The 425,318-nt window shown below is 39.3% G+C and overlaps 4 protein-coding genes, 3 long non-coding RNA genes and 2 pseudogenes across 75 annotated transcripts; 3 read left to right on the top strand and 6 right to left on the bottom strand.

Annotated features, from left to right (window-relative positions):
• Positions 1-17,099: 17,099 nt before the first annotated feature.
• On the bottom strand, positions 17,100-122,980 carry ADCY10 (adenylate cyclase 10). 31 transcript variants are annotated; one of them, XM_081489233.1, is made up of 34 exons: positions 122,811-122,980; positions 121,677-121,873; positions 114,961-115,181; positions 114,166-114,270; positions 112,265-112,303; positions 111,917-112,060; positions 109,353-109,558; positions 107,296-107,392; positions 102,653-102,741; positions 99,574-99,765; positions 97,061-97,179; positions 95,721-95,797; positions 93,278-93,467; positions 90,210-90,265; positions 81,563-81,716; positions 80,225-80,417; positions 79,637-79,723; positions 75,979-76,253; positions 66,698-66,834; positions 59,446-59,574; positions 56,407-56,688; positions 55,994-56,284; positions 49,082-49,151; positions 48,297-48,528; positions 46,142-46,249; positions 45,456-45,637; positions 31,417-31,573; positions 28,071-28,275; positions 27,896-27,992; positions 27,230-27,345; positions 26,227-26,344; positions 23,751-23,946; positions 18,378-18,566; positions 17,100-17,616 (listed from the first exon to the last, which is right to left on the bottom strand). In XM_081489233.1, the coding sequence occupies exons 3-34, from the start codon at positions 115,109-115,111 to the stop codon at positions 17,455-17,457; spliced, it is 4,845 nt and encodes a 1,614-aa protein (XP_081345359.1). In that variant the 5' UTR covers positions 115,112-115,181; positions 121,677-121,873; positions 122,811-122,980; the 3' UTR covers positions 17,100-17,454. The 31 variants fall into 31 exon arrangements, 24 of the variants coding, with proteins under 24 accessions (XP_081345359.1, XP_081345356.1, XP_081345358.1 ...); XR_014053386.1 differs by lacking the exon at positions 121,677-121,873 and having other exon boundaries at positions 26,227-26,374; positions 27,170-27,345; positions 114,961-115,168; XR_014053382.1 differs by lacking the exon at positions 121,677-121,873 and having other exon boundaries at positions 26,240-26,344; positions 114,961-115,168.
• Positions 122,981-132,651: 9,671 nt separating this feature from the next.
• Positions 132,652-161,906, bottom strand: MPC2 (mitochondrial pyruvate carrier 2). Of its 7 annotated transcripts, XM_081489222.1 has the most exons (7): positions 161,123-161,452; positions 160,617-160,783; positions 145,106-145,146; positions 137,160-137,244; positions 136,075-136,186; positions 134,300-134,332; positions 132,652-132,879 (listed from the first exon to the last, which is right to left on the bottom strand). In XM_081489222.1, the coding sequence occupies exons 1-7, from the start codon at positions 161,179-161,181 to the stop codon at positions 132,864-132,866; spliced, it is 513 nt and encodes a 170-aa protein (XP_081345348.1). In that variant the 5' UTR covers positions 161,182-161,452; the 3' UTR covers positions 132,652-132,863. The 7 variants fall into 7 exon arrangements, with proteins under 7 accessions (XP_081345348.1, XP_081345355.1, XP_081345352.1 ...); XM_081489229.1 differs by lacking the exon at positions 161,123-161,452 and having other exon boundaries at positions 160,617-160,866; XM_081489226.1 differs by lacking the exons at positions 132,652-132,879; positions 161,123-161,452 and adding an exon at positions 161,831-161,906 and having other exon boundaries at positions 134,117-134,332.
• On the top strand, positions 161,158-335,666 carry DCAF6 (DDB1 and CUL4 associated factor 6). Of its 22 annotated transcripts, none has more exons than XM_081489202.1 (22): positions 161,158-161,400; positions 199,441-199,502; positions 218,264-218,356; positions 230,395-230,580; positions 245,079-245,192; positions 248,225-248,360; positions 250,420-250,634; positions 257,344-257,437; positions 258,720-258,839; positions 261,437-261,694; positions 272,564-272,734; positions 280,287-280,346; positions 290,102-290,219; positions 294,800-294,915; positions 296,109-296,192; positions 296,416-296,740; positions 301,717-301,758; positions 315,508-315,646; positions 317,284-317,440; positions 318,080-318,168; positions 326,654-326,759; positions 335,200-335,666. In XM_081489202.1, the coding sequence occupies exons 5-22, from the start codon at positions 245,082-245,084 to the stop codon at positions 335,262-335,264; spliced, it is 2,406 nt and encodes an 801-aa protein (XP_081345328.1). In that variant the 5' UTR covers positions 161,158-161,400; positions 199,441-199,502; positions 218,264-218,356; positions 230,395-230,580; positions 245,079-245,081; the 3' UTR covers positions 335,265-335,666. The 22 variants fall into 22 exon arrangements, 21 of the variants coding, with proteins under 21 accessions (XP_081345328.1, XP_081345330.1, XP_081345333.1 ...); XM_081489190.1 differs by lacking the exon at positions 161,158-161,400 and adding an exon at positions 161,528-161,900; XM_081489204.1 differs by lacking the exon at positions 301,717-301,758.
• LOC145505916 (uncharacterized) lies at positions 170,088-175,014 on the top strand. Its single transcript, XR_014053379.1, has 3 exons — positions 170,088-170,387; positions 172,078-172,793; positions 173,720-175,014. It is a non-coding gene; the product is annotated as an uncharacterized LOC145505916 (long non-coding RNA).
• Positions 213,251-216,629, bottom strand: LOC145507495 (myc target protein 1 pseudogene; annotated as a pseudogene).
• Positions 225,580-226,340, bottom strand: LOC145505917 (uncharacterized). Its single transcript, XR_014053380.1, has 2 exons — positions 226,039-226,340; positions 225,580-225,929 (listed from the first exon to the last, which is right to left on the bottom strand). It is a non-coding gene; the product is annotated as an uncharacterized LOC145505917 (long non-coding RNA).
• Positions 232,358-234,677, bottom strand: LOC145507493 (ribulose-phosphate 3-epimerase-like; annotated as a pseudogene). The gene has a single exon (XR_014054901.1). The product of XR_014054901.1 is annotated as a ribulose-phosphate 3-epimerase-like (transcript).
• GPR161 (G protein-coupled receptor 161) lies at positions 333,577-411,398 on the bottom strand. Of its 11 annotated transcripts, none has more exons than XR_014053378.1 (8): positions 410,626-410,691; positions 384,044-384,160; positions 368,374-368,791; positions 357,343-358,067; positions 351,104-351,208; positions 348,449-348,568; positions 345,942-346,279; positions 333,577-333,649 (listed from the first exon to the last, which is right to left on the bottom strand). XR_014053378.1 is itself a non-coding variant. In XM_081489220.1 (8 exons), exons 5-8 carry the CDS (start codon positions 358,043-358,045, stop codon positions 346,014-346,016), a joined length of 1,194 nt encoding a protein of 397 aa, XP_081345346.1. In that variant the 5' UTR covers positions 358,046-358,067; positions 365,929-366,034; positions 368,374-368,791; positions 384,044-384,160; positions 410,626-410,691; the 3' UTR covers positions 345,849-346,013. The 11 variants fall into 11 exon arrangements, 8 of the variants coding, with proteins under 8 accessions (XP_081345346.1, XP_081345347.1, XP_081345343.1 ...); XM_081489220.1 differs by lacking the exon at positions 333,577-333,649 and adding an exon at positions 365,929-366,034 and having other exon boundaries at positions 345,849-346,279; XM_081489221.1 differs by lacking the exon at positions 333,577-333,649 and adding an exon at positions 365,929-366,034 and having other exon boundaries at positions 345,849-346,279; positions 384,044-384,157.
• Positions 350,545-371,613, top strand: LOC145505918 (uncharacterized). The gene is made up of 4 exons (XR_014053381.1): positions 350,545-350,636; positions 357,092-358,145; positions 370,059-370,181; positions 371,192-371,613. It is a non-coding gene; the product is annotated as an uncharacterized LOC145505918 (long non-coding RNA).
• Positions 411,399-425,318: the final 13,920 nt, after the last annotated feature.

Below are 425,318 nucleotides of genomic sequence, written 5' to 3'. Positions count from 1 at the left end.
GAACTGGACATGGAACAACAGACTGGTTCCAAATAGGAAAACGAGTCCGTCGAGGCTGTATATTGTCACCCTACTTATTTAACTTATATGCAGAGTACATCATGAGAAACGCTGGGCTGGAAGAAACACAAGCTGGAATCAAGATTGCCGGGAGAAATATCAATAACCTCAGATATGCTGATGACACCACCCTTATGGCAGAAAGTGAAGAAGAACTGAAGAGCCTCTTGATGAAAGTGAAAGAGGAGAGTGAAAAAGTTGGCTTAAAGCTCAATGTTCAGACAACTAAGATCATGGCATCTGGTCCCATCACTTCATGGCAAATAGATGGGGAAACAGTGGAAACAGTGTCAGACTTTATTTTTGGGGGCTCCAAAATCACTGCAGATGGTGATTGCAGCCATGAAATTAAAAGACGCTTACTCCTTGGAAGGAAGGTTATGACCAACCTAGGTAGCATATTTAAAAGCAGAGACATTACTCTGCCAACAAAGGTCCGTCTAGTCTAGGCTATGGTTTTTCCAGTGGTCATGTATGGATGTGAGAGTTTGACGGTGAAGAAAGCTGAGCGCCGAAGAATTGATGCTTTTGAACTGTGGTGTTGGAGAAGACTCTTGAGAGTCCCTTGGACTGCAAGGAGATCCAACCAGTCCATCCTAAAGGAGATCAGTCCTGGGTGTTCATTGGAATGTCTGATGTTGAAGCTGAAACTCCAATACTTTGGGCACCTCATGCGAAGAGCTGACTCATTGGAAAAGACCCTAATGCTGGGTAAGATTAGGGGCAGGAGGAGAAGGGGACGACAGAGGATGAGATGGTTGGATGGCATCACCGACTCGATGGACATGGGTATGGGTAGACTCCAGGAGTTGGTGATGGACAGAGAGGCCTGGCGTGCTGCAATTCATGGGGTCGCAAAGAGTCGGACATGACTGAGCGACTGAACTGAACTAAGGCAAGCAGTGCTACACAGTAGTTGTAGTTTGTGACAACTTTACTAGTGAATTCTCTTTCTATCCTGAACACTGAGGGCAACAGTATAGTTAGAAGTAAACAGTAACTTTCCGTGTTGATAGAGAGAAAAACATTTGTTAAAAAGTTCAATTAAATTAGTAGGATGGGTCTTAATAGGCCAGGTCTGGATTTTTGGGTCAGTTGCCTATCACTGTTGTCATCTTTTTCTTGTGCTAGTGTGGATGTCATTTGGGAGTAGCAGTCTTTTCTATAGGTCAGTCCAATGTAGAGACCCTTGTCAAATGGGAATACGATTTCAAGAGTTAATTTCCTTCAGTTCTATTGTATACTTAAGAATATCTGATAAGGGTCCTTTTGACAAAATTTCTGTTAATGTTTTATCATTTGCACTCATAGGAAATACTCCCTCACTCTAGTTTGTAAGGTGAGACCTGCTATCACATCCATCCCAAGTATATTCTGGGATTGGGACTATGAACACTTCATATTAGGGGTGGGGGCAACTACTTAGTTTGTGGCATCCATATTCTTTTTGCTCTACCATTGCACCCCCATACCAATCAACAGTAGAGAGGGGCCATGGAGCCAGTGGACATTTCTATATATTAATGTCCATTCAGCCCTGGTGTTTACCATGGCTAAACAATTTTTCTATTCTTTAGGGGCCAATAAATGGTTAATTCTACGTGAGGCGTTTGGTTCCCCGAAACCCGCATTACCAGAACCTTCCCCTGAAGCCTGCATTACTGTGACCTGGGATTTTCTGGGACCTTGACCATACCCCCTCTAATCTAGTAGCCTTGGGGCTGACACATTCCTTCCACCACTGATGGTAGGGCCTCTTCCTCTGGAGGAGTAGAAGGAGTGTCTTGTTGTTGTTCAATAACTCAGTTGTGTCCGACTCTTGGGTTTCTCTTATTCGGTATTTGTTCAGGTTTTAGCTTCTGCCATAGCTCCACTAATGTAGCACTAGGTTGCCTATCTATCTTGGTTATATAGGGGTCCCTACCACCTCTAGGTCCTCCCACATCTGTTTTCTAGTTACTCAGGTGAGTCCCCAGAAAGAGACAGGAGGAGCCTTACTTCCTTCTCCCTTTTAGGGATTAGTGGTTCTGACCCTCTGGTGTTATATCTTTTTCATTTCTCCGAACTCTACTATTGTTTGCACCACCTAGCAGCTGGGTGCTCTACTAAGGGACTAAGGATGAAAACTAGAGCCCTATACCATTGCCCAGCAGCACACTGGAGGACCATGTTTTTCATGCCTGATGTGAATAACTCATTATCTGGGCCCTAACAGTGTTGGCCATATATGGCATATTTCATGCTTGGTTTTCTTAATGAATCCTATAGTTTTTCCATGATTTACCAACAGAGAGGAGTAGGAGGTACCTCCCCTTCATTGGGCCAGGCAGCCTGGCAGCCAGCCATTACCCAAGAAAGCAGGAAAATTACTTTGCCCTCATTGATGGCTCTATAAAAGTGCTGCTAGGAAGCCAGATCAGAGAAGGCAATGGCGCCCCACTCCATTACTCTTGCCTGGAAAATCTCATGGACGGAGGAGCCTGGTAGGCTACAGTCCACAGGGTCACTAAGAGTCGGACACGACTGAGCGACTTCACTTTCACTTTTCCCTTTCATGCACTGGAGAAGGAAATGGCGACCCACTCTAGTGTTCTTGCCTGGAGAATCCCAGGGACGGCGGAGCCTAGTGGGCTGCCATCTATGGGGTCGCACAGAGTCGAACACGACTGAAGCAACTTAGCAGAAGCAGCAGCAGGAAGCCAGATGCTTAGTCACTGAGGCCATCATTAACATACGCTGGTCAGTTAACATAATGCCTTCCCCCCTGACATCCCAGATACACAGCAACCAAGCAATGACTGGCCTAAATTTGTCACCCAGTTCAACTGACTCAGTCCGAGTACAGTCTCTAAGGGTGGCCAGTTTGCCTCACTCTAGGGGTGGGAGCGAATCATTACCTATACACTGTGATCTAAGCTGATCTGGTTTATATTTGGTTGTCACCACAGGGTTACCTACTGGCCTCACGAGACAGAGATTTCTATGACCTCACCCCAGTCTTCTTCCTCACCAGCGCTCTCAGTAGAGCCTCACACTTTGAGGTCCCAATCTGGACGGGCCATGACCATGTGAACTGGGGAAGCTGCCTCCTCTTTCGCTAGGCCATATGGCAGACTAACGTCTCTAACTTCCCATCTTGTTCCCTCAATCTATTAATGTGTCTATAGTTTCAGTTTGGGCCAGTCTAGCATTTCTCCTGTGTTTTAACTCCTCCTCTTGATGCCTAACCTCAGCCTTGGGCTGCTACTTCAGCATCTGTGGGCTTTCTTGCCACAGTGAGGAAGAGCTAGTGCACAGCTGCAGCCACTGTCCTATTATCTAACTTCTTTCCTCCCACTGTAATGGAGGCCAAGAGCTCTGCAATACGCTTAGGAGTGTCTGTGAGTTCTAGTACTCTCTTGGAAGCCCCCATTCATCAAGGACAACCACCACAGGGCTGCACATGCAAGTGCATGACCACCTCCAGGATTTTACTGGCAACTGTCCACTCCCTGTACTTATTTCCTGACATCTCAGCGCTCATGGGAGTTTCCCTGGCCTCCTGGTTGGCTTGACAGTTGTTGGGTGCACCTCGCAGGTCTGCAAGGTTTGTAGTTGCCCAGTCTCGAGACCAAAGAAACAGCCTAGAGCCACCAACAGAGATGTCAGTGGTTTATGGGAGAGGGGAACAAGATAGGAAATTAGACGCATCCAAAGCAAGGTCCTGGAGCCAAGCTGCAGGCAAGATGAGGCAGCAGTCTCCTACCAGGGGGGAGGGGAGGCTACACCCAGTTATAGGGGAATTGACATCAAGTTGGCTCATTGGTTACCAGGGAAAACAGGAGAGGAGCAAGTCCCTCAAAGCCTCCTGGGGCAGATATTTCCCAGCTGGATGGAGCCATTCTGGCTTAAGGATTAAAACAATCACAAGCTGAGGGTGGGGGAGAGGAAGAGTGGGTAGGAGCCAAGTACTCAGGCAATTTCACTTGGGCTCTATGATTAAGAGGTAACGTCATTCAAGTGAGTAGGGTATAGATGAGGCAGGGACTCGGGGCAGGGGATATGCAGAGAGCAAGAGAACAGCAATCTTGCACGGCCTGATCATACAGCAGATTCCACAACACGTTTTTCCTGTATATTCAAGATTTTTTATTAAGAAGAATTTCAAATGTTGCCGGAAAGAGAATGGGGTGCAAGAGGATGGTCACATCCCAGGTCTCAGCAAGTGTCTTGGACAGCAGTCATGTGTGGGTTCTTGACTTTGTGCAGGAAATAATTCAAGAGCAGGTCATAGTAAAATGAAAGGTTTATTCAGGGAGATACACACTCCACAGACAGAGTATGGGCCATCTCAGAAGATGAGAGATTCCAGGGTACGGGGTTGTCAGTTTTGCTGGGTGTTTTTGTAGACTGATGAGTAGAAGGATTATTCTAAATATTTGGGGGAAAGGATGGGGATTTCCGGGAATCGGACCACTGTCCACTTTTTGGTCTTTTGTGATTGTTGTTGTTCAGTTACTGAGTTGTATTAACTCTTTGAGACCCCGTGGACTGCAGCATGCCAGGCTTGCCTGTCCACTATTTTCTGCAGTTTGCTTAAAATCATGTCTGTTAAGTCAATGATGCCATCCAACCGTCTCATCCTCTGTCATCCCCTTCTTCTCCTGCCCTCAATCTTTCCCAGCATCAGGGTCTTTTCCAATGAGTTGGCCCTTTGCATCAGGTGACCAAAGTATTGGAGCTTCAACTTCAGCATCAGTCCTTCCAACGAATATTCAGGGTGATGTCCTTTAGGATTGACTGGTTTGATCTCCTTGCTGTCCAAGGGACTCTCAAGAGTCTTCTCCAGCACTACAGTTCAAAAGCATCAATTCTTTGGTGCTCAGCCTTCTTCACGGTCCAACTCTCACATCCATACATGACTACTGGAAAAACCATAGGTTTGACTATACATACCTTTGTTGGCAAAGTGATGTCTCTGCTTTTTAATATGCTGTCTAGGTTTGTCATAGCTTTTCTTCCAAGGAGCTATGGAAGGTCTTTTAATTTCATGGCTGCAGTCACCATGTGCAGTGATTTTAGAGCCCAAGAATTATGGTTGGCCTAAGAACTGTCTTGGTGCCTGTGAGTGTGTCATTTATTATCATGGTTGTAGTTGTGCTCAGATGTGTGTGAATCTCTGTGGCCTCATGGACTATAGCCCACCAGGCTCCTCTGCCCCTGGAAAAGTTTCCCAGGCAAGAATACTGGAGTGGGTTGCCATTTCCTTCTCCGGGGCAATCTTTGCAGATCAGGGATTGAACCAGCATCTCCCACATAGGGGGTGGATTCTTTACTGTTGAGCCACCAGGGGAGCTCTAGTTCCTCCTCCTACATAACACTGTACCTTTGAGTTCTGCAGGAAGTAAGGTCCCCACTCAGGTGAAGGATGTTGATCTTGATCCTCCTGCCTTCAATCAGCTAAAGCATGGACTCTGTCAACGTCCTTGCCTGAATTCTATGCTGAATTCTCCTCTGCTCAAGCCCCTTCATACATACGTGTGTACTCTTCACTTAAAACTTCCCCAATTTTGCTAGTGGGGAAATGCTGCTTTGGAAAGATTCTTGATGTTCTCCTTACTTGCTGCAAGTAATAGTAACTCTTTCCTCCTCCTGATCTTTCGCTTGTTTGTAACTATTGGTTTGACATCCAACAAGAGGCAAACCCAGTTTTGGGGTAACAGTTGTACCATAAAATTGTAAACTGTTTCTGGATATTTAGGTTGTTTCCAGTTGTCTTGTTTTGAAACTTCCCTTGTGGTCCTGTGATTAAGACTCGGTGCTTCTACTTCAGGAGGCATGGTTTCAATTGCTGGCCTGGGAATTAAGATTCTGCTTGCTGTGCGGCCAAAAAAAAAAAAATAGTTGTATAACCAGTTGTCTTGTTTTGTCTATCACATGTGGTAACATAATTGTTGTTTGTCCATATGGACTCTTTAAAAAAACAAATGCCAAAAGAGGTGATCATCTCCCCTCCCCTCCTCACATCCTGGCAAAAGGCTGCTCTCCAGTCAGACTGAGTCAGGTTATAAGAAAAACAACTGGGGCAGAAGGCAGGAAGGAGCTCTAGAACCTCCAGGAGACATGGCTGTGTTTACAAGAAGGAAGTACAAACCTTTCAAGTCCTGAGAGTCCTAGGGGAGCATCAGCTTCCAGCATCTGTTTCTTTCTGAAAATAAGATGTGAAACTATTGTCCCTTCTTGGCTCAGGGTTTAGATTTAATAATCCATCCATTCCTTCACTGTGGGCTTTATGGATCTGGCCTTTCTTATTCCATAATGTAAGAAAGGGATTTTTTTTTTTTCCTAATCTCCCAACATCTGGGAAGAGGAAGTTGGACAGGTTTCATATTCTCACATTTGTTTTCAATTCCTGCCCTCCAGTGTTATGTGGCTGATACATTTGTGGTTACTTTTCCCTTTGGAGCATTAAGTAATTTCAGGCTTGTGTACCTGAATCACTGCTCTGCTGTGGACACGGGGTGGGGGTGGGGATGGGGTAAGGGAGGAATAGCATAGCTAAGGTTAACTTGTTTAAGACCTGAGGTTTCCCTTCCCCTGATAAGGACTTCATGGAGACTGAGTTTTGAATCTAGATTCAGTCTAGGTTCTTTCTCTTGCTTTGAATAGAATTGGTTGTGGGAAGGAGGGGATTCTGGTTTTTGCATAAGCTTTTTATTTTTTTATTTTTTGGCCACATCACATGGCACGTGGATGACCAGAGGTGAAACCCGAAGCCCCTGCAGTGGAAATGCAGAATCTTAATCACTGGGTTGCCAGGGAAGTCCCTTGGTTTGGTTTTGTTTTTTAATTACAGTTTCTTTCAATTAGATAAATGAAATATAAACTCTAAACTTATTTTGTAGAGAATCTCTTAGAATGTACAATAGGCTCAGAGTAGTATGGATCATTTTGAAAAGTGATGTCCTTGCTCTTGCTGGCCCAGAAGAACCCCAGAGACTTTGTTTATAACATGTCTGGGTGTTCCTATCTGGTTAAAAGCCCTCATCTTTTTTACATGTAAGGCACTGCTGAAGGAAGTGGGTCTGGCAGCAGGGGGAATGGCTCTGAAAAGCGTGTTCGGGGATCGTGGTCCCAAAGAATGTGAAACATCCGTGGAGCATGGGGCTGCTGGCAGACAGCAAGTGCCATGCTGCTTGTTATCCTTCAGCAGTTGAAGCAGCTAAACCAAGGTCCCATGTGAAAGGACATGAGCCAGCACTGCATCATCAGGAAGGCATATACACCACAGAGGGTGCAGCATGACTCCTCAGGCACAGGACACCTCAGGACACGCCAGGCTCAGACAGGAGGCTCAGCTCATGATTGAATGTTGGCTAAATGAGATTGAGCAAGAGAGAAAACAGCCCAAGGGAGAAAAGTGAAGTAAACTTAGGAGGAGAGCTAGCACTTGGCTTGAAATAACTGGCCTCCTTTCATGTTCTCCCTCAAAAATACCATGAGAGAAAGGGAAAGATTTAGGTTCATTATAAATTTTCTATTTCAACTAATTTCAAGCTTATAGACTGTGACTCTCCAAGGGCCACCCTTCAGGCCTCCTCCTCTCTATAGGCCAGCATGCATTAAAGTCATTGCAGAATGCACTCCCTTCCTGTGGAGGCAAAGGCCCAGTAAAGCAACCTCACCACTGTATGACTTGGGCATTAGACTAACATGTGATCTCTTATTAAGCATTAGTTTGGCATCCTGGAATCACATTAAATGGAGAAATATTGGGTTGGTCAAAAACTTTGTTCAAGGTTTTCCATAAGATGTTACAAAAACCTGAACAAAATTCTTTGGCCAACCCAATACATATTGATAAAATGTTTAGCTTAACTGGCATGATACATTTTCTCTTATGTAGTAATAATTACTCTCTGATCCAAGCTGGTATTATTCTTGGTCATAGAAATGTTCCAGCTCAATCTCCAGTGGTTCTGTTTTGGCATTTTAAGGTTAATGCTCTTATAGCACTGTCCTAGATAATAGCTACAGGCCACATGAGACCATTAACTTAAATTAATTAAAATTAAATTTAAAATTCAGATCCTCAGTCTCAAGTACTCACTAGCTACATGTGGCGAAGGACAGTGCAGAGAGAGAACATTTCCTTCATCACAGAAAATTCTGTTGGACAGGGATAGTGCAGACCATGCAGGAGTTATCAAACTTTTGAATAGTTGTGCCAGATTATACACACACACACATGCTCACATCATCTCCCTACACCCCTTTTTTCTCTTGCTATAGAGGAGTGAAAGTGAAAGTCACTCAGTCATGTCCAGCTCTGCAACCCCATGGACTATACAGTCCATGGAATTCTCCAGGCCAGAACACTGAAGTGGGTACCTTTCCCTTCTCCAGGGGATCTTCCCAACCCAGGGGTTAAACCCAGGAGTTATCAAACTTTTGAATAGTTGTGCCAGATTATACACACACACACATGCTCACATCATCTCCCTACACCCCTTTTTTCTCTTGCTATAGAGGAGTGAAAGTGAAAGTCACTCAGTCATGTCCAGCTCTGCAACCCCATGGACTATACAGTCCATGGAATTCTCCAGGCCAGAACACTGAAGTGGGTACCTTTCCCTTCTCCAGGGGATCTTCCCAACCCAGGGGTTAAACCCAGGTCTCCTGCATTGCAGGAGGATTCTTTACCAGGTGTTGTGGGTGGGAACATGAATATACCTCACACTGGGGGTCCTGGTGGTTGCCACTCTGCAGTGGCTAGATGGAGCTCACTATTGCCTACTGTGTCCCACACATTGAGGGCATGTAGGATGCGACTGTGAACACAGAGCCTGCTGACAGCCTTCTAATGTTTGACCCTACACCAAGTGTATCCCCAAGTGGATAGAAGATGAGGGAGACAGAATCCCTGCCCTTGACAAGCTCAGAGGAGACAGCCCCACAATCACAGTGAGCTCTAGGCACTCACGTGCAAGCAGCTCTAAGGAGAAAGGATAAATATCTGGGCAACAGGATGAACTGATAAACCCAACTCAGGGGCAGAAACATTCGAAAGCAAGCTGGGAGAATCCCAAGAGACTTGGGTAAAGACTATTGCAGTTGGAGGGACCAACCCAATGTTTCAGGGTGGGAGTAAGGCCCATGTGATTGCAGCATCAGATTGGGTGAAGAACCAGGTCTTGAATAGAACAGCTTTAGGCTATTGAAATAACAATGTTAAGGAAACTCTTGTGTCAGTCATGCATAAATGTGCAGTGATTCCCCAGTGGCTCAGCAGTAAAGAATCTGCCTGCAATGTAGGAGACTCAGGAGATGCAGGTTCGTGGGTTCAATCCCTGAGTCAGGAAGATTTCCTGAAGGAGGAAGCAGCAACTCACTCCAATATTCTTGCCAGGAAAATCCCATGGACAGAGGAGCCTAGCAGGCTATAGTCCATGGAGTCACAAAGAGTCGAATGACTAAGCACAGGTCTTGAAAGCCTCACATTCTAGGCTAAGAAATTGGAAGGTTGTCCTGAAGGCAAATAGGATTTTAAGTAGAGGACTAACAAATGAGGATTTGCTGTTTGGCAAGCTTATGCTGCCAGTTGGTGGAAGATAGAAATCTGAAATTAAGAGGCCAGTGAATTATGTGGCTATTACAGAGCTTCATCAGAGATGACAGAACCAGATTTTCAGCAGTGGTGGGAATGTAACTGGGAAAAGTTAATTTTGAGTTTATGCTGGATCTACTTCTGTGACTTTAACCCTCATCTTGCCTTTTTTCTTATTGTAGGTATACATAATGTGACGGACTGTAAGGAAGTAAAACTAACACATTCCCTAGCCTGAGGTTTGCCATTCTAGAGGACATTTGCAAGGATTAAATAGTCTTTTTACTTTGTTTCCTCACTTCCACTCATCTCTGATACATAAAAGAAACTGGCAATCAGGCCTTGACAAGATGGTTATTTTGAGGCACTAGCCTGCCATCCTCTTGGTCAGCCAGCTCCCCAATAAAGTCCCTTCTTCATCGCAATACTTCGTCTCAGATTTATTGGCCTATCGTACAGTGAGCAGAGTGAGCTCAAACTTGGTAATAAAGATAGAGATGAGGAGGAGGGATCTGAGAAGTATTCAGTTCAGTTCAGTTCAGTCGCTCAGTCATGTCCGACTCTTTGCGACCCCATGAATCGCAGCACACTAGGCCTCCCTGTCCATCACCAACTCCCGAAGTCTACCCAAACCCATGTCATCGAGTCAGTGATGCCATCCAGCCATCTCATTCTCTGTCGCCCCCTTCTCCTCCCGCCCCTAGTCCTTCCCAGCATCAGGGTCTTTTCCAATGAGTCAACTCTTCACATGAGGTGGCCAGAGTATTGGAGTTTCAGCTTCAACATCAGTCCTTCCAATGAACACCCAGGACTGATCTCCTTTAGGATGGATTGATTGGATCTCCTTGCAGTCCAAGGGACTCTCAAGAGTCTTCTCCAACACCACAGTTCAAAAGCATCAATTCTTCAGCGCTCAGCTTTCTTCACCGTCCAACTCTCACATCCATAGATGACCACTGGAAAAACCATAGCCTTGACTAGATGGACCTTTGTTGGCAAAGTAATGTTTCTGCTTTTAAATATGCTATCTAGGTTGGTCATAACCTTCCTTCCAAGGAGTGTCTTTTAATTTCATGGCTGCAATCACCATCTGCAGTGATTTTGGAGCCCCCAAAAATAAAGTCTGACACTGTTTCCACTGTTTTCCCATCTATTTCCCATGAAAGCAGAACATTAAAGGACATTGGTAGAATATGACAAGCTGGTGAATTAAAGAGAGAAGAGGCATGATGAGCAGTGACTAGGACCATCAACAGAGATGACAAACTGTGTCATAGGTGATCTTAGATGGGACTGAAAAGCTGGAGTTGAAATACTGGGGTTGGGTGGGAGAGGGAACAGGGAGTGAATATAATACTCTTTCAGTAAGTAACGGGAAACATGCAAGTGTTTGAAACTTTTCAGTCCTTAGTTTATGCAACCTCTCTCTATGTATTTGTTCATTTTGAATGTTCTCCTTGAAAAGCCAGTCTCTGATTTCAGTATCTACTATTCTAATATCTTTCAAGTCAGAGCCCTTATCTCTATCTCCACTGTCCTTTCATTACTGCAGGATATCCTATCCCAGGCTTGCAGTAGCAACCATCTCCCAGCCTTCACGCTGGCCTAGCTGGCTTCTGATCCATTCTCCACCAAGAGGGTGGTCTTTCTAAAACAGAAATGTGGTCCATGCACATCTTCAGTAAAGCCATTCAGTGACATATAACTGGCAGGGTAAAGTCTCAACCTCTAAACTGGCCCACAAGGTCTTAAGTGATCCAGATCCTGCCTGCCTCCTGCGGCTCACTCACACAGCTCCCGTTGCTGCAGACCAAGTGGAAGCACCCAGGCTCTCCACAGCCTTCAAGCTTCTCCAGCACCAGTTCCTGGGTGAAACATCTTCACCTGGCTAAGTCCAATTTCCTCTTCCAGGAAGCTTCCTAGAACCTTCTAAAGACATGCTAGCATATGTGCCTCTACTTTTACTCTCCAGCAAACTCTGTGCAGTGTTCTTCATTGCTCTGAATTTAACTGACTGTTTGTTCTCTCAACAGAACTGGGGCTTCCCTGGTGGCTCAGATGATACAGAAGACTTGGGTTCGATCCCTGGGTCAGGAAGATCCCCTGGAGAAGGCAAAGGCAACCCACTCCAGTATTGTTGCCTGGAGAATTCCATGGACGGAGGAGCCTGGTGGGCTACAATCCATGAGGTTGCAGAGTCGGACATGATTGAGTGACTAACACAATAACCACATGTTGGGTGCATATATCTGAATTAACTCATATCAACCCTATAAAGTGCATACTAACATCACCCTCAACTTATAAACTAGGGAACTGAGACACAAAGAGATTAAATAAATTGCCCAGGGACACAAAGCTAGCAACTGGCAGTATGGAGAACTAATCCAGTGAGGCCCCAGGTCCACATTTGTGGAAAAAAAACAATATTGCCTGCCATTCCAGTTCTACAAGAATCAAGCCATTAGACACTGTAGTTGCCTTACAGGAATTCAGGGTGGAGGAAAACAGGAAGTATTCTGTGCTTTGGATATCAGCCCCTAGATAGTTAAGAAACTTATCTATGGAAAACTTTCAGAGACCCCAGATTCTTGCATCTTCCCATACATAAAAAACACTAAAATCATTAATCTGAGATGTCTGTTCTTTATGATTAGCAGTAACATTTTTTATGTCCAACTACATAGTTTTTCCCCAGCAGAAAAATTCGTATATATCTTGGCTCCTCTCCTACCTTTTTGGAACAATTTCTCAGATCTACGTGAGGTACTAAGACACTGAAAAAATACAACTCACAGCTCTTACGCTGTGTGTGTTTTTTAAAAAATTGATATCTGTAACCACTATTCAGACTATTTCTTACCCATTGTTGTAACCTGAGTACAGAACCTAGCCAGTAGAGTTGATGATGAGTAATTTTTGTTGATCTCCCTGATAGTCCATATTGCTTACTCACTCAATAAATATTATGTTCGTCTTTCTAAGAGTGCCTGTAAGAATTAGTTCAAGACGATCAAATGAAAATATTGTTTAACTCACTAATTCACACTTACTGAGCACTGATTATATGTCCAGGCACTGAGCATAGTGCTGGAGACAGGGAATGAGGACAGAGCCTCTGTCCTGTAAGATGTCATAGACTTGGGGAGAAGAGTTCACAAGCTCATGAGAAGGAAGGAAGGAGAAAGAAAGAAAGGAGGAAGGAAGAAAGGAAGAAAGAAAAGGTAGGTCTTCACTTATTCATTACTCTGTTCCTGGAAGCTTCATGAAATTATCTGCCTTCTCCTAAAAAGAATTCTAGCCAGAATCTACTTTCTCAAGTGATGTTCCTGAGAACCATATGTTGGAAACTTCTTATAGATACTGAAGAGAGCTACCATGGAAGCTGACATGGTTCTAAGTGTTCAGGACTGAGGCTGTGGGTTGGAAGACAAAAGCTTGGTGCTTGACCAGAAAACGGTTCCCTGGGCCGCCTCCAGAACAAAGAACTCATGCTGCCATCTGCTGGCTATGGAGAAGATGGACCTACACCCAGTCTATTTATAGGAGCTGGGAATGGCAGACTTGGAGGGATGGGAACCTGTCACAACGTGTTTAGTTTAGAGGTGAGGAAACTAACCAAAATGTCATATAGTCTGTGGTGTAGTCTGGGGCCAGAAACCAAGTTCAAGATTCCTGTAGAGCCTGATGCCTGCTCCTCTGGATTCAGATACATGAAATGTAAAATCCCTCATCTGTACTTTGGTCTTCTCCTAGTTCTTCCTCTTCTCCATTTCTTTGATCAGTCCTTGGGGAAGTCATTACACTTCCAGTAACAGACTACCCTCCCCCTGTCTACCTCCTCCAGTCTTGCTTTGGCTTGGTGGCAAGCCAATAAAATAAAGTAAAAGACGTTTTTGAAGTTTTGGAGGATGAAAGATTGTGGGTGAACCCAGCAGCCAGCTTTTCACTGGAGGACTTCATCTGGGAGGTGCTGGTAAAGTTAATGGAAAGGAGGAGGCATGTGCTGGGGGTTGGGAGGACAACACTTCACTTCTAATCCAGCACAACATCTGCAGAGCAGACCCCCAGCTGCTGGGCTTACCTCTCCAATAAGTACCATGTCAAACATCTCTCTGCTATAGGCCAGCATTGCTCATGCTTGTCTCTGTGTGCACCTGCTCTCTCTAACACACCTATCTTCACCCACATTTGCCCTCCGCCCTCCTCTGGAAGGCACAGGGTAATCAAAATGACTTTGTATCAGAGGCAGTTCAGCTAAGTCTTCAGAGACATCTGGATTTTGTGTGTGCTACTCTCTCTATAACAAACTGTGGAAAATTCTTCAAGAGATGGGAATACCAGACCGTCACATCTGCCTCCTGAGAAATCTATATGCAGGTCAAGAAACAACAGTTAGAACCTGATATGAAACAATGGACTGGTTCCAAATCAGGAAAGGAGTATCTCAAGGCTGTGTATTGTCACCCTGCTTATTTAACTTATATGCAGAGTACATCATGTGAAATGCCTGGCTGGATGAATCACTAGCTGGAATCAAGGTTGCCAGGAGAAATATAAATAACCTCAGATATGTAGATGATACCACCCTTATGGCAGAAAGCAAGGAGGAACTAAAGAGCCTCTTGATGGTGAAAGAGGAAAGTGAAAAAGCTGGCTTAAAATTCAGCATTCAAAAAACGAAGATCATGGAATCCAGTCCCATCACTTCATGGCAAATAAATGGGGAAACAATAGAAACATTGAGAGACTTTATTTTCTTGGGTTCCAAAATCACTGCGGGTGGTGATTGTAGCCACGAAATTGCTTGCTCCTTGGAAGAAAAGCTATGACAGATCTAAAAAGTGAAAGTGAAGTGCAAGTCGCTCAGTCATGTCCAACTCTTTGCAACCCCATGGACTACACAATCCATGGAATTCTCTAGGCCAGAATACTGGAGTGGGTAGCCTATCCCTTCTCCAGTGATGACAGACCTAAGACAGCATATTAAAAAACAGAGACATTACTTTACTGACAAAAGTCGGTGTAGTCAAAGCTATGATTTTTCCAGTAGTCATGTATGGATGTAAGAATTGGATCACAAAGAAGGCTGAGCACCAAAGGATTGATGCTTTTGAACTGTGGTGTTGGAGAAGACTTTTGAGAGTCCCTTGGACTGCAAGGAGATCAAATGAGTCAATCCTAAAGGAAATCTGTCCTGAATATTCATCGGAAAGACTGATGCTGAAGTTGAAGCCCAATACTTTGGCCACCCGATGTGAAGAACTGACTCATTAGAAAAGACCCTGATGCTGGGAAAGATTGAGGGCAGGAGAAGGGGATGACAGAGGACGAGATGGTTGGATGGCATCACCAACTCAATGGATGTGAGTTTGAGCAAATTCCGGGAGATGGTGAAGGACAAGGAAGCCTGGTGTGCTGCAGTCACAAAGAGTCAGATATGACTGAGTGACTGAACAACAACAACTCTCTCCACCATGCTGTTTACTGTGTACACACCTGTAGTATAACTACAGTGAAATACAGACTTCTCTGGTGACTCAGACAGTAAAGAATCTGTCTGCAGTACAGGAGACCTGGATTCAATCCCTGGATTGAGAAGATCCCCTGGAGAAGGGAATGACAACCTATTCTGATATTCTTGCTTGGAGAATTGCATGAACAGATAAGCCTGGTGGGCTACAGTCCATGGGGCTGCAAAGAGTCAGACATGACTGAGCGACTAACATGGGCTAAGTGAGTTTGACTTGTATGTCTGTTTCCTCTACTGGATGTATGAGCTCACCAAGATCAAGAATTGTGTCTTTTACATCTTTGTATTTTAATCTCTGGTATTTAATCCATGCTCAATGCACAGTGATTAGTCACAAAAAAAATGTTAGCTGGATGAGTATATAAGTAAATGATTAAGATGTTTGATACATAAAATAACGGAGGTGCTAAGAGAGCACATGGGACAAGCATGCAACAGTCAACTACAAATTGGCACTTGCCAAGAGCATTTGCCAGCAAGTGAACAACAACAACATGGGCATTTGCCATCAGCCTGTGCTGCTGCATCTGCTGACCTTCAACACCCCCTGAAGGGAATTCAGGGTAGAGAGTGAGGCACTCTGTGCTCCAGAGAAACTGGTGGAACAGGTCTTTAGATAGATATTTGGGGGACCTGATTTCATCCCAATCCTTGTTTCTCCTCGTATCTAGAAAAGCACTAAATCCTTTATGGTGACATCAGCTCCTCGTGACTAGCAGAAAACCTCGTTTAAAGTAAGCACTTCATTGCACTGAATTCCCCTTCACCAAAATCTTATATATTGACTTTCCTCCACTGCTGCTTTGGAACAGTTCCTCAGAGCTACCCAAGGTGCTGTCTTCCAGGCTGCAGTTCTCATTTTGCCCCAAATAAAACTTAACTCTGAGCTCTCATGTTCTGCATCTTTTTAGTTGACACAACTTTCAAGATGATAGCTTTGAAGGGGACAATATTTACATGAAGCTTAATATTTGATGCATTTATTTAAAATCAGTCATGTCTGATACTAATTTTTTTCACTCATATAGCATGTTATGATTTTCAATGCCTTTTCATCTTGACTGTCTTACTTGATACTCATACTCATGTGCTGAAATAGGGAGGTTAGGTGATGAGCCCCAGGAATAAAGTATGCTTAAAGCAGAGCTTATGTTGGAACCTAATTCTCTGACCTCCCAGTCTGTTGTCCTTTTTACCATGCCAGGGCCCAGGCCTCTTTGGCTAAACTCCTCGTACCAACTGGCATTATCCAACGTCCTTAAGTGGTTATAATTCAGTTATATCACCAGGAGGAAAAACATGGCTTTGCCTCTTGCTAAAGGACAATGAAACGTTAGCCTGTTAAAAGAAGGCTCATATGGCACACACTGCCTTTGGAAATCACTATGAGAATTTGAGGTGTCCATTAAAGTCTGACATGAAATACCTCATTCCAGGATCGAAAGGTGAATAGAGTCAACAAATCTCCTTGGGCACCTACTTGAGGAGGCCATCTGGGTTTGTGAAATGAACTGACAGGAGGGAACTGCCGCAGCAGCACAGAGAGAGGCTGAGTCTCCATGTGTCCCAGGGGCACTGTCAGAACACAGAGTGCCCATGACAACTGCCCTCTCTGCCCAAGAGAGACAGGGACCACAGATGGCTTTCCCAACATCTGGGAAATGAAGTCAAATGCTATTACTTTGCTAAATATAGAAATATGTAAACTCTAAGCACGTAAAGACAACCACCTCAAAATTGCTAATATTTCAATTTTGAAAAATTTATTTCCACAGATACTTGATGCATGCAGTCAGAGGGGCTCTGGAGGCTGCAGTCAGTCACAACAAAGACATGTCTTTTCAAATTTTGACCTTACAGGTCATGAGGAGAAGTTGCTTTTAATCCTGGGCAACATACAAAAGACTTAACAACTGGACATTTAAAAATAACCGTTTTCAGTTTAATAGATTACATATAAGCCTATCTGTCACAAAATGTATCATTTTGATACTAAAATTTTTTGATCTGATACAATTCTGCATGGGCTGAAAATAAGATAAGCTAAAACAGCATTAAAGGCAAAGGGAATTTGTGCAAAACTGGAAGACAGGAAAGCATGACACTGCCAACCCTCTCTGACCCTCCAGACAGAGGAGAAACCAGAGGTCTGGTTCTGTGTCTGAAGAGAAGGAAGTATGCAGGAACCTGGAAGATGCTACCTATATAGAAAGGTTAATAATGGATAATCACAAGAGAATGAGTCATTAAAATCTTTGTTCTCTTTCATGAAAGGTTAGAAAGGATTGTCCAGAATATTAACTCTCATCAGGAATTTGTTTTTCTGAATATCCTGCATGTTTACCTTGCCTGATACAACTTTTTCCCATGATGGGAGATTTGAGAGTGTTTGAAGCCATTGGTCTTCTGTTAACTCAGAGCTTGAGTACCACCATTCCTGAGAGGAGAAAAAGAAAACACAGAATTCATCACTGCTCCTCAGCTTGTATGGTCAAGAGTGGTCTAATAACAGAAATGGTCAAATGTACCTGAGCTTTTAAAATGAACAATGAATTTTGCTACCCAAACTAGGATAACTCTAACATATAGAGGAGAAAATTCATTTACTTATTCAACAAATACTCAGTATAAGGCACTGTGTTGGAGACTAAATTATTTTTGTGTTCTAATTGTTCACATTCTCGGGGAGAGGCAAGACATGCACATGAATATAACATGAAGTGGAAAGTGGTGAGAGCGATGAGAAGGTGGTGGTGGTGTTAAGCCTCCCAGTTGTGTCTGACTCTTTGCGACACGCCAGGTTCCTCTGTACATGGGATTTTCTAGGCAAGAATACTGAGGTTGCCATTTCCTCTTGTAAGAGATCTTCCTGACCCAGGGATCAAACCCACATCTCTTGCATTTCCTGAATTGGCAGACAGATTCTTTATCAATGAGCCAACTGGGAAGCCCCATGAAAAGGTAGATATCTTGCTAAAGGGGATTTGAAGGAGGGGAGGATCCCATAAGAACTCAAAGGGGAAGAGGAGGTGCAAATACCAAACCTATGGATATGTCATCCCTTTCAGTAAGAGTACAGAAAGGCCTCTGATGGCCGTCCACACCCAGTGAAATCCAAAGCAAGTAGTGGGCTTCTTGGGCTCCTTAACATCCCCTGTGAGCATCTTCTTCCCCAGCTTGCTAGCTGATGCTACATACTTTGCTCATGTTCAGCCAGCATTTCTCCAGCACATTCCCTTGAGTTTCACAGAGCTGTAAGGCTGTGTTCAGGAAGAGGTCACAATTCTGCCCCTCTCCCATTAGTATGCAGACATAGGCCATCAGATGGTAGAGCCTTGGGTAGAAGACAGGCCCAGTGGTGTTTTGAGCCACCAGATTCTCCAAATTCTGAAGGAAAAAGCAACATAGTAGAATCAAAAATGGATCCTTGACTGAAAGGATTTTTCCATCTCAGATGATTTGGGATCATTTCAAGGGTATAAGCAATCAAGTGAAAAAGCACATTACAGAAACATACATAGAAAGTAGTGGAGATTAGATGATAAAAGTCAAGTAGAGTGGCCCCAGTGGCCTACCCCAACCAAGAATGTGATATGTGTCTGCTCATTAACCCTTTTTGGCAACCATTCTTAAAAAGTGAAACTGAGTCCCTCTGAAACTCAGTTCCCCTGCTGAGTTTATGATTAACTTCTTTACCCAAAACTTTATTCTCTTTCTTGTCTTGCCTATTCCCCTCAAGACTTTGACTTGAGGAGTATCGAAGAAAGCAGGGGACTGAAACTGAGTGAACTCCACAGGGCCCTCCCGTGTACAAAAGCCCTTCTATGGCCCCTGTTTCTTGTTTGTAGAAAAAGGCTTCAGTCTCCTAGCTCTTCCCTGAGTTCCAAAGGGCAGATTCAAGCAGTTACTAATTAGGGAAGTAAGGGAATGTTGGGAAAAAACAGTCAAGAAACTATAGCTCAGTGATAAAAACAAAGTCTGAGCTCTTCCCCAAGGAAAATACATGACACTCTGATACATCTCTTTGAGTTCTTCTGCAGGAACTAAGACCCTCATCCAGCTACAGGATGCTGACTCCATGCTAACTATAAGACATAGACCCCAGAATGGTTAGAACCAGAAGGCTGATGATTAAGATTCGTGAAACACCACCCTGTCACCTCACAACCAGCCAATCAGAACAAAGTCATGTACACTGCAGCCCTCACTCCAAATGTTGCCTTTAAAAACCTTTTCTTGAAAGTCATTGGGGAGTTTGGGTTTTTTGAATATGAGCCACCCATTCTCATCACTGGGCCTGACAATAAATGCTGTACTTTCCTTCACCACTACCTGGTGTCAGTAAATTGACTTTGTTATGTGGCCAGCAAGCAGACCCAAGTTCAGTTCAGTAACAATAGCAACATTTTCTTTTGTTTACCAAAGCAATATAATTTTTAAAATTTAGAGAATTATACCTCAACTGAAAAAAAAAATGTAAACACTGAAAAGGGGGAGAAGAAGGGGAAAAACAAACAGCACAGAATTAAAAAAAAAAAAAAATCACTCATATCCCTAACACCTAAAAAAATTATTTTGACACTTGGATATACACTTTGACATTGGATACACACTTTGACATTGGATACACATTTTTATTTCTTTGCTGTGGACAGGGAATGTTGCCCACCATCTCAGTTCTGCAAGAATCAAGCCATTAGTCAATGCAGCCATCCACCAATGGTGTGCCTGAGAAAAACAGGAAGTGTCCTGTGCTTTGGATACTGGTCATAGATAGTTAAGATGCATGTCTAAGGAATAATTTCAATGAATCCAAATCCTTGCATCTTCTATACATAGAAAAGTGTTAAAATCATTAACTTGTGATCTTCTTTGTGATTAGCAGTAATCTTTCGATGTTTTTCCCAGGAAAAAACTATATATCCTGCCCCCTTCCTTACTTTCTCAGAGCAGTTATTCAAAACCTATCTGCGAGGCTGTCCTTCAAGCTACATCTATAATCCTCAGTAAGAACCCTGAACAAAATCTAACTTGCAATGTCAGTTGGCACTATCTCTCTCACACACACACTCATACTCACCACAACTGGTATCATACTAAACAGCAATTCAAAATATTTTTTTCTCATTTAGCACAACATTATGAACCTTTTCCAATGACATGATTCTTTAACATCAGATCTCACAAATCCAAATGCTGACAGTCAAGTAAGAAGCATAAATAAGAGGTAAGATAGGATAAGATAAGAAGCAAGGAGATTATGTCATACTGGAGAGGGTATGACCTAAATGCCACCCTTCATCAGTTCCAGCCAATAGCTGCCCCTTAGAATTGGGGCTTAGAATTACCAGATACTGCAATTTTTAAAAGAAGAGTCAGAAATTCAGATCTTTTAATGTGAAAATGTCTTAATGTTTAAATATACCATTTCTGACTTAATCGAGATATATATATACTTTAAGTTGTGTCCAACGCTTTTGTGAACCCATGGACTGTAGCCTTCCAGGCTCCTCTTGCCATTGGACTTCCCTGGCAAGAATGATGGAGTGGGTTGCCATTTCCTGCTGCAGAGCTAACCAACATTTTGAAAGGCATATCAGTTTTTTCCCCCCAATTTTTTAATACTATAAATCTGAGATCAACATCTTTGTATATAATTTTTGTTTACCATCTGATTAACTCCTTAGGGCCATTCCTAGGAGGAGAATTAAATGATGTGCGTATTTTAAAGATATTTATGCATTTTGCCAGAATGCTCTCTAGAAAGTTTATGAGAGTCCTTCAAAGTATTAATGTCTTCTCTGTTGTCTGCTAATTTGACCATCAACAAGACAATGTCTTATTCTTTTACTTCATTTACTTCAATATCATTGAAAGCAGAGCAACCAGAGATCAAATTGCCAACATTCATTGGATCATAGAAAAAGCAAGGGAATTCCAGAAAAGCATCTACTTCTGCTTCATTGACTAAAGCCTTTGATCATGTGGATCACAACAAACTGGAAAATTCTTTAAGAGATGAATACCAGACCACTTGACCTGCCTCCTGAGAAACCTGTATGCAGGTCAAGATGCAACAGGTAGAACTGGACATGGAACATCGAACTGGTTCAAAATTTGGAAAGGAGTACATCAAGGCTGTATATTGTCACTCCGCTAATTTAATCTATATGCAGAGTACATCATGTGAAATCCCGGGTTGGATGAGTCACAAGCTGAAATCAAGATTGCTGGGAGAAATATCAATAACCTCAGATATGCAGATGACACGACCCTTATGGCAGAAAGTAAAGAGGAACTAAAGAGCCTCTTGACAAAGGTGAAAGAGGAGAGTGAAAAAGGTGGCTTAAAACTCAACACTCAAAGAACTAAGATCATGGCATCCAGTCTCATCACTTCATGGCAAATAGATGGGAAAAAAATGAAAACAGTGCAGAGCTTATTTTCTTGGGCTCCAAAAGCACTGGGGACAGAGATTACAGGCTTGAAGTTAAAAGACTCTTGCTCCTTGGAAGAAAAGCAATGACAAACCTAGACAGCGTATTAAAAAGCAGAGATATCACTTATCAGTCAAAGGTCTGTATAGTCAAAGCTAGGGTTTTTCCAGTAGTCATGTACAGATGTGAGAATTGGGATGGAAAGAAGAGTACTGTAAAGAGGCTGAGTACCGAAGAATTGCTACTTTCAAACTGTGGTGCTGGAGAAGGCACTTGAGAGTCCCTTGGACTGCAAGGAGATCAAACCAGTCAATCCTAAAGGAAATCAACCCTGAATGTTCATTGGAAAGATCGATGCTGAACCTGAAGTTTTACTTGGGCTACCTAACGGGAAGAGCTGACCCATTGGAAAAGACCCTGATGCTGGGAAAGACTAAAAGCAGGAGGGGAAGGGATGACAGAGGATGAGACAGTTGGATGGCATCACTTATTCAGTGGACATGAGTTTGAGCAAAGTGCAGGAGATAGTAAAGGACAGGGAAGCCTGGCGTGCTGCAGTCCAAGGGGTCACAGAGTCAGACACGACTGAATAACAACAACAACAAACTTCAATATCATAGAAATGGATTGAAACATAGAGTTTTCCTGACTAAACTGTTACATGTTTTCGTCTATCAATTATTTATTCAAGAAATTAAACATCTACTGTGTGTAATCAACCCTATGGGACATTCCCAGAACAAATCATTCACACCACATTCTCTGCCTTCCACTTGTTTGTAGAAAAGCTATATAGTCTATCTCCCAGGCCTCCAGTGAGTCACTGAAGACTGGTTCCTGAACTAATGGTTGAAAGGATATGACTGTGTAGTGACAAGAATAGCAGTTAGACCAGGAGAACTGACAACAGTTTAAACAGTACATCAGCCATATGGCAGCCACAGACTCTTTAGTACCTCCCTGAAGTAACTAGATAACAGTACCTGTTATACGTTTCCTGAGTTATTTTATAGATGCTAAAATTCCCACCAGATGGAAGAAGTAAACTACTTAGTGACCACAAGATGTAGCCCCCAGACCTACTGGAGCCTGAGGATTGATCATGTTAACCTCTGTGACACTGCTCGGTTTCCTCACCATCAACCCATCAGAGAACTGTGCATGAGCTAATCACATACCCTGTGACTTCTCTCCTTCATCTTGCCTTTAAAAGTGCTTCCTTGAAACCTATTGGGGAGTTCAGGTTTTTTTAGTATTAGCTACCCTGGACTCCTCATCTGGCACCTTACAGTAAAGGCCGCACTTTTCCTCACCACCACCCAGTATCACTAGATCGGCTTTACTGTACTTGAGAGAATGAACCCAAGTTTGGTTCAGTAACATACGTAAAAGGTATTGCTCTATGTTCAGCGGGAAATACCAAGTTTGATTTTGTATTCTTTTGGGCTCTTTTATTCTTTCTACTCCCCACCTCTACAACTCCCTCCCATTCCTGGGCTTCCCACCTCCATCACCTTGAAATCACAAACTCCTAAAGTACAAAGACAATGCTTTATTCATCTTTGCTGCAATCCCAATAGCAACTATTGTGTTTTTAGCCTGTTCTGTCTTTGGGATGGGATTCCCAGGTGACTCAGTGATAAAGAATCTGCCTGCCAACGAAGGAGATGCAGGAGATGCGGGTTTGATCCCTGGCTCAGGAAGATATCCTAGAGGAGGGCATGGCAACCCACTCCAGTATTCTTGCCTGGAGAATCCCATGGACAGAAGAACCTGGCTGACAACAGTCCATAGGGTTGCAAAGAGTCAGATATGACTGATGTGACTGAACATGAGCAGGAGGATGATTCATAAATATATCTTATTTAGTAGCAAGTTTAAAAAAATGGAAATGCATGCACATACATAGAAGAAAATTTGGAAAGTGATTTCTCATTAGGCATAAAGTGGTTATCTCTGAGTAGTAAGGTAAGTAAGGCAATTCATATTCCAATTATGGGGATAGAATTACCTTCAAAAACCTACCCTACAAACAGGTATAACTTCTGCAATCAGAGAAAATAATTATCACAGAAGGTAGAGAAAAAGCCACTTAAGGTATGAATTACCCTGGAAACCAGAGAAGAGGCCTTACCTTGAGTAGGTCAACTCCGCTGTCTTGAGCATTCTCTGATTGTTCTTCAATTTGCTTTTGAAGGTAGAGAACTTGTCCTTCCATGTACCTACTGATGCTTATGCAGTAAAGAGCTGTTGGGGTTCTTCTTGACACAAGATTTCTGGCTCTATTGGAAAATACATGAAAGCTGTTCCATTCCTGAAGTCTGGCATACCTATATTACCACAGAAGAGTAAGAAAAATCCGTATCACCCTTAGAATGGGCTGGTTTTCTGAAATGAGTCTCTCTAGAGGTATAGCTACCAGAATGTGGGTCTCTGTAAGCCTGCCACTGGCCTATTCAGGGGAAATTATCTGATATGGAGCAAGGACAGAATAGAACTTTTTTGATGATTTGAAATTAATAGAATTAGGGGGAATACTTGGATAATATTAGGTTCCATTTAACTCTCTTACTCTAAAAAATGAGGGGACTCCCTGGTTGTCCAGTGGTTAGGACTCTGGGCTCCCACTGCTGAGGGCCCCAGTTCAATCCCTGGTTAGGGAAATAAGATCCTGCAGGCTGTGCAATGTGGCCAAGGGAAAAAAATAAAAAATGTGAAACAGAGCAGGCTCTAAGTTCTGGAGCTTAAAGAAACTTCTCTGATTCCAAAGAGAGAGAGCCTAGGCTAATACTGGACAATAGAAAGGAATCATCAGCATTGCCTGAGTGCTCTTTAGACATGCAAGCTCTCTGGTCCAATCTAGATCTACTGAATCAGACACTCTGGGGATGGGACCAGAAATCTGAGTTAATGGACTCTCCAGATGATTCCTACGCCCATAAAGTGGGAGTAATATTGTCTTAAGCTACAGTTGTTGCAAGAACTCCTCAGGGAAGATAGAGTAGAATAAGATATTAAGGTGATTTTTGAATTTTAGATTCCTTGAACTTTAACTCACATGTTCAAATTAATTTGACTTTGGACTTCCATTTCTTTAGACTTTAGCTAGCAAAGCATAAATTAAACTAAATTTTAAATCCAAATTTTTGGATTTTAATTTCTCCCAACGAGTTTTATAATAAGAGGAGATTTCTATTTGAATATGAAACTGCTCTAGTCTGTGGCACTTTATATAGGAATGTCTTTGCATTGTCATTTAACGTCATCATAAAATCTCTAAATATTGGACTACTTGATTGCATATGTAATTTGAGATGGGAAGTGTGTGTGAAAGTCGCTCAGTCATGCCTGACTCTTTACAACCCTATGGACTGTAGCCTGCCAGGATCCTGTCCATGGAATTCTCCAGGCCAGAATACTGGAGTGGGTAGCCATTCCCTTCTCCAGGGGATTTTCCCAATGCAGAGATCGAACCCAGGTCTCCTGCATTGCAGGCGGATTCTTTACCTGCTGAGCCACAAGGGAAACCCAAGAATACTGGAGTGGGTAACCTATCCCTTCTCCAGGGGATCATCCCAATCCAGGAATCAAACTGGGGTCTCCTGTATTGCGGGCAGATTCTTTACCAACTGAGCTATGAGGAAAGCCCACATGACTGCTTATATAATTTGAGATGGGAAGTGGAATAGGGAATAACTTTCAAGTCTTGGGGATAGCTGTGGCAGTAATTTAGTTAATGTTCTGGAGCCTTACTATTAATCTACATCCCTGAAGCTAAGGTCATAGTTGCAGGCTTACTGAGTTTAAAATGTATGGGTTAAAAGATGAAGCTTTAGCAGGTTAATGGGTTAGTGGGTTAATGGCTTAACAGGGTAGGAGGCCTGCTTATTCCACCCTCCTGAAGCTTCCTTCCATGTGAGGGAGCTCCACTGGTGCAAAACTCTCCATTTCTTTCCCTGCCTCACTCACACCTCCAGTGGTAAGGAGTGACTTAGTTGGCTGGTGACTTTGGGACAAGGATTAGGCAGGTGTAGCTCTCTTTCATCTTGAGAGCCAGTGAGAGCCTGGTACTCACACAGGGAGCATGGTACTACCTGCCTTAATGGGGTGGAGAAGGGGCAGAGTTTTCTAGAACTTCTTGCTGCTGATAGGGAAGTCTAGTCCTGAGGTTCAATATCAAGAAGCTCACTTCTCTGAAGATATAAGCCATGTCCTCCAACATGGACTCTATCAACAGTGATTAAATTCCATCTTGGGGGTGGGGAGGGGGCAAGTGTGCTATATATTAGTCTCCCTCAAATCCCAACACTTCTCAGAAGCAAGTACTCTTTTCTTATCCATCTCTGTATTAACACAACATGCTTTGTATAAGATAAATGCTTGTTGCACTGAATACAATGTAAGTAGCATCACTGTTCTGGCCTTGGTTGAGGGGGAAGAACTAGGTAATCTCCAAGGGGTCTTTCTGAGTAAATCTGCTCTGTTACCTTCAATCTGTCTTAAAAATTACTTTCCCTTTCTTTCCTTTCTTTTTAGCAAATCTCATAGAACTCTTCCAGGATTCAACATTTTCAAATTTGGGAATTTAGTGTTATGCAACACAGTGTTACCAGATAGCTATACATGAGTAAAGTCCCAGGAGCATCCCACTTTGGAATTTGAGGATTCTATTGTCTTCATTTTGGTGTATGAATTGCAAACACTCTTCAAAGGGTCTATAAACAAAGCCTTAAAAAAGAGAGAAACAGGAGAGGTTGGCTGGTAGATTGAGAGTGGATGGGTATCATCATCTTTCTGGCCTAGTAACTCCCAGAATAGTTCCCACTGTGAGGAGAGGTCTCAATCTTTGATTACTTTATGAGTCCAAAGGGTCCCATAGATTGCAACAACCAGGTGGCTGCACTACCCTGTGTTTGCTGAGTTTCTGCTTTTGTGGAAGTTTATGCATATAATTTATAAGTACATAGTGTCAACCAGGCAGAAGTGGGGTTTAAACCAACCTCCCTGCTTGCATCTAAGGAATCAGCCTCAGTGTAGCCTGGGACTTCTCAATCTTCCCATCCACACTTCCCTTGCTGGCAGCAATAGCTACATCCCCTTTTGAAAATACAGGTGGGAAAAAGAATGCCCAGGTTGGCAGCTCTGGTTTAATATGCACACTGAGGCCTGCCTGCCTGGTGTAACCTGAAGATTATCAGAAAAGAACTAGTTTTCCAAATCACCAACAGCTACAAGTGAATGGAACCCTTAGCAATAGCAGCCCTGTCCTTCATTTTAAAGCATGAAATCTCTAAATATATCCTTAAATACCCTAGTGGAATGCACACAGTAAGACACCATCAGTCACGATCACTATCACTGTGTGACAAATGATCTGACACATTAACTGGCAGCTTAAATTCTAAACTTTCTTTCTTCTTGGTCCTTTATAATCCTTGCACTTTCTAGATGGCTCCTTAGCTCATAACACCAGGCTCTCCCCTTCCCTTTCCTGTATGTCTTTCTAGCTAGAAACCCAGAGGTCTCAAATACCCCTGCCCTGACCGCTGCCACACCATACCAACACAAGTGCCATGGACCCCTAGTTCTTATAAAGTCCAAGGTCATGCTCACCAGAATAAAGCATGATATCCAGGCAAATAAAATAGAAAAACGCCCTGCTGAAGATGTGCTCTTCTGCTACAGAAAGATCCCATAGCCACCCCAGAACCTGGATCAGTTGCTTGTATCTATGAAAAAAAAAGATGGTAGGATTAAAAAATGATGGGAGGAGAGAAGGAAGTTCAGTCCTAGTCTCAGTCCTGCCCAGTAATGCAGAACCAAATACAATTCTGAAACAAACTTCAAACCCACTCCTAAATCTCAAATTGACTCTTTGTTCAATTGTTCTTTCATAGACCTCTCTATGAGGGTGGCCAGAGTCAGACCAACTTGTCCTGGGCCTCTGGTCTTGGTTGCTCTTCTCTGGGCATTTGCCTCTCCAATGAGAGTGCTCCCTTTCTGCCACTTGGCAGGGATGGAGGCCTGATTCCCATGCACTGGGGGTGACTGTCTGAGCCTCTCCCAGTCACTGGCCAGAGCAATCAGGGTAGACATGGTGCCTGGGAACAAGTTCTGTGAGAGAGCAGTGACATCCAAAGGGTGGTGATCATTGGTTACACCAGCTTTTGGTAAACCCTACACCCTTCCCCACCCTATGGCCAGGGTTAAGTAAATCCAGAACATTTCACAAGTATAGATTTCTTCCTCTCATTTTGGAAAGTTGCTTGAGATAAATACCTGTTTTTCAAGAAGAGGGATTTACAAAGCCAGCAGAGGACCAGATAGTGTTTATTGGGGTTCCGAAGCAATGACCACATCTTGTGGGCTCGAGAGCCTGGGAACAAAACAATTCCAGTATAGTTTTCGTTATTACTTGTATTTGCATGCCCTTTCTTGACCAGCCAGCCCTTACCTAAGTCAATGGCCAAGTCCAAGTGACCCATTAGGAGCTTGATATAACCAAGCCTATCAGCCACATAGGTCATGATTTCAACGCCCTCGCGTTTCAGGGGGAGGTTGAAGATCTGCTTCATGGCCATGACCTCGTATTTGAACCACACGTCCTGGTAGCCAGCTAGATGTTGGTACAGCGAATAGTCCAGGTAGGCCTTAATGATCTGAAATGGCAGCAGTGGAGGAAAGGAGGAGAGATGGGGCAAGACTTAGATGGAACTCAAAGCAGAAAGACCCAGGATATCACCCAATATCTGCCAGTAAACATGGATTCATTGAGCTTTGGAATGGAGCCGGACATTTGACTAAACCATGGGCTTAGATACAGAAATTAAGCTGAGTTCCTGCAGTTTAATGCATGAGTTCATGCATTAAATATGAACCATATAAGACAAGCTCAATGGCCCCTTTTGCCCATAGAGAGTTCTTGACAAAATATGAGAACTTGAATTTTTGTTTAAAAAAAGAAGCAATAGCTTATATATGTGGATATATGACTGCATACCAGAAGGCCTAGAAGGATTTATTCCAAACTGTAAAAACCAGTTTTTACCTATTTGTTGCAGTTGGAGGAAAGATTTGAGGAACTTTTTATTTTATGCATTTCTGTGATGTTTAATTTAGTGTTATAACAAGCATGTATTTTACTTTCGTTATTCAACAATAAGGAAAGGTTGATTTGGTTTTGTTTGCTTTCCAAAAAAAGGTAAGGATTAGTTCTAAACTTAATTGGGAGATTTATGAGGAGTTGGTTACTCTTTAAAAAGCTCTTTAAAAGTGATAAATTTGCTCCAAGATAGAAATGTTTAGAGAAGGCTGAAGAGAAAACAGTCCCTGCTACAGAGAGAGTTTACTACTAAAAAGAAAAACACCAAAACCCCCACAAAGCTCAGAATACATATAAACTATTTTGAAAAATACAAACAGAAGAAAGACAGAACCTCGCATAGCAGAATGGTCTGGCGGCATTTAGGGAATTCCTTTATTCCTTGTTTAGAACGTGTTTCAAGATAATGTGGCCAGTAGGGAGGAAACGGGGTTGAGAGAAAGAGAATTGTTGGGCAAATGAAAAATTAGATCTATAATAAAGCCTAGTTCTTCTCAGATTTGGACCAAGAGAATTGAGGCCAACTGCTTCACTTTATGGGGAAAATATAAAGCTACAGGTTATGTGATTTGCTAGTAGTCACACCACAGATAGATGTAGAGTCCTAGAAACTTCTCTCTCGGTCTTTTTTTAAATAATTATTTTCTTTTATTTTTTATTGCTAGTTTTTGTCTTTATTAATATTTGGTTGCACTGGGTCTTCATTGCTGTGCGTGGACTTTCTCTAGTTGTGGTGAGCAGGGGCTATTGTATGTTGCAGTGTACTGGCTTCTATTGCCAGGGGGCTTCTCTTGTGGAGTACAAGCTCTAGGAACACAGGCCCCAGTAGTTGTGGCCCATGGGCTTTTAGTTGCTCTGCGCCATGTGGACTCTTCCCAGACCAGGGATTGAACCCGTGTCCCCTGCACTGGTAGGCAGATTCTTAACCACTGGACCACTTGGGAAGCCCTGGAAACTACTCTCCTGGTATCCATTCTGTTTCTTACTGTTATCCTACACAGAGCACCTCATCTGCTTTGAACACCCAGGGGAGATTTTCCCTCCTCTTTCGGCCTCAGTCACAGCCATCTTGTTAACAAGCATCTTTTGATTCTCTTTCCAATTTTGACTTTTCCCTTTTATGTCTTCCCTGCCCCTTACTCCACCACACTTTTAGGAGATAGTCTCAAGGATGAAGGAGAAGTAAAGCATTTCATTCAAAAAAATATTTGTTGAGTACTTACTACATGGCAGACACCTTTCTAGGAACTCAGGGTGTGAAGAGATCAAAGCTAATTGCATAACGTCAAGAGATTTGGGTCGGGAAAAATAGTGAAAGAATTTGAAATGTGCCAAAATAAAACAAAACAAAATCAAAATGTGTCCTGTCCAGCTTACTTACCAAGGTAATCTCTACTTTTCACTGTGTTTGGGCTATTTTGCAATTCTGTGTACTATAGAAAACTGGTAATAATGTAAATGATTCTTTTTCATAGAAATATAAATGTTTGGTGGAACATAAGTGATTTTATTCTTGCTCTGTGACTTGACTAGTTTTGCATGCATTTATAAATTAAATTCTCCTGGGAACCAGTTGTAACATATTAGTTCTCTCACTGATTTTAATGAGCTCAATAAAATCTTTGTGCTTTTTTACATTTTTTTGTTTTGGCCATATTGTGCAGCTTATGGGATTTTAGTTCCTTGACCAAGGATTGAGCTGAGGCAGTGAGAGGTGCGAGCACAGAGTCCTAACCTTTGGACGAGCAGGGAATGATTTTATCTTTTTAAAAAGAATTATCCTTTTACATTTTCTTTTTCACCTTCATCCTCTTATGTGTACAATGTGGAGTTTTCCAAGAGAGAATCAGGTGACATTACAAGGAAGTGAAGGTACAAGCAGATTGAGAATTTAGCCTGTCTTCTGTGAAATCAGACATTAAGGTATTTGCAAAAATGTAATACATGCCATTATCACTAAATTTTTTGTTTGGGGAAATGGCATTTTTTCCAATGAAAATGTTTATTATATTCATATGTCATTGGTTAATTTTCTTTAAATATTTTTTTCAAGTAGGATCCGAGTTCCTTGACCAGGGATGGTACCTGTGCCTCCTGCAGTGGAAGCATAGAGTCTTAACCACTGGACTGCCAGGGAAGTCCCCCCAAAATATTTTTAAAGTACCTCAGTTTTTGTTTCATATATGGCAATATCAGTTATACAACCTGTATAAATGTATGAACCCATTTAAAGTATATAAACCCATAGAAATATACAAACCCACATAGAAAGCTATTGCATGCATGCTCAGTCACTTCCGACTCTTTATGACCCTATGGACTGCAGTCCACCCGGCTCCTCTGTCCATGGGATTCTCCAGGCAAGAATACTGGAGTGGGTTACTATGCCCTTCTCCAGGGGATCTTCCCGACCCAGGGATTAAACCTATGTCTCCTGCATCTCCTGCATTGCAGGAGTATTCTTTAACCACTGAGCCACCTGGGAAGCCCATAAAAAGCTATTGGAGGTCCTCAATTATTAAAAGTATAAGGGGATTCTGGGATCAAAATGTTTGACAACTGTGGGCCTCAGCAGAATAATTCAGCCTGGAAGGCTTTTATTATACCTTCGTGATTTTGAATTTTGATTGGATTTCATCAGGCTTTTCTCTCCAAATGAGATTCAGAAATATAAAAAGCAGCTATAAAAATACCCTACCTGGAAATCATCTTGCGTTTCCAGTGCAGTATTCACTTGCATCAGAGCTGCCAGGTGACAATAATACTTGTAGTGGGAAAAAAAATTTAAGCTATAGATTTGCCACAGCAAGGAGAAACAAGTGGTTTGCTGGTAAAGCTGTGCCAGCCTCTTCTTCCTATTAAAGAAAGAAGACACACACAGGACAAAAGAAAAAGTTATCATCACCAACATACTTGAGGGAAGCACAGGTGCAGAGTCCTCAGTACCAGCATGAGGGTCTAAATAGACTTGAGTTTGAGGCCTGTTTCCCTTACATGTAAATTAAGTTTACATGTTGTGTCTGACTCTTTGCAACCCTATGGACTGTACTGTCCATGGAATTCTCCAGGCCAAAACACTGGAGTGAGTAGCCTTTCCCTTCTCCAGGGGATCTTGCCAACCCAGGGATGGAACTCAGGTCTCTTGCATTGCAGGCAAATTCTTTACAAGCTGAGCCACCAGGGAAGCCTAAGAATACTGGAGTGGGTAGCCTATCCCTTCTCCAGCAGATCTTCTCAACCCAGGAATCAAACCGAGGTCTCCTGCATTGCCAACAGATTCTTTACCAACTGAGCTATCAGGGAAGCCCTACATATAAATTAACATGCACACTAATTTTTTTTTCAGTTTCAGCAAGCAATATTTTTTATTGATGTACAATTGATTTACAAGTGTTGTGTTAATATCTGCTGTATAGCAGTGATTCAGTTACCCACACACATGTATATATATTCTTTTCCATTGTGATGTATCACAGAATATTGAATATAGCTCCTTGTGCTATACAGTAGGACCTTATTGCACATGCATATTAGTTTTTATGAAGCCCATTTTCTCCACTGCACAATGGAAACCATAATGCTTTGTGATGATTAATTAAGATTATTTATATGTAAGAGCATAGATGTAAATCATTTTATTTACATCTATAAATTTATTTATAATTTATTTATATATAAGACCTGTCCCCTGTCAGGTCACTGCCATTTAAGTGAAATTATTTAAAAGCACATTTATATAATTTTATCACATTTGAGTCTGACGACAACCCCATAAGAAAGGAAGGAATAATTAACCCCATTTTACATAAGCAGAGAGTGAGACTCAAGTTAAGTAATGCCAAAGCCTTTGACTGTGTGGATCACCACAAACTGTGGAAAATTCTGAAAGAGATGGGAATACCAGACCACCTGACCTGCCTCTTGAGAAACCTGTATGCAGGTCAGGAAGCAACAGGTAGAACTGGACATGGAACAACAGACTGGTTCCAAATAGGAAAAGGAGCATGTCAAGGCTGTATACTGTCACTCTGCTTATTTAACTTATATGCAGAGTACATCGTGAGAAACGCTGGGCTGGAAGAAGCACAAGCTGGAATCAAGATTTCCAGGAGAAATATCAATAACCTCAGATATGCGGATGACACCACCCTTATGGCAGAAAGTGAAGAGGAACTAAAGGGCCTCTTGATGAAAGTGAAAGAGGAGAGTGAAAAAGTTGGCTTAAAGCTTAACATTCAGAAAACTAAGATCATGGCATCTGGTCCCATCACTTCATGGGAAATAGATGGGGAAACAGTGGAAACAGTGTCAGACTTTATTTTGGGGGGTTCCAAAATCACAGAAGATGGTGATTGCAGCCATGAAATTAAAAGACGCTTACTCCTTGGAAGGAAGGTTATGACCAACCTAGATAGCATATTAAAAAGCAGAGACAATACTTTGCCAAAAAAGATCTGTCTAGTCAAGGCTATGGTTTTTCCAGTGGTCATGTATGGATGTGAGAGTTGGACTGTGAAGAAAGCTGAGCGCCGCAGAACTGATGCTTTTGAACTGTAGTGTTGGAGAAGACTCTTGAGAGTCCCTTGGACTGCAAGGAGATCCAACCAGTCCATCCTAAAGGAGATCAGCCCTGGGTGTTCATTGGAAGGACTGATGTTGAAGCTGAAACTCCAATACTTTGGCCATCTCATGCAAAGAGTTGACTCATTGGAAAAGACCCTGATGCTGGGAAGGATTGGGGGCAGGAGGAGAAGGGGACGACAGAGGATGAGATGGTTGGATGGCATTACCAACACAATGGACATGGGTTTGGGTAAACTCTGGGAGTTGGTGATGGACAGGGAGGCCTAGCATGCTGCGATTCATGGGGTCGCAGAGTTGGACACGACTGAGCGACTGAGCTGAACTGAAACTGGCTACAATATTAGTAATTTAACAAAGCCAAGAAAACAAAATATAATTATAAATAACTATCAAAAAAGAGATTTTAAATAAAGTTGAGAAGGAAGAAAGATATCCTAGAGATTTTTTAAAAAGAAAAAAGAATATTTATTTATTTGGCTGTACAGGATCTTAGTTTAGTTACAGCATGTGGGATCTAGTTCCCTGACCAAGGATCAAACCCAGGCCCCCGTGCACTGGGATACAGGATCTTAGACACTGGATCAGCAGGGCAGTCCCTATCCTAGAGATTCGTAATGAAGAACTCCAGGTACTGTCAGTTGAGACACTGACAACATTCATTCTGTTGTGGAAATTATTTTTTAAAGGTTCTAAGGAAACGTGCAGAATGTAAAATTCCTTATAACAGGGAGCTCATGAAGCTATGGAAACTCTGACATTAAAGGCATTTCTTTGTGTCCTTATTTTTGAGACGAGAACCTCTTGACTGGAGAGAATTTAAGCTCTGTAGTTTCTTCCTGATCCTCAATTTTTCACCTGCTCCTCTTGTGCAGGTACTTCTTATTCCTTTTACAAAATGTGGCTGTATATTAGGCTTATCGGATTTAGGGAATGAAAATACAGGATGCTGAGTTAAATCTGAATTTCAAAACAATTCTTTTAAAATGCATATGCCTTTGAGGCGGTCCTAAGATGACGGAGGAATAGGTCGGGGAGACGAATTTCTCTCCCACAAATTCACCAAAAGAACATTTAGACGCCGAGCAAATTCCACAAAACAACTTGTGAATGCTGGCAGAGGACATCAGACACACAGAAAGGCAGATCACAGTCTTCGAAAGAAGGTAGGATAAAGTATAAAATATAAAAAGAGATACAAAAGAGGTAGGGACGGAGATCCGTCCAGGGAAGGGAGTCTTAAAAAAGAGAGAAGTTTCCAAACACCAGGAAACACTCTCTCCGGCGGGTCGGTGGCGAGCCTTGGAATCGCAAAGGGCAAAATAACTGGGAGGAAAAGTAAATAAGTAATTAAACCCCGCGGTTTACGGTTTACGTTCAGTTCAGTTCAGTTGCTCAGTCGTGTCCGACTCTTTGCGACCCCATGAATTGCAGCACGCCAGGCCTCTCTGTCCATCACCAACTCCCGGAGTCTACCCAAAACTATGTCCATTGAGTCGGTGATGCCATCCAACCATCTCATCCTCTGTCATCACCTTCTCATCCTGCCCCCAATCCTACCCAGCATTAGGGTCTTTTCTAATGAGTCAACACTTCTCATGAGGTGGTCAAAGTATTGAAGTTTCAGCTTCAACAACAGTCCTTCCAATGAACACCCAGGGCTGATCTCCTTTAGGATGGACTGGTTGGATCTCCTTGCAGTCCAAGGGACTCTCAAAAGTCTTTTCCAACACCACAGTTCAAAAGCATCAATTCTGCGGTGCTCAGCTTTCTTCACAGTCCAACTCTCACATTCATACATGACTACTGGAAAAACCGTAGCCTTGACTAGACGGACTTTTGTTGGCAAAGTAATGTCTCTGCTTTTAAATATGGTATCTAGGTTGGCCATAACCTTCCTTCCAAGGAGTAAGTGTCTTTTAATTTCATGGCTGCAATCAGCATCAGCAGTGATTTTGGAGACCCCAAAAATAAAGTCTGACACTGTTTCCACTGTTTCCCCATCTATTTCCCATGAAGTGATGGGACCAGATGCCATGGTCTTCGTTTTCTGAACGTTGAGCTTTAAGCCGACTTTTTCACTCTCCTCTTTTGCTTTCATCAAGAGGTTCTTTAGTTCTTCTTCACTTTCTGCCATAAGGGTGGTGTCATCCGCATATCTGAGGTTATTGATATTTCTCCTGGAAATCTTGATTCTAGCTTGTGTTTCTTCCAACCCAGCGTTTCTCATGATGTACTCTGCATATAAGTTAAATAAGCACGGTGACAGTATACAGCCTTGACATGCTCCTTTTCCTATTTGGAACCAGTCTGTTGTTCCCTGTCCAGTTCTAACTGTTGCTTCCTGGCCTGCATACAGGTTTCTCAAGAGACAGGTCAGATGGTCTGGTATTCCCATCTCTTTCAGAATTTTCCACAGTTTGTGGTGATCCACACAGTCAAAGGCTTTGGCATAGCAATAAAGCAGAAAGAGATGTTTTTCTGGAACTCTCTTGCTTTTTTTATGATCCAGCGGATGTTGGCAATTTGATCTCTGGTTCCTCTGCCTTTTCTAAAACCAGCTTGAACACCTGGAAGTTCACGGTTCACGTATTGCTGAAGCCTGGCTTGGAGAATTTTGAGCATTACTTTACTAGCATGTGAGATGAGTGCAATTGTGTGGTAGTTTGAGCACTCTTTGGCATCGCCTTTCTTTGGGATTGGAATGAAAACTGACCTTTTCCAGTCCTGTGGCCACTGCTGAGTTTTCCAGATTTGCTGGCATATCGAGTGCAGCACTTCCACAGCATCATCTTTGAGGATTTGAAATAGCTCAACTGGAATTCCATCACCTCCACTAGCTTTGTTTGTAGTGATGCTTCCTAAGGCCCACTTGACTTCCCATTCCAGGATGTCTGGCTCTAGGTGAGTGATCACATCATCGTGATTATCTGGGTCGTGAAGATCTTTTTTGTACAGTTCTTCTGTGTATTCTTGCCACCTCTTCTGTTAGGTCCATACCATTTCTATCCTTTATCGAGCCTATCTTTGCATGAAATGTTTCTTTGGTATCTCTAATTTTCTTGAAGAGATCTCTAGTCTTTCCCAATCTGTTGTTTTCCTCTATTTCTTTGCACTGATCGCCGAGGAAAGCTTTCTTATCTCTCCTTGCGATTCTTTGGAACTCTGCATTCAGATGGGAATATCTTTCCTTTTCTCCTTTGCTTTTCTCTTGTACCTAACAGCAAATCCCAGTGGGTGCGCAGCCCAAACGCGCGCATCCCTAACTAGCAAACGGGGAATGGGCAGGGAGGGGCAGGTTGCATTGTTTTGGGTAAGGACTGAGCCTGAATGCCCCGTGGGCAATCTGAGGGAACTAGATTGAGACAGCAACCTGGACCTTGGGATAGCTTTCCCTTGAAAAGCCTTAACCTAAGACACTGCCAGGCCCACTCACAGAACAAAGGACTGAGCAGGGTAAACCAGCCCATCCCCAGCAGGAGACAGGCAGGGGAGGGCAGCGAGAGCCGGAAGGGCAGAATCACGGCCCTAGAGAGGCATTCTATACCAAACTGCAAACAGACCTCGCTGCTTGGGACTCTGGAGGGTCGACACCTGCCAAGAGGGTCGCGGCCAGGGGAGAGCGTGGCACATCTGGGACGCTGCGCCCATTGTACACCCAGAAAACCAAGCGGCTGAGACAGGGGAAGGGAAAAAGACACAGCCCCCGACTGGGCTAGCCAAAAACCTGGTCACTGGCACTGTGCGGACATGGGAAGGGCACAAAACCCAGGCTCAACCAAGTCTGCGTCTTTGTGAAGTACCCAGGATCCAGAACCTGAGCGGCTTAGACCTGGGAAATAGAGGCAACCCCAGGGGCTGCTTCAGACAGTTCCCGGAAGTGCAACCTAGAGCCTGAGCAGTGTAGACTGGGAAAGCTACACACGCCATGAGCGGGGCAAAGCCAGTGTGGCCGAAACATTGTGAGCACACGCCAGTGAGATTTGTTTGCAGTATTCCTCCCTCCCCACAGCACGACTGAACAAGTGAGACTAAAAAAAAAAAAAAGTGACCACCACCGCCCCCCTTGTGTCAGGGCGGAAATTAGGCACTGAAGAGACCAGCAAACAGAAGAAGCTAAAAGAAACAGAAGGAATTGCTTTGGAAGTGACAGATGCAACAGATTAAAACCCTGTAATTAGCACCGACTACATAGGAAGGGGCCTAGAGACCTTGAGAAGTACAAGCTGGACCAAGGAACTATCTAAAAATGAACTGACCCAACACAGTCCATAACAGCTCCAGAGAATGTCTGAGATATATTTTTACTAGTATCATTTTTTAAATTTTTAAAACTTTTTATTATTATTTTTTTGTTAATTTTTAAATTTTATTTTATTTTCTTATTTTATTTTTATTTTTAAGTTCCCTATTACTCCTTCAATTTTCATTTTTATAGCCTACTATAACCTTGCACAAAAAAAGACCCTATTTTTATTTCTTTTATTTTTTTTCTCTAAGACATTATTTTTAAAGTAAACTTCATATATATATATTTTATAATTTTTGTGACTTTGGTGGGGTTTTTTTCTGTTATTTTTTTCTTTTTTCTCTCTTTTTTTTCTTCTTTTCTTTCTCCTTTTATAATATGGTATTTTTGAAAATCTAACCTCTACTCTAGATTTTTAATCTTTGCTTTTTCGAGTTGTTATCAACTTCGTATCTTCAAGAACCCAATCTTCAGCACCCGTTTTTACTTGGGAACGAGATCACTGGCTTGATTGCTCTCTCCCCCTTTTAGCTCTCCTTTTTCTCCACCAAGTCGCCTCCATCTCCCCACTCCCCCTTTTCTTCTCTACCCACCTCTGTGAATCTCTTTGTGTGTTCTGGGCTGTGGAGAACACTTAGAGAACTGATTACTGGCTGGATCTATCTCTCCTCTTTTGAGTCCCCCTTTTCTCCTCCAGGCCACCTCTCTCTCCTTCCTCCCTCTTCTCTTCCCTGTGTAACTCCATTAACACCTCTGAGAGATCCAGATGGTGGAGAGCACATAGGGAAGTGATTACTGGCTAGCTTGCTCTCTCCCCTTTTTATTCCCCTCTTCTCCTCCTGGCCACCTCCATCTCCCTCCTCCCTCTTCTCTTCTCCATGTAACTCTGTGAACCTCTCCGGGTGTCCCTCACTGTGGAGAAACCTTTCATCATTAACCTAGATGTTTTATCATTGGTGCTGTATAGATGGAGAAGTCTTGAGGCTACTGTAAGAATAAGACTGAAAACCAGAGACAGGAGACTTAAGTCCAAATCTTGAGAACACCAGAGAACTCCTGAATCCAGGAAGCATTAAACGAGAGGAGCTCATCAAACGCCTCCATACCTACACTGAAACCACGCACCACCCAAGGGCCAACAAGTCCCAGAGTAAGATATACCACGCAAATTCTCCAGCAACACAAGAACATAGCCCTGAACTTCAACATACTGGCTGCTCAAAGTCACACCAAACCAATTGACATCTCAAAACTCATTACTGGACACTTAATTGCACTCCAGAGAGAAGAAATCAAGCTTCACCCACCAGAACACTGACACAAACTTCCCCAACCAGGAAACCTTGACAAGCCACCCGTCTAACCCCACCCACAGCGAGGAACCTCCACAATAAAGAGGAACCACAAACTGCCAGAAAACAGAAAGGCCACTCCAAACACAGCAATATAAACAAGATGAAAAGGCAGAGAAATACCCAGCAGATAAAGGAACAGGATAAATGCCCTCCAAATCAAACAAAAGAGAAAGAGATAGGGAATCTACCTGATAAAGAATTCCAAATAATGATAGTGAAAATGATCCAAAATCTGGAAAACAAATTGGAGTTACAGATACATAACCTGGAGACAAGGATCAAGAAGATGCAAGAAAGGTTTAACAAGGACTTAGAAGAAATAAAAAAGAGTAATTATATAATGAATAATGCAATAAATGAGATCAAAAACACTCTGGAGGGAACCAACAGTAGAATAACGGAGGCAGAAGATAGGATAAGTGAGATAGAAGATAGAATGATAGAAATAAATAAAACAGAGAGGAAAAAAGAAAAAAGAATTAAAAGAAATGAGGACAACCTCAGAGACCTCTGGGACAATGTTAAATGCACCAACATACAAATCATAGGAGTCCCAGAAGAAGACAAAAAGAAAGACTATGAGAAAATACTCGAGGAGATAATAGTTGAAAACTTCTCTAAAGTAGGGAAGGCAATAATCACCCAAGTCCAAGAAACCCAGAGAGTCTCAAACAGGATAAATCCAAGGCGAAACACCCCAAGACACATAATAATCAAATTAGCAAAGATCAAACACTAAGAACAAATATTAAAAGCAGCAAGGGAAAAACAACAAATAACACTCAAGGGGATTCCCATAAGGATTACAGCTGATCTTTCAATAGAAACTCTTCAGGCCAGAAGGGAATGGCAGGACATACTTAAAGTGATGAAAGAAAATAATCTACAGCCCAGATTACTGTATCCTGCAAGAATCTCATTCAAATACGAAGAAGAAATCAAAAGCTTTACAGACAAGCAAAAGCTCAGAGAATTCAGCACCACCAAACCAGCTCTCCAACAAATGCTAAAGGATCTTCTCTAGACAGGAAACACAGAAAGGATGTATAATCTCAAACCCAAAACAATAAAGTAAATGGCAATGGGATCATACTTATCAATAATTACCTTAAATGTAAATGGGTTGAATGCCCCAACCAAAAGACAAAGACTGGCTGAATGGATACAAAAACAAGACCCCTATATATGTTGTCTACAAGAGACCCACCTCGAAACAAGGGACACGTACAGACTGAAAGTGAAGAGCTGGAAAAAGATATTTCATGCAAATAGAGACCAAAAGAAAGCAGGAGTAGCAATACTCATTTCAGATAAAATAGACTTTAAAACAAAGGCGGTGAAAAGAGACAAAGATGGACACTACATAATGATCAAAGGATCAATCCAAGAAGAAGATATAACAATTATAAATATATATGCACCCAACATAGGAGCACCACAATATGTAAGGCAAATGCTAACAAGTATGAAAGGGGAAATTAACAATAACAAAATAATAGTGGGAGACTTTAATACCCCACTCACACCTATGGACAGATCAACTAAACAGAAAATCAACAAGGAAACACAAACTTTAAATGATACAATAGACTAGTCAGACCTAATTGGTATCTATAGGTCATTTCACCCCAAAACAATGAATTTCACCTTTTTCTCAAGTGCACACAGAACCTTCTCCAGAATAGATCACATCCTGGGCCATAAATCTAGTCTTGGTAAATTCAAAAAAATTGAAATCATTCCAGGCATCTTTTCTGACCACAATGCAGTAAGATTAGATGTCAATTACAGGAGAAAAACAATTAAAAACTCCAACATATGGAGGCTGAACAACACACTGCTGAATGACCAACAAATCACAGAAGAAATCAAAATAGAAATCAAAATATGCATAGAAACGAACGAAAATGAAAACACAACAACCCAAAACCTATGGGACACGGTAAAGCCAGTACTAAAGGGAAGGTTCATAGCAATACAGGCGTACCTCAAGAAACAAGAAAAAAGACAAATAAATAACCTAACTCTACACCTAAAGCAACTAGAAAAGGAAGAAATGAAGAACCCCCGGGTTAGAAGAAGGAAAGAAATCTTAAAAATTAGGGCAGAAATAAATGCAAAAGAAACAAAAGAGACCATAGCAAAAAAATCAACAAAGCCAAAAGCTGGTTCTTTGAGAAGATAAATAAAATTGACAAGCCATTAGCCAGACCCATCAAGAAACAAAGGGAGAAGAATCAAATCAACAAAATTAGAAATGAAAATGGAGAGATCACAACAGACAACACAGAAATACAAAGGATCATAAGAGACTATTATTAGCAACTATATGCAAATAAAATGGACAACTTGGAAGAAATGTATAAATTCTTAGGAAAGTACGACTTCACAAAACTGAACCAGGAAGAAATAGAAAATCTCAACAGACCCATCACAAGCACGGAAATTGAAACTGTAATCAGAAATCTTCCAGCAAACAAAAGCCCAGGACCAGAGGGCTTCACAGCTGAATTCTACCAAAAATTTAGAGAAGAGCTAACATCTATCCTACTCAAACTCTTCCAGAAAATTGCAGAGGAAGGTAAACTTCCAAACTCATTCTATGAGGCCACCATCACCCTAATACCAAAACCTGACAAAGATGCTACAAAAAAAGAAAACTACAGGCCAATATCACTGATGAACATAGATGCAAAAATCCTTAACAAAATCCTAGCAAACAGAATACAACAACATATTAAAAAGATCATACATTATGACCAAGTGGGCTTTATCCCAAGGATGCAAGGATTCTTCAATATCCACAAATCAATCAATGTAATACACCACATAAACAAACTGAAAAATAAAAACCATATGATTATTTCAATAGATGCAGAGAAAGCCTTTGACAAAATTCAACATTTATTTACGATAAAAACCCTCCAAAAAGCAGGAATAGAAGGAACATACCTCAACATAATAAAAGCTATATATGACAAACCCACGGCAAACATTATCCTAAATGGTGAAAAACTGAAAACATTTCCCCCCAAATCAGGAACAAGACAAGGGTGCCCACTCTCACCACTACTATTCAACATAGTTTTGGAAATTTTGGCCACAGCAATCAGAGCAGAAAAAGAAATAAAAGGAATCCAGATTGGAAAAGAAGAAGTAAAACTCTCACTGTTTGTGGATGACATGATTCTCTACATAGAAAACCCTAAAGACTCCACCAGAAAATTACTAGAGCTAATCAATGAATATAGTAAAGTTGCAGGATGTAAAATTAACACACAGAAATCCCTTGCATTCCTATACACTAACAATGAGAAAACAGAAAGAGAAATTAAGGAAACAATTCCATTCACCATCGCAACAAAAAGAATGAAATACTTACGAATATATCTACTTAAACAAAAGACCTATATATAGAAAACTATAAAACACTGGTGAAAGAAATTAAAGAGGACACAAATAGATGGAGAAATATACAGTGTTCATGGATCGGAAGAATCAATATAGTGAGTATACTACCCAAAGCAATCTATAGATTCAATGCAATCCCTATCAAGCTCCCAACGGTATTCTTCAGAGAACTAGAACAAATAATTTCACAATTTGTATGGAAATACAAAAAACCTCGAATAGCCAAAGCAATCTTGAGAAAGAAGAATGGAACTGGAGGAATCAACCTGCCTGACTTCAGGCTTTACTACAAAGCTACAGTCATCAAGACAGTAAGGTACTGGCACAAGGACAGAAATATAGATCAATGGAACAAAATAGAAAGCCCAGAGATAAATCCACACACCTATGGACACCTTATCTTTGACAAAGGAGGCAAGACTATACAATGGAGAAAAGACAATCTCTTTAACAAGTGGTGCTGGGAAAACTGGTCAACCACTTGTAAAAGAATGAAACTAGAACACTTTCTAACACCATACACAAAAATAAACTCAAAATGGATTAAAGATCTAAATGTAAGACCAGAAACTAAAAAACTCCTAGAGGAAAATATAGGCAAAACACTCTCCAACATAAACCACAGCAGGATCCTCTATGACCCACCTCCCAGAATATTGGAAATAAAAGCAAAAATAAACAAACGGGACCTAATTAAAATTAAAAGCTTTTGCACAACAAAGGAAACTATAAGCAAGGTGAAAAGATAGCCTTCAGAATGGGAGAAAATAATAGCAAACGAAGCAAGGGACATACGATTAATCTCAAAAATATACAAGCAACTCCTGCAGCTCAATTCCAGGAAAATAAATGACCCAATCAAAAAGTGGGCCAAAGAACTAAACAGACATTTCTCCAAAGAAGACATACAGATGGCTAACAAACACATGAAAAGATGCTCAACATCACTCATTATTGTGCTAAGTCGCTTCACTCATTATTAGAGAAATGCAAATCAAAACCACAATGAGGTACCATTTCACACCCGTCAGAATGGCTGCTATCCAAAAGACTACAAGCAATAAATGCTGGAAAGGGTGTGGAGAAAAGGGAACCCTCTTACACTGTTGGTGGGAATGCAAACTAGTACAGCCACTATGGAGAATAATGTGGAGATTCCTCAAAAAACTGAAAATAGAACTGCCATATGACCTAGCAATCCCACTGCTGGGCATACACACTGAGGAAACCAGACTTGAAAGAGACACGTGTACCCCAATATTCATCGCAGCACTGTTTATAATAGCCAGGACATGGAAGCAGCCTAGATGCCCATCAGCAAATGATTGGATAAGGAAGATTTGGTACATATACACAATGGAATATTACTCAGCCATTAAAAAGAATACATTTGAATAAGTTCTAATGAGGTGGATGAAACTGGAGCCTATTATACAGAGTGAAGTAAGCCAGAAAGAAAAACACCAATACAGTATACTAACATATATATGGTATTTAGTCAATCGGTAAAGATGACCCTGTATGCGAGACATCAAAAGAGACACAGATAAATAGAACAGTATTATGGACTCTATGGGAGAGGGCAAGGGCGGGATGATATGGGAGAATGGCATGGAAGCATGTAAGTTATCATATGTGAAACGAATCGCCAGTCCAGGTTCAATGCATGACACAGGGTGCTCTGGGCTGGTGCACTGAGATGACCCGGAGGGATGGGATGGGGAGGGAGGTGGAAGGAGAGTTCTGGAAGGGGAAAACATGTACACCCATGGTGGATTCATGTCAATGTATGACAAAACAAATACAATATTGTAAAGTTAAAAAACAGAAAATAAACTAATTAAAAAAAATAAAACAGTAAAAAAAAATAAAAGTAAAATAAATAAAATAAAATGCATATGCCTTAAATATCTTGTGTGATGTAATGCATACTAAACAAAAAAATCATTCATTATTGAACTGAACTTCAAATTTAACTAGGCATCCTTTATTTCATCTGACAACTCTCTGTGACCCAAACTTCAATTCTCTCTTATCTCTCAGAGAGATCTCTGCTGAACCTCTCCCTGTCCCTCTCTCTCCTGGTGTCTTCTGAGGCAGCAGGCTTTAGATTCTCAGGAGCCCAACCCCAACCTGCAAAGGAGCTCAGCTCCACCTCATTTCCAACCCTGTCCCGCTCCACCCTACCCCCAGTCAAGAGAACACTTTCAGGAAACTGGGGAAGGCAGTTTTTGGTGAGGTTCCAAAAGGATTGCAGCCATTTGCTCATAGACATAGATATTTGTATCTCAGGCAGAACCTGTAGGAATATTGCTACTGGCCTCTCCCGAGGTGGAACAGATCATCTGTCAGTTCTTCAGATCCCCAACTAGGTAATACCTTTTTTGGTATGAATTCCTATGTAGGTAGAATATATTATAAAAAGTTTGATGTGGAAAATTTTAAACATACACAATAAAACAGAAAAATATGAGGTACATGTACCCAGCATTCAGCTCCAACAACTATCAACATTATTATTGCATCTGTTCTTTTACTCACTGTTTCCCTCCCCTACACCACCTCATTATTCTTTGTAGTTCATTTATAGATAAAATTTACATGTTGAAATGTACATATCTTAATGGTATAATCTCGATCGATAGATACCCTCTGTAACCCACAGATTTTTCTATCTATGGAGATACAAAAATGGGTGGGCCATTTTGTCTTTTAGCAGATGTCTTCAGGACCTGCCATTTTTCTCTGGAGCGGGGACAATACCCAGGGTTTTAGCACTGAATTAAAAGATGACTTTTGACTGAGGCTCTAGGAACAGGTGGTACAGATTCCCCTTGAAACATGGATGGCTAAGGGGTTAGTGGGTGAGATGAGTAGGGGAGGCACTGGAGTTCATTTTGCAAAGGGCTCCTTTAAGTTTTTGTCACCTGAACTCCTTTTGGCAAAAGCTGTCTGGTAAGCTGTTCTGAGGCAACCCAGCCCTGGCCTGGGAGCCCCACCACCTCTCCCTCACTAGTGAGCCACCTGGACTCCTTGCGCTTGTTAGAGGCCCACTCTTTGAGGACTATTGGACTATGTGTAGGTCTCTCTCCTCTTGGGGAGTGAGATGAGACCCCTAGCTCTCTGCAGCTCTTTCCTTACCCTGGAGGTGAGCTCTCTTGGGCCTGCTGATTCTGATTCACATAATGAAAGTGTCTGTTTTTTTCAACCCGAGTCTGGAGAAACAAGGAGATTAAGTTGTAAGGAAAGATTCTATTGAGGAACTTCAGAGCCTTCCTCAGCATTTTTTTGGCAAGCACCATCTGGCCCATGTTGAAACAGACCTAGAAGGAAAAGAAAGGGGAAGAAAGGAAAGAAAAAGGCAATGATTCCAAGCTTGGTTTATATGTTCCAGAAATACATAATTTAGGAATCTTTTTATTTTTTTAAGTAATTTATAGCCCAGGAACAAAATCCCCCTGTGCTTGGCATAATCTGAAATATTTTTTGGCTATATCTGTGGAAGGATGGTTGAATAACTAGGATTTTGCATCCTCATTGTTCATAATCTACCTCTGAGAAAATGTTTACTTATTCCTATCCCTTTTTTGGAGGTTGTTACAAAAAATATTTCATAAAGCTGTCACTGAGAGGCTAAGGAAGATCTTGCTGCAGAATGTGATAGTGAGGTTTGAGTCCCAGGGCTTGGGGTCCTGGAATCTTGGAAAAGATCTGTGGCAAAGGATGGGAGGAGGATGTAGAAAGCATAGGGATGACTTCTATTACTTCTTCTTTGTAAAATCCCAGTGATAAATAACAGACTAATCACGTTTCTAATGATTTCTTACCTGACCTTTGAGGGTAAAAAAGGTAGCCCATTCAAAAGTCTTACTCCAAGATTTGTCCTTCTTGAGAATTTTCAGCAACCTCTCTCCCTCATTCAAATATAGATAAGCCTGCAACCAGCACAAGGAGTAGAAAGTGTTGAGTCAACAGGAATCGGGACCACAAAGGGGCCATTGCCCCAAACTTTACTGAAGGAAGAGAATCGGGACCACTCCAGCTCCTGATTCCATCTCTACCTTTAGCCCCTGATCAGAAAGGAGGGGTGGAGAAAGTTCCTGCTGAAGATACATATCACTTTCATGTCCATCTTGGTCACTGAATATCTCATTCTAGAAGATGAATCTAGAAATCTCCTCCTTTCCTCATGTTGTCATATAAGACATCTTACCTGAAGTTTTCCCCAGGGCAGTTTCCCTCTTTGAGTAATTCCATCCCCAACTTCCCTATTTCCAACTATGTACTCATGGCTCCTAAGACCATCCCCACATCCACGAAGGCCAGGCTCTACTTATGGAATGAATCATGAACTGTTTCCATTTTTTTTTTCTGGTCAGGGCCATCTTTGGGAGGTAGAAGAGAAAGTTAAGGCCCTGAACAACCTTTGTCAGTTCATCTTCAATGTAACATCATTAAGAGAGTCTTGGCACATGTGAACACCAAGGCAAGCTCAGACTTGAAGAGTAAAATAAGGTGAGACAATGTCCCCAAGTCTCATGCAGTCTAAGTGGTATGTGAAGAAGGCTGAAAGAGGGGGACAAGGTTTCTTTGCTGGGAGAGGGGGATGCAAATGACACATTTTGGGACCCTGCTCTGGGCTCTGGGCACTGTTTCCAATCATTGTTTTCCTGAACATTCACCACTCCCTGTAGAGTGAGATGAGGGTGAGCACAGGCTCAGCAAGTTGGCCCCCAAGGCTACCTAAACCTTCTCTTTCTGGGATTCACTGGCCACATCACCCTCTTATTCACATATGTGTATAAAATACATACAGGAGGCTTTCCTTCAAAATACTTAAGAGAACCAGAGCTTACTGACATTTTTAATAGTTTAATTTAAAATTTTTATATAAATCTAAGGTGTAGGGGTTAATTAGGCTACAACTATAAAATCTGGATTGGTCCACCAGTGCAGGCATGAAGGGTGGCAACCATGGGTACTCAGGTGTGGGAAGATCTTCCTGAAGCTGGCTGGAAGTCAGATGAAGCAAGGCCCAGAAAGACATTTCCTCAAATGAGTTCATGGACGCTTAGTCCAGCCAGCTACTCTATGAAAAGTGATTTAAGGTCAAATAAGTTTAAGAGAAATATGTTCCAGTCCTAGCACAACCCTCTGGGAGATTTCTGTGTATCTTAGCATATAAAGGCTCTGAATATCTGCAGCACAGAAACCTGTTTATCTTTATTCAGTTCAGGGCTTCCCAACTTAACAATGAATTCTTTCATTTAATTATATGTATCAAATCCCCACATTTCTAAGGGTGTATTGCCCTGAAACTTATTTACAGTTATCCTGGAGAAACATTCATTACTGCTTTGGTAGCCTAAAGGTATGTATGATAATTTAGCACAAATTACATGAAGACCAAAGTGAGTGAGCCCCTTCAGAGATCACAAGAGTTAAACTAGATTTGTTCTTATTCAAAGACCCACGTGGAGAAGGAAATGGCAACACACTCCAGTATTCTTGCCTTGAGAATCCTGTGGATGGAGGAGCCTGGTGGGCTGCTGTCCATAGGGTCGCACAGAGTCGGACACGACTGAAGCGACTTAGCATGCATGCATGCAAAGACCTACAGGTATTATGATGACAGATATTTGGGGAAGACAGAGGGCAAATGCAACTGGGACTTTACTGAGGAAGTCTCTACCGAAACTGAAGAGTTGAGACCAGAGTCTCATATAGGTACACAATCCACAGCAAGTTTCTAAAGGTGGCAATATAATGTATAATGGTAGTTGCGGTTTGTTCTGACTTTTTTCAATCTCAGGTCATTTGCCTTCTGAGCAATTTGATTTTCAAAGGAAGAGGGTACTGGCAGGAATCAAGAACATGAAGTAATAAAAAAACAACAACAAACAAAAACTAGAGCTTCCCTTCTGGCTCTCTGGTCCATAAGTTGTCTCAAGGATGGAGGTGATCTGGGTAGAAACAGCTTACCATATAATTATCACCCAAGATGAGATAAGCAGACACAAGTTCTAGGAAGTAATATAAGGCTTTGTTGTTTTCTCCCAAAGCAAGAAAATGGTGAGCCAGAGGCATGATGACAATCTCTAGGATCTCCTCACACTGGCAAGATTCCAAAGGGATGACGTCATCTTCAGATGTCCTCATCTTTGTTATGATGATATCAAAGAAACTCAAGATCTTTTCTCTTATTTCTTCAGAACTATCCAAATGCAGAAATAAATAGGAGTAATAATTTGTAGACATAGACAGGATTTGATATGAAAATATCTTTTAAAACAAATAAAAGAGCAAGATAAAAAAACCTAATGTAGGGACTTCCTTGGTGGTATAGTGGTTTAGACTCCAAGCTTCCACTGCAGGGAGCTCAGGTTCCATCCCTGGTCAGGGAAATAAGATCCCACATGCCACACAGTGTGGACAAAAGAAAAAAAAAAGAAAATCTAATGTAGATTTTCTCCATTTGATAGGTTTTAGCATCTGTAAAATAACTCAGGAAGTGCGAATCAGATACTACCATCTCCGTATTTTCAGAGAGGAGTTACATACAGCAGAGACATGGTGGCGGGGGGGTGCGGTCTGTCTTGGGAAGGGCCCACCAGGATCCTGCTCAGTTACATAGTGACTAATTAGACTTAAAACATAACCCTCTGATTTGTGCCTTAGTACTGACCAAACAAATGATTCTAACAATGGTCTGAATTTAATGCCAATTGTTCATGCTTTACTTTCTAAACAATTATAGATGACTGTACCTGAGATTTTCAGAAAATATTTCAGATTTCTTAGAAGTCTCTATTCTGGAAAAAGTGATCTCTTCTTTAGCTGGAAAATAAACAAACAAGTAAGTTGTATCAGTCGTTGAAATGATCATGTGGCAGAGATGTCTGGGGTATACTGAAGCTTCCTGTTCCCCTTCCACAATAAAATTGTTGTTGCCTAGCCAGGATCTACATTTCTCAGTCGCTTTTGCACCTTTTTTTTTTTTTTTTCCTTTTTTGCCCCTGTCGTGCTGTGCAGCTTGCAGGATCTCAGTTCCTGACCAGGGAATGAACCCAAGCCCATGTCAGCAAAAGTACCGAGTGAGTCCTAACCACTGGACCACCACGGAATTCCCTCCTATTACAGTCACTCTTCATTCACTCGTAAATGAAGCCATGTGTTAGGTTTAAAAATGGGATTCCATCAGAAATAATATATGTCACCTCTGAACTGAGATGGTTAGATATCTTCACCACCTTCTCCTTTCACAGGAAAACAAATTAATTGTGGAGATCTAAGGGATAGCAAACCCATAACACAGAAAGAGCCTGGGTCCCTGACTGACTGTGAACAAGGCCATTTGTCAAAATGCTCATTGAATCATTACCTGGGCAGTAAAAAACTATCATTCTATTGGGTTAACCCACTGAAATATTGGGGTTTGTTTTAGATTATAACATAACCATAATTTACTCAAAGTATCCTGGAGGAGGGCATGGCAACCCACTCCAGTATTCTTGCCTGGAGAATTCCCATGGACAGAAGAACCTGGCAGGCTGCAGCCCATGGGGACACAAACAGTTGGACACGACTGAAGCAACTAAACACAACTCAAAGTATAAATTAATGATGCTGAAGAAAGTGATGTCAGCTTCTAATAGAGAAATAAACATTTAATAGAATACCCCCAAAACGGGAATAACTTAAGGGCAGAGAGCCTTGAATTTAAAACCTTCACTCTATCCAGACTGCAATAGGTTAGAAAATTCCATAAAGATCTTAAAACAGAAAACAAATGAGGATTGTTGAATCTAGCCACTTCTCCATTCGAGGACAAGGAAGAATCCTAGAGAGCAGAAGGGACTTGTCTCAGATCATACACCTGTTAGTGATAGAGGTCTCTGGACTCCAAGATAAATACATTACTTCACAGATCTTTTAATTTATAAAATGCAGTCTGAGCATCTACTATCACCTTCTTCTGAAAGCCTTCTGTGCCTCTTGCCCCTAAGAATTAGTGCCCCAACTTGTGTGTCCAATGACCCCATTCAGACCTCTGTCATCATCCTTTATCATACTGTATAAGGATTAATTTGTCCACCTCTCCTAGTCTGCTGTCTGGCTTCCCTGATAGCTCAGTTGGTAAAGAATCTGCCTGCAATGCAGGAAACTCCAGTTCAATTCCTGGGGCGGGAAGATCAGCTGGAGAAGGGATAGGCTACACACTCCAGTACTCTTGGGCTTCCCTGGTGGCTCAGCTAGTAAAGAATCCGCCTGCAATGTGGAAGACCTGGGTTCGACCCCTGAGTTTGGAAGATACCCTGGAGAAGGGAAAGGCTACCCACTCCAGTATTCTGGCCTGGAGAATTCCATGGACTGTATAGTCCATGGGGTCACAAAGAATCAGACATGACTGAGCGACTTTCACTTTCCTAGCCTGCTGTCTAGTTCATCTCTAGTGAATATAAGCTGAATAAACTGAATTATGCCTTGATCCTCCTACTCCTCTAAAACTTTCTTGTTAGAGTTTCCAGTAATACAAGTTGCCAAATCCAAACATTACATCTTTGTCTGCATCACATTATACCTCTTGGCAGCCTTTGCAACAACTGACCTCTCCTTGTTTTTACCGGCTTCTGTAACACCAATTCCCTTGATTTCTTTCCTCACTGGCTGCCCATTTTGCTGGCGCCTACTGCTCTATTGATGTGCCTAGAATGACCTCTGGCACATATAAGAAACTCAATAAATATTTACTAAATGAGTAAATGAAATGTTGAATGAGAAATCGCATATCGAGAAGATCAAAGGAATGAGAGGAGAGGTCCCTGAAGAATTAGATAGAGCAAGTGGAAGGAAAGAACCCAGGAGGGAGCCTGTGGGCTGTGCATCCTTAGAATGGATCAAGACTTAGAAAATAAGTTTTTAGGAAGGAGGTCAGGATTGACAGAGAACTGAAAAGGGAATCAACTTCTTCACTATCTGATGCATACCTAGTGCTGTGCTCTTGAAACTCGTATGATATTAACATGCCTTTTCTCCAGCATTACTTAAAAGCATACCTCACACTTAGGGGAGATTTGGCAATAACAAATGTCTTTGTTTTTGTCTTTCAGCCAGGACTGAAACAGGATATTATAGCAAAGACATTGCAAAAAGAAAATTTCATAAATACTCTAGGAAAAATAAACTTTTGTTAAGAAATCTATTCACAGTATATTACTTAGTTTTATAAGAGCAGTTACATAGTCTTAATAATGTAGATACTTGATTCTTTTATCTAATGACAGTGTTATAACCATATTGGGAGAGAGGTGCCCAAGAGTGGTATACTAAAGTTAGATTTTCACCTACCATAGCAAGACTAAAACAGGTGATGTCAGAATTTGATTTTTTAAAAAGCAGCGTTAACATATCACTTAGCATATGGAGGTAATGACTAGAAAGAAGAGCTAAGTTAAAAATATTTGCCCTTGTGACTTCCCTTACAGTCCAGCAGTTAAGACTTCACCTTCCAAAGCAGGGGGTACAGGTTTCATCCCTGGTTGGGGAGCTAAGATTCCACATGCCTCATGACCAACAAAAACAACACAAGCAATATTGTAACAAATTCAATAAAAGAATTTAAAATTTTTGTTGTTGTTCAGCGGCTAAGTCCTCTCTGATTCTTTGTGACCCCATGGACTGCAGCATGCCAGGCTTCCCTGTCCTTCACTATCTCCCAGAGTTTGCTCAAACTCATGTTCATTGAGTTGGTGATGCCATCCAACCATCTCATCTTCCATCATTCCCTTCTCCTCCTGCCCTCAATCTTTCCCAGCATCAAGGTTTCTTCCAATGAGTTGGCTTTTTGCATCAGGTGGGAAAAGTACTGGAGCTTAGCATCACTGATGTCCTTTTTATGAATATTCAGGGTGATTTCCTTTAGGATTGACTGGTTTGATCTCCTTGCAATCCAAGGACTCTCAAGAGTCTTCTCCAGCACCACAATTTGAAAGCGTCAATTCTTTGGTGCTCAACCTTCTTTATGGTCCACCTTTGACATCCATATATAACCACTGAAAATGGTCCATACACACACACACACAAATCTTTAAAAAAAATGAGAAGAACTACTGAACGTACGAATGCAGGACAGTAGGTCTTGGAACTATTGTTTTTATGGTAAAACTTTCAGGAAATCTAAAAAATGTCTTTATTTAAAGATATCTAATTGATACCCTTCTAAATAGGTGAAAATTTCTGATAAGGGAAATAGTTGAGCCCTAGCCTCACTCAGCTGAAGGTGCTGATGAATGGACATCAGCAGACATTTCTCAGAGACATTCCACCATATATCCTCCAGAGTGAAAGTTATGGTACATTGGAGAAGCTGAAATAACTCAAGTTGTTTTCTCTGGTGGCCCTAGCCAGGCTGCTGAAAACCAGCTCTGCTCCAATTGACTTGTCTGCTAGCTGCTGCTGATTTTACTCCTCACCAAATAAGTAAATTAATTAAAACATACATATTTATATTATATATGTATATATATATATATATGTAAAGTAAGACTCACTGATTCCAGAGAGTCTGGAATATTCTTTTCCTTTCATCTCTGTCAGTCAACTCTCTCCTGTGAATACTGTCACTGGTGCTTTGACTGTAGCCCTTTGATGGGATCCTTCACTGAAGCTACCTTGATCTGGTCATGCATCTTCTTTAGCTCTCCATTGCCTGCTCTCTTAATGTTTGTTTTATTCTAGCACTCCACTACTAGGGGTCTTCTCACACTCTTAGGGGTACTCTTGGGAGCAACTTAAAATGGCAGCAGGCTGACTTTTCCTCCCAGGTGAGTTATATCTTATTTATTGGATAAATAAATCCTTTTCCAAACTCTGGGAGGGCAGGTTGATCCTGTTGCAGCCACAGGGCACTTTGGCTTCATTAGGTATGAGGTTTTCTGTGTCCTCCAACCAATTTCAAAGGAGACACCTTCCTAGGGTTGGGGTGATGAAGGAAGAAACCCACTTGGGGGTACACAGTTACTCCTCAGTTCTTGTCAAATCTCCCCACAAATCCTAGCCCTCTCCACACTCTTCCTAATTTCCTGTCTTGAATGTGGATGAAGGATCCAAGATAATAACTGACTCTTAACTATTGCCTTTGTCTGTACATTTTATTTGTCTGTACATTCATCTATTTGCCTCATTTTGGATTGCAACATTCATTGCATTTTCCCCATGGAAAAGAAATGCAAAAAAGCAAAAGGGCTGTCTGAGGAGGCCTTACAAATAGATGGGAAAAGAAGAGAAGCGAAAAGCAAAGGAGAAAAGGAAAAGATATTTCCATCTGAATACAGAGTTCCAAAGAATAGCAAGGAGAGATAAGAAAGCCTTCCTCAGTGATTAATGCAAAGAAATAGAGGAAACCAACAGATTGAGAAAGACTAGAGATCTCTTCAAGAAAATTAGAGATACCAAGGGAACATTTCATGCAAAGATGGGCTCGATAAAGGACAGAAATGGTATGGACCTAACAGAAGCAGAAGATATTAAGAAGAGGTGGCAAGAATACACAGAAGAACTGTACAAAAAAGATCCTCACGACCCAGATAATCATGATGGTGTGATCACTCACCTAGAGCCAGACATCCTGGAATGGGAAGTCAAGCGGGCCTTAGAAAGCATCACTACGAACAAAGCTAGTGGAGGTGATGGAATTCCAGCTGAGCTATTTGAAATCCTCAAAGGTGATGCTGTGAAAGTGCTGCACTCGATATGCCAGCATATCTGGAAAACTCAGCAGTGGCCACAGGACTGGAAAAGGTCAGTTTTCATTCCAATCCCAAAGAAAGGCAATGCCAAAGAGTGCTCAAACTACCACACAATTGCACTCATCTCACATGCTAGTAAAGTAATGCTCAAAATTCTCCAAGCCAGGCTTCAGCAATATGTGAACCGTGAACTTCCAGATGTTCAAGCTCATTTTAGAAAAGGCAGAGGAACCAGAGATCAAATTGCCAACATCCGCTGGATCATGGAAAAAGCAAGAGAGTTCCAGAAAAACATCTATTTCTGCTTTATTGACTATGCCAAAGCCTTTGATTGTGTGGATCACCACAAACTGTGGAAAATTCTGAAAGAGATGGGAATACCAGACCATCTGACCTGTCTCTTGAGAAACTTGTATGCAGGCCAGGAAGCAACAGTTAGAACTGGACATGGAACAACAGACTGGTTCCAAATAGGAAAAGGAGCATGTCAAGGCTGTATATTGTCACCCTGCTTATTTAACTTATATGCAGAGTACATCATGAGAAACGCTGGGCTGGAAGAAGCACAAGCTGGAATCAAGATTGCTGGGAGAAATATCAATAACCTCAGATATGCAGATGACACCACCCTTATGGCAGAAAGTGAAGAAGAACTAAAGAACCTCTTGATGAAAGTGAAAGAGGAGAGTGAAAAAGTTTGCTTAAAGCTCAATGTTCAGAAAACTAAGATCATGGCATCTGGTCCCATCACTTCATGGCAAATAGATGGGGAAACAGTGGGAACAGTGTCAGACTTTATTTTTTTGGGCTCCAAAATCACTGCAGATGGTGATTGTAGCCATGAAATTAAAAGACACTTACTCCTTGGAAGGAAGGTTATGACCAACCTAGAGAGCATATTGAAAAGCAGAGACATTACTTTGCCAACAAAGGTCCATCTAGTCAAGGCTATGGTTTTTCCAGTGGTCATGTATGGATGTGAGAGTTGGAAGGTGAAGAAAGCTGAGCACCGCAGAATTGATGCTTTTGAACTGTAGTGTTGGAGAAGACTCTTGAGAGTCCCTTGGACTGCATGAAGATCCAACCAGTCCATCCTAAAGGAGATCAGTCCTGGGTGTTCATTGGAAGGACTGATGTTGAAGCTGAAACTCTAATGCTTTGGCCACCTCATGCAAAGAGTTGACTCATTGGAAAAGACCCTAATGCTGGGAAGGATTGGCGGCAGGAGGAGAAGGGGACGACGGAGGATGAGATGGTTGGATGGCATCACCAACTCAATAGACATGGTTTTGGGTAGACTCCGGGAGTTGGTGATGGACAGGGAGGCCTGGAGTGCTGCGATTCATGGGGTCGCAAAGAGTTGGACACGACTGAGCGACTGAACTGAACTGATTCATTATATCTTGGTACTTGGTACAAATTTTAGCATCATGAATCCCTATCCTAAACCCAAGCCCTCTTTTCTGGGACCCTGACCTGTTTAGTCCTGGCTAATTCTCTCCCACTTATACTCCTTTTCCACTGGAACCTTGTTTCAAACCACACAGAGCAACAACATTCTTGTCTGCCAAGAAACATTACTCCCTCTTGGATTGTACTCCCCTCCTTGGGTTCCATCCCTTGATGTGTTTGTCTGTTTTACCCCTTTGGAAATTATAATTCGAGCTCTGGTCATACGTCATTTCTACCAGAGTCCTTATCCCCATACCCACCCTGACAGTCTCACAATGAGATTGGTTCTGCCAACTCAGTTGCATGTACACTCCTCAACTCTCCCTGCCTCGCTGACCTACACTGCTTAAGCCTCATCATTTGTGGTGTCTGAGCCAGAAGAGGACTTGAAACCCTCATGGTCTAGATCTACACCTTCTCGGTCTTGCCTTTGTTTTCCCCAGGAATAATTAGGACTAGTTAGGAATGAAAAAAGTTTACCTTGAAATCCATGGGGCTTAGCCATCTTCCTAATGGTATCTAAGTCCAAAGTGTTGAGCCGGATATCCACTGCGAAGTGATGAAAGGGGACGAAGTCTCCACTTTGGCAGGGGTCACACCTGTGAGCGTTTTCTTCCAGAAAGCGGGCACATTTCAAGTGCATTGCTTTCTTCTGGTCCTTCAACCACAGCTCATAGGCTGTTTTCTGCATCATTGGGCTGCAGAATCGAATGATGTGGCACTGAATCACCTCACTTTCCAGCTCACGGAGCTCTTCCTCCTCACCATGGTCTAGAGAGGACAGAGATACCATGGACAATAAGTCAGCCTCTGCTACAAAACACAGATCAGTTCTTTTATCAAGATGTGCCTTAAACTGAAGGAAGTATGATTCATTTCCAGGCTCTACTCACCCATTCCTTCAATGAGTGGCTTCAGAGAAAGGGATCGATAATTCACCTCAAATGAAGCTGAATTCTTTTTTAGGGCCATTCGGAGCTCCTTGCCATTCTGGAAACAATCAAAGATGTTGGATTCCACAAGAGTTGCCAGGGCATTGATCATCATCTTCATGTCCCAACAAGGGAGAATCTCAAACAACAGCTCTGTAGTGAAAGTTAGGCCAATGATGGCAGCACATCTCACCAACATCTGGTGGGACAGGCTCATGCTATCCAGCTGGACCAGAGAGATTTCTGCAGGTGGAAAGCCACACAAATAGGGAATTAGTCATCTGTCTTTATCAAATGCATTCTAGAGATGGACAACTGTCTGACTCTACAGTTCTTGTTCACAAAACTATACCCAGTTGAGCTAAGCCAAAAGAAGTATTTGCTTAGTACCTACTTAGCAGATAACACTCAGGAGTACAAAAGATGGAGATGCGGTGACCTAAAAATATGCATGTCCCATTGGCTATGGCAATGAGATCAATTTCAAAGTGTTCAGATTTTGTGTTAAAATGTGACAGAGGTGTGTGAGGAGAGGAGAGGTCATGGTAGGCCACAGCAATCAGAAGGAGCAGGACCCAGGGATTCCCTGTCAGTTCAGTGGTTAGGCCTCTGGGCTTTCACTGCCAAAAGCCTGGGTTCAATCCCTGGTTGGGGAATTAAGATCCTACAAACTGCACAGTGCAGCCAAAAAAATAAAAAGGAGCAGGTCCTGACTTCAATGTTCTGTGTTGACTTCTCCAGCAGGTCATTCTCTATCTTCTTCACTAGCTACCCTTTCTCCTGGAACTTCCTGGCAATAAAATTTCTCTATCTGCCCCAGCATTCATTCATTCTTGTGACAATCCATTATTATCTCTATGACCAAGACCAAGTGGCAGAGAGCTTCTAGCTCCAATTCCATCTTCTTATCTAAGCTTGACTATCAAAGTTCACATAACTTCCTGGACTCTTGTCCTTCTATTGCATCACCCACATCAGGACAAAATATGAACTCCTCAACCTGTCCACAGAACACTGTAGAAACCAAGCTAGTCCAGATGTAAGCAGGGATAGCAGATGTAAGCTTTTATATGGAGAATAAATAAACAACAAGGTCCTACTGTATAGCACAGAGAACTATATTTAATATCCTATAATAAACCGTAATAGAAAAAAGAATGTGGAAATTCCCTGGAGGTCTACTTGTTAGGATTCCGGGTGTTCACTGACATGGCCTGGGTTCAATCCCTGCTTGGGGAACTAAGATCCTGCAAGCCACATAGTACAGTTAAGAAAAAAAAGTATATATATAATTTTGTATATGTATATAAACGTATATATATATACACTTTGTATATAAATGTGTGTATATATGTATATATATATAACAAAATCACTTTGTTGTACAGCAGAAATTAACACACATTGTATGTAAATCAACTTCTTCAATAAAAAAATACTGATTAAAAGAAACCAAATTAGTCTACCTTGCTACTTTAGTAGACATAGTGAATAAAACACAAACAATGCTGTTTGGAAGACTGAGAACTTGAGGTCTCATCCCTCTACTAAACATTTGAACATTCCATAGAAGGCATGGACTTGAGCTAAATGCATACTAGAACACTGCTTGAAATTAGTTTCTCTTGAAATGAATAATAGTACATCCCTGATATAAATTCCCTTGTTTGTCATTTCAGAAGTAGATAGCTGAGAAAAAGTATCAGTGTTAGATTTTCTCTCTCATTATTTGATTTCTGTTTAATTACAAATGTACTATGCATCATTCTTTTATGCAGTTGAATAAAACCTTGTTCAAATCAGACTCCAGAATATGCAAAGGGGGAAGGTGGCGTCTATTTAGAAAAGGAAAAGCCAAGCCTACTATGGAGATTTCCCATTGCCTAGGTAACATGAAACAGATAAAGCCAGTCTTCTATCTTCCTTTTGAAAGGTTGTTGCTGAGCTGTGCAAGACGCCGGGATTCTTGGCCTCCAGAGAAGAATTCAATCCGGGGCCAGTGACGAGGTTTGATCGCTCAGAGCTTTTGTGTAATAAAGTTTTATTAAAGTGTAAAAGAGATAGAGAAAGCTTCTGACATAGACATCAGAAGGGGGCAGAAAGAGTGCCCCTCCTGCTAGTCTTTAGTCAGATGTTATATAGCTATTGTGTGTGTCTGTTAGCCGCTCAGTTGTGTCCGACTCTTTGTGACCCCACAAACTGTAGCCCACCAGGCTTCTCTGTCCATGGAATTCTTCAGGCAAGAATACTAGATTGGATTGCTGCTCCCTTCTCCAAAGAATCTTTCTGACCCAGAGGTCAAACCCTGGTCTCCTGCATTGCAGGCAGATTCTTTACCATTTGAGCTACAGGGATAGCTACTAGCTACTTAGAGAAAGGAAATGTCTCAAAACTCAGACTGGCACCAGGCCCCTCACCCACAACATGCATTTTGAGATAACATTGGCACCAGGTGAGTCATCCTGGGCCATAAAATGATTGACATGTATCTTGGAGAAAGGCAGGTTTCCAAGCAAATACAGTCTTATTAACATAGCTTAAGAGAATATTTGCATGAGTAAAACATACTGGTTTGTCAAGTCACTTCTGAGTCTTAGGCAGAACCAACTTGAAGACAGTCTAGGATAAATACATAGTTCATTAACATAGCTTAAGAAAAACATTTCCATAAGAAAAATGCATTGGTTAACTCAAGATGTGAAAAAAGTTAAGTTCAGGTGGAACCAGGTATTGTCATGGCAACACAGAATTTTAAAATAAACCTTTTTTTAAATTTGTACAGAGAAGGGGAAAAATATCTAACACTTGTAGTTTGTTTCCTCCTGCCACTTAAGAGAGAGAGAAAAAATGTCTGACACTTGCAGCCTATTTCTTCCATTTGGAGACCGTTGGCCTTCCTGTCTGTTACCCTCTCACTTTCTCCTTTGTTGAAGCATCCTAAAGAAAGCAAGAGGAAAATCTAGGTCCTGGAAAATAAACACCAGGTCACATTTTCTTTACCTTTTAATGATGCTGGTGGTGACAAGTTTTTCAATCTGACACCACTAGCAAGGTTACAGACTTCTTCATTTTCCTCCTCAAGACCGAAAGGAAACGTTTTTAAGTCCTCTGTTGGCTTAGCAAAGTTCTCTATAGAGAGGTATAAGGGAAGAAAAGTTGAAAGTCATTGTCCTATTATTATCTGGGTTTTCCAATAAACTTCGAGATGGGTCTCACATGAGAAAGAACAGGCAGAGATATGTGTCAGCCCCTAAAGTATTCTGGAACACTGTTTTAAGTAAAGCTGACATATGAAAATCAAAATTTACTCAAAACATGTTTTTCTTTCCCTCCCCTGCCCAAGATAAAAAGGATTGGTAATAACAACTGAATGTCTTCCATAATACATACAGTTTTACAAAAATTTGATTCAAAGATTATCAGGATGTATCTTACAGCTTATACTTACTATATGTGCATGCATGCTAAATCACTTCAGTTACGTCTGACTCTTTGCAACCATATAGACCATAGCCCACTAGGCTCCTCTATCCCTGAAGATTCTCCAGGCAAGTGTTGCTGTGCCCTCCTCCTTCACGACCTAGGGATCGAACTGGTGTCTCATATCTCTTGCATTGGCAGGCAGATTCTTGAGCACTAGCACCACCTGGGAAGCCCATACTTACTATATACGATATACTTCTATGTATGCTTACAGTATATACTTGTATGCACACTGAAACACCCACACTCAGAGGCAAGCACATTCTATAGAAGACTGTACTCTACTTGACTGGTTATTGTCAGAAAGAGATATTAGGGACTCCCTTGGTGGTGCAATGGTTAAGAATCCACCTACCAATGCAGGGAACATGGGTTTGATCTCTGGTCCGGGAACTAAGTTACCACATACCTTGGAGCAACTAAGTCCACTTGCCAGACTACTGAGCTTGTACTCTAGAGTCTGAGTGCTGCAACAAGAAAAGCCACTGCAACGAGAAGCCCACAAACCACAACTGAGTAGCCCCACTTGCCACAACAAGAGAAACCCTGCACAAAGCAACAAAGACTGAGTGCAGCCAAAAATAAATTTAAAAAAATTTTTAAGAACTTATTTTTTAATAAAATAAAGATATTAAAAATGAGGTTTGAATATAAACTTGCATAGTAATTTTTTCTCCTGGCACTCCAAAATGTATTACTTATTTGTCCCTCCAGTCATTCATTAACACTTGAGTTGCAATGTCATGGTCCGGGCACAGGTTAGAAAAGAATTTCCACACATGAGACAGAATAAGAGGGAAATAAACTTTATTAGAGTGGGAGAAGCTCTTAGAACAGCAGGCCAGCTCAAGGGAGAACTGACGTTGAATAGAGGTCCGTAGTCCATTTTTATACCCAGGGTACAAAGAGTGGGATATGGGTCTTGCAGGTCATTTGCTGATTGGATGAGGCACATATACTCGGTGGGAGGTGGGAAGAGTAAGTCAAATATCTTCTCCCTATGGGGTAGGAGCGGAGAAGGCAATGGCACCCCACTCCAGTACTCTTGCCTGGAAAATCCAATGGATGGAGGAGCCTGGTGGGCTGCAGTCCATCGGGTCGCTATGAGTCGGACATGACTGAGCGACTTCACTTCCACTTTTTCTTTCATGCATTGGAGAAGGAAATGGCAACCCACTCCAGTGATCTTGCCTGGAGACTCCCAGGGATGGGGGAGCCTGGTGGGCTGCCGTCTATGGGGTCGCACAGAGTTGGACACAACTGAAGCGACTTAGCAGCAGCAGCAGCATGGGGTAGAAGAGGAGACAGGTTATGCTTAGGAAGACCTGAAATCCGTTAATAGTTACAACATGGGGGAGGGAAGAATGATAAGGGTCTGGTTTTTCCATTCCTGAATTCCAGGACCCTCCTTGGTTTTATCTACTCTTTCGTCCTTGGGTCACCACATGCAAGACACTGAGACAGGCAATGTGGAAATATTAGGGTGACCATAACTAAGTTCCTGAACTCTTGGAAAAAAGAGGTATATACGCAGACAGTCAGATACCAGACGGTAAACAAGTGCCACGTGAGTTGGCACAGATGGTAAGTGTGGGAGAGCTCATAACACAGTACAGACTTTTTATGCATCAGAACCTGTGAAGGCTATAAATGTGGCTAATGCATGCTTCCAGCCTTCAAGGATCTTAAAATTTATGGAAACTGATATTTAGGTAACTAAGCAAAGAAGAACTAAAGAGCCCCTTGATGAAAGTGAAAGAGGAGAGGGGAAAAGTTGGCTTAAAGCTCAACGTACAGAAAACTAAGATCATGGCATCTGGTCCCATCACTTCATGGCAAATAGATGGGGAAACAGTGGGAACAGTGTCAGACTTTATTTTGGGGGGCTCCAAAATCACTGCTGATAGTGATTGCAGCCATGAAATTAAAAGATGCTTACTCCTTGGAAGGAAGGTTATGACCAACCTAGATAGCATATTGAAAAGCAGAAACATTACTCTGCCAACAAAGGTCTATCTAGTCAAGGCTATGGTTTTTCCAGTAGTCATCTATGGATGTGAGAGTTGGAAGGTGAAGAAAGCTGAGCGCCGCAGAGTTGATGCTTTTGAACTGTGGTGTTGGAGAAGACTCTTGAGAGTCCCTTGGACTGCAAGAAGATCCAACCAGTGCATCCTAAAGGAGATCAGTCCTGGGTGTTCATTGGAAGGACTGATGTTGAAGCTGAAACTCCCAATACTTTGACCACCTCATGCGAAGAGTTGACTCATTGGAAAAGACCCTAATGCTGGGAAGGACTGGGGGCAGGAGGAGAAGGGGACAACAGAGGATGAGATAGCTGGATGGCATCACCGACTCAACGGACATGGGTTTGGGTAGACTCCAGGAGTTGGTGATGGACAGGGAGGCCTGGCGTGCTGCGATTCATGGGGTCGCAAAGAGTCGGACACGACTGAGCGACTGAACTGAACTGAATCATAATACAGGAAAAGTGACTTAAGAGCTAAAGAGCAAAGAGGAGTAGAGAATAAAGGACAATTAATTCAGTCAGTAGATTCAGGAAGGCTTCATAGAGGAAGAAATATTTTGGTTGAAGCTTAAAGAATGAAGGGATATTCCAAGTGGAATATAGAAGGGTGATCAACACAAAAGCACAGAAGCCAGGAGCAATTTGCAATTTAGGGAAATGTAAAGAGGCCAGTGTGGTGGGTGAAGTGCTGGAGTGCTACTTACTGTGGGAGATGTACTTAGAGAGAAAGTTTGAGAGCAGAGTATGCAGCGCATTCAACACCACACTATGAAGTTTGGACTTTATTCCATAGACAAAGGGGAAATACCCCAAGTTGGATAGTAGTGATCCAACCAACTATTTTTAGGAAGATAACACTGGAAGCAGAGAGGACAGGCAAAGAGACTAGGAAGGTGTGTAAGAAACTATGACAATGGAATATCAGGAAGTGAAGATGGATAGGATTATCCAAGTGATAATGCAAAGAATACTAATGATATTGAGAAAATGAGACCTAGGCAAGATAGGGATGGAGGTGAGAGAAACATGAGTGCTGACAATAATCAAGCTGGGAAATACAAGAGGAGATGCAGTATGGCAGGGAGGTAATGCGTTACATTTTAAATTTGTTGAGTTCAGTGGGATGTATAGGACAGTCCAATGGGCAATTGGAAATATGGGTCCGGAATTAAGAGTGAAATTAAGGTTGGATGTTACATACACAAACACACACATACTCACTCACATGTGCACTTCACACATAGAAGGTTGGAAAATAAATGAAAAACTGAAAACAAGTGGAGAGAGAGTACTGAGTTAGCAAAGAGAAAGGTTAAGGATGGAACGTGAAGAATGCCCTCCTCAGAACATAGACTGGGTGGGGGGAGAAGCCAATCTGAGGAATAGTCAGCGAGGCAAGTGAGGCAAAGGAAGAGTTCAGGATCAGGGAAGCAAATGAAGGGCAGCATACCAAAAAGGGGCCAGGTGTGCGCATGTGTCGTGGGGGTAGGAGAATAGGGATTAAGAATTTGACTTGACAGAGAGTCCCCTGGTAAGTCTAGTGGTTAGGATTCAGCACTTTCACTACTGTAGCCCGGGTTCAACTCCTGGTCAGGAAATTGAGATCCTACAAGCCGCACAGCCAAAAATATATACAAAACAAGACTTGATCCATGCTCTTTTACGCTTTCTAATTTCCCTTTCCAGGACCTAGCACTGTGATGACCATTCTTTTATCACTCTAGGTACAAGACCTCTAGGTACAGGCTATCCTAGGACTGGAGATTCAGGAGTATATAAGACTTCCTGCCTCAGGGAGCTGACATTCTCACAGTGGAAGACAAATAATAACCAACAGATAAATAAATTAATAGGATAACCTCATAATGTGACTCAGGTTTGTGAAATAAAGAAACACGGTGATAGAGACTAATGAGAAAGCACAGAGTAGGGAAGGTCTTCCTTAAGCAAGGCATGGTCAGAGAAAGTGACTGTGAGGAGATTACACCTGAGATAAGGGCAAGAGGAAGTAGGTATGCAAAACACCTGAGGAGAGGGAGCAACCAGGAACTCAGGGCGTTAGAGGAGCAGAAATGTGGCTGGAGCATATTTCAAAATGTTGGTGAGACCACAGAGTGGGTGGAAGGCAGCTCCCACAGGGATCTCCAGTCCAAGGTAGGGAGTTTGGATTTCATTGTAAACTCAATAGGAAACCACTAAAAGTTGTTTGGTTTTAAAAAAGTTTGTTTATTTGGTAAGTTTCAAATTTATCAAAAGTTGTAAGAATAACACTATTAATCTTTATTCAAATTCATCTATTGTTAACATTTTGCCCCATTTGCTATACCCTTTGTTCTCTATGTACATATTTTTCAGAAGAATTTCATTTGAGTATTAAGTTGCATAAATCATGCCCTTTTACTCTCAAATACTTTACTCTGAATCCCCAAGAATAACAATTCTCTTACATAAGTAGAATATACTTATTTTCTTTTACTGTCCATATTCCAGCTTTGTCAGTTGACTCAATAATGTTCTTTAGCATTCTTTTTTTTGTATACAGCCCAGGCGTCCTCCAACAGGTGAGTAGCTAAACAACCTGTGTTATGTCCATACCATGGAACACTACTCAGCAACTAATAAGACCAAACTACTGATACACACAACAACCCAGATAATCTTCAGAGAATTATGCTGAGTGAAAAACAGTCTCAAAAGATTACATATACTGTATGATTCTGTTTATAAAAATTCCTCAAAGTGACAAAATTATAGATATGAAGAACTGATTAGTTATTACCAGGGAAGGAAGTATGGGGGTGGGGGTGGCTGTAATGGCAACATGAGGAATCCTTGTGGTGATGAAAGTATTATGTATCTTGACTGTATCAATATTAATATCCTGAGTGTGATATTATACTGTAGTTTTCCTGATGTTACTATGGGGGAAAACCAGGTAAAGGGTACATATTAATAGAATCTCTCCATATTATTGTTTTAACCAAAAAGTTCATTTGGGTTTTCCCATAACACCCCATGGAAAAACCTGAATGAACTTTTTGGCCAACACAATACTTGTTACAACTGTATGTAAATTTATGATCACCTCAAAGAAGTTTAATTAAAAAAACTCAATGAGGCAGCAAAGTATTATTGTATTCAATCATTTCATTTATATTCAAAGAGATCCCCAGAATGCCTACTGTGGTGTAAGACACAGGGAAGGTGCTCAGTAGACCTTTGTTGAGTGAATAAATGAGAAAAGATTTGAGTTCCTTTATTCTACATTATTCTACTCCAGTACTCTTGCCTGGAAAATCCCATGGACAGAGGAGCCTGGTAGGCTACAGTACATGGGGTCGCTAAGAGTCGGACATGACTGAGCGACTTCACTTCCACTTTTCCCTTTCATGCACTGGAGAAGGAAATGGCAACCCACTCCACTATTCTTGCCTGGAGAATCCCAGGGATGGTGGAGCTTGGTGGGCTGTCGTCTATGGGGTCGCACAGAGTCGGACACGACTGAAGTGACTTAGCCTTAGGCTATTCTACATTATAGAGCAGGTAGCTGGCAATAGGAGAAGGCAATGGCACCCCACTCTAGTACTCTTGCCTGGAAAATCCCATGAACGGAGGAGCCTGGCGGGCTGCAGTCCATGGGGTCACTGAGTCGGACACGACTGAGCGACTCCACTTTCACTTTTCACTTTCATGCCCTGGAGAAGGAAATGGCAACCCACTCCAGTACTCTTGCCTGGAGAATCCCAGGGACGGGGGAGCCTGGTGGGCTGCCGTCTATGGGGTCGCACGGAGTCGGACACAACTGACGCGACTTAGCAGCAGCAGCAGCAGCAGCAGCAGGCAATAAAGGTTGTGACTAATCCCTAAATATCAGCTATTAAATGTCATATGGAGAACTGAAATCTAGACTCCTAACTTCAAAGCCAAAAATTTCCTTTTGATTGCACTGTTCTAACTCTTTTTTCATAGCATAGGTGCTAACTCTTAAACCTTTGTGTCTAAATATAGTTTCTTCCTTTCTTCTAAATGTAGTTCCTTCCTTTCTTTTTTGCTAGCATATTATTTTTTCTCCTTATCACTGCCACCTCCCTGAACAACTAGCATATCCACCCCAGACATTTTCCTATCATTCACATTAATCCTAATCCTCTACACCCCAGCTTGCATCTGTACCCCTTTTCCCAACCCCCACCCTTCTCCCTTCAACAAAACCATTTTCTTAAAAATTCCACCTGGCTTCTTTGTGCCATTATCTCAAAGTTCATCCTTCTGCATGTCTCAGTATCATGAGAACCTTGTTGACAATTCACTTTGAGATAATCATTTTACCTCTGGAAAAAAAGTTATTCTTTTTTCCCTAATAACATCCACATCCCTCATCAATTCTGATTTTGGGCTTTAAGATTCTCCAGTGTTCTTTTATTTCTATTACAGGTCTACATTCTTTCTCCCAGTGCAGTGAGTCCCAGGCAATGTTAAGTTCTCTCACAATCTGGGATATCAAGTCCAACATTCACTGCCTCCTAATGGCAACCCACCCCAGTGTTCTTGCCTGGAGAATCCCAGGGATGGGGGAGCCTGGTGGGTTGCCGTCTATAGGGTCGCACAGAGTCGGACACGACTGAAGCGACTTAGCAGCAGCAGCAGCAAACCCTTTTAGGAAGAAGTCTATGGAAAAGCCTACTCTTGCCACCCTCTCTTCAGAAGGAGAGTGAGAGAGAGAACCATCATTACAGGACTTACTGAACAGGTTATTCCAGGTTACATTTGTCTTTTCCTCAGACTCCATTGCTTGGAAAACGAGTACCCTGTGATGGTCTAGGTTTTTAAGCAATTCTTCACAGTAAAATGGAATTCCACAGCTTCCCTCTGCTAGATACCTGTAGTGAAAACAAGGCAACCTGTTTATATCAAAGAACTATCTTTTAGGAAGGAAAAATATTTGAGTCTTCTCAATCACTCAAAAATAATTGCATCTCTTTCTCCATTTGTTTTGGTTTGTTTTCCATTTTTAGGGATTGCCTTTACTTTTTTTCTTTCATTTTTGAAAATTACATAAAACATTTAAATCTTTCCAAACTCAAAACTATGTAATAAGGTACACCCTCACTCTTGCTTCCCTACCTCACCTTATAAGCAACTATTTAAATTAATTTCTGGCTTATCTTTTCAAGGTTTCTTTCAAAAACTACAGAAAACGCACATATATATTTCACCCCCTTTCTTAGATTGAAAAACAGCACTTTGTACATACTACACATTAGGCTATGCCTTGTTTTTCTCTCGATAATGTATCTTGGTCATCCCTCCATATCAGTAGAACTTTCTTATTTCTTTTTGTAGCTCTATAGGGCTTCATTTCGTGGGTGCATCCTAGTTTACTCTAACTGTCCCCTTAGAGATGAAATTTGGATTGTTTTCTGTCTTTCACTAGTATAAAAAATGCCTCAATAAAAACTGTCCATAAGCAACTCCCAGCAAAGAACCCCAGACGCTCGCATCATCCGCCACCAGCAAGTGGGGGCTGAACGGAGAGGAGCGGGCGGCACTGCCTAGGGTAAGGACCGGGCCCGAGTGCCCCGAGGGCAATCTGAGGGAGCTAACGTGAGATAGTAACCTAAACTGTAGGACAGCCAGAGAGAGAACTATCCCGCGAAAAGCCCAACTCTAAGGCACTGCCGGCCCACTCAAGAACAAAGGACTGAGCGATACCAGAGGAGAGCTAGCCGGCTGCGGACCGCCCCATCCCCCGCCGGACACAGCGGGCAGGCGGGGCCCGCCAGAGCCGGAAAGGGGCAAACTCGGCTCCAGAGAGGGCACCCCCTACCAAACTGCAAACAGGCTCCCAGTTTCTAAGCAAAGACTGCCTGAGATCCCGGAGGGTCGACAGCCGCCGGGAGGGTCGCAGCCAGAGACCAGCTCCCCAGAACCGACACAAAGCACACCGGAGCCGAGCGCGCCCGTAAACCAAGGCGGGGACCAGGGAGGTGATAAGCCGCACCGCCCCAACAGGGGAGAGCGCGCTCGCCAAACTCCTGGCCGCCTGAGCAGCTCCGACCAGGAACGGCACAAGCCGCGGGCGAAACCGAGTCTGCGCCTTTGTGGAGTAACCGGGAGCCTGAACCTGAGCGGCTTAGACCTGGGAAGTGCACGCAGCTCAGGGCCCGCTCCCCGGCCGAGTAACCTGAAGCCTGAGCAGGGTAGACGGGGAAAGCACACACGATGTGAGCGGGGGCGAACCCAGTGCGGCCGAGACACTGCGAGCTCACCACACACACGCCAGATTTGCAGTGTTCCTTCCTCCCCACAGCACAATTGAACAAGCGGACCTAAAGAGATCACCTCCACCGCTTTGTTGCAGGGCGGAAATTAGATACTGAAGAGATCTCCAAACAGAAGCCAAATAAACAGAGGGAAGCGCTTTGGAAGGGACAGGCCAACAGATTAAAATCCCTGTAGTTAATACCAACTGCATTGAAAAGGACCTATAGATCTTGAAAAGTATAAGCAGGAATAAGGATCTATCTGAAACTGAGCAGATCCCACACTGCTCACAACAGCTCCAGAGAAAGTCCGGGATATATATATTTTTACTATTATTTATTTTTTTTTAATTTTTTTTTTAAATTAAAAAAATTTTTTTTCTCTTCCTTCCTTTTTCTTCAAGTCCTCTATTACACCTTTAACTTTCATTTTCATAACCCACTATTAACTTGCAAAAAAAAAAAACCCTATTTTTGAAGCAAACTACATACATATATCTTATACCTTTTGTGTTTTCTTTTTTTAATGTTTTTTTTCCTGTTTTACTTTTTTTTTACTGTTTTACTGTTTTTTTTTTCTTTTTACACTGTTTCCTTTTTTCTTTTTTTTTTTATATTGTAAGTTTTATAAGAGTCTAACCTCTACTCTAGATTTTTAATCTTTGTTTTACATATTTGATATCAATTTTGTACATTTAAGAACCCAATCTTTAGGACCCATTTTTACTCAGGAGTGTGATCACTGGCCTGATTACTCTCTCCCCCTATTGATGCTCTTTCTTCTCCCCCAGGGAACCTCTATCTCCCACCCTCCTCCTTCTCTTCTCAACCCAATTCTGTGAATCTCTGAGGGTGTTCTGGGTACCGGAGAACACTTCAGGAACAGGATACTGACCAGATCTCTCTCTCCCCTCTTGATTCCTCCCTTTCTACTCATGCTCACCTCTATTACCTTCCTCCCCCCTCTCTATGTATCTCTGTGAACCACTCTGAGGGTTCCAAACTGTGGAAAGCACAGAGGGAAGTGCTTACTTGCTAGATTGCTCTCTCCACATTTGAATTCCCCTCTTCCCCTCCTGGTCACCTCAACCTCCCCCCCCCACCTCATCTCTCCATGTAACTCAGTGAACCTTTCTGGGTATCCCTCACTGTGGAGAATCTTTTCACCATTAACCTAAAAGTTTTATTATTGAGGCTGTATGGAAGGAGAAGTCTTGAGGCTACTGCAAGAATAAGACTGAAAGCCAGGGGAAACATTAATTAATAAGAGACCATCCAATAGCCTCCATATATACACTGAAACCAAGCTCCACCCAAGAGCCAATAAGTTCCAGAGCAAGACATACCACACAAATTCTCCAGCAACGCAGGAACATAGACCTGAGCATCAATATACAGGCTGCCCAGAGGCACACCAAATCCATAGACATCTCAAAAATTAATACTGGTCACTCCATTGCACTCTAGAGAGCAGAAATCCAGCTCCACCCACCAGAACACCGACACAAGCTCCCCCAACCAGGAAGCCTTGACAAGCCACCTGTCCAACCCCAACCGCAGTGAGGAACCTCCACAATAAAGAGGAACTTCATACTACCAGAATACAGAAGGGCCACGCCTAACACAGCAATCTAAACAAGATGAAAAGGCAGAGAAATACTCAGCAAGTAAAGGAAAATGAGAAATGCCCACAAAGCCAAACAAAAGAGGAGGAGATAGGGAATCTATCTGAAAAAGAATTTAGAATAATGATAATAAAAATGATCCAAAACCTTGAAAGCAAAATGGAGTTACAGATAAATAGCCTGGAGACAAAGATTGAGAAGATGCAAGAAATGTTTATCAAGGACTTAGAAGAAATAAAAAGGAGTCAATATAGAATGAATAATGAAATAAAGGAGATAAAAGACACTCTGGAGGGAACCAACAGTAGAATAACGGAGGCAGAAGATAGGATAAGTGAGGTAGAAGATAGAATGATGGAAATAAACGAAGCAGAGAGGAAAAAAGAAAAAAGAATCAAAAGAAATGAGGAAAACCTCCGGGACCTCTGGGACAATATGAAACGCCCCAACATTCGAATCATAGGAGTCCCAGAAGAAGAAGATAAAAGGAAAGGCCATGAAAAAATACTCGAGGAGATAATAGTTGAAAATTTCCCTAAAACGAGGAAAGAAATAGTCACAGAAGTCCAAGAAACCCAAAGAGTTCCAAACAGGATAAACCCAAGGCGAAACACCCCAAGACACATATTAATCAAATTAACAAAGATCAAACACAAAGAACAAATATTAAAAGCAGCAAGGGAAAAACAACAAATAACACACAAGGGGATCCCCATAAGGATAACAGCTGATCTTTCAATAGAAACCCTTCAGGCTAGAAGGGAATGGCAGGACATACTTAAAGTAATGAAAGAGAATAATCTACAACCCAGATTACTGTACCCAGCAAGGATCTCATTCAGATATGAAGGAGAATTCAAAAGCTTTACAGACAAGCAAGAGCTGAGGGAATTCAGCACCACCAAACCAGCTCTCCAACAAATGCTAAAGGATCTTCTCTAAACAGGAAACACAGAAAGGATGTTTCAACACGAACTCAAAACAACAAAGTAAATGGCAACGGGATCATACTTATCAATAATTACCTTAAATGTAAATGGGTTGAATGCCCCAACCAAAAGACAAAGGCTTGCTGAATGGATACAAAAACAAGACCCCTATATATGCTGTCTACAAGAGACCCACCTCAAAACTAGGGACACACACAGGCTGAAAGTGAAGGGATGGAAAAACATATTTCATGCAAACGGAGACCAAAAGAAAGCAGGAGTCGCAATACTCATTTCAGATAAAATAGACTTTAAAATAAAGGATGTGAAAAGGGACAAAGAAGGACACTACATAAAGATCAAAGGATCAATCCAAGAAGAAGACGTAACAATCATAAATATATATGCACCCAACATGGGAGCACCACAATATATAAGGCAAATACTAACAAGTATGAAAGGGGAAATTAACAATAACACAATAATAGTGGGAGACTTTAATACTCCACTCACACATATGGATAGATCAACTAAACAGAAAATTAACAAGGAAACACAAACTTTAAACGATACAATAGACAAATTAGATTTAATTGATATTTACAGGACTTTCCACCCCAACACAATCAATTTTACCTTTTTCTCAAGTGCACATGGAACTTTCTCCAGGATAGATCACATCCTGGGCCATAAATCTAGCCTTGGTAAATTCAAAAAAATTGAAATCATCCCAGCCATCTTCTCTGACCACAATGCAGTAAGATTAGACCTCAATTACAGGAAAAAAACTATTAAAAATTCCAACATATGGAGGCTAAACAACACGCTTCTGAATAACCAACAAATCACAGAAGAAATCAAAAAAGAAATAAAATTATGCATAGAAACGAATGAAAATGAAAACACAACAACCCAAAACCTATGGGACACTGTAAAAGCAATACTAAGGGGGAGGTTCATAGCAATACAGGCGTACCTCAAGAAACAAGAAAAAAATCAAATAAATCAACTAACTCTACACCTAAAGCAACTAGAGAAGGAAGAAATGAAAAACCCCAGGGTCAGTAGAAGGAAAGAAATCTTAAAAATTAGGGCAGAAATAAATGCAAAAGAAACAAAAGAGACCATAGCAAAAATCAACAAAACTAAAAGCTGGTTTTTCGAGAAGATAAACAAAATTGACAAGCCATTAGCCAGACCCATCAAGAAACAAAGGGAGAAGAATCAGATCAACAAAATTAGAAATGAAAATGGAGAGATCACAACAGACTCCACAGAAATACAAAGGATCATAAGAGACTACTACCAACAGCTATATGCCAATAAAATGGACAACTTGGAAGAAATGGACAAATTCTTAGAAAAGTATAACTTTCCAAAACTGAACCAGGAAGAAATAGAAGATCTTAACAGACCCATCACAAGCACGGAAATCGAAACTGTAATCAGAAATCTTCCAGCAAACAAAAGCCCAGGACCAGACGGCTTCACAGTGGAATTCTACCAAAAATTTAGAGAAGAGCTAACACCTATCCTACTCAAACTCTTCCAGAAAATTGCAGAAGATGGTAAACTTCCAAACTCATTCTATGAGGCCACCATCACCCTAATTCCAAAACCAGACAAAGATGTCACAAAAAAGGAAAACTACAGGCCAGTATCACTGATGAACATAGATGCAAAAATCCTTAATAAAATTCTAGCAAACAGAATCCAACATCATATTAAAAAGATCATACATCATGACCAAGTGGGCTTTATCCCAGGAATGCAAGGTTTTTTTTAACATCCGCAAATCAATCAATGTAATATACCACATTAACAAATTGAAAGAAAAAAACCATATGGTTATCTCAATAGATGCAGAAAAAGCCTTTGACAAAATTCAGCATCCATTTATGATAAAAACCCTCCAGAAAGCAGGAATAGAAGGAACATATCTCAACATAATAAAAGCTATATATGACAAACCACAGCAAACATTATCCTCAATGGTGAAAAATTGAAAGCATTTCCCCTAAAGTCAGGAACAAGGCAAGGATGCCCACTTTCACCACTACTATTCAACATAGTTTTGGAAGTTTTGGCCACAGCAATCAGAGCTGCAAAAGAAATAAAAGGAATACAGATAGGAAAAGAAGAAGTAAAACTCTCACTGTTTGCAGATGACATGATCCTCTACATAGAAAACCCTAAAGACTCTACTAGAAAATTACTAGAGTTGATCAATGAATATAGTAAAGTTGCAGGATATAAAATTAACACACAGAAATCCCTTGCATTCCTATACTCCAATAATGAGAAAACAGAAAGAGAAATTAAGGAAACAATACCATTCACCATTGCAACAAAAAGAATAAAATACTTAGGAATATATCTACCTAAAGAAACAAAAGACTTATATATAGAAAACTATAAAACACTGATGAAAGAAATCAAAGAGGACACAAACAGATGGAGAAATATACCGTGTTCATGGATTGGAAGAATTAATATAGTGAAAATGAGTATACTACCCAAAGCAATCTATAGATTCAATGCAATCCCTATCAAGCTACCAATGGTATTTTTCACAGAACTAGAACAAATCATCTCACAATTTGTATGGAAATATAAGAAACCTCGAATAGCCAAAGCAATCTTGAGGAAGAAGAATGGAACTGGAGGAATCAACCTGCCTGACTTCAGGCTCTACTACAAAGCCACAGTCATCAAGACAGTATGGTACTGGCACAAAGATAGAAATATAGATCAATGGAACAAAATAGAAAGCCCAGAGATAAACCCACGCACATATGGACACCTTATCTTCGACAAAGGAGGCAAGAATATACAATGGAGAAAAGACAATCTCTTTAACAAGTGGTGCTGGGAAAACTGGTCAACCACTTGTAAAAGAATGAAACTAGAACACTTCCTAACACCGTACACAAAAATAAACTCAAAATGGATTAAAGATCTAAACGTAAGACCAGAAACTATAAAACTCCTAGAGGAAAACATAGGCAAAACACTCTCCAACATAAATCACAGCAGGATGCTCCATGACCCACCTCCCAGAATATTGGAAATAAAAGCAAAAATAAACAAATGGGACCTAATTAAAATTAAAAGCTTTTGCACAACAAAGGAAACTATAAGCAAGGTGAAAAGACAGCCTTCAGAATGGGAGAAAATAATAGCAAATGAAGCAACAGACAAACAATTAATCTCAAAAATATACAAGCAACTTCTGCAGCTGAATTCCAGAAAAATAAACGACCCAATCAAAAAATGGGCCAAAGAACTAAACAGACATTTCTCCAAAGAAGACATACAGATGGCTAACAAACACATGAAAAGATGCTCAACATCACTCATTATTAGAGAAATGCAAATCAAAACCACAATGAGGTATCATTTCACACCAGTCAGAATGGCTGCTATCCAAAAGTCTACAAGCAATAAATGCTGGAGAGGGTGTGGAGAAAAGGGAACCCTCTTACACTGTTGGTGGGAATGCAAACTAGTACAGCCACTATGGAGAACAGTGTGGAGATTCCTTAAAAAACTGGGAATAGAACTGCCATATGACCCAGCAATCCCACTGCTGGGCATATATACCGAGGAAACCAGAATTGAAAGAGACGCGTGTACCCCAATGTTCATCGCAGCACTGTTTACAATAGCCAGGACATGGAAGCAACCTAGATGTCCATCAGCAGACGAATGGATAAGGAAGCTGTGGTACATATACACAATGGAATATTACTCAGCCATTAAAAAAAATACATTTGAATCGGTTCTACTGAGATGGATGAAACTGGAGCCCATTATACAGAGTGAAGTAAGCCAGAAAGAAAAACAACAATACAGTATACTAATGCATATACATGGAATTTGAAAGATGGTAACGATAACCCTATATGTGAGACAGAATAAGAGACACAGATGCATAGAACAATTTTATGGACTCTGAGGGAGAAGGTGAGGGTGGGACGTTCTGGGAGAATAGCATTGAAACATGTATATTATCATATGTGAAACAGAACACCATTCCATGTTCGATGCATGAGACAAGGGCTCAGGGCCGGGGCAATGGGATGACCCAGAGGGATGGGATGGGGAGGGAGGTGGGTCGGCGGTCCAGGAAGGGGAACACATGTAAACCCATGGCTGATTCGTGTCAATGTATGGCAAAAACTATTACAATATTGCAAAGTAATTAGCCCCCAACTAAAATAAATAAATTTATTAAAAAAAAAAAACTGTCCATATGTCACTTCATATTTTTGTCAATATATATATTAAAAAAATTTTTTTGAAGTAGAGTTGATTTACAATGTTGCATTATTTTCAGGTATACCACAAAGTGATTCAACATATATATATATATACACACACACACACACATAACTGTGTTATATATAACTGTGTTATATATGTTCAGATTCTTTACCCTTATAGGTTATTATAAAATTTTGAGTATAGTTCCCTGTAAATATATTTTTGAGACAGAGTCCTAGAATTAGGAAAGCTAGATCAAAAGATAATGCATAGGTATAATAAATATATACATAGTAAATAAATAAATACAGAGATAAAGAGGGAGAGACAGGGAGCCAAAGGGAAAGAACATAGGTAAACTCATGCCTGGTGTCCGAGACATTGCTCTTCCAGAAGCAAGATAACCCCATTATAAAGAACAGAAAACACGGTGGGTTGTAAACAGCTAGCTAAGGAAGGGGCATTGTCTATGTTGTTAAGGGGACTGCTGACAAGACCCAGTAGAGGAGTCACTGAGAAGACATCAACATCTATCATGACAAAGAACACCAGTACCAGATCATGTTATTACTGGTGACTAAGACCTGGCTCAGTTGTGGGTTGTGGTCTTTAATGTTTACCAATTTGCCTTTCATGTCACTTGCCCATGACTGTGCCCTTAGTCACTTTAGGTTAGAGTTGAGTGTACCTATACCCAGCTTGATGAAAGGGAAACAAAACTCATGCCTCTAAGCAAAGTTGAACATGATATAACAGGGATCATAAAAAGAAAAGGTGAGCAGCATCCATCCTACCGAACATGTTCAATGGCCCCTTTGAAAGGCGGGACCAGCAAGAATACTGAAATGGGTGCTTTCAGACACAACCTAAGGAATCTTATGAAGGCTGGACCTGGTGAATAAGTGCAGCTGTCAAGGCCTTAGAATAAATGGGTTACTCACGTGTCCAGTTCTTTGGGGATGCCCCTGACACTGAGGTCTAGGCAGACTTTGTTGAGGATGTCCTTAGGCTGCACGGGTCCAAGGGTGACATAGGTGGTGTTCCTGTTCTTCATTATGGCACTGGCAGCTGCACAGGGTATGTTGACAAAAGGAGACAGGGACATGATGATGAAGATGGGAACAGACCGGATAAGCTTTTCCATAAAGGTCCAGGAGGCTGAATCGATAAACTGGCCCTCATCAATGATGAAAATAATCCTTTCCTCTTTCACTGTCTAAACAAGGTGAAGAAATAGAAAGAAAAATGCTGTAGGACTTCAGGGATTTTTTGTGTGTTTTGGCTGCACCCCCAGACTTGTGGGATCTCAGTTCCCCAACAAGGGACTGAACTTGGGCCACAGCAGTGAAAGCACTGAATCTTAGTTAGGGATGAAATGAGATGTCACCAGGGAACGCCCATCACTTCAGTTTTTTATATATATATATGGGTATACATGTGTTTCCACTGAGTTTTGCGAAGCCAAGTAAAATCTTTTCTTTCCAGTATCTTTGTGATAATTTAGATTCTGCTAACTTGGAATTTGTGACCATTGGGACTAAACTGGCTGGAAGAGACTCGTACTTGGTTAGATCTTTGTGACAAGATAATGTATAGGATAGATGGGCTGTAGTCAAGTTAAATGCCCATTACATAAAAATAACTGAGATTTACTTCAAGTCATTCTAATTTATTGAAAAATAAAGGTCTCCTGGAAATACCTATTTGACATTTATTCAGCCAACATCTATTCAACACGTCTTTACCAAGCACTCACTGGGCTGGGTGCTGGAGGCAAAGTGCTGAGAGGAATTGATCTGGTCTTTGCCCTGTCAGCAGTTTGTGCTGTTCTAGCTTGAATTATAGCACGTCACACTTAAAAACAGATCAAGTGTCCTTTTTTCATGTAGACTACTTTTCCCTAACTAGTCTGAATTATTTATTTACTCATTAAGCATTTACCGTGCATCCCTTAGTGTCAGGTGCTGTTCTAAGCACTGGGGATACAGTATTAGACAAAACGTAGAGCTTACATTTTAGTGTGAGCCCTTGTATAGTGGGCTCTATATTTCCATAGTGTAAGATATCTAAATGGAGAAAACTTTTCCCATTCTTACTGCTACAGACTGCTCTTGGCTTCTTTTGGTTCCCTCTGAGTGTGATTGTTAAGCCATTCTTTCCCTCTATATGTTTTTATAAACCAAAGCAGTAAAGGGTACTTTCAAATTTCAGAAGACGATCATTCTAAAGTATTATAGCCTGTCTTATCACATACACATAGTAAGTCTCCTCTTACAGCCTCATTCTGTCACCAGATCGTAAGCTCTTCACTGACTCTGAGAACATTTTAATGAATAGAGGTTAGCATCCCATTGTTTTGTTTTGTATTGGACTAATATCTTTAAAACTATGGGCAGATAGGAATGTGAGTTTTAGTCATAGAATGGTCTTATCAGTGAATTATTTGTGAATTGAGGAGAGTAAAGCAAGAACCAAAAACCCCACATGAATTCAATAGTACATCATTGGCCCCAGCTTCCATAAGTTTAAAATAAGAAGATTGAAGACTCCCTGGTGGTCCAGCAGCTAAGACTCTGCTCCCAATGCAAGGGCCCCAGGTTTGATCCTTGGTCAAGGAACTAGATCCCACATGCCACAACTATAAGATCTTGCATGCCACAATGAAGACTGAAGATCCTGTGTGCTGCAACTAAGACACAGAACAGCCAAATAAATTTAAAAAAAAAATTTTTTTTTAAAAAGAGATTGAATTGGGTCATCTCTAATATGAATAAAAGCCAACATTTACACTGCACCTACTATGTTCCCAGCACTGTGTGATGCACTTCCATAAATTAATTCATTTAAAATCTTCATAATGTTTACAGAGATGGCACTATTGAATCTATTTACTGAGAAAATTAAGGCACAGGGAAGTTAAGCCACTTGCCCAAGATCATACTGATAGTAAATAATCCAAAGATTGGATCATTTACAGCTTTAGTCATGGTTTCCAACTAGATTTGGATCAGAACCACTGAGGAATTTTAAAATAAAAACAAACTAAACAGATTCGTAGGCCCAAACCAAGCCTTTTTCAATTTCAGGTAGAACTCATAAATCAATATATTTTATCAAGCTTCCTGGATATTTGTGATGAAAACAGTCCTCAAAACCTGACATTTAGAAATTATTGATATGGCCTTATTTGCCTGCAGTGGAGAAGAAGGAAGTTGTATTATATATTTATTGCCACAAACTTGAATTGTTTATTATGTGCCAAACATTCTTCTGGTCAATAGTGATACAAAAATGAATAACAGGCTCCCTCTCCTTAAGAAGTTCACAATCTCATGAGGGAGAGAGACACAAATTTAAGTAGCAAATTGCAATACACTATGGAAAACATAATAAGAAATATGTTCACAGTGTTACAGAAGCACAGTGAGAGAGGAATTAGTCATGCCTTGTGATTTGGGGGAGTTCTCACTGAAGAGGTAACACTGAATGATGAGTAGCATTTCTCCAGGTTAAAAAAAAAGTCTTTTGGCTTTTATCTCATTAGTATTGAGAATTGTTTGACTAGTATAAAGCAGAGGTTGGAGCAATTTGCATACACTCTGGCAGCTATATGGAGGATGAATTGCAGTGGAGAGGTATGACGCGCAGAGATTAGCTGGAAAGCTATTGTAATAGAAGAGAAAAAGCCTGAACTACAGTGGGGAACACAGAATGGATGGGTTCTAGAGTCGGTCTGAGGTAAGACTTGGCAACCGAGTAGATGCAGAAGATGTGGCAAATAGTGAAGAAGGTAGCAAAGATAACTTGAATGATGTGTGAATGAACTTATTATTAACTAAATCAAAGGTCAGGATCAGGATGAGGAAGATAGGGTACTGAAGTAGGGGAAAAAAATGAATTTAGTATTAGACACTGAACTGAGTGTGATTCCTCATATCCAAGTGGAATACACAGAAGGTTCTTAGTAATATGGTTCTGGTGCTTATAAAGAGAGCTAGGGAATGGGATATAAAGTTGGTGATTAACTGCATATAATGGACCGTCATGATATTACTCAGAGAGAAAAAGTCAACATTGGTTGAGTGGCTTCAATGAAAGAGACTCTATTCTAAGTGTTTTACATATAATCTAGTCATTTAAACCTTATAACCCTGTGAGCTGGGTACTATTATTCCTTCACTTTATAGAAATAAATTAAAAGCATGGACAGGTTAAGTCATTTGATCAAGCTTACCTAGGTAGCAAATGATAGGTCTAAGGGCTCAAGCTCCTGTAGTCTGACTACAGAGCGTGTATATATAACTGGTTTGATAGATCACTTCTTATACAGAGGGAGGAAAAAAAGAGATCTGGTTTTAAGAAGAGGCCAAACTCCCAGCAGTAATGTTAAAGGACTCATTTCAAATACAACTAAATTCTGAATAGACTCTCACCTTGGGGTTTTGAAGGATGGAGGACAATGAAACACTTTAGGTTAAAGCTTTCACATAATTCACAGCTTCTTGTCATTGGAATCTAAACTCTTGAGGCAACCTGGCTTTGTGGTGAGATGCCCAGTTTCTCCCCTCACCCCGTTATTTGACCCATAGATGCTCTTACTTGCTCCAAGATCTTCATAAACAACGCCTCCAACTGCTTTTGCTTTCTTGTGGTGCTCATCTTGGAAACCTCTCGTGAAATAGGGAACTATATAAAAAATTATAAGAATATTGAGTATTGGAAAATAGCAGAGGTAACTACTAGTTGTACGTCTTTGGCAGTTCACTTTACTGTTCTGTGCCTTAAAATCCTCGTATGTTAGATAATTCATAACATCTCTTCCAGCTCTAATAGATATGAGAAAAAATAGGGCACACTCTTATCTTTGCATTGGCAATCACCTTTGGGAGCAGAGGGATTTTGTGCCCTTGACTAGCTAGTATAGTATACCTAGGATGGGAAGGTGAGGGGAAAAACAATGAACCATCAGGTGGTTATTTGGATTTTCTTGAGTCTGGTACCAATATATCTTAGGAAGGTGGGTGCTCATTCAAGGATTGGGAGCCATTTCCTTACCACCTTGGATGCCCTAGATGAGAAAAAAGTATCATAAAGGCCAAAGAGATGTAGTGTCATAAAGCATGATGGAGGGGTGGCCTCACCTGCCCCTTCACAATTTCTCACAGGAGTCTAACACTAGCTCGTTACCTGCACATGGAAAATGTCATTAAGAAGACAATGGAATTTTTCATCCAACAGTGACTTGACTTTATTTTGAAGGTTTGTCTGTCGTTCTTTATAATGTTTGCAAGTATCCAGACCTAGTACATTGGCCATGAGTATCTGGATGGTATAAAAATTTTGATTGAAGCTGATCTTAGTCAATGCAATAGCAATAGTCCTGTTTATAGGAAAGTCAGGAATCAGAGAGTTTTTAAATATATTTTTTGGGAAGGGGGAAATTTGGACACAGACAACACACATGGAGAACATCACATGAAAATAGAGACAGAGATTGGGGTAGTGCTTCCACAAGCCAACGAATACCAGTGATCACCAGCAAGCCACCTGAAGCTAGGAAAGAGGGACAAAACAGATTGTCCCTCACAGCTGATGGAAGGAACCACCTTTACGACACCAGGATCTTAGACTGCTATCCTCCTATACACAGAGACAATATACTTCTGTTGTTTAAGCCATCTAGTTTGTGATGCTTCGTCATGGTAGCTCTAGCAAACTAATACAGCACTCGGGTACTATAAGTACTCAGTAAGTGATGGAATAAATAAAATGTCTTCTGGTTATTTTGAATTATTCCCTCAGCCAATGTTAAATACATTTAAAAACTAGCCTTTCTCAGGCCTGACATTTAAAAAGAGTAGAAACACAGTCAAAACTAAGACTAATAAGAATTTTCCCCTTAAAGCTTTTATGGTAGATGGTGAAAGATGTGTGACACAATTACCATTGTCTTGGTTATCATCACTGTTATTGAATACCACACTGTTCACCTCCATGAGATAGGTTGTCTCAAAGACAGCCCTCATGACATTCCTTATATGGAAAGAGACAAATAGCAAGAGGTAAGTACATTAGCTTTGCCTTTCAGAGGAAAATTCAGAGGCCTTCCATTCTCTAACACATTCTCAGGGTTCAATGGTTTGAACTAGTGATTCCCTGTCAGCTACAGGATAAACTTTTGTATTTGCTTCAGACAAAATCTAGCCTTGGTTTCAGCATCTATACCAGTTGTTCTCAAACCATCTGAGCATTAGGAAACTTAAAATATCAATATCCAAGCCCCTCCAGGCATTAAATTAGGATCTCAAGAGGTCAACCCAGCTTTTTATTTTCTCACTTCAATATGTTTCTGATTAATTACTTATTTAGCATAAGGGGCATGATACCCAATAATAACTAATAAATTGTGAGTAGTTTATAAGAGACAACCCTATATAAAGGAGAGGGACATTAAAACAAATGAAATTCTTAAGGATGTCAGGATTCTCTGGATCCACAAAAAAGTGGTCATTGCAAGACACTCACCTGTGGTTCTCACCTTGGGCCAGGTACTCAATTTCCACAAGTATCTGACTTTTCCCATATCCCGATACTCCTTCATACATCAGGACTTGACTGCAGTTAGACATCAAAAATTTCTTCATAGCACACGTGAAGTATTTGATCTCCTCCTCACGTCCTGTTATTTTTGTTTTTCAAAAAGGGAGCAAACCCAGTCAACATAAAATCGTCTAGAGATATAAAAGAAGCATACAGTGATACTGCTTCTAAGAATACCCTTGGAATTTCCATGGCATTGTTCATGGAGTTTCTTGAGGTCCTGTGCAATTTAAAATTTTAAAAAAATCTTCAGCTAGAACTTTACAGTTAGTAATGTGGTTTTACAGGGTTTTTTTGTTTTGTTTTTTTGATGCCCATAAGCTGTGAGGGAAAGGATTTTTATAATTTTCACTATGATGTCAATTTAATTTTAGTGTAGCAAACTGAGATTTGCGTAGAATATACAACCAGGAATTTAATCAGGGTCATCTGACCCTAATGCTTGTTTTTTTTCCTTTTTCTCTTTTTTCTGTAACACATTAGAAGTAAATACAGCTTATTACATTAATAAATCAATTTATAAAGTTAAGGTTCTCATGTTGTACAGGATGGATAAAATATTTTAACTTTTGATTCTGTGAAGGAAACTTACTCTTTGTAAATGAGAAATTATACTTATCTTGGGGCTACAAAAAGCACTACCAGTGATAAAAAAATTCAATTTGTTTTTTAAGAAAACCTCATATATATGATTAATCATAAAAACAACATAAATTCTTAAAAATAAATTATACCATTTTTTTGATTATAAAACTAACATAAGCTCACTGTAGAAAATATAGAAAAATTAGAAAAAGAAAAAAGGAAAATAAGTCACCTTGGGTTACAACCCTATCATTCTTATTTTTCTTATGTTTTTAAATATGAATAACAGGATACCCTGACTGAAATCTCAAACTCAGCCTACCATCTTTGAAACCTCGGTGGATGGAAGGAGTCTCAGAAACGCGTTGCTGTTGATCAGTTGTTCAGTCGTGTCTGATTCTTTGTGACCCCACGGACTGCAGCACATCAGGCTTCCCTGTCCATCACCAACTCCTGGAGCTTGCTCAAACTCAAGTCCATCAGGTCAATGATGCCATCCAACCATCTCATCCTCTGTCATCCCCTTCTCTTCCTGCCTTCAATCCTTCCCAGCATCAGAGTCTTTTTCTAATGAGTCAGTTCTTTCCATCAGGTGGCAAAGCTGATGGAGCTTCAGCTTCAGCATCAGTCCTTCCAATGAATATTCAGGATTGATGTCCTTTAGGATTGACTGGTTTGATCTCCTTGCAGTCCAAGGGACTCTCAAGAGTCTTCTCCAACACCAGACTTCAAAAGCATTAATTCTTCAGTGCTCAGCCTTCTTTACAGTCCAGCTCTCACATTCATACATGACTACTGGAAAAACCATAGCTTTGACTAGACAGACCTTTGTTGGCAAAGTAATGTCTCTGCTATTTAATATGCTGTCTAGGTTGCTCATAGCTTTTCTTCCAAGGAGCAAGCATCTTTTAATTTCATGGCTACAGTCACCATCTCCAGTGATTTTGGAGCCCAAGAAAATAAAGTCTGTCACTGTTTCCATTGCTTCCCCATCTATTTGCCATGAAGTGATGGGACTGGATGCCATGATCTTAGTTTTCTGGATGTTGAGTTTTAAGCCAGCTTTTTTACTCCCCTCTTTCACTTTCATCAAGAGGCTCTTCAGTTCCTCTTTGCTTTCTGCCATAAGGGTGGTGTCATCTGCATATCTGAGGTTATTAATATTTCTCCGGGCAATCTTGATTCCAGCTTGTGCTTTATCAAGTCCAGCATTTCACATGATGTACTCTGCTTTTAAGTAAGCAGAGTGACAATAGACAACCTTGATGTACTCATTTTCTAATTTTGAACCAGTCCATTGTTCCATGTCCGGTTCTAGCTGTTGCTTCTTGACCTATATACAGGTTTCGCAGGAGGCAGGTAAGGTGGTCTGGTATTCCCATTTTTTAAAGAATTTTCTACAGTTTGTTGTGATTCACAGAGTCAAAGGCTTTAGTGTAGTCAATGAAGCACAAGTAGATGTTTTTCCAGAATTCTTTTGCTTTTTCGATGATCCAATGGATGTTGGCAATTTGATCTCTGGTTCCTCTTCTTTTTCTAAATCCAGCTTGAACATCTGGAAGTTCTCGGTTCATGAAGCCTTACTTGAAGAATTTTGAGCATTACTTTGCTAGAGTGTGACATGAGTGCAATTGTGTGTTAGTTTGAACACTCTTTGGCATTGCCCTTCTTTGGGATTGGAATGAAAAATTTTCACCCTTTCCAGTCCTGTGGCCACCACTGAGTTTTCCAAATTTGCTGGCATACTGAGTGCAGCACTTTCACAGTCTCATTTTTTAGGATTGAAACAGCTCAGCTGGAACTCCATTAACTCCACTAGTTTTGTTTTCAGTGATGACTCCTAAGGCCCACTTGACTTCACACTCCAGGATGTCTGGTTCTAGATGAGTGATCACACCATTGTGGTTATCTGAGTCATGGAGATCTTTTTTGTATAGTTCTTCTATTATTCTTGCCACCTCTTCTTAATATCTTCTGCTTCTGTTAGGTCCATACTGTTTCTGTCCTTTATTGTGCCCATCTTTGCATGAAATATTCCCTTAGTATCTCTAATTTTCTTGAAGAGGTCTCTAGTCTGTCCCATTCTATTGTTTTCCTCTATTTCTTTGCATTGATCACTGAGAAGCCTTTCTCATAGCTCCTTCTGTTCTTTGGAACTCTGCATTCAAATGGGTATGTCTTCCTTTTCTCTTTTGCCTTTCTCTTCTCTTCTTTTCTCAGCTATTTGTAAGGCCTCCTCAAACAACCATTTCGCCTTTTTGCATTTCTTTTTCTTGAGGATGGTTTTGATTACTGCCTTCTGTACAATGTCATGAACCTCTGTCCATAGTTCTTCAGGCACCCTGTCTATCAGATCTAATCCCTTGAATCTATTTGTGACTTTCACTGTAGAATTGTAAGGGATTTGATTTAGGTGATACCTGAATGATCTGTTCATGGGGTTCTCAAGGCAAGATAACTGAAGTGGTTTGCCGTTCCCTTCTCCTGTGGAAAATTCTGAAAAAGATGGGAATACCAGACCACCTGACCTGCCTCTTGAGAAACCTGTATGCAGGTCAGGAAGCAACAGTTAGAACTTGACAGGGAACAACAGACTGATTCCAAATAGGAAAAGGAGTATGTCAAGGCTGTATATTGTCACCCTGCTTATTTAACTTATATGCAGAGTACATCATGAGAAACACTGGGCTGGATGAAGCACAAGCTGGAATCAAGATTGCTGGGAGAAATATCAATAACCTCAGATATGCAGATGACACCACCTTTACGGCAGAAAGTGGAGAGGAACTAAAGAGCCTCTTGATGAAAGTGAAAGAGGAGAGTGAAAAAGTTGGCTTAAAGCTCAACATTCAGAAAACTAAAATCATGGCATCTGGTCCCATCACTTCATGGCAAACAGATGGGGAAACAGTGACAGACTTTATTTTCTTGGGCTCCAAAATCACTGGAGATGGTGACTGTATCCATGAAATTAAAAGACGCTTGCTCCTTGGATGGAAAGTTATAACCAACCTAGACAGCATATTAAAAATTAGAGACATTACTTTGCCAACAAAGGTCCATCTAGTCAAGGTTATGGTTTTTCCAGTAGTCATGTATGGATGTGAGAGTTGGACTATAAAGAAAGCTGAGCACCGAAGAATTGATGCTTTTGAACTGTGTTGTTAGAGAAGACTCTTGAGAGTCCCTTGGACTGCAAGGAGATCCAACCTGTCCATCCTAAAGGAGATCAGTCCTGAGTGTTCATTGGAAGGGCTGATGTTGAAGCTGAAACTCCAATATTTGGCCACCTCATGTGAAGAACTGACTCATTTGAAAAGACCCTGATGTTGGGAAAGATTGAAGGTAGGAGGAGAAGGGGACAACAGAGGATGAGACGGTTGGATGACATCACTGACTCAATGGACATGAGTTTGCATAAACTCTGGGAGTTGGTGATGGACAGGGAGGCCTGGCATGCTGTATTCCATGGGGTCACAAAGAGTTGGATACAACTGAGCAATTGAACTGAACTGAACTGAATGGTCTAATGGTTTTCTCTACTTTGTTCAATTTAAATCTGAATTTTACAATAAGGAGTTCATGATCTGAGCAACAAGAAGCTCCCGGTCTTGTTTTAGCTGCTTGTATAGAGTTTCTCCATCCTCAGCTGCAAAGAATAGAATCAGTCTGATTTCAGTATTGACCATCTGGTGAAGTCCATGTGTAGAGTTGTATCTTGTGTTGTTGGAAGAGGGTGTTTGCTATGACACGTGCATCCTCTTGGCAAAACTGTTAGCCTTTGTCCTGCTTCATTTTGTACTCCAACGCCAAACTTGCCTGTTACTTCAGGTATCTCTTGACTTCCTACATTTGCATTCCAGTCCCCTATGATGAAAAGGACATCTTTTTTGGTGTTAGTTCTAGAAGGTCTCATAGGTCTTCATAGAACTGTTCAACTTCAGCTTCTTTGGCATTAGTGGTTGGTGCATAGATGGGGATTACTGTTATATTGAATGGTTTGCCTTGGAAATGAACAGAGATCATTCTGTCATTTTTGAGACTGCACCCAAGTACTGTATTTCAGACTCTTTTGTTGACTATGAGGGCTACTCCATATCTTCTAAGGGATTCTTGCCCACAGTAGTAGATACAATGGTCATCTGAATTAAGTTTGCCCATTCCGGTCCATTTTAGTTCACTGATTCCTAAAATATTCAGTGTTCACTCTTGCCATCTCCTGTTTGACCACTTCCAATCTACCTTGATTCATAGACCTAATGTGCAATATTGTTCTTTACTGCATCAGACTTTACTTTCACCACCAGACAGATCCACAACTGGGCGTTGTTTCCACATTTGTTTAGCCTCTTCATTCCTCTGGAGCTTTTTCCTCACTCCTCTCCAGTAGCATATTGGGCACTTACCAACCTGGGGAGTTCATCTTTCAGTGTCATATATTTTTCCCTTTTCATACTTTTATGGGGTTCTCAAGGCAAGAATGCTGAAGTGGTTTGCCATTCCCTTCTCCAGCAGACCACATTTTGTCAGAACTCTCCACCATGACCTGTCCATCTTGGGTGGCCCTACACAGCATGGCTCATAGTTTCCTTGAATTAGACAAGGTTGTGATCCATGTGATCAGTTTGGTTAGTTTTCTGTGATTGTGATTTTCATTCTATCTACCCTCTGCTGGATAAGAATAAGAGCCTTATGGAAGCTCCTGATGGGAGGGACTGGCTGAGGGGCAAACTGGGTGTTGCTCTGACATGTGGGGCCTTGCTTGGAAAATCTTTACTCCAATTTTCTGCTGATGGGTGGGGCTATGTTCCCTCCCTGTAGTTTGGCCTGAGGCCAAACTATGGTGGGGTAATGGTGGTAATGGCAGCCTCCTTCAAAAGGACTTATGTCAGTATGTCCCTGCTCCCAGAACTGTTGGAGTCAGTGCCCCTGACCCTGCGGCAGGCCAGTGTCAACCTATGCCTCCACTGGAGACCCCTGGACAGTTACAGGCAAGTATGGCTCAGTCTCTTGTGGGGTTGTCCTGTCAAAAGAGCTCGAGACCCAATAAGGGCTGACTCTTCCTCTTTGATGGACTGATTACTGTGGAGTGCCCTTTTTTTTTTCCATTGATAGAGTTAATACATACCCAAGTGTTATTTAAAATCTATTGAAAACCAAGACCACTACTCTAAGTTTAGAATTTCATACAAAGAAGCTTACATGTTTATTTGGTAGTGTAAATTTCTGGGTAAGATTTAGTGAGAACTACTCTATAGACCATCCTGCTTCTTTTAGATAAAACATTTCCTTTCTGAAAATGCATTTGAATTCAGTTTTGTGAAATGTGTAGTGCTCTTCTTTGGCCTAAAGTTTACACAGGAACTCAGACGATAAGGCCCAGAAGGCCACAGAGCAGACTCTTGTAGCTTCTTGTGTTCTATTTGTATACAATACATACAGGTAAGAATTTCTGAATTCTCTCTTTAGTTGGGTTCTGAAATGAGTTTAACCTCTTGACTTGAAGTATGTGTACCTTGTTTCTATTTAAACAAGGTCATAATATCTGAGAGTATTGTATGAATTTTTGACCCTTGAAAAAACACTTTTTGTTCATGTTAGTTTTGTCAGTGTGCATACAGAAGTTCTTGTACAGGAGCTCTTCTAACAGTACCTTCCATACTGCTAACCTCAGACAGTCTGTTTTTGCTTACAGCTTTAAGGAACGATATATATGCCTGATTTTTATCTTATTCTGGTGAAATCAGGGCAAAAAGGCAACTAGACCAGACTGCAAAATATATACATGTTATACCAATGTGTTCTAGTATGTCCATCATACTGAGTCCTCGATCTTGTAGAAAGGGGGTTAGGATTTCCATTTGCTATCAATCATGATCACAACAAGCATATCCTAGAATGGAAAGTAAGGCCTTGGAGAAAGGTGAGAGTAGACACTCCTTCTCCTTTCTAGCCTTCAGGAGTCTGGGGATCTGGACTTGGAAGAAATGATGTGCACGCAAATTCTGAAAACTACCTGAATGTACTGAAAGTAAGGCATTACTGCTGGTTTGTGTACTCTTTGCTGTTCTGGAACCATTGCCTTCTTTTAAACTATGCTGACATCAAGATTCTGTCCTAATACCACCACCACCCCCTATCACCAAAGTGTGGGGCAGAGCTTCCTTTTAATTGCCCTAACACAGGTATGACCAGGATTTAATTTATAATGATACTTTTATATATGCTCAGGTTTAACAGAAGGAAATTACAAACCATTATTCCTTCTAACAGAAGGAAACTATACGCCATTATTAGAAATGGCTGCCTTCAGAATCCACAGGCCAATCCTCACTTTGGTCTCTTCTCTACTTCATTTTATGTCTACTTTCCCGTCTAGTCTTGAGTTAGCTTTCTTATGATAGGGTCCCTTTTACCAAGAATTACAAAAACATCACTGCCAGTTGGGTCACAGCTCTAAAAGTAAAAGGTAAAACAAAATTTCTAGAAGAGAATGTAGGAAAGTATCTTTATGATTTGCGGGTGAGGAAAGATTTCACAAACAGTGTACAAAAGCATTAACTACAGAGGAAAAGACTAGTAAGTTGGACTTCATTAAAATAAAAAATTGTGTTCATTAATTACATCACTAATAGAATAAAAAGGCAAGGACAGAATGGGAAAAGTTACATACAGTAAAAACAAAAGGACTCATTTTCAGAATATATAATTCCAACACATCTATAAAAACATATAACCCAATTGAAAAATAAACAAAAGATCTGTACAGACACTTTTATAAAAGGTGATTTCCAAATGGCCAATAAATATTTGGAAAAGGCGCTCAACCACATCAGGGAAATAAAGATGGAGACCACAATGAGATACCACTATAATACCAAAAGAATTATTAAAAGTACAAAGACTGATAAAACTAAGTTGTTGGTAAGAATGGAAAGCAAGTGGAACGTTTGTAACACTATCTGTCAGAGTATAATCAAATACAACCATTTTAGAAAATTATTTGGTATCATCTACCAAAACTGTAGCTTTTGCAACAATATCACCTGTAGCAGAAATGCAAACATATGTTCATCATAAGACTTGTACAAACTTTTTATGGCAGAATTATTCATAAGAACCCAGACTGGAAACAACTCAAATGTACAAATACAGAAGGAATACATTGTTGTATATTTATAAAATGGAATATAGTCACTTCTCTGTATCCCACAGGAAATTGGTTCCAGGACCCCCAGGGATACAAAATCCACAGATGCTCAAGTCCCTTATATAAAATGGCATGGTATTTGCATATAATCTACACATATCCTCTGTATATTTTAAATCATCTCTAGATGAATTATAATAGCAAATACAATGTAAATGCAACATGAATAGTTGCTTGTGTGCAACAAATTCAAGTTTAGCTTTTTGGAATTTTCTTTAAAAAGGTATTTTTGCTTTGTGGTTGTTTGAATTCATGGATGCTGATACTGCCAATACAGAGGGCCAACTCTACTACATAGCAGTGAAAATGAATGAATTATAGATACAGCCAATAATATGGATGAATTTCACAACATAATGTTGACTAAAAGAAGGCTTATGTAACTATGCAATGTAGGATTTCATTCGTATAAATTTTAAGGACAGGCCTAAGTAATTTAGATGATGTTGGTGGTGAGTTGGTGATAGACAGGGAAGCCTGGAGTGCTGCAGCCCATGGGGTCGTAAGGAGTCAGACACAACTGAGTGACTGAACTGAACTGAACTGAAGCAATTTAGAATTACTTTTGATCTTTGGGTAAAGGAAGAAGAATAAAGCATTTGAGGGCTTCCAGAGTATTGCTATTCTTTTTTTCTTTGTTAATTTCTTGGCCTGGATGGCGATTATGTGTTCATTTTGTGAAAATTCACTAAACTGAGGATTTATCATTGGTGTACTTTTCTGTATGTCTTGTTATAGTTCAATAAAGAGGTTTAAAAATCAAGGCCCACTACCTACCCAGCAAAGGGTAACGCTCATTTCTGTTGCAGATGAGGTATGCCATCCCAAACATGCTGAAGAGAAGGAGAAAAAAAAAAAAAAGATGTTAGTGTCAAAATAGGGAAATATTGAAAGCCAGAGGGACTAGCTCTTAGTTCTCAGAAAGCCTCCTTTTCAATCTCTAACAGGAGTCTATCCCCTGACTCAAGGGGTGCAGATGCCAAGAGGAAGGGAACAAAGAAGTTCTTACCTGGTAATAGAGTTTCCAAACAACTTATGCAGCTGCCTTTACCACAGAGCCTGATATGTTGTTCAAAAAAATGCTTGTTGAGTCTGCATTGGTAGAACTGACCCTCTTCCAGGGAAACCAGACACTCAGTAGGGGACCCAATAAAGTTAGACGTGTTATATTGCCTCCCAGCACAGAAATATTCTACCAATTGCTCAAACAATAATAGCTCACCTTTGTGGAACACACGCTATGTGCCTGGCAGTTTCAAGTGCTTTACATATATCATTTTCTTTACTCTAGACAAAAAGCTTATTAAGAAGGTATTATTATTATTATGTCCATTTTACAAATGAGAAAACTGAGGTACAGAGAGTTTAATGTGAACAAGATCCCATGGTTAGTGGTGACAGAGGATACTGACAGAGTCAATATCTAAAACTAGGATCAAGGGCATATGCTTGTCCACTGCATAATATCATCTCTTAAAGGGGCCTTTTTCAACAAATGACTCATACCCTTGTCTATACTATCATACTAAATATTTTGTTATGCCTCTGTATTATAGCACATACCAAAGTCCCCCATACTGCTAATTTTGTGTATGTTGTCTTCCCCATTGGATTTCAGGACAGGAGACAGGCCCTGTTCATATTTGTATGTGTATTTCTATAGTCTCTTATTTTCAGAGATGAAACGAAAAAGAGGGCAGGTTTTGGGATCAGATTGTCCTGGTAGTTCCACAAACAGTTAGTTTCTATGGTAGACTGACTGCATTAATGGCTCCACTTCTTCAACCCTACTTGTAACTATGCCCTTTGCAGTGCGTTCCCATGCTGGGCTCATCCTTGTGGACGTTTTGGCCCATAGGATGTTAACAAACATGACAGAGAGTTTTGAAAAATGTTTGTTTTGGACTTGCTCTTTCTTGCTCTTCTGATATTGCCATGACTACATGCCTGGGCTAGCCCAATATGAGATACATAGAATCACTGTCCCAGTTATGTCAGCCACAATTTCCAGTTATCCTACCTTAAGTCATCCTGGATTATCCAACAACCTGCTCAAACCCAGACATATGAACAAGCCTAGGCAAGATCAGTCAAATCCAGCCAAGAGTAATTGAACCCCACATATTCATGAGATAAATAAAAATGTACTATTGTATACCACTGAGATTTTGTGGTTGACTATGTGCTCAGGTGCTCAGTCATGTCTGACTCTTTGCAACCCCATGAACTGTAGCCTACCAGGCTCCTCTGTCCATGGGATTTTCCAGGCAAAAGTACTGGAGTGGATTCCCATTTCCTTCTCGGAAACTATAATGCAGCATTACTATGGCATCTGAAAGCAATGTGGCTCCATAAATTACTAGATTTATGACTATAGACAAGTCATCTAACAAATCTCTGAGTCTTCGTTTTTAAATTTATAAAATGGAGTTAATATTAGTTTGTTTCTACCTCGTATAGTTGATATTGAGGTAAAGTCCCTAATATTTAATAAGGGCTCACAAAGAATTATTATTCATGCATTTATTCAAACAGCATTTTATTGATGATCTACACATGCCAAGAACAGTGCTGAGCCCTGGGAATACAAAGATGAATAATAAAGACTCCTGAACCAATTACAGCCCCAGTTCTGTTATCTGACCTTTTAAGACCTAGATTCTAGCTTGCTAATGTAAAGAATAATACCTTTTCACTTTCCATCCACCAAGCACTACTATATAGAGCGTCCCATGCTGTTCATGTATTTATTCATCATTATTGATGCCTATCAAGCATTGGGGATATAAGAATGAACAAAAAATAATCACTATCCTCAAAAAGCTCCCAGTGTAGGAAGTGAAAAGCACACTGAGTCAGTGTGCTGAGTGTTCTAATGTGCTACAGAGTTACACAGAGGAGGAAAGAGCTAAACCGTTGGACTTGGGATCGGGTAGCTTTCAGAGGCAGCTTTAGAGAGGAATAGATCCTTGAGTTGGATTTCAAAAATTGACTGCAGTTTTCCTAGTAGACTGGGGATGGAATGAATGAAAGAGAGGCTAATCCCCTTTAGACACCCCCAGAGGAAGGGGCATAGGAGGAGATAAGGTAGGAAAGGCAGTGTGTGTCATTGCAAGGAATTTGAACATACAACGAAAATGATTGGAAGGTACTGAGGGATTTTCAGCTCCTTCAGTTCAGTTCAGTTCAGTTCAGTTCATTTCAGTCGCTCAGTTGTGTCCGACTCTTGGCAACCCCATGAATCACAGCACGCCAGGCCTCCCTGTCCATCACCAACTCCCGGAGTTTACCCAAACTCATGTCCATCGAGTCGGTGATGCCATCCAGCCATCTCATCCTCTGTCGTCCCCTTTTCCTCCTGCCCCCAATCCTTCCCAGCATCAGGGTCTTTTCCAATGAGTCAACTCTTAGGTTGAGGTGGCCTAAGTGAGACCAAATTGGGCTTTGGGAGAATGTGTGTCACTAAGCACCTAGAAGAGGAGCAATCCCTATCAATGCCTGAACACACAGTTGAAGTGAACAAAAGTTAATGATTGATGATTGGGTCCTTCTGAGTCCAAAGGGATACTCAAATGAGAAGACTCTCTCTTCTTTTTGTACAACCTTTGATAAATTACCAGCATAGTCTCAAAATTGACAGTAGAATGCAATCTTCCACCATGTTATACTATCAGTAGGATGGAGAAAGATGAGCAATTTGAAATCTGGGTCTTGGCCTGGGAAGGACTAGATTTTAATTTTCTGAAATGGCTTCATATCTGAAATTGGTGACCTACTGTTGTTGCTATCATAATTCTTCCACTTCTTTACTAAAAAGTACTATAAGGTCAATGTCCCACACTCACACTTTCTCATTAAAGCCCAAACACTGATACACTGGTCCGGAATCTGCAACACCTTTCATGACTTTCTTTGGAAGCTCTTTAAAAAAGTAGGCTGGTAGGTTGCTGCCATTGTAGGTGACAGAGTCACAGGTCACGATTCCTGGATAGTACATCATCATTCTGGCAGCTATGTTGACTTTTTGACCAATGACTATGATAGGAAGAAGAGAGAAAGGCAAAGAGCAAGGAGAAAACAGCCATTGAACTCAGTATAATCTAAGGCATATTGTCCCCAGATGGTATTTTTACCCTTTACTCCCTTTGCCTTCACAGATGACACAGCAATCTTACCTTCAACTACCCAGATTTAGCCAATGGCTTCCCTCATAGTTCAGTTGGTAAAGAATCTGCCTGCAATGTAGGAGACCTGGGTTCAATTCCTAGGTTGGGAAGATCCCCTGGAGAAGGAAATGGCAATCCATTCCAGTACTTTTGCCTAGGAAATCCCATGGACAGGAGCCTGGCCTGCTATAGCCCATGGGATTATAAGCGTTGGACATACTCAGCGACTAAACCACATTTTAGAATATACCAGGAGTTAACTAGCCATCTGAGAGGCTAAGGGGATCATCTGCTCAAGGATTAGAAGGGCCTTGAATATGGAGAGGATTCTCTTAAGTGGGATGGTGAGCAGGGCCTGAGGGCTCTCAGATGAGGTATAGTTGGTCTCCTGCTATTTAAGACAGATACACGTAAGCTTGGACACGGACCACTGACCTCCACAGGAGGCACAAAATTGGGTCTGTATGTTTCTGTGCATGAGCCTTCATTTGATTTTGTAAGAGTAAGTGAACAGGGCTGGAAGGGGTGTGAATTATAGGATTCATTTAGGGGATATTTCCAGAGGTAATACACTGCGGTGCACAGACTCTGCAACCAGACTATGCAGGTTTGGATCTCAGCTCTACCTCTACTATGTGTAAATTACTTAGGCAAAATACTTAAACTCTTCCATGCCTTAGTTTTCCAATCTGTAAAGTGGGGTTGATAACAGTACTTCTCTCAGAGGGTAGTTTATGGAGATTAATGAGTTAATATACATAGAGAACTTTGTGAGGTGCTGGGCTGCTAGTAAGCCCTCAATTAATACTGCTACTAATTAGGTATTAAATGTTGTACTTTGACATAAACTTGCATGCTCCTGATTAAGATATTCATTTTTTAAACCCAGTTTACTATGGGGAAATTTGACCATACCATAAAGCATGGTATCATGAGTCTATATCTATTACCCAGGCCCCCAAACCATTAACCATCCACTCTCCACCTTGTATTATTTTGAAGAAAATCTCAGAGTTTTATTACTTCAGACATAACTGTTTCAGTATTTTATATATATGCAGTATTTTAAATGTATTATTTCTGAGCATTTAAAACCCTAATAGGATTGAACAGGAAAGAGCAGTGAAATCTTGAGATAACACCTAATTACTTTTGAGATTAGTGCTATTTTTCAGTAATGCCAATATTCATAATTTTAAGAATCAGTCATCTATCCCACGGAGAAGGCAATGGCAACCCACTCCAGTACTCTTGCCTAGAAAATACCGTGGATGGAGGAGCCTGGTAGGCTGCAGCCCATGGGGTCGCTAAGAGTCAGACATGACTGAGCGACTTGCCTTTCACTTTTCACTTTCATGCATTGGAGGAGGAAATGGCAACCCACTCCAGTGTTCTTGCCTGGAGAATCCCAGGGACGGCGGAGCCTGGTGGGCTGCCGTCTATGGGGTTGCACAGAGTTGGACACAACTGAAGCGACCTCGCAGCAGCAGCAGCAGCAGCAGCAGCAGCAGCAGCGGCAGCAGCAGCATCTATCCCAGGAATTTAAAGGAGTAATCATTTAATGTTAATAGGAAATTAACATAAAGGCCCATCATTCCCTGAGCTTATGGCCTCCCGTGTGTGTGTGTGTGTGTGTGTCTATGTGTGTGTGTGTGTGTGTGTGTGTATGTGCTTAGTCACTCAGTTGCGTCCGACTCTTTTGTTACCCCTAAATTGTAACCTATCAGGCTCTTCTGTCCATGAGGATTCTCCAGGCAAGAATACTGGAGTAGGTTGCCATGCCCTCCTCCAGGGGATCTTCCCAACCTAGGGATCGAACCCAGGTTTCCCTCATTGCAGGCAGATTCTTTACCATCTGAGCCACCAGGGAAGCATGGCCTCCCATGGTTCTCCTCTAAAGACTGTATATTTCTTATACTCAATCATAGACCCAGAAATGCACATTTTGCAATCATTGAGCTGTCCAGGGACCAACCAATATGGCTTGGTTTCATCTGGAAGACTGTAAACCTTTGAGCACAGGGTCCACGTCTTGCTAATTTTTGTCCCTCCTCCCACCCAGTCCAGTGGCAAGGCACAATGTTTGCTGAAAGAAAGATGGACATAAGTTAGTTCAGCACACCTGTATACTCGTGCCTCACAGAGTGTCCAACAATTCCACAGAAGACAATCCCGCTGGTCACGCCAATGGAAACAGTGCTGGCTCCCGGGAGAAAGAGAGTTGTGGGGAAAGAGATAAAGACAATGAACACAGAGAAGGCAGGGAGGGTGGGGACAAGGTGATGAATGGGGTGGGGGAGGGGTAGGAAAGAGTTTTCAAAAAAGAACACTCTTCCCTTTGTAGTTAGGTTAGGGCAATTGTACATGGCCTGGAGGTATAAAGGAAGGGCAGTATGAGACAGAGAACTAAGTTCTTAGAAATGACAACTCAGTTCACTTTTCTGCTACTTTTAAGTATTCATCTGAGCTATTTTTCTGGAAAATAATCTCATCACCCCAATGGACTTTCAATGTAGATGATTGTGGTTGTAAAAAAAAAAATTAACTATCTTTTGTGATTGCTAGAAAGAACTAAGTCATTTTTTCTAAAGGAAATAACTGTGTGGCATAAAAAACTAACTTTTTTAATGCATGAAGATGGCTGCATATACAGATGACTAGAGGCTGAGAAGGTGGAATATTTAGGGCAAAGGGTGGCGCCTGTTGCAGTATACCAGAGTGGGCCACAAGTCAGGATTATTGGGGTACACAGGGGGAGCCTGAGGGCACTGGGCTCTTGGACAGCCAGGGTCAAAAATGTAAACATTATCTTAATAATTTTACTTAGTGGCTCATCTTGAGGCCAGATCAATATATAAATTTCCAATCCTAGTATTTACTTTGGTGGTGGTGGTGGTTTAGTCACTAAGTCATGTCCAACTCTTGCAACCCCATGGACTGTAATCTGCCAGGCTCCTCTGCCCATGGGATTCTCCAGGCAAGAATACTGGCGTGGGTTGCCATTTCCTTCTCCAGGGGATCTTCCCAATCCAGGAATCAAACCTGGGTCTCCTGCATTGCAGGCAGATTCTTTACCGACTGAGCTATGAGGAAGCCCAAGTACTTACTTTATCTCTTAGTTATTAAAAATCATCTCAGGTCTCCAATATAGCTTAGAAAATGACCTCTCCCAGGAAGTAAGCCAGAGTATAGAGAGACAATCCAGTTAGACCCGCTCTGGTACATTTGAATTTGTTAGGAGTATCCTTTCTCTACCTGGCCTTAACAATCCCTGCCCCCCCGACCCCCACCCCCCGTCTGATGGCATCAGGGCTGGGTTTGCTCACCCTACCTGTACATTCAGTAAATAATGAATGCAGACAGAAAGATGGTCTCCCACCTTCCTCTTCCCTGACCCTTGTTCTGTCTCCCCGTAGCCTACAACAGAGTCAGAAATCAGATGGAATCAGGGTCAACACTTACCGGATTTTGTGGACCTGAGAGCAGAAGTCAAATATATCCACAGCACTCTCCAAGGCATGAGTGACTTCATCAGGTGCCTTTTCCCCAGGAAAACCAAAGACACAGAGAAAAGAGCAGCCCTGTGAGGGAGAAAGGCAGCAAACAAAACTGGTGGACAGTTAGTTTTAAACTAGACCATTTAGATGGCCCAGTGGAGGATGGTCAGCAATTTTCACTCTCTGAAACAAATTTCATCAAATATATACCTATTTCATTCTTAGCAAACATTATATGACTTCTCTTGCATCATCAACAGTAGGGTTAGAACCTGAGAGTGTACCCTCCTGTCTACTCTCTACTGTAGCCAAGGTCTTAGGGCTGCAAAGTCCTAAGTTTAAGTCCAAAAAGCAGCACAGAGCAAAAGGCACCAGCTCTGGGATCAGAAAATATGTGTTCTCATGCCACTTCCCAAGTGTGGAAACTTGGACAAGTCAATTACACTCTATGAACTTCAGTTTATCGATCTAAATACAGGTATAACCTAGACTTGCTGAGGTTGGTTAGGTTACTGAAAAATTAGTATGTTATATTTACATATATACACATATACCTCATTAATTCTAAAGTTCTCTTCAGATATTGTTATTATTTGTTTTTCTTAAGCTGGGAGTGTTTTTTCTTGGCAAAAAGTTAACTCTTTCAAAGAGACAGTAAACTCTGAAGTTTGGCACTTTTACTATTAGTCCCTTAAAAAATGACTTCAGACGCTGTTTTCTGCAAGAAAATAGTGCATAATGAATAAAAGTCAATGGGTTAAAAATGTGAGTCTATGTATGTTATATCCTGATAAAATGCAAAAGAACAGTAAAATGCCTCAGTTTCCTCAACCCTCTCCAAAAAGAATCTGACCAAGTGCATGCTTAGTTACTAAGTCATGTCTGACTCTGCCTGCCAGGCTCCTCTGTCCACAAGATTTTCCAGGCAAGAATGCTGGAGTGAGTTGCCATTTCCTCTTCTAGGGGAGTTTCCCGACCTGGGGATCAAACCTGCTTCTCCTGTATCTCCTGCTTTGGTAGACAGATTCTTTACCATTGAGCCACCTGGGAAGCCCATCTGACTAAGAGTCAGACTCTAATTGGCACTAGGTTCTGTTGTGACGTTGGTGGTGCAGGGGGTTGGGGGGAGCCCTGAATCCAGGTCTGTGAAGAGACTAGAGGGTAGCCCCTTTAGGGGCACTGGTGGGTTTGCTTTGCCTGGAAATTCTGCCTAGTGGCAAGATCTCACGCTGGCAGTGAGACTAGCAGCTCTCATCTGCTGAGTGCTGACTTGAACTAGGCATCACAACAGGTGCTTCACACACATATATTTTAAAACTTTCAACAATCATTTTAGGCAAATACTATCCTCATTTAAATAATGTCCCTATTTTTATACAAAATAAATAGGAACAAACTAAGTCTCAGAGAAGTTCAGTGACTTGCTAAGTACACATAGCTGGTAACTGTGGGAGCCAGGAACTCGCTCTCCAGGAACTGTCTGGATTATCTGCAAGACACTAAAAACTGTTCTCTTGTGTCTATGCTCTTTTCTGATGTTACTCATGAATGAATATGGAAGAAAGTCTCAGACTACACTGGACTGGAAATCTCCGTTGCCTCAGAACTCCCACAGAACAGAGTATTTTTCGTACAAAAATTAATTATTTCTGCCTGGTTCTGTGACAACCTGTGAGTGTTTCTCACCTCTGCAGCCCAGCCCTAGCTTTCCATCACTACCAATGCTCACTGTGTTTTTTAAATTAGTGAGTGAATGAGTGTGGAGCCTTAGTTAAGTGCTCTGCTCTTTCAATACAAAAACACCTGAGATGGTGAAATCAATTCTCATGAGCACTACTATGATAATTTATCACATCATTTTTGTCTGAACAGATGAAGAGCAGATTGAAAACACTGAGAGCTAAAGGTGACACCCCCACCCAATCTCAACTGATTAAGGAACTGAAAGGGGAACTGGAAGTGTACATATGGCGGGTGGAAATTAGAGGAAATTATAGCTTCTACGATATGATGGTTACTAGAAGACTGACCTAAAATCTCGGGGAGATTCATTATACTCTGGATTCCAGATGTATGTACATATAGTGAAAGCTAGTTGAATACAGTGGTTAAGAGCACAGATCAAGAAGGCACACTACCTGGGTTTGAAATCCAGTTCACCACTTAATCTTATTTTGTCTCATTATCCTTAGCTTTACCTAAACATCCTCATCTGTAAAATAGGGGCAATAACAACAATACCTACCACTTAGAGTAGGCATGCGAAGAAATAAGTAATATATGTAAAAGTGTGGAGAACACATTGAGTGCCATATCCACCATGTAGGCTGTTATTATACTATAAATAAAGACTGATGGTTCTAGGTTAAACGTGTCTATTCCTTCTCTTTCTCCCATGACCATGGACATAAATCCATGGACATAATGCTAATCTTAAATTATTGGTAGGTTTCCACACCTTTAGTGTGGGAAATTTACCTTGTCAAACATGAAGACTTTGTTGATTTGGCCTCGGAAGACCCTCAGGACAGAATTAATGTGCACGCAGGCATCCTGAATAGCTGAGCCTATGACTTCTGCTTTATCTTGGTCCTTAAACATCAGGTTCACAAACATAACTGTCACTGGGCGAAGCTCAGACAAATAACCCCGAAGCTGTTTGTCATCAATCTGTAATTTAGAGGGAAGCTTTCCTTAGCATGTGTCCTTGGCAGTGGATCTTTCCTTCCAATATCATCACCACCACACCCAAAACTATCACTGGGAGGGAATTAGCCTTTTGAGATTCTCTAGGGAAACTGAAGTTATCAAAGTTGGGAGGTAGAACACAGCAGAGCCAGCCTAAAGTCAAAAAGATGGAAATGGAATGGACTATCAAAATCTCTTCCAATAGGAACTTAAAAGCCTGCTCATTTTTAGCCAGTCACCACTCCCTTGCCCCAACTGCTAGCTCCCTCAGCCAATATGAGCCATCACAATAAAAGAACTGCTGTTTCTTTTGGCTCTCTAACTATTTAGGAATAAGAATAGCATGCTGCATAATTCAACCTAATACTTTCATAGCAAGGTACTTTTCAGAATATTTCCATATTCTATCCTCCTTTATCCTCAAATGAGATAAAATTACATTAGCTTCATCTTACTAATTAGATAACTGAGGGATGGAGAGATAAGAAAATTTTCCAAGTCATATGGGAAAACAGTAGCAAACAAAATCCAAATCTATGGACTTGTATTTGTAGCACTCCCTGCCTCTCTTTGGTGTTATATCTCATTCAGCTCCCATCTTCACTCTAAGTCTATCTAAAACAGGTACAGGGAAAGGAAAGGTGAGTGTTTCCCAAATTATCCCTGCCTATATCATCAGCTCTGAATTTTGTTAAATTTAAGTACATAACAAAACAATGGGGGAGAAGCATTGCATTTTTTCTCCCGCAGACAACACAAAAGTGTTAGATTCTCCATTGACAATATGAAACACATCTTCTGGATGAAAAAGGAAATTGTGTATAGGGAATCTTGGACTCATGCTTCCTATCTAGCTGATGTACTTTTCATAGAAGATGATTTAATAATTTCTAACTAGGCAACATGATCATTTTCTTTGATTTTTCAAATGAATTTAAGTAATTAATATTAAATACATAATGCTAAACATGTTAAAGAAATTAAATTATTCCATCAGGCCATGTATTCTGAGTTTTGGTTTGAAAAATTCAACCACATCTTTGTTCGTTAAGTGCAAGGACAGACCTTGGTAAAGCTGTAAAACATTTGTCTTTTGCCTCCTTTCAGCTCCCTAGCTATTGTTGCTTACTCCATGTTTGTCATTCCTACTCACAATTTTCACAGTGACTCACAGAACCTCCGGAGAAGGCAATGGCAACCCACTCCAATAATCTTGCCTGGAAAATCCCATGGACAGAGGAGCCTGGTAGGCTGCAGTCCATGGGGCTGTGAAGAGTCGGACATGACTGAGCGACTTCCATCTCACTTTTCACTTTCATGCATTGGAGAAGGAAATGGCAACCCACTCCAGTGTTCTCGCCTGGAGAATCCCAGGGATGGGGGAGCCTGGTGGGCTGCCGTGTATGGGGTCACACAGAGTCGGACACATCTGAAGTGACTTAGCATGCATGCATGCATTGGAGAAGGAAATGGCAACCCACTCCAGTGTTCTTGCCTGGAGAATCCCAGGGATGGGGGAGCCTGGTGGGCTGCCATCTATGGGGTTGCGAGTTAGCAGCAGCAGCACAGAACCTCTCTTATATCCCTTTCCTGTAGACTTTGCTCTCAACTAGTAGCAGCTGAAGAAGATAATATATTATCTCTTCGAGGGAGGGAGGGTAAGAGTGGGATGGCTCTCTTGAGCTTCAAAAATCTTAAAGAATCCCACAATTGCAGGTACTAAAGGGAGTGTTTCTCAGTTGAGTGAGAGGTACAGGGGTGCATTCTGACAGCTCTTCAACCCACTGTGAAGCTGTGAAGGCAGCTGCCCACAGATCAGGCTTGTCCCAAAAATATTTCCTCTAGGACATAACTGCATTTTGACAGGTTTAAGAATTAAAATAGGCATTATATTAGAGAGGATGTGTACAGCCTCTGAAAGAAATGTAGGGTTCAGAGAGAACAGAGTTCAAATCCTAGCTACATTTCTTACTTTATAATCTCAGGAAAGTTCATGGTATCATTCTGTCTCTGTTTTCTCATATATAAGGGATAAATACATCTGCCAAGGATTGTGAAGAATAAATACATGAAAGAGTAGAGTGTCTGGCATATGGTGAGTGCTGAGAAATAGTTATAATTTGAACAGTTAATGCATTTGAAAGAACCTGCTGCTACTGCTAAGTCGCTTCAGTCGTGTCCGACTCTGTGCGACCCCATAGACGGCAGCCCACCAGGCTCCGCCGTCCCTGGGATTCTCCAGGCAAGAATACTGGAATGGGTTGCCATTTCCTTCTCCAGTGCATGAAAGGGAAAAGTGAAAGTGAAGTTGCTCAGTCGTGTCCGACTCTCAGCGACCCCATGGACTGTAGCCTACCAGGCTCCTCCGTCCATAGGATTCTCCAGGCAAGAGTACTGGAGTGGGGTGCCATTGCCTTCTCCTGAAAGAACCTAGATCTAAGCAAATGAAAAGGGAAAACTCTAAGGGCTGGAGGTACTTCTGAGAGTTCTAATTATCTGTATTAACTTTCAAAGCTTAAGATATAATTAAAGTGACAAGAGAAACAGTATCATTCACTTGCTATGTGACATGTAGAAAGGACATGTGACATGTTCTTTTGTGTGGGTGTGTGACATGTTCTTATATGCTTGGGACACTTTCAGTTTGCCCAGTTGTATAAGGCCTAGTTTACCCCTGTTGTCACAGTGTAATTATGAGTAATGCCCCTTTTAATTCTTAAAAACATTCTGATTTGAACACATGGAGAATGTCAGTCCCACCTCTTTCTATTTCAATGAAACATTTTACAAGCTACTGATTTTCCTGATCCTAGCAGCTGTCCAAGATCCCTGACACCCTAAAAGTCAATAAATTAAATTATTAAAATACCTGCTTCAATATGCTTTCCATCACATACTTTTGTAGGGACAACTCCAGTTCAGGATCAGACTCTAGCATGCAAGCAAGCCTCAGGAGATCTAAGAGGGCAGGAGAGGTAGGATCAGAAAGGGAAGCTTGGCTCTGCAATGTGGGAGAGAGGTGCTTCCCAGTCCCCATTCCCTTGGGCAATAGTCTTCACTGTTCAGTCAGAAAACTCTGGGCTAATTCGTGGCCATATAGGGCCAAGGGAAAGCCAATGAGACGTTCTCAGAAGTTGAGGGTATCCAAAAATTCAGTTGCATGTAGCTCAAAACCCTGTTCTAAATGTCATCACACTTCAGAACTTAAGGAGACCTTCACCTCCATATTTGAGCTAAAAGTATTGTCACAGGTGAAGGGAATAAAGAGATGAGGGGATGATAATGGAGGACAATGATGACAGAATGCAGGGGATGATCAAGTTGAAAGAGCAGCATGAGTAAGATTCAGGAGACTGGCTTCTGATCCCAGGTTTGATACCAACTTGCTGTGTGACTCTGGACAAGTCACTTCACTGCCCTGGTTGACTCTTATTTCCTCATCCAGGAAGAAAGTACTAGGCTTTCATCATCTCTATGATTATTTTCACTATAATGGTTGATTGTTCCATATGCTATAAAATAGATTGTTAGGAGGTGGTAAGAATGAATTTGAAGAAATCAAAAAATAATGGAAAGAAATTATGATAGGTTTTCAGCAAGGAATACAATAATGATAATAATGTGAAAAGATGAAAAATAACAGTGGAGTCTGAAAAGGATACAAATTGGGGAGCAAATGTTTGTATTGAATCTATTCAAAACCTAGTATATTTTAAATGCTGTGCTAGGCACTGTGTGGCAATAAAAAGTTATTAGGAAACTGAGTTTTTCCTGGAAGCACTTACTCACATTCAAGTATAATATGTATAGAAAAGTTAAATACAAAAAAGATCAAATGGGCTAATAGATTATAAAGACCAGAGACATTTAGAGAAATCAGTGGTCTAGATAAACTGGTTTAATCAGAAAAGGGTTAAAAGGAAAACTGGGAATTTTACTGAATCTTGAATAACTTGTGATTGTTTACTAGAAGGATGCATGCCCAGCAGATGTAGGTTAAAGTCAAGAATGAGCAGAGTATGTTAAAGAATTGGTAAAGACTAAACTGGCATGAGCCCCATGTGAGTATTGGAAATTAATAACAAATGACGCTGAGCAGACGGTGGAGAGAAGCAAAGAGCTCAGGAAGAGAGTAGGCACTGTAAAGGTCTAGGCGATTATGGCGACAAAGATTATTTGTTGTTCAGTTGCTCAGTTGTATCCAACTCTTTGCAACCCCATGGACTACAGTACGACAGGCTTCCCTGTCCTTCACCATTTCCTGCAGTTTGCTCAAACTCATGTCCATTGAGTTGGTGCTGCCATCCAGTCATCTTGTCCTCTGTCATCCCCTTCTCCTGCCTTCAATCTTTCCCAGCATCAGGGTTTTCATATCAGGTGGCCAAAGTATTGGAACTTCAGCATCAGTCCTTTCAATGGATAGCCATGGTTGATTTCCTTTACAATTGACTGGTTTCATCTCCTTGCTATCCAAGGGACTCATAGAGACAAACAATAAGGAATTTGGCCGGTCTTTGCTTCTGATACCAGAGTAACTTCTAAATCTTTGGAATTTTCCAGATAATGAAACTGTCTGTGTTATTCATGGTGGGTCCTTTGGACCATACCTGAATTTATGCTAATGAGATGACTCAGGATAGGGGTCTATCTGCAAAGACCAAGGATGTGATAAGAGTGTTGGGGTTTTCAACCAGTTGTTAAGAGCCTAACCTTCATGACCTCTGAGAAGGGAAAAGGGGCTGGAGATTTAGTACAATTATAAGCCCAATGGAGCTTCCCTGGTGGCTCAGATGGTAAAGAATCTGCCTGCAATGCAGGAGACCCAAGTTCAATCCCCGGGTCTGGAAGATCCCCTGGGGAAGGGAATGGCTACACATTCCAGTATTCTTGCCTGGAGAATTCCATGGACAGAAAACCTGGCACACAGACCATGGGGTTGCAAAGAGACAAACAGGACTGAACATCTAACACTTTCACTTTTCACTATGAGGCCAGTTTTTCATAGTACATGTCTACTTAATAAACCAGCAATAAAATATGTGAGCCTCTGCTTCCCTGGCTGGTAAATACTTTGATGTGCAAGGAGCATGATGTGTCCTGATAATCAAGAAGCTTCATATTTGGGGCTCTCCTAGACCTCATATATGAAGCTTCACTTTCACTTTTCACTTTCATGCTTTGGAGAAGGAAATGGCAACCCACTCCAGTGTTCTTGCCTGGAGAATCCCAGGGACGGCACAGCCTGGTAGGCTGCCATCTATGGAGTCACACGGAGTCGGACACGACTGAAGCGACTTAGCAGCAGCAGCAGCCCAGATCTCATCTTGTGTGTTCAGAGACCAATACAAAACTGGTCCTCATTTGTATTCTTTACAATAAAACCACAATTATAAGCATAGTACTTTCCTGAGTTCTGTGAGTTAGTATAGTGAATTATTGAACTTGATAGCATTGTGAGAACCCTTGGATTTGTAGCCAGTTGGTCAGAAGTGCTGCTGCTGCTGCTGCTAAGTCGCTTCAGTTGTGTCCGACTCTGTGCGACCCCATAGACGGCAGCCCACCAGGCTCCCCCGTCCCTGGGATTCTCCAGGCAAGAACACTGGAGTGGGTTGCCGTTTCCTTCTCCAATGCATGAAAGTGAAGTCGCTCAGTCGTGTCCGCCTCTTCAGGACCCCATGGACTGCAGCCCACCAGGCTCCCCCATCCCTGGGATTCTCCAGGCAAGAATACTGGAGTGGTTTGCCATTTCCTTCTCTAGTGCATGAAAGGGAAAAGTGAAAGTGAAGTCGCTCAGTCATGTCCGACTCTTAGTGACCCCATGGGCTGTAGCCTACCAGGCTCCTCCGTCCATGGGATTTTCCAGGCAAGAGTACTGGAGTGGGGTGCCATTGCCTTCTCCGGGTCAGAAGTGCAGGTGACTTACTAATCTCAGAGCTTGTAGCTGGTGATAAGAGAAGTCTTATGGAAGACTCTACCTCTCTGTGCTAACTCCAGGTAGTTAGCACCAGAACTGCACTGTGGTATTGCCACAGTGGTAGAGCCCAAAATAAGTTGTTGAAGGCATTATTAAGATCTAGGAGATGGGATGAGGTACAGTTCAAGGAGTATATCACTAGATTTTCTCCATCCTTGGAGCTTTGGGGTTCTTGGCCTTTCCTGGTCAATTTTCCTACAGTTCCCCTGAGGACCCCTCTCATACCATTACCTACTGCAGTTTTGTAAAATTACAGTCTAAATTTGTAATGTTCAAAATATTCAAGACCTACACAAAAATGGTGATAAAGAAGAATGATTCAAAGATGTTTCTGAAGTTTCTAGTCTGGATAAAGGAATAGTTTCAGGGAAAGATAAGAAGCATAGAATTGAGACATTGTTGAAATAAATTTCTAGGCCCAAGATAAGCTGCTCCCTATCCAGCATGCCATGTCAGCAAACCAAGACTTAGATTAATTTTTGTGTCCCGGTAAATGCTCCACTTAACCAGAAATGCAATAATCATAGTCAGCCAATCCCTAAATGACTAGCCAACTCCCGGCCTTCTTACTCCAAACAAGACTGACTATATGACCCCAGCCAATCAGACACTTTTTGTTTGTCTCTTCCTTGTTCTTTACTCTTTACTTCCTGCCTTCCACCCCATTTTGCAGGAGACTGTCTAATTCATCAAGTATTAAAGTTTGTTATCACCTAAATTGTCCTGCATTCCTCACACTAGTCCCATCCCTGCTGGCAGTCATAGGGAAATCCAGCATAGATTAATGGTTCCACAAAACGCGGGTAGAGAAGACCAGATAGTCCAGGATAGATTCCTGGAATCATCAACATTCAAGGGATAGAAAGGGAACTGAAAATGGGTAGTTTGAAGGGCAAAAGCAAAATTAGGAAGTAATATTCTTGAACTCAAGGAATGAGGAGAAGATAATACCTAGAAAAGAGAGTAATCTAAAGCCAATCACCTAGTTATAAGGCCTGAAGAGAGGTCAGCTGGTTTGGTAAGTTGATGGTTATTAACACCTTGACATAAACAGTCCCAGGAGACAGGGGGAAAAGTGGACAGAAGCTAGATGTCAGGGACTCAAGACTGACAAGTAAGTGAACACATGCTCTCCACCCCCACCTCAAGGTGCATGTAATCAATGCTTATTGGGTGAATAAATAAAAGAGAGGATAGAAGAAGAGGTAGAGACTTAACCTTGAGAAGTCTGGTGCTGAATGTTAGAAGAGAAAAGTAGGATTCATAGATTTTTTTTTTCCTTTTATCATGGAGAAGACTTGCAAATGTTTGGAAGATGAGGGAAAGGAGTCATTGCCAAGGGAGAAGCAGAGGACCTAAGGAGGGTTTTACTTAGAATAGCTATTGTGGGGAATGGGAAGGAGGTCCCCTTTGTATGCTGCTGGGACTGTGTACTGTACTGTAGAAACCAGTCACTTGAAATGGAGCCCCTGGCATTGGTGTAAGACTGTACGGACCACTGGCAGAGGCAATGGCTCTTGAGTACAGAGGGTACTTACTTTTGTGGTCACCAGAAGGATAATAATCCATGAAAGCCATACACTTTGTGAAAAATTCATCAAAGTTAAAAGAAGGGGGTGGTTTTAAGAAATTAACCTAAATTTAAAAAAAAAAGAGAGAGAAAAGGAGAAGTTTTTGGTTATTCTGAGGGTTGCCTGGTCCTTTGAATATAATTTCTCAATAGAAAGGGCTGGGTGTTGAATGTCCCAGACATGATAATCAGACACTGGCATACTTAAACAGTAAAAAGCTTTAATTTGCATGTAATTACATTAAAAATATCTCTGATTAGTCGTTAAGATCTCAATCTTCAGTATATACACAGCAGGCCATTCCAGGGAACTAACCTGTATACTCTTACACTCTTATAACTTTCTTCTTTTTTTCTTATTAGTTTACAACATTTTAATTGAAATAATACTTGGTTAAACTGCATACCTTTTCTTTCTTACAAGTGTAAAAGGACAAAGGGTGCTGATGCCCCAAAAGGTATTAGGAACATCACCAGTAATAAAATTCGTATCAAGATCATGAACTCCAAGATACATAGAGAATGGCACAGCCTTATTTCTGTAATATTTTTGCCTCCAAAAATGGATAACCTTTAGCCCAATAATGAGAAACTATCAGGCAAAACAAAATCAAGGAACATACACCAAAATAACTGATTAATACTCATGCTAAGTGTCAAGGTCATAAAAGACAAGGAAAAACTGTTTCACAGATTGCAGGAGACTAAGTTAAAAAGAACAGTGCAGTGTGAGATCATGGATAGAATCCTGGAAAACTCACTAAGGACGTTAGTGGGAAAACAGATGAAATCCAAATAAGGCCTTTAATTAGTGAATAGTATACTCTACCAGTGTCCGTTTTCACGTTTTGACTATTGCACTCTGGTTATGAAGAATGTTAACATTCATGGAAGCTGGCTAATGGATATATGGAAACACTCTATTGTTTCTGAGCTTTTCTGTGAGTCTAAACTTAATTTAAAAATTAAAAACAAATTTTAAAGATATAAGTAATGATTGAAGAGAATGGGGGAACAGCGGCATTGCTATCAGCCAGCTATGTCATGCAGCCATGATGTGTATTACTGGAAGAGTGAGTCCGGGAGGCTAGGAGGGGTGTAGACTGATGCATAGGGCATGGTGTGGGGTTCTCATCTTTGCCGGCAACTCCATGGATTCATCATCTTTTCTTTCCATTGGCCAAGTAGTCCTGTTCCTGGTTCAGTTAGCAGCAGAGCTCTCCTTCCTTTCTCTAATTGGCTATAGCCCAGGGACTGCTGCTAAGTCACTTCAGTCGTGTCCGACTCTGTGCGACCCCATAGACAGCAGCCCACCAGGCTCCCCCGTCCCTGGGATTCTCCAGGCAAGAACACTGGAGTGGATTGCCATTTCCTTCTCCAAGGCATGAAAATGAAAAGTGAAAGTGAAGTCGCTCAGTCGTGTCCGACCCTTAGAGACCCCATGGACTGCAGCCTACCAGGCTCCTCTGTCCATAGGATTTTCCGGGCAAGAGTACTGGAGTGGGTTGCCATTTCCTTCTCTGCAGGGACAGTTCTGCTTATAGTCCAGCTTCAACTTAACTACAGTGTTTTATGCTAGGCAGGGCTCAGGGAAAATTTTTTCCCCTACATAATCTTTGCTGTCCCTGCTCGCCTCCAGTTCTCATCCTCCGTGATCACTTGCCTTGAGTTAGGAGTGCTGAGGAGAGAACTTGAGGGCCAATGGCGGCCCCCAAAACTATTGTACAACCCTCTGCTCCCTGGGAATAGCCAGGAAATTTTTCATTAGACAAGGGCACTAGTCCCACCAAAGGACTCCATACCCAAATTCCACATCCTTAGTTACCACAGAAAAGCCTGATCACTTCCTCTTGAATTCACCAGGCTTGGTTCCTCTCAGAGGAGATGTCCTGGGCTAGTACTTTTTAATCTAACCCAGACTGACCCCATCCAAGTCGCCAGCTTCATAGAACCAGTGGCTTTTCTGACAGGAATCTCCTGGCATGGACTGGCAGAACTTTAGGCAAGTGGCAGCATCACACCTACCTTAACTGCTCTCTGATCTGGAATCCTCTCAATTTCAATCATGCTCCTGTCACAGAGCTGCCAGCAGTTTGGTGATAGAATGACGTCATTCACCTGTGCCATGTTCTGAGCGAGGCGCACGTCATCTACAGCCTGACCAATCACTAGAAAGTAGTTTCGAGTTTCGTCTCCAAAGACCAACATGCTGATGTGGCCAGCAGCCAGTCCTGGCAGGAAGGCAAGCAAGGGTTTGCATGAGAATTTCTGGCTTAGTCCCCAGCAGCGTGGCTTCTTGGACAATCAGAATCTTGAGCATCTCAGAGAAAAGTCTGGTCTCTAAAATTTTGCATGTATATCAGTGAATGTCTCTTCTGGGCCTGCTGCTGCTGCTAAGTCGCTTCAGTCATGTCCGACTCTGTGCGACTCCATAGACGGCAGCCCACCAGGCTCCCCCGTCCCTGGGATTCTCCAGGCAAGAAGACTGGAGTGGGTTGCCATTTCCTTCTCCAATGCATGAAAGTGAAAAGTGAAAGTGAAGTCGCTCAGTCGTGTCCGACTCTTAGCAACCCTATGGACTGCAGCCTACCAGGCTCCTCCGTCCATGGCATTTTCCAGGCAAGAGTACTGGAGTGAGTTGCAATTGCCTTCTGGGCCTAGACCTTCCCAAACACCTTTGCTCCAGAATCTAGAAAGTTAGCTACTTATTTTCACCTTTTTGTGACATTCAGCTCCGTAGATGGTCCTATCACTCCTCAAAGTTATTTTATTTTTTTCTTCAATTTATTTATACTTCAAACTACTTCTTATTTATACAGAGGACAATTTTAATGACTTCTGTTTGGGAAAGATTTGCATTTTATCAGAGATGAGGTTCTAGTTAAAAAGTAACACTTAAGGTGAAATTTCAGGCAACAGACAAGAAAAGGTTGGAGAAACGAGCAGGTATTTTGACTGTCAAGTGTTCCATCCCGAGAATGTATCTTCTAGTTGTTTTCAAGTTGGGAGCTGAAGATTTTGGTACCAAAACAACAGAAGACAGAGTATTTTAAAATATGACGTGTAAAAAAATGTATGTGTAAATGAGCTGTGATACACAATTCTTTTAAATTACTATAATTAACATAATCAAAGGTTGTTTTTTATCTTTGCTCTCTGATGTGCTAATTTGTCAAGACTGAATTCCCCTGATATATACATATACAGGGGGTTTGTTTTCCCTCTAAAGTACATGGATGCTTAGGCTGGTTAAAAGATACTGGTACCCCTTCTTTAATAGCCATTTAGTATGCACCTTAAGGGTCCCCATCATTTTTCGAGAAGAATAATAATCAAAACTCTCTAGGTGGTAACTTGGAAAGAAATATTTAGTATTATAACAAATTTGATTTTTTTTTAACAGAAGATTTAAAAATCTTGAAAAATTTGAATAACCTAAAGCAGGGGTCCTCGACCTCTGGGCTCTAAAGCCTGATGATCTGAGGTGGAGCTGATGTAATAATAATAGAAATAAAATGCACAATAAATGTAATGTGATTGAATCATCTCGAAACCACCGTCCCCCCACACCAGTCCATGGAAAAATTGTCTTTCACAAAACCAGTCCCTGGTGCCCAAAATTTGGGGACTGCTGACCTAAAGAAAACTGAGAACAGTTAATTGGATAACCTCTGATCCATCTTTTTATCACCTCTGATATTCAAGAATTTTAAAGTTTACAGTTAGGCAGACATGAATACCAATAGCACCAGCTGTAACTCATTAGTTATACCTATCATAATTTCATTTCCCACCTGTGAAATAGATCCCACAGTGCCTATACCTCAGGACTGTGGTGAAGCAGAAATGACACTGTGTAATGTCTGCAATACAATATGGAAATATGGGTGATTGTTATTGTATGTGTGAATTTAAGAAGCCCTCTATTAAGTGGAGCTGTGTTGCAGGCTGACCTGTTAAGCTTTTCTTGCACATGATTCTTATGAAGTAGGGGAGGACTAGTCCTAATACATTGTTGAATCTATGTAATCACAAGCTGCTCCCTACTGTGCTTAATAATAAGCATTATTGAGAGCAGCAAGACCTAATAATAATAACAGCAATAGTAATGATAAAGAGTATTTTGTGGAGTGGTTGTGCCAGGTACTATTCTAACCATTTAAATTTACTTTTTGTAAGAGTTTTGAGGTGGATATTAGAAGTTCTCTTAACTAGTAAATGAAGAAACCAAAATTCACCTTCTGGTTAGTCAAAGTTCATGACCTGATGGTGGGCCTGAGTCATGATGTTCCACTGTTTTCTCTTTAGAGGGGAGATTCCTCAGGAGTTAGAACCAATATTCAAATTGCTATAGCATCTCTTCTTTCTCAAAAGCTTACATATATGTCTGTCTATATATACATACATACATACATATATATATATATATTTTTTTTTTTTTTTTTTTTTTTTAAGGGCATACCACATGGCCTGCGGAATCCTTAATTCCCAGATCAGGGATCAAACCCATCCTGCCTGCATTGGGAGTGCAGTGACTTAACTACTAGACTGCAAGAAAGTGCCTTAACTACTGGACAACCAGAGCTTACCTATCTTGACTCGGATATCCAGGCCTTCTTCAGACTCCTGGGTCTCAAACAATCCATGAATCTCCAGACTACATTTAATTACCACCGTGATGATGTTTTTCAGCTGCCTCCGCTCCACCTTCCACAGGGCTAGCAGTGCATCACCTTGAAAAGACAGACACACTGGGGGCTCCTAACCTGCCCTGGGGTTCCAGTCTGCTTTGTATGAAATCTGTACAGAAACTTATTCTTCAAACATTCCTCTACCCAGTCTGCTACCCGCTGCTCTCTCTGAGATGTCTCCTTTGTCAGAGTACGGGAACCTTGACACTCATTTCTTACCCCTGCCATCTCAGTAAGCCTCCATACCTGCAAATTTTAAGATGTCTCCTCCAAAAATCAACACTTCTGAGGGAAAAAAAGAAAATAAGATGAAATTAAGCTGTTTTTTTTCTGTCTTTCTCTTAAATTATGTAAGTTTCATGTGTACAGCATAACTTTGATTTCTTAAAGCCAATAAAAAGAATCTACCCTTCAACAGTGGGGTAGACATTAGGTCAAGAGAAGAGCAATTCAGAGATAGGTTTATACTAAAGATGTCTTCTCAGACAAGGCATTTAAACCCAAGGCTCAGACAAGAATGAGAACAGTAAACTGGATTATGTACCTGCTCTGTTTCTGTGAATGGAAAGAAGAAGTTAGGATTTCTCATGAGGCCTAAGGACAGCTACCCTACTCCCATGATAATGGAATGCTCTTTACTGATCTGTGTATCTTATGAGTCAGGGCTTAAGTGAGTGTAGGTGAGTGCATGAATGACAGGACTCCATAAGAACTGAAAAACAGAAAAAACCACAACTATGGTCAACTTGAATTTTATTACCAACTTGCATTTTGTTTATTTAGGCTTTATGACATAAACTGACATTTCTCCTCTTATTTTTGCAACATTGAAAGTGTGCTAAGTGCAATGCAAAAAGGAACTAGAAAACTGTAGATTTCTGCTTTTAATGAGGATTAAGTGTTGTCTGTTGTTATTGTTGTTGTTGTTCAGTTGCTCAGTCTTGTCCAACTCTTTGTGACCCCATGGACTGCAGCACACCAGGCCACCCTGTCCCTCACAGGGACACTGTGAGTTTCTAGTGTTACCTAGTGGGTGATATTAAGGTATTACTACGAAACTCAGACCTTGATAATAGACTAGACCTAGGACTTACCTTAAAAGGATAAATCCTTTTCTTCATGAATAGTTCAAATTAATAATGCAAACAAGTTGGTAGGCAGAGGTTGAAAAGGAGACAAAATTTTCAGTCATAAGTAAGTACTTCAGAATCCATTATTAGGACACGAATTACTGACAAGTGGATTATAAATCATTCATCTATTCATACCATGAAATTAAAAGATGCTTGCTCCTTGGAAGAAAAGTTATGACAAACCTAGATTGCATATTAAAAAGCAGAGACATCACTTCACCAACAAAGGTTTATACAGTCAAAGCTATGGTTTTTCCAGTAGTCATGTACCGATGTGAAAGTTGGACCATAAAGAAGGCTGAGTGATGAAGAATCGATGCTTTCGAATTATGGTGCTGGAGAAGATTCTTCAAAATCCCTTGGATAGCAAGGAGATCAAACTAGTCGATCGTAAAGAAAATCAACCCTGAATATTCATTGGAAGGACTCATGCTGAAGCTGAAGCTCCGATACTTTGGCCACCTGATGCAAAGAGTCGACTCATTGGAAAAGATCCTAATGCTGGGAAAGATTGAAGGCAGAAGGAGAAGCAGGTGACAGAAGATGAGACAGTTGGATGGCAAGACCAACTCAATGGACATGAGTTTGAGCAAATTCCAGGAGACAGTGAAGGACAGGAAAGCCTGATGCGCTGCAGTCCATGAGGTCACAAAGAGTCAGACACAACTTAGTGACTGAACAACAACATTCATAACATATTCTCTTAATGACTGTGTTTGAGTTATACTGATGCTAGCTTTTTGGAGTTATTGAACATAACTAAAAGTATTACTACTACACTTCTTTTCAAAGTAATCTCTAATTTAGTCTTGTAACTAATACAAAACTAATCCCTCAATCTGTGTTAGTGAGGTTTGATTGCATTCCTTCATTTCTACTGTATTATATTTCAAAAAAGACTGGTTTCATACACATTTCATGGAGACAATGAAGACTACTAAGCAACAGTACTCTATCAGATTGTAACTAACAAATACAGAAAACAATGAATATGCTTAAGTCAGAAACACTTACTCTCCACTATTGCACTTATGTAGTGGTTGAGGATCTCCACCAACTGCTCAGCCCCTCGGTCCATGTACATGGCTGTGCTGAACTTCTCAGTCATTGCAGTAAAACCTGTAACAATTGTGCAGCTAGTTTCCTTGGGTGCTTGGAGAAACCAAGCAGTGTCAGGAGAAGAGAACCACACTCGCTAGCAGTGGGCCCCAGCTTTTAAGAACTGGCAGTGTTTCTTTTAAATGATCTTTGTGGCAGGCCAAGTGTCAGATATTGGGTCTCCTCTATCTAACTTTATTATCTTAGGGGTCAAGGAAAGACACCAGATAACTCTTCCCTCCTAACTTCCCAACTTGAACAGGGGTGACTTCAGTTTTAACTGGGTATAGAACTTCCATTTCATGGTAATGAAAACACATAAAATTCATTGACTTCTGAAGAGGTGGCAAGTTTCCTCTTAAGCTGTAAATAACATTGGAGAGATCATTTCCAGAGGTCAGTTTTGCCTGGGATGGTGTAGGGCTTGGAGGCTGAGTCAGTGAGGTTGGGACAGGGAAACTAGAGCCTGAAGTAGCAGGCCCAGGACTTAGGCATCTTAAAGATGTGCCCATCACTGGACATGCCAGGTAAAGGAAGATGAGAGGGAGCCAGGTCCACAGCCAGGTGCTCCCTCCTGTCTTCTCAGTGGGAAAATTTGCAATAACAGCACAAAAACTCTGAAACAGCACCCCTACTCTGCAGTCAAGCACTGTGTGTGATTTTGATGCAAACCTATTGTTCACCAACATTAAACATCCCTTTTGTGCTTGCCTGAAATATCAACAAACATCAAGACTCCATCAAAATTATCCACAGAAGGTCTCTCTGATGAGAAATCTCCATAGACAATGAGGTCCGGTAAATGAGCTGCTATTTTGACGATGGCCCGGTCCTGTGATTCAAGTTCTCTTCGAGTGTTCATGTTCAAGGCAAATATTCAGGAATGTATGATCACCACGAACAGTCCTGAATGGACCTTCTAGAAAACAAAGCTGAGATTGGAGGCAATCTGACTTATATTCATTCACTCACTTTCCTATTTCTTTTTCCCCATTTGCTCTAACCTGCAAAATGCTCATTTAAGTGGTTGATGTGATAATGACTGAGTTGTTGACCATGCATTTGCATGAAAGGGTGAGCCCTCAGGGTGCAAGTGCTGTGGCAGAGGGACCAGTAGCACTAGTGCCTTGGTCCAGGCCCTTTTCCCTTCTGTCCTTACGTTCCTTCTTTCCTTCTCCCTTCCCTTTTGGTCTCTTATTTTTTCTTTCTCTTTTTTGAAAATTAAAAAAGAAAGCATAAACATGAGTTTGTGTGTGTGAGTATTTATAGAAAAGTGAAAGTGAAAGTCGCTCATTCATGTTCAGCTCTTTGTGACCCCATGGACTGTACAGTCCATGAAATTCTCCAGGCCAGAATCCTGGAGTGGGTAGCCATTCATTCCCTTCTCCAGGGGATGTTCCCAACCCAGGGATCAAACCCAGGTCTCCTGCATTGCAGGCGGATTCTTTACCAGCTGAGTCACCAGGGAAGCCCAATTTATAGAAAGGTGAATAGCAAAGTGGAGGGTCATATATAAGCAAGAGATGAAGTATTTTAAGGTATAGGTGTAAAGAAATAGAGAAAAAGAATTAAAAGGGGTGTGTGTATGTGTGTATATAAGACTTTAAACTGTAAATGGAAGGAAATGTGGAAATTTTGATTTGTTACCTAGTTAGTTCTGAGAAAACTAGGATTCCCTAAGGCATTTCTTTGACTGCTGGGGCTAATGAAATGCTCACGCCTGAATGTTGTGAAAATCATGCTGAACCACCCTGCACAGAAATAGCATACCCAATATTTTCAGAGCAATTCAAGTTCCTGGAATAAATGATTCAGATAATGAGGGAGTTTAAAAAAAAAAAAAAAAGGAGGAACTGATACTCACCAACATGAAGGGAGTTGTTAGTAATTTTAACCAGACGTTAAGTCATGTTGGGGTTCATAAGAATATTAGAAAAATTGAGACAGTTCACATATATCTTAGACTTCAGCAAAGCATTTTTTTTTAAATCAAGAAAAGCATTAGTATATTAGCATATTTTACACAAAAAATCCTTAAAATGGACAGAAACCTTTAAAAATGGGTGCTAAATATTAGGTATTAGATAATCTTTAAAAGGAAAAACTTGGTAAATACAAATGTTAAGAAATGAACAAAAGGTAGGAGACGCATATAACTAAGTTTTGTTTTTCTTTTAAAGGAGTATCACTGAAACACAGCACATGCTAGGAACACTTAATAGATAATAAATAATCAAATAAATATTTTCAGATAATAAATTTGATAAGTGCTATATGAACTTATAAGAAGGGTATGAGAATGACCAGAATGAGCTGAGACTTAGGAAAATGCTGAAGTTAAGAAAACCTAGAGGGACTTTGAGGCTTTATTGACAGCAAGGTAATTAATAAAGGAAGAATAAGGACAAAGCTTAACTATGATATACTACACAACACTTCTTTTGTTTCTGTCTTCTCCATTATGGAGAATTGAAAATATAACAAATATTGACAAGAATTGAAGTCCAAGATAAGAAAACAGTGTTAAAGTACCTAGTTATTTAATTTCAAGCAGCCATCCCCAGGGCTTCCCTGGTGGCTCAGCAGTAAAGAATCTGCCTGCAATGTAGGAGATTCAGGTTCAACCCCTGGGTTAGGAAGATACCCCCAGAGAAGGAAATGGCAACCCACTCCAGTATTCTTGCCTGGGAAATCCCACGGACAGAGGAGCCTGGCCGACTACAGTCCATGGGGTCGAAAGAGCTGGACACGATTTAGGGACTAAACCACCATCACAGCCATCCCCAGATAACCCATATCCACTGAAATACATGGAAAGAATGGACAGATGTAATGCCAGTAATCTCAAAAAATAATGGAAAGGCCTTCCCTGGTGGCTCAGTGAGGGCTTCCCTGGTGGTTCAATGGTAGAGAATCCACCTGCCAATGCAGGAGACACAGGTTCAGATCCCTAGGCTGGAAGGATCCACATGCTGAGGAGTAACTAAGCCTGTATGTTAATGCTACAGTTACTGAGCCAGTGCTCTAGCGCCCAGGAGCTGCAACTACTGAGCCCACATGCCACAGCTCCTGAAGCCTGCATGCCCTAGAGCCTGTGCAGCAAGAGAAGCCACTGCAGTGAGAAGCCTGCCCACTACAGCTAGAGAGTAGCCCTCGTTTGCTGCAACTAGAGAAAAGCCCATGCAGCAACAAGGACACAGAATAGCCAAAAATTAAAACATAAAATTATTAAAAGAAAATGGAGAATGTGAGAAAGGCTGGAAAATTAGAGGCTGGTACATTTTCTTCTGAATTTCAAAAGATGAGCCTACATGTGGATTCCAGGAAACACAATCTGGTAAATGTGGCATATCAGTCAATATAAGCTAGTTTTGCTTCATCAATGGAAAACTCCAAAATCTCAGTGGCTGGAAATAACAATGGCTTATTTCTTGCTCATGCCACATATCCACTGTGGGCTTCCCAGGTGGCTTAGTGGTAAAGAATTTGCCTGCAGTGCAGGAGACAAGGATTCAATCCCCGGGTTGGGAAGATTCCCTGGAGAAGGAAATGGGAACCTACTCCAGTATTCTTGCCTCAGAAATCCCATGGACAGAGGAACCTGGTGGGCTACAGTCCAGGGGTCGCAAAGAGTCGGACACGATTTAGTGACTAAACCACCACCCCATGTCCATTATAGGTAGGCTGAGGCCCTACTCTGTTGTTACCTTCATTCTGGGACCCAGGCTGGGACATTTCAGTTTCCCAGACACAGCAGCAAAAGAGGATTACACTATACACTCATTCTTAAAGTGTCCTCCCAGAAGTGACTTATTTCACTTCCACTGAAGTGATATTGGTTGGCCAAAGCAGGAAAGTGTGATCCTACCATGTGTGCAGTGGGAGAGACTGCTGGAATATTTGTGAGTTGCCATATTCAATAATAGGGCTTCCACAGTGACTCAGCGGTAAAGAATTTGCCTGCAATGCAGGAGTCACAGGAGACTCCGGTTCTATACCTGTGTCAGGAAGATCCATGGAGGAGGAAATGGCAACCCACTCAAGTATTCTTGCCAGAAAAATCCCATGGACAGAGGAGTCTGGCAGGCTACAGTCCAAAGGGCTGCAAGGAGTCGTACACAGCTGAGCACAGAGCACGCTGCATAATACATGAGAACTTGTATCAGTAAGAGGTGATGAAAGGGAATTAAAATGGATTCAGAGCTGAGAACAAACTGGCCTTATTTCCTTTTTTGATTTATTAAACTTTTAAATCAAGAGAATGCTGTCTACATAGCATATCTTGAATTTAACGAGACATTTGCCAAGTTTCTCACATCTTTGTAGGTAACATACTAAATTATAGGAGAGATGAAAATGTCCCTAGCTGGTTAACAATTAAGCCTAAAGGATATTGATTTGTGTTCTAGTGTCCACTCAGAGAGGTCCTCCACAAGTGTGCTAGAGGACTCAGATAAAGATACAGTTGGAAGGAAAGCTAATATATTGAATGATAGAATCTTAAAATATCTTAATTGACTGAAATAACAATGAAATTTCAGAAGAATGAATGCAAATAAGTATTGTGCTTAAAATTTTAACAATATCAAACCCATAAGCATGTAGTGTAAAAGACTAGATTTACTGCAAATTCAATGCTGTCTTTTAAAAAGCTTATTGAAGTATATAACATATGTGAAGAAAAGGCAAAATTTCTAAGTGGATAGCTTGACGAATTATAAAGTGAACCAATCCATGTTCTCTACTCATATCAAGAAAGAGCATGTGGACTTCCCTGGTGGTCCAATGGTTAAGAATTGGCCTGCCAAAGCAAGGTACATGGATTTGATCCCTGGTCCAGGAAGATTTTGCATGCTCTGGGGCAACTAAGCCCATGCACCCACAACTACTGAATCTGAGCTCTAGACCCCGTGAGCTGCAACTACTGAGCCCACGTGCCCTAGAGCCCGTGCTCCACAATGAGTGAAGCCACAGCAATGAGCAGCCCGTGTACCCCAAGTAGAGAAAGTCCACATGCAGCAATGAAGACCAAGTGCAGTCAAAAATTAACTAATTAAAAAAAGTAAAGCACTTATTATATGCTTTGTAAAAAAAAAAAAAAGAGAGAGAACTGGCACTACAGAAGCCAGTTTCATGCTATCTCCCATTTCACCTCTCTGAAGTTAGTCTATCTCCTGATTTCTAATATCATAGATAACTTTTACCTTATTTTTAACTTTGTGTAAATGGAATAATATTATATATACTTTATTTTTTCTCAAATGTTTGTGATGTTTACCCATGTTGTTATGTGTATATTAGTAATCATTTCTTTTCAGTGCTGTATGGTATCATTTGATTATACACAAATTATTTATCCCTTCTACTATTGATCTATGGTTGTTTTTCCAGTTTCAGGCTATTAGGAATAATGCTGCTAAGAGCATTCTTTTTTTAAAAAAAGAATTTATTTATTGTTGTTTTTGGCCATGCCACATGACATTTGGGATTAGTTCCTCGACCAGGGATCGAACCCATGACCCCTGCACTGGAAGCTCGGAATCTTAATCACTGGACAGCAAGGGAAGTGCTTAAGACCATTCTTGTACATGTGTTTTGGAGAACACATATATGCATTTCACTTGGACATATACCTAAGTGTGGAATTGCTGAGTCAATTTACACCCCGCAAGCAAAATGTGAGAGGTCTGTATCCCAGCTAACATTTGCTATTGTCAGTCTTTTAAAATTTTGGACTTCTTGGTAGGTGAGTAGTGATATCTGTGGTTTTGTTTCCATGGAGATACTAGAGAAATTAAGCATGGCCATTTTGGATGCCATGCAAATCTTAAGGTAGTAAGCAGTGTTCAAATCTGATTCAGAGTATTGGGTTTAGTTCTACTCACTTCATTTGAAGTTCATGGACTATGAAATTTGAGGAATGATGGGAGACATTGAAAACATTGTCAGGAGATGACACTTGGGTAAAAATTGTCATTGTCTTCGAGTGTTTAAACTGAACTGTGAAAGGTGTGGCGTAACCAGGAGATATATGTGCAAAGTCTAATTAGACCCCTGAATTTAACAAAAGAATTCCCCTACTTTCTCCCTCAGGTAGAGATTGGATTTGGTTAAACAAGAATAAAGTGCATGGGAGGGTTGCAGAGGGAAAGGAAAGTTGGTGTTCTTTTTCCTCAGTGGAGGGAGCTAGTTTATCAAAGAATAGGTAAGCATAAGTAGTATGATTTCTGTAGGAACGGATGCTCTGAAGAGACTTCCGCAGAGGTGCTGAGCGGTCATGAACAGAGTTAGGACTGCACAGCACTGAGGAGGGTGTAGCTCTATTCTTCTCTCTCCTTCCCCGTTCCCTGACTATCTCAACTTTGCTCTCTTTGGCTGTCACTTGTAAGAATGTCAGTTTTAGTAAGTAACAATATAGGACATCGAGTTAAATTTGAATTTTAAAGAAACAGTGAACAATATTTTTAGTATAAATATATCTCAGATTGCTTGCTACTACCAGCCTCTTCAATCTTGGCAATAACACACCCTCTTCCTATGTATAGTACAGACTGTTTTGCTTTAAACTCTAAAGCTGAATGGGTTAGATTTAGTTTTTGCTTTGAAAGGATCAAGTAGGATCAATGGCTAGTGATCCATGGGAGACAAATTTAACATTGTACCTGGTTAGTCTTAGTACTGGAGTATTGGAGTGAGAGACTATGTCTGCAAGGTTGTAGAGATGATTCTTGTCTTTAGTGGAAAGATGAATTACATTTTTTTTTTTAATTGTAGTATTTACAATGTTTCAGATGTGTATTATTTTAAATAAGGTGATTTGAAGATTTGGACAGATATTTCCAAGTTTATGATTATCAGGTAAGGAAAGTAGGTGCATTTGGAGATTGAAAGTGAAAGTTTAAGTGAAGTCGCTCAGTCGTGTCTGACTCTTTGCCACCCCATGGACTGTAGCCTACCACGGTCCTCTGTCCATGGGATTTTCCAGGCAAGAGTACTGGAGTGGGTTGCCATTTCCTTCTCCAGAGGATCTTCCCAACCCAGGGATTGAACCTGGGTCTCCCACATTGTAAGCAGACGCTTTACCATCTGAGCCACCAGGGAATTTAAGATGACAAATATAGAAGGGAAACTAGAATAACAAAATTATCTGTTAATGGACTGAAGAGGCAAAGACATCTAAAATGAATACCTGAGCTTTTCTGTTTTAGAAGACTTACTTTTTCTGCTTTAAGTTATGCAACATCAGAAAATGATTACTGTTACAGCATTTTTTTTTCCAGCCATGCCACACGGCCTGTGAGATCTTAGTTCCCTGACCAGGGACTGAACCCATGCCCCCTGAAGTGAAAGCATGGAGTTTTAACCACTGGACCACCAGGGAAGTCCCTATTAAAGCCTTTTTATATGAAGTATTTTACATAGGTTACCTCATTTAATCCTCAAAACAGCTCTGTGAAGTAAGCTTCATCCCCATTTTATAAATATAGAAACAGCAGTCCAGATGAATTTGCCTTAGGTCACACAGCTGGAAAGCAAGCCCAGGTCTGTGGAATTTCAAAGTCCCTATTCCTTCTAGTATACCATGGTACATTCCATTTTATGACACTTTGGGGATGTTTACAACCTAGAGAAAATATTTAATTTTAGAGCACTTTCAATGCCTACTGATGTACCCTCATCAATTATTTGGCCAGTTAAATCAAGAATAGAGCTTGAACAGAGTGTGGCCACTGAGAAAGCATGAAAGCATATAGGAATGAAGATATCTGACAGAGTGAAAGAGCAAGGCCTCGATGACATACCAAGACAGATTTTCCTGAATGAAGAAGAGTGTGTGTCCAATTTTAATTTGCTTAAAGAAAATTCAGGAATACCCTCAAAGGAAAATGAAACTAAAGATCAATTATATTCATTATTGTTTCTCTAAATATCTTCTCTAGAAACTTCTAATAGATTTCAGTTTCCATCCCATTTTTCATCAATATGTAAAGTCAGGTTTTACAAGAATCCAAAGGAGATACTCTGAACATAACGGGATAATGTTATCTGTCAAGAAAGCTTGCCAGACCACTCTAGGCAATTTTTCCTTTAAGCTGTGAGGGCATTTAGTGTCTATAAATTTAAGTGACTTATTATCTATTTTTAAAATCCTTGGTTATCTTTTGATCTGTTTATGTCTTCTCTGAATTGAAGCTTCTCTGTTTTAGAGATCACATTCTATGTATATGTGTGTTTCCTCCACAGCAGCTTTCTAGAGCCCCTTTACATGGTAGGCATTTGCTATTTGATGACTGATAAGGGTATCATGTGAGAAGTTGCAGGAGAGAGGTAAATAGATAGTAATCTAGAAAAATAGAACATCTAGGATAAATAGGATGAGGTAACACTGAAATGTTCAAACTTCTAATCTCACTTAAAGGATTGACACAGATATATACAAGGTGAACTTCCATTCCTAGCCCAAGGCTTCCCTATTTTCCTTAAGCTCCCAAACCTACTTCCCCAAGGGTAGCCCTCATCTTAGCTCTGTAATCACTGTTTCTACTCCTACAGTCACATACCTCTTCTTTCTCCAAGGCTGAGGAAAATCAGGGCCTAGATTAGGGACTAGATCTTTCAGGATCTAGTCAGGACTGCAGAAGACAGGAAAAGAGCCTGGATGACATTATTCAGAAGACAGCAGAAGTGCCATGTCTGTCTAAAGCTGACCCATAAAATGACAGTTTTCTCTAAAAGCCGTTCTCCTGGCCACACCCTCATCAGTAGCTCATTGTTTCACGGGCATGGACTGTCCTTCTGATTGGCTGGCACTGCCATCCCCTCCCCCCACCAGCCCCAGTGGCCCATGGCTCACAGAAGGATGGTTTCAGGGTCCCTAGATGGAGATTTGGGGCAAGGGTCAGAGAGACTGATATGACCCCAAAGTAGTCCTGACTATGTGGAGGGTGGTTGAACTTAGGCAATAGTTGGCAGGTTTCTCCTGACTAAACACCCATTTTTGGTTAATAATGATTGTGACTATTACCAGAACTATTAAATTTACACTACAATACTTATCTTCAGAGATTTTTGTGAAGTAAATTTTTAACCTGTCTTTTCTGACTGGTCAAGCGCATCATTCAGAAGCTCATCTAAGTCGCTCAACTGTGTCCGACTCTTTGTGACCCCATGCATTGCAGTACGCCAGGCTTCCCTGTCCATCACCAACTTGTAGAGCTTACTCAAACTAATGTCCATAAAGCTGGTGATGCCATCTAACCATCTCATTCTCTGTTGTCCCCTTCTCCTCCTGCCTTCAATCTTTCCCAGCATCAGGGTCTTTTCCAATGAGTCAGTTCTTCCCATCAGGTGGCCAGAGTAATGAAGTTTCAGCTTCAGCATCAGTACTTTCAATGAATAGTCACGACTGATTTCCTTTAGGACTGACTGGTTGGATCTCCTTGCAGGCCAAGGGACTCTCAAGAGTCCAACACCACAGTTCAAAAGCATCAATTCTTCGGTGCTCAACTTTCCTTACAGTCCAACTCTCACATCCATACATGACTACTGGAAAAACCACAGTCTTGACTAGATGGACCTTTGCTGGCAAAGTAATGTCTCTGCTTTTTAATATGCTGTCTAGGTTGCTCATAGCATTACTTCCAAGGAATAATTTAATGGCTGCGGTCACCATTTTTAGTGATTTTGGAGCCCAGAAAAATAAAGCCTTTCACTGTTTCCATTGTTTCTCCATCTATTTGCCATGTAGTGATGGGACTGGATGCCATGACCTTAGTTTTTTGAACATTGAATTTTTAAGCCAACATTTTCACTCTCCTCTTTCACTTTCATCAAGAGGCTCTTTAGTTCTTCTACCCTTTCTGCCATAAAGGTGGTGTCATCTGCATATCTGAGGTTATCGGTATTTCCCCCAGCAATCTTGATTCCAGCCTGTGCTTCGTCCAGCCCGGCATTTTGTATAATGTACTCTGCATTTAAGTTAAATGAGCAGGGTGACAATATACAGCCTTGACATACTGCTTTCCTGATTTGGAACCAGTCTGTTGTTCCATGTCCAGTTCTAACTGTTGCTTCTTGACCTGCATACAGATTTCTCAGGAGGCAGGTCAGGTGGTCTGGTATGCCCATCCCTATAAAAATTTTACATAGTTTGTTGTGATCCACACTATGCTTTGGCATAGTCAATAAAGCAGAAGTAGATGCTTTTCTGGAACTCTCTTGTTTTTTCTATGATCCAACAGATGTTGGCAATTTGATCTCTGGTTCCTCTGCCTTTTCTAAATCCAGCTTGAACATTTGGAAATTCATGGTTCATGTACTGTTGAAGCCTGGCTTGGAGAATTTTGAGCATTACTTTGCTAGCGTGTGAGATGAGTGCAGTTGTGTGGTAGTTTGAATATTCTTTGGCATTGCCTTTCTTTGGGATTGGAATGAAAACTGACCTTTTCCAGTCCTGTGGCCACTGCTGAGTTTTCCAAATTTGCTGGTATATTGAGTGCTGCACTTTCACAGCATCATCTTTGAGGATTTGAAATAGCTCAACTGGAATTTCATCACCTCCACTAGCTTTGTTGATAGTGATGCTTCCTAAGGTCCACTTGACTTCCCATTCCAGGATGTCTGGCTCTAGGTGAGTAATCACACCATCGTGGTTATCTGGGTCATGAAGATCTTTTTTGTATAGTTCTGTGTATTCTTGCTACCTCTTCTTAATATCTTCTGCTTCTGTTAGGTCCGTACCATTTCTGTCCTTTATTGAGCCCATCTTTGCAATGAAATGTTCCCTTGGTATCTCTAATTTTCTTGAAGAGATTTCTAGTCTTTCCCATTCTATTGTTTTCCTCTATTTCTTTGCATTGATCATTGAGAAAGGCTTTCTTATGTCTCCTTGCTATTCTTTGGAACTCTGCATTCAAGTAGGTATATCTTTCCTTTTCCCTTTTGCCTTTCTCTTCTTTTCTTTTCTCAGCTATTTGTATGGCCTCCTCAGACAACCATTTTGCCTTTTTGCATTTCTTTTTCTTGGGGATGGTCTTGATTATTGCCTCCTGTACAATGTCACGAACCTCTGTCCATAGTTCTTCAAGCACTCTCTCATATTTAATCCCTTGAATTCATTTGTCACTTCCACTGTATAATCATAAGGGATTTGACTTAGGTCATACCTGAATGGTCTAGTGGTATGGTTTTCCCTACTTTCTTCAATGTAAGTCTGAATTTTACAATAAGGAGTTTATGATCTGAGCCACACTCAGCTCCCAGTCTTATTTTTGCTGACTGTATAGAAGTTCACCATCTTTGGCCGCAAAGAATATACTCAGTCTGATTTTAGCATTGACTATCTGGTGATGTCCATGTGTAGAGTCATCTCTTGTGTTGTTGGAAGAGGGTGCTCTCTTGGCAAAACTCTGTCAGCCTTTGCCCTGCTTCATTTTGTACTCCAACGCCAAACTTGCCTGTTACTCTAGGTATCTCTTGACTTCCTACTTTTGCATTCTAGTCCCCTATAATGAAAAGGACATCTTTTTTGGGTGTTAGTTCTAGAAGGTCTTGTAGGTCTTCACAGAATTGTTCAACTTCAGCTTCTTCAGCATTACTGGTTCGGGCATAGACTTGGATTACTGTGGTATTGAATGGTTTGCCTTGGAAATGAACAGAGCTCATTCTGTCACTTTTGAGATAGCATTTAAGTACTGCATTTTGGACCCTTTTGTTGACTATGAGGGTACTCCATTTCTTCTAAAGGATTCCTGCCCACAGTAGTAGATAAAATGGTCATCTGAGTTAAATTCACCCATTCCAGTCCATTTTAGTTCACTGATTCCTAAAATGTCGATGTTCACTCTTGCCATCTCCTATTTGACCACTTCCAATTTGCCTTGATTCATGAGCCTAACATTCCAGGTTCCTATGCAATATTGCTCTTTATAGCATTGGACTTTACTTTCATCACCAGCCACATCCAGAACTGGGTGTTATTTTCACTTTGGCTCCATTCTTCATTCTTTCTGGAGTTATTTCTCCACTGATCTCCAGTAGCATATTGGGCACCTACCGACCTGGGGAGTTCTTCTTTCAGTGTCCTATCTTTTTGCCTTTTCATGCTGTTCATGGGGTTATCAAGGTAAGAATACTGAAGTGGTTTGCCATTCCCTTCTCCAGTGGACCACATTTTGTCAGCACTCTCCACCATGACCCATCTGTCTTGGGTGGCCCTACATAGCATGGCTCATAGTTTCATTGAGTTAGACAAGGGTGTGGTCCATGTGATCAGATTGGTTAGTTTTCTGTGATTGTGGTTTTCAGTCTGTCTGCCCTCTGATGGATAAGGATAAGAGGCTTATGGAAGCTTTCTGATGGGAGAGACTGACTGAGGGGGAAACTGGGTCTTGTTCTGATAGGCAGGGCCATGCTCAGTAAATCCGTAATCCAATTTTCTGTTGATGGGCGGGGCATGTTCCCTACCTTGTTTGACCTGAGGCTAAACTATGGTAGAGGTAATGAAGATAATGGAGACCTCCTTCAAAAGGTCCCAGGCACAACTGCAACACTCAGTGCTTCCGACCCTGCAGCAGGCCACCATCATCCCATGCCTCCGCTGGAGACTCCTAGAACTCATGGGCAAGACTGAGTCAGTCTTTTGTGGGGTCACTGGTCCTTTCTCCTGGGTCCTGGTGCTCACAAGTTTCTGTTTGTGCCCTCCAAGAGTCTGTTTCTCCAGTCCTGTGTAAGTTCTGGTGGCTCTATAGTGGGGTTAATGGCAACCTCCTCCAAGAGGGCTTATGCCATACCTGGGTCTGCTGCACCCAGAGCCCCTGCCCCTGCAGCAGGCCACTGCTGACCCGTATCTCGGCAGGAGACACTGAAACACAGATCTGGCTAAGTCTCTGTGTGGTCTTTTTGTCCTGGTGCGCACAGGGTTACTTTGAGCCCTCAGAGCGTCTGTGGCAGACAAATGGTTTGATTCTAAGCGTGATTTTGCCCTTCCTACCATCTTGCTGGGGCTTCTCATTTGCCTTTGGACGTGGAGTATCTTTTTTTGGTGGGATCCAACATTTCCAGTTGATGGTTGTTCAGCAGTGAGTTGCAGTTTTAGAGTTCACACAGTAGAAGATGAGCACACGTCCTTCTACTCTGCCATCTTATGCCACAAGAAAATTAGAGATACCAAGGGAACATTTCATGCAAAGATGGGCACAACAAAGGACAGAAATGGTATGGACCTAACAGAAGCAGAAGATATTAAGAAGAGGTGGCAAGAATACACAGAAGAACTATACAAAAAAGATCTTCATGACCCAGATAATGATGATGGTGTGATCACTCACCTAGAGCCAGACATCCTGGAATGTGAAGTCAAGTGGGCCTTAGGAGGCATCACTACAAACAAAGCCAGTGGAGGTGATGGAATTCCAGTTGAGCTATTTCAAATCCTAAAAGATGATGCTGTGAAAGTGCTGCATGCAATATATCAGCAAATTTGGAAAGCTCAGCAGTAGCCACAGGACTGGAAAAGGTCAGTTCTCGTTCCAATCCCAAAGGCAATGCCAAAGAATGCTCAGACTACTGAACAACTGCACTCATCTCACATGCTAGCGAAGTAATGCTCAAAATTCTCTATGCCAGGCTTCAGTAGTACGTGAACCTTGAAATTCCTGATGTTCAAGCTGGATACAGAAAAGGCAGAGGAACCAGAGATCAAATTGCCAACATCTGTTGGATCATTGAAAAAGCCTGCGAGTTCCAGAAAAACATCTATTTCTGCTTTATTGACTATGCCAAAGCCTTTGACTGTGTGGATATGAACAAACTGGAAAATTCTTAAAGAGATGGGAATACCAGACCACTTGACCTGCCTCCTGAGAAATCTGTATGCAGGTCAAGAAGCAACAGTTAGAACTGGACATGGAACAACAGACTGGTTCCAAATCAGGAAAGCAGTATGTCAAGGCTGTATATTGTCACCCTGCTCATTTAACTTAAATGCAGAGTACATTATGCAAAATGCCGGCCTGGATGAAGCACAAGCTGGAATCAAGATTGCTGGGGGAAATACCGATAACCTCAGATATGCAGATGACACCATCTTTATGGCAGAAAGGGAAGAAGAACTAAAGAACCTCTTGATGAAAGTGAAATAGAGTGAAGAAGTTGGCTTAAAATTCAACATTCAGAAAACTAAGACAATGGCATCTGGTCCCATCATTTCATGGCAAATAGATGGGGAAATAAAGTAAACAGTGACTGACTTTATTTTTGGGGGCTTGAAAATCACTGCAGATGGTGACTGCAGCAATGAAATTAAAATATGCTTGCTCCTTGGTAGAAATGTTGTGACCAACCTAGACAGTGTATTAAAAAGCTGAGACATTACTTTGCCAACAAAGGTCCACATAGTCAAAGCTATGGTTTTTCCAGTAGTCATGTACGGATGTGAGAGTTGGATTATAAAGAAAGCTGAGTGCTGAAGAACTGATGGTTTTGAACAGTAGTGTTGGAGAAGACTCTTGAGAGTCCCTTGGACTGTAAGGAGATCCAACCAGTTAATGCTAAAGGAAATCAGTCCTGAATATTCATTGGAAGGACTGATGATGAAGCTGAAACTCCAATACTTTAGCCATCTGATGTGAAGAGCTAACTCATTTGAAAAGACTCTGATTCTGGGAAAGATTGAAGGTGGGAGGAGATGGGGATGACTGAGGATTAGATGGTTGGATGGCATCACTAACTCGATGGACATGAGTTTGAGTAAGCTCTGGGAGTTGGTGATGGGCAGGGAAGCCTGGCATGCTGCAGTCCATGGTGTTGCAAAGTCAGACAGGACTTAACTGAACTACCCTTACCATAGTTTGGCCTCAGGCCAAGCAACAGGCAGGGAACAAAGCCCCGCTCATCAACAGAAAATTGGATTAAAGATTTACTGAGCATGGCCTCACCTATCAGAATAAGACACAGATTTACCCACAGCCAGTCCCTGCCATCAGGAAGCTTCCATAAGCCTCTTATGCTTATCCATCAGAGGGCAGACAGAATGAAAACCACAATTACAGAAAACTAACCAAAATGATCACATGGATCACAGACTTGTCTAACTCAATGAAACTATGAGCCATGCCATGTAGGGCCACCCAAGACAGATGGGTCACGGTTGAGAGTGCTGACAAAATGTGGTCCACTGGAGAAGGGAATGGCAAACCACTTCAGAACTTGAGAAGCTTGAGAACCCAATGGACAGTATGAAAATAGAAAAAAGATATGACATTGAAAGATGAACTCCCCAGGTCGGTAGGTGCCCAATATGCTACTGGAAAAGAGTGGAGTAATAACTCCAGAAAGAATGAAGAGACAGAGCAAAAGTGAAAAAAATGCCAGTTGTGGATGTGACTGGTGATGGAAGTAAAGTCAGATGCTGTAAAGAACAATATTACATAGGAACCTGGAATGTTAGGTACATGAATCAAGGCAAATTGGAAGTGGTCAAATAGGAGATGGCTAGGGTGAAGATTGACATTTTAGGTATCAGTGAACTAAAATGGATCAGAATGGGCAAATTTAATTCAACGACCATTATATCTACTACTGTGGGCCAGAATCCCTTAGAAGAAATGGAGTACCTCTTATAGCCAACGAAAGAGTATGAAATGTAATACTTGGGTGCAATCTCGGTTCGTTTCCAAGGCAAACCATTCAATATCACATTAATCCAAGTCTATGCCGCAACCAATACTGCCGAAGAAGTTGAAGTTGAATGGTTCTATGAAGACCTAGAAGACCCTCTAGAACTAATGCCCCCCAAAATGTCCTTTTCATAACAGGAGACTGGGATGCAAAAGTAGGAAGTCAAGAGATACCTGGAGTAACAGGCAAGTTTGGCCTTGGAGTACAAAATGAAGCAGGGCAAAGGCTAACAGAGTTTTGCCAAGAGAACACTCTGGTCATAGCAAATACCCTCTTCCAACAACACAAGAGAAAACTCTACCCATGAACATCACCAGATGGTCAATAATGAAATCAGATTGATTCTGTTCTTTGCAGGCAAAGATGGAGAAGTTCTATACAGTCAGAAAAAACAAGACTGGGAGCTGAGTGTGGCTCAGATCATAAACTCCTTATTGTAATATTCAGACTTAAATTGAACAAAGTAGAGAAAACCACTCGATCATTCAAGGATGAGGTAAATCAAATCCCTGACGATTATCCAGTGGAAGTGACAAATAAGAGATTCAAGGGATTAGATCTGATAGACAGAGTACCTGAAGAATTATGGACAGGGATTCATGACATTGTAAAGGAGGTGGTGATCAAAACCATCCTCCAGAAACAGAAGTTCAAAAAGGCAAAATAGTTGTCTGAGGAGGCCTTACAAATAGCTGAGGAAAGAAGAGAAGTGAAAGGCATAGGGAAAAGGAAAGATATATCCACCTGAATGCAGAGATCCAAAGAACAGCAAGGAGAGATAAGACAGCCCTCCTAAGTGATCATTGTAAAGAAACAGGAAAACAATAGAATGGGAAAGACTCTTGAAGAGATCTCTTCAAGAAAATTACAGATACTAAGGGAACATTTCATGCAAAGATGGGCACAATAGAGGACTGAGATGGTATGGAACCTAACAGAAGCAGAAGATATTAAGAGGAGGTGGCAAGAATACACAAAAGATCTATACAAAAAAAATCCTGATGATCCAGATAATCACGATGGTGTGATTACTCACCTAGAGCCAGACACCCTAGAGTGTGAAGTCAAGTGGGCCTTAGGAAGCATTACTACAAACATAGCTAGTGGAGGTGATGGAATTCCAGTTGAGCTATTTCAAAAGATGATGCTGTGAAAGTGCTGCACTCAATATGCCAGCAAATTTGGAAAACTCAGCAGTGGCCACAGGACTGGAAAAGGTCAGTTCTCGTTCCAACCCCAAAGAAATGAAATGCCAAAGAATGATCAGACTACTGCACAACTGTACTCATCTCACATGCTAGCGAAGTAATGCTCAAAATTCTCCAAGCCAAGATTCAACATTACGTGAACTGAGAACTTCTTGATGTTCAAGCTGGATACAGAAAAGGCAGAGGAACCAGAGATCAAGTTGCCAACATCTGTTGGATCAAAGAAAAAGTCTGAGAGTTCCAGAAAAACATCTACTTCTGCTTTATTGACTACGCCAAAGTCTTTGTGTGGATCACAACAAACTGTGGAAAATTGTCCACGAGATGGGAATAGCAGATCAACTTCCCTGCCTCCTGAGAAATCTGTATGCAGGTCAAGAAGCAACAGTTAGAACCAGACATAGAACAACAGTCTGGTTCCAAATTGGGAAAGGACTGCATCAAGGCTGTAGATTGTCACCCTGCTTATTTAACTTCAATGCAGAGTACATCATGTGAAATTCTGTACCTGGATGAAGCACAAGTTCAGGATTGCCGGGAGAAATGTCAACAACTCAGATATGCAAATGACACCACCCTTATTGAAGAAACTGAAGAGGAACTAAAGAGCCTCTTGATGAAAGTCAAAGAGGAGAGTGGAAAAGCTGGCTTAAAACTCAACATTCAAAAAATGAAGATCATGGCATCCGGTCCTATCACTTCATGGCAAATAGATGAGGAAACAGTGGAAATAGCGACAGACTCTTTTTTTCTTCGGCTTGAAAATCACTGGGGATGGAGACTGCAGGCATGAAGTTAAAAGATGCTTGCTCCTTGAAAGAAAAGCTATGACCAACTCAGACAGCATATTAAAAAGCAGAGACATTAGTTTGCTGACAGAGATCCATATAGTCAAAGCTATGGTTTTTCCAGTGGTCATGTATGGATGTGAGTTGGATCATAAAGCAAGCTGAGTGCCGAAGAATTGAAGATTTTGAACTGTGGTGTTGGAGAAGACTCTTGAGAGTCCCTTGGACTGCAAGGTGCTCAAGCCAGTCCATCCTAAAGGAGATCAGTCCTGAATATTCATTGGAAGGACAGATGCTGAAGCTAAAACTCCAATACTTTAGCCACCTGATGCAAAGAACTGACTCAGAAAAGACATTGATGCTGGGAAAGATTGAAGGCAGGAGGAGAATTGGACATCAGAGGATGAGATGGTTGGATGGCATCACCGACTCAATGGACATGAGTTTGTGCAAGCTCTGGGAGTGGCGATGGATAGGGAAGCCTGGTGTGCTGCAGTCCATGTGGTTACAGAGTTGGACACTACTGAGTGACTGAACTGAACTGACAATTCAATAATGGGATGGATTAAAGTTTTTGGGTAGAAAAGAAGCATGATATAGTCTGTCAGAATTTTTGACAAAGAAAAGTAAGTGATTGCTTCTAAATACTACAATTAAGTTGACTGACAAATTGGGCATTAGAGAATCCATACAGGAAAGAGCAGGTTTTAAGGAAAGGAAATGAAATACCAATTCAATACATGCATTTTAATAAACTTTTTTGTATCTATGTCATTTTTCATAGTAAATTTTATCCGAAATGCTTAACACTAGAAAACATGTACACACGGGTGCACTCATATGCCAATCAAATTTAACAGGGTGTCTTGAAAAGAGAAAGCAGTAACAATTTGACCCTTCAGGACCTTTTGCTTGTGTCAAATTTTTTAATCCTTCCTCTTCAAGTATATAGAATGCTGAAAGGAGAAAAGATAAAGTTTTCATTTGTTAATTGTCAAATTTTGATTAGTTATAGTATATTATTATTCAAAAAGCTTTTTGTCACTTGCTTCTTCCAATTTAGAAATAACTGGCTTTGTTTGTTCCTCTGACTACAGTTCTAACAGGACTGGTTTTACTAGGATTTTCAAAAGAAAGCTCAGTTCTACAAATGGGTTTTTGAATCAAAAATGAATCTTCATAATGGGACAAAGGTCACATTTACAGAAAACTGACTTTTGCCCCAGGCACTTGGCAGGACACTTTAACTTGCCCAAAGTCACAGATTATGTCACAGAGCTAGGATTCATATTCAGGTCTGCCTGACTGTAGAGCTTTTCTGCCACATCACATTTGATTATTGAATGCATTTCAAAAATTTATAAATCCATTTTTACTCTGTAGCTGTAAAAGAATTTCACACAGTATGTTAGGGAAAACACTGATTGAAACTGCCTGCCCTGGCTAGGCACCATAGCAACCATTTGCATGAATTATTTTTTGACAGGTGGTCCAGGTAAAGAATGCAGAACCAACAAGTGACCACCAACCAGAAGAATTCAGGAAAGGTCAAAAGGAGATGCCACCTGTCCTACTGATCTCCCAGAATCTTCCTCATTGAAATCCATTTTGGCTGAGCAATGACTGAGCCACCAGGAAGGACCCTGAGTAAGAATGACTGGCCAGAGACAATCTGGAAACTAATCCCATCACCATAAAACCTGAGACTGCGACTCATGCAGCAAAGTCCTCCTGCTCTTCGCCTAAGTGCCCCTTTCTCAATAAAATCTCTTGCTTTATCAATACGCGTCTCCTTGAACAATTCATTTCTGAGCATTAGACAAGAGTCCCATAGGTCACCATTCCTGCAACAAATACATAAAAAAAATATATTCTTTTCAAGTTAAAATATGTTAAGAGAGTTTGAGGTCATGTTGCTGGATATTTCATGACCCATTTCTTACTCTCTTTAGCTCTATTTCCTTTCATTATTAGCTACTTCATCATCCTTCACTGTACAAGTTATTAAACCTTCTAACTATCTTTTGACTCACTGGAATATGTGTTCTCTTATATGCACACATTTTGGTTGACTAGAACAGAAGAAGGTCAGTGGTATGTATGAGGAATATGATTTATTATGGACAAATAGTAGAAAAAAATGCTACTAATATCCACAGATAAGTTCCTTAAGTCATATGTAAAGAGACAATATTATTAAAAGTTTGCTTTATTTTTCTGTTGAATCAAGTATCAATACTATCTCCCAATTACATTTTATGCCTTACAAACATTAGCACAGTTAGTATCACCTCATCAACAACCGAATAATAAATCAAACTAGGTCCCGGTGGTTATGTCCATATCTAGATTGCCAGGGTGATCAGGAACTCTTACTTGTTTGCTTTAGCTTTTAGTTCTTGGTTATATCTATAAAGAAAACAGAAAGAAAAAATCATGAATCACAATAAACACATTCATTTTTTAACTAAAATTTTTTTTCTTCTTTTGGTTGCACTGCATAGCATGTGGGATCTTAATTCCCTGACCAGGGATAGAATCCATGCCCCCTGCAGTGGAAATGTGGAATCTTAACCACTGGACCACCAGGAAAGTCCCTAGATAATACTTATAATAAGAAGGGAATGAGAAGCATATTCCATCTCTTCTTTTTCACTAGTCAAGAGGCTATACAGTTGTAAATACAATCTTCCCAGGGGCTTGTAGGTAGAAATACACAGAAAGGAGAATAACCAAAGGACTCTATTTGAATCTGGCTTGAAACTGTCAAAAAGTCTTAACTGACTTACAGTTTGCTATACAAAGGTATTAATTTAATGTAAGAATATTTTCATTCTTGAACTATATGAGAGTATGACAAATGTGAACATACGTATAAAATTTACCAAAACGCAGTCACCTAGAGCTTTTAATTTTATACTCACAAAGCATCTTCCCTGAGAATAAAATCAGTTGGGAATGGGCCTGTCTAGTCACTAAAAATATGATTCTGTGACACAGGCTGGCTACTGGGTTAGGAGGTGTAACATTAAAGTTTGTTGAAACTAAGGACAATTTCTTTAGTTCTCATTAATTCTCAATTCTCATTAATTCAAAGAATTAACCACAAAGCTGCAGAGTCTTCTGTTTTACAACACCCTGGGCTTCATTTACTAATCTTCTCAGATGAAAATAGAGTGGAAAACTGAACAAGCACAAAAAGGAAGCTATTCTATGAAGCCTATATCATACCTCCTATATTTCTCAAAAGGTTCTGATTTCAAATATTCAACCGTATTTTCCTGAGTGCTCCAGAGAGTCCAACATTTGTATTTCTAACTAAATCTCTCAATCTGCTATTTTAATTGTACGGCTAAATATCCTTTCATTAAATTGTATCTGAATTTCTGATATTAGAAATAACATTTTTGAATGTGGCACTTAGTGTTCTCATAGTTTTACTATCATGAGTTAATATAAAGTTAAAATAAGATGGTGTATGAGAAAAGTACTCTGTGAATAAAATCACTGTACAAACTGAAGTTTATATTGATATAAGTTAAGACCTAAAAATGGTTATCAGGAATTTGTAGAATGAGTGAGTATTCATCTATCTGTGAAGTGCTAGATTATTACAAAAAGATTACATAATTAAGCTGCAAGTAAAGCTAGGTATGGTACAGATAAATGAACTTAAATGCACTATACATTACAGAATAGAATGCTTTCTGAAAAGAAGGTATATTATATAGCGCAATGTTTTCTAATTTTTTATTGAGATCATTCAACTTTTTTAGCCAAAGAAAGCTGTTATTCATAAAACTTTTTTTTGTAATTTAAGAAGGTCCTATGGTTCAAACAAAGCCAGAGCCTTCATCTAAGCTCATTTCAGAGTGTTAGCTAGTCACTGACAAATAATATTAATTACTGAATAAACAGCTTCAAGGGCTTCCCAGGTGCTCAGTGGTAAAGAATTTGCCTGCAATATAGGAGATGCAGGTTCGATCCCTGGGTGGGGAAGTTTCCCCGGATAAGGAAATGGCAACCCACTCCAGTATTCTTGCCTGGGAAATCCCATGGACAGAAGAGCCTGATGGGCTACAGGCCATGGGGTCACAAAGAGTAGGACACAACTGAATGACTAAACGACAAGAAAAACATGGTGAGCTTACCTCCAAATACGGAAGAGCTGAGAGGCTCCTGCTGTCCCAACAAAGAAATTAACAGCAAATAGACTCCAGTTTTTTGGAATAATTACAAGTGAGTATCTTGACCAAATAAAGCCTGTTGAAATAAAATATTTTTAAAAAACAACATAGGTATTGCTGCAACCTTATCTAAACATTTAATATTAGAGTAAAATAATTAGACAAAGATTTTATTTTCTTGGGCTCCAAAATCACTGAAGATGGTGACTGCAGCCATGAAATTAACAGATGCTTGTTCCTTGGAATAAAAGCTATGACAAACCTAGCAAGGATATTACAAAGTAGAGACATCCCTTTGCCAACAATAGTCAAAGGTATGGTTTTTCCAGTAGTCATGTATGGATATGAGAGCTGGACCATAAAGAAGGCTGAGTGATGAAGAACTGATGATTTCAAATTGTGGTGCTGGAGAAGACTCTTTTCTTTTTTTGGAGAAGACTCTGGAGAGTCCCTTGGACAGCAAGAAGATCAAACCAGTGAATCCTAAAGGAAATCAACCAAGAATATTCATTGGAAGGACTGATGCTAAACCTGAAGTTTCAGTACTATGGCTATAGAGCTGACTCACTGGAAAAGATCCTAATGCTGGGAAAGATTGAGGGCAGGAGGAGAATGGGGCAACAGAGGATGAGATGACTGGATGGCATCACCAACTCCATAGACATGAGTTTGAGCAAACTCCGGGAGATAGTGAAACAGAGTAGCCTGGGGTGCTTCAGTCCATGGGGTCGCAAAGAGTCAGACACGACTTAGTGACTGAAAAACAACAATAGCAGCATAAAGTAGGGAAAAAAGGTTATAATCTGAGATTTAATGAAGTTGGTATAATTCAGGATTACACAAAACACTCGGTTATTACATCAAAGAAAAATTTTTATAACCCTCCTTCTGCCTTCTTCGGCTATAGTCTAATAACTGCCTAAAGGTAATATCATTAATTTCTTTGTGTGTGAGTGTGCGTGTATGTATTTCAAACGTTAAACAGTCGACTAAATTGATGTAAAACTAATTATTGAATGTCCTATATGGAAGATATTCAGTTAATTTACCTGTAGCCATCAAAACAGCAGATTGAGCTGTGCTGAGTTTTTCTGCAGGTCTGGCCATGTCAGCCAATCCAGCACACACCAGCCCCTGGAAATAAACATTTTTTTCAATATTACTCTTTTTTAGAAGTGGAAGTATCAGAAAGCTGTTATAATTTTAAGTTTCTTGGTTAGATAATTTTTCCTTAATGTCGAAGTATACATGGTCATTTCTTCTCTGGCATATTTTTAATACTGTCTTTTATAGAATCATTCTACTCATACTCCACCACCAGCAACAGTCAGAAAGTTTAGTAATGAGTCCTAATAGAATATTAGTTATGCTATTCTATTGCACAGATTAGAATACATAATAGAATGATTTTTACTGATGAAAAATTCACTCCTACACAAAATAAAGAGATACTACGACAATGAACCCCTACATACCCATCACCCAGTCAACAATTATTGAGATTCTGCCATATTTACCTTTCCTTCTCCCTTTCTCCTTTTTTCTTTAAGTATTTTAAATCAAATCCTAAACATGTCATTAGAAAATATGATCTTAAGAAATTCATTTTCAGGACTTCCTTTGGGGTCCAGAGGTTAGGCATACACATGTCAATGCGGAGGACATGAGCTGAATCCCTGGTCTGGGAAGACTCCACCTGCCAAGGAGCAGCTAGGCCCGGAGCCACAACTATTGAAGCTTGGGTGGTCGAGAGTCCGAGTTCTGCAACTACTGAGCCCACCTGCTGAACTACTGAAGCCTGAGTGTTGTAGAGGTGCTGCTCTGCAACAAGAGGAGCCACTGCTCACCGCAACTAGAGAAAGCCTGTGTGCAGCAACGAAGACCCAAGGAAGCCAAAAATAAATAAATAAATAAATAAATTCATTTTCAGGTTGAAAATTGAGTTCCTAAAAGATGCATGAAACATTAAAAAAAAAGGTTTTTTCCTCCTAAATAGAACACATGCATACTTGTGAATTTACACACAAATTTAAACCAAATTAAAATGATTTTTATTTAATAAAGTCAGTGGTTCAAGAAAGCAGTGATTCTGGCTCAGAAAGCAGCAAATGGTTAAATACAGAAGTGGAAGTAGAGGTATATCATTACTAACATTACTTTTCTTCTTAATTTTCACCCATAGTCATGTGATTTTCTTTTCAAATAGCTCCAAATCATCACTCTTATATTCTTCTTCCAGGTCCTAATATACATTTTCTCTCTTGCATATTGGTTCCACTTTGGCAGGGTGGAATACTGCCTTTGTATAAGGGAAGAAGGGGACTGGTTTCTACCATTATTCTACTCGGTCCATTTGTTACTACACTGTGGCTTTTCAAATAGATTTATGATGACTAGAGGCTATATTCTAGCATTGTCTTTTCTAAGAAGGTAGCAGCCATGATTTTGTTTATGCTCAGAGTATACATTTCATTTTTCTAGGACATGTTAGTAATCGTTCTCTCTCACAAAGGTCCTGAGTGCCCTCTCCCACAGTTTTCTTTTCTTCTTGAAATCATCTTCTCTCTTAATATGTATGTATATATTTTCTGATCCATTTAAAAAGATGTAGATATCATGCCCTTTGACTCTCTAGTATTTTAGTGTGTATTTGCTAAGAACAAGACTATCTTCCCATTTTCTTAAATATCCATAATCTAATCACAAAATTTAACATGGACAAGACACTGTTGTCTAATATACAGTTCACAGTTAAATTTTGACATAGTTAAAACTGCCCCAAAATGTCTTAAAAAAATTTTTTTTCTTGTCTAGAGTAGTTAGGTCAGGAGAATACATTGCATTTGGATGTTACACCTTTTAGTCTTCTTCTGAAATTGAAGTATAGCTGGTTTATAATACTATATTAGTTTCTTTTCCTGAATTTCTAAAAATTCTATTTCTATACCACTTTAATCTCATGTAAATTAGAAAATCTTATTGTGAATTTAATTATCTCTGTCATTTACTAGCTTGATGACTTTGGTCAAGTTATATAATACTCTCTCTTTTTTTTCTGGCCACACAGTTTAGCTCCCTGACAAGGGATTGAATTTGGGCACCCTGTAGTGGAAGTGCTGAATCCTAACCACTGGACAGCCATGGAATTCCCCATAACACTTGTCTTATATTCTTCACGTATAGAATGAGAATATTAATAGCTAACCTTGCAAGAGTGATATATGATTAAATGAGATAATATGATTTAAAGATATTTAGCATAGTGTCTGGAAAATATTACTGTTAGCAACGACAAATAGTAGTTTACATTTTTAGAGAAACAGAGCTAAGGGAATATTAGTCTCTGTACCCTTTCCTGTATTCCTAGCCTCAGGGGCTAGAAGGTCGATGTTCCTCTTCTTCTTTATTATGAACTTTACTCAAATAATAGAACTGTAGAGTCAGAGAGTGCCTGGAGTATATCGAAAGATTGTGTAAATTACTCCCTAACATAGGTAGAAAGTACCAATTATAGAAAGGTCCAAAGTGACTTTTGAAGGGGGTCATGTAAGTGTTTAAGAGCCTAGGCTTTGAAGTCAAATTAGACCTGAGGGCTCACATCCCGAGTTGGTAGTCACTTAACAACAGTTTTAGTTCTTTGAACCTCAGTATCTTTACATCTCAGATTTTTTTGGTGAAGGTTAAATATGAGACAATGTATTAAATAACCCAATACAGACAGTTTGGCACCTAGTAGATTCGAGTTATTTCTCTGCTTCCATCAATTAAAAACTGGTTTTCAAATGTGTGTGATTCTTTTTGGCACCTGGTTATCTCCACTGGGTGGAGTAAATACTCATCAGATAGTGTAAAACATTTTTTTCCTTCTTTTCTTCCAATATTTTCTCCTCTAGCTAAAAAAAAAAAAACTCATATAACACTTTCAAAAGATTGTAAAAAACAATGAAAAACCACTATATAATATCCCAATTCCAAACACTTAAGAGATAGCAAAGTTCTCAAGATTCTAAACTGTGAATTAGCCTATGTTAGGAGTTACAGCTGGAAAAGCAAGTAGATACTAAAAATCAGCATAGATAATCTTAAAACAGTTTGACTTATTCCCAAGAACAGAAAGAAAAAAAATTAGCTACACAATATGGTATACTGTTCAAGAGTTAAATATAACCTAGTCTGTGCAAAAAGACTATGAGCAGAAAGAAAAAAAATAGCTCTCTGAACTGACCTTCACATAATTGTTCCCCCAGGTTAGCTAAGGGGTTTCCCTGATAGCTCAGTTGGTAAAGAATCCACCTGCAATGCAGGAGACCCCGGTTCGATTCCTGGGTCAGGAAGATCCCCTGGAGAAGGGAAAGGCTACCCACTCCAGTATTCTGGCCCAGAGAACTCCACAGACTGTATAGTGGGCTAATGTATTCTGTATTGCACTCATGCATTTTTGCTCTCACCAGTTCAGTTATATTTTTATCAAGTCACTGTAGTTGTCCTCAGACCTGTTCATACCAGTTTTGTTGCAGAGAAGCCAATTCTGACTCCATGTTGGAACTGTTTCTTTGACTTGCTTTTTGCTGCTTTTGTTATTATAATTTGTTATTATAATTATACAGAACAGCTTTGTCGAGAGCCGCGTTAGGCATTACTGACAAAATGGAGGCACAGCCTCAACCCCCTCTCCTCATCCCGCAGGCATGGTCCCGGGATGAAGGAGTTAGGTCTTGTGATTCTGACTTGTCCTTTCCTTCCTTCAGCTGAGTTGGCTGGAAAGAGTGTTAAGGTGCTTATTGTTCTTGCATGAGAAAGCACAAAGCCTTCTGCAGTTGTCCAGGAAATAATCCATAAAGTTACATTTGTTCAAGGACCTTTACAAAGAATGTTTCAGGATGAGCACATAGGCCGCAGCTTGAGGCCACGGGAAAGACTGTTATTGAAACCTGCTTGTTAGGAAAATGTTTATGGCGAAAGAAGTTTGCTGAGTTTAGGGATGAGGAACAATTAAGAATAGTTAGAAGCTAAAAGTTTAAGGTATGTTGTAGTGTTGGCATATTTTACTATAGCTTATAGAGACTAGGAATTTTAGAGATACTAATAGCTAGAAGCCTTTTTAGGAGATAATGAGCTTAAGTTACTAGGGGATAGCAGGATTTAGAAAGATAAGAAATAAACTGAGGAATGTGGTATGCAGCCCAGAGACAAACATGAGTTACAATGTAATCACAAGAGGGAACTCTGAAGGACAACAATGATTTATGGAGACAGTAAATCTGGGTGAGGGGAAACTGAAGATGTCAAACCTCTGACCTAATGCTTTTGTAAAAGTATAAAAGAAAACCTGATGCTTAAAATAAACATGCAGTTCTGCACTTTGAGTCAGAGGCTGCATCATTCTCCGCTGACACCGCTCATCCCTTCAGGATGATTCCCTGGCTGCTGGAGCTGGACTCCAGCACAGCCTGCCTCAGAATCCTGCCCCTCTGTCTGACTATAAAGTGCCTTTGTTCAGAACCCTGTGCACCTGTAGATGGCAGGAGGGAAGAAATCAACACATCCCCTGCCTGAAGCTTGCCATTCCAGGAGACTGGCAAGATTAATGGTCTTTTTACTTTGCTTCCTCACTTCCCCCCATATATAAAAGAACCTGGCATCCAGATCCTGATAAGATGGTTATTTTGAGGCATTAGGCTGCCATCTTCTCGGTCAGCCAGCTCCTCAATTAAAGCCTTCCTTGCCTCAATCCCTCATCTCTTGGATTCACTGGCCTGTTGTGCAGTGAGCAGAGCAGAGCAGAGAGAGCTTGGACTTAGTAACAGTTTTATTTTTTAATATAATTTATCTAATTTAATGAACTAGGTAAATAGCTGATATACAAAAAGAGGGTTGCTATTTCTATGAAACTAAAGTGATTGCTTTGGAAAGACTGAATAAGGTAAGTTGTTAAACTTGCTATCAAATTTGGTGTAAACAAGACAGATATAAAAAGATTGGTGGGGGGAAACATAGAAATCTAGCAGGTTTCTGTTATCAGACTATTATGAAAGAGTCTATAAACTTGCTCTGATTTAAAGAAAACTAAACTAAAATTATACAGGATGCACTGTGGCTATAATTCTTCCATGATAAATGATGTAGAACTCAAAATCAGTGGATCCACACACAAAGCCCTGGCATTATAGTAAATGCTTGATAAATGAATATGTGTTTATAGTCTTAGGGTTGAAATAGTTAAAAGTATGTAGTATTATTTTTTAGAATTATCCAGTTTGACCTTTATGATTATTTGACTTCAACTAAAGTGGCTAAGAAGGATTCAACCATAGTTAAATATCTAAAGAAGGACAGTCTAAAATTCTAAATGTAGAACTTACATGAGAACAAGACACAGGAGTTTCTATGGTTGTGCTGTCATCAGGAGACCATGCATGATGTCAACGTGAACTCAAAATAGATGTTTTTAAAGGAGACAGTGGAGAAAGCACTTATGAGTATATAATACTGTTAATGTTTCAAAACACTGATAGACCAGATCAAAGAACCACCAAAGCTATTGGTAAAATAAACAAACATCTAAATTGTAGCAAATTTGTGATCAGAGGACCCCTCACAAATTTACTGTAAATACAGTAAATCATTCTTTTAACTTTTTCTGGGTAAATTTTTATTGGAGTATAGTTGATTTACAATGTTGTATTAGTTCAAGTGTACAGCAAAGTGAATCAGTTATACATACACATATATCCACTCTTTTTAGATACTTTTTCCATATAGGTCATTACAAGGGATTGAATAAAGTTCCCTATTGCTATACAGTAGTTCCCTGTGCTATATAGTAGATCTTCATTAGTTATCTATTTTATCATTCTTACTTTTTAAATAATGTTTCTAGAAACAATATTTCAGAAATTAATTCCAATTTGTAGATGCATAATTTTAAGTGTTGGTAGGGAGAGAAGAGGAAGGAAATAGTAATATACCTTTCATAGTATTTTTTTTTATACTACACTACTTTTAAATGCATAGAGTATGAGCAGAATCATTAAAGTTGATATTCTGTAATTTCTTTTTTAAACTGATAGAGCCTTTTTGCAATATACAAATCTAAAAAAAGAACTGCCCCCTAGTTCTCTGTAAATATAGTCCCCAGTCACTAATTTACTCTAATCCTGTTTTATAGGTGAGACAAAAAGGCACAGATAGAACTTGTGTAAGGCCATAAAATTGAGGGATAGCTAATTCCAGTTCTAACATTCTCAACTACTTAGATTTACAACTGAGTTTCTGAACTGTTCTAACAATTTAAAACTACACATTTAAAAGAATTAAAATAACTTACAACCCAGCAACAAAAAACAACTTTATTAAAACTTGGGCAAAGAGTTTAAATAGATACTTTTCCAAAGAAAATGTAAAAATGGTCAATAAGCATATGAAAAGATGCTTAGCATAGCTAATAATATTAGGAAAATGCACATCAAAACAACGCACCACTTCACATCCATTAGGAAGGGTATTATAAAACAACAACAAAAGTAACAAGTGTTGGCAGGGGTGAATGGAAACTGGGAACCTTGTGAATTGCTGGTGGAAATGTAAAACAGCGCAGCTACTGTGGAATATAGTAAAGCAGTTTATTAAAAGAGTAAATATAGAATTACCATATGATTCAACAATTCTATTTGTAGTTATATACACAAAAGAACAGAAAGCAGGGTCTGGAACAGATATCGTATGGACACCCCGGTGTCTATCAACAGAAAACTGAAAAAACAAAATATGATACATACATTCAATGAAATATTATTCAGACTTGAAAAGGAAGGGAATCCTGACACAGATGAACCTTAGGATATTATGCTAAGTGAAAAAAGCCAGGCAGAAAAAGACAAATACTGAAATACTGTATGATTTCATTTATAGAAGATACCCAGAGTAGTCAAATTCACAGAGAAAGTAGAATGCTAGTTGCCAGGGGCTGGGGAAGAGGCAAATGAAGAGCTATGGTTTAATGGGTTCATAGTTTTAGTTCTGCAAGATCAAGAGTACTAGATCACAACACTGTGGAACAATTATCCTACAATTAAAAAATAAATTAAAAGACAAGCACTAGAGATTGGTTGAATAGTGATATACTCAACTCTAAAAAAGAGGTTAAGATGTTAAATTTTATTACAATAAAAAAAAGAAAGTCTGTAGACCAGTAGTTTTCAAACTTTAGAAGTCATCAGAATCACCTGTAGGGCCTATTATTAAAACACAAATTGTTGGGCTCCATCCCCATAGTTTCAAATTTAGTAAATCTGCAATAGGGCCTGAAAATTTGTGTTTCTAACATGTTCCTGGATGATGCCAAGGTTGCAGGTCCGGGGACAACATTTTGAGAAGCACTGCATCAAGCCAAAACTGGTCCTTCCAACATAAAATCAATGATTTGTTATTAATAGCCATTACAATTACTTCTTTTCAGCTAAAGGAGAACCTTATGAATGGAAACTCTGGCATAGGATAAAAGCATTTACTGTGGAGTCAGGAGTTCCAGATTCTATCATTTACCAAGTGTTAATATATATATATCTTGGATAAATTCTACTTTTTGAGACTAATTTTCTTTGCCTCTATTTTGGTGTTAGTATCTTAAGTTCTCAAACTAAGTTAATAACAAAAGTTAATTTGGGGCAGGGGCCGGGGAAGAGTTCAAACCAATTTAATGTTTTACATAGTCACAAAATTTTAGAATGAAGTTTCATGTTCTTAGGGCCCACAATTATAAGCTTTTTGATGATAATAACTTCCCCAAATGGCTCCTTATCTAAGGAGTTCAAAAGACCCCAAGTAGGTAGTATGCTTATAGAGTAAAAATGATACATCTGAGAGTATTTGTATGAAATTATTTCAAGCCGTACCATGAACATTTAAAGTACATCCTTCAGAAAAGTTACTTCAAATTAATAAGCTCTTTTAAAGAATATCTTTTTCGGTAGCTTAGCCAAAACCCAAGACTTACCCATTTCATAATTGGAGCCCAGAAAAATACTGTTCTGGGACCTGGAAAAAAAAAAGAAGGAAAAATTTAGCAATAAACCAACTATTTTCTACATGTCTTTTAAACAGCCATCACCACATTTCAAAAACTCAAAGGTTTATCAATCTATTTCTAATAATTATTACTGTGCTTTCTGCATGCTTTGTATTTAAGTTAAAATTTAGAGTCACCATGGTATCAATTTTTCATACAAGTTGTTTTGATTTCCTTGTCAATTCTCTGTATTTTTGAGAACTATTAATATTAGCTAAAGTATAATTGAGGTGGTTTTGGAAACTATTCTCAGTGTTTTGCTTTGAATATGGGATTTAATATCATTTTATTTAAGGATAATCTTCAATTTGAGGAAATGATAAATTATAGAATTTTTGTGATATAAATCTCAGTAGATATATATATGTATATATTCACTAATTCTATTAATATTTATTATTATAAATGATGTCACTACATGTATTCTAGTAAAGGTTCTTACAAAAATTCTATATATCCTAGTAAAAAATGAATGAACCTAACTTTAAAGGGCACACGAGAAAGGGGAAAGTCCTTGTTTTAGTTATCCTGGTACTCATCCACTTCATGCAAAATGTTCAGTAAATGTTGACAGTATTTTTGAAATACTGTCAGTATTTTAAATATATTTGAATTTCAAAATAGTGATGGTATTTTAAAAAACAGCTCTGGTTTTCCAGGTAACCTGGAATTTGAGAAGCATTGTGAGATTCAGAAACAAATAAGCAATTTGTTTCAGAGCTGGAAGTAAACTCACACATCATCCTTCATTTTGACCAATAAGGCTCAGAGAAGTTCCATGACCTACTCAAGTAATGCGGGTAGTAAGCCCAGCATTTTAACTAGAAACTAAATGTTCTAACTCTCAAACTTGTGCTCTTTAACCAATAACCAATAACATAACCTTACTCTTCCAAATCACACACCTCTTTTAACCTTTCAGGGCATACAGTGACAGGAAAAAAACAGATTTGTCCATGGTAAATCAAAAGCTAAATCCAATACACAACAGAGCACTTAATATGGTGTGTATGTTCTCGACACACGGGATCAACAAAAGACATTTATTTCTTAACATAATTTCACATAAGATTTTAAGCAAATTCAAAATTTTAAAAGTCTAATTATATCATGATTATTATTTCTACCTTAATATTCTACTTTACTTTGTAAAAATAAATAAATCACATCTAAAAGGGCATAATCACCCAAATGTAACACATTTATTTCTCTTTATCTACTCCAGTAATATTTCTCAATAGCACTACCAGGTAAAGATGAATTTTTTTTCCAATTTTACCCCTAGTAGGTGAGCATGGGAATACCAGACCACCTCACCTGCCTCCTGAGAAACCTGTACACAGGTCAAGAAGCAACAGTTAGAACCGGACTTGGAACAACAGACTGGTTCAAAACTGGAAAAGGAATATGTCAAGGGTGTGTATTGTCACCCTGATTATTTAACTTATATGCAGAGACAACATGCAAAATGCCAGGCTGGATGAAGCACAAGCTGAAATCAAGATTGCCGAGAGAAACATCAATAACCTCAGATATGCAGATGACACCACTCTTATGGCAGAAAGTGAAGAGGAACTAAGGAGCCTCTTGATGAAGGTGAAAGAGGAGAGTCAAAAAGCTGGTTTAAATTTCAACATTCAAAAAAATAAGATCGTCATATCTGGTCCCATCCCTTCATTGCAAATAGATGGGGAAACAATGGTAACAGTGACAGACTTTGTTTTTTTGGGCTCCAAAAGTCACTGTGGACAGTGACTGCAGCCATGAAATCAAAAGACACTCCTTGAAGTACAGCTATGACAAACCTAGACAGTGTATTCAAAAGCAGAGACATTACTTTGCCAACAAAGGTCCATATGGTCAAAGCTATGGTTTTTCTAGTAGTCAGCTATGGATGTGAGTGTAGGACCATAAAGAAGGCTGAACACCGAAGAACTGATGCTTTCAAACTGTGGTGCTGGAGAACTCTTGAGAGCTCCATGGACAGCAAGGAGATCAAACCAGTCAATCCTAAAGGAAATCAACCCTGAATATTCACTGGAAGGGCTGATGCTGAAGCTGAAGCTCTAATACTTTGGCTACCTGATGCAAAGAACTGACTCATTGGAAAAGACCTTGATGCTGGGAAAGATTGAAGGCAGGAGAAGAAGGGGACGAAAGAGGATGAGATGGTTGGATGGATCACCAACTCGATGGACATGAGTTTGAGCAAGTTCCAGGAGATGGTGAAGGACAGAGAAGGCTGGTGTGCTGCAGTCCATGTGGTCACAAAGAGTTGCATATGACTGAGTGACTGAACAACAACAAGGTGAATATTCACTGGCATGAATAAAGAAATGTTTCCATTCACATACATTAATAACATTTAAAAGATAAAATTGAATTAAACTTATTATTTAAAACACAGCACTGGCTTTTAATAACTTAAGCACAGGTAGGTTAAGTAAAATCATATCTGTAAGCTGTATAAAAATATTTTAGGGAAACAATTCTAAAGTGCTTTTCATCAAAACCACTCTAGTTTCAGTTATATAGTACCACCACTCAAAAGTGAAAATTAAAGCAGTGATAATACTTCTTTTTGGGGTGCATTTTGGCTGAATTACTATCAAAAGTAGTTGGTTAATGTTAACAATAAGGAGAGAAATTTGAAAAATATAAAAAATGGTATCTGATCCTTGTGTAACTTTTGCTTATTAATTAGTTCTAAAAAACATCAAACAGTATAAACTATTGCTCACCTTTAGCAATATTAAGTGATTGTAATGTTACAGTTTGGACTATGCCACTATTCAACATATCCTTGGTATATTTTTGTAGTCCTCTCAAACTAATTCACATTGTTCAACGTGATTTAAATACAATGGGATTTATGGTAATGCAAACTAGTACAGCCACTATGGAGAACAGTGTGGAGATTCCTTAAAAAACTGGGAATAGAACTGCCATATGACCCAGCAATCCCACTACTGGGCATACACACCAAGGAAACCAGAATTGAAAGAGACACATGTACCCCAATGTTCACTGCAGCACTGTTTATAATAGCCAGGACATGGAAGCAACCTAGATGTCCATCAGCAGACGAATGGATAAGGAAGCTGTGGTACATATACACAATGGAATATTACTCAGCCATTAAGAAGAATACACTTGAATCAGTTCTACTGATATGGATGAAACTGGAGCCCATTATACAGAGTGAAGTAAGCCAGAAAGAAAAACACCAATACAGTATGCTGCTGCTGCTGCTGCTATGTCGCTTCAGTCGTGTCCGACTCTGTGCGACCCCATAAACGGCAGCTCAACAGGCTCCGCCGTCCCTAGGATTCTCCAGGCAAGAATACTGGAGTGGGTTGCCATTTCCTTCTCCAGTGCATGAAAGTGAAAAGTGAAAGTGAAATCGCTCAGTCGTGTTCGACTCTTAGCGACCCCATGGACTGTAGCCTACCAGGCTCCTCCGTCCATGGGATTTTTCCAGGCAAGAGTACTGGAGTGGGGTGCCATTGCCTTCTCCGCCAATACAGTATACTAATGCACATATATGGAATTTGAAAGATGGTAACGATAACCCTATATGCGAGACAGAAAAAGAGACACAGATGCATAGAACAAACAGTCTTATGGATTCTGTGGGAGAAGGTGAGGGTGGGACGATCTGAGAGAATAGCATTGAAACATGTATATTATCATATGTGAAACAGAACCCCATTCCAGGTTTGATGCATGAGACTAATGCTCAGAGCTGGGGCAATGGGATGACCCAGAGGGATGAGGTGGGGAGGGAGATGGGAGGGGGGTTCAGGATGGGGAACACATGTAAACCAATGGCTGATTCATGTGTGTATGGCAAAAACCACTACAATATTGTAAAGTAATTAGACTCCAACTAAAATAAATAAATAAATTAAAAAAATAAATACAATGGGATTTAAAAATCAGATGTACTAATATTTTACTAATAATCTACTGTAATTAGCTGTGTATTTACTTATATTGATAAGTCTGGCTTATACATATGAGTTTCTAAGTAAGCTTATTGATTCCCTAGAACACTTTTTTTTCCCAGTTACAACTCAGTTTTATTGGCAAGCAAAGGATAGTACACCCTCTAGGCCTGAGGGCAGGCCAACCCAAAAGGAGAGGCCTCAATCCCTCTTGGCTTCTTCCTTTTGTATGATTGTCTCCTCCCCACCTTGAGCCTGCCCTATGCAAATTGGGCTGGCCAAGCAAAGGGCATGTCTTTTTCACCTAAAGTTCTCACTCCTGTCAGTGGATTTTCCTTTGTTCCGTTTTTACAGGCTTTTTCCTTTGTCTTTTAGCCACCATCATTTTGGGCTCCTTTTTCCTATTCTAACTACCTAACACTCCCCCCTCAAGAGATGGAAGGCCCAATTCTTTGGGAATAGGGGTGTCAAGGTCTCTCTGGCTACTTCCTGTTGAGCTAGGATGGCTAGGGACATTGGGCCTCCCCCACTTGCTCCTAGAACATTCAAACTTAATCCTAAAGTTCCTCTGTAATTAATCTTATTTTCTCAATCTTCAGGGAGCTAGATACCATAAACTAATAATTCTTCAAACACTAGAATATCATGGCATAGCCCCTGTCTTTCCTTATGGGCCAAAACAATTATTCATCTTCTTACATACATATGACAGCTAGTCTTTTTTATGCTTGACTATGTACTGTAAGTTTTCTATATTTTAAATTAGAGCAAATCTAGACAGTACTGAAATGGTTGCTGGGAGAGTTAAAACTATTAAGGAATTCTAAATTTTAGTGTTCTTATAACTGAGTGAAAATCTATATTTAATTTCTGAGCTATTAATCTTTAATCCAGTGTCCTAAATTTTGTACCGTTCTGATCACAGCCACTATTACACTTCTAGAACTCTGGCACATAATGATTCTCTCTTCTCAATATTTGAACAAGATATAGAAATCTTTAGTAGATTAGGTTGGCAGTTTGAAAGAAATGTTTAAAGGATAGAAAACATGAAGGCATTGAGTTTCAAAATATAAATTCCTAATCCTAACTGTTGTTTAGTCGTTAAGTCGTGTCTGACTCTTTGCGACCCCATAGACTGTAGCCGCCAGTCTCCTCTGTACGTGGGATTTCCCAGGTAAGAATACTGGAGTGGGTTGCTATTTCCTTCTCCAGGGAATCTTGTCAATCCAGGGCTCTAGCCCACATCTCCTGCATTGGTAGGCAGATTCTTTACTCCTGAGCCACCAGGGAAGCCTAAGTTAATTAAATTTTAGCCAAGGTCACTGGTTCTCAACGAGAGGTGATTTTGCTCCTCAAGAGACATTCATAATGCAAAGGACAACCCCCTACAACAATAATCCAGTCCCCCAAAAATCTATTGTGCAAGGTTAGGAAACCTTGGTCTAGGTGGACTGACAAGCTAGGCAAACATGCAACTAGTTTCATGGTTCTAAATCTTAGTTCATACTGTCTCCTCCCAATATTTGGCCTTGTCTTCATCTGGCTAACTCCAATATCCTTCTAACACTCAGTGTAGGTTTTGTCTCCTCAAGGACTAGATTAAATGCTCCTTCTCTGAACTCCCAAAGCAGCAGCCTGTCTATTCTTCTATTGTTTTCTGCACAAAACAATTAAACCGAACTATTTATGCATCTATTACTTTAATTAGACAAAGTCCTGAAGTTAAAGCCTGTTTCTTAGTTTTCCTAGACAAATAATATTTCTGAACAGAATTGAACTGGATGAACCATATCCAGGAGAGATGCTAATCAAAGACATTCAAATTTTAGGAAATTTGAATATTTGCCTTGATACTGCTGCATCTTCAAGGATGAACTTCAGGACACCAGGTTCTCTTTACATCAGGGCTGTACTAGACTTTGACTCATTAGTTACTCTACTGTTACACCATGATACTCCCCTTTTTGGCTCTTGAAAATTCTTTCCATGAGTCTGATGCCATAATGTACTAATCTTATAAGTCAATCTTTTCAAACTCTCTGGTTACTTTATTTAGATTGAGTTTCTGGATTCCTATCATCACACTTGGTTTATTTTTCTTTGTCATATGCAAAGTCTTAGGGTCATATGCAGTATCAATTACCAAGTTTATTTTTTATCCCTGCATGAAGCTTGGCTTCATCACTCAAGGATAAGCCAATACATTGTTTTAGTCTCTGGCTTTGGATTCCCAAACAGACTCCACTCTTCTGTTTCAAAACTGATGCTTTCTCTTCTGTCACCCCAAAAACTGTTTCCTCTGGGGTTCTAGTTTCTTTATGAGCTGAAATGGTTGACCCTTCAGGGTTAATGAACAGCCAAGTTTTTCAGTAGCTTTGCCTGGTAACTGACTTACTCAACTGCCCTGTGCTTGGTGGTAGTTTTAAAATATCCACTGCCCTTCTCCCACATAACCAAAGCAAACAAAAACTCCAAACAGTAAACTATGGTTGCTAGAACAAAGACCAAAAGAAGTTTAAATATTTTATTTAGAGAATAATTTTAAACTACAAAACAAAGCCTAAATTAGTTTAATGATGGCTACACACTGAATTTAAAAACGTAAGTAGCATATATATATTGTAATAAGACATTCTAAATTTCTAATTTTTCTGAAATATCAGAGGATGTTGACAACTGACACAAATAATTAGAAATGTATAAGTGCAAACAACAAGTAGTGTTTTCTTCATTGTTTAAAAAAAGGGGGGAAATAGCAATACCCATGATCGTACAATAAGTAAACAAAAATTTTTAAAGAAAACTTATTTTATTTTATCCTTCCACTTTTAAGTAGTCATTTTCTACCTTAAAAGTAAAGAAGTCAAATAAACGTAGACATGTATTAATTTAGGTATAGAGGCTATTTTCTTAAAAACAGCAGTCAATCAATAATGAAAATGGTAATGAGGAAACATCCCAACTAATTTTGACATTTAAAACATGAAACAAGTTAAAAAAATTTTTTTTAATTGAAGTATGGTTGATTTGCAGTGTTGTGTTAGTTTCAGGTGTACAGAAAAGTGATTCAGTTATACATATATAAATGTATATATATATGTAAATTTTTTCTTTTTCAGATTCTTTTCCATTATAGGTTATTACAAGATGTTGAATATGTGAAAGTGAAAGCTTTGCTTCCCTGGTGGCTCAGCTAGTAAAGAATCTGCCTGCAGTGTGAGAGACCTGGGTTCGATCCCTGGGTTGGGATCTGGAGAAAGGAAAGGCTACCCAGTCCAGTATTCTTGCCTTGAGAATTCCACGGACTCTGTGGTCGGACACGACTGAGCGACTTTCACAGTTGGTCCTTGAACTATACAAAAGGTCCTTGCTATTTACCTAAAACATGAAGCTTAGACAAAATGTTTTGCAAACAGGTACCACTCAAACAATGAGAACACAATGTTACACTATCTTTCCTAGATCTGGGAAAAACTGGTTTATGTTCTACAATGACAGCTGTTCTCACTGAAGAGGATTAAAATAATAGTCATTAAATAATCATGATACTGGAAGTGAATATAATACCTTAAAATCAAGATAAGCATAAGTACAACTAGAGTATCTAGCTAACAATCATTATGATGAATGAAAAAACTTGATTAGGCAGAAATTTTAAATTGCTGAAAATATACTGAATAAAAAGCAGCTCTTAAGAAATTTAACCTAAAGTCCAAGATGAGAAAAATGTATTCCCATCAGATGTAAACATACATTCTTTTAGACAAACAATTAACTAACAACACATTTTCATCTTGTTTCTTACAAGTCTACTCTTGGGAAGTTGAAAAAGATGTCAAATGCTGACTACTTAAAACTATGAACTGTAATGTAAAACAAATGTATGGTTACAAAAGGGGAAAAGGAAGGTGGGGAGGGACAAATTAGGAGTACAGGATTAACAGATACAAACTATCATACATAAACTAGAGCCGCAACAAGGATTTACTATAAAACTATGAACTATTTTTAAGCATAACAAAAAAAAGGCAAAGAATAATATAATGGTCATTTTCTCTTGTGTTGTTAAATGTCTGTCTGATTTTAAAGTGAAACTGATGTTCTTTAAAGTTCAAATTTTTATGGAAGAATTTGAGGAATTCTGCAAAAGAATAATACAACCAAATATGTAAGAGACATATATTTTCAAACAAATTTAACAAATCTAGTTGCCTTGATGAACTTGTTAATAAAACAATGACATATTGATAATTTTATTTCTTAATTTCCTTATCTGAGAGGAATTTCTGCTAATGAAATACTTCATATATTCTACCCAGAAAGAATGTCATTTACTGTATAATTCTCTTCCTAGGGAAAGATTTCCTTTATGGAACAGAATAAGTTAACTTTTATACACATGCAAATATACACATATACAAATATTGAATAGAGGTGCTCCCGATGTTGAAAATAAAATTCTTATTGAAAGCTGTCCACTACCCCACCTAAATCCTTTCATACCATTTCTTTACAGTTTATTGCCTTCAACATCCCTGAACTTCCCTCTGAAGTTCCTTGTATCAATCAAGTCCACTTTTTTGCTATCATGGAACCAGCTACTTACAAATTCTTAGAATTCATAGAGGTTATTATTCTTTGACACAGATACTGACTGTCAAAAATTACTTGTTTTTATTTCTACTAAAGCTAGTTCTGATTTCACATGGAGAACATGATGGGGCTACCATTTCAGAGTCAAGCAATCTTTCTATCTTCTGTAAGGCCTTGGAAAGAGCTTACTGAAATAGTACCCAGAACATCATGGGTGAATAATGATTTTTAAAATGTTGAATGAAAACAGGCTTTGGTGAAAAGGCCAAAGAAAATAACAGGTGACGTGACTAGCTATGATAGGTAATATGCATTTTTATAAGCCAGGTATATGAGGTCCAGAAAGGTAAAATTACTTATATTATATAATACATAGCACAGCAAGGATAAAAACTTAGATCCCTAAAACCTAACAATAATTATATAGTCTTCCCTGATGAAATTGGACTTTCCTGAAGCCTCTGAAACTAAGAAAAGTCACAGCAGAAATACCAAATTGTAAACTGTTACAGCTGCAAAGGACCTTAAAGAAAATACAAACCCTCTTATTTTTATAGATGAAAAAGAAAAGGCACTTCTTCCAAGTTAATTTGTCTCATATTCAGATAGTTCCAAATAGAGTAAGAACCAGAATACAGGCTTCTTTGATCCCAGTCATCTTTCTACTATGCCATACCATACTTTAAACATATTTCCATCTTTTATAGCCAAAATTAATATTATCTGTCTTAGAAATAATAAACTATTATTTATTGATGTATAGTTGATTTATAATGTTGTGTTAATTTCAGGTGTACAGCAAAATGATTCAGTGATTTTTATATATATGTAAACACTTTTTCAGATTGTTTTCCCTTATAGGTTATTACAAAATATTCAGTATAGTTTCCTGTGCTATACACTTGGTTATCTATTTTATAAATAGTAACATGTATATAACAAACTACTTATAGCTTCTCCAAGGGCTTGCTTCTCCTTTAGTACATATAATGAATCAAATTAGATGAGGCATAAACAATCTTAACTTCTTAAAATTAGTTTAAAATCAAAAGTTATGTTAAGTGTCAAACTAACAATTACAGCAAGGATTGTATTACTTTTATGATCTCTTCTGAGAATACAAAATCTCTGTGGCCAGGGATTTTTATTTTATTCATAAAAATAACTCAGATGGCAAAACACTATCCAATAGTACAGTATCCAATATACAGTAGATCCTCAATAAATATTAAATAATTCAACTTTTTGGAGCTAACTAGTTTAAAGATATTCTATTTGGCATCAATAACTTAAATATTTGAAATCCCAACATTCTCTTTTGGTTCTCATTCCTTAATTTTAAGCTAACAGAAGTTAGTACTTTAATAAATAATATATGTATTTACTGTATATTTACTGTATTATATATTTACTGTATATTTAATTATAATATATATTAAACACTGCTAATAATAGTTCATTTAGTATGTTTTTATTTTAAAAATATTCTCTAGGTCTATAAGATAAAAAGGAAAAACTAATTCTCTGGTCTAGGAAAAATGCAAATGTTCCTGTTGTGAACATCTTAACGTAACTTTTCTCATCATCCTTCACAGAGAGAACACCATGCAATGTAGAAAATATTCTTAGCAATAGTAAGCTAAACACAGCAACACATTTTGCAGAAATATTTTTCCAAAAGTTCTTCCACTTAAGCCAAAATATAACTCATTATAAGCAAAGCTATGGTGAGCAAAAATTATATGGTTAAGTTAGTTATTTTCTGTGCTGACTTAATTGAAGGATAGTTTTTATTTATTTTTATTATTTATTTATTTCTCATTTAATTTTTCCCCCAGTTTTATTGAGATATAACTTTTTTTTTTTTTTTGGCTGCACCTCACCGCTTGTGGGATCTTAGTTCCCCAAGCAGGGACTGAACCTGGGCCATAGCAGTGAAAGTGCAGAATCCTAACCAACTAATTTCTAAGGTATAAATCTTTAGAGCTGTGGTCTCCTAACTTTTTTTTTTAATTTTTACATATTTATTTATTTATGGCTGCACTGGGTCTTCGTTGCATGCAGGCTTTCTCCAGTTGAGGTGAGCAGGGGCCACTCTCTAGTTGCGGAACACAGGCTCTAGAGCTCTAGAGTAGGTGTGGCACATGGGTTTAGTTGTCCCAAGGTACGTGGGATCTTCCTGGAGCCGGGACTGAACTTGTGTCCCCTGCATTGGCAGGTGGATTCTTAACCACTGGACCACCAGAGAAGTCCTCTCCTAACTTCTTTTGAACATACTGCCCCATCAGTTTAAAAAATATGTGAGCATACACCCTCTATATACAATTTATATATACATGTTGACTCCATGGACTTCAGGTGTGTACAGATTTTCCTCAATTTATGGAGAAGGCAATGGCACCCCACTTCAGTACTCTTGCCTGGAAAATCCCATGGACAGAGGAGCCTGGTAGGCTGCAGTCCACGGGGTCGCGAAGAGTCGGACACGACTGAGCAGCTTCACTTTCACTTTTCACTTTCATGCGTTGGAGAAGGAAATGGCAACCCACTCCAGTGTTCTTGCCTGGAGAATCCCAGGGACAGCGGAGCCTGGTGGGCTGCCGTCTATGGGGTCGCACAGAGTCGGACACGACTGAAGCGACTTAGCAGCAGCAGCAGCACCAGCATGATGGGGTTAAACCCTAATAAATTCATTGAAGGTTGAAAATATCATAAATTGAAAATTTACTTAATACACCTTGCTTAGCCTAACCTACCCTTAAATTGGACAAAATCATCTAACACAAAGCTTATTTATAATAAATTGTTGCTGCTGCTGCTGCTAAGTCACTTTAGTCGTGTCCGACTCTGTGTGACCCCATAGACGCCAGCCCATCAGGCTCCCCCGTCCCTGGGATTCTCCAGGCAAGAACACTGGAGTGTTAATATATAATCAATAAATAAAGTTTATAATACATTGTTGAATAAATAAATTCTCATGCAATTTATTGAAAACTGTGGCTTCCCTGGTGGCACAGTAGTAAAGAATCTACCTGCCAATGCAGGAGACACAGGAAATGCAGGTTCAATGCTTGGGTAGGGAAGATCTCCTGGAGGAGGAAATGGCAACCCCCCTCATGAACAGAAGAGCCATGGGGTCACAAAGAGGCACAACTGAAAGACAAAGAACACAGCACACACGTACTCAAAGTGAAAAACGAATGGTTATATGGGTGCAGAAGAGATGTATTGGTTGTTTACCGCATGGTTGGGAGTTGTGGTTTGTTGCTGCCACCTGTAAGAGCACTGTACCACATATCACTAGCCTAGGAAAAGATCAAAATTAGGATTTCTACTGAATTTATACTTCTTTTGAACCATCTTGTGGAGTTGAAAAATCTTAAGTTGAACCATCCTAAGAAAGGGACTATTTACACATATACATATGTAAATATGCACTAATATATTTTATATTATAAAATATACACAAAATGGAAACTTTAAAAAGATAAAGTAAGTACTAATAGAAGTTCTACTGTTTTCTTTCTATATTCCAAAGTTTCATTTTGTGCATCCTTTGGGACAATTCACCCCATTCTGGAGCTCATAAATACAAATGAAAGATACTCTTTCACTAATCATTTTTTTTCCCCAAACTAAGCTTTTAAGTAAACATTGGGCAGCATAATTTTTACAGTAAACACTGGACAGCATACTTTCACAGTCAGGAGACGGTGGGAGGACTGAGAACTGAACTTTCCAGGACACGTATTTGGATAGAACTCTATTCTTACTCTAGTAGGCTACAGTCCATGGGGTCACTAAGAGTCAGACATGACTGAGCGATTTCACTTTCACTTTTCTCTTTCATGCACTGGAGAAGGAAATGGCAACCCACTCCAGTATTCTTGCCTGGAGAATCCCGAGGACGGTGGAGCCTGGTGGGCTGCCGTCTGTGGGGTCACACAGAGTCGGACACGACTGAAGCGACTTAGCAGCAGCAGCAGCTATTCTTACTCTAAAGAAGTAGATCATTATGTGCCATAGACAATATGTAGATATATGAATGATGAAGACCACAGGTCTAACTATATATATATATAGAATGCAATATTCTAATAAATATTTATATAAAGACGTATTCTTGTGACTTGTCTAGACATATTTGTCAATGATACAATTAAATCTCAAAAATTTAGAATCCAGCCTTGCATATTTCTGTGAAAACCTCCAATGTGTGAATCCAGTCTAATGATGATTAGATATATCATCTAATATGATTCAAAACACACTATTATGTAAAATAGCACACAAAACCTTGACTATTCCCTGTTAAGTCTTAGAACAATAGTTTCTTCAGATTTTATTCAATACTTGTGTCAATCAACAAGTTATATTTTTCATGTTTCTTCATTTCTGCATTGTTGTGCCTACAACTTTTTTTTTTTTTTTTGGGAATGTTAGCCAAGTGATTTATTAAGCGAGTTCTCTTAGGAGATGAGGCATGAGGGAAAGATGGTAAGTCAGGGGAAAAAAAAAATCTAAGCAAGAATATGACCTCAGGGATAGACAAATAGATCAATACAACAGAAGCCCAAAATAGATTCACACACACAATTTTTAGCAAATGCCCCAATTCCATTAGGCTACAACTTTTTAATCACAAACAATTTTGCAGTGATGGGTATTCTTACTCTGGATGTTAGTAAATAAGAGAGAACTAACACTAACGTTTGTTGAAAGTCTATGAGCAAACACAGCTACATTTTACAGACAATACATCACTTAACTCTTACAACAATCCTTCAATGGTGATAATTCAGTTCAGTTCAGTCGTGTCTGACTCTTTGTGACCCCATGGACTGCAGCACGCCAGGCTTCCCTGTCTATCGCCAACTACCAAAGCTTGTTCAAATTTATGTGCATTATTTTGGAGATAATTATTAGTCCCATTTTATATATTAGAACTAAAGGTTAGGGGATTTAAGATCAAGGTCACACAGCCAAGTTTCAAATCCAGGTCAGTCTGGCTTCAAAGCCTATGCTCCTTCCATCACACTGAAAAAAGGGTTACAATAACTGAACTAGTCCAAGAGTATCTAGATAAAATACATGATCTACAAACCAATCTCAAATGAAAGATAATTCCATTTCATTTTAAAAGTTGAATAAACTATTATAAACAATGACTATAAGTTGTTAAAGCCAAGACCTTGAAAAAGATCACTATAAAACTACCCTCCAATTCTGTTTTAAAGTAGTTTAAAGTTGTTTCTCCTCTAGCCTGTCTTTATCCTACAGACCAAATACAAAGCTCAAGAGGGTCAGCATTGACCATAAGAATTCAGTTGAGACTAAAGCCCAGGGACTTCCTGGTGGCCCAGTGGTTAAAACTCAGAGCTTCCAATGCAGGGAGTGTGCGTTCAATTCCTGGTTGGGGAACTAAGATTCTCCACGTGCCACACAGTTGGCCAAAATCATGCCACACAGTGCGGCCAAAAAATGGGGAAAAAAAAAAAAGCCCAGATTATTACAGAAGCATTGCTCAACTCTTCCTCCTGAAAATCTCTGCCACAAAACAGAGTACAATTTCCAAAAACTGTGACTTAAAGAACCAAAAAGCAAATAAACTAATCTTTTTCATTAATAAAAATCTCTCCTTAAAGGTCAATTTTATAAAGGGTAAACTACTGAAATAAATAATATTATACTAAAGCATAATTCCAAGACACAGATTAATCCATTATCAGGTAAACTACTGAAATAAATAATATTATACTAAAGCATAATTCCAAGACAGAGATTAATCCATTATCAAACTTGGAAATCAGATTTAGTAATCATCTTAGATTCCCAAGAGCTGCTTCATAGTCAGATATGTGGGGAGATAGACAACTTTCCTAATGACACCAACTGCAGAGATAGATTTAACTATGTAGACAAAAGGGCCACAGGGGGGTTGCACTTCAATCTTTCCATTTATAACAAACTTTCTCCTTTGCTAAGTCTTAGGCTTGAAAGTGACTTCAGAATGTATCTGGTTTCAGTTCCCAGCCAAGTAAGTACTATTACTAACGTTTATATAAGAGGTAACAGGATTTTAGACCTTAAATAAAGAGTTGGAGCCATTAGGATCTTCCAGTTTCTTACAGAATTATTTTTTCAACTACAAGAACACTGTTTTCCAATAGGTGAAAGAGAGAGCTAATATTTATTGAGCATTTACGAAGAATCAAACACACAGGCTATCTTTAACTCTCACATCGACCACATTTTACGGAAACTAAGATCTAGGATTTTACCCAAGGTCACATCTACAATTAGCAGCAGAGCAGAATTTAAATCCAGGTCTGTCCACACAAAAAGATTCAGGAGGAGCTTGTTCAGTAGTAATTTAGGATAAACTTAAACAAACTAGACCTATGAGGCAAGGAATGACACTTAACTCAAAAACTGGCTAAGGCTTCTGCAGGCCTGTCAGCTGGAGCTGAAGGCAGTATGACCTTTACTCCAAACACTCTGGGGCGGGAAGACAGCTCTTCTGCGTGTGGGTCAATATATCACTACTCATGGAAGGAAAGGGCAGAGAATGAGGTTTCCTGGTGGCCCAGACCCTTTCCTGGCCGCAGAAATGGAGAAGGGTCAAACCAAGAGGCCTGGTCCGGATCTGAGTGGTGCCTAAGAGAAGCAGTGCAACAAAGGTCGCAAAGGGCGCAGACTTGAAAATCACGAGTTTTAGACATGTTGGAAAAGAAAATGTGAAAAGCAAGGAGCAAGGGAAAGTACACAGATTCACTTGAGGAACAGGGGTTAGGGCTGTGGGTGAACTGTCCACTGCCCGAGTTGTCAGTGTATCGGTAAAGGGAGGAAAGGGTCAGGAAGGGAGGTCTCGGTGGGAGCCACTCTGGGTTCATTACCTGCCGGGTGGTTGTACAACGGCCTCAATTTCTCAGGCAGCAGGAGCTCCACTTTATCAAGGACCCGGTGGTAGGTGGCCCGCAGGCCCCGGACGCCGGCGGCTGACATTTCTCCGGACGAGTGATCGTGGGCAGCCAGGTGGTAGTGGCCGCGTGCTCGTCCCTGGCTGGCAATGTAGGGAAGCTCGTCACTTTCCCCTGTATCAACGCCTCGCGCCCTCTCTCCCTGGGTGCCTGCCCTTCCCGCTGCGGAGCCTGACCCCCCAGCGAACCACCCTTTGGCCGGCGCCCAGAGAAGGTTGTGGGGGCGGAGACTCCGCGACGGCCCGCCCCGAGCCCGCCTACTGGCTTCTCAGCGCCTGGACTCGGGAGGAGCGGCTAAAACAGGTGGCTAAAGGACGGCCTCACCGAGTCAACCCAGAGGCCTAGCGGCAGCGCGCTTGCGCAAGCAGAGCTGCCCGCACTGATTGGCCCGTCCCCAGGCGCGGGCAGGGTCCAAAGCAAACCTCCAATTTCTTCTTCCTGCTCTGGAAGCCATGTTGGAGAAGGGAGAGTGAAGCTCCATCGGCGGATACCCTTTCCCTTTGGTTAAGGAGGCCCCTAGATAAAATGGACTATTCGGGCCTTCCGTGCCCCGACTAAAGATGACGCCGCACAACTCTCTTGGTTCCTTTGGAATGAGACTCGTGAGCGCGAGACTTAGACTTCAGCTACTTCTCTATTCCTCATTTATCCATAGAGTATTAAGGATTTAACTAGAATGGCCTGAACCCATTTTTCTAGGGTAAGGGCGGCCATGGCATACACCTGCCTCAACGCCCAGTGGTCGTCATCTCGCGAGAAAGGCTTGGAAGGGCGGGTGTGGAGAACGAGGAGAGGGAGGAGTCGAGGCCACCTCCGCCTCCTCCTTTAGGAGAGGGTGCCGAGGGAGGGGACTGTTGCTGATCTCTGGTTGTTCTGGGTAGTCTGAGAAGGAGAGTATGAAGCGAGCTCCAGCCGGGGTACGGCCGGACTTCGCAGGCGAAGGCGCTGCCGCCGCCACCGCCGCTGCCATCTAACTCGCTGCGCTTGAGAGAGCCGGCGCGTGGATGGTGCCGGCGCGGCTAAGGTGTTGATCCGCGTGTCTCTTCCCCCTCCTCCCCTCCCCCACGCGGTGGTCGCCCCTCCTCCCCTAGCCTGGCCGAGCCATGTCTCGGGGTGGCTCCTGCCCACACCTGTTGTGGGACGTGAGGAAAAGGTCCCTCGGGCTGGAGGACCCGTCCCGGCTGCGGAGCCGCTACCTCGGTGAGCAGGGGCCCCGGGGCGGGGGCGCGGAGGTCGCCGCCCAGAGGCGGGGGAGGGGCCGCGTCGCGGGGGCTGTTGGAGAGGGGACGGCTTCTGGGCAGCGGCGTCCCGGAGACTGAGGTGCTGGGTGGGCCTCAGCTGGCGGACCCGCGCCCTTGTCGTCCTCCCATGGCTAAGGCACTCTTTCCTGCTGCCAGCCGCCGCCCTGGTCGGGTTTTCCTCCGGGGGCTGGACAGTATTGGCGGGGAAAGGTGTTGGGATCGTTTCAGGAGTGGGACTTGGGGGAAGACTTGTCGAACCTCCCGGAGCTGCCGCGTTTAGAGCAAAAGTTGGCGCTTTTGCTCTTCAGCGCTCTCCCGGCTCAGCCGAAGGACCTAAGTTTGTGTTGACCGCCCCTTCCTCTGAAGTCTCGGTTGTGCTTAGGTGTCGGCGGCGACGCGTTGACCACCGTCGGGGACTCCACGCTCCAAACAAACTGGGGGTAAACTGTTCCGCGGCTCCGAGCCAAAACCTAAAGTGATAGCTGAGCTGTCCCCACCCCCGCGCGCTTTCCCAGTTGGACTCTGCTGTTCTGTCGTTTAGATTGCTTTAAGGAGGTGTAGGGTTTCGCGTTCCCATTCCCACACCGGTGAAACACTTGGCATTTACTGTTTCTTAGTTAAGCTTTCTAAAAACAACCTTCGATACTTGAGGGACGGTAGTCCAGTTTTTTTTTTTTTTTTCGTTTTGTTTAAGTGGATTTGTGAGGATTCTGGGTCACGCCTGAGCTAAAAGTGGATGGATTTAGTAAGAATCTTTTTTCTTCCTTCCTCTGCAATCGTATCATTACTCTTTCTTTTTTTATTTTTAATTTGAAGGCAAGACAACATCATTAAAATTTTTTTCTTACCAATTTTGTCACTTTTATCTTAGGTATTTGTTGATGTCATTTCAATGCTTTAAATGTCATTTAAATGATTTTAAGTCAAATGGTTTTGACTTAAAATCAATAAAAGAAATTGAAATCTCATTATACCTAATAGTTCTGGTTTGTGATTATTTGAGAGAAGTTAACAGGCATTTTTTTCTTTCCTCCTGCTTTTTAGTGTCTCAAGTGACGTGAGTACATTCTCCTTGTAAAAATGAAGCACAAATTCTTATGATTCTTCCCATTCGTTTCACACACACACTCTTAGAGAGGTAACAATGTTCTGTTTCCTGAATGTTCTTCTAGACCTTTTCCTTTGAATTCTCACAAGCATATGTGTACATATGGAAATGCTGTAGGAGTGTGTATGTGTGTGACCTGCATGTATGATGTCATATTGTAAATATTGTTTTGCAACTTGCTTTTACATTACATCTTGGAGATCTTTTCATGGTGGTAGAAATAGATCTGTACAGTCTTTTAAACTGTTGCATAGTATTTAACAGTATGAAGATGTCAAGGTTAACTCAGCCTTATTTCTTTTTCTGTACGTTTGCTGTTATTATAGGTGAACATCCTTGTATCAGTATGTGGTTTTTGTGCATTTGTTCTAGGATAAGTACCTGGAGTGGTGATTAATCATTTTAAAATTTAGTATGAATAGAGTGCTTCTTTAAACCATTAACCTAAAAGATGTGCAATATTTCTTTTAATATTCACTTGCTGAGAAAGAATTTAATTTTACCTTAATAAAAAGAATACATGTTCTACATGAATGAATTTATATGTGGTCCTTTATTTCAATTAGTTGGAGCATTTGAATGAGTAGTAATTATATTTAGTTTTGTTATTAATGTTTTCTGCTGGCTCAGTTCGGTTGTATCTATGATAGAGTCAATTAAAATATAGTAAGATCATAAATTTCTTTTTCCCTTCCTCTTTTAGCTCCATAATGGAAGTGAAGTTTGTCTTGGATGGAGGGGAGTTGAAGAATGTGACTTCACTGTCTTTAGTAGAAAGTCTAAATTACAGATTTTCAAACATGTGTATTCATACAATGAATTCCATATCTTACATAATATTTTAAATGTGCTAGTAATATATACTTTATAATTATCACATTCTTGGAACAGCTTCCTTTAAAAGTGGGTTTTTTTAAAAAGTGGGTTTTTTTAAGTATTCAGAAATAGATTGAAAAGTAATTTCTTGGCCTTAGGAGACTTTCTTTACACTTTTAGTTTATCTAGCTCATCCACATTCCAGTGCTAATCTTGGCTTAGCATTCAGGAAATGGCAAAATCCACATTAGCACTGTCTGAATTAATGAAATTTTCAAAAAATAATTTAAAAAAATTTTATTTATTTGGTGCACAGGGCCTTAGTTGTGGCATGTGGGATCTTCTGTTTTTATTGGAGTATGATGAACCCGTAGTTGTGGCCTGCAAGCTCTTAGTTGCTGCATGTGGGATCTAGTTCTCTGACTGGTCAGTGATTGTACCTGGTCCACCTGCATTGGGAGCTTGGAGTCTTAGCCACTGCACCACCAGGAAAGTCCCCCAGAAATGATATTTTGAAATACTCATAAAATCTTTTTAAAAAGCCCCCTTTTAAAAGGGTTTTAAAAGGTAAATGGATTCTTTTTTTTGGAGACTTCAGTATTTAAACATTTTGATTGTTTATAATATCATAGGTTAAATATTTCTCTAATTATGTCCATTATATGTATTTCTAATAATGAATTACTTCTAAATAACAGTAAAATGGGATAGAAGCAACTGACTTTTTTTTTTGGTAACATATGCATTTCAAATTAATCATAGCATGTATCTTTTGAATAGTAGTATTGAAGCATTACAGGTGATTTTATTTAAATTTGGTTAATTATCTCTTTTCCTCCTATCAAGGAAAATTATTTCAACAGAAATTTATGTTTCAAAATTTGGGAAGCTGGAACACACCATGTGATCAGGTGTGATCAGGTTCTAAGTCTGGTGGGGGCTTGCTTCCTTATAACCATCTTTTCACTGTAACCTCACAAGGCAGAAGAGGTGAACTAATTCTCTGGGGTCTTTTTTATAAGGGCCCTAATCCAAGTCTTGGAGAAGGAAATGGCAACCCACTCCAGAATTCTTGCCTGGAAAATCCCATGGAGAGAGGAGCCTGTTGGGTTACAGTCCATGGGGTTGCAAAGAGTTGGACATGACCGAGCGTGCACACACTTAAGCCTAATCACCTCCCCCAAATTCCAGTCTCGTGATACTGATACCTTGGGGGTTAGAATTTCTGCAGAGAAATTTGTCCGGAGGAGGGGGTTGGGAGAATAGGAACCACTAAGCCAGTGACAACTTTATAGTGAAGATTGAAATATCTTTTTGTAAGGGGATTAGAATGTCTCTGTCCTTTGAATATCATTAGGGTCAGTCTGTATTGAAATGGTTAATTTTGCATTTAGATTAGTCTTGTAGTGTATCTTGAGTACATCTATACTCAGACTTAACAAAGGTCTTCATAAAGTGTTGCAGAGTTACAATATATTTTATAAGGGTCAGAACATTCTGAGTTTTGCCCCTTTGTTAGCTACTGGGGAAAAGTAAGTGAAATATTTGTATTTTGTTTCCTTAGTCTTAAAAAAAAAATCTCAACGCTGAAAAATGTCTGATTTTAATAGTGAATGATAGATATGACAAATATATGTTATAGAATATACTGATAATTCCTGAAGATTAGGCCACCAAATGCATATTATTAATAATAACAATGGCAGACCATTGAATAGCTCTGTCGTAGATTTCATTCCTACTTGGTATAGAATTAAAGTGTTTAAAAGGGATAGGAACTTCTGATAGCATGGAATTTATATTACAGTTATGTTTTATGTCAGTGTTTTTCAAATGTTTTGACCATTATCCACATTGCCATTTACGTGGCAATTTGTGATACACACATAACTAAAAAGATTTCCCAAATGACATTTAGCCTTACTAGGTATGGTGCCGGAGCAGGAAATGGCAACCCACTCCAGTATTCTTGCCTGAAGAGTCCTGTGGACGGAGGAGCCTGGTGGGCTGCTGTCCATGGGGTCGCATAGAGTCGGACATGACTGAAGCGACTTAGCATGCATGCATGCATTGGAGAAGGAAATGGCAACCCACTCCAGTATTCTTGCCTGGAGAATCCCAGGGATGGAGCCTGGTGGGCTGCCGTCTATGGGGTTGTACAGAGTCGGACATGACTGAAGTGACTTAGCAGCAGCAGCCACAGCAGGTGTGGTACATTGTGTTTTCATATCATGTTGTTAAAAAATGTTGGTGTTTACCGAGTAGAATATCCACTAATGATTATTGGCTTGAGGTTTGCAAAACTACTAGGTGGTGTGTGTTTTTTATAGTTGTAACTGAATGTTATTGACTTAGGGTGGCAGATTAAAAAAAATTTTTTTTTGAATACTACTGATAACTAATGAAAATAGCTATAAAGATAATAAAACCTTTAATTTATACTTTGGCAAAGAATAAGTAGGGTAGGACACTTAAATCCTTGGCTTTTTTTTTTTTCCCTATGTCCTGAGGCTGGTGGGGTCTTAGTTCCCCAACCAGGGATTGAACCCAGAACCTCGGCAGTCAAAGCCCAGAGTTTTAACCACTGGACTGCCGGGTTATTCCTAAATCCGAGTAATACTTACCGTGGGATTTCTTAGTTGTGGGGTAAGTGTGTTTAACTCCATAAGAAACTTTTTCAAAATAATCATACCATATGGTGTTCACATCAGTAATGTTTGAGAGCTCTAGTTGTTCCTTCTCATCCACGCTTGGCATTATGTCTTCTTAATTTTAGCTTTTTAAATAGATATGTAGGTATAATGATACCATTATTGTTTTAATTTGCATTTGATTTAATCCTCATGATTAATGATTTTGAGTATATTTTCATGGCTTATTTGCCATCCATATACTTTGGTTAAATATTCAGATTTACCTTCTTAATATTGTAATAGTTCTTTATATAGCCTTTGATACAAATCCGTAACCAGATAATGTATTTTACAGATATTTTCTCCCTGTGTGTCTTGTCTTTTTCTTGACAGCATCTTTTATAGTTCATGCTTTTTTGTGTGCTATTTAATCTTTACTTAAGTAAAGATAAAAATTAATCTTTATCTTTAATCTTTACTTAATCCAAGGTGACAAAGATATACTATGCTTTTTTCCTAGAAGTTTTCTAGTTTTGACTCTTATACTGTGGTGGCTTCTCTTGTGACCGAGCACAGGCTCTTGGCATGTGGGCTCAGTAGTTGTGGCTCCCCGACTCTAGAGCACAGGCTCAATAGTGGTGGAGCACAGGCTTAGTTGCTTCATGGCATGTGGGATCTTCCTGGACCAGGGACTGAAACCCATGTCTCCTGCATTGGCATGTGGATTCTTTACCGCTGAGCCATGAGCCTGGATTTTATGTAGATGATTATGTCATTGTGTATTGAGATTTCTTCCTGGGAATTCCCTGGCAGTACAGTGGTTAGAACTCCATGCTCTCACTGCTGAGGGCTTGGGTTCAATCCAAGATTAGGGAACTGAGCTCCCACAAGCCATGTGGTGTGGCCAAAAAAAAAAAAAAGATTTCCTGTTTTTCACCTCTGTTATTTTGTTCTTCCTTTTTCCAATTTTATTGCTTAATTGTACTTAGGACTGTAGTAGAATCTTGAAGTAGTAAGAGTGGAGATCATTGCTTTATTCCTTGTCCTAGCAAGAATTCAGTCTTTAACTATTAAATATGTTGTTGACTGTAGGTTTTTGTAGGTATCCATTGAAGAAATCCCTTTCTGCTCTTAAATTGCTGAGAGTGTTTATCATGACTAGCTGTTGAATTTTGTCAAGATTTATTCTATTAAGTTGATTATATGACTTATTTTTCATAGATTATATTAATACATTAACATTGATCAATTTGTGGGCTATGGCTATAAATCGTTATGTATTGCTGGTTTCACTTTTGGTAAGAATTTGCTGTTTTTGTTCGTTAAGGCTATTAGCCTACAGTTTTCTTGTTATATTTTTGCTTGATTTGAGTGTCCAAATAATGCTGGCCTCATAAATGAGTTGAATGTGTTCTTTTTTTCTGAAGAGTTTGTGTAGATTTGAAATTACTTTTTCCTTAAATGTTTGATAGATTTCATCATTGAAGCCATCTGAGCTTGGAGTTTTCTTTGTGGGAAGGTTTTGTTTTGTTTGGTACTTCTAATTTTGAGATAACTGTAGATCCATATGCAGTTGTTAGAAATAATACAAAGAGATCCCATACACCCTTCAATCAATTCCCCAATGGTAATATCTTGTACAGCTATTGATACATTAATGTATCACAATCTTGAAATTGACATAGATCGAGAAATCTTATTCCCATTTCCCCAGTTTTATGTGTGCATTTGTGTATTTTCTACCATGCAATTTTAACATTGGTTTTAATTAATTTAATAAATTGTCAATTAATGTTACTAGATTAAAGTGGTTACCAGCATATTTAAGACATGGAACAGTTCTATCACAATAATTCTTTGTGATACCATTTTTAATCACAGCTACATCCTTTTCTCCTGACTGCTATCCCCTGGTAACTACTAATCTCTATTTCTATAATTTTGTCATTTCAAGAATGTTATATAAATAACATGATGTTATATAATATTATAAATTGGGGACGTCCCCGGTGGCTCAGTGGTAAAGAATCTGCCTGTCAATACAGGAGACATGGGTTCAATCCCTGGGTTTGGGAAGATCCTGTAGAGAAGGAAATGGTAACCCACTCCAGTATTCTTACCTGGGAAATCTCATGGACAGAGGAGCCTGGCGGGCTATAGTTCACGGGGTTGCAAAGAATCAAACCTGACTTGGTGACTAAACAGTAACAAATGTTGTAAATGACAGCATGTAAACTTTTGAGATTGAGTTTTCACTTTGCACATAATTGCATTAAGATCCATCCAAATTGTGTGTATCAATAGTTTATTTCTTTCTATTGTCGATTATTATTTCATGATATGGATATACGACTAATCATTCATTTGTTGACTGATGTTTGTATATTGTTTCCAGGTTTTGACTATTAGAGAGCTGTTAAGAATATCCATATACAGGTTTTTGTATGAACATAAATTTTCATTTCTGGGATAAATGCCCAAGAATTGTAGTTATTGCACTATATGATAAGCACATTGTTTACTTTTGTAAGAAACTGCCATATTTTTTTCCAGTATGGCTGAACCATTTTATGTTCCCATCACCCATGTATGAGTAATCTATTTTCTCTGCATCATCACCAGCATTTGGTGTTGCTGTTGTTTTTTATTTAGTAATTCTAATAAGTATGTAGTAATAGATCGTGGTTTAAAGTCATAATTTCCCTAAAGGCTGAGTTGAACATCTCTTCATATGCTTTTCCTTTTTACTATCTTTATATTTTTTTCTAATTTTTAAAAATTGAAGTTTTAGGGCAAGTGTAATTGTTGTTTCAGTCCAAAGTCTCAGCACATCTTTATTAATCAAAATAGGAACCATTACAATCAACACAGTTTTGCCGATGAGAAATAAGTTTGTTTAATCCTGTAGCATAAAAATATGACTCTTGGAAAGCATTTTCTGCATCCTGTTGGTTGTGGAAGCATTTTCCTTGCAAAAAATTGGGATGCTTGAAGAAGTGCTAATTGGTTGGCAAGAGGTCAGGTGAAAATGGCATATGAGGCAAAACTTGGAAGCCCAATTCATTAACTTTTGAAGCATTGGTTGTGCGAGGTTTGGTTAGACGTTGGAGTAGAGAAGAATTGGGTCCTTTTTGTTAACCAATGTTGGCTGTAGGCGGTGCAGTTTTTGGCACATCTCATCGATCTGCTGAGTATCCTTCTCAGATGTAATGGTTTCGTCAGGATTCAGAAAGCTGTAGTCGATCAGACTGGCAGCAGACCACCAAACAGTGATCCTGGCCTCTTTTTGGTACAAGTTTGGGTTTTTGAAGTGCTTTGGAGCTTTTTGGTCCAACCACTGAGCTGCAGTCCAACCATCGCTGGTTGTCGGATAAAATCCACTTGCTACCTCATGTCTGATCGAGAAATGGTTCGTTGTTGCATAGAATAAGAGAAGATGACACTTCAAAATGATGAACTTTTGATTTGTGGTCAGCTCATGAGGCACCCACTTATGGAGTTTTTTCACCTTTCCAATTTGCTTCAAATGCAAATGGTTCACCACTTAGATTGGCATTGGGTTCTTCAGCAATTTCTTGTGAAGTAGTAAGAGAATCAGCTTTGATAATCCACTCAGTTGGTCATTGTCAGCTTCCAGTGGCCAATCACTGTGCTTCTCATATTCAAGGCTCTCATCTCCTTTGCAAAATCTCTTGAATCACCACTGCACTGTAGTGTAGCGCATGTATATTTTTGTTAGCAGTTCCTGGGTGAAGTGCATTGTTGACGTTCTGAGTTGTTTCCACTGCTTTATGACCCATTTTGAACTTGAGTAAAAAAAAAAAAAAAATCACTCAAATTTGCTTTTTGTCCAGTGTCATTGGTCTAGTCTAAAATAAATAAACAGCAAGTAATGCCATTAGCAAAACAACATAAAGCGAGAAATGTACATTAAGTAATGTGTAACATCATTTCAGTTCAGTTGCTCAGTCGTGTCTGACTCTTTGCGACCCCATGAATCACAGCACGCCAGGCCTCCCTGTCCATCACCAACTCCCGGAATCTACCCAAACCCATGTCCATTGAGTCAGTGATGCCATCCAGCCATCTCATCCTCTGTCGTCCCCTTCTCCTCCTGCCCCCAACCCTTCCCAGCATTAGGGTCTTTTCCAGTGAGTCAACTCTTTGCATGAGGTGGCCAAAGTATTGGAGTTTCAGCTTCAACATCAGTCCTTCCAATGAACACCCAGGACTGATCTCCTTTAGGATGGACTGGTTGGATCTTCTTGCAGTCCAAGGGACTCTCAAGAGTCTTCACCAACACCACAATTCAAAAGCATCAATTCTTCGGCGCTCAGCTTTCTTCACCGTCCAACTCTCACATCCATACATGACTACTGGAAAAACCATAGCCTTGACTAGATGGACTTTGTTGACAGAGTAATGTCTCTGCTTTTCAATATGCTATCTAGGTTGGTCATAACCTTCAAATCACATTTATTTAAGAATGTATTTCAGTATCAAACAGCAAACTTCCATGATGCAAAACCTCAATTACTTTTGAACCAACCTAATATTTTAAATTGAAGTGTGACAGAACAAGGTCCACTGGAGAGGGGAATGGCACAACACTTAAGTATTCTTGCCTTGAGAATCCCGTGAACAGTGTGAAAAGGCAAAAAGGTATGACACTGGAAGATGAGACCCCCCAGGTTGGTGAAGGTGAAGGTGTTAGTCACTCAGTCATGTCTGACTCTTTGCAAACCCATGGATTATAGCCTGCCAGGTGCCTCTGTCCATGAAATTCTCCAGGCAAGAATGCTGGAGTGAGTTGCCATTCCCTTCTCCAGGGGTCTTCCAGATCCATGGATTGAACTCAGGTCTCCTGCATTGTAGGCAGGTTGTTTACTGGCTGAGCCAAGAGGGAAGCCCTGGTAGGTGTCCAGTATATTACTGAGGCTGGGCCGAAATGGAAATGTCGCTCAGTTTTGAATGTGTCTGGTGGTGAAAGTAGTCTGATGCTGTAAAGAACAATATTGCATAGAACCTGGAATGTTATGTCCATGAATCAAGATAACTTGGATGTGGTCATACAGAAGATGGAAAGAGTAAACATTTTAGGAATCAGTGACTAAAATGGACAGGAATGGGTGAATTTAATTCAGATGACCATTATATCTACTACTGTGGGCAAGAATCCCTTAGAAGAAATGAAGTATCCATAGTCAGCAAAAGAGTGAAATGCATTTGCCGCTGCTGCTAAGTCGCTTCAGTCGTGTCCGACTCTGTGCGACCCCATAGACGGCAGCCCACCAGGCTCCGCTGTCCCTGGGATTCTCCAGGCAAGAATACTGGAGTGGGTTGCCATTTCCTTCTCCAGTGCATGAAAGTGAAAAGTGAAAGTGAAGTTGCTCAGTCGTGTCTGACTCTACGCGACCCCATGGGCTGCAGCCTACCAGGCTCCTCTGTCCATGGGGTTTCCCAGGCAAGAGTACTGGAGTGGGGTGCCATTGCCTTCTCCCTGAAATGCAGTACTCAGGTGCAATCTCAAGAACTACAGGATGATCTCTGTTTCCAAGACAGACCATTCAACATCACAGTAATCCAAGTCTGTGCCCCAACCACTAATGCTGAAGAAGCTAAAGTTGAATGATTCTATAAAGACCTACAATACTTTCTAGAACTAACACCAGAAAAGATGTCTTTTTCATCATAGGGCACTGGAATGGAAAAGTAGGAAGTCAAGAGATACCTGGAGTAACAGGCAAGTTTGGCCTTGGAGTACCAAATGAAGCAGGGCAAAGTCTTAACAAATTTGCCAAGAGAACACTCTGGTCATAGCAAACAGCCTCTTCCAACAGCACAAGAGACGACTCTACACATGGACATCACCAGATGGTCAATACCAAATCAGATTGATTATATATATTCTATGCAGTCAAAGATGAAGAAGCTTTGTACAGTCAGCAAAAGCAAGACCGGGAGCTGACTGTGGCTCAGATCTTGAGCTCCTTACTGCAAAATTCAGGCTTGAACTGAAGAAAGTAGCTAAAACCACTAGGCCTTTTGATATGACCTAGGTCAAATCCATTACAGTTATACAGTGGAAGTGAGACATAGATTCAAGGAGTTAGATCTGGTAGACAGTACCTGAAGAACTAAAGACGGAGGTTCGTAACAATGTACAGGAGGTGGTGACCAAAACCATCCCCAAGAAAAAGGAATACAAAAAGGCAAAATGGTTGTCTGAAGAGGTCTTACAAGGAACTGAGAAAAGAAGTGAAGCGAAAGGCAAAGATACATAACTGAATGCAGAGTTCCGGAGAATAATGAGGAGATAGAAGAAAGCCTTCTTAAGTAACAATGCAAAGAATTAGAGGAAAACAATAGAATGGGAAAGACTAGAGATCTCTTCGAGAAAATTGGAGATAACAAAGGAACATTTCATACCAAGATGGGCACAATAAAGAACAGAAACAGCGAGGACCTAAGAGAAGCAGAAGAGATTAAGAAGAGGTGGCAAGAATACACAGAAGAACTATACAAAAAAAAGTCTTAATGACCAGGATAACCACAATGGTGTGGTCACTCACCTAGGGCCAGACATCCTGGAGTGTGAAGTCAGGTGGGCCTTAGGAAGCATTACTAAGAACAAAGCTAGTGGAGGTGATGGAATTCCAGCTGAGCTATTTCAAATCCTAAAATATGATGCACTCAATATGTCAGCAAGTTTGGAAAACTCAGCAGTGGCCAAAGGACTGGAAAAGGTCAGTTTTCATTTCAGTCCAAAAGAATAGCAATGCTAAAGAATGTTCAAAATACTGTATTAGCTCTCATTTCACATGCTAGCAAGGTAATGCTCAAAATCCTTCGCGCTAGGCTTCAGCAATATGTGAACTGAGAACTTCCAGATGTACAAGCTGGGATTCAAAGATGCAGAGGAACCAGAGATCAAATTGCCAACATTTGTTGGATCATAGAGAAAGCAAGAGAATTCCAGAAAAACATCTACTTCTGCTTCATTGCTATGAAATGAAAACAGCCTTTGACTGTTTGAATCACAACAAACTGGAAATTCTTAGAGATGGAAATACCAGATCACCTTACTTGTCTTCTGAGAAACCTATATACAGGTCAAGAAGCAACAGTTAGAACCAGACATGCAACAACAAACTGGTTTCAGATTGAGAAGAGTACATCAAGGCTCTATATTGTCACCTTGCTTGTTTAACTTATATGCAGAGTACATCATGTGGAATGTTGGGCTGGATGAATCATGCTGAAATCAAGATTGCCGGGAGAAATATCAGTAGCCTCAGATATACAGATGATAGCACTCTAATAGCAGAAAGCAAAGAGGAACTAAAGAGCCTCTTGATGAAAGTGAAAGAGGAAAGTGAAAAAGCCTGCTTAAAACTCAACATTGAAAAAACTTAAGATCATGGCATCCAGTCCCATCACTTCATGGCAAATAGATGGGTAAAAAATGGAAACAGTGACAGACTTGGCTTCCAAAAGTCACTGTGGATAGTGACTGCAGCCATGAAATTAAAAGACACTCCTTGGAAGAAAAGCTATGATATACCTAGACAGAGTATTCAAAAGCAGAGACATCACTTTGTTGACGCAGGTCTGTATAGTCAAAGCTGTGGTTTTTCTGGTAGTCATGTATGGACATGAGAGTAGGACCAGAAGAAGGCTAAGTGTTGAAGATTTGATGCTTTAGAGCTGTGGCGCTGGAGAAGACTCTTGAGAGTCCCTTGGACAGCAGGGAGATCAAACCAGTCAATCCTAAAAGAAATAAACTCTGAATATTCATTGGAAGGACTGATGCTGAAGCTGAAGGTCAAATACTTTGGCCACAGGATGCAAAGAGCCGACTCACTGGAAAAGATTTTGATGCTGGGAAAGATGAGGGCAAAAGGAGAAGGGGGAGACAGAGGATGTTATTGTTGCATAGCATCACTGACTCGTTGGATATGAATTTGAGCAAACATCAAGGGATAGTGGAGGACAGAGGAGCCTGGCATGTCGCAGTCCATGGGGTTGCAGAGAGTTGGACAGAACTTAGTGACTGAACAAAAAGTAGTCCACATTAAAATACGTGTTGATGGTCAGTTAGGTTCCTTCTACATCTTGATGAGTGTAAATAATGCAGCAAAGAAAACAGAGGAGCATATATTGTTTTAGTTACTGCTTTTGTTTTCTTCTGGAAGATACCCAGAAGTGAAATCACTGGGTAGTAAGGTATTCCTCTTTTTAGTTTTTTGAGAAACCTGCACCTCATTTTCCATAGTAACTGTGCCAGTTTGCATTCCCACCAATAGTGTGGCTTCCTCTCTTTCACATCCTCTCACACACTTATTTGTTATCTTTTTAATAATAATAGCCATTCTGACAGATGTGAGATGATACCTCATTGTGATTTTGACTTGCATTTCTCTGATGTTTAGTGATGTTGAGCATCTTTTCATGTGTGAGTTGGCCATCTATATGTCTTCCTTGGGAAAAGGGTCTATTAAAAGAAAAAAAGAAAATGTGTATTTAAGTCTTCTCATTTTGTAACTGGGTTTTATCTTGATATTATGTTGTATGAGTTGTTGGTATATTTTGGATAGTAACCTTTTATAAAATATGTTGTTTGCAAAAATCTCACATTCAATTGGTGGCCTCTTAGTCTTGTAGATAGTTTTCTTTATTGTGCAGAAACTTTTTAGTTTGATGAAACCCTGTTTATTTTTGCTTTTGTTTTTCTTGCTGAGGAAGCATATAAGAAAATTACTAAGACTGATGTTGAAGAGCATACTGCCTATGTTTTCTTCTATAAGTTTTATGGTTTCAAGTCTGACATGTAAGTCTTTAATTCATTTTGAATTTTTGCATATGATGTGAGAAAGTTCGTTCAGTTTGATGCTTTTGCATGTAGCTGTCCAATTTTACTACTCCATTTTTTTTTTTTTTTTGCCTTTTAAAAATGTTTTTAGTGTTTTTTTAATACCAAAGACATTTTGTTTGGTGGTATAGCCAATTAACAATGTTGTGATAGTTTCAGGTGAACAGTGAAGGGACTCAGCCATACAGAAATATGCATCCATTCTTCCCCCAAAGCCCCTCCCATCCAGACTGGCCCTTAACATTGAAGAGACTTCCATGTGCTATTCAGTAGGTTTTTGTTGGTTATCCGTTTAAATATCGCAGTTTACCACACCATTTATTGAAGAGGGTGTTGCCTCCTTCGTCATAGACTGATCGGCTACATATGTGTGCATTCATTTTTGGGTTTTCAGTTTTGCTCCATTGTCTGTATCTGTTTTTATGCCAGTACAATACTGTTATTGCATTAGCTTGTAGTAGAGTTTGAAATCAGAGTGTGATACCTTTAGCTTCTTAATAAAGATTGTTTTGATTATTTGGGATGTTTTGTGTTTCCATACAAATTTTGAAATTATTTCTTCTGTGAAAAATGCCATTTGTGTTTTGATAGTCATTGGATGAAATCTGTGGCTTGTCTTGGGTAGTATGAACATTTTAATGATATTAATTCTTCCAGTTCATGAAATCAATATAATTCCAGTTGTGTCATATTCAATTTCTTTTGTCAGTGTTTTATAGTTTTGTGAGTCTTTTACCTCCTTGGTTAGATGTATTCCTAAGTATTTTATTCTTTTTGATGCAATTGTAAATGAGATTGTCTTAATTTTTTTCTCTGATAGTTCATTGAGTGTATAGGAATAATGGGTTTCTGTATATTAATTTTGAGTCCCGTTACTTTATTGAATTCATTTATTCTGAGAGTTTTTTGATGGCATCTTTAAAACTTTTTTTGTATAGTATCATGTCATCTGCAAATGGTGATGATTTTACTTCTTTCTTTTTAATTTAGATTCCTTTTATTTTTCTTGTCTCATTGCTTTGTCTAGTATGTTCAGTCCTATGTTGAATACAAATGTCAAGAGTGAGCATCCTTGTCTCATTCTTGATTTTAGGGGAAATGCTTTTAGGTTTCCTCTATTGAGTATGATGTTAGCTGTGAACTTGTCAGTGAAGTGGGCTTTTATTACATTGAGGTGTGTTCTCTTTATACCCATTTTTTGAAGTATTTTTTTTTTATCATAAGTGAATATTAAATTTAGTCACAGTTTTCTTCTGCATCTGTGGAGATGACCACATGATGACATGATTTTTATTCTTAAATTGGTTAATATGGTGTATCCCCCATCTCCACCAGGTCCTTACCCTCTTTCCTATCCAGGGCTGGGAACAGGGGCTCGGAAAGAGAGTAGGCTTTGATTCCTGGTATTGTCAACACTCAGAAGGCACTCAATAAATGAATGAATGCTGTGATGCTCTCACTATGGGCAAGCCTAGAGCCTTCTTCAGGCTGAGGTAGCATGAACTGGTCAACTTGGGATACATGGCTTGGCCTCTCATTGATTGATTTGCAGATATTGAATCATGGTTGCATTCCTGGTATAAATGCAACTTGAATATGGTGTATGATCCTTATAACGTGTTGTTGAGTTTGATGTGCTAATATTTTGTTGAGGATTTTTTGCTTTTGTGCTCATCAGTCATATGGGCCTATAATTTCTTTTTTTATTTTTGTATTGTCTTTATTAGGTGTGCCGCTTGCTTCATAGAATGAGTTCAGAAGTTTTTCCTCTTTAGTTTTTTTGAATAGTTTGAGAATGGTTATTAGCTCTTTTTTAAATGGTGGACATTACCTGTCTGATTCTCAGTTCAGTTCAGTCGCTCAGTTGTGTCCGACTCTTTGCGACCCCATGAATTGCAGCACGCCAGGCCTCCCTGTCCATCACCAACTCCGGAATTTACCCAAATTCATGTCCACTGAGTCGGTGATGACATCTAACCATCTCATCCTCTGTCGTTGCCTTCTCCTCCTACCTTCAATCTTTCCCAACATCAGTGTCTTTTCAAATAAGTCAGCTCTTTGCATCAGGTGGCCAAAGTATTGGAGTTTCATCTTCAACATCAGTCCTTCCAATGAACACCCAGGACTGATCTCCTTTAGGATGGACTGGTAGGATCTTCTTGCAGTCCAAGGGACTCTCAAGAGTCTTCTCCAACACCACAGTTCAAAAGCATCAATTCTTCGGCGCTCAGCTTTCTTTATAGTCCAACTCTCACATCCCATACATGACTACTGGAAAAACCATAGCCTTGACTAGACGGACCTTTGTTGACAAACTAATGTCTCTGCTTTTTAATATGCTGTCTAGGTTGGTCATAACTTTCCTTCCAAGGAGTAAGCGTCTTTTAATTTCATGGCTGCAGTCACCATCTGCAGTGCTTTTGGAGCCCAGGAAAATAAAGTCAGCCACTTTCCACTGTTTCCCCATCTATTTGCTATGAAGTGATGGGACCGGGTGCCATGATCTTAGTTTTCTGAATGTTGAGCTTTAAGCCAGCTTTTTCACTCTCCTCTTTCACTTTCATCAAGGGGCTCTTTAGTTCCTCTTCACTTTCTGTCATAAGCGTGGTGTCATCTGCATATCTGAGGTTATTGATATTTCTCTCCGCAATCTTGATTCCAGCTTGTGCTTTCTCCAGCCTAGAGTTTCTCATGATGTACTCTGCATATAAGTTAAATAAGCAGGGTGACAATATACAGCCTTGACATACTCCTTTCCCGGTTTGGAACCAGTCTGTTGTTCCATGAGCAGTTCTACCTGTTGCTTTCTGACCTGCATACAGATTTCTCAGGAGGCAGGTCAGGTGGTCTGGTATTCCCATCTCTTTAAGAATTTTCCACAGTTCGTGGTGATCCACACAGTCAAAGGCTTTGGCATAGCCAGTAAAGCAGAAATAGATGTTTTTCTGGAAGTCTCTTGCTTTTTCAGTGATCCAGCGGATGTTTGCAATTTGATCTCTGTTGACTTTGCCTTTTCTAAAACCAGCTTGAACATCTGGAAGTTCACAGTTCACGTATTGCTGAAGCCTGACTTTGAGAATTTTGAGCATTACTTTAACTAGCATGTGAGATGAGTGCAATTGTGCAGTAGTTTGAGGGCAGGAGGAAAAGGGGACGACAGAGGATGAGATGGTGGGATGGCATCACCCACTCAATGGACATGGGTTTGGGTGGACTCTGGGAGTTGGTGATGGACAGGGAGGCCTAGCGTGCTGCAGTTCATGGGGTCACAAAGAGTTGGACATGACTAAGCAACTGAACTGAACTCTAAAAGGTCTTGTAAGTCTTCAGAGAACTGTTCAACTTCAGCTTCTTCAGCGTTACTGGTTGGGGCATAGACTTGGATTTACTGTGATATTGAATGGTTTGCCTTGGAAACGAACAGAGATCATTCTGTCATTTTTGAGATTGCAACCAAGTACTGCATTTTGGACTCTTGTTGACTATGATGGCTAGTCCATTTCTTCTAAGGGATTCCTGCCCACAGTAGAAGATACAATGGTCATCTGAGTGAAATTCACCCATTCCAGTCCATCTTAGTTTGCTGATTCCTAGAATGTCAACGTTCACTCTTGCCATCTCCTATTTGACCACTTCCAATTTGCCTTAATTCATGGACCTAAAGTTCCAGTTTCCTATGCAATATTGCTCTTTACAGCATTGGACCTTGCTTCTATCACCAGTCACATCCACAACTGGGTGTTGTTTTTTGTCTGATCCTAGACATTTGCTAATTCTTAGTTTTTTGGTTGTTGACTCAATTTCTTTACTGATAATTGGTCTGTTCAAGTTTTCTTTTTCTTCCTGATTCAATCTTGGGAGATTGTACATTTCTAGGAATTTTTCTTTTAGATTGTCTGTTTTATTCCTATATAGTTTTTCAGAGTAAACTCTTATGATCCTTTGTATTCTCCTTTTTCATTTCTGATTTTATTGATTTGGAGTGTCTCTTTTTTTCTTGGTGCATGTAGTTAAAGGTATGTCAGTTTGGTCTGTCTTTTCAACAAACCAGCTCTTGGTTTCATTGATCTTTTCTATTCATTTTTTAGTCTTTATTTCATTAATTTTATAATTTATTAGCTCTTTTTGCTAACTGTGGGTTTTGTTTGTTCTTTTCTTTAGTATCTTTTTAGGTGTAAAGTTAGGCTGTGTGGAATTTTTCTTGTTTCCTGAGTTAGGCTTGTATCATTATAAACTTACCTCTTAGAACTACTTGTGTTGAGTCCTATAAATTTTTGATCGTTGTGTTTCCATTTTCATTTGTCTTCAGGTATTTTTTTATTTTCTCTTTGATTTCATCAGTGATTCCATTGGTTGTTTAGTAGCATGTTTAGCTTCCACGTATTTGTGGTGTCTGGAGTTTTTCTCTTTATAGTTGATTTCTAGTCTCATAGCACTGTGTTTGGAAAAGATGTTTGATATGACTTCAATCTTTTTTTAATTTATTTTTTTATTGAAGGATAATTCTTTTACAGAGTTTTGCTGTTTTCTGTCAAACCTCAACATGAATCAGCCATAGGTATACATATATCCCCTCCCTTTTGAACTTCCCTCCCATCTCCCTCCCCATCCCATCCCTCTAGATTGATACTGAGCCCCTGTTTGAGTTTCCTTAGCCATATAGCAAATTCCCATTGGCTGTCTATTTTACATATGGTAAGGTAAGTTTCCGTGTTACTCTTTCCATACATCTCACCCATCCCTCCCCTGAGCCCATGTCCACAAGTCTATTCTCTGTGTCTTTCTCCGTTGCTGCACTGTAAGTAAATTCTTCAGTACCATTTTTCTAGTTTTCATATATATACATTAGAATGCAATATTTATCTTTCTTTTTCTGACTTACTTCACTCTGTATAAGTTCTAGGTTCATCCACCTCATTAGAACTGACTCAAATGCGTTACTTTTTATGGCTGAGTAATATTCCATTATGTACATATACCACCACTTCTTTATCCATTCATCTGTCAATGAACATCTAAGTTGCTTCCATGTTCTAGCTATTGTAAATAGTGCTGCAGTGAACAATGGGATACGTGTGTCTTTGTCAGTTTCGGTTTCCTCAGGGTATATGCCTCCGAGTGGAATTGCTGGGTCATATGCTGCTTTTACTCCTAGTTTTTTAAGGAATCTCCATACCATCTTCTATAGTGGCTCTATCAATTTACATTCCCACCAACAGTGCAAGAGCGTACTCTTTTCTCCACACCCTCTCCAGCATTTATTGTTTGTAGACTTTTTGATGAGGGTCATTCTGACCGGTGTCAGGTGATATCTCATTGTAGTTTTGATTTTCATTTCTCTAATAATGAGCGATGTTGAGCATCTTTTCATGTTAGACATCTGTATGTCTTCTTTGGAGAAATGTCTTTTTTCCTACTTTTTGATTGGGTTGGTTGGTTTTCTGGTATTGAGTTGTATGAGCTGCTTGTATATTTTGGAAATTAATCCTTTCTCAGTTGTTTCATTTGCTATTATTTTCACCCATTCTGAGGGTTGTCTGTTCACCTTGCTTATAGGTTCCTTTGCTGTGCAAAAGTTTTTTAAGTTTGATCAGGTCCAACTGGTTTACTTTTGTTTTTATTTCCATTACTCTTGGAGGTGGATCATAGAGGATTTTGCTTTGATTTGTGTCATTGAGTGTTCTGGCTATGTTTTCCTCTAAGAGTTTTAAAGTTTCTGGTCTTACATTTAGGTCTTTAATCCATTTTGAGTTTATTTTTGTGTATGGTGTTAGGAAGTGTTCTAATTTCATTCTTTAACATGTAGCTGTCCAGTTTTCCCATTTATTGAAGAGGCTGTCTTTGCCCCATTGTATGTTCTTGCCTCCTTTGTCAAAAATAAGGTACCCATAGGGGCATGGGTTTATTTCTGGGCTTTCTATCTTGTTCCATTGGTCTTATATTTCTCTGTTTGTGCTAGTACCATACTGTCTTGATGACTATAGCTTTGAAGTACAATCTGAAGTCAGGAAAGTTGATTCCTCTAGTTGCATTCTTCTTTCTCAAGACTGCATTGGCTGTTAGGGGTCTTTTGTGTTTCCATATGAATTGTGAAATTATTTGTTCTAGTTCTGTGAAAATGTCATTGGTAATTTGGTAGGGATCTCATTGAATCTGGAGATTGCGTTTGGTAGTATGGTCATTTTCACAATATTGATTCTTCCTACACAGGAACATGGGATATCTCTCTATCTGTTTATGTTATCTTTGATTTCTTTCATCAGTATCTTATAATTTTCTGTGTACAGTTCTTTTGTCTCCTTAGGTAAGTTTATTCCATGATATTTAATTCTTTTTGTTGCAGTGGTGAATGGGATTGATTCCTTAATTTCTCTTTCTGATTTTTCATTGTTAGTGTACAGAAATGCAAGTGATTTCTGTGTGTTGATTTTGCACCCTGCAACTTTGCAAAATTCACTGATTAGATCTAGTAATTTTCTGACTCTAGGGTTTTCTATGTACAGTATCATGTCCTCTGCAAACAGTGAGAGCTTTACTTCTTTTCCAATCTGGATTCCTTTTTTCCTTTTATTTCTATTTCTTCTCTGATTGCTATAGCTAGGAATTCCAGAACTATGTTGAATAATAGTGGTGAAAGTGGATATCCTTGTCTTGTTCCTGATCTTAGGGGGAATGCTTTCAGTTTTTCACCATTAGGAAAAATTTTGCTGTAGGCTTATCATAGATGGCCTTTACTATGTTGAGGTAGGTTCCTTCTGTGCCCATTTTTTGAAGAGTTTTAGTCATAAATCAGTGCTGAGTTTTGTCAAAGGCTTTTTCTGGATCTGTTGAGATTATCATATGGTTTTATCTTAGAATTTAATATGGTGTGTCACACTGATTGATTTGCATATATTGAAGAATCCTTGCATCCCTGGAATAAACCCAGCTTGATCATGGTTATATGAGCTTTTTGATGTGTTGCTGAATTCTGTTTGCTAAAATTTTGTTGAGGATTTTTGCGTCTGTGTTCATCGGTGATACTGGCCTGTCGCTTTCTTTTTTTGTGTTGTCTTTGTCTGATTTTAGTATCAGGGTGATAGTGGCCTCATAGAATGAGTTTGGAAGTGTTCCTTCCTCTGCAGTTTTTTGAAAGAGTTTTAGAAGAATAGGCATTCACTCTTCTCTAAATGTTTGATAGAATTCTTCTGTGAAGCCAACTGGTCCTGGGCTTTTGGTTTTTGGGAGATTTTTGATCACAGCTTCAATTTCAGTGCTTGTAATAGGGTTGTTCATAATTTCTATATTTTCCTGGTTCAGTCTTGGAAGATTGAACTTTTCTAAGACTCTGTCCATTTCTTGCAGGTTATGCATTTCATTGCCATATAGTTATTCATAATAGTCTCTTATAATCCTTTGTGTTTCTGCATTGTCTGTTGTAACCTCTCCTTTTTCATTTCTAATTTTATTGATTCGATTCTTCTTTTTTTTTCTTGATGAGTCTGACCTAAGGTTTGTCAATTTTGTTTATCTTCTCAAAGAACCAGCTTTTAGTTTTATCAGTCTTTACTGTTGTTTCTTTCATTTCTTTCCATTTGTTTCTGCTCGGATCTTTATGATTTCTTTCATTTTGCTAATTTTGCAGGGGTTTTTTGTTCTTTTTTCCAGTTGTTTTAGGTATAGAGTTAGGTTGTTTGTTTGATGTTTTTCTTGTTTCTTGAGGTAGGATTGTTATTGCTATAAACTTCCCTCTTAGAACTGCTTTTGCTGCATCCCTTAAGTTTTGAGTTGTCGTGTTTTCATTGTCAATTGTTTCTAGAAATTTTTTGATTTCCCTTTTGATTTCTTCAGTAACCTGTTGGTTATTTAGAAATGTATTGTTTAATCTCCATGTCTTTGTGTTTCTTACAGCTTTTTTCTTGTAATTGATACCTAGCCTCATAGCACTGTGGTCAGAGAAGATGCTTAATATGATTTCAATTTTCTTACATTTATTGAGATTTGATTTGTGACCCACGATATGGTCTGTCCTGGAGAATGTTCCATGGGCGCTTGAGAAGAAGGTGTATTCCTTTGCATTTCGATGGAATGCCCTCACAATATCGATGAGATCCATCCCATCTAGTGTATCATTTAAGACTTGTGTTTCCTTATTAATTTTCTGTTTTGATGCTCTGTTCATTGGTGTGAGTGGGGTGTTAATGTCTCCCACTATTGTGTTCCTGTCAGTTTCTCCTTTTATGTCTGTTAGTGTTTGTCTTACGTATTGAGGTGCTCCTATGTTGGGTACATAGATATTTACAGTTGTTACGTCTTCCTCTTGGATTGATACTTTGATCATTATGTATTATCCTTCCTTATCTCTTGTTATCTTCTTTATTTTAAGATCTGTAATGTGTGACATGAGGATTGCTTTCTGTTGCTTCCCATTTGCATGGAATATATTTTTGCATCCTCTCACTTTCAGTCTGTGTGTGTCTTTAGGTCTGAAGTGGGTTTCTTGTAGACAGCATATATATGGGTCTTGTTTTGTATCCATCAGCCAGCCTGTGTCTTTTGGTTGGATCATTTAATCCATTTACATTTAAAGTAATTATTGATACATATCGAAAAAGCAAGAGAGTTCCAGAAAAACATCTATTTCTGCTTTATTGACTATGCCAAAGCCTTTGACTGTGTAGATCACAATAAACTGTGGAAAATTCTGGAAGAGATGGGAATACCAGACCACCTGACCTGCCTCTTAAGAAACCTGTATGCAGGTCAGGAAGCAACAGTTAACTGGACGTAGAACAACAGACTGGTTCCAAATAGGAAAAGGAGTACGTCAAGGCTGTATATTGTCACCCTACTTATTTAATTTATATGTGGAGTACATCATGAGAAACGCTGGGCTGGAAGAAGCACAAGCTGGAATCAAGATTGCCGGGAGAAATATCAGTAACCTCAGATATGCAGATGACACCACCCTTATGGCAGAAAGTGAAGAAGAACTAAAGAGCCCCTTGATGAAAGTGAAAGAGGAGAGGAAAAAAGCCGGCTTAAAGCTCAACATTCAGAAAACTAAGATCGTGGCATCCAGTCCGATCACTTCATGGCAAATAGATGGGGAAACAGTGGAAACAGTGGCTGACTTTATTTTCCTGGGCTCCAAAAGCACTGCAGATGGTGATTGCAGCCATGAAATTAAAAGACGCTTACTCCTTGGAAGGAAGGTTATGACCAACCTAGACAGCATATTGAAAAGTAGAAACATTACTTTGTCAGCAAAGGTCAAGGCTATGGTTTTTCCAGTGGTCATGTATGGATGTGAGAGTTGGACTATAAAGAAAGCTGAGCGCCGAAGAATTGATGCTTTTGAATTGTGGTGTTGGAGAAGACTCTTGAGAGTCCCTTGGACTGCAAGGAGATCCAACCAGTCCATCCTAAAGGAGATCAGTCCTGGGTGTTCATTGGAAGGACTGATGTTGAAGCTGAGTCTCCAATACTTTGGCCACCTGATGCGAAGAGCTGACTCATTGGAAAAGACCCTGATGTTGGCAGAGATTGAGGGCAGGAGGAGAAGGGGACGACAGAGGATGAGATGGTTAGATGTCATCACCGACTCAATGGACATGAGTTTGGGTGGATTCCGGGAACTGGTGACTAACAGGGAGGCCTGGCGTGCTGCAGTTCACGGGGTCGCAGAGTCGGACACAACTGAGCGATTGAAGTGAAGTGAAGTGAATGATGTTCCTATTGTCATTTTCTTAATTGTTTGGGGTTGATTTTGTAGATCTTCTTCCTTCTCTTGTGTTTGTTGACTATAGAAGTCCCTTTAACATTTGTTTTAAAGCTGTTTTGGTGGTGCTGAATTCTCTTAACTGTTGTTTGTCTGAAAAGCTTTTTGTTTCTCAATCAATTTTGAATGAGATCCTTGCCAAGTATAGTAATCTTGGTTGTAGATTTTTCCCTTTCAGTACTTTAAATATATGCTGCCATTCCCTTCTTGCCTGCAGAGTTTGTGCTGAAAGATCAGCTGTTAAATGTATGGGGTTTCCCTTGTATGTTACTTGTTGCTTTTTCCTTGCTGCTTTTAATATTCTTAGTTTGTGTTTAGTCTTAGTTTGATTAGTATGTGTCTCAGTGTGTTTCTCCTTGGGTTTATCCTGTATGGCACTGTTTGTGCCTCTTGGACTTGATTGACTATTGTTTTCCATGTTGGGGAAGTTTTCAACTATAATCTTTTCAAAAATTTTCTCATACCCTTTTTTTTTCTCTTCTTCTAGGACCTCTATAATTCGAATGTTGGTGCATTTGATATTGTCCCAGAGGTCTCTGAGACTGTCCTTAGTACTTTTCATTCTTTTTACTTTATTCTGCTCTTCAGAAGTTATTTCCACCATTTTATGTTCCTGCTCACTGATTCGTTCTTCTTCTTCAGATAACCTGCTATACATTCCTTCCAGAGTATTTTTAATTTCAATAATTGTGTTGTCTCTGTATGTTTATTCTTTAATTCTTCTAGGTGTTTGTTAATTGATTCTTGCATTTTCTCCATTTTGTTTTCAAGGTTTTTGATCATTTTTACTATCATTATTTTCAATTCATTTTCAGGTAGTTTGCCTATTTCCTCTTCATTTATTTGGACTTCTGTGTTTCTAGTTGTTCCTTCATTTGTGTAGTATTTCTCTGCCTTTTGAATTTTTTTTTTTAATCATATTGTGTTTGAGGTCTCCTTTTCCCAGGCTTCAAAGTTGAATTCTTTCTTCCTTTTGATTTCTACCCTCCTAAGGTTGGTCCAGTGGTTTGTGTAAGCTTTGTATAGGGTGAGATTTGTGCTGAGTTTTTTTTTGTTTGTTTTTCCTCTGGTGGGCAAGGCTGAATGAGGTGGTAATCCTGTCTGCTGATGATTGGGTATGTATTTTTGTTTTGTTTGTTGTTTGAATGAGGCATCCTGCACAGGGTGCTACTGTTGGTTGGGTGATGCCGGGTCTTGTATTCAGGTGGTTTCCTTTGTGAGAGTTCTCAGTATTTGATGCTCCCTAGTATTAGTTCTCTGGTAGTCTGGGGTCTTGGAGTCAGTACTCCCACTCCAAAGGCTCAGGGTTTGATCTCTGGTCAGGAACGAAGATTCCGCAAGTCATTTGTTAGGGCATTAGTAGTGAAGTTGCTCAGTCGTGTCTGACTCTTTGCGACCCCGTGGACTGTAGCCTACCAGGCTCCTCCGTCCATGGGATTTTTCAGGCAAGAGTACTAGAGTGGATTGCCATTTCCTTCTCCAGGGGATCTCCCCAACCCAGGGATCGAACCCGGGTCTCCCGCATTGTAGGCAGACGCTTTTACCGTCTGAGCCACCAGGGAAGTCTAGGGCATTAAGTGAGATTAAAACAAATACCCAAAAACGAGATACCAAACATGAACCCCAGACAAATGGTAGTTATAAAATCAGGCAAATAATAATTAAAATAATGGAATATACACATATACACCCATAAGCAAAGTAAAGACAGTCCAACTAAAATAAAGTACACAATAGATTGAGCTGTGAACAAAGGAAGTAAAAAATTATATTTACCAGTTAAGAACAAAACTAACTAAAGCACATACCTGAAAACAAAACTAACGCAAAGTGCCAAGTGGGGAATAAAGTAATGAAAACAAAACTAAAAAACATGTTGAGAGGAAAGAAAAGAAAGAAAGAATAGTTAAATAGAGGTAGATGAAGATGATTTATATACATTAAAGATTAACTGCAAGGGGAAGAGAACAGTAGGAAAAGCAAACAAAGGAATAAATGCAGAAAAATTGGTTTATGAAATTAAAAATTAAAATTAAAGAGAAAAGAAAAAAAAAAGGAAAACTCCACAGAACTGCAAAAGCCTAACAGTTAGGTTTATTACAATAATTAAAAAATGTGACTGAGAAAAAAAAAGCTCAAAAGCTTAATTAGATTTCATAGTGCCAATAAAATTGACAACTACAACAGAGGGAGATAAGGGCAAAGAACAAAAATCAAAAAGAATCTATAGAACAAGTCAAAACATAAGAATAATGAATGTTTTTCTTGAGTCACTGTTGTCAGAGTCCTTCCACTTACTGGGAGTGACAGTCTACCTCACCTCCCTAGGATGCCCTCCAACACTGCTGATCTCTGGACCTGTTGTGGGGCAGCTCAGATTCTAATCTGGTCCTACTCCTGTGTGTTCTTGCCTCCAATGTCCACAGCTATCAGAACTAGTGCGTTTTCTTTTGTGGGAGATCTTATTGTTCTTTTATATATTCCATAGACACAGAGTCTGCCTCGTTGATCGTGTGGATTTAATCTGCAGCTAGTACAGCTGGTGGGAAGGTTTTGGGTCTTCTTCCTTAGCCACACTGCCCCTGGGTTTCAACTGTGGTTTTATTTCCACCTCTGCATGTGGGTCGTCCACTGGGGTTTGCTCCTGAGGCTGCCCTGGAGGACTTGGGTCTGCTCCAGTGACGGCCAGGTGTGGATGTGGTGCAGCTGCTTGGGTCGCAGGGGTTCTGGCAGCACCAGGTACTCAGGGGAGTTGACAGCTAGAGTAGTAGGAAATATAGTGCTCTAGAAGGGTATGGCAACCAGTATTGGCCAATACGCTCCAGTATTCTTGCCTGGAGAACCCCCTTGACAGAGAAGCCTGGCAGGCCACAGGGTCACAAAGAGTTGGAAATGACCGAAGCGACTCTGCACGCATAGATGCAAGATTTTTCTTGGCTGTGGCAGCTCTGCCCCAGTGAGAGTTGAGCATGAAGATGATGCAGCTGCTTGGCTTGAGGGGACCCTGGCAGCGCAAAGAGGACGGCCCCAGCCACAAGAGTTATGCCCCTATCAGAGTCTCTTTTGGAGCCTCTAGTAGCTGGCGATCAGAAGGCCTCTTTGGCCAGTCTTTCTTCGTAGGTCCGCCCGTTCAGGCACTTAAAGGGCTCTCTTGCCTGCGGTCCTTCTCTGTTGTTTGGGGCATCAGGCACATAGAGGGGCCCCCCTGCTGGAGTCCTACTCTGTAGATTGGCGTGTCAGGCACTTAAAGGGGCACTGTGGGTGGGGTCCTACTCTGTAGTTCAGTGCGTCAGGCGTTTGGCGGGCCAGTCTTTCTGTTGTTCAGCTACCGATGCTGGCCTGTTGGGAGAGAGAGGCTGTGGTGCTGGTTCTACCCCTTATGCATGACTCAGCAGTATTCCCTTGCTTCCATGGCTGCCCAGCTTTCCTCCACAGACATTTCCCACCACAATCTCCTCCCTCACATACCCTTGATACTTTTCTCCACAGTCTCTCTGCAACCCTCGCCCTGGGATTGCTCCACAATCCCTAAACTACAGCTGCCAGCCGCTTCACCTTCTTGGGGACCTGTGTCGGTATCTAGGGTACGTATGGCTGCGGCAAGGACTGTCTGATTCTCATCCCATTTAGGCTGCCACAGATCAGCTTTTTCACTCTCAGCCTTAAATGTTTCTCCTCTGACTCAGATAATTGCTCCAGTGTGGGGATTGGGCCCCTGCTTCAGTTCCCCCATCCACCGAGGGCAGGTCCAGTCCTGCTAACACTCCTATTTTTCCCCCTAGTTGCTTCATCCTACCAAGTTTTGTGTGGTTCTGTATATTCGTTTTCTCTGGTCAGGTTCTCCTGTCTGCTCTCAGCTGGTGTTCTCCGTGCACTTCTGTGTCTGATGGTGTATTCCTGACATATCCGTGGAGAGAGATGTAGTCCACGTCCACCTACTCCTCCACTATCTTGTTCTCAACAGCTGATTTCAATCTTAAGAAGATTTATAGTGACTTGCTTTGTCACCCAGCTTATGATCTGTCCTTGAGAGATTCCTTGTGCACTTGAAAAGAATGTGTATTCTGCTGCTTTTGAGTAACAGGGACAACAGATGGTTGGATGGCATCACCGACGCAATGCTGCAGTGCATGGGGTCACAGAGTTGCACACAACTGAGCTACTGAACTGAACTGATGAACTGAGTAGTTTTTTTCTTTTTTGGGAGTTACTTTTTTAAGATTTACTTTTTAATCAAGGTATATTTGAATCACAATATTGTCGTGGTTTCTGCCATACATCAATGTGAATCAGCCATAGGTATGCGTATGTCCCGTTCCTCTTGAACCTCCCTCCCACCTCCCACTGCATCCCACCCCTCCAGGTTGTCACAGAGTACAGATTTGAACTCCCTGAGTCATACGGCAAATTCCCACTGGCTGTCTGTTTTACATGGGGTAATGTATATGTTTCCATGCTACTTTCTCCATTCATCCCACCCTCTCCTTTCCCTTTTCCTGCCACATCCTTAAGTCTGTTCTCTACGTATGTTTCTCCATTGTGGCCATGCAGATAGGTTCATCAGTACCATCTTTCTAGATTCTAGATACATACATATATATATATATATATGTGTATGCATTAATACACCAGATTTGGTTTTCTCTTTCTGACTTTATTATGTATAGTGGGCTCGCGGTTCATCCACCTTATAGAACTGATTCAGATACATTCATTTTTATGACTGAGTAACATTCCATTGTATATATATAGCACAACTTTTTTTTTTAATCCATCTGTCAATGGACATGTAGCTTACATCCATGTCTTGGCTAATGTAAATAGTGCTGCAATGAACATTGGGTTACATGTGTCTTTTTCTGTTATGGTCTTCTCAGGATAAATGCCCAGTAGTGGCATGATGTATTGTTTTAAGGCCAGTGTTTCCTTATTGATTTTCTGTCTGGATGATACATCCATTGATGTAAGTGGAGTGTTAAAGTTCCCTAGTATTATCATGTACTGTCAGTTTCTTTGTTAATATTTGTGTTATGTATGTGTGTGCTCCTATGTTAGGTGCATATATATTTACAATTATTATATTTTTTTCTTTTGTCTCTTTTGGCTGTATCATGCAGCTTGTGGGACCCCTACCAGGGACTGAACCTGGGCTTCAGCAGTGAAAACCCCACGACCTAACCACTGGAGAACCAAGGAATTCCCTATATCTTTTCTGATAGATCATTTTATCATTATGTAATTTCCTTCTTTGTCTCTTGTTACAGTCTTTGTTATAAAGTCTGATTTCTCTGATGTAAGTATTGCTACCCCAACTTTCTTCTTGTTTTCATTTGTGTTGAATACCTTTTCCATCCTCTCACTTTCAGTCTTTTTGCATCTTTCATCCTGAAGTGAGTGTCTTGTGGACAGGATTTTCATGGGTCTTATTTTTTTCATCCATTCAGCCATTCTTTCTTTAATTAGAGCATTTAGTCTATTCACATTGAAAGCAATTATCGATAAATTTGCACTTATTGCAGTTTTGTTGTTTTGAGATTTTTGTAGTTTGTGTTCTTCTTTTGCTTTCTTATGATTTGATGACTATCTTTAGTGTTTAGTGTCAATTTTTTTGATATGTATGTGTGTGTATGCTCAGTCATGTTCAACTCTTTGTGACCTTATGTATGGTAGCCCACCAGGCTCTTCTGTCCATGGGACTTTCCAGGAAAGAAATGGAGTGGATTGTCATTTCCATCCCTGGGGGATCTTCCTGATCCAAGGATGGAACCTGTGTCTCCTGAGTCTCCTGCAGTGGCAGGCAGATTCTTTACCACTGAGCCACCTGAGAATCCCTTTTTTGGTATATGTGTGTATTATAGATTTTTTGGGTTTTGGCTACTATAAAGTTTATATATAGCACCTTTATATGCGTGTGCTTATTTTAAGTTGATGATTTTAAGTTCTAACAACTCTAAATTTTTACTTCTTCCCTCTTTTTTTTTCCCCCCTTTTGACTGTGCTGGGTCTTCATTGCTGCTTGCAGGCTTTCTCTAGTTGTGGCAAGAGAGGGCTACTATAGATTATGGCATGCAGGCCTCTCATTGTGGTAGCTTCTTGTGTTGCAGAGCATGGGCTCTAGGTGCGTGGGCTTCAGTAGTTGTGGTGTATTGGCTTTGTTGCTCCATGGCTTGTGGGATCTTCAGGGACCAAGGTTTAAAACTGTGTCCCCTCTGACAGGTGGAGTCTTAACTACTAGACCACCAGGGAAGTCCCTTGTTCAATGTTTTTGACATCATATTGTACATTTTTCATTTTGTATTTCTCTTGATTACTTATTGTTGATAACATGATTTTACTACCTTTGTCGTTTAACATTCCTACTAGCTTTATAAGTGGTTGATCTGTTACCTTTACTGTATATCTGTCTTTACTGGTGAAATTTTTTCTTTTGTAATTTTCATTTTTCTAGTTTTAATCTTTTCTTTTTTTGCTTAAATACTTTTAAATCTTACTGTAAAGCTAGTTTACTTGTGCTGAATTCTTCTAGCTTTTATTTGTAAAATGAACTCGTCATCAAATCTGAATGCCTTGCTGGATAGAATATTTTTGGCTATAGGTTTTTTCCCTTTCATCACTTAAAATATATCATACCACTCCCTTTTGACCTGCAAAGTTTTTGTTAAGAAGTGCTCTAGTAGTCTTTTGGGAGTTTCCTTGTAGGTAACTGATTGTTTTTCCTTTCTAATTGGTTGGAAGATTGTTTTTCTTTCAGTTTTGTCTTTTTCATTATATTTTGTCTCAGTGTGGGTATTTTGGGGATAATCAGTTTTGGGACCTGGATGTCTTTTGTTTTCACCCAGGTTAGGGAAATTTAGGCAGGTTAGGGCTTCCCAGATGGTGCTAGTGGTAAAGAACCCACCTGCCACTGCAGGAGATGTAAGAGACTCGGGTTTGATCCCTGGGTTGGGAAGATCCCCTGGAGAAGGGCATGGCCATGCACTCCAGTATACTTGCCTAGAGAATCCCATAGATAGAGGAGCCTGATGGGCTACAGTCCTTAGGGTCACATGGAGTCAGACATGACTGATAAGACTTAGCACACATGCACAGGAAAGTTTTCAGTTATTATTTCTTCAAGTAAGTCCTGTGTCCTTTTTTCTCTTCTTTTCCTGTAACTTCCATAATGTGAATTTTCGTGTGCTTGATGTTGTTTCCAAAGTCTTTCTTTTTTTTGTTTCTTTGACCATACCTTACAGCATATGGGATCTTAGTACCTTGACCAGAAATCAGACCCATGTCCCCTGCAGTGGAAGCTCAGAATCTTGACCACTGGACTATGAGGGAAAATCCTGAGATTTCTTAAACTATCCTTACTTTATAAGATTGTTTTTTTCCTTTTTCTGTTCACCTTGTGTGATTTCCACTACTCTCTCATCCAGTTTGCTGATTCTTTTCTCACTGCCATCTTATTTACTTCTAGTGTAGTTTTAATTTCAGCTTTTGTATTCTTCAGCTTTGTTTGGTTCTTCTGTATATTTTCTAACTCTTTATTAAACTTTTCATTGTGTTCTTTCTTCTCCCAAGTTCATTGAGCATCCTTTTGAGCATTATCTTGAACTCTGTCAGATAAATTGCTTGTCTCCAATTTAGTTCTTCTGGGATTTTTATTTTGTTCCTTTGGTTGGAACCTCTGTCGTCTCATTTTGCCTAATTATCTATTTCTATTTTTGTGTATTAGATAGGCCCATTGTATTTCCTGATGTTGGATAAGTGGCCTAATATAGGAGATATCTTGGTGAGTCAGTAAGTACACTCCTCTCAGGTTGCTAGAATTGTATGATCTTGGGGTATCCCTTGTGTGAACTACATGGGGCCTTTTGATGTAGCGAGGTTGACTGCTGTGGCAGTCTGGTACATGGGGCCAGCTCGCAGGCTTTTCATAGTGCAGAGGCTTCCAGCTCTTTGTGGCTGGGGCCAGATCATGGTATGGCTGGCTGTGCAGTGAAGGAATCCTGGGTCTGGTTCTTGCCTGCTGGCAGGTGAGACCAGGTCCTAAGGTAGCTGGTTGTTGGTGCTTGGAGGAGTCCTGCCGTCTTGCTATTTTCAGTGGCATGTCTTTTTATGTCTCTTGCTCACTTTCTGTTTGGATTATTATTTTCTTCACTGTTATGTTTTGAGACTTACTTACATACTTTAGGAACTAGTCCTTTGTCGGATATGCCGTTGGCAAATATTTTCACCCAACATGTCTTTTTCTTCTCTTAATAGAGTCTTTTGCAGAGTAAAGTTTTTTAACTTTGGTGAGGTGCGATTTATCAGTGTTTTTCTTTTATGGCCTTTGCTTTTGGTATCATTTTTAAAAGCTCTTAACTTAGCCTCAGGTCCTAAAGATCACCTCCTGTGTGTTTTCTCTGAAGTTTTGTAATCTTACATTTTTACATTTAATTTCAGGGTCCATTTTGTGTTGTCACGTTATTGACTGGGGGATTTTTGCAGAAACTAACTCCTGTGGCTGGCAATTTGTTATATAAGTGAATATTCAACATTTCAGGTCAATACTTTCAGGTAACAAAAGATATATTAATATGTTTCTTGTCAATGATGTGTTAATTTTTGTATGAGGTAAGTGATTTAACTTGAAGTTCATTTTCGTGCTTATGAATGTCCACTTGCTCTAGCACTATATAAAAAACTGTCTCTGTTGAATTGCTTTTGTAACTTTTGGGCATATTTGTGTGTGTCTAATCTGTGTTATCTATTCTCTTTCATTGGTATGTGTATCTATCTCGCTGTAAATATCATACTGTTTGCTTATTGTAGCTATATAGTAAGTTTTTACATCAGGTTGAATGATGTTTCCCCCTTCAACTCTTCTTTTTGAAAATTGTTTTAGCTCTTTAGGTCTTTTGCCTTTTTATATGAATTTTATAGTAAGGTTGTCTTTATTTCCAAAATACCTTGTTGGAATTTTGATAGGAATTGCATTGGACGTACATATCAGTTTGGAAAGAGCTGACATCTTTACTGTGTTGAGTCTTCTGATCCATAGACACAATACATTGCTACATTTATTTAGTTCTTTGGTTTCTTTCATCAGCATTTTGATTTGGATTGGCCTACAAGTTTATTTGAACTTTTTGGCCAACCCAGTAATTATCAGGATACAGATCCTTAGCATAATTTGTTATACTTATGTCTAAATGTTTAATTTTCTGTTAATTAAGAGCAGTTTTAAGTGTATTGTTTTTTTAAGTTCAACTTCTGCCCATTCATTAGTAGTATATAACAGTATGTTTTTCTTTTTTGGTCTGTGTTGGTCTTATATCCTGTAATCTTGCTCAGTTTGGTTCAGTTCAGTTACTCAGTTCTGTCCGACTCTTTGTGACCCTTTGGACTGCAGCATGCCAGGCTTCTCTGTCTATCACCAACTCCCAGAGCTTGCTCAAACTCATGTCCATTGAGTCGGTGATGCCATCCAGCCATCTCATTCTTCCCCTTCTCCTCCTGCCTTCGATCTTTCCCAGCATCAGGGTCTTCTGCAGTGACTTAGCTCTTTGCATCAGGTGGCCAAAGTGTTGGAGCTTCAGCTTCACCATGAGTCCTTCCAATGAATATTCAGGGTTGATTTCCTTTAGGATTGACTCCTTACTGTTTGATCTCCTTGCAGTCCAAGGGACTCTCAAGAGTCTTCTCCAACACCACAGTTCAGAAGCGTCAATTCTTCGGTGCTCACCTTTCTTTATAGTCCAACTCAGATCCATACCTGACTACTGGAAAAACCATAGCTTTGACTAGATGGACCTTTGTTGGCAAAATAATGTCTCTGCTTTGTCTAGGTCAGTCATAGCTTTTCTTCCAAGGAGCAAGTGTCTTTTAATTTCGTGGCTGCAGTCACCATCTGCAGTGATTCTGGAGCCCAAGAAAATAAAGTCTATCACTGTTTCCATTGTTTGCCCATCCATTTGCCATGAAGTGATGGGACCGGATGCCATGACCTTAGTTTTCTGAATGTTGAGTTTTAAGCCAGCTTTTTCACTCTCCTCTTGTACTCTCATCAAGAGGTTCTTTAATTCTTCTTCACTTTCTACCATAACGGTAGTGTCATCTGCATGTCTGAGGTTATTGATATTACTCCCAGCAGTCTTTTTTTTTTAATATAAATTTATTTATTTTAATTGGAGGCTAATTACTTTACAGTGTTGTGTTGTACTCCCAGCAATCTTGATTCCAGCTTGTGCTTCATCCAGTCTGGCATTTCGCATGATGTACTCTGCATGTACATCTTTTGAGGTTTTGAGGTATATGCCAGGAGATTTTTTACATGGAAAATCATATCATCTTTCAGTAGGGACTCTCTTTATTTCTTACTTTCCACACTATGTATCTTTTTTTTTCTTTCTTATATTATCTCTATCTCTAAAATACTATATGTTTACTAGTAGTGGTGAGAGTGAAACTTCCTTGTATTGTCCTGATTTTAAATGGGAAGCATTCAGTCTTTCACCCTTTAATATAAGTTTTAGGTCTTTTACTGGTGCTTATTATCAGATTGAGGAAGTTTCCCTCTGTTGCTAGTTTGCTGAAAGTGTTAATCATAAATGAGTTCAATCAGAGAAGCAGAATTACCAGGACAGTAACATTCCATTGTACCATATCTTCTCTAGCCATGCATCTGTCGATTGACATTAGGTGGCTTCCATGTCTTGGCTGCTGTGAACATTGGTGCAGTGAACACTGGGGTGCATGTATCACTTCCGATCATGTTTTTCTCCAGCTCTGTGCCCAGAAATTGAATTTCAGGGTCATATGGTAGCTCTGTTTTTAGTTTTTTAAGGAACCTCCATTCTTTTCTCCATAATGGCTGAACTAATTTACATTCCTACCAATAGTGTAGGAGGATTCCCTTCAGGAGAGAACTATTCTTAAGTGTCTGTAGTAGATCAGACATATCTATGAGTTTTGCATATGCTGATTAATTTGCTTATGACAGTAAGCCTATGAAGTTGATGGTATTATTCCCATCAAATATAAAATTTTTACAAGTATAGTACTAAGGCCCTGAGTTGTTAAGTTTTACCCCATATACATGTATAATGATCCAAGTTAGATATTTAAGCCTAATATTTCTTGTCCCAAGCAACTCATGGTCTAATAACAGGGATAGGTACGTGAATAAATAAGTTATGAAACAGTTTAGTAAGTTACAAAACCATTACATATGAGCAGTATGCCTGTATTGCAATGAAAGATGTTCACCTTTTTGAGAGGAAACATGTTAAAGAGCAGAATAAGTATTATGATCGTATTATTTTACTCACTGATTCAGAAAACCTATGTTCAGTTTCTACTTTGTCTTAGGCACTGTTCTAGGCATTTAGGATACTTCGGTCAACAAAAGAGTGTTCCTTTTTTTTTAATGGAGCTTACAATCTATCACATAGAATAGAATGTAAAAGAGACGGAATTAAATGAGGCAGCTTGGGCTACAGAAACACTTGAATAGAAAGCCACAATGGTAGGTACATTCATCTGTAATAAATGTGTAATTGCTGGGAGACAGTTCTCCATGTCTCCTTTGTATTTCTGTACATCTTTTGAGCAGAGGCACTGGCTTCTTTGCTTTGGACTGTCTTTACAAGGATTTTTTTTTTTTTTTTTTTTCAGGGACAGCCTTGAGAGATAGAGCATTCAGTATCTCTCTGTGAAGTAGAAGGCAGATTTGTTTATTGTCCAAAATAATAAAGTGTCTTTTGGGACAAAGGTTAGGTAGATTTGCTTGATATAAGATTTGAGTTCCCTCAGTTCAGGGTACTCCGGCTGTGATTCAAACCTATTGCATGTGCAGTATCCCCCCAGGCCCCTCTTACATTGCCCTGTGGGAACTGGACAAGAGGAACCACTGATCCCGAAGCTCATTCTGCTAGAGTAGAATGGTTCTTTGCCTCTGACTGGAGTCTTGTGTCTTCTGCTAGCATACCTAAGATGGTGGCAGGTAACTTGTTAGCTTACAGCTAGGCCAAAGTTCTTGATAATAGGTAATAATTTATTTTTGTTTTAATTTGAGAGGACTCAATTTTTTAACTTTGAGTTCTTATTTTATCCTAGCTTTCAGCTTCTGTTTCTTGATGTAGTGCATTTAGTTATCAGAAGAGTTGAGGAGGTTTATGCTAGGTTGTTCTTGAAGCCCTTTTTATGGAATGTGTGGACAGTAGTCATTTTGAGCTCCTAAGTCGCATACAAAAATATCATTCAGGAGCTGTCTTGTCTCAGTGAATGTCTCAGGGCATGTTTTTATGTACAGGTTCATATATAAGAGTTCTTGCTCATATTACTCAGTTCGTCTTCTATTCTCTCATGTTGCGCTACCATTTCCTCAGTTGGAAATGGCTAGAGCCATGTTTTCAAACCCAGATGTTTAGAAATTTGGAAAAAAGTTTTTAATACTTTTTTCTTAGCATTTTAATGAATTTTAGTTACCGTCATGTTAATTTGAATACTTTATTTCTGAACTCTTAATTTGCAACTCATTAAGATTACCACACATGCTGACAGCCAAAGGAAAGATTTCTAAAAATTTTATCTGTTTACCACAGTTAGCATTTTTTAAAGACATTTTGTGGGACAGATTTGGATAAGGGACAACAGTAATAACTGTGAAGCAGCGAGCCAGTGAAAAGAGACAGTTACAAATCCAGTAAAGGTTGTTATCAAGTGGCACAAATTAAATCCATCTTGAAGACATTGCACATTAATATGGTGGTGAACTTGATATTCTTTTCAAAGACTTACAATTTTAATTTGCTCCCAATTTGAAGAGACAAATCAGTACATTTGTCTGTTTATGTAGGCCATGTTATAGACCTGGGTTCATATAAGACCTGAGAAGATTCCCCTGGAGAAGGTAACGGCTACCCATTTCAGTATTCTGGCCTGCAGAATTCCATGGTCTGTATAGTCCATTGGGTCATAAAGAGTCGAACATGACTAGAGCGACTTTCACTTCACTATTATAGTACATAATGGATCTGATAGAAAATTAAACTTGATAAAAAATAGAATGAATCATATCAGATATCCACTGTAAAGGAAATGTTTTAAAACTGGCTGAAATAGACAACAGGACAACTAAATAAATGATAAAGTCAATGAGAAAAAGAAAAAAAAACTGAAAATCAGATGTGGAAAGTTGATCATATATAAAGTATAATGTAATTCGTGAAAATACCTTGCTGAATTTCTGCAGGTTTATTCTAATAAGTTTATTCTAATAAGAACCATACCCCCCTTTTCCCACCTTCCCCACACACAGAATTTTTAACCACATGTTCATCCATTATATAACCATCTTAACCAGTTATAAGCAAGGACAAAGAAAACAGTTTGGCTTCAAGATCTTGCTCTTCACACTGAACACAAGAAAACTGTAGTAGAGAAATCTGTCCCTTGTGACAGTATACAGAGAGCATAGTCAAATTTAATTTTGAAATCTCATCAGCCTGATTTCTTAGCTAATTACCACTCTTTGTCATATATTCAGCTTCTTTTCATTACAGCTTGTGAATAAACATGAAGCTTTTTTGGTCCATTTTTGGTAAAGATGATTCGTTCCTAAAGAAACATATTTCTGTTTTTCAAAGGAGTAATTTATTCTACTTTTGAAGTATTAATAACTGTTCTGCTATTGATGGATGGTGAGGCTGGTTTTATTTTTTTCCTGTCACATTTCATCATTGTGAAATGAAGTTTTAACTATTTTAGCATTTCTGAAATTGAGATGTGTTTAAAAATAGTTGGCATCTTATAAAACACTGTTTGCCACCCAGTTTAAAATGGAAAAGTCTATTACCCACCTCCAGTCTTTTTTAAGTCCTTTTCTAGCTGCTTTATTTTTTCTTATAGTGTTTTGTGTATTGTCACATATTGTATATTGTCTTTTGGTAAGCTAACTAGAATCAGGGATCTTTTTTATTTTACCATTGTATCCCTAGCTCCTATAACACCACCTGAAATGGAGTAAGCAGGTAGTGTATTTGTGAATGAACGAATGAAGGGAACATTCGAGTGTCTATTGTGGTTCCAGATAATGTGCTAAGCCCTTTCTATCCTTGAGACACTTAATTCTTAACAGTAACCACATGAGTTAGTCAGGTACTCTAATGAGGAAACTAGGGCTAAGGAGGGGTTAATTTGCCCAGTGTCGCTCAGCCTATAAATGGAGGAGTTAAAATTAGAGCTTGAATCTACCTCAGGTCACTTGCTAGGCTCTTAACAGTGTTACACTTTTCTAAGCGTTAAATTGTTTGATTTATTTAGTTCTTTCTTTTTAAACAGGAAGAAGAGAATTTATCCAAAGATTAAAACTTGAAGCAACCTTGAATGTGCATGATGGCTGTGTAAGTAATAGTTAATTCTCAACTGTGGAGAACTGTAATACTAAGTATTCAGATGTTTGAGGAAATGCCCCAGTGCTTCCAGAAGAGATTGGACTAACTGTAATAAAATGGGAGAATTGTTTTACATTAAAACATATTTTGAATTTAGGAAAATATATGGGAGATTTTTTGAAGAATGATGATCAAAAGAATGATGATCCCTTTTCACTGTTGGTGCTGCTTTTGTGAGGGGTCACTAGTGATCTTCATGTCTCCAAATCTATTAGTTTTAAGAATACTTAAAAACTTTTTGTTTTAAGTATTTATTTATTTGGCTGTATTGGATCTTAGTTGTGGCACATGAACCTCGCTGCTCTGTGGCATATGGGATCTTAGTTCCCCACCAGGGATTGAACCCAAGTCTCCCTCCCTCATTGCAAGGCAGACCCCCAACCACTGGATTTCTAGCAAAGTTCCAAACTTTCCAGAAAATTTTAGACATTCATTGAATACATTTTCTCTTTTGAAATACTTTTTTCTTGGTTTCTGGTAACACCACACTCTCTTGGTTTTCTTTCTATCTCACTGACTTCCTGCATCTTCTCCATCTTCTTCCCTGACTTCTCTTCTTTTCCACCTTCAAATGTTAGATATACCAACACTCTATCTTGGCTTCTCCCACCCTCCCACTTTCCGAAGTGATTCTGTTCAGTCCCATGGCTAGAACACATAACTTCTAATTTTCTACTTCTTCCCAGACCTCAATTTATATATAAAATTCTGTACTAAACATTCCCAGTTGCGTGTCTAATAGCACCCTGAAATTAACAAGATAAAAATAAAGTAAAATTTTTGTATCAAAACTTGAGTCCTGCTTCTCATATACTCAGAGCTTGGATTTAGCAGTTAAGATTTTGGCACATTTTCTAGTTCATGTTTTTTCCTTGCTGAATTATTTTAAAGCAAATCTCAGATACATCATTTCACTTTTATATGTAACCTTAAAGTAATGGGCATTTTTCTTTTTTTTTTTTTAAGCAGCTTCAGACACCTGAAATTTATTAGCTAATGTTCTGTAAATCTGAATCCATGAAAATTGTGACTACTCTGGTTCCAGTAGTGCTATACAATTATCATAACAGTATCTCCATTTCATTGCTGGTTGTTGATGGGTCATTCATTCTCATGTGCTAGAGTAATGGACATTTTTCCTATGTAATTAAAGTGGCATTATATAATTTAATGACTGACAGTATATTTTTGATGTCATCTAATACACAGTCCAAAATCAAAATTTCCCCGTTGTTTAAAAATATTTATTTTTATAGTTGTTCAAAAGAGGATCCAGGTGACGTCCATACTTTGATGGCTGTACCTCTTAAATCCCTATTAATGTAGAATAGCCTTCCCCTTTTTTGTTCCTGCCATTGACTTGTTTTAGAAACTGAGTAAATTTTCCTAAACATTGTCCCTCATTCTAAATACTGGTTTATTTCCTTGTGATGTCATTTACCATGTTTCTATATCCTTTGTCTTGGGCTTCCCTGGTGGCACAGTAATAAAGTGGTGAAGAATATGCCTGCTAATGCAGGCGACGTGGGTTCGATCCCTGATCTGGGAGGATCCTACATGCCACAGAGCAACTAAGCCTGTGCGCCGTGACTGCTAAGCTGTTATTTTTTTTTTCCTCTCTTTGATTGTGGAATAATGTATAAATACAGTTTGCTGCTGCTAAGTCGCTTCAGTTGTGTCCGACTCTGTGCTACCCCATAGACGGCAGCCCACCAGGCTCCCCCATCCCTGGGATTCTCCAGGCTAGAACACTGGAGTGGGTTGCCATTTCCTTCTCCAGTGCATGAAAGTAAAAAGTGAAAGTGAAGATGCTCAGTCGTGTCCGACTCTTAGCGACCTCATGGACTGCAGCCAACCAGGCTCCTCTGTCCATGGGATTTTCCAGGCAAGAGTACTGGAGTGGGTTGCCATTGGCTTCTCCAAGTAAATACAGTTTAGAAATGTATTATTTATTTTAAAACTTAAAACCATTCTTGAGGGGAATGAATCAAAATAATATATGCTTATGGCAAACTGATGGGAGAAAAAGTGGAAACAGTGTCAGATTTCACTTTCTTGGGCTCCAAAATCACTGTGGATGGTGACTGCAGCCACAAAATTAAAAGACACTTGCTCCTTTGAAGAAGAGCTGTGACAGACCTAGACAGTGTATTATCAAGCAGAGATGTCACTTTGCCAACAAAGGTCCATCTAGTCAAATCTATGGTTTTTCCAGTAGTCATGTGTGGATGTGAGAGTTGGACCATAAAGAAGGCTGAGCACCAAAGAAATGATGCTTTCGAGCTATGGGGGTGGAGAAGATTCTTGAGAGTCGTTTGGCCTGCAAGGAGATCAAACCAGTCAATCCTAAAGAAAATCAGTCCTAAATATTCGTTGGAAGGACTGATGCTAAAGCTGAAGCTACAGTTTTTTGGCCACCTGATGTGAAGAGTTGACTCATTTGGAAAAGATCCTGATGCTGGGAAAGATTGAGGGAAGAGGAGAAGGGGCAACAGAGGATGAGATGGTTGAATGCTGTTATTGACTCAATGGACATGAGTTTGTGCAAAATCAGGGAGATAGCACAGGACAGGGAAGCCTGGCATGCTGCAGTTCCTGAGGCTGCAAAGACCTGGACACAGTTTAGAGACTGAACAACAATGGTTCAAAATGGAATATAACAAAAAGTAATAGACATATCCTGCACTCCCTTCTTTCTTTCTTACCCTCTTAAGCAACTTTTTAAATCGATTTTTATTTCAGATCTTCTGGTAATTTCTTTCACCTCTGTGATACTCTTATCTTTCTTGAATTGCCAACGTTCAGCATTGTCCATTAATTTCTTGCTATTATAGAAGATAAATTAATCAATTTATAAGACATAGGCTTCCCCCAAATTTTGTTACTGTTCTCACTCTTTCTAGTTGTCACTTTAATTGTAAATTACATACTTAAACATCTTTTTTTTCTGTCATTTGTAGACGATGTTTCTTGAATTCCTATTCTGTAAAATAGTTATTTAAAGGTTTCACCCTTCTTCCACCTTCCTGTCTCTATTTCACATCTCTTTCAGCTGTATATGATTCTGTATTGTAGATGTTGTTTACATTTACTTTGTATTCTGTAGCCATTGTTGTCTTCTGAAATTTGTTTATGTACTCTAAAAGTCAAAATTCAATAAACAATGTTATACATATGTATATTTCTTTGTTTTTGTTAAAACTCTTCACAATAAGGAGAGAGTAGGAACAAAATTATATAATATATAATCTCTTTTATAGATGAACACACTTAACTGCTCAAAACTCTCCAGTGGGTTTCTGGCTTACACATATTTGTTTTAGTCAAACTAATCGTTTTGCTGTTTCTTTTCAGTTCAGTTCAGTTGCGTAGTTGTGTCTGACTCTTTGCGACCCCATGAACCACAGCACGCCAGGCCTCCCTGTCCATCACCAACTCCCGGAGTCCACCCAAACCCATGTCCATCGAGTCGATGGTGCCATCCAACCATCTCATCCTCTGTTGTCCCCTTCTCCTCCTGCCCTCAGTCCCTCCCAGCATCAGGGTCTTTTCCAATGAGTCAGTTCTTCACATCAGGTGGTCAAAGTATTGGAGTTTCAGCTTCAACATCAGTCCTTCCAATGAACACCCAGGACTGATATCCTGTAGGATGGACTGGTTGGATCTCCTTGCAGTCCAAGGGACTCTTAAGAGTCTTCTCCAACACCACAGTTCGAAAGCATCAATTCTGCTCTCAGCTTTCTTCATAGTCCAACTCTCACATCCATACATGACCACTGGAAAAACCATAGCCTTGACTAGACGGACCTTTGTTGGCAAAGTAATGTCTCTGCTTTTCAATATGCTGTCTAGGTTGGTCATAACTTTCCTTCCAAGGAGTAAGCGTCTTTTAATTTCATGCTGCAGTCACCATCTGCAGTGTTTTTGGAGCCCAGAAAAATAAAGTCAGCCACTGTTTCCACTGTTTCCCCATCTATTTGCCATGAAGTGATGGGACCAGATGCCATGATCTTAAGTTTTCTGAATCTTTAAATATACCAAGTACTCCTCTGCCTTAGGTATTTTATGTTTTTTACCTAGAACTCTCCTCCTCACATATCTTTAAGCTTACCTCCTCATTTCTTTTAGTTCTAAGTGTTACCTAACAGAGATGCTTTCCTTAATCATCCTAATAGCTCTTCACTCCTCATCAATATCTTTCTCTTTCTTCTGTTTTTTTACTCCATCGTAGTGACATTATAATTATACATTTATTTTTTCATAGTCTACCCACCTGCCTCTCTCTGCTGCAGCACTCTAGACCCAAGATACACCTTTATAAATTTATTTTCCTTGTCTAGTGTCAAAATGAGTACCTGACACATATTTGGTACTTACGAAGTGTTTATTGAAGAGACAAATCATGGGTACATGTTGAATTTTATTTCCTTCTTTAAGAATCTGAGGTCAAATCATTCTCCTTCCTCAAAGGAGAGTTTCCTGATGTTGATTTCAAATGGATTCTCCCATAATGTACGACTGCCTTTAAGATTTTCTCAAGTTTTTACAAGCTGTGGATTCTGTATCTTTACAGTTTTGAATTCACTGTGAGATTTTACTGGGTATACTCAAATATTTTTCTAAGGATGAGTAGAAAGTAAACTTTTCTTACACAGTTAAAGATATCTTTTCTGCTTGCACATTGTTTTTTGCACATTTTTTTTTGTCTGCTTGCACAAAGATTTTTGTCCTATTTTTATTTTACATTAATTTTTAAATAGGTAATGCCTTCTCATGGTATAGTACATCAAGGCTGTTTATTGTCACCCTCCTTATTTAACTTATATGCAGAATACATCATGAGAAATGCCAGGGTGGATGAAGCACAAACTAGAATCAAGATTGCGGGGGGAAATACCAATAACCTCAGATACACAGATAATAGCACCCTTATGGCAGAAAGCGAAGAACTAAAGAGCCTCTTGATGAAAGTGAAAGAGGAGAGTGAAAAACATTCAGCATTCAAAAAACCAAGGTCATGGCATCCGATCCCATCACTTCATGGCAAATAGATGGGGATACAGTGGAAACAATGACAGACTTTATTTTCTTGGGCTCCAACATCACTGCAGATGGTGACTGCAGCCATGAAATTAAGAGACGCTTGCTCCTTGGAAGAAAAGCTATGACTGACCTAGATAGCATAGTAAATTAAAAAGCAGAGACATAACATTGCCAACAAAGGTCCATCTAGTCAAAGCTTTGTTTTTTCCAGTAGTCATGGATGTGAGGGTTGGACTTATAAAGAAAGCTTCATGCCAAAGAATTGATGCTTTTGAACTGTGGTGTTGGAGAAGACTCTTGAGAGTCCCTTGGACTGCAAGGAGATCAAACCAGTCAATCTTAAAAGAAATCAATCCTGGATATTCACTCGAAGGACTGATGCTGAAGCTGAAGCACCAGTACTTTGGCCACCTGATGCGAAGAACTGACTTGTTGGAAAAGACCCTGATGCTGGGAAAGATTGAAGGCAGGAAGAGAAGGGGACGACAGAGGATGAGATAGTTGGATGGCATCACTGACTCAATGGACATGAGTTTGAGTAAGCTCCAGGAGTTGGTGATGGACAGGGAAGCCTGGTGTGCTGCAGTCCGTGGGCTTGCAAGGAGTCGGCCACAACTGAGTGACTGAACTGAACTTCTCATAGTATAAAAATAAAGTATATATGGCTCCCACTTCTGTTTCTGTCTTCTCAATTTCTTTCTGCTCTCTGAAGCATATAACCACTGTTTTAGTTTCATGGATATCCTTTTACTCTGTTTTTTCCTGCCTTTATTGCAATATACTTTACATATATCATTATATAAATTTAATGTGTAAAATAGAATAATTTGATACATATATGTATTTCAAAATGATTACCGCAGTAAGCTTAGTCATCACATTCATCATATCACATAATTACCATTTTGTTGTTGTGACCGTTGTGAGAACATTTAATATTTACTCTCTCAGCATCTTTTAAGTATACAGCACAGTAATGTTAACTGTAACCACCATGCTGTACATTAGATTCCAGAACTTACTCATCTTATAACTAGAAGTTTATATTTTTCTGACCATCTCATTTCCTCCATCTTCCAGCCTCTGCTACCAGTCTTCTGTGTTTCTGTTAGTGGAGCATTTTTAGAGTCCACATATAAGTGATCTTACACAGTATTTGTCATTCTTTATCTTGCCTTCAGTGTTCATTTTTGTGTTGCAAATGTCAGGATTTCCTTCATTTTTATGGCTAAGATTCCATTGTGTGTGTGTGTGTGTGTAAGTGTGTATATCATATTTTCTTTATGCATTAATCCATTGACAAAAACCTGTATTGGTGTTTTTCTTTCTGATTTACTTCACTGTATAATAGGCTCCAGTTTCATCCACCTCATTAGAACTGATTCAAATGCATTCTCTTTAATAGCTGAGTAATATGCCATTGTGTATATGTACCACAGCTTTCTTACCCATTCGTCTGCCAATAGACATCTAGGTTGCTTCCATGTCCTGGCTATTGTAAATAGTGCTGTGGTGAACATTGGGGTACACATGTCTCTTTCAATTCTGGTTTCCTTGGTGTGTATGCCCAGCAGTGGGATTGCTGGGTCGAATGGTAGTTCTATGTCCAGTTTTTTAAGGAATCTCCACGCTGTTCTCCATAGTGGCTGTACTAGTTTGTATTCCCACCAACAGTGTAAGAGGGTTCCCTTTTCTCCACACCCTCTCCAGCATTTATTGTTTGTAGACTTTTTGATAGCAGCCATTCTGATGGGAGTGAGATGGTACCTCATTGTGGTTTTGATTTGCATTTCTCTGATAATGAGTAATGTTGAGCATCTTTTCATGTGTTTGTTAGCCATCTGTATGTCGTCTTTGGAGAAATGTCTGTTTAGTTCTTTGGCCCATTTTTTGATTGGGTCATTTATTTTTCCAGAATTGAGCTGCAGGAGTTGCTTTTATATTTTTGAGATTAATTCTTTGTCTGTTGCTTCATTTGCTATTATTTTCTCCCATTCTGAAGACTGTCTTTTCACCTTGCTTATAGTTTCCTTCATTGTGCAAAAGCTTTTAAGTTCAATTAGATCCCATTTGTTTATTTTTGCTTTTATTTCCATTACTCTGGAAAGTGGGTCATAGAGGATCCTGCTGTGATTTATGTCAGAGACTGTTTTGCTTATGTTTTCCTCTAGGAGTTTTATAGTTTCTGGTCTTAACGTTTAGATCTTTAATCCATTTTGAGTTTATTTTTGTGTATGGTGTTAGAAAGTGTTGTGGTTTCATTCTTTAGCAAGTGGTTGACCAGTTTTCCCAGCACCACTTTTTAAAGAGATTGTCTTTTCTCCATTGTATATTCTTGCCTCCTTTGTCAAAGATAAGGTGTCCATAGGTGTGTGGATTTATCTCTGGGCTTTCTATTTTGTTCCATTGATGTATATTTCTGTCTTTGTGCCAGTACCATACTGTCTTGATGACTGTGGCTTTGTAGTATAGTCTGAAGTCAGGCAGGTTGATTCCTCCAGCTCCATTCTTCTTTCTCAAGACTGCTTTGGCTGTTCGAGGTTTTTTGTATTTCTGTACAAATTGTGAAATTATTTGTTCTAGTTCTGTGAAAAATACCGTTGGTAACTTGATAGGGATTGCATTGAATGTGTAGATTGCTTTGGGTAGTATACTCATTTTCACTATATTGATTCTTCCAATCCATGAACATGGTATATTTCTCTGTCTGTTTGTGTCCTCTTTGATTTCTTTCACCAATGTTTTATAGTTTTCTATATATAGGTCTTTTGTTTCTTTAGGTAGATTTATTCCTAAGTATTTGATTCTTTTCGTGTCAATGGTGAATGGAATTGTTTCCTTAATTTCTCTATTTTCTCATTGTTAGTGTATAGGAATGCAAGGGATTTCTGTGTGTTAATTTTATGTTATTTTATTCATTGATTAGCTAATTAGCTAATTAGTAATTTTCTGGTGGAGTCTTTAGGGTTTCTATGTAGAGGATCATGTCATCTGCAAACAGTGAGAGTTTTACTTTTTTTCCAATCGGGATTCTTTTTATTTCTTTTTCTTCTCTGATTACTATGGCTAAATAACTTCCAAAACTACATTGAATAGTAATGGTGAGAGTGAGCACCCTTGTCTTGTTCCTGATGTTAAGGGAAATGCTTTCAATTTTTCACCATTGAGGATAATGTTTGCTGTAAGATAGTATTTTCATTTCCTTCAGATATATACCCAAGAGTGGGATTGCTGGATTATATGGTAGTTCTAGTTAAAAGATTTTGGGGAGCCTCCATATTGTTTCCTGTAGTTGACTGTATCGGTTTTCCTCACCACAAATGGTGCACAAGGGTTCCCTTTTCTCCATGCCTTTATCGGTACTTCTTATCTCTTGTGTTTTTGGTGATAGCCATTCTAAACAATGTGAGAAAATATTTAATTGTGCTGTATTTACTTATTATTACTTTGAATGTTAATCCCTTATCAAATAGAAGATTTGCAGATATTTTTCTCCTCTTCTGAGGGTTGCCTCTTAATGTTGTTGGTTGCTTCTGTTGCTATACAGAGCTTTTAAGTTTGATGTAATTATAACTTGTTGATTTTTGCTTTTGTTTTTGTCATGTCCAAAAATACCTTTGCAAAGATCAAGGTCAAGAGCTTTTCACATTTCTTCCCCCGCTAGGAATTTTATTGCCTTCAGATCTTATGTTTAAGTCCTTAATCCATTTCATGGTACTTTTCTTTGTCATGTGAACATCCAGTTTTCCCCGCACCGTTTAGTGAAAAGACTATTCTTTCCCCATTGGGTAGTCTTTGCTCCTTTGTTATAAATTAATTTACCATATATGCATGGGTTATTTTCTGGGCTCTGTTCTGTTTCATTGGTCTATGTGTCTGTTCTTAAGACAATATGATACTGTTTTGATTAAATAGTTTTGTAATATAGTCTGTGATCAAGACGTTTGATGCCTTCAGCCTTTTTTTAATTTTTTAAGATTGCTTTGGCTATTGGGAGTCTTTGGTGATTCCATACAAATTTTAGGATTTCTTAGAATTCTATTTCTGTGAAAAAATGCCTTTGGAATTTTGATAGGGATTGCCATGAATATCTATATCTATATCTATCTATCTGTATATAGATATGGCTGGTTGATAGTATAGTATAATATTAACTATTCTCATACATGAGGACACCTATCTTTCCATTTATTTGTGCCTTCAATGTTTCTCATTTTTGTGTCATATAGATACCAGACAGATATTTCAGCTCCCTGATTAAATTTATTCCTGAGCATATTTTGATGTTTTTGATGCTAATGGGCCATTTTCTTTGTTTCTTTTTCAGATAGTTCATTGTTTTATTGTATAGAAATGCAGCTGTTTTTAGTTATATCTTAAAACTACTCAATTCACTTGTTGCTGCTGCTGCTAAGTCACTTCAGTCATGTCCGACTCTGTGCGACCCCATAGACAGCAGCCCACCAGGCTCCCCTCGTCCCTGGGATTCTCTAGGCAAGAACACTGGAGTGGCTTGCCATTTCCTTCTCCAATGCATGAAAGTGAAAAGTGAAAGTGAAGTCGCTCAGTTGTGTCCGACTCTTAGCGACCCCACGGACTGCAGCCTACCAGGCTCCTCTGTCTATGGGATTTTCCAGGCAAGAGTACTGGAGTGGGTTGCCATTGCCTTCTCTGCTACTACCCCATAGGGAGAAGATATTTGACTTACTCTTCCCACCCCCACCCCTTTTTATGTGCTTCATCCAATCAGCAAATGACCTGCAAGAGCACCAATCCCACTCCTTATATCTTGGATATAAAAGTGGACTAAGGACCCCTATTCAATGTCAGTTCTCCCTTGAGCTGGTCTGCTGTGCTAACAGCTTTTTCCACTCTAATAAACTTTATTTCCCTCTCATTCTGTCTCACGTCTGGGATTCTTTTCCAACCTGTGCCTGGACCATGACATTGCAACTCAAGTGTTAATGAATGAGTAGAGGGACAAATAAGTAATAATGCAAGGTTATATTCAAACTGGAGTATTGGGGTGGGGTGCCATTGCCTTCTCTGCAATTCACTTGTTAGCACTGACAAATTTTTAGTAGAGTCTTCAGAATTTTCTATATGTAAGATGAGGTCATCTTGAATTGGAGAGAGTTTTACTTTTCCATTTCCAGTTTAGATGCCTTCTATTTCTTTTTCCTGTCCAATTATTACTCTGACTGGAACTTCCTGTACTGTGGTGAATAAACGTGGTGAAACTGGACTTCCTTGTCTTGCTCTTGATTGTAGAGGAAAAGCTTTCTTCAACTTCACCATTGAGTATGATGTTAGCTGTGGACTAGTCATGTATGGCCTTTATTATGTTGAAGTATATTCCTTCTATACCTAGTTTGCTAAGAATTTTTATCTTGAAAGATGTTGAATTAGATGCTTTTTATGCATCGTTTGAGACAGTCGTATGATTTTTACCTTTCATTCCATTAATGAGGTGTATTCAGTTCAGTTCAGTTCAGTCACTCAGTCGTGTCCGACTCTTTGCGACCCCATGAACCACAGCACGCCAGGCCTGCCTGTCCATTACTAACTCCCTGAGTCCATCCAAACCCATGTCCATCGAGTTGATGATGCCATCCAGCCATCTCATCCTCTGTCGTCCCGTTCTCCTCCTGCCCTCAACCTTTCCCAGCATCAGGGTCTTTTCCAGTGAATCAGCTCTTCGCATCAGATGGCCAAAGTATTGGAGTTTCAGCTTCAATATCAGTCCTTCCAATGAACACCCAGGACTGATCTCCTTTAGGATGGACTGGTTGGATCTCCTTGCAGTCCAAGGGACTCTCAAGAGTCTTCTCCAACACCACAGTTCAAAATCTTCAATTCTTCGGTGCTCAGCTTTCTTTATAGTCCAACTCTCACATCCATACATGACCACTGGAAAAACCATAGCCTTGACTAGATGGACCTTTGTTGGCAAAGTAATGTCTCTGCTTTTCAATATGCTGTCTAGGTTGGTCATAACTTTCCTTCCAAGGAGTAAGCGTCTTTTAATTTCATGGCTGCAGTCACCTTCTGAAGTGATTTTGGAGCCCAGAAAAATAAAGCCAGCCACTGTTTCCACCATTTCCCCATCTAACTGCCATGAAGTAATGGGACTGGATGCCATGATCTTAGTTTTCTGAATGTTGAGCTTTAAGCCAAGTTTTTCACTCTCCATTTTCAGTTTCATCAAGAGGCTCTTTAGTTCTTCTTCACTTTCTGCCATAAGGGTGGTGTCATCTGCATATCTGAGGTTATTGATATTTCTCCTGGCAATCTTGATTCCAGCTTGTGTTTCTTCCAGCCCAGGGTTTCTCATGATGTACTCGGCATATAAGTTAAATAAGTAGGATGACAATATACAGCCTTGCTGTACTCCTTTTCCTATTTGGAACCAGTCTGTTGTTCCATGTCCAGTTCTAGCTGTTGCTTCCTGACCTGCATACAGGTTTCTCAAGAGGCAGGTCAGGTGGTCTGGTATGCCCATCTCTTTCAGGATTTTCCACAGCTTGTTGTGATCCACACAGTCAAAGGCTTTGGCATAGTCAATAAAGCAGAAGTAGATGTTTTTCTGGAACTCTCTTGCTTTTTCGATGATCCAGCGGATGTTGGCAATTTGATCTCTGGTTCCTCTGCCTTTTCTAAAACCAGCTTGAACATTTGGAAGTTCACGGTTCACATATTGCTGAAGCCTGGCTTGGAGAATTTTAAGCATTACTTTACTAGCATGTGAGATGAGTGCAATTGTGTGGTAGTTTGAGCATTCTTTGGCATTGCCTTTCTTTGGGATTGGAATGAAAACTGACCTTTTCCAGTCTTGTGGCCACTGCTGAGTTTTCCATATTTGCTGGCATAATGAGGTATTACAATTATTGATTTCATTATATTGAATCATCCTTGCATCCAGGTGATAAGTCCCGCATGATTATGGTGTATGATACTTTTAATGTGCTGTTGAATTTGATTTGCTCATATTTTTGTTTAGAATTTTTGCCTCTGTATTCATCATAAATGTTGGTTTGTGGTTTTCTTGTAGTATCCTTATCTAGCCTTGATGTGTGGGTTACCCTTCTGAGGCTTCACTCAGAAAATGAGTTTGGGAGTGTTCTCTCCTTTTCAGTTTTTTGGAAGAATTTGAGAAGGATTGGTATTAATTCTTCTTTCAATGTGTGGAAAACATTAAAAGCTTGTGAAGCTGTCTGGCCAAAGGCTTTTTTGTTGTTGTTGGGAAGTTTTTAATTTAATCTCCTTACTCATTTTTTGTCTCTTCTGATTTTCTTTTCTCATGATTCAGTCTTGGTCAGATATATGTTCCTCTGAATTTATTGGTGATTACGAAATTTGTTGCTGTATAGTTTTTCATATTAGTATCTTATATGTTTCAGTGGTTTCAGTTGTGATGTCTTTTCTTTCATCTATTTTTATAATCTTGTTGAGTATAACACAAAGTTTGTCAATTTTGTTAATCTTTTCAAAGACCAACTGTTAGTTTCACTGATCTTTTTCTGTTATTTTCCTATTCTCTATTTTATTCATTTCTGCTCTGATTTTTTTTATTTTGTTCATTTCTGCTCTGATCTTTTTTTTGAACCCATTTCTTTGAGGTTTCCTGCATTGTCTCTTTACCACTTGCACAACCTGGGACTCCCAGGGTAATTTGTAGGTAAGAGCAGGCCTGCCTATGTAGGAAACCTCAGAGAGGTTCAGTACCTGGGTCAGGAAGATCCCCTGGAGGAGGGCATGGCAACCCACTCCAGTATTCTTGCCTGGAGACTACCATGGATGGAGGAACCTGGTGGGCTGTGGTCCATAGAGTCAGATATGACTGAAGTGACTTAGCACAGCACATTTTCGACTAAAATAAAAACTTTAGATAATTTGTGGTTAAAAATAAAGATCAGAGCAGAAATGAATAAAATAGAGAATAGGAAAATAAAAGATTAGTGAAACTAACAGTTGGTTTTTTGAAAAGATTAGCAAAATTGACAAACTTTGTGCTAGACTTAACAAGATTATAAAAATATAGATGAAAGACATTACAACTGAAACCACTGAAACACGAGAAATTCGTAGGTAAGAATCACTATCTTTAATAATTCCCACATTGAATACAAAAATACATAAATATGTAGCTGTTTGGAAAAATACTATTTTTTTCTGAGACAAAATATTTTTTACATTGTAATGTCCAACTAGGACTTCCCTGTAGCTCAGTTGGTAAAGAATCCACCTGCAATGCAGAAGACCCCGGTTTGATTCCTGGGTCAGGAAATTCCCTTGGAGAAGGGATAGGCTACCCACTCCAGTATTCCTGGACTTCCCTGGTGGCTCAGCTGGTAAAGAATCTGCCTGCAGTGCAGGAGACCTGGGTTGGGAAGATCCCCTAGAGAAAGGAATAGCTACCCACTCCAGTATTCTGTCCTGGAGAATTCCATAGACTTGTAGTCCATAGAGTTACAGAGAGTCAGACACAACTGAGTGACTTTCACTTTCACTTTCTTTCATGTCCAACTAGTGTGTGCATGTTTTAGCTTGGAAACTCTTTAGGCATTTAGGCCATATCCTCAAAATTCTGTTTAGCCTATTTGTGATTTCCTTTCAGTAAAAGATAAGAAAGAAATGAAAACAAAAGCCCCTACTTAGGATTCGGGGAAAACCTTTATGGTTGAATTAGGCAGATGAGGGTGGTGTTGAAAGGCCAATCTGAAGACTATTATTATACCATTGGAAATCAGGATGGCCCAGACTGTGGAAAGTGTTGATGGTAAAGGAGATATTGGAAGAAGGGAGAGTCAGCAGATGACCTAGTTTCCACTGGAAGTGGTGGACTTTACAGGAAAGGATGGAAAGTTGAGTTCCTGAAGGTTGATTTTCTTGGAGAGGAATTGGCTTGTTCCAAGTAAGCTTGTTGCTGAAAAGTGAGGCTCGCCAGGCTGAGGTTGCTTTGATGTTCACAGGCACTGTGACAGTAAAATCCAGTTCTGTTGAGGCCATGGGTATAAGAAGCCCTAGATCTCTGGCCTAAACTCTACTGTGAGATGAGGGTACTGGCTCTTCTTTGTGACAAAGCTCAAATAAATCCTCCAATTACAAGTATAGTTGCCATGGATACCATGAAGGATATTATAGCATTCTCTGCTAGTGTTGGAGGGTCTTCTGTGGAGGCATGGGTCAACAGTGGCTCACAGAGGGGACAGGGTCGCTGGCAACAGCAGTCCTCTCTGCTCTGATATTTATCGTCTGTTTCCTTATGCCAACTTTGGACTTTGTTTTTCTTCTCTAGTTCTCCAGTGTGTAAATTTAGCTGGTTTATTTGAGATCTTTCTTTTTTTTCCCTAATGTAGCCATTGAAAGCTGTGAACTTCCTACTTAGAACTACTTTTGCTGCATCCCTTATGTTTTATTTCTATTTTCACTTGTATCAAGATATTTTTGATTTTTTTTTTTCTTTGATTATCTAGTTGTCCAGGAGTGTGTTATTTAACTTCCACATGTTGGTAACATTTTCAGTTTTCTTCCTATTGATTTCTGTTTTCATAGCACTATGGTCAGAAAAGATACTTGGTATGATTTATTCTTTAAAGTTTGCTAATACGTGTTCTGTGCTCTAATATGATTTATCTTGGAGAATGTTCAATGTACACTTAAGAAGAATGTTCTGCTGCTGTTGGATCGAATATTCTCTGTATATGTATTAGATTCATTTGATCTGAATATTTCAAGTCTAATGTTCCCTTGTTGACTTTGTGTCGGTATGATTTATCCATTGTTTAAGTGGTATGTTGAAGTTTGCTACTGTTATACTGTTGTAGCTTTTTTCCTTCAAACATGATATACTCATTTTTTAAAAAATTTTAGACATTCTAGTAGATACTAGAGGCAGACATCCTGGACTGTGAAGTCAAGTGCATCTTAGGAAATATTACCATGAACAAAGCTAGAGGAGGTGATGGATTTCTAGCTGAGCGATTTAAAATCCTAAAAGATGATGCTGTTAAAGTGCTGCACTCAATATGCCAGCAAATTAGGAAAACTCAACAGTGGCCACAGGACTGGAAAAGTCAGTTTTCATTCTGATCCCAAAGAAAGGCAATGCCAAAGAATGTTCAAAGTGCGTACAGTTGCACTCATATCGTATACTAGCAAGGTAGTGCTCAAATCTTTCAATTAGGCTTCACCAGTATATAAACCGAGAACTTCCACATGTAAAACCTGGTTTTAGAAAATGCAGGGGAACCAGAGACCAAATTGCCAGCATCCACTGGATCTCATAGAAAGTGCAAGGGAATTCCAAAACACATCTACATTTGCTTCATTGACTGCACTAAAGCCTTTGACTGTGTTGATCACAACAAACTGGAAAATTCTTAAAGAGATGAGAATATCAGACCACTTTATCTGCCTCCTGAGAAACCTATATGCAGGACAAGAAGGACCAGATGTGAACAAGGAACTGGTTCCAGATTGGGAAAGGAGTACGTCAAGGCTGTATATTGTCACCCTGCTTATTTAACTTATATGCAGAGTACATCATGCGAAATGTCGAGTTGGCAGATTCACAAGCTGGAATCAAAATTGCCGGGAGAAATATCAACAACCTCAGATATGCAGATGATGCCACTCTAATGGTAGAAAGCAAAGAGGAATAAAGAGCCTGTTGATGGTGGTGAAAGAAGAGTGAAAGTGGGCTTTAAGCTCAATATTCAAAAAGCTAAGATCATGGCATATGGTCCCATCACTTCATGGCAAATAGATGGGGAAAAAAAGGAAGCAATGAGACTTTATTTTCTTGGGCTCCGAAGTCACTATAGATGGTGACTGCAGCTATGAAATTAAAAGACACTGTCTCCTTGGAAGAAAATCTATGACAAACCTAGACACGATATTAAAAAGCAGAGAGATCACCTTGCTGGCAAAGGACTGTGTAATCAAAGCTATGTTTTTTTCAGTAGTCATACATGGATGTGAGAGTAGGACCCTAAAGAAAGCTGAATGCTGAAGAATTGAATGGTGAATGCTTTCAAATTGTGGTGCTAGAGAAGACGTGAGAGTTTCTTGGACAGCATGGAGATCAAACCAGTCAATTGTAATGGACATCAATCCATAATATTCATTGAAAGGACTGATGCTGAAGCTGAAGCTCCAATACTTTGGCCACCTGATGCAAAGAGCCAACTGGTTGGAAAAGACTGATGCTGGGAAAGATTGAAGTTAAGGGGAGAAGGTAGTGACAGGCTGAGATGGCTGGATGACATCACCAACTCAATGAATATGAGTTCGAGCAAACTCTGGGAGATAGTGAAGGACAGGGACACCTGTGTGCTGCAGTGCATGGGGTTGCAAAGAGTCGGACACGACTTAGTGACTGAACAACAGGTAGATACCAAATGTGTTTTTTTTAAGTTTTTTTATTTTGATGTAGACCATTTTAAAAGTCTTTATTGAATTTGTTACAATATTGCTTCTGTTTTATGTTTTGGCTGTGAGGCATGTAGAATCTTACATACATGCTTTAATAAAAGCAAAAAAAAGTTAATATTTTGTAATTCTGTGATTTCTTTTTTGATCATCTGTTATTTTATAGTTTTCAAATATTTCTTTGTGTTAGTGATTTCTGATTTAATTCTGTTTTGGACACAGAGCATATTTATGTGGAACTTGAAGTCTTTTAAATATATTGAGATTCATTTTATGGCCCATAAGTAAATGTTTTCTGCATTGGTAAATATTTCATGTGTACCTAAAACGAATGTATATTCTGCTGTTTTTTGGTTGTTTCAGATGTGATAGTAAATCTGGTTCTTGTTATTCCATCTTGACTGAAAAATGAAAGTCAGTAATTTTTTTGAAACTACTTACATATACTTCACATTCCATAAAAATTCATCTGTTTTAAGTGTTTGGTTCAGTGCCTTTTTACTATATTCATAAAGTTGTATAGTGGTCACCACTACCTAATTCCAGTATATTTTCACCATCCAAAAGAGAAAGTCCATACCAGTTATCATTGACACCCATTCCCCCTCTGCCTGCTCTTGGCAGTCACTAAATGTGCTTTCTGGTCTCTCTAGATAAGCTTATTTTGTAATTTTAATGTAAATGAACCAAATAATATGTAGCCTTTCAGTCTGGCTTCTTTTACTTACTGTAATATTTTTAAGGTTCATCCATGTTGCACCATGTATTATTATTTCTTTTTATGACTGAATAATACTTCATTGTATGTATATTTTATTATGAGGAAATGAATTAGTCACTTTTTTGGTAGGGAGAAAAATATATTTTTTTTCTAAACTTCAAAACTTTTTATTTGTATTGGGTTATAGTTGATTAACAATGTTGTGGTAGTTTCAGTTGAATAATGAAGGGACTCAGCCATACATATATGTGTATCCATTAACCCCCATACACCTGTCCTATCCAGGCTGGCATATAACATTGAATAGACTTCCGTGCGCTATACAGTAGGTCCTTGTTGGTTGTCCATTTTGAGTATAGCAACCTGTACATGACCTTTTGAAACTCCCTTCCTCCTGGCAACCATAAGTTTATTTTCTAAGTCTGTGAATCTCTTTCTGTTTTGTATAAGTAAGTTCATTTGTATCATTTGTTTTTAGATTCTACATATAAGGGATATCATAAGATATTTCTCCTTCTCTGTCTGACTTACTTCACTCAGTATGAGTTGGTAGACATTTGAATTACTTCCCTTCCCTTTTTGCCTGTTGTGAATAATGCAGCTATGAACTTTTGTGTACAAGATTTTATGGGATATGTTTTCAGTTCTCTTGGGTATACATTTTGTTGTGGAATTGCTGGCTCATAGTGTAACTGTTTCAGTTTTTGACATACTTCCAAACTACCTTCCAAATAGTTGTACTGTAATGCATTCCTACCAGAAATGTATCTGAGTTCCAATTTCTTGGCATTTTCTTCTTATACTCTATGTTTTTTCTTAAATTATTATAACCATCTTAATGGATGTGAAGTGGTTATTGTGGTTTTAGTTTTCATGAAGATTGAGACCTGTTTCCTTCTAAGAGTTTTAAAGTTTTGGTTCTTACATTTAAATCTTTGATCATTTTTAGTTACTTTTTGTATATGATGTGAAGTAGGGATCCAAATTTGTTCTTTTGCTTGTGTATATCTAGTGGTTACTGCAACACTTGTTGTAAAGATTATTCTTTCTCCATTCAATGGTCTTAGTTAGCCCCCTTGTGAAGAATTGTCTGATCATAAATATAAGGGTTATTTCTGGACTCAGTTCCATGCCGTTGATTTATATATATATGTTTGTGATCATGACAGTACCACACAGCCTTAATTGCTATAGCTCTTTAGTGAGTTTTTCTAATTCCTTTTTAGGTGACTTGGTTTTATATCCCTGTATATAAAATGGACTATTTAAAATAAATTTAAATAAAACTTAAGAAAGACTCATACTTAATTTATGAGTCTTTATAAATTTATAGGACATTGTGTTTGCTAAATGGTACTCAGTATATATTTTCACTAAGTAAACTGGTAAATATTATTTACCATAGATGTAATCTCATTAGTGATATAAAATTCTGAACCATCAGCTAAGTGAAGATGGCATACTTATTATTACTTTGAGTCTGCTTAAATTTCTTCTTTTGCTTTCTTTTTAGGTTAATACAATCTGTTGGAATGAGACTGGAGAATATATTTTATCTGGCTCAGATGACACCAAGCTAGTAATTAGTAATCCTTACAGCAGAAAGGTAAACTAGTTTTTAAACATCTACAACTTAATGAGAAAAAAAAAGAAGCTAGAAATCAAATAGTGCATAATCATGAAGTGGGCATTTGCAAAGAATGTTGTTATTTTGCTAAAGTTTATTACATAATTTGGAAGTTATTGCATGCAGTTACTTAGTTTCTTTAGGAAAACATTAGATTTCATTCAACTCTAGAAAATTTAAATATACTTCATTTATTCATGTGGATAAAATTGCAAAAAATGATATCTCAATAAACCATTCTTCATGGGGAAAAATGTGATTTTTTTTTTCTTTTATGCTCACAGAATCTAATCTTATAATCACAGAATCAGCCAAGCATTTTAAGAAACTGAATTTTATCAGTTTACACACAGTGGCTAGCTTCTAATAAAATGCTCATAACATCCAATTCAGTAAACTGGGATATCATACTAAGTTTTATTAGGATTATGTTCTAATTTTTATTGACTCTTTTTCTGACTTTGTATAAGTAAGTAGGTATACAGATACTTTCATGTGAATGAGAACATTGTAGATTATCAGACTAAAGTTTTAATATTAGCAATCTTACAGAATAAATGGTTCATGTTTTTTTTTTTTTTAATTTTTCTACATTTAAATAGTTTAGATAATTAAATAAATGTTTGTGGTTCTACAGCCTAAAAAGAGGTTCATATTGAGGCTCTCCTTCATTAAAGGAGACATAAGAAATGGCAACCCACTCCAGTGTTCTTGCCTGGAGAATCCCAGGGACAGGGGAGCCTGGTGGGCTGCCATCTATGGGGTCACACAGAGTCGGACGCAACTGAAGTGACTTAGCAACATCAGCAGCAGCAGCTTTACTTAACTGTCCTGTCTTAGCAGAGAGAAACTTGTTGTTTCCAAATCCTGATTGTCTTAGCTCTGCAATTACTCAAAGAACCTTTTTCTTACAACAGAGAAAACTTCCTAGAATAATGTATATGTGGAATACTTCTGGATTATCACAATCAGAAATTGGGCCTTCCCTGGTGACTCAGATAACGAATCTGCCTGCAATGCTGGAGACCCAGATTCAGTTCCTAGGGCAGGAAGATCCTCTGGAGAAGGGAATGGCTACCCACTCCAGTATTCCTGCCTGGAGAATTGACAGAGGAGCCTGGTGGGCTACAGTCCATGGGGTCGCAAAGAGTCAGACACAAGTGAAGTGACAGCATGCAGCACACATCAGTTTAATGTTTATAGTATTTAAATCACTCATCTAGATACCAATGGAATAATTCTTTTTTTTTAATATAGAGCTTTACTTTTTAAAATAAAAATTGTGAAAATATGCATTACATAAAATTCAGCATGTTAACCATTTTCTAGAGTTCAGTGTACCAGCATTAAGTTGATTCATATTGTTGTGATATCACCACCATCATTGAGCCACAAAACTCCAGTCTTGCAAAGCTGACTCTGCTCATTAAGCTTTAACGCTCCATTCTTCCCTTCTCCAGCGCTTGGCAACCATTATTCTATTTTTTATCCCCATGAATTTGTCTATTCCAGGTACCTCATATAAGTGTCGGAGAAGGCAATGGCAACCCACTCCAGTACTCTCGCCTGGAAAATGCCATGGACGGAGGAGCCTGGTAGGCTACAGTCCATGGGGTCGCTAACAGTTGGACATGACTGAGCGACTTCACTTTCACTTTTCGCTTTCATGCATTGGAGAAGGAAATGGCAAGCCACTCCAGTGTTCTTGCCTGGAGAATCCCAGGGACGGGGAGCCTGGTGGGCTGCTGTCTGTGGGGTCACACAGAGTCGGACATGACTGAAGCGACTTAGCAGCAGCAGCATATAAGTGTTTGTATACAGTATTTGTCCTTGTATGACTGGCTCATTTTACTTAGAATAAGGTCCTTAAGGTTCATCCATGTGTCAGGATTTCTTTTCTTTTTAAAGCTGACGTTGTATGTATATATCACATTTTGCTTATGCTTTCATCTGCCAGTGGACACTTGGGTTATTTCTACCTTTTTGGCTATTGTGAATAATGCTGCTTTGAGCATAACAGTACAAATATCTCTCCAAGCTCCTGCTTTCAGTTATTTTGTAAATATACCTATTGGAGTAATTTTTAAAAGATTTTGTTTTCCCTTTAAAGTGATTACTCTTTTCAATTTGAGAAATGACTAACAGATAATACTTTAATAGATTTTAAGTATAAAAAGACTTTATAGTTTTCTTATCGTGGTTTTAATAGATCTAAATTTGCTGTCATATAGGAATATTTATTGTTTTGAGGCACTGATGATTCATTACATAGGAAAGTAAAGTTTTTTGATCTTAAGTCAGATATTACCTGTTTTTAGAGTTCCACTCTATTTTTAGATCCTGTGAGTTGATGGGAAAATTAATTTATGGCATATAAAATTTTTGAAACTTTTAAAAAATAGATTTAAATGTTCCTTATTAATGGCATCATATCTTAATTATATATCTCATAGATCTCAACTATATATATATATGTGTGTGTGTGTGTGTGTGTGTGTGTGTATGTATATATATAAAAGCTTTTCCCCCTTAAAGTTACAGGCTAGTTTCTTTGGACCAATTCTCCTACTGAAATGAACTAAAAAATACTTGATTAAAAAATCATCCTACAAGTAACAAAAAAATGTCTTGATAGTAAAGAATTATCAGTTTATTTTAGACTGATATTTTAGAAGGGAAGTCTTCCCTAGTGGCTCAGTGGTAAAGAATCCACCTGCCAGTGCAGGAGGCATGAGTTCAGTCCCTGATCTGGGAGGATTCCATGTGCTGTGGAGCAACTAAGCTCTTGAGCCTGTGTCCTAGAGCCTGGGAGTGGTAACACTGAGCCCATTCATCCTAGAGCCTGTGCTCTACAACAAGAGAAGCCACCACAGTGAGAAGCCTGTGCATTGCAGCTAGACCGTAGCCCTTGCTCTCCACAGCTTGAGAAAAGCCCACCCAGCAACAAAGACCCAGCATAGCCAAAAGTAAATAAATAAATTATACAAAATGGAAGGGGAAAAGGTGAATCCAGAGAAGTGAGCCTGATAACTTTTGCCCTGAAGATATTTGTCAGTCTTATATCTAAACTTCAGTTTTGGTGGCCTTGAAGGTCAAGGTAAATAGAAACAAAGCTCAGGATCCCAATCATATATGGATTCCTGTAGGAGACTTTATACAGTATTCTGGGACTCTGTCTATACCATGAGGACTCCCAAAAGTCCTTCTCATGGTATAGATGAAATAGAAGGAAGTTAGTCCTCTGGTGGCCTTGGAGCATCTTCTGTTAAAGAAATCCTGAATATATGCAAAAGTTTGATTTGGCTTCATCCAGCTACCTTTAGTTCTTAGAGCATAAAATGTTATTTGTTTCTTCTATGCTTTGCTTCTACTTTGCTCAGTTAGTGGTGTGTTCTCCTTTCCCATGCACCTCCTACCTACTTGGCCAGTTTAATTTCATCCTTTGAGCCTCAACTCTTACCTGTTCAGTTCAGTTGCTCAGTTGTGTCCAACTCTTTGAGACCCCAAGCACTGTAGCATGCCAGGCTTCCCTGTCCATCACCAACTCCTGGAGCCTGCTCAAGCTCATGTCTCTTGAGTCAGTGATGCCATCCAACCATCTCATCCTCTGTCGTCCCCTTCTCCTGCCCTCAGTCTTTCCCAGCATCAGGATCTTTTCCAATGAGTCGGTTCTTCGCATCAGGTGGCCAAAGTATTGGATCTTCAGCTTCATCTGAAATAATCTGTAATAATCTCTAATTTCCTCTAGAAGAATGTAGGCATTCCTTCCCCATGTTCTTGTATTTTATGTATAACTCAATTACTATGTTTGTGTTTGCATGTTGCTCACTATTAGATTCTAACTTATTTGGGACAATGACAATTTCTTTTTAGTTTCCTCCACGCTTAGTAAATTACCTGTTATATAGTAGGTGCTCAATAAGTATGAGTAAAAGAAGTTAAGAAGTTTCTGTATTCAGTGCCTTAGACAGGAGTAAGGGTGAATTTGGGGAGAGGTGATTTTTACTAAGAGATTGAAGAGCTAATATCTTCTATCTGGATACTCCTGGACCAAGCTTGAAGTTTTAGAAGTGTTATGTATAACATGATGCATGAAGAAAGCGATACCTGCTTGGCCAGCTAGATTAGTGACAGTAACCTGATGGTCAGCAAAGTGATAGACCTTATATAGCTAGTTCACTTTCACATTTGCTGCTAATTGTATTCTACAATATGTTATATTCAGTTTATATTGTTACTCTGCCAACTTCCATCTCTGTTGGCCATTAGTTTTAGATGTTTTCTGAAAAAGTATTATACTCTTGTTAATCCAAGGAAAGCATAAATAGGAAAATATTTCCAGGGTTTAAAATTTATAACTATTTGCACCCGTGCGTCTATTTTTTTTAAATTGAGACCTTATTGCTGTTTACCTCCAGTAGCATGCCTCTCTGTTGATTGTATTGACCCATTTCCACAATTAAAAACAAATTCCAACCTTTGATAAAATTACTAACTGTATATACGTAAATACAATTTGTCCAACTATTATCTATTAATTAGGGAAGTTCAATTCAGACACTAAGTCCTGTCTGACTCTTTGCAATGCCATAGACTACAGCATACTAGGCTTCCCTGTCCTTCACCATCTCATGGAGTTTGCAGAAATTCATGTTCATTGAGTTGATGATGTCATCCAACCATCTCATCCCCTGTCACCCCTGTTCCTCCTGCCTTCAGTCTTCTCTAGCATCGGGGTCTTTTCCAGTGAGTAGTATGTTTCCATCAGGTGGCCAAAGTATTGGAGTTTCAGCTTCAACATCAGTCCTTCTAATGAACATTCAGAACTGATTTCCTTTAGGATGGACTGGTTGGATCTCCTGGCAGTCCAAGGGACTCTCAAGAGTCTTCTCCAACACCACAGTTCAAAATCTTCAATTCTTCGGCGCTCAGCTTTCTTTATAGTCCAACTCTCACATCCATACATGACCACTGGAAAAACCATAGCCTTGACTAGATGGACCTTTGTCGGCAAAGTAATGTCTCTGCTTTTTGACATGCTGTCTAGGTTGGTCATAACTTTCCTTCCAAGGAGTAAGTGTCTTTTAATTTCATGGCTGCAGTCACCATCTGCAGTGATTTTGGAGCCCAGAACAATCAAGTCAGCCACTGTTTCCACTGTTTCCCCATCTGTTTGCCATGAAGTGATGGGACCGGATGCCATGATCTTTGTTTTCTGAATGTTGAGCTTTAAGCCAACTTTTTCACTCTCCTCTTTCACTTTCATCAAGAGGCTCTTTAGTTCTTCTTCACTTTCTGCCATAAGGGTGGTGTCATCTGCATATCTGAGGTTATTGATATTTTTCCCGGCAGTCTTGATTCCAGCTTTTGGTTCCTCCAGCCCAGCGTTTCTCATGATGTACTCTGCGTATATGTTAAATAAGCAGAGTGACAATATACAGCCTTGATGTACTCCTTTTCCTATTTGGAACCAGTCTGTTGTTCCATGTCCAGTTCTAAATGTGGCTTCCTGACCTGCATACAGGTTTCTTAAAAGGCAGGTCAGGTGGTCTGGTATTCCCATCTCTTTCAGAATATTTCACAGTTTATTGTGATCCACACAGTCAAAGGCTTTCACATAGTCAATAAAGCAGAAATAGATGTTTTTCTGGAACTCTCTTGCTTTTTCGATGATCCAGCGGAAGTTGGCAATTTGATCTCTGGTTCCTCTGCCTTTTCTAAAATCAGCTTGAACATCTGGAAGTTCACGGTTCACTTATTGTTGAAGCCTGGCTTAGAGAATTTTGAGCATTACTTTACTAGTGTGTGAGATGAGTGCAATTGTGTGGTAGTTTGAGCGTTCTTTGGCATTGCCTTTGTTAGTATTGTGACTTTCTTAATATAGTGGATTAAGGAAAGAGAAATGTTAGTTTTTCACTTGATCAACTAGGTGATCAAGGTGTGGTGGATAGTGATCAACTAAGTGTGGGTGTATAGTGATGTTATTAAGCTGTGGAATACTAGAGAAGGAATAAATTTGGAGTGGGACATCTGAAATGAAGAGATGTTTTTCAGAGAAAACAGATGTGTTCAGTGGAAAGGACTTCAGTTTTTACTAATTACTTTAATGGTTACTCTGATTAATAAAGAAATTTCTTTCCATTTTTTGAGTGATATGTGATAGGCCAACACACATTAGCATACTGAATGAGATTCCTGCTTTTGTTTTTGAAGCTATGCATAAACCTATTGAATGGAGATAAATCAAATTGTTAATAATTTCTGCTGAAGGTGACTAAAGTCCAAGACCTATCAGATTAGAACTGTAAAAGACCTAGCATACATTGTGTGTACTTATATGTACTTAGCTACTTGGTAAAGCATGCTGAAATATATGCTACTTGGTAAGTTATGCTGAATATATGACGACATTAAAGGCTGTGATTCTATCTTGTTTAAAAGCTTTACATTAATTATTCTCTGTGTTATTTCTTATACTTTAATTGACCAGATGTCAGTGTCTTATACTTGGAGAGAGGAATGAAAAATTTTAATATGTTTTATAGACAATTTTTATTGTCCATTGGCTTTGATTAATGCAGGTGCAAAGACTCTCCTCTTTTTTTATTTGACCCTAATTAAATGTGCATTAATGGCCAGGGAAGCCTGGAGTTCTCCAGAGAGCAGAACACGACTGAGTGACTGCTCAACGACAAATAATAGTTACAATGGAGTACTGTATGGTACTCAGCAAATTCTTGTTTTGTTTGTGACCCTAGGACTTAGATGAAGTGACCTGTAATACTTAAGTGTCTAAATTTACGTATTTATTTCATTTAAGTTGTCAAGGTAAACAGCTGCTAATATTTATCTATGTTCTGGTTTGGTGTCATACTGTCAGTTAATGAATTTGTCAATTAGTCTTATATTGTTAATAGTTACTTGAAACCAAACCAAAAATAAAGTTGATGTATCTTGTCCTAAATTTTTTTTAAATTTGAAAACTGATCGATAAGTTAAAAAGGTAATACAATCAACATCCACAAATAGACTTCCTAAAAAGTATTTCAGAATAATTTGGAGGTGTCATGCATTTCATGAATACTTTGACATCTGTCTACTAAGAACAAGAACATTATTCTGTATAACTGTAATGCAGTTACCATGGTCAGGATGTGTAATATTGAATATAGAGTTGATCCTCTTTACTTACAGATTCTATGTTTGCAAATGTACCAACTCATTAAATTTATTTTTACCGTTCCATATCAATAACTTTCAGTGCTTTTCTGTTCATTGATGGCCATTCACATGTACAGAGTGGCAAAAAGTTTGAATTGCCCAACTCATACGTCAATACACATGTTCTCAGATGAGATCAAACAAGGTGCTGCTCGATACTTCTTGTTTCACATCAAATAATGTGAGCATACTGCGTCCTTTTTGTGATATATTGAATGTCACACGTTTGTATTTTTGTGCTTTTTGTTGGTGACTTCAGTTGTTAAAAGGGTCCCCAGTTATCTTGCTGAGTACCATCTAGTCTTCGTAAGTATAAGAAACCTGGAATGTACTTTATAGAGAAAATATGTTAGATGAGCTTCATTTGTTACTGTTTGTTGTCCAGTCGCTAAGTCTTGTCCAGCTCTGTGACCCCATGGACTGCAGCCCGCCAGGCTCACCTGTTCTTCATTATCTCCCATAATTCTCTCAGATTCATTGCGTCAGTGACACTATCTCATCCTCTGCCGTCCCCTTTACTTTTTGCCTTCAGTCATCAAGGTCTTTTCTAATAACTTGTTTCTTCACCTCAGGTGGCTAAAGTATTGTAGCTTCACCTTCAGCATCAGTCCTGCCAATGAATATTTAGATATGAATTATAGTATTCTTTGCCCTAAGTTCAATGTTAATGAATCAACAATATGTATTAAATAAAGAGTCTTTAAACAAACACATACAACAGAGTTACTTATTGATTTGTGATGAAAAGTTTGTGACCAGAGCCTCACAGAACCCTAACCCTGTATTTCCATAGGAGCAGTTGCTAATGGATACAGCACTTGCTAAGGCATTGTTAGGACTTGGTAGCTCAGTGGTAAAGAATCCACATGCCATTTCAGGAGTCTTATGTTTGATAACTGAGTTGGGAAGATCCCATGGAGAAGGAAATGGCATCCTATTCCAGTATTTTTGCCTGGGAAATCCCTTGGACAGAGGAGCCCAATGGGCTATAGTCCATGGAATCACAAAAGAGTCAGACACAACTTATTGATTAAAAACAATATAATCTTAGAGGTGACTTTATAGAACATAACTACCAGTAGTAATGAGAAATGCCTGTATGCTATATATATAATACATATGATTTTGTACTATTGACTGAAAAAATTGCACATCCTAAATGTTGAGAGTTGTTTTATTCAGTGGACATACTGAGGACTTAAGCCAGGGAGACAGCCTCTCAGATAGCTCTGAGGGACTATTCTGAATAGGTAAAGGGGAGCCAGGATAAGTATAAGAGTTTCTGCAAAAGAAAAAAAAAAACAACCCACAAAACTCCAGATAATCAGAACATCAAAAGATTAATGCTAATTAAAAAAAACCCAGACATCTCAAGTTAATAAAGTTAGGGAGATAAATTTTTTCTTTTCTTGGGGAAGATACTGAAATCTGGGCTTAATGAAGTTGTTCCTTTGTTCTGTACCTTAACTATCCAAGGTCCTTTTTTTCTCCATCCTGAATCCCCTCAGGGTACACCATTGGGGGTGTCTGTAGAGACTGATGGCTTGATGACTGGCAGCCTATTTATCGCTGTTCTAAGTTCTCCTCAGGGTTAACCATTGGGGATGACTGCAGTGACTGTTAAATGTAACATCCTCTCTTTAGTGTTATGCAGGCATATCCTAGTATATGCCTGCCATATCCATAGTATACATAGTATCTGTAGTGTATTATATAGCTTCCCTTATAGCTCAATTGGGAAGGAATCTGCCTGCAGTGCAGGAGACCCAGGCTTGATTCCTGAGTTGGGAAGATCCCCTGGAGAAGGAAATGGCAACCCACTCCAGTATTCTTGCCTGGAGAATCTTAGGGACAGAGGAGCCTGACAGGCTACAGTCCTTGGGGTCGCAAGAGTTGGACACAACTTAGCGACTAAACCAGCATATTATATATATATTACAATATATCTATAGTATATTACATATATCCACACATAGTACATGTACATATATACCTGTATATATTCAAATTTTCCCATTTGTTTCAGTAATGTTCTTTAGCACTGCCATGCCTCTCTTAATCTAGCCCCCAGTGCAGTATCACACATTTCATTTAGTTGTCGTATTTCCTTTTTTTGCTTTAGAATAGTTCATGCAACTTCTTGGTCTTTCATGACATTGATATGTTGTTTTATTGTTATATTGATTATCAAGTCATTTCATAGACTGTCCCTCCATTTGGATTTGTCTGATTGTTTCTTCGTAAGTCGATTAAAATTAAACATTTTTGCTAAGAATTCTCTATGGATGATGTGGTACATGATATTAATTTGTTTCCTGACTGGTGATGTTAAATTTGATCTTTCCATTGTGAGGGTACATTTACCCTTTGTGATTATAAGCTATTTATGGAGTAGTGTGTTGAGGTTGTGTAAATATTTTTTTTCATGACAATCTTTCATAAAGTGGTTTCAATATTCATTGATTCTTGCCTTAATCAGTTGTTATAATGTCACTACAAATAGTGTTTTTTAGTTCTATCATTTCTTCCACATTTACTAATTGACATTATTCGGTAAATAAGAGCATTTCCTTTGTCTTTGCCATTGTTTTGAAAAAATTACTGTGGGATTATAGATTTTTATTTTTTTCAATAAATTATAGTCTATCACTGATATTCTTTTTGATGCTCAAATTGCTCCAGTTTGTTCAGTAAGACATTTTTTGTTGTTCTTTTATTTATTTAAAAAATTTTTATTGGAGTATAGTTGATTTATAGTAGTATGTTAGTTTTGTTCAGTAAGACATTTAAAGTGAGCTAAAAAAACTTTGTGTTTCTGTTTTGACGTACTCTCTCTTTTTTTAAAGCACATTTTTAAAATAAAAAACCACAACAGATACTTCCATTGTGCTAAATCTCCATTGTATATACATTGTGGGGATGTACTGGAATTTATTCAGCCAGTCTCCTGTGTTTTGTTTGCTATTATGAATGACTCAGTAAATAACTGTTTTGTTTTTTTTTATATTGTTGGATGTATACCTTCAGAGTAAATTCTTAGAAATAGACTTGTCTGATCAAAGAGTTAATTCATATGTAGTTTTGTGAGGGATTGCTAAATTCCTTTCTATTGGTCTCGCACCATTTAGCATCCCACCAGAATTGTTTAAAGAGCCTGGTGTTCCCCTCCCCACCACACTCACTTAAACAGTATGTTGTCAAGCTTTTGAATTTTTGCTAATCTGAAAAGTGGAAATTGGTAATCTCAGTGTAGTTTCAATTTGCATTTCCTATATGAAGTTGATGCTTTTTCAAAATTTTAAGGCCCATTTGTGTATCTTTGGACTATATTTAGATCTTTTGCCCTTTTTTTTTTAATCAGGTTTTTTTTTTTTTTCTCTCTCAACTTTTAAGCACTGTAGGGGGATTTGGTCTTTTTTCTGCTATGTATGTTACAAATATTGCAATGTTTATTTTAAACCATACTTCTGTCACGGAAATTCTGATCTTTTAAATTATTAAGGATTTAGGTGTAGGAACAGAAGTAGGAACTTCTGTACCATTTTATTACTTTAGTTTTATGATTCTTTAAGATTCAGTTTTTATTTTTTCATCCTGAAAGGGAATGACTTAATAATCATTTAGGAAACAATTTCAAGTCAATCAAGATAGTCTTTTCATATTTACTATGAGTCTATGAATGAGTCACATATACCAAATAGGTAGAAATATACATATTTAATTTTCAAGGCACTGTTGTTGAACCTGTTTGTGTGCCTGATGCACAATGAGGCCAGACAAACCAAAATTTTAGAATTTGGAGCAGAGCAAGATTTATTGCAAGGATCATGCAAGAAGAACAGATAGGCTCCTGCTTAAGAGACCCAAACTCCCTGTGGTTTTCAGGGAAGAAATTTTTACAAGCAGAATTTGGGGGTAGGGCTGCTAGATGTGTAACCCCCCCTGGTTGTCTGGTGGTGAGGTAACATTGTTCTAGGAATCTCCAGCCTGGGGTCCACATGCTCAGCCTAAAGTTACCATCCTCCTTCTGGCTAGGGGCCTTAAGTTCTTGTAGAACTCAGAGATGTATATCAAACTGTTATGCACACCCCCTTCTCCTCCCCTGCAAAGAACCAGAACCAAGTTCCCTTGCCCTTTCTACATTTCCTCAGTCTCCTAATTAGTAACTGAATCTGCCTTTTGGAACTCAGGGAAGGTCTAGGAGGCTGAAAGCCATTTTCCTACAAACAAGAGACAGAAGACACCGAGAGACTTGTATGCCTGGGATGGCCTCACAGGTTCCTGCCTGGTCTCAGTCTCATTTTTGATTCTCCTCAGTCATGAGAGAAATACATTGGACTAGACAGGAAATAAAATTTGGGCAGAGAAGTTAATCATAAACTCTGCAGAGGAACTCAGTTTTAGGGGGACTCTGTTTCAGCACTATTCCTGTTGATATACTTAATCTTCTTTACGTCTCAGAGGGAAATAAAATATGTGAGATTCCGATTTTTTTTTCTAATTATAATATTGGGTTAGCCAAAAAGTTCATTTGGGATTTTCCATGTTACGCAAAAACCTGAACAAACTTTTTAGCCAACCCAATAGCTTGGAATCAAATGATAATTTTTCATTTGAGCCGAGAGTGTTATGAGAATTTATTCCTGGTTAGTATTATATTAAGTTTGAATTCGAATGCTTCTTTTTAGGAAATAAAAAATTACCAAAAATTACTCTTAGTAATTTAGTAATTAATAATAAATTTACTCTTTAGTAATTTAGTAATAAATTACTAAAAACTCCTCTCTGTGTTTTAGGTTTTGACAACAATTCGTTCAGGGCACCGAGCAAATATATTTAGTGCAAAGTTCTTACCATGCACAAATGATAAGCAGATTGTATCCTGCTCTGGAGATGGAGTAATATTTTATACCAATGTTGAGCAAGATGCAGAAACTAACAGACAGTGCCAATTTACATGCCATTATGGAACTACCTATGAGGTACAGTATTACTATGATTTATCTATATGATATATATATAAGTGTATATGTTTTGTGTAAGTGTGTATGTATGTGTAGATAGATGTGTGTATGTACATATTAATGCATAAATAAGTAAAGGTATTATTGACAAAATGTCTAGATTCAGTATTTGAGAAAATGTACCTTGATAGGCTTGTGAATAAAGTTAAGGAATAAGAGTGAATAATAGTAATGGGGTTTGTAATTCCTTGAGCAACTATAAGAAAACAGATATCAGACTTTAAAGATGCTTCTTTATTGTGCTATAGGGCTTTGTACTAGGCTTTAATCTTGTTACCACTTTCTTACTGTTTTATATGAAGTCATTGCTGGCATGGTTATCAAAATGTCAGAAGGGATGCTAGTACACTTAAACAAAGGAATCTGATTCCTAAATGTTATTAATAAGCTCAAGCCCTGAGCTGAATTAAAATAAGGTAAAATGAATCTAAGACTCAGTTATACTGCTTTGGTTCAGAAAAACTGCTTACTCTTCAGAAAACTCTTTTATAATCTTGTCATTTCATTTCTTTGTATCAAATGATTCATTGTTTTCCCATATGGTGCTGATGTGGTATATTTTTTTCTTTACTTGAATTTCAGTTCTTCTGTACCCTCATGTTATGATACATCCTTACAAAAATAGCATTCTATAGCTGGATATTTTTTTTAATCTATTTCTCACAAATTTGGCTTTTAACTGGAGATTTTAGTCAATTTATGTTTATTGTGAGTGCTGATATATTTGGATCTCTTTATATATCTTATTATAAGTTTTTTATTTGAAAATATTTTCCGTTATTGATTTCCCCATCCTCTTTTTGACATCCTTTTGAATTTCTTGAAGGTTTTGCATTTGGCCCATTTTGTTTCTGCTGTTGCAAGGAAGATAGACATTTGTATTTTACAAGAGTAGTTAACAAAGTCTAAAGTCAATAAGAACCTTTGCCTTTCTCCTGAATGTATTCCTTAGCTCATTATAATCTTTCCATTCCTTGTCTAATTTTATATGCTTACATTGGTCAGAGTGTAGTTATAGTCTATCTTCTTCTGAATCAAAAATATTGTTATTGTTTTATTAGTATTTACTATTACTATTAGATTTACCTACATTTTTGCTTGTACTTTTGCCTTTTCTGTTACAGGTTTTCTGTGTGGGGTCATTTGGTACCTAAAGCACATTCTTTTTTTTTTTTCATTATACAGTTTTTTTTTAAATGTATCAAATATAAGGTGCAAAGTAGCTTTTTGAAGCTAGGAGAGTAAGTATGCCATTCCTAGTCAGATACAAACTTAGTTATCACACATGTACACAAATCAAAAATGACATGAAACAGGAAAAACTGAAGAACTTTTGTTTTCAGAAAACAGCCAAGAAACCAAAGACAATTCTTTTTAGAAATTCAGAAAAAAAATTTTTTTCGTAGTAGCTAACATGCCTTCTTTAGGCATTAAGACACTTTTTTCTGCTTGTAACCTTAATACATCCAGATTTTTACTCTTTATAAAAATCAAGTCTCCCAGTAAAAATGGTGTTTTACCACACTAATCTTTCATTTCCATCACTAAAAATGTAGTTTTACACAACAGTTTCTAGCCTCTTGGAACACTCTGCATGATGGATTTTAGTCACTGGAATGACTAATTTCTCAGAAAAGCAGCATTGCCTCAACTGTGGTATGATTTGGTAGTCAATATTCTTGTTTTCTAGTAAAAAGATCTAATGAGCAGGAACACTGGGCTCCTTGTGATTTCATCAATCAAGAAAACATTTCTGAGAAGCTTCTGAGCAAACATTTCTTAACAGGTTGATCACAGATCTGGGGTCTTCACTCTTCATAATGACACTGCCAGACACAATTGTGTTAGCTCCTGCCTCTGCACATTTATGGATGGTGTCTGGACCTACTCCACCATCAACCTCAGTGTCCAAAGATGGGAACTGGGTCCTCAACCAGTGAACCTTTGGCATCATATCTTTCATGAGTTTCTGCCCTACAAGCCCATGTTCCACTGTCATAACCAAGGCCATATCTATCTGATTGATTAGCCCATGGTGTCAAATACTCAACTGTAGTTCCTGGTTTGATAGCAAGGCCAGCCTTCATTCCATTCTCTCGAATGTCTTTGGTCAAAGCTCCTGGGTTGTCAGTAGCCTCCAGATGAGAAGTATGTTGACTGGCTCCTGCTATAGCCATTGGTTTTACCCACTGTTCTGGCCTGGATACCATCATGTACATGTCAAAGGAAGGATCCTGGCCTTGCTCCTTTCGGAGGCTTTCTACCACAGGGTGACCAAAGGTAATGTTGGGAACAAAATGCCCATCTATTACATCCAGGTGCAGATAATCAACCTCAGAGTCCATCATCTGGAGGTACTCGGCCCCTAAACTGGCCAGGTCACTGCTGTGGATGGACGGGCCAATTTTGCAGCCAGATGCCATCGTGCTAGTGCTCCAGAGCTAAAGTACATTCTTTACCAGTTCCTTTAAGTCAGAGTTTGCTGATATAAAACAATTTTAGTCCTATTTTCCTTTTATATCATTCACTTCTTCCCTGTTCATCCTTTTCTAGAAAATATCTTTTTTATCTCAGTTCTTCAGAGGTAGTCTTACTAGATACAGGCTTCTAGTTTGACAGTTACTCTATTTCAGGTGATATTTCACTGTATTCTGACTTTACTTTTGAAGTTGAGCAGTCAGTCAACAGTTCAATTGTGATTCCTTTGTTTTTAAGTTATCTCTTCCTTGACTGAATTTAATTCTATTTTTCTTTGTGGGTTTTTTTTTTTTTTTCTTCATTGATGTCACAACAGTGTATCAAGATATGGATTTCCTTTTGATTTTTCTTGGAATTTATGTGTTCTTAGTCTGAGAAATTGGAATCTTGAAAAATGAAGGAAATTTATAGATAATAAGTTTTTAGTTCTTTACCATTCTCTGTATATTTTTATTCTGGAATTCTGATTAGATATATGTTAAGACTTTCTTATTACATCTAGCATTAAACTTTTTTCCACCATTGAAGTACAAAACATCAAGGAAAAGTACAAAACTCTGAGTATATCTCAGTAAATTTTTTACAAAGTAAATTTGTTCATGTAGCAACCACAAAGATCAAGAAATATAAGGCATTAAGTACTTCCCCAAAGCTGCTTTACCCTGATTTCCATCATCTTATTTTTCTAACCACTTTAGTTTTTTTGTTTTTGAACATTATATGCAGTGAGTCATATTAAATGGTCTTTTATTTTTAAATTTGATATTGTTTGCTGAAGAAAATCTTACCTTACATTTGTGAAACTCATCCATGTTGGGTACCACTATAGTGTGTTTATTTTCACTGCTGTTTAGTGTTTGATTGTGTGAATAAACCACAGCTGTGGATCTGTTCTACTGCTGATGAAAATTTTAAATTTGATTTCCAATTTGGAGGACATACTTTACATGACTTTCAGTATATTTATGTTTAGAAGTAAACTTTTTCTGTCATAGGATATGTATTTGTTTATTTTAGAGATAGTGCCAAATACTTTTCCAAAGTGTAACAGCGTACGTTCCCACCAATAGCATATAATAAGAATTCTTTTTGCTCCTCATCTTTGCCAACAGGAAATATGGTTAATCTCTAATTTTAAACAGGCTTATTTAAACGCCTTTTAAATGTTGTTACTGCTGACGTTACTGCATAGTTTATTGGTTATTTAGATATAATGTATTGTCAAGTGCTTATTCAGAATTCTTTCCTGATCTTTCTGTTGGGTTGTCCATTTTATTTCATTATTACTGTTGATTTATAGGAATTTCTTTTATCTTCAGCATGTGAAACTATCTCGTCCAACTCTGTGGTTGTATTTTCACTCTCCTAATGGTGGCAACCCACTCCAGTGTTCTTGCCTGGAGAATCCCAGGGATGGGGGAGCCTGGTGGGCTGCCGTCTATGGGATCACACAGAGTTGGACACGACTGATGTGACTTAGCAATGGTGTCTTTTCATGAACAAAAGTTCTCTGTGTTGTCTAATGTTTTGGTCTTTTTTTAAAAAAAAAAATTGTACTTGCTTTCTGTATCCTGCTCAAAAAAGTCTTTTCCTTTCTGAAGGTTATGGAGACATTCTTCTGTTTTAGATTCTCTTTTAGAAAGATTATTGTTTTGTCTTTTGCATTTAGATCTTGTTTTGCTCTTGTTCAGTTGCTAAGTCCTGTCTGACTCTTTGTGACCCCAGGGACTGCAGTACACCAGGCTTGTCTGTCCTTCACTATCTCCCAGAGTTTTCTCAAAATCACTATTTCCTAAATTTTCTCAAATGGACCCCTGTCCATTGATTTGGTGATGCTGTATAACCATCTCATCTTCTGCAGCCCCCTTCTCATCTTGCCTTCAATCTTTCCCAGTATCAGAATGTTTTCCAGTGAGTCTGCTCTACAGGTGGCTAAAATATTGGAGCTTCAGCTCCAGCATCATTTCTTCCAATGAATATTCAGGACTGATTTCCTTTAGGACTGACTGGTTTGATCTCCTTGCATCCCAAGAGACTCTCAAGAATCTTCTCCAGCACCACCATAATTCTAAAGTACTCAGCATTCAGTTCTTTGGTGCTCAACCTTCTTTATGATCCAACTCTCACATCCATACATGACTCCTGGAAAAACCATATTTTTGATTATATGTACCTTTGTCGGCAAACTGATCTTTGCTTTTTAATACACTGCCTAGGTTTGTCATAGCTTTCCTTCCAGGGAGCAATCATCTTTTAATTTCATGGCTACAATCACTGTCAACAGTGATTTTGGAGCCCAGGAAAATGAAATCTGTTAATATTTCTACTTTTTACCCTTCTATTTGCTATGAAGTGATGGGACTGGATACTATAATCTTATTTAGTTTTTTGAATGTAGAGTTTAAGCCAGCGTTTTCACTCTCCTCATTCACCATCATCAAGAGGCTCTTTATTTCCTCTTCACTTTCTGCTATTAGAGTGGCATCATCTTCATATCTGAGGGTATTGATGTTTCTCCCGGCAATCTTGATTCCAGCTTGTGATTCATCCAGCCCAGCATTTCGCATGATATACTCTTTATATGAGTTAAATAAGTAGGTTGACAGTATACAGCCTTGTCATACTCCTTTTCCAATTTGGAACCATTCAGTTGTTTCATTTAAGGCTCTAACTTTTTGCTCCTTGACCACATACAGGTTTCTCAGGAGACAGGTAAAGTGGTCTGGTATTCCCATTATTTTAAGAATTTTCAAGTTTGTTGTGATACAGTCAAAGACTTTAGCATAGTCACTGAAACAGAAATAGATGTTTTTCTGGAATTTCCTGCTTTCTCTATGATCCATTGAATGTTGGCAATTTGATCTTTGGTTCCTCTACCTTTCCTAAGTCCTGCTTTTACATGTGAAAGGTTTTGGTTCATGTACTGCTGAAGCCGAGCTTGAAGGATCTTGAGCATAACCTTACTAACGTGTGAAATGAGTGCCATTGTATGGTAGTTTAAGCATTCTTTCGCATTGCCTTTCTTTGGGATTGGAATGAAGACTGACCTTTTCCAGTCCTCTGGCTACTGCTGAGTTTTCCAGATTTGCTGACATTGAGTTCAGCACTTGAACAGTATCATCTTTTAGGATTTGAAATAGCTCAGCTGGAATTCCATCTCCTCCACTGGCTTTGTTCATTTTGTTATTATGATGAAATTACATTGATTAACTTGTGTATGTTGAACCATCCTTGCATTCCAGAAGTAAATTCCACTTGATCATGATGAATAATCTTGTTAGTATGTTACTGTTTTGGAGTTTATTTTCTTAGCATTTTGCTGAGAATTTTTATATCAGTTCAGTTCAGTCTCTCAGTCGTGTCCAACTCTTCGCGACCCCTTCCTCTATTAACTTTGGCTTTAATTTGTTGTTCTTTTTCAGTTGTTTGAAGTGTAAAGTTAGGTTGTTGATTTGAGATCTTTTTTAATGTAGATATTTCTTACTATAAACTTCCCCCTTAGTACTGTACCATTTACATTTAAAGTAGTTACTGATAGGAAAATACTCACTCCTGCCATTTAAAAATTTTTTTCTGTATGTCCTACAAATATTTGTTCACCCTTTCTCTCTTGGCTGCTTTCTGTTGTGGTTTATTGTTGTTGTTGCTCTTTCTTTTGTAGTGGCATGCCTTAACTCCTTTTTTGGGGGCATCTTTTATAGATTTTTTTCATTGTGTTTATTATGAGGACTACATGAAACATAGTTACAAAATCTGTCTTTTACTGAGAACAGTTTAACTTAAATCGCATACAAAAATTCTGTTCCTTTACATCCTTCCCCCACTTTGCTATCAGTGTCACAAACACCATAAAAGCACAATAACTTTTAGTGCTTCTATTTTTTAAATTCTATACTCAAATTAAAAGTGATTTTGCACCACCAGTACAGTATTACAGATTTCTGTATTTGTCTGTACCGACAATCTTTATAATATCATATGCTGTGTGTTGCTGTCTAATGTCTTTAATGTCAACTTGAAAGACTTTGTTTAGCAGTCCTTGTAAGACAGGTCTTGTGATAACCTTCTGTACTTTTTATCTGAAAAGGTCTTTATTTCCCTTCAGTTGTAGTGGACAGTTTTGGGGGATATAATATTCTTGGTTTGTAGGTTTTTTCTTTCAGCAGTTTGAATATATTATCCTATTCCCTTCTGACAAGTAATGTTTCTGTTGAGAAATCCACTGATCTAATGGGAGCTCCTTTATATGTAATGGTTCATGTTACTCTTAGAGCTTTCAAGATTAACTCACTTTTGACAAGTAGTTTATAGTGTGTCTTGATTTGGGCCTCTTTGGGTTCATCCTAGTTGAAGTTCCTGAGTTTCTTGAATCTGGATGTTCTTTTTTTCCCTCAGATTTGAGAAGTTTTTGGCCATTATTTTTTTTCAGATAAGCTCTCCATCCACTCCCCCCTTCTGGAAATCCCATAGTGGAAATGTTGGTCATCTTAGTGATATCCTCTAAGTTCCCTTAGGATCTTTTCACTTTTCTTCACTCTTCTTTTGTTCTTGACTTGGTAATTTCAAATGGCATTTTTTGAATTTGCTGTTTCTTTTTTCTGCCTGATTGAGCCTGTTGTTGATCCTCCTCTAGTGAATTTAGTTACATTCTTCAACTCTGCAATTTCTGTTTCTCTCATTTTTCTAGTTTCTTTCTCCCTGGTAATATTCTCACTTTGTTCATGCATTGTTTTCCTGATTTTGCTTAGTTATCTATTTGTATTCCGTTGTAGTATATTGGGGCTTCCCATGTGGCACTAGTAGTAGTAAAGAACCCACCTGCAAATTCAGGAGACAAAAGAGACCCAGGTTCAATCCCTGGGTCAGGAACATCCCCTGGAGAAGGACATGGTGACCTACTCCAGTATTTTTGCCTGGAGAACCCCATGGACAGAGGAGCCTGGCTGGCCACAGTCCATGGGATTGCAGAGTCAGAAATGCCTGAAGTGACCTAGGGCACACACTCACATGCACATAGCATATTGAATTTGTTTATTACCATTACTTTCAGTGCTTTTTTAGGAATTCATATATCTCCCATTTTATTAGGGTCAGTTTCTGGAGATTTACTTTGTTCCGTCATTTGAGTCATGTTTCCCCATTTCTTCATCTGTTTCTTTGGTGAATTGTCTGTTCAATCTTTTGCCCATTTTTTAAAAAAACATACTTTAAAAAACATTTTTATTTCTTTATTTGGCTGCTCTGGGTCTTAGTTGTGGCATGCAGGATATTTTAAGTTGCAGCAGCATGTGACTTCTTAGTTGCAGCATGTAGAATCTAGTTCCCCGATCAGGGCCTGAGGGCAGTGTCTTAGACACCAGACCATCAGGGAAGCCCCTTGCCCATTGTTTTAATTCTTATTACTGAATTTTGAGGGGTTTTAAAAGTTTGTTCTGTATATTTTTCAGGCATATGACTTATAATTTTTTTCCTCAGAGTCAGTGGCTAGTCTTTTCATTTTGTTTACACTGTCTTTCAAAAAGAATTTTTTTAATTTTAAAGAAGTCCATTTTATCAAGTTTATTATTTGGAGGGGGGGAACCAATGTCATGAGGAAAAATCTTTATTTCACCAAATGTCACAAAAATTTTCTCCTAAAAGTTCTATAGTTTTATGTTTTCCATTTAGATTGATGATCCATTTTGTATTAGTTTTTTAGTAAAGTCTAAGATACTGCTTTAAGTTCATTATTTTACATATGGATATGCAGTTTTCCAACATTGTTTCTCACCTCTGAACTTTTTTTGTGTCATTGTCATAGGTCATTTGACCATATCTATTTTTGTCTCTTTCTGGGCAGTATCTTTTTCTCTTGCAGTGATTAATCACTATGCTTGTACACCCTGTTTTTATTCCTGTAACTTAATATTAACTCTTAAAACCAGGTAGTATAAGTCCGTTCTTCTTTGGAATTGTTTAAGGTATTTTATATTTTTGTATTTCCACATGACTTTGGTAATCAAATTGTCAATTTTTACTGCGTTTTTGACTGTGATTTATTTGAATCTATATATCAGTTTAGGAAGCATTGACAACAATATTAAATCTTCCAATCTATGATTACAGTCTGTCTCCCTTATTTAGGACTTTAAGTTTACTTGGCAATGTTTTATAATTTAAGTTTGTGTGTCTTAAGACTTATTCTTAAATATTTCATTTTTCATATTATTGTAAATGGTACTATTTTTAAAATTTCAATTTCTGATGGTTTTGTTGCTAGTATTTTCATATTCAATCTTGTATTCTCCCATTTTGCTATATTCACTTACTAGTTCCAATAACTTTTTAGGAAAAAAATCACATAGAATTTTCTCCTTAGATAATTATGTCATCTGTGAATATAGAGACACTTTTACTTTTTTTTTCCATCTGGACTTCTTTTATTTCTTTTTGTTGTTATACTTATTAGAATTTTCAGTTCAATATTGAATAAAAATAGTAAGACTAAACATTCTTCTTGATCTTTGATGTTTCACTATTAAGTATAACAGCAAGTGTATTTTAGTAATGCTTTTTTTATCCAGTTAATTCCTTCCTATTTGTATATTAAACTTACCAGGAATGGATGTTGGATTTTGTAAAATGTTTTTCTCTGCATTATTTGAAAAAAATTATATATTTTTTTCTTTTGGTTTCTTAACACAGTAAACTATATTTATTTTTCAAATGTTAATACCAATTTAGCATTCCAGAGATGAATCTCACGTAGTCATATATTTATATGTATTACCCATTTTCTGTGTTGTTGTGTTTATTTTGTTAAGGTTTTTTTTGGTTTTTTTGTTTTTTTGCAGATGTGTTCCTAAGCACTATCTATAGTTTTGTTGTCAGCATAATGCTGATCCATTGGGGTAACTTCTAATGTTTGTCCTTTTCATTTTCCTGAAAGAGTTTGTATAGGAGTGGTTAGTATTTGTTTCTATACCTTTGGGAACATTTACCGATAAAGCCATCTGATCTTGGAGTTTTCTTTGTAGGATGTTTATTTCAGACCAGTGTATGCTCCTTGGTTCTATCTCATCACAACAAAGATTTGGAGCGAGGAACATTAAAGCCCTCAGCGCGTCACAGCTCTCTGGTCTTGGACAGACCGTGTTATAGCTCTTAGACAAATCAGTATTACAGCTCTATTTTATTTAGAAGATAGCAGGAGAATCCATCCTCGAAGCATGAGGGCATGCCAACTCAAAGAGGTGAAGAGAAGAGAGTGGGGGAGCGCACCTGCGTTCGGGGTAAGGGTGGGGGGAGATGGGAGGGTGGGGAGAGATGGGGGGAGGGGGGAGAGAGAGAGAGGGAGGGACGGGGGAGAGAGAGGGAGAGAGAGCCCTTTGGCTCCTCTTTTTATATGTTTTTTCCCTCCCCCTGGGCCTACCCTATGCAAATTGGGCTAGCCAGGAGTGCTGTTTGTTCTACCTGAAGTCCTCACTCCTTTGACCTTCCTTTGTTCTATTTTCGCGGGCTTTTCCCTTCCTTGTCTTTTAGCCACCGCCATTTTGGACTCCTGTTTCCTATTCTAACTACCTAACATTTATAACTACATATTTAATTATTAAAATGAATATTTGGTTATTCAGGCTGTATCTTTACGTTTTAATAGCTTCAGTATTTTATCCATTTTAAGGAACCTGTCTTTCACCTATATTGCTGAATTTGTGGGTATTAGTTGTTCACAATACTTACTATATATTTTTTTTTTTAGTATTTTTATTTATTTGTCTACTGTGCTGTGCTTGGTCGCTCAGTTGTGTCCGACTCTTTGCGACTCCATGGGCTCTTCTGTCCATAGGGATTCTCCAGGCAAGAATATGCAGTGCCCTCCTCCAGGGGAATCTTCCCAACCCAGTAATCAAACCCAGGTCTCCCGCTTTGCAGGCAGATTCTTTACCAGCTGAGCTACCAGGGAAGCCCAGTCTGTGCTGGGTCTTAATTGTAGCATGTGGGATCTAGCTCACTACTAAGGGTTGGACCTGGGCTCCCTGTGTTGGGAGTAGGGAGTGTTAGCCATTGGACACCAGGAAAAGTCCCCTTATCCTTGTAAAATCTGTAGAATCTATAGTGACCACCTCCAACATTCTTGATATTGGTAGTTTGTATTCCCAATCTCTCTTTTTATTTTTCTTATCAGCCTGATAAGAGAGTCAATTGATTTTAATGATCATCTCTAAGAACCAGCTTTGGTTTCCATGATTTTCTCTATTTTCTTGTTTTTTTTTTTCTGTTTCTGATCTCTGCTTTTTCCTTTCTTCTCTGTTTACTGTGGTGGGTTTCATTGTTCTCTTTCTTATAGTTTCTTAAAGAAGAGACTGAAGTGACTGATTTGAGACCTTTATCCTTTCCAATAGAAGCAATTAGTAAAACAAAATTTCCACTGAGTATTTCTTTGTTGTTTTTTAGTTGCTGGGTAGTTTCTTTGTTGTTTTTTAGTTGCTCAGTAGTGTCTGACTCTTCCACGACCCCATGAACTGTATAGCCCACCAGGCTCCTCTGTCCATGGGATTTTCTAGGCAAGGTTACTGCAGTGGGTTGCCATTCCCTCCTCCAGGGGATCTTCCCCACCCAGGGATCAATCAAACCTGCGTCTTCTGCATTGCAGGCAGTTTCTTTTCTGCTGAGCCACTGGGGAAATCTGAGTATTTCCTTAGGTTTCCCTGATTTTGATATACTGAACTTTCATTTCTCTTGTATTAAATGTATTTTCTAATTTCCATTGTGATTTCTTCCTTGATTCATTGTTTATTGAGAAGTGTGTCATTTAGTTTCCAAATACTTGGAAGTATTTGAACGTTTGAGTTATTTTTCCCCTTTGGGTTATTGCAGTTGAAGGTGTTTTAATCATTTGTTTAACTGTCTTTGTATGGACTGATTTCTAATGTTTAATTTATAGTTAAATATGTACTTTGTATGATGAAATCTTTTTAATTTTAATCAGTCTGGTTTTATGTCCCAGAATATAGTCTATTGGTAAATTTATCTTATGCATTTGAAAAATGTTTATTTTTTTGTTTGTGGAATGTTCCCTAAATATCAATTATGTCAAAGTAGCTGATAACCATGTTCAGTTCTTCAGTGTAGTTATTTATTTTCTGATCACTTGTTCTAGCAACTATTGAAAGATGAATGTTGAAATCTAATATTTTTGTATTGTTGATTTCTCCTCTCAGTCCTCAATTTTTGCTTCATGTGTTTTGAAGATCTGTTTTTAAGTACTTAAACATTCAGGATTTTAATGTTTCTGTTCATGGATTGACTCATTTATAATTGTAAAATGACTCTCTTTATTCCCGTTGTACTCTTTGCTTTGAAATTTGCTGTTTACATAGCAAATCTGGGACTTCTGGTGGCTCGGATGGTAAAGAATCTGCCTGCAATGCAGGAGACTTGGGCTTGACCCCAGGGTCGGGAAGATCCCCTGGTTAAGGGATTGGCTACCCAATCTAGTATTCTTGCCGGGAGAATTCCATGGACAGAGGAGCCTGGTGGTCTACAGTCCATTGTATCACAAAGAGTTGGACACTACTGAGCGACAGACACACATATACATGCAGCAAATCTAGCTTTCTCATCTTTACAGTTATTGCGGTATTTCTTTCCTCTATGCTTTTACTTTAGTCTACCTGTCTCTGGTTTTATATTTCATTCTTATAATCAATTTATAGTTTTTTTCTAATCCAGTCTAGCAACGTCTGCTTTTTAAATGGGCTGTTTAATCATTTACAGTTCATATAATTGATATACAAGTTGCTGAATTTAAATTTTGTGTCTTGGTTTTTGTTTTTTTCTCTTTTCCTATTCCATCCGTTTTCCCCTCTTCTTCTAGAAGAACTGAGTATTTTTGTGATTCTACTTTATCTCTTTTGTTGACTGTGACTCTTTGTTGTTGTTTTAGTGTATGCTTTAGGAATTATACATCAGAAACTTTATCACAGTGTACCATCAAGTAATATTGTACCACTTCAAATATGGTATAAGAATATTACAACACTCTTCTAGAAATTCGTTTTTTTTAACCTTTTATTCTTACATATTTTGTAAACTCTAATACATTGTTAATATTCTTCCTTTAATAGTTAATTATCTTTAAAAATATTTTAAAACAAAAAATATGTTATATTTACTTACATATTTATTATTTCCAATCTTTTATTCCTTTGCATAGATCCAGATTACTACTGATATTATTTTCTTTTTACATGAAGAATTTTAAAAAATACAGTTATATTGTGCTGGTCTGTTAATGTAAGGGTTTTACAGAAAATTATCCTGTAATAGGATAGTATATATTTTAGGCTTTGGGAGCCATATAATCTATCACAACTACTCAAATATGTCATAGTATCAGTATAACAGACTTGGATAATATGTAAATGACTTGATATGGCTGAGTTTCATATAAACTCTTATAAAAATAGTGGTTGATAGGTAAGAGGTGTCCTTTGCTAACTTCTATGTTATTGAATAATCTTTCAGCTTTTTTATTTTTGAAAAAGTCTATTTTATTTTTGTTTTAGAAAGCTATTTCTGTGGATATAGAATTCTAGTTTGACAGTTTTTTTTCTTTTGCTGCTTTAAAGATGTTACTCCACTCGTTTCTGGCAAGAAACTTTTTTACTTTTAGTCACTGGTTTTATGTAACTTGAGAATAATGTGTTTGTTTATTGTTATTGCTTTAGTATTTTATTCTAAGAATCAATCAAAATTTCTGTTCTTATTGTCTTTCTGGTTATTTGGGTTCTTTCAAGTATTTAATATGAATTGTGCTGCCTTGAACATTGTAGTACACATTTTAGGTGACTTTATGCAGACATTTATTTGTAGTGGAATTGCTGGGTCATAGAAGAAACATATTACCAACTTCAGTAGATACTAACACATGGTTTTTCAAAGTGATGATACCATTTTACCATCTCATCAATGATGTATGAGAGCTCTAGTTGTTCTGTATGCTCAGTGACATTTGATATTATCAAATCCCTTTCATTTTGGTCATTCCAGTGGTGTCTAGTGATATTTACTTAGGATTATTGTTTGTATTTAATCCTCATAAATACAAATCCTAATAAATACCTAATTAAATACAAATATAATTTGTATTTCCTTGAAGACTAGTTAATCTGAACACCTTTTTGTGTATACAAAGTTTTAAAACATGGGAACCTACTTTCCATTGTTTATGCGTGCATAAAAGTCTCTGTGGGATTGCTAAACACCCAGTTTTGGTAGTTCCTATTTCTCAGGATCTGTCCCGAGGGTGCGGGGAATATGTTGGATAGGAGGGTACACCAAGCCTCAATTTACAGCCTTATTGCTAAACCAGAAATAGATATAGGAATATCTAAAATGTTTCATTTCTTTAAAAAATTTAATTTTTTATAAAATATGCATAATGTAACATTTGCCATTCCTACCATTTTTAACTGTATGCTTCATGACAATTTAGTACTTTTGTGTGGATATAGAACCATTGCCATCACTCAAAAATTTTTTGAGAGGTCAGTTTGAATGCTTGATTTAGCACTACAGGGTTTTATAAAGGTTGTCAGAGAAAAAAATTTTATACTTTGTTTCTAAAGCAAGTGTAAATTCATATCCAGAAAACATAAAAATTTGACTATTTAATAAAGTTTGAACAGGCTTCCAAGGGTAGGATTTTTCTTGTCATGTTGTAAGGTGTTTATAATTTTAAAGAATTTTGTATCTGGAGGTACCTTAATTTCAAATGAAAGTAAATGAATCACATTAATTCAGCAGTTATGTTTTGCATATATCTATATATATAGCACTATTTTGCATTATGGTATGGGTAAGTCATTAATAATTCCAATAAATGGTTCTTAGTTGCCTTTGCCTTAATCATTTTATGATATAGCAGTAATATTTTTCAAAGCCATCTGTTTAAATGTTCACTAACATTACCTATACAATTACCTTTCCATCTTCAGATTATGACTGTACCTAATGACCCGTATACCTTTCTGTCTTGTGGTGAAGATGGAACTGTTAGGTGGTTTGATACACGCATCAAAACTAGCTGTACAAAAGAAGATTGCAAAGATGTAAGAATCAAGTTTTTATATAAATAATGAAAAAACTTAAGATTATAATTAAAGTTGGACAGTAAGTTATCTCTGGGTTATGAACTTATTGATAAATTTAAAGTTTTTTTAAATCTTTAATAAATATGTATTTTAAGTATAAAATAATTAAAATTATTTTATAAATTAATTTTTAATTAAAAATTTTCTTAATTAAATGTTGGTCGTGAAGTTAAGGAATATATATTAAACCGGGCAATTCAAATACATTTATGAAGATTTATATAATTGTTCAGTATATACCATGGCACTGTAAAAACTTGAAGTATTTCATTTATGTGTGGAGACAGCTTTGGCTTTACCAGTAGCAGTGATAAAAGCATGTAGTAGTTTAATGTCTTCTCTTTATTTTTACCCTGTCCTGTAAACCAAGATTTATTTATGTATCTTTTGTTTTAGACAGTTAGGTACCATTTTATTAACGTGTTCGTTGTTGATTTAGCTCATTTCTCTAACATAGAGCTTCACTGTCAATTTTGTATTTTGGGGGGAAGTTGAATAAGAAGTGGATTTATTTAGAGTATAGCCCGTGTCAGAAGCTGAGAGTGGCCTTAGTTTTGTATTTTTTAAAATGGTATTTTAAACTTGAAAAACACCTGTGAAATCAGTCGGTCCAAGGCTCTAGACTACGAACCCTAAATGTTAGTCAGAGACAGTAGCTTTTGTCTTGGATCATTTTGGAGTTGTAAATGAAATAAGAAAATACTGCCAACCTATGGCTGAGATGTATGGCAGAAACCCATACAATATTGTAAAACAGTTATCTTCCAATTAAAAAAATTTTTTAAAGTACTCTGAATACATTTTTCTTGACAGTTACCAAAAAAAAAAAAGATTACTAGTAACCAGGTTGTTAGTGTTAGTCACTCAAGTCGTATCTGACTCTTTGTGGCACTATGGACTGTAGCCCACCCTTCCAGGATCCTCTGTCCATGGGATTTTCCAGGCAAGAATCCTGGAGTGGGTTGCCGTAATCAGGTTGAGTGTTGGCTAATGAAACTACTTATTGTTGTTAACATACCTTAGGAGAAGAGATTATTTTATACTTCAAAACAGAGGAGAAAAATAAAAAAATAGAAATAAAAAATTTTTGTCAGTTTTTGTGTTGTGTATATGTGTACACATATACAACTAGGAGCATTGAACTGAGGGCAGGAATAAGTTTGAAATAGCCAGTTGTTTATGAGGGGCATTTGGTATACCTGTTTTTTGTTAAATAATAAGTCCTAAAATTTGTTAAGTCAGATTCTTTTAAGCAGTATTGTACAGTGTAGTTGGATTTAATTTTGCTTTTATAATCAGAAACTTTGTTGTAAAACTAAAGAATAAATAAAACTGCCAGGACATGGAAGCAACCTAGATGTCCATCAGCAGATGAATGGATAAGGAAGCTGTGGTACATATACACAATGGAATATTACTCAGCCATTAAAAAAAAATACATTTGAATCGGTTCTACTGAGATGGATGAAACTGGAGCCCATTATACAGAGTGAAGTAAGCCAGAAAGAAAAACAACAATACAGTATACTAATGCATATATATGGAATTTGAAAGATGGTAACGATAACCCTATATGCGAGACAGAATAAGCGACACAGATGCATAGAACAATTTTATGGACTCTGAGGGAGAAGGTGAGGGTGGGACGTTCTGGGAGAATAGCATTGAAACATGTATATTATCACATGTGAAACAGAACACCATTCCATGTTCGATGCATGAGACAAGGGCTCAGGGCCGGGGCAATGGGATGACCCAGAGGGATGGGATGGGGAGGGAGGTGGGTGGGGGGTCCAGGAAGGGGAACACATGTAAACCCATGGCTGATTCATGTCAATGTATGGCAAAAACTATTACAATATTGTAAAGTAATTAGCCCCCAACTAAAATAAATAAATTTATTAAAAAAAAAAAAGAATAAATAAAACTAATAAGGGCTTCCCTGGTGGCTCAGTGGTAAAGAATCCACCTGACAATATGTGGAAATGTGAGTTCTGTCCCTGGGTCAGGAAGATCCCCTGGAGAAGGAAATGGTAACCTATTCCCGTATTCTTGCCTGGGAAATCCCATGGACAGAGGAGCCTGGTGGGCTACAGTCCATGGGATCGCAAAAGAGTCAGACACAAAACAGCAACAAGTAAAATATTGTTGTATTTTTCCTCAGTAATACTTCTGAAGTCTTTATATGTAAAAGTGAATAGATACAGTATAAAGAAAGCAGGTAAGTAGGGTAATTCTTAAAGTACTAAAAATTTAGAATGATGAGTGGAATTTGATGACTAAGTTCTTTGTAATAAAAATAAAGTTCTGAGGTCAATAATTAAATACATAAAACAGCATAAATGTAACTTAAAAACTTGTCTTTTCTGAGAGGAGTGAGGGATTAGCTTATAGACAAAAGAGTATATTAACAGAATACCTTAAGACTATATCTTTGGGGTGATAGCCCTTACATTTTCTAATGCTTGTGTAGAGAGAAGTAGTGACATTATCGTAAAGCCTGTCTTTGACATAGTTTGTATATATGTGTGTACGTACTTTGTTTTTGAACTGGTAAGGAGGAGGATGGTTTTCTACGGTCATGATATTTTAAAATCAGGTCATGATACTTTTGTTATATTTTAATAACTAATTAAAATTAAGATATGAGTACCATATAATATAATCAATATACTTAACATAGACAAAGGTGGATTATACCTCCATCTTTACTGTCCAGTGGACCAATAATAGCAGGCATTTTTAATGATATTAATGTAATGGCATATTACATAGGAAATATTTGCATTTTTTAGTATTTCTAAAGATAATGTTCATTTTATTCTCGAGTATGGAATATTTAGGAAGCATGGTTTTTTTTCTGCTTCATTGTCATACTGGCTGAATTAGGATTTCTGAGAAAGATTTTCTTCTAATTGAAGGGAAAATGTTTTAAGTAGATTATTATCTGTTGTAAAGTTATGTAACTGATGTTCTTTTATCTTTTGTAGGATATTTTAATTAACTGCCGACGTGCTGCCACATCTGTAGCTATTTGTCCACCAATACCGTATTATCTTGCTGTTGGTTGTTCTGATAGCTCAGTACGTATATATGATCGGCGAATGCTGGGCACAAGAGCTACAGGTAAAAAGACATATGTTAGAGAAAATATGAGACTGTATCAATTCAAAGGATAAATCTTTATGACCTGTTATGATTTTAAAATTTTAGTTTGACATAAAATTCAATATATAGAGTTTATTTAAATACTATGGATTATTATAAAAAATAGCATTTCACCAAGTTTTTATGACCCATCAAGGTGATACTGTTGCAGTTTATCACTTTAGAATGTTGTAGCACTTGATGTATTAGTTTCCTGGAGCTATCATAACAAATTATTATAAATTGGGTGACTTAAAATAACAAATTTATTCTCTCATATATCTGAAGGCTTAATGTCTGAAATCAAGGTGTTGCAGGGTGGTTTTCTGTTGGAGGCTGTCTGGAAGAATCTTTTGCCTGCTTTTTTCTTATATTCTGGAGGTTGCTGACAGTCTTTAGTATCCCTTGGCTTTCAAATGTATCAGTCAAATTTCTGCTTCCATCTTGACGTGCCATTCTCTCCTGTCTACATTTCCCCTTCATAAGGACACTAGTTAAGTTGTATTTAATTTAAGGTCCACTGTAATCCACTATGACCTCATCTTGATAATTACTACATCTACAAAGACCTTATTTCTAAATAATATCACATTCTATGGTTCTTGGTATACGTGAATTTTCAGGGGACACACTTCAGCCCACAACATTTGGCTCTCCTGGTTTCTCTTTGCCATCTTTTCAGTCAAGAGGATAATAGTAAGCATGGTGGGGAGAAAAGCTTAGGAAAGAACAGTGACTTGGGTGTGTATTAATGTATATCATATGTTCATGCCTACTTCGTAGCCTAGCTTCTTGTTCAGTTGCTAAGTCGTGTCCAACTCTTTGCGACCCCGTGGACTGCAGCACACCAGGCTTCTCTGCCCTCCGCTATCTCCTGGCGTTTGCACAAACTCATGTCCATTGAGTCGGTAATGCTATCTAATCATCTCATGTAGCCTATCTAAAGTACTGTAAATGGTGCTGCAATACTGAATTTGAATTTGCCTTAAACTCTTATTTGTTCCTCATTTGCTTTGAGATCAAACCACTTTTGAAATAGTCACTTCAGAGCCAACTTCTGTTAGGAAGGTCAAGATTCTCTGCCAAGGAATGTCAAGATTTCCTCTCTCTCACACACACACATACACACCCCATATATACATAAAGATTTATAAATAAAAATAAAAGTGAACTTGATAATAAATTAACAGTGTTTATCTCAATGTCAGTTTATGTCCAGTGAAAATGGACATACAATATTGAAATGGGAAAACCAGACGGGATCTTTTTTCATTTTTTGCACTGTGATTGAGAAGTCTTATCTATTTGAATATGCATATTTAATAGAAATGGTAGTAATGTAATATGAAACTGTAGGCCCAACTATCATTTCTCAGTGGATGAGACATGATTGCTCTTTTGGGCAAGGCAAAACCTCAGAGTGCAGGATAATGCAGCTTTGTGTAAATTTAACATTTCTGGGCCTGCAAAGCACCCAGTGCCAATTGTACCTCTCCCTGTCATAGTGCATTATATTGATGACCATCAAAATTAAAATTAAAGTGATATTCCCACTCTGTTACTTTATAAGAGGAGAATTTCACAGCAATAAAAATCTTTTAATGATATAAAGTAAAAGATAAATCTTATTGAAAAGATTCTATAGTGTTTTGTCTAGTATATTAGTAAATGTCAACTTTCTGATTTATCTTATGAAAATTATATTAATTTGGAGAATTTTAAGAGATGATTTAGTATGACTCTAATCATAGATCATTTAAATGATTAAATAGCTAATATTTCAGAAAAAATTGATTTAATCTGGAATTCTAGAAAATCATGAATTCTTTTTGGAAGATAATATAACCTTTATGCTGTATTCTTTTTCATTTTGTTGCAAAATCTGACTATTGATTACAGAGTCTTTTCCAGAAATAGAATATGATAGCTTGGATTTACTTTGCTAGATTAAATACATATCTTATAATTCAGATGAGTTTTTAAAGTGTTTTTCTTGAAAAACATTATGAATTTTAAACAATTTCTTTTTTCTTATTAGGGAATTATGCAGGCCGAGGAACTACTGGAATGGTTGCTCGTTTTATCCCTTCTCATCTTAATAATAAGTCATGCAGGGTGACATCTCTGTGTTACAGTGAAGATGGTCAAGAGATTCTTGTTAGTTACTCTTCAGATTATATATATCTTTTTGACCCAAAAGATGATACAGCACGAGAACTTAAAACTCCTTCTGCAGAAGAGAGAAGAGAAGAGGTAAATTTACTCAAAACTAGGTTCTTTTATTCGATTCAGAAAACATTAATTCACTAACTCTTGGGGGCATTAATTCAGTAACTCCTAAATTTGAAGCCTTAAGGCCTTCAAAAAATAGAGTTAGTTTTCACAGCATTTACAGTCTGTGGAGCAAAGACATGAAACATGCATGAAAGAATGGGAGTAATAAATAAGGAAAAGGTACCAGATGAAAGTATTGTATAGTATTTTAAAGAGTAAATGTCTAATAGCAAAATGTTTCTCCAAGTTTATGGATGTATAGCAGCACCAAGAAAGAGTAACAGTTCTGACAGTTGTAGAAAAGGTAATTAAAATTTTTAAAAAATGTGATGTATAAGCTTCCAAGAGACTAAATATTTATATTCATGCAAAAATATTTACTATTCACATGTGGATAGCAGTCCTTCCTCTCTTCTGATTCTGCCTTGTTCACAATTATGAGCTAGTGACATGTAATATTATCCCTAGGTACATTTTATAAAATACACATGAGTGAGTGAGAAAAGGTAAGTTAAAATGTGTGTACATTCACACACAACACAACACATATACAGAATCAGGAGAGGAGGAGCTTGTTGTCTACATATGAATAGCAAATGGTAATAGGTGAAACTCCTGTTGGTACATGTATATAAACATTTAGTGCCTTGGAAGTTGATACATTACATTTTATATATATGTATGTATATGTATCTATATACATACCTATATCTGGCAGGCTCTGGGAGTTGGTGATGGACAGGGAAGCCTGGCGTGCTGCAGTCCCTGGGGTTGTAAAGAGTTGGACACAACTGAGTGAACTGAACTGAATTGATATCTATAGATACCCTTTTCTACATCAGTTTCTAGATGCAGATATATTATGTTTTGAAAGATAGGTGAAAGAATTACTGTTTCTAAAATGACTTTGAAATAGTCAGTCATTTTCTTATGAAAAGCAAAAACCAGAAATAATATATCATTGACAGTACACAGCAGTAGAATAATGTTTGCCTCTTAAGCTTCTTTCGCCTTGTGTTCTTCACTTTGGATTTTTTGTTTTTTTTTTTTTACATGTCTTGTATTTAACCACTCTATTCTTTGGATTATTAATGTCTTTTGAAGTAAACCATTGCTTTTTAGTAATTATCAGTGACTGTTAAGTATTTGTTCACCTCTTACTAATCAATACATTTTAAAGGTACTAAAGAAAAACAACGATTTTGTAATTCCTATGAGATGCAAAACTAAATCCATTTCTTATATTTGCAGGTTGATAGGGCTATAAAATAAAAAAAATCAAGATTACATGTGGCACTGTATTTAACTGAATTAAGAAATTTATGAAGAGAGTATGTTGCTAATGAAAGCTATTTTTGAGATTATAGGTCTGATTGAAAATGTGAAATCTGTTCTGTTACTATGTAATTTTCTCTTGAAAGAATGAGCTTTCATAATGTTATAGTCAAACTTTGTGAATGTTGTTACATAATGAAAGAGTTGGAAATGCAGAAACATTTTAAGCGAGCCAACTAGCTTTTATGCCATAGAAAACTTAGCCAAAGGATGTTTATATAATCAGAGTGAATGAGGCTGAGTCATGACCAGTTGTTTTTTTTAACATGTTTTTCTCAGTGTTCTTTGTTGAATTAACTAAATTAAGAAAAATAATTCTGAAAATGGATTAAAAGTATAAAAATTATGCTTATTGTAATAAATGAAACAATTTATAGGTCTGTCTAGGAAAAGAAATTAATAAACTGTTTTCTTAGGAAGAGAAATTAATAAACTGTTTTCCTCTTAATGTGACCATCTTTTCTTTCAGTGTTTTATGTTAAATTCTTTGTAGTAATGTTCAAACAAGCTCTTCTCAGCTCACCAAACAGTTATTTGGTATCTACTGTGCTATCTGCTAAACTTGAGAAAATCAAGGCTGACTGTGACAAAGATATGACCTGTCATTCAGGAGTTTGCAAATAAATAGATAAAAGAGCAAGATTTATAAATAAATGTGTGAAAGTTAAAATAACATAATTATATGTAAGAATTAATGTTCCAAATAAGTAGACCAAAGACAGAATAATTGTTTTTAATTGGGAGCATAAGAAACTGTTGAGTAGGTTTTTAAAGTGTGAATAAAAGTTTAATGTATGATTTTTTTTCTTGTGTTTTCATATTTTTATATTTTCTTAATTTGTAGGGGTCTCTTTTCTATATTATTTCCTTTGAGTGAGTGGAAGTTGCTCAATCGTGTCTTGTCCAACTCTTTGCAACCCCGTAGACTATACAGTCCATGGAATTCTCCAGGCCAGAATACTATAGCGGGTAGCCTTTTCCTTCTCCAGGATTATTTCCTATATCCTCTAATAATCTCTCTTTTGCTCCTGCTCCCTGTTTTTTGGCCATGTTGCACAGCGTGTGAGATCTCAGCTCCCCACCAGGGACTGACTCCTGGCTCTCACAGTGAAAGCATGGAGTCATAACCACTGCACCACCAGGGAGTCCATGTTCCCCTTCTTTATTTACCGTATTCTTTTGTCTTATTCAAATTTTGTTTTCCACTGCTCATTTTCTTTTATTTTGGTATTCCTTTTTTCTTTTTATTGTCTTTTCTTTCTTTTTCTTTTTCTCTCATACCTTTTTGACATTTTTTTCCCCATCTACCTAGCACATTATTGGACTGCTTTGTTGAATCCCATCTCTCATTTTCTCCTGGTCCTCATTATTTATCCCTAAAAGTTGTACATGTATCCCCAGCTTTTCGAAAGTTTGCTTCTATATTGCTTTGCTTTTACTGAAGACCTGCATCAGTACTTGATTTCACTGACTAAAAAATCCAAAGAGGATTTTCACTTTTACAGAAAAGAAAGGTGAAAAGTGAAAATAGCACCTAGTGATTGTTTGCAGTGTGCACTCTGAGCGGCAAGTGGTACCACTATACTCCTTCCCAGGGAACTACACTTGGCATTTCAGTGTCAAGCTGCCCTGGCTTTGAATTGTGTCTGTATCTCAGCATTAAGCTCTGTAGTATTGAATTGTGTCTGTAAACATCTGTGCCTTATCTCTATTTATTTTGTGCATCAGTTAGCAAGATGTGTCTTAATGTAATTGCTTCTTTGTTTTACTCCACTTTGACTTATGAAGGGTTTCATAGGAGCATTCTGCTTTCAGATAGCTGGGGAAACCTGTATCTAAAATGTGTTAGTATTACTTCCTGTTCTACCACTAACACTGATCCAAGGCATCAGCACCTCTCCTGGATTATTATGATAGCTTTCTTACTAGATCCCTGCTTTCATACCACCCTCTCCAATCCTTTAGCTACACAGTAGCCAAAGTAATCTTTTAAAACATAAGTCAAATCATGCCACTGTTCTAATTCACACTCCAAAATGGCTCACCACCTCACTCAAAACTGAGATACATACAGTGGCTTCAAGATCTTATGTTTCCTGGTTCTTGTCACTTCTACGGCTCTCTCGTTTGTTTGCTCTGCTCTAGCCACATCTAGTTACTTATTTACTCAGGCAGGCTAAGTGTGCTTCTGCCTTACAGTTTTTGCATTTACTTTGCCTGAAATGACCTCCCCCAGATTATATGGATTTCTTCTTCCTTTACCTCTTACAGTGCTTTGCACTTGTTTTTTCTCCATTAGACCCTAACATACCACATTATTTAGAATTGTATCCCTTAATTCACTGGTACTACCTATCTCCCTTTGCTACTTAATTTTATTCTGTAACACAACTTTCTTTGTATATTTTACTTGTTTAATTTCACGTATTTTGTAAACTCTGTGACATTGAGAATTTTTTTATGTTTTGTCTGTTGATCTTTCCCTGGTACCAAGTATAGTGGCTGACACATAAAAGGTGCTGAAAAATTTTTTATGGAATGACTGAATATCATTTTCAGGATTTTTTATGGAATGACTGTACCATTTTCAGGATTCTTGACTAGATTATTTCACATATCTCAAAAAATCAAACTTGAGACTGTTTTTAACTTGAAGATCTTGTTCCAGATATACTTGCTGAGATTATAATATCAGTTCTTTGCCTGTATAATATAAAAATTTCTCTCTTGTAACCATTGAACAGAGCTCTAGTTTATTATTCAAAGTACAATTTATATACAGGGTGAGGCTCTCTCTGGAAATGATTTATTTGTCTGACATTTAAACAACTACCACACTAGGTATCTTCTAATTATTCCTTTTCACACTTGTGACTTCCTCTGCAGGTTTTGTTATTCTCAGTTGCTTTTAACCATACTTATATATAATATGGAATATTTTAGAGGGGCTTCTGTTTCCTTTGCTGAGGATGGAAAATCCCCCATTCTGCGCCCCCCCCCCAACCCACCCCCGTTCTCCTTGTTGCTCAGTATAGTTTCCAGGAGAAAATAGAAAATTTACCACTATGCTATCACTAAATTTCTAGCAAAACTTGCTAAATTGTGAGGAGGAAAAAGTGAATGTTATGTTAAAATATGAGGGAGTGACCCACAACATTGGAGAAAATATTTGCAAATCATACATCTGGTTTATGATTTAGAATCTAGTATCCAGAATATGTTATATAAAGAACACTTGCTACTCAACAATGAGAAGATAAATATCTTAATTAAAAAATTGATAAAGGATTTGAATAGACATTTATCCAAAAAAGATATACAAATGGCCATTAAGCACATACGGAGATGTTCAACATCACTGATCGAAGCCACAGTGAGGCACCGGTTCATACTTACTAGATTGACTAAAAAAGCCAGTGACAAGTGTAAGTGTTCATGAAAATGTGGAGAAATCAGAGCCCGCATACGTTACTGGTAGGAGTATGAAATAGTACAGGTGCCTTGGAAAACAGCTTGGCATTTCCTCAAAATTTAAACATGGAAGCTCTCATGTGATTTGGCAGTTCCATGCTAGATTATATACCCAAGAAAATTGGAAACATGTCCCCATAAAAACTTGCATGTATGTTCATAGCATTAGTTACAATAGCCAAAAAGTAGAAAGAGCTCAGTTTTCATCAGCTGATGAATGAATAAACAAAATGTGGTATATTTAAAAAGTGGAATATTATTGAGCCATAAAAATAGTGATGAAATACTGATACATGCTGCAGTGTGGATGCACCTTGAAAAATACTATGCTAAGTGATAGAAATAATACACAATGACCACATATTATATTATTACACTTACATGATGTGTCCAGAATAAGCATATCCATACAGACAGAGTAGATGAGTGGTTGTCAGGAAGTGAGTTGAGGGAGAAGCAAGGAGTGATGAAAATGATCTGGATTAGTGAGATACAAGTAGCTGCATAGCTTTTGTGAATATATACCACTGATTTGTCTGCTTTAAAACGATAAATATTTTTAAAAGGGTAAATATTATGGTATGTGAATATACATCAATAAAAAGATGTTAAAAATATGAAAGTTAAAGGGAGTAATTAAGAGTGTCAGATACCATCAGTATCAAATAGGAGAATCTCTGAAAGGTGCCATTCAAATTGGAAATTGATTTTTGATCATTTTATCATTGATCAGTGAACTTAGCAATTGATCATTCACTGGTGATACGGGTGAGAATTCAGTGGAAAAGTGAGTTGACTTCAGTGAATTGAGTGAAAAGTGGTAGATAAAAATGGAATGAATACAGACTTTTTAAAAGAAGACAGTAAAGCTTCAGAAAGCATGAGGAAAGAATGTAGCTGAATAGAAACAGGAAATTGCAGTGTTTTGCCTATTAAAAATGATAAGAACCTTTAGTATATTGTGAGGAAGAATCAAGAAAGAAGAGAGGAATGTAGGTATAGAAATAGAATAATTATTCAAGGAATGAAATAAAAAGCACAAATAGAGATTAGGCTTAAACGAAACAAATGATCCATCTCCTGAGAAAGATTGGAAGAAATTAAGAAGTAGATATAGATAAGTTTATAGAGTGAAATTGAGGAAATTGATATCATTTCTATAGAACTGACTTTATTTTTTTCTGAAGTAGTAGGAAAAGTTAGCTGAGAATGAGAGCACAAGGTAGAGTAAAGACACTGAGGTGAGTAATGCAGGTTGGAATAGATGCTGGGGGGAGAACCAGAGAGCAAATTTTCAGTAATAATAATAAAATAATGGTTACTCCTATTGCCAACTAGGTGTGTAGCTACTTTACCTATACTATATTTATCATCATAATAGAAAACTTAGGCTTAATGTAGTTAGATAACTTTTCTCTTGTCATTTGAAAAATGATGGGATTTGATATCACATTTACACGATTTTAAAGTCACATTCAGTCTTGAGGTTGAAGATACTAAGTATAGGCTGTCAACATCAATGGATATTTATGGCTGTCTTTCATATTTTGATTTTTTGTTGTTGTTTAGTCGCTAAGTCATGTCCAACTCTTTTTTAACCCCTTGGACTATAGCCTGCCAGGTTCCTCTGTTCATGGGATTTCTGAGGCAAAAATACTGAAATGGGTTGCCATTTCCTTCTCCATGGGATCTTCTCGATCGAGGGATTGAACCCATGTCTCATGCATTGGCAGGTGGATTATTTACCACCGAGCTACCAGGGAAGCCCCATATTTTGATTTAGCATATCAATAAAGAAAGTAAAAACAAAAATGGAAAGAATCTATTAGACTTACAGTGTGCTTTAAGAATTCAGCAAACTAGTTTTCTTCTCATCTTTTAGTTACGACAGCCTCCAGTTAAACGTTTGAGACTTCGTGGTGATTGGTCAGATACTGGACCCCGAGCAAGGCCTGAGAGTGAACGAGAACGAGATGGTAACTATACTTTGGTCAGCTTTTTAAAAATTAATATTTTAGCTTGTTTCCATTTTTTCGCTTTATAAGTGATATTGTAACAAACGTCTTTGTACATATATCTTTGTACATGTACTTGTGCAAGTGTGTCTTAGGATGAATTCCTAAAAGTGGAATGTGTGGGTCACTGGATAAGTGCATTTTAATATTGATAGTTATCAAATTACCCTCTGAAAAGTATATACTATTTTGCATTCCCACTGAAAGTCTAAGAATACATTTTTTGCCACAGAAAGATTGGGTATTATCAAACTTTATAATTTTTGTCTTTGTATTTGATATAGAGAGAATTGAAAACTCCCAGTTTTCAATCTGAGAATTTTATAAGAGCACATAAAAAAAATTCTTTTCCTCCTATCAGATGCCTTTGATAAGCATAAGAAACTACTATTTGGGAGTGTTAAGATGGCACATTTAAAATAGAAGTAATGTTTGTGATTTTATATAATAAATGGGTCTATAGCCAAACTCTTATTCTAATGATTTCTGAAATCTTTTAAGATCAAAAGCATATTTTCCAATATATTCGTGTTTGTACTATTTGACATCATATTTTAAAATATAAAGCTACATTATATAAAGGTAATAAAGCATAGAATAAATTCTATTTTCATAGAAAATACAAAAACAATTTTTATTTTAAATTATATGATTGTGGAATAGAATTATCACAGTTTGAATTTGATGGGATAGTTAATTTGAAAATGCCCTTAAGACTACTCAAATATTTGAAGGAAGAAAAGGGGGGAGGAAAAAGATAAAACATTTTCTGGTTTCAGTTAATTTCAGCTATATGTAATTTGCAGTAAATAATGATGAAAGTAAATTCAGTTTAAGGAAATTTAAGTGAGAGGGCAAACCTTCAGTTTAGGGAAATTTAAGAGAGAGGTCATACTTTGTTTTTAATCTGTTCGACTTAAAATTCATGAGCTCTTCCTGTCTGTGTACTCTTAGACCTAAAGATGTGGGTTGGGGTAAGGGTAAGAGTGTGGAAGTACCTAAGGATTGGCAAAGATGTAGGAGGAACTCAAAATACAGATGGAGAGTGATTCATATATGCATTTACTATAAAATGTGATGACAGCCCTAGTAGATTTACATATACATTCATATAATTTATTTAAGCAATTTGATTTTTTAAAATTGCTTTCACTTCAAAGGCCTTCACATATAGGTTTTTACATTAATGAAAGTTCCTGACTTATTACTAAGTTCACTGATAAGAACTGTTTTGTTATCATAGGAGAGCAAAGTCCCAATGTATCATTAATGCAGAGAATGTCTGACATGTTATCAAGGTGGTTTGAAGAAGCAAGCGAAGTTGCACAAAGCAATAGAGGACGAGGAAGATCTCGACCCAGAGGTAATTTTCACTGTTAATTAAAGCTACCAGAAAGCTTGCAAAAACTGTTTTTTGAAGTCAGTTTTATTTATATTATCTAATGTATACCATATTTTATATCCTTAGTGATCATAAAGTTCTTATTGTATTGTGTGGAACAGTAGAGGACAAAGGGTGTTGGGTATAATTTGTTCCTTTAGGTTCCTCTTGACATAGCCCTCATTGTTTGCTTTTCTCAAGAAAAGTAAGAGAATCTGATATTCTGCCTTGTAAGTCCATTTGTAACATGTACTCTGAGAGTGGATGTAGATTAAACTCTATGGATAAGCAAGTTTTATATAATTGAATAGTTTCTTCTTTTGGTTATTTATATACAATGATTATTTATTGCTATTTCTGGTATTGAGTTCAGTTCAGTCGCTCAGTCGTGTCCAACTCTTTGCGACCCCATGAATCGCAGTACGCCGGGCCTCCCTGTCCATCACCAACTCCCGGAATCTATCCAAACCCATGTCCATTGAGTCGGTGATGCCATTCAGCCATCTCATCCTCTGTCGTCCCCTTCTCCTCCTGCCCCCAACCCTTCCCAGCATTAGGGTCTTTTCCAGTGAGTCAACTCTTTGCATGAGGTGGCCAAAGTATTGGAGTTTCAGCTTCAACATCAGTCCTTCCAATGAACACCCAGGACTGATCTCCTTTAGGATGGACTGGTTGGATCTTCTTGCAGTCCAAGGAACTCTCAAGAGTCTTCTCCAACACCACAGTTCAAAAGCATCAATTCTTCAGCGCTCAGCCTTCTTTACCATCCAACTCTCACATCCATACATGACCACTGGAAAAACCATAGCCTTGACTAGACAGACCTTCGTTGGCAGAGTAATGTCTCTGCTTTTCAATATGCTATCTAGGTTGGTCATAACCTTCCTTCCAAGGAGTAAGCGTCTTTTAATGTCATGGCTGCAATCACCATCAGCAGTGATTTTGGAGCCCCAAAAAATAAAGTCTGACACTGTTTCCACTGTTTCCCCATCTATTTCCCATGAGGTGATGGGACCAGATGCCATGATCTTAGTTTTCTGAATGTTGAGCTTTAAGCCAACTTTTTCACTCTCTTCTTTCACTTTCATCAAGAGGCTCTTTAGTCCTCCTTTGCTTTCTGCCATAAGGGTGGTGTCTCTGCATATCTGAGGTTATTGATATTTCTCCTGGCAATCTTGATTCCAGCTTGTGTTTCTTCCAGCCCAGCGTTTCTCATAATGTACTCTGTATATAAGTTAAATAAGCAGGGTGACAATATACAGCCTTGATGCACTCCTTTTGCTATTTGGAACCAGTCTGTTGTTCCATGTCCAGTTCTAACTGTTGCTTCCTGACCTGCATACAGGTTTCTCAAGAGACAGGTCAGATGGTCTGGTATTCCCATCTCTTTCAGAATTTTCCACAGTTTATTGTGATCCACACAGTCAAAGGCTTTGGCATAGTCAATAAAGCAGAAATAGATGTTCTTCTGGAACTCTCTTGCTTTTTCGATGATCCACCGGATGTTGGCAATTTGTTTTCATATTTTGGTTCACTGCTTTCCAGCTTTATGATCTTTGGCAAGTTACCTGTCTCTGTCAAAAATCAGGAATATGAAATTAATTCCTAAATGCTTTAAATCCTAAAATGAAAATTTCTATTGAATTTCATTTATAAATGGTTCTTGTTAAATTCTTCATATATAAACTTAAAAAAATTTCTTAGACTATGGATTTGCTTAAGGGTTATCACATTTGTGCTTAAATTTAAGATATTTTTAAATCAAGATAATTAAAGGAAAAAAATTTGTATTCTGTAGTAGCATCTTATAAGACATGAACTTGATTAATTCATTCTGTATCTTTCTTTTAATAATACAGATTTGAAGCAAAATCAGGGAAGTTTTTAACATTTATTGAGTATTCTTAATTATTCTGTTACAGATAACACAAGGCCTGCCACAACACATAGCAGACATTCAAGCCTTTTTAAATCATGATTGCATCATGTTAGTTTAGTGGTTAAAGCACTACTGCTAATGAAATGGGAATTGGGAACTTAATCCCATTCTGACCTAATTGTAGCTTTACTCTTGTTAATAAAATTTTCTATTAAATATTTTCCCAAGGATATTATATATGTTACAAAGTGGAAATATATTAATATGTCCCTTATCCTTTTATTGTTGTTCAGTCACCAAGTCGTGTCCAACTCTTTGTGACTGCCACATGCCAGGTTTCCCTGTCCATCTTTTAAATCAGAATTATCATCTTCAAACTTAAGGAACAAGACATTATTTACAGGCATCTTGCAAGCTGTTATTTAGCTTTGTCTAAGACAAGCTACGATATTGAGCGTTTTGCTTGGAAGGTTGATTATTGTAACAGAAATGTGCCATAGGTAGGTTTTTTACCCCTATTAATTAGCATGTTTGGTTAAGGTACCAAACAACCAGTGGGTGCTTTTGATATCCTGAAATTATCTATTTCTCTTTGTATGTGTGTGCACATATATTTCTTGAACATATCTCTTTAGTTAGTTTAGTTAGTTTTGGAAAGCATTTAGTATTTCAATTTTGTATTACAATGTGTTTTTTGAAGGTGGGACGAATCAGTCAGATGTTTCAACTCTTCCTCCGGTCCCATCAAGTACTGATTTGGAAGTGGGTGAAACTGCAATGGAAGTAGACACTCCAGATGAACAGTTTCTTCAGCCTTCTACACCCTCTGCTGTGTCAACTCAGGGTCACTTGGCATCTTCTACAGAAAGCCCTCATTCTACTTCTCTGCTGTCTTCTCCAGACAGTGAACAAAGGCAGTCTGTTGAGGCATCTGGACACCATACACATCATCAGTCTGGTGAGGATGTTATCTTTAATAGGCTGTGATTCATCTGATGATTTTTGATAATGAAAACTTTTTAATAGGTTATTTTGAAAAAAACTGAATTATATCAACTTATTCTAGCTGGAAAAAAATGATCAAAATGACATGTAATATATGAATATGTAACTTAAAAACAGAATTCAAGTGTGCCTCACTTGCATAAATTTTATCACATAGCAGGAAACTTCACTTTACCCAAGACAGATTTTTATAAAATGTAAGTATCAAAAGATAGTGTTTAGACATAGTTTAAGGTATTGACTTAATGATTATTTTTATAGACCATTATGGAACAAAATTTCTTTCTTATTAGGCTTTAGTGAAAATATAGCCCTGATTATTATTAGTTGCTTTGTATTGTTTTTTTTTAATTTTTCTTCAAATCATGAAATACTTTGCATACATTCTTTATGGTGAATTTTATATGGTCTTTTGTCATCTATATATGCAATTTACCAAAAGAGTTATTTCTCCTTTATTTACATGAAAAAAATTTTAACAGATCTTTGTCCTCTTGGTATTTGATGTTAATGAAAAAAAATCAACTTCTAAATTCTACTAAAATTGTATTTTCTTTTCAGTATTCCTCATGTTCACACATCCCTCCTCCATGGAATGTACTATGGTTTACATCAGTAATCTAGCATATATGTTTGTAGTTTACTTGGCATTTTAAGTGTATACATGTAATTATACTAACCAATAAGATGTTCATTCATGTTTTTCCTTGGAACTTTTAAGGAAATATTTTACTCATATATAATTAAAAATATTAGCAACTGAAGATATAGCTGGGAGGCTTAAGCTAAAACTTATAAAAAAAAATTCCTAACAGCTTTCCTAACTACAAAGTTGGTACTTTATTCTTGCTTCTCTGAAATCTGATACCAGATCACCAAATATGAGGTGTTTTAAATTAAGCACTTTTATCAGTATATCCCAGTTTTGGTAATTTATTTTCAGTTTCTATGGGAATAGAAGCCAGAGTCAGTTATATGACAATTAAATAATAGATGTGTATAGTTTACCTATAACAATAAGCTAAAGATGAGCTATAAAATTAGGTTTTCCATATTCTCATCGATATAATATTTCAAGTTATGGGAAAACAACATATTTTGGAGGGTTTGGGAAGCTGGGACAAAATCAGCTAAAAGTTTGCTTTCCAAAACAAGTAAAATTGGTAAAAATAAGGGTTTTTAAAGTGATAACATTCTTGGGAATAATCTTAAAGAGTCTGATCAGTTGTAAATTTGATCACAGCTTAGCAAGAAGATTGTCTCTCATTTTCATGTTCCACTGAATCTTAATTGATTCCAGTTGTTTCTTAAATACATTTCTGAGTATACTAGTTAGTAGGGAATTTCATTTTTCCTTTTTGTCATAGATTCTTAACACATTCTAGTACTGCATTTCAGATTATTAAATCCTTTTCAATATTTGATGTAAGTATTAGATACTGTAGTCATTGAAGAGAAAAAAACATTTTTGTGATGATCCTGTGACATTGAACATTACTTGGCACTTTTGTCTATAAATTTTTCAAAGAAAGATAAAGACTTTTAACTGGTAGGTTATGGAAAGAATTTTGGATGACTAAACTATGGAAAATGGGAATATTTCCATGTTACCAAGATAGTGTTGCTACTGAGGAAAGTGATTTGATGTTAGATGTAACATCTAAAGATTATGTCTCTGATTGTTTTGACAATAGGCCTTACATAATCTTAGAGTTTAGCATTTTAACAATAAGGACTTAATGCTCTTTATGTTGTGTTTTGTTTTCTCAATCTTTTATTCAGTTCTAAGTCCAGATGGGTTTTTGGGTAGTAGGAATTGCCTGTATTGGTGGGAGTATCATCTTAGAACCATGATTTCTGTAATTGCCTTGCATAGAAATAGAGAAAATGAAAACGTATGCTTCTTGCTTTTGCTGTGAATATCTCTCTATTGTAAATGTTTGTATCTTTCATTTATATCCCTTCCTTTTCCTCTGTCACTTTTGCTGGGGTGAAGGAGAGGCACAATGGGAATGTGAGGACTTGCTGGGCAGCACTCCATCTCATTGAACTGAATTATTTGCCTTCTCTTAGTCTGCAACTGAGTCACTGAATGACAGTGAGGAAATTTATGACCACAGATTTCATTGGGTGCTCCGCACTGTGTGTTAGAACAGTCTTTCAACACAGTTGTTCTCCAGCTGTCAGTTTCACACCTTATGTCTCTCAGACTTTTAGCACTACACTTTGTCCTCATGCTGCTCCCTAGCTGATAACCTTCTTTCATTCATAGTAGGGGGAAAAAAGCTTTCACTTTCCTACTTTTGAATCTCTCAACTTTCCAGCATCTGTACTCACATTGTCTATGACAGAAGTGGTCACATTGTGGGAAGAAGTGTATCTTCTCCTAACAGAAGCTAACCAGTGCAGTTTCCATCTCTTTCCATCTTTTCAAGGAGTTTGCTCCTTGTCCTGCATCTTTATTATTACCTTTTCTACTGAATTTTTCCTTTCCATCTCAAACATGCTCTATTATTATCTTGTCTTAAAAAAATCTCTTAATTGTCCCACATTCCCCTCCAGACTCATGTCTTTGCTCCTTTTATAATCAGAGTCTTCATAAGAGTAGCTGACATATACTGTCTCCTTTTTCTTACCATGTTCCACTTATTTACCAACCAACCCTAATTTGCCTTTTAACTTCCTTTTTCACTGAAACTTTTTGTCAAAGTCACTAGTGACTTCCATTTTGCCTCAAAAGTACACTTCTTTCTTTTAACCCAGTTGTATTTAACATAGTCTGTCACTTCTTTCTTAAAGCACTTTTCTTTTTTGGCATCTATGATACCACTTTTGCCTACTTAACTCTTATTAGCATCTCTGGCTGGTTTTCAGTAACCATTGTTGATATTTCTTATTCTATAATTACTTGTCAATATTTTAGTAGAACCCCATAGCCTGTGCTGTCTTCTCTACCTGCACTCTGTCCCTCATAAAATTGTATCAATTCCTGGAGCATTTAATATCTCCAAATGTATAATGACAATCTGATCTTCTACACTGAGTTACATACTCCTGTGTCCAACTGCTTATTTAACACTTTGTTTTGGTTATCTTTGGACATCTTGGGTCTAATATGTCCAACTATAATTTATCTTCCTACCTTTCCTAACTCACTAATCTCTTTCATCTTGATCATTTCATACCTTAGTAAATTATAATTACTGCTTATTTGCTTATTTTAAGACTATGGGTTACTGATTCCTTGCTTTACTTCATGTCCCTCACTCAATTCATCATCTATTTTCTCCGTATCTAAGATACCCTTTACTTCTTTCCATCTTACTGGATTGGCCGAAAAGTTCTCTCATGTTTTTTGCATAAGATGTTATGGAAAAACCTGAATGAACTTTTTGGCCAACCCAGTACTCTATTCCCTTATACTTTATTCTCTATGCAGCAGCCAAAATGAGTATTTTAAAATATTAAATCAGATTATGTAACTTTGCCATCTAAAACTCCTCAAAGACTTTGGATTGCATTTATAAATATAAATAAAAGAGGAAAAAGAACTGAATATGGCTGGTGCCTTGTCTACCTTTCTAGGCTCAGTTCATACCATACTCTGTCTTCCTAATGATCATTACACTGTAGCTGTACTGATTTCAGTTCAGTTCCTTGAATATGCCAAGCTTTCTTCTAACTCTTGGATTCTGAGTCTTTGTAACAAACTTACTGATCTCTGTACTTGAGAAGCTCTTCCCTTGGCTCTTCCTTTTTTTTTTGGTTCTCAGTTCAAATGTCACCCAAGGGAGGTTTTTCATAACTCTCAGAGCTAGATTCATCTTCCTTTCCTTCCTGCCCCCAAATTTTATTGTGTCTTGTATAGCCCTGTGTATCTCCTGAAAATCTCTTATTAGAATTTGTAATTATTTTATTTTTTATTGATTTGTTTATGACTATTTTCTTATTAGAATATGTTCTCATAAAGACGGATTTTATCTATCTTGTTCTACATAAGCCTCTTAAAGATACTGTTAAGTCCTTTAAGCTGGTATAACCTATATAAGGTATATTTAGCTATTTGATAGGCTTTATAGTTTCAGTTCCATTTCATTCGTTCTGGATGTTTCCAGTAGGCTCCACAAATGTGATGATATCTAGGGAAGATACTGTGAATAGATGTCCGGTTATTTATTGTTTTTGGATTCATTATTTGACCTTGGCTGTCCCGACAACATAAGATTGGATACTTTTTTCTTACTTTGTTCCAGAAATATTTTATGGTAATTTATGGAAATACTTGTAAAAAATCGTTTTGATACATGATGAAATCAGGACAGGTAAAAATAAATATGAGTAGAAGAAAAAATGGAGCCACAGTGACATGGATGTATAAAGTGCATACCTGAAGAATAGTGTATCTAGAGGGGGCCACTGAATTGGCTTTGAGTTTTGTAGCTGAATTAGGAAGATAATACTCAAGTGGAATTTGAAGTCAGTTGGTCACTCTTTTTTTTAAATTTGAATTTCTTCACCTTTTGTATTCTTGAATTTTATTTTTATTCACATAGACCATTTGAAACTACATTCTATATACATAGCACAGAATCTGATTAGACATTTTGATTCTTATTCATGGTCTTTTCTTGAATGTTTAACAAACGATGGTGCTTTTGAAAATATGGTTATAAGATTACCTATTTAAAAACCAGAAAGATATGAATATGAGCTGAAACTATATAAGGTTAAAATGAAATCTTCATAATTTTATTTATAAAAAATATTTCAAAGTAACTACAAAACGTTTTTTTCTTTCTCAATAATGCCTATCAGACATCAGTTTTAGTTGTTTCTCAAACTAAGCCTTTGTGTGTTATTTGTGATTTTTTCCCATGGTAAGGAGCTTCTTGTAATGAGAGTATGTTAACTGAGACAGTCATTCCAATGTGTTATACTTCAATTACCTCCTTTGGTCTTATTTTAATCTAAGAAGGTGGTTTGTTTGGATTGGGTAAGGGGTATCAGTACATAAAAAAATATAGTTTGGGGGGCTCACCTTGAGAAGTGTGTCACCTAGAGGATCCATGTGTTTCTAATTAATGGACCACTAAGACCATGAGAATTGAATTTTTTTATGATAGTACATAATGATTTATGTGTGGATTCCTGCTTATTTACAGATTTCTGTGTCGGCTCAGGTTTTGACATTTATTTAGGTCTATTCAGAATCTTTATGGCGAAATTGAGCTCTGTTGAAAAATTCTGGGGAAGTAAAAACTCTGTTGTATGGCATAGCAAAGCAAACTTTTCAAAGCTCAGATAATCCAGTTTACAGTTTCCTTTAAAGGGTCAGGGTCTAGTCAGATGAGATATATGCAATTTAGAGAGGAGAAAAAAGTGGAAATACTAGGTTAATGACCACTTTGGGGAAACTAAAGAAAAGATCAGAGGACTTGTAAATCAGTAAAGGAACGACCAATTCTGATCTTGGAGATAGCAGTGAATGGTGACATGAAGTGAGATCATAGTTCCCTGCCCAGGAATTGAATGTGTGTAGCCTGGCCTCCCTGGTGACTCAGTGGTAAATAATACATCTGCAATGAAAGAGAGGTAGGCTTGATTCTTGAGTCAGGAAGATCCCCTGGAGGAGGTCATGGCAACCCACTCCAGTATTCTTGCCTGGGAAATGCCATGGACAGAGGAGCCTGGCGGGCTACACACAAAAGAGTTGGATACAACTTAATGATTAAACAACAACAGCAAAAAGTGTGGATGAAAACCAGAAATCCTAACCATCAGACCAGCAAGGGCTACTGTCTAGAAGCAAGTTTTCCCTGGCTCTTGCTCCCATTGAAAAATGCATTTCTCATGGAGGGCAAAACTGTTAAAACAGGTACAAAGTTTATCATTAGAGACGCAGCATAGCAAGTGAGAGAGCACGCAGAGAAACGGTTTAGTTAAAATTGAAGTAAGGCAGAGATACACACCCTGAGAGAAAGGGTGTGGGCATCCTCCCTAATGTGGAGGAGCACATTTAACTTCCTGAAGAGGAAGTTAAATCATTTATATAGAGTAGTTCTTCTGGATCTTTATCCTTAGCCAATTACCTGGTTTCTTTTTCCACATCTGACCTTGTTTAGGACCCTCTCCAACATGCGTGCACAATTTTTTCCAAAATGATTTCCAGCCCAGAGGCCAGTGGGTCACCTGTGGCATCACACATTATGGGTTGGTACCCCCTCCTTTTGACCCCTGAGGAGCCTTTCTGAACATGCACAATGTCTCCCTTGCCCCAAGGATAGATAATCTCTTGATCTTTTCCTCAACAGGATTTTTAGCCCCTCTCTGTTTCTGCCTTGACTGTTGTCTTAAAGTGTCCTCAACAAGACAAAGTCAGGCTGTTTACCCAGTTTCTGTTGTTATTTCTGTGTCTGAAGGAGGCTGGTTGTAAATATCTAACCTATCTCCTGTCTCAGAACATGCAAACAGGAGTCTAGTTGTAAGTGTCCTACCTGAAGCCCATCTTTTTAGCCCCAAGAAATGTAAACATGAGGCCAGTGGTAAATACCTAGCCTGGAGCCCCTCTATTTCCTGTCTCTGTTCTAGGAGGAAAAATACCCAGGGATCACCTGGACCAAGGAGCAAGTTGGGAGTGATAGCAAGCAGATAAAGTACCACCAAATTACATGTAAAAATAATCCAGCGTCCAGGATAAAAGAACCTATGTATTGGAAGAGAGGCAGGACTGGAGGTTACAACCAGAGGGACTTTCGTCGGGTCTGTGCTATGCTCTGTTTAGTTGCTCAGTCGTCTCTGACTCTTTGTGACCTCATGGCATGTTTGTAGCCTGCCGGGCTCTTCTGTCCATGGGGATTCTCCAGGCAAGAATACTGGAGTGGGTTGCCATGCCCTCCTCCACGGGATCTTCCCAACCCACGAATCAAACCCAGGTCCTCCCACATTGCAGGTGGATTCTTTACCGGCTGAGCTTACCTATAGTTTATTGTTGTTTTACATCAGTAGGAATTGTCATTATGGAGACTTGCCTAGATTGTTTAAAAACAAGAAGAGTAGAGTTAGTAGTATCGGAGATGGAAGTACAAATTTCCCATTAGCAGTTCCTGGCTCATCGTTGAGCATTTTTTTGTTGTTGTTATTGTTTTTAAAATTCAGCCCAAAGATACTCGTTGTATTCACTTTTGATTTTGGTTAATGTTAGGAAAGACTAAGTCTCCAAGCATTTATTCATATCACAGATTGTATATGTTTGTTTATACATTTTTAGAAGAATGTAATGTATATGTATCTTTCATGCCTTTAACATTTCAAACTGCTAACAGTACTATTTGCTCAGACTGGTATTTCTGCTTGGAATTTTAATTCAAAATTTGCCTTTCCTATTTAGCTCTGTGATGACTTCTTTCCCTAGCCTCATTTTTTTTTTTTTTCAACTTTTAAACATACAACCAGCCTTGTAAGTAAGCAAACAAATCCTTCTTTGAAAGGCACTGGGAGCATTGAATTAATGTTCATGATATTATCATAACTAAATCTTAATTTTCCAAGTTATAGAACATCACTGCTTATACTTAGAGCCTGCTACAATAGATTTGCTACATCATCATTGTCTCATGGGTCAGGGATGGAGACTCATATTCCCATAAAACATTTGTCAGTGCAAGAGAGATAGTTTGAAACAACCGTGAAGTTGGATGAATATTTTGTGATTTTTTTTTTTTTTTAAGCAGAACTTGACGTATCTGTTATCTCTCTCTTTATGGTAATTTCTTTTAAGTATAAAATGACAGACTTCATGGCTACATAATAATGCTTTATTTTATATTGCTATAAGTGTTATTACTATGCTGACAATAACTATAGAATACGTATATACTTAAAAAGAAGAAACAATAATATTGAGCATTACAATTTATTTGTTAGTGAATACTATCCTACTTGGTGTGGAGAATTTTCTAGGAGGAACTGGCAGTAAAAGACTGATGATACTTGAATTGTGCAATCTTAAGTGCCAAATGAATAAAATTCTTTATAAATAGAGGACATGGTAACAAAGGTTAGTATCTCTGGCATGATTGATTCTGAAACAATAAACCAAATTTGCTCTCTTACAATCTATATAAAAGAAGCTGAAGAGTGAAAAATCTGACCTAAAATTCAACATTCAAAAAACTAAGATCCGGTCCCATCACTTCATGGCAAATAGATGGGGAAACAATGGAAACAGTGACAGACTTTATTTTCTTGGGCTCCAAAATCACTACAGATGGTGATTGCAGCCATGAAATTAAAAGACACTTGCTCCTTGGAAGAAAAGCTATGACCAACCGAGACAGCACATTAAAAAGCAGAGATGTTACTTTGCCGACAGAGGTCTGTCTAGTCAAAGCTGTGGTTTTTCCAGCGGTCATGTATGGATATGAGAGTTGGACCATAAAGAAAGCTGAGTGGCAAAGAATTGATGCTTTTGAACTGTGGTGTTGAAGAAGACTCTTGAGAATCCCTTGGAGATCCAACCAGTCCATCCTAAAGGAGATCAGTCCTGAATATTCATTGGAAGGACTGATGCTGAAGCTGAAACTCCAATACTTTGGCCACCTGATGCAAAGAACTGACTCATTGGAAAAGACCCTGATGCTGGGAAAGATTGAAGGCAGGAGGAAAAGGGGACAACAGAGGATGAGATGGTTGGATGGCATCACCGACTCAATGGACATGAGTTTGAGCAAGCTCCGGGAGTTGATGATGGACAGGAAAGCCTGGTGTCCTGCAGTCCATGGGGTCACAGAGAGTTGGACACGACTGAGTGACTGAACTGAACTGACTAACTGAAAGTTATTTGGTAATTTATAAAATGTGTTGTGTCACTGAGAGAAATTCCATGTACTCCCTCCATCAAATCTACAACTAATTTCTACCCATATACTTGATAGTACATGCACTTTGTTAGAGTGGATGAAATTTTTACGTACATGTCTAAAGCCAATTCCTCCTCTTATCTACTGCAACTCATCTCTTTTGGTCTACTTAAGGACATCATTACTGCATTTGCCCACTTCTTCTTATCTTCTCTCCTCTTTCCAATTAAGTATATGTCCGTCAGTATACAAACATATGTAGTCTGTCCCAATCTAAAGCAAACCTCCCTTGATTCTATTCTCCCACCAACAGTCAGCCAGTTTCTCTTTTCCCCATTCACAGCAAAACTTCTGGAAAAAGTACATATGCTTTGTCCCTCTACTTCTTTACTTCCCTTTTCTCTTGGACCTGTTCCAGTCAGGTTTTGGCCTCTGTGACTTCACTGAAATGGCTCTTGTCAGCCATTTTCTTTGTGGTTAGTTCTTGGTCAGTATCTTTTTCATTATATCAGCAGACATAGCTGCTAACTTTATCCTTCTTGAAATACTTTGATCCCTGAGCTTACAGAACTTGGTTCACTCACTCCTCTAATCTCCTTTTTCCATTCTCCTTATTCTTGCTGTTCTTCTCTTCAGTTTAGTTCTTAGACTTCTTTATTTTTACTTACTCTTTCAGTGACTGAAAGTAACATCGTCATTGACATCCAGATTTATTGGTGAATTCTAACCTATTACAGTGAGTCCCTACTCAGTTTCTCCGTTTGGATACTAATTTTTTTCTTAAGTACTACTTCTTCCTTCTCTGCTCTTCCCTGTCACAATAAATGGCAACTTCATTTTTCCTGTTTTCTACACCGAAAACATTGGGATCACTCTACATCCAAGCTATCAGCAAATTTTTCTGCCATTACCTGTAACATATATATATCCCACATCCAGATATATGTCCCCTTCTGAACATTTGTACTTTTTTCTTTGCCTGGAACAGTTTTCCTCCAGATAGCCGTGTGGGTTACTCCCTTGTATCCTTGGGGTCTTTATTCAAAAATCATCTTAGGAGAAGAAGCCTTCCATGATGACCATATATAAAAAACAGCAGCCAGTCCCCCACTATCTTCATCACCCCTATCTTACCCTGCCCAGTTTACTTCATGGCAATTATCCCCACTTGACACATACAAATATATATAGGTATATTACATATGTGTGTGTATGTGTGCACTGTTGTACATTTTCTTCTCAGAACACATCAGTAGGGACTGTTTTTTTGTTCAGTTTTTACTTATCCCAAGAACCTAAAACAGTGCCTCATACTTAGTTAGATACTCAGCATTCTCTGCACAATTTCCTGTTATACTGTTTTTTATCTATGGCCCCTGCTTCAGATGAAGTGTAAGAAAATGTAAAGATTATGTAAATATTATTCATCTTAAAAAGTAAATGATAATTCTAACATAAAAAGAAACATTTTAGCTGAAAAATACGTAGCTTTTACTTTTTAAAGGTCTCTCTACTAATAAATTTCAAGAATTGTTTCCAAATTTATAACTTTTTCATAATCTTAATTATTATCTGATTGAAATTTGTAAAGTAGTTTTTGTATATAGGTTAAATGAGATAACTGATATGTTCTAATTGTTGTAAAAGGAGATGCAATTAGGAAAGGAATGTTCACTTTTAAATGTTTTGCTATGAAAGATTTTACTTTCACTCTGTATAATTACATAAATATTCTTAGAGAACTCTGTCTTATTCATCGTAGTTAAACAGAAGCATCTGGGTATATAAGTGTGTATAGTTTATCATAATTTAATGATCAGTAATTTTTTATGAGTAGTTTGCTTTTAGTATTCCTCTGTGAGATGTGTTTTATTTATACCCTTCTCTCTTTAAAGTATAATTGTATTCTTACTATTTTCTGTTTTATTACTATCTTTTCATCTTTCTTTTCCTATCTGTATCAGAATTTCTAAGGGGGCCTGAGATAGCTTTGCTCCGTAAGCGCCTGCAACAACTGAGGCTTAAGAGGGCTGAGCAGCAGAGGCAGCAGGAACTAGCTGCGCGTACCCAGCAACAGCCTTCCACTTCTGATCAGTCTTCTCATGAGGGCTCTTCACAGGACCCTCAGACTTCAGGTTATTAATATCAAGTGTCCTTAAGCAGCTGGTAGAGGTTTTTTTGTTTGTTTGTTTTTAACACTGCTGCTGTGTATAAGATGCTTCTCTTTTCCCCTTCCAAAGAAAGTTGATGCGCTTGAAGCTTTTCCCTTCATTTATAGTATATGGTGAAATTTATCATCATGTGGATAGAAAGACAGATTGCCAACAGCACTTGCTAGTGAGACGAATATAAAATAATCTATTATTTTATTTGTAATTTTAGAGAAGGGCAAATATTTATTCTACAGCTAATGAGCTACCATCTAATAATCTAGAGAATTTGGAGCCTGCATTGATATTTCTGTTGAAATTTCCTGTATGTTGAAATGATATCTGTGCTTATGGCTGCTAGCTCCTCCTCTTTTTTTTGCTTTGAGAGTTAACCAGTACTTCTATTACCACATAAACATAGTAATGCTAGATTTTGGCCAATCATCCACTTCTGTAATCATTTGAAACTTTTCGATATTTGCTTTCATAGTCCTCCTACACATCATCAACTTTCTCATATGTAGGGCAGGAAAAATATTCTGGTTTTATGTTCCTGTTCTTAGTATGTAAAACTCCGATAAGACAGTAATAATCTGTACCATTCTCTTTTTCATTGAGTATTTTAGTGGCTCACTTTTTTTTTTTAATAGCCTAAAAGCTCATGATGCTCAGTAAACATTTGTTGAAAGAATTAGTGAAAGGCACAGCATAAAATAATTTGTCAACTTAATTCTTTCAAGAAAGATAATAAATATACATCTTATACTATAGGTACTATAGTAGGTGCTGTCATACTAATGAAATTTACTACTATGACATACTTACTTTTGCCACTCTAAGGAGTGATGAGTTGGGAATTAATTACTTTGAAAACTCTGACTAAATTACTTAGAATTAATCTGTATATTGTTAGAACTGGATAACCTCTTCTTTATAAATAAATATCTATTTCCACTAAGTGCTATGGTAACAAAAGCATATTATACAATACCATGGTGAAATAAAATAGATTTAAATAACTGCAATATAGCTGTGATGTTTGGAACAAATTATGGACCTGATTTTTAACTTGGTATTATATAAATAGAGTATCAGTGAAGCAAAGATATTTTTTTCTCTCTCTCTTTTTTTTTTTTTTTACCATAGAGCAATCTTTTCCCATACATTAATAAGAAAGTTTGATTAGATTACAGTTGTAACATTTAGCATTAAGACATTTTGCCATGATTTTGTGCTGTATAGCACAGGGCTTCCCTGTTGGCTCAGTGGTAAAGAACTCACCTGCCAATGCCAGAGACATGGGTTTGATCCCTGGGTCAGGAAAATCCCCTGGAGAAGGAAATGGCAACCCACTCCAGTATTCTTGCCTGGGAAATTTCATGAACAGAGGAGCCTGGTGGGCTACAGTCCATGGGGTTACAGAGTGGGAGGGACATGACTGAGCACACACACATGCCTAGCACAGGGGTTTTAAAAGTAAAAATATACAACATATAAAACAATAAGAAGGAAGAGAAAATGTCTCTTCATGTATAAATATTTTTAAAATACTGAAATTTAGCAGATAACAAACCAAGTATTAGAGTGAACTTGAGTATAAAACAAAACTGCCTACATTATTGGTAGAGAAATGTACATTGTGGATATTAGGAAAATATTGACACTGAGACTTTATATATAGTTAATCAATTTGAATTGAAACCAGTTCTTTTTAGAATCAAAAAGCTTTAGGGTGGTTATATGTTTTTTGTGAAGTAAGATGCTGTTTTCCCCACTCTTAGCATCATTCTTATTAAATAATACCTAGTTTGGGTAATTTTTAAAAAGCCAGTGTTGAGTTAGACACCTTGCCAGTTTTAAAGCCGAGAAACACATTTATCTTATTTTTGTTATTGAACAACTTACTTGGGTCCCTGAGGCTGCCCACATGGACCAATATTAGAGGCCCTTAGTGCTGTTACTCAATGTATGTTTGCTCTCTTCCCCTACAGTGTGAAGTAGATTGTATACATCTATACCATACGCTTTTTGACATAGCATTCATATAAGACCACTAGTAATCTAACCTGTAACATGCCCTAGGTTTATTTGTTAGCGTTACTTTTATCTTATTCTTTCTTCACATGTCAGGAACACAGTTTGGTAACTAAAAACTTTAAGAACAGCTGAATAATGTATTGTTAGCTTGTTACAAAGAATATCTTGTCCATTTAGTAAATCTTGAAAAGGAGGAAAGATGAGTTGACTTAATGTAAAATTCTTCATTTTGGAACATCCAAATTATAGAAATACAGAGTAGAAATTAAATTTATGAAATTCAGCAGGGAGATTGATTGTATTTGAACAACAATTCACAAAACATTTTCCTGCATTTCACGGTGTATGAATACAATTTTGTATGTGTATATTATGGGTGTTAATTGATCCATTCACTCATGCTAGATGTTACTACTAAAATCATGAATATAGTTAGCAGAAAATTAGCATTCTGTATTTTAACTTTTTAACAATAGAAGAATGCTCAGTTCTCATAAAACATTTTTCCATATGTCTTGATATCCTCACAGTGTCAGCAAATGATGATACTATCAGTAAATTATATTTCTATCATCATCTCACCTGTTTAAGCCTTTTAGGTATAAGATATTCAAAGGAGACATTAATGTAATTTTGGAAACCAAGAAATTTTAACAAATGCAGAATTTCTGAGTGATTACATTGTCTGGTAAATATTTTATTCTCTTTTCAAAGTATATGATGCATGAGAATATTTTGTGACAGGATAAGTGTTAGATGAAGTTACCTAATACCTAATTTCTGTAGGAAAATGGCATCAAACCCTCAAGCCATTTTATAGAGTCTACATTTTAATGGGATCAAATGAGAACGTGTCTGATGCCAATATTTCTTGGCAATTGAAGACTAAAACACCATTCTAAGGCATCAAACAGTAAAATGAGCTGTATTAGATTGTAACATATGTTTTAAACAATTCTCCAAGGCACCAACCAGTATTTAAAATGAGCTGTATAAGATAGATGTTATATACATTTTAAACAATTCTCCCCCTCCCATTTTTTCAGCTGTGAAATTAGAATTTAATGGGGAAGTTCTAATATAAAATACATAAATGACACTGTTGTGATTGAACTTAAGGAAGAGTGTTAAGAAATGACAGCCTAATTCCTTGTCCCTCTTGCCACCCCCAAGCCACCTCTGCTCTCAGAAGCACAATTCAAAAACCACTGCTCTAAAACAATTTTTGACACCTGTAAATGATAATTATTCATAGCTAATTTCTAATATTTTTTCAAAATTAGTATATATTTCTATAAAATATTCACATTTTTAGTTTTAAAAAAGTACACTTCTTTTAGACTTTTAGGAAATACATCACAACCCGTTTCTAATCTTTCAGTGATTTTTTTTTAATCATAAAGAGATGAATTTACTTTCATCATATCACTGTCTAGGTGTTAGACTGGCTGAGTTCTTATTCCTGGCCTTATGACAAATGACCTTGGGCAGGTCATTTGGCTGCTTTATGCCTCAGTTTCCCAATTATTGATTTATTTAGTTAGCATGGCATAAGGATGGGAGAGAGAATCCTGTATAAAGTTTTCATAGTCCTAAATAGAAAAGTACACATAATATTGGGCTATCTTAATTATAGTAGCTTTAACTTACTATTAATACCTAAAGATATCCTCATATTACAGCCATGAAAGGTTGATAGTACTCAGGGTTTCGAATGAGCTGTATGTATGTTTTTCAGATGAATGCCATAAACAGCTGTGGCAGAGGCATTCAGCATATGGCTGATTTTAAACCCAACTCTTCTTTTCCGTTTCAGGTCCCCTGAAGTCATGGGTCGCTGGCTCCTGCTCAGAGTGACAGCACCCTGTGGAGTCTGCTGGTACTGGCCCAACCACCACAGAGCCCCACTGGAGCATGGAGCCAGCCTAGAGAGGGTGTCAGGTAGGAACTGTTTTTTCACTTTATGGCACGGTTTTGCCAATTGGAAAAGAAAAAAGTAATTTTTATACCCCATAAAGGGTATAAAACATTGGTGAATATTTTAAAGGGCTTTTCAAAACTGAGCCATATTGGAAAAAATCAGCATTTACCCAGTCCTGTGAAAACACTCTTCTGTACAACATCCCATTCCCCACAGTGTCCATGATGTCAGTTACAGGTAGCACTTCTCAAGTGGATGCATTTGACCCAGGTTTTTAGTGTTTATAACATGAGCATTTAGTAAATCAGATGTGATGTTGACTTAGTTCTGCAAATACTCTTTAACAACTTTAAATAATAGGGTCCTAAACAACATGGTGATGGGTCGCTTAGAACTTTAAATGTGGGACTATGCTCCATGTTTTTCTGAACAGCTTCCTATCATCATTTTTCTTTTCTTTTTCTTTTAATTATTATTTTTCATTCAACACTATGTTTGAGAAAAACAAGCAAGTAATAACGTTAGTTGACCCTTTCCTATGTGCTGTTGAAGTAGTTTACATAGATTATCTCATTAAAGCCTCACAAGAACAGTATGTGGTAGATGTCATAACTATCCCCATTCTACAGATGGAGAAACTGAGACTTAGAGACGTTAAATAACTTGCCCATGATTACAATATTACTGAGTAGAAAAGCCAGATTTGAACCCAGGGAGTCTGACTAGAGTCCTTGTTATTTAAATTATAATTATTTATTTTTTCCTGCAGTTAAGAAAGTTTGGATGTCAAGGGGCTAAAAGATTTTCTCAAAACTAGAACACAAAATGTTTGGAGATATATAGTAATTAGGCATGAGACACCTTGGCTTAGACTGAAGGAGCTTTTGCTTAAAGTTTATCTCTACTTTAAAAATAATAATAATTTAAGAGACTGGCAATAAGCTGACCAACTGTATTGCATTTTGTAATAAATTATCATGGGACCATATAGTCAATTTTTATTTTGTGATAGTGCTTTCTAGACGCTATTTCACAAAGTTGGAGTAGAGTATGCAAATATTGAAGCAATCAGCATTGAATTAATACTTATTTTTTAAAAATATTAGATATTCTGATGATTATTATGTTAATATTTGGAAGTATTTCTGTAAGTTAGAAGTTATAGTATATATTTATGAATATCTAGTGATTTAGAAACATTTTACTTCAAATGTTTATGTAACAGGAAAGTAATCCTTTCAAAAACAGTTGCATAGTACCCAAAATTAAAAATAGAATGGAAGCAATGATCAAGAAGGATTTCCTCTTAAAAATTGGTCTTCAACATGTGAAGAAAGATTATTCCCCAGATATACATAATATCTAGACAGACTGTAAAACCAAGAAGGAAGCGCTTTTAGTTTAACATCTTTCTGCCTTAACCTAAGTTTCATTAATTAAATACTTCAGGAGTTTGAAAGTACACAATTCTTTGAGATGACAGCATTGTAGATCCCTTCTTAATGTGTTTTATTTAAAAACTTGCATAAGATGTACTTTATTTCATAAGATTTGTGCATTCCATAATATTCATGAAAAAATTAAATATTTGAAAAAAGATTGCATGGAAGGTTGTTCTCAGGTTCTTAAGAAGAGTATAATGGAATGTATAATGGATCCAAAGGGATAAAAAATATTTCATAAGAGGCTTTCTAGGAAGATTTTCCAGTATTTATTTCACTGACTTACATTTTTTTGTTTTAAGATTGACTTATCTGCTCTTCAGAAAGAACATAAACAGGAATATTGTATCAAACTCAGAAATTGATATTTCAGAAGTCTTATAAAAGAAAGTAAAGCAAGACTAGATTAGGGAACCAATTAAATTACTATCATTCCATTTTCTTTTTTGTTTAGCACAGATTTGTTGGTGCTTCCCTGATGGCTCAGAGGTTGGAGAATGCCTGCCATTGCAGGAGATGTGGGTTTGATCCCTGGGTCGGGAAGATCCCCTGGAGAAGGAAATGGCAACCCACTCCACTATTCTTGCCTGGGAAATCCCATGGACAGAGGAGCCTGGTGAACTACAGTCCATGGGATTGCAAAAGAGTTGGACAGAACTTAGTGACTAAACAACAGCAACAGATTTGTTGAGCTGAATATTCTGATGAAGCAGTGATAAGGATACTATTATTTAAATAATGATCATGCTTTATGAAAATCTAGTAGTATAAAAATTTATGACCAAGATGGTTATCTCAGAAGGTAGACAGTTTGAAATTGATACAAGTAGTCCTGGTAGCGGGATTCAGAGTTTTAAGTGTACAAACAGTCAAGTGGTATAAAGTTGCTAAGAATCAAGGATATATTAGAAAACTCTTAGCTATTGAGTTATGGTCACTCATAAATCAAAATACTTACTGTTGGGGGAGAATAATGTGTCATTATAAAGAGCTACTGATCAGTCAAAAGAGCAGAGTTTTTATGAACAACATTTGCTAAGAACTAGAGCAGAGGCTGTTAGAAACTAGGAATTATTCTTACATTTAGTGGAGAGCTATGTATGCTTGCTATCCACATTTTCTCTTTTCCTGTAGCTCTCCTAGGACACTGGAACCCAAGCCAAAAATAGTAGCCGCCTCCTTCTGTTCCCTCATGCCTTTCTTAGTTACCAGATCTCTAGAATGACCAGGAAGAAAGGAGTGTGTTAGACCTAAAAATATTGTGACTTGTCCTCTGTCACACAGCTAATTTATTGTCAAAACCAAAGTTGGAATCAACACTGACTAATTCTAGATTGGTGCTTTTTCCATTTCATCATGCTGCCTTACTTTATACAAGTGTTTTTCAAACAGTAGAACCATTTATTTATAAAACAAATTCTTTTACATAGAAACTCAGTGTATCCAAAGGGTAAAAATAAAACATTCTGTTTGAAGCCAGGGTAGAAAGCATGAAGCCCAAACTGTAAGCCTTTTCATTGCCTTTCTTTTCCTTTTCTCACCAGGCACCTAAAGAAACCAAAGGCTTCACAGTACAGTTTTAATATGCACCACATACCATAGAGTTTTTAAAAGTAACTATGTTTCTGTAATGGTAATTACTTCATTAAATATTTCTCATAAACCATTTTCCTTGTCTTATGTCTTTGAGTTCCTTTTTCAACACAAGATAACATCTAGCTAAGTGTAGTGAGCATCTCATTTCATGCTTTGAATCCTCCAATCCAAAATAAAGCCATCTGAAGGAGCTGGAAAGAGGGTTTGAGAAAGACAAGGAATCTTCCTTTTGGTGAGGGAGATGCTCTATTTTAATCTACCTTTCACCTTGTGCCTGTGCTAAATGAATTTGATAAAAAAGTATATGCATGGAAGTAGAAGAATATTTTCTCAACTCATTCTCAAAGTTGCTAAATGCTTGCCTGGAATAACATATCTTAAGCACATGGCCTTGCTTACTCACTGCTTGGGAAATACACCACAGTACTTACTTCTATTCCCCACCATTATACATTTGTTTCTTAAGCTTAGAGATGATCATGACATTGCTGTGCAGTTTTCTGCTGCTTACTTTTAAGTTAAAATCTCATTTTTGTTTCAGATTCTCCTTCTTCTGTGGTTAACAAACAGCTTGGATCCATGTCACTTGACGAGCAACAGGGTGCGTGCAACAGGAGATGCGCTATGCCCATCCATCCATAGTTTTATTGCAATGCATAAACCAAGCTCTCTCTCACTTTTTCATAGCATTTCATTGTGATTATGGTCTAACAGTCAGTATTTTGTGGGCTAAATTATCTTAGGTGGTATTATGCCCAAAGGGCCTCCTTGGCCTATACAAATTATTTTCTGTGTAAGCTAATTTCTTTGAAATCTCTTCCTATAACAGTATTATATGTATATGAAAAAGATCCCTTTTTACAAATTCTAGCTGTCATAAAATTGTGTGTAGAACTGTAGGTGTGAGGTTAGTGTATTACCTAGTGGCTACTTTTGAAAAAGTTATTTGAGCATTAAAATGTTGTGTGTTACTACATTGCTGTCATAATACTTAGCTGATGGTTGACTCTAGGTACCTTTAACTTTAAGAAATGCGATTATCAATGCAGAGGTAAGCTCCAAAGTCACCAATCAGAAGGGAAAATAACTTCTACTTCCACTTGCCTTCTGAAGTAGGAGAGGTATACAGTCCACTTTGGAGCCTTGAGCAGAGGTTGATGAAGTAGATTTTACAAATATTTTTCAAAAATGTAAGAGTAACTTAGCCCTAAAGCCATAAGCTTTAGTTGACTAAAAGTTTACATATGTAGGGTGACTCATTTGTCATTGGGGAAGTGAAATATTGCTGAAGTACCTATTTAGTGTGAAATAGATCTAATTTTAACTGTCTTCTTGGAGAATTATTCAGAAACTAATTTTGAAACAAATTGGAAAACTCCTTCTGTACATCTGATCTTAAATTATTCTTTATAGACCTGAGATGGCAAATATTTGCTATAGGTTTTTCTGTTCTTGAGAATGAATGAATTCATTAAGTGAATTTGAGAACTAAGAAATTATGCATGTTTTATCTTTATACATTTATTGTAGAGGTATTAACAGTAAAGAATGATTAAAGTGTAAAACACAATTATAATATTATATATAATATACTACTGTTTAGAACTGCTCTCTAATCAAATAATCTTTTTTTGGTAAGGCTATATGAATGTAAATACTACTGAAGAGTTTGTAGCCAAATTCATATTTTATTTAATCTTACAGAAAAATTTCCATAGAATTATGTTGAGTATTATATTTATGTTGGTAATTAATTTATATATGTTATGACATATGACAGAAAGAAATGAGAATAAAGGATAGCTCCCAGATTTTTGCCATTAATGCCTGGGTAAACGATTCCATTTACTAGGGTAAGCTAGTTCAGGGGCAGAAATCAGGAGTATTTTGGGGGCCATGTAAAGCATATTTGCCTTTTAGTTATGAGTGGAGATGTTATATAAAAGGTCAGTTATTGAGTAGGCTTGGCAGAAGCTGCATGATGATAGACCATCATCAATGTAACTTGGTAAGTTCTCTGAGCAGAAATGTTCAAATGACAGCATATCCAAATGAATTAAGTCCTGAGGTTTTACATGCCTTTTTGTTCAGCAGTACATCTTTTAATGAGTACATTAATTAATCAGTCCCCCCCAGTAGGGGACTTCTACATTACAGGGTTTTATCACCTAGAGATAACCTCTACTATAAAAGTGAACTGAAACTTCCCACTACTGTCTTTCTCACCTGGACTAATACAGTAACCTCTTAACTGATCTCCTCACATCCTTTCAGGCTGTATCTGTTCTTTTATCACCAGGCAGAGTAAACTTTTAAAAATGTAAATCTAAGCATATTATTATTCTCTTGCCTAAAACTTTTAAACTGTCTGTTTGCCCTTAAGGCAATCTAAATCCATACCTTGGCTTGCAGAGCCCTACACACCTTTCTCTCACTCACTAAGCTCTTGACAATTCGGCCTTCTTTCAGTTTTTCTAACACTCTAAGCTCATTTCCCTCTTAAATCTCTTGTGAATGCTATTGTCTCTACCAAAATGTTTTTGTCTTCAGCAGCTTGTACTCATCAAAACTCACTTAGATACTACTTTTCCAAAAGTAGTATGACATTCTAATCTGAAGTAGTTCTCCTCTCTTTATCTCTTTGTAACCTGCTATCCTTCATCACGTTTGTCAAAATTTATAATCATACCTTTATTTAAGGGATTGTTTAATACCTGTCTTTCTCTGTATTCTCTGAATGTTTTCATTCACTATAGTGTATTCAGTGCCTAACACCATATCTGTTTTCATTAAACAGTAGATATTTGTTGAATGAGTGAATGAAACAATTGTTTAAGCAGTGAGATGCCCTAGAAATTATTCTAGCTTGGGAGAAACATGACCAGATTTATGTGTTGGAACATTTTGGCAGCTTTATATATGGTTAATCAGACGGGAGTAAAATTGAAAATAGCAAGACCATGTAAAAGGTCACATGACCTATTGCAGTAGGTCAAGTGAGAGATGATGAGTGGATGAGTAATTCGATCTAAAGTATAGCAGTTGGAAATGAGAAGAATGGACAGGTTTGTTTTTTGTTGTTTTTTTTTTACATATATATATATTTAAGAGCTAGAAGTGATGGGACTTTGAGAAAGATTAGTTTTTTAGAAAAGAGAGAATGATACCCAGGTGTCTCGATGGGGCAATAGATAGTAATACTGTCAACTAAGATAGAGATTTCAGGAGAAACTGCCAGTTACAGGGGAAAAAAGATACGAGATTTTCTTGATATGTTCAGTCTGAATTACCTTTGGACATCAGATGGAGAAATATAGTTTCTGGAAGTCACCAGAGAAGTCTGAGGTGGAGATAAAAATAGGAATTGTCAACTTACAGATAACAGTTGAAATGGTGAGAGTGCATAAAATGGTCTACGAAGAGAGGATTAAGTGAAAAGAGGAAAGTCTACACTACAAAGAGCAAGCAGAGAAAAGGACCTGGCTGAGGAGACAGAAAAAGAATGATCTGAGAAATAGGGCAGAAAGAATGCTGTATCCAAAGTCACGGGTAAAGTAAAGTTCAGGGAGGAACTGGTCAGTAAGTGCATTGTGACGTAAAGCTGTCAGATATGAAAAGGACAGAGAAATTTTGTTGAATTTGGTAGTGCTTTGGCACTGCAGTTATTATGTGGAGGCAGAAGCCAGATAGTAGTGGTTGGAGGAGAAAGATTTTTTTTTTAAAGTGAAGATATTGTTATGTAGATAAGGATTTTGACCTGATGATAGAAATAAGGTGGAAATGTGAAGAGAGTCAGGAAATATTTAGAATGTAGAGTATACAGGATTTGATGAATGAGGCAAATTTGAAGAGGAGTCCAGAGTATAAACTGCAGTAACAACTCCAGAATTTCTATTTGGGGGATGGTTTAGCAGTGAAAACCTGTTTAGAGGGAGCAGGGTGAGGGTGCATCTTAAACCTGCTTTTATACAGTAAATGCAGTGTTTTTGACTTAAATTATATATTTATTTGTGATGGTTTGGGCAAGATAATAATAGAGATTAGGTGACATTTCTAGCGCTTCAAGGATAACTCCCACGTTTTGACTGAGTATAATTAAATGAGTGTCTACTTCCTAAAATAGGTAACCCTGGAAAAGGAAGAATATATGGAAGAGGATATGTAGAAGGAGATGGAGATCACAAGCTTAGTTTTGAATATGCTTAATTTGACTAATCTGTGTGAGGCATCAAAGTAGAAAAGTCTGTTGGGCAATTGATTGTATGGTTATGGAGTTTAGCAAAGATGGCAGAGCTGGAGAAGTAAATCAGAATTTTATGCATGTAGATGATAACTGAAGTATGTATTGCATGTAGATATGAAAGTAGGTGAAATCATCTAGGATGAAAGTAAAATGTGAGAAGTCTAAAACATCTCCAAAAAAAATCAGAAAAAATTCCAGAATTAAATATTGTGCTAGAGGAGAGCTGATAAAGGGAATGGAGAAGTAACAACCACACTGAGAGGTAATAAGGTATTAGAGAACATGAGACCAAGAGAGGAGAATTGTCAAATACAAGAGAGTTGTCTGTTTGCTGCTGAGAGGGCATGTGTAGATGAGTTCTAAAAATTCTCCCACTAGATTAGTCAGTTCAGAGGTGGTCAGTCTCATTAGTGAGAGCAGTTTCACTGAATTGATACAGGGCAGATTTAGGAGAAAAAGTGGAGATGAGAATTAAGAAAAGTACTTCAAAACAATAAGCAAGGAGAATGGTAGCTGGAGGGGAAAGTGGTTATAGAGAGAGTTCTTCTAAGCTGATCATTATCATTTTCATCTGGAAGTCACATTTTACCATGCTAAGTAGTCTAATCAATCAGACAGATTTGATTTTTTTTTTAAATAGAATATAGCTGAGGAAAGAGTCATGAAAAGAAAAACACTGGATGAGAATTTTGGTACGGTTTATATGCCACATGAGGTATGCATTTTTACTTATTTTCTTACTCTCTGTTCTCCCTCAAAACTGAAAGTGAAATAGGAATAGAAGAATTTTATGAACAGAGGGGTATAAGACTAACAGTTCTGAAGTACAGGGAAAGAAAGCCTTTGTAGCATAGATAAAATGGCAACTGTATTTCAATCCATAAATTTTAAATATCAGAGGGAAAATGGAACCAGGCACAGTCTGATTCTATATGTATCCCAACCCCATGTTTGAAGTTTAATTCACTTTTTTGTGTTATGTCATGAAAAAAGTATATTGGATTTAAATGATTGTTATTGATATACAGGTGGATTTTGATTGTCAGGAGTAAAATTTGACTAGAATATTATTTCCAAAAGATTATATAGGAGAGATTTCCTAGTAAATATTAGTGTTAAAGTTGTACTTTGTTTTTGACTGTCATAAAATAGTTCATTTCTGTATAAAGTCAGATTACACTAGTGAGAACATTCAGTTTCAAAATAAGAGCCTTGCCTCACAGACATCTCTGTGGTGGATAGGAGTTCTCTGTTCAGAATCTACTCCTAGAAACAATTTTTCCACTTTGAATCAGAATATGCCTCCTTATACAAATGATTGGAAGACTTGGATATCCAATAGTCTTGAGGTATGCAGAAAAGTTATAGGTTCCTGACATACAAAAATGGAAATTTTACCTTGGCCTAGAAATTATACTTGATGTTTGCCTTTTCTATGTATGCCAGGCAAGTTGGGGGTGCAAAATTTGTGGAGATAGTTGAGCTTCATTATTGATGTGTCAATATTTTTTCAGAGGATTTCATCATACATTTTGTTTCCTTGTAAATTGATTTTTATTTTAAACATTGGGCATAACAAAAGGGAAAATATTGACAAGTTCTTTGTGTAGTAGAAAATCCCTGAGATAAAGAACAGATTATTTCTACATGATCCACAACTTATCTCAGCTACTATACATGATTAATGGATGATTGTACAGTTAGAATAGTGACCTAGCAGCAAAGAAAATGTTGGGCATAGTGGTTCTGAACTAATTATTATGGCGATATTCTACTTAATTATCATCATTTTTATAACTTTGTTTAAATTTATACATAGGTTAGGTCTCCAAGGATATCCTAGCTAAAAGACCAAACATCCATATCAATATTTAGAGGATATACAAACCTAGTTACCAAGATAGCGTATTTTGTTATCTGCTTTGAGCATGTTTTTTTTAGAGCCACAAATGATTATTTCATAGTCAAAATGCACAGACTGAATGACTTGAAAACATGTGTATTAAACAATGACAAAAAAAGTTTATTTGTGGTTATTACTGTGAAAGGCTTGGAAGCTACCTAATTAAGTAAAGGTCAAAGAAGTTCCTTTCAAATTATATTCCAGCCCATTCTGTAATTTTTTTTCTGAGCCAGTGCGTTAATCTGAAAAGGGCTCTTTCTGGAAAGGATCTTTTATTTTAAATTTGCTTTCCAGAATCTCGTGTTACTGAGTATTCACTTCTAACTCCAAAAATTTTTACAGTATATTGTCTTGATTTTTATGTTATGACTGTGCTTCTGAAGCATGTGTTTGAATGGGTGGTAGTTTGCCTGGATAGAGATCACTCTAAGCTACTAACATCAACTGTTCTTAATAGTTGAACTCAAAGCAATATGTATGGCCACCTTAGCAGGGTTGAACAAATTTAAAGTGATTTTTTTCCCTCATACTGTCCTTGTGCTGAGTGCGCCACAAGTTTATTGACAGTTTAATCTCTTAGTGCCCTGGAAAAGATACAATGTAGTTTTCCAATAGTCTGATGCCAAAGTGACAGTTTGCATTACCAGAACTTTGTCAAAGTTGCTGATATGAATTACATATCATTTCTGAGAAATAACACCAACAATTGATATTTCTTAATTAAAATATGTGTTGAAGGAATCTTATTTTCTACTTAGTATTCAAATTATTTCCAAGATAGTATAGTAAGTAAGAACTTCATATAGAAAGAAACTTAGAGAAAAAGAATCTGCCACATTATTATCAGTTTCATCATCTATAAAATGGAGATAAAAGTATGTGCTACAAAGGTTATACATATCCTGGGACATAGTAATGTTCAAACTTTAGTTACTTTTATGATGGTGCGTTCTATGTAGTCATTTGGTTTAATTAATTTCTCAACCCTAAGACTCCTCCTAAGTTAAAATCTCTACTTTTTAAGCAAAATATTTCAGTAATATATTTCTGAGTAAGCATTTGAATAATGCAGTTTTTAGGGTGTATTTGCTGATCCAGATTCTAATACACAGAGCAAGTTATTGAAAATTAAAATGGTTACAAGTATTTTTTCAAATAAGGTAATAATAAAATAAATTTAATTTCTTGGTTCTTTAGATTTTTATAGACCTTTTTAGCTTAAAATAGGCACTTTATTTGAAACTATTAATTTATCTAAATTTCTGAGAAAATTTAATCTGATAGGTTGTGTACAATCAAGAGGAATATTAAATCAGGAAGAGTAGAATGAACAAGGCTAGGAAATAAATTTTTAAATTTCAGATATATACTTGCATCAGTGCTTCAGTTGAAGAAACCAAGTTCTGTGTTGTGCAGTGTTTCTGCCTGAGATATTATTTATATTGAACACTACAAAGAGAGAACTAGATGGGGGCATGAGGTGGTCTGAAATATTTGTAACTAACAGAGATATAATGATGGGCCCATTTTACTCCAGGCTATGACTTCATTGACAGTTTAAATGAACAAATTCTGTCAACTGTAGTCATTTTGTAAATTAAATGAGTACTACTGTGCTTTGCATGAATTTTTATAATGTGTGGGTTATATTCTAGAGAGATTAAATAATAACTTGGTAATAGATAACCTCCGAAGAAAGTATTAATTCACACTGATCATCTCAAGGATGCTTCTTGCTTTTGGAGGTTGAAGGTGGTCTTGGAGGTTGGTAGATATTTTCTACACCATTTTGACCTCTCAACAGTAGCTCTTTGTCTACTATATTCCTTTAGTCATAGCATGCAAATATCTATAGCTGCCTCTAATTTTACTCAAAAAGGAACTTTTGATAAAGCATTTAAATGGCTTCTTTTTTTAAACTTTTTTAATTGATAATTTCTTTACGATATAGCATTGGTTTCTACCAAACATCAACATGAATCAGTAAATGGCTTCTTTTTTAAAAAAAAATTTTATTGGGGCATAGTTGAATTTACAGTGTTGTGTTAATTTCAGATGTTAAATGTCTTCTTAGAACTTATGCTCCTATTAACCAAAGTAGGCCTAAGAAATTCAATCCTACAGTTCTCTCACACCTGCTTGTTTCCCCCTATTTCTTCTTTACTTTAAAAGAAAAATAATAGCAAAGCAGTTTATAAAATGTTTGAGAGATAATGAAAAAAATAACCCCCAACTCTACCTCTTAACTAACCTCTTAACCTTATCATTCAGCCTTTTGGCTGTCATCACCAATTCCATATCTTAAGAATGACTGTGGTTTTGGCATTAGTGGAACAGAAATTTCAGCAACATAACTAAAGAATAAAGGAAAACTGTATGTGGACAAATGACTAACAGCAAATATTTCAAAGGTTATCAAGGATAGGACAGATGCTTTAAAAGTGCCATTTGGAAATCCCTGGTTGTCCAGTGGTTAGGACTCTGGCTTCCACTGCCAAGAGTGCAACTTCAGTCCCTGGTCAGGGAACTAAGATCCTGCAAGCCTCATGGTGTGGGCCAAAAAAAAGTCCTGTTCTTGATAATTTTACATAAGCTCAAGATAGGTTAATTCGGTTATTTTAAAAGAGAGCCGTTTGGTAAAATACCTCCTCGAAAACATTGAATTATCGTATCTTTGAAAGTTGTAATGGATGGTTAATTTTTTTTCCCAGCAGCTGTTTATATCAAGAACATAGTCAACAGAAGTAGTACAGAAACAGAATAAATAACGTTTGGTAGCCCAGCTTTATAATTGACTCATACTTTCACTTTCAAAAAGCAATTAATATTATCGGAGAGGATGTCACATGAGTTAGAAGTGAAGATGTAATAAGAATTGATACTCCTGAATTTTATCAGCGTGGCTTCTCCTCTCTTGGAGAGAATCCTTTTTCCTTTCTGCTACTATTCTGTATTCTTAAGTCCTGTTAATTGTCCTCTCACAGGATAAAAGCTAGAGCAGAGTTTCTGTGAGATTCTCTTTTAGTAAGTGCTCTAGCGTGTTCAAAAGAAATGCAGAAAGATAAAAGTTCTTTATTGCAATAAAAAGTGGGCCCAATAACCAAAAAGCTTGAGTAATTTTGATTTCATTAAGTTGTTACTGCTTATGTTGATACTGTTTTCATGACAGAAAGCTTCTTTTTAGTACCATCAAGTACTATATCAAGTGCTCGAAATAGTATCCAGAAAACAATTATGTTACAGATGAGTTTTCTTTCTTCAAGGAACTGGCAGAAATATTACATGTTTTATTATATAGCAGTTTTTATTCACTGTACATTTTAATGTTCCCCCAAGCTGTTATTCATCATAAAATGAAAAATTTATAAAGCCCTGTTCAAATTTGTCTTTGAATATCTGAGTACTCCTTTTGGAGAGGAGGAAAGAGGTGACTTTAAAGTGATTTATATTAGTTTCTGAGTTTCTTAGTTTTTATTTACCATTTTATAAAGATTTTATATGTTGAGATAGACATGTATTATGAGTATCATCTATGGATTCTTAAGATGGAGTTGCCTCCCCATAATTTAGAAAAAAAATTTCTTTCAAGATTAGTCAGGAGGGGAGAATGGAATATACCAAAAGGTATGATCTTATAACAGAGTTTTAGATAATAACTAAATATTTTTTCCCCCTCCTTCCCAATAGAGTACAGGCTGTAATCCCTCCCTAGATTGTAAGTCTATGAATTTAAAAGAACAGAAAGAATTTGATAGCATTTAATTGCAGCAAAGTTTTTACTAAACAGCTTCTTTTGGAGCCCTTGCATCTTCTCAGAATTTCTGAAGGAGCCAATGATAATTATTAATGCTCTAGCAACTGAAGAAAACAAGTCCTGAGAATTCCATTAAATAAAAATACCAGTTTATAAAGTATGTCATTTCATGTTAATATTCTTTGATTCCCTAACAACTAAATATGGTTCTCAAATGTGTGTGATTTTCATCTGAATCAAAGGGAGTCATGTTGCAAAGCTAGAATTTGATTCAATGCCACTTTGAAATAGAGTATTTCTATAGTACTTGCTTTTGAACTTTAAGTGAGAACCATAACAGATGTGAGAACGAGTTATGACAAGGACAGGCTAATTTAAGTTTTAGAAATTTTAGGAAATGTCATCTTTTTATTGATTTCAGAGACTTTTTTCAAATGTTTTAAACACAATTTTCAGATAACAATAATGAAAAGCTGAGCCCAAAACCAGGGACAGGTGAACCAGTTTTAAGTTTGCACTACAGCACAGAAGGAACAACTACAAGCACAATAAAACTGAACTTTACAGATGAATGGTAAGTTAATATTTTTGTAAAGATGTTCTTAGCCATTTTGTAGGATTGTATTAGATATTATTTTTAACAGTTCATCTTTGTTTTGCAATAATGTATTGGTTCTTAAACTGTAGCATGCTTCAGGATCACTTGGAGAGCTTCTTAAAACACAGATTACTAGACCCCACTCTCAGAGTTTGAGGTGGAGTCAGAGACTTTGTATTTCTAAAAACTTCCCAGGTGATACTGTTATTGCTAGTCCTGGGATATTTTTCTGATAGAAAATGCAAAAGATGATCAATCACCAGTATACTAATAGTGCAAAATTTAATAAGCCTAACATTTTGGAGCTTTTTGCAGGCTTGATCCTATGTAAAAGATGTGTGTTTATGTATATATATATATTTTTTTTGGTTTGACATTATTTTAATGATACTGAATATATTTAATTCTCCGCTACATTTATTTGAGTTACCTTTATAGTAAATATTCCCATATTACTACTTAGTTTTCATAAATATTTTGTCAGCTAATAGAATCCATCAAAAGGATGTACCATAGTTTTACTTATCCGTTTCCTTTTAGGCAGTGAAGTTACTTATTTTTACCAAATAAGACTATGAATATCTTTGTTTACAAGCTTTTTTCCTGCTTTTAAGATGATTGGGGTATTTTTTCCAGAAATAAAACTGTAGATTAAAAGATATTGAAAAATTATTTTCAAAAGGATCATCTGTCATTACATTTCTCCCAACAGCATATGAAAGTACATGTTTTGCTATCTCCAGGCCAGTATTCAATATCAGTATGTTCATTTATTTGTAACTTATGTATTTGATTTTTAAATAATTTTTATTTCATTTATTACTAGTGAGTTTGAACTTCAGTGGTTGTATAGATTCTTTTTGATGGCATTTCTGATTATATTTACTGCTCAATAATCTAGTTAAATATGATATTTAAAAAATTAGTTATGTGAACTTCCTAAATTCTTTGCCACTGTCTCATTGCCTTTTGCATGAGAGACAGCATCCAAAATATTGTATTTAAATTTATTACTGTTATTATATAAATTAATATATAGGCAATATCTTTCTTAATATAATTAATTATATATTAATATAAGTATATGTGATTAATATGGTGGTTATGTTAACCTTTTAATAACCAATATATTAATTATTCTAGATAATTGATATATTAAATTGTACATTATTATATATTATGTTAGTATAATATATAATATGTTGTATATAAATGATATATAATATAGTTATATATTGTTTATTAATATGTAGTTAATTATATGTTGATATATGATAATATTTATTCTAATTCACAGGTTTCCATTTGTGTTTCTGTGTGTTTTTTTTGTATTAAAATCTTTGATTAAATAGGATTTTCATATATTATTATTGAATACCTTCTGTGTTTCAAAGACTGCTCTAGACTTTGGGAATACACTGATGAAAAAAATTGACAAAAAAAATAACTGCCCTATTTGAGCTTACTCTGTAGGTATGGGAGGCAGACAATAAACATAATAAATAAATGAATTGTATAGCAAAAGCCTATTAAATGGTATTAAGTGCTATGGAAGAAAATAGACCAAGTAAAGATGATTGGAAAACCCTGGGAAAGGATAGGCATCATTGAGAAGATGACGTTTGGGCAGTTTAAAGGGTAAGGAGGAGTGAGCTATGCATATCTGGGGGGAGAGCATTCTATGCAGAGAGAAAGCCAATACAATGGCACTGAAGCAGTAGTCTTAGTATGTTCAAAGATCTTAAAAAGAAAAAAACAGTGTAGCTAGAGTGGAGTGACCAAAGGAGAGAGTAGTAATAGATAAGGTCAGCCAGGGAAGTGAGAAGGGTCTTAAAAGGGATATCTCTGGTTGCTGTGTAGAGAATAGGCCTTCGGTAGAAACTGGAAGACCAGTTAAAAGGCTTTGGCAGTAAGCAAAGTGAGAGGTGTTGTTCAGTTGCTCAGTTGTGTCCGGCTCTTTGCGACCCCATGGACTGCAGCACGCTAGGCTGAGGTGGTATCTTGGACCAGGATGAGAACGGTGGAGGTAGTAAGAAGAGATTGGATTCTAGATGCATATTTGAAGGCATGGTCAATAGAATTTCTTTATGATCTCTACTGTTTGACCTCAGCTTTTAAAAATCATGATATCCATGGCTCTTTTTCTTAGTACATAATTTAAGACCACAGAAGATTACCATATTTATTCTTAAGTCTTTTCTCATGTTTCTGTACAGAAGGGACTGATTTCTTACAAAGAATCTCATCTGAGCATATTTTAACCAAACATCTTTAGTCCCACTCTTCTTTTGAATGGTACTTTTTCTTCTTTGAAAACTAACCATGAATTATATTCTCTTATTCACTAGTTTCTTATTTCTTTATCACAAAAAGTAGTTAGCCTTTTTTTCTGGTTATAAAAATATTCTGTATTCATTGTAAAAAAAGATTTTAAAAATGCAGTCTTTTTCATCTATGCCAGTATAGTGTCTTGCTTTTATTTTAGTTTCTTTGATGACAGGAAGGCAATAGAGCACACAGACAAAGAGTTGGGACTCTGGACCTGACTAGTTGTTGGACTTCTGTAAATACCAGTTTTTTGCATCTGAAAATGGGAATATTTAATACAACCTACCTCAGGGTTTATTGGGAAGATTTAATGAGACCACGCAGAAAAAGTACATAGCACTTAGCTCATTGACTGGCACATGATAAGCTTTAAATAATTGTTAGCTACAATTGTCATCTTTATAAATTGCCTTTCAAATCCTTTGCCCAGTTTTTTACTGTGGTGTTTATGTTTTTCTTACTGACTTATAAGAGCTATATAGAATTAAGTGAGGATAATATCATTTGTCTTTCATTTGTTGCAGATATTTTTCCCAGTTTATTGTTTGTCTTTAAGTTTAAAGTTTTTAAGTCTTTAAGTTTCACTTTATGGTTTCAGCCTGTGAGCTAATTAATGCTCCTTGTCCTTCTCAGAATAGGGGAAGATTTCTTCTTGATTTCCTTTTATAGTTCTGTGCTTTTATATCAAAAATATGTTTAATCTTTTTATAGTTTATTTTACCATAAAGTATGATGTAGGGCTTATAGCTCAATTTTTCCACATGGCTTTTCCTTTTCCCAGTACCTTTTTTTGAACGATCTAGTTAGTCATTTATCTATGATTTTAAGATACCATATTCACACATGCTAAATGTATTTACTTGATTACTTGTCTTTTCCACTAATGGCTTTGTATTCCTACATCAGTGCTCTATCATAACTGTTCTACACTGAGCATTCTATTTAAGCCTGCATCATAGCTTTCTCAATGGGGGGGAAAAAAAAGATTTATGTATCACTTTGGCTTATCTTTATCAGAATTACTATACATTACTTTTTGTTTAAAGAGAAATACATGTTCATTGCAAAAGAAATAAGAATCTAAAGAAAAGTTGAAAAAAAATTACAATAATCCAACTGAGATGACAGTTAACATTAGTGTCATCTTTCTGATATTTTTCTGATAAATATTCTTTCTGATATTTTCTTCTGTGTATATACCCATGTAGATATGCATTTTTCTTAAAAATATATTATATATGTATCCCATGTAAAAAAAAATTAAATTGACTTCCATGATTAGCCAAAAAATAGCTTTTGTAAAATTTTGACAAACATTCCATGATAATTTGCATTGTTTATTGAGTCACTGGTATTTGTCTGTGATTAACATTTTTTAAGTTGTAGCCGTTCAGTTTTTTTCTTGTTCACATCTTTACTAAATTTAAGAAATTGTTCCATTTTTCTGAATTTAATTTTAACCTTAATAAGATTGTTATACATTTTCTTCTATTTTCTTTCCCACTCCATCCCCTTCTTACACATATGTCATGATTTTTCACAGAATGTTCATTGAAAATTATTTGTTTAACTTGGTATGGTATTCTGCTCCAGCCAAAAATTCTAACAGAATTATGGTCATCATCAGGTAGGTATTAAAACTAAAATAGAAAACATCATTCTCTCCTTCTACAAAACTATGGTGTCAATCACTTGCCATATTTGAACAGCAATCTAGAACTGGCAGTGATCTACAAAGGGCAATTCAAAGACCAAAGAAACTTCCAGGCCTCTTTTCAAGTATCAATTTAAAAGTAACCTAGAACAACAAAGTCTAAAAGGGTATATGATCAAAGTTTGTAAAATCAGTAAGAATTTTAATATGGTAAGACATCTGTAGTGAGGACAAAAGAGAGATTATGTAATTAAGTTAAAATTCAATACTTGTAAAAATAACAGATTGTAGGAGCATCCGTCAGTGAAGAATTTATATTTTTAAATCTCTTTTTAATATTAAAAGTGGATTAGAATAATCACCTTGATTTTTTTTTTACGTGATGTTTCACAAGTACTGCTAGTATAAATCTTGTGGTTTATTTGTATCCTGAATTTTTTGGATCAACTTCTCTAGTTGTAAAATAGTATAGTCTGAATTTTTTTGATCAGCTTCTCTAGTTGTAAATTACAAAAATTATCCTAAAAGTTGACATTTATTAACTTCTTGGTGAAATAGCTTGTCTTGATTGTAGGAGCAGTACTGCCTCAAGTTCCAGAGGAAATGGGAGCCACTGCAAATCTGAGGATCAAGAGGAATCCTTGGTCCCACAGAGCTCAGTACAGCTACCAGAAGGAGAGAGTGAAGCAAGTAAGGTGATATTTTGCTCTTGTCCTGACAAAACCCGATGTTGGATATTTGTTTACCTATTTTTCTGATACATCAGTGCTACAGTTTTGTTTAAGTTTTGCCTCAATAGTCCACTTGCTGCTGTGATGAATTATCAATAGCAAATGCAAAAGATAGGGACCTTAAGCATTGAAGATGAGGCATCACAGGGAAGCATAGTTCCCCTCTGTGGGCACAGTGGCCAGGATAGATGGTCATCATACTGACAATATATTAGATACAAACGTTGGTTTGAGTTATCTTTACCATTCTTAAACCTAGCAGTGAAATCCAGAGTATCTAATCTTGATTTTTTCAAAGAATATAAGTTGTTTACGGAGGGAAAGAAAAAAGAATACAATCTAAACAGGTTATGAGTGAATCCTGTTTCATATAAGAAGAGCCATTTGGAGAATGTTTTTAGAACCCTTTCCTGGAATATTTTTATGTGATCATCACATGAAATTTAGGGGTTAGTACAGCCTTAGAACACAGTAGATTTTCAGTACATATTTGATAAATGAATTCATGAATTGTTTTTCATTAAATGAATACATACTTCAGTGTAACAGAGCTTACAAGAATTAAATACATATAAGATGACTATCTAGCAAGCAGATGTCCAATTAGGAACAAAAAAACCTGATCCTTCATAGGTCTTTAGAATTAAATCCCAGAAATAAATATTTTCGGTAGTAGCCAAATAGAATTTATGGTGGGGCTAACTTTACTCTTTGCTCGGGATAGTTCAAATTAGACCAAGTATATGACAAAAGGAAGAAAAATACTCAGTTTTTAAGTTTATATTCTTTGACATTTAAGGGAAAATAAAAGCAAAATTGAGGAATGTCAGTTGGGAGGGATAATCTCAAGCAGGATTCTTCACATAGAGTTCATGAAGGTCCATGCAGAGACTTTGGGAAGAGGCAGTGGGCAGAACTGATAAATAGCAAATACCCACATCTGTTCCTGATAGTATTTTAAAATTTTGTGGGTACAAACATAGTATTTGCATTATACTCTGGCTGAGTTTTTATCTGAGTGTCAGAAGTTTCTATAACCTTAAAAGGGTTAAGAACTACTTATGTACAGGAAATCTAGAATATTAATTAAATTGGTGTTTATTTTTCCAAAAAAAAAGTTAGGATTTAATGATAATTTGGTTTAATTCCCAGAACCTCCTGAAGAATCATCAGAGGATGTGACACTTCAGGAAGGTACATCTGCAGAAAGCACAGTTCAAAACCATATAGATACAGGTGAGTTATTTTGTTCTCCTTAGATAATTCCTTCTTATAGGAAAACAAGAAGCCTTAATCTGTGTTAGTCTCTCCAGAGTTAGAGACCATTTCCAAATAGATGTATTGTGGAATTTTGTTCTTCATATAGGGTAATTAGATTTATATTAGAAAATGTCTGAAGTTAGATTAAATGATTAGTGTTGCTGACATGACCAATTGTTACTGCTTTATTTTCTGACAGCACAATCAGATAAGTTTACTTCTGAGCCATTGGATTCTGGCTCAGGAGAAAGGAATGACTTCAATCTTGATAGCCCTTGTGGGGTTGCAGAAGAATCCACTTTGTCTGAAAAAGGCAAACCAGGAACTTCAGATCAAACTAGCACTACAAGTGCTTCCAGACATAGTACCAGCAATCCTGAGCCTCAGTCACAAACAGAAGCCATTGGGCCTTCAGCCCATGAGGAAACATTGACCAGGGACTCTGCTCTCCAGGACACAGATGATAGTGACGACGACCCAGTCCTGATCCCAGGTGCAAGGTATCGAGCAGGACCTGGTGATAGGTTGGTAAAGTTTTAATTAACATGAACTATAAAAATATAATTCACAAGGCTTTATTTCTTTGTTTGAAGTCATGTAAAGAGTTTCTCCATTTTTGACAGTTACTTCCTCTAAGCATGTCTCAGTCATATAAACTCATAGAATTTTGTAAAATATAAGTAATTTCACATATTACATATTACATTCTTTGAGCAAAAGAACATAAAGAAGATGCAAAGAATTGCTGTTTATCTTCAGCACAAAGTCTTGGTCTTCGGTTTACAGATACAGAGGAAGGAATATTGAAAATGATCAACAGGTTATTTACTGAGTTAGGGTTATCTTTAGTTGTCAGATGGCCTCATAGAGATCTTGGCCTTTATCAATTTGGGGTTTTTTTAGCGTTTAGTTTTTCTGCTTTTCTCTTAACCCTAGATTAAGGTAGTTTGATAAAGTTCTCTTTTTGAGAACATTGTGTTTTTCTCTGACTTCTACTAAGTAACTCAGCTTCAGAAATGAAAAGTGACAAATATTTTAACTGCGGTAAAGAATTAAATTGCTTATGTGTTCATAACTTTTTCCGTTTTTGATTTTATGTATTCATAAGGATATGTTTTATTTTTTAGTAGGCAAAGTAAATCTTTAAAGTATATTGCATTCCATACCTTCCTAAAACTATTTCTGTAATTAGTACCATCATATCTCATTGTAAGTTCTGTCATATTCCAGAGAATCAAATTTTACCTTTAAAATCTTAGCTTTCATAGGCATGAAGAATTGTATCACATGTATTTATGCTCAATGTACTGCTATTTATAAAATGTTCTGACATTTCTGTCAAGTGAAAAATACAATGAAAATATTAATTTACCATTAAAGAATGGCAATGTTATATAATGATCAAGAGCATAATGACTTGAAGTCTGGTTTTATCATTTATTAGCTGTTTCCTCATTCAAATTACTTAGTATCTCTTAAAGGTTTGGTTTCCTTATCTATAAAATGAGATTATAATTGTTTAGAATTGTCAGAATTTAGAAAAAAATCAGTCAAAGGACTTGTCTAACTTTGAAAGCACTAAATGATAGGTGTATTAAACAACCAAAACATTCCATGTAGCTACTGAGACTTTAAAAAGCAATTACAATAAGAATGGCTCTAGAGAGGACAGCAAAATTCCTGAATATAGTAACTTTAAGTTCAGTTTAGCTGCCTTTTCTTAACTATGAAAAGATGGATAGGTATCTGCCTTTAGTCATATTTGGTCAAAGTGTTTACTTTGCAGTGACTTTTAAACAAACATTTTGTCTTCACCTGACACACATTAGTCTTCAAATTCTTAGTATATATTTTAGACAAGTAAAACTTAGTTTCATTTCTTTCCATACTCAGAGGGAGTCCCATAGAGTATTATTACCACTTGATGTATGCAAATAAGGTTGGCAAGCACGGCACAATTTGAAAATCAAACTGGTGGTTTCTAAAACCTAGGATGGAGAGCCAGAGACTATGACTATTTTATGCTTGTACATTTTTGGCTTTCAAATTATATAAGCAAACATATGTCCTTCATTTTTTATCTATACTTACATAGCTTAAATGATACTAAGATCATAATTGAAAATGAAATTTAAGTATCCACTTCTAGTAAAATGTACCATGTCACTTACCAGGTCTGTTTGTTTAAGAATTATATATTTTTGGTAAATATTTGACACTTGCAAAAAATAATAATTATTTAACATCTCGTATTCAGGCTAATTATGTAACACTTTTACCTGGCCTGCATTATAGATGAGGAAACTGAGGTGCTAAGCAGAGATTTTGTATATTCTAGATCTAAGGAAATTTGTTTTTTAACACAGTAGTATAACATGAATGAGAAAGGAGAATTTGTGGGGAGAATGGGTTCTAGAGAATGCAGAACATCTTACAGCATATTGTCCTTATTTTGGATATCTTACTAGAAACTGTATTATCTTTCTATTGAGCATTATCATTTACTTACCAGTTTCATAATACTTACATGATTTATATATTTTTGGGATTCTCCTGAGGTTTAGACATGCCACAGAATTGACACCTGATAGCTTCATTGACCCAAGAAACCCATTTGCTGAACTAGACTAGCAGAATCTTTTAAAGGAGAGATGATCAGGTTCAACAGCCTGAAAGTGACCCCATTTCATGCATGTACTCTTGAATTTGTTCTCTCATGGTTAGATCCAGATTTGAAACCACCTCTTGGTCTGTATTTGCTTCCCTGCTTTTTTTTTTTTTAAACTATTGTTTAATATTCTGTATAGTCAGTTTAGGTATTTAGCCTTTTTTGTCCTATATTATATTTAGTTATTATATATTAGTCTATAGGATATAGCAGTAAACTTACTAAAGAGTAATAGAAAGATAATAAAATTCTTCCTTTTGAGAAAATTAATTTATTGAAGAGGACAAGTATGCAAGCCATTTATAAATAGAAAACGGTTTTAATAAATATATGAAATTAGATACAATATTATATATATTGGTGTGTGCATGTACATACACAAAGTTGTACATACTGAGATAATGCTGAGGTGATTAGAGTGGCTGTTTCATAATTACATCAGTTTTCCTTTGAAATTTGCATTATTCTTTCCTAGCTGTTTACCAAAAAAATTTGCAAATGGTGTAAGATCTTCCTCTGACTTTTCTGTAAATAATTTTGATAATTCCTAACTTCTTGAGTACCAAATTGATTAAATTTTGAACTACCTATATAAAGTATACTTTTTATTTCTGTACCTTTCTAAGGGCTCTTCATCCCTGGCCATTTATCTTACTTCCAAAATTTGGAGGAATGAGTATGTTGACTTTTTTGTTCTAAAAATAGAAAGTTTAAGAAATTTTACTTCTTAAGAACATGAAAAGAATCATTCACCAGCTTAAGAATAAGCATATGATTTTTGTTGTTGAGAATTTCTATTTCCAAAAGAATAAAGAATTCCAAAGCTCTGCCGTAAAAATCATACCATTTGGTTCTTAGAGTCTAAGTAAACATCTCACTTGGATGAAATGCTGAACTAAAAGGATGTATGTCCCCTCTTGCTGCCATTTGAGAAACTCAGTCAAGATTAGTTTCGTTAGGCCAGAGAGATGGTCCCCAAATTAAAAATGGTTACAGAGTATATACTTAGATTTGTACTTTAATTTGATGAAGAATTACATAGTGGATCTCATGAATTTTTTGCCACACATTTAATTTTTAAATGAAACCTAAAAAGTTTGTAGCTAAGCCATTTTTGACACATTTAATGAAAATATCAAAACAGTTCTCTTTGCAATACAAAGTTACAATTTTTTTTAATAAAGATTTGCATTCTTGTAATTTGGTTAAATAAATATGACCCACGTTTTCACTTTTGAGCTGAGATCAAGCATGAGAAGGAAATGTCTTAGAAAATAAAATGTTAGCCTTAACAACTAACATAGGTATTTTAAAATCTCTTCTTATTAAATATAGCTAGTCTCAGTCTAAATATAACTGGGACTCTCTATAGCAGAGGTCAGCAGACTTTTTCCTAAATAGCCAAAGAGGAAATATTTTAGGCTTTCCTGGCCAGGAGGCAAAATGGAGGCTATTATGTAAGCACTTACATAACCATATAAGATGTAACCATTTATAAAAACCACTGGTCTCTAGTGGTTCATTACAAAAATAGGCAGCTGGTCAGATTTGGCCCAAGAGCCGTAGTTTGCTGATCCCTGCTTTATAGCAGATTAGTCTTATAGAGATAAACCAAGCTATAGTATATGGTAACATTCCTCTGTTGACAGATTACCAAAGTTCAAAACAAATCTGTGAATCATCATGTTAGATCTCCTTTAACTTTGTTTATAGCAGGAACACAGAACATTAAATGGAAACTAAATTGAAGAAAGAAGTAATCAAACATATCTACTTTCTAATATGGTTTAAAAAAATAAATAAAAGTAGTATGTACATCTCTTAAGGATTTTATGTATTGGATTTAGAGACATAAACAGGTGCCCTTGGAATGAAAGAAAAGTGGTTTTTTGTTTAGAGGTTTATTGTTTAGATGGTCCTCATGTAAACTGTTTTCAGCACACCAAATTCAACTTCTAGTAAATGATAGGATGGCCTGACAGTTCATCCTCTTGACAAACCCAAGAGGTTTTTACTCTCTAAAAAGAGACAAGCATCTAAGTAAGCTTTCTGAAGAAGTTCTCAAATAGTCTTGAATACTTTTTATAGACTCAGTTAAGATGCTGTAAAAATTTTTTCTGTGAAGATTAAAGATACCACTTTTTAAAAGTATGTTTCTTATTTGCATAGAAATTCAATTCTATTTACCCATCCTGGACTATGGAACATGGCTTTCATTTTTAAAGCCAAAATTCTTTGCATACTGTAAATTTGCTGTCATCTGTTGAATCATCATTATAATCACTTTTTCAGTATTTCTAGTAATTCAAGTTTATTTTTTATTAAAATTGCAGAGAAAAAAATAATCATAGAGAAAGAACTGAACTCCTAGGGAGTTAAGAGCTCTGTTATTCTTTACTTGCTTGTTATCCGGTCTTATGGTTAGGACAAATGAATCAGCTCAGGGCTTAATTATTTAGTTCCTGAAGAGCAGCTCAGCCCTGGGGAGCTAGTGTAGGTGTTCCGGTGGATGGTATTGATGATATGACTCTGTGCAAGTTCCCTGTACTCTGTAACAAGATTAGGTTCTAATCTTTTTATAAGATAAAAGGGATTAAGTGCAATGTTTTCCTTCTACTCTATCTTCAGTGAGCTATTTGTGTCCTTAATTTCCTCGTAAACATTTAGTTGAATGACATATTCTCACATAATACCCTGAGTCACAAAGGGTAACAAAAGTATTTTAGATTTATATGATTAATGATAAAAGTGGTGGCCTTCATGCTTTAAATATTTGGTTCTTTGAAGTGAAGTCTTTGTAAGTGACTTTAGTTATTGTGTTCCCTTCACTAGATTTAATATCAGAGGAACAACAATAGGTGATAGAATAATGAGGTAATTCAGTATGTTCCTTCATTATTTTACTTTATGATGAATATGCTAGGTCTTCTTTTTTCCACAGCTAACCACTTTTCCTATTAACAGTTAATACTTCTTTGAACTTAACTCTAAGTGCTAAGCATTATAAATTGGGTTGCTTTTCAGAAACTATATTTAGCTGCATGCACTGCATGGGAATAGAATGAAAAGAAATTTCTTGTGTGCAGATATAATTGATGTTCACTTCAAGTATGTCATATAATAAAGTAACTGTAATCTGAAATTGTTGTTTAGTGGCTCAGTTGTGTCCTGATCTTTCGTGATCCCATGGACTGACTGCCAGGCCCCTCTGTCCATGGTATTTCCCAGGCAAGAATACTGAAATGGGTTGCCATTTCCTTCTCCAAGGGATCTTCCCAACCCAGGGATGAACCCATGTTTCCTGCATTGATTGCAGGCGGATTCTTTACTGCTGAGCCACCAAGGAAGCCATAATCTAAAATGATATACTTTAAATATTAGCTAATACCGATGTGTGATACTAAATTACTAGATTTCATTCTTCAACAAAATATTCAAAGCAAGTAGCTAATATTAGCTAATTTGTTGAAGAATGCAATTTGTGTTTTTTTAAAAACTCAGTTGCGATAGCATTTAGCAGCTTTTTGCTTGAGATCAGTAACAGAAAAATGGACTTGAATCTAAGTCTCTTCATACGTTTAAAATTCTGATTTTTTTTTTTTAAGAAAGGTACTTTCTCATGAATAGCTTAGTAACTTAGTATCACACATCAAGTGATACCTAGCCCTCAGAGACTTCTGTAGTTTGAAGACTAACAGGGGGATACATTTTAAAATGTAAGTTAAAGTTTCAGTTCCATTATTCATTTACCCAAAACCTGATTTACTGACAAAATCAACTTTGTACTTATTCAGTTCAGTTCAGTGTCTCAGTCGTGTCCTACTCTTTGCGACCCCATGAATTGCAGCACTTATTAGATTGGTACAAAAGTAATTGTAGTTTCGAACTGAGAATTTTAATCATTATAACTAAGCTCAAACACATCTTTATTAATCAAAATGGGAACCATTACACCAAACACATTTTTGCCAATGAGAACTAAGTTTGTTCTTGTAGCATAAAAATTGTGCTTTGGAATTCGACAAACTCTTGTAAAGCATTTTCTACCTCCTGCTGGTTGTGGAAGCATGTTGCCTACAAAAAGTTGTTGAGATGCTTGAAGTTGATAGTTGTTTGGTGAGAGGTCAGGTGAATATGGCAGATGAGGCAAAACTTTGTAGCCCAATTTATTCAACTTTTGAATTGGTTGTGCATGCAGTCAGGCGTTGTTGTGGAGAATTGGGCTCATTCTGTTGACCAGTGCCGGCTGCAGGCATTGCAGTTTTCAGTGCATCTCATTGATTTGCTGAGCATACTTCTCAGGTATAATGATTTTGCAGGGATTCAGAAAAGTGTAGTGGATCATACCAGCAGTAGACCACCAAACAGTGACCGAGACCTTTTTTTTGGTGCAAGTTTGGATTTGGGAAGTGCTTTGAGCTGCTTCTTTGTCCAGCCACTGAGCTGGTTGTCGCAGGTTGTTGTTTAAAGTCCACTTTTCATCACATGTCACAGTCTGATCAAGAAATGGTTTGTCATTGTTGCATAGAATAAGAGAAGACAGCACTTTAAAAGGACGATTTTTAAAAAATTTTCAGTCAGCTCTTGAGGCAGCCACTTACCAAGCCTTTTCACCTTTCCAGTTTGCTTCAAATGCCTAATGAGTCTAGAATGGTTAACATTGAGTTCTTCAGCAGCTCCTCATGTAGTTTTTGAGAGGATTGACTTTGATGATTGCTCTCAATTAGTCATTGTCAGCTTTCGATGGCTGGTCACTGCATTCCTCATCTTTGGCTCTCATCTCCTTTGCAGACTTCTTGAACCACCGCTGCTTTGTACTCTGGTCAGCAGTTCCTGGGCCAAACGTGTTGTTGATATGGCAGGTTATCTCCTCTGATATATGACAGATTTTGAACGCGAATTAAAAAAATCATTCAAATTTGCTTTTTGTCTTAACATCATTTCTCTAGTCTAAAATAAATATAAAATCAACAGCAAGTAGTAAGTTATTAGCAAAAAACATAAAGTGAGAGGTTTTCATTAAAATGACGTGTAACATAACCCTATATAAGAATATATTCCAATATCAAATGGCAAAGTTCAGTAGTGTAAAACCACAATTACTTTTGCACTAACCTAATAATTCTAGTGGCACATGTATGTTATTTATCATATGTTTCAAAAACATAAAACATAATATATAGCAACCATCAGAAATGTAAAATTAGAGTTCCTGGTGGGTAATACAGAATTGATGGAATAAGCCAAAAATATTTTAAGTATATAGAAATCCTTGGTTAAGTCCTTTTCTCATGAGGAGCCTCATATAAACATCTCAAAATTATTTTTACTTTTGTATTAGTGTTTTCAGGTTGTTTTAACATAAAATATATATGAATGTAACATTTTGCAAATTATTCTATTGGTCATTACTACTTTCTAATTATATAATAGTAGAATGGGATTTGTTTCAGGCCTGTTTGGTTTTCTGATTTATACCTTGAATCCTAAGTATTCAATCTGATTTTACAGGGAAGATTGCACCTTAAAAGTACCATGTCACTCTAAATGAGTTATAGAAAAGCTAAAATGTTGAAGTGGAGGGTACTCTGTGTTATGACTGTTGCCAAGAATTGCTTATACTCCCTACATTGGCCATGTTCAGAGTGTCTCCGAATGCACATGATGTCTTCATATCTTTACTTACTCTGTGCTCTTCTAACTGAAATGACCTCCTATTACCATCATCATCATTATAGCCATTTCATCTTTCAACATGCATCTTAAGCTGCTCTTTTTGAAACTTTTCTTAGCCTATACCTTGCATCATTCCAAGTAGGACTGAACATTTCTTCTGTATGCCTTTATATATATTATGCTACCTATAACACTTTATTGCATATGTGTATGTGTATGTTTCCCTGTGTAAGATGTAAGTTCCTTTTAAGGCCAGCATAATACATACATGCATACATAAATAAAAGTTGGCAAAGAAGATTATCTTTTTATCTAAAATTCTAGCTACTGGATTTTTATTCCTATTTCCTTAGATGATCTGGCTTACTGTTATTCCTATTTCCTTAGATGATCTGGCTTACTGTTTTCTTCCTCTGCTTCCTAAAATTTGAAATAAATGAAAATCTATGAATTACTTTTTTAGGGGTCTAACAGTGTTCCCACACATTTGATTACTTTCTAGAAAGAACTGAGGGTCACTTTTAATCATGGCTATAGTTTATTATGAAGAGGGAAAAACACATCCGACAGAATCTAGAAGAATCCAGACAGAAGCTTCCAATGTTCTCCCACCCAGCATGGTCCATACAACGTGCTCCTTCTTCCAGCATAAAAGGCATTTGACACTAGTGTAATGTTTCTGCCCAGAGAAGTCTGCTTAAGACTCAAAATCCACCAGTTTTATTGGAGGCAAGTCATATAGGCACCCTCTGCACCAAACCACAACCACCTGAGCTGCAGGCCCTGAAGGAAAGTAGATGTTCACCATAAATCACATTATATTGTACAGACCATCTTGGCAACCAGGTACTTCAGGGTTCATTGTCCAAGGCAGGCAGAACAGTGGAGGAAACATTATAAAGTCAAGTTCCCAGGCACCAGCCAAGGGCCAGCCTTGGAAACAGACCTTTCTAAAGATAGCAGCATTGGGCCTGCTATCGTTTTTATTTACTAATGCACTTTGAGGCAAAGAATTGAAACTCTCCCCTCCTCCCACTCCTCTCCAAACACATACCACAGACACCGGAGGAGTAGAAACAACAAGATACTCTCTAGCAACTGATCCATGTCTCTTATTCTTATTGGTAACAATAGACAACCTATAAAGGAGGGCTTTAAAGCACTTAAAAGTATCATTTTTAAAAAACACAAATAGCATCTTTTCTAAATTTTTATTCATAGATTCATATGGCCATCAAACATTTTTTTTTAATTGATAATGTAAAGGTAAATTTGAGCTTATCTCTGAAAAATCCAAGACTCTAAATTTGGAGGTTCAAGCCAGTGAGGTTTTCTCTCTATAAACCACTAAGTAAATATAAGAAAAGTGTGTATATAGTAGACTTCATATACTGGTATTTAAAGTGAGCATTTAGTGAGGCATAAATAAGTGAAATTTAACTTATTTTTTTGGTTATAATATCATTTGCCTGGGAGTGTTTCCTTGGCACATACCATAGCAACTGTGGATCTCATAGCAAAGCTTTATAGCTGTTCTGAAAATAGAGACATAGAAATGTAGCATTTATTACATAAACTCTCCTGTTGCAGAGGACAAGGTAGGAGATAGGGGTTGAGAATACTATCCGTATGTTTATAAAAACCTAATATTTTGATCTTTGAATGGGAAACTCAGTCTCAAGTTTTGTAAGTAAATGCATACTCAATTTATTTTAAGATGGAAGAATTTAGTTATAAAATTAGGAAGATGGAGGTTACTGTTGCCTTAAGTGTCCTTATACTCTACAGTGACGTCACAAAGTTTGGAAAATCCTATATTGTCTATACCTCTCTCTGAAACTTAGAAACCACATTAGTATAATAAAGCCTGTAAGAAAACCTGCAACAGAAAACCTTTTTCAGTTCAGTTCAGTCGCTCAGTCGTGTCCGACTCTTTGCGACCCCATGAATCGCAGCACGCCAGGCCTCCCTGTCCATCACGAACTCCCGGAGTTTACCCAAGCCCATGTCAATCAAGTCGGTGATGCCATCCAACCATCTCATCCTCTGTCATCCCCTTCTCCTCCTGTCCCCAACCCTTCCCAGCATTAGGGTCTTTTCCAATGAGTCAACTCTTCGCATGAGGTGGCCAAAGTGTTGGAGTTTCAGCTTCAACATCAGTCCTTCCAATGAACACCCAGGAGTGATATCCTTTAGGATGGATGAGTTGGATCTTCTTGCAGTCCAAGGGACTCTCAAGAGTCTTCTCCAACACCACAGCTCAAAAGCATCAATTCTTCGGCGCTCAGCTTTCTTCACCGTCCAACTCTCACATCCATACATAACCACTGGAAAAACCATAGCCTTGACTAGATGGACCTTTGTTCGCAAAGTAATGTCTCTGCTTTTAAACATGCTGTCTAGGTTGGTCATAACCTTCCTTCCAAGGAGTAAGCGTCTTTTAATTTCATGGCTGCAATCACCATCAGCAGTGATTTTGGAGCCCCCAAAAATAAAGTCTGACACTGTTTCCACTGTTTCCCCATCTATTTCCAATGAAGTGATGGGACCAGATATCATGATCTTAGTTTTCTGAACGTTGAGCTTTAAGCCAACTTTTTTCCTCTCCTTTTTCACTTTCATCAAGAGGCTCTTTAGTTCTTCTTCGCTTTCTGCCATAAGGGTGGTGTCATCTGCATATCTGAGGTTATTGATATTTCTCCCAGCAATCTTGATTCTAGCCTGTGTTTCTTCCAGCCCAGCGTTTCTCATGATGTACTCTGCATATAAGTTAAATAAGCAGGGTGACAATATACAGCCTTGATGTACTCCTTTTCCTATTTGGAACCAGTCTGTTGTTCCCTGTCCAGTTCTAACTGTTGCTTCCTGACCTGCATACAGGTTTCTCAAGAGACAGGTCAGATGGTCTAGTATTCCCATCTCTTTCAGAATTTTCCACAGTTTATTGTGATCCACACAGTCAAAGGCTTTGGCATAGTCAGTAAAGCAGAAGTACATGTTTTTCTGAAACGCTCTTGCTTTTTTGATGATCCATCGGATGTTGGCAATTTGATCTCTGGTTCCTCTGCCTTTTCTAAAACCAGCTTGAACTCTTCCTAATTCATTGTTTTATACATTTATTTGAACACAAACCTGTTATATGGAAAGCCTCCAAAAAACCCACAACTTGGAAAATGCTTTTCAGATCATTTCAATTTACATTCTGCAGTCTACAGTTCAGTTGCTCGGTTGTGTCCGACTCTTTGCCAACTCCATGGACGGCAGCATGCCAGGCTTACCTGTCCATCACCAACTCCTAGAACTTAAACTCATGTCCATCGAGTCAGTGATGCAATCCACCCATCTCATTCTCTGTCATCCCTTTCTCCTCCTGCCTTCAGTCTTTCCGAGCATCAGGGTCTTTTCCAATGAGTCAGTTCTTCACCTAAGGTGGTGAAAGTATTGGAGTTTCAGCTTCAGCATCAGGCCTTCCAGTGAATATTCAGGATTGATTTCCTTTAGGATTCACTGGTTTCATCTCCTTGCAGTCCAAGGGACTCTCAAGAGTCTTCTCCAACACCACAGTTCAAAAGCATCAATTCTTCAGTGCTCAAGTTTCTTTATAAGTCCAGCTCTCACATCCACACATGACTACTGGAAAAACCATAGCTTTGACTAGACAGACCTTTGTTGGCAAAGTAACGTCTCTGCTTTTTAATGTGCTGTCTAGGTTGGTCATAGCTTTTCTTCCAAGGAGCAAGTGTATTAATTTCATGGCTGCAGTCACCATCTGCAGTGATTTTGGAGCCCCAAAAAATAAAGTCTGTCACTGTTTCCATTGTTTCCCCATCTGTTGCCATGAAGTGATGGGACTGGATGCCATGATCTTCATTTTCTGAATGTTGAGTTTTAAGTCAGCTTTTTCACTCTCCTCTTTCACTTTAATCATGAGGCGTTTTAGTTCTTCTTCTCTTACTGCCATAATGATGGTGTCATCTGTGTATCTGAGGTTATTGATATTTCTCCCGGCAATCTTGATTCCAGCTTGTGCTTCATCCAGCCTGGCATTTCACATGATGTAGTCTGCGTATAAGTTAAATAAGCAGAATGACTATACAGCCTTGACGTACTCCTTTCCCGATTTGGAACCAGTCTGTTGTTCCATGTCCAGTTCTACCTGTTGCTTCCTGACCTGCATACAGATTTCTCAGGAGGCAGGTCAGGTAATCTGGTATTCCCATCTCTAAGAATTTTCCACAGTTTGTTGTGATCTACACAGACAAATGCTTTGGCGTAGTCAATAAAGCAGAAATAGATGTTATTCTGGAACTGTATGTTGCTTTTTTATGATCCAATGGATGTTGGCAATTTGATCTCTTGGTTCCTCTGCTTTTTTTAAATCCAGCTTGAACATCTGAAAGTTCATGGTTCATGTACTGTTGAAGCCTGGCTTGGAGAATTTTGAGCATTACTTTGCTAGCGTGTGAGATCAGTGCAATTGTGTGGTAGTTTAAACATTCTTTGGGATTAGAATGAAAACTGACATTTTCCAGTCCAGTGGCTACTGGTAAATTTTCCAGATTTGCTGGCATATTGAGTGGAGCACTTTCACAGCATCATCTTTTAGGATTAGAAATAGCTCAACTGGAATTCCATCACCTCCACTAGCTTTGTTCGTAGTGATGCTTCCTAAGGCCCACTTGACTTCACATTCCAGGATGTCTGGCTCTAGGTGAGTGATCACACCATCGTGACTATCTGGGTCGTGAAGATCTTTTTTGTACAGTTCTTCTGTGTATTCTTGCCATCCCCTCTTAATATCTTCTGCTTCTGTTGGGTCCATACCATTTCTGTCCTTTATTGAGCCCATCTTTGCATGAAATGTTCCCTTGGTATCTCTAATTTTCTTGAAGAGATCTCTAGTCTTTTCCATTCTATTGTTTTCCTGTATTTCTTTGCATTGATCACTGAGGAAGGCTTTCTTATCTCTCCTTGCTGTTCTTTGGAACTCTGCATTCAAATGGGTATATCTTTCCTTTTCTCCTTTTCCTTTCGTTTCTCTTCTTTTCTCAGCTATTTGTAAGGCCTCCTCAGATAATCATTTTGCCTTTTTGCATTTCTTTTTCTTGGGGATGGTCTTGATCACTGCCACCTGTACAGTCTCACGAACCTTCTTCCATAGTTTTTCAGGCACTCTGTCTATCAGATCTAATCCCTTGAATCTATTTCTCACTTCCACTGTATAATCGTAAAGGATTTGATTTAGGTCATAACTGAATGGTCTAGTAATTTTCCCTACTTACTTCAATTTAAGTCTGAATTTGGCATTAAAGGAGTTCATGATCTGAGCCACAGTCAGCTCCTGTTCTTGTTTTTGCTGACTATATATAGAGCTTCTCCATCTTTAGCTGTAAAGAATATAATCAGTGTGATTTCTGTATTGACCATCTGGTGATGTCCATATGTAGAGTCTTCTCTTGTGTTGTTGGAAGAGGGTGTTTTCTATGACCAGTGCATTCTCTTGGCAACAATCTAGAATTTACATTCTAGATTTTGAGTATTGAGTTCTTTAAATATCTGGACTAGGAGACTCTTGGACTTCCTTTTGGTATTTCACGCATGCTTAGTAAAGAATGTGTTTCTACAGATTAATTCAAAACTCACCTGGGGTAATTCTCTTCATGTCTTCATAGTCTGTCATTAGTATCATATACTTTTATATTAACCTCTTTTGGCTACTGAATTACCCTTTAAGTCATTGAATTCCAGATTGAATAAATAAATTCTTTCCTAATCTTTGTTTAAGTCATTTTTTCTATCCTAAAATGCGTTCTTCTGTCAGCTATTTTAATAATAGTATTGATTAATTTGTACCACTCTAGCTGTATATATATTGCTTTTGTTTTTTTGCCATGCCACATGGGATTGGGGGATCTTAGTTCCCTGACAAGGGTTTGAACCCATGCCCCCTGCAATAGAAGCATGGAGTCCTAACCACGAACCGACAGGGAGTTCCCAACTCTAGCTATGTGTAAGTGTGTTTTACAATGATGTTCTTTTTGTTTTGTTTTTTGCCATGTTGAAAACAATAGGCAAAGTAACTCACGTTATGTTTTTAGTGTTGTTTAAGAAGGTCACTTTACAGTTTAGCCTTCAGTTCAGTTCAGTCGCTTAGTCATGTCCGACTCCTTGCGACTCCATGGACTCCAGCACACCAGGCTTCCCTGTTCATCACCAGCTCCCAGAACCTACTCACACTCATGTCCATCACATTGGTGATGCCATCCAACCATCTCATCTTCTGTCATCCCCTTCTCCTCCTGCCTTCAATCTTTCCCAGCATCAGAGTCTTTTCCAATGATTCTAGTTTAGCCAAAGTTTTTTTTTAACTACTAAATGTGCCAATTTTGTATTTTTTTAAATAAGGCTTATAGACTCTTTGATTGGTATAGCCTTCTAATTTAAGCTTGTGTTGTGCTTAGTTGTTCAGTCATGTCCAATTCTTTGCAATCCCGTGGACTATAGCCTGCCAGGCTCCTCTGTCCATGGGGATTCTCTAGGCAAGAATACTGTAGTGGGTTGCCATGCCCTCCTCCAGGGTGTCTTCCCAACCCAGGAATCAAACCCGGGTCTCCTGCATTGCAGGTGGATTCTTTACCTCTGAGCCACCAGGGAATTTAAGCTTGGCGATATCTTAAAATTTTTTGTTGAACCACTTTAGAAATAGAATTTTCTAGAATATGAAGTGTTAAATATAAAGACTTTCAGGGAAGAGGAAAGGCTCAAAATGTAAAATTAGGGGCTTCCCTGGTGGCTCAGTGGTAAAGAATCTGTCTGCCAACACACACAGATTCGATCTGGGAAGATCCTTCATGCCACAGAGCAACTGAGCCCGTGTGTCACAGCTCTTGAGCATGTGCTGTAGGGCATGGGAACTGCAACTGTTGAGCCCATGGGCCACAGCTACTGAAGCCCATGCAACCTAGAGCCTGTACTCTGCAATAGGAGAAGCCACTGTCATGAGAAGCCCACACATTGCAACTATAATAACACATCATCTCTGAGCTGTTGGCTCAGTGGTATACACAGACACATAAATAATTACAACACAGTAATTGCAGTGATAGAACCTTGCCTAGGCAGTGGTCTTTTTTTTTTAACCCCTAGAGATTTTTCTGAAGTATATGCTACTTTTAGAATTCAGTGCATTAACCCTCAGAGCTTATTTGTTGAGGCAGTCCAAGTGCGGGTTGGAAAAGAATTTTCAGACACAGAGCATTTCAGAAGGGAATATGTTTACTAAGAACAAAGAGCAGGCATAATGTGGGCACAGAGAGCACAGTGGGCTGACTTCCTGACAGATCAGGAAGAGTTGACAGTTTTCGGGGGTTAATAGCCAATTTTTATAGTCTCAAGACAAAGAAAATTCCTGCTGGACAGTTGGTGTTAGGTGATTAGTTAGGGCACTATAGGGTGTTTACTGGAGTGGACATCTTTGCCTAATTGGGAGTCAGAAAGGTTGTTAGTGGTGATCAGGCGCTTTTGGCAACAATTACAAAGGGGCTTAGTCAGCTTCAGAGTTGACCTTGGTTCTGGGCTTCACTTCTGTGGCCTTGGTGCAAGGTCTTGCACCTGTGACCTTGGGGCAGGACTCAACATTATTTTCGTATGTTATGCTCTTTTTCCTAGTAACTGCCAATGTGTAAGTCTTGGTTGTAAGACTTGAAGTTTTCAAAATATCAAATATCAGAGTGTCCCTCTTTTGTTCTTTTTCTTTCTCTACTTAAAATTTCCATTCTTTTTTTCCCATATATATATATATATATATATATATATATTTTATTGAAGTGTAGTTGACTCAACAGCGTTGCAGGTGCACAGCAAGGTGATTCAGTTGTACATATACAAATATATTGTTTTTCAGATTATTTTCCATGATAGGTTATTACAAGATACTGACTATAGTTCCCTGTGCTATACGGTAAATCTTTGTTGCTTGTTGCATATCTTTTTTTAAAAATTAGAAATCTAGCGTTCTATTCATACTGAGTCAAACAGGTGGAATCAAAATGTCATAAATTTTTTTTCTGCTGGCATGTGGAATCCTTGCAGACTGGGAATTGTACTCATGTCCCCTGCATTGGCAGGCTGATTCCTATCCACTGTGCTACCAGGGAAGTCCCTAGAGCAAACTTTTAAGTGAAATGAACACTTATGATTTGGTACCATCTTCACTAATTCTTAATTATTATCATCCCATTACTCATTCAGCTTTGATTTTGGCCACACTGCTTTTTAAAAATGATTTGAGCTTCTGATTCTTGCTGTGTTGTATAGTTTCTTTTTCCATTTATAGCTCCTAAGGCCTCTGCTTTATCAGCAAGGTTATATCTGTTTCTTCTGCTACTTGATACTCTACTTATTCTTTTTTTTTTAAGTTTATTTTATTGAAGTATAGTTGATTTACAATGTTGCATTAGTTTCTAGATACTCTACTTTCTTAGCAAGAGATTTTTTCTTTTTGGTTTCTTGCTATTCACATATTTTTAACTGATTGAGTGTCCTTTTTTCTTCTACTTTAGAAAAAAGAGAATTTCAATCATATTAATTGTTTCATTTGAGAGCATTTCAACTCTCAACCCTTCCCATTTATCACTTCCCAATCAGAAAGAGATAATCAGAGTAAACTGAACATGTCAGCTTTCTCTGTGGAAGTTTCTAATTATGCCTAGCTTAAAATTTTGGATCTTCCCCCCCTTTTTAAATATGTGTAACAGGAGAGAATTTTTAAAACACTTTCTAAATAGCCTATAGAATTTATAATATACCATTTCATGAAAAAGAAAACTTTATAAGACTACATAATTGTTATAGAATTGTTTTAGAAAGTGTTATTAACAGTAGTGTCTGTTTTTCTAGATTCTTTCTATGTATATATAAATTTTTCCTCTATAAATTATTTTTTAACCTGTATTATAGATTCTTTAAGATAATGCTGATATTTTCCATATTCTTGCTTATGGATCTTATCATTTTTAATGATATAAGTATTATTTAATGACATAAGTATTCCAATGTACAGATGTACCATAATTTATTTAACCTATCCTTTCTGTGTATAAAACACTTAGATTATTCCAGTGTTTCTCAAAGTACTGCAGTGAATGTGTGTGTGTAAGTGTATATATATTGTGAAAATACATATTTGCATATTTGTTTTTTATAGCATCCATTCATTAAAAGATAAGATTGCTACATCAAAACAAATACATATTTTAGGTTTTAATGGATATTATTTAATTTCTCCTCAAAAATATATTGTACTGGAATACTAATATACTGCCAGTGGGATTATAAACTGCTGTAACCACTTTGGAAAGTTGTTTGAGAATATCTATTGAGGATAATCATATGCACATACTGTGGTCCAGCATATCCACTTCTAAATATATGCTGAAGAGAAATATACGTATATATGTTCATCAGAGCACTATTTTTGTCATCAAAACCTGTAAATAACCCAATGTCCACCAACAGTTATATGGATACATAAATTATAATGTATTTATGTAAAGTAGTATTGTATAGCAAAGAGAATGAATGTACTACAGCTAAATACAACAACATGGATGAATCTTACAAATATAATGTTGAGCTAAAGAAGCTAGACACGAAATACATCATATGATTTTGTTTAATTAATAAACAGGCAAAATTAACCCATCATGTTAGAAGTCAGAATAGTGGAGCATAATAATGGAAATGGAGAATGGGGAGACTTCTAAATTCTGTTTATTCTCTATTTCTCAATACTTGTGCTGGTTACATGGGCCTATTTTACAAAAATGCATTGAGCTACACCTTTTTGACTTATACCTTCCTGTATATGTTTCACTTAAGTGAAAAATTTACAGCCAAAGAGTACTTTTTATATATATATATATAAAACCTTCAAGCTCCTACCAGTAGTGCCTATTTTCCTGTGCTCTTGCCACTCTGATAGATGTAAAAAAATTTTTAATATCATAGACATACAAAAAGATGAGTTTGTTTTATTATTAGTGAGGCTAAGCATCTTTTTGCATATTTGTTAAGTCTCTTCTGTAATTTCCTTGTTCGTGTCCTTATTTTTCTATTATAGTACTTATTTTTCATACTGATTTGTAGACACTTGATATATTTTGGATTTTTGTCTATTATATTGCAGAATATAATGTTTTAAATAACAAGTTCAGACTAACAGTTATTTAGTAGTAGGTGTTGGGGAAAGTTTCTTCTAGTAATGAAATCAGTCTTAAAGAGGGTCCATTGTTCTTCACTCTCTAGCTCTGTGACCCAGCTTGGTTCTTAGGAGAGTAAAAATCAGTCTCATTAGCTCCGTTCTGTACTCTAATATGAAGTTCATGTAGAATAGATTCTATTAGAAGATCCTTGTTTTATTCATAGATATCAATATTCTTTCCTTGACTTGTTTGTTCTTTGCTGAGAACAAACACCTTTAAACAAAATCTCAAAACATCCACTCCAATTGTATGTTACCTTTAGTTTCTTTTTTTGGTTTCTCTTTATGCCTTTATATTTCCTAATATGGAGAGGACAAATAATATTGAATAGGTTTTGTTTTATTTATAGTAAATTGCATATTAATTTTGTCTGTATTATATTTTTATAAAATAGCCATTTAAACAGTGTGCCGCATGCTATTTCCTTTACTCTCAACCAGTACCAAATTTCTAAGTGATCTCTTAACTAAAACATTCTGTTTTAGTAACTCAACTAGTTTGATGTAGTCTTACTGTTTTGTCTGCCTTTTTATGCTTTTGATTGGGGATGCCTTATTGAGATAATGTTGAGTTTAAATAATTTCTAGATTTCACTTGATTTTAATGTTGCCCACTTTCATTCTGTAGTGGCCTGTCAATGTTTTATACTTATTTCTGTATTTTTCTTTTAATATGTAATTCATAGACGCTCTGCTGTTGCCCGCATTCAGGAGTTCTTCAGGCGAAGAAAAGAAAGGAAAGAAATGGAGGAACTGGATACTTTGAACATTAGAAGGCCACTAGTAAAGATGGTTTATAAGGGCCATCGCAACTCCAGGACAATGGTACCATATACTCATGACATTGTTTGGAAGAACTGCAGTTTCATAATATGAATTTTTTTCCACAGTGATTGGTTTTATATATGCCAGTGTGATTCTACTATATTCTATATAATTATCTCTGTACATAGCATTCATTGCACCTTCACAGTTATCTCTTTACTCATAGTTTTTTTTTCCTATAATATGTTGTGAAAGAGCATTATTTTTTATAAGAAAACTCTACCCTACTGAGGAACTATTATAGAACTTTAAAAATGTTAGCTTGTATAGGTAACCATTGCTGCTTTTTTGCTCTCTCACACTTGCTATCTACTTTCCTAGTAGATTTTTTTAGTTCATATTAGTTTCTTTTGTTGGTTGTAAAGAGAAAGATTTGGATATATGAAATCCAGGTTCATTACAAAATATAGTCAGATTAATTATAACTTTTTTAGATTGACAAAGATTTGTTTTAGTCACCTTGTCTTTCTAAACTTTAATTTCCTCATCTATGAAGTAAAAACAAACCAGATGATATCTAAGATCTTTTCAAGTGTTTGTAACCCAGAAGTGTGTATACCTAATGCAATATTAATTATTTACTGAGAAAATGTTGTGAGATGATTAACAACTGTCAATCTGAACCATTCATGTCTGAAAGTGTTCTCATATATTCATTGAGTTTTCAAAAAGTATCTACAGAATCAATTTCAATCTACTTCCTTTAGGGTAGAGGCAAAAAGTAACTTTGGGATAAGGAAATAATTAGCTCTTTTTATAGATATCATGTAGTAGCAATTTACTCATTTTACAAGGACTACTCATTATTAATAGAAGCAATCAATTTGTATTTCTTGTGTTTTTATGGTTAAAATTTTGGATGGAAATAACTAGGGGTAGGAATGGAAAAAAATAGAAGACAAATAAATATAATAGTAGTTCCAAGTAAAAAGAAAATTGGCTCCCCTCCTTTGCTTTGCCAAAAATATCAAAGTCGCAGCTGCACATAATATGATTTCAAAAATTCTGATCTGAAATACAAAGATTTTTGATGGTTCATTTTGTGCATCTGCTGAAAAACTCCATCATAATCATCTTAACATGCCCTTTGTTTCATTGCTTCGTAAGAGTAAATATGTATTTATATCTTTCCTTCTTGATTGTGAGAACTTCTGATAACTAATAAAAGGTCAGTAATTTTGTTCTTTTGGCATAAAACAAAATACTGGGGGGAACAATTCATTTCTTTCTATGAATTGTTTTTATTATCTTTTAAAGCTAAAATGGAACCAGTTTTGGAAAGTTCAGTGATATCTGTATATATATAAATTTTCATTATACTGTCCATAACCCAGAAATCTCATTCATTCATTTAGCAGTTATTAACTCAGCACCTACTGTGTGCCCAGGTACTGTTTCAAGCACTATAAATATAGTATTGAACAAAATAAAATACCTATCTTCATCATGGGGGACTTTATTTTCTTCCATTTTATCCCTACTAATAAATCTCTGTCATGGTCAATATACTGGAAGACAAAGACTCTCTTCAATTTTTTATTTTCTAAACCAATTTTTTAAACTTGAGAATAGAAAAATCTTTTTTAATAACTTTGATTTGAAATCTCTTATAATTTTCTCTTTTTATTAACCCTTAGATAAAAGAAGCCAATTTCTGGGGTGCAAACTTTGTAATGAGTGGTTCTGACTGTGGCCATATCTTCATCTGGGATCGTCACACTGCTGAGCATTTAATGCTTCTGGAGGCTGATAATCATGTGGTAAACTGCCTGCAGCCACACCCATTTGACCCAAGTAAGATGACCTTTTATAAGGCAAGGGTTCAAAATCATTAGTATGATTAATCAGCTTCAACTTTTTTCTAGTTGTAAGAATAAATATATAAGAATAATCCAAATTATCCTAGTAGGCAGCTACTAGGGTCAAGTATTGCTCTTCTTGGGTTTAAAACAAAAAACGTCAACAACCCGCTTTTGGCAGAAAATAGAGGGAAATAGATTAAAGAGTTTATTATCCTAATAGTTCTTGTAAGTTTTATCAGCTATAAGAGCTTTAGTTGATTGAACTTTGCCCTGGTTAACCAAATCGAACTTCCTTGCCTTTTAGTCTTTACGTATCAGAATTAATTTACCAGAACAAAGGAGTAATGACTTATTCTTGGCTTCCATTTGAAATTCCCATGTTTCTCATAAAAGAACAGTAAATAGGAAAAAAATTTGAGTGATTTCAAGATGGTCTTAAAATTGTATTATAGGGTAGCTTTTAGGAAATCTTCAAAACAGTATTCTCAGTTAACAGTTAAATGTATCAGTACAATGTCCATTCTAACTCAGTTTTGCTGAACATATACATCCATGCATATATACATTATACATTTACATGAGTTAATGGCATGTTTCTAAGCTTTATATTAATGTGAACGATTTTTTCTAGTTCTCGCCTCATCTGGCATAGATTATGACATAAAAATCTGGTCACCACTAGAAGAATCAAGGATTTTTAACCGAAAACTTGCTGATGAAGTAAGATTTTTGTTATATTTATTATAGAACATATTTCACTTTGTTCCTGAAATGCTTTAATAATTTTATTTATTTATGTATATATTTTTTGGTTGTGCTGTGCCTTCGTTGCTGTGTGGGCTTTCTCTAGTTGCAACAAGGGGGAGTGACTCTGTACTTCTAGTGTGTGGGCATCTCATTGCAGTGGCTTCTCTTGTTGCAGAGCTTGAGTTCTAGGCACGTGAACTTCAGTAGCTGTGGCATGAGGGCTCAGTAGCTGCAGCTCCTGGGCTCTAGAGCACAGGCTCAATAGTTGTGGCACAAAGAGTTAGTGGCTCCACAGCATGTGGGATCTTCCCAGGTCAGAGATCAAACCCATGTCTCCTTCATTGGCAGGCAGATGGTTTGTCATTGAGCCATCAAGGAGGCCCCTGAAATGCTGTTTTAAGAAGAATCAAAGCAGCTCAGTTTTTATTACTTGGTGACATAAAACAAGTTAATTCACTTAACGAGGTCAAATTTTAAGAAAAATAAAAGAATAAAACATGCCCACAATATTAGAGAGGTAAAAACTGAAATACTATTTTGATAATTAGAATGTTGATTATTGATAGTAACAGATAAAGTTTATTATAGTTGAATAGATTGACTATTTTGGCTTGATGCTATCAAGAATAATTTAAAAGAACCTGTGTCCTTTTAAGAAAGTAGTTTTACTATAACTTTTCTCCATAATCATAGCCAAATGATTGGAGAATCTTTTACTTTATGATTTTATTTTAAGGTTTCCTCAGCTTCTGAAGCTGCTGTTACATCTGTAGTTTTGCAATTAAGTTCTCAGAAGCTGTAGGTTTTTTGCAGGGTTGGGAGCAGGAAGATGTATGATATGAAAGCTAAACTCTGGGTATTTCCTCCTCATCTCCAAACAGTTTTCCAATTATGGGTTTCATTTAAGATTTCTTACAAATATTTCTTATAAAGAAAATGAGTATCCATTGCATTAATCAGCTACTAACGAATTACTGAGCTTCTGTGAGGAGGTGAGTGCAGCTAAGGGTGATACTGCTACATCTTACCCCTTCATGGACCTTAGCCTTGTCATGGCAAAGGGGCTTCCATAACTCAATAAAGCTATGATCCATGCTGTGAGAGCCACTGAGAGAGAAAAAGAGTTCTGACAAAACATGGTCCACTGGAGGAGGAAATGGGAAAGCACTCCACTATTCTTGCTGCAAGAATCTTACGAACAGTATGAAAAGGCACAAGGATATGACATGGGAAGATGAGCCCCCATGTCAGAAGGTGCTACAGGGGAAGAGCAGAGGGCGATTACTAAGAGCTCCAGAAAGAATGAAGTGGCCGAGCCAAAGTAGAAATGTCACCCACTTGTGGATGTGTCTGGTGGTGAAAGTAAAGTCCAGTGTTGTAAAGAACAATATTGCACAGGGTAAGTCCATGAATCAAGGTAAATTGGACTTGGTCAAGCAGGAGAGATAAGAATAAATATCAACATCTTAGAAATCAGTGAATTAAAATGGACAGGAATGGGCGAATTTAATTCAGATGACCTTTGTATCTACTACTGTGGGCAAGAATCCCTTATAAGAAATGGAGTAGCCATCATAGTCAACAAGAGTCTGACATGCAGTACTTGGGTGCAGTCTCAAAAACAACAGAATGATCTTGGTTTGTCTCCAAGGCAAACCATTCAATATCACAGTAATACAAGCCTATACCCTAACTATTAATGCCACAGAAGCTGAAGTTGAATGGTTCTGTGAAGACCTACAAGACCTTCTAGAACTAACACCAAAAAAGATGTCCTTTTCATCATAGGGGATTGGATTGCAAAAGTAGGAAGTCAGGAGATACCTGGAGCAACATGCAGGTTTCACCTTGGAATACAAAATGAAACAGGGCAAAGGCTAACAGAATTTTGTCAAGAGAACACGCTGGTCACAAAGACACCTTTTTCCAACAACACAAGAGAAGACTCTACACATGGACATCACCAGGTGGTCTATAGCAAAATCAGATTGATATTTTTTTGCAGCTGAAAATGGAGAAGCTCTTGACAGTCAGCAAAAATAAGACCTGAAGTTGACTGTGGCTCAGATCATGAGCTCCTTATTGCAAAATTCAGGCTTAAGTTGAAGAAAGTAGGGCAAATCACTAGGCCTTTCAGGTATGACCTTAATCAAATCCCTTATTATTGTACAGTGGAGGTGATGAATAGATTCAAGAGATTAGATCTGGTTGAGAGTGCCTGAAGAACTATGGACAGAGGTTTGCAACATATAGGGAAGCAGTGACCAAAACCATCCCCAAGAAAAAGAAATGCAAGAAGGCAAAGTGGTTGCCTGAGGAGGCTTTACAAATAGCTGAGAAAACAGAAGTGAAAGGCAAGGGAGAAAGGGAAAGATACACCCAACTAAATGCAGAGTTCTAGAGAATAGCAAAGAGGGGTAAGAAGGCCTTCTTAAATGAACAATGCAAAGATATAGAGGAAAACAATAGAATGGGATAGACTAGAGAACTCTTCAAGAAAATTGGAGATAACATGGGAACATTTCATGTAAGCATGGGCACAGTAAAGAACAGAAACAGTAAGGACCTAACAGAAGCAGAAGATATTAATAAGAAGTGGCAAGAATACACAGAAGAACTATACAAAAAGGTCTTAATGACCCAGATAACCACAATGGTGTGGTCACTCACCTAGAGCCCTAGACATCCTAGAATGTGAAGTCAAGTGGGCCTTAGGAAGTATCACTACAAACAAAGCTAGTGGAGGTGATGGAATTCCAACTCAGCTATTTAAAATCCTAAAATAGGATAATGCTGTTAAAGTGCTGCACTCAGTATGTAAGCAAATTTGGAAAATTTAGCAGTGGCCCCAGGACTGGAAAAGGTCAATCTTCATTCTAATCTCAAAGAAAGACAATGTGAAAAAATGTTCAGACTACCTCACAATTGCACTCATTTCACATGCTAGTAAGGTTATGGTCAGAATCCTTCTAGCTAGGGTTCGGCAGTATGTGAACCAAGAACTTCCATGTGTACAAGCTGGATTTAGAAAAGGCAGAGAAATTAGAGATCAAATTGCCAACATTTGTTGAATTACAGAGAAATCAAGGGAATTCCAAGAAAACATTTACTTCTGCTTCATTAACTATGCTAAACTGTAGTTTGTTATGAATCACAACAAGTAGTGGAAAATTCTTAAAGAGATGGACCACCTTACCTGCCTCTGGGCTTTCCTGATGGCTCAATGGTAAAGGATCCACCTGCAGTGCAGGAGACCCAGGTTCAATACCTGGGTTGGGAAGATACCCTGGAGAAGGGAATGGCAACCCACTCCAGTATTCTTGCGTGGAGAATTCCATGGACAGAGGATCATGGTGGGCTATAGTCCAAGGGGTCATAAGAGTGATGGACACGACTGAGCAGCTAACACTCACTTAGTATCTGTCTCCTGAGAAACCAATATGCGGGTCAAGAAACAATAGTTAGGACCAGACATGGAACAACTGACTGGTTCAACATTGGGAAAGGACTACATCAAGGCTTGCTTATTTAACTTATATGCAGAGTTCTTCATGTAAAATGCCGAGCAGGATGAAGCACAAGCTGGAATCAAGATTGCCAGGAGAAATAACAACAACCTTAGATATGCAGGTGATACCACTCTAATGGAGAAAAGTAAAGAGGAAGTTAACATTGGAGAAGGGAATGGCAAACCACTTCAGTATTCTTGCCTTGAGAATGCCATGAACAGTATGAAAAGGCAGAAAGATAGGACACTGAAAGATGAACTCCCCAGGTAAGTGCCCAATATGCTACTGGAGATCAGTGGAGAAATACCTTTAGAAAGAATGAAGAGACAGAGCCAAAGCAAAAACAACACCCAGTTGTGGATGTGACTGGTGATGGAAGTAAAATATGATGCTGTAAAGAGCAATATTGCATAGGAATCTGGAATGTTGGGCCTGTGAATCAAGGCAAATTGGAAGTGGTCAGACAGGAGATGGCAAGAGTGAACATCAATATTTTAGGAATCAGCGAACTAAAATGGACTGGAATGGGTGAATTTAACTCAGATGACCATTATATCTACTACTGTGGGCAAGAATCCCTTAGAAGAAATGGAGTAGCCATCATAGTCAACAAAAGAGTCCAAAATGCAGTATATGGATGCAATCTCAAAAACGACAGAATGATCTCTGTTTGTTTCCAAGGTAAACCATTCAATATCACAGTAATCCAAGTCTATGCTCCAACCAGTAATGCTGAAGAAGCTGAAGTTGAATGATTCTATAAAGACCAACATGACCTCCTAGAACTAACACCCCAAAATGTCCTTTTCATTATAGGGGACTGGAATGCAAAAGTAGGAAGTCAGCAGATACCTGGAGTAAGAGGCAGATTTGGCCTTGGAGTACAAGATGAAGCAGGGCAAACGCTAACAGAGATTTGCCAAGAGAATGCACTGGTCATAGCAAACACCCTCATCAAACAACACAAGAGACGATTCTACACATAGACATCACCAGATGGTCACTTCTGAAATCAGACTGATTATATTCTTTGCAGCCAAAGATGGAGAAGCTCTATACAGTCAGCAAAAACAAGACCGGGAGCTGACTGTGGCTCAGATCATGAACTCCTTATTGCCAAATTCAGACTCAAATTGAAGAAAGTAGGGAAAACCACTAGACCATTCAGGTATGACCTAAATCAAATCCCTTACAATTATATAGTAAAAGTGAGAAGTAGATTCAAGGGATTAGATCTGATAGACAGAGTGCCTGGAGAACTATTTGCAGAAATTCATGACATTGTACAGGTGGCAGTGATCAAGACCATCCCCAAGAAAAAGAAATGCAAAAAGGCAAAATGGTTGTCTGAGGAGGCCTTACAAATAGCTGAGAAAAGAAGAGAAGCTAAAGGCAAAGGAGAAAAGGAAAGATAATACTCATATGAATGCAGAGTTCCAAAGAATAGCAAGGAAAGATAAGAAGGCCTTCCTCAGTGAGCAATGCAAAGAAATAGAGGAAAACAACAGAATGGGAAAGACTAGAGATCTCACCTTGTTTATTTAACTTATATGCAGAGTTCCTCATGCAAAAAGCCGGTCTGATAACTCACAAGCTGGAATCAAGAATGCCAGGAGAAATAACAACAACCTCAGATATGCAGGTGATACCACTCTAATGGAGGAAAGTAAACTTTCCCCCGTGAGGTAAAGTGAAAGTGTTAGTTGCTCAGTTGTGTCCATCACTTTTGTGACCCACCTGTGGACTGTAGCCTGTCAGGCTTCTATGTCCATGGAATTCTCCAGGCAGGAATCTATTGTGGATCACAACAAACTGTGGAAAATTCTTACAGAGATGGGAATACCAGACCACCTGAGCTGCCTCCTGAGAAATCTGTATGCAGGTCAAAAAGCAACAGGTAGAAGTGGACATGACTGGTTCCAAATCAGGAAAGGAGTACATCAAGGCTGTATATTGTCACTCTGCTTATTTAACTTATATGCGGAGTACATCATGTGAAATGCCAGGCTGGATGAAACACAAGCAGGAATCAAGATTGCTTGATTGGAAGAAACATCAATAACCTCAGATTTGCAGATGACACCACCCTTGTGGCAGAAAGCAAAGAAGAACTAAAGAGCCTCTTGATGAAAGAGGAGAGTGTAAAAGTTGGCTTAAAACTCAACATTCAGAAAACTAAGATCATGGCATCCGGTGCCATCACTTCATGGCAAATAGAAGAGGAAACAATGGAGACAGTGACAGACTTTATTTTCTTGGGCTCCAACATCACTGCAGATGGTGATTGTAGCCATGAAATTAAAAGATGCTTTCTCCTTGGAAGAAAAGCTGTGACCAACCTAGACAGCACATTAAAAAGCAGATACATTACTTTGCCAACAAAGGTCCGTCTAATCAAAGCTATGGTTTTTCTAGTAGTCATGTATGGATGTGAGAGTTGGACTATAAAGAAAGCTGAGTGCCCAAGAATTGATGCTTTTGAACTGTGGTGTTGGAGAAGACTCTTGAGAGTCCCTTGGACTGCAGGGAGATCAAACCAGTCCATCCTAAAGGAAATCAGTCCTGAATGTTCATTGGAAGTACTGATGCTGAGACTGAAACTCCAACACTTTGGCCACCTGATGCGAAGAACTGACTCATTGGAAAAGACCCTGATGCTGGGAAAGATTGAAGGCGGGAGGAGAAGGGATGACAGGGTGAGAAGATTGGATGGCATCACCGACTCCTTGGCCATGAGTCTGAATAAGCTCCGGGAGTTGGTGATGAATGGGGAAGCCTGGCATGTTGCAGTCCATGGGGTTGCAGAAAATCAGAAACGACTGAGTGACTGAACTGAACTGAACTAAAGAGCCTGTTGATGAGGATAAAAGAGGAGAGGGAAAAAGCTGGCTTAAAACTCAACATTTAAAAAACAGAACATGGCATCCAGTCCCATCATTTCATGGCAGCTTGATGGAGAAAAGTGGAAGCAGTGACAAATTATATTTTGTTTGGCTCCAAAATCACTTGTGGACAGTGACTGCAGCCATAAAATTGAAAGATGCTTGCTCCTTGGAAAGAAAACAGTAACAAACCTAGACAGTGTATTAAAAAGCAGAGATATCATTTTGATGATAAAGGTCCATATAATCAGAGCTATGGTTTTTCCAGTTGTCATGTATGGATATGAGTGTTGAACCATAAAGAAGGCTGAGCACCAAAAAAGTAATGCTTTTCAACTGTGGTGTTGAAGAAGACTCTTGAGAGTCCCCTGGACTGCAAGGAAATCAAACCAGTCAACCCTTAAGGATATCAGTCCTGACTATTCATTGGAAGGACTGATGCTGAAGCTGAAACTCCAATACTTTGGCCACCTGAGGTGAATAGCTGACTCATTGGAAAAGACCATGATGCTGGGGAAAATTGAGGGTAGGAGAAGGAGGAGACAGAGTATGAGATGGTTGGATATCATCACCAACTCAATGGACATGAATTTGAGCAAACTCTGGGAGATAGTGAAGGAGCCTGGCATGCTGTAGTCCATGGGTTGCAAAAAGTTGGACAGGACTTGGCAACTGAACAACAACAGCCCTCTCTTAAAACAATAAGGGGTGCATTGCTAAAAATATTAGTAAATTAAAAAAAATATATATTAGTAAATTGAAAAACTCGTTCTCTAGACCATGGTTGACAGTTCATAGTGAGATTCCCACATATATTTTTACTCATTATGTCAATAGACCGATATTAAACACTTAAGGCCCCTTTGTCCATGGAATTTTCCAAGTAAGAATACTGAAGTGGGTTGCTATTTGCTACTCTAGGGGGTCTTCCCAACCCAGCTATCGAACCCAAGTCTCTTTTGTCTCCTGTATTGGCAAACAGGTGCCACATAGGAAGTTCCTATATCAGGTAGAGTCCTAAATTTAAAAAGATAAACCCCTTCCTTCAGAACCCAAAGACTAGTGGGAAAAAAAAGACATATGAACAACTAGAATACAATGTGGTCAGTGTCAGAAATGTACACATAGTGTTCTGGAAACTCGTAGAAAGGAATTTTCAATTGGAGTAAATGGGATGGGAAGGTCGTCACAGAGGAAATCAGAATTGGACTGAGTTTACTGGGCAGACCAGGATCAAAGGAACATTTGAGACAGAAGGATCAGTGTGTCTCGAGTTACTGTAAGGTAGATGAGCCATCAGTGTGCTGAAACCTAGAGGACACATAAGAAAGCAGTTCAGTTGGACTAATAAATGCGGTTGGGTTGTATAGGGCCCTGTGGGGCACCCTAATGAGTTGAAAATGTAATGTCATTGGGGGATTGCTGATCAGATTAGTGTCTTTTCTTCCTCTACTGCTTTCCTTCCTTTCTTTGTGTTTTTCCTTTGCCATTCCCTTTGGTTTCATCTTTTTTTCCTTTGCGTATAATTATACATTAAATCCCTAGATGTTCATGGATGTTCTTTAGTCCTATTCTTCATACTTAAGACACAGTTCATTGGTAACTCTCCTCCAAAGGTTTATTTTTGAAGTTAACTTTGAAGTTAACGTAACATTTTCCTTGAGGGGCCCAAATGACCCAGGGATAATAATTTAACAGTGCTCTCACTAAAAATATCAGTTCCACTAGAGGGAAAAAATAATAAGCGGACACAAAGTAGACTGCCCTGCTTTTATAAACAAATTATAAGTAAAAGTAAATTGAATTCTTACATGTTTCAGGTAGCCTCAGGGTTTGACCTTTGTCTTTCTTCCAGTTCAAGAGTAGTGTTCTCTGATCTTACTCTGTTGATTACAAACTAAAGTAATTATTTGGCATTGGGTAGCCTTAAGATTGTAATATAGACTCATATAGATATATGTGAAGAATGAAGTAATTCCTGTTAATTCTTTACAGTTCTCCTAGTATCTAAGGAAAACATACAGTTATTCTATGATCTTTGACATGGTTATTTAACTTGCCTCATAGGTTATAACTCGAAATGAACTCATGCTGGAAGAGACTAGAAATACCATTACAGTTCCAGCCTCTTTCATGTTGAGGATGTTGGCTTCACTGAACCATATTCGAGCTGGTAAGAACTGTCAGTGTGCTATTAAAATCATTATTATATTTGAAAAAACATTATTTAAGATTGATGTTAAAGGGATTTATATTTAAGGGAGAAAAAAGGGATTTCCTACCAGTCCAGTGGCTAGCACTTGCACTTTCACTGCAAGGGTCAGGGGTTTGATACCTGGTTGGGAAACTTAAGATCCCACATGCTGCAGCCAAAAAATAAAGAGATTTTATTAATTTCCTTAAATTATAAAATCAAGGCCAACTTTTCTTTGGCCTTAGCTTTTTTTTTTTTTAACACAAGAAGTTTATTTCTTGCTGGCATTAGGTCCTCTCAGACTACATAGAAGGCAGCTTAACTTTTGAACTGAGTGGTATGAATTCTTGATCTTAATACAGTAATTTGTATCCCCATGAGCCAACTTTATTGAATTGTCATAATGAAAAGATGACGTCACTTTTATCAGCTATGGTTTTCGTCTCAGAGTGGAATATCATACCATAAACCTTAAGATGTGTTATAGTAAATACCTTTTAATGATACATTTGGCCAAAATCAATCACAGCCAGACAAAAATAAATGTATTACTACAAAGACTGAAACAGCTCAATGTATTTTTCAAATTTTTGTTTGTTTATTTTAGTTGATAAACCATGGGGTCAGTGCTTCAGATACAAAACTTCATATTACACTTAATTACATTATATTACAACTAATTTTCAAGAAGGAATGGAATAACCTGTGTTTATAACAACAGAAAGTATCCAGTATCCATTATAAACAAAATGTTTATCACTTCACTGATAACACAAATTTCTTTATATGTTGAGTATTATTTAATAACAACAACAACCATGTATAGCATACCTTTAATGAATCAGGCAGCAAACCAATCATTTCACAAATTTATCCTCAGTTAGCTCCAGCCCTCTACATAGTAGATTATTTTTAATAACTCACTCCAGGTCACACAGCTGATAAACAGTAAAGCCTGAATTTGAAACTAGCTTCCAAGCACTTACTCCCCTTTTACCTACAAATTTCAGTTGCAGGAACATATTCAAGTCATGAATAAGACGTTCAGTCCTCTGGATGACCTGATTTCAAACTGCTTTTCTAGTCCATTCTTTCCTTCTCTGTTCTCTCCATCCTCTCTGCTGCTGCTGCTAAGTCGCTTCAGTCGTGTCCGACTCTGTGCGACCCCATAGACGGCAGCCGACCAGGCTCCTCTGTCCCTGGGATTCTCCAGGCAAGAACACTGGAGTGGGTTGCCATTTCCTTCTCCAATGCATGCATGCATGCTAAGTCGCTTCAGTCATGTCCAACTCTCTGCGGCCCTATGGACAGCAGCCCACCAGGCTCCTCTGTCCACAGGATTCTCCAGACAAGAACACTGGAGTGGGTTGCCAGTTCCTTCTTCCTCCTCTGTGCTGCTGCTGCTGCTGCTAAATCTGCGGGTACCTCAAACTCTTTCCTACCTCAGAATCTTTACAGTCATGCTGTCCCCTCCCATCCTCATTCTTGGTTAGGATAACTTCTGTCCTGGGTTCGATCCCTGCGTTGGGAAGATCCTCTGGAGAAGGGAATGGCTACTTGCTCTACTATTCTGGCCTGGAGAATTCCATGGACAGAAGAGCCTGGCGGGCTACAGTCCATGGGATCACAAAGAGTCAGACATGACTGAGCAACTTTCACCTTTCTGTTTCAGGTCTATATAAATGGCAGATTGCATATCATTTCCTCAGAGAGTGGGGAAGGGAGACATAAATATTCCTGGCAGAAAAAAAGAGTTTATAGCTTTTGTCTAAGTCCTGGAAGAGATTGTGGTACATCTACAAATTGAAAGAAGCTCCTTATGTCTGTAATTAAAGGAGCTGGAAAGAAAACCCTCAAATTGTCAATATCAACTATTACAAGGAAAGAATAAAAATTACAAATGGTCAAAGCAAAACAAAAAATAAACCTAAAACGGAAACAGAGAATGTTTGCAGTCCAACAGAATATTATCATAGTACTTCTTTTGGCCCCCATGTTATTCACTGTGACATCTTTTGATCTGTTTTCTTCAATAAGAATCAGTAACTTAAAATTCACTTGACTTCAGATTTGAGGAGGCACCATTTTCTAGAACAGGAAAAACATTTGCTGATGATAACTAAATTTGCTTGTTCATATAGAGTTCATCTGGTGAATGGCTCTTTCTGAGTTTGCCTATAGGAAACTGTTTCTCCTTTCATTTGTGCAAGAATCTATTTTAAATGGGTGCTGATGTATCAATGGTTTGTTAACTCAGTTATTACTATCCTTCTTTGATTTTAGAATTAGATGTTTATAATATAAAGGTTCCCTTTCTTCTATTTTTTTTTTTTTTTTGCCAGCAATCAAAGGGAGACACTTTGTAGTTGGCTTAGTCAACCTAACTCACCCTCTTGTTTCTCTTAGGTAAAATCCTTGATAGGAAAAGGCAACCAAGAGTTGCTATTTCTACTGCTTTTATTCTTAAGATATCTAGTTATTTGATGAGTCAGCTACTCCTTTCCTCTCCTTTTCTTCATTGTCTTGTATTCCAAGTACAATGATGTCTGTATATTCAAGGACAGTTTCTAATAGACTTTGATTGTGGAAGCACAAGCTAGCCACAGAATACTTCAGCCATTCCATTACTCCACAGGCTTCCTGGGAAGTCAGCTCCATCCTGCTACAGTTGTGATTTTTAATTAAGAGTGTGCTTTAAATCTCCTTTTCAAAACTACAAATACCTGGTTCCTACTCACTAAAGATCCTGATTCATTTTATCTGAATAGGATTTGAGCTTCTGCATTTTAAAAAAGCACCCAAAATTATTCTTATGAATGCTGTACTAAAGGCTTTTAGTTTAGGCAACTTAATGAGAGATAAAGGCAGTTCTGAGATTCCTAGAAGCTTTGACAGGCTTTGGAGAGATAGTGTGTGAACCATTCCAAACTCTTCTAGAATATGTTACAATCTACTCAGTTTACTCCCCTCTTTAAAATTCTCCTGTGCCTCCTCATGCTCTTAGGATAAAGTCCAAAGTGTTAACATGGTTTATAAAACCCTGAAGCATTCGTTCATACCTCTGGAACATGGCACATGTAGATCTAGACAGCCATATCTGTAGAGCTAACATCACACTGAACTTACAGGCACTTACCCAGTCATGTACAGATTCACTCCATCAATTAGGGTAGCTTTACTCCAGAATACAATCTATATTCATCTATCTTGGTCTCCCCACTTCTGCTCTCACCTTCCTATAGTCTGATTTCCACAGCAGTCAGAGGAGGCTTTTCTAAAATGTGGGTCAGTAAGTTCAGTTCAGTCACTCAGTTGTGTCCGACTCTGCGACCCCATGGACTGCAGCAGGCCAGGCTTCCCTGTCCATCACCAATTCCTGGAGCTTACTCAAATTCATGTCCATTGAGTTAGTGATGCAATCCAACCATCTCACCCTCTGTCATCCCCTTCTCCTTCTGCCATCAGTCTTTCCCAGCATCAGGGTCTTTTCCAATGAGTCAGTTCTTCGCATCAGGTGGCCAAAGTGTTGGAGTTTCAGCTTCAGCATCAGTACTTCCAAGGAATATTCAGGACTGATTTCTTTTAGGATGGACTGGTTTGATCTCCTTGCAGTCCAAGGGACTCTCAAGAGTCTTCTCCAACACCACAGTTCAAAAGCATCAATTCTTGGGCACTCAGCTTTCTTTATAGTCCAACTCTCACATCCATACATGACTACTAGAAAAACCATAGCTTTGATTAGACAGACTTTTGTTGGCAAAGTAATGTATCTGCTTTTTAATGTGCTATCTAGGTTGGTCATAGCTTTTCTTCCAAAGAGAAAGCATCTTTTAATTTCATGGCTGCAGTCACCATCTGCAGTGATGTTGGAGCCCAAGAAAATAAAGTCTGTCACTGTCTCCATTGTTTCCCCATCTATTTGCCATGAAGTGATGGGACTGGATGCCGTGATCTTAGTTTTCTGAGTGTTGAGTTTTAAGCCAACTTTTTCACTCTCCTCTTTCATCAAGAGGCTCTTTAGTTCTTCTTTGCTTTCTGCCATAAGGGTGGTGTCATCTGCATATCTGAGGTTATTGATATTTCTCCCAGCAGTCTTGATTCCAGCTTGTGCTTCATTCAGCCCGACATTTCGCATGATGTACTCTGCATGTAAGTTAAATAAGCAGGGTGACAATATACAGCCTTGACGTACTCCTTTCCTGATTTGGAACCAGTCTGTTGTTCCATGTCCATTTCTACCTGTTGCTTCTTGACCTGTATACGGATTTCTCAGGAAGCAGGTCAGGTGGTCTGGTATTCCCATCTCTAAGAATTTTCCACAGTTCGTTGTGATCCATAGTCAAAGGCTTTGGCATAGTCAATAAAGCAGAAATAGATGTTTTTCTGGAGCTCTCTTGCTTTTTCGATGATCCAATGAATGTTGGCAGTTTGATCTCTGTTCCTCTGCCTTTTCTAAAACCAGGTTGAACATCTGGAAGTTCACGGTTCACATTCTGTTGAAGCCTGGCTTGGAGAATTTTGAGCATTATTTTGTTAGCGTGTGAGATGAGTGCAATTGTGCAGTAGTATGAACATTCTTTGGCATTGCCTTTCTTTGGGATTGGAATGAAAACTGACCTTTTCCAGTTCTGCAGCCACTGCTGAGTTTTCCCAATTTGCTGACATTGAGTGCAGCACTTTTGCAACATCATCTTTTAGGATTTGAAATATCTCTACTGGAATTCCATCACGTTTACTAGCTTTGTTCATAATGATGCTTCCTAAGGCCCCCCTCGACTTCACACTCCAGGATGTCTGGGTCTAGGTGAGTGATCATACCATCATGGTTATCTGGGTCATGAAGCTCTTTTTTGTATAGTTCTGTGTATTCTTGCCACCTCTTAATGTCTTCTGCTTCTGTTAGGTCAATACCATTTCTGTCCTTTATTGTGCCCATCTTTGCATGAAATGTTCCCTTGGTATCTCTAATTTTCTTGAAGAGATCTCTAGTCTTTCCCATTCTATTGTTTTCGTCTTATTTCTTTGCATTGATCGCTGCGGAAGGCTTTCTTACCCCTCCTTGCTTGTGGGTTAGTAAACCTTTTCTTTAAATGCCCAGAGAGTAGACAGGCTTTGTGGGCCATGTGGTTTCTGCTGAAGCTGCTGGTTTGTGACACTGTGTTGCAAAAGCAGCCATAGATAATATGTAGATCAAGGGCATGGCTGTGCCCTAATACTACTTTATTTACAGAAATAGGCTAAGGGAGGGTTTGCCCAGGGGCCATAGTTTGCTAACTCCCTTTTTAAAGAAGTACATTAGGTTATGTCACCCTTGCTTAAAATTCTCGGGCTTCCCACTGCTCATAAAGTAAAACCTAGACTTCATACTCTGGTCTACAAGAGCTACACCTGCGAGCTACTGAGTCGACGCATTTGTTTTCTGCTCACTCACTACATTTTAGCCATAAGTGACTGCTTTCCTCCTCAGACTCATAAAACTTATTAGCATATTTAGGACCTTTTTACTGGCTGTTTCTCTGCCTTTTAGGCAGCTTTGTTCACCAACTTCACTAATAACTGAACATACAGTTTAGGTTTCAGCTGCAGTGTCACCTCCTTAGAAAAGTGTTCCCTAGTCACTCAGTGTGAAGTTGCTTAATGTGCAGACCCTGCTTCTCATCACTCACTCTCTAGTCACTGCCTGTTTTTCCTCAGGTACGTGTTCTAACTTCATTTATTTGTTGCCTTGTTACACAGATTTACGGAGAAAAATACGTTGTCTTGTTTTTTGTTTTTCTTTTCTAGAAAGTGAGTTCATTAAGACCAGAGACCGAGTTTGTCTTATTCACAGCTGGATAGCTAGTTCCTAGAACAACAGTGCCTAGGACATAATAGTTGCTCAGTCAGTGTTTTGTGAATGAATGTGTGAGTTAATGAATAAACTTCTAGTATCAAATCTCTAGCTAACCAGGAGTACTGTATTGATTCTTTGTGGAATACAGGTTTCCTTCGGGTAATTTTTTTCATATCTCTGGTGTCCCCTCTCTCCAGCCCCAGCCAGCTTACTAATAGTATCTCATATTTTTCCTGATCAAAAATAATTTCAGAAAGAAGTATTTCTAAAAGAGAATTAAAGGAGCCTTCCCACAAATGTAAACCTTATTTATAATAGCAACTTGGTGTTGTCTTGCTTTTGAAAACAGTGGCTTTCTACATCATTATTTCTAGTTCTCATTTTAAAGAACACAGTGTTCTCAGCCCTCCTTGGCCTGTAATTGCCAACCAGAGATTTGTGAAAGTGTTGAACTGCCTTGCAGTTTTATTACCTCAGTAGTACTCTGTGGACAAAAAGATTTCATTTAATTTTGTTCTTAAAAAACTGGGTTTATATTCTGAGAGAGATGACTCTGAGTTTTGTGAGAAAGATCTGAAAAAAGAACAACCATTCTGCCCTCTTCCTCATTCCAGAAGCCACTGGCAGTTACTCTGTGACCTATATAAGAGACCCTAGGCCCTCACTCGACTTCATGTTGCTTGCTTTGGACTTTGCAGAATTCTAATGTCTGCTGTAAACTCCCTGATTTGAAGGCTGTGACATTTCATCTTAACCCTCCATTTCCCCATCTTCATTCATAATGTGACAACCAAAAAGAACTGGGTCATCCTGCACATTTTAAAATATGCCGACGTTGTTTAAACATGTTGCGCTAATATGACAGGTATCTTACTTATGATACTCTAGGTAAGCAGAATAGCAAATTCATGTTTTGTTCTCTCCCATGAAAGTATATCACACAATAAATATAGCATAATCTCCTTTATACTCACATCCCTTAGGTAACTTTTTATTGATCAGAAAGTCTTCCACTCTGTTTAGATTCCTTAGTGACCTGTGAAGATTTATTATAATCTTATTTTATCTTACAAATGTATATTGAACACTTTTATATATTAGTAACTAAAACTTGTATAACCCAGGTTACAAATCATATACACATATATATTATCTCCTTAGTTTGACATTGAAATGGAGTTGGTGTAGAGGGGATTTAATCTTCATTTACTTGGACAATTAAACTTACATCCCTTCTGTATACTGGTGTTGACAACTTAGAATCCACTGGGAGTATTTAAGCCCCTGTGAATAGTAAAATCTCAGGATTCCATCTTCTCTTGGTGTTGAGAAGCCTGAATTATTTCCACTGTGTCTAACCTTTACCCCTCCCAGGTTACCCTGGAGAAGTGTTTCTGTGATAGAAAGGGTTCCATCCTAGTGGCAGTAGTGATCTGATACTGTTGCCTTCTTTATACACCCTAATGTAATATATCTTATCTTAGTAAAACTTATATTCATTTATTTGATAAACCTTCATTGAACCTCTTGTACTAGGCCCTGAGGATAAAAGATAAAAAGAAATAACCCCTACCCTCCCAGGAGCTCACAGTCTGCAAGATGTGCAAACAGACTAGTACTGCAATTAGAATCATCATTATATGGTACATATAAAATATTCTGGAACCTGAAAGAGTTCATAATTCTGCAAGTTGGGTATCTGAGAAAGTCTGGGGAAAGTTTCACAAAGGCAAAAATAGTTGTATTGAGATAAGTAAGCATAACCTTTATAGCTGAAGAACTAAGGTGAAAGTGTCCCATGCAGAGGGACAGCAAATGTAAATCATGGAACTTGAGAGGACATGCCATGCTGGCTCACCAGGCTATAATTGTACACTTGTAATTGTACACTCCTTTGAGTGTTCAACCTAGATAAGCTCCTTGAGGACAGAGAAGAGACTGTGACTGTTTTGGTCACCACTCTATCCTGGAACATAGCAGATATTTAAGAAATATTTTTATAACCAGAAATATGTGTGTTGTGTACTAAGTCGCTTCAGTTGTGTCAAACTCTGCAGCCTGCCAGGCTCCTCTGTCCATGGGATTCTCTAGGCAAAAATACTGGAGTGGCTTGCCATTTCCCTCTCCAGGGGATCTTTCTGACTCAGGGATTGATCCCGGGTCTCCTGCATTGCAGACAGATTCTTTACCATCTGAGCCAACTAGGGAATGATTCCCAGATTCTCTTGCACAGCTTCCCTCTCACTCCCTTTGGTGACACCTGATATAACTCCTAGGGCTCCTAGACTCCAAGGAACACGGTTTGAAATCATTGCAGTAGACCACAATAGATCGAGATCTTTAGGGTTTTTACTTTGTAATTTTTTTTTGTCTTTAGAATTACATGAATATTCTAAGTTAATAGTGCTGTTTCCTTTTATTCTTTGCCTCTAGAGGCAAAAATAATTTCTACACATAGCTGTGAGCTGATTTTTACATGATGATATTTTAAATTGTACACATTTTAATCAGTTTTATTTAAGGCATTGACAATTATTTTGATTGAAATACTAAAGGTTGTTTTTTTTTGTCTTCTTTGTTTTCCAGACCGGTTGGAGAGTGACAGATCAGAAGGCTCTGGTCAGGAGAATGAAAATGAGGATGAAGAATAATCAACTCTTACTGGCAAGCACTTAGATGTTCTGAAATTTGTATAAGACATTTATTATATATTTTTTTCTTTACAGAGCTTTAGTGCAATTTTAAGGTTGTGGTTTTCTTGAGTTTTTCCCTTTTGGGGGGATAACCTAACATTGGTTTGGAATGATTGTGTGCATGAATTTGGGAGTGTGTGTAAAACAAAACTAGCAAAATGTTTTAAAAACTTTTTGCCATGTGTGAGGAGTGCTAGAAAATGCAAAGTGCAATATTTTCCCTAACCTTCAGATGTGGGAGCTTGGATCAATGTTGAAGAGGAATTTTCATTACAGTGGAAATATTGGTTCAAAGAAATGTCTATACTTGCCATTTGCATGTTTATTGCTTTCTAATTAAAGAAGTTGGTTGTTTTACGATATCCTGAATTTGACTTTTTATTTAATGCCTTGCTATCTTGACTCGTCTTCCAAATCTCTTCTAGATTTAATAACCTTTTCTGTTTTGACTTCTCTGTGACAGAATTACATACAAGACCTTTTTTTCATTTCTTCTTCCAAAGTGCTTTACTTCCAATGATCATCTTTCATGATTAGTGGTCCCTCATTACCCAAGTACAGGGGTTAGTCCCTGTGCAGTCTCAGAGCATCATGGATACTCACATATTATTAGCACAAGCTTGTTCTGAAGAGTTCTGGCTTCTGGCCTTCCTGTCTCCACCTTCTAGATTTCAGCTGAAAATGTTGACCATCCAGTCTTCTAATTCCTGGTCCTCCTCCTGGCTGGTGTCCACCTTCACCCAACTTAAGCATCTACATCCAGGTTTATCTTACAGGTTATGACCTGAAGCTGTTCCTATAGACTTCACCCTTCAGTAATTCTCTCTCCTATCCCCTAAACTGTCATGCTGCTGTTTCTGACTGAGCCATAAATAGACTCACAGGTGTGGCCAGATTCTCATGTGGAGATCAGGGATGACTCCTCCCAGAAGATGACTGCAGACCCAAGGACACGTGTTGCTAAGAGAAGACAGATGGCTTTTTAGATAGAGGAAAAAAAAACTCGAGTTGGCTCAGTAACTTCAGTTGGACTTCAATGTCTAGCTCTTAGTCTGGGCAGGACACATATGTATCTGTATTAGGAATAAGCTAAATGGTGGGAAAGGAATTAGATGTTTAACCAAACAGGGCAGCTGCATGATTTTCAAAAAGCATTAGGGTCTATTTCTGGTTCCCAAATGGTTAAGTGACCTGCTCAAGCCATCTGATTTCTCTGGGCTTCTGTTTCCTCCTCCCTAAAACGGAGGTAGTCCTGTTTCACCCTGTAAGTCCCAGGGGCTGTGTTGGCACCACATGGAAGGTTGGAGGGCTTTACAGAATAACTGAAAAGGTTACAGCAGCACACAAAATAACAGTTCCACTAGAACAGGAACAGAGAAGTGCTGGAAAACTAGTAGAGCAGACTGGAGTACTCAGTGGGGTTAAGGGTGACTCTGGCAGGAAAAACAACAGGAGAAAATCAATGATATTTGTTCACTTGGCACAGGGTATTGACAGTGAAGGAGGCTGGGCAGCTGGGAGTGGAGGAATTCTGAACTTCTGGTTCAATTTTGCTAAGAACCTAAAACTGCAACCCAAACATTAAAAAGTGGTATTTGTCCAAGGAATTAGATGCCTTAGTTTTACTGATTTTGTAGTTTTGCGCTGTATGTTACAAAGGGCTTCTGTGGTGGCTCAGTGGTATAGAATCTGCCTGTCAATGCAAGAGACGCAGGTTCAGTCCCTGGGTTGGGAAGGTCCCTTGGAAGAGGTAAATGGCACCCACTCCAGAATTCTTGCTGAGAGAATTTCGCCTAGAGGAGCCTGGTGGGCTAGTCTGTGGGGTCACAGTCGGACACGATTGAGCACATATCACCAATTGGTTATAAAGAAGGACAGGCCAGACAAGTAGTCAAGAAGACAGTGAAGAGAAAAGATTATACAGAGACAGAGTTGAGTCCTGGCCACTCCCATGATCCACTGTTTGTTGGGGTGTGGGGGGATGCCAAGATCACAAGTTAGACTCTGGATCTCAGTGTTTCACTTAACCACTCAGAAAAAGGAACATGGCTTTAGGGCTGGCAGGTACAGGGTCAGATAAAGGTGGTAGGCTCTGTGCCTTGAGGTTGTACCAAGTCTGATAATCTCTACCATCCGCCCTTTGACTTTGGTTGTGGGGTAGACCAAGCAAGAGAGCACTGCTCTTCATTAATCCTCCTTTAAAACTTAGAATTAACAGTGTTTGTTGTGTATTTCCTGGTCACTTCCCAGTCTTTTAACAGTATTCCATGAATCTAATTTTCTTGCAGGAGTTCATTAAAAACCTAGGTGACTGTGGTATGGATTTTGCCGTAGTTGGCTCAGTCTCCTTCCTCTTCAGCCCATGGGAAGGGAGGCTTGAGAAAAGTCTGCAGAAAAAGGGTACAGGTAAAGGAGGAGACACCTGGAAAAGTCCACAGTCCATAAGTACAAATTCACAATTTGCACAGCTCTACACAAGCCAAAAACCAGATATTTAATCAGGTAAACAAAATTATTCTAAATATACTTGTTTATAAATATTAATTTATAATGATCCTAAGCTTTGGAGGGGGGTGCTTTCCTGATGGCTCAGACAGTGAAGAATCTGCCCACAATGCAGGAAAACTCAGGTTCAATCCCTGGGTTGGGACGAAAGGAATGGCAACCCACTCTAGTACTGCTGCCTGGAGAATTCCATGGACAGAGAAGCCTGGTGGGCTACAGTCCATGGGGACACAGAGAGTCAGATATGACTCAGCGACTAACACTAAGCATTTTTTTAATCTTAAAAAAAAGGCTAAAAACTTCAAGTGAACTGTATTTCTGAATCAGCTTGTTTTTGTCTTGAAGGTTGGGTTTTAACCACCTTTGCATCCAGGAGTCCATTCTCAGAACACAGCATAGGACTCTTGTTTCTTAAGCATCACTGACTGACAGACCTATTTCCAGCCACACACAGGCTCTTTCCCCTGCACTCTCAGTGTGGCCGTGGCTGCTCAGGCCTGTGATCCTCCCCAGGACTGTCTTTTCCTCTGGGAAAGTCTGACTCACCTATGATTAGTGATATTTCAAAATGGTAGTGTCAAAAGGAAAAACATAAGTGGCTTTTAATTCTTAAGCTATTAATACTGCTCAGGGAATTGCTCTCTGAGGGAAATGAAAACAGCTTTGTCTATTTTGTTGTCCTAAAAATAACAATGAGCAGAACTGTGTTCTTGGTAATCATGCAGATTTGAGTTTGTTCTTTGAATTCTTTCCAGTGAATCTGATCACTTTCCTTAGGCCTGCAGTTTTTTATAGGTCTGGCAAGCAGATATTTGAATCTCCCAAATTCCTTGGTTTACAATAGTTTTTTCTACCGATCCAATAAAGCCCCACTGGCCTTATTCTTCTATTAATGATGACTGTCAACTATCCCTCATCCTCCTCAAGCTGCAGAGCAGGCTTTTTCCTTCTCTCAGTCACATGGCCAAGGACGCTTTGAGACCTTGGACAAGTCTCTGTACTTCCCTGAGGCCTCCTTGGATTGAAGTGTGTCCCCCTTCCCAAATCAGGATGATCCAGCTCTGCCCCCTCTTGTAGTCACATACTACTGTGCTCACAGCCACTTGCCTTTGCTTCAGGGTGAAAATTCTGATTTGTCTTCACTCTCCCATGGAATTTACCGGGGTTCTCTGTATCCTGTGGGTGGTAGCACAGTCTCCTGCCCCGGTACTGCCTCTTCCCTCAGGGACTCTGAGGGTCACAGAGTCTGAACCCAAGTGCCAAGGCCACTGCCAAGCAGTCACTGTCACTGGAGGATAGAGGTGCCCTTAGAAGCCTGGTCACATCTCAGGAGAGTGTCCCTTCTGACTGTCCCTTAAGGGAGGTCAGAGCTGAGCTTGCGCTTTGATTCCAAATGCCACACCAGCCTGGGACTCCATCATCTTCAATGGCCATTAACAGAAAAGCTCAGTTCTACTCCTTCTGATCTCCTGAACCCCAAATGCTAGTTACCTTTTGCTCCCTCGCCTCTAGTGCCTTCCCCTTTCTCACCATGTCCCTTTGTACTGTACAGCAAACATGACAGTTCCATGGCAACAACCTTCAACACTGCTTATGTAGGATACCTGTTATCTTTTCAAGATTCTCAAGTCTTGTCATTGAGAGCCCTGTAAAGCAACTACTACACCCACCTGCAGAGTGGAGAAAAAGTAGCAGTGGCTCAGTATCAACTATGCCCCAGGTACTATGCTAAATGCCTTAATCCACATTATCACCTAGGAGGGAGACCCTCTTGGATTCTGTGTACCCACATAAAATGAATACATATAAAATGCCACATATAAAATGAATACAAAGTTCATTTTATAGATGAGAAAACTGCAATACACAAAGATTGAGTAGTTGGCCCAAGGACACTTACTAAACCAGTGACTGTAGAATCTGAATCCAGAACTTCCCATAGCAAATCCTGTGCTATCCCCATTATATCACATTTGAGCTGATAAGCAATGAGATAAAGCATTTGGAAGTGCCTAATAATGTCCAGCACACAACAGCAGGCACTCAAGTATCTTAACATGTCAGGTTCACAGTAGTAACTCAGTACATGCTAGTTTCCTTCTTCAACCTTTGTAGCCACATCACCTCCACAGTTCCTTCTAGACTGGAGACAGCTGGGGCTTAAGGCTGAACCCTTGTCATGAATATATCCTGTGGTCCATCCAAAGACCTGTCTAATCTGTACATATTTCAAGGACCAACTGTCAGGATAGAAAAATACTCACCTAATTAAATCTAAACAAGCCAGTAAGGTCTCTCACTGTTGCTGTTGTTCATTGCTCAGTCATGTCCAACTTTTTGCAAGCCCATGAACTGCAGCATGCCAGGCCTCCCTGTCCTTCACTATCTCCCAGGAGTTTCCTCAAACTCATGTCCATTGAGTCGATGATGCCATTCAACCATCTCATACTCTGTCATCCCCTTCTCCTGCCTCAATCTTTCCTAGCACCAGGGTCTTTTCCAGTGAGTCGACTCTTTCCATCAGGTGGCCGAAGTATTGGAGCTTCAGCATCAGTCCTTCCAATGAATATTCATACCCTTTATGATTGACTGGTTGGATCTCCCTGCAGTCCAAGGGACTCTCCAGAGTCTTCTCCAGCACCACAGTTCAAAAGCATCAATTCTTTGGCGCTCAGCCTTCTTTATGATACACCTTTCATATCCATACATGACTACTGGAAAAACCATAGCTTTGACTATACGGACCTGTCAGCAGTGATGTCTCTGCTTCCTAATATGCTGTCTAGGTTTGTCTTAGCTTTTCTTCCAAGGAGCAAGCGTCTTTTAATTTCATGGCTGCAGTCACCAGCTGCAGTGATTTTGGAGCCCAGTCTGTCACTGTTTCGACTTGTTACCCATCTACTTGCCATGAAGTTATGGGACTGGATTCCATGATCTTAGTTTTTTGAATGTTGTGTTTTAAGCCAGCTTTCTCCACTCTCCTCTTTCACTTTCAAGAGGCTTTTAGTTCCTCTTCACTTTCTGTCATTAGGGTGGTGTCATCTGCATATCTGAGGTTATTGATATTTCTCCCGGCAATCTTGAAGCTTGTGCTTCATCCAGCCCGGCATTTTGCATGATGTACTCTGCATACAAGTTAAATAAGCAGGGTGACAATATACAGCCTTGATGTACTCCTCTCCCAATCTGGAATCAATCTGCTCTTCCATGTCTAGTTCTACCTGTTGCTTTTTGACCTGCATACATGTTTCCCAGGAGGCAGGTAAGATGGTCTGGTATTCCCATCTCTTTCAGAATTTTCCAGTTTGTTGTGATCCATACCATCATCAAAGGCTTTAGCATAGTTAATGAAGCAGAAGTATGTGTTTTTCTGAATTCCCTTGCTTTTGCTATGATCAAGTGGATGTTGGCAATTTGATCTCTGGTTCCTCTGCTTTTTCTAAATCCAGCTTGTAAATATGGAAGTACTCGGTCCATGTATTGTTGAAGTCTAACTTCAATGGATTTTGAGCATTACCTTGCTAGCATGTAAAATGAGTACAATTGTGCGGTACTTTGAACATTCTCTGGCATTGCCTTTCTTTGGGACTGAAATGAAAACTGACCTTTTCCAGTCCTGTGGCCACTGCTGAGTTTTCCAAATTTGCTGGCATGTTGAGTGCAGGACTTTAAGAGCATTATCTTTTAGATTTGAAATAGCTCAGCTGGAATTCATCAGCTCCACTAGTTTTGTTCGTAGTAACAAACTACGAACTACACTCCAGGATGTCTGGCTCCAGATGAGTGACCACACCATCTTGGTTGTCCTGGCCATTAAGGCCTTTTTTGTACAGTTCTGTGTATTCTTGCCACCTCTTCTTAATCTCTTATTCTGTTAGGTCCTTACTGTTTCTGTCCTTTGTTGTGCCCATCTTTGCACGAAATGTTCCCTTGGCATCTCTAATTTTCTTGAAGAGATCTCCAGTCTTTCCTATTCTATTGTTTTCCTCTACTTCTTTGCATTGTTCACTTTTAAGAAAGCTTTCTTATCTCTCACTGTATCAAAGCCCTTTTTCCTCCCTCTCCTATCCTGTCCACCCCAGGATTCCTTGTCCTATTGGAAATACTTGAGTTAGTCTCGCCAGTTGCTCAGAGACTACACAGCAGCTCCTTAAATGAGAATCAAATAACATTAGCAGCATTAGCACCAGATGGCCCTTGTCTTATAGTCCTCAACCCCATTTCTACAGCAGTGATTTGTTTAAGATCACACAGCTGAGTAGTGTAAGCAAGCTAGCTGGGTGGCCCTTTAAAGGCTGAGGACAGCAGTGGAGACCGGGAGTTCAGAGGAGATGCTCTAAGCCAGAAGCAAACAAGCCTTCAGCTTTATCCTTGGCTCTTTCCCACTGGGAACTGCCAGTGACACCACAGCCACACTGCTGCCACCTAGCGTCGAAGGCCCTGAATTGGTGCCTGGAAAAAGCCTGTGTGCTTGGTAGTTTGGGACTTCGTGCCTTCCAGGTCACACTAGCCCCCAAACCTGGTATCTGCAAGATAGCATGGGGGGCACTTCAGTTCAGTTCAGTTCAGTCGCTCAGTCGTGTCCGACTCTCTGCGACCCCATGAATTGCAGGACGCCAGGCCTCTCTGTCCATCACCAACTCCCGGAGTCTACCCAAACCCATGTTCATCAAGTTGGTGATGGCCATCCAACCATCTCATCCTCTGTCGTCCCCTTCTCCTCCCGCCCCCAATCCTACCCAGCATTAGGGTCTTTTCCAATGAGTCAACCCTTCGCATGAGGTGGCCAAAGTATTGGAGCTTCAGCTTCAACATCAGACCTTCCAATGAACACCCAGGATTAATCTCTTTTAGGATGGATTGATTGGATCTCCTTGCAGTCCAACAAACTCTCAAGAGTCTTCTCCAACACCACAGTTCAAAAGCATCAATTCTGCAGCGCTCAGCTTTCTTCACCGTCCAACTCTCACATCCATACATGACCACTGGAAAAACCATAGTCTTGACTAGACGGACTTTTGTTGGCAAAGTAATGTCTCTGCTTTTAAACATGCTATCTAGGTTGGCCATAACCTTAGTCAAGTGGTAATCTCGACGAAAGAGGCAGAGATGGGCAACAGTCCTACAGGTGGTCCTGTCAAAACTAGAAGATGCAGAACTGAGGTTTTTATGTTAATAAGTGGCCAAATGTCCCACCTACCACTTCCCCACACGGCCCCCTCAGGAAGGCCTTAGGTTGCCGCTACACTGCAGAATAAAGCTAATGGGGCAGCGTTCAGCAAGGGCAGTTGGGGTTTTGACTTTTTGCACTAAGGACAAGTGTCCCCAAAACTGCCTCCTAGAAACCTCAGTGTATGGGGACTGTGTCTTTGTCCTCTCCCCACTCACTTCCTTTTGCGCTCCTTTCTCAGGCTGAAGAAGGAGTATTTGAATTCCTAAATATGCAGGAAATGGTTCTAGCTGCCAGATATCCTCTAAGTCTTGACTCAGTCACCTCCTATAGGGTGCTACTCCTAACTCCTTCTAATTGGGAATATTCACCTCCCTATAGAGCCTGCAGTTCTTTCTAGAACCATTACTTGACTTTGCTATTAGCCTCAGTCTCCTCTAGGTCTCTTTCTACATTAGAGTGAAAATGCTATAATGTTATTACTCACAGAGACTAGCTTGGTGCCTTGCACATGCTAGATGTGCAGTGCTTGGTAGATGAATGAATGAATGGACTTCAGTGCAAAAGAGGAAACGTAGAGAATGCTTTTGGGATGTACAGTATTTCTAGATTGGCTTGGATGAAATCTAGTGTATCTCAGCTAGTCTGGGATCAGGCTGTGAGAACTTGGGAGGTCTCAGGACTCTCCTTCGAGCCCAGCCAAGTACAGTCCAGGGAAAGCACTTTTCCAACTCCTGGGATGCAAGCCACTTCGTTGCACTCAAAATGGCCTAATGGGGGTGGATGGGGTCAGGGCGGGGGTTCATCCTAGGTTCCTGCCCTGTTCCACCTTAGAGCATACTAGAAGCTCAGGTATACGGTCCCTCTAGAAACTGGATAAGGACAAATGCTAGGAAAAAATACAGAAAGCAAAAATGCCCTCAGATTTAAGAATGCCAGCCAGTAGTGAGAGCAGAATCTGACTGATCTGCACATCACCTCAGCAGAGCCCACAGGTGAAACTGCCCTCTGCTTCTTCCCTTTTCCATCCAGAATGCAGACTGGATAAATTTGATCACTGTGAAGGTAGCAGCCCTCAGGTCTCAGGAAAAGTCTTTTGTAAACTGCAAACAAAGGGACCAGCCAACCACTGGTCTCTGCCACACAGCAGAGACACTACCTCCTGGAGAACTAGTTGCTGCTGCTAAGTCGCTTCAGTCGTGTCCGACTCTGTGCGACCCCATAAGCGGCAGCCCACCAGGCTCCCCCGTCCCTGGGATTCTCCAGGCCAGAACACTGGAGTGGGTTGCCATTTCCTTCTCCAATGCATGAGAGTGAAAAGTGAAAGTGAAGTCGCTCAGTCATGTCCAACTCTTAGTGACCCCATGGACTGCAGCCTACCAGGCTCCTCCGTCCATCGGATTTTCCAGGCAAGAGTACTGGAGTGGGGTGCCAGGAGAACTAGTTAGACCACAGTGAAACACTGCAAAGGTGATGCACTTTCTGAAATGGCTGCCTCATAACAGATGCGGGAGATCTCAGAATCTATCCTCTGCTGACCACCTGGAATTCAGAAGTAGGGAAAGACCTACACTTGGCTGATATCATCTAGGCTGAAGGTCAAGAACAGGTGGTTCAAGTCACCACAGCCACGGTTGCAAGCCCACACATTCAGCTGCCATCCCATCTCAAAGGGGGGCGGGGAGAGATCTAACAATCCATGGCCCCACTTTCCACCTCTAAGGACACGCCCTCTGCACCCATTTATGTGTCCTACTGGTTGGCATCCTGTCAGGACTGTGCTCTAAACAGACACACTGGATCAGCCCACACATCAGGCCTGAAGTGTTTCACATGTCCATCAGACATCACACCCAAAAGCTGTGCAAATATTGATCGATGGGTCACTTTTTCCCCCTAACAAATTCAGAGAACATCAAAGATCAGAGTTAGAAAGGACCCTGGCCACCATTCAGTCCATGGGACCACAAAGAGTCAGACACGACTGGATGACACACACACCATTCAGTCCAACTCCACAATCCCTATCTCATTTTCCAGATGACCCAGAGGTGACAGGGAGTCCCAGTGACCCGAGTAACATAAGGCAGAACCGGGCCGGCACACAGTTGCTGATGCCAGGTCCGGAGTTCCTTCGAGTCTTTCTTGTCTTAAGCGATTCAGGGCACGGAAATAGTAGCTGCTGGCCATGGGAGTTTTCCCTGGAGGCCAGCTAATCTAAACAGTACATCAAGCATCACATACGGAACCTATTCCATGGGATTTTCCTGTGTGAAGGGGATTCCCTCTAACGATATCAGTAACTCTACTTCTCGGCAGTGCTTGGCCCCGCGGCCCTGTTCAGGTCCGTAAGATGAAGGTGCTTCCTAACCAAACAGGCTGTTTTTCTTTAATTCTAGAAATGAAACATCTGGTATCTGTTCCTTCCTCCTGTCGTTTACAGTGGTTTCTCCTTTCTTTTAAAGAACTGGTCAATAGGGAGGCAGTCCTGTCCTCAGCAACAGCAGCCCCAGACCTGTTGCCTCTGCCCAGTGGCTGGTAAACACTCCCTACTAGAGTCAGCAGATGGCTCCAGTGCAGGCAAGGTTGTACCCAGGACACATGGGTCTGGGGTATTTTGCTCCTGGGTTCTCCTCTGGGGACCATTTAGGGTAGAACCAATGACCCCACACAGCCCGCATCAACCACATAAAGGAAGTGCCATCCTCCAAAGTGTCCTGAGGTCTCTGATACAGTGGATAGCTGGACTCCCAAGGACACAGATTGTGAAGAAGAGGAAGTGACCCACATGGTGGTTTCCTGCCTAGCTGAGGTCTCTAGCCCCCTCTAAACCCCATCTCCCACAAAGTCTCAGCCACACTTCCATCTGCTTTGTTTTGTGTTCTCAATGCCTCTGGTCCCATCACTGGGATCAACAGGAAGCCCCCATGTGGTCTCACACAGACACTGAAGCCACTTACAGACATTATTTTCAGTGTTTTCTCAGATGCTGCTCCCGGGGCCCTGGCACAGATGCTAAAGGGCATCCACCCTCATCTCTGCTCTGTGGCTGAAACATCGCCCTCTTCGATGCTCTGAAGCTGCAGCCTCTGACACGCAAGAGGTCTGCTGCCTCGGCGGCTCCCAAAGCCAATTCCAGGGACAGTTCGAGCGGTAAGCAAGACCCCGGGCAAAGCCTCCTCCCCAAATAAGTTGATTTTGGCTTCAGCCTCTATGGCTTTGGCCAAGCTGGTTGCGTAACTGTCCAGGGACTTGTGCACATCAGCTTTCACGTGAAGAATAGGGTTCTTGGCAGCTTCTAAGAGAGAAGGCAGAAAAAAGGTTAGTGAGGGGCCAGGACTGATGGCTACCAAGGATTGGCCTGCTGTTGCTTTACTGACCTGGGGAGGGAAGACAAACAGGTGAAGGGTGTTCTGGAGTTTAGAGTCCCTAGGCGACCATTCCCTACTTACTATCTGGGAAATCTTAGAAGTCATTTAATCTAATTTCAGTTTTCTAATCTGTAAAGAGATCATGGCACACCCCTCATGTCATAGGGTTCCTGTGATAATTAAACGGTTCTTCCTAAGGTGCTTTAGCTTACGTCTGGCTTGTAGGAAAGGCTTGATAAATACTTTCTACTGGGCTTCCTTGATAGCTCAGTTGGTAAAGAATCTACCCGCAATGCAGGGGATCTTGGTTTGATTCCTGGGTCAGAAAAATCCGCTGGAGAAGGGACAGGCTACCCACTCCAATATTCTTGGGCTTCCCTGGTGGCTCAGCTGGTAAAGAATCTGCCTGCAATGTGGGAGACCTGAGTTTGATCCCTGGGTTGGGAAGATCCCCTGGAGAAGGGAAAGGCTACCCACTCCAGTATTCTGGCCTGGAGAATTTCATGGACTGTATAGTCCATGGGGTCCCAAAGAGTTGGACACGATTGAGTGATTTCACTTAACTTACATCTGTGAAAGAGTTCTCTGGTCTTTCACCTCCCTGGAATGTGTAGCAGTTTTGGCTATAAACTTCCACAAACCTGAATGTTGTCTCTGGCCTTTCCACACCCACTCAGAGATTCCTCAGAGCCATGGAGAACCTCAGGATTTGAAGGACATTAGAAGTCAGGTGCCCTTTCCCCAAGGATTAGGATCCCTGACAACTTAAGTGAACAGGTGGTGGTGGTGGGGGGGGGTGCTTCAATTTCACATCCTGGTGACTTTTTTCACATCCTGATGACTTTTAACCTCACTGCCTATTTTTCTCCTGACATTTTGGAGGGAACAGCTTATCCCCTAATCTTCATGTTGCTTGAAGTAGGCAACTTCCACACCACACTCCAAGAGGAAAAGAAGGGAGGAACCTGTGACCTCTCCCTGCGCTGCCACTCGCTCCCAGGAGGACTGATGTGGTCTTAAAAGTGCCTACTCCTCGCACTGTCTGCAAAGAAGAGCGCCTGTATGTTGTCCACCAACATGGAGGCTGATGGAGCGAGCTTGGCCATATGTGGACTGGGTGGATTGGGGAAGGGTTCAATCCATTTTTTTTTAATTTTGGAGTAACATATTATAAGGCCCATGAGGCTGCTAATCCAAGCTCTGTTCTTGAATCTACTTTCCCCATAAAACAGGCGATTTGATATCTGCCTCCTTGACATCCATGATGAACCCTTCCATTCATCTGGAATCAGGGTGGGGAGTGGTAGAAAAGATAGGACGAATTATGAAGATAAAACTTTGATATGGCCCATATTTATTTTCATAGTCAGCATTTCTGAAGAAATTATATCAAAGTCCCCAGACTCCTCCGTCACACTCATTCAGAGGAAAAGAGATTTTTCCATCTGTGGGCAGCCTGGATGACACTTCTAGTCAGAGTATCTGGAAGGGAAACAAGACCCCAGGTTCCAGAGGCAACTAGAGTGCTGAGGGTTGAGTTCAGAACAGATGGAGTGAAAAATGCAGGAACTGGATTATAGCAGAACTCATTCCTCTCACAGGACCCAGGGGCCCCCATCACCCTCAAGAGGGCAAGACCATTGAGGTGGCAGCTTCCCCTGCCGTGAAGTTGGAGCACTTACTGGGCCATTATTTTCATCTTCCACACATGGAAGCTGAGGCTCAGAGAGGCCAAGTTCAGATTCATAGCCATACAGTACCCATCAGGGAAAGAAGCTTTGGAGGGCTCAGAAGCTATTGTATCTAGTCAGGTAACTTCCTGAGGGAAGAGATGGGAATCAGCTGTGTGTGTGTATGTGTGTGTGTGTGATTGTGTATGTCTATGCGGCCCACCGCTTGCCCAGCCTTAGACGCTGTTTGCTCTGAGGGTTAGAGGCGTAAGGACTCAGGTGAGAGAGGGGTCAGAAGTGACGTTGGGGATGGACAAAGGTGGAGCCCCTAGCATGCTGGGCGTGGGGGCAGGCTCAGCCAAGGAATTGTCCTAAGATCCTTTCACTTCCCCATCTCCTTGAAGCCATCAGTCACAGAAACCAAACCTTTGATTTGTTCCACTTCATCTTCAAATGTCACTGAGCTCCTCCTCTTGGGTGGGCACATGTCATGGGAGAGAGGGTTGTCATCTGATGTGTAGTCTTCAAGCAGCATGACATCTGTTCCTGAAACCAAGGGCAAATTCTGCACCTCTAACTGGCAACACCAAATCCTCTCACCTTCTTTCCCACCCTCTCTACACATCCCTTGCATCCCTCTCCCATTTATTCAAACCCACAACCAGGTACAACCAACTGCCCTGCAGCTTTGTCCAGGACACACAGTGTCTCTCGTCCCATTTCAGGGAGTTTGCAGGCTGCTTTTCAGGCACACCAAAAACAGCAATGTTATCCAAGTGGATGGGTTACAGCCAGATCACACACTCAGAAGTGCTGAGTCAGCCAGACCTGGATTGGGGAAGGGGAGTCAGGCTGAGTGGAGGAGGGAGGCATTATTAAAGGGGCTTTGTGTTCAGAGTGATTTTTCTTACAGTTTGAATTTCTATCATTCTAGTTAAAATATGCTGTGCTAAATAAACATATAAACCCTGAATGTGTAAAGTTCTTTAGAGATCAAAAAGGGATTGAAAAATATGCCCCTCAAAAAGGGGGAAAGGCAGAGAGGAAGGAAGTTCTACTAGAGAGAACTGGGTAGACAGGTGGTGAGGGGTGGGGAGGGGAGGAGGGCTGAGCAGAACCCTGATCTCACACTGGGGCAGATGTTGAGACCAGCCCTCTTCTGTCTTAGTCTCTAGCTTTCAACCCTTCAAAGCCTGGTGCTCAGCAAATTAGGAAGAAAGCAGAGCCAGGAGCTCCACATATGTTCTCCCAGAACAACCTGCACAGATGTGCTCCTCTGGCGGACTTTACAATATGGTGGTTACGCACACGGGTTCCTGAGTTGGACAGATCTAGGATCACAAACAGGTTACTTAGTCCCTCAGCATCGTTCAAGGTGATTAAAATGGGGATAATTCTGTCTACCTCATAGAATTGTCATGAGAATTATGAGTTGGGACATGTGAAGTTGTGATGCAGTACCTGGATCACAACAGGTGCCTAGTCAGTGGAATCATCACTCTCAAGGACATGGCTGAGAACAGTGAGGCTGAAGCTCACATTCCAATCTGTGTGGCCCCAGAACCCAAGCTCTTTCTTCTGTCTACAACATGTCCCCTTACTCCTTTTCACCTGGTCACCTCCTATTCACTCTACAGGTTTTAACATCACTTCCTCAGAGAAACTTTTCTAACGCTCCCATCCCCAAGTGCTCTCTCCCCAACAGGGAGCACATACAAGTCCACTACGTGTCCTCAATGCACTTGGCTTCCCCTCCCACAGTTCTCATCAGTGCTATGACCTTTTTAAATAGCAGAACTACTGAGGTATAATTTGCAGCCCACACAATTTGCCTATTTAAAGCCACATGAGGGCCATTCCACCAGCACATCTCTAGAACGTAGGGCAGTATCTGCTCAAGGCAGGGGCTTGGCAAGTAAATATCTGTTTAGTGAATAAACGTCCCTGCCTCTGGATCCCTACTGGTTGTCTGAGAAGAGGTAAGAGGGCCTGAGGAGCAACAGCGACTTTCCTGTCCTTCAAGTTACAAGAGGGACTTTGGTCTACAAGGGAGACTGTGACCAGTTGTTTAACCCTCTGGGCTGCCTGTGGGGGTGCATTCTCAGGCAATGTTCTGCCTCCAAGGGAAATGCTCCAAGACAGAAGGCCTGGTCTGGGTCCCTTCCCATGGCCCTTCACCCTAGAATTCCGCAATACAGGCTCAGATGAGAAAACACAGATCAAGGCAGAGAGGAGTTTTCAAAAGGTTCCTGTTGGGGAGATGGAAGAGCAGGGAGGGAAATATTCATGGCTAGCCTGCTGTGTTGAGGTCCGGGCTTTAGAACCCTGGGTTCATGCCCAGCACGTGGACAGATGCCACCCTGGGGTGTGGTGCTTCATCAGCTCTGTGAGTGACTGATGGAGGGACACTGCCCATCCCTGCCCATGAGCCTCACACCTCATGAGGTGCCCCAGTTATGTGCTGGTGAGTACAGAAGCAGACTGTGATATCACAGAGCCCAGTGCTGAGGAGAAGAGCCCTGGGCTGGCACCATACCCTGGGCAGCAGCTAAAGGGAGGGTCTGGAGGATATTGATGGAGATATGTTTCATCAGAGAGATCAAGTTTCCCATTGGTAGGTCTCAGGGCATGTAAAAACATGACACGGGATAGAGGGACAGTGACCAAGTTCTAGGGCAAATGGGGAGCCTCAAAAGTTTAGAAGAAGATTGAGTAGCTTGTCTGAGATAACACAGCTCTTAAAAAGCCAATTCAAGACTGAAAACCAAGCAGGTTGACTCTGGAGCCTGCACTGGCCAGTGGTTATTATAATTCACATAACAATTCATAATCATTTGGCATTTTAACTTTGAAGGCTTTCACTTGATTTGAATCTCACAACAACCCTGCATGGCAGAGAGAACAGGAGCTGAGATCCCCATTATACAGAGGAAGAAACTGGGGCACAGAGATGCTGAAAAGCAAAAAGCCGTGACTGGAAACCCAGACTTTCGACTCTCACCCCCTACACCCTGGGAGACGTCACTCCCTCCCACACGCTCCTACCTAGAGTTGGGGAAATGCAACAGGGCAGAAGCTTACCTGAGTCCTGAGAGCAGCTGAAGCCAGTGTCCCCTGTGCTGCTGCTGTTCCCCAGGGGCTGCTCGCCTGCCATGAGAGCCGTGAGGTGTGGGGACAGGCCCAGGTCTGCAAAGCAAGGTTGGCACTGACTGCACAATTGTGCCCAGTCCCACTCTCCTGTCCACTCTGTTCTCCCTGCAAAGGGTGCTCTCCATTCACTGAAGACACGAAGCTCTTGGCTGCCTTTCCTCCACTTCACCCCTTGTTCTTATCCCAGGGAGTCTGTGACAGGATTCACTGGGTCTTCCCAGAGGGGAAGAGCTCATGACAAATGTCAAACACCAACAAGGCAGGTGGGAGAGAAAACACAGTGAACAGTCCTGGGAGACCTTCCAGTTACACACAGAATGTGGGTGCTCCTTTAACTTCCAAGCCTATCTGAATACCAAAAGGTATTTTTTAGAAGAGGCTGAAACCCCCAAGCAAAGAGGATGTTTGTAAGTTGGAAGGTAGGGAGAGGGCAATGAGACTGACCCAAGAAAGAGCTGAGGCTGACAACAGGGGAGGCCTGGAAGGAGGCCCCCAAAAGCTTAAGAACTGAAGGCTCGGAGTCTCTGGGTAGGTAGGGCTTGGTGGGAAGACTCTACAGGAAGCAGTGGGTCCCCTCTATTGCTAGTCCCAATTCAGGCTCCAGGCACCTGCCCTCCATGTTGGCAGGAGAGCAGACAGAGTGAACTGGAGGACTCTGGCCTTAGTGACACCAGGCACATGGCAATATGGTTAAAAACTGAGGGAACAATGAGAGGCTGCCTACTTAACAGTGGGACCCCCACCCCACTGCCTTATTCAACCTGGGCAGGAGGCCAGAGATCTCGTCCCCAGGGAAATCCAACCCATCAGAGAGAAAAGCCCCACAGACCCCAAGAGCTGGGCACCCTTTAAAATGGCCCAGCCCCTGCACCCTTCAGTCTATGTGCCATCTGCTCCACCGCCCAGGGTTTCCTGAGCCCTTTCCAGGGCTGCCTGATTAACCATGAGGGACAGTGAAGATCAGGAGACATTTAAGGAAAAGCACTAGCAGAGATGGGGGAACAAAAAAGGAAGGAATAAAAAACGGATCTGCAGGAGACAATGCAGGGAGCTTAAGAAAACAAAATTCTAATTGGGTGTCCTCAGAAAGTTAAGAAAATAACAAATCTATGAACAAAAGAGCTGGAGGCCACAAAGACCATGGAGATAACAAAAAGGCATTCTTAGCAATTAAAAAAACAGCACAAAAAGTCAAACTCCTCCCATCTCCTGGGGAAGACCTGCCTGCCATGAAGGACCCACCATGACAGACCACCTGTGTTCCCACAGCACGCTCATTGACAGGAGAGGCCTCTGCCTGTACTTTCATCATAATCCTTCAAGGGAACAAGGCGACAGTACACATGCTCTCCTTTCTCTTTCAGAGCCAAGAAGGAGATGGTGGGGGTTGGGGTGGGCAGCCCATGCAGACAGAGCACTCTGTTCTCAGAGCGTCTCTTTTCATGAAACATGCAGTAACACTTTTGCAAGGAGCTGCCCCCTCTCCTGGGAGTTGGTGTAGGGGGCTGGAGCCAGAGAAGATTCCAAACATGATCACTCACCTGCGGGGTCTTGGCCTCAGAATATGACTATGTCTCAGCAGGAAGCCTGGCTTGAGGAGGGCGGCCTGTGGGGGAACATCCACTGTGAACTGGGACAGCTGAGGCCACAGTGGGTTTTGGACACATCTCTGAGGCTGCGGTGAAAGCTAAACACAAGTCCTGGTCTCCACTAGTGGGAGGACTCACTGGAACCAGGCCAGTGTGGCTCGGCTAAGAGATCTGGAAACAGGGCAGCCAAGTGATGACTCTTTATTCTGTGTTTATCCAGCATTTATCACTAGAGAATGGGCGCAGCAACCCTGAGTTTCTTCACATGAAGCAACAACACACTAGACTGGGCCCAGTCCAGCCCTTTTTTAAAAAAAAAAAATTTTTTTTAAAGAAAGAAAGAAAAAGGCACAAAGTGACAGGCCCAGAGATCAGATCAGAAGCCTGGTATGGCCATATTAGTCACAAGTGCCTTTCAGAGGCTAAAGGAACAGGAGTACAATTCTGGGGTGAAACTGGCACTTTGAAGTAACCAGAAGACCTATCGGTGGCACAGCAAAGGAACCTGCAGAAGCAAGTGGGGGGAAATTCAGAGGCCCCAGGCCTCTCACCCTCCAGTCCAAACCTCATGAAGGCCTTGAGGTGGGCCACTTCCTCTAGAAAATGGAAATCAGTGTCCTTTTCTCCAGAAGATAACTGGGAAGGCTCTATCCCGTTTCAGGAGCTTCGAGCATCAGGTGGGAGTGGCATCTGGAGAGGCCTCCCTCCACGCCTGGGTGTCGGGCCTGGTGGCTGTGTTGCTAGATGAGCTGCTGGCCCTTTCTCCTGAAATCCTCATCTTTGCTCCAATCGCCTGCAGCCAACTATCAGCTTTGGATTTGTAGTGTGGCCTTCACTGGAAGGACTGATGTTGAAGCTGAAACTCCAATATTTTGGCCACCTGATGCAAAGAGCTGACTCATTGGAAAGGACCCTGATGCTGGGAAAGATTGAAGGCAGGAGGAGAAGAGGATGACAGAGGTTGAGATGGGTGGATGGTATCACCAACTCAATGGAGATGAGTTTGAGTAGACTCCAGGAGTTGGTGATGGACAGGGAGGCCTGGCGTGCTGTGGTCCATCGGGTTGTGAAGAGTCGGACACAACTGAGCGACTGAACTGAACTGAACTCCTAAGACCAAATGTTAGCATTTAATGCACCTTTCAGCACTAGAATCAATGTCCACTCCAGAGCTGACCTACCCACCATGAGGTGGCCCTGCCTGGCAACCCTCAGGGAGGCCAGAGATATCAATTCCTCACGGAGCACCATGGTAATCTGCTAACGAGACTTCACAGGCAGAAAATATTATAGTGGCCTGGTGAGAGCTGGTACCCAGGGACACCTTAAACTGCTGCACTTCTTCAGTTTGGGGCTAACAGGATGAGAAAACCCAAATTCATGGATTATGGGTGAAATCTACATATGAAATCTTAATAAACATGACTGCCCATGTAGAACTCCTGGCACCTCAGGGGTAGCAGAAAACCCCAGGTATTTGTGGAATGCCACTGCACCTGCTCACAAGCACTGTTACGAAAGTTTATAACTCCATGTACTGAATCCTTTGGTGAGAACTTTCCAGGTGCTCATGCAAATGGAGAGGAACAAAACCGAGAGGGGGTTGCTAAGTCCTTTCTTGCTGGCTTTGGAACGAATCTCACCACCCTCCTTAACGCTGTGCTAACAGGAGAGAGCAAGTTCCTTCTCTGAGTGTAAGAGAGGTAGCCTGAAGCAGGCTGGGGCTGGGAAAGCCCACTGGGGTAGGGAAAGCCCACTGGGGTTTAGGCATCTGCTACAGATGCAAGTCATGCCCACGGAGAGTGCCAGACCAGGGTCTGCTCACAGCCCTGGCTCAGCCAGAGGACAGGGATGCAAGGTGGAGGCCAAGGTTCTCCCTCCTAATCAGAAAGGCCATGGGTTTTCCTGGTATGACCAGAGTAGGGTTCAGGGATGGGATGGGCACTGCATTCTGCTTTCTTTTTAAGACTCTTGCCAATGCTGTTGCCCACCTCCTAAAGTCAGGGCATCTGGGGAAGAGACGGCAGGGATGCCCCCAGCTCCGATTCAAGGGAAGGCCAACAATTCAGAACCCATCATCCCACACGCTCTTCAGCCCAAAAACAACCCACAAGACTGCTTATCCCTCAATGAAGAGACCACTCACTGCCTTGAGCTTGCCAGTGGTATTTTCCATCTGTACTCACAGCCTTAAAAGCTCTTCTAGGATAATCCCAAGTGGCTCACACAGAAAATCTTGGCCCCCAAAACAGATGTTTCTTTTTATTCTATCTACCCTCTCCTCCTCCATTCTCCTTCCTCATTCTTAACATCATTGGAATCGAAAATGTTTGGTTTTTTTTGCCTGGAAGATAATTGATTTTACAAAATCTGCACAAATAGGTTAATCAATGAAATGAAACCAAACCCTGAATGTACTCCTCCTGGCTCACAAGTCATACTTGGAATCATAGTCTTGCCAGTAGCAAGGGGTGGGAAGTTAAGGAGTTAAAATACTGGGATCCTGAGAGATTTTTTTTCTCCTATGGTCAAAATAAGGAGGGAGGTTCAAAAGGGAGAGTATATATGTATACCTATGGCTCATTCATGTTGAGGTTTGACATAAAATAACAAAAGTCTATACAGCAATTATCCTTCAATTAAAAAATAAATAATATTTTAAAAAGTCCCGGAATTCCTTCCTTTCTCAAGAAAAAACACTCCATTAGTCCATGAGATAAATTAGTGATGTTGGTTTGCTGCCACATGGAACAGAACTCCTATCATCACTACTCCAGAGTACTCATAATTAAGAGTTGTAATTTTCACTCTCTTGGAAGGGGATGTGGAAAGCCTATTTCCTGGAAATGAAAAATTAATTCAAGCAGTGAGTTGCCCAAAGTCATCTGGCAGGAGACTGGAACTGCACTCTGAACCATGTGGCTCTTTTCACGAATATGATCTGCTAAGTGCCCTCAGAGTCTCCCTTCCAATAGCTCATCCAGGTGACAATCTCCCTCAAACAACAGAATGGTAACTTTGGAGGCAAGATCCACCAATGCATGCTACAAACAGTGGGTGAAGGCTGAAGGGGAAATAGGATATTTTCATAACCTCAAAGTATCTCCTCTGCTGTTGTATTAATGAGAATGGAAAAAATAGTGAATCTACAGTGGGGAAACCTGGCAGACATCAACCTAACTGTATGGACTGAAAGTATTCCCCCAAATTCCTATACTGAAGCCCTAACTCCCAGTATGATGGTATTCAGCAGTGGGTTCTTGGGGAGATAATTAGGTTTAAAAGAGGTCATGATGGTGGGAAGACCAGAGAGCTTGCTCTCTCCTAACCTTCCACCATGGCAGGACACAGCAAGAGGACAGCCAGAAAGAAAGCCCTCACCAGAACTCAACCATGCTGCCACTCTAACTTCAGACTTCCAGCCTGTGGAAAAATGAATGTCTTTGGTTTAAGCCATGCATTCTATGGTATTTTGTTGTAGCAGCCAAGCTAAGACATCAACCAAGAGATCAAGAATAAAATTAGCTAGTAATAAGACCTACAGATGTATGTGCCCCTGGTATGCTCACTAGGAAGAGCACATCACCCGTCCAGCATCCTGCCAAAATGGTAACCTTGAGAATACATCAGCTACACACAGATTGAGGGGCCTTCTACAAAATCCCTGCACAGAACTCTACAAAAGTGTCAAGTCAGGGAAGACAAGGAAAGAACAAAGACTTGTCAAAGATTGAAGAAGGCAAAGGAGATATTATGACTGAATACAACATGGGATCCTGAACTGGATCCTGGAACAGAAAAATGACATCAGTAGGAATATAGGTGAAATCTGAGTCAAGTTTGTAGTTGTTAATAGCCATGCACTCATGGTGCTATGGTTAGGCAAGATGTTAGCACTAAGAGAAGCTTAGGGGATGGGAATTCTCTGTATTGTTTTTCCAACTCTTCACTGAGTCTAAAATTATCTCAAAAGAAAAAGGTTTAAAAAAATTTATCCCAACTAGAGTAACTCCTTTGGATCTCATCAAAGGGCATGCGATTGTGTCCAGAAACTTAGCTCTGAAATCAATTATCAGATGGAGGAGCAGCCTTAATACACATCAGATAGCGACATTTCAGTGATGGAGTGGAGGCTTGCCCTCAACACATCCTGAATTACTAGGGACAGTACAAGGAAACCACTGACCTGTGAGGAAAGGGCTCAAGGAGGAGTATGTCCAGTAGGAGCAGCTGAGGAGGGAAAGGAGCACTTTAAAAAGGACTCTGCTTCAAGGAACACTGAAAGAAGAAGGTAGCCTTGTTCAATGCTTAAATTCTTTTTTTTTTCTAGATAGAAATAACTGTATTCTCCAGGCCAGTGGGCCATGGCTGGGGTCACAGCACTCGTGTCCTCTGCCCTGCCCAGCTTGGGAAATCTGCTTGGGAGTCACTGGGATGCTCCTTCCCAAAGGAAACCTGTGCTTTAAGCCCTGAGGCTGCAGTCAGTCTGAGATCTCACCCATCAACCTGCCAGAGCGTCGAAGAGGACCATAGGCTACACCTGAGAGTGGGCATTCCTCTTCTGACAAGTTTCCAAGTTACCTGTGATCCTATTGGAAATGCTGAAGATCCTAGACGTCCTCTGCCGCTGTACAAATGGCTCCCGGTAATACCGATCCCCAAAGCACATGCCCAGGAGTTCCTTGCGCACCGTCTTGTTCCAGAGGCCATAGATCAGAGGGTGGCAGATGGCGCTGGTAAAGGACAGCCAAGTGGCCCAGGTCTCCAGGGTTGGGGAGACACAGTTCTTCCCCCAGAGGGCCTCAGAGGTGATGACAACCATGTAGGGGCCCCAGGTGACCATGAAGGCACCGATGACCACCAGGATGGTGATGAGGGCTTTGCATTGGTTGGCCGAATAGACCACGCCCTGAAAGGCATTCTTCCTGCTGCCCGAGGAGGAGGTCGAGGTGCTGGAGTTCTTCCTCCCATTCCTCTGCACGTCCACCTCCACAACGACCACAGTGCCACAATGTACCTTGCGTGCTTTGACCCTGGCCACTCGGAAGATGAAGCCATAGCACACCAGCATGACCAAGAAGGGGAGCAGGGCACACCAGATCTGCCAGAATGCGGTATAGCCAGGCTCCCGGTGCCATGCGGCCACACACATCCACTTGAACTCGTCAAACTCCACTGATGACCAGCCAAATAGAGGTGGCAGGCAGCCGATGAGGGAGTGAAGCCAGATGTAGGCAAGCACCATCACAGCTCGGTGGCCTATGATCTTCATTGGGTACGCCATGGGATACAAGACAGCATAGTAGCTGGAAAAGGGATGGAAAGGTGAGAAGAGTCAAAATAGAGGAGAAACACACCAGGATGGATGCCCACTGCTTTCTGAGGTAGGGAGTTTGTTGGATTTCTCTCATCCCACTCAGCCATGTGGTGAATACTTCTAAAGGTAGCACCTTCTCCCAACCCTCCCTGGACAAGTCACAGACTGGCCACATCACACATCCCTGTGGGACTCTTCATCAGAGAATGACTGTATACCAGGAAGAACACGGAGCAGCTGCCATGCCAGAGTCCATTCATTTTGGGGGTGTGGCTAGTCTTGAGGCATCTGCAGGAGTTCTAAGGAATCATGCATCAAACCAGATCACTTTTGTGTTTCTAACATTAATCCTTTTAGATCAGTGTTCAGAGGGTTCTCAGAAACCAGAATAACTTCTAAGGACTATGGGGTTCATTCATTCAGTGAACTGAAGGCCTGCCACATGCCAAGCGTTGTGCTATGCACTGGTGTGTGTGCTCAGTCACTAATGTGTCTGACTTTCTGTGACCCTGTGGAGCATAGCCAGTCAAGCTCCTCTGTCCATGGCATTCTCCAGGCAAGAATACTGGAGTGGGTTGCCATTTTCCTCCTGGCTATGCACTGGAAATACAGCTAAAAAGACTCAGAGGGAGATGGGCACAGAAGCAGAGTATGAGGCTCTGGAGTGGAAAGGGCCACATTTAATCCTCACAGATGTTTGAAGTGGTGGACAGTATCGTTATCTTCATCTTACAGATGAGGACCCAAAAGCAGAGAAAGGATAGATAATCTGTCCCAGATAAGAGAGAGGAAGAAACAAGATAAAAATCCAGGCAACCTGACTCTATAGTCCCCAACGCACATGCCAGCAATTTCCTGCAAACCCTCTTGTTCTGGAATCCACAGACCAGGGGTGGTTACTAATCCCTTAGCTCCATGAAGGACAGAGGCCTAGAGAGTTACTGATTCATACTGATGGGGCCTTGGATCCAGAGTGCAGGATCAGGGCAGACTTCTTGGAGGAGATGGCACATAAACACAGGTCATAAGAGATCAGGGGCACTGGCCCAGGAGCAGATGAGGCAGAAAGCCAGCCTTGGCAAGGTGCAGAGATGCACATGAGCACTGCCTGTCAATGCAAGAGACATAAGAGTTACAGGTTTGATCCCTGGGTCAGGAAGATTCCCTGGAGGAGAGAATGACAACCCACTCCAGTAATTTTGCCATGGAGAGAGGAGCCTGGCAGGCCTCAGTCCACGGGGTCACAGAGAGTCAGACATGACTGAGGCAACTTAGCACGCATACACTGGCTCAATAGGGAGGCTGCTTGTAGCTCAATCAGGCAGGCAAGGAGTGAAGGTGGGGCAGGGAGACAAGGAGCCAGGGGGCTGGGAAGCACTAAGACTTGCTGGCCAGCGGAGTACTGATGCTTTAACTGGAATGGGTGGGAGTATTAAGACAATGAGGTTGAAAGTAAATCACCACCCTCCTGACTCAGACATTTTATCCAAAACAAATGCTGTTTAGTGATGGGGCTTCTGCATGAGGCACCATGTGGAGGGGCAGGGGTGACCACACTGATGACACCTCGTACAGGCAGGACCACAGGAAATGACCACACATTGACTGTGAAGCCACTTTTTCCACCAGGACCTTCCTGAGTCACCCCTAGGTGCTAGCAGCTCAGCGACAGGGGCCACAGCCTGAACTGCCACCAGCTGCCTGGATAAACTTTCACGGAGGAGCCGCTGCCTCAGTCTACACCTCTGTGTAGACTGTGTAATCAGTGGCAAGACGGGCTGCCGGTCTCAAGCCTCGAGGCCCTGCCAAGGTCTAGCCTGAAAAGAGTGCTTCTGAGTGTGAGGCCTGAGGAGAGGAGACCATAATTATGGGACAGATCACAGAAACTCTGCACACAGGCTATGGTAAAGCAAGTCCTGTCTTACGCCGACATCTGGGTTTGCATCTTGCAAAGGCCCTGAAGCCACATGAAAGAACCATGCCTTTGGAGCTGAAATTCCTGGGTTCAGATGGTGATTCTGCTGTCTTCTAGCTGTGTGTCCCTGGGGAGTTATCTAACCTCTCAGAGCTTCAGTTCCTTCACCTGTAAAATGGGAAACACTTAGGATGGGGATCATGTCTTAACACTAAGAGAGAGAGGTTGTCAGTAGTTAGTCTCCAAGGGAGATTGGGAGGTCCTGCTACCCTGTTAAAGTCTTCAAATAAACAGTGGATGCAAGTCTGGTTCAAGGACAGAATGTGCTAGAATGGGGGAAAGAGCTGGGTGGGGCCCTCTTTAAATGGCAACAGGGACAGAGCTGGGTCTTCGTCCACTGACCTTTCCCTCTTCCTTCTTTTTAAAAAATTAATTAATTATTTGGCTGGGTCAGGTCTTAGTTGCAGCACATGGGATCTTCACTGAGTCGTGCAGGATCTTTCATTATGGCACACAGATCCTCTAGTTGAGGTAGGCGGGCTCAGTAACTATGGTGCAGGAGCTTAATTGCCCCGTGGCATGTGGGGTCTTAGTTTCCTGGCCAGGGATCGAACCTATGTCCCCTGCATTGTAAAGCAGATTCTTAACCACCAGATCATTAGGGAAGTACCCCCTTCCTTCTTGAAGACAGGATCTTCATTCTGTTCCTACAAAACTGCTGTGACCACAGGGGACCCTTGGCTTTTCTGAGCACCAGGGGATGAATCAGGCCATGCTGGTGGTATACTACCCCTTGCCAGGTGACCAGCTGAGGCACCAACCTGTGTACCAACATCTGGCACATGAAATGTGAGGGGAGTTTGCTAGAGTAGGATTGGGGGCACTTCCAGGAAGGTTTTCTTCACTTTTAAAAAACAAAGCAGGGATTTCTACTTTCCTCTGCCCATTTAAAAATCATGCAGTGCAGGCCCTCTGACCCCAGACAATACCTCAGGGGCAATACCTGGGTGTGGGAGGCCAGGCCTGAGGAATATGAGCTGTCCTGGGCTCCTTGGATGAACCCTGTTCAACCAGTCATAAAAATCATTACAATTAATAAACTGTCCTCTGAAACATATCCTTCTGGCTATTCTCAACACCAGTTAGGATTATTATTCAATGGTAAAATTTCTTTGTATCACTGATTATCTAGAGTTTGGAGCATGAGCAATTCCACTGGGATGTAACAATGATTTCTCCCAGCTAAATCCCAGAGGCCCATCAGGGTGCCCAGGCAGGGAGTTGGTGCTGGCTCCTGAGGGATCAGTCTCCTAGAATCAGAAGAGCCCCTGAAAGGCCAGAGTGCTGCCTGTATATATCCACACCCTCCACAGGTTGCTTTGGTTTTAAGGTTTTAGGGGGCAAAATTTATATACATTGAAATGCACAAATCTACTACACCTTCATCAAGATATAAACATGCCAACATCTGTCCACAAACACACAAAAAATGGGCTTCATTGATTTGAAACTTCGTTTTTTAAACTTAAGCTTCATTTAGGCCTAGTTTGCAAGCTCAAAGGAAAATACAGAACAAAGGCAACTCCCTATACCCTGCAGGTTAATATAGGCTAAAATGGAGGGTTTTTTCCTTTGTTTCTCATACTCTTAACTGTCTTCTGAAATGCTCTATCTTTTCTCCAACAACTCATCTTTAGACATGAGCCCAAGCACCATTATTGGTCCCAAAAGAGGCTTTTGTGATGTAACTCAAAAGTCATAGTGACCCTAGGGGCTCCAATGCTTAGCTCTCTTGCAACGAAACCAATCACTTAGAAAACAACCCCTGTTTTTATAAGATGGCTTCACTAAAAACACAAACAAAATATAAGCCAACTACAGCTACCTTGGAGTGAACACATTATATTATGTTGAAAAACCTCCTGACAGCACTATGAGTAACCATCCCACAATGCTAGTTACTTTCTTTTAAAATACTATTTTAGAGCTGAAGTTTCATTCATTCCAGTAAAGAATGAAAACATAAATATCCTAACAGGACCTTAAACCCTGACAACTTCAAGGCTAAGCCAGAGGTGACCACATTGTACTTATTCAAAGGGAAAATCTTCCCAGGTCGAATGATGTTCCCCACCTGGATCTGCATCCACACTGCAGGTTTAGGACACTGACATCTCAATGGTGAATTTCACCCCAGCCAACTATTCTTTTTATGCTCTACCTTTGCTCTCTCATCATGGGGCTACAAGATGGACTTTTTTGGCTCATCTGCCGACCAGGCTCATGGATTTCTTTAGGTACGGTTCATAGGGTTCCTAACTGGGGACATATGTCAATGTCTGGACACGATGGGGGTTGTCACAACCAGAAGGTGCTACTGCCATTTAGTGAGCAGAGGCCAGGGATTCCCCTCAACACCCTACACAGAACAGTTTGTCACAACAAAGAATTATCTGGTGCAACATGTCAATCGTGCCGAGATTGACAAACCTTGAGCTAAATATACTGGTTAGAAGAGACGATCGACAATTGACTTTGCATATTGTATTAATGGTTAAGAGCCCAACCTTCGGCACCTGGAATTGGACAAGTTACTTAATAGCCATGAGGACTTGGGCCAGTTTGCAAAACTGCACTTTGCTCATCTGCAAATGGAGTCTGATAGAGTTGTTGTGAGGATTAGCTGGGATAAATGTTAACAGCAGGGTGTAGTGCCTGGCTTGCCACTAACAACATTTCAGTTGAGATCATGCTCCCTACCCTTGTTTTCTTTGACTCTCTTAAGTTGTCCCCATCTCTTTCTTCTAACCCATTCTCTCTCTTACTCCTCTCTCCTCACTTATCTTTTCCTACCACCTCCTCTTGCTGGTTTCCCTCTCTCCTTCTCACTCCCCGCCCCTCCACCTCTTTCTCCCTCTTTTTCTCACTCTCTGTCTTTTTTCTCTCTCACCCTACGCCCCCCACACACACTGTCAATACACAAGAGCCGCATCATTAGGTTTCCTACATAAAAGGCAAATATGCAACCTCCAAAACTACTAATATCCAGGGGTGTTAGAAGGGGTATTTGAAATCCTGATCAGATGGTAATCATTTATATGAAGAGATCATTAGCCAGTCTAGTCAATTTGTACTTTCAGCCACATAAGTGACCAATAATAAAAAATAAATTGCACCTGCCAAGAAAACATTTGAAGACATCAAAATTTATAGCACTATATATAAATATATTATAGTCAAAGATCTGGACAAAGCACTGTGCTGGCCAAATCCATCTTGCTGTGCCTGCAGAAGGAAATGAACTATTTTCCAAAGACAACCAGGCCTTGGTGACTTTTTATCATAGTGAGGCAGAAATCCTTTCTTAATTCATAGTTCCGTCCCTGAGTGACAGGGGGGCCAGTTTGTAGGGTCTGGGGTGCCTGGATTAAAGCTCTAGTGGGGTGACTGTGATGTCAATTTGTTCATATATGTCACTTCTGCCATTGCAGCCATTTCTTCTGATCTCCGGCCATGCAACACAGACCATGCTTTTTCACCATGTTCTGCCTTGCTCCTTCCTCTGTGTTCTCACAGTATGTTAAACACACTGGCATTATATATATACGTCATATGGTCCTGAAATTACCTGGCCACATGTCTCTCCCCCGACACTGTGAAATCCTCCATGTGCTTCTTCAGCTGCATATTCCCAGCACCAACAACTGTGTCAGGCATATATTAGGTACTCAACAAATTGTTTATCAAATGAATAAGTGGAGGCTTTTATGTAGAAAACCTAATGATGCAGCTCTTGTGTATGTGACAGTGTGTGGGCAGGGGGTAGGGTGGGAGAAAAAAAGACAAGAGTATGAGAAAAAGTGGAAGGGGCCCTCACAATCCGACTCACTGTTAGAATTTAGCTCAAATGCCACTTTTTCCCTGCCTATGGGCTCCAGAACCTACCATCAGATTCAGCGGCGGGATATGTGATCTAGTTTCCTGACCAGGGATTGAATCCAAGCTCCCTGCATGGGGAGGGCAGAGTCTTAGCCACTGGACTGCCACTAAGAGTCCTCATGCCACAACTAAAGACTTCGTGTGCCACAACTAAAGATTTTGAAAGCAGTAAATAAGACCCAACACAGCCAAATAAATAAATATTTTTTAAAAAAAGCAGTGGCAGCGGGAGCTGTGACAGCACTTATTTCTGCTTTGTGTTCACATCAGCACCTATGGGTCAGCCTCTGCCACAAAACTGGGAACTCCTTGTAGGCAGAGGCTACATCCTAATCATGCTGTATCCTACCATCTGGAGATGTAGTACAGACCCTTTAACAAAGTAGATATTCAGCAAATATTCCCAGCATCAAAGAATAAGGCACTGAAATAGGCAAATTCTCTCTCGTTTGATGCATTTGGATGCCATGATTTGAGAATCTGTCATGCTCGCTGGTGAAAAAACGTCTCCCTCTTAGCTTATCTAGGTCTCAGATCCAAGTAAGCAGCTTACAGCCTTCAAGAGCTGCCACTATTTACTGAACATCTATCTATGTACAGAGAGCTCTGTGAGAGGCACTTAAAACTAATTCCCCCACTTTGGTTTAAGCTGTTGGCCCCACTCCACCTTCCACAGGACCCAGGACCCAGAAAGGGATATTCCAAAAGTAATGATTAAAAAAAAATAGAAATTCAAACAATAGTAAGATCCTATTCCATCCCACTGACAACAAAATTTCACTTATGTTTGTAATGCTTATCATCAGTCTTGATTAGGATGCTGACAAGTGGCTGCTGCTGCTGCTAAGTCACTTCAGTCGTGTCTGACTCTGTGCAACCCCATAGACAGCAGCCCACCAGGCTCCCCCCTCCCTGGGATTCTCCAGGCAAGAACACTGGAGTGGGTTGCCATTTCCTTCTCCAATGCATGAAAGTGAAAAGTGAAAGTGAAGTCGCTCAGTCATGTCTGACTCTTAGTGACCCCATGGAGTGCAGCCCACCAGGCTCCTCTGTCCATGGGATTTTCCAGGCAAGAGTACTGGAGTGGGGTGCCATTGCCTTCTCCGGACAAGTGGCTACTAGAGGGAAAATCTGTACAGCCTTCTAAAGGGGAACCTGCCTTTCACACATCAAGAATCGTCAAAGTGTGTTTACTTTGAAAACACCTTTTCACAACCATACATCTTCTTCAAAAGTGCTATTATATAAAATAGTAAGCTGACAGGGGACTGTAAAAATAAACTATAGTCCATCCACAGGATGGAATACCATGTAACCACTAAAGACATGTTCTCAAAGGACATTTGCACATGGGAAACATGCTCACAGTCACATGTTAAGTGAAAAAGCAGGTCACAAAACCACAGTGCCTTGAGCCTTTTTTCTAAATTTATAGCATACAGCCAAAAATCCCTGGAGGCAAATATGCAAAAAATGTAAATAGGGATTGATTGCTTCTTATTAGCAGGATTACAGATATCTCTATGTCTACGGATATGTCTTGTTGCTATTCAGTCACTCAGTTGTGTCTGACTCTTTGCGATCCCATGAACTGCAGCATGCCAGGCTTCCCTGTCCTGCACAATCTCCTGGAGTTTGCTCAAACTCATGTCCATTGAATTGATGATGCCATCCAACCATCTCATCCTCTGTCATCCCCTTCTCCTGCCTTCAATTTTTCTGAACATCAGGGTCTTTTCCAAAGAGGCAGCTCTTTCAATGAGGCATCAGGTGGCCAAAGTATTGGAGTTTCAGCTTCAGCATCAGTTCTTCCAATGAACATTCAGGACTGATTTCCTTTAGGATTGACTAGTTGGGTCTCCTTGCAGTCCAAGGGACTCTCAAGAGTCTTCTCCAACACCGCAGTTCAAAAGCATCAATTCTTCAGCACTCAGCTTTCTTTACTCTCACATCCATACACGACTACTAGAAAAACCATAGCTTTGACTATACAGACCTTTGTCAGCAAAGTGATGTCTCCACTTTTTAATATGCTGTCTAGGTTTGTCATACTTTTCTTCCAAGGAGCAAGCATCTTTTAATTTCATGGCTGTAGTCACCATCTGCAGTGATTCAAGAAAATAAAGTCTCACTATTTTGACTTTTTACCCATCTATTTGCCATGAAGTGACGGGACTAGATGCCATGATCTTAGTTTTTTGAATGGTGAGTTTTAAGCCAGCTTTTTCACTCTCCTCTTTCACTTTCATCAAGAGGTTCTTTAGTTCCTCTTCACTTTCTGCCATTAGGATGGTGTCATCTGCATATCTGAGGTTATTGATATTTCTCCTGGCAATATGGACTCTAGCTCAAGCTTCATCCAGCCCGGGATTTCACATGATGTACTCTTCATAAAAGTTAAATAAGCAGAGTGACAATATACAACCTTGATGTACTCCTTTTCCAGTTTTGAACCGGTCCATTGTTCCATGTCCAGTTCTAACTGTTGCTTCCTGACCTGCATACAGGTTTCTCAGGAGGCAGGTAAGGCAGTCTGGTATTCCCATCTCCTTAAGAATTTTCCTCCGTTTGTTGTGATCCACACAGTGAAAGGCTTTAGCATAGTTAATGAAACAGAAGTAGATGTTTTTCTGGAATTCTCTTGATTTTTCTATGATCCAACAGCTGTTGGCAATTTAATCTCTGGTTCCTCTGCCTTTTCTAAATCCAGCTTGTACATATGGAAACTCTCAGTTCACATACTGTTAAAGCCTAGCTTGAAGGATTTTGAGCACTACCTTGCTAGTATGTGAAATGAGTACAATTGTGTGGTAGTCCGAACATTTTTTGGCATTGCCCTTCTTTGGGATTGGAATGAAAACTGACCTTTTCCAGTCCTGTGGCCACTGCTGAATTTTCCAAATTTGCTGGCATATTGAGTGCAGCACTTTAACAGCATCATCTTTTATGTTTTGAAATAGGTCAGCTGGAATTCTATCACCTCCACTAGCTTTGTTTGTAGTACTTCCTAAGGCCCTCTTGACTTCACACTCCAGGATGTCTGGCTCTAGGAAAGTGATTACACCATCATGGTTATCTAGGTCATTAAGAGTTTTTTTTTGTATAGTTCTTCTATGTATTCCTGTCACCTTTTCTTAATATCTTCTGCTTCTGTTAGGTCCATACTATTTCTGTCCTTTATTGTGCCCATCTTTGCATGAAATGTTCTCTTGTTATCTCTAATTTTCTTGAAGAGATCTCTAGTCTTTCCCATTCTACTGTTTTCCTCTACTTTTTGCATTGTTCACTTAAGAAGGCTTTCTTATCTCTCCTTGCTATTCTCTGGAACTCTGCATAGAATGTATATACAACTCTGCATGGTATGTCTTACTTTACTCTTTATATTATCAGTATTATTTTTATTGTTGGTGGGGAAAGAACATTCTTGGAGAAGTCACCTGATGGCTTCCTTCATTCTAACCCTCCAGTTACAGAGAACCAGCAGGAGTCTGGCGTTGGGCCTAGCGGAGGCCTGCACCTTGGGTGGACCATCCAGCCACCACTCATTGGTTCAAAACCTGATGATTCTAAGGGAGCCAGGGGACTTGTTTCACTCAGTGATGACAGCCCTGGTGAGCACCCTCTGTGTTTCCCCGACTCCACTGCTAGCTCCCTCCCCATTTCTGTAAATCACACAGAATCGGAATCTCCCCTCTTTGTCTCTGTGCAGTTGAACCCTTGCTTGGGATGAACGAGGTGACCATTGGCAAAATTCTAAGAAAGAAGATGACTCTAAGGATTGGAAACTTGTTGTCAAACCCTGTAGGACTTGCACAACTAAATCTGACAGCCCAACTCACTATCTGGAAAAACCTTCTAGGTAGAGCTGAGGGCTGTTTCTTGCTTTTAGAGCCATCCATGCCACAAGAAGGGAAAGCTCAGATTTTCTAAGGCACACACTGTCTCTCCTGGGTAGCACTATCTTTATTCCCTCAGTTGTCTTCCCTTCCCAGCTCTCATTTCTATCTGGCACAGGCCCCTGCACTGCAGAGGATGGAGAATATTTCCTCTTCAGGCTGCCCTGGTGCAGCTCCAGCTCAACCTGAGCAAAAGAAAGCAGGCAGCACTGTGTGGAAGAACTGGATCTGATACCTCCTTTGCCATGTCACCTTTCTCAGTTTCTGTCTCTCATCTATCAACTGAAAAGCAGAGGTTTCTACAACTTTTTTAAGTACTGGAACTTCTTTTAAAAAATAAAACTATATGCAAGCTAGATCAGATAAAATCAGAGGTGCTCTGGTTGAGGGGATGGAAGAAGAGGAAAAACTCTGCTTTCTCACCCTCTCCAGCATAGGCCCTGGCACCCTCCAGAGGAACTGAAGCAGCTTGGAAGGCATGATCTCTCAGGATCCCCCTTGGCCCATACTCCTAAATCCTTCAGTTCTCTGTGAGGCAAGCTTACCGGTCGACAGCGATGACCCCAAGGGTGAGCATGCTGGCTGAGCTGATGAGCAGGTAGAGGAGGGCTGAGAAGTTGCACCAGACCACACCGAAGATCCATTCCCTCCAAATGGAGCTGGTCACCACGAAAGGCAGCACCAGTACAGACAGCAGGAAGTTAGACAGGGTCAGGCTGAAGACGAACTTGTTGCTGAGGGTAAGGAGGTAGGACTTCCTGTACAAGGTGATCACGATGACCAGGTTGCCCAGGCAGACAAACACGGTGATGATGACAATGGCGATGAACTCTGTGACGATGACGACCCCTTGGTCACTGGCCTGCTCGGTGAGGTTACTCAGCTCCTTCCTGTGGCCGAGGGAGGAGTTGAGGCTCATGGTCAGTGTACCTCAGCAGGGGGTGGGCAGAGCATGCTGGACGACTGGAAAGACAAGCCCCGAGGGCAGAAGAGGAGTCATCAAACCATAGCATGTGCACTTTACAGAAGGGTAGCCAAGGCCCCCAGGATCCTAGTCAGTTGTCCTCATGCAAGCTCTACAGAAGCAGCCAGTTTTCTACAACCAACTCTTCATGTGACTCACTGTATCCCCTTGAACAATGCATTCCCCCAGTCTAAAACCTCCTATCCATTCTCCCCAGGACCAGTGGTTAAAAACCTTTAGTGTACTTAAGAATCTCCTGCAGTACCAGCTCAAAGAGCTGATTCTTAGGCTCCACCCCTAAAGATTCTAGTCCCAGAGAACAGAGGTACAGCCTAGGAGTCTGCATTTTAGACAAGCACAGGACAGGTGATTCTGATTCAGTCCACATGGTTTATGTGGACTGTTGCTTCTGGACCCCTGCAATGCAGTGTGGACCCTGAACCAGCAGCATCAACATCATCTGGTGCTTACTAGAGATGCAGAATCTCAGGCCCACCTCTGAATTACTGAATCAGAACCTGTGTGTTAATTCCACTCCTGGTTTGATTCATGTGCCCATTAAAGTTAGACAATAAGATTATCATAGGGATCAGTCTGTGATCTCTAAGCAGGTTTTAACAAGTACCATTCATACCAAGACATTGCTGCTGTTCTCATCAGTCGTGGGGATGAAGGGCAAGGAGCCAACACTAAAGATATATGGATAAGAGGATAAGAGTTTGAGGTCTTTGCCCACAAATACCATTCTCGACAAGGGGCAGTCCCTGCTCTCAGGATGCTGTCTTAGGTTCTTGGCAAAAACTCAAGGTTGACATATTTTAACATCAAATCCTACAGACAAATGTTTCTCCAAAATTTTCATCTACTTTAATTAGCAAAAAAATCCCACAGATCATTTTCCTCACCTGCTTTTATTCCTGACAAAGAGAAGACACCAGAAGGGAAGGAAAGATTGCTTTCCACGAGCTAGACAGCAAGAACCCTGGTGCCTAGATTGCCTACACAGCAGCAGCCCATGGTCTCTGCTTGACCAGAACCCTGTGTCCAGATACCTTTGGCCATAGGGAGCTGGTAGGTAAGAAAGGCAGCCCTTCCCCTTCCCAGCAGCCCTAAAGGTCAGTTTAGAAAGTCTAACTTTACAGCAAGCCTCATTCATAGGTCACAACCACAGATCCTGCCAGCTTGAATAGCATCAAGTAATTCTCATCCCACCTACCCTTGACGGCCTTCAAATACTTCACAAATGACTTGCTTTCTTTTCTCCAGATTAAATCTCCCAGGTTCCTGATGTGACTTCTGGACTCTCTACTAACTCAGACTTCCTCAGTTGCTCAACAATTTCAATTACCTTATTGATTTGTGGTCCTCTGAACTGAACATACCATTCTGGTGAGTATAAAGGGAAAATTTTCTCCATCATCAGGATAATCTTTTGCTATTGTTCATTCTAAGAGTGCCTTTTCTTTTAGCAAATGTTATCACCCTCTTGGACTTATACAAATGTGTGGTCAAGTAAAACCCAAGGTTTGTTTATACATATATGAGTTTATGTAAAGGCAGGTGTCCCCAGGCTTGAACTTATGGAATTAGTGTTTTTAAGCCTAAGTACAAAACATCATTTTGTGCATTTTGGTTCATATTTCCAGGCTGCTAAAATATTCTGAATTTTGATTCAGCTATGCAATATGTTAGGTACTCCAGTTCTGTGTGATAAATATACTTTACAATTACAGCTTCTATTTCTTTGTTAGCTTATTTTTGGATTTTATTCCTTGAGTTCTAAATTTTGTTCATTCTTATAAGTAAATTATTAACTGGTTCAATCCCTGGGTTGAGAAGATCCCCTGGAGAAGGAAATGCAACCCATTCCAGTATTCTTGCCTGGAAAATCCCATGGACAGAGGAGCCTGGTAGGCTGCAGTCTATAGCGTCGCAAAGAGTCAGACACAACAGAGCAACTGAGCACATCTCAAATAAAGGTCCTATAAGCATGTTATACTTAACTGTGTAAGTGATAACACCGCGGTAAAGAAAACAAATTCTGAGTCATTAGACAAATGACAAAATAGGAGAAAATACTTAAAACGTATATCACAGAAGGACTAATCATTCTAATTTATAAGGAATTCCTAAAAATAAAAAGGTAGAAAAGTGGGTAAAAGACATTTTTTAAAAAATGGCAACTATATGAGATGATGGATGTTAACTCAGTTCAGTTCAGTTCAGTCGCTCAGTCGTGTCTGACTCTTTGCGACACCATGAATTGCAGCACACCAGGCCTCTCTGTCCATCACCAACTACCGGAGTCTACCCTAACCCATGTCCATCGAGTTGGTGATGCCATGCAACCATCTCATCCTCTGTCATCCCCTTCTCCTCCTGCCCCCAATCCTACCCAGTATTAGGGTCTTTTCCAATGAGTCAACTCTTCACATGAGGTGGCCAAAGTATTGGAATTTCAGCTTCAACATCAGACCTTCCAATGAACACCCAGGATTGATCTCCTTTAGGATGGATAGATTGGATCTCCTTGCAGTCCAAGGGACTCTCAAGAGTCTTCTCCAACACCACAGTTCAGAAGCATCAATTCTGCGGTGCTCAGCTTTCTTCACCGTCCAACTCTCACGTCCATACATGACCACTGGAAAAACCATAGCCTTGACTAGACGGACTTTTGTTGGCAAAGTAACGTCTCTGCTTTTAAATATGCTATCTAGGTTGGCCATAACCTTCCTTCCAAGGAGTAAGCGTCTTTTAATTTCATGGCTGCAATCACCATCAGCAGTGATTTTGGAGCCAAAAAAAATAAAGTCTGATACTGTTTCCACTGTTTCCCCATCTATTTCCCATGAAGTGATGGGACCAGAGGCCACGATCTTAGTTTTCTGCATGTTGAGCTTTAAGCCAACTTTTTTAGTCTCCTCTTTCACTTTCGTCAAGAGGCTCTTTAGTTCTTCTTCACTTTCTGCCATAAGGGCGGTGTCATCTGCATATCTGAGGTTATTGATATTTCTCCCAGCAGTCTTGATTCCAGCTTGTGTTTCTTCCAGCCCAGCATTTCTCATGATGTACTCTGCATATAAGTTAAATAAGCAGGGTGACAATATACAGCCTTGACGTACTCCTTTTCCTATTTGGAACCAGTCTGTTGTTCCATGTCCAGTTCTAACTGTTGCTTCCTGACCTGCATACAGGTTTCTCAACAGACAGGTCAGATGGTCTGGTATTCCCATCTCTTTCAGAATTTTCCACAGTTTATTGTGATCCACACAGTCAAAGGCTTTGGCATAGTCAATAAAGCAGAAATAGATGTTTTTCTGGAACTCTCTTGCTTTTTTGATGATCCAGAGGATGTTGGCAATTTGATCTCTGGTTCCTAACTAAATTTATGCAATATGCATATGCATATGCATATATGAAATCATCATGTATATCTGAAATTATAATTATATTATAAATCCAAAATACTACCAACCAAAATGCTACTAATATAATATAAATATTATAATATATAATAACATATAATGTATAATTAATATTATATATATTATTAATATATTAATATATAATTAATATTAATTATAGTATATATTATTATTACTATAGATATATGTATTATATATAATATATGATATATGTTATATATATTATATACTATATACTATATATTTTATATAAATATATTATATATAATTAAATATATATATTTAAATATATATTATATATAATATAGAATATAATATATGTGCTAAGTCGCTTCAGTCATGTCCGACTCTGTGCGACCCCACAGATGGCAGCCCACCAGGCTCTGCCATCCCTGGGATTCTCCAGGCAAGAACATTGGAGTGGGTTGCCATTTCCTTCTCCAGTGCATGAAAGTGAAAAGTGAAAGTGAAGTCGCTCAGTCATGTCTGACTCTTCACGACCCCATGGGCTGCAGCCTACCAGGCTCCTCCGTCCATGGGGTTTCCCAGGCAAGAGTACTGGAGTGGGGTGCCATTGCCTTCTCCATAATATATATAATATACATATAATAATATAATAATTATATAATATATAATATAATAATATATTATGTTATATAATATAATATATATTATAATATTTATAATAATATATAATATTTTATTATAATAATACAGTATTATGTGTCAAATATATCTCAATAAAATTTGAAAAAAGACATACACAGAGAGTTCACAGAAAAAGATACACTAATTGTACTTAAATGTATGAAAAGATGTTCCGTTTCATTCAAAATAACAGGAATGGACATTAAAATTACACTGAAGTACTATTTCTTTCCTTTCAGGCCAGTAAAAATTCAAAAGTTTGGCAACACTCTCTGCTGGGGAGGCTATGGGGAAGCAGGCATTCTCCTACCCTCCACATGGGAATGCAAAGTGTAAGAACTGAAGGGAGGAGGATCTGGCAATACCTAACTAATAAAGCTACAGGGGCACCTAACCTTTGATCTAGCAATTCCATTTCTAGATATTTACTCTGAAGATATAAGTTCATAATATAAAATAATAGATGCACAGGGTTATTTTATTCATTAAGGCTGTTATTTAAAAAAGAAAATGTTTGAGAAAAGGGAAGAAGTAACAGATTTGCACATTAAATATACATAAATATATGTGACTCAGACAGTAAAGAATCTGCCTGCAATGTAGGAGATCTGGGTTCGATCCCTGGGTCGGGAAGATCCCTGGAGAAGGAAATGGCAACCCACTCCAGTATTCTCGCCTGGAGAATTCCATGGACAGAGGAGCCGTGGGGCCGCAAAGAGTCAAACGTGACTGAGCAACTTCACACATTTTCATTCTTCATATTTAATTATACAAAAAGAAAATTAGGAAAGATAACCAGAAACTAAGATACAGATGGAAGTAGACTTCTCTAAGTATGTTTTTACATTTTTTATTTTTTTCTTGAAAGGTAGATTATGTAAATTTTTAAAAAATTTTATTTACTTATTGTTGGCTATGCTGGGTCTTTGTTGTAGTGTGGGTCCTTCTCTAGCTGCAGAAAGCACAGGCTACTTTTCGTTTCAGTGTGTGGGTTTCTCATTGAGGTGGCTTCTCTTGTTGCGGAGAACAGACTCTAGGGTGCTCGGACCTCAGCAGTTGGGTCACGTGGGCTCAATAGCTGGCTCCTGGGCTCTAGAGCACAGGCTCAATAGTTGTGTGCAGCACGTGGGATCTTTCCATATCAGGGATTGAACTAGTGTCTCCTGCATTCTTTACCACTGAGCCACCTGTGAAGTCCCACAGTTTTGATTTTTGAACTATGTAAATATTTTACATACTAAGTTAAATAAAAATGTATATAAAAAGTAAATGTATAATAGATTGCAAACAGAAAAAAAATAAGCCAAACTATGTGTTAGATTTATAACAATCATACAAAGAAAAGAATTAAGTCAAGTAGCTTTTAAATACAGTGTTTTGACTATAAACTCTTAATGGTGTATATCGTATAGACAAGAGAACCACTAAGTATACATAGCAGGTTATATGTTGTTAATGGTGTTTTAAGTTTACAATTCTTTTTGCTTCTGCTGCTGCTGCTGCTGCTAAGTCACTTCAGTCGTGTCCAACTCTGTGTGACCCCATAGATGGCAGCCCACCAGGCTCCCTCATCCCTGGGTTTCTCCAGGCAAGAACACTGGAGTGAGTTGCCATTTCCTTCTCCAATGCATGACAGTGAAAGTGAAGTCACTCAGTCGTGTCCAACTCTTAGCGACCCCATGGACTGCAGCCTACCAGGCTCCTCCGTCCATGGGATTTTCCAGGCAAGAGGACCGGAGTGTGTTCCTATTGCCTTCTCTGACAATTCTTTTTGAGTGTAGAGCAACTGAATATACACCCTTACATTGGGAAACACATTTCTAACTATGAGAGAAAGAAGAAACAAATCACAGAATAGAGAACGGTGAGGCAGAACCCTGTGGTTTTAGCTTGCTTACTGCAGGTATCTGCATGAACTCACTATTCAAATATAAATATAAAAACAGGTTCAAGGAAATTTCCCAGAATGCAGTTAGAAAGATTAAGAAATTTAAAACATAAAAGGCAAATGAGAGGATGAACAGGAAGTACTTCATGAAGTATAATTACTTTAGCCAAGCAAAACTTGTGTCCCCCTAATATGTCTTGTAATTACCAGCATGCTCCTCTTTATTCCCACTAAACTGTTTGCTCCCTGGGAGTGAGGATGAACTACACCTTTCATAAAAACACAGTACCTTTTTTCATTGGCAACAACATGAATGGACATGGAGAGTATTATGCTAAGTGAAATAAACCAGACAAAGACAATAACTGTGCGTTATCACTTATATGTGCAATCTAAAAAATGAAACTAATGAATATAATAAAAAGAAGCTGACAGATATAGAGAACAAACTACTAGCTACCAAAGGCATATAGGAGGGAATTAATTAAGAAGTACAAACTATTAGGTATAAACTAAGCTACAATGAGGGGTACAAATACAAGCAATGCCTGTGTTTATCTCCTGACTGTGCAGAACGTGGTGATCAGAGTGGAGATAGCTCAGGTAACAGAACAAGTGACCTGTTTCCAGGTATGTTCCCCTCTTGTCTTTCCACCATCATAGGTTCACCCACCTGGATTCTGTCACTATTTTTTAAGCTCTTCAATAAAGTATAAATTGTGGCTCAAATGGTAAAGAATCTACCTGCAATGTGGGAGACCCAAGTTTGATCCCTAGGTCGGTAAGAGTCCCTGAAGGAGGGAATGGCAACCCATTCCAGTATTCTTGCCTGGAAAATTTCAAGACAGGGGAGCCTGGTGAGCTACAGTCCATGGGATCACAAAGAGCCGGACACAACTGAGACATTGACACACACAATGAAGGGAGGGGTACAAAGGGGTAGGGAATTAAGAGGTACAAACTATTTGGTATAGAACAAGCTACAAGGCGGAGAAGGCAATGGCACCCCACTCCAGTACTCTTGCCTGGAAAATCCCATGGACAGAGGAGCCTGGTAGGCTACAGTCCATGGGGTCGCTAAGAGTCAGACACACCTGAGCGACTTCACTTCCACTTTTCCCTTTCATGCACTGGAGAAGGAAATGGCAACCCACTCCAGTATTCTTGCCTGGAGAATCCCAGGGACGGCGGAGTCTGGGGGGCTGCCATCTATGGGGTCGCACAGAGTGGGACACGACTGAAGCGACTTAGCAGCAGCGGCAGCAGCAGCAAGCTACAAGGATATACTGTACAATGTGGGGAATACAGCCAATATTTTAAAATAACTATGAATGGAATATAACCTTTAAAAATCATGAATCACCATTTTGCAAACCTATAACATAATACTGTACAACAATTATACTTCAGTGAAATAGAATAAACATGAATAAAACACAAATGTTTTAAATAAAAAAAGGCAAATGAGGGAATGAACAGGAAGTACTTTATAAGTATAATTACTTTACTTGAGCAAAGCGTGGTGTTTTTCACTCATTATGGAAATCATTTCTGGAAACGTGATGAACTCAGCTGATGTGAACATCTTTCCTGCTCCAAATTCACGGAAATGTTGTGTTAAATATGATCCAAAAGTTTTTAAAAAGCCAAATTTGAAAAAACAAAGGGAAATCCATAGGTAACAGAAAACAGAGAGAAAACTCAAAGCCAGTGTTGTAATCTCACAACTGTGGCCAAAAGCCTATTAGACCTAGCTCAAAACCCCTAGGGCTGAGATTTTTTTTACGTGAGAGGATGACTTTGTGTCACAAGGCAGAGAACTGGAATTAGTACCCTGCATAAAGAGTAAGGGTTCTAGAAGGGGTGCCTCCTCCATGAAAAAGGGATTAGAAAAAATCCTCTTATTAGCAAAGGAAGTGGCAAAAATAGTCATTTATCTGAAGCTCTGGGTGGAGACTAAAGCTTTTTCCATGAGAAATCAAACACTGAGTCATGTGCCATGCTGATGAGGGTACCAAATTTATAAATCATGTACTATGCAAGCTAATAAATTCATATAAAAATTAATGCTAGCAGAAGTAGACACAAAATGGCTCTGCAGTGAATTTCCACACTCACAAAACAAACATTTAATGAAAGAGAATGCATAGCATTTGCCTTGAAGGAGAATCCTCAAAACAAAAACCAGGGAAACTGATATTCCAAGAACTTGGATTAATAGAAAAATATAAAAGAGACCATAAAATAAACATAATTAAAATCTTTAAAAGAAAAAGAGGTAGAAACCATAGTGAAAAAATACAACATCATGAAAAACGAATAACAATTGTGAAAAAGAACCAAACAGAAATTCTAGAAATCAGAATTTTAACTAACAAAATTAAATACTCAGAGTATGCTGAACAACAGATTCAGCTAAAGAGAAAGACAGTGAACTGGAAGACAGCTCTGAGGGAACTACCCAGAATGCAACAAAAAAAAGCTTGAAAAAACAAAAATATCCAACAAAAGTCAACACACATGAAGAAGGATAAGCAGATTCAACATACGTTCAAAAGAAGCAGGATTAGGAGAGATTAGAGCGAAAGGGAGCAGATACTCTTGGGTGTCTACACAGAAACCACCTTCAGGTTTTTTTTTCCTTACTAGCAGACCTCTGACTTTGTTTCAGTGTCCAATCCTCCTCCAAGTGACTCAGAGAAGGTTGATAGATACCTGGTTCTGAAAGTTAGGTATTGAGTGGTCTAAACTAATCGTTGTTCTCCCTTTCTTCTTAAAAGTCAGTGGATATCTGGGAAAAGCTGCTTTGGTCTCACAAAGACCTTAGAAGAGAAGTCTTTTCTTAATGGCCAAGAGAGCAGAGCTGTGACAGCCACTTTGGTATTATTACAGCTGCTGGGCCAATATGCTGAGCATGGCAAATAAGAAAGGCTTGATCTGGAATTGTTTAATCAACAAATCCTGAAGTCATCTTCACCTTGGCTTCTAATTATGCAAAGTAATACAATTGTAAAAATTATTTTTAAAGCTATTTTCAGTTAGGTTTCTGTTAGTTGATTCAAAAGCATCCAACTTACATTAGGGTAGATAGACACTGTCTACCTTAAGGTTGATGTATTATTTAGAGGTTTAATTGAACATTTTCTAGAATTAAAGAAACACATGAGTCCTTAGAACAAAAGAGCATATCAAGTTCTAAGGATAAATTAGAAAAAGTTTACATCAAGGAACATCGCAGTGAAAAATGACACCAAGATACAGAGAAAATGGTAAAAAGCAAATTTCCCTATAAAGAAGTAATAATTAGATAAACAGCAGACTCTTCTTTTGAAGAAAACAGAAAATAGAGGCCATAAAACAGTGGAATAATCACAGAAGTGCTAAAGAAAAGAACTCTTGCCTTATGGTTCTATAATACCATTCAAGAGGGGGCACAATATTCTTTTGAGGCAAACAGAGACTGAATGTTTACTGATCATTCCTTATTTGAATGATCCCTTTAAAAATACATTTCATGAAGGAAACTGAATCCAGAAATAAGGGGTAGGGTATAAGAATCAACTGTTAGAACGGAAAATGGTAAATACATGGATGAATCTAAAATAAGAACAGCAAAAAGATGAAATTTAAATTTAAAAAGTTAAACATCAAAACCAAGTTTTATAAAAATAACTAACTTTGGAGCTTTAAAACCAAGATTAAATTAAAACTCTAAGCAAAATGGAAGCTCTTAAAGGTATGATTGGACTAAAAATATTCCTAACAAGTTAGTTTATACTCAGGCCAGAGACTTGGTTATGGCTGTTTCCCAACACCTGGACAAGTGCCTGGCACATAGTAGGTACATCAGTAATTATTTGTTGATAAATGACTAACCTTCAAAAGTTTGTCATTGTTAAGTCAAATATGAGTGTGAGCATAACAAATGTAGCCACTAAAAAAGTAAAAATAGGATGTTAAAGCTTCCAATCCACAAGATGGGTGGAAAAAAGGAGAAAGTACTGTTTGACATGGTTCCTCTACAGTGGCCCTATTAGCAGGGACACTAGTGAACTGCAGAATCAGAGGATCCAGGGTTGGCTGCTGTCCTTGAGATCATCTGGTCCAGTCCTCCCCAGAAGGCAGAAGGGGAATGTGGTCAAGAGCTGCCCACCCAGGAAAATCCAAAACCCTAGCCTCTGGCACAAGCCCCAGCAAATCCCCCAGGGGTATACTTTAACAAGACAGAGGATTTGGAATATCCCAGCCAGGGAAGGCTTCCTGGCAGGCGACCAGCCTACTCAGGGCTCAACAAGCCAGATGGAAGCGAATTCAACAGTGACTCACGTCACCACTCTCCTGGCCAGTGATGCTGCCAGAAACAAAGGCATTTCAGACTCCCACTCTCCCTACGTCCTGCCTTGAGCATTTCAATCACCTTGGGCTGCAACTCCAAGAAACAATATGACTAGAACACAACTGAGGTTTGAATAAACGTATCAGAGATTATTCCAGTCCACAAGCCACTACAAGGAAAAGCTAGCCCACTCAGCACGTCACCAAGAAAGGCTGGATGTGTCCTTGTCTTTACTGACATGGCTCCAAGCATCACAGTCAGTCCTCTTTGGGAACTGCCTTTGATTTTCTTGAATATTCCCAGAGACAGTGGCTTGTCTGTTGGGTTAGATTACTTACAACAACCTCAAATCATTCAAAGCCAAATCTTGTCACTAGAGGGAGAGTTCAATAACCTTCTGGGTTAATAAACAAGGCCAACAGTGTAGGATATTGAGACAGGTATCTATAGTGTTTTATAAACCAGCCTGCATGCTAATTCCCAAGAAATAATTCTAGAAATTCTTGCACTGCAAAAACAGAATTACTACAATATAAAGGTGGATTCTCTCGCTTTCCCTTATTTAATTGGATAAATTCAGATAAGTTCTGGTTCCACCTCATATTCCTTCTTAGAATTCTGATTTTCATCAACGTACAGTGGACTTTTTTCCTGCTGTTTCCCTGTACTTGTTAGAGATTGTATGGCATGGTGGTTAAATGTACAGACTCTAAAGACTACCTAGGTTTGAGGCCCAGCTCCTGTAAGAAAGAATATTATCTTTCTGAGGGGCTTAAGAATCCATCTTCCAATGCAGGGGATGTGGATTCCCTGGTTGGGGAACTAAGAACACATATGCTGCAGGGCAATTAAGCCCATGCGCTACAATGAGAGAAGCCTGTGAGGTCTGGAGCCTGTGTTCCACAACACAAGAAGTCCACACACCGCAAGTAGAGAAGACTGTACACTACAGTGAAGAGCCCCTGTGCCACAATGAAGACAGCACAGCCATAATAAAAGAAAAAAATTAAATATAAAGAAATTTTTAAAAGAACATTATCTTCCTCTCCAAATAATTGTGAGGACCAAGTGAGTTTATTTATATCAAGCACCTAGGACAGGATCTGGCACACAGTGAGCCTTCACTTCATATTATGGTTTCCACTTGAAGAGTTCACCCTGATTTTACTTTGGGAAAGGACCTTCTTATGTTTTGAGGCCATGGTCACAGGACCTAGGACACTGGCTGGAACAACTGGAGGATGGACTAGCCTACCACTGTGGGCCCAGCATTGCAGCAGCTGGCCGTCTTGGACACTACAAGGAAAGAGCTCACAGACAAAAAAAGGTAAGAGAATGAGAACAAAAGGGAGAGAGAAAGAGGTACGAACACTGGGGCGAACACTGAATGAGTCCATTCACAAATGCTGATGAAATAACATGCGATTCTGAATCTTCTTGTTCTTCTCAGTTATATGACCCAGTGATTTTCTCCTTCACTTACGCCAATTTGACTAGGTTTCTGTCACTTGCAACTTGAAGAATCCTGACCGATACTATGATACACCATGATCTGATACAGCACATCAAGACTCCACCTCTCTGGACACCGATACCAGGAACCTTCCCTTTCTCAAGGTTAGGCCGACTCCTCAGGCACAGCTCTTGAGAACTTTTCTTCTTGTCACAGACCATGCCACAGACCTATGGACCCTAGTATCATGGAGTTTCTTCACATGGAAGCATAAATAAGTTTTTCACCTCCCAGGAGATCCGTGATACAGTCCACAAGCCACTACAAGGAAAAGGAGGCCTCATTCACCCCTAAAATGCCCACTACAAATGGGGCCATCAAAGGGACAGCCTGAGATTCCACAGGCCACAGGCCAAGGCTCAGGTGAGTGCTGTGAGATCATGCTAGACAGTAGGAGACAGACTCTTTGCACCTCTCTAACAAGGGTAATGGACATGACAAGATATACCTGACCTCTTCAAAAGTCTTCTCCAGAGGAAACAGTTTCTTCTAGGATCTCTTCTGATATCCTTAAACAAACACAACTGGGGCAGTGGCTCATTCTGTGGCCTCCCATTTTTATGAAGAGCTGAGCAGCCTAAAAGCTGGGACTGCCAGATGCCCTCTTCTAAAGAAATCAAATGCCAATAGGTAGGTGTACGATAGGTTCAAATAAACAACCCTCCAGGTGAGGAAATGTTTCCAAACACCACTTTAAATAAACTCAAGTGAAATCACTGTGATGTTATTTTGGCCATATTTTCAGGGGATCTTCAACTCAGCACCTCAAAGCATTTTACACATCAATCACCAACTGGAGCAGTTGAGGGGGTGGAGCTGGGGAAAATATTCAAATTAACAACCTTGTCTTCCACTAAGGTAACTAAGCTAGACAGTGAACCCCCACCCCCAACCCACCCACAAACCAGACCACACAACTTGTTGATAGCCAGAAAGAGATCCCAGGATCCCTGGGTCTCCTTCCCTGCATTCCTCTGTCCTTCCCTGGCACACACATGAAAGTTGTTCCAAAGACGGTGGGTTGATGACTTGACCTCTGCAGCCCCAGAGAGATGTGTCCACCCAGCCAGGCCAGGGTCTGTTACAATGCACAGTGTTTTGTTCTTGTCCCCACAAGGGCACCATAAACCTAGTAATTTCCTCATCCAAAACATCCCACTTCACCAGTAAAGCAGGTCTAAACCCTGGGCTGTTTGGGAGCATGCACCAGAAGATGGAAAAGAAGCTAGAGTCAGAACCCCAGTGACCCTGTGGTTCTTGTTTGAATCCTTGGTTTGCCAGTGATTCCAGACCTGGCTTTGGTCCCCTCTGTATATACATCAAACAACACCACCAACCTCAACAATTTCCTTGTAAGGATTGAAAGTCTGCAGTCTAGGGCTCTTCACTGACCATGACCCTCTCCACAAAGGTGTCAGCCATAACTCTGTCAGATGTCTTTCAAAAACTAAGCTCTTGCTTCTCAGCAAAAACATTTCCCAAGGCTCAGTACTTGATCCATTCCTTTCTCTCTATGCCCTTGAGAATCTTATCCATTTCCAAACTGTTCTTTAGTTATTATTAACTAATAATAATCAGTATCGGCAAAACAATGTGCAACAGACAATGTAATTTTACATACATCATTTCATCTCTGGAATAACTTTTAGAGGTAGGGATTACTCTTCACCCTGTTTCAGAGAAGCAGCACAACATACGGTTAAGAACATGATATGAACTAGAGAGCCTGGGTTCAAATCCCAGCTCCACTACTTACTGGTTCTACAATCTTGACATGTTATCTAACCTCTCTGGGCATCAGTTCCCCACTCTGTCAAACGGAGATAATACTCCTTGCTCAGGAATAAGTATCTCATATGGTTGATGGACAAAAATCAATGAGTTAATATTTGTAGAGTGCTTAAAATAGAATTTGGCACCACATAAGTGTTTGTTAAATGAATAAAATGGGGAAATTGAGGCTCAGAAAGGTTAAGTGCCCAGTTCAAGAGAATATTTGATAACAGTGTTCCAACTTGGTCCTATGGCTATGAGACTACTTTCAATTTATCTACTCACCACAGCAGGTAAGATTCAACATGGTGTGGTCTCGTCTAAATTCCAGTCTTTCACCCACCAACCCCTTTAAGTACATTCTGCTCCAGCCAGCTATGCTTACATGCTGCCATTTCCAATTTGCTCTGGCTTCTGCCTCTAGTTGGAATGCTCTCCCTGCTTGCAGAATGAATTAATAAAGATTTATGAATTCTAAAATGTGTTACTGATCTATTGGTCTAATAACTTGATTGAAAGAGAGAAAGAAATAAATAAACATGGGGGGGTGAGGCTTTAAAAATATACAAAAATATACCAAGTCACAACCTCAAATTTGACAATGATTTCTTGGATATGATGCCAAAGGTACAAGCACAAAAGAAAAAACTGACAAACTGAACTTTATGAAAATTTTAAAAATTTGTATATCAAAAGATACCAGGGACAGAGCAACACACAGATTGAGAAAATATTTGCAGATCATATATATGACTAGAAATTAATATTCAGCATATATTAAGAACTCCTGAAATTCAACAACAAAAAACTCTATATCCAAAAAAGATACATGAATAGCCAATAACCACATGAAAAGACGCTCAACTTCACTGATCCTTAGGAAAAGCAAAGCAAAACTATGAGGTATCACTTCACACTCATTAGAATGGCTACCATCCAAAACAAAACCTAGAAAATAGTAAGTGTTGGTGAGGATGTGGAGAATTTGGAACCCTTGTAGACTGTTGACGGGAATGTAAAATGGTACAGCTATTGTGGAAAACAGTACAGCAATTTCTCAAAAAATTAAACATAGAATTACCATATGATCCAGCAATTCTGCTTCTGGATATATACCCCAAACAACTGAAAGAAGATCTCAAAGAGAGGGACTCCCCTGGTGGTCCAGTAGTTAAGAATCTGCCTGCCAATGAAGGGGACATGGGTTTGATCCCTGGTTTGGGAAGATCCCACATGCCATGAGGCAACTAAGCCCACAAGCCCTAAGCCTATGCTCTGTGACAAGAGAAGCCACCACCAGGAGAAGCCCACAGACCACAACTAGAGAAAGCCTGCACATAGCATGCACTGCAGCCCAAAATAAATATACAAACAAATAGAAAATGCGACTGACTGTAAAAAAGATCTCAGAGATATTTGTACACCATGGTTCATAGCAGCATTATTCATGGTAGCTAAAACGTGAAAGAAATCCAAGTGTCCACTGACTGTGAAACAAGAAGCATAATATGGTATATCCATATAAAAGAACATTATTCAGCCTTAAACAGGAAAGAAACTTTGACATACGCTACGACATGGATGAACTTTGAGAACATTATGCTAAGTGAAATAAACCAGTCACAGAAAGACAAATATTGTATGATTCTACTTGTATGAGGTACTTACTGCTAAGTTGCTTCAGTCATGTCCGACTCTGTGCGACCCCATAGACAGCAGCCCACCAGGCTCCGCCATCCCTGGGATTCTCCAGGAAAGAATACTGGAGTGGGTTGCCATTTTCTTCTCCAGTGCATGAAAGGGAAAAGTGAAAGTGAAGTCACTCAGTCGTGTCTGACTCTTAGCGACCCCATGGACTGTAGCCTACCAAGCTCCTCCATCCATGGGATTTTCCAGGCAAGAGTACTGGAGTGGGGTGCCATTGCCTTCTCCAGGGGATCTTCCCGACCCAGGGTTTGAACTCTGGTATCCTGCATTGCAGGCAGATGCTTTACCCTCTGAGCCACCAGGGAAGCCCCAAATACTACTGAACTGAGGTACTGAGGTACTTAAGAGCAGTCAAAATCATAGAGACGGAAAGTAGAATGGTGGTTACCAGAGGCTGGTAAGAGGGAGACAAGAGAGTTGTTTAATGGGTTTAGTTTTGCAAGATGAAAAGAGTTCTGGACATGGATGGTGATGATGACTGTACCATATAAATATACTAAATACTACTGAAAGAAAGTGAAAAGTGAAGTCACTCAGTCGTGTCTGACTCTTTGCGACCCTGTGGACTGTAGCCTACCAGGCTCTTCCATCTGTGGGATTCTCCAGGCAAGAATACTGGAGTGGGTAGCCATTTCCTTCTCCAGGGGATCTTCCCAACCCAGGGTTCGAACCCTGGTATCCTGCATTGCAGGCAGATGCTTTACCCTCTGAGCCACCAGGGAAGCCCCAAATACTACTGCACTGTACACTTAAAAATGGCTCAGATGATAAATTTTATGTCAGGTATATTTATTTTACAGCAATAAAAAAGTTGGAAAAAATATAGCAGGGTATCTTCTTTTTAACTTCTCTCCCCATGGTATTTAGAGAGTCATGAAATGAAGGAAGTCAGCCATCTTCACGGTGTCTCAACCACTGATGAATAAGAAAAGAACTTCAGAAAGTATATAGAGTAAACTCCTCCTGCAGTAGAGGAGGAAACACAAGCTATGTCTGCACCAGATTATTCCTCACTAGGGACTAGTCCAGCAGTGACTTCCAAGGTAAAATCACTGAGTAAAACAATTCATCATGTTGCACTGTCCCCAGATCACATGGTAAAGCAAACCTCACTTGTTGTTCATCAAGCTCCTCTGGTGCAGTTTTTGTTATGCATGTTAGAGAATGTGAGGAACACTCAGTACTAAGCCAAGGTGGACTCTGAGCCATGGACTGCTGAATTTTTTCAAAGGGCCGCTGGCCTCACTCCCAAGCCTTCCCCAGCAACACTGAAAGTGGTCATCATTGTCCTGTGTTTCCTGGCCAACACAGATGGGGAGGGTTCACTTCAGCCTCCCAGAAAATCCACAAACAACCAGCTGAAGTCATGACAAAGACAACAGAAAAGTCCTTTAGGAAAAGGGAGAGAAGGCAGTGGCGGGTTGACCACAGCTCTCTGGGGAGGCCTTAGCAGCCTGAAGGTCAAGCAAGACCTCACTACAGCCTGGACCACACTACTTCCCCAGGTAGAAGAGCAGAAATGCCAGCTTTCCCAGGGCAGGCTCAGGAAAGCCTCCACAGACACTGGCCGAAGGCCAGCCTGCCTGGAGCTGGGATCCCAGCAAATCCCAAAGGTCAGGCCTGCTCAAGCTTGGTCCAAGTCTACCTGATGATGCTGCCAGATGTGCCTGTGGTGATTCACACTGCAAATGGACCAAGGGTCTGGTTAGGAGCTGGTGCTCAGGCAGAGAGAAGCCAATACCACTCCCTGGAGTTCCTGCCTGGTTACTCAATATCTCTACTTGAATGGCACAGGTACCACAAGCCTAACGTGTCCAGAATCAGACTTCAAATCCTTTGCCCCTCAAATCTGCTCTTTCCATGTCTCTTCAACTCATGTGTGGTATCCTCATCCTTCCAGTTGCTCAGATCCTAAACTCTGAAGTCATTCCTGACTCCTCACTTTCTCTCATATCTCCTGCTTGATCCATTAGCAAATCTACTGGCTAATGGATCTACTTTTGAAATGTATCTAGTATTCAACTATGTCTTTCTATCTCTGCTACCATTACACTGGTCCAGGTTACGTTATGTCTTCTCTGCATTATTAAAATCGCTTTCTCACTAAAGAGAAAGCATCTGCATCCGCCATTGTTCCCATCCTCAACACAGCAACCAGAGTAAGCCTGTTAAAACAGAGGTCAAAACACATGAACAAGTCACTGCTTATTCAAAACCCCAAAAGTATTCCCCTATCACTTAGAATAGGCCCTGCATAATCTGGCTCTCCACTACTGGTCCAAATTCATAATAAAAATTACTTTTTTAACTGCCATTACTATTTATCAAACATATCAAGCATGTGTCCACCTCAGGGCCTTTGCACTTGTTGCTTCCTATGTCTGGCATGCCTTTATCCAAGGTATCTTTGTAGGGCGCTCTCTCACTTCCTTTCAGTCTTCAAGTCACCTTTTCAGCAAAACCTTCCCAATCCACACAACCTAACATTTCATACCCCTCTCTAACATTTCATGGCCCCATTCCCTTTCTTTACTTTTCCTCCTTACTGCACGTGTATGTACTCATTTACTTATCTTGTTAATGTCTCTCTCTTGGAGCATACAAGACAGTAAGAAATCTTGGGTCTGTACATTTTGGGGTCAGCACCTAGAACAGCATCTGGCAAATGACAGGTGCCCAATATATGTGATAAATGAAAATGTGAATTAACAATGGAACACTGGACATCTTTGCACACGAGGCGTTATCTTGCCTTTAAAGAATTATTTTTGCAGATGTAGCAAACACTATTTATTATCCAGTCAATAACAATCTTCCCCTTTTTCCTGTCAACAGATCCCTGACTTGATGTGGTATACTATTAGTTTGATGCAAAAGTAATTATGGTTTTTGCATTGTTAAAATGTATCATTTGATATTGAAATACATTCTAAATAATAGTCATGTTATACATCATTTTAATGTGCATTTATCTCTTTATTTTATTCTATTTTTTTGCTAATGACTTATCAGTTGCTGATGATTTTATTTTTATTTTAGACCATGGAACTGATGTTAGACAAAAAGCAAATTTGAAAGATTTTCTATTTGAGTTCAAAATGGGTCAAAAAGAGGCAGAGAAAACTCACAATATCAACAACACAGTTGGCCCAGGAACTGCTAATAAATGTACAGTGCAGTGGTGGTACAAGAAGTTTGGCAAAGGAGACAAGAGGCTTGAAGATGAGAAGCATAGTGGCCAGCCATCAGAAGTTGACAACAACCAATTGTTGTTGTCATCAAAGCTGATCCTCTTACAGCTACATGAGAAGTTGCCAAAGAACTCAATGTCAACCATTTTACACTTGTTCAGTATTTGAAGCAAATTGGAAAGGTGAAAGAGCTCAACAAGTGGGTGTCTCATGAGCTGTGCACGCAAGCTCAGTCGCTTCTTTCATATCCAACTCTGTGTGACCCTATGGACTTTAGCCTGCCAGGCTCCTCTGTCCCTGGGATTCTCCAGGGCAAGAATACTGGAGTGGATTGCCACGCCCTCCTCAAATGAGAAGGGGAATGGACCTCAAATCAAAAAAACTGTCATTTTTGAAGGGTCATCTTCTCTTATTCCACACAACAATGAACCATTTCTCTACTGGATTGTGATGTGCAATGAAACGTGGATTGTATACAACAACCAGCTCAGTGGTTGGACTGAGAAGCAGCTCCAAAGCACTTCCCAAAGCCAAACTTGCACCAAAAAAAGGTCATGGTCACTGTTTGGTGGTCTGCTGCCCATCTGATCCACTACAGCTTTCTGAATCCCAGAGAAACCATTACATCTGTTCAGCAAATTGATGAGATGCACTGAAAACTGCAGCCCCTGCAGCCAGCAGTGGTCAACAGAAAGGGCCCAGTTCTTCCCACAACAACACCCAGCTACAGGTCTCACAACCAATGCTTCAAAAGTTGAATGAATTGGGCTAGGAACTTTTGCCTCATTCACCATATTCACCTGACCTCTCACCAACTGACTACCACTTCTCCGAGCATCTCGACAACTTTTTGCAGGGAAGATGCAAAACATGTCTGTATAACTGAACCACTTTGCTATACGCCTGAAACTAACACAATACTGTAAATCAACTTCACTTCAATTTTTTAAAAAATGCACACACACACACACAAAAGAGTGAGAGAGACAGGGCCTCCAGTAACAATTTCCCCTTCAAAAATGCACCAAAACCCAAGCTGATCCTTGGAAATGCCTCATTCTAGAAACATGAGTTTTATGAGTTGCTGGGGTTTTATCACCTTAAAATGTCAAAACTCTGTATCAAGCCTTTAGGCAAAATTCATGAAAATCTATCACACATTTTCCTATATTTTAAAATAAGGTATACAGATCATAATGATTTTCATGATGACTCAAGATCATTAAATACCAAGATAAATGGAATTCTGACCTCAGATTTCAGTGCTAATGGAATGTTCTCTTTAGATATTTTAGAGAAGACTGATCAGCTTCCCAGTTACTCAGCTAGGGGGTTATCCCTGTGAGTCTTTATTATATGACTGAAAACACAGTGATTCCCTCAAGCTGGTAAGGGCAATGTGATTTCCTTCTATACTGGGTTGGCCAAAAAGTCTGTTCAGGTTTTTTCAAAACATCTTACAGAAAAACCTGAACTTAAAAAAAAACCACCTCTTTCTTTTAATCAATTTATTTATTTGGCTTAAAGAGATGGGAATACCAGACCACCTTACCTGCATACTAAGAAATCTGTATGCAGGTCAAGAAGCAACAATCACAACAGGACGTGAAACAACGAACTGGTTCACAATTGGGAAAGGAGTACATCAAGGCTGTACATGAACTGTGAACTTCCAGATGTTCAAGCTGGATTTAGAAAAGGCAGAGGAACCAGAGATCAAATTGCCAACATCCTTTGGATCATCGAAAAAGCAAGAGAGTTCCAGAAAAACATCTACTTCTGCTTTATTGACTATGCCAAAGCCTTTGACTGTGTGGATCAGAATAAACTGTGGAAAATTCTTCAAGAGATGGGAATACCAAACCACGTGACCTGCCTCTTGAGAAACCTGTATGCAGGTCAGGAAGCAACAGTTAGAACTGGACATGGAACAACAGACTGGTTCCAAATTGGGAAAGGAGTACGTCAAGGCTGTATATTGTCACCCTGCTTATTTAACTTATATGCAGAGTACATCATGAGAAATGCTGGACTGGATGAAGCACAAGCTGGAATCAAGATTGCCGGGAGAAATATCAATAACCTCAGATATGCAGATGACCCCACCCTTATGGCAGAAAGTGAAGAACTAAAAAGCCTCTTGATGAAAGTGAAAGAAGATAGTGAAAAAGTTGGCTTAAAACTCAACATTCAGAAAACTAAGATCATGGCATCCAGTCTCATCACTTCATGGCAAATAGATGGAGAAACAATGGAAACAGTGACAGACTTTATTTTGGGGGGCTCGAAAAATCACTGCAGATGGTGACTACAGCCATAATATTAAAAGCTGCTTGCTCCTTGCAAGAAAAGCTATGATAAACCTATACAGCATATTAAAAAGCAGAGACATCACCCTGCCAACAAAGATCCGTATAGCCAAAGCTACAGTTTCTCCAGTAGTCATGTCTGGATGTGAGAGTTGGACCATAAAGAAGGCTGAACACCAAAGAATTGATGCTTTCAAACTGTAGTGTCAGAGAAGGAGAAGACACTTGAGAGTCCCTTGGACTTCAAGGAAATCAAACAAGTCAATCCTAAAGGAAATCAGTCCTGAATATTCATTGGAAGGACTGGTGCTGAAGCTGAAGCTCCAATAATTTGGCCACCTGATGCGAAGAGTCACCTCTTTGAAAAAGACCCTGATGCTGTGAAAGACTGAGGGCAGCAGAAGAGGGTGATGGAGGAGATGGTTGGATGGCATTGTCAATTCAATGGACATGAGTTTCAGCAAACTTTGGGAGACAGTAAAGGACAAGGAAGCCTGCAGTTCATGGGGTCACAAAAAGTCACAAGACTGAACAACTGAACAGCAACAAACTTATTTGGCTGAGTTGGATCTTAGTTTTGGCACATGGGATCTTCACTGTGGCACACAGATTCTCTAGTTGTGGCACGAGGGCTTAGCTGCTCCACAGCATGTGGGTTCTTAGTTCCCCGACCATGGTTCCAGTTTGTGACCCCTTCATTGCAAGATGAATTCTTAATGACTGGACCACCAGGGAAGTCCCCTAGAATGAACTTTTTGGTCAACTCAGTACCAAGTGTGCCTTGCATAGTTTCCTTTTGAAACTTTCTCCATAATGTATTCAAACTTTGGCTGCCCTGTTCCCTATACAGAGAGTATTTACCTGTAGCTTTCCTTGTCAAGCTTAGGAAAGGTCTATGTAAAGTAGAAGCTGATTCATGTCAATGTATGGCAAAAACTATTACAATATTGTAAAGTAATTAGTCCCCAACTAAAATAAATAAATTTATTAAAAAAATAAAATAAAATAAAATAAAAAGTAGAAGCTGATATACTGAGGAAGGGCTTCAGTGCGAAGTTCTCCAGGTATGGCTTCTGTCAGACAGATGCCATTCCTTTCTGCACCTTTGGGGAAGGTCAATTTTCTACTTCTCAGCACTTTGCCAGATAAATGACATGCTAACTGTATTTATATGGCCCAAACGAGTAAGAAAAACAAAGCTCAGAGCTTTGAAACAGCTTGAAACAGCTCAGAGCTCCCATTTAACTTTAATATTTTCTTAAATTATAAAAGGGAAACTGCTGAATTTAAAAGAAAGATTGTCAAGTCCTATTGGATTTTATGCCACCAGAAAGACAAATAGATAAGTGCAGATAAATGTTATATACTGAACGACTTGTATTAGAATTTTCCAAAAGGCTAAATCTAAAAAACATGAATTTCTTGAAGAGACTATAGCTATTATTGCAGACGATATTTGCACAGATCTGCATAACAAGGTAGAGATTATTTCGTGGTTGCCTTGCTTCCCTCTTATTTTTATTTCCTCTATAAACTATCCTATCACACATTATCTAAGTCATGCATTCCCAAAGTCTGGGTGGCCGTTACTGTCTGTAGACCAAATAAATGATGTTGCACACATATGTGAACTATTATTTTTCAATAATAAATTCTTCACAATAAATATGCTATTGTGGTCAATAAAATTTGAATTCATCTTTTACACTGTTATTGATTCACATGAGCTCTCTGTAATTAAGCATTTTCTTTTTTCCATCTGAAGTGATACCAAAAGCATAAGCCCTTGCTGACATTTATATGAATAACATCTGAAGGTGCTTACATCTACCTTAGCAGGAAAAGTCTCAAGAAGCCTTTCTGGAACATCCCATCCCCACAATGACCCTGATCACCCTTTATATCTAGTTCTTTAATATTATCTTTTCAGGCATGCCTGTCTTAGCAAAAATTTTTATTTTAGGTGAGTATGCTTTCCCTTGCAGATGGATTATAAATTCTTCCTCAGTTTCCCCTTTGAATTCCCAACAGTACTTTGAATGTGGGATTTTATATCCCCCCTACTCATAGTAATATCCATTTTGATCTGATATTCAATAGAAAGAACATGTTTTTCAGAATCTTAACTAAACCTCAGTTTGAATTTCATGTGACTACGCGCTATCTCCTAACTCTGTGAGCCTCAATTTCTCCAAAAAGATCAAAAGAGTGGAATTAACCAACTTCATTTGATTACCAAAGAGAATATATGAAGTAACATGCGTGAAAGCAGCTAGTAGAGTGACTGTCAGGAGATAAACTTAAAAAATGTTTAAGAAAGCTACCCCTTCAAATTTTAATTAAAACCAAAGAGGTTTCATTTGACCACTAAGTGAATAAAAGAGAGGAGAGAAAGGCTGTTGAGAAAGACTGAAAAATGGAAACACGTCTGACTCCACTAGGGGCTCAGGGCTCACAGCTCAGTCAGCAGGAAAGCACTCAGCCAAGAACTCAGCTGCTTGGTAACCACTAAGGCAGGGGCTCCAGCTGAGTCAGGCAGGCTCTCAGGAACCCAGGTGACCAGCTGACTGAAAAACTTGCAATTTTAATTTACCTACATCTGTGGTGAGGGGAACTGATATTCCAGGCCACAACCCCTTCCCTGAAAGAGCAAATCTCATCTTTTAAAGCTAAAGATAGAATCAGGATGGCTGGGAGGGTCTGAAAATGTCTAATTAGAAGAGGAAATGGCAACCCACTCCAGTATTCTTGCCTGGAGAATCCCAGGGACGGCGGAGCCCGGTGGTCTGCCATCTATGGGGTCGCACAGAGTCGGACACGACTGAAGCGACTTAGCTGCTTAGCAGCAGATAATAATCAAACTCAGTTACTACCCCAATATTTTACAAGCGTGGTTCTCAAGGAGGGGTAATTTTGCCTTCATTTCCACTTCAAGGGATATCTGGCAATTTCTGGAGATGTCTTTGGTTGTCACATCTCAGGGGATGCTACTGGCATCTAAAGCCAAGGATGCTGCTAAACATCCCATAATGCACTGGGAAGCCTCCTGCTAACCCCCAACAAAGAATTATCCAGCCCAGTATGTCAGTAGTGCTGAGGGTAAGAAAGCCTGTTCTGTAGGAGTAACTGGGTTCATTCTACTTGTTCCTATGTACACTAAACGAACAGATCAAGAAAAATAAAATGACTCCCTTCATAAACAAACTTACATACATGCTCCAAGAAGACAAGAGACAGAAGCTATGCTGAGAATAAGGCTGAGTTGATTACTTCTGTCACAAGATAACTAATGATTACTATGCTAATTGGTTTTACCCTTTATTATTTGTTTTACTCATTATCTTCATAGAACCCAGCAAACTGAGCTTATAATGCTAAAACTGAGATTATGGCTTAAAATGGTATTCCTTCTGAATATATTTTTCTGATGACCATATCTGAGACAGATGCCATAATATAAAGCCCTGAGGAATAGGGCAGGTCCCTTCCCTCCCTTACCACACTGCCACTTGTTCCGAGACACTCCTAACTCCCCCCTTCTCATTCCTCCCTCAGCTACCTCGAAAAAATGTTTACTGCATACCTCTACTTTGCAGCTGGACATAGCACCGAGAAAGATGCCAAAATCTCTCCTCTCCTGGAGCTTACATTCAGGGAACAAGCGACACAGCAAACAAATAAATAATAAATAGTAGAAATTTCCAGTTATAATCTTAATAAATACTAGGGATGTAATGTCTAACATAATAAGTATAGTTAACATGGCCATATGTTATATATGAAAATTGTCAAGAGTAAATTCTGAGTTCTCAGCACAAGGAAAAAAATTGTTCTATTTCTTTAATTTTGAATCTGATGATGGACATTCACTAAACTTATTGTGATAATCATTTCATGATGCATGCAAGTCAAATCATTATGCTGTACACCTTAAACTTGTACTGTGCTGTATGTCAATTATATCTCAATGAATCTGGAAAAATATGAAAAGAAAAAAATAACTTGATAAAAAACAAATAAATATATAAAAAAAAATACACAAAATAATTTCAAAGAGTGGTGGGTGCTATAAGGATAAGTAAAATGGAGTAACGGTGAGCTGGGAGTAAGGAGTCAGCAAAGTCTCTCCAAAGAGCTAAGATTTGAGCAGAGACCAAAAAATGATGCAAGGGAATTTCAGGCCACGGGAAGAGCCCTTGCAAAGGCCCTGAGCCAGAATGAGCTTGGGATGCTTGAGGAATAGCAAGGAAGCTGGAGAAGAGTGAGGGAAGAAGCAGACTGTGGAAATGGCAAGGGGCCAGATTACACAGGGCACTGTGGGTTGTGGTAAGGAGTGTGGATGAGATTCCATGTGGGAACAGGGGCCCCTGGAATGATGCATCTGACTCATGTTTTAGAAGGGTTATTCTGCTGCTGGGTGAAGAACGGACTGTAGGGCCCATGCATGGAGACAGAGACACCAGTCTGAGGCTGCTGCTATATCCCTAGTGACAGATAAAGGCTTGGACCAAGGTTGCGGTAACAAGTGTCAAGAAGGGATCAGGTTCACTCATCTCCAACATTGGAGAGCTGAAAGAGGCTTTGGAAGTAACTCATTCTAATGTGTTATTTTACAGATGATGGATTGGAAGGCCCAGAGAGGTGAAGTGACTTTCTCATAGTCATATACATAACTGTTGACAAACCCAAGTTTCCTGACTACATCTCTGCCCTTTCCTGGCCATCCCCAGGCCTTGTCGGGGAATGCAGAATACATGTAGGAATAGGAACCCTCTAGAATGCAGTCCCAATCAAGTCTAAAATAAATGACTATCTTTGCTGAGGGCAAAGTCACTAATGAATCCAATGGGCCCTTCCTTGTGGTCTCTCCAGCATCTGACACTTTCAACAACTTTCATTTTTTTCCTGAGACTTTCTCTTCGTCTCCCTTGATCCAGCTCCCTTCTGCCTCTCCCCGCTTTGTTTCCTACCAGTTTTACATCTACCTGTAATCATTCTGCACTCTAAGTGTTACAGTTTCCCAAGATATTGTCTGGGAGGCACTACTTCTTCCTTTCTCATCTACCAAGGAAATTAACTCTTTACTTCCCTTTAATCTCTTCCACTTGCTCTGCAGTTGCCCCTGAGTTTCTTGTGCAGAGTCATCCTTTTCCTCCTCTGAGTTCATGTGACTTCATGGATGTGACATCACTGATGCCTTATCAAGAGCATCTTCCAACTCCCTCTGACCCAATCAGTTTCTGAGACATAAAGGGATTGTTGCTGGGAGAAACACAACTTCCCCCTCTACTGGATTTGAATCTGCAGCTTCCCCTAGCCATCATGAGGAGAGAGCATGAGACAGGGAAGATAAGAAAAAAAGTCCTGATGAATCATTTGAACTCTGAATCCATGCATAAAGTCAAATACACGCTACAGATTTTTAGTGACATGAGCCAATAACTTTCTTTTTTGCTTTTGCCAATTTGAACTGGATTTTCTACCACTTTCAAAAGAAGAGTCCTGTTTGATACCTCATCTCTCCCTCTCCCTCTTTCTATATGTTCCCTCTCTGTACTCACCAAAACAAGGATGACTCCAAAATCTCCATCTATAGCCTAGACAACTCTTGGGGGCTCCAGATTCATTTCTACCCAGTAGATGTTTTCTCCCATATGTCACACCCAGGAACCTAATATAACATATGCAAAACAGAATTCATCATCTCTGCTTCTATCATCTCAATATGCTATACTTTAGGTTTTTCTCTACTCTAGAAAAAACATCACCACCCACCAGAATCACTCAGGACAGAAATCTAGGACATCCTAGACTACTCTTGTCAGATAATCCTGATGGGACTAAGGCATGATTGACACTTTCTATGTGACCTTGGGCAGATTAATGGATATATCTGAGCTTTGGATATCCATACTGAATGGCTAGGATTCAGTGAGAGAATGTATGTAAAGCAATTAATGCTGGTGGGCTCCATTCCTTATAGACATTTAGTGTACCACTAATTCCTAACTCAAAACTTCATCTGCACTGCCAATACCAGAGATCAGAGCCTCATCATCTTTTCCCTGAATGACAACCAGATGTTTCTATCTCACCTTCTTGTTTTTAACCTCATCCCTACTCCAATTTGTCCTCCCCACTGCTGCAAGGCTGAACACCCACTACGCAAACCTGGTCATGACATACCATCCTCTGGCATCTGCAGAATCTTTTCACTTGCAGGAGCCTACACTTCAGCTATATTGAACAAATCACAGTTGTCTAAGTATGCGCTTCTCTCTCCACCGCCATGACTTTGCACATGACAATGGTTCCATTGTCTAGAATGCCCTTTCTCTCTCCCACTGAGAGAAGAGCTCATCCTTAAGATTTGGTGGGGAAAAAAAAAGTCACTATAAAAGTGAAAGGAAATAGACATGCTACATTAGCTAAAGAGGCTCACCAGCAAACCTTGACCTTCAACCTTGATCTCAACCTCACTGGTGTCAGAAAGAAAAGACACTGAAGAAAAATAAAAGATACAATAATTTTCAATCATTTTAGATGAAAAATGCAAAGAAAAATGGAGAGGAAAGAGAGAATTTACGAAAATTTAATTTTGAGATAGAAGAAGGCTTCCTAAATGACAGAAAACTTGAAGCCACAGAGAAAAGTCTTATAGCCTTAACCACATAAAATTGGAGAAGGAAATGGCAACCCACTCCAGTATTCTTGCCTGGAAAAAAATCCCATGGACAGAGGAGCCTGGTAGGCTACAGTCCATGGGGTCACAAAGAGTCAGGCACGACTGAGCGACCAATACTAACTCATAAACATTAAATAACCAAAGGTACAATAAGCAAACCTGGGAAGACCAAAAAGGCAAGATACTTGATTTATTAACAGAAAAGGATTAGCATTTAAAAAGACCCTCACAAATTGATGAAATCACCAACAATTCAATGGAAAAATTGTTAAGGGATTTGAAGAAGTATAAATCCATTAAGTTTTGGTGTGTTTTTTAAGAGTAGACTTAGAAGAATCTATCAGCATTTAAAATGCACAACTTTGATATGGAATGGTCTCCAAGATATACATTAAATTTTTAAAATTCTATAAGCAGAATGGGATATTTAGTATGCTACTATAATAATGTTTTTAGAGGAAGAAAATTGAAAATAAAATTGAACATTTTATTTACCTATAAATGCATGTGTATAGAAGAACACACAAAAAGTGGCAAAATGAGTTGTACTAAAAAAGGAAAATAGTGGGCTAGCATAGAAGGGAGGTATTACCATTTATAGCCTTTGAACACTAACTACGCCTTATGTATACATCTATCTCCAAACAAGTAAACCTAAGTAATTAAATAAACTCAATCTCTTTTTCTGCATAATCCCCAGATCCCAATAAACAAAAGGAATTCTGCTTAAATAAATGTTTAAAATATACATTTCCTTTGACCCATCAACTTCACTTCTAAGAAAAACTTTTATCCAGAAATACTCTACAAACACAGACTTATGTATAAGCATGTTCACTATCAGTTCAGTCACTCAGTCATGTCCGATTCTTCACGACCCCATGGACTGCAGCACGCCAGGCTTCCCTGTCCATCACCAACTCCCAGAGTCCACACAAACCCATGTCCATCGAGACAGTGATGCCATCCAACCATCTCATCCTCTGTCACCCCCTTCTCCTCCTGCCTTCAATCTTTCCCAGCCTCAGGGTCTTTTTAAGTGAGTCAGCTCCTTGCATCAGGTGGCCAAAGTATCGGAGTTTCAGCTTCAGCATCAGTCCTTCCAATGAACATTTGGGGTTGATTTCCTTTAGGATGGACTGGTTGGATCTCCTTGCAGTCCAAGGGACTCTCAAGAGTCTTCAACACCACAGTTCAAAAGTATCAATTCTTCTTCTAACAAAGCACACAGCTTTATTTATAGTCCAACTCTCACATCCATACATGACTACTTCAAAAACTATAGATTTGACTAGACAGACGTTTGTTGGCAAAGTAATGTCTCTGCATTTTAATACACTGTCTAGGTTGGTTATAGCTTTTCTTCCAAGTAGTGAGAGTCTTTTAATTTCATGGCTGCAGTCACCATCTGCAGTGATTCTGGAACCCCCAAAATAAAGACTCACGGTTTCCTTTGTATCCCCATCTATTTGCCATGAAGAGATGGGACGGGATGCCATGATCTGTTTTTTCTGAATGCTGAATTTCAAGCTAACTTTTTCACTCTCCTCTTTCACTTTCATCAAGAGGCTGTTTAGTTCTTCTTCACTTTCTGCCATAAGGGTGGTGTCATCTGCATATCTGAGGCTATTTCTCCTGGCAATCTTGATTCCAGTTTGTGCTTCATCCAACCCGGCATTTCGCATGATGTATTCTGCACAGAAGTTAAATAAGCAGGGTGACAAGATACAGCCTTGATGTACTCCTTTCCTGATTTGGAACCAGCCTGTTGCTCCATGTCCAGTTCTAACTATTGCGTCTTGACCTACATACAGATTTCTCAGGAGGCAGGTCAGGTCTGGTATTCCCATCTCTTTAAGAATTTTCCACAGTTTGTTGTGACCCACACAGTCAAAGGCTTTCGCATAGTCAATAAAGCAGAAGTAGATGCTTTTCTGGAACTCTCTTGTTTTTTCTATGATCCAACAGATGTTGGCAATTTGATCTCTGGTTCCTCTGCCTTTTCTAAATCCAGCTTGAACATCTGGAAGTTCATGGTTCAAGTACTGTTGAAGTCTGGCTTGGAGAATTTTGAGGATTACTTTGCTAGCGTGTGAGATGAGTACAACTGTGATATAGTTTGAACATTCTTTGGCATTTCCTTTCTTTGGGATTGGAATGAAAACTGACCTTTTCCAGTCCTGTGGACACTGCTGAGTTTTCCAATTTTGCTGGCATATTGAGTACAGCACTTTCACACCATCATCTTTTAGGATTTGAAATAGCTCTACCAGAATTCCATCAACTCCACTAGCTTTGTTCCTAGTGATGCTTCCTTAGGCCCACTTGATTTCGCATTCCAGGGTGTCTGGTGCTAGGTGAGTGGTCATACCATTGTGGTTATCTGTGTCATGAAGATCTTTTTGTGATGTGAAGATATGGGTCATGAAGACCAAAATGTGGTCCACTGGAGAAGGGACTGAAATGGCAAACCAATTCGGTATTCTTGCCTTGAGAACCCCATGAACAGTACGAAAAGGCAAAAAGATATGATACTGAAAGATGAACTCCCCAGGTCAGTAGGTGCCCAATATGCTACTGGAGAAGAGTGGAGAAATAACTCCAGAAAGAATAAAGAGACAGAGCCAAAGCAAAAACAATGCCCAGTTGTGGATGTGACTGGTGATGGAAGTAAAGTCTGATGCTGTAAAGAACAATATTGCATAGGACAGAATGATCTCTGTTCTTTTCCAAGGCAAACCATTCAATATGTTCACTATAGCACTGATAATAGATGAAGCTGGAAAACAATCTCAAAGCCCCTCAATAGGAAAATGTTTAAATGAATTCTGGTGAACCTATACTATAAAATACTATGTAGCCATTAAAAAGAATGAAGTATATCTATGTTATTGACATTAGAAAACATCCAAGTGTGATTATTAAGTCAAAAAATTAAGTCATGGAGCATATAATTATATATGATCCCTATTTATGTATTTTTAAAGGCATATCCAATATACTAAGGTTGGTCCTAAAGTTGGAAATGCAAATAGTACTTTATCATGTTTTATAATATAATATCAATAAAGTATATATTATGCATTCATATTCACCTCTGTTTCCAGATTTGTTAAACTGGCTAACAAAAACCAGTTGGAAGTATTCTCTTGGTGCAGGGCTAGAATCACAGAAGAGATTAGTACTAGTACTGGCTGAATGAATGAAGTATTGAGTCATAAAGTCAATCCTTACTCCAAACTCCAGGTAGCACTATCTCCAACTTTGTTGATGTTTGTTGCTTTCAAAGAAAAACAGCAAGAAAACATCACTTCTGCCCTCCAGTTACGCTTTATTGCATCTCAGAATGACAGCAAGTACTTCCTAAGGTTGCAAGCTGGCAGTCTGCAGGCTACAGCGAGCCCACACACATGATTTGGTTGCCCAGCATACTGTGAAAACTATTTGGAATTAGTTGCCAATTTTAAAAACATGGAGCTTTCTTCCTTAAAAATTTGCAACTTTCCACTGCTGCCCCCCCACCCCAATTCAGATTAAGCAAAGTGCTAGAAAGAACCTTTTCACACCTGCTCCTACCTTTTTACAGAAGGTATGCTCTACACACAGCCCCCACATAGCCATTCTGCACTCAGGCTTCCTGACTGGTCCCAGCAGAGTTTACAGTACAGAACTGTACCTCCTTTGGGTGGCATTTAGATCAGTTCCAGTTCACCCCATTCTATCTTTCACAGAACCCAAGCAACGAACCCCAACTCTGTGATCACATGGCCAGGCCTCATTTCTGACTCCTCCTGCACAGGACTGCAACACAAAGAAAATGATTTGATTACTTGAGGCTTGGACTTAGTTTCTAAATGCCAAGCAGGCCTCCTTGTAAAAAGTTCCTATTCCTCCCATCAGGGTGGTGGAGCTGTAGGGCAAGGAAAATCCTGAGTTCAAGGATCCACCTGTATTGGAGCCCATGTGAAAAGTACTGCCAAGAGAAACACTCAGCAGGTAAAGGAACAGGATAAATGCCCACCAAACCAAACAAAAGGGGAAGAGAGAGGGAATCTACCTGAAAAAGAATTCAGAATAATGATAGTGAAAATGATCCAAAATCTTGAAAACAAAATGGAGTTACAGATAAATAGCCTGGAGACAAGGATTGAGAAGATGCAAGAAATGTTTAACAAGAACCTAGAAGAAATAAAAAAGAGTCAATATATAATGAATAATGCAATAAATGAGATCAAAAACACTCTGGAGGGAACCAACAATAGAATAACGGAGGCAGAAGATAGGATAAGTGAGGTAGAAGATAGAATGGTAGAAATAAGTGATGCAGAGAGGAAAAAAGAAAAAAGAATTATAAGAAATGAGGACAACCTCAGAGATCTCTGAGAATGTTAAACACCCCAACATTCGAATCGTAGGAGTCCCAGAAGAAGAAGACAAAAAGAAAGGCCATGAGAAAATACTCAAGAAGATAATAGTTGAAAACTTCCCTAAAATGGGGAAGGAAATAGTCACCCAAGTCCAAAAAACGCAGAGAGTCCCAAACAGGATAAACTCAAGGCGAGACACCCCAAGACACATATTAATCAAATTAACAAAGATCAAACACAAAGAACAAATATTAAAAACAGCAAGGGAAAAACAACAAATAACACACTAGGGGATTCCTATAAAGATAACAGCCGATCTTTCAATAGAAACTCTTCAGGCTAAAATGAATGGCAGGACATACTTAAAGTGATGAAAGAGAAAAACCTACAAACCAGACTACTGTTCCCAGCAAGGATCTCATTCAAACATGAAGGAGAAACCAAAAGCTTTAAAGACAGGCAAAAGCTGAGACAATTCAGCGCCACCAAACCAGCTCTCTAACAAATGCTAAAGAATCTTCTCTAGACAGGAAACACAGAAAGGGTGTATAAACTCAAACCCAAAACAACAAAGTAAATGGCAACGGGATCATACTTATCAATAATTACCTTAAATGTAAATGGGTTGAATGCCCCAACCAAAAGACAAAGACTGGCTGAATGGATACAAAAACAAGACCCCTATATATGTTGTCTACAAGAGACACACCTCAAAACAAGGGACACATACAGACTGAAAGTGAAGGACTGGAAAAAGATATAACACCCAATAGAGAACAAAAGAAAACAGAAGTCACAATACTCATATCTGATAAAATAGACTTTAAAATAAAGGCTGTGAAAAGAGACAAAGAAGGATAATACATAATGATCAAAGGATCAATCCAAGAAGAAGATATAACAATTATAAATATATATGCACCCAACATAGGAGCACCACAATATGTAAGGCAAATGCTAACAAGTATGAAAGGGGAAATTAATAATAACACAATAATAGTGCGAGACTTTAATATCTCACTCACACCAATGGATAGATCAACTAAACAGAAAATCAACAAGGAAACACAAACTTTAAGTGATACAATGGACTAGTTAGACCTAATTGATATCTATAGGATATTTCACCCCAAAACAAAGAATTTCACCTTTTTCTCAAGTGCACATGGAACCTTCTCCAGGATAGATCACATCCTGGGCCATAAATCTAGTCTTGGTAAATTCAAAAAAGCTGAAATCATTCCAAGCATCTTTTCTGTCCACAATGCAGTAAGATTAGATGTCAATTATAGGAGAAAAACTATTAAAAATTCCAACATACAGAGGCTGAACAACACGTTGCTGAATAACCAACAAATAACAAAAGAAATAAAAATACGCATAGAAACGAATGAAAATGAAAACACAACAACCCAAAACCTATGGGACACGGTAAAGCCAGTACTAAAGGGAAGGTTCATAGCAATACAGGCTTACCTCAAGAAACAAGAAAAAAGACAAATAAATAACCTAATTCTACACCTAAAGCAACTAGAAAAAGAAGAAATGAAGAACCCCAGGGTTAGTAGAAGGGAAGAAATCTTAAAAATTAGGGCAGAAATAAATGCAAAAGAAATAAGAGACCATAGCAAAAATCAACAAACCTAAAAGCTGCTTCTTTGAGAAGATAAATAAAATTGACAAACCATTAGTCAGACTCATCAAGAAACAAAGGGAGAAGAATCAAATCAACAAAACTAGAATGAAAATGGAGAAATCACAACAGACAACACAGAAATACAAAGGATCATAAGAGACTACTATCAGCAACTATATGCCAATAAAATGGACAACTTGGAAGAAATGGACAAATTCTTAGAAAAGTACAACTTTCCAAAACTGAACCAGGAAGAAATAGAAAATCTTAACAGACCCATCACAAGCATGGAAATCGAAACTGTAATCAGAAATCTTCCAGCAAACAAAAGCCCGGGACCAAACGGCTTCACAGCTGAATTCTACCAAAAATTTAGAGAAGAGCTAACACCTATCCTACTCAAACTCTTCCAGAGGAACGTAACTTCCAAACTCATTCTATGAGGCCACCATCAACCTAATACCAAAACCAGACAAAGATGCCACAAAAAAGAAAACTACAGGCCAATATCACTGATGAACATAGATGCAAAAATCCTTAATAAAACTCTAGCAAACGGAATCCAACAACATATTAAAAAGATCATACATCATGACCAAGTGGGCTTTATCCCAGGGATGCAAGGATTCTTCAATATCCGCAAATCAATCAACGTAATACACCACATTAACAAACTGAAAGATAAAAACCATGTGATTATCTCAGCAGATGCAGAGAAAGCCTTTGACAAAATTCAGCATCCATTTATGATAAAAATCCTCCAGAAAGCAGGAATAAAAGGAACATACCTCAACATAATAAAAGCTATATATGACACTCACTCACTCCAGTCGCTCAGTTGTTTCCAACTATTTGTGACCCCATGAACCGCAGCACGCCAGACCTCCCTGTCCTTCACTAACACCCTAAGTCCACCCAAACCCATGTCCATTGAGTCGGTGATGCCATCCAACCATCTCATCCTCTGTCATCCCCTTTTCCTCCTGCCCTCAATCTTTCCCAGCATCAGGGTCTTTTCAAATGAGTCACCTCTTTGCATCAGGTGGCCAAAGTATTGGAGTTTCAGCTTCAACATCAGTCTTATCAATGAACACCCAGGACTGATCTCCTTTAGGATAGACTGGTTCAATCTCCTTGCAGTCCAAGGGACTCTCAAGAGTCTTCTCCAACACCACAGTTCAAAAGCATCAATTCTTTGGCGCTCAGCTTTCTTTATAGTCCAACTCTCACATCCATACATGACCACTGGAAAAACCATAGCCTTGACTAGACAGACCTTTGTTGACAAAGTAATGTCTCTGCTTTTCAACATGCTGTCTAGGTTGGTCATAACTTTCCTTCCAAGGGGTAAGCGTCTTTTAATTTCATGGCTGCAGTCACCATCTGCAGTGATTTTGGAGCCCAGAAAAATAAAGTCAGCCATTGTTTCCACTGTTTCCCCATCTATTGCCATGAAGTGACAAACCCAGAGCAAACATTATCCTAAATGGTGAAAAACTGAAAGCATTTCCCCTAAAGTCAGGAACAAGACAAGGGTGCCCACTCTTCCCGCTACTATTCAACATAGTTTTGGAAGTTTTGGCCACAGGAATCAGAGTAGAAAAAGAAATAAAAGGAATCCAGATTGGAAAAGAAGAAGTAAAACTCTCACTGTTTGCAGATGACATGATCCTCTACATAGAAAACCCTAAAGACTCCACCAGAAAATTACTAGAGCTAATCAATGAATATAGTAAAGTTGCATGATATAATATTAACACACAGAAATCCCTTGCATTCATATACACTAACAATGAGAAAACAGAAAGAGAAAGTAAGGAAACAATTCCATTCACCATTGCAACAAAAAGAATAAAATACTTAGGAATATATCTACCTAAAGAAACAAAAGACTTATGTATAGAAAACTATAAAACACTGATGAAAGAAATCAAAGAGGACACAAATAGATGGAGAAATATACCATGTCCATGGATTGGAAGAATCAATATAGTGAAAATGAGTATACTACCCAAAGCAATCTATAGATTCAATGCAATCCCTATCAAGCCGCCGCTGCTGCTGCTAACTCGTGTCAGTCATGTCCGACTCTGTGCGACCCCATAGATGGCAGCCCACCGGGCTCCTCCATCCCTGGGATTCTCCAGGCAAGAACATTGGAGTGGGTTGCCATTTCCTTCTCCAATGCATGAAAGTGAAAAGTGAAAGTGAAGTCACTCAGTCATGTCCGACTCTTAGCGACTCCATGGACTGCAGCCCACCAGGCTCCTCCGTCCATGGGATTTTCCAGGCAACAGTACTGGAGTGGGTTGCCAGTGCCTTCTACCCTATCAAGCTACCAATGGTAGTTTTCACAGAACTAGAACAAATAATTTCACAATTTGTATGGAAATACAAAAAACCTCGAATAGCCAAAGCAATCTTGAGAAAGAAGAATGGAACTGGAGGAATCGACATGCCTGACTTCACGCTCTACTACAAAGCTACAGTCATCAAGACAGTACGGTACTAGCACAAAGACAGAAATATACATCAATGGAACAAAATAGAAAGCCCAGAGATAAATCCACACACATGTGGACACCTTATCTTTGACAAAGGTGGAAAGAATATACAATGGAGAAAAGACAATCTCTTTAACAAGTGGTGCTGGGAAAACTGGTCAACCACTTGCAAAAGAATGAAATTAGAACACTTTCTAACACCATACACAAAAATAAATCCAAAATGGATTAAAGATCTAAACATAAGACCAGAAACTATAAAACTCCGAGAGGAAAACACAGGCAAAACACTCTCTGACATAAATCACAGCAGAATCCTCTATAACACACCTCCCAAAGTAATGGAAATAAAAGCAAAAATAAACAAATAGGACCTAATTAAACTTAAAAGCTTTTGCACAATGAAGGAAACTATAAGCAAGGTGAAAACACAGCCTTCAGAATGGGAGGAAGTAATAGCAAACGAAGCAACTGACAAAGAATTAATCTAAAAAAAATACAAGCAACTCCTGCAGCTCAATTCCAGAAAAATAAATGACCCAATCAAAAAATGGGCCAAAGAACTAAACAGACATTTCTCCAAAGAAGACATACAGATGGCTAACAAACACATGGAAACATGCTCAACATCACTCATTATCAGAGAAGTGCAAATCAAAACCACTATAAGGTACCATTTCACGCCAGTCAGAATGGCTGCTATCAAAAAGTCTACATAGGGTGTGGAGAAAAGGGAACCCTCTTACACTGTTGGTGGGAATGCAAACTAGTATAGCCACTATGGAGAACAGTGTGGAAATTCCTTAAAAAACTGGAAATAGAACTGCCATATGACCCAGCAAGCCCACTGCTGGGCATACACACTGAGGAAACCGGAATTGAAAGAGACACGTGTACCCCAATGTTCATTGTAGCACTGTTTATAATAGCCAGGACATGGAAGCAACCTAGATGTCCACCAGCAGATGAATGGATAAGTAAGCTGTGGTACATATACACAATGGAATATTACTCAGCCATTAAAAAGAATACATTTGAATCAGTTCTAATGAGGTGGATGAAACTGGAGCCTATTATACAGAGTGAAGTAAGCCAGAAAGAAAAACATCAATACAGTCTACTAACGGATATATATGGAATTTAGAAAGATAGTAACAATAACCCTATATGCAAGACAGCACAAGAGACACAGATGTATAGAATAGTCTTTTGGACTCTGTGGGAGAGGGCAAGGGTGGGGTGATTTGGGAGAATGGCATTGAAACATGTATATTATCATATGTGAAATGGATCTCCAGTCCAGGTTCGATACATGAGACAAGGTGCTCGGGGCTGGTGCACTGGGATGACCCAGAGGGATGGGATGGGGACGGAGGTGGGAGGGGGGTTCTGGATGGGGAACACATGTACACCGGTGGCTGATTCATGTCAATGTATGGCAAAACCAATACAATACTGTAAAGTAATTAGCCTCCAATTAAAATGAATAAATTTATTTTAAAATAAATAAATAAGAATTTTTTCATAAAGCGAAAAAAAAAAAAAAGAAAGAAAGAAAAGTACTGCCAAGGCAAAAGACCTGAGTACAATCTTGGCTCCTTACTTGCTGAGCAGAGTACTTTTCTTGAATCTCAATTTCCTCACCTGTTCAGTTCAGTTCAGTCGCTCAGTCGTGTCCGACTCTTTGCGACCCCATGAATTGCAGCACGCCAGGCATCTCTGTCCATCACCAACTCCTGGAGTCTACCCAAACCCATGTTTATCGAGTCGGTGATGCCATCCAACCATCTCATCCTCTGTCGTCCCCTTCTCCTCCCACCCCCAATCCTACCCAGCATTAGGGTCTTTTCCAATGAGTCAACTCTTCGCATGAGGTGGCCAAAGTATTGAAGTTTCAGCTTCAACATCAGACCTTCCAATGAACACCCAGGATTGATCTCTTTTAGGATGGATAGATTGGATCTCCTTGCAATCCAAGGGACTCTCAAGAGTCTTCTCCAATACCACAGCTCAAAAGCATCAATTCTGCGGCGCTCAGCTTTCTTCACCGTCCAACTCTCACATCCATACATGAGCACTGGAAAAACCATAGCCTTGACTAGACGGACTTGTGTTGGCAAAGTAATGTCTCTGCTTTTAAATATGCCATCTAGGTTGGCCATAACCTTCCTTCCAAGGAGTAAGCGTCTCTTAATTTCATGGCTGCAGTCACCATCAGCAGTGATTCTGGAGCCCAAAAAAATAAAGACTGACACTGTTTCCACTGTTTCCCCATCTATTTCCCATGGAGTGATGGGACCAGATGGTATGATCTTAGTTTTCTGAACGTTGAGCTTTAAGTCAACTTTTTCACTCTCCTCCTTCACCTTCATCAAGAGGCTCTTTAGTTCTTCTTCACTCTCTGCCATAAGGGTGGTGTCATCTGCATATCTGAGGTTATTGATATTTCTCCCGGCAATTTTGATTCCAGCTTGTGTTTCTTCCAGCCCAGCGTTTCTCATGATGTACTCTGCATATAAGTTAAATAAGCAGGGTGACAATATACAGCCTTGACGTACTCCTTTTCCTATTTGGAACCAGTCTGTTGTTCCATGTCCAGTTCTAACTGTTGCTTCCTGACCTGCATACAGGTTTCTCAACAGACAGGTCAGATGGTCTGGTATTCCCATCTCTTTCAGAATTTTCCACAGTTTATTGTGATCCACACAGTCAAAGGCTTTGGCATAGTCAATAAAGCAGAAATAGATGTTTTTCTGGAACTCTCTTGCTTTTTCGATGATCCAGCAGATATGGGCAATTTGATCTCTGGTTCCTCTGCCTTTTCTAAAACCAGCTTGAACATCTGGAAGTTCACAGTTCACGTATTGCTGAAGCCTGGCTTGGAGAATTTTGAGCATTACTTTACTAGCATGTGAGATGAGTGCAATTGTGCGGTAGTTTTGAGCATTCTTTGGCATTGCCTTTCTTTGGGATTGGAACGAAAACTGACCTTTTCCAGTCCTGTGGCCACTGCTGAGTTTTCCAAATTTGCTGGCATATCGAGTGCAGCACTTTCACAGCATCACCTTTGAGGATTTGAAATAGCTCAACTGGAATTCCATCACCTCCACTAGCTTTGTTCGTAGTGATGCTTTCCAAGGCCCACTTGACTTCACATTCCAGGATGTCTGGCTCTAGGTGAGTGATCACACCATCGTGATTATCTGGGTCATGAAGATCTTTTTTGTACAGTTCTTCTGTGTATTCTTGCCATCTCTTCTTAATATCTTCTGCTTCTGTTAGGTCCATACCATTTCTGTCCTTTATCGAGCCTATCTTTGCATGAAATGTTCCTTTGGTATCTCTAATTTTCTTGAAGAGCTCTCTAGTCTTTCCCAATCTGTTGTTTTCCTCTATTTCTTTGCACTGATCGCTGAGGAAGGCTTTCTTATCTCTCCTTGCTATTCTTTGGAACTCTGCATTGAGATGGGAATATCTTTCCTTTTCTCCTTTGCTTTTTGCTTCTCTTCTCTTCCCAGCTATCTGTAAGGCCTCCTCAGACAGCCATTTTGCTTTCTTGCATTTCTTTTCCATGGGGATTTTCTTGATCCCTGTCTCCTGTACAATGTCACTAACCTCTGTCCATAGTTCGTCAGGCACTCTGTCTATCAGGTCTAGTCCCTTAAATCTATTTGTCACTTCCACTGTATGCTCATAAGGGATTTGATCTAGGTCATACCTGAATGGTCTAGTGGTTTTCCCTACTTTCTTCAATTTAAGTCTGAATTTGGCAATAAGCAGTTCATGATCTGAGCCACAGTCTGCTCCTGGTCTTGTTTTTGCTGACTGTATAGAGCTTCTCCATCTTTGGCTGCAAAGAATATAATCAATCTGATTTCGGTGTTGACCATCTGGTGATGTCCACGTGTAGAGTCTTCTCTTGTGTTGTTGGAATAGGGTGTTTGCTATTACCAGTGCGTTCTCGTGGCAAAACTCTATTAGCCTTTGCCCTGCTTCATTCTGTACTCCAAGGCCAAACTTGCCTGTTACGCCAGGTGTTTCTTGACTTCCTACTTTTGCATTCCAGTCCCCTATAATGAAAAGGACATCTTTTTTGGGTGTTAGTTCTAGGAGGTCTTGTAGGTCTTCATAGAACCGTTCAACTTCAGCTTCTTCAGCATTACTGGTCGGGGCATAGACTTGGATTACCGTGATATTGAATGGTTTGCCTTGGAAACAAACAGAGATCATTCTGTCGTTTTTGAGATTGCATCCAAGTACTGCATTTCAGACTCTTTTGTTGACCATGATGGCTACTCCATTTCTTCTAAGGGATTCTTGCCCACAGTAGTAGATATAATGGTCATCTGAGTTAAATTCACCCATTCCAGTCCATCTTAGTTCGCTGATTCCTAGAATGTCGACGTTCACTCTTGCCATCTCCTGTTTGACCACTTCCAGTTTGCCTTGATTCATGGACCTAACATTCCACCTCACCTGTAAAAGCTGCTAATAACACTTCAGAGGGCTGTTACATGAATGAAATTTAAAGTGTGTATTAAAGTGCTTGGAAGCATCTTAGAAGTATAAAATGAGTGTAAACTAAGACAGGAAAAGAGAGGCACTGTGGAAGAAGTGACTGAAATGGGTGGTTGAATCCCAGTTAAAAAGAGAGTTGGATGAAGAGCTCCTGTCTGTGCGATCTGAGGTACTTCCCACCACCTCTCTCTGCTGGGGGCCTGGGAAATGCCTTTCCTCACCTATCTCCATGGCCAGGAGGGATTATGAGGGAAAGCCATCTAATATTTTTCGATGCAATAGCTCTTCAAAACTCATTTCTGCGTCCAGGTCACAGGTGGAAAAGAGGCAGGGCTGAGTCTCTGTTGGCTGGATGGGCAGGGGGCACAGTGATGCTCACTCCACCACCACCACCCTGAGCCTCCCCCTCAAACACTAATGCTACCATTAATTCAACTGGATACATCAAGGAACCAAAGTCCTTTCCCTCCAAAACCATACCACCTTCACAGGGAGGAGGTGCTTTCAGGGCTCGTGAAAGCACTGACAAAACGGTTGAAAGGTACAATAAAAAAAACAAAACCAGTCTCAAAGATGTGAGATAAACTGATAACAACGCACGGCTGTGTGTTTACGAGAGCAGACCCCAGGGCATCACAGTTATTCATTAGACATTCTTATCCCACATGCCTTTGTCAAAACGTTTGGGCCAGGGCTAAGCTCTGGCCCAGGAGGAGGGCCAAGTACCCCCAAACTAACCGAATCTCTGCTGGCAGACCTGAGGAGCAGAGACGCCTACCTGGCAGCACCAAGGTGGGCCGGGCGACTTCTGGGCGCACCTTCCGCCCAGCTCAGAGCCCCGACTGAGAGGATGTAGCTCACCTGGTCCTCACGGATTTCGGCTGAGGGTCGAGCCCGCTTTGCCCCACACACCAGTCCCGGAGGGGAACTTGAAGCCCCTTGGCCCCCGGGGGCACGGGGCAGCAGCGAAGTCCTCCCTTTCCGGGGGTCTGAGAAAGGGGCTTCCGGCAGCGAGGGAGAAGCCAGGCGGGCTAGTGGGAAGGGCCTCTCAGAAGCCCCTGGTCGCAGGAGAAGGGCGCGCCCTCAAGATCTTCCCACAAAGAGCCCCGGACCCCCGATGCAAAGCGGAGTGCGCGGGGGAGATAACTCCCTACCTCCAAGGGGCGCGGAGGAAAAAAAAAAGCGCCGTGGGGGCGGGGAGGTGTGGGGGAAGGGGGCGCGGAGACCCCGCCTGGCCTGCACCCCCGCGTCCTCCCTCACGGCACAAAGAACTCGGCCCCGCTCCATCCCTGCCAGCGCCCCGCTTCCCGCCCGCGCCCTGGCGGGTACTCACCCAGAGGCCGCCGCCGCGGCAGCTCAGGGCCGGGTCGGCCCGAGCCGCCTCCCCGCCTCCGTCGCCGCCGTTGCAGCAGCTTCCTTCCTCCCGGCGGAGCTCGGGGACCGGAGGTTTCGGGTTTCAGCCCGCGGAGCCCCGCTACGCTCCTCCCGCTGCCCCGCCACCAGCACGCGTACCCGGCCAGAGCACAGACCAAGTAACTTTGCGGCGTCTCTTCTCAGCCGTCCCGTGCCCCTCCGCCAGCGGCCCCCACCCCAAACTCCCCGCGTCCCGCACGGCCCCGCCCGGGCTCCGCGCGCCGCCACCCTTCCCCGCCCCGGCGCCGCCGCTTCCCATCCCTGACACCCCTTCCTTTCGCATCTGCCCTCCCTCCCGGCCACTTTGCCATTTCTTCCCACGGTAGGCCTCAGCTGCAGCTCTTTGTCTCGCCCCTACCCTCTCGGCCCGTAAACCTTTGTGGTCCCTCCTCGGGCCTTCCCTGAATCCAGCTCCTCCGTCCCAGTTCCAGCTGTTAGGACGTCGCCTTTGCCATTCTCTCTGCATTGCACTTATACTTTCGGATTCTTCCCGTAGGCTCCGCACAGTCCCATTCTCCTCCTCCAGTCTCGCCGTGGACGACTCCTGGCATCGCCTTTCCTGCTCACCTTTCATTCATCCAGCCAACATGCCTAAGCATCTACCTGGTGCCAGGCACTGTCCCGTACCCTGGGAATATCACAGTGAATCCACCCGCGAAACCAGCCTTTGAGGATCCCACAACTCCTGAGAGTGGGAGGATGAATGTAAACACATCTTTTCAAGGCTACTCTCTACCTCTGAGCCAAGGCCAGGGAGCAGTAATTACAATTCACAGACCAGGGCGCTGCCGGTTTAGGGGACAAAACAGTTTCTTCTCATATGTGGTTCCCCCGCCCCTCCTCAGTTCCCATGTTCTGTAGCATCCCTAGCCTCATGCGTTTTCTGTGCAGCAGTCTTAATAAAAGGACGAAAAGTTGAAGCATACAATAAAACTGCTTTAAAAATGAAGGTAGAGAAGGAAGAAAGAAACGAAAGGGAGAGGAAAGGGGTAGCAAATGAATCAGGTAAGACGTTATAAAGCCCAGTTCACCAAACTCCAGGAAAAACTGATGCTATACCCAGAACAGGATTCAAATAACTCTGAAATCCATCCACTTTGATAAATGTATTAGTTATTCCCTTGTCTACAAGTTGGCACTGTGGGAGCTGCTTCCTTATTAATATTAGGCCACTGAGTTGCCGTTTTAGAATGATAATTTACTATCTAGCACCTGCCAAACACCCAGCTTGTCTTCAGGGACAAAGGAGATAATAGGGACACAAAAAATACATGGACGCCTTAATATTCCTATGGGACAGCCGCTTTATTTGGTCACCAGATAAGCTGGTGCTGAAGCTCCACACAGAATCTAGGTCACCAGCAAGCCGATGCTTGAAAGACCTTAAAGCAGTCTTTAGGGTATTTTAGACTTTTATTCTGAAATCCCTGTTTATTTTTTTAATTTGCACTGGCTAAGCGTTGTGACCCTGGGAGAATCATTTAACCTTCCCAAATCTCAGCTCTCAGCTTATTCATCATATGTAAAATAGGCCTACTCACACCTGCCTATCTGTAGAGTTAGAAAGATGAAATGAGATAATGGAAGTAAATCCTCAATGCTATAAAGAGCTAAACCCTTTTGAAAGTTGGTGTTCAAGAAAGATCTGGTAATATATGCCATAGACTGGCATGGAGACAATGAGAATCAAAAACAGTTATGGCTCTTTCAGCTCTGTATCCACCCATGATGCAAAAGATGTCCTTCCCAGACTTACACTATTTCATTTTGAACTCTTCAAGTGAAAGTTTTTTTCTCCTGCTGCTCATTATCAAATATGTTATTTATCACAAAGGCTTGTCCTCCCATAGCTCATAAACTGAGAACTTAACTGTGCATTCAAGAATAGAAACTGCTACAGACAAATGCATTTTTTTCAATTGCTCTCTCAAGATTTTTTTGCTTCTTCTAAAGCTAATATTGAGCTATGAGCAGTATTCAGTCAAACACAACGAAATGGAAAAAATATTATTCCACTATATATCACTGTATAGATTACAGTCATGTGAAAAACATAACATTGATTTTGTGCAAGGATTAATTTTTAAACAAAATATATATAATAATTTTTTTCTTCCAAATCAGTTTCATAAGCCATTTCATTTGGGGTTCCCCAAAGACTTGTGAACTAAGATAATGAGAGGCCTCATCCAAGTGACTCTTAAATGCTGGCTGAAAAATCTATCTGTGATGACTCATCAATGATATAGAATTTCTTTTTTTATAGAACTTCACTTATTTTTATTTTTGGCTGTGCTGGGCCTTCATTGTAGTACACAGATTTCTCTGGTTGTGGTGCGCAGGCTTCTCAAGTTGTGATGTACGGGCTTAGTTGCCCAGTGGCATGTGGGATCTTAGTTCCCCATCCAGGGATCAAACGTCTGTTCCCTGCATTGGAAGGTGGATGTTTTACCACTGTAGCTCCGGGGAAGTCCTTATAACATCTTTTCAAGACAGCACTTTACATAAAGCTAGTGAGAACAAAACTGGGAAATATATTGCGTGTTCCACGTGGAGTATTGTTCCCTCACTCTTCACACTAAATGCTTTTTACCCTTGACATCTCAGTTTAAATGTCTTCCCTGACCAATCTAAATAACATTTTCTAACCTCTGCTCTCTCTCAGAGCCACAATTTAAAATTTATCCCAATTATTATATATATATATTTCTGTTTATTTGTTTATGATATACCACTTATAGACATAATTTCCATGATGTCAGGAGCCCTGTTTTATTTACCACTCTAGGACCAGGGCCTAACCCAATAAACATTTAAAATATATTAATGAAAAAATAAAAATAAAGTATGTCTTCAGGGGCCTTGGTTCTCAAACTTTGGGATATATAAGGATCCCTTGGAGATTTCTTATACAACACCAAAAGCTCAAGTGACAGAAGTTTGATATGTTGGATTTCAAAAAAATTGAAAAACTTCGTGCTTCCTAGAACACCATCAAGAAAACAAAAAGATAGCTCACAGAATGGGATAAATTATTTGCAAATCATATATCTAATAAAGGACATGTATCCAGAATATATAAAGAACTTCTACAACTCAATAAGAAGATGGTAAACATATCCATTTTTTAAGTGGGTGAAGGATCTGAACTTACATTTCTCTGAAGAAGATATATAAATGGTCAATAAGCACATAAAAAGCTGCTGGACATCATTAGTCATTACAAAAATGAATATCAAAACATCAAGCTTCCACCTTCCACTCGTCAGGATGGCTATGATGAGAAAGACAATAAGTATTTGCAAGATATAGAGAAATTAGAACACTTGTACATTACTGATGGGATTGTCAAATGATGCAATCACTTTAGAAAACAGTTTGTTCCTCAGGGTGGTAAACATGAAGTTACCATATGACCCAGTAAGTTCACTTCTAGATATCTAACCAAGAGAAATAAAAACATACACCCACACAAAAATACGTATATGAACATTCATAGCAGCATTATTCATAATAGCCAAAAAGTGGAAACAACCCAAATGTCTGTCAATGGATGAACGTATAGACAAAATGTGGCCTATTCATACAATGGAATATTATTCAGCCATAACAAGGAATGAAGTGCTGACATGCTAAGTGAGAGAAGCCAGACACAAGAGGCCACATATTGTATGATTCCATTCAAATGCAATATCTGAAATAGGTAAATCTAAAGCGAGAAGGAAATTAATTATTGCCTAGGACTAGAGGTGGAGTGGTTTAGTAATGACTGCTGATGGGGTTCAAGGTATCTTTTGGAGATGATGAAAATGTTTTAAAGTTTGATCATGTGGTACTTGCAAAACTGTGAATATATTAAAAGACAGTGAATTCTGCATTTTAAATGCATGAAATTTATGGTATGTAAATTATGTCTTAATAAAGCTCTTTCAGAAATCAAAAGAATCCCTTGGGGAATTTGTTAAGCTGCTGAGTTGCAGGCTGCATTCCCAGAGATAGACTCTTCAGGAGTTGTGGGTAGCTGCTGTTTCCTGTTTAGCATCCAGTCCCTCTCTTGCAGGCAGTATACCCTCAAATTTCCTTTGGAAAACCATTGATTCTTCCTGGGGTCAGCCAGGGGGTTTACATAAGGACTGACCTCTCCTCCTCCTCCAGCTCCAGGGGTGGACTTCCATCCTTCTCAACCACGTGATTGCTTCAGGGATGGAGACCGGTCAGAATGAAGCCTCAAGGACATTTTGCTGAGAATACCGGATGGAATCAAAACTTAGGAAACAGAGCACTGATAAGCATGTGCTAAGGGGTGAGAAATAGGAGAATTTAGGTCCTGACTAACCTATTAGATCCTGGATGAGGCCTTTCCTGAAGCTGATGTAGCCTTGAACCCATCATTTACAGGACCCAATAAATATTTTTTAATTAAGTCTCTATGGGTTTAATTCCTCTGTTACTTGAAACAAAAAGCATATAACTCAATATGTGGTTCTCAATATGACATTTTAGAAATCATGGGAGCATTTGGGACTTGTCACAATGATTAGAGGGCACTCCTGGCATTTAGTGAATGGGGGTCAAGGATACTAAACATCTTGCAGTACATGGGACCATCCTAGGCAAAAAGAACAATTCCTCTCACCTGTGACTTTCGAAGGATCCACAAATGATTAAAAAACAAACAAACAAACCTGTTGCACATCATTTTCTGAGTCTAGAATCAGATTATTTTAATCTGAGCACGAAGCTGTATTTGCTTTGTCTTGTTTTGCATGGTTTTGTTATACACCAGTTTGTTCAGAAATGCCATTACTGTGTGGGCTTCCCCCACGGCTCAGCCTGCATTGCAGGAAATGCGGGTTTGATCCCTGGGTGAGGAAGATCCCTTGGAATCTTGGGCACAGCAACCCACACCAGTATTCTTACCTGGAGAATTCCATGGACAGAGGAACCTGGGGGGCTATAGTCCATAGGGTTGCAAAGAGTCGGACATAACTGAGGCGACTGAGCACACACGCACACATACCATTACTGTGTAAGGTGAGGGAAGAGTGTACTTTGATTTGTTCAGATGTCACCAAGACTTCTTCAAAAGTTTGGAAAATCACTGCTACTCATGGTATTGGGTTTACCAGTGAAAGTTAGGTGACCAATTCTGCATTTTTGTACCTCATATTCACAGTGATCCTATCTATAATTGCAAGTGTCTGGCCACTTCATGGTGTCATCTAGTAGGGTTAACATATTGAAATGAGTATAGTTTTGTTGTTCATTCATTCATTCATTCAACAACTGTTTTCTGACTACCCACTTTATGTCAGTAAACAAGAAAGACAAAAATCCCTGAGTTCGTGGAGCTAATATTTGGATGGAGAAGACACTATAAAAAAAATAAAATATATTCTGTTTTCGGTAACAATAAGTGCTCAGAAAGGGAATAAAGCGGAGAAGGGAAAATGAAGTCTCAGGAGTAGGGATGGGGCATGAATAGGTTGGTTATGGAAAATTTCACTTAGAAGGCATCTCTTTAGAAAAAAACTTGAAGGAAGTGAGGGAGTAGTCAGCCGATTGGACATCTGGGAAAGAGTGTTTCAGGCATGGATAAGAGCCAGTGCAAAGGCCCTAAAGATGCAAACATGTTTAGGCTGTTAAAGGGAAAGTGAGACTACTGTAGCTTGAGAAGCATGACTTAGAGTAGAAAAATAGAATCTGAGTTCAGAGAGGAAATAGGAGGCCAGATGGTACATCATCTTATAGATGCTTTGGCTTTTCTCTGGGTGAGGAAAGTTATGGATGGAAATATGATATAATCACTCATTATCATTGTTAACAATGAAAGTGAAAGTGGAAGTCACTCAGTTGTGTCCAACTCTTTGTGACCTGATGGACTATACAGTCCATGGAATTCTCCAGGCCGGAATACTGAAATGGGTAGCCGTTCCCTTCTCCAGGGGATCTTCTCAATCCAGGAATCGATCCCAGGTCTCCCACATTGCAGGCGGATTCTTTATCAGCTGAGCTACAAGGGAAGCCCTCTTGTTAACATTAAGAGTATCATTTTAAAGTTTCAAAATTCTATATGTAAGTTGATTATTTTATTATAAATTTCATTTCAGGATACTAAAAGGTTGTTATCAAATATTTATTTGTGTAAAAAGGTGTGTTAGATTTGAGAAATGTTCCTCTAACAAATATAAGCAGTTCTGGGATTGGACTCCGGGATTCTGCATCTTGTCAGATACCCCCAGGTCATCCTGATGCACATAAGTAGGACCCATAAGTTGAGGAACAAGCCTTCAAACCTACAGCTTAGTTCTTTTGTGATATCTTGTACATAAATAGTTTTCTCTTCTGCCTTTGAATTGTGTTGCTTACAGAAAATGTTGGAGGAGTCTTACCAAAGTAGACATGAACACAATATGACTGATAAAATAGCTCCAGCAAACTGAAAGCCAAGAAAGGAACAGAGAGCAAATGTTCCCAGAAATCGGTTTCACAGGGGTAGGTTTTATTCTGGGTGGTGTCTACCTGTGAGTGAAGCCATCCAAATGCATACACACTCACACACACTGCTATGGACTGAATGTTTGTGTTCCCCAAAATTCATTTGTGGGAGCCTAATCCCCAATACTGGAGAAGGAAATGGCAACCCGCTCCAATATTCTTGTGTGGGAAATCCCATAAGAGAGGAGGCTTAAGGGCTACAATCCATGAAGTCACAAAAGAGTCAGACACGAGTTAGTGACTGAACAACAACCCTCAATGTGATGGTACTTGGATGTGGTGCCTATGAGAGGTAGTTAGGTCAAGAGGATGGAACCGTTATGAATGGGATTAGTGCCCCTATAAGAAGAGACACAAGAGAACTTGGCTTCTCTCTCTCTCTACTCTCCACCTAGTGAAGATACAAAAAGATAGTCATATGCAAACCAGAAAGCAGATCCTCATAGACACAAGATCTTCTGATACCTTGATCTTGGACTTTCCAGCCACTCAACACATATTATATGAACTGTGTTCCACCCTGCTGCCTCTGCAGCTTCAGCATCTTTCAGTCAGACCTGTATCTGCAGTGTCTATCTCTGGCTGCAGTAGAACAGAGAAGCATCCAAAGAGCTCTGATATTCCAGTCCCAAACCAGTTTAGTAAATGGTAAAAATTATTTCTGGTTAATATACAGTATATAGTTTCAAAGTAAGTGAGCCTTCTCTAGTATGACCTTTTTTAGATGGCAATATTAAAATACTTATTTTCTTAATTATCTGTTCATTGGTAATATTATTTACCAATGATCTTTTTTTTTTTTTATAATTTATTTACTCATAGATAATGCTAAACTGGGACAATCTCTTTGCCAAATATCTCAATTTAAAATTGATGATATTTTGCTAGAATAAAACTTTAGGTAACAACCATTTCCACAAGTCAATAAAAGTATCTCTAGCTATCCATGTAGTAGAATACATAAGACAAAAATAATGAAATAAATCTATCTTTGCTGTCATGGGAAGTTGCCTATGATATAGTAAATTTAAAACTTCCAGAAAATATACAAGTAGTAAGATCCCATTGTTGTAAATATGTTTGTGTCTGTGTGCATGTTTGTATGTGTACTAAAAGAAGTCTTATTGCTATTGTCTGAAGAGCAGGAAGAGTATACACATGTTGACCTTAAAAATGAAATAGTGGGTTATTTTACCAGCAAAAACAAGCTTATTCGGGGCTAGCAGAGAAATGTAAGAGAACTGTAAGTTGAGCAAGCCAGGGGAGCAGTAGCAGACAGGGTCAGACAAGTAAGAAATAAAAGACGAAGGTATTTTTATAGGACATCACAGCTCATGGTGAGGACTTTGACTTCTACCAGGAATGAAATTGGGAGAAATCTGAACAGAGGGTGATGTGTCTTTGACCAGGATGCTATCAGCAAAAGAGGTAAGAAAGAGTTGGATTCTGGCTGTATTTTATAAGTAGTAAGTGAAAGTTGCTCAGTTGTGTCTGACTCTTTGCAACCCCATGGACCTCGTGTATCCCACCAGGCTCCTCTGTCCATGAAATTCTCCAGGCAAGAATATTGAAGTGGGTTGCCATTCCCTTCTCCAGGGAATCTTTCCGATCCAGGGATTGAACCCAGGTCTCCTGCATTGGTAGGCAGATTCTTTACTCTCTGAGCCACCAGGGAAGCCCATTTTTTAAGCAGAGGTAATATGGATTCTTTATCTACTGGATGTAGGGTTTAAGAAAAGAAAAAAGTGTCAAGGTTAACTCCAGGGCTATTGTGCTGAGCAGCAGGATGGATGGAGTTGCCATCAATGGAAATGGAGAAGCCTGGAAGTGAAGGTAAGTGATGGAGACCAGAAATACAGTTTGGACACACTGAGTTTGAAATGTCTGTTGGTTTTTCAAATGGGAGTGTGAAATAAGCAATTAAAGAGAAGCGTGAGCCACAGACATAAATTTGGGAATCTTCACATATAGATGGTTTTTAGGACTACGAGATTGGGTATGTTAGTTTCTTAGATCTGTTGTGATAAAGTGCCACAAATTGGGTGATTTAAAACAAAAAGTAATTGTTGACTCACAGTTTTAGAGGTTAGGTATTCCTGAACAAAATGTCAGCAAGGCCATGTTCTTTCTGACCCCTGTAGAGGAGAATCCTTCCTTGCCTCTTCCTAGCTTCTGGGGGTTTGCTAGCCCTCCCTGACATTCCTTGGCTTGCAGCTGCAGCATTTCAATCTCTCCTGATGTCATCACATTATACTGTCTCCCATGTTATCTCTATCTCTATGTCTCCTCTCTTCCTCAAAGGATGATGGTCATATTGAATTAAGGACCCACCATATTCTAGCAGAACCTCATCTTCATCTTAACTGATTATGTATGAAATAACCCTATTTCCAAATTAAGTCACATTCTGAAGTACTGGACTTCGACATACCTTTTGGGAAACAATTCAACCCATTACACTGAGGATGTGAGTGACAATATAGAAGAGAAGAGGACCCGAGACTGAACACTGCAACACTGAGGTGTTGAGAAACGGGGGGACCTGTTCAGGGAGTCTGAGGTAGGAGATGTCTCGAAAGACAAGGGAAGAAAGCATGTGTTAAGCGATCAATAGAACACAGGTCAAGGACGAGAAGCCTTGAGAATTCATCTGTGCATTTCATAGAGGTTCCTCTTGACCTTGACAAAAGCATTTTGGAGGAGTGTGTGAGCCAAAGCCTGACTGAAGTAAGTTCAAGAAAAATGGGGGAGAGAATTTAGATGAGTATAGAAACTCATTTGAAGAGTTTTGAAGCAAAGATATTGTGTTACTTGACATGGGAAATGAATTCAAGAAAAGTTTTTTTTCCTCTTTCTTAAATAGAGCAGAAAGAGCATATTTTATATTGATAGGAATAATCAATCAGGTAAAATGAAAAAAACTGATATAGGAGATAGAGGTAGAATTGCTCAAGAAACATCCTTGAGTGGCAGAAGGGATGGGATCCAGGGCATAGGTGGAGGGATTGACTTAGGCAATGCCTGGAGTGGTTCATCCTTGGAAGCGGTGGAAAGTGATGGTGGGAGTCCATAGACATTTTCTTCCGAGTGATTAAATTTTCTTAATGAAGAAGGAAGCAAGGTAAAAAAGCTGAAACTGAGAATGAGAAGTTGTAAAAATGTCATCCAGGAGAGTATGTGATCAAACACTCGGGGATATAATTGTGGGTCAGCCTCTAAAGTCAATTAGTTTCAGGATACTCATTGAATTTTAGTGGGAATTAAAAGTGGGACCTAGGGCTTCCTTGGTGGTCCAGTGATTAAGAAGCCACAATCCACCTTGCAATGCAGCGGACACTGGGTTGATCTCTGGTCTGGTAAGATCCCACATGTCCAGGGGCAACTGAGCCCTTGAACAATATCTACTGAGGCCCTCATACCCCAGACCCTGTGCTCAGCAACAAAATAAGCCACCAAAATGAGAAGCCTGCACACTGCAACTAGAGAAAGCAACAAAGACCCAGCACAGTCAGAAATAAATAAATGAATTAAAAAAATAAAGTGGGAGCTATCAGGGCAGCTATTTTTATTCAGGTGTGGATATAAAGTATTTCATCAAATCCAAGATGTCATTGATGGTAAGATATGTCATGATTTCAAAGATGTTTAAAGGTGGAGTTTTTAAAAAGAAATTTTTAGAATATTAAAATAAAACTGATGAAACATTTCATATATCCTAATATATGTGGGTATGTTTGTATACTTATATGTATAAACATATGCCAATATGCATATACATGGACACATAGCAATACACACACACAAATAATATACATATATCCCAGTTTTATTCCAAATCAGTTTTCTGGACCCTTTTACTAAGGATATCCTGTGCCCACCTTGAATACTCTGATTTAAAGTGCTGAGGTCTTTTTGGTTCTTTCAAACAAATTTCCCCCATATTGGTAAGTAAAATTTTTTTCTGCCACACATTTCATTAGTTTTCCATAGGAAGTTCCTATTAAGATGTTATCAGTCATCACTCTGATTACAAGTAGAGTGGAATCCTAGATTGCTGGTCAGTGAATGACCTTTAAGATCCAGCCAGAGAGTCTTTGGCAATTGCTCAAGATAATCAGGATTGACTGTTTCCACCCTCTTCAGCTTGCCACCCCTCTCCCCCTCCCCAAGCCACCACTCCTGCCCCACTTAAATCTAAAGGGTTCTGCTGGACCTGATTCTGCACAGGTGTGAGAGGCAGAGGTGTAGGGGGTAAAAAACGCCAGGTCTCTCAGCTCCAAATCTGGGCTCATATTTACAAAATGCAAATTTTGGGTGATTTAGTTAATGTTTCCTCACTTCAGTTTTCTCCAATGCAATATGGAAGTAGTAATTAAGTACCTTGAGGATTTCTCCTGGGAGTTAAACATTGTCATACACACAGTGGTTTAAAACCTGAAAACTGTGGAGTTAGACTGCCTAGGTTGAAACCCCATCACCAGCATTCAGTGACTGAGTATCAGGGCAAGTTACTCCCTTTTACTCTCCCTCAGCCTTATTTTCCTCCCATGAAAAATGGGTTTGATAATAAGACCTGTTTCATAGAGTTGTGCTAAGGATTAAATAATCTGTTTGTAAGATGCCTTTGCAAGTTCTAGCTATTTAAAGCTAGTTTGTTAGGTTTAGCTATTACCATCTATTTTATTATCATTATTATTGCTATATTAGAATCTGTCTTAAACTATAAGAACCTGAATAGGAATATAAAAGATTACAATAATTCTCACTATTATTATAACTCTCCCCAGAAAATAGCATATACCAAACCAACAAAGTCTTTGCCCAGGAAATAATTCAAGAGTTTGTGTAAAGGGTAAATCCCAAATAGATCAGAGATCTAAATGTCAGAAATGAAACCCAAATAAATTCTAGAAGAAAATAAGGATGAATTCCTTTATAATTATATATAATGGGAAAAACTTTCCTATGACACCATATCCAGAAGTAATAATAATAAAAAAGATAAATTTTATTACACAATTTAAAAAATGTTTTGTGTGTGTGAAAAATCACCATAAGCAAAGTCAAAGAAAAGAATGACAAACTGGGGAAAAAATATTTGCAACTCATGTCACATAAAAACCAATAGGTGACCATCAGGATCCTGGCAAGAATGAGAATTCACTCCCGAATTGCTCAAATAAAGATATTTTAATGAAGGGATTATATATAGATCTATGAGCAGGGAACAAACCAGGGGTGTGACATTCCCAGAGACAGGAGCATCAAGACATCCTCAGCTCCCCTAGGGCTGAAGAGGCAAAGAGGAAATAATGTGAGCAGAGTCCACTGGGGGCTGAACTATTGAGAAGGAACTGCCCATGAGAGATTTATCAAGGTGATAGGGACAGAGTAAAGGGACAAAGTAGGTGATTAAATACTTAATCCCACTAGGGGATTGTAAGTAGAAAAATATGGGAGATCCCTTGTAAGTTAATCATTACTCAGTAGAGCAGGTTTGCTTAACCACAAAACCAAGCAGACTTACATAGCTCCAAAATCATGCAACAGAAGCATGACACATGCTCCAAAAACAATGGTGGCATGAGACCCACGTACTGCCCAATGAGCTCAGTAAGTTAGGACATTCTCTCTACACACGTAAAAAATAATAATTTGTGGACCTAGCTTGACCATAGGAACAAGAGAACTCCCCTGCCCAACCTGGAGGGGAAGCTGATGATGGAAGCATGACATCTACTCAAGAAAGACAGAGAAAGTCTTCTCCCTCTCCCTACCTTTCCTTTGATTATAAAACTGTAACCCAGTAAGTTCTTGGGGCATGGCACCCCCTTGCCCACCCACTTGTAAGCCTCACAAGTGTCCTATTCTAATAAATCACTTTGCCTCTTGCTGAATTCTTTTCTGTGCTGAAACATAAAGGACTACAGTACTGGAGCTCTTTGGAGACCCTGAAATGACACCTCAATGGTTTCACAAGGAAATATAGTCACTGCTGAACCAGGAAGATGAAAAGGAAAATAAGCTCAACCTCTCTCATCCCACCCTCCCTTTTTCTGCCATTGTCTCCCACTGGCCACACCCAACCAGAAGCCAACTATCAAGGGGGTGAGGGTGAAGGAATATGTAAGGTTTAGCCTCCCAGGCATCCATCCAGATGGTCACCTGGGAGGTGTCAAACAGATAATAACCAGCCAGGCTAATGTCTCTAATCAGTGGAGAGCTGTTAAAAATTCAGAAGCAAAATACCAAACAATTAAAAAGGAGCAAGTGACGAAGACAGTTCACAGAAAAAGAAATGTGAAATGCCCCATAAACATAGGAAAAGATGCTCAGTTTCACTCTTAATAACTTAAATGCAAATTAAAACTGCTTTAGAACCAAGTGTTGATGAGAATGTGGAGCAACAAACACTTGAACACACTGCTGTTGGGAGTGTAAACTGGTACAGCCTCTTTGCAATGTGAACCATTGTCTACTAAACCTAAACAAACATATTTTATGACTTGGAAATTCCCCTTCTGGCAGAAATGTATACAAATGTTCACAAAAGACATGTATCAGAATGTTTATAGTAGCACTGTTTATAATAGCCCGAAACTAGAAACTACCTAGAGACCCATCAATAATAGAATGCATAAATAAATTATAAAATATTTCCACAATGGAATACAATTCAGTAATGAGAAGGAATGAACGACTTACAACTTTATACAGCAGTTGGATAAAATAAAAGATGCACAACATGAGAGCTGTGAGTTTCAGTTTTATTTAGAAACCTGTTGACTGAAAAAAAGTTGCACAACATGAGAGCTGCAAGTTAAGCTTTACTGGGGGCAAAATGAGGACTGCAGACCAGGGGAGAGCACCTCAGATATCTCTGAGAAACTGCTCCAAAAAAGCAGGGGGGAATATTAGTATATATTGGGGAAGGGGGAACATATGCCATCGAACACGTAATTTTCCATGATTTTCTGCTAGTCTCATGAAGCTTTTGCTAGTCACAAGGAAGAGTCATCACCATGAAGGATTTTCGTGTTTTTCTAAATAAGAGGAGATAAAAAATTGGGCTCATAAAATTGACTGCTGAAAATATCTGAGTATCTGAAGACCTGTCCTGCCAGTTCTCTGCCCACTTTACCACCACCACCCCCTACTTCCCCCCACCCGCCCCATCTTCCCTCCCCACTCACCTTGAGCACAGAGTGCATCATTTCTGCTCCTTTCCACCCTGAACTCCTTTCAGGGAGTGTTGAAGTTCAGCAGCTGCAGCAGCACATGATTTGATCCTTGTAGAAGTAGATGGCAAGCACCCATGGCAAGTGCCAATTTGTAGCTGACAAACCTTACTGAGGACTATAGACCAGAAGACAACCTCTCAGAGAGCTGTGAGGAACTGGGGAGAAGCCAGTACTTATGAATTTTTGGCTGGGAAATACATGTAGTCAGACAAGAAAGGACTGCTCATCCCAACAAACACGTATCTCAAGCTAATGACTTTACTGCTTTTCTATATATATTCTGTGCTTAATCGCTTAGTTTGTCCTACTCTTTGTGACTCCATGGACTGTAGCCTGCCAGGCTCCTCTGTTCATGGGGATTCTCCAGGCAAGAATACTGGAGTGGGTTGCCATGCCCTTCTCAAGGGAATCTATCCAACCCAGGGATTGAACCTAGGTCTCCTGCATTGCAGGTGGATTCTTTACCATCTGAGCTGCCAAGAAAGCCCATTAATACTGAAGTGGGTAGACTATCTCTTCACCAGGGGAACTTCCCAACCCAGGAATCAAACTGGGGTCTCCTGCATTGCAGGCGGATTCTTTACCAGCTGAGCTACAGGAGAATCCCTTTTCTCTATATGCAAAGATGCAGAAATCCAGGGCCATTGAAATTCTTCCTTAGATATGCATGTTAAATATCTAGTGGCCCACATATCTACAACACAGAATGCTTCATCATATTTTTCATCCTAAACTCCTTTCAGGGTATATAGCAGATCAATGGCTAACTGTAGTGGCTAATGACTTGATCCTTGTAGAACTGCATTTCAGGCAGCATTCTTTGTTTTACATGACAATATGGGTGAATCTCACAAGCAGAATGATATAAGTTCTT

Source organism: Giraffa tippelskirchi, chromosome 5, assembly GCF_054371585.1.
Source record: "Giraffa tippelskirchi isolate mGirTip1 chromosome 5, T2T-mGirTip1v1.2.pri, whole genome shotgun sequence".
Classification (NCBI taxonomy): domain Eukaryota; kingdom Metazoa; phylum Chordata; class Mammalia; order Artiodactyla; family Giraffidae; genus Giraffa; species Giraffa tippelskirchi.
This window is presented reverse-complemented; position numbering and strand designations above follow the sequence as displayed.

Coding starts and splice junctions, on each gene's coding strand:
- MPC2 (XM_081489222.1), bottom strand. CDS start 161,181: ATGGAGCTTCACTCTCCCTTCTCCAACATGGCTTCCAGAGCAGGAAGA. Junction 145,147..160,616: donor GTTGTACAACCACCCGGCAG/GTAATGAACCCA, acceptor TTTTTTTTCCAG/GTCCCAGAACAGTATTTTTC. Junction 134,333..136,074: donor CAGCTCTTCCGTATTTGGAG/GTAAGCTCACCA, acceptor TTTTCTTTATAG/ATATAACCAAGAACTAAAAG.
- DCAF6 (XM_081489190.1), top strand. CDS start 161,804: ATGTCTCGGGGTGGCTCCTGCCCACACCTGTTGTGGGACGTGAGGAAA. Junction 272,735..280,286: donor ACAGGACCCTCAGACTTCAG/GTTATTAATATC, acceptor TTTTTGTTTCAG/ATTCTCCTTCTTCTGTGGTT. Junction 296,741..301,716: donor CGAGCAGGACCTGGTGATAG/GTTGGTAAAGTT, acceptor TCCCTTCACTAG/ATTTAATATCAGAGGAACAA.
- ADCY10 (XM_081489233.1), bottom strand. CDS start 115,111: ATGAACACTCGAAGAGAACTTGAATCACAGGACCGGGCCATCGTCAAA. Junction 95,798..97,060: donor TCTCAGGTCCACAAAATCCG/GTAAGTGTTGAC, acceptor CCCGGGAGCCAG/CACTGTTTCCATTGGCGTGA. Junction 56,285..56,406: donor GCCACTCATTGAAGGAATGG/GTGAGTAGAGCC, acceptor TGTCCTCTCTAG/ACCATGGTGAGGAGGAAGAG.
- GPR161 (XM_081489216.1), bottom strand. CDS start 368,747: ATGAGCCTCAACTCCTCCCTCGGCCACAGGAAGGAGCTGAGTAACCTC. Junction 351,209..357,342: donor CATTTCCAATAGGATCACAG/GTAACTTGGAAA, acceptor CTTGCTTTGCAG/ACCTGGGCCTGTCCCCACAC. Junction 346,280..348,448: donor TGAAGTGGAACAAATCAAAG/GTTTGGTTTCTG, acceptor CTTCTCTCTTAG/AAGCTGCCAAGAACCCTATT.